At 45.9% G+C, this 453391-nt stretch overlaps 3 protein-coding genes and 1 pseudogene across 7 annotated transcripts; 2 read left to right on the top strand and 2 right to left on the bottom strand.

The window, feature by feature from the left end:
- Positions 1-23701: 23701 nt before the first annotated feature.
- On the bottom strand, positions 23702-35718 carry RIPPLY3 (ripply transcriptional repressor 3). Its single transcript, XM_030806358.1, is given in 5 exon segments — positions 23702-24245; positions 24248-24450; positions 28931-28998; positions 34278-34344; positions 35615-35718. Coding segments are annotated over 5 exon segments (570 nt in total). The 3' UTR covers positions 23702-24117.
- Positions 35719-52814: 17096 nt separating this feature from the next.
- Positions 52815-293970, top strand: HLCS (holocarboxylase synthetase). Of its 4 annotated transcripts, none has more exons than XM_030806312.1 (11): positions 52815-52990; positions 82114-82248; positions 105472-105634; positions 107067-108010; positions 114043-114225; positions 147300-147571; positions 278340-278407; positions 280438-280598; positions 286049-286163; positions 289128-289341; positions 291478-293970. In XM_030806312.1, exons 3-11 carry the CDS (start codon positions 105583-105585, stop codon positions 291647-291649), a joined length of 2181 nt encoding a protein of 726 aa, XP_030662172.1. In that variant the 5' UTR covers positions 52815-52990; positions 82114-82248; positions 105472-105582; the 3' UTR covers positions 291650-293970. The 4 variants fall into 4 exon arrangements, with proteins under 4 accessions (XP_030662172.1, XP_012357364.1, XP_030662170.1 ...); XM_012501910.2 differs by lacking the exon at positions 52815-52990 and adding an exon at positions 63185-63733; XM_030806310.1 differs by lacking the exon at positions 52815-52990 and adding an exon at positions 77635-77871.
- Positions 57342-58283, top strand: LOC100593331 (annotated as a pseudogene). Its single transcript, XR_123487.4, has one exon. The product of XR_123487.4 is annotated as a 40S ribosomal protein S2 pseudogene (transcript).
- A 1344-nt stretch (positions 293971-295314) lies between the features above and the next one.
- Positions 295315-347644, bottom strand: SIM2 (SIM bHLH transcription factor 2). The gene is made up of 11 exons (XM_030806313.1): positions 346838-347644; positions 337460-337542; positions 334081-334170; positions 326774-326882; positions 323581-323666; positions 320388-320587; positions 315521-315627; positions 304371-304518; positions 302665-302833; positions 300924-301332; positions 295315-298340 (listed from the first exon to the last, which is right to left on the bottom strand). Exons 1-11 carry the CDS (start codon positions 347010-347012, stop codon positions 297913-297915), a joined length of 2004 nt encoding a protein of 667 aa, XP_030662173.1. The 5' UTR covers positions 347013-347644; the 3' UTR covers positions 295315-297912.
- Positions 347645-453391: the final 105747 nt, after the last annotated feature.

Here is a 453391-nt window from a genome sequence, read left to right as displayed (position 1 = left end):
TTTCTATCTTTAGATTTGTTTAGATACACAAACACCATTGTGTCACCACTACCTGCAGCATTCATGTGGTAACATGCTGCACAGGTTTCTAGCCTCGGAGCCCGAGGCTGTACCATGCAGCCTGGGTGTGAGGAGACTATGCCATCTAGGTTTGTGTAGGTCACTCTGTGATGTTCACACAGTGACGAAATTGCCTGATGACACATTTCTCAGACCGTATCCCCGTCATTCAGTGATGCATGACTGTGCCTCATCTTTTCTCTCCCTGTCATGTGTGATACTCGGAAACGCACCTGGGTTCTGTATCTACGCATGTCAGTCTCTGTAATTGTCCTCAGCAGTATGACTGTAACAGGCCTCTTGTCTAAGCACCTCAAAGAGAGGAGGCGTGTCTGGGCATCTTATATAGGGCTGTGGGCCAGTACCTGCCACACCCAGCTCCTTTTGGGTCATCAGAAGGGCCTGCCTCTCCCACTCAGGGCCCACATCTGCTGTTTCTTCTGCCTCGAGCGCCCGTCCTCCTCCTCCACCCTTTCCCCTCTCCCTTCACACCGAGCTTCTTTCCTTAGGCCCACCCTCCGCGACAGCGCTCACAAGTGTCATTTCCGATGTACCGTTTTGTGCAAGCCACACCATGCCAGGGACCCTGCCTGTTTGGTCACCTCATCCCCAAGGCCTGGCTCAGTGCCTGGTATGCAGAAGGGCCCTCGATAAATACCTGCCCAGTGAATGAGTAACCCAGGCAGAGACAGTGGCGGTGGAGGTAAAGCGCATCTTGGGGGCCGTCCACCCCGAGCCCTATGCTGCTTACCCTGGCTCTAATGGATGGACGGTTGGATAGACAGATGGAGGGACAGAGGCCTTGGCATAATTGGGCTGCCTTGTCTCTGAAGGTTGGAATGTAAATTTCTCTTCCACCGCTCTTCACAACAGCCATGTGAAGAATCTGAGAGAAAAGAGACCATGTGGCCTGTGCAAAGTTAATGCGGGAAATGGAATGGGTTTTATACCATGCCTGCAACGTTCACCTGAAAAATGGGGCCACTGAGCTGCTGCCATGGGCAGGAAAGTGAACGGATGTGCAGAGCAGCCCTTTCCATTAAAAAAAGAAAAAAAGACAAGTCCCCAAATAGTTTCACAGTTCAGCATTTTCTGTCCTGGTTGGCTGGGCAACTGGGACCTTTGTGCAGCTCCCTGACCCCAACTGCTTCCTATCACCCCAGCTCAGCTGGACCAACTCAACTCACAAATCTGGACACTGGGTCTCAAGTGCTCCCATCACTTCCTTCTTGCTGTGTGAGGCCATGGGAGTGTTCACCCCCTGTAATAGTTAGTTTTCATGCTGCTGATAAAGACATACCTGAGACTTTATTTATATAGGAAAAGGGGTTTAGTGGACTTACAGTTCCATGTGGCTGGGGAAGCTTCACAATCATGGTGGAAAGCGAGGAGGAGCAAGTGAGGTCTTACATGGATGGCAGGAGGCAAAGAGAGAGAGCTTGTGCAGTGAAACTCCCATTTTTAAAACCATCAGATCTCATGAGATTCATTCACTATCACAAGAACCGTACGGGAAAGACTTGCCTCCATGATTCAATTATTTCCCACTGGTCTTTTCCACATGTGGGAATTATGGGAGCTACAAGATGAGATTTGGGTGGGGACACAGAGCCAAACTATATCACCCCCTAATGCTCTGTTTCCTCACCTATTAGATGGAGACCCCTCTCTCCACTATCCCCAGGGCTGAATCAGGTGGAGTGGGTGAAACTCCTGGTATTCACAGAGCCTATCCCATGGTCTCACTGCTGCTCCCTCCATGTTCCCTGGCCCTATCCGCACCCCCAGATGGGCTTCCATTTCTCTCCGAATGTACCTTATGGTACACACCCTGGTCCAAAGGCAGACTCAGCTGTTTCATTTGTCTTTACAGGGACTTGATTGATTCATCTTGGGTCTCGGTCCCTACCTCAGGGCAGCTACCATATATATATATGGTTGTTAAGTGAAGAAGAAAAAGAAAATCAGACATTCCTATCAGAAATCATCAGATGTGTTATAATTAAATTGTAGGTGCAATAAGAGAAGTGTAAACTTTTTTTCATATGTTAAGGAGTCAAATCATTGACCCAGATATTTTGAATTATCAGTATGGAGATCCTGTAACAACCTTAAATTACTAGAAAGCCATCATTGTTTACTATTTTCAAAGTTTGGTAAGTCTTTTAAGATTTTTTTTCCCTGACATTACTAAAGTTTATGAAACTCATTTGATAACAACTTCAGCCCAAATTCCCCATCATTGTCTAACATGAAGATTAAATTTGGTGTGTGTGAAAGATAGATGAACTGCTACGGGACAAAAAGGCAATTAGAAATAATGGCCTCTGGCCACAAAGGCACACAAATTAAAGGACTGTCAACCCAGGACAGAGATTCTATCAGTGATGAATCTGGCATTTCACTTGACTGCTGATCTAGTACAATTATGGGAAAACTAACCGAGATGACCTGAGTGCACAGACAGACTGGGCCATCCGTCTCCCAAGTGAAATTTCCCGGTACCCAACTTCAGGCTTTGCTTTTCTATCACTGCTGAGTGGCAGTATGGCAGAGAGAGATGACCTTTACTTAACCTTGAGAATAACTCCACCTCTTCCTGGCCAACATAGACAATGTGTGTCAATGCCTGCTGACAATCCATTTACGGGAGTTATTGCATGTTTGGTCTAAGTTGATGATCTCTTTGCCTTTTCGAACTTTATTTTACAAAATAAATATCTTCCATAGGCCATCTTGGACGCTATAAAGGACCACACACCAGCGACAGATGCATGACAAATTTAAAAGGTAACTTTTATCCGTTTTGTTTTGTTTTAGGGTTTTTTTTACTCTAATATTCAGCCGAACTAATATAAAGAAATAACCAAGTTTCACCTGCCACCTTCTCACTGGGTGACACTCTACTTTCATTCCTTTAGGTATTTAGAAAATGTTTATTGCTGTCAGCAACCCAATAGATAAGTGATTCCAAAACAAATCCTGAATCAAGCACTCTTTTTAGACTTAACTCCTTCCTTCCCAAACATACCTGTGTAATGATTTGTTCAAAGATTTGAAGTAAACGACATCAGATCAGATATCCAATCCTTCAAAGAAAATGGTTTCAGTGAAGTTAAATCCCAAAACTTGCCCTCATTTTCACCTCTTCAGCCCATCCTTATCAGGGGCTTCTTGTCACCAATAAGATTAGTGGTAGTTCGTGTGTTGGACTAAATCAGATTTTTTTCTGTTGGGTTAATCAAGACAGTGTCATGAACCAAATAACTTAGTGATTGAAAGGCGCTAATGGCTCATGACCAGCCTGGCCAACGTGGCAAAACCCCATCTCTACTAAAAATACAATAATTAGCTGGGCGTGATGGCGGGCGCCTGTAATCCCAGCTACTAGGGAGGCTGAGGCAGGAGAATCACTTGAACCTGGGAGGCGGAGGTTGCAGTGAGCCAAGATCACGCCATTGCACTCCAGCCTCAGTGACAAGAGCGAAACTCTGTCTCAAAAAAAAAAAAGGCACTAATGAAGCCCATCGGCCACACTCTCTACGAATCGATAGACTATTTCAGAAATACCCTTGATTAAAAGTCTCTAAAATTTTAGCTAAGGTCATTTCATAATTATAGTCTTTTAAGTCTACATAAATAATGAAAATGGAATGTTACCGGATGGTTGATTTTTCAATATTTTTATTGTTCCTTTTTAATAAGTATCACTTATTTTAGAAGTAATGTCTATTCATTGTAGAGAATTTTAAAACTATAGAAAATAAAAAAAATTCAAATCACCCATAATCCATCACCCAAAGATAATCCAGGAGTTCAATACCAGCCTGGGCAACATAGCAAGACATCCTGTCTATAAAAAAATAAAATTTAAAAAATAGCTGGGCATGGTGGTGCGTGTAGTAGTTCCAGCTACTTGAGAGGCTGAGGCAGGAGGATTGCTTGAGCCTAGGAGTTCTAGGCTGCTGTGAGCTATGATCACACCAGTGTACTCCAGCCTGGGCAACAGAGCAAGCCCTGTGAGACAGGAAAGGAAAGGAGAGGGAAGGGAGAGGGAAGGGAGAGGGAAGGGAGAGGGAAGGGAGAGGGAAGGGGGAAGGGAAGGGAGAGGGAGGGGGGAGGGAAGGGGGAAGGGAAGGGAGAGGGAGTGGGGAGGGGAGAGGGAGAGGGAGGAAGTCATTTTTTGTCATTTAAATGCAAAGCTATAATGGACATTATTCAAGAAGCTGTTTCTTCTGCATACTAACAAATAACCCTAGAGACATGGAAGAGAACAAGCAGCTACAGAAGGAATCCAAATTTAAAGAAAAGTTAAAAGAAAACAAGATAGAGCCCTCTCTGCAGCCTGGCCCATTAGGGTGTAAAAGCGTCTGAGGTCGGAATTCTGACTAATGCTTCAACCTCCACGGATAGGCAGCAAGCCAAAGGCATCCTTGTTTTCATAGAAAGTCTTCCCCAAACCCAAGTGGACACCCAATTCAGAGACCATGAAGTGAAACTGATGTAGAAACTCCCTGGAAAGTTTCACTGGGGACAAACACTGGATTATTAAGATTAGCCTGGGCCATGAAAATATCCTACTAGAAGCATTGTGAGCTGAATCCAGGTGCCCTGGCTTCAAATCCTGTCAGAGATGGACTCTGACATGGGGTAGATTATGAGCCCACAGCCACCAGGAAGAATCAGTCACAGGCAAGAGCTTTTAGCCCTGCCCAGAGGTAAAGGACCACCAAGCTCCAGAAAGCAGCAGACAAGTGTCCTCCAGGAACTGAGAGACTCAGCCTGCAATTGTGTGCTAATAATTACCCCTGGCTTTTTTGTTTTTTGAAGAAAAATAAGTTGTAAATCTCAGCACTTTGGGAGGCTGAGGCAGGTGGATCGCTTGAGCCCAGGAGTTTGAGACCAGCCTGGACAACATAGTGAAACCCTGCCTCTATTAAAAAAAAAAAAAAAAATCAGGCAGGCATGGTGGCACTTGCCTCTAGTCCCAGCTACTCAGGAGGCTGAGGTGGGAGGATCGCTTGAGCCCAGGAGGTTGAGGCTGCAGTGAGCCAAGAACGCACCACTGCACTCCAGCCTGGGTGACAGACCTTGTCTTAAAAAAAAAAAAAAGAAAAGAAAAAGAAAGAAAAAAGGTAAATTGATTTCCAGACCTTAAAGGGAAATTGAACACACCTAATATTTTCCTTTGTATCAAAGCCAAGGCAGGGCTATGAGCCTTGTTCATCCAGACTCCACTGAAAGGAGCTGGCAGGAGTGCCAGGAAGTTCATGTGGGGCTCATTTCCCAAGGCCCGAACCCCACGAAGGTGATGGCTTCCGAAGTGATGTTGGTGAGACATCACACTCCACTAACTTCGTGACTGATACTCAGTTGTCCTGCCTGTGACCGTGTTTGCTCCGTCAGTTCTGATGAAGAATGAACGTGTGTTTACATTTAGGAAATTTCTCCATTTAGGTATGTTTACACTTACATCACTTCAAGTGGCTTTCTAGATTTTGGCAAAATAAAATGATGTATACTAAAGCTAACCGTACACGTACCCTAGCAGCCAACATCCACTCCTAGATATATTCTCAACAGAAATGTCCACAGATAAGCACAAAAAACAAACCCCAAAAGTGTTCATAGCAGCATTATTCATAACAGCCAAAAACCCTGGAAGCAATACAAATGTACATCAGTAATAGAATGAATAAATAAATAGTTGATATATTCCTACAAGAGACTATGGTTGACTTATGTACAGTGTCAAATAGACAAAAATGAGTGCATACAGTGTGGTTGATTCCATTTATATAAAGTTCAGAACTGGGCAAACAAATGTATGGTGTTAAGAGTCAGAATAGTGGTTATCTCTGAGGAAGAGAGCAAGTGTGGTAGCTGGGAGGGGCTTTGAGGGGCTTCTAGGGTGATGGTGATCTATTTCTCAACCTTGTTGGTGTTATAGAAGGGATGTTACCTTTGAAAATTCATTGAGCACTTATGATATGCTTGCTTGTCTGTATCTGTTGTATATTGATAAAAACTGCATTTTAAAATAAAAATTTTAGTGTCTTTTAATCATCTACATGGTAACTGTTGCTAGGGACCAGTATATTATTGTAGAAAATTCTGGAAAATGATGGACTTTCCAGGTGTACTGTTGATACATCTGGAGAGAGCCCACTTTATGACAGTGGTGACTATTATGGTTTGGTATTGTTGACATCTGAAGCCCTAAGTCTTACACCTAACTTAAATTTGGGTATTGGTCTTACCATGTTGTTTAACAACCTAATCTTGGAGTTTCAAGTAATTCCAGATACTCACTTTGAACGCAGGACAGGAAGGTCTAGCCTACTGATGACCTGGATCTAGGCAATTGGTCCTCCCTTCATGTCTTACTTTGGAATTGAACCCATTATTCTAAAAGTACACCTGGGACCTCTTTACCTTTAAGTGATTGATGACTCAGAGGTCACTGCACATCTTCAGAAGACAGGGCCTTAATGAATAAACCCAGGAGAGTAAAAAACTAGGAGGTCTCAGGGAAGAAACTGAAAGATATCTTTGGAATGTTTTCCTTTGGGTTACTTCTTAAAAATTTAAACTTTGTCATGCCCTCCACCCCCAAAAAATGTATTATTCCTGTAGTGACTCAGTAGCTAAATAAAAGATACAAATATTGTCTTAATAATAAGAATCTATGCTTTAAAAAAAAACCCCAACTTATTGGGATGTAATTTATATACTATATATTTACCCATTGGCACTGTACATTTCAAAGATTTTAGTGCATTTCTAGAATTATGCAACTAACACCATAATCCAGTTTTAGAATAATTCCATCACCCCAAAAAGTTTTCTTGTGCTGATTTACAGTTAATCCTTGCTCCCACTCCCAGCACTAAGCAACTACTGTTTTGTTTTCTGTCACTAGAAATTTGCCTTTCTGTGGACATTTTATATAAATGGACTCATACGGACGGGCGCAGTGGCTCACGCCTGTAATCCCAGCACTTTGAGAGGCCGAGCTGGGTGAATCACGAGGTCAGGAGTTTGAGACCAGCCTGGCCAACATGGTGAAACCTGATCTCTACTAAAAATACAAAAATTAGCCAGGCATGGTGGTGGGTTCCTGTAATCCCAGCTACTCGGGAGGCTGAGGCACAAGAATCGCTTGAACCAGGGAGGTGGAAGTTACGGTGAGCTGAGATCATACCACTGCACTCCACCCTGGGTGACAGAGTGAGATTCTGTCTCAAAAAAATAAATAAATAAAAATTAAAAAAAAATAAATGGACTCATACAATGCAGTCTGTTATGTCTGGTTTCTTCCACTTAGCACGCTGCTTCCAAGGTCCACTCGTGTTTCCTCATGTATCAATACTTCATCTCTTCTAATTACTGAATAGCATCCCATTGTATGGATATACCACATTTTATTTATCCATTCACCAGTTAATGTATATTTGGATCATTTCCAGTGTGAGATTATTATGAATAGCACTACTATGAACATTCGTGTACATGTCTTTGTGTGGACTAATGTTTTTATTTGTCTTGGGTAGATTCCTAGGAGTGGAATAGCTAGGTTCTATGGTGAATTTGCGTTTAACTTTTTTTTTTCTTTCAGACAGGGCCATGCTTTATCACTCAGGCTGGAGTGCAGTGTTGCTATCATGGCTTACTCCAGTCTCGACTTCCCGGGCTCAAGTGATCCTCCTACCTGGGACTACAGGACTCACCACCATGCCTGCCTAATTAAAAAAAAATTTTTTTTTGGCCAGGTGCCGTGGCGCACGCCTGTAATCCCAGCACTTTGGGAGGCTGAGGCGGGTGGATCACCTGAGGTCAGGAGTTCGAGACCAGCCTGGCCAACATGGTGAAACCCTGTCTCTACTAAAAATACAAAAAAATTAGCCAGGGTGGCGGGCGCCTGTAATCCCAGCTATTTAGGAGGCTGAGGTAGGATAATCACTTGAACCCGGGAGGTGGAGGTTGCAGTGAGCCGAGATCACGCCATTGCACTCTAGCCTGGGAAACAAGTCTCAGAAAAAAAAAAAAGAAGAAATCAGAAGACATGATGTTAAGCGTAATAAGCCACACACAGACAAATACCACATGATCTCACTTATGTATGTGTGATGGTTGATACTGAGTGTCAACTTGATTGGATTGAAGGATGCAAAGTACTGATCCTGGGTGTGTCTGTGAGGGTGTTGCCAAAGGAGATTAACATTTGGGTCAATGGGCTGGGAAAGGCAGACCCACCCTTAATCTGGGTGGCCACCATCTAATCGGCTGCCAGTGTGGCTAGAATATAAAGCAGGCAGAAAAATGTGAAAAGACTAGACTGGCCCAGCCTTCCAGCCTACATCTTTCTCTCATGCTGGATGCTTCCTGCCCTCGGACATTGGACTCCAAGTTCTTCAGTTTTGGAACTCCCACTGGCTCTTCTTCTTCCTAAGCCTGCAGAAGGGCTATTGTGGGACCCTGTGATCATGTGAGTTAATACTTAATAAACTCCCTGATATATATATATCCTATTAGCTCTGTCCCTCTAGAGAACCCTGACTAATACAATGTGGAATCTAAAACAATAGGCCTCATAAAAGCACAGAGTGGGATGGTGATTACCAGAGGCTGGGGGCTGGAGGGAGTGGGTAAATGATGGTCAGAGGCTACTACAAAGCCTCCGTTAGGCAGGAGAAATAAGGGGTTTTTTGCAATCTATTACATAGCATAGTAAGTTTAGTTAATAATAGTGTATTGTACATTTCAAAATTGCTAAGACAGTAAAATTTCAAATGTTCTCTCCACAAAAAAAATTTGAGGTGATGAATAGTTAATCCACTTGATTTAATTATCCCAAGTTGTATTTGTAAATCATAACATCACTTTGTACCCCATAAATATATACAACTATAGTTTGTCAATTTACAATAATATTTTAATAAATAAAATTGTATCCATTCTAACAGTGATGTAGCAGTATCTCACTGTGTTTTAATTTGCATTTCTGTAATGGCATTGAACATCTTTTTGAAATATTTGAAACTATAAAATAAAATCTGTTTGTAATGATTACTAAGTAATGATGCAATAGAATATTAAAAATAGTACTGTATTTTTTATTTGTCCAGCAACTGCCTTCTAAGGCAGTCAGAACTATTTGTATCTTTTTATTATCCATCATTTTCATGATCATCATCACAAAGTACCTATTTATGCATTGGCCTTTCACCAGCAGTTCTGCAATAATGAGTCACGCAGACATGATTCATGCTCTGCAGGAAAGTAGCAAATTCTTCCTCTGGTGCTTTCTGTATAGGACAGTTTTTCTCTTCTTTGATATATTATCCTCCTGTCACAGAATAAACAGGTGACAAAAATAAACTGCTCATGCCAGGCATGGTGGCTCACGCCTGTAATCCCAGGGTTGTGGGAGATCGAGGCAGGAGGATCACCTGAGTCAAGGAGTTTTGAGACCAGCCTGGGTAACATAGCAAGACTCTGTCCCTACAAAAAATAAAACGATGAGCAGGGCATGATGGTTGCACCTGTAGTCCCAGATACTCAGGAAGCTGAGACGGGAGAATCACTTGAGTCTAGGAGTTCGAGACTACAGTGAGCTGATTGCTCCACTGAACTCCAGCCTGGGCGATGGAGCAAGACCCTGTCTCTAAAAATTAAATAAACTGCTCAAGGAAACAAACATAAAACCTCTTTCAGTTCAGTTGATTGTTCAGGGTCCAAAATAAAATAATAGAAAACAATCTTAGTAAAATCTATAATTGGCATGGTAGGGATGTACAATAAGAATAAGATAAAGAAGCAGATAAAGAGTAGCGACAGGTGGCCCGTGGTCAGCGTAAGTAAAACCTGGTGAAGGATGCTACCCCAGAGGAAGGGAGATCAGGGAGGGGGCCATGCTCCCTGCTGAAAAGGAGCATTTGTAGGATGTGTCTGTTCTCCAATCTGACGCTTTCTGTAGTTAAATTTTCTCTGTATGTAAAGAGATGAGATGAGTTGAAGCCTTGGTAAGTTCATAGATCCTTCAGAAGAGAATTATTAGACTTCTCCAGGATCTTCTTAAGAGATTGAATTCCTAAGCCAGGCATGGTGGCTCATGCCTGTAATCCCAGCACTTTGGGAGGCCGAGGTGGGTGGATCACCTGAGGTCAAGAGTTTTTGTTTTGTTTGGTTTTTTTTTTGTTGTTGTTGTTGTTGTTTCACTCTTGTTGCCCAGGCTGGAGTGCAATGGCACAATCTTGGCTCACCACCATCTCCGCCTCCCAGATTCAAGCAATTCTCCTGCCTCAGCCTTCCGGATAGCTGGGATTACAGGCATGCACCACCACGCCTGGCTAATTTTGTATTTTTAGTAGAGACGGGGTTTCTCCATGTTGAGGGTGGTCTCGAACTCCTGACCTCAGGTGATCCGCCCGCCTCGGCCTCCCAAAGTGCTGGGATTACAGGCGTGAGCCACTGCGCCCAGCCGCGGTCAGGAATTTGAGACTAGCTTGGCTAATATGGTGAAACCCCGTCTCTACTAAAAATACAAAAATCAGCCAGGCATGATGGCGCATGCCTCTAGTCCCAGCTACTTGGGAGGCTGAGGCAGGAGAATCGCTTTAGCCCAGGGAGGGTAGAGGTTGCACTGAGCAGAGATCACACCACTGCACCTTGGCCTCGGCAACAGAGTGAGATGGTGTCTAAGAAAAAATAAAAATACAAAAATTATCCAGGCGTGGTGGTGCATGCCTGTAATCCCAGCTATTCGGGAGGCTGAGGCAGGAGAATTGCTTGAACCCGGGAGACGGAGGTTGCAGTGAGCCAAGATCATGCCACTGCACTCCAGCCTGGGTGACAGCGCAAGACTCCATCTTAAAAAAAACGGTGGGGGGTAGATTGAATTCCCAGGTCCCCTTTCACATTTCCAAGTCACATCCGATTCCCAAATGAAGTAAGCTCCTAAATCTTGTTACAAAATCCCAATTTAGGAAGAAGAAAGAGCCACTGACTGTGGCCACTTTCTGGACACAACAGCACCCCTAAGCTCTGGTTCATTAGTAAAGATCGCAAAGAAAATAACAGCCTGTTTGGTAACTTTGTTCTTTTCCTCTAAAACTTCGTGGTCCATGCCCTCCACTCTTCAGTTTTTAAATTATTTTCAGGCTGAAGGACACCAAACATATGAGGGGCAGACATAAAAACTATCTTCTTGCTACTTCTCCTAGAAATACACCAAATGGCCAGGTGCCGTGGCTCATGCCTGTAATCCCAGTACTTTGGGAGGCTGAGGCAGGTGGATCACTTGAGCTCAGGAATTCAAGACCAGCCTGGGCAACATGGTGAAAACCCATCTCTACAAAAAATACAAAAATTAGCCAGATGTGGTGGCACATGCCTTTAGTCCTGGCTATTTGGGAGGCTGAGGCAGGATGATCGCTTGAGCCCGGGAGGTGGAGGCTGCAATGAGTTGTGATTCCACCACTGCACTCCAGCCTGGGTGACACAGTGAGACCCTGTGTCAAAAAAAAAAGGAAGGAAGGAAGGAAAAAGAAAGAAAGAAAAAGAAAGAAAGAAAGAAGAAAGAAAGAGAGAAAGAAAGAAAGAAAGAGAAAGAAAGAAAGAAAAAGAAAGAAGAAAAAGAGAAAAGAAAAGAAATGCATTCAGTATGGGTCCATATGTCCACCAATAGCCATCAACAGGAATGGTCAAGGCGTGTTATTTCTGATAACCACAAACCAAAAACTAACCAATTGTCAATAGGACAGTGAATACATTGACACAACAGAGTTCTACTCAGCAATGAGAACGAGCTGCCTACAGCTTCGCATCACAGTTTGGCTGATTCTCCCAAGCACAATGTTAAGGATGGAAGCCAGACACAGAAGAGCACATACCATTTGGTCCCTTTGATATCAAGTTCAAAACCAGACAAATCATATCTATGGTTTTGGAGGCATGGAGACTGGAAGAGAGTGCAAGTGGTTATCCTAGGGGATCGGTTGTGCTCTGTTTTTGATCTGGGTACTACTTACATGAGCATATTAACTTTGCAAATTATATCAAGTGTATGATTTATGTAGTTTCTATAGGTGTATTATTCTTTAATAGAAAGTTTACATTGGGCCAGGCCCAGTGGCTTATGCCTGTAAACCCAGCACTTTGGGACGCTGAGGAAGGCAATAGCTTGAGCCAGGGAGGTCAAGGCCACAGTGAGCTGTGATTGCACCACTGCACTCTAGCCGAGGTGACAGGGTGTGACCCTGTCTGATATGGTTTGGCTGTGTCCCCACCCAAATCTCATGTTGAATTGTAGTTCCCATAATCCCCACGTGTCATGGGAGGGACCTGGTGGGAGGTAATTGAATCATGAGGGTGGGTACCCTCATGCTGTTCTCGTGATAGTGTGTTCTCACGAGATCTGATGGTTTTTGTTTTGTTTTGAGACAGAATTTTGCTCTTGTTGTCCAGGCTGGAGTGCAATGGCGCTATCTTGGCTCACCGCAACCTCTGCTTCCCAAGTTCAAGTGATTCTTCTGCCTCAGCCTCCCGAGTAGCTGGGATTACAGGCATGTACCACCACGCCTGGCTAATTTTGTATTTTTAGTAGAGACGGGGTTTCTCCATGTTGGTCAGGCTGGTCTCGAACTCCTGACCTCAGGTGATCTGCCTGCCTCAGCCTCCCAAAGTGCTGGGATTACAGGTGTGAGCCAGCATGCCCAGCTATCTGATGGTTTTATAATGGGTTTTTCCCCATTTGCTCGGCAATTCTCCTTGCTGCTGCCCTGTGAAGAAGGATGTGTTTGCTTCCCCTTCCACCATGATTATAAGTTTCCTGAGGCCTCCCCAGCCATGCTGAACTGTGAGTCAATTAAACCTCTATCCTTTATAAATTACCCAGTCTCGGGTATGTCTTTATAGCAGCACGAGAACGGACTAATGCTGAGACACTGTCTCAAAAAATAAATAAAATAAAATAAAATAAATACAAAATATAAAAAAAATTAAAAGTTTACATTGAAAAACTAGCCTAGAAAGAAGGATGGTTTTATTTCCTTTATGTTAATATTTGTAACAAAATTGCTATGAATTTCCCTCTAAAAAATGTGCTTTTCAAATAGACCTCTGGAATATAAAGAGAAAGAATAATCTTATATATAATTTCAGGGAGCAGTTTTATACCTTACTTTAACATATAATTTCAGGTAGCATTTTATACCTTACTTTTTATGCCTTACTTTCACATCTACCTGAAATAGTCTAAAACTCCTTTGTGTGATGCCCACCAGAATTTACTCCTAAGTCCTAAAAAGAACAGTTCATGAGTGAATTGGCTTGTTGGTGGTACATATTTTACTTTTTTGCAGCCTTCTTTGATAACAAACGTTCTGTTCTCTCTGCATGAAGACAATGCTACTGAAAACGCATGTGCCCCATACAGCGGAGCGTTCCTGCAGAGCGTAATGAGTGGGATGCTTTGAGCCCCTGCTGGCCCATCTTTAGGGGCACTGTCACTCTCTAGGCCAACAGCAGAAATTTGCAAAACAAGGATTTGCTTATTTCTTTATTTGGAACAAACTGTTCTGTGAGCTGAGGTAATTGGATTGTATCGAAATCAAGGCTGTGCTGGTGACGGCATCAATGCTGTGCTCTAACCACAGTCGACGTGCACAGCCCAGGCGAGTGTGGAAAGGGACCATGGTTTGGTGGGGACAGGGTGCAGTATTAAAACTTCTGGGCTTTTTTTAAATCTAAATTTTTTTTTAAGTTTTAAAAGATAATTTAGAAGCCAAATTTAAAAAAACCATATTGTATGATTCCACTTTTATGAAATGTCCAGGAGAGGGAGATCCAGAGAGACAGAAAGTAGGTGAGTGGCTGCCAGGGCCTGGGGGATATGGGAGTGTCTACTAATGGATATGAGATTTCTTTCTGGGATGATGAAAATGATCTGAGATTAGTGGTGATGCTTGTACAGTTCTGTGAATACACAAAAAAGCTGCTGAACTGTACAGTTTTTTGGTTTTTTGTTTTTTTTTTGGAGATGGTCTCTCACTCTGTCGCCCAGGATGGAGTGCAGTGGTGTGATCACAGTTCACTGCAACCTCAACCTCCCAGGCTCAAGCAATCCTCCCACCTCAGCCACCCAAGTAGCTGGGACTACAGGCTCACAGTACCACACCCAGCTAATTTTTGTATTTCTTGTAGTGACAGGGTTTCACCATGTTACCCAGGCTGGTCTCAAGCTCCAGGTCTCAAGAGATCCTCCTGCCTCTGGCTCCTGAAGTGCTGGGAGTACAGGCATGAGCCACTGTGCCCAGCCTGAACTGTACACTTTAAAAGGGTGAATTTTGGCCGGGTGCGGTGGCTCATGCCTGTAATCCCAGCACTTTGGGAGGCCAAGATGGGTGGATCACCTGAGGCAGGGAGTTTGAGACTCGCCTCACCAACATGGAGAGGCCCCATCTCTACTGAAAATACAAAATTAGCCAGACGTGGTGGTGCACTCCTGTGATCCCAACTACTTGGGAGGCTGAGGCAGGAGAATTGCTTGAACCTGGGAGGCAGAGGTTGCTGTGAGCCGAGGTCACGCCATCGCACTCTAGCCTGGGCAACAAGAGTGAAACTCCGTCTCAAAAAAAATAAAGAAAAAGGTGAATTTTATGGTATGTGAATTACATCACAATTTAAAATTTAAAATTTTTCTGGGTGAATGTGGTGGCTCACGCCTGTAATCCCAACACTTTGGGAGGCCAAGGCAAGAGGATCACTTGAGGTCAGGAGTTTGAGACCAGCTTGCACAACATAGTGAGGTCCTATCTACACACACACACACACACACACACACACTTAGCAGGTATGGTGGCACATGCCTGTAGTCCCAGCTACTCAGAAAGCTGAGGTGGGAGGATTGCTTGAGGCCAGGAGTTCAAGCCTGCAGTGACCCGTGATCGCACCACTGGACTCCAGCCTGGACAACACATGAAGACCCCGTCTCTCTAAAACAAAACAAAACAAACAAAATTCTTCCCAAGAAACTGGATTGAAAATAATATAGATAATGCAAGCTCAAGCAAACCACAAACAAATGTCAAGGCTAACATTTCTGTCCTTATTGCAAGCTCATCATCAGCCACATAACAAGCTAAAAGAGATCTGGCGAAATGTTAGCAAAAATAATGAACATTATCAAGAAAAATAATTGAATTATTAACATCTTTTATCATTGGACCTCAAGCAAAGCATACATTATACGTTAAATCCTATCAATTGTGTTCAAAAATCATGTGATCCTCAATACCAGATCACACAAAATTTCACTCAACTTAATGACAAATGTTTAACAGCTTGTTAAACAGCATGTTTTGCAATTCCGTGTTTAATACAGAAGTTTAAAAAAAAATTAGAAAACGCCGTCTTCCTACCACAGTAAAACTGGTTAAAATAGCATTTGAAGAAACCATTATTACATCAAATCACACAGCGTGGGAGGTTTGAGTACAGTTGGGTGAAAGTGCGGATATTTCTAGCATGTTCCGGCTTGTGCTATTTGCAAAATTCTGTTTCAATAATGAAAGTCATTAGGAGCTACTTTTTGTGAGCCACTGAAAGAAAGATGTGTCAGAGGAGTCAGCCTCAACCATACATTACCTTTTAAAAAATGGATATTTTATAGAAAACCTAGCTAAGTATAACCATGGTTGGAGCAGCCATTTTGATTAGAATGCTAAAATGATTCCAGAGAAAACGTAGAGATGTCACCACGTGTGAAATCCATGTACTGCGCCGTTATTAGGCAAGCTGTTGCAGGAAAGAAATGGAAGGAGATGGAGGAAGATGGAGACTGTGGAGAGCGGGGGAGGCTGGGCTGTTTAATGCCAACAGCCGTTCTTCAGTTCCAGCTGATGGTTTCCTTGCAGGAACACAGGCAAACACTGCCAGAGAGCCCGATTTTTAAAGAGAAATCACCTGATTTTTTTTTTTTTTTTTTTTTTTTGAGACGGCGTCTCGCTCTGTCACCCAGGCTGGAGTGCAGTGGCGCAATCTCGGCTCACTGCAAGCTCCGCCTCCCGGGTTCACGCCATTCTCCTGCCTCAGCCTCTCCGAGTAGCTGGGACTACAGGCGCCCGCCACCACGCCCGGCTAATTTTTTTGTATTTTTTTTAGTAGAGACAGGGTTTCACCGTGGTGTCGATCTCCTGACCTCGAATCACCTGATTTTTAAAACCCAAGTGATAGGAACCCAAAATTGGTCTTTCGAAGAGCAGTCTTCTCTCTCTCTCTCCCCATTCGTGTTTTGCTGTAGAATGATAGGCTAGTGGTAATCTTCTGACTTCCTCAGGAAGGTTATACAATGGGGTTCATTTTAAAACACTTTGGGAGGCCACAGAGGGAGGATCACTTGATGCCAGGAGTTCAAGACTAGCCTGGTAACAGAGAGAGACCCCCATCTCTGCAAACATTTAAAAATTAGCTGGGCATGGTGGTGAATACCTGTAATCACAGCTACTCAAGAGGCGGAGGTGGGTGGATTGCTTGAGCTCAGGAATTTGAGGTTGCAGTGAGCTATGATATATATATCAGTGGCTCACACCCGTAATCCCAGCACTTTAGGAGGCTGAAGTCAGCGAATTGACCTGAACTCAGGAGATAGAGACCAGCCTGGGCAACATGGCGAAACCCCATCTCTATTAAAAATTAAAAAAAAAAAAAATTAGCTGGGTGTGGTGGCAGGTGCCTGTAATCCCAGCTACTTGGGAGGCTGAGGCAAGAGAATCACTTGAACCTGTGAAGCAGAGGTTGCAGTGAGCCAAGATCACACCACTGTACTCCAGCCTGAGCAACAGTGAGACCCTGCCTCAAAAAAAAAAAGAAGAAGGAAAAAAAAGAGTAAAAAAGGATAAATAAATAAACTTGGATTCACATCAAGAGAAGATTTATTCATCAAATTTCAGTAAAAACTTCTTCAAAATTGGTGGATGTGACTGAAAAATATGATTTAGTAAGTTCATGCTGTATTTCTTTTATTTGAATCCATGCTTCTCTGTGAGATAGCTTAAATATTATACATATACACAGTATACATACATTTATTTAGTATATATATTTATTTCATGAGAATAAAAGGATTTAAGAACTATTAATAATTTAAATGCTTATCAGGCAAGATAAAAAAATAAAGAGCATCCAAATGGAAAGACGGGAAGTCAAACTATCTCTGCAGATGACATGATTCTGTATCTAGAAAACTCTAAAGTCTCGGCCAAAACGCTCCTTCAGCTGATAAACAACTTCAGCAAAGTCTCAGAATACAAAACCAATGTACAAAAATCACCAGCATTCCTATACACCAACAACAGCCAGCAAGAGTCAAATCAGGAACTCAATCCCGTTTTCACAATCGCCACAAAAAGAATAAAATACCTAGGAATACAGCTAACCAGGGAAGTGAAAGATCTCTACGATGAGAATTACAAAACCCTGCTCAAAGAAATCAGAAATGACACAAATAAATGCAAAAACATTCCATGCTCGTGGATAGGAAGAATATCATTAAAATGGCTATAGTGCCCAAAGCAATTTCTAGATTAAACGTTATTCCCTTTTTTTTTCTCTGAGACAGAGTCTCGTTCTGTCGCCCAGGCTGGAGTGCAGTGGCGCAATCTCGGCTGACTGCAAGCTTTGCCTCCCGGGTTCACACCATTCTCCTGCCTCAGCCTCCCAAGTAGCTGAGACTTCAGGCGCCCGCCACCACACCCGGCTCATTTTTTGTATGTTTAGTGGAGATGGGGTTTCACCGTGTTAGCCAGGATGGACTTGATCTCCTGACCTCGTGATCCACCCACCTCGGCCTCTCAAAGTGCTGAGATTACAGGCGTGAGACACCACACCCGGCCAATTCAACGTTATTCTATCAAACTTCCAATGACATTCTTCATAGAACTAGAAAAAACTATTTTAAAAATTCATGTGGAACAAAAAAAAAAGCCCGAATAGTGAAGGCAATCCTAAGTAAAAAGAACAAAGCTGGGGACATTACCCTACCTGACATCAAACCATACTACAGGATTACAGTAACCAAAACAACATGGTACTGGTACAAAAACAGACACATAGACCAATGGAACAGAATAGAGAGCCCAGAAATAAGGCCACACACCTATAACCATCTGATCTTTAACAAAGCTGACCAAAAAAAAAAAAGCAATGGGGCAAGGACTCCCTATTTAATAAATGGTGCTGGGATAACTGGCTAGCCATATGTAGAAGATTGAAACTGGACCCCTTCCTTACACCATATACAAAAATCAACTCAAAATGGATTAAAGACTTACATGTAAAACCTCGAGCTATAAAAACCCCGAAGACAACCTAGGCAATATCATTCTGGACATAGGAATGGGCAAAGGTTTCATGACAAAGATGCCAAAAGCAAAGCCAGGTGTGGTGGCTCATGCATGTAATCCCAGCACTCTGGGAGGCCACGGCAGGCAGATCACTTGAGGTCAGGAGTTTGAGACCAGCCTGGCTAACATGGTGGAACCCCGTCTCTACTAAAAATACAAAAATTAGCTGGGTGTGATGGTGAGCACCTATAATCCCAGCTACTCAAGAGGCTAAGGCAAGAGAATCACTTGAGCCCAGGAGGCAGAGATTGCGGCGAGCCTAGATCACACTACTCCACTCCAGCCTGGGTGACAGAGCAAGACTCTGTCTTTAAAAAAACAAAAAAAAAAAAGAAGGAAAAAGAGATGCCAAAAGCAATTGTAACAAAAGCAAAAATTGACAAATGGGATCTATTAAACTAAAGAGCTTCTGCACAGCAAAAGAAACTATCATCAGAGTAAGAAGACAACCTAGAGAATGGGAGAGAAATTTTGCAAACTATACGTTGGACAAAGGTCCAATATCCAGCATCTATAAGGTACTTAAACAAATTTACAAGAGAGAAAACAAACAACTCCATTAAAAAGTGGGAAAAGGGCTTCAACAGACACTTCTCAAAAGAAGACATAAATGTGGCCAACATGAAAAAAAGCTCAACATCACTGATCATTGGAGAAATGCAAATCAAAACCACAAGGTACCATCACACACCAGTCAGAATGGCTATTGTTAAAAAGTAAAAAAAAAAAAAAAAAAAAACAAAAAACTAAAAAAAAACAGATTCTGGCGAGGTTGCAGAGAAAAGGGAATGCTTATACACTGTTGGTAGGAATGTACATTAGTTCAACTATTGTGGAAAGCAGAGTGGAGAATCCTTAAAGATCTCAAAACAGAACTACCATTCGACCCAGCAATCCCATTACTGGGTATATATCCAAAGGAATATAAATCATTCTACCATAAAGACACATGCACTGGAATCAATCTAAATGCCCATCAATGGCAGACTGCATCAAGAAAATGTGGAATATTATGCAGCCATAAAAAAGAAACAAGATCGGCTGGGCGCGGTGGCTTACGCCTGTAATCCCAGTACTTTGGGAGGCTGAGGCAGGCAGATCACGTGGCCAGGAGATCGAGACCATCCTGGCTAACACAGTGAAACCCCGTCTCTACTAAAAATACAGAAAAAATTAGCCTGGCATGGTGGCAGGCGCCTGTAGTCCCAGCTACTCGGGAGGCTGAGGCAGAATGGCGTGAACCTGGGAGGCGGAGCTTGCAGTGAGCTGAGATTGCACCACTGCACTCCAGCCTGGGCGGCAGAGCAAGACTCTGTCTCAAAAAAAAAAAAAAAAAAAAAGAACAACAACATCATGTCTTTTGCAGGAACGTGGATGATGGATTTGGAGGCCATTATCCTTAGCAAACTGACACAGGAATAGGGAAGCAAGCACGGTATATCCTCACTTATAAATGGGAGCTAAACGACGAGAACTCATGCACACAAAGAGGGGAACAACAGACTCTAGGGCCTACTTGAGGATGGAGGGAGGAGGGAGAGGAGCAGGAAAAATAATTATTGAGTACTAGGCTTAATACCTGGGTGATGAAATAATCTGTACAACAAAGCCCTGTGACACGAGTTTACCTATATAACTTCACATGTACCCCAAACCTAAAATAAAAATTATTAAAAAAAGACATACACGTGTATGTTCATTGCAACACTATTCACAGTAGCAAAGACATGGAATCAACCTAAATGCCCATCAATGGTAGACTGGACAGAGAAAATGTGGTACATATACACCATGGAATATTATGCAGCCATAAAAAGGAATGAGATCATATCCTTTGCAGAAACGTGGATGGAGCTGGAGACCATTATCCTTAGCAAACTAATGCAGGAACAGAAAACCAAATACTGCATGTTCTCACTTACAAGTGGGAGCTAAATGATGAGAACACATGGACACACAGAGAGGAACAACACACATTTGGGGCCCATGGGAGGGTGGTTGGTGGAAGGAAGGAGACGATCAGAAGAAATAACAAATGGGTACTAGGCTTAATACCTGGGTGATGAAATAATCTGTATAAAAAGACCCCATGACATGCATTTACCTATGTAACAAACCTGCACATGTACCTCTGAACTTAAAATACAAGTTTTAAAAAGTAATGAAATTGCTTATTTGCTTTTTTTTTTTTTTTTTTTTTTGTAGAGATGTGGTCTTGCTATGTTGCCCAGGCTGGTCACAAGCGATCCTCCAGCCTTGGCCTCCCAAAGTGCTGTTATTACAGGTGTGAGCTACCATGCTCAGCTATTTTTAAGTGAGAGGGATACGTGATCAAAACCCTGGAGCTCTTAGGTTTGAGACTTTTAGTTAATTCATGTAATTGCAACAATCAGAGAGCTAAGGAGGCCCCAAGCTCACCATATCCTTGCTATCAAAAGTGTCTGACCCACAGTATATGTGATTCCATTGCTAGCCATAGCTAACGTGCCTTGTTTTGTATTTGCACTAAGCTGGCCAGATTCTAAGTAATTTAGAATTAATGTAATGTAAAACTATCATACAGCATATATTAACTTTTTTGAGCAGGGTCTCTTTCTGTCTCCCAAGCTGGAGTGCAGTGGTGTGATTTTGGCTCACTGCAGCCTCAACCTCCCCAAGCTCAGGTGATCCTCCCACCTCAGCCTCCCAAGTGGCTGAGACTACAGGCACGTGTCACCACGCCTGGCAAATTTTTTGTATATTTAGTAGAGAAGGGGTTTCACCATGTCCAGGCAGGTCTCGACCTCCTGGACTCAAGTGATCCACCTGCCTCGGCTTCCCACTTCCTGGGATTACAGGGGTGAACCCTCTCACCTGGCACACACAGAGTATTTTAAACTGTGGAGGTTGATGCCATCAGAATTTGGACTATGTTTGGTTTATTTAGGATAAACTCATTATTGGACCAGGCTTTGTCAATAGAACTGATTTTTCAAGAAAACTCGACAAAGCCAGATGTGATTATTTAGTTTTTATCTCAAGCATCACATGAAGGAGTGAGGATAAGACTTCTAGTATTTTTCTGCGAAAAGCCAGCAAAACTCGGGGTCATCTTAAATCCTTTCTGAAATTCACCCAGGTTTAATTCACCCAGGTTTAATTGTTTTTAAGTCTGAAAAGATGTACTTTAAACAAGTAAAAGAAACAATAAAATACAATTTTTAAATTTTAAACGAAAAAGTAGCCAAATTTGTTCAAAATACAAAAAAGTAAACATTTTAAAAGAAAAAAAGGCCCAGAAAAGAAAAACACACAAAAAAGGAATTTTTCAAAAGACTGAAGCAATAAAACACAATTGATGTTTGTTACCTTTAGACAAAGGAAAGGGGGAACAGCAGAATGTGATTTTACTTTGCAATGCGCACTTTCTATAGTGTTTGGATTGCTGAAAGTATTTCCATTCATTACTCTTACTTTTTAATATATTGGGCCTAGTATGGTGGCTCATTCCTGTAGTTCCAGTGCTTTAAGAGGCCAGGAGTTCAAGAGCAGCCTTGGCAACATATTGAGAACCTGTATCTACAAAAAAAAAATATTTTTAATTAACTGGGTGGCTGGGCACGGTGGTTCATGCCTATAATCCCAGCACTTTGGGAGGCCCAGGTGGGTGGATCACCTGAGGTCAGGAGTTTGAGACCAGCCTGGCCAACATGGTAAAACCCCATCTCTACTAAAAATACAAAATTAGCCAGGCTTAGTGGCACCTGCCGGTAATCCCAGCTACTCAGGAGGCCAAGGTAGGAGAATTGATTGAACCTGCGAGGCAGAGGGTGCAGTGAGCCGAGATTGTGCCATTGCATTCCAGCCTGGGTGACAAGAGCGAAACTCCGTCTCAAAAAACATTGCTGGGCATGGTGGCTCACTCACGCCTGTCGTCCTACCTACTGCGAAGGCTGAGGTGGGAGGATTCCTTGAGCCCAGGAGTTCAAGGCTGCAGTGAGCTATTATTGAGCCACTGCACTCCAGCCAGGGACCGAGCAAGACCCTGTGTCTAAAATTTTAAAAAATAAAACATAATACAAAAATAAAATAATAGGTTGTAATTTTAAAAGAATTATTTTTAAAAACCATGAAAAACGAAAAAACCTTAAAGCAGGAACTATTTAATTATAAAAATATCTTAAGAAAAATAGGTGATTACCAAACATTCTTTCAAAATATTTATTTCAAGTAGAAATTGATATAAGGTACTATATACAGGAAGACACCACATGTAAGATAAGTAAGTCAAAAAGTTTCAGGAATACACATTTATCACCAAAATATGAAAAACTCAAAATAATTTTACATCAGATACTTTAATTAAAAATAGTGTTCATGGGTTAAGGGTAGGGTTAAAAAAATAAAAAATTTAAAAAATAGTGTTCATTTATTAAAATACCAAGCCCCAGTCACCAACTAAGAAGAGAGAAGGTTCTACTCCCTAGAAATTCATACACACAGCCCTTATACAGTCATCACATACATTTTTATCTAATTGTCTCCTAAAAATCCCTATCTTTTTGTTACTCCTTTTTTTTTTTTTTTTTTTTTTTTTTTTTTGAGACGGAGTTTCGCTCTTGTTGCCCAGGCTGGAATGCAATGGCGCGATCTCGACTCACGGGAACCTCCGCCTCCCGGGTTCTAGCCATTCTCCTGCCTCAGCCTCCTGAGTAGCTGGGATTACAGGCATGTGCCACCACGCCCGGCTAATTTTGTATTTTTAGTAGAGACAGAGTTTCTCCATGTTGGTCAGGCTGGTCCTTTTTGTTACTCTTATGGGAATTAATCGGTGGGTTAAAAAAAATTTTTTTTAATAAATACATTTTTTTTTGGCTGGGCTCAGTGGCTCACGCCTGTAATCCCAGCACTTTGGGAGGCTGAGGCGGGTGGATCACCTGAGGTCAGTGGATCACCTGAGGTCAGGAGTTCAAAGCCAGCCTGACCAACATGGTGAAACCGAGTCTCTACTAAAAATACAAAAAATTAGCCAGGCGTGGTAGCTCATGCCTGTAATCCCAGCTACTTGGAAGGTTGAGACAGGAGAATCACTTGAATCCAAGAGGTGGAGGTTGCAGTGAGCCGAGATTGTGCCACTGTACTCCAGCCTGGGAGGCAAGAGCAAAACTCCATCACAAAACCAAACCAAACCTATTTTTTTTTTCCAAAATGCTACTAAGCAACTACATCTGCCCTTGGATGATAGATTAAAATTGGGGTTTAATATCTAAATTATTTCTACAAAAGCAGAAATAGCTAAATAATGAGTCTCAGGTTAAGTAGGAGGTGGAGTGGGCGACTATCTAGGAAGAATTCATCACCTGATCAGCGAGTGACAATGCCGAAGGAGCTTTGAAAACTGGCTCTACCGGATAACACCTCTGTTGACACAGACCTTCTCTTTGTCCTAGAATCCTTTCTCAAAGGCATGCATGAGTGCACCAAAAACGAATCGCCAGGGGAAAGAAAAGTAAAAGCTGACTTTCTGCCAGGAGTAGTGTGCGGGCCAGGGGCTGCCCCGGGAAGCCTCCAGCCTCTGTACACTCAGCAGGGATGCGCGGTGTCCTGGCTTGGGTGTCCCCAAGAGAACGTGGGGGGCAGGTCCCGGGGCAGGGCCCAAAAGACAGAGACAGATTCATTTGGATGAGGAGCCCTCGCCGCCCCTTGAGGAGACACTGCGAGGGAGCAGACCCTCCCCCCAGGGGTCACCCCCTCCTAAGGATTGCTGCCCTCAGTTGATACCCTGGTCTCTGCCCTTTCCCCTGGGCCGTTTTCCTGCAGACCTCCCACCTCCTGGAGCGGAAGATGGAGGGGCGGGGGTCCTTCCTCTGGCTCTTCAGCTTCCGAAGCAGACTCAGTAGACTCGTCGTCGTAGAAGTCAATCGTGGCTTGCACTGGGAAACTGGCCAGTACCTGCTCCCCGGAACTCTGCAGGTATTCTTGACGCTTTGACATGGGTAAATAGACTCTAATATTTAAGAAACAAATACACCATTAATCAACCTGAACCTCGTCCTAAATCCCTTCTAGAGGGTGATTTTTCCCAGAAGCAGAGAACTCCCTGGTCTTCCTTTCTGGGCTTTGCCTTCACAACACACAGAATTTAACTCATCAGAACAGAGAACTCTAGGCACCTATTGGAGGCACCTGGTGATAAACCTACTCCGGTTCAGAAGTGCGTTATAAATCTGACCGAGCCAGTCAATTTAGGCAGTCGCAAGGAAAAAGATGTGCTTCAAGGAAGGTAAAAGCAACTGAAAGTATTGAGTTCCAAGATTAGGAGGCTCACTTATCAAATAGGGGACTTGACTCTTCTTGGATAATTGATGTCCCATTTCGGTGAAGCCCCACTCTCCCACCCACCCTCTGTCCCCTGCAGCATGGGAAATGCTGTAACCCCGTGGGTTATGGAGGAAATTGACTCTGACATCTCTGAAACCCTGGTCTAGAGAAGCAGCTAATTTTTCCAGATGTTGCCATAAAGAAATTGGAGGCACAAGTCCCTTGCTCTGCCAGAATAAAAAAGATGTGCTTAGGAAAAGAGGGGTTTTATAGGATTTTGGATTTGCTCATACATGGCAAGTATTAAGATACCTCCTCCCCATAATCTTTTTTTTTTTTTTTTTGAGAGGGAGTCTCACCTCTCACCCAGGCTGGAGTGCAGTGGCGCGATCTCGGCTCACTGCAACTTCTGCTTCCTGAGTTCAGTGATTCTCCTGTCTCAGCCTCCCAAATAGCTGAGATTACAGGCACCCACCACCATGCCTGGCTAGTTTTTGTATTTAGTAGAGACGGAGTTTCACCATGTTGGTCAGGCTGGTCTCGAACTCCTGACCTCAAATGATTCGCCCAACTCAGCCTCCAACAGTGCTGCGATTATAGGCGTGAGCCACCACTCCCGGCCATAATCTCTTTTTTTTTTTTTTTTTTTTTGAGACGGAGTCTCGCTCTGTCACCCAGGCTGGAGTGCAGTGGCGCAATCTTGGCTCACTGCAAGCTCCGCCTCCCGGGTTCACACCATTCTCCTGCCTCAGCCTCGCCGAGTAGCTGGGACTACAGGCGCCCGCCACCACTCTGGCTAATTTTTTTGTATTTTTAGTAGAGACGAGGTTTCACCGTGGTCTCGATCTCCTGACCTCGTGATCCGCCCACCTCGGCCTCCCAAAGTGCTGGGATTCCACCGTGAGCCACTGCGCCCGGACAGCCGGCCATAATCTCTTATCCTTCACTTTCTTTCTTTTTTGTTTTTGAGAAAGGGTCTCACTCTGCCACCCAGGCTGGAGTGCAGTGGGGCAATCATAGCTCACTGCAGCCTTGAACCATCTCCCACCTGAGCCTCCTGAGTAGCTGAGACTACCGGTGCATGCCACCACGTCCAGCTAATTTTTATATTTTTCGTAGAGACAGCGTTTTGCCATATTGCCCAGGCTGGTCTGCAACTCCTGGGCTCAAGTGATCCTCCTGCCTCGGCCTCCCAAAGTGTGAGATTACAGGTGTGAGCCACCATGCCTCGACCTGCTTTTCATTCATTAATTTATTTGCATTTTTCTCTGTGGTCTTCTGAGGAAGTGAGTTTGTCAATTGATCACTGCTTATTTGCAAAGCTGATTTCAATATCCTTTTTTTTTCAGATAGGAAAGAAAAGGGAGAGAGAAAACACCCTTCTATAAAGAATGGATGATAGTTTTTTACTTCATAAGACATCCAATAGGCCAGTGGTTCTCAACCTCCAGGGGACATTTGGCAATGTCTGGAGACATTTTTGGTTGTCACAACCGAGGGGAAGCTACTGACATTTAGTGAGTAGAGGCCAGGAATACTGGTAAACACCCTACGAGGCCCAGGATAGCTCCCACCGTGAAGAATTATCCAGCCCAAAGTGCCAATAGTGCTGAGGTTGAGAAATTCTGCAACAGACAGAATGTATATGCTCATCTAAGACAGAAATATGAGCATAGTTCCATTTCTAGCCATGTTTACAATTAGGTATTTATACTGAAGTATTCACAGGTGAATTCCTAGCATGTCTGAGATTTGCTTTAAAATATGCTGGGGTGGGACACAGTGGCTCATGTCTGTAATCTCAGCACTTTGGGAGGCCAAAGCAAGAGGATCACTTGAGCCCAGGAGTTTGAGACCAGCCTAAGCAACATGGCAAAACCCCATGTCTGAAAAATAAAAAAATAAAAAAATAAAAAATTAGCTGGGTGTGGTGGTGTGTACCTGTAGTCCCAGCTACTCCAGAGGCCGAGATGGGAGCCTGGAGAGGTGGAGGCTGCAGTGAGCTGGGATGGCACCACTGCACTCCAGCCCGGGCAACCGAGCAAGACCTTATCTCAAAATAAAATAAATAAATAAAATAAAATATGCTAACAGCAACAACATAGTTGCGGGTGATAAGTACGATGAGCTCAGAACGTTGATAACTATTGAGGCCGGTGATGGGTACATGAGGTTCACTGTACTATTCACTCAACTTTTGTGTATGTCTGAAATTTTCTGTAATAAAAATATAAAGTGAAATTGTATATCCAGTGTACAATGCATGGCTGCAGCTGATGCTTTGTCAGTCACAGCATTTTCAACTAATCAAAGAGTGGCTGGGCGCGGTGGCTCACGCCTGTGATCACAGCACTTTGGAAGGCCAAGGCGGGTGGATTACCTGACATCAGGAGTTCAAGACCAGCCTGGCCAACGTGGTGAAACCCCACCTCTATTAAACATACAAAAATTATCCAGGCATGGTGGCACGCACCTGTAATTCTAGCTACTTGGGAGGCTGAGGCAGGAGAATCGCTTGAATCTGGGAGGTGGAGTTGCAGTTGAGCCAAGATCGTGCCACTGCACTCCAGCCTGGGCGACAGAGCAAGACTCCATCTCAAAAAAACAAATCAAAACAAAACAAAAAAAATAGATGCATGGGTCTTTCCCTAGAGCAAGCGAATCAGAGTGCCTGGGAGAATCACCCAGGCATCTGTATTTTTAAAAACTCCACTAGTAATTCTCTGAGGATTGAAACCCATTAGTGTGGCCAGTAGCAGTGGCTCATGCCTGTAATCCCAACACTTTGGGAGGCCAAGGGAAGAGGATAGCTTAAGCCCAGGAGTTCAAGACCAGTCTGGGCAATATAGTGAGACCTTGTCTCTACAAAAAAATTACAAAATTAGCAGAGCATGGTGGCACATACCTGTGGTCCCAGCCACTTAGGAGGGTGAAGTAGGAGATCATTTAAGCCCAGGAGGCAGGGGTTGCAGTGAGCTGAGATTGTGCCACTGCACTCCAACCTGGGTGACAGAGTGAGACGTTAGAAGAGAAAAGAAAACTATTGGTGTAAGGCATACAAGGGAAGCTTCCTTCTGACCAGTCTGAGGAGCCTCAGCTTCATGCCTACACGTGAGTGTCTTTGGGTTGTATTAAGCTTTCCGGTCTTCTTGGGTAACCAGGGCAAAGGCACCTGGTGGAGGCGGCCCAGGCAAGGTTAATTTTGGTAAAGAAGATCGAGAGAGACAGACAGAGAATAAGAGAGAGACAGAGACAGAGAGACAGGCAGAAATCCTGAACATGAGCCACTTGTCTAAAACGGACAGAGCGTAGATGGATACAGCAGTGAGAATCCTGGTCACCACCAGGACCATGACACACACTTGAGAGGCAGGAGGAAAAGGCTCTCTCAAAGGTGCTCGGCACCCACTGTGCTGGAGACAACCATTTACTCAACACATAGGTTTTTTTTTTTTTTTGGAGACAAGAGTTTCGCTCTTGTCACCCAGGCTAGAGTACAATGGCATGATCTCGGCTCACTGCAACCTCCACCTCCTAGGTTCAAGCAATTCTCCTGCCTCAGCCTCCCAAGTAGCTTTGATTACAGGTGCCCCCCACCATGCCCAGCTAATTTTTTTGTGTTTTTAGTAGAGACGGGGTTTCACCATGTTGGTCAGGCTGGTCTCGAACTCCTGACCTCAGGTGATCCACCCGCCTCAGCCTCCCAAAGTGCTAGGATTACAGGCATAAGCCACCATGTCCACCCTCAACACATAAGATTTTGAAGGTCGACTTTGCACTAGACAATATACTAGCTTATATCCTGGTAGAACAATAGAAATATACCTCAATATCTAAGTTTTTATATATGCATATACAATTCATATGCAATTATATAAATATAATACAAGGCATAATTTGTAATGAGAAGTAGAAATAACAGGGTATAAAGAAAAGAGAGAGGCCAATTGCACTTTGCAGAAAACACTGAATGAATGAATGAATACATGAATGGATTCCAGAAATCCAACAAAATCTCCTTGGTATAAGGAAACTAAACAATACCAAGGAATACATTGAATTATTTTCCACTTTGTTGAAAATCTATGTGGTTGAAGACACTAAAGCATATTAATGCCTATATCAAAAGGAAATTACAGATTACTGATTGTGAAGTCATATATTACCTTACAGGATGCCGAAAACCAAAGGCTCCCTTTGATCCAAAACTGTGTTGGTCAGCCCTAGGTTCAAGCTGTAACGACAGACACATACAAACACAGAGACAGTGCAGGAGTGTCAGAAGGTGACATCCTGAGGTTTTAGATCACAGAACGTTAAGTTGTCTGCAATCGTTCATATCAATACCAATTTTAGAGTTTAGACACCTTATCAGTATTTGATAAGCCCGTGTTCCTGTCACTGCGGCCCAAAATGTCCCAGGCACTGTGAAGAATTCAGATGGAAGGAGTTGGACGCAGTGCCTCAGTCCAGCATTTTACAATCTAATGGGCAGAGATGCACATGTATGCTAATAACCAGCTACAAAGCATCACACGGTGAGATACCCATGATTCTAAGCATGAAGGAAGGTCAGGAACAGGTTCATGGAGGGCCTCGCAGAGACATCTGTGGCACGTGGGTTTGCAATTCTAAGACTATTTTGGCAGAGGAGAGCATCAAATTCAGAGAGGCAGTACCAGGTGTGGTAGCTCATGCCTGTAATACCAGCACTTTGGGAGGCTGAGGCGGGTGGAATCTGAAAATTTAGCTAGGCATGGGCGTGGTGGCGCATGCCTGTAATCCCAGCTACTTGGGAGGCTGAGGCACAAGAATCACTTGAACCTGGGAGGTGGAGGTTACAGTGAGCCAAGATCCTGTCACTGCACTCCAGCCTGGACGACAAAGCGACACTCCGTCCAAAAAAAAAAAAAAAATCAGAGTGGCAGGAAAACAGAGGGCACAGGTGGGGAGCCATGGGGAGTCTGGTGTGGAACACGTGAGACACTGATTGAGCAAAAGGCTAAAACGGTGACATTTGCCTTGAATACCCATTGTTGAGTTTAGGTTTGACTCTGGATACAGGAACTGGAGATGGATGTTTGAGTCAGGGAGTCCAACTATCAGATCTGTATTTCAAGGAGAGCAGTGGCCGCAGGGAGCTGTGCACAGATGAGGCTGGTGTAGAAAGGGCTTGGAGGAACCAGTCGTGGCAATTGATGGTAAAGAGCTTCTGGATGAGGGCAGGATGTGAACTCAGGCTGGGCACGGTGGCTCACTCCTGTAATGGCAGCACTTTGGGAGGTCCAGGTGGGCAGATCACTTGAGGTCAGGAGTTCAAGACCAGCCTGGCCAACACAGTGAAACCCAGTCTCTACTAATAATACCAAAAAAATTATCTGGGCATGGTGGCGCGTGCCTGTAGTCCCAGCTACTCGGGAGGCTGAGGCAGGAGAATCGCTTGAACCCGGGAAGCGGAGGTTGCAGTGAGCTGAGATCACACCACAGCACTCCAGCCTGGCGACAGAGTGAGACTCTGTCTCAAAAATAATAATAATAATAATAATAATAATAATAATAATAACAAATAAAGAGCTGAAATGGTCTGGGGCAGTGCATCAGAAGCCTCAAATCTTGATTCCAAAGTTCAATTGGAACCAGATGAGAAACAGGACAAAACTTACTATGGCCTAACAAGGAAGGACTTTGACACCGTGAATCTCCACGCCATTCCATCCTGCAGGGACGCTGGGGTGGGTGGTGGGGGCAATGTGCACATGACATATATGAGCAAATTAGCCTGTAACGAGCCTCTGCAGACATTACATTTGACCTGCCATTTTTTTTTTTTTTTTTGAGACGGAGTCTTACTCTGCTCACCTAGGCTGGAGTGCAGTGGTGCGATCTTGGCTCACTGAGATTCTCCTGCCTCAGCCTCCCGAGTAGCTGGGACTACAGGCGCATGCTGCCACGCCCGGCTAATTTTTTGTATTTTTAGTAGATATGGGGTTTCACCATGTTTCGATCTCCTGACCTCGTGATCCGCCCGCCTCAGCCTCCCAAAGTGCTGGGATTACAGGCGTGAGCCACCGCACCTGGCCCCAGCCGTATTTTCATAATTCACTGTGATGAGCTAAGAAAGTGATGAGGCTCTTTGGAACAAAATATTTTCCATAAAGTTGTTCACTGTTTCGGGGATACAGGAAGCTACTTCTTTGTTAAGCTCTGTTCGTAATTATAAAACACTCCTAATTCCTCAGGCCCTACTTTATGGCCACAAGCAATCTTGCCCTGCTAACGGCTATTTGGCGCCCTGCAATCAGACAGGGCCTAACTCGGCAGTGGCAGGTGTCAGAGAAAGAATAACTTCTGTAAATGGTCCATCTAACTGGACCCTGTTAAAACATTCAGCACACCTTTATCCACTTTAAAAACTTTACCCCACAAACATATGCAGCTTTAAAAGTTTTATGCCAGGCAGGGCGCAGTGGCTCATGCCTGTAATTACCAGCACTGTGGGAGGCGGAGGCAGGAGGATCACGATCTGAGGTCAGGAGTTCGAGACCAGCCTGGCCGACATAGTGAAACCCTGTCCCTATTAAAAATACAAAAATTAGCCAGGCATGGTGGCGCACGCTTGTAATCCCAGTTACTTGGAGGCTGAGGCAGGCGAATCGCTTGAACCCAGGAGGCAGAGGCTGCAGTAAGCTGAGATTGCAGTGAGCTGAGATTGCACCATTGCACTCCAGCCTGGGCGACAAGAGCGAAACTCCGCCTCAAAAAAAAAAAATTATGCCATAAATATCCTGATTGTTTTCCAAAAGGATCCTTTGTCTGCTGAGGGAAATGTCTAAATATTCACATTTTATAATGAAACACGAGAACAGAAACGTGCACAAGGCAAGCACTGTGTTTAAGGTATGTGCGAGTGTGTTTTCCTATGAGCCTCAGGACTGACAGGTGCAGAGAGGCTTTCAGTGGGGGTCAGCCTTCTCCTCCCCGTTCGAGTCTCTGACCGGGCTAGGGCTAAGGAGTGGGAGCCTGGCAGATAGGACAGGCCCAGAAGAACAAACAGTCCCTGATGTTTTCCAGGAAACTGCCTCCCTGGCAGTGCCCACAAGTGGCCAGGAGGGAAACGCAACAGAGATCAAGAAAGGTGCAGGTAGGGGAGGGAGATAGCTCCCTAGGGGCTGTAGGGGCATGAAGTGGGTGAGGGTGACCCTGCTGCTCAGAGCACAGGGCCTTGAGGCCTTCCCTCTGCTTGAGGGTTTTTTGGGTTCTGTTTTTGTTTTTGAGATAGGGTTTCATTCTGTCTCCCACGCTGGAATGCAGTGTCCAGATCTCAGCTCACTGCAACCTCTGCCTCCCAGGTTCAAGCGATCCTCCTGCCTCAGCATCCTGAGTAGTTGGGATTACAGGCGCACACCACCACCGCCCGGCTAACTTTTGTATTTTTAGTAGAGACAGGGTTTCACCATGTTCGTGAGGTCAGTCTCGAACTCCTGACCTCAGATGATCCGACCGCCTCGGCCTCCCAAAGTGCTGAGATTACAGGGTGAGCCACGCGCTCGGCCTACTTGAGGTTTTATTCTAGTTTTGCTTTGCTTGCCGGGAGCCCTGATACAGGTCACCAGGCGTTAGCCCTCCTCACCGCCACTCCAGCCAGTGGCATTTTTGAGAAATACAGAAGAGGGCTTGGGAGCTGGGGAATTATCCTGCTTTGTCGGGCGAGGGCGCTGTTGAGCAAGAAGCGTTCCTTCCCCGCGCTGGGCAGCTCTCGTCGGTGGGCTGCAGGGAACCGAGCGCGGTGCACAGTACCAGAGCACAGACTGGCGCTGGCCGCTCTGCGCAACCAGCTGGGCTCTGCAAAGAGCGGGCTCCGGGCTGGGGGCGAGGACTGGCGGGCTCTACAGCCCCCAGGGAACAACCACTCTTCCCACACGCACATCCGTGGACAGAACTACTTCAGCGTGACAGGCTACCTGCCGATCAGCGAGAAAGTTAACGTTTAACATTTCTCTGCAAGTAAATTTTTCTCACAAACGGCCTTATCATAACAGAAAACAAAACCCCAAACCGTCTGTCTTACTTAGGGAGCGTGCTATCGTATTTTTATTCCTGCAAGAAACTGATAGGCTCCACATCCATTTCATTTAAAAGAAAACTGGATAATTGTAAACATCTATATTCTCACACAAGCACCTTTAAATTTTATGTTTAAAAACTAAGTTTGAATGCAAAAGAAGGGATTATTTTACATTATTTAGATATAGGTATTAAAAATCGGGGAGTAAAAATCATCTCTTGTTAATTGATTTATCTTTTATCTGCTTCCTTCTTTGAAGTAAATTAAAATTCCCAATATTCAGATTAATAAAGTCACGTAAATATCAAAATACGGTGAAGGTCTGTTTTCCCACAATCAAGTTTTCTTACCATATTACAAATAACTGCACGTTAGGCCATATAACACGTGTTATGTAAATTCAATACATGGTCTTTCCCAGCCTAATTCTTCAGTGTTTTAAGAGTCATCAAAAAAATAAATTAAGTAAAAGTCATCAATTTATATTTTAAAATATAACAAAGGAAAGGTAAATTCTATGAAGGCAAGTCATTACATCAGTAAGTACAAAGCAATTGAGTTACCAATGCAGAGTAACAAAAGAATGGTGGAGGTCATTAATCTTGCCCACAAAGCCCTCTGCTTGAGTGTATTTGCTCAGACAACATGAGATACCCCAGGAGTGCTTGACGGGGCTGAAAGTGCTTCAGAAAGGGCCAGACGCGGGGTGGGGGCTTTTAACCGCAACTCTGGGCACCTCAGATGGGGCTCAGTCCTATTTGCTCTGTGGCACCGGCCCAACGCTAATGGTGCTCTCAGCTTTTCTCTAAGGCAAGCGGTAGTGGCAGCCTTCTCCCCTCCCCTCCTGACCTGTTGCTTTGCAGAAGAAACCCCAACAGGGAGGACATTCCTTATAATTCCTATGAAACGACTATGCTTTTTTTTTTTTTTTTTTTGAGACGAGTCTTGCTCTGTCGCCCACTGGAGTGCAGTGGCGTGATCTCGGCTCCCTGCAACCTCCGCCTCCCGGGTTCAAACAATTCTCCTGCCTCAGCTTCCTGGGATTACAGGTGTGCACCACCACGCCCAGCTAATTTTTGTATTTTTAGTAGAGACCGGGTTTCGCCATGTTGGCCAGGCTGGTCACGAACTCCTGACTTCAGGTGATCCACCCTCCTCGGCCTCCCAAACTGCTGAGATTACAGGCCCGAGCCACCGTGCCCGGCCTACGACTATGCTTTCATAGTGGGTTTGCTTTTTTAGGAAGGAGAAGCCACCAGGAGCCCAATCTATAATGTGACAAAGGTCTGATTAACACCTTACTCATTCAGGTTCCAACTCTCAGACCCCGAGGCGCTCCTGGGTTAGACGCCCAAGGGACGGCCCTGCGCAGGAGGTCCCTTTATTTTAAAAGGCGGTGCCACTTTCTGGCTGGACGGGTTACCTACAACGCCCGCACTGAACCTTACCGGGCTTCCCGTTCTGGTCAGCTCAGCATCTCCAGGTGTCTGGATCCAAGGTCGCCACGGCGCGGGGCTGGAACGGCAAGCGCCAGGAGAGAGTGAACCCTGGGCACTTCTGCTGCCTTCAAACTATGCCATGAGAGTTATTCTTAGTTCCAGTGCCTGCCTGAAAAAGAGGCACCGGACCCCCCAGGAACTTTCCCTGGAGTTCTCAGGGCTGTGGATAAATTACTGTCATTTATGTTTTTTCTCTCCTGCTACGTCCCCAGTTCTCTGCCTCCAGTTAAGCTTTGAGAAGGGAGGTCCCGAATCTCACACAATTATCCGAGAACCCATTAGTTGAGAGATTTCTCTCCCTGCAAATCCTGGCTGAATTATTCAATTCGGGGTTCCCTAACTATAGCTGTCTACTTTGTCCCCGGTTAATTTCAATCACGCCACCTTGGTCACTGAAAGAGCTTGATTCTACAGAGATGATTTTACAGAGTTGTAGGATGAAAAACAAACAAACAAAAAAAGAGGGCTGGACGCGGTGGCTCACGCCTGTAATCCCAGCACTTTGGGAGGCTGAGGTGGGTGGATCACTTGAGGTCAGGAGTTCGAGACCAGCCTGGCCAACATGGCGAAACCCCGTCTCTACTAAAAACACAAAATGTAGCCGGGCGTGGTGGCTGGTGCCTGTAATCCCAGCTACTCACGAGGCTGAGGCAGGAGAATCGCTTGAACCCGGGAGGCGGTGGTTCCCATGAGCCGAGATGACGCCATTGCACTCCAGCCTGGGCGACACAGTGAGGCCCTGTCTCAAAAAAAAAAAAAAAAGAGGGAATCTTTCTCCTGCCTGGCTACCTGGCCCATCCGGCCTACCCGGTCCCTTCCCTACCTCCCTGGCTAATTTGATTTCCTACAACGTTACTGTCTTTAAAAGGGCTGGTGCCCAGGGACAGCGAACGCCGAGCCCCCAATCCAGGGACAACAGAAACGGCTACCGAGAAAGTAGCAAAGTGAGAGATTGCCTTTGCAAGGCTGGCTTAGGAGCCCGAGACTTCAGTGTCCCCGGCTGGCGAATTGAGATCTCCTCTACACGGAAGCGTCGGCCCCTTTCCTGGCCAGCTACATCCTGGGCCTCCGCACTTCAGAGCTGTGCGTTGGAACCGGAGAACTGAGCGCCCCTCCCGGGAACCCGGCTGCCGGCTCAGGAGCTTGCTCGGCGTCGCCGTCGAGCTCTGGAGCTCCGCTGGGAATCGGGGGTTCAGTAGCGCCCCAGCCTCCCGCTCGCTGCGCTCCCCGCACCGCCACCGCGCACGCCTCTCTGCGCGTCCACCGGGGCGCGGGGCCACCCTCACCTCTCCGGCCCGCGCGGTGGCGGAGGCCTCCAGGGAGCGTCCCCGGGGCAGTGACAGCCGCGTCCCCGCGCCTTCCGGGCTCCGGCCGCCGCCTCGGGCTCCATGGTGCCGGCGGAGCCCGCGCCCCCTGCTGCGGCGCTGGCCTACGAGCGCGCCTAGATCCACTCGGGCTAACGCGCTCACCTACCCGCGCGCCAGGTTTAAAAACGGGGGCGGGGCGGCGCGGGCAACCGCGGGGAGGGGGCAGGACCCCAGGAGCTCCGTGAGGGGTGCGGAGGGGGCCGCAGGGTACGGAGGGAAAGCCCGGGGCGGATGAGCGGAGGGGACCAGAGAAGTTCCGGGAGGGGACCAGGGAGCCGGGGATGGGGAGGGGACGAGAAAAGCTCAAGGAGGTGGCGCCGCGTGTCAAGGAGGGGAGTCCGGCAGGCCCGGGCAAGGGTGGGGACGGGACAAAGAAAAGCCTGGGAGGGGGCACCAGGGAAGGGGTGACCAGAGGATGGAGGTACTGGGATTGGGGCCATGAGCTCGGGCTGGAGACAGCGGGAAGTGACCCAGGAACCCGGGAGAGGAAAGCGAGGCCCGCGGGCTAGGGGCGTTTCCGTCGGGCGCACTCCCTCGAGTACTGGGGGGACCCGCGCTCACCCGCTGTGCTTCCCCTGCCGGATGTGAGATGTGAGGAGTCCCGGCTTCTCCGTCCCTCTGTGGTCCCCGCGGCCTCGGGCTTTGGTCCTGTGCGAGCATCGGGTTCCCTGGGTTTCCGGAGAATCTCGCTTCCACCGCCTTAGAGCGGCAGCGGGGCTTGGGGGACATCTACCGAATCCTCGGGTCCGCGTCGACCGGCCTTGCCTTCGGTGCTGGACAGCGGGATCCCGGACGCCCCGACGCCAGGGCTCGAACCCGTGGCGAAGCGGGTGGGGTGGGGCGCGGCGACCCTTCCAGGAGACAGAAGGCCAGGAATGGAACCGAGCAAGAGGGGTGCTACGAGCGCACCCTTCCCACCGATGGCGGTCTTGGAAAGAATGCGAATTTTTAATAAAGCCGGGAGCGGCGGGCTTCTTCGGTTAGCCCCAGCCAGGCTTAGAAAGCGCCTCCCGACCAGCAGGAGCGACCTTGCGCGACCCTGGGGACACTTCCCCGGGCGTCGCTGGAGCGCCGCTGCTACCATCACCAGCGCAAGGCCAGGATGGGAAAAAGCGGTTTCACGCGTAGTGCACTGCGACAGAACACCGAAGACGCTGGAGGGCCGCGGGCCTGGACCCCCGGGCTCCTCAGGGGTAGTTACTTTATATAATTTAAGTTACTGTGATGGATGTTAAAAAATCGAAGAACTAGGCCGGGCGCGGTGGCTCACACCTGTAATCCCAGCACTTTGGGAGACCGAGGCAGGTGGATCACTTGAAGTCAGGAAGGATCAGTCTGGCCAATATGGTGAAACCTGTCTCTACTAAAAATACATAAATTAGCCGGGCTTGGTGGCAGGCGCCTGTAATCCCAGCTATTTGGGAGGCTGAGGCAGGAGAATCGCTTGAACCTGGGAGACGGAGGTTGCAGTGAGCTCAGAGTGCCACTGCACTCCAGCGTGGGAGACAGAGAGAGATTCCCTTTCAAAAAAAAAAAAAAAAAAAATCGAAGAACTTCCTCAAGGTGCGGTGGCTCATGCCTGTTATCCCAGCATGTTGGGAGGCCCAGGCGGGTGGATAACCTGAGGTCGGGAGTTCGAGACCAGCCTGGCCAACATGATGAAACCCCGTATCCACTAAGAAAAATACAAAAAAATAGCCGGGCATGGTGGCGGGCGCCTGTAATCCCAGCTACTTGGGAGGTTGAGGCAGGAGAATCGCTTGAACCCGGGAGGCAGAGGTTGCAGTGGGCCGAGATCGCACCAGTGCACTCTAGCCTGGGCAACAAGAGCGAGACTCCGTCTCAAAAAAAAAAAAAAAAAAATCAAAGAACTTCAGAGATTAAAGTGTTTTCACATTTTTTAAATTAAGATTCTGAGCAACAATAATTAAATCTAAATAAACGCAAACATTTAAGGGGGGAATTAATGGGAGGAGGCTAGAAGGAGGCAAAGAACATCAGTGGACCACGTTGCAACAATAAGGTACCATATTTAATCTAAATGCAGAATGGGGTTTTACAAGAACACTGGGCAAGGCGCGGTGGCTCACTCCTGTAATCTGCGCACTTTGGGAAGCAGAGGCGGGCAGATCACTTGAGGTCAAGAGTTCCAGACCAGCCTGGCTGAAATGGTGAAACCCTGTCTCTACAAAAATACAAAAATTAGCCAGGCGTGGTGGAGTGGGCCTGTGGTCCCAGCTACTCAGGAGGCTGAGGTGGGAGGATTACCTGAGCTCGAGGAAGTTGAGGCTGCAGTAAGACATGATCACTCCACTTCAGCCCAGCCTGGGCCACAAAGTGAGATGCTGTTATTTTTCTCAAATATATATATATATATATATATATATATGATTTTTTTAAAAAAAGAAAAGAAAATGAAAGAACATTGGGCAACCTGCGGCAGAAGGGGTGTTTTCGTTGTGTTTTTTTTTGTTTGTTTTTTGAGAGAGAGTCTTGCCCTGTTGCCCAGGTTGGAGTGCAGTGGCATGCTCACGGCTCACTGCAGCCTCAACCTTCCAGGCTCAAGTGATCCTTCCACCTCAGCCTCCCAAGTAGCTAGGACTACAGGTGTACACCACCATGCCTGGCTAGGTGTGGATGTTTTTAAATGAGTGTCTTCTAGGTAGCTGGTGGCAAAGCAATGAAAAAGTTTGATAAGGTGTATCGTGTGCCATAAAAATGTTCACCCAGGCCGGGTGTGGTGACACATGCTTGTGGTCCCAGCTACTCAGGAGGCTGAGGTGGGAGGACTGTTTGAACCCAGGAGTTGCAGGCTGCAGTGAGCCATGATCATGCCACTGCACTCCAGCTTGGGCAACAGAGCAAGACCCTAAGACCCTGTCTCAAAAAATGCACAACAAAAATGAAAGTTCACCTTTTGTCCCAGTAATTCTACTTGTGTCTATACTACAGATGTATTCTGAAATGGGAATGAAGATGTATTTAATCAGAGAGCGCTGCTTACACTGTTGAAAAACTATGTCCAAAAATATGGCAATGGTTAAATAAATGATGGTAGAATAGTATGCAGCTAATAAAAATATGTTTAGAGTTTTGAACAGCATGGGGAAAAACACGACACAAAGGGAAAAGAACAAAACTGTTATGCGTAGGATGTGAACTATATTCAAAGGCTACAAATAAAACAGAAGTGCCTGCTGAGTGCTGACATTTCTAAAGATTTGGAAACTTGTTTAAACTTGTTTTCTAAATTTGCAACAATGAATATATTACTCTTTATTGTGGTAAAAGGTACATAACATAAAATTTACCATTTTAACCATTTTCAAATGTACATTTCAGTGGCAATAAATCCACTCACATTGTTGTGCAACCGTCCCCCCATCTCCAGAACTTTTTCATCATCCCAAACCAAACACTGTACCCGTGAAACAGTACTCCTCATTCCCCATCCCCTGCCATTGGTAACCACCACTCCGCTTTCTGTATCTATGCATTTGACCATTCCAGACACCTCACAGAAGTAGAATCATTTGATCTTTTCTGGAGCATACATTAATTTGTAATCCTCCCTTTAACCCTGCAAATCAGGCATCATCCTCAGTTTACAGATTAAGAAACTGGAGTTTCCAGAGGTTAAGTAACTGGTAGAGAGAGGCAGGACTCGAGTTCCTGTCAGATACCTGGGCTGTAGAAAGTGAATGCCATGGCCAGGCGTGGTGACTAACCCCTGTAATCCCAGCACTTTGGAAGGCCAAGGCGGGTGGATCATGAGGTTAGGAGTTCAAGACCAGCCTGGCCAACACAGTGAAACCCCATCTCTACTAAAAATACAAAAATTACCCGGGTGTGGTGGAACCTGGGAGGTGGAGGTTGCAGTGAGCCGAGACTGCACCACTGCCCTCTAGCCTGGGTGACAGAATGAGACTCTGTCTCAAAAAAAAAAAAAAAAAAAAAGAGGAGAAAAAGAAAGTGAGTGCCACTAAAAATAAATTTGAAGGGCTGGGCATGGTGGCTCACGTCTGTAATCCCAGCACTTTGAGAGACCAAGGCAGGTGGATCACATTAGGTCAGGAGTTTGAGACCAGCCAGGCCAACGTGGTGAAACCCTGTCACTACTAAAAAAAAAAAAATACAAAAAATTAGCCAGTCATGGTGGTGTGCACCTGTAATCCTAGCTACTCTGGAGGCTGAGGCAGGAGAATCGCTTGAACCCGGGAGGTGGAAGTTGCAGTGAGCCAAGATTGCATCACTATACACCAGCCCAAATGACAGAGTGAGACTCTGTCTCAAAAAAATAAATATAAAATAAAATAAAAATAAATTTAAAGAGCAAAAAGACCAAACTCAGCACCTGCAGGCAGTAGACGTTCTATTTTCTCTTATTTTTTTTTTCCTTTGGCCAAGTACAATATAAGACCACCATGGCCAAAGCTGGGACAATTCGAGCAACAAAATAAAGTAGTATTTGTTTATAACTCGAGGTATAAAATAAATATTTCTTGAGCATATATTGATATCAGTAAATATTGAATAAATGAAAATACGGGGAGAATAGACAAATTTCCTTAGTAGAATTCCAAATAATTTATGTGGATAATCTGTCCTTGGGGAGGTAGAATGTAGCTACATAAACCATAATTAAAATCCATAACTATGCGTGTTTTTGTTGAAAATGTATTTAATGAAAAATAAATTTACTGGTAATGTAAAATGAGATTTTTTTGTTCGTTTGTTTTTTGGTTTTTCTTTCTGCAGGTGGAGGAATTAAAATACAGTGAATGAAATAAATTGCCATTGAGGTAGTTGGGAATTCAAAGATCTTTTGTGTTACCAAGTATTTTAAACTATTTCTTAAACTTTGTTTGGGTCCATGGAAGGTGTTTATGATAGAGGAAGTAATTTGGGGAAGGGGCAGAAATCTTAAGAAACTTAATTAGGCCCCTGGCTTATAAGCTGGGAAAAATTGCTGAACTTCAAGTGTGTGAAACCCTCCCTGCCCGGGAGTTAAATAAAATGGAGATTCTATTTCTTTTCCTGCTGTCTTTAATTAAAAATTCTTTTTCATATGCTGACTCTCCATTGTTGCCTGGAAACAAAAAGTAAAGATGTCAGCCCTGAAGGTTTCCGGCCTGCCCTAGGAGGAGGATCCCGAAACTCAGAACATCTGAGAGGTCAGTATATTTTTACATAAACAGTGCTGAAGACAAGCAGGGAAATGATAATTTCCTTTTCTTCTGTTTAGTTAGACCATATTTCCTGTTATCTGCTCCTAAGTGTTCTGCAACTCTCAAAGCTGTTTTAGAAGCTACAAGAGGTTGTTACTGCTTTTGATGTTGTTATTTTCTAAAATATTTATGACCAAAAAAGGATATTTGTATATTTGTTCCATGGGAATAAGAGGTATATTTGTTTTGGGTTTTTTTTTAAGTTTCTTGTTTGTTTGTTTTGTTTTGTTTTGTTTGAGATGGAGTCTCATTCTGTCACCCCGGCTGGAGTGCAGTGGCGCGATCTCGGCTCACGGCAACCTCTGCCTCCTGGGTTCAAGCAACCTCTGCCTCCTGGGTTCAAGCAATTCTCGTGCCTCAGCCTCCTGAGTAGCTGGGATTACAGGGGTGTGCCACCACACCCAGCTAATTTTTGTATTTTTAGTAGAAATGGGGTCTCATCATGTTGGCTAGGCTGGTCTCAAACTCCTGACCTCAAGAGATCTGCCCGCCTCGGCTTCCCAAAATGCTGGGATTACAGGTGTGAGCCACCATGCCCAGCCAAAAGTTATTTATTTTTATTTTTTACAATTGTGGTAAAATACACTTAACATAGAATTTAGCATCTTTACCACCTGAGGTGCACAGTTTAGCGGCATTAGGTACACTGATGCTGCTGTGCTCCCATCACCACCATCTACCCACAGAACTCTTCATCTTGCAAAGCTGAAACTCTTCAACAGTAACTTCTCACTTCCCCCTTTGCCAGGCCCTGGCAGCCACCATTCTTTCTGTCCTGGTGAGTTTGACTATTAAACCTCATATAAGTGGAATCTGTGAGTATTTGCCTTTCTTGGCTGATTTATTTCACTCAGCATAATACCCATAAGGTTCATCCATATTGTAGTATAGCTCAGAATTTCTTTCCTTTTTCAGGCTGAATAATATTCCCTTGTGTGCAGAGACCACATTTTGTTTATCCATTCATCCTCAGTAGATGGACACTTGAGTTGCTTCCACCTTCTGGCTGTTGTGAATAATGCACTATGAACACCATTCCTGTGTTCACAGTGTAGCCACTGTGCCTAGCTTAATGAATTTATTTAATCCTAATTACCCCTCAAAGACCCCATCGCCAAATACCATCAATATATGAATGTAAGAATTAAGGCCTGGTATGGTGGCTCATGCCTGTAATCTCAGTACTTTAGGAGGCCGAGGTGGGTGGATCACCTGAGGTCAGGAGTTTGAGACCAGCCTGCCCAACATGGTGAAATCCAGTCTCTACAAAACTACAAAAAATTAGCTGGGCGTGGTGGCAGGTGCCTGTAATTCCAGCTACTCGGGAGGCTGAGGCAGGAGAATCGCTTGAACCCAGGAGGCAGAGGTTGCAGTGAGCCAAGATCGCACCACTGCACTTCATGCTGGGCAACAAGAGTGAAACTCTGTCTCAAAAAAAAAAAAGAGAAGAGAATTAAGTTTACAAATTTGAGGGAGACATTCAAACCACAGTAAGTATATAGCACCCTCCCTTTCAGGATAAGACCCAAACATCCAACACTTCACTTTTGCTCACATCCTATTATGAACTTGGTCACAAGGCCATACTGAATGGCAAGGGAGGCTGGGAAGTATAGTGGTTATTCTGGACTTCACTGCACCCAGCTGAAAATTCTATGTTTAGTTTTTTTTTTTTTTTTTTTTTTTTTCAGACAGAGTCTCACTCTGTTACGCAGGCTGGAGTGCAGTGGTGCCATCTTGGCTCACTGCAACCTCCACCTCCCAGGTTCAAGCAATTCTCCTGCCTCAGCCTTCCAAGTAGCTGGGATTACAGGTGTGCAGCACCACACCCGGCTAATTTTTGAATTTTTAGTAGAGAGATGCAGTTTCACCAAGTTGATCAGGTTGGTCTCAAACTCCTGACCTTGTGATCTGCCCACCTCGGCCTCCCAAAGTGCTGGGATTACAGGTGTGAGCCACCGCGCCAGGCCAAGTTTTGTATTTTTTTTTTCTGGTTGTTGTTGTTTGTTTTTTTTTGAGATGGAGTCTTGCTCTGTCACCCAGGCTGGAGTGCAGTGGCGCGATCTCGGTCACTGCAACCTCTGCCTCCCAAGTTCAAGCGATTCTCCTGCCTCAGTCTCCCGAGCAGCTGGGACTACAGGCACCCGCCACCACACCTGGCTAATTTTTGTGTTTTTAGTAGAGACAGAGTTTCACCATATTAGCCAGGCTGGTCTTGAACTCCTGACCTTAAGTAATCCACTCACCTTGGCCTCCCAAAGCGCTGGGATTACAGGCGTGAGCCACTGCGCCCAGCCAAACTTTTGTGTTTTTAGTAGAGACGGGGTTTCACCATATTGGCTAGGCTGGTGTTGAACGCCTCACCTCAGGTGATCTGCCCGCCTCAGCCTCCCAAAATGTTGAGATTCCAGGCGGGAGCCATTGCACCCAGCTGAATATTCTGTTGTTATGGAGGAAAGAGAATGGATACTAACGGACAACTAGAAATTTGTGCTGTACCATGTCTCATACTAGATGCTCAGTAAATATTTGCTGGACTAATGAAATACTGTCAACCTGAAATATACGAATGCAATAATGAAAATGCTCCAGGGAACAATGAGGATTTTTAATTTAAAAAATAGACCGGGGGCATGGATGGATGTTTTTATGAGTATAAATTGGAATATTTACCACAGACAGAGCCAAAGGTTTTCACCAAACCGAACAGAAAGTCGGATTAGATTTGGTAAGCTATTGGGCGCAGTGGGCCACACCTGGAATCCCAGCACTTTGGGAGGCCGAGGCGGGCGGATCACCTGAGGTCGGGGGTTCGAGACTAGCCTGACCAACATGGAGAAACCCCATCGCTACTAAAAATACAAAATTAGCTGCGTGTGGTGGCGCATGCCCGTAATCCCAACTACTCGGGAGGCTGAGGCAGGAGAATCGCTTGAGCCCGAGAGGCGGAGGTTGCGGTGAGCCGAGACTGTGACATTGCACTCCATCCTGGGCAACAAGAGCAAAGCTCTGTCTCAAAAACAAACAAACAAACAAAAAACTGGTAAGCTTAGCAAACAACTCTACAATGGTGTGCCTAAGCATAAGGACATAGAGGAGAAAATCAAACTAGCCAGTCTATTGTTTGGGAAGCTGAAATATACATTATGACGTCCTTGTAAATTCCAAATCCAGGTCAATATAAAGGTCTAAAATGTAAGCAGCCTTCAAAATATTTTATATACCAAAAGCAAGTAGACACACCTATGTGACAAAAATCTCTTCTGTGACCCATTCATTTCAAGCAGCATGCACTTGATATGTAAGAAGTTCAGCTGTTTTTTTTGTTTTTATTTTTGTTTTGAGACGGAGTCTCGCTCTGTCGCCCAGGCTGGAGTGCATTGGTGCGATCTCGGCTCACTGCAACCTCCGGCTTCATGGTTCAAGTGATTCTCCTGCCTCTGTGTCTTGAGTAGCTAGGATTACAGCGTGAGCCAACACGCCTGGCTAATTTTTGTATTTTTAGTAGAGACCAGATTTCACTATGTTGGCCAGGCTGGCTTGAACTCCTGACCTTAAGTAATCCACTCACCTTGGCTCCCCAAAGTGCTGGGATTACAGGTGTGAGCCACCGTGCCTGGCCAGCTGGTCTTTTTTGGTGTGTAGATTTTTCTTGAAAACCTCTATTTCCAGCTCACTGCCATCGTTCCTTGCCTCATCATTTCACACCTGAATAGGGCCACAGCCTTCCCATTTGGGTCTCTCCTCCTTCTGATCTAGACTATACACTCCCTTCAGATGATTCTTCGTGATGCTACATCCTGGCTCAAAACATCCAATGATTCCCAGATCAACTCTTAACCTCTTAGCTTAGCATTGTAGGATTTCCATAGTTGCTTGTTAATCAATAAATCCAATGTGTCCCTCATTATAGAAAATCTGCTCTCTGGACATTCTCCTTACTTTTAATTTCATTTTATTAGTGGATAATGTGTTAACATGGTTCAAAAATAGAACAGCATAAAAAGTGATATGGGAAAAGTCCCCTTCCCTTCCCTGCTGCCAGCCATTCCATTCCGCCATGTCCCCTCACTCTTAAAAGCTTCTTGTGCATGCTTTAGGGTCCTTTATGCAAATATAAGCAAGTACAGTTATATCTTCTTTTTCTTTTTGTAGTGATGGGGGGTCTTACTATGTCGTCCACGTTAGACTAGAACTCTTGGGCTCAGGGGATCCTCCTGCCTTGGCCTCCCAAGCAGCTGAGACTATAGGAAGATGCTACCAGACCTGGCTAAATACAATTACTTCCTTTTTTTGTTTTTTTTTGTTTGTTTGTTTTGGAGACAAAGTTTCATTCTTATTGCCCAGGCTGGAATGTAGTGGCACGATTTCAACTCATTGCAACCTCCACCTCCCGGGTTCAAGTGATCCTCCTGTCTCAGCCTCCTGAGTAGCTGGGATTACAGGTGTGCACCACTACACCTGGCTGATTTTTGTATTTTTAGTAGAGACGGGTTTCACCATGTTGGCCAAGCTGGTCTCGAACTCCTGACCTCAGATGATCTGCCCGCCTTGGCTTCCCAAAGTGGTGGGATTACAGGCGTGAGCCACCCCACCCGGCCGAAATACAGTTATATTATTTTCTTATCAGCCTCCCTGCCTTTTACACAAAAGGGAGGTTACTGCATTCTAGATATTTCTATTTCTCTATTAGTATACAAACACCTCCCTTACTCTTTTTCTTTCTTGCTTCCTCCCAATTTTTTTTTTTTTTCCGAACAATGTTTGAGTTTCATTCACAAGAAACATGGAAGTCATTTGTGAGGCTCTGTCCCAGAGAGAAGGGGCCTTCCCTCATGCCTGTTACTGGAATGTGGATAAACACAAGTGCAAATCAAATAAACTGCAAATTACTCTGTGTCTTTTCCTAGTCAATACAGCAACGGTCCTCAGCGGTACAGTACCATTCTGGAAAAAAAATACTGCCTTCCCATCTCCTAAGGCAGCAGCAAATTCTTCCTGTCGCCTCCTATTGGCCAACGCAACCGAAGATTTAAAAGTCTCTGGTTCGTAGATAGCCAGATCCGCTAGGATTTTCTTGTGGCGCTCCACCTGGCACTTAATTAAATTGCCAGTGAACGCTGGGTACTTCGGGCCGTGTTCCTGGGTAGCAGCTGTAATTCGATTAATCCAGAGGGTCCTCATGATCCTCTTCTTCAGGTTTAAGGCTTTGGTGCATTTCACAAAGGCTCGAGTCCGGGCTCTGACGGCCAACCTGTAGCAGCAATTTTCCCCGCACCCCGCTCCCCCGCCGGAAGTGCTTGGCGTGCTTCAGCACCTCCTGAATCCGCCAGTAGCGGTAGGTGACGCGATTTCGCAGCGGTGAGGAAGACCAAGACGCCCACGGGCCAGCCTCCCGGATCCTCAACAACACACGCGCTGCGCGGCCGCCGTCTTGCTGGGCATCGCTTCCTCCCCGTTTTTAAGTTTTTAAGAGCTGCACGGTTTTTTTGTTTCTTTGTTTTTGAGACGGAGTCTCGCTCTGTCGCCCAGGCTGGAGTGCAGTGGCGCTATCTCAGCTCACTGCAACCTCCGCCTCCCAGGTTCAAGCGATTCTCCTGCCTCAGCCTCCCATGTAGCTGGGATTACAGGCGCGCGCCACCAGCCTGGCCAATTTTTTGTATTTTTAGTAGAGATGGGGGTTTCACCATGTTGGTCAGGCTGGTCTCGAACCCCTGACCTCGTGATCCATCTGCCTTGGCCTCCCAAAGGGCTGGGATTACAGGCATGAGCCACCATGCCCAGCCAAGCTGCACAGTCTTAATAGTGCACGGAGTACAAATACTTATTTGCCTTCCATACCTACTGGATATGCAGTGGTTTCCAACCTTCTGTTATTGCAAACAATGCCTCAGTGAATAACCTTGCATACACATACACCATTTTGCACACAGATGACCGTATCTGCAGGGCAAGTTCCCAGAAGGTATGCTGGAGTTTTTCACCACTGTGCTAGGTCCCTTTTGCTTTGGTACCACCTATGGGCCTAGGCCTCCTTACCAGGGACCTGGTAAGCTCCCTTGGTCCCTTAAAGAGATTTAGCCCACAGGACAGTTGAGTAACTGGTACATTGTATGCATAACTCACAGGACGTTGAGAGGTGACAGCATGCTGGCAGTCCTCACAGCCTTCGCTCGCTCTCGGTGCCTCCTCTGCCTGGGCTCCCACTTCGGCGGCACTTGAGGACCCCTTCAGCCCACCGCTGCACTGTGGGAGCCCGTTTCTGCGCTGGCCAAGGCCGGAGCCCGCTTCTGCGCTGGCCAAGGCCGGAGCCCGCTCCCTCAGCTTGCAGGGAGGTGTGGAGGGAGAGGCGCGGGCGGGAACCAGGGCTGCGCGCAGCGCTTGCGGGCCAGCTGGAGTTCCGGGTGGGCGTGGGCTTGGCGGGCCCCGCACTCGGAGCAGCCGGCCGGCCCTGCTGGCCCCAGGCAGTGAGGGGCTTAGCACCCGGGCCAGCGGCTGCGGAGGGTGTACTGGGTCCCCCAGCAGTGCCAGCCCACCGGCGCTGCGCTCGATTTCTCACCGGGCCTTAGCAGCCTTCCCGCGGCGCAGGGCTTGGGACCTGCAGCCCGCCATGCCTGAGCCTCCCCCACCCTCTTTGGGCTCCTGTGCGGCCTGAGCCTCCCCTATGAGCGCTGCCCCCTGCTCCGCGCTGCCCCCTGCTCCACGGCGCACAGTCCCATCAACCACCCAAGGGCTGAGGAGTGTGGGCGCAGGGCACCGGGACTGGCAGGCAGCGCCACCTGCAGCCCTGGTGGGGGATCCACTGGGTAAAGCCAGCTGGGCTCCTGAGTCTGGTGGGGAGTGGAGAACCTTTATGTCTGGCTCAGGGATTGTAAATACACCAATCAGCACTCTGTGTCTAGCTCAGGGTTTGTGAATGCACCAATTGACACTCTGTATCTAGCTACTCTGGTGGGACCTCAGAGAACCTTTATGTCTAGCTCAGGGATTGTGGATACACCAATCGGCACTCTTGTATCTAGCTCAAAGTTTGTAAACACACCAATCAGCACCCTGTGTCTAGCTCAGGGTTTGTGAATGCACCAATCGACACTCTGTATCTAGCTACTCTGGTGGGGCCTTGGAGAACCTTTGTGTCCACACTCTGTATCTAGTTAATCTAGTGGGGACGTGGAGAACCTTTGTGTCTAGCTCAGGGATTGTAAACGCACCAATCAACGCCCTGTCAAAACAGACCACTCCGCTCTACCAATCAGCAGGATGTGGGTGGGGCCAGATAAGAGAATAAAAGCAGGCTTCGCGAGCCAGCAGCGGCAACCTGCTCAGGTCCCCTTCTGTGTCGTGGAAGCTTTGTTCTTTCACTGTTTGCAATAAATCTTGCTACTGCTCGCTGTTTGGGTCCACACTGCCTTTATGAGCTATAACACTCACCGCGAAGGTCTGCAGCTTCACTCCTGAAGCCAGGGAGACCACGAGCCCACCAGGAGAAACAAACAACTCCAGACGTGCCGCCTTAAGAGCTGTAACACTCACTGCAAAGGTCTGCAGCTTCACTCCTGAGCCAGGGAGACCACGAACCTACCAGAAAGAAGAAACTCCGAACACATCTGAACATCAGAAGGAACAAACTCCGGACACGCCGACTTTAGAAACTGTAACACTCACCGTGAGGGTCCGCGGCTTCATTCTTGAAGTCAGCAAGACCAAGAACCCACCAATTCCGGACACAACGTGAGAAACACAGCTTTATCTTCTACCATCTCTAAAATGTATCCAGTAGAAAGTATCTTCACTTGCCCTGGATGAAAATGCGAATAGGGCTGCATTAGACTCTCAGGGCCTCTGCAACAAAGTACTACAAACAGGGTGGCTTAAAACAACAGAATTTTGTCTCGCAATTCTTGAGCCTAGAAGTTCAAAATCAAAGTGGCAGCAGGGCTGTGCTCCCTCTGAAACCTGTGGGGGACCCTTCCTCAAGTCTTCCTCGCTTCTAACTCACTTCGGTGGTTTGCAGCATTGGGCCAGCCTCTGCCTTTGTTGTCACGTGGCATTCTCCCAGTGCCTCTGTCGCCATATGTCCATATTATTACAAAGACACCAAGCATATTAGGTGAGTGTGACCTCATCTTAACTAATTGCATCTGCAACGACCTTGTTTCCAAAGCAGGTCATATTCTCAGGTATGTGAGTGTTTAGGACTTTAACATAGCTTTTTTAGGAGGATACAATTGAACTCATAACACAGACCCAAAACCTTTCTGCTCATGTTAGGTTGGGGACAATCTTAGAGTCACTTTACTGATTTGTTTGTTTGTTTTGAGATGGAGTCTTGCTTCATTGCCCAGGCTGGAGTGCACTAGTGAGATCTTGGCTCACTGCAACCTCAACCTCCCGGGCTCAAGTGATTCTCCTGTCTCAGCTTCCTGAGTAGCTGGGATTACAGGCTCAAGCCACCATGCCTGGCTAATTTTTGTATTTTTAGTAGAGACGGGTTCGCTGTGTTGGCCAGGCTGATCTCAATCTCCTGACCTCAGGTGATCTGCCCGCCTAACCCTCCCAAAGGGCAGGGATTACAGGTGTGAGCCATTTGCGCCCAGCCAAGATCACTTTAAATCACAAACTTGTTCTCAATTCAGAAACTAGTATGTCCAGTCCCAGATATTTATCAGTCCTTCAAGCTTCATTCCAAGGCCAGCCAGCTGTGGTCAGGGCTGGGGCTGCTGGTCTGCAGGAAGGGGAGTGGCTGAAGGTTTCTGCTCCCTCTGCTGACCCCCTTGGTGCCAGGGGAGGGGGAGTGGAGGTTGGAGAAGGATGGGATGGATTTGACCTGGCTAGGAAGCTCTGTATTCTCAGGGCCTGCTATGGCTATTCCTTTCTTCTCACCAGGATTTTTGGAATTTCTCTGGAAATTTCCACTCTGGATCTTCTAATTCCAGTGAATGTCACTCAATTTACACACTTTCTCCCCCTGCTGTTTAAAGAAGGTGGATCCTCAAAATTGAAGGGCTTTTAAATCTTTGTAATTGTTTTTCCTTTTATTTTCAGAGGGAGTCTTGCTACGTTGCTTAGGCTGGTCTTGGACTCCTGGGCTCAAGCTATCCTCCCACCACAGCCTCCCAAATAACTGATTATAGGCATGCCTCACCACATCTGGCTTATTTCTAGTTTACCTGTTTATTTATTTATGATTCTTGTCTTTTCTTTTTTTTTCTTTTTTTTTTGAGACGGAGTCTTGCTCTGTCACCCAGGCTGGAGTGCAGTGGCGCGATCTTGGCTCACTGCAACTTACGCCTCCCAGGTTCAAGCGATTCTCCTGCCTCAGCCTCCCAAGTAGCTGGGATTACAGGCACGTGCCACCATGCCCAGCTAATTTTTGTATTTTTAGTAGAGACGGGGTTTCACCAGGTTGGTCAGGCTGGTCTTGAACTCCTGACCTCGTGATCTGCCCGCCTCGGCCTCCCAAAGTGCTGGGATTACAGGCGTGAGCCACCGCGCCCAGCCCGATTCTTGTCTTTTCTGAGACAAGGTCTTGCTCTGTTGCCCAGGCAGGAGTGCAGTAGCATCATCTTGACTCACTGCAGCCTCAACCTCCTAGGCTCGAGAGATCCTCCCCCCCAGCCTCCCGAGTAGCTGGGACTACAGGCGCACGCTGCCATGCCGGCTATTTTTTTTTTTTTTTTTTTTAAGAGACGGGGTCTCACTGTGTTACCCAGGCTGGCTCTGAAACTCTTGGGCCCAAGTGATCCTCCCACCTTGGCCTCCCAAAGTGCTGGGATTACAGGTGTGCCCACGACACTCAGCTCTAATTTAAAGCGTTTTTTTTTTTTTTTTTTTTTTTTTTTTGAGACGGAGTCTCGCTCTGTCGCCCAGGCTGGAGTGCAGTGGCGCGATCTCGGCTCATTGCAAGCTCCGCCTCCCGGGTTCACGCCATTCTCCTGAGTCAGCCTCTCCGAGTAGCTGGGACTACAGGCGCCCGCCACTACGCCCGGCTAATTTTTTGCATTTTTAGTAGAGACGGGGTTTCACCGTGGTCTCGATCTCCTGACTTCGTGATCCACCCGCCTCGGCCTCCCAAAGTGCTGGGATTGCAAGCGTGAGCCACTGCGCCCGGCCTTAAAGCGTTATTTTTAGAATAGCTTAAGATTTACAGATAATTTGCAAGATAGTGCAGAGTTCCCATAAACCAGTTTCCTCATATTTGTATCTTACATTAGTATGGCACATTCGTTAACAATAAACCAACATTGGTACGTTATATTATTGATATTATTGGTACATTATTTAAATTTCCTCCATTTTCTCCTAATGTCCTTTTTCTGTTCCAGGATCCCATCTAGGACACCACTTATATTTAACCATCATGCCTCCTTAGATGCCTCTTGGCTGGGGCAGTTCCTCACACTCTCTTTGGTTTTGGTGACCTTGTCAACCTCCATAACAAACAGAGAGGTTCTCTAAAAGAAAATAGTATTTATTTGGGAACAGGGCATTGCAATGGGGCCATGTAGGCCATTTTAAGCTGTGTGTGTGAAATTCAGGGAGGTAAAGGAAGACCAAGATTTTTAAAGACAAAATGAGGAGGATTACATATTGTTTTTGATAATTAGCCTCAGCTACAAGTATCAATCAGGGTGATACCAGTCTGAGGTTGGACAGGCTATTGCTGGGCAGATGTCCTGGCAGGAATCTTCTTTTGGGAAGGCTGACATGGCCTCTGTGGAGGGTGTTGATCTTTTATGAGCATTTGTGACATCACGCATTTTAGGAACAAGAATCCTCTTCATGGCTTTCCCCAGCTCTATTTGTCATTTTTTTTTTCCTCTCTCTTTCAACACAAATGACTCCATTTTGATTCTGACAACATTCACAACCTTGACCGATTTTAGGTTGGCTATTTTGTACAATGTCCGTCTGCTGGGATTTGTCTGATGTTTTTCTCACAATTAAACTGGGTTATTGGTTTAGGGAGTTTGGTATAAAAAATCTATTTGGTCTTTGTCCCCAGTTCTGACACAGAACTCCTAAACCCCTTGGAATTTCCTAGGCAATAGGAGTGCTTTTGTTATTCATAATGACTCCTTTAATCAAATCACAGTTTATGCTAATGAGGTGGCTATTTGTGGGCTCTAGGATGGATTCAGGGTGGGGCTGGTGCAACACACCATGTGATCAGAGGGTTGTGACTTTCATTCAGCCCCAGCATGTCCCTACTCCTCTTGGGGGGAAGGGAAAGGGGCTGTAGGTCGAATCCAATCACTAATGGCCAATGACATAATGAAACCTGGATAAAAATCTCTTAAACAGGGTTCGGAGAGCTTCCAGGCAGGTGGGCACACAGAGGTGCTGTGAGGGCAGCCCTCCCGCCCTTCACCCCCCGTGCTGCGCATCTCTTGCACTTGGCTGTTCCCGAGTTGTGTTCTTTACAATAATCTTCTAACAGTAAAGTGTCTCCCTGAGTTCTGTGTCGTCCCAGGGAATTGCTGAACCTCAGGGGAGCTGTGGCAATCCCTCAGTTTCTAGTGGGCAGGGTAGAAATGTGGGCATTCTGGGCACCCCGCTTGTGGGTGGCGAAGGGAGGGCGGTCTCCCTGGGCTAATCCGTTAACCAGTAGTTTCGCGCTAATTCAGCTGGTGTCAGAGAACTGGGGAATAGGTCGTCGATGCTGGAAAGGGCAACGCGGTGTTTGGTGCCAGTCAGGGAAGAAGGCGCAGAGGGAAGGTGTAGTCCTGCCTTCCGCAGAGCAGGGTGAGGTTCGGCCCTGTAAGGCCGCAGGAGTGGGCGAGGCTGGAGCGAGCGCGGCAAGAAGGCAGAAGCGCGCCTCCCAGGCAGCGTGGGCGAGAGAGGACGGTTGGCCGAGAGGCAGAAGCTGGCTAGCGGCGAAAGGCCCGCGTTCCCGAGCGCGCGGCACCGCGGCCAGGGCAGGAGGAGGCCGGGCGGCCCCGCGGCCCTGCGCAGAGAGCCCGGTTGCACCACCAGGCGGGCAGCAAGGGGGCGCAGCGCGGCGCGGCGCGGCAGGGATTCACGGGCGACCACCCGGCGCAGTAGCGGCCGCGTCTTGGCCTCAGAAGTAAGTCGGGGTGCTGCGGGCCGGGGCAGGGGGTGGGCGCTCGCCGGGGGCGTGCTGGGGCCGGGCGAGGGTCGGGCAGTCCACCCCGGGCCCCTGCCGGGGAACAGCCGTCTCCTGAGTCGAGGCCGCCGGGCTGCAGCCGGGACGGCCGGAAAGCCGCTTCCAGCTGCCAGAAGGGGGCGGGGCTTCCGGTGGGGCAGCCTTAGGGACCTCGCGGCCCGGGGCAGCGCGGCCTCCGCGCGCTGCTGGCGTTCTTCCCTGCGGGACCCGGGCTGGCTCGGCCCGGCTGTTAGTGCGCATGCGCGGCGACGCGGCCTGAGAATGCTGCCTGAGAGCCTGGGTTCCCGCGCCCTGTCCCCCTCCCACGGGCCCCTGGCCGCGTGCCCCACGCCCACGTTAGGGGCAGAGCCGCAGGACCTACCCGCCGCTAGAAAGCACGGGTGACTAGGACCTGCGTGTGGGGAAAGGCTTCCTAATGACCCAGAGCCTACGTGCCATGAAAAAAAAGATTGATACATAATAACATTAAAAAGCGGAAGCTGGGGCCGGGCGCGGTGGTTCACGCCTGTAATCTCAGCACTTTGCGAGGCCGAGGCAGGCAGATCACTTGAGGTCAGGAGTTCGAGACCAGCTGGGCAACATGGTGAAACCGTGTCTCTACTAAAAATAACAAAAATTAGTCGGTCGTGCTCCTGGTGGTGCTCCTGTAATCCCAGCTACTCGGGAGGCTGAGGCAGGAGAATCACTTGAACTCGGGAGGTGGAGGTTGCAGTGAGCTGAGATTGCACCACTGCACTCCAGCCTGGACGACAAGAGCGAAACTCCGTGTCATTAAAAAAAAAAAAAAAAAAAAAAGGATAGGCCAGACGCTGTGGCTCACGCCTGTAATCCCAAAACGTTGAGAGGCCTAGGTGGGAGAATCTCTTGAGTCCAGGAGTTGGAGACCAGCCGGGCCAACATGGCGAAAACCCCTCTGCAAAAAATAAGAAAAGTTCGTTTCAGCTACTCTGGAGGCTGAGGTGGGAGGATCGCTTTAGCCAGGGAGGCAGAGCTTGCTGTCAGCAGAGATGGTGGCTCTGCACTCCAGCCTGGGTGAGGGAGTGAGACCCTGTCTCACAAAAATAAAAGAAAAGAAAAGAAAAAGGAAAAAAAAAATCCCCTACCGTTAATTAAAGACAGATGGCAAACTGGGAAAAAATATTTGCAACATCTATCACAGATAAAGGGTTGAGATCCCAAGTACGTAAATAACTCAAACATTGAGGGAACCAAAGACCAAATAGGCAAAAGACATGAACTGACAATCTGCACAAAAGTGACATAAAACTGGCCCTTCAATGAAAAGATGTTCCGTTTCTCCCATAGGAGGAGAAATGCAGGGTACTCTGAGATACCATCACGGTTCTAACTGATCCAGTTGCTAAGTGTAAAGCAACAAGACAGGCTGTGGGGTAACAGATGCTCTCATACATTGCTGGTGGGAATGCAAGATGGTCCAACTCCTAGAGAGGAACATTTAGTATTGTTTAACGAAACTACATATGCATTTACCCCTTGACCCAGCAATTCTACAGGTAGGAATTTACTCTGGAGAAACGCCTACACCAGTATAAAAGTGTATATATGTACAGGGTCACTCATTGCAGCATTGTTTGCAATGGCAAAATTTTGGAAACAACTTCAGTACCAATAGATAGGCAATTGGGTGAATAAATCCTGGTACATCCACACAATGCACTTAAAATTAAACAGTGAGGAAGGTCTCTGAACTGATGTGGAGTGATTTCTAGGGTATACAGTACTAGGAAGTGAACAAAAGTTAAACAGAGAGTACTGTATTAGGCTACTTTTTGTGTGAAACATTCAAGTATCTCCTTATTTTGGGAAAGAAAAAGAGAAAGAAAAGGGAAAAAAGAAACCTAGGAAGAAAAAACTAGAAACTAATAAATTGGCTACTTGCAGTGGGTGGATGAGAATGGGGTGAAAGTCTAAGAGGAAATGACACATATCCAGGAATACCTTTTTTGGGGGCAGTTTTGACTTTTCAAAACATGTTAATGTTTTAGTATTTAAAAAGTAAAACTAAATCAAATAAGATGGGGGAAAAGAAACCTAAAATTGAATACGAACAGAAGTGAACAAATGAGCTAAAATGCATAGTAAATTAACCATAGAAATGCAAACTCAAATAACTTTGAACACAGCTCTTTGACTATACACCTGTGTGTAAACAAAACTACAAAGAAATTTTGCACTTAGTTGGTAGTGATCTGGTATAGCAATTCTGAAAATATTTTCTGTGTATTGTAGGATTAAGCAAATAAGTAAATATGATGATATTCTTGGGAGCTGGGATCCTCACTATGAGAGAAGAAAGATAAAAATATGGAGTGAAGGGAGGCAAAGAAGATCTCCATGAATTGGAATGAGAGATTTCACAGATTACTTATTAATTACGAAGATAAAAAAGGAACCGTTATAGTGAAGAAACTTGGAAACTTGGTAGATAACACTTAACTTTTCGTTTTTTTGGAGACAGAGTCTCGCACTGTCACCCAGGCTGGAGTGCAGTGGTGTGATCTCGGCTCACTGCAACCTCTGCCTCCCAGGTTCAGACAATTCGCCTGCCTCAGCCTCCTGAGTAGCTGGGATTACAGGCACACATCACCACACCTGGCTAATTTTTGTATTTTTAGTAGAGACAGGGTTTCGCCATGCTAGCCATGCTGGTGTTGAACTCCTGGCCTCAAGTGATCCGCCCACCTCGGCCTCACAAATTGCTGGGATTACAGGTGTGAGCCACCGCGCCTGACCTACTTTTCATTTTGACTTAAGAGTTTATTTCTAAGATCTGTCTGCTGAGAGAGCTGGGGAGCAGGGCCACCCAAGTAGCAATGAGCATTCCTGATGCCCATATCTTGTTTTCTAAATACCATTGTCCATTAAAAGGAGCCAGAGCTCCTGGGAGAAATGGCTCATTGTGGGAAGGGGAGGGAAGGTCAACGATGAGTCAGGAGCAGCTTGTTCAAAACACAAGGAGGTGCTCAAAGAATAATAGAGACAGGTCAGAAGGACACAGGGGTCAGCTTGATGGGGCTCCAGTGGCCAAACCTGGAACAATTTGAATATCAAAATTAATAATGGCAATAATGAATTATCACATTGAATAAAAGAGAATCCATGAGTCCAGAGTAGTACTAAAAAGCAAATAAACTTACCAACAAATACATTAACAGAGGTAGAAGAGGAGAATGCCAGCTAATGATTGCTGAAGGAACAACAGAGTTGGAAAAGTTGGCTAGTCTGAAGGTAGCGAGTTATCTCAATTGATTGTTCATAGTCAGTTACAGATTGAACTCTTTGTTCTGTTCTTTTCCCCCTTCTCACTACTGCATTTGACTAATCATACAGAAAAAGTTACCACATTGTAGGCTGGGTGCGGTGGCTCACGCCTGTAATCCCAGCACTTTGGGAGGCCAAGGCATGTGGATCACCTGAGCCTGACCAACATGGAGAAACCCTGTCTCTACTAAAAATACAAAATTAGCTGGGCGTGGTGGTGCATGCCTGTAATCCCAGCTACTCAGGAGGCTGAGGCAGGAGAATGACTTGAACCCGGGAGGTGGAGGTTGCGGTGAGCTGAGATCGTGCCATTGCACTCCAGCCTGAGCAACGAGTGAAACTCCATCTCAAGAAACAAAAAACAAACAAAGTTACCATGTTGCAACTAACACAGTCATGACTGATTCAGGTGGGCGCTTACTGGGTGTCTTGGTCTGTTTTATGCTTCTGTAACAGAATACCTGAGACTGGGTAATTTATAATGAACAGAAATTTATTTGCCTTACGGTTCTGGAGGCTGGGAAGTCCAAGATTGAGGAGCCACATCTGGTGAGGGCCTTCTGGCTGCATCATCTCATGGTGGAAAGCAGAAGGCAAGAGGGTGGGCAAAGGAAAGAGAAAGGAAGGGGCCAAACTCATCCCTTTATCAGGAGCCCACTCCCACAATAACAGCAGAGCCTTTATGACCTAATCACCCACCTCTCCACACTGTTGCACTGGGGATTACATTTCCAACACATGCACTTGGGGAATACATTCAAACCATAGCATTGGGGAATAAGATGCCAAAGCCCCACTCCACAGATTACGTATGAATTACAAATATATACAAGGAACCTTTACAGTGGTTCTTCTGGAAGCCACCTTAACCATGTGAACAAAGTCAGTGTCACCAATTTGAACTGACATCCTATCCCAAAAATGCATAACCTGAATTGGATTTAGGAAACATTAGACAAACACAAATTGAGGGACCAGCTGCAATATAATGGGGCTAACTGCTTCTTTTCCGAGAAAACACCAAATGGCGGATGACACCGGTGCAGCGGGGGGGCCCCGGAGGCCCTGGTGGCCCTGGGTTGGGGAACCGTGGTGGCTTCCGTGGAGGTTTCGGCAGTGGCATCCGGGGCCGGGGTCGCGGCCGTGGACAGGGCCGGGGCTGAGGCCGCAGAGCTCGCGGAGGCAAGGCCGAGGATAAGGAGTGGATGCCCGTCACCAAGTTGGGCCACTTGGTCAAGGACATGAAGATCAAGTCCCTGGAGGAGATCTATCTCTTCTCCCTGCCCATTAAGGAATCAGAGATCGTTGACTTTTTCCTGGGGGCCTCTCTCAAGGATGAGGTTTTGAAGATTATGCCAGTGCAGAAGCAGACCCGTGCCGGCCAGCGCACCAGGTTCAAGGAGTTTGTTGCTATTGGGGACTACAATGGCCACGTCGGTCTGGGTGTTAAGTGCTCCAAGGAGGTGGCCACCGCCATCCGTGGGGCCATCATCCTGGCCAAGCTCTCCATTGTCCCCGTGCGCAGAGGCTACTGGGGGAACAAGATCGGCAAGCCCCACACTGTCCCTTGTAAGGTGACAGGCCGCTGCGGCTCTGTGCTGGTGCGCCTCATCCCTGCACCCAGGGGCACTGGCATCGTCTCTGCACCTGTGCCTAAGAAGCTGCTCATGATGGCTGGTATCGATGACTGCTACACCTCAGCCCGGGGCTGCACTGCCACCCTGGGCAACTTCGCCAAGGCCACCTTTGATGCCATTTCTAAGACCTACAGCTACCTGACCCCCGACCTCTGGAAGGAGACTGTATTTACCAAGTCTCCCTATCAGGAATTCACTGACCACCTCGTCAAGACCCACACCAGAGTCTCCGTGCAGCGGACCCAGGCTCCAGCTGTGGCTACAACACAGGGTTTTTATAGAAGAAAAATAAAGTGAATTAAGCGTGAAAAAAAGAAAATGGGGCTAACTTTTTTTTTTTTTTCCAAGACCAAGTCTCACTCTGTTGCCCAGGCTGGAGTGCAGTGGCCCGATCTTGGCTCACTGCAACCTCCGCCTCCCAGGTTCAAGCGATTCTCCTGCCTCAGCCTCCTGAGTAGCTGGGATTACAGGTGTGCACTACCACGCCCAGCTAATTTTTGTATTTTTAGTAGAGATGGGGTTTTACTACGTTGGCCAGGATGGTCTCGATCTCTTGATCTCGTGATCTGCCCGCCTCGGCCTCCCAAAGTGCTGGGATTACAGGCCTGAGCCACCGTGCCCAGCCAATTTTTGTATTTTTAGTAGAGACAGGGTTTCACCATGTTGGCCAGGATGATCTCAAACTCCTGACCTCAAGTGATCCACCTGCCTTGGCCTCCCAAAGTGCTGGGATTACAGGCTTGAGCCACCGGGCCCAGCCGGGGCTGACTTTTAACAGATGTCAAGGTCATGAAAGACTAAGGAACTGTTCCAGATTAAAAGGGAATAAAGAGACATGATAGCTAAATGACATGTGTGTCCTTGAATTGGGAAAAATGATACTGCTAGCGAGAATGTTATTTGGGACAATTGACTAAATGTGAATAGCAGTTATTAGCATTGGATGGATGCTGATATCTGAATCTGAATATTGCAGTGTCAGATTTTCTGCATCTGATCGTTGCAGTGTGGTTATGTTGCAGAAATGTTCTTAGGAAATACAGCTTGAACTACTAGGGTGAAGGGTCATGCTTTCTGCAATTTAATCTCAAATGGTTCTGGAAAGAAAGTTATACTTTGTACCACTGAGTGGATATACAGTAATTCCCCCCTTAGCTGTGCTGTTGCTTTCCAAGGTTTCAGTTACCTGTGGCCAACTGCAGTTTGAAAATACTAAATTTAAAAAAAACAAAAAAATATAAAATGGAACATTCCAGAACATTTCATAAGATTTGTTTATTTAATTTTGATAGATTTAGAGGGTACAAGTACCCCTGTTTTGTTACATGGGTATATTGGGAAGTGGTGAAGTCTGGATTTTGAGTGCAGCCATCACCCCCGATTGTGTACATTGTACCAAGTAATTTCTCATTGTTCACCCCTCCCACCCTTCTGAGCCTCCAATGCCTGTTATTCTACTCTCTGTGTCCACATGTACACATTACTGAGCTCCCACTTAGAAGTGAGAACATAATTCATGAGTTTTAAATTGTGTGTGGTTCAGAACAGCATGATGAAATGTCACACCTTCCTCTTCTGTCTCACCTGGGACACGAATCATCTCTTTGTCCAACAGATTCTCCCATTTGTCACTTAGTAGCTCTCTTGGTGATCAGATCGACTGTTGTGGTATCACAGTGCTTGTGTTCTAGTCATCCTTACTTTATTTAATTTTATTATTAATTATTACCCTATTTCATTATTAGTTGTTAATTTGTTATTGTGCCTAATGTATAAACTTTGTCATAGGTAAGTAATAGGAAAAAACAATATATATAGGGTTCAGTACTGTCTGTGCTTTGGGCATCCACTGGGGGTCTTGGAACATACCTCTTGTGGATAAGGGGGGACTATTCTACCACAATTTGCTTAATATGTTCCTTATTGAACATTTAAAATTTTCCAATTAAAAAAATAATTCTTGGCCAGGTGTGGTGGCTTATGTGTATGATCCTAGGGCTTTGTAAGGCAAAGGTGGTTAGATCGTTTGAGGCTAGGAGTTCGAGACCAGCCTGGGCAACATAGCAAGAACCCATCTCTGTAAAAAATACAAAAATAATTAGCTGGCAATGGTGGTTTGTGCCTATAGTATCAGCTACTTGGGAGGCTGAGGCAGGAGGGTCAGTTGGGCACAGAAGTTTGAGGCTACAGTGAGCTATGATAGCACCACTGCACTCCAGCCTGTGATATACCGTCTTAAAAAAAAAAAAATTTTTTTTTTTTTTTTTTTTTGAGACGGAGTCTCGCTCTGTCACCCAGGCTTGAGTGCAGTGGCACCATCTCGTCTCACTGCAAGCTCTGCCTCCCGGGTTCATGCCATTCTCCTGCCTCATCCTCCTGAGTAGTTGGGACTACAGGCGCCCGCCACCACGCCCAGCTAAGTTTTTGTATTTTTAGTAGAGACTGGGTTTCACCATGTTAACCAGGATGGTCTCAATCTCCTGACCTTGTGATCCGCCCGCCTCAGCCTCCCAAAGTGTTGGGATTACAGTCGTAAGCCACTGCGCCCGGCCAAAAAAATCATTTTTATAAGGATTGTTGCTATTAAAGCCTTCACAGGCTGGGCGCGGTGGCTCCTGCCTGTAATCCTAGCACTTTGGGAGGCCGAGGTGGGCGGGTCACTTGAGGTCAGGGGTTCGAGACCAGCCTGGCCAACATAGTGAAACCCCATGTCTACTAAAAATACAAAAATTAGCTGGGCATGGTGGTGGGCACCTGTAGTCCCAGCTACTTCGGAGGCTGAGGCAGGAGAATCACTTGAACCCAGGAGGCGGGGGTTGCAGTGAGCCAAGATCATGCTTCTGCACTCCAGCTTGGGTGACAGAGTGAGACTCTGTCTCAATAAATAAATAAATAAATAAACATTAAAAAAGAAGAAAATAAGAGGTTGTACGGACCGTGGGAGGTGAGAGCGGTAGATTCTGAAGGCAGCTGCTTATGCTGTTGTGCACAGGATTCTCATATTACTGCAGACACTCTCCACACCATGCTTACGCCAGAGTTTGTTTTGTTTTTTTTTTTTTTTGAGACGGAGTCTTGCTGTGTCGCCCAGGCTGTAGTGCATTGGTGCAGTCTCGGCTCACTGCAATCTCCGCCTTCTGGGTTTAAACAATTCTCTGCCCCAGCCTCTTGAGTAGCTGGGATTACAGGTGCGTGCCACCATGGCCAGCTAATTTTTGTATTTTTAGTAGAGATGGGGTTTCACCATCTTGGCCAGGCTGGTCTTCAACTCCTGACCTCGTGATCCACCCGCCTCGGTCTCCCAAAGTGCTAGGATTACAGGCGTGATCCACTGCACTTGGCCTGCCAGATTTTTTAAGTTAATGACACCCCTGGCATTGTCCTAGGATTCATGGGTCTAATCCCAGCTACAATGCCTAAATTTAGACTTGGACAATAGGGGATTTGTAATTAGCTGGATCATTGCCTCTAGAAGATTTTCTTGACTAAGAACCACAATATGAAGCTTTGTGTTTGAGGACCTCATAATTCTCCAAGACAGTTTGTGAAAATCAGTATAAATCTAAAATTGAAAGGAAAATGTGTTTGATCTGAAAAATACTGAGTCAAAAACAAAAGTCACTTTTAATGGGAGTGTACATTGGTATAACTGCTTTGGAAAACAGTTTAGCGTCATCTCTTAATTCTGCACATTAATTAGCTTGCTGGGCGTATGCCTGGTGTAGTAATGGGTCCACACCCAGAGAAATGCTTGCCCAGGGGCTCCAGGAGACAAGTGAGTGGATGTTCAGAACAGTATTACTTGTTAGAGGAAACAAACTGGAGATAACCCCATGTTGATCCCCAGAAGAATGGCTAAACAAAGTAGGATATGATCACAAAGAGAATATTAGATAGCAGTGAACATGAATAAAATGCAGCTTTGCAAAATTATATGTGTGAATCTTAGAAACATTGAACAGAAAGAATGCAAGGCTTGGAAATCTACTTATTGAATAATATTCTTATAAAGCAAAAAAACAAAAACAAAAACAAAAAACCATACCTGGCCTCAGCTCTTTTTTTTTTTTTTTTTTGACACAGAGTCTTGCTCTGTCGCCCAGGCTGGAGTACAGTGGCATGATCTCGGCTCACTGCAAGCTCTGCCTCCTGGGTTCATGCCATTTTCCTGCCTCAGCCTCCCAAGTAGCTGGGACTACAGGCGCCCACCACCATGCCTGGCTAATTTTTTAAAATATTTTTAGTAGAGACAGGGTTTCACCATGTTAGCCAGGATGGTCTTGATCTCCTGACCTCGTGATCCGCCCACCTCGGCCTCCCAAAGTGCTGGGATTACAGGCGTGAGCCACCGCGCCCAGCCTATCAGCTCTTGTTTTATGAGAAACCCCAGCAGTGATAGGATGTCTCATTTGAAATTTTCTTTGTGGTAGGGCAATTATGCACAACATCTGTAAACACTTCCCGGGCATCAGACTTGATTCATTTTCCTATTTATTTCCTCCTCTTTGGGAGAGAGTATTCTAATTAACATCATGTATGTCCTACCACAGATTAAAGAATCCCCCATTCCCCTAGACCAAGAAGGACAGGCTGCAAGTCTTTGCTTGAAATTGTTGTGCTGAAAGTGAAGCATTCAGGGTTCCGATGGCAGAATTAGGACTCCATCCTTAGGGTAGCAGGAGAAGTCTGGTAGTGCCTTTAGAAAAGGAAGGTTAAGGTCGGACGCAGTGGCTTACACCTGTAATCCCAGCACTTTGGGAGGCTGAGGCAGGTGGATCACCTGAGGTCAGGAGTTTGAGACTAGCCTAGCCAACATGGTGAAACACCGTCTCTACTAAAAATACAAAAATTACCTGGGCATGGTGGCGGGCGCCTGTAATCCCAATACTTAGGAGGCTGAGGCAGGAGAATCGCTTGAACCTGGGAGGCGGAGGTTATAGTGAGCCGAGATCGCGCCACTGCACTCCAGGCTGGGTGACAGAGTGAGACTCCGTCTCAAAAAAAAAAAAAAAGGAAGGTTAAGAGTTAATAGATTAATCGATTCAGCTCTCAGTTCCTCATCAGAATTAGGGAGGATTAACATGAGGAAAGAAATCCAGAATAACTAGTTAAGCCCATACATTGCACCTCCTTCACCAGATAACCCATCAGGAGTGCCAAATTTGGCTACTTTTGTCTGTCACTCATTTTATTCAGCAAAACCTTAAGCCAACTTCATTATTTTGCCAGGAAAACAGACCCATTTCCTGCCCTTGAAGGTTTGCAGTCTCAAGGGGGAAAGCAGTACAACTTTTACAAGCAGTTATCAAGGTAGGTGGGTGGTGTTGCAGGCAAGCGTGGAAGGGGCCCACCTGGCTAGGGGGCAGGCCATACCTCCCTGGGAGGTGACGTTTGACCTATGAGACGAGCCCTAAAGGACAGGTAGGGATCCCCCGCGGATGCCGCGCTGGCGAGGCAGGGCCTGAGCAGCCAGTGGAGGAGGGCAGCGGGAAGCGCGCTCTGCAGGAGCCAGACGTCCCAGCCCTTGTGGCCAGAGGTGGCAGGGGCGTGGCCTGAGCGGGGCTGGCGCGGGCAGGATTTGGGGCTGTGCCAGGGGCGTTCCGACCTGGCCCTTTCCCACGGTCGGTTCCGGCTGCCACGCCTCCACTGCCATCTGCGCTGTCCTTGGCGACTACGCCTTCACCCCACTGGCTGCGTTTCAGCGGTCCCAGAGCCGGGCGGGTGCGGGGCCAGGAGGGCTCCGCGGCCGGTATCAGGCCTGCAGGTAGGGACGCGCGGCCGCCTGGGGCTCTGGGGACTCGGCTGTCCAGGTGCCGAAGTCGCCGCTCCCACGGGGGACTCAAGCCCGTGAGTGGGTTTCCTAAGAACTTACCAGATTGCGCGGCTCGGGTTTCCTGCCTTGGATCCTGCTTTTTATTCCCCAGGGGGAGTTATTTATAGACAGGAATCGTGTGTTCAAGGCCTGGCTCCTCGGACTCGGCGTTTTTCTTGTTCAAGGTGCTTCAATGGGGGCTGGATGCCATCATCTTCCAGGGCTGGAATCTTGTAGAAAACGAGCTGTACAGGCAGGAGTTCGGTTCAGCCCTATCATCTGTTCTTGGCCTCTTCTGCAAACGGGCTAATTCTCTGTTTAGGGCTTTATCATTTTATAACCCAGTAACATACTAGCCCTGTGGTTGGGTTGTTTCTTCCTATTTTTTTTTTTTTTTTTTTTCAAATATAGTCAGGGTCTCACTCTGTGCTCAGGCTGGATGGAGTGCATTGATGTGATCACAGCTCACGGCAGCCTTGAACTCCTGGGCTCAAGCAGTCCTCCCTTTTCAGCCTCCGAGTATCTGGGACCACAGGTGTGCAGGCCACCACACCCAGCTTTTTTTTTTTTTTTTTTTTTTTTTTGAGAGGGGGACTTGCTCCGTCGCCCAGGCTGGAGTACAAGTGGCATGATCGCGGCTCACTGCAGCCTCGACCTCCCCAGGAGTAGCTGGAACTACAGGCACACACCACCATGCCTGGCTCATTTTCTTTATTTTTGTAGAGATGTGGTTTCACCATGTTGCCCAGGCTGGTCTTGAACTTGAGTTCAAGTGATCTGCCCACCTTTGCCTCCCAAAGTGTTAGGATTACAGGCGTGAGCCACCACAGCTGGCCGCCTGGCTAATTTTTAATTTTCTGTAGAGATGGAGTCTCCCTGTGTAGCGAAGACTGGTCTCAAACTCCTGGCCTCAAGTGATCCTTCTGCTTTGGCCTCTCAAAGTGCTGGCATTATAAGTGTGAGCCACTGTGCCTGGTCCGTATTGTTGTTTTATCACAAGCTACCTGCAGTGCATTTGGGCTAAACATGTGGTTTGCATAAAACCATTTTAAAAATCACAAATTGACCTGCAAAGCAAGGCGTATCAACAGAGGGGCATGGCAGCTTCATGGGACCCCCCCACATAGGAGACTCAATCCTGGGTGCCTCTATAGAAACATAAATTCAGTGAAAACAAAGGAGCTAGTTCCGATGGCTAGAGAATGTAAAGGGATGAAGGTAATGCCCCCCTTCTCCCACCGGAGTCTTTCCAGGGAATTTATTTCCAGCTCCACTAAATTTATAGCATCAAGGGTTTATAATAGGTAGTTTTTTTTTTTTAGACTGAGTCTTGCTCTGTCTCCCAGGCTGGAAGGCAGTGGCGCGATCTCGGCTCACTGCAAGCTCCGCCTCCTGAGTTCACGCTATTCTCCTGCCTCAGCCTCCCCAGTAGCTGGGACTACAGGCGCCCGCCACCACGCCCGGCTAATTTTTTTTTGTATTTTTAGTAGAGACGGGGTTTCACCGTGTTAGCCAGGATGGTCTCGATCTCCTGACCTCGTGATCCACCCGCCTCGGCCTCCCAAAGTGCTGGGATTACAGGCGTGAGCCACCGTGCCCAGCCAGTTTTTTTTCTTTTAAGCAGTGTGATTGGCTTTCCCTAAGTATGGAAGTCTCAGTCCCAGAATATGTTCAGGTTGGCAGGGGAGAAATTCGGTTGTCATGTGACTCACTGGCCCCTTTCATGGAGCTTTTAGCCACAGGAGAGAATGCATCTGTGCTGGTTTTGCTGCAGTGTCTGGAGTTCCCAGCTGAGTCCGCTGTTGAACAGTTCTCTTCCTGTGCTTTGCTGGGTGACACATACACTCCCAGGGCGTCTGTTTCAGGTTCTCTTTAAGGCTCTCCCGACCCTTCAGTCCTGCCAGCTTTGCACTCTTCTCTGCCCCAGCTAGTCTCTGGCCTTGCACCCTGGGGCCCTTATTGCCCCCTTCTCAGGGCTCAGTGTGCTCTACAGGATCCCACCCAGCAGTCCTCAGGCTGCAGTTTAATCAGGACGCTTCCAGCCTCCTTCCCACACTGTGGGGTCCTACTCTTAATTTTCTTTCTTTTTTTTTTTTTGTTTGAGGTGGGAGTCTTGCTCTGTCGCCCAGGCTGGAGTGCAGTGGCGCAATCTCGGCTCACTGCAACCTCTGTCTCCTGGATTCAAGTGATTCTCTTGCCTCAACCTCCTGAGCAGCTGGGACTATATGCGCACCACCATGCCTGGCTAATTTTTGTATTTTTAGTAGAGATGGGGTTTCACCATGTTGGCCAGGCTGGTCTCGAACTCCTGACCTCAGGTGATCCACCCACCTCGATCTCCCAAAGTGCTGGGATTACAGGCGTGAGCCACCGCGTTTGGCCCCTATTCTTAGTTTTCTAAATTAATGGGATGATAAAAGCAGCAGCTCAGGACTTGGAAACTGACTTGTTTAAACTAACACAGTTGCTAGATAAAGTGACTTAACTTGAAGGAACAGTTCAAGTGGTTGGGACTTCTGGCACCATGATTGACCAGTTGAGGAAAATTCAGGCAGATGGGCTTTTCCGTGCCTGAAAAAGGCAACTCGATTTACTGGGAAGGAACTCCCCACCCCAACTTTGTGTAATAGTTCCCCCACGAAGAGCGCCCATGAGGATGAAGTGAAAGCGCCTTGCCCTTCTATTCCCTTCCTGTTCACTCTGTCCAGGTGGGGAGTTGCTTGGTCACAATAGTCTGCACTCTTAGCCCTGTGTGGCTGTTCTCTCTGAACCCTCCTACCCACACCAGGTGGATGCTATTATTATTCCTGCATTGGTGTGTGGAAAGAGAGGCATTTGCCCTGGTCACATGGGCACTGAATGTGTGCATTTTGTTGGGGAGTTGGGGGGTCAGAGGCAGTATTTGAACCCAGGGTTTCTGAGTCCAGACCATGGCCTCTCTTGCTTCACTACACAAACGGCAACTCACACAGGCTCAATATTGGGCTGCTGGGCAGGATGACTGGCTAATGCCTTTTTCATGTGGTTGTAAAAGTTTTAATTTCCTTCCACATTCATTTATTTGACCTCTTAAAGCTGCCTCTATGCAAACCCTTTAAAAGTGAAACATTTGTTCAAGAAATGAGTCACGATCGTTAGGAAGACAATGATGAACATATTAGGAGTGGGGCTCCCCCATTTGCAGAGCAATCTCCCATCCATTGAGGTGGTTTAGACTTTTGAGGGTGTTTTGGAGGGTGGGGGCAGTGGCCCCGTGTGCTTACCTGGAAGCTTATGGTACTGATCACCCCTCTGGAGGGCCTGTCTGATAGGCAGGAAACTGCTCACAGATGTCTCCCTTCCCCCAACCAGGACCTGATTTTTACATGCCTGAAATATAAAGGACCACTCCCCTCTGCTGGATGAAGATAAATTTGCTTTTAACAGAGAAAAATTTTGTGACCGCTTCGCTCTCTAGCGGTCAACTAGGTAAAAGAGCTAACAGTTCTACCTCACTTTACAAACTGAGGTATGAACCTCAGTTTTTGAGGTAGTTTCAAAAACTTTCAGTGAGCACCTACTATGTATAGGCACAATGCTAAATACCAGGGATATGAAGGTGAATAAGAGAACACCAATATCAAATGTTTGTAGATTGCATCATACTGTAAATGTATGGGGACCACAGAATTTGAGAGATTGAGGGGAAGTCAGAGATGATCTGACTTGTATCTTTCTTTTTTTTCCTAAGTAGTTGAAAAACTGTGACCTAGAGAGATGAAATAATTTGCTTAAGATCACATGGCTGGTTAGGAAGAGGGGAAAAAAGGAGTGCTGATGAAATTAAGTGGAATATCACCTTCTAATTTTTATCACCTATTATTTTGAAATAATTTTAGGCTTACAAAAGAGAAATAGTACAGAGTTATTTGAACCTTCACCCAGCTTCCTCTAATGCTAACATCTTACACAACCATGGATTTACCGAAACTAACATTGGTGCAACATTATTATTATTATTGTTATTTATTTTTTGAGACAGAGTCTGGCTCCGTTGCCCAGGCTGGAGTGCAGTGATGCAATCTTGGATCACCGCAACCTCCGCCTCCTGGGTTCAAGTGATTCTCCTGCCTCAGCCTCCCGAGTAGCTGGGATTGCAGGTGCACACCACCACGCCCAGCTAACTTTTGTATTTTTCTGTGTGTGTGTGTGTGTGTGTGTGTGTGTGTGTGTGTGTGTGTGTTTTGACTTCCTTAAAACAGTAATGACTTACTGATAGTCAGCTATTGTACAGAAAGGGTATCACAACCTCTTTGTCTTTTGGATCATGCCTGTTTTCAGAGCTGGTTGTTTTCCCAGGTGATTTTGATGACATCCCACCTGCAGCTTTTTAGATGTGTCCAAGTTGGGGACAATCCCGGCCTGTTCGACTGACCTGGATACAAAGGCTGTCAGGGCTGGCAGTGGTGCACCTTGAACCTTCTGCCACTCTTGCGTCTTGGATCTTGAGTTTCATTTCTATGTTTGTCAGGTATAGAGCATTCTTTGCTTTTGGTTGCCTAGTTTATCCAGAGAAGGACTTTGGGGCCAAAAGGACACAAATTCAAACATCAGTTTCCCCACCTAATTGTGGGAGCTCAAGTTCTAAAATTCAACTGTTCTAAAATTCAGTTTCTTCCTTTGCAAGATGGGGACAATAATGGCCACCCTGCAGAGTTTGAGGGATTAAATGTATCCAGTAATTGGCATAGCACCTCGTGTGCAGGAGGTGCAGAATGAATGTGGAATAAGTGAATGGCTGGCAAGGAGGGATACCGGGTTAGGTGGGTCCAGTGGAAGGTCTTTTTCTTTTCTTTTTAGAGATGGGGTCTCGTTCTGTTGCCCAGGCTGGAGTGCAGTGGTATGAACACGGATCACTACATCCTGGAACTCCTGGGTTCCAGCAGTTCTCCGGCCTCAGCCTCCTAAGTAGCTGGGGCTATAGGCACGTGCTACCATGCCTGGCTAATTTTTAAATTTTTTGTAGAGATGGGGTCTCACTATGTTGCTTAGGCTCAATGGAAGGTCTTGAATGCCAGGCAAGACTGCCTGCACTTTCTGGGGTGGGGGCAGGCACTGCAGGAGTTTGAGAAGCAGGAGTGATGGGATCAGCGCTGAGCTTTAGACAGTCAACTGCAGAGTGTGCTGGATGAGGCAGAGCCATGGGAAACGGGACGGGCACTAGGAATCATCGAGCAGGCTGTCGTGCTAGTGCCTGTTCTGTTGAGGGCTGAGCTGGGCCTGGACGAGAAAGAAGGGACCGTGTGAGACTGTGCGGAGGTCCCACCCACCATCTGCTATGGAAATAAACAAGACACAGGGGCTGGGGAAGTCGGGACTCCAAGATGCATGAATTCTAGGTCCCAGTGAAAAGGTGAACAAATCATGAACAGAGATAAGAGAAATCAGGATAAAGAGATAATTTGTGGGAGGAAAAAATGCATTTGGTTTTATTCATGTTGCCTTTGAGATGCTGACAGACTATCCAGGCAGAGACAAGTGGAAGTGATGATTGTGGTGCCAGAGCCTGGGAGGGGCCGGAGCTGGCCATGAGGACTGAGCGTCACTGCCAGAGGTCACCACTGAACCACAAGGGAGAATGGGGTCACCAAGGAAGAGAACATAGAGGAGGCCAGAAGTTGGGGGCAGAGGCTCACTTACGGCTGACAGTTGAGAGGGGTTAGAGACAGAGATGGAGAACTCGGATGTGCTGGTTCGCAAGGGCTGCTATAACTAAGTACTGCAGACTGGGGCTTCAACAACAGAAATTCATTTCCCCAGTTCTGGAAGCTAGAAGTCCAAGATGAAGGTGTGGGCGGGGTTGGTTTCTCCTGAGGCCTCTCTCCTTGGCTTGGAGATGGCTGTATTCTCCCTTTGTCCTCACAGGATTGTCCCCCTGTGCATATCTGTGTCTAGTCTCCTCTCCTTATAAGGATACCAGTCATAACAGATTAGGGCCCACCCTGGTGACCTCATTTTACCTTAATGACTATTTTAAAGTCCCTGTCTCCTGATGCAGTCCCATTCTGAGGTACTGGGGGTTAGAACTTCAACATTAGAATTTGGGGGGACACAGTTCAGCCCATCAACACAGGAACAGAAGCAGAATATTGAATTTTAAAAGAACCCAGGTGAGGAGTTTCAGAAAGGCCAGGGGCTGGCCGTGGCCTGTTTGTTCTTAGACACGCCCTTGCCTCCTGCCGCCTCTCTCTCTCCTCTGGTCCACAAGGAGGTTCCTGGAGGCTCTTCTGCCGTGGGGCCTCTAGTGAGGTTCTGCCATGGGGCGTTGGGCTGGAGGTGTGGAGCGGCTACAGTATTTTTCCGCCTTCTTCCTCTGCTGATGTCTCCAGCAGCAGTTGTTTCTCTGTGGCCATGGCACTGATCTGTGGATTCCAGCTCCACCAGGGAACCCTGGATCCCGGGCGACGGTAACTTGACCTGTGCTGTGTGCCCTCAGCCCTGCAGAGGGTCGCGGCTGTCTGCTCTTTCTATTCCCTGGGTTGCCTCACTGTCCCTTCTCTGGTGTGTGTCCGTTTGTTTGTTTATTTATTTCAGACAGAGTTTCACTCCTGTTGCCCAGGCTGGAGTGCAAGGGCACGATCTTGGCTCACTGCAACCTCTGCCTCCTGGGTTCAAGCGATTCTCCTGCCTCGGCCGCCCAAGTAGCTGGGATTACAGGTGCCTGCCACCACGCTCGGCTACTTTTCTGTATTTTTAGTAGAGATAGGGTTTCACCATGTTGGCCAGCTGGTCTTGAACTCCTGACTTCAGGTGATCCACCTGCCTCGGCCTCCCTAAGTGCTGGGATTGCAGGCGTGAGCCACAGTGCCCTCCCTTGTCTGGTGTTTTGTCATGTTGTAGCCAACTCTCTGTATTAAATACCCTCTGAATATCTAGTAGTTTTTGTTGATTGGTAGAAATAGCATGGTCAGGAATGCCAGGTACTGCAGAAAGATGGAAGGGATGGAAATGGAAAATGGTCAGATCTTTGAGCAATGGGAGTACAGCCCAGAATTCCAGGGTTTGAGAAGGGGATTTCTGCCATATCGATGGGTGCATACCAATTCTCATGAAGGTCTTAATTTGAACCTACTTTGAGACTGCATACTTTTTCATGTTTATCAGGCAGCTGGGTACAGTCTGTTTTTGAAGTGCTTTTTCAGCTTTAGCTATCCTCTTTTTTTGGTTTTCTGACTTTTCCTCATTGATTTGGAGTTCTTTGTATATTCTAGATATGAATCCTTTATCAGTTATGTGTGTTACAAATACCTATTCTCATTCCAGAGCTGCTAAAAAAAAAAAAGAGTCTTTCTCTTTTGCCGAGGCTGGAGACCAGTGGTGCCATCACAGCTCACTGAAGCTTGACCTTCTGGGCTCAAGTGATCCTCCTACCTCAGCCTCCTGAGAAGCTGTCACCACAGGCATGCACCACCATGCTTGGCTAATTAAAAAAAAAATGTGGTTTTTTTTTTTTTCATAGAAATGGGGTTTCCCTATGTTGCCCAGGCTGGTCATGAACTTCTGGACTCAAGTGATCCTCCCACTTTGGCCTCCCAAACTGTTGGGATTACAGGCATGAGCCACTGTGTCTGCCCCCAAGTCCTTTTTAAATTAAATTTCCTTTTTATACATTTCAGTTGCCTGATTATATAATTTTTATCAATCTAGCAGATTCAGTATATTAATATGGCAAACCTAATAATATTCCCTTAGATGTTTCAATACTATTCATAAACTCAGTAAGATTTCAATATAGAAGTACCCATTTCAAATTAGTTATAAGAATGTACTTAAAACAGCCACATACTCTAACACACTTCAAGTATATATAAGACCAAAAATATGCATAGATTCCTTATTAATCCAGAAATATAAATCTATGGCTTTGCTTCTTTCAAGCCTTTCTATATGTAACTCAGTTTGACTGGATTAGGAGACGGATGCTGTACAGTTACTGTCCTAGTTAACCGAGGCCATTGTCCATCAGACGTTTCGCTGGGTTTCTTTCCTCAGTCTTTAAGGAGACAGTGAATCCTACTTATTGTCATTCTGTCAACAATTCTGAAATCTCAAGGAGGGTGAGGCCAGGCACGACACATGCCTGTAATCCCAATGCTTTGGGAGGCTGAGGCAGGAGGACAGCTTGAGGTCTGGGGTTCAAGAGCAGCCTGAGTGGTAGGGCAAGACCCTGTCTTTTAAAATAATAATTAAAAAATTCAATTCAAAAGAAGGAAGATGATCTCTTAGCCTCTTTCAATTGAAGTTAAAACATTACTTACCTCTGCTTGCTCATAGAAGTCTGTAGCTCCTACACAGACTGATACATTCTCAGGATAAATTTAATTTTTACAATCTTTGGAACTAATAAAATCTTGTACCATGTCCTGTTTTTAGGCTGATCCAACTCTGAAGGAGTCTGAAACCAGATGCGATGAGCTTTGGTTCTCTCCCGTGACTCTGGGCTTCGGAATCCCAGCTTTAGGGTCTTTGTATTGATCCCCTCTTGGGTCACAAACAACCTTCTAAAGGAAGAATTTGCCATCTACTAATCTTTATCAATACAATAAATGAATCAATAATACAAACATAACCAAATAACGAGACTCAGCAGTAACACATTTTATCCTACATTCTTTTAGAATATTTAATTTTATTGAGGATGACCATGGATTTTATGTCTCTTCATTTTTTTTTGAGATGGAGTCTTTTTCTGTCACCCAAGCTTGAGTGCAGTGGTGCGATCTCGGCTCGCTGCAACCTCTGCCTCCTGGGTTCAAGTGATTCTCCTGGCTCAGCCTCCCGAGTAGTTGGGACTACAGGTGTATGCCACTGCGCCTGGCTAATTTTTGTATTTTTAGTAGAGATGGGGTTTCGCCATGTTGGCCAGGCTGGTGGTGAACTCTTGATTTCAGGTGATCTGCCTGCCTCAGCCTCCCAGAGTGGTAGGATTACAGGCATGAGCCACCGCACCCAGCCGGCTCTTGAAAATTGGGTACCTTCATAATTGGGTGTATTTCAAACTGATACTCAAATCGTCCTGATTTGGCTAGTGGAAGCACTTCTAGCTTGTCTCCTGCATCCTTCTGCCTGGACCTATTTTTCTTTGAAGCTTCCCCTGCTTCCTAGCATAAGACGTTCCGGCTTATCTGGTATCTCTTGAACACCAGAATCAGTGATTTCTCCAAGGATTTCTAGTTCCTTGTACTGAGGAGAAGAGCACCCATTCAAGAATCTGAGCACTCAGGTGCATTTTGGGGTAAGGCTACTCTGAGGCCATCTCAGTGAAAGAGCTAGAAAAGATAATTATTTTCCTCTTAAAGACATGAGTTCAAATGAATATTTCCAATAGTTCAAGATGTTTTAATTTAAATTCTTTTGATGCTCTAAATATTATCTACTTTTCTCTTTATTTTGATTAACAAAATACAATTACTTTTTGCTTGATTTGACAACATGATTGTTCAAAAACAAGAACATATTAATATACGTATTAAAGTTACTGAATAGAGATCAAGATTTTCTTTTCTTTTTTTTTTTTTGAGACAGAGTCTTGCTCTGTCGCCCAGGCTGGAGTTCAGTGGTGCAATCTCGGCTCACTGCAAGCTCCGCCTCCCGGGTTCATGCCATTCTCCTGCCTCAGCCTCCTCAGTAGCTGGGATTGCAGGCGCCCGCCACCACGCCCGGCTAATTTTTTTGTGTTTTTTAGTAGAGATGGGGTTTCCCTGTGTTAGCCAGGATGGTCTTGATCTCCTGACCTTGTGATCCGCCCGTCTTGGGCTCCCAAAGTGCTGGGATTACAGGCGTGAGCCACCGCGCCTGGCCAAGATTTTCTATATGGTTCCTTGGTTCTTAGAAAGTATCCCAGGCCGGGCACGGTGGCTCACGCTTGTAATCCCAGTACTTTGGGAGGCCGAGGCGGGTAGACTGCTTGAATCCAGGAGTTCGAGACAAGCCTGGGCAACATGGCAAAATCCTGTTTCTACAAAAAAATACAAAAATTAGCCAGGCGTGGTGGCATGTGCCTGTAATCCCACAACTTTGGGAGGCTGAGGTGGGCAGATGACTTGAGCTCAGGAGTTGGAAACCAGCCTGGGCAACATGGTGAAACCTTGTCTCTACAAAAAATACAAAAATTAGCCAGGTGTGGTGGCTCATGCCTATAATCCCAACACTTTGGGAAACTGAGGAGGGAGGATTGCTTGAGCCCACGAGGTCGAGGCTGCAGTGAGTTGGGATCGCACCACTGCCCTCCAGCCTGGGTGACATACAAGACCCTGTCTCAAAAACAAACAAAACAAGCTATGCTCCTCAGCTCTGGCCATTTGACTGATGAGAATTATGAATGCTCTCCAAGTTCAAACGGGTACTGAGTTAATGTCAGTATGATAGGCTTTCCCTGGGGAAGTTCTGCCATGTATTTAATGGGGGATAGGACAGTAAACACTCTATTCTCTCTTGTCCCCAAACTACTATTCCTAGGGCATGCCTTCCTAAGGGCAAGAAACTAGAGACTTTGAGTCTGTGGAGACTTTCCCTACAGAAAGCCAGTCATGTTGATGGGTTTCAGAGGTGGTCTTCAGTGGCTAGCTGGTTCACTCTTCTTCCTTTCTGCAGTGTTCTTATAAATGACAAAGTCTTGCTTCTAAATCCCTAGTCTGGCCGGGTGCGGTGGCTCACGCCTGTAATCCCAGCACATTGGGAGGCTGAGGTGGGAGGATCACCTGAGGTTAGGAGTTTGAGACCAGCCTGGCCAACATGGTGAAACCCCATCTCTACTAAAAATACACAAATTAGCCAGATGTGGTGGCATGTGCTTGTAATCCCAGCTACTCGGGAGGCTGAGGCAGGAGAATCACTTGAACTCGGGAGGCGGAGGTTGCAGTGAGCTGAGATCGCGCCACACTCTAGCCTGGGCGAGTGAGACTTCATCTAAAAAAAAAAAAAATCCCTAGTCTGTGGTCTTATTTTCCACATCATTTTGGAAATGTCTTATTAGAGTCTAGAGTAGCCCAGACCCAGGGAATGACAGAGGAAGATGTTAGCAGTGCTTCTCTAACTTTAATGTGTTTGTGAGTCTCTTGGGATTTTGTTAAAATGCAGATGCTGATTTGGGGTTGGGTGGGGCCTAGGATTCCGCTTTTCTTTCGAGCTTCCAAGTGATGCTGCTGCTGCTGCTCTAAGGACCACGCTTTGAGCAGTGAGGGACTACAGGATGAGGATGAGGTGCATACACATTAATATCCCTTGATGTATTATTTTTGCATCCTTCCCCTATTCCTTTGTTATATGGGGATGACAAAACTCAACTCTATCCTTGACCTTTGCAAAATGAAATCATTTTAGGGCGGGATCATCAACAGAGCTTGTTATGTGACTGTTTCACTTCTCACTGTGCCCTTCATATCTTCCTCCCTCTATTCCTTCCCCAGGCGTGAATGGTATCAGTACTCTTCAATGCAAGGGTCAGCTCATGTTGAAGGTGGTCCCCATGCTTTTAACCTAGAATTGGTATACAGGATTGACCCCAAAATGTAATTTTCCCATGAGGTATTCTGAGACCATATCTTGAAACGCCTAAGGGTAACCCTGGAAAATTCCTATTGGCCAGGTGGAGTTATGGTACCTGTGGGAAGGTGTGGTCTCAAAACCCTTAGGGAATTTGGAAAAACTGGAGATGTTGGTCACCTTCAGATAGAAGAGATGACCTCTCCATACCTAGCAGGGGTGGGGAGTGGTCCTTATAGCCATAATTCAGCAAACTTCAGGAAGGCTATCTGAAAGGTTGTTCAGTGAAACATTTAGGATTTATCACTGTTGAGCACTTTTCATTTTCAAATTCCTGACTTGTCCTGTGTTGTCCTGGAGTGGCCAAGTCTCTCCTCAGCGGGAACTGCACGTCATTCTCTAGTGACACAATTTTAAGGTCTTGTTACCATGCAGGAACCCACTTTCCAGCTGCCACTGTCCTGTAGAGAAGTGTAGGATATGGCTTTAGTCCTGTTCATCACGTTCTGTTTTTCTTCTATTTCTGGTCCACAGAGATGCTTGCTTTTGAGCTAAGTTATTTCTTTTTGGATTTTCTCTCTTTTAAAAATCTATTGCTATATGCAAGGGGGAAAATATACTATGTTATCTAACCAAAAGTCTGAAGTTCTGGGAGTGGGTATTCTATGCAGCTATATTAAAGCAGATGAACAAATGGCGAAGGTACTTTAAAAATCTATCTTTATGGCTAGGCGCCATGGCTCAAACTTGTAATCCCAGCACTTTGGGAGATCCAGGCAGGAGTTTGACTGCTTGAGACCAGGAGTTTGAGACCAGCCTGGGCGACACAACGAGACCCTGTCTCTGTGAAAAATAATTTTTAAAAAATTAGCTGGGCATGGTGGCCAGGAAGATCACTTTAGCTCAGAGTTTGAAGCTGCAGAGAGCTGTGATTATGCCACTGCACTCCAGTCTGGGCAACAGAACGAGACCTTGTCTCTTAAAAAAAAAATCTATCCTAGCTGGGCGCGGTGGCTCACGCTTGTAATCCCAGCACTTTGGGAGGCAGAGGAGGGTGGATCACCTGAGGTCGGGAGTTCGAGACCACCCTGGCCAACATGGTGAAACCCTGTCTCTACTAAAAATACAAAAATTAGCCGGGCATGGTGGCGGGCACCTGTAATCCCAGCTACTTGGGAGGCTGAGGCAGGAGAATCGCTTGAACCCAGGAGGCAGAGCTTGCAGTGAGCTGAGATTGCACCACTGCACTCCAGCCTGGGGACAGAGAGAGACTCTGTCTCAAAAACAAACAAAAACTATCCTTGGATTAAGACATAGATGTGGTGTACATGATTGCTTTTGTTGCATCTTGCCACCTATTTGCAGTGAGGGCCAGAATAGGAAACCACTCGATGGAATTCTTTGCTGTGCTTCACAGCTGTTCAGAACACGTTGTTTACATAATGCCTCTTAAAGAAATGAGGTTCTATGGGAGAAGCCTCTGTGTCAGGACTAATTATGCTTCCCTTGGAGACAAGAACACCAAATCATGGTGATGTTTTCCTTTTCCCACTGGTGTTAAGATGCTTACAGTCAAACTGTTGACCCACATGTAGCAAGAACACCATACGAAGCCTTCCTGGCACAGCCTTTTTAGAGGCAGCCTTCTTGCTGCTTATCTGTCTTCAATTTCTGTTTCCTGTCCTTATTTTAAAAAACATTATTGCATCCCGTGAATGTATGTGATTGACCTTAAAATCTTTTGCATGAAGGCTTAGTGTAACTTAATAAAAACGGCCTTATTTTCCCAAGTGGACTGGGTAGCGGCAGTGTGAGCGCTCTGGGACTCCCGGTGTGGTGCTGGTTAGTAAATGTTGGCCTTGGCGGCTATGATCATAGGCAGAGCCCCCTTCTCAATCCGCCTCCCACTCCTCCAAGGAAGGGAGGCCGGACTTGGCTTAAACAGGTCGGGCAGCCACTGGAGCCTCCCCTCCCCTGCATCCACAACCTACCCATCCTACTCCTCAGCCCTGGCGCGGCCCCTCACCCTGGCCTCCACTACCTCTTGAGCCCCCTCTCCGGGTGCAGCCCCGGTGTCCCCTGACCCTGGTGCACACCCCCCGCCCCGGCGCTGCCCCTCGCCGCCGCCACAAGCCCTGGGCGCGGCCTCTGGAGCAATCCATCACACAGCCCGGCGCGGCCTCCCCGCTCCCCCGCCCCTTCCGCCGCAGCCTCCAGTTGCCCGCGTCACCCTCCGGGTCCCCGCCTCCCCCACCGACCCCACCCCCGCGCCGCCTGGCCCGGGCGGGCGGCGCGGCCCTTCCGGCCGGGGCGGGGCCGGGCCTGGGGCGCTGGGGCGGGCCAGGCGGGCTCGCCCTGCCGGCGGCGCGGCCATGCTCATCACGCTGTGCTACCTGTACCTGTGGGCGCGCTGGGGTCGCCGGCCGGCTGAGCTCGTGCGCGCCACTGTGCGGCGGCTGCGTGCCTCGCGCTGCTCCTTCACCTTCTGCGGCGCGGCGGCGCAGCCTCCCGGTGCCCGCGTGTGCCTGAGTCGCGGCGGCCGCGTCTTCTGCGTCAGCGACAGCCAGGTGGGCGGGTCGGGCGGGCTGGCGACCCGGGCCCCGCGAGCCGGAAGTGCCCCCGTCCCTGCGCCTCGTCCCCGCCGGGAGCCCGGGAGTTCAGGAGCCCCGGAGTGGCGCCCTCAGTGCGGCCTGTGCGGCCCGGGAGGGGCAGGTGCCCCGGGGCCCAGAGAGAGGCCGGAGGTGCAGGACTCGGACCACGGACCCGGTCGCCTCTTCCCGGCCCGCTGGGCGGTGCGTGGACGCGTGACTCTAGGCGCGCACCTGTGAGGACGTGAGCTGTGGATGGGCAGCCGGACGCCAGCAGCGCCCTCCTGGGGTCGCCCCCAACCTCCTCTCCCACCCTTCGAGCCGGCGTTTGGGTGACCGTGAACCAGGAAAGACAGCTGTGGCCGGCTGGGAGCGGTGGCTTATGCCTGTAATCCCTGCACTCTGGGAGGCCTAGGAGGGAGGATAGCTTTGAGCCCAGGAGATGGAGACCAGCCTGGGCAACATAGCTAGACCCCTCTCTACAAAAAAAAAAAAAAAAACAGGTCGGCGTGGTGGCACGCGCCTGTAGTCCCAGCTACTCAGGAGGGCGAGGCGGGAGGGTTACTTGATGCCGGGAGGTTCACTTGAGCCCCGGAGTTTGAAGCTACAGTGAGCTATGATTGAGCCATTGTACTCCAGTCTGGGTGACAAAGCAAGACCCTGTCTTAAGAAAAAAAAAAATCCAAACAAAAAACTCCCACCTGTGTCATCAGCTTTTTGTCAGATGTCCCCAAATTTACAAAAACTGCCCTTTCCCCTCTCCATCTTCTGTCAGTTGCATCATTCACCAACTTGGGCACCCGACTGATGGTCTTTGCGTCTTTTAAATTTCAGTTGCCAGTCAGCCTTTGTTTTTTTTGACCCAATGCTTAGGATGGTGGTTACGCGTTCAGCCCACTCTGTCACCTACCTTGTGACTTGAGCAAGTCAATCTCTGTAAAAAGTCTGCTGCCTTGCTGTGAAGGGAACAATAGATCTTTCCATTCAGCTGTTTTTGGAAATGGGCCTAGCTTCACAGTGCAGTACTGCACAAAATTTCATGGACATCGGTAGCATTGTTCTCATTAATATTTAAACATGTTTTACTTTTAATCAGTTTCTTGTCCCTTTCCTCTGTTTTCTGGACTATTGCCTCACTTTTAGCACTAAAATGACGTTTTCTGCATATTGTCACACTGTAAAGCCCCTGTGGGGAATTGGATCTTATCTCAGGTTTGAACATTGCGTGGAGGCTGTGCTTAGATATGGGATGAAATTGCGCCACTAGCAAATAAAAAATACTCTTTCTTGTTAGTACCATGTATGTATTATGACACACTGAATATGAATGACTGTTTTCTCAGGTCCCCTATAACTAGTACCACCTCCACATAACTGACACTACCCAGACAAAAGGGGAAGAAGTTCATTCATTACATACAATGTATGGCTTAGAGCGTTGGGAATTAACCTGATTGAGAAAGATGACTCAATAAAATGGGAAAAAATTGAGGGGTGAGCTTTTTGTAGTAGTTTCCAAATTGGATCAGTTTTTACATTTAGGATTTAAGTCAGAATAGAAAGTTTGGACATATAAAAACATTGAGATGGGCATGTCTGATTTTCTTGGACAGTTTTACTTTTGAACATTTTCATGGCTCCCTGGTCTTCTGCTAACTACACTAACCATAACTAGTGGTTTTCAGCCCTTGCCTACCTGTGCAGGCCAGAGTAGGAGTGGCCTGGTGCTTTCAGGGATTCTGTAACTCTGCTCTCTCACTCTGCACAGTAAGCTTTGCCTACAGATTTGGTTAGATATTGCTGCGTCATTTCCTAGTTTTCCAGACTAGATGGGACTGCCATGCTCTGCGTCCCTGTATCCTTTAAATCACAGTTCCTATTCTAGTTCGTATCTTTTTCTTATTAGGAAATGAGACTGTTTAGCATAGCAGCTTGACCTGAAATAGTAAATTTAATAATTGTTGAGTTTAAGCTGTGATGTTTAAGGTCTACAGGTGGAAAGCTTGACCATTTATTTGTGGTTGGCTACTGTTATTTTGAGATTTAAAATATGATCAGGTTGATGATTTGGTGGATATCTCAGTCTACTTGGGTCTACTTTGAGGGATACCTCAGTCTACTTGGGCTGAAATAAGGACACACCTGAATCTGATGCCAATATGTTAAGATGGATCTCATTCTGTCACCCAGGCTGGAGTGCAGTGGCGTGATCTCTGCTCACTGCAATCTCCACCTCCCAGGTTCAAGTGATTCTCCTTTGGCGTCCTGAGTAGCTGGGATTACAGGCATGAGCCACTATGCCTGGCTAATTTTTGTATTTTTAGTAGAGACAAGGTTTCACCAAAGTGTTGGCCAGGCTGGTCTCGAACTCCTGACCTCAGGTGATCTGCCCACTTCGGCCTCCCAAAGTGCTGGGATCACAGGTGTGAGCCACCAAGCCTGGCGTGTTCTCATATGTTATACACTTAAAATCAAATGCATAAATACTGAATGTGTATGTTTATAATTGAATGCCCTACAATCAATCGATAAGTTTAACCAAAGATAGTTTATACAAATTGGCCATGTCAAGCTTTTTGTCTGTTTAGTATACACATTCTATGCTTGGATAAAGTGGACATACTGTTTTTTTGAGATGGAGTTTTGCTCTTGTTGCCCAGGCTAGAGTGCAATGGCACGATCTCGGCTCTCCGCAACTTCCGCCTTCTGGGTTCAAGTGATTCTTCTGCCTCAGCCTCCTGAGTAGCTGGGATTACAGGCATGCACCACCACGCCCGGCTACTTTTGTATTTTTAGTAGACACGGGGTTTCTTCATGTTGGTCAGGCCGGTCTCCAATTCCCAACCTCAGGTGCCTCGGCCTCCCAAAGTGCTGGGATTACAGGTGTAAGCCACCGCGCCCAGCCTAAGTGGACATAGTTTTTAACCACTGTATTGATAATTATGGTTACTGACGGAGGGGCAAATTCTCCCCTAAATTTTCATTCATTATTTAGTTCAGTAGGTTTTTGTCAAACAGATTGAACTGATATGCAGCACAGTGGAGCCTGCCTAGTTACCTTTGTTCTGGGTGATGGTGAAAGCCTCCTGCATGCCCAGCTCAGATTTCATCTTTTTCTTCTCTGGCTATGTCCTGTATGTCAAAGCCTTTTCAAATCAATTCGCTGTTTTTCTTAGAGAGATTTCAGGAAAGAAAACAAGAGATAACTGGGTATTTCTGATTTGCTAACCAATCTTGATTCTAATCTTCTTTTTGAAAAACTACAATCACTCCTGACTGGAGTTTACATTCCATTAAAATATGTCTGATTGCATCTGCATATGGTAAATGCCTTTCCCTGAAATAGCTTTTCTCTCTGGATTTGACTGCTGTGTGAGCATCCAGAGACTTGCACACTTCCCAGATCTCAGGGAGAGGAGCAGGGTTGATTTCACTATAAGGAAGGCATAAAGAAAAATTGCCTTGTGCCCTGTGCTGTGATGGCTGTAGGGAATGAAGGAATAGCCCTTCAGGCTTCTGTGAGTAAGGAGCTTCTGTTGGTGGGTACGTACTTCTAGGCCTCCTCATCTTTTTTTTTTTTTTTTTTTTTTTTTTTTTTTTGAGATAGGGTTTCACTCTGTCACCCAAGGCTGGAGTGCAGTGGCATGATCTCAGCTCACTGCAACCTCGGGCTCCCAGGCTCAAGTGATCCTCCCACCTCAGCCTCCTGAGTAGCTGGGACTACAGGTGCCCACCCCCATGCCCAACTCATTTTTTTGGTATGTTTTTTGTAGAGATAAGGTTTCACCATGTTGGCCAGGCTGGTCTTGAACTCATGGGCTCAAGCGATCTGCCCACCTTAGCCTCCCAAAGTGCTAGGATTACAGGCATGAGCCACTGTGCCGGCCAGCCTCCTCATCTTTAAGTGTACTTCCCAGTTAGCTACTATGTGCTAAGCAGTGAGGAATGGTGGGGATAGGCCCCGTTTCAGAATTCATGGCTTGAAAACAGTTGTCTAGAGATATTAAAGCTGTCCTGAGTCATAGATGGGCTTTTGCAGGTGCTTAAATAGTCACAGCTAAACAAGAAACACAGTTCCTGTGGCCTACAGAGGAGCATCAGATAAGCTTATTTAGATGTTACTTGGAATTATAGGGGAGGGTATGTTTCAGAGGGGGTTGACATTTATGGCAGTTGTGGTATGGAGTGACAATCTCATTATGTTTCTTTCCCTCTATACAGTCCATTGAAGACTTGAACAAGTGGGCCCTGTTTCTTGTGTCTCCTTTTATACTTGAAGCAGAACACATAGCATTTGTGACGGAGAGCATTTGGGTACAAAGTGAGAATTTACAGAGATCATCCTCTTCAGAAACAGTGAGTACCATGTTTGCTTGTGTCCCATAAGGAAATGATGTGTCTTAGTCAAAACCAAATTTGCTTTTTTTTTTTTTTCTGAGACAGAGTCTTGCTCTGTCACCCAGGCTGGAGTGCAGTGGTGTGATCTCGGCTCACTGGGACCTCCGCCTCCTGGGTTCAAGTGATTCTCATGCCTCAGCCTCTGGAGTAGCTAGGACTACAGGCGTGCGCCACCACGCCAGGCTAATTTTTGTATTTTTAGTAGAGACGGGGTTTTGCCATGTTGGCTAGGCTGGTCTTGAACTCCTGACCTCAAGTGATCCACCTGCCTAGGCCTCCCAAAGTTCTGGGATTACAGGTGTGAGCCACTGCGCCCGGCCTCAAATTTGTCTTTTTATGAGTGCTCTTTCCTAGCCTTTGTGGCTCCCTTTCTCTTTGGATATTTTGGGCTAAATATATTAATAAAATTATTTTCACCTGTTTCTTTTTATGTTTTTAATGTGGCTGCTAGAAAAATTTATTGTTATTATTTTTCAGACAGGGTCTTACTGTGTTACCTAGGCTGGAGTACAGTGGTCATTATAACTCACTGCAGCCTCAGACTCAGGGCTCAAGGGATCCTACCTCCTCAGCCTCCCAAAATACTTGGATTAAAGATGTTAGCCACCATGCCTGGTCACTGCTAGGAAAGTTAAAACCACGTGTGTGGCTTGTATTTGTGGCTCACGTTATATTTTTATTGAGCAGCACTCACTCTCAGGTCACCTCTTCCATTCCTACAATTTCTTGCATACTAAATCAACCTGAGTGGCTGGGGTATATCACCACCTACGTCCTAAACGTCTTTCCCTGAGTATTCTGAAAATACTTCAACCTCAGCCACATGTCCAAAATGAGTTGTGTTTGTATTCTTTTGCTTAAAAGAGAGAAAATCCCAAATTAACACGCCAGCCGGCTTTTCCTCGCACCTCCTCCTCGCTTCCGTGAAGTTACGAGTTCTAACAGCACTCCCTAAATTGTCAGCTCCTCTCCTTCATCTCCACTGCTCCTCATTCCATCCTCATGTTCATTATCTTTTGTCTGAGCTGTGAAAATATCCTGTCCCATGTCCCTTCCTTGGGCATTCCTCTTGATGGCCAGAGTTATTCATTCTGGAACCACATCCAGTTGGGACACTGTTGCATAAGCTTTTGGTGGCTGTCATCCCTCCAGGTGCAGTCCATGCCCTGAGGCTCCTGGAGGTCTGACCCCAACCCACCCTTGCAGCTTCCTTCCCCTCACTTGTGGGACCTCACCTGCCATTTTTCCCTGCCATGTAGATCATCCAGTGGGGATTCTGCTGATGCTAGCCATGTTTACTGGATTCCCATTTCATGAAGATTATCTGTAAGATGCTGTATTGAGATGAGAGAAGAGGAAAAACGGGGAAGTAAACAAGAAATAATTGAATGGAATTCAGGGTGAACCAAAATAAGGGGAGGCAGGTGCTGATAGTATAGGATAGCAAGAGACTTTCTGATGGGGGCCCTGGAGCGGGCAGAGCATCAGGCAGATGGGCCTGGAGCAGTGCAGTGTGTTAAGACAGTGCGTTCTCTCCTGAAGGTTTGCAATGTTTCGTTTAGCCTGTAGACACTTACGATAATAATAAGCCATTTATTGAGCCCTTGCTAGGTATTTTATAAACGTTACCCCTAATGTCACAGGATCCTTGGGGTGTCGTTTCACCAGACAGAAACCTCTGTGGCTAGCGGTGCCTTCTGCCTGAGTATTGCTTGTGCCCACTGGGCTTATTCCACCCACTTGGCCTGGCAGGCTGCACTCAGCTCATTCTACCAGCTCAGATCGCACACCTACCAGGGGCAAGCCAGGTGCAGAGTGGCAAGGGGTGTGTGGGTGAGCAAGTGCAGGGTTTGGGGGTGGGTGGCTCCATGCAAGGCTGTGGCTGGAGCAGGTGTACTGAATGAGGCTTTTGCTGCGGGCACCCGTGTCTGGACAAGGGGAACATGGTGGCACCTGGAAGCATGGAGATGCTGGGAACTGCAGAGCCCCAAAGAGGGTGTTTACAGCCTTGGCTTGGGGAGCCCCTAGATCTTGGCTTCTTGAAGGGCCACAGTTCTTCTCTCCTTCTTCTTGCCTGCAATGTAGTGAGCACGGGGACATGTTTCAGCCCTGGTTTGTCTTACAGCTCTTTTAGTACAGCCATTCGGTGGGTCCTGAGTTATTGTCCTGCATCCAGGAAGAATGAGGTATGCGGAGAGTGAGCAGCTGGAGGGTGAGCAAGGCAGAGAGGAGCTTCACTGAGTGGCAGAACAGCTCTCAGGAGACCTGAAGTGGGCAGCTCCTTTCTGCAGCTGGTAGTCCCAGCATCTGTGTGAGTCTGGCTGGATCTGAGGTTTTCATGGGCTCAGAAAGGAGGAAGTGCGTGCTGATTGGTCCATGGGCAGCCATGGGCAGGCCAGAAAAAGCACTGTAAGTTCTCACTCTGGGCCACAGGCTTCACCTGGAACTGACAGCCAGGTCCCCAGGTTTTGGGCTGGTCTTGGCTTGAAGGTGGGGCGTCACCAGGGACCCGCCCCTTTCTACCTGTGAGCCTGTCTGCCTTCTGCTGTCAGTCATGTCGTCCAAGGTGCCCAGGCTGTTTGTGTTGAGGGGTGCCTACAGGCCTGCAACCAGCCATCCTCAGCCCCTCCTTGGCCTCCCTCCCATCCTTGTGGTCCAGAGTGGCTCCTAAAGTCTAGAGGGGCCGAGGTGGCAGGGGGCTGGTGTGTCAGCGCCATCCTGAGTGGCACTCACCTGGCCGGGTTGCGACAGTGCCCAGGCTCAGCTTCAATTTTGCTCCAGAATCAGAGCGGGCACAGGGAGCAGGAAGAGGCCAGGCAGCAGGATCAAGCCTGTGGGGAAGCGGGGGCTTCTGGGGCCCCTGAGAGCGCAGGGATGCCCAGGTCCACAGCTGTGGCTGGGAGGCTGCAGCTGTGCCTGGGAGCACTGGGCTCCTGCCCCGCCAACTCAGAAGCGGGAAGGGCTCCTGCCTGCTCCCAGCTCCCCCTAGTTCCACAGAGCGCGTATCCCTGGCCGCGCCTACCCTGCTCCAGACTGGCTGCCGCTGTCATCACTAATACTTAACGGCTCTACAAAGTATTATTATTATTATTATTATTGCCATTTTGAAGATAAGAAAACTTAGGTTATAAGATTAAATGACATTCCTAAAGTGATAGGAATATCATTGCTAAGTGATAGACAAGGTTTTCTTTCTTTCTTTTTTTTTTTTTTTTTTTTTTTTTGGGAGACGGAGTCTCGCTGTGTCGTCCAGGCTGGAGTGCAGTGGTGCGATCTCAGCTCACTTCAACCTCCAGCTCCCGGGTTCAAGCAATTCTCCTGCCTCACCCTCCCAAGTAGCTGGGACTACAGGCGCACGCTGCCACGCCCAGCTAATTGTATTGTAGCAGAGACCGGGTTTCACCGTGTTGCCCAGGCTGGTCTGGAACTCCTGAGCTCAGGCAATCTGCCTGCCTCGGCCTCCCAAAGTGCTAGGATTACAGGCGTGAGCCACTGTCCCTGGCCTAGACAAGGTTTTAACCAGCTGCTAAGTGAGAGATAAGATTTTAACCAATGCCTCTATCCTTTCTAGTAACTAGAGGAACGAATTAATGGTTTTAAAGAGATCTAGATCATTGAGATTCCAAAATAAATAAAACTTTTATTAACCTAGGTCCAATCAAACAGTACTTGTGTCTCATGTTTGGTAGAAGGAGACCAGCTGTTGATGTGACGGTTTTTGGTGAACTCAGGGCTAATTTTCTTTCTTTTTTTTTTTTTTTGAGACAGTCTCTCGCTCTGTTGCCCAGGCTGGAGTGCAGTGGCGTGATCTCTGCTCACTGCAAGCTCCGCCTCCCGGGTTCACGCCATTCTCCTGCCTCAGCCACCCGAGCAGCTGGGACTACAGGCACACGCTGCCACGTCCGGCTAATTTTTTTTTTTTTCGTATTTTTAGTAGAGACAGCGTTTCACCGTGTTAGCCAGGATGGTTTCAATCTCCTGACCTTGGGATCCACCTGCCTCGGCCTCCCAAAGTGTTGGGATTACAGGCGTGAGCCACTGCGCCCGGCCTCTTTTTTTTTTTTTTTTTTTTTTTTTTCTTGAGACAGAGTCTTGCTCAGTTGCCCATGCCAAAGTGCAGTGGCACGATCTCAGCTCACTGCAAGCTCCACCCCCCGGGTTCACACCATTCTCCTTCCTCAGCCTCCCGAGTAGCTGGGACTACAGGCGCCCGCCACCACGCCCAGCTAATTTTTTGTATTTTTAGTGGAGACGGGGTTTCACCGTGTTAGTCAGGATGATTTCCTGACCTCATGGACCTCGTGATCCGCCCGCCTCTGCCTCCCAAAATGCTGGGATTACAGGCATGAGCCACTGCGCCCGGCCAATTCAGGGCTAATTTTCATATGCAGAAAAGATGATGCATAAACTTCATTTTTATTTTAAAAATGATTTTCGATTTATTGAAAATATAAATTAAATAATCAAGTAGGTCAAATCACATGAAATTGCTAATACCTGGCTTTTCTTTTTGAACTACAAAGAGGCCTTGTCATATGGTAACTGTATTAGACGGTTTTTGCATTGGTATAAAGAAATACCTGGAGCTGGATAATTTATAAAGAAGAGGTTCTGCGAGCCATGCAGGAAGGGTGGTGCCAGCATGTGCTTCTGGTGAGGGCCTTGAGGAACAGTCACGGCAGAAAGCGACAGAGGTGCAGGTGTGTCACATGGCAAGAATGGGAATGAGAGTGAGACTGAGCTGGGGGAGGTGCCACACACTTTTAAACAGCCAGGTCTTGTGAGAACTCACTATGGGGAGGACAGCACCACACTATTGATGAGGGATCTGCTCCCATGACCCAAACACCTCCCACAGGCCCCACCTCAACCATTGCGGGTTACATTTCAACATGAGATTTGGAGGGGACAAACTTCCAGATTCTGATGTAACCAATTCCTTGGGCTTTTTTTTTTTTTGAGACGGAGTCTGGCTCTGTTGTCCAGGCTGGACTGCAGCGGTGCAATCTTGGCTCACTGCAACCTCTGCCTCCTGGGTTCAAGCGATTCTTCTGCCTCAGCCTCCCAAGTAGCTGGAATTACAGGCACCTGCCACCATACCTGGCTAATTTTTTGTATTTTTAGTAGAGACGGGTTTTTACCATGTTGGCCAGGGTGGTCTTGAACTCCTGACCTCAGGTGATCTGCTCACTTCGGCCTCCCAAAGTGCTGGGATTACAAGTGTGAGCCACCACACCCGGCCTACAAACTCAAATATCTTAAAATATTTCATTTCATTTTAGGACTCTAGGTGCACAGAATTGGGTTAACCATACTCCTTGTTCCAAATGTACTCTCATCGTTGGTTTATGCATGGCTCTCATTCACCTGTGGATTTGAAATAATACAATAAATACCCATGAACTCACCGCTAGAACTACACGTGCCTCCCCACCCCCGAGTCCATTTACTTGCCCCTGCTCCTTCCTCATGGGTCCCCCCACCTCTCCTCCCAGTTTCTTTTTAGATTTTTAAGTTGTCTGGATTAACAGACACCACGTTTTTGAACACTTACATAATTCGTATACATTAATGTGTTGCTTCATGACAGATACACATTGTGAGAAATGCGTCCTTAGGTGATTTCATCATGCAAGCATCATAGAGTGTACTTACATAAATCTAGATGCTGTAGCCTACTTCACAGCTGGGATTTATGGGGTAGCCTATTGCTCCTAGGCTATAAACCTGTACAGCATGTTACTGCACTGGATACTGTAGGCAGCTGTAACACAGTGGTAAGTATTTGTGTATCTAAACATAGAAAAGGCACAGTAAAGATACAGTATAAAAGATAAAAAACAGTACACCTGTCTAGGGCACTTGCTATGAATGGAGCTTACAGGACTGAAAGTGGCTCAGGGCGAGTCAGTGAATGAGTGGTGTGTGAATGTGAAAGCGTAGGACACAACAGTCACTACTTTAGACTTTATAAACACTGTACACTTAGGCTACACTGAATTTATAACATCCTTCTTCTTCGATAATAAATTAATCTTAGCTTACTATCACGTTTTTACTTTATAAACTTGATTGTTTAAAATTTTTGATTCTTTTGTAATAACACAGCTTAAAACACAAACACATTGTACAGCTGTAAAAAATATTTTCTTTCTATCCTTATTCTAAAAGCTTTTTTCTAAGATTTTATATATATTTTTTAAAAATTTTGTTTTTAAAATTTTATTCTTATTTTCATTTATTTATCTCTGTAAATTTGTGAACATACAAATTGCTGTGTTTCCTAGACTGATCTCCAACTCCTGGCTTCGGGCAGTCCTCTCACCTCAGCCCTCACCAAGCACTGGAATTATAGTTGTGAGCCACCATGTCCAGCCTGTTTCTTACTTTTTAAACTTTTTTTGTTAAAAACTAACGTAGAAACACACACATTAGCCAGGCTGCCCAGGGTCAGGATCATCAGTATCACTGACTTTCACTGCACATGTGTCCTCCTGGAAGGTCTTCATGGGCAGTAACATGCATGGAGCAGTGAACTCCTGTGATAACAATGCCTTCCCCCAGAGTGGCTCCTGAAGGACCTGCCTCAGGCTGTTACAGTTAACTGTTTTGTTGTTTTTTTTTTGAGACAGAATCTCACTCTGCTGCCCAGGCTAGAGTTCAATGGCGCGATCTTGGCTCATTGCAACCTCCGGCCCCAGGTTCCAGCAATTCTCCTGCCTCAGCCTCCCAAGTAGCTGGGATTACAGGTGCCTGCTACCATACCTGGCTAATTTTTGTATTTTTAGCAGAGATGAGGTTTCACATGGTGGCCAGACTGGTCTCGAACCCTTGACCTCAAGTGATCCCCCCTCCTCGGCCTCCCAAAGTGCTGGAATTATAGGCATGAGCCACCACACCCAGCTGTTTTTTGTTTTGTTTTTGTTTTTGTTTTGTTTTTTTAATAAGTAGAAGGAGTACACTCTAAAATCATAGCAAACATAGAAAATACATAAACCAGTAACAGTTGTTTATTATCAGGTACTGTGTACTGTATGTAATTGTCTGTGCCATACTTTTTTTTTTTTTTTTTGAGACTGAGTCTTGGTCTGTCGCCCAGGCTGGAGTGCAGTGGTGCATCTCGGCTCCACCTCCCCTATTCACGCCATTCTCCTGCCTCAGCCTCCCAAGTAGCTGGGACTACAGGCGCCCGCCACCATGCCCGGTTAATTTTTTGTATTTTTTTAGTAGAGACAGGGTTTCACCGTGTTAGCCAGGATGGTCTCGATCTCCTGATCTTGTGATCTGCCTGCCTCAGCTTCCCAAAGTGCTGAGATTATGGGTGTGAGCCACTGCACCTGGCCTATACTTTTTATTTTATTTTATTTTATTTTATTTTTGAGATGGAATCTTGCTCTGTTGCCAGGCTGGAGTGCAGTGGTGTGATCTCAGCTCACTGCAACCTCTGCCTCCCGGGTTCAAGCGATTCTTCTGCCTCAGCCTCCCTAGTAGCTGGGAATACAGGCGCGTGCCACCATGCCCGGCTAATTTTTGTATTTTTAGTAGAGACAGGGTTTCACCGTGTTGGCTAGAATGGTCTCGATCTCTTGATCTCAGGTGATCCATCCGCCTAGGCCTCCCAAAGTGCTGGATTAGAAGCATGAGCCACTGCGTCTGGCCTTGTCTGTGCTATACTTTTATATGACTGACAGCCCAGTAGGTCTGTGTACACCGGCATCACCAGAAATACGTGAGTACTGTGCTGTACTACAATGTCATTAGACCATGGGAATTTTTTACCTCCATTGTAATCTTATGAGGGACAGCCATCATATATGTGGTCCATTGTTGGGCGAGACATTATGTGGTACATGACTGTATTAAATTTACAAATATGGTAAGCTTGAAGTTTTCTTATATATTCTGATATTATATATAAATTTAGTAAGATTTCAACTTAAAGCCAAGATCAGACTTTCCAAAATATTGCATTTACATAAAATATCAAATATGTTCAGGTTCCTTTTTAACATAAAATATGACTACTGTGCTTTTATTTTCCTAAATTGTTAATTATATGTCTTTCTGGGGCTAAAAGATGTACAGCGTCTTAAGGAACATAGTTACTATATTATGCAGGATACAGGCTAAGTTGTATAACAGTGGGACCCAGAGCTACAGGGGCTCAAACAAGCTAGAAGTTAAATTTCTCTCTCTGGGCAGTGGTTTTGCTTTGGAAGTCCATCCAGGGACCCATTTTTTTCCTCATCTTCTTCCTTGGTTCCTTCTCCCATCTTCTCTCCTCTATCCTAGGTAGTGGTTCTCTCTTGCTAGAGTCTGGCTCCCCTGCTACTCCACCACTGTCAGCTTCATCCACATTCTAGCCTTCAGAGTGGGGGAAGAGAGAAGGTTGGAAGACAACCAGTCTCCTCTTTAAAACTGTGATCCATCTTGGCATGGTGGCTCCCGCCTGTGGTCCCAGCTACTTGAGAGGCTGGGGTGGGAGGATCACTTTAGACCGGAAGTTTGAGGTTGCAGTGAGCTTTGATTGCCATTGTATTAGAGTGAGACCTCATCTCTAAAAAATTGGTAAATTAAAAAAATACAGTTTTGATTCAGAAATTTCACGTGGTGACTTCTGCTCCCATTCCGTCGTACAGAAGTTAGTCACATAGCCCCCTTGGTCACTTAGGTGCAGGGTAGTCTGTGAAATGCATTCCCTAGCTGGACAGTCATGGATTCAGCAGAAACTGGGAGTTCTGTTCCTGTAAGGGAGAAAGAAAGGCTAGATTTTGGGAGATAATTAGCATCTCTGCCACAGCTATCATTTCAGTTAACTGACTTTCCAAGGAAGGTTTAATTAAGACCTTCTTGCTGAATGGTGGTTACTTAATTTTTTTTTTTTTTTTTCTTTGAGACAGAGTCTTGCTCTGTCACCAGACTGGAGTGCAGTGGCGTGATCTCGGCTCACTGCAACCTCCGACTTCCTGGTTCAAGCAATTCTTCTGCCTCAGCCTCCCGAGTAGTTGGAATTGCAGGCCCACGCCATCACAACCAGCTAATTTTTTATTTTTAGTAGAGATGGAGTTTCACCATGTTGGCCAGGATGGTCTCCATCTCCTGACCTCATGATCTGCCCGCCTTGGCCTCCCAAAGTGCTGGGATTGCGGGCATGAGCCACTGTGCTTGGCCGTGGTTACTTAATTCTTAATTTTCTGGGGTAGAATGCCTTCCCATCAAGGAGGATTGCCACAGTCCAGTTAACTAATTTCACTTGTGATCAGAGACATCAGTGGGTCTTGCAACCAGGAGCTAGAGACGTCCAGAGCCATTCATGTTGACCACTCTGGCTGTTACCCTGAGCTCCATTTTATAAATTAGGATTCAGAACCTAAAAAGAGATTGATCTCGTAGCTCACTGTCTTCTAGCCAAGTTGACAGTTCCCATTTGGGTTGACTGCTTGATGGGATTTTGCATTTTGGGGGGTTCTTAAGAGTCTCTGTGTGTATGTTTCACCTAACTTCACAACCATTTGAATTTAACAGGGTCCTAAGATATTAAATAGAAAAATATATTATGTAAGAAGGGCATTTATATTTTTTCACATCTTTAAGACTATACAACTCTTAAAGATATTTAAAATATCGTTTTGAATTTTGGATATTTCAAATGGCTTTGATCTGTGGTCATTCTACAGATTACCAACAAAGATAAATGGATCTTAAAATTCAGTTTTAAAAAATACAGCTTTCACATATTCATATTTTCGCTTATTCATTCATTGACATATTTATTAAACAGCTACGGTTCACTTATTTTGCTTGATGCAGTAATACCAACAAGTGATGGCAGATTCAGCTCAGTTTTCAATATTTTCTATACTTATATTAGCAATCGCATTTAGTAAGAATTGTTGACCCAAAGAACTTAATACAATTCTTTTTTTCCACAGGAAATTTGCTAATGTTCCTTGTACTTGATCAAGGTATTCGTTGAAGGTTTATTGAGTGCCTATTATATGCCAGATTGTGTGCTAGGTAGGGTTGGAGGCATGTGTTACATGGAGATGAAAGATTCATTCAGAGATGGCATTCCCTGTTTGTAAGGAGTTCACAGTGTGGGAGAGCAGAGAGCTAAGTAAATGAACAATTAAAGGTCACCATGTTAAGTACTATAGAAGGCATGGATAGGGATTATGGGGGGGACCTACCTAGATGCGTGAGGTTAGGAAGGACTTTCCAGGGTAGATGATATCTGAGGTTTAAGGTAAAAATAGGTGAAAGGAGGAAAGGACTTCCCAGGTAGGACAGCATGTGCAGATGTACAGAAAGCATTTGCACGTGGCCACTGCACACAGCTCAGTACATTTGGAGTCTGCATTCACTTGAGTTGGGGAACAGCCCTAGATAAGGCCAGAGGGGAAAGCAGGGGCTGGAATGTTGTGTGGGAAATTACCTTGATATGGTGGTAGCTTTCAAGAACATGGCCAAGCAGCCTATTCCAGCAGTCACAGAATAGAGAGGCTCATAGGCTGAGTTAAGATGCTCGAATCACATTGTTTATCACATCAATTCAAAATGTGCAGCAAGAAATAAGGGGAGAGTTCTGGGATCGGTTAACACTTAGGATCAGGTGCCTATGGAATGGAAGGAGCAAATCTGAATCCTGGGCCATGCGATGTTCATACATGGAGTCCTGTCTCTCTGCTGCATCAGCCTTCCCTGCCAATGGTGTCAGCACAAGGACTAGAGCTGAAGTTACACAAGGGCCCAGAAGGTGGAAGGTGCTTTGTTGGAGATATCTGGATATATATGTCTGCAATAGCTGTGGCTTACCAGAGACCTGCTGAGATGCTGTGTGTGTTTTTTAACGTGTTTCTAGACAGTATATAAATGGGGTCAAAATGCGTGGCCAAATTAAGGATGACATAACTGTCAAGTGGCATAGTTTGTGTCTTACTAATATTTAAGATTTGATAAGATTGGCCCTGGTCAGCCTGGGCAGCACAGCAAGATGCTGTCTCTACAAGAAATTAAAAAAAAAAAAATTAGCCAGGCATGGTAGCATATGCCTTTGGTCCCATCTACTTGGGAGGCTGAGGTGGGAGGATTGCTTGAGCCCAGGAGGTCGAGGCTGCAATGAGTCCTGATTGCACTATTGAACTCTAGGCTGGGTTACAAAGCTGTGAGACCCTGTCTTTCTCTAAAAAAAAAAAAAAAAAGATTGGTTCTTCCGTGACTTTCTGCCTAGGACTAACACTCTTTGGTTTTGTCCTTTTTATCTATGTTCAATGCATGTATGTTCGACTTATTTTGTCTGTCTTGAGCGTGTCTTAGAAGCTTTTGACTCACTATGAGTTTCATCCATGCTATTTGTTTTCTTGTTTTCTATGTAGCAGAATTGAATATACTCAAATTGGATGGCAAATGGACATAATACATAAATCAAACAAGGCTTATATGTGTTAACCAGGAATTTGGACTTGATCCCAGGGACAGTGGGCTAAAACCGTTTTTTTTTTTTTTTTTAAAGCAGAATGATGAGATTTGCATTTTAGGAAGGTCACAGTACAGGCAGATTGCAGAAGGGATCGGAGGAGAGCAAACCTGGAACAGATTGTAGGCCACATGGGAAAAGATAATGGGCTTGATGAGTGTTGGGAGTAGGAACGCTGAGATAGAGACATGTCCATATTGGTTAGGAGGTGATGGCCTGCGGGTGGGTGGTGGGTTACTTGTGCAGATGGGGAATGTAGCAGGAAGGACTTAGAGGGCTGTTGTCAGGAATGCAGTTTTGCACATTGTGTTAATCAGATTGCTGAAGTAGCAGATAAGCTTAGAATCCCAGTGGCTTCTAACAGTGAATCCTAGTTTTTTGGGTATGTTACTCATGCTCAGCATGTTCGCTGCTGCTGTTTCCAGCTGTGACTCTGCTTTGAGCTCTTTGCTCTCTACATCTCTCTTGTGCAGGGTCCTGGGCCAAAGGAGCATGCCCATTTAGGGACATGTCATTCTCATACAGAAGGGGGAAGACTAATTGCTGGCACAAACTTGTTGCAGCGCATTGAAGATGGCTGCAAATTCTTTCCTCCTATTGAGAGGTGGAGTCACTTCCCCCTCCCTTGAGTCTGAACTGACCTTAGTGATTTGTGTGTCCATTGGGATATGGTAGAAGTGACATTCTGTAAATTCTCAGGCCAGATCATAAGAAACCTTGGAGCCTCCATCTGGGCTCTTGGAACATGCCATCTGGGTGTCCAGCTCCCATACTGTGAGGAAGCTCAAGCTGCCCTGTGGTGAGATCCACATGAAGGAGAAGGACATGTGGCTCTTCGTGGACAGCCCTGGCTGAGCTCCCAGCTGACAGGCAGCTCCAGCTTGGTGACAGAGGCATCTTGAAAGTAGGTCATCCAGCCCTGGTTGAGTCACTCTACCTGTGACATGGAGCAGAGTTAAGCTGTTCCTGCCCAGTCCTGTCCAAATTGACATTCGTGAGCAAAATAAATGATTAGTTTTAAGCCACTGAATTTTGGGGTGGTTTGTTACACATCAGTGGATAACTAAACCACTTGGGATACCTCTTAAAACTCCTCTTCTTCCTCAGCTTACATCAGTGGAATGGGGGGATGAGGTGGGAAGTAACTGGATGTGAATGCAGCACACCTTAGCAGGCCTCGGCGGTGTATCGGCCATCTACAGAACACAATAATAACACTCTTCTGTGTGGCAACAAAGGTCTTTATTCTCATAATATTTGTATTATTTTCTCAGTTATTCAGCGAGACCCGCCCTTTCCCTGAGCATCTGGTCAGTCATGATTTCGCAATTCCTCTTTCAGCTCCACCTGGGTCAGTTGACCATTTCAGTTCCTGCTTGCAGTGACTTGGTGATAACTCTTACACTGTTACTTGATTTTCCAATACCCTTGTCTTAAAAGTGCCATAGGGCATATTGTCTTTTTTTTTTTTTTTTTTTTTTTTTTTTTTTTTTTGAGACAGTCTCATTCTGTCATCCGGGCTGGAGTGCAGTGGCATGATCACGGCTCACTGCAGCGTTTACTTCCTGGGCTCAATCCATCCTCCCACCTAATCGTCCCAAGTAGCTGGGAATACAGGCGCCTGCCACCACACCCAGCTAGTCTTTTGTTTTTAGTAGAGATGGGGTTTCGCCTTGTTGCCCAGTCTGGTCTTGAACTCCTGGGCTTAAGCGATCCTTCCTGCCTTGGCCTCCCCAAGTGCTGGAATTACAGGCATGAGCCACCGCACCTGGCCTTTTTACATAATATCAAGTGAAAGTCAATTTTGTAGCTCTCCTTTATCCTCTGTGTTTCCAAACACAAAAGACAGCAAGGATAGCCAAAAGTTAAAAATAACCTCTTCCCTTTAGTCTTGTATTTTCAAATTCTTTTTTTTTTTTTTCTAGATGGCGTGTCACTCTGTCGCCCAGGCTGGAGTGCAGTGGTGCGGTCTCGGCTCACCACAACCTCCGCCTACTGGGTTCAAGTGATTCTCCTGCCTCAGCATCCTGAGTAGCTGGGACTACAGGCGTATGCTACCATGCCCGGCTAATTTTTGTATTTTTAGTAGAGACGGGGGTTTCACCATGCCAGCCAGGCTGGTTTCGAACTCCTGACCTCGTGATCCACCTGTCTCGGCCTCCCAAAGTGCTGGGATTACAGGTGTGAGCCACTGCGCCCAGCCCTGTATTTTCAAATTCTTTACCTCTGCGTTTCCAGCCCTCCTCCATCCAATTTGTTACTAGAACTTTTTAACAATTTCACATTGAATTAAGATGATTTGGAAGAGGAGAAACGAGTCAGAAAAATTAGCAGCATCCGTGATCTGACTCTGGGTACCAGTGGGCTGTTGAGATTTCTGTTCCCCGCTGACTGCAGTGTTGCTGCCTGCCAATGCCCCCTGTTGGGCAGGGCCACCTGTGCTAGTTTAACCTGGGGTCTTTCACTCCTGGACTGCTTCTTGGATGTGAGTTTCAAGTTGAGCAGAGAAGATATGCCTTGCCTGCTGCCATACATTGTAACATCAAGTCAAGAGCTTTAGTTACTTAACAGATTTCTGCTGGCTGCTATTATAGGATGAAACTCCTTTGTTTAGGGACAGCCAGGGCTTCCTTAGCTTTGATCTTTGGGAGTAAGCCTTTTGCTTGACTTCCCTTCTCTTTTGCATGCCTTTGTTTCCATCTCGAAGTGCAAATTTAAAGTGTCCTGTTTGCCTTTATCCACTGGAAGGCAAACACCCTGGACGACATATCAGTGACAGCGCGGTTCTGCTTTGATCGGAGCACCCAGCGCTGCTTGAAGGCGTTTGCATGGTCCATGGCTCATGGACCACGCTCCTAGAAAACGGAAATGCACTTAGGTGAGGAAACAGTTGGCAGAGTGGAGAAACTTGATCCGGGATGTGTGGATGTATTGTTCTTTGGGCTCTTCCGGTCCTTCCTCTTCCTTTGTTTATCTCCTGCCTCGTTCCTCCTCAGAGGTGTGTGGGAATTTCATCATTGGCTCCTTTTACACTGCCAGTGCCTGCTACTGCAGGGGGCTAAATCAATGTTTTTACAGCTAAATTCCGGGTTGAGTCTCCATTGGCTGAGCAGTTCTCCTCCTCCTTTGATTGCTCTGAGGACAATGGTGCTTTAGCTTCCTGCAGGAGGTTGCCCTGTTTGTTTCCATGTTTCCCATGCACCTTCATCCCAGAAGTCTGCCCTGCCACGGTGTTAGTTTATCTTCTCATCTTCCTGAACTGACGTCCTTTCCCCCATTCCCAAAGCTGAAATCAACGGACACTCTGTCCTGAATCAAAGATGTCATTTCTGAAATGTAGAACTCTGCTGAAACATTGGGTGGGCCTGACCCTCCAGGTGAATTCTGCTTCCATTGGCTGTGTGTCTGCAAGGAGGTGGGAGAAGTAGGTGGTAAAGTGGAGGGAAAGCTAGAGCTAAATGAAAATTCTGGAGTTTCTCTTTGTCCAAATATTCTACACAGGTTAGTGAGTTGGCCATAAAGGCCTGTGTTTATTCTTTTCCCCTCAAAGGCAGTGTTTCTCAAGTTTTTTTTTTTTGTTATTGTTTTTCCAAGGAGAATAATTAAATTCAAGTTCATTTTGAGAAGAGAAATGAGCTACTAAGGAATAAGATTTTGTTGTGGGGGGCCAGACACGGTGGCTTACGCCTGTAATCCCAGCACTTTGGGAGGTTGAGGCAGGAGGATCGCTTGAGCTCAGGAGTTTGAGACCAGCCTGGCAACATAGTGAATTCTCGTCTCTACAAAAAATACAAAAATTAGCCCATCATAGTGGTGCATGCCTGTCGTCCCAGCTACTCAGGAGGCTGAATTGGGAGGATTGCTGGAGCCCAGGAAGTCGAGGCTGCAATGAGCCATGATTGCACCACTCCAGCCTGGGTGATAAAGTAAGACCCTGTCTCAAAAAAAAAAAAAAAAAAAAAAGTTGTGGGATAGGCTTGAGCCTTGGAGGGCCACAAACTGTTGTAATGTCTAAGATTTTTTCACCTCCCCATTCCCTGCCAAGATCAGTTTTTGCCCACTAGGGATGATGTGGTTTCTCATGAGGTTACTTGCTGTAAGTATATTTTGGAACTGTAAGAGCACCCTTGCGGCCCAGGCACTTTATGGATGATCACTAAAAGTGCTCCCAGTAACCTTCCAAGGTAGGTGCTCTTATCTCTACCTTACAGACAGGATATTGAAGCATGGGGAATTTGAGTAGCTTGTTCAGGTCACACGCCCTTAACCAGAGGAGCCAGGATTGAAGTTTGGGAAGTTGGACTCTAGAGTCCATTTACTGACTAGGCTGTGCTGGAAGAGTGTAGAGACAAACAAACCGCCTGGACTATTTTCTTTTAGTTTTAAAAAATTGAGATGTAATTCACATGAAACTCACCCTTGAAAAACAATTCAGTAGATTTTAGTATATTCACAAAGTTGTGCAATCATCAGCATTATCTAATTCTAAAACATTTTCAGCACACCAGAAAGAAACCACACACTTGTCAGCATTCACCGTCCGCTCCCTGACACCTCAGCTCCTGGCAACTGCGAATCTACTTTCTGACTCTAGATTTGCCTATTTTAGATACTTTATGTAAATAGCCTCATAGAATACGTGACCTTTAGTTGTTGGCTTCTTTCACTTAACGTAATGTATTCAAGATTCATCCATGTTGTAACATGCATCAGTAGTTAATTCCTTTTTGTGGTTGAATAATAGTCCTTTGTATAGATATATACATTTTATTTATCTGTTCATCTATTGATGGACATTTGGGTTGTTTCTACCTTTTGGCTATTGTGAATAATGCTGCTGTGAACATTTGCATACAAGCTTTATGTGTGGGCATATTGTTTTTTCCTGAATGATGAAAAATGGCCCTGAAAGTATTTTTTTAGTTGTATATATTTGTGGGGTACAACATATGATGTGGTTTTTTCTTTGAGACCAAGAAAAAAACAAAAAAACCCAAAACCTTTAGTCACCATGACGTACAGTAGATCTTCAGAACTTATTCATGGAAGGATTTTAAGCAGAGAAATAGTGCAACTTTTTTTTTTTTTTTTTTTTTTTTTTTTTTTGCGATGGAGTCTCGCTCTGTCGCCCAGGCTGGAGTGCAGTGGTACGATCTTGGCTCCCTGCAAGTTCCGCCTCCCGGGTTCATGCCATTCTCCTGCCTCAGCCTCCTGAGTAGTTGGGACTACAGGCGCCTGTCACCACGCCTGGCTAATTTTTTGTATTTTTAGTAGAGACAGGGTTTCACCGTTAACCAGGATGGTCTTGATTTCCTGACCTCGTGGTCCACCCGCCTCGGCCTCCCAAAGTGTTGGGATTACAGGCGTGAGCCACTGCTCCAGGCCAAGGAATAGTGCAACATTTTTAAAGGACTAATAACATTACCCTGGTGACTACGCGAAGAACGTCTTGGGGACAGCCAAAATGAATGAAGGGAGCTTGACGAGGTCATTCAAGTATGATGATGGAGGGAGGTGACCAAAAAACAGGATGTAGAAACATAAGCCAACTGTCCACTTATTGATGCTGACTAAATCTTATTAGCTGAACAAGTGGAACAATAACAACAATTAAAAAAACCAAAATCAAAACAAAGAAGCAGAAAAAAAAGAAATAAATTGTCCTTACTAGTTTTGTTGTATATTAACTTTTAATGGAGGTATAATTTATATAAAATAAAATGCACAGATTTTAGAAGCACAGTTCTATGTGTTTGGATGAATTTATACACCTAGGGTAACTGCTTAGGTAATTAAGACGTGAAACATTACCATCACCCCAATACGTTTGTCTTGCACCCCTTTCTATTCAATTCTTTCTACTTGGGCCACTAATCTTTTTGACATGGTAAATTAGTTTCTCCTGTTCTAGGAATTCATAGAAATGGAATTATACAGCATGTATCCTTTGGCGTCTTTTTTTTCTGCTCAACATAATGTTTTTGAAATCCATCCATGTTGTGTATATCTCAAGTTTGTTTCTTACTGCTGAAAAGTATTCTTTTGTATGAGAATCATCATAAACCATTACAATATGTGACCTTTTGTGTCTGACGTCTCTATTTTGTAGAGATGAGGAACCAAAAGAATTAAAATGGAAGCTTGGAGAATGAACTTGGGATTCTGAAGTGTCTAGAAGCAGTATATGTTCAGATCTTGGCAGCAGCCAAAATGAACTATTTTGGGGCCACTGGAGTGGTCTATAGGGTCCCTGCCACTGGGGCCTAAGTGGAGTTGGAATGAGGGTGCCTGATGATCTGTGTAAACTCTAGGATGGGCCTCATTTGGGGATGTGGGTAGTGTGTCCATATTTCCCTGAGAAGGATTGGTCTTGACTCTACCCTCAGATTTTTTTTTTTTTTTTTAGATAGGGCCTCACTCTGTTGCCCAGGCTGGCGTGTAGTGGCATGATCACAGCTCACTGCAGCCTCAACTTCCCAGGCTCAAGTGATCCTCCCACCTCAGCCTCCTGAGTAGCAGGGACTACAGGTGCCCATCAGCACACCTGGCTATTTTTTGTAGTTTTTCGTAGAGACAGGGTTTTGCCATGTTGCCCAGGTTGGTCTTGAATTCCTGATCCTTCTGCCTCAGCCCCGCAAAGTGCTGGGATTACAGGAGTGAGCCACCGCACCCAGCCTCATTCTCACATATTTGCTGTTGTTGAGCTTCTTGTTTTTGCCAAATATGCTTGCATTTGATTTTCTTGAGTTTTGCTCCAAGGTTTTTGAGCCAAACCTACAGTACTTTTGGATCTATTTCCATTTTGGAGACCATATCTTTCTGAAGGCTGGGGTTTGGGTATGCGTTCTTATTGAACAAGTTCGGATCTTCCAGTTGTTTCTCAGTGAACGTAGTTTGTTTCTTTTGTGAAGGCCTCTGGGGCTTGCCTTTGGGAAGATCCTCTGAGTCAAATCTAGATGTGTTCTTATGTTCAGGTCCAGTTGTCTTAGGTATGTATTGGGGAGTAGAATTACTGCATCGTATGTTAACTCTATGTTTAACTCTTTGAGGAACTCCCAAACTCTTCCAAGGCAGCTGCAGCACTTTAATTTCTACCAGCAATGTGTTAGAGTTCCAGTTTTTCCTTGTCCTTCTTGGTATCTTTTTTGATTCCAGCCATCCTAGTGGGTATGACGTTGTATCTCACTGTGGTTTCGAGACGCATTTCCTTAGTGATTGATGTTGTTGAGCAGCGTTTCTTGTGCTTATTGGGCATTTGTATATTGTATATTTTCTTTTCTTTTTTTTTTTTTTTAAGATGGAGTCTCACTCTGTCGCCCAGGCTGGCGTGCAGTGGCGCAATCTCGGCTCACTGCAAGCTCCGCCTCCGGGGTTCACACCATTCTCCTGCCTCAGCATCCCTAGTAGCTGGGACTACAGGTGCCTGCCACCGTGCCTGGCTAATTTTTTTTTTTTTTTTTTTGTATTTTTAGCAGAGACGGGGTTTCACCGTGTTAGCCAGGATGGTCTCGATTTCCTGACCTCGTGATCTGCCCCCCTCAGCCTCCCGAAGTGCTTGGGATTACAGGCCTGAGCCACTGTGCCCGGCCGGGCGTTTGTATATTTTCTTTGGAGAAATAATGTTTACATCCTTTGCCCATTTTTAAATTGGATTGTCTTTTTATTGTTGAGTTGTAGGAGTTCTTATATGATTTGCCAATACTTTCTCCTATTTTTTTTTGTGTTGTCTTTGCATTTTCTTGATATCTTTTGAAGCACAAAAATGTTTGATGAAGTCCAATTTATCTATTTCTTCTTTTGTTGCTTGTAATTTTGGTGTCTTATCTAAGAAGCCGTTGGTTGATCAAAAGTCATGACAATTTATGCCTGTGTTTTCTTCTCTGAATTTTGTAGTTTTAGCTCTTATATTGAGGTCTTTGATCCAGTTTGAGTTAATTTTTGTACATGGTTTGCATGGTGTGAGGAAGAGGTTTATCTTCTTTTTTTTTTTGAGACAGAGTCTCGCTCTGTCGCCCAGGCTGGACTGCAATGGTGCAATCTCAACTCACCACAACCTCCACCTCTTGGGCGGGATTGCAGGCGTGAGCCACCAAGCCTGGCCGATTTCTCGTTTTTCTTTATTTTTTTTGTTTTGAGACGGAGTCTCGCTCTGTCGTCCAGGCTGGAGTGCAGTGGTGCGATCTTGGCTCACTGCAAGCTCTGCCTCCCGGGTTCACGCCATTCTCCTGCCTCAGCCTGCCGAGTAGCTGGGACTACAGGCACCCGCCACTGCGCCCAGCTAATTTTTTGTATTTTTAGTAGAGACGGGGTTTCACTGTGGTCTCGATCTCCTGACCTCGTGATCTGCCCGCCTCGGCCTCCCAAAGTGCTGGGATTACAGGCGTGAGCCACCACGCCCGGCCTTCTCCTTTTTCTAAAAGAGGTCTTTAACACTTCCCTATCTGTGGTTTTTTTCTTTTTCTGTATCAATTTAATGCAAATCTGAGTCTTTTAAAGTTTAATAGGTTTTTTTTGAGACTGTCGCCAGGCTGGAGTGCCCAGGCTGGAGTGCCAGGCTGGAGTGTTGGCTCACTGCAACCTCTGCCTCCTGGGTTCAAGCAATTCTCCTAGCTTCAGCCTCCTGAGCAGCTGGGATTACAGGCGCCTGCTCCCACCTAGCTAAATTTTGTATTTTTTTTTTTTTTTTTTTTTTTTTTTTGAGACAGTTTTGCTCTCATTGCCCAGGCTGGAGTGCAATGGTGTGATCTCGGCTCACTGCAACCTCCGCCTCCCGGGTTCAAGTGGTTCTCTTGCCTTAGCCTCCTGAGTAGCTGGGATTACAGGCACCCGCCACCACACCCAGCTAATTTTTTGTATTTTTTAGTAGAGACAGGGTTTCACTATGTTGGCCAGGCTGGTCTCGAGCTCCTGACCTCAGGCAATCCACCTGCCTTGGCCTCCCAAAGGGCTGGGGTTACAGGCGTGAGACACCGCGCCCAACCAATTTTTGTATTTTTAGTAGAGATGGGGTTTCACCATGTTGGTCAGGCTGGTCTCGAATTCCTGGTGGTCTACCTGCCTCGGCTTCCCAAAGTGTTGGGATTACAGGCATGAGCCACCATGCCCGGCCTATATTCATTCTTTTACACATCAGTATGTAGTTGTACCAGTACCATTCATTGAAAAGATTATTATTTCCTTATTGAGTTGTGTTGGCACCCTTGTCCAAATTCAGTTGTCCATGAATCTGTGTTTATTTCTATACTGTCAGCTCTGTTCTCTTGGTCTATATGTGTTAGTCTGTTTTCACACTGCTAGAAAGAACTGCCCAAGACTGGGTAATTTTTAAAGGAAAGAGGTTTAATTGACTCACAGTTCTTCATGGCCAGAGAAGCCTCAGGAAATTTACCATCATGGCAGAAGGCAAAGGGGTAAGCAAGGTATGTCTTACATGGTGGCAGGCGAGAGACAGAGGCAGAGAGGAAACTACCAAACACTTTACTGATTGATTGATTGAGACAGAGTCTTGCTCTGTCACCCAGGCTGAAGTGCAATGGCATGATCTCGGCTCACTGCAACCTCCAACTCGGGGGTTTAAGCAATTCTCCTGCCTCAGTCTCCTGAATAGCTGGGATTATGGGCACCCACCACAACGCCTGGATAATTTTGTATTTTTAGTAGAGACGGGGTTTTACCATGTTGCCCAGGCTGGTCATGAACTCCTGAGCTCAGGTGATTCGCCCACCTCGGCCTCCCAAAATGCTGGGATTACAGGCATGAACCACCGCGCCTGGCCCAAACACTTCAAAAGTATCAGATCTCATGAGAACTATCATGAGAACAGCATGGGGGAAACCTCCCCCAGGATCCTGTCACCTCCCACCAGGTCCCTCCCTTGACACATGGGGATTACAGTTCGAGATGAGATTTGGGTGGGGACCCAGCCAAACCATATCTCTATATGTCTATGCTTATGCCAGTTGGACGTTGACTTTTGAAACCCAGGTTGCTTGGATGAGCAAGGACCTTGGGGGCAGAAGTGGCATGTCTTGCTGGAATACCCCTTTCCTCTATAGGTTCAAGATTTATCCCACACTTGGCCTAGAAGTTCACTATTATCTAGTCAGTTCTTCCAGACTTCTAAGGTAATGCTTTATTCATTTATTTTATCCAGCATTTAAAAAATAGTTTTAGGAGGAGTTAGTTCTAAAATCCTAGCCCACCAATATCTAAAATAGAATTCAAGCCAAGTGTGGTGGCCCCAGCCTGTTGTCCCAGCTACTCGGGAGGCTGAAGCGGGAGAATTACTCAAGGCCAGGAGTTCAAGACCAGCCTGGGTGATAGAGCGAGTACTCATCTCAAAAAATAAATAAATACAAATAAATAAAAATGGAATAAAAAATTATTTATGTATAATTATGAAATTCAGGGCAGTGTGTCCCTGAGAAGGTATCTTTAGGAAGTAGAGGAATCATTCGTGGCATCTTAGAAAAAGACTGTGCTGCTCACTGCTGCTTTTAAAGCCACATTTGTGACGGCTAATAAAAGCAGCTGTCGGTAATTGAGTACTTTATTGCAGTCAATCTAAGCTTTCTACTGGGGGCATTACGTATACTCTTTGATCTCATGAACACAACCAACCTTTAAATTATATTTATTTATTTATTTTTTGAGACGGAGTCTTGCTCTGTCACCCAGGCTGGAGTGCAGTGGTGCGATCTCGGCTCACTGCAACCTCTGCCTCCTGGGTTCAAGCGATCCTCCTGCCTCAGTCCCCCAAGTAGCTGGGACTATAGGCGTGTGACACCACACCTGGCTAATTTTTGTATTTTTAGTAGAGTATTCTTGTTTTACAAATTAGGACGCTGTGAGGGTCAGAAGCTTGCCCGAGGACAGACAGTGATGATTAGTTGCCTTTGACTCGGCCTCAGACCCCTGACTGCAGCGCCGGGCTCTTCACCTCATAGGCTGTCTTCTCCATGGGAACCCTCAGAGAGAGTATGGGTGTTCCAGGCCCCAGTGTCACAGTCTTCTGTAGTAAGAACTGGAAGGCTAAGCAGGGTGTTTTGCCTGCTCTCTTTCTCCCTGTCCCCCTTGTGGTAGGAACGTGAACCTCCTTACAGGGAGTAAATGTCTGGAGAGTCTTTTTGGATTGTTCTCACAGTTCGAGTGCAGGAACCACAGGGGAAGCATGTTTTAAATCCTGATTCCTGGACTTCAACTCCAGAAAGTCCAGTGCACCAGATAGGGAGGGAGTCATGCTCGGGACTCTGAAGGTCTCATGTGCTCCCTGGGAGGTCAGTTGCTCTTGGTCTTGGACCACACTTTGAGAAAAGCGGGTCCACAGGTTACATTGAAAGTAACTGGGTATTGTGGACTTGGTGTTCTCTCCTCTTCTCTGTTTTTAAAGGGCAGCATGGTGTTTTTCCAGAGTCTGGGGAATGTCCCTTTATCTTTTAATTCCTTAAAAAAGGTGGAGACTTCAGTTACTTTTAAATGAGAGAGTTATATTTAGTGTTTTGTAAGCACTGTTGTCAGGTAGAGATGAGAATGCTGAATTCAAAACAACTCTGATATTAGTAAAATGTAATATCCAGTAATTTGTTATTAATGACTGTAATTTAGTGGTAGGAGCCTCAAGGGAAAAATAAAGTATGTGGTTATTTTAGAGAAGAAAAATCTCAACCTGTCTTTTCTCACCTCCTCCCTCTCCTGCTTTTTCTCAGATTGTCAAGTGGTCAGACTGTTGTTTGCCATTAGCTTGCAGACCTGGGGATCCTTATTGGCTAATTGCTGAAGCAAGTGTGGACAACTTCAGCAAGCTTGGGGTGGCGTTCATGGAAGATAGACTCCACATGGATAATGGACTGGTACCCCAAAAGATTGTGTGTGAGTAACTTTAGAAAATGTTTTTATTGGCCAGGCATAGTGGCTCATGCCTAATCCCAGCACTTTGGAAGGCCGAGGCAGGAGGATCACTTGGAGCCCAGGAGTTCGAGACCAGCCTGAGCAGCATAGACCCCTATCTCCAAAAAAACAAACAAAAAAATTAGCTGGGTGTGGTGGTGCATGCCTGTGGTCCCGGCTACTTGGGAGGCTGAGATGGGAGGATCACTTGAGCTGGGAGGTTGAGGCTACAGTGAGCCATGATCACGCCACTGCATTCCCATGTGGGTGACAAAGTGAGACCCTGTTTTTATCATAGTGGGACACTGTAAGTTATTAGCTTAAGGACTGTTGAGCACTCTTACTGGTATGACATAAGGGCTATGCTTAGTTTCAGTTTAATTCAGTCCACAGGTTTGATTTTACTGTAATAATATACAATTCATGCATGTGTCAAGATTTTTTTGGGGGGCTGCAGGGTACATTTTCAGTGCTTATTAAATTTCTTAAACAAGAATGTTTCATGACTGCATTGCTCATGAGGTGGCATTCAGATTTGGAACCCATATAATATTTATTTCACATAGTTTAATACAGTATAACTAGTGTCTAGACTACAATTCTAATTGAGTGGGAAGCATAGCTAGTGTTACTATGAAGTTCTAAATCAAACTGCTTTTTACTTAAAATATATGTATCACAATTTCTTGGGACAAATCGTTTATCAGGAAACGCACAAACTGTTCTTCCTTAATTAGACTTAAAAGCAGGCTTTTTATGTCTATGAATGTCTTCTTTCATCTCATGGGCAAATAAATGTCCCTTATCAGCTTCGGAAGTTTATGTAAATCCCTTAATATCCAGAATCACCTCGTACATGTCTCTAATACCATGTCCGACATGTAGGAAGTGCCCAATAAATGTTTTTGAATTAGTGATTGTCAACTTATGTTCCAGTCCTGAGACAAGATACTGGGAAGAGTCTTCTCCCATTGATCCTATGGCATGTCCTGAGAGTGACATTTCACTGGGGCGTGCTGGGTAGACTCTAGATATGTGTCCTTTTTATTGCTCAGTTTCATTATTGTAAATGAGAATAACACCCAAGAAATAGAATCTGTAAGTAAGGAGGCAAAGGCACCTCTCTGAATCTCACTTTCTTCACCATTCCGTAAGAGGGTCTTAGGTTCTCCGATAGGTATAAAAGATGTTGGGCAAACTGCTGATTTCACTTGGGGTCTTCAGGTGGGAACAGTTAGTGTTTCCAAAGGATGCACCCGAGTTGAGGGGGGATGCAGGTGGGAGCCATGCCAGAGGCTGTCCTGGAATGTAAGTCCCAGAATGCAGAGAGGGTGATGAGATTCTTGAGATGAGCTACGTGTCACACAAGAAGTGTTGATTAATTTTCTGTCTCTCTCTCCTGTTCGTGCCTTAGCGGTGCACTTGCAGGACTCCACTCTGAAGGAAGTTAAGGATCAGGCCTCAAACAAGCAAGCCCAGATCCTGGAGCCGAAGCCTGAACCTTCTCTTGAGATTAAGCCTGAGCAGGACGGTATGGAGCATGTTGGCAGAGATGACCCAAAGGCTCTTGGTGAAGAACCCAAACAAAGGAGAGGCAGTGCCTCTGGGAGTGAGCCTGCTGGGGACAGTGACAGGGGAGGGGGCCCCGTTGAGCATTATCACCTCCATCTGTCTAGTTGCCACGAGTGTCTGGAACTTGAGAACAGCACCATTGAGTCAGTCAAGTTTGCATCTGCCGAGAACATTCCAGACCTTCCCTACGATTATAGCAGCAGTTTGGAGAGTGTTGCTGATGAGACCTCCCCTGAAAGAGAAGGGAGGAGAGTCAACCTCACGGGAAAGGCACCCAACATCCTCCTCTATGTGGGCTCCGACTCCCAGGAAGCCCTCGGCCGGTTCCACAAGGTCCGGTCCGTGCTGGCCGACTGTGTGGACATTGACAGTTACATTCTCTACCACCTGCTGGAGGACAGTGCTCTCAGAGACCCGTGGATGGACAACTGTCTGCTGTTGGTCATTGCTACCAGGGAGTCCATTCCCGAAGACCTGTTCCAGAAGTTCATGGCCTATCTTTCTCAAGGAGGGAAGGTGTTGGGCCTGTCTTCATCCTTCACCTTTGGTGGCTTTCAGGTGACAAGCAAGGGTGCACTGCAGAAGACAGTCCAGAACTTGGTTTTCTCCAAGGCTGACCAGAGCGAGGTGAAGCTCAGCGTCTTGAGCAGTGGCTGCAGGTACCAGGAAGGCCCCGTCCGGCTCAGCCCCGGCAGGCTCCAGGGCCACCTGGAGAATGAGGACAAGGACAGGATGATTGTGCATGTGCCTTTTGGAACTCGCGGGGGAGAAGCTGTTCTTTGCCAGGTACTCAGGGCAGCATGGATTTGGTGATCTTTGGGTATCTGTGAGTATCTTTGAGAGGGAATATGTCTTTTAAAACTACACGCTTAAAAAGTTTCAGGAGTTCGTGTGCTGCGGGCTGTTTTTGACTATTGGCTGGGAGCTTTTGCTGATAGTGAGCAGAAAGTTTAGTTTAGTTCAGGGCTTTCTTGAATACCCTGATTAACCAAAAGACTTGTGATGGGGAGGAACAAGGCAACTGTCAGGGTTAAATGAGCTTGCTGGTTAACTGAGGCTTAGTCAGAAAATTCTCGTTTTGTTCTTTACTAGTAATGATCTTTCTCAAATACATCAGTCTGCTTTCTTGCCTTAGAGCACACCTTGGTTAATATAATTGAGCCTTTATTTAAGGTAGGAAGTTGAAACCATCAGGGTAGTGATTCTAGATGTCAGTGACCACTGCAATGAAATACTGCAGTTGATTGCCAAGATAGTTGGTGTTAAAAACATCTTCAGGTTCGTAATTCCTTTCTTATGTTTTGTCACTCTTCCAAGTGCTGAAGAAAAACTTCAAATAAGAGAATATTGAAGCTACTTAGATTTGTGGCATACTAATACATAGGTAGGGGAAAAATGGAAAGAGGATGAAAGGAAAATGCTGGTTTCTTTTTCTTGCTTAGATCCTTTGGCTCATCTTCTTTTTCCTTTTAGCTGTTTGTTTGTTTAAGCAAACGGTAGCAGATAAACTATTTCAGAATTCCTTATCATTGACTCCAAATCTTTTAATCCTTAGGGGAAAAGGTTTTCATTAGAGTTAGATGAACATTCACTTGCCCTAAGGGATTTGGTGCTCTAATGAGAAAACTACGCAGATGTAGATGTTTTGTCCAGGAGAGTTCCCAAGATAAGTGTAATCGATTATAGGGATCTTTTTATTGAGTTAGAGAATTGTTTCCTTTTTTGTTCTGTTTTCATTTTGTAATGCCTTGTCTTTTTCCAGTTCTCCTGGAAGCTAAGTCTCTTGAATTTTCTGGCCAAACATTTTTTTCCAAGGAGTATATATTTGTTTCTTTACTATTCTAAAGCTGACTCGCTTGTTCTTAAGATAATACTCAAGCAGAGATGCTTAAAATTAAGGAATTTGGACATTAGGACAGATGAATACGTACAGCCCAAGCAGGTTTCCTGCAGTGCTGCAGACCACATGAATTAGCTTTTGGAGGCGTAATAAATGTTCCTCTTATCTTTTTCTCTGCAAATATCGTAACTATAGTAACTGCATATTCTCAGAAAATCCACTTAAAAACCCGACTTCCTAGAGCCATATTTCAGTTTTGAAGAGTGAATTTTACCACCCCTGAGCACAGACTTGTACTAGAAAATTGATTTGGCACTGTTGTGATCCATTTCTCCGAGTTACATAGCAAATCTGCTTGCTGCACCATTTAAATTGACCCCATTACTATCATAAAATTTGATACTGCAGTGCATTGCCCTAGAAAAAAAAGGCAATATGATGCAGCTTCACAAATCAGATTCAGAGGATTAGAATGTCATTTTTGATTTTAAATGACTTCCAGTCTTCTGTGTGACAGGGTCACTGTTTTCTCCACAGGCCTGTGTCTCTGTGATACCTTACTGAGATCAAAAAATAAATATTATCACAGGCTGGTTAGTTTCCTCTTTCTCTGTTCAATTTCATAGTCTTCACCTTTGTAATAAATCTAGTAATGATGTAACCCAATAAGAGGAGGTAAAGTATTTCAAGGGCAGAACACAGCTGCACCCTAGGCACTGGTGTCCCAGCCAAGTAAGCTGCAGATTTGATGCCTTTGCCATTCATAATAATAAAGAAAGAGAGGAAATGTTTGTATGCTCGCTGTACTGATCAAATTTGCAGGGAAAACTTAAGGCTGTGGATTAATGCTGACATTTGACTGTCAAGTAGACCAGAAGTTTGCCATGAAGTTGTCCACAGAAAATCTCTAAAATGGATTTTAAAAGATTTTGTTTTCTTGTTTAGCTTAGCACATGGCAGCAGTGGGTCGCCTTTGATGGCAGAGTTTCTCAACTGTGGCACTATTGACATTTTGGGTCAGAGAATTCTTCATGGCGAGGAACAGTCTTGTGCATTTTCGGCTGCCGAATAGCATCCCTGGTCTCTCCCCACTAGATGCCAGTATCACCCTCTCCACGCATTTGTGGCTGGAGACATTTTTTTAGTTCTGGTTTTGGGTCCAACTAAAAAGTCTTATTTTTACAAGAAGCCAAGTTACAGAAATAAACTTGTCATTATGGTAACAAGATTACACCCAGAGAGAGACTCTAGTCCAGTACCTCTGTGGACGAGGAGTACAAATCTACCACCCACACACTCCGGCGTGCCATTTCTCCCTGCTAATTGGGAGCGTAGAACCAGGGGTGGCCTCTTTTCTTGTTTCCGTTGTAGAAGTACCTACATCTTGTAAACCATAAGACAGTGAAGCCAAGCAGTTCTCGGGGTTTCAGCGGCCATCTTCCTCCTTGTCTCCAGGAACTCCGCCCGCTTGTAGCGCCATCCTGTTTTTTGTCCTGGCGTCGTTCTCATGTGAAAATAAGTTCATACAATTCACTGTGTGTGCGTCTTGGCTACTCTGTGTATTCACCCTGACCAGTGAGCCCACATGCATTCAGTCGAGCACCCCTCTCATTCCTTCGGCTCTGGTGGGAACAGAACTTCATTTCTGCCACCTGTAAGGGTTAAACTCTGGGATAGCTGTGTGCTCAAGTGAATTAGACGGGTCCCGCCGCTGTGCTGTTGTCTACACTGGCATGGCTTTGTCCACCGGAGAGGAGAGGTACACATTTAGGGTAGAAGTGCACTGAGTAGGGTACAGTTTTTTTTTTTTTTTTTTTTTTTTTTTTTTTTTTTTTTGAGACAGTTTCATTCTTACTGCCCAGGCTGGAGTGCAATGGCACATCTCGGCTCACTGCAACCTCTGCCTCCCGGGTTCAAGCGATTCTTCTGCCTCAGCCTCCTGAGTAGTTGGGATTACAAGCATGCGCTACCAGGCCTGGCAAATTTTTTTTGTATTTTTAGTAGAGACGGGGTTTCACCATGTCGGTCAGGCTGGTTTCAAACTCCTGACCTCAGATGAGGATACGGATTCTTTAGAGGGTTTTGCTTTCCTGCCTCTTCCCCTCTCCAGGGCTGTCTAGAAACAGGCCCACCTGACCTGTTGCCCCTGATCGGCGTCCTCAGTCTTGGAGGAAGCAGCCAGCCTGCAGCTGACCAGCTGTGGTTTGGGGACCATGTTGGGCCTTGTCCTGCAGACCTTTTCTGATTGGCGTCAACCTTTATTTTTTTGAGCCAGAGTCTCACTCGGTCACCCAGGCTGGAGTGCACTGGCATGATCTCAGCTCATTGCAACCTCTGCCTCCCAGGTTCAAGTGATTCTTGTGCCTCAGCCTCTCAAGTAACTGGGATTACAGGCGTGCGTCACCACGCCTGGCTAATTTTTGCATTTTTAGTGGCCATGGTGTTTCGCCATGTTGGCCAGGCTGATCTGAAACTACTGGCCTCAAGTGATCCTCCCGCCTCGGCCTGCCAAAGTGCTGGGATTATAGGCGTGAGCCACCACACCCAGCCAGGCCTCAACTTTTAACATTTGGTTAGTATATTTGGCTTGGTTAAGGTGGGAATTGAGAGATTTTAAGTCGCCTGAAAGCTGGTACTATGCTTTTTATTTTCATAATACTTCTATAATATCAGGCTAGAAGCTTTGCATACAGTAGGCAAAGCTGAAACAAAATACGGCAGACGAGCTCAGTTTGCTTTTCTGGGTACTCAGTGTTCTGGCAACGTCGAGGCTCCAATGCTCATTTAAAATCTGATCTTAGGGGAGCTAGAGGTTCCAGTAAGTTCCTTCATACCAAGACAGAGGCTGTTGATAGGTGGAGATATTTTAATTTTAACTGGACAACAAAGCCTGAAGTAACTAGGTGAAGCTCCAAATCTTAAAATTCAATCAGGGGAAGGAGGGTGGGAGGAAAGGCCTTTCTGGTGTCTAAGAAATCCTACTCCTTCCTCAGTAAGTCCTTGCTTAAAGTTGTTGATAGGTTCTTGGAAACTGCACACTGAAGTGAAATGACATACAATGAAACCAGTGTTACCATAGGCTAATTGATATAAACAAGAAGTCAGTTGCCATGGCATATTTCTGGTCACAAAGACATCGCCAGACTTCTAAATAAAGGCCAAAACACTGAAACACTGAAATAAATATGAATTATGTGTACATTTAAGAAAGATTAGTAAAACCTGAGATAATTATTTACCTAATTATTTCAGTTCAGCATGGTGGGTGGTCACGTGGCTGGAGCTCATCCTGGAAGCTCAGGGTACTGGTGGGGGAGCCAGCCCTGGCCAGGATGTCCTCCCATCGCAGGGCACACTCACACCTGTACTCACACTTGCTCAGATCAGGACCATGTAGACGCATCGGTTCACCTAATGGGCACAGCTTGGGGATGTGGGGGGAAAATGGAGAAACAGAGAAAACCTGTGCAGACATGGGGAGAGTGTGCGGACCCACAGACAGTGGCCCCGGCTGGGAAGTGATTTCTTTTTCCCCTCATCAACATCATAACAAAATGACTTTGAGTGAAACAACATTATTCAAGGACCTGCTGCTTTGAATTCCTGCAAACTCTCTCTCTCTTTCTCTCTCTTTTTTTTTTAATGGTCGCACTCTGTTGCCCAGGCTGGAGTGCAGTGGCACAATCATGGCTAACTGCAGCCTCAACCTCCTGGGTTCAAGGGATCCTCCCAGCTCAGCCTCCCAAGTAGTTGGGACTATGGGACTACAGCCTCACCACCCACGCCTGGCTAATTTTTGTATTTTCTGTAGAGACAGGGTTTCACTATGTTGTCCAGGCTGGTCTGAAACTCCTAGGCTCAAGCAATCCTCCCATCTTGGGCCTTCCAAAGTGTTGGGATTACAGGTGTGAGCCACTATGCCCAGCCTCCTGCCAACTCTCTTAAAACGATGAATAAGGCTGCTCTCTTCCTAGGTATTGTTTTCTAGTTATGGCTAATAGGCAAAATGGAAGTTTCCAGCATGACCCATTTGCCTCCCTGAACTCACTAGCAATTAGGTTTTCAGCACAACTGTCTTTCTAGGTCTTTTTTTTTTTTTTTTTTTTTTTTTTTTTTGGGATGGAGTTTCACTCTTGTTGCCCAGGTTGGAGTGCAATGGTGCTATCTCAGCTCACCGCAACTTCTGCCCCTGGGTTCAAGCGATTCTCCTGCCTCAGCCTCCCGAGTAGCTGGGATTACAGGCTCGTGCAACCACACCTGGCTAATTTTGTATTTTTAGTAGAGACGGAGTTTCTCCATGTTGGTCGGGCTGGTCTTGAACTCCCGACCTCAGGTGATCCGCCCGCCTCAGCCTCCCAAAGTGCTGGTATTACAGGCGTGAGCCACCGCGCCCGACCCTAGATATTTTGTTCCTATAACCAAGTAACTTGCGGAAGGTCATATGACTGATGAGTGTGGAACATCAGTACCTGGAGAGAGATGATGACTGTCCAGGGTCATTTCCACCATGGCCTCTCGGCCTGACAACCACAATTTGAATAGGCTCTTTGGAATGGTTTTCTTGTTGGCCATGACTTTCCAGATATTCAGCTTCAGAGTTTATATGCTATTGATAATTATTCATGTTCAAGTTTTTTCTTGTGGGTTATACTGTGTCCCTTAATTCTCAGAGGAGAGCAAAGCTATGAGCTATCTGGGTGTGATGTGCTCACTTGGAGAAGAAAACTGGTAAAGAAATTTTTTGGCCAGATGTGGTGGCTCATACATGTAATCCCTTTGGGGGTTTTACATGTAAGCACTTTGGGAGGCTGAGGCGGGAGGATCGTTTGAGCCCAGGAGTTCAAGACCAGCCTGGGCAACATAATGAGATCCTGTCTCTAAATTAAAAAAAAAAAAAAAAAGAAAAAGAAAAAAGAAACTGTTTTTCTTATTGCCTGTGAGTGCCCCCAGTTTACACAGTGCTGTCTTTCCCCTTCAGGTGCACTTAGAACTACCTCCCAGCTCCGACATAGTGCAAACTCCAGAAGATTTTAACTTGCTCAAGTCAAGCAATTTTAGAAGATACGAAGTCCTTAGAGAGATTCTGACAACCCTTGGCCTCAGCTGTGACATGAAACAAGTTCCTGCCTTAACTCCTCTTTACTTGCTGTCAGCTGCGGAGGTGAGTTGTGGGCTTAGCTGGGCAGAGCGTGCTGCGACGTGGCCCTCTTCACAGTGGTGACCCGTTGCCTTAATTGTTTTATTTTGGTTGGTTTTGATTTTTCATTTCTGTTTTGACTTCGGATTTGGAAATCATCTTCAAGATGTGCAAATATTCATTTTGTTGGGGGAGGATTATATATAAGAGAGGGACAACTAGCAGTTTAGAAAGGTGTTAAGTCTGCAGGTGTGGCCCTTTCCACATTAGGGGGAAGAGGGTCCCTGTGTCAAGAGTATATTCAGAAACTGTAATTTTATAAATTGAAAACATTTGATTTGAGCCGTTTTCAGCAGATCTTTGGAACAATCACATTTGTGCTAATGTCTGCCATCTTGTGGCAACAGCACTCTGGGTTTCACGTCTGTGAGTCGTGTCTAACAGGAAAATGCCCACGGAGCTGAGAATGTGTTCAGGAATTCTCTTGGCCCGTGCCTGCACTTGCTGCCTGTGATTGATACCTGGTTTTGGGCAGGTCGCCAGATTCTCCAGGTGTATGTTCTTGCTAATCTCCCTGCTTGGCCATACTATCAGTTTCATAGTCATTGTGACAAATTATTTTGTCTATTTCTGCTGTCTTCTCTGAACAGACAGATTTGTGAGTTGAATGACATAACCATATAGTTTCTGCAAACACCCAATAGTCTAGGTGACTTTAAACACTAAACTTACCTGCTTTCTCTTGAAACGAACAAATTATACCTCTCATCCCAACATTTTTTAAAAAGGAGGCACTTTCTTTTGTGTTACACTGTGTCCCTTAGTTTTTGGAGGAGAGCACAGCTATGAGCTATCTGGGTGTGATGGGCTCACTTTGAGAAGACAGATAGAAAATCTGAGCACACTGCCACTCCCCTAGACCTTCTCTGTCAGTCTTTTCCTGGGGATGGAGGGCTGGGGCTGGCTACCTTAGCGAGTGCCTGCTCTGAGGCTCCCAGCTGGGGATGTCTGGGAGTGAGGTGGCCTGGCCTTGCCCTTGGCAGAGCTCCCTGCCCTTTCTCGGAGTTCTGATCATGCTGGTCTTCGGACTTGACCTCCGGACTCTTGGACAGAGCAGTGGATAGGAAGAGTGGCCCTGCCCCAGGTTATTCTCCTGTGAGTGGAAGTTTGGAACTCTTGGCATTTCTGGTGTATTTAGGATGAGTATAACCTGAAATACTCACGTCAGGGCTTTGTATCATGTGTCTGCTTACATTCAAGCACACAACAGATGCTTCACATTTTTGTCCTTCCAGTTTTTTAAACAGCCTGGGGCAGTGGGAGGTGATACTTTTTCACCTGTTCATTGATCAATTGAGGGAGTATTGATTTCCCCTTTCACAAACTTTGGGAATGAAATGCTTGAACATGATTAAAGCAAATATTTGCTGTGTATACACATACGTGGACATTCCCTACTAAGCCCCTTATTACATAATAACTTTGGCAAATAATTATTTTCAGAAATGTTCACTTCCCATTGTGGGCCCTCCACTTGGCCTTGTTGATTTTCTTGGATATCTGTGCTGTGGACTACTTTCCTCTCAGCTGCTTATTTCTGACTGAATCCTGCTTTACTTTGGGAGCCCAAGGAATAGAATGAGTATGTGTATGTTGTACATATCCTCATTTCTTAATGTTTATTTTTACTTTTTGAGGCAGGGTCTTGCTCTGTTGCCCAGGCTGGAGTGTAGTGGTGCAATCATGGCTTACTGCAGCCTCCGCCTCCCAAGCGCAAGTGATCCTCCCACCTCAGCCCCCCGAGTAGCTGGGACTACAGGTGTGCATCACCATGCCTGGCTAATTTTTAATACTTTTTGTAGAGACAGAGTTTCGCCATGTTGCCCAGGCTGGTCTTGAACTCCTGAGTTCAAGCAGTCTGCCTGCCTTGGCTTTCCAAAGTGTTGGGATTGTAGGCGTGGTGCACCCGGCCTCTTAATGTTTATTAAACTCTGCTTAGGTGTCCTTGAATCTGCTGTAGAAGGAAATGGCAGAATTCAAGGTTTTATATGATGTTTTCTTGGAATACGAGTTCTCTAAAGGATTATGGTGCAAATGAATTTGAAGGTGGATATGCACTGCCTGAGATGGTCTTTCCGGAGGCAGCCGAATTCCTCCTGCATCTAGTCACTGTGCTATGGGTCAGTATTTATAGATCTGGACCACAGAGACTGGGAATGGAATTGGGTTTGTATTTGGTATTTGGTTTTCTTTCTGGCATCCCTACTTAACAGATCTCAGTCATCCTTATGGAATTAAGTTCCGTGGAGAGGATATTGGCACTCAGTCATCTGCTAAATCCTGCCCGTCCATTTGGCTCATCGCCTGCCTTAGAGATTGGATGCCTGGGCTGGCTTTCTGCTTCCTGTGCCCTGCAAGATACTTTGTTGCTGGGAATCAAAGATCTCTCACCACAGGGTGTCGCTGCTGAGCTAGGCTGCCTCGCATGCAGGACCCTAGAACTATAAAGTTGTTCTTCAGAGATTTAATTTTTTTCTGTCTATATCAGTTTCACATAGTATAATTTTATAGTTTTCCATTATATTGGTGGCACTTTCTTTTTTGGGTCTGCAGAAATTATTTCAATGTCCCAGTTAATAATATTCATCTTTCATTCAACATTTACTGTGTCCTAGGTACTATTATACTATGGGATATGAAAGAACAAAATAAATACGCTAGTTATCTAAATAGTTTTACTGCGTACCAGCTGTGTTTACACAGTTTGCTGCCTTGACACTTGCTCTTTATGACGAATAGCGCAGAAGATTTATGTGCTTCTCCGTTACTGTGATATAACTGGAAAGAATAGCACCAAGACCCAAAGAGAAAAAACACTCACCTCAACGACAGTCAGCCCTTGGCATTTGTGAAGGATGTGCTCTGAGACCTTCATCGATACCCAAACACCATGGTAGCGTGATTCTCACTATAAAACCCAGTCATGTGTGACTCCATCAGCGTCACTGTGCACGACACCAAGAGGAAGCAGGGCTTGGCTGAGGTGCAGGCTGTGGGCAGCTGAGCTGGGCTTCCTCCGACCAAGGCTTTCACGTTTAACTGAACCTCCCAGGAACAGGATTGAAATTTGGGTCTCAGCAAAATGACAAAAAGTTAAACCATAAAACAAACACACAAACACACGTTTACCACGCACCTGTCTCCGTAGAAAGAAGACTGGGCCAGGTGCAGTGGCTCAAGCCTGTAATCCCAATGCCTTGGGAGGCTGAGGCAGGTGGATCGCTCAAGCCCAGGAGTTCGAGACCAGCCTGGGCAACCTGGCAGAATTTCGTATTCTTTACAGAAGATACAAAAATTAGCCAGGCATGGTGGCGCATACCTGTAGTCCCAGCTACTCAGGAGGCTGAGGCAGGAGGATTGCCTGAGCCAGGGAGGTTGAGGCTGTAGTGAGCTATGATTGCGCCACTGCACTCCAGCCTGGGCAACAGAGTGAGACCCTGTCTCAAAAAAAAAAAAAAAAGAAACAAGACTGGAAGGAAATCTGGTATATATAGGACTTATTTCTGGTGGAGTACTTAAGGGTGATTTTAATAATCCTTTAAAACTTTCTCTGTATTTTCCAAATTTTCTATAATGATTATATATAATAAGCCAAATTGGTTATTTGTTATTAGTTATTTTATAATGAGCCAAATTGGTTATTTGTTATGAGTTATTTTATAATGAGCCAAATTAGTTATTAAAAACTAAAAACAAATGACTGCGTGTCATTGGACTTTGAAGGCATCTCACACATGGTCACACTTGAATGTTAAAAGGCAGGGAATCTCATAGGTGTTGATACTTTGGTTAATATTAATATTTGACGTATTATTTAGAAAGGATTTGCTTTGATCGTAAAACACATGACTCTTGCTCATGGCCTGTGGCAGCTGTGACTCCCAGGGTTAACTGTGAGCTCTGAGTTGGTGTGTGGGGGCCTCCGAGCTGAAGCTGTCCCTTTGCTTCTGTGGGTAGAAGGTACCCCTGGGTGCCCTACCCCTGCTTGGATGTTCCAGTTTCTTGGCAGAGCCCTTTGAACTGTTTCTCCAAAACCATATATATGGGGACCTCTCCATGGCTTCCTCTCTGCAGATGTTGGTAGGTGAGAGACTGATACACCACGTGGCTCACTGTGGGGTGTCCTGGGTGAGATCACCTGGTGGCCACCACATCTTCCTGCCACCAGTGGGTGACAGGCAGTTAGCAGCAGTACATCTTTACTGTGCTGGGACATGAATGTTTTTGAGAGACACTGATTTTATAGAAGAAACACAATCCTTTCCCTTACAGAACACCAGAAAAAACATAATTCTTTTATATTTTATAGAAACATTTTAATAGATTTTATTTTCTATCAAATCTGATGTTCTAGAGAAAACATAATTCTTTCCCAGTTGAGAAGCTAGCTGCCTTGTTTCTGTTTCTCTGGGTTCCATTTTCCTTTTTATCTCTGCCAGAGCAATGGCAGAAAGAAAGAGCACAGGCTGTCACGCTCTGCAGGGTCTCACTGGGAGGGGCAGCTGGTGGGTTAGGACCGTCTGGGGCCTGAACCTGTGTGTGGGGCAGAGCCAGCCCCCCACCCTCCACCCCTGCAGAGTTGCCTGCCAGCGGATCCCTTTTGATCCCTCCCAGTGAGGCCAGAGGAAGCAGAAGAAGGTGGGATGTGCCACCCCCAGGAAGGTCGGCACCTTTACCTTGGGGAACTAGAGAGCTTGTGCGTTGCTCCCGTAGCCTGGGACATCCGCTTAGGATCTGGGGAGCACAAGAATTTTTCCAAAATGAAAAAGCTTGGGAACCTTGTGGGTGTTCATCATGGCCAACGGTGGCTAACAGTGTGTAGGTGACCCGAGAAATAGAAGCCGGCTGGACTTTTAGCAGGGGTCCTGTGTCCAGTTGGGATCAAAATGTAGCTGTCGCAAGAAGTGACAACTGAGTTTGTTACTGAAATAATTGGGCAAAATCACCATGAGGTGTGTTTGTGTGATTTTGGTAGTGGGGAGTTGTGGAATGGATAATACGTATTTAAAAACAAAAACTAGTTATGACATTTCATTTTGATTTAACTCCGAATTTTTACTTTGAAACATTTTCCCCCCATAAAAAGCAGGTTTTGTTGGTAAGGATAGTTTAGATACTTGTAAACATATCAAAAAACAGGTACAGGCCCTTCTACTCTGGGAAGTCCTTTATGTTACTTTTTTTTTTTTAATTGTATATACTTAAGGTTTGCAGCATGATGATTTGATATACATGAACATACTGAGAGGGAGCTGCTTTTCAAGACGTTTGTAGCTTTATGAAGAAACTTAGACTCAGTCATACATACCACACAGTTGTTCCTCCTTCTCTAACTGGCCCCTTCATGTAGCAAACATCTGTGTGCCTACTAAGTACAAGCCCTTGCTGCAGAAGTTTCTGGAAAACGAGGGATAATTCCTCATCTTTGTGGCATGTGTTCGAGTTAACCAAGCTTTTTTACCTGTGTCGCCATCTCCTTTGGGTCTCACAGTGACACTGATAAGTAGGGCAGGGCGGGGAAGGAGTCCTTGCTCCCGGGAGAGGAAGCTGGCGTACAGGACAGTGAAGAGGCTTATGTATTTTTTGTTTCTGTTTTTTCTTTTTTTTTTGAGATTGGAGTCTTGCTCTTGTCGCCTAGGCTGGAGTGCAGTGGTGCGATGTCTGCTCACTGCAACCTCTGCCTCCTAGGTTCAAGCGATTCTCCTGCCTCAGCCTACCAAGTAGCTGGGGTTACAGGTGCCCGTCACATTTTTGTATTTTTAGTAGAGACAGGGTTTCACCATGTTAGTCAGGCTGGTCTCAAACTCCTGACCTCAGGTGATCCACCCGCCTCAGCCCCTCAGTGTTGGGATTACAGGCGTGAGCCACCGCACCCGGCTTCATGTATTTTTCTAATGAGTTAATTAGAATTCTCCACTTAAAAAAAATCTTTGCCTGCCATTTTTTAGCATAGTACTTGATGTGGAGTCCTCCCCTTCTCCTATTTTTAATCCTAGTTCTGAGTCTCAAATGTAAAGATAGGGTGAAGCTTTGGGCATAACTTTAAAATACAGCTTAAAAATAATTTTTAGAGATCCAAATTAGAGAGGAAGTCAGAATTCCAGGTGCACCTTGAATAGCTTTTGACATGTGGCTGCTGTGGTCTTGTGCGGCTGTTTTACAATACGGCACCGGCTAAAGGCAGCTGGCAGATTAAAGCAAACATTTAAAAGCTTTTATAGCTATGAATGTTTTTAAGGGTCTTTCATATACCTCTTTCTCTCCTTTCTTTCTTCCTTTGCCCTTCACCTACACTGGAAATTTTTTGTTCGTTTTGACTGACTTCCTGTTATCAAACATAATACCCATGGCAAAAGGCGACATGATGGGTTTTGACGTTGAATTGCAAAAGAAATCACACTTGGGGGGTTTTCCTGTGCTCCCTTTAGAATGTTTTATTTTTGTGGGAAGAAGGCTTTTCAGCTACTGTGTGTCCTGTCTTTTTACTTGAATCTTGTTTCCACAAGTGTGCCTCGAAGCAGCGCCTGCAGAGTAAATACCCGGGGCAGAGATGTGTGCTTGTGGGAAATCTGCACAAACGCTTTTGTTGTTTTCCATGTTTAATTAGTTTTGTGACGAGTCTGGCTTCTGTGCATTGCGGTCTTTGCTGTCTGGCCTGGGGAAGGGATGATAAGGTCTCAGAGGCCGACGGAACATTCCCGCTCAGCACTTTCCTTCTTGGGATAGCATCCCGTCTAAGAAGCACGGTTTTCTTTCCTCCGTCCATTTATACCCACCGTTTATGCAGTCACAAACTTGTGGATGAGAAACGGCCTCTTTTGGAATAAAAAAAATCCTCCAAGACCACATGCTTTTTGTCTCCTACCCGGGCTTCCTAATAGCTGCCATGTGTGAGCGAGTACGGATTCTGGCCTCACCTCCCAGGGAAGTCGGTGGAGACTGTCTCCAGAAGGGCTTAGAACATTCTCACGCGCGGATTTTTGTCTCCGAAGTTCAAAAAACACATCCTAAGAATGAGCCCATACTGGTGCCGGGTTAGAGAGCATGATCAAAGGGCTCCTGTGATCAGGTGCAGGGCCAAGGACCAGAGCCGGAGGTGGGTTCGGCGGTGGGGCGCCCGGCGATGACGGAACCGTTGAGTCTGGCGCTCCCGGGCCGCGGAGCTGGCGGTGTCAGCTCAGGAATGTCGGGGTCTGAGACCCGAATCCCATTTGATAAATGTTCTCCTTCAGTTCTTGGGATGTGAATTATCGCTGGGGAGCACATTTTGTTTCCATGCATGCTAATGATTTGAGAATGCCGCCCGGAGATTTGCACTGACTGTCTTGGAAAAATGTTTATAGTGTTTCTGGGGTTTCAAAACTGGCAGGCAGTTTGTGGACCTGAGTGGTGTTGAATCCCCCATTTCCCCCGCCTGGGTGGTAAGGGGAGAAACAACTTGGGGTGCAAGGAGAGCGCTCCTGTGCTGGAGCTCGGCTTATGCTGGGCAGCGCCAGATTTCGTGGGCTGCCTCGTGAAAGCAGGAAAACTCAGCCAAGGTTAGTCCGTCTGTCTGTCCCTCAGGCACTTGCTCCTGGAGATAAGAAGGGAAGACTCCTTTTTTCTGAGAGACCTTCCCAATTTCTTCGTTTTGTTGTAGCTGCCTGTGTGTGGCTGCGTCTCCCCAGGTATTGCGTGCCGAGTTTGGCCACACAGCTATCCAGGTACTACATGTTTCCAGTACGATTCTACATTATCCCTCTGCTGGTGTCGTGGGTATTTTCTTTCTTAAAATGTTTTTAGGCTTTGGTTTAATAATAGAATCAGTGGAAGGAATATTGGAGTTTCCATTCCGCAACATACACATGTATCAAAGCATCATGTGGTATACCAGAAATGTACATATTTTTTACTTGTCGATTAAAATAAATATTTTTTTCTAAAAAAGAAATATTGGAGTTAAAGACTATGATTTCAGTTCTCATTGATCATTGGAGCTACTGTCCCTTACAAAAAAATTCTGTAACTCAAATTTTATTTCGTGAATCGAGGAACATGGCTTTAATTTAAAAAAACAGTCTGTTTTAATCGATACTTTTAAGGGTATTTTAGTTTTTAAAATTTCAACCGTATGAATACATATAGTTATGATAATATATATGCATATACATTTATATATTTATTTAAGTGCATATGTCTGTTTTAACCAGAAGTACAAAAAAACTTAAGATTGCTGAGATAGAACATGCCTTTGTGGAGGAGTCATTTCTCCCTGAGAGTGAGGGAAGACTTAAGAGTAGCGGGTCTAGAGATTTCTGGTAAAAGGGAAATGCACTTTCCCTTGACACAACGAGGTTCACAGCACAATTTTATTGTGTAGGTGTTTGTGTCTCTGGTGGGTCTCTGGCATGTGTGTCTGAGTGCGGGGGGACAGGGGCTGTGGGTGAAGAGGAGGGCTGCTTTGGCACTGTGCTGCTGCGCCTCCGAGGCTGAGATTCACATTCTGGGTGTGAGCGAAAGGAGAACAGCGTTGCCCACCAGCAGTCAGCTAGATCGCTGGGTCCTGAACATGTGTATCATAGGACCCTTGTCAGTTTCACCCACCATGAGACTTTCCTGAGCCATTGGTGTGTAAAAACTTTTAGTTTAAATCAACGTGCCTCCTACATGCATTAAGGAAAAGTTTAAAAAATTAAAATTAAAGTTGAAAGTGAATATTCTTTTTTTCTTTTTCTTTTTCTTTGAGGCGGCGTCTCAATCTGTTACCCAGGCTGGAGTGCAGTGGCACGATCTCGGCTCACTGCAACCTCCACCTCCCGGGTTCAAGTGATTCTCCTGCCTCAGCCTCCTGAGTAGCTGGAATTACAGGCACACACCACCACACCCAGCTAGTTTTTGTATTTTTAGTAGAGACGGGGTTTCACCATGTTGGTCAGGCTGGTCTTGGACTCCTGACCTTGTGATCCGCCTGCCTCGGCTCCCCAAAGTGCTGGGATTACAGGCGTGAGCCACTGTGCCCGGTCGAAAGTGAATATTCTTCTCAGAAAACTTACTGAGTTTGCCTTTGTATGCCCTAGGTAAACATTTGGTAAGTTGCTCTCTTCTCTGAACAAAAATGAATCCTACGTACAGCAGTTCACTGAAGAGTGATTGAATGGTGGCACCACTGATCCCTCTTCCTGTTTTTAATTTCCGTAAATAAGAAAATACACCTTTTAAAAGAAACATCAAACAGTAGTTTCATAAATTAAAAAATGATGATTAATTTGGGGATGGAGGGATAGCCTGACTCTGCCTAGGATTGTCTAGATTACTTTTCATAAGCAACCTTGATACATTTCAGGATTTAAGTTTTTCTGTAGCTTTTTAGTTCATAAGATGCTTTAAAGGTCAAAGGTCTATAATTTTGAAGGTTTTGCTCTGTGTATTTTTTCCTTCTGTGATGGGGTTAGGTGTAGTGTCTCAGATTGGCCAAATGAGTTTGTCTGGGTAGATGGCTTTTAAAAATTTTTTTATTTTAATTTAATAGGTACATAGTAGGTGTATACATTTATGGGATACATGAGATGCTTTGGTACAGGCATGCTGTGCATAATAATCACATCATATAAAATGGGGTACCTATCTCCTCAAGCATTTATCCTTTATGTTACAAACAAATTATATTCTTTTAGTTATTCGAGCATGTACAATTAAATTATTATTGACTGTAGTCACCCTGTTGTGCTATCAAATACTAGGTCTTATTCATTCTTCTTATTTATTTTTATTTTTTGCATCCATTAACCATCCCCATCTCTGCCCTACCTTCCCACTAGGGTGGGTGTCTTTTTTTTTTTTTTTTCCTTGAGACAGGGTCTCGTTCTGTCACTCAGGTTGGAGTGCAGTGGCACGATCATGGCTCACTGCAGCCTTGAACTCCTGAGCTCAGGTAATCTCCCACCTCAGCCTCCCAAGTAGCGGGGACTACAGGCACATATTGCCATACCCAGCTAATTTACTTTTATGTTTTGTAGAGATGGAGTCTTACTTTTTGCCCAAACTGGTCTCAAATTTCTGGGCTCAGACAATTCTTCTGCCTCAGCTTCCCAAAGTACTTGGCCTTACAGGTATGAGCTACCGTGCCTGGTGGGTCACCAGATTCTCGTGACCAAGCCCTTCTGTGTTCTGTTGGGAGGGAGGGTAGACAAGATGACCTTTCTCATCCTTTCCAGGACTCCCTGCAGTATTTATGCTGGTCTTGGCAAAGCAAGTAGACTAAAAAAAATTTTTTTTAACTTTTTAAGCAGTTCCCTTGAATGCATTCTTTTCTAAGAATTTGTGATTATTACCATTTTCATCTTTATATTGGAACAAGTTAAAATCATACATACATCTTCACAGTTAATTTCAGCACAATGAAAGAATGTTTTGCTATCTGCTTTATTTTTATTTATTTCAGACTAATTCTCTAATTTTACTGTTAATTTAAGAATTATCAATACACTATATAGCAGCCTCAAATTTACAAAGAAATTGTATTTTCAAAATTTGTGTGCTAACTTGTCTTTTAACAACTTGGTCCCGATTATTTATGACAGTTGGGTTTTCCTAGCAGCTCACGTATGTCCTCGTGCCCCATACTGCAATTAAACCATAGGAAACCGTCTTATCTGTTTCTATGTCACATTCTGGCTTGCTGGAGCACGTATGCAGTGGGAACACTTTGAGCATCTGTTTCTACTTCTCCATCGTTCAACTCAGGACATAACAACCTGTATCTCGGACATTGCTCAAAAACGTTAAATTGGATACCTAGCAATACCATGGCACATGCTTAATTAATTTGCCTCGGTAGGTTAATACTTTTCTTATATTTAAGAAAACGTTTTTTCTTTCAAAGTAACTGTTAAACTTTACACACAAGTAAAAGCAAACATTTCATAGAAAATTTCAAATATACAAAAGTAAATATAAATAATGAGTGAATTCTTCTGTACTCATCACTCTGCTTCACAGTTATCCATTTATGGCCAATCTTATTTCACTTCTTTCTACCCACTTCTCCGCCAGTATTATTTGAAAGGAATTCCCAGATACCGTTTCAATTCTCTCATCTGCAAATATTTTAGTATGTGTCTCTGAAAGATATGAGCTCTGTTTAAAAACATAATCACAATTCCACTGTCATACCTAAAATGAAACAATCTCTTCATATAATCTCATGTCCAGTTAGCCTTCCAGTTTCCAATTAGACGTATTTAGAGATGGACTGTAGTATCTGTGCATTGTGTATAATAAGCACATGTGTATAATGAGCACGTTGGTCCTGTTGCAAAACAAATGTGAGAGAGAAACAACTGATGTCAACCCCTGTAACTTTTTGGGCAAAGTTGATTTCTATGTCCCTGTTGAATGCCACATTTTAGCCCCCATTACAAGGCCATTCTGCAAATAGCAGCAAGTTGTCAGTTGGAATAATATGCAGAAGAACCCTGAATGTTGAAATATGGGGGTTTTGTTCCAACTCTTACTCTTTCAGAACTAAACATGAGTTCCTCACCCTCTCTTTTCTGCATGTTAGTCCTCGGTCTCTTTAGCAGGGACGGTATTGATTTTTGCTCTGTATGCTTTCAGCTCGGGTTGATGTTTGGCCTTTGACCCAGCCACTTTCTTACAATAAACAGTTTGTTGATGAGAGCAGCTGCTCAGCAGATTGTTTCCAGATTGTTCTCTGATGGCTGAGGACAGAGTGCACCTTACGAAGAAGTTGGCTTGAAGCTGATGGCGTCTCCTTCTTACCCTCTCTGCCTTTGAAGCCAACTGTCAGCCTCTGATCATTCCTCTATTTATATCCAGTGAAATGGTGTGAATCTGTGGCACTAGAAATCAGGCCTCACCTACAATCCTGAATATTTAATTTTGTTCTCTGAATGAATGGTTGCAGCATTTTCTAGAAGTTTCTGCCATATGGAGCAATTCCTTACTTCGCAGGAAGAATTTCCGGCACTCAGTACATAGGAGTTAGTGTACCATGGGGTGCTATGTAAGAAAGCAGACAGGCTGGGCTTTATTTTGTTTGGGAATCTGTGCTCCTTGAATATTTAAAGGCTTTCTATGCAAGTAAGGAATGAGATTACTTTCAAACTGAGTATGTATTATCTGCCTTGTGACTCAAGCCCTTTTGAAACAGTTCTCTTTATTTATATTTCTACTTTTGAAAGAGAGTACTTCATTTTCTTTTTTTAATGCAAGAGACAGATCATCCAATGACTTGGTGATTTATGTGGTCCAAAGTCACACCTTCATTTGGATTTCTGCAGCTTCCCCAGTCACCTCCAGCTGTTACCTAGAATGGCCTGTCTGCTTGCAGCGACCTTCATTAAGAAGGGAAGGTCCGAGCTTTCAGCATCAGAGCCAACACTTTTTACTAAACTGGCCACCAGAGGCTGCTGTCAGAATGGTGAGGCTGAGCTCACCTCCCCAGAGGCAAGTTTACTTTTTCTACAACCAGTAAATTTTGTTAAGCTACCAATCCTGGTTTCAAAACTCAGGTCTCACTACACAGCCTCCAGTCACCAAGCATGCTTACGGCTGTAGCCCTTCCAGCCAGGTATGACGTAGGACCTGGACAAAATTCAAGACCTAAGATTAAGACTTGTGTATTTTTCATTCGGTGCCAATAAGCTGTTATTAATGCACTGATTCTGCATATACTGAACAGCTTCATGAAATGCACTGGGGTTTGTACTCGGGGAAAGTGTGCCCTGCATTTGGGCCATACAAGATCTGGGTCTCCGGAGCGACGGCTCCATGAGGATGGAAATCTGTGGTTTTTCAGGGAGGTGTTCTTGCCTCAGAATGGTTCAGCAACCCTTCCCCAGCACAGGCAGCATGAAGGCTTGTTCAGATCAAAAAGCTAGAAGGTGTTCTTCATTGCTGTTTTGCTTTTTGATTCTTTATGAAGGCTGTTTCTTTGATGATTCCAAGATTAACAGCACAGCAAAAATCTACAGCTCATGTAGGAGCTGGCAGGGCCTTTCAAGCTTCTGGGAAAAATCCTTTATTTCTCCCCCAATTTTTTGTTAAAAAAAATTGGAACTGAAGAAAAGGTAAAACAGTCGTACACCAACCCTATAAGCCCCATGGAGCCTTCACCTGGATTTACCACTGGTAAACCTTTTGCCACATTTTCCTGATGAAGAGGGCCTTTTTTTGTTTTGTTTTGAAGATGCAAATGTTACTGCCTTTAAGTAAACCACAAAGCCCAGACCCTATTGTGGGTTGTTTCTAAGAGTTGGAGGCTTTGACATCTTTGCTTCCAGGAGTTGTCAAGAGAACGGCTCTAGTTTCTACTTGGCCCTGGGAGTATTTGTTTTATTTGAAGTAAAAGCAGTAGCCTACTAGTTTGTGATGGTTCCGTATGGCCGTGTATCACCCTACAGGGTTGAGGGGGATATTCCATCTTCATATGAACCAGCATTTATAAAGCACATGTGTATAAAGTTCTTAGAGTAGTAAGATTTTCAGTTTTAAATTGGCCGGGTGCAGTGGCTCATGCCTGTAATCTCAGCACTTTGGGAGGCTGAGGTGGGAGGATCGCTTGAGTCCAGTTGAAGTCCAGCTTGGGCAACATAGCGAGACTCCACCTCTACAAAAGATAAAAAAAAAAAAAAATTAGCTAGGTATGATGGTGTGCACCTATAATCCCAGCTACTTGGGAGGCTGAGATGAGAGGTTCTCTTGAGCCCGGGAGTTGAGTTTGTGATTGCGCCACTGCACTCCAGCCTGAGGAGCATGTTGAGCAAGCAAGACCCTATCTCTTAAAAGTCTTAAATTACAGAACATAAAAAAATCTTACAGCCGGATGCTATGAGGACAAATAGTTGATCTTTTATACTCAACAAAGGGATTCTACCCCTCTGATCTAGGAAAATTCCACTGATGATCATGTCACAGGTATAGGATTTGAATTTTTTCTTGCAATTTCCTAACTCAAGTATTGTGACTTGGAACCTTAGATCTAGTCACTTCCATAAGAATTTTTTTAGGTGGTTTGTATAAGTGCTGTTGTTGTATTATTTGTATAAATACCTGTTTTCCCCATTAAACTGTCATGCAAGCTGATTTGAAAGCAAGGACCATATGTTGTTAATCTTTGTGTCCCTTTCCCAGTATTTTGCTTATAGTAGACATTTAGTAAGCGCATTTTATTTGGACACTTGCAAAGTGTTTTGGCTTTTCCCACTAATGGATTGGGAGCTGTTTTCTTGGCTCCCGTGCACTGAGAGCCTCGAGAGACCCCAGGGACAGGCCGGCAGTGCACAGACCTCTCTGCCTGAGCGGCTGCCCGCACAGTCCAGCTCTGTATTCTGGGAAAGCAGGATAACCTAACAGGTTGTTAGGTTATTCTTAACAATCATGTTAAACAGTTTCTAGAAGAATCAGCTGTGGGCATGCTGGAGGAAACTGGCCAGATGGAGTTTCAGAGAAAAGTTGGAATTGTTTTGTGTGTTGTTAAAAACGCTTTTCGGTTTAGAAACTCTGCAGTGTACAAACTGGGCAGTCAGCCCCTTTCTCCTATGAACGAATGCACCTTCTGAGCTGGAGCTTCTTAGACCACGGCCTTGAGTGTGTGGGCTTAGACCCGCCCTCTCCTTGCACACGTAGGGCAGTGTTGGATGCCGCTCCCCTCTCTCCTGCCAGGCTGGGCCAGGTGTTGTTCCCTGAGATTCTCTGGATTTTCCCAAGTGTCATGGTGACAGCTGGTTGGATCAGTGAACCTTTGCTAAGATAAGGCCCTGGAGCAGAAAGCTCTTGGCCTCTTGATAGGGGGCCGCTTCTGTCTTTTCAGGTAACATATATTTTAACCCTGGCATCCTAACATGATGTTAAAATTTCAACTGAGAATTAAACAGTGGAGGCTAAACATTGAATCTTGAAGCTCCATTTTGCCAGAGAGAGATGTTCTCGTTTTCTCATTAGAAAAATGAAGAAGCTGCGGTCAGCCCAGGGAGTGCCTCTTGCGGCCTCACAGCTGGTGGTGGCAGAGCTGAGGGCAGGATCCCGTGCCAGAGTCCCCTGCCCCCACAAGAGGCCCAGGTGGGGCCGGCAGGTAACAGGCAAATAGCTGAGGATGGTGGGGCAGGGGGACATGTCAGCATCAGAAGGAAGGGAATGTGTGAACGGTCACGTTGGTGTGCATGTCGGCTAGGATGGGCCACCTCTGGGTGCACCAGGCAGGGCTGCCTGTGGGCCCCCAGGGCTCAGCCCCAGCGTTTTCCATGCCCTCCACCCCCACGCTGCCTGCTCTGTCAGAAGCCTGTTTGTGTTGGGCTGAGACAAATGGTGGGCGTTTTCCTTGGGCAGGCTTAATGAAGGCCCCAGAGACTCCTGCGGGTGTCAGTCCCGCACCCAGGAGCCCAGTGAGTGGAATTTCGCGTCTCTTATTGTGGGGGCGGTGGCTGAGCTGCCCCGTAGAGCCGCCCTCGCCGTTAGAGCCGACCCTGGCTTTCTCTTTGGTTTCTGCACTTACAGAATAGATTCCGCCTCTACAATGAGCCTATTTGGCTTGGTGGAGGTGTGATGCCTATAAAACCAGCCTTGTTAGAAATGACTTACTCACTCCCCCGCTTTTACTATTCCACTCAAGCCTTTTGTGGTCTTCGCTAGTTGGCAGGTAACAAAAAAATGCAGTAAATCCTGGGCCTTTCAGCGTCTGAGCCTGAGCTATCACTTTACATTATAAAAGGAAGACCGCTTAACAGACATTTATTGAGTGCCTACTGTGTCCCAGGCATTGGGGATCTAGAAAGCCCTGTGGCAAGTTCAGCCCTGGAGGAACTCATATTCCTAGGGGTTAGATAGCCAATGACGTCAATCCTAAGTCCTTTGGAGTTGCAGAATCGGTTTGGGCTCGTCGCTAGATCAGGCTGTGTAGAAATTCATGTTGTTGCTGGGACTAAGTCAGAGTTGTGCAGGGCTGGATGTGAGAGGGGCCGCATAACCAGCAAGCCCACCCAGCCAGATGTGCTGCCTCCTGGACCGTTCACTGGCCGGCCCATCCCTGGGCTCCCTTGCTCCTAACTCTGGATGTTTCTCATCACTGGCTGCACTGGCAGGAGATTGATGGGCAGGAGTTGAGAGAGGTCAAGGTATTAATATTATTTCCCATTAGCAGCTCCCCCTCTTGCTCCTTCAGTCTCTTGCTGGTTCGAAGTGCTTTGCCACCCCTTCCTTGCTCTTGGGTTCTCTTAGCTCTGCCCACAGTCCTTCCATTATGGAACCCTGGTGAATATGGCACCTCTTTCCTGCAGAAACCAGATAGGGGTGAGGTCAGCAGTAGCTCACTTACATGATAAAACCTTTGTTTCTTTGTGAAAGTGTCCTCTCACAGCCTTTTCTAAGTAGACACAGCTAGAGGGTGGTAGCTTCAAGGTTCAAATTCAAGTTTCTTTTTTTTTAAGACAGAGTCTTGCTCTGTCGCCCAGGCTGGAGTGTTGCAGTGGCCTGCGATCTCGGCTCACTGCAGCCTTCGCCTCCTGGGTTTAAGTGATTCTTCTGCCTCAGCTTCCCAAGTAGCTGGGACTACAGGCACCCACCACCATGCCCTGCTAATTTTTGTATTGTTAGTAGAGACGGAGTTTCACAATGTTGGCCAGGCTGGTCTCAAACTCCTGGCCTCAGGTGATCTGCCTGCCTGGGCCTCCCAAAGTGCTGGGATTACAGCGTGAGCCACCACACCTGGCCAAATTCAAGTTTTTCTTATCAAACACTCTGTTCCCACCCCTGCCCACTGCCCTTTTCCCTCCTACCCCACCCCCAGCTCTGAGCCATACACATCCATTTTATGTTTATTCATGGTTGCATATTGAGTTTATATCTTTGTGATACCATCAGCATTTTGTTTGTAGAAAATAGGCATTTCCTAATTTGCTGCATTTTGGGTTAGGTAGGTCTCTTTGTGAGGACTGTGGGATAGGAATTAGAGCAAGGATTTGGGAGCCAGACAGATTTGGTTTCATGGGTTCAAATTCCAGCTCTGCGGTATACTGCCTGTGTGGTTTGGGCAGTTATTAATGCTGTCTGGGGTCCCGTTTCTTCTGCTGTGGACGGTGCTAATGATGCAGAGGTGTCGCCTGGAAAGGACTGGGGATCTTGGGTCCACAGCACCCAGCAGTGCTTGGCAGTGAATGGGTGTGCAGAAAGTGGTGGCTTTCATACTCTTGTTGTAGCTAAGTGGGTGCCTAAGCAGAACTTGAAATCATTTAGCAGAAGTGGGTGGAAAGTCACCTTGGAAATGACTTTTGTTCTGAGAGGTCCTTTGAGTGGCCTCTCTTAGTGATGCTCAGGGACAGCAAGGAGGGACCCCGAGGAGAGCACTGCGAGACCCCTCGGTTGCCTGTGCAAGCTGTCCCTTCGCTCCCCTGGTCTGCAGGGCTAATTGATGGCGCGGGGTTGGGGGGTGGAGGCTAATTGCATAGAGCACAGGGAGCTTTGTGAGAGTAAAGGGACTGAGATCCTGACTCCTTCTCTCCCTTTCTCTCTTTAATGTGATAAAATATATATAAAATAAGTTTACCGTTAGAACCACCTTTAAGTCTCCAATTCAGTGGTGTAAATTACACCCACACTATTTTACAACCATTTTCACTCTGTATTTCCAAAACTTTTTTTTTAAGCATCCTAAATAGAAACTCTGTAACAAAGAATAAATAATTCCCCTTCTCTCCCCGTGGCTCCTGGTAACCTCTGTTCTACTTTCCATTTTTATGTATTTTCCTATTCTGGATGTTTCATACAAGTGACATCATACAATACTTGTCCTTTTGTGTCTGGCTTTTATTTCACTTAGCGTAATCTTTTCAAGGTCCATCCATGTTATAATATGTATCAGAACTGCATACCTTTTTTTTTTTTTTGGCTGAATAATATCCCCTTAATTGTATATGCCACATTTTGTTTATCCATTTGTCTATTGAGGGACACCTGGGTTATTTCCAGCATTGGCTATTGTGAATAATGCTGCCATGATCATTGGCACACACATATCTGGGTCCCTGCTCTCAGTTCTTTTGGGTTTATACCTGGGAGTGGGATTGCTGGGTCATGTATTAATTCTCTGTTTAATTTTTTTTTTTTTTTTTTTGAGACGGGGTTTTGCTCTTGTTGCCCAGGCTGGAGTGCAATGGCGTGATAGCTCACTGCAGCCTCCGCCTCCTGGGTTCCAGCGATTATCCTGTCTCTGCCTCTCCAGTAGCTGAGATTACAGGTACTCGCCACCAGGCCTGGCTAATTTTTGGTAGAGACGGGGTTTCACCATGTTGGTCAGGCTGGTCTCAAACTCCTGACCTCGGGTGATCCACCCACCTCAGCCCCTCCCAAAGTGTTGGGATTACAGGTGAGAGCCACTGCACCCGGCCTTCTCTGTTGAACTTTTTTTTTTTTTTTTTTGAGACGGAGTATTGCTCTGTCGCCCAGGCTGGAGTGCAGTGGCATGATCTCGCATCACTGCAAACTCTGCTTCCCAGGTTCACGCCGTTCTCCTACCTCAGCTTCCCGAGTAGCTAGGACTACAGGCACCCGCCACAACGCCCGGTTAATTTTTTTTTTTTTGTATTTTTAGTGGAGACGCGGTTTCACCGTATTAGCCAGGATGGTCTCGATCTCCTGACCTCATGATCCGCCCGCCTCGGCCTCCCAAAGTGCTGGGTTTACAGGCGTGAGCCACTGCGCCCGGCCTCTGTTTAGCTTTTTGAGGAACTACCAAAATGGTCCCCCTCTGTTCTGAGAGTCAGTGTCACTAGACTCAGTCTGGGGAGTTAAAATGGACCTAACTGGAAGGATGCATCATCAGGGCCCCAGAGGAGGATGGCTGGATGGGTTCCAGACTTGCTGCTGGGGCTGAGATGAGTGGTCTCTAACCAGAGGTCAGGGGAGGGGGCAGGAGAGGTGGTGCAGAGTGCAGCTGGCTGCTGGGGACACATAGGGCCAGCTGGAGCGCGTTCTCCACGGAATGAGGGTGGCTACTCGGCTGTAGCCCATTACTGCTGTGTGGAAAGAGTTGCTGCTTCTTCAAAAGAGGCAGGAAATTTGATATGAAATATCTCAATTTTTAAGTGTTGCAACTGGTTCAAAATGTGGGCTAAATAAACCACATCTCCAGGTTCATTTTGGCCCTAGGGTGTCCCTAAGTGACAGTCAGCCTGGATGTTTGTGAAAATGGACTGGTTTCAGCAAAGTAAGCCACTGGAAGGTGGAAGCCCTCCAGATCCATTCGCTTTTGCGTGCCGGTGCTTGGGGCTAGTGGCAGAACACAGGGTGGGAAGCAGGAAGCAGCAGTCTTGGGAACTTATGCCAGGGTGCAGCGCTGTGCAGTGCCGTGCAGTGTGGAATCTGGACAGGTCAGGCAGTGGTTGGTTAGACCACAGGGGACCAGTGTGGCTAGACAGAAGCTGCCGCGTAAGGGACCAGGCTGGTGAGGAGGTGCACACACGCAGACACCCAGACAGGCACTTTGCAAACCTGCATGGAGCCTCGCTTTGCTTGGTACTGGCACGCTGAATAAACGCCCACCCCAAGGGTTGTCAGATGATCAATTCCTGCCTTAAATGAAGTCAGGAAAAAAAAATAGTCCTACTTCAGGAGTGCCATTTTTTTTTTTTTTCATACAGAGTCTTGCTCTGTCCCCCAGGCTGGAGTGCAGTGATGCGATCTCTGCTCACTGCATCCTCCACCTCCCGAGTTCAAGTGATTCTCCTGCCTCAGCCTCCCATGTAGCTGGGACTACAGGTGCCCACCACCATGCCTGGCTAATTTTTGTGTTTTTTAGTAGAGATGGGGTTTCACCATGTTGGCCAGGCTGGTCTCAAACTGCTGACCTCAGGTGATCCACCCACCTCAGCCTCCCAAAGTGCCGGGATTATAGGCATGAGCCACTGCGCCTGGCCCAGGAGTGCCATCTTTTGATTATAAAGATTTGCTGTGCCATCTGGCTTTGTCCTGTGAGTGAAGACACCAAGAGAACATGAAATTGCCTGTGAATATTTTACGTGTCAGATACCAATAGTAAGAATTGGGTTGCGTTGTATAAATTCCATACGAGTAGACAAATATTTGCTTCTGTTTCCTTGAAAGTGTTTTAAGAACAAGACACCCATAAAAGGAGATTGCGTGCCATGTCTCTGATGATTCATTTTCTGACTAACTCACTTCTGGTTGCCTAGCAACTTACGATGTTATGACTGAAGCACAACTAATCTAATTATTTACAATAAGGCAAATGTGTCTCTGACATAGAAAACCTTTATGGGTTAAGATCAGTTATTTGGTGTTTCTTGGGAAAAGAAGCTCCAAAACATAAATGGAGATCATAAGAAATATTTTGAATTCAACACTGAATCTTATTAGCTGGGTAAATTTAGCAGATAAGACCAGTAACAGGGGTGGAACCGCTCTAAAGTGATGTGGCCCATACCTGTAAACCCAGCACTTTGGGAGTCTGAGGTGGGAGGATTGCCTGAGCCCAGGAGTTCAAGATTACAGTGAGCTATGACCACATCATTGAACTCCAGCCTGGGCAAGAGAACAAGATGCTGCCTCCAATCAGGAAATAAAGTGATGAGACACAGCATAACATGGGTTTCTGATCTTAGTTGCACTCCGTCTGTAGCAGATGCTGCAATGTGTTTACCCACCATAGAGTAGTCACTTCTGTGAATTTGCACTAGATACAGATTCAAGCATTTACTCTCTTTAGAAGTGGAGATATTGGTGTTATTTGGACATTAGTGAATATGGAATCTCCCGGGCCTTAGTATTGTTTAATGTTGCATGGGTTTGTTGCTGTTTGCTTTTTTAAAAAGTCAACTTTATTTAGTTATGATTTATATTCAAGAAAATGCACCCATTTTAGTGTACAGTTTGATAAATGTTTTACATGTAACTACCTTTACAATCAAGATACAGAACATTTCCAGTATTCCAAAAGATTCCTTTCTTACCTTTCTTTTTTTTTGAGATGGAGACTCGCTCTTTCGCCCAGGCTGGAGTGCAGTGGTGCGATCTAGGCTCACTGCAAGCTCCGCTTCTTGGGTTAACGCCATTCTCCTGCCTCAGTCTCCCTCAGTAGCTGGGACTACAGGCACCTGCCACCACTCCTGGCTAATTTTTTGTATTTTTTTTAGTAGAGGTGGGGTTTCACTGTATTAGCTAGGATGGTCTCAATCTCTCGACCTTGTGATCCACCCACTTTAGCCTCCCAAAGTGCTAGGATTACAGGCGTAAGCCACCGCGCCCGGCCTTTGTTACCTTTTTAATCAGTTCTCGTGTGCTCATCTATCCCTAAACCTGGAGCCTCAGGCGATCACTGATATACTGTCTATCACCAGATGATTAGATTGGCCTTTTCTGAAACGTCGTCTAAGTGGAATCATATAGTGTACTGGATACTCTTCTTTGTCTTTTTTTTAATCAGTGTTATGCTTTTGAGATTTGTCCTTGTGGGGTGTGTGGGTAACCCATTACTTTTTATTCTTGAGTAGTATTCCATTGTATGGATATGCTGTCATTTATGGCTGTTTTGAGTAAAGCTGCTATGAACATCCACATACAGGTCTTTGTATGCACATGTGTTTTCATTTCTTTTGGGTAAACACCTAGGAGTAGAATTTCTCAGTCATATGAGAAGTGTGTGTTTAACTTACAAGAAACTGCCAACTGTTTTTCAAAGCCATTGTACCATTTTACATTCCCACCAGTAGGGCATGAGCGTTCTAGTTACTCTACATCTTTGCCAACACTTGTAAAGTGTCAGATTCTTTTTTTTTTTTTTAAGAGACAGGATCTTGCTGTGTTGCCTAGGCTGTCAGTGCAGTGGCACAGTCATGGCTCACTGCAGCCTTGAATTCCTGGGCTCAAGTGATCCTGTCACCTCAACCTCCTGAATAGCTGGGATACAGGTGTGTACAACCACTCTAGACTAGTTTTGTTTTTTTTATTTTTTGTAGAAACTGGGTGTCACTATGTTGCTCAGGCTGGTCTCAGATTCCTGGGCTCAAGCAATCCTCTTGCCTCAGCCTCCCAAAGTGCTGGGATTACAGATATGAGCCACTGTGGCTGGCCGGAATGTTTTTTTTTTTTCTTTTTCTGTTTTTTTGGAGACAAGGTCTTGCTCTGTTCAGAATGCAGTGGTGTGCTCACAGCTCATTGCAGGCCCAAATTCCTGGGCTAAAAATAATTTTTAATTTTGACTGTTCAGGTGGATGTATAGTGGTAACTAATTGTGGTTTTAATTTGCATTTTCCTGTTGCCAAATGGTGCCAAGCATTTCTTCATGTCCTTTTGGCGATCCAATATTTTCTTCTGGGCAGTGTCTATTCAGCTCTTTTGCTCAGGCTTTAAGTTGAATTGTTTGTTTTCTTACAATTTGAAGACTTCTTTTTTATATTCCGGATACAAGTCCTTTGTCTGATGTAAGAATTGAGAATAATTTCTCCCAGTTTGTTGTTTGTCTTTTCACTGTTCTTAGCATTATCTCTCTTTCTCTTTCTGTCTCTCTTTTTTTTTTTTTTTTTTTTGAGACAGAGTCTTGCTCTGTCGCCCAGGCTGGAGTGCAGTTGCATCATCTCAGCTCACTGCAACCTCCATCCCCTGGGTTGAAGCAATTCTGCTGCCTCGGCCTCCTGAGTAGCTGGGATTACAGGTGCATGCTACCATGCCTGGCCAATTTTTGTATTTTTAATAGAGATGGGGTTTCACCATGTTGGCCAGGCTGGTCTCAAACTGCTGACCTCAGGTGATACACCCACCTCAGCCTCCCAAAGTTCTGGCATTACAGGTGCGGGCCACCATGCCTGGCCAGCATTATCTCTTCAAGAACAGCAGTTGTTAATATTCTTAATTTTTATAAAGTCTAGCTTATCACTTTTTTCCTTTTATGGTTCATGCTTATTTTGTTCCATCTGAAAAAAACTTTACCTAGCCAAGGTCAGAAAGGTTTTCTCCTGTATTTTATTTTAGAAGGTTTGTAGTTTTATATTTAGGTCTATGATTTATTTCAAGTTAATTTTTATATACACATGAGATAAAGATCAAGGTTTCATTTTCTTGCATATGAGTGTTTAATTGTTTCAGCACCATGTATTGCAAAGATTATCCTTTTTCAAGTCAGTTATCTTGGGCGGTTTTGTCAAAAATCAATCAAACAGGCCAAGGCGGGAGGATGGCTTGAGCTCAGGAATTTGAGGCTGCAGTGAACTGTGATCACACCACTGCACTCCCCACTGGGTGATAGCACAAGACCCTGTCTCAAAAAAATTTTAAAAAATCAATCACAGTTACATGTTTGGCCCTATTTCTGTACCGTATTCTGTGCCAGTAATCTATACCTATGTCTGTGTGCCAATACCACACCGTCTTGATATACTGCAACTTTATAGTAAGTCTTGAAAGCAGATAATGTAGGTTTTCCAACTTTTTGTTCCTTCCCAAAATTGTTTTGACCATTTAAAAGTTTTTATTTTCAGCTTGTTAATTTCTACAAAAAAAAAAGCCTTCTGGGATTTTGATTGGGATTACATTGAACCCACAGACTAATTTGAAGAATTGACATCTTAACAGTGTTGGTCTTCTGATCCATGAATATGGTGTATCTTTTCAGTTATTTACAGCATCTTTAATTTCCTTTTTGTGTTTTTGAGATGGGGTCTCACTCTGTCGCCTAGACTGGAGTGCAGTGGTGCCATCAGGGCTTGTTGCAGCCTAGCTCCTGGGCTCAAGTGATCCTCTCACCTCAGCCTCCTGAGTAGCTGAGACTACAGGTACACGCCCCCACACCCAGCTAATTAAAGAAAAACTCTTTTTTTTAGACATGAGGTCTTTCTATGTTGCCCAAGCTGGTGTCAAATTCCTGGGCTCAAGTGATCCTCCATACTCAGCCTTCCAAAGTGCTGGGATTACGAGTATGAGTTATGATGCCCAGATATCTTTAATTTTTAATTCAGGGTGTTTTGTAGTTTTCAGTAAACAGGTCTGGCCCATATTTTGTTAAATATGTCCCTAAATATTTCAGATCTATTGATGCCATTAAAATGATATTTTAAAGAAGTTCAGGCTCCAAATATTTATTGTTAGTGTATAGAAATGCACCCAATTTTTGTATATATTTTTTTTTTTTGAGATGGAGTCTCACTCTGTAGCCCAGGCTGGAGTGCAATGGTGCAATCTTAGCTCACTGCAAACTCTGCCTCCCAGGTTCAAGTGATTCTCGTGTCTCAGCCTCCCAAGTACCTGGGATTATAGGTGTGTGCCACCACACCTGGCTAATTTTTGTATTTTTAGTAGAAGTGGGGTTTCACCATGTTGGCCAGGCTGGTCTTGAACTCCTGACCTCAAGTGATCCACCCACTTTGGCCTCCCAAAGTGCTGGGATTACAGGCGTGAGCCACTGTGCTCAGCCAATTTTTGTGTATTGACCTTGTATCCTGCAACCTTGCTAAACTCACTAATTAGTTCTAGTTGTTTTTTTTTTTTTTTTAAAGATTCCTTGGGATTTTCATGTCCTGTGCAACATGACCCAATAAAAGACAAAGAATATATTCACGTTTCTTGAGAATGACTGGGTGCTGTGGCTGATTTAAAAGGGCCACATTTATGTGACTATAAAGCATTCAGCTGTTGGTTCCACCCAAATCGTTTTAATTAACCTGAAATCCTAGAGGAAGAGAAATACTAAATTCTGGAAGTTTAAATGTTAGAAAAATAACATTAATTAGAATTTTATAAACCCCCTTGATGTGGAATCTGATAGTGATTGTGTGTCGTCAATAGAACTAGCTGTAATGATTTCAAAGATTGTGCATTTTTTTTTGATGCTTATGTAGCCAACTCAAGACCGTACTCTCTCATTGTCTTTTTGAGTTTTACCTCTTGATTACCTATCTATCTGTTATTTGGAGAGTTTTCCTTGGTAAGGTTTTAATATGCATTAAATATGCAGTAAATGCTTATAAAGTATGCACTTTTGTCCTAGGTTCCATGGATACCGTTGGGAGCAAAACAGGAACATATGTATATTATCTTTATGGAACTTATATTCTAATAAGACAGTGTGGCATTGAATAAGCAGTTATACAAATTATGTATAGTCGTGATAAGTGCTATAAAGTAACTAAGGGTTTACGAAAGTTTGTGAACAGCTGTGGGTCAGAGACATCCTCTCTACAGAAGTGACGTTTTAGCTATCCTCCAGCAGTTGAGTTCAAAGAAATAGGTACATTTGCGTATTGCAGAGTGGGTAGTCCTACTTATATGTCAGCCCACTTGTCTTGATGTCTATGATCCAAACCTTTTTTCTTCAGTAACATTTTTACATTGCATGGTCATTAGGAGAGTTTAGGCAAGAGTAATGAATTAATTCCTTTTCCCTACAAGTATTATTAGCAGCTGTATGTGCAGCTCTCAAGTCATGATCATAATTTGAGTGCATTTGAGAAGACATGCCAGGCAGATTTACATCAAACAGTAATTTTGGTATTTCTTACAAACAGAATTTTATTCAGAATTTTTATGTTGTCCAGGGTTAATGGTGGAGTGGGGAGAAAGTTTTGGGGGAGGCTAAATGCTTCCTATGGTACTTAAAATGTATTTGACTGTAGTGAATATAAATATTTAAGAGAATTATGGGTGGTATATAGTTATGTTTCATAAGAGGGTCCTGGTTTCATTTGATACCTTTTAGATTCTCTTTGTTCTGAGTAATTCACTTGGTTCTGAGTAAGCCCTGAAAGATTATGTAAAATAAGTATAAGAAAAAAACCTGCATGCCTTGCTTTCATCAGTTTTATTTTGCAGATTTGTACATGTCTAAGTATTGCTTTCAAAAACAAATCATTTAGAGTGTTACTTTGGTAATTAGTAGACATAACCATGATGATGTAATTTCTTGAGAATATGGCTCTAAACTTGCATGCAGATAAGAATGGATGATTAAATTTGGCAAGTTAGGTTGACTTACTTTGCCAAAGAGAAGTGTATGTTTGAATAGGTTGAGTGAATTTTTTGTCTTGTAGTTATGTGTATGCATCTCTCTTAGTCCGTTTTCTGTTGCTATAACAGAATACCTGAGATTGGGTAATTTAGAAAGAATAGAGGTTTATTTGGCTCTTGGTTCTGGAGACTGGAAAATCCAAGAGTGTGGTGCCAGCATCTGGTGAGGGCCTTCTTGCTGCGTTATAACATGGGAAGGGAATCACATGGTGAGAGGGCAGGAGTGTGCCAGCTTAGGTCTTTCTTTCTCTTCTTATAAAGCCACCAATCCCACCGTAGGTGCCCTAACCTGATGACCCCATTCAATCTCAATTTCTTCCCAAAGGCCCCACCTCCAAGTACCATCAACATATGAATTGGGGGATTATGTTTCCAACACATGAAATTTGGAGGACACATTCAAACTATAGCAATATCTGTCCTTCCTCTTCTCTTTCTGCTGTGGTACTGTGTTTGAGACACAGTGGGTACTCCATACTTATTTCTTAAATGAATGATGTATACCATAGTCAATCTGGATGATTCACTTTAGAGGATAATTCCTGCATTATTCCTATTCTGAAAGTTCTACTTAGTGCTGGTTGTTTCTTTTTCATTTTATCCTGGTTTTCATTGACTTTGAATGGGATATTTATATTACCATCATCTGATGAATAACCTCTTAGCTCTCTGCTTGAGTTAAATAATAGTTTTATCTTTCTGTTTTTGTGGCTTAACCTATTCACCTATATGTATCTCTAGCTTGTGTGGTGGCCTGGTGACATCCAGCTGCCCTGGGGAAAGTGATGGAAATTCAGATCTGTGCATTTTATGCTTTAAGGGCATTGACCAAAGTTTTAGGGGAAGAGTTGGTTATAACGGCCAGATTTGAGGTTTGGGGATCACCTTTGTATGTTATTTATTCATTTCTTCTTCTTCTTCCAATAGAGTATATACCAAGGAAAGAATGATGAAAAGGGAATAATCCATTTGAAATTTATCTTGGTATTCTGTAGTTTGAAAACCGAAAATTAGTGCTGTGATAGGACCCAAATGTAGCTTTTGATAGCTCATTTGAGCTTGACCTCTTCCAACAATTTTTCTGGTTTCTTTGCAAGCAGGATCACCACTTATTTTGCACGCCTTCTCTGGGAGCTCTCTCTGGTGCTGACCTAAGCTTTTTGGTCCTGGGGCATTCCTTTCACTCTCCTCCCCAACAGGATCACTCATATTTATCTTTCTGTCTCCAGTAGTGTCTCATTTGTGGTCGGTTAGTCTCAGTTACTGCTTTCTGTACACCTTCAGCTCACTGCCTCCTCTCTGCTAAGCCCACATGGCTGGATAGCTGACTGTGGCAGGATAAAAACACAAAATCATGCAGACTTCTCACGCTCTGTTCAGAGTCGCTGACCTTCCGTGGTGCTCAAATGCTTCCAGCTGCCCTGGGAAAGGTGCTGCTCAGAAGATTCTCCCTGCTGCATTCGTCTTCTCATTCTTCCTGTTGTCATGTTCGTTCCTCCCTCCCCAAACTTCAACACCTCCTTCCTTCTTTTCTCTCTTAGCTGATGATCTTGCTTCCTATTTATTGAGAACATAGAAGCAATCATAAGATGACTTCTTCTGGCCGCCAGCACCAGGATTCCCACCTCCCTGCAGCTGTGGAGCAGAGTGGGAGCAGCGAAGTTCAGTTACCAGGCTGTCCTGTATGGCTATGCAACCGGCGAGGGCCAAGGGAGTTCTGGAACCAGTGGGGTCATAAGACCAGGTGTCCCCGGGGGGGAGGCTGAACCACCCCCATCCCTATGGGTGAGCTGTCTCTGCTCCCAAGGCTGACCTTTCTGCTTCTGCGCTAGGTCCCACCGCACTTGGCCCTCTGGATTCTTTTCTTTAGGGGACCTTTCACATCAATCTGAAAATGCTGCTATTTCTCCCCTTTAAACCAAACTAAACCTGTTTTCACCCCATTCCTCCCTCTAGCCACTGCCCCATTCCTCTCTACCCTTTAAAGGAGACCCTTTGCCAGAGTTTTATCTTGGAGTCTGCAGTTTTTCCCTTCTCACTACTCCCATCCGACTTTGGCCTCCATCACGCCTCTCAAACCGCTCTCGTCAGAGTCTGGGCTCCGTGGCACCGAGGCCAGCGGTGACTTCTCAGCCCTTCGCAGTCCCCATGGCACTGTCATCGTCTTCCAACCTTCAAAACTGGAGTCAGGAGACTCCCGCAGCCACCGCCCCCCACGGCTGTCCGCAGACACACTTGATTTTTCTCTCCCTTTCTCAATCTCTTTTGCATACTCTTTTTGATTTCCCTGAAGCCTGAGCATGGACCGCTATTGTTGGTTGAGTTGTGTCCCCCAAAAAGATATGTGGAAGCCCCAGCCCTGGAGCCTGTGAATATGACCTTATTTGGAAGCTGGATCTTTGCAGATGTAATCAAGTGAAGATGAGGTCGTTAGGGTAGATCCCTAATCCAGTATGACTGCTGTCCTCAGAAGACTAGAGGACACACAGAATCAGGGACACTTAAGGAGGAGAACGCCGTGTGATGATGGCCGCAGAGATGGGGGTGATGTGTGTACAAGCTGAGGGGCACCATGGAGTGCCAGCAGCCCCAGAAGCAAAGGCGTGAACACGAGTTTCCCCAGAGCCTTCCCAGGAGGCACGGCCCCGTTGACATGTTCATTTCTGACTTCTGTCCTCCAAAACTGTGAAAGAATAGATTTCTGGCGTCTCAAGCCACCTGGTTTGTGGTCCTTTGTGATAGTAGCCCTACTTTGCATCCTCTTTTTAACTACAGTCACTCTTTTCATGGATCTTACCCTTTTTCTTGGCTTTAAATGATCACCCATAGTCTGACAATTCTCAAATTGATATCCATGGTGCAGACCTCTCCCCTGGATTCTGGACTCACATGTTCTACTGCCAATTCATTGTTTTCTTGGGATTTTTTTTTCCTTTTTTAAAAAAAATTTTGAGACCGAGTCTTTCTCTGTTGCTCAGGCTGGAGTGCAGTGGCATGATCTCGGCTCACTGCAACCTCCACCTCCTGAGTTCATGTGATTCTCCTGCCTCAGCCTCCCAAGTAGCTGGGACTACAGATGCCCATCACCATGCCCAGCTGATTTTTGTATTTTTAGTAGAGATGGGGTTTCACCATGTTGGCCAGGCTGGTCTTGAACTCCCGACCTCAAGTGATTTGACTGCCTCGGTCTCCCAAAGTGCTGGGATTACAGGTGTGAGCCACCGCGCCTAGCCCCCATGGGATTTTTAATAGATATCTCAAGCTTAGCACACCCAGGGCTCACCTCCTGCCTCTTCCTCTCCAAACCTGCTCTCCCTATGGTATTTCCAGCAGCAGTTCTGTCCTTCCAGGTGTTTAGGCCAGAAATCTTGGGCTCTTTTTTGAGCCCCTGTTTTCTCTAACATCTCAAATATGACTTGTTAGCAAATCTTGTAGCCTGTACTTCAGAATATACTGTGAATCCTATCCTTTCTCACCATGTCTGCCACATGGTGGTCCAGGCAGTAGTCTCACTCCTAGCTCATTTAGGTGACTTTATAACTAGTTTCTCTGCTTGTTTGTTCCCCTTCAGGCTCTTCTCAACCCAGGAGTCAGAGTGGGGTGATCCTGCTCCAACAGAGGTAGGACATCCCACGCCCTTCTCCAGAACCTTCTGGGGCTCCCTGTTGCTCCTCCAGTGAATGCCCAGTCCTTACTGTGGCCTTTGAGGCCCTCTGCGATGTGGACCTTGGCTCTCGCCACCCCCTCTGCCCCTCTGGCCCTGGCACTCCACCTTCTGCTCAGGCTCACTCTGCTCAAATGCTGTGCCCTGATCAGGCTCTTTCCCCGCTCTGGGAGCCTCTGCACTTGCTGGAATCCCTTTATAAATAAATATAAAAACATAGTTCTATGGATTTTGTCCCAGCATCCTCCTTCACTTGCTCCAGGCCTTTCCTTAAACGTTGCCTTCTCAGCAGGTCCTCCATCTGTCTGATCTGAAGTGGCCTCCCTCTCTTCTCTGCTTTCTTGTCCTTCCTCTGTACGTGTTACTCTCTAACATTCTATGTACTGTGTTTACTGTTTTTTAAAGTTGGGTTTTTTTTTTTTTTTTTGATACTGAGTCTCACTCTATCACCCAGTCTAGAGTGCAGTGGCGCAATCTTGGCTCACTGCAACCTCTGCCTTCTGGGTTCAAGTGATTCTTGTGCCTCAGCCTCCCAAGTAGCCGGGATTACAGGCACCTACCACAATGCCTGGCTAATTTTTTGTATTTTTAGTAGAGGTGGGGTTTTGTCATGTTGGCCAGGCTGGTCTCAAACTCCTGACCTCGAGTGATCTGCCTGCCTTAGCCTCCCAAAGTGCTGGGATTACAGGCGTGAGCCACTGCGCCCGGCCTTTTTTAACTTTCTGACTCCCACATTATAGCATTAACCCTCCAAAGACAGGAATTTTGACCCCTTTGATCATTGCTCTGTCCTCAGAGCCTGTGAGACTGCCTGCCATATGGGAGATATCCCATAACATTTGTTGAATGGATGACAGAGGGAATGGGTTGCCAGTGTATGGTCAATTGAATTCATTATTATTATTATTTGAGATGCAGTTTTGCTCTGTCTCCCAGGCTGGAGTGCAGTGGCATGATCTTGGCTCACTGCAACCTCCGCCACCTGGGTTCAAGAGATTTTCCTGCCTCAGCCTCCTGAGTAGCTGGGATTATAGGTGCAAGCCACCATGCCCAGTTAATTTTTGTATTTTTATTAGAGATGGGTTCTCACCATGTTGCCCAGGTTAGTCTTGAACTCCTGGCCTCAAGTGATCTACCCTCTTCAGCCTCCCAAAGTGTTGGAATTACAGACGTGAACCACTGTGCCCAGCCTGAATTTATTATTTTTAAATAGCTTATGTTTATTTCACCACTTTTTTTTTTTACTCTTAATTATGACAGTTCTCAAACATGGAAAAGAATAGAGAGAATACTGTAACACATATCCCAAATAACCACGATCTTAACAATTATCAACATAATTTAACAATTATCAACATTTTGCCTTACTTTATGTATTTTGGGGGTAAATTTTACAGATATCATGACATATATACATTTCTAAAAATTAAGGACTTTTCGTATGTCACCACAGTACCTCCTTTTTTTCTTGAGACAGGCTTTGGTTCTGTCACTCAGGCTGGAGTGCAGTGGCACAATCTTGACTCACTGCAGCCTCTGCTTCTTGGGCTCAAGCAATCTTTCCACCTCAGCCACCTGAGTATCTGGGACTACAGTTGCACGCCATCATGCCCGGCTAATTTTTGTATTTTTAGGAGAGACAGGGTTTCACCATGTTGCCCAGGCTGGTCTCAGACTCTTGAGCTCAAGCAATTCGCCTGCCTCAGCCTCCCAAAGTGCTGAGATTACAGGTGTGAGCCCCTGCACCTGGCCCCCACAGTACCCTTATCACACCTATTAAAACTGACAGTAATTCGTTTGTTATCCAATGCATAATGTTCACATTCAGATTTCCTAATTGTCCTTTCCAGCTAGTTTGTTCAAGTTGGGATCCAATAAAGAACCACCCATTGTGTTTCATTATGTCTTTTAAGCCCCTTCTAATCTAGACTGGGTCTCCCTCTCCACCTCTGTGTCCCCACCCCATCTCCACTGTGACATTGACTAGTTGAATATTCCAGCCCGGCTGTCTTGTAAAATGTTTTATCCCCTGGATTTCTTCTGAATGCTTTCTTTTCTTGTCTTTTTTTTTGAGACGGAGTTTCACTCTTTGTTGCCCAGGCTGGAGTGCAGTGGAGTGATCTTGGCTCTCTGCAACCTCTGCCTCCGAGGTTCAAGCGATTCTCCTGTCTCAGCCTCCCGAGTAGCTGGGATTACAGGCACCCGCTACCACGCCTGGCAAGTTTTTGTATTTTTAGTAGAGATGGGGTTTCACGGTCTTGAACTACTGACCTGAGGTGATCTGCCTGCCTGGGCCTCCCAAAGTGCTGGGATTACAGGTGTGAGCCATTGTGCCCGGCCCTGAATGCTTTCTTCTGAAGTCATTTTACTCGTTCTCTTCTCCTCTGTATTATCTGCAAACTAGATATGAGTTTTAAAGGTTGATCAGTTGAAATTAGTTGAATTAAGTTTTATCTCTGAAGCCACTACTCTGTAGCCACAGGGAGCTTTGGGACATGAAGGGCCTGGTGTTTGCAGGAGGATGGCCTAAGAGCCTGGATCTGTGTTGACTGAGATCTTAGTAAGTTTTGTGCAGGCCTCTTGAGATTATGACTTCCCTCAGCCCTCAGTTCCTGATAAACCACCCTGGAGGAAGGCCTCTGGGACCTCTAAGGTCTGGTGTTGGGGAACCTCCTCCAGCCTTGTGGTTGTGGGGGTAGAATAGAGAGCTCTGTGCCTGGATTGGACAACGTCTCTTCTAGGTTCTGCCTTCCTTCTCCTCCTTGTACCTCCATTTGGGGCAAACAAAGCAGCTTTGGGGTACCCCACTTTCCCTTTGTGAAGATTAGTGTCTTCCTTGTCGGTGATCAACTTGCCTTGTCTTTATGAGAGGAAGCAGAGGTTCTCTAAGACGTGAGGCCAAGACCGAGTGTTCTTATATTTTAGTGCTTTGTGTTCTGTGACTTCTTTCGCCCAGCGTTTTCTGTTGTTGTTTTTGCAGATAGGATAATGAATTTCTTTGTGGGGCAAAAAGATAAAAGTTTTCCGTAAAATGCACGGAGGACTGGAGAGCTACTTATGAACTCTGGACTGGAGGGGAATCTTGAAAATCACGACAGAATGTAAGATGTAAGATAGGAAGTGTAATCATGAACTGAACTTATTTTCTTGGATCCTGGTTTCTGAACAGCTTATTTTATAGTATAAGCATACGAAGTATATGATTATCATATTGTTTAATCGTTTAGATGTATAGGATATGTTAATCTAGGTTTTATTGGTCATGAATTAGGAAGTACTCATATTACCAAAATGGCATTATAAGGAAAAGCTACCATGATCTAATGTAATGCTAAATTACGACCGTCTCATTTCTTTCTTTATGACACAGGAAATCCGGGATCCTCTTATGCAGTGGCTTGGGAAACACGTGGACTCCGAGGGAGAAATAAAATCCAGCCAGCTCTCTCTTAGATTTGTTTCATCCTATGTGTCTGAAGTAGAAATAACCCCATCTTGTATACCTGTGGTGACCAACATGGAGGCCTTCTCATCAGAACATTTCAACTTAGAGATCTATCGCCAAAATCTGCAGACCAAGCGGTTGGGGAAAGTAATTTTGTTTGCCGAAGTGACCCCCACGACGATGCGTCTCCTGGATGGGTAAGGTGTGAGCAGGCCTGCATCTGCTCAGAGGAATCCTGTTCCATTGATCATCCTCTCTTACCAATAGTGGGGGAGGGGATAGAGTTGTAGAGGAATACATTTGACCAGACCTATTAGCAAGGTGGAAGTACTCTTGTCCTAGAAGAGTTAAATTGTGGGAAAGGAAATTGAAGTTCTTTGATCACAGGTTTGTTTTTTATGGGAATGAAAGGTGGTTGTGCTTTGTGTCTTGCTTCCTTGAATCAGGCCCTCAGAATGTTCTTTGATAAACGAATATTATGAAAAAAATGTTTAACCGGTGGCGTTATTGCTCAGGTTATCATTCTTCTTTTGTGCAGTTACAATCAGTGTTAGACATTTAATATAGGATGTTTTTCAGGGGCATTTGAATAGGAAGTTTGAATGACACCTAAGCTGTGTAAATTGAAAAAGGTCAGAGCTTTGTATTTTGAAAAGTGTTTTTGGTACATTGCTATCCAGTACATTGATTGATTGATTGATTGATTGAGATAGGATCTTGCTCTGTCACCCAGGCTGGAGTCCAGTGGTACAATCGCAGCTCACTGCAGCCTCAACCTTCTGAGCTCAAGGGTTGCTCCTGCCTCAGCCTCCACGTAGGTGGGACTATAGGCACACGCCACTATGCCCAGCTAAGTTTTGTATTTTTGGTAGAGACAGGGTTTCGCCATGTTGCCCAGGCTGGCCTTGAACTCCTGGGTTCAAGTGATCCTCCTGACTCAGCCTCCCACAGTGCTGGGATTTTAGGCATGAGCCACCCATGCCCAACCCCCAGACCTTTTTTAAGCAGTCGATAACCCCATTTGGATATTTGAAATTTACTCTTACTGCAGGTTTTCCTTTTGATTCCTTCTGTTATGTAGACTCTGATTAAAGATTAAAAAATAGAAAACAAATGAAAGGAATTTTTTAAAACTCCTCAATAGCACTAATACTATTTTAGTTTAAAAAATTGGGTTATAGAGGGAGGGAATAACAAAAGTGCCTTCCCTCAATGTGGGGTCGAAATTTAAGGCGTGAAATATTCCAAAAATAACTGGATTCACAGTTTCTAGGCATTTCACTCATGGGATCACATGATTAGACAGATGCATAATTCAATGTATGGGAATATTTTGGCCTTTTTCTTAATAATAGTTTCTGGAATTTAATGCTATATTGATATAAAATGATGAGCCAACTTTAGCATTTTCTTGACTGTCACACTTAAAGTCATCAGAATGGCAGTTTTAGTATATGTGTTGTATTAGAGGCATTGGCAGAATCGTTTGGGAGGATTCTCAGAGCAATGGGGGCAGACTGGGAGGGGAACTGTGAGCCGTGTTCATTAACAATTGTTGTGTACTGAGTTAATTTTCGTTGTCATAGGTACTTTTATTTTTCAGCGTTTCTTAACTCTCTTGCGTCCACCCCACCCCTGACATCCATTGATTCCCAGTAGAAAAGGAAAAAGCCTGTTCTTGTAGATGGAACAGTCATCACTTGCTTGTTGCAAACTCTGTAATAATCCTTTGTTACTCAAGCGAAGACTTTATTATATTGAAGGGATAACTCGTGATAGTTATATTTTCTGAATAAAAGAATCAGACAAGTTATTGAACAAAAGATTTGGGGAGGTGAAGTTCAGATAGAAAAATACGGGTACTTCCAGGCCATTTTTGTTGTTTTTATGGAGAATACTGGAGAATATTTCGTGTCAGCGCCATCTGGGAACCTTGGAAGTGTGGTCCTGGAGCTCGTGGCCAGGGCAGTGTGTCACTAAGAGGGCAGTGCATCACCAAGAGGGCAGCGTGTCACCAAAGGGCAGCATGCACCCTGAGAGTGCAGATGGGCCAAGGCTTCTGCACATCCACAGAGGGCTGGGCTTCACCACACGCTGTCCAGCCTGTGTTTTTGGGTGAAAAAAGAACGTGTATAAATATATTGCCTTAATATTCTTGGATATGACGAAGTTCACTTTTGATATTAAACTTAAAAAAAAACCCTTTGCCTTAGGAAATTCGGGTCTGTAAAAGTGTTTGACAGACATTGAAGCTGAGCTTGCCAACACTAGAGGTAGAACCTCCCATAGGGTTAAGAGTTTTTACTTTTACAAAGGGAAAAAATATTTTGGCCTTTCTGAGGGTGTTTAGGAATCTTTGTTTCTCTTCTTGTTTGGTTTGATTATTAATTATGAATCCCTCGCTTGGTGCAGAGCTGATACTGAATGAATGGTTGTTGGCGGCCTTAGCTTACCAGATGCCCTGCATCCACTGTTCCTGGGGGTTCCTTCCTAACACTACGAAGTGAAGTTACTCACAGAAACCTACTGAGTCAGTGAACCTGGGAAGAAATTCCTGGTGGGGGGAGGCAGTTGCCTTTTTAAGGCGAAGACATTTGAAGAGGTCATCTTGGTGTCAGAGGGACCACAAGATAGATGGATGCACAAAATGGCTTGTTACATTCTAAGAATAAGACTAAAATATTTCTAAAACTATATTTGATCCTACATGAGTGTATCAGTTAGTTCTCGCATTGCTATAAAGAACTGAGACTGGGTAGTTTACAAAGAAAAGAGGTTTAATTGCCTCACAGTTCTGCAGGCTGTACAGGAAGCATGGCTGGGGAGGACGCAGGAAACTTACAATCACTGCAGAAGGTGAAGGGGAAGCAGGCACGTCCTACATGATGGGAGCAGGAGGAAGAGAGCAAAGGGGGCTGTGTCACACACTTTTAAACAACCCGATCTCATGAGAGCTCACTATCATGAGAACAGCAAGGGGAATATCCACCCCTATGATCAAATCACCTCCCACCAGGCCCTCCTCCAACACTGGGGATTACAATTCGACATGAGATTTGGGCAGGAACACAAATCCAAACCATGTTAACGAGCTATACTTACGGAAACATAGTCTATTTGTGGTAGTAATAATACGTAACGTGTACTGGCAGCTCTTCTTTTCCAGTTGCTGCTTTTGTGTGCTTTCAACAAATCAGTGAATCTCATATGTTATTTTTTAGTGCGGGGATCCCCGACCCCTGGGCTGTGGTCTGCAGCCTGTTAGGAATGGGGTGGCGCAGCAGTAGGTGAGCGGTGCAAGTGAGCATTACTGGCTGAGCCCCGCCTCCTGTCACATCAGCGGCAGCATTAGATTCTCATAGGAGCTCAAACCCTATTGTGAACTGTGCATGTGAGGGATCTAGGCTGTGTGCTCCTTATGAGAATCTGACTAACACCTTGTGATCTGAGGTGGAGCAGTTTCATCCCGAAACCACTCCCCAACCCCCAGTCCATGGACAAATTGTCTTCCACAAAACCGGACCCTGGTGCCAAAAAGGTTGGGGACCATTGTTTTAGTGCTTTGGAGTCATTACCGAAACAGTGTCAAACACTAGTATTACACCAGTGTGTAGAATTCTAGGTAACAGAATTTACTGTGTGTGGAATTGTTCCTGTTTCTGAATATTTATCAAAAATGTGTGATACGACCAGGCGCGGTGGCTCACACTTGTAATCCCAGCATTTTGGGAGGCCGAGGTGGGTGGATCACTTGAGGTCAGGAGTTCCAGACCAGCCTGACCAACATAGTGAAACCCTGTCTCTGCTAAAAATACAAAAATTAGCCAGGCAGTAGTGGTGCGCTGCTGTAATCCCAGCTACTCAGGAGGCTGAGGCAGGAGAATTGCTTGAACTTTGGAGGCAGAGGTTGCAGTGAACCGAGATTGCGCCATTGCACTCTAGCCTGGGCGACCGAACAAGACTCCATGTCAAAAAAAAGTGGGATCTTTTTTTGTGGCTCATGCCTGTAATTGCAGCACTTTGGGAGGCTGAGGCAGGAGAATTGCTTAAGCCCTGGTGTTTGAGACCAGCCTGGGCAACATGATGAGACTATCACTTTGATGAAACAATTGGACAGAACAAGAAGAATTTTCAGAACCATGGACTAGGTTCTCTCAATGCTTATTTCTCTCTTCGTCTGTGTGTATCATTTCTGCAGTAATTGAGCAGCTCTTTCCTAATGGGCTGAAGTAGAAGTGAAGTTTATGTTAGATATAGATCTTGATCATATGATTTAAAAAATCTCTTTTTCTGCGTCTACCCTTCCCCATCATGGAACCTGCACCAGCTGAAAATTGGGAGTTGTATTCCTAAGGAAGACGGGGAAGGACACAGTGGGGAACAGCCAGCAGTTTCTGCTGAGGTCCCAGATATCCACATACATTTGTCTTCCCCTCCATAGAAAACTCTCACCTCTTCCTCAAGGAAGACGGCCCTAGTATGACATTCATTTCCTTCCACTCGATCAGATTCAGGATCTCTGGATGATGTGCCGTTTTCTCTTTTAGGGCCGGATGTACCTGTTGAGGTCTTGCAATCTGTTAGCTGAAATAGATGAGCTCTCTGCCCCCAGCACAACATGTGCCACACTGCTGTAGTAGAAATCAGGACCATCAAGTCTCCCTGCACCCCCTGCACTGGCGGCCACTATGTTTCCTTGTTGCTGTCTGGCAACTCGTGTTCTGCCCTCCGGGAACTTCTTGCCTGGGATCTTTTGGGGTCATGGCTTTGCCTTCTGAAAGGGTCTTCTCTGCACCACATCGGAGACGGATGCTGGAGAGGATGGGCTTCCAACACCCGCTTCCTGGGAGGATTTGGGGTCTGGGTGTTGTTTGAGGACTGAATAGTCAGAGCTTTTTATAGGCCAGCCTTAAGGTTTCTGTAGAGATATAAGTCTCTCAGGACTTTAGTAGCCCTCTAGTCTGTTTGCTTCTGATTGGTTCCATGTGAGTAACCATCAAGATCTTGTCTAGACAGTTTTTCAGCCTAAAAACTCTGGTCTTTTAAAGGCCTCAACGCTCTGCCATTCCTTTCCCTCCCAATTTAATAGCAACTCCCTTGGGCCAAATGAAACCGTGAGCTTGGGTGGAAGGCCAGGCCCTTAATCATATCTTTGGCACAAGGCTTCTGGGTTCTATGTGGTGAAGCATCTGTCTTATCTCCTGCTGGGGCTGCAGGGACAGCCCCCATAGGCTCACTTAGATTGCTGGTTGCTGACACAGAGCTCCTGTCTAATCAAATTTGTATTCTTTTCCACTTTCTTGAGACTAGTTAGCTTTAGTTGGAGATCATTTCTCTTTGATTGAACCTTGCTGAGAGTGTCAAGGACTGGCAAACACTGACATTTTGAATTTTCAGAGCTGTCTCCTGTAAGGATACAGCTTCTAACAGACACCAGGTCTACCTCCCAACATACAGAAGGTCAGGACTCGATCAAAGGTTTTGCTGCGGCAGTCAGCAGTCGAGAACCTGTGAGACCTGTGTCTTTGCCAGTGATCCCCTGCCCATCTCCTCCCTATTAGGCCTTGTTTCTGGTGGCATACGTAAAATCTGAGACCTAGCACCCCCGATTCAGGTACCGGTTCCTAGGTCAATTAGGATTAGGTTTCACTGTGTGCAACAGATATCTGAAAATAGAAGTGGCTTGAACAGGATGGAAGTTTATTTTTCTCTCCTGCCAGTGAGATAGGCTGAGATGGGAAGTCCAGCATTGGTGCGTTGGCTCACGTGTCAAGGACCCAGCTGAGTTGCTTGGCCACCTTTAGCACGTGTCCAGGATGGCGATCCCAGTGTTTATGTTCTTACTTGAGCCAGTAAGTGGGAGGAAGGGGTAAAGAAGCCACATCCCCATTCTTCAAGGGACAGAAGTTGCACATGGCCTTTTTGTTTATGTATTATGAGCAAGACCTAGTCATGTGACCTACAAACAAGGCTGGGAGATAAATGTGGTCTTTATAGCATCCATGGATCTAACTGGAAACCAGGCTTCTATCACTAAGGAGGAAAGGATGGTAGACATTGGAAGACAATTAGAATTCTCCCTCAGGCATGTACTTTCAGTTTTTCAGACTACCAAGAAAAATACTTGGAGGCCCTGAAAGTAGTATACCTTCTGATAGTGCCAGGGTCTACCAGATTTAGGATCACAGGTGAAGATAATTATTTGACTTATAACACTGCTTTTGTTTCAGTGCTTACTCAAGGTAATTAGAGGAATTTTTTTTAGGTGTTTACACATCTAGGAGGATTTGGAGATTTCTGACAGATTTTTGAGGGCATGGTATTTTCTTCTTTGATTGCATATCCAGCTGAGCTACCATGGTACTGGTGTAGAGACCTTTCTTTTGATCTCTCTGGGTACGTGAGTGGCTGGTCTTAGAGCATGAACCCCCACCGCCTTCACCTTATGTCTCCACCCCACAAATTTGGAAGCGTGTTTGTGATTGAGTAGAGGGGAGAGCACTCTGGGGAGAGGAAGTAGCACAGGGCAATGTGGGTGCCGCTTGCTGATGACTGAGTCCCCTCCACCCCCAGAGTAAAAAGTCAAAACCCCATTAGTGATGCTCTTTCCCCAGGAATCTGACTTGGCTGTGCCACGCAACTCATTTGCTTAGAAAACGTCATTTCATCCTTTATCCCGGGCCCCAGCCATTTTCTTTGACATGTCTTCCTGACCATGAATTGCTTTTCCACACTATTGTCAGGGTAACACCTTCTGGATGCCATGTGTATTAGTCTGTTTCCACATTGGTATAAAGAACTGCCCAAGACTGGGTAATTTATAAAGGAAAGAGGTTTAACTGACTCACAGTTCAGCACGGCTGGGGAGGCCTCAGGAAACTTACAATCATGGCGGAAGGCGAAGGGGAAGCAAGGCACCTTCTTCACAAGGCGGCAGGAAGGAGAATGAACACAGGAGGAACTACCAAACACTTAAAAACCTAAAAACCATCAGATCTCATGAGAACTCACTATCACAAGAACAGCATGGGAGAAACCACACCCATGATCCAATTACCTCCACCCAGTCTCTCCCTTCGCACCCGGCGATTGTGGGGATTACAGGGATTATAATTCAAGATGAGATTTATGTGAGGACACAGGGCCTAACCATATCACCATGCTCTGTGTATTGCCGATTTTGTTTCACGCCAGAGACCTTTATTTTTCTGTGCTATTTCCTGGTAGGTTTTCTTGTGAGCAGTTAGCTCAGCCAGTTAGGTAGAGTCCCAGGGATGTGGGTCCAGTCTGTGTCTGTGTCTGTGTCTGTGTCTGGGACAGTGAACTTCTTGTTCCAGGCTCACATCCCACAGCTACAGCTCAGGAATCCCTTTGCAAAATGTGAGCTGTTGGTGGTGGTGGGGTCTAGGGAAGAGGGTGTGGACCGGCCACTGCAGATCCATTGTCGCTGCAGGAAAAGTCCCTCCCAGAGTTCACTCTGCCTTGATGTGGTGGGAGTGTGGCACATTCCATTTAATCTCCTGATAAATGATAGTCGACCCTCTGGAGACAGCATGAGGGTGAAACATAGGAGCTTGGGGTAACTGAGTCATTGTGCTATTTTTGGAATCATCTTTTATTTGGCCGGTAGCATCTTTTTTGATTGACTTATACCAAGTCTCCATCAGAGAGTGAAATGACGTGAAACTGCAATGTGTGGTGAACAGATGAGCATAACCTTGCTTATGCTGATTTCCTTCGTATACTTGTGCATCCTGAATGAGCTGGCCAAGGGTTGGAGGTTTTGTATTTGTAAAGAATATTTTAGATTTTCTTATTAAATATGCTGATTTCTCATTTGTCATCGTTTGAGTCCCTTGATGTTTCAGGCTTAGATTTGACTTCTTTGCCTCATGGGATAAGCAGTTCTGGAGCACCTCCTGTATGCCAGGCACCGTGTTAGGCACTGGAGAGCTGTCCTGGCGGCTCAGGCAGCGTCCATGCCTGACGGTGCATTTGCAGAAGCAGATCCTAGTGCGTGTGCCAGTTTGTAAAGTTGCATACACCGTTCTGAGCATTAGGGCTTTGGGCAGAAAGGAAGTGGGCACAGTGATATACGAGAGATGTGCGGGGTTTTGTTTTTGTTTTTGCAGTTACTGTGTGTTGGGCCTTGTTCCTGATGCTATAGATCTCATAATCTAGTAGGGAAAATGCTGGAACGAAGACTTTATCATTCACTAGCTCTGTGACCTTGACAGTCTCTCCTCCCTGAGCCTTACTGTCTTCAGCTGTGAGATCGGAGGCGTTGGAACACTAGATGCTCTCCAGGCACCTTCAGCTCACCTCCTTTGACCTGGTGATGCGCCCACACCAGAGCCTCCACCAAGCAGCCTTTCTATCTCTCGGTGACCTCCGGTGCTTTTAGATGGCTGAGCTAGTTTTGTGAATCAGCCTTATGTGAGTTGAGGAAATGTTGTGTGGGAGACAGTTGACTTTCTACAAATGAAGGAGAAGAAAAGGAAACACAATCCCATAAAATATATATATATTTTTTTAAATGGGAAGGGGGACAGGATTGCATTGGGGAGAATAGCTGCAGTCATTTGAGAAAGATAGTATTTCGATTTCAGAGTTTGGGGCCAACTCCAGCTTTTCAGCTTTGTGCACACCTACCTAGTCAGTCCCAAACATCTTTTCCCCCTTTTCTTCCCTTCTGGGTCTGTGTTGCTAACTGACTCAACTCTGCGCCCTCCTCCCCTGAATTTGAGGCCCGAGAGGACAGAAATTGGGCTGGAACTAATTTAATGGCTGAGTGACCTCACAGTAGAGAAACAGCCGGATCCTAATAGGGGTCTTTGTCTACATTTCCACCCTGGCTGGTAGCATGCCAGTCAAGAGTCAAGCTGGAGACACAGGTGGAAGCGATTAGACCTGTCATAAAGTTTGAAAAATTGATTCTGGAGGCGAAGTGAATAGATTGAGCTTGACAATGTTGTCCTAAAGATTCTAAGGGAAAATTCTGTAGTTTAATTTGAAATCCCTTGATTATTCATTAGCTTTCCAGATGGCTTTTGTTGATGTTTTACATATTAATGCCTGTATTGTGTTATTGGTGTACTCTTAATGTGCATATAGGTAATGAGCAAAGAATAAATACATTGGTAAGTGTCCCAAATTAATGGGATATTAGCGTAATTGTGAAATAAAGGGTTTTAAAGAAGTTGATTGCTTGGGATAATTAGCATGAATTTTTTTATGTGTCAGTTTGGTACTTTAAAAGTGAAAATTATTGGAGAATTTTAAGAAACCTTCATTTTAATGTTTACTTCTAAAGTTTAAAATATAACTTTGGCCTTTGACTTTGGCAACGGTTGTGACTGAAGGGTTATTCTGGCAAGTTCTCCCTCAAATTTTTTTTGTTGTTCCAATTCAACACCTGAATAAGTTAACCTTTCACATGCCAAGCTCCTGAAGTTGAATTATTTTGTGGCCTGGTATTTTTCAGAGAAGCTTCTACCTTAATTTTTAGTGTTCTTGATTGATTATTTTCATATTTTGTAACTGATTTTTCAAGTAGGGTAGAGTTATTGTGATGTTTACCATTTTATGATGGTGATAATGTGTTTTATTTAGGTGACATTTTCATTAGAACTAGGCCGTCCCAGTGTCCTCTCAGCATTGATGTTGATGTCTTCATCATTTCGGGGTGCAGTAACAAAGTACTATCCACTGAATGGCCTACAAACAACAGAAATTTGTTTCTCACTGTTCTGGAGGCTGGAGGTCTGAGATCAAGGTGCTACCCGGCTTGGTCAAATTATCTTCAGGATTGTAGACTGCTGACTTTTTTTTTTTTTTTGAGACGGAATCTCACTCTGTGGCCCAGGCTGGAGTGCAGTGGCAGGATCTTGGCTCACTGCAACCTCTGTCTCCAGGGACCAAGCAATTCTCCTGCTCCAGCCTCCTGCGCAGCTGGGATTACAGGCATGTGCCACCACACCCAGCTAATTTTTTTTGTATTTTTAGTAGAGACAGGATTTCACCATGTTGACCAGGCTGGTCTCCCCCTGACCTCAAATGATCCGCCTGCCTTGGCCTCTCAAAGTGCTGGGTTTACAGGCATGAGCCACCAGACCCTGCTGACTGCTGGCTTCTTGTATCCACATGGCAGAAAGAGGGTGAGAGAGCTCTCAACGGTCCTCAGATAGAAGGGCACTAATCCCATTAGTGAGGGCTCCACCCTCGTGACTTAATCACCTGCAAAAGTGATTACCATCACATTGGGGGCTAGGATTTCAACACATGAATTTTGACAGAGGGTTGGGGAGGGAACACAAACATTCAGTCTATTGCAGTTGAATATCATTTTACTGTTGGACAACTTGAAGCATCCCAAATTTGACTGCACAGAATAGCAGGAGTGAATGTCACCTGGAGTGGAGCGAACATGGCCTCCTTCAGGGTAGGGCAAACTGCCCAGCCATGGCAGGGATTCTGCTGAAGCTCTTTCAAACCCATAGCACCCCTCTTTTTTTTTTTTTTTTTTTGAGATGGAGTCTCGCTCTGTTGCTCAGGCTGGAGTGCAGTGGTGTGATATCAGCTCGCTGCAAGCTCCGCCTTCTGGGTTCACACCATTCTCCTACCTCAGCCTCCCGATTAGCTGGGACTACAGGCACCTGCCACCACATCTGGCTAATTTTTTTTGTATTTTTAGTAGAGACGGGGTTTCACCGTCTTAGCCAGGATAGTCTCGATTTCCTGACCTTGTGATCTGCCCGTCTTGGCCTCCCACAGGCCTGGGATTACAGGCCTGAGCCACTGTGCCTGGCCAACAGCACCTATCTTTTGAATGTTCTCAGTGGTGGCAGTCTTCATCTTTTGAGGGTATATGAGACTTTTAGAAAAAAAAAAAAGAAGTAGATAACATGGTAGGAGAGCTGGGGTAGAAAGTATTTGCAGCAATTGCATATCAGCCCATGGTTCATTCATTTTACATTAGTTAGATCTTGGGATGGGGTCCTGCTGGCCCTGGTTTGGAATCCCAATTTATTAGACGAGTAAACTTGGGAAAATCAGTAACCTTTTATGCCTCTATTTCCTTATCTGTGTCATGTAGCTGGTAATAGTCTACTTAAAAATAAAAAATTTAATTACTTCACTACTTTCTCTGGCACACCAGCTGTGTGCAAGATCCTGTGTGAGGCTCTGGGACCCATGGGGAATAGAGAAGATGTTGGACCCTCCTTCAGGGTGCCTCACTGGATAGGGTGAGGATGCACTGAGATAATATGTCACCAGACTCTTAGTACATAGCTAATATTTATGGAACTCTCATTATTATTTAAACTTTGTATGCAATTCTTTTTAGCCTTTATAATGCATCCTTCAGCAGCAGTGCTATGGACGTCCATGAAACAGATTGGTGTGGTCTGTGCTCAGGACTGTGATATGTGTATCTTTTTTTTTTGGAGACAGGATCTTGCTCTGTCACCCAGGCTGGAGTACAGTGGTCTGATCATGGCTGACTGCAGTCTCAACCTCCTGGGCCCAGGTGATCCTCCCACCTGAGCATCCCGAGTAGCTGGGACCACAGGCATGAGCCACCATGCCTGGATAATTTTTAAATTTTTTGTAGAGACAAGAGTCCCACTATGTTACCCAGGTTGGCCTTGAACTGCTGAATTTAAGTGATCCTCCCACCTTGGCCTCCCAAAGTGCTGGGATAATAGGCATGAGCCACTGTGCCTGGCATGGTAGGTGTTTTCTTGGAATGGAGTTTTTGTTTGAAGATTTCAACAGTTTTTTTCTCATAATAGAACCAATTGTTTGTTGTTGGTTACTGTTGTGCCAAAAATGTTTTGTTTTAGTCCAACTTTTTTTGAAAGATGAGAAAACATAGTCAGTTGTCCATGTTTGTGTTTCTCTTATATGTGAAGGAAGTCTCTTTTTCATTGAACTTTCTCTTTTTTTGAAATCTTAACCCTTTAATTATCATTTTCACAGGTAATTCACAGTCATTTCAAAAGAGCCAAATCTGCAGTGTTTTGAACATTTTCACAGTCCCATGGATATGCCTTGTGCATCACCCACACTTTCCTGAAACCCCTGAACCTTCCGTGACAGTCAGAAACACGTGCACCTGACATTACTGCGTTCTCTTGAAGCTCTAAAAACAAACCCAGATGTTTATTACTCTGCAGAATGGCTTGATTGTAACTACATTTAGTATTCATTTTGTCAAATGCTTCTGTTTTATTTAAACAAGCAATAAAAGACCACAAAAGGCAATAAGGCAAGGTTTAGGGTTAGAAAAGATAATCAATAAAGAGGGTGACAGGGACTTCTCTACACTCTTTTACCCCTAGTTCAGGTTTATCTTAGAGAAGAATCCAAGTGTGTTGATTGTAGTTTAGTAGTGAGCTGAATCTGCTGATGGTTGGAACTGCTTCCACTCTAGTCTATAGACTGTAAAGGAATTATTCCTTAGCAGGAGGGCCAAAGACATGACCTTGGAATAACCAGCCTGAGTTTATTGGAAGTCTGGTTTACCACTGGGCAAGGCTGCATGGGATGCTGAAAGCAGGGCAGGCTCTGGAGCTTCACTGGCTGCTGGCCTGGGGCAAATTCCATGACATCTCATCTTAAAATGGACAAGCTGCAATAATGCCCACTCATGGTAATGCCATTTGTAGGAGATTGGTCAGGGTGGTGGGAAAAATTGTAGAAGATGCAAACCTTGGAAGGCCGGAAGGTTTTACAAAACTTTGGAGAAGGATTTGGCTGAAGGCAGCCAGATTCTCTTAACTGGTGCCTGAAAGCTTAGGTTAGATACCAAGGGGATATAAATAAACTGATCTAGATAAGTTAGTTTACTTAGGCCTTGGAAACTCGCCCTTAATCATCCACACGCAGAACTACTCTCTCTGGGTCTGGGTGACCATGTGAATTGCCCACAAATGTGTTGACTCAAGGCCTTTGTCATTAAATCTATACTGAATAAATGACTGCGGTGCCGGCTTCTCAGGGCTGTGGCTGCTGACTCTTTACAGCACCCTCCTTGATATCTGTGGGTGGCCCGGTCCCCTAGCCCGCTCTTTCACTGGATTCTTGTGTCTGAGTGCATTTGTTCATCCGTCGTTCAGCCATAGTCTGCAGGTTGGACCCAGTAGCCATTCATGTGGGGAAGGTCAGAGCAGGTGGTGCTGTGGAAAGCCCATTGCATAGTCTCTGACACAGAGTGGGGTGGCCACCAAGAGTTGGTTTAATCTCCTCTTAAGCTACCAAGGAAGACAGGTGCTTTCCCCACACGGCACTGCTGATAGCCACCGACATTGGAAACTGCAAATAAAACCTGAGAACATGTTTCAAGATTCTGATGCAGTAAGAAATCTATGATAAGAAAGCAGCATTGCCCAAACTTGGATTGTGATTTAACAGTAGTTTCTAAGTAGAAACTTTTTTAGATATTCTTAGAAGTTAGTGTTCATGATAATTGAGATCTGACCAGTCACCTGGACACATGGGGTGTGCAGATAGAGGCTGAGTTCCGGCTTAAAAATACGTTTTAGTCAAAACCTGTAGATGTTTAAAATAAATGTGCCAGATAACCCAGCAGGTATTTTTCCTCCTACTTGTTAGGCATCCCTCTCTCCTATTTCTTTTTCTCCCCTGGCTTAGCTTTGTGGCTTATTTAAAGGAACTTTTGTTTTTCTTTCAAATAAAACAGTTACCTGCTTTGGAGGTGAGAGTTGATTTGCTTTCACCTGCCCCTTTAAAATCTTTTACACACCTACCATTTGGCAAAACACCCTCTGAGCTCTGAAATACCTTTGTTGTTTCTGCTTTTTGTTTTGGAGAGAAGCATGTTCTGTTTCTGCATGAGGGGTATTCCATCACTGTGAGATCCCAAACGCCACATTTTTTCTGCATTGCACAAGGAGTCATTCATCATTTTCATTTTTTGTTTGGCTCTCCCATAAGAGTATTCAAATTAGTGAGAAGGAAATGATGAAGTCATTGCCTGGCGGAGAAGGATTTTCCCTGGATGTGGAAGGGCAAGGAGATGAGAAGGAGGTATGATGGGGAAGTCAGTACCTGCCTCTTTCTTTGCCCTTTGGTTCCAGAGGTCACCTTGATGCTAATAGAGTTTTCAGTTTAAAATTGGATAATATATGCATACAGAATTTACCTAAAAATGAAATACAACAACCTCAGACTGGGCCGGGCATGGTGGCTTACCCCTGTAATCCCAACACTTTGGGAGGCTGAGGTGGGTGGATCACGAGGTCAGGAGATCGAGGCCATCCTAGCTAACATGGAGAAACCCTATCTCTACTAAAAAAAAAAAAAAAAAAAAAAAAAAAGAAAAAAGAAAAAAAATTAGCCGGGTGTGGTGACACTCACCTATAGTCCCAGCTACTCAGGAGGCTGAGGCAGGAGAATTGCTTGAACCCAGGAGGTGGAGGTTGCAGTGAGCCGAGACTGCAGCACTGCACTCCAGCCTGGGCGACAGAGTGAGACTCTGTCTCAAAAAAAACAAACAAACAAACAAAAAACAAACAAAATCTCAGACCATAACTTTCTTGCCTGCCATTTTGACACAGCAGCTTGTGCGATGTTGGTGAATCACCCAGCCTCTCTGGGTCTGTTTCTCATCTGTGAGATTAGAGGGTTGTACTAGATCTGTGGCTTCATTTTTTTTTTTTTCCAAGACGCAGTCTCGCCCTGTTGCCCAGGCTGGAGTGCAGTGGCACGATCTCGGCTCACTGCAAGCTTCACCTCCCGGGTTCATGCCATTCTCCTGCCTCAGCCTCCTGAGTAGCTGGGACTACAGGCACCTGCCACCATGCCCGGCTAATTTTTTGTATTTTTAGTAGAGACAGGGTTTCACCGTGTTAGCCAGGATGGTCTCGATCTCCTGACCTCATGATCTGCCTGCTTTGGCCTCCCAAAGTGCTGGGATTACAGGCGTGAGCCACCACGCCCGGCCGACACAGAGTCTCACTCTTGCCCAAGCTGGAGTGCAGTGGCACAATCTTGGTTCACTGCAACCTCTGCTTCCCAGGTTCAGGTGATCCTCCTGCCTCAGCCTCACCTAGTAGCTGGGATTAAGGCGTGCACCACCATGCCTGTAAAGCCCCCTTTCAAGTAAAATGGTGCGGAGCCCCCCTGTCCACATGGGTCCTGGGAGCCTTCTCAGAGGCCAGGTTCCTCAGGGTATGGACATCAAGACCACCAAAGCTGGAAGTGTCCTTCCAACTCGGACACTGTGCTGGCCCGAGGACAGTTCTTTTCTTTTCATGTCTGTCTGGCTGATCATCTGGATTACTTCTTTTTATGCCCTGCCCTGTTCCAAAAAGGAATTACAGCAATGGGGATTTCATATGATCTGTTACAAGTTCTCTCTGCCTCTTGCAGGTGCTGTCCCATCAACATGGAATATGTGTGGCCCCTCTGGTTGGCATGCATCCCCCGACAGCTGTCTGTGTGTGCATGATTCATAACTCAGCTTCATTCCGTGCTTCCCAGCTTCCCACACTAGCAGTAGTGGTGGCTGAGTAATTGGAGTTTCCTTCTGGAACCCAGGGAAAGTCGAATGAGTTCCATGCCCCTGTTAGACAAAGTGGCTCCTGGAGTGGGGGTGGGGGTGATGATCCAGGTGGGTGTTCAGATGTCTCCAATTACAGCTGAGTGATATCAGAGAAAAAAATCTCTGCTGGGCCAGGCATGGTGGCTCACGTCTGTAATCCCAGCACTTTGGGAGGCCGAGATGGGCGGATCACTTGAGGTCAGGAGTTTGAGACCAGCCTAGCCAACATGGTGAAACCCCATCTCTACTAAAAATACAAAAATTAGTCGGGCATGGTGGTGCACGCCTGTAGTCCTAGCTACTTGAGGGGCTGAGGCAGGAGATTGCTTGAATCTGGGAGGTGGAGGTTGCAGTGAGCCGAGATCACGCCACTGCACTCCAGCCTGGGTGACAGTGAGACTCTATCTCAAACAAACAAACAAACAAACAAAAAAAACCTCTGCTGGCATCGCTTCCAACCCAAACACCCAGAACACAGGAGGGGATGATACAGTGGCGTGAAGAACTCAGCTGTGGTGGAAAATGCCTCTCGGTTCCCACACCCTAAGGAGTGCTCTGGGAGGGGTAAGGGGAGTTTGGGCAGATGTGGAGTGGTCTTGGATGAGGTCTTGGCTGACATTTTGCATTTCAATGTTTTGTTAAAGCTCATTTGACTTACTAACATGGTATAGAACCTGCTGTGGAATTGGAGTGTGGGGTCTGATATGCTTGGAATCCTGGTGGAGTGTTTGAGGTGGATTCTGCAAGTCGTGGCAATCTCCCTGCTTTCCTGGTTTTTATTTTCATCCTTTCTACTCATTTTTTTTTTTGAAATGAAAATTATAAACATTTATTATTTAAAATTCAAGCAATACAAAGAGTGTAAGGAAGAAAACAAACATTGCCCTCCCCAGCCCTCCATCTATAGATAACTACTATTATCATTAGATGGTTGACACGCCTCTCTAACCTCTCTGTATAAAGATGGGTAGGTTAGTAACCAGACAGGCTGTACACACTTACAAAGAAGGAATTTTAAGAGAATGGCAACGTATTATTTATGGCATTAAAATGATAATATTTAATTTTAATCAAAAGTATCAGAAAAAGAAACTGAAGTGAAACAGAAGAATGCCAAACCTCAGTCAGATTAATATATTTTCAGCAAAAGATATTGCAGTTCCTTTAAAAAAAAACCCTCTAAAATTAAGAAAGGAGGTTATGAAAATCAGTAAGTGGTTAATAATCATTTCAGAATTTACTGTCTCTTGCAGTAAAGGCACAATCTGCTTAGTCTGAGTTTTGGACAGTAGAGAATAGATTGACTCCCTGTAATGAAGAACAGAGTAATTATTTTTCCCATCTCCTCATCCTCTTCCTGACTTTTATTCCTTACACAATTTTTACTTTGTCATAATCTATAATGTTTGTATTCTCATCTGCAACCGTAAGTCCCTTGGCATGTTAGCCTTAAAATTTTTTATTATTCATGATGAGTTTATTTGGCACAGCTTCTCCATTCCTGAGTTTTTCACTTCGATTCATCATTTGAGTGATTGGATTACACTGTCAGGTGGATTTTTCAAGAAGGGCTCATCTTTGCAATATTCTCTGTTATTTCATGTTTGAGGATGCTTGTCTGTTGCCTATATTTTTGTTTTTTTTCTTTTTGAGACAGAGTCTGACTTTCTCAGACTCATTTTCAATACCCTTTCTACTTCTGGAAACAACCTATGGTATCTTCTCTTTTATAAATGGAAACAAGATGAAAGGTAATATAATTTTTTTTTTTTTTGCATTCTGTGATGCCCATTGAGGTAATACAAGAAGCTTAGATGTTGCAAACCTGGGCTGTGAATCTCTGATGTGGAGCTACTTTTAGAATTTTTTTTTTTTTAGCTCAATTAAAATGCCTTCTCTAGCTTTGTTTCAGATCTTGTTCTCTTTTCTTCCTTCTCCTCCCTCCCCTTCCCTTCTTTCTGTTGCAAAATATGAGCATGTTTCCTAACTGCTAAGAGGCCTTCTTGGAACCTTTGTTCCAGGCAGTGGAGATAGAGCACCATTGTAAGTTTACAGGCAGTTTTTATTTTTACTGTTGATACCTGGAAAATTGTCATGAAGTGCAACAAATGTTTCCAGCACCATGTTGTCATCATTGGAATGGAATGAGGGATTTGACTTCTACTAAACCTTAAATCAGACAAACAAATGTCTGTCCAAACTCTGGCAGGCACCTCAGGGGCCAGAGGGCTTGAATGCCCTACGCGGTGTTGTGGATATGTCTGAGCACCAGATACTGGGCAATTTCCTACCATTTGTTCAGTCAAATATTTATTGAGCTCTTTTTTTTTTTTCTTTAAGAGATGGAGTCTTGCTCTGTCATCCAGGCTGGAGTGTAGTGGTGCAATCTCGGCTCACTGCAGCCTCAAACTCCTGGGCTCAAGCAATTGTCCCACCTCAGCCTCTTGAGTAGCTGGGATTACAGGCACGTGCCACCATGCTTGGCTAATTTTTTGTAGCTTTTGTAGAGACAAGGTCTCACTTTTTTGCCCAAGGCTGGTTTTGAATTCCTGGCCTCCCAAAGTTCTGGGACTATAGGTGTGAGTCACTGTGCCTGGTCTGTTGAGCTCTTATAACTTGAGGCATCCCCTTCCAGTCACCTTGGAGATAGCTCTGTCTCCCAGAATGGCTCCTTATAAACCCACCCCATTCCAAAATGGAAATCTGAATCCAAATACTGTTGAAAAAAATGTAATCTTTTCCCAAATGATATTTAAGATGTTTGTTAATTAGTTGAAGAGATATGAATCATGTTAATCTTTTGGTGTATCTCCTTCTAGTCTTTTATTTCCTCCTACACTACGTGTGCAAGATTAGTCTATCATAATTTATTTAAGCAGTCTTCTATGAATGCATTCTTGTCATTGCTGGTGATTTCCTATTATAAATAATAAGCATATTTCTTTTTGAGCCAGCAGTTCTGTATAATTCTGTAGTGACCCCATTACAATCTTTCTTTTCTGGAAGATACTTGGTGAATTATAAAACAAAGCAGACATTGACAGAAGTTGAATAGGATGGGGTTAATAACTGTTGTTTACAATACTTCATAATAGTTCATTATTATGTAATTATTTAAAATTGTTTTTTGTCCAAAAAGATATCATGCCTTAATAATAATAGTTAATATTAATTTACCATTTACTATGTGACAGGTACTATGCTAAATGCATTCTGTAGATTTTTATTATTTGGTCTTTACTAAAGCCTGATGAGATAGTTATCATCATGGTTCCCCTTTAAAGAGATGAGGGGGAAGCTATAGCTTAGAGAGTTTAAATGCTTGGGCAGAGTGACATAAAGAGTAAGTGGTAGAAGCAGCATTTAAGAGTTTTATCTGTCTTAAGAGTCTTAATTGTTAGTTCGTAATACTATATTACTTCTGACAGATGCTTTGCTGAAATCATAATGTACTATGTTCCCCATACTTCCAGTATCTACTTGTATACTAATCTTATTACAAAAGAAAATCAGGCTAGCTAATATGTCTAACTCTTGATGATTCTCTTAATTTTTTATTTTTTTAATGAGATGAGTGGTAGAGCTATAATGGGAGTCCTAAGTTAAAGTCTCAGCTCTTGAGCTAATTAGTGGGACAATTTACTTTTTTGTTCCTCTGTACTATTGTCTGTAAATTGTGGACAGTAATGCCTTTGTTAATGAGCTGTGATCTAAATGAAATACAATGGTGAGTATGAAAGTGCCAGTACCATTTCTGACCTTTAATACATGCTCAGTAGTAGCAGTTTCGTTTATTTACTTGAATTTCACTTGGGATAGAATATCTCTGGTTAGTACAACTTCCTTTTAAAATTAGATTTGTATGTTTCTTCTAGCTTCTGTCTAGTCCACAATGACCCTTCAATGATTAGCCACAGTGAATGTAATTTTATCATCCTCATGTTCTCAGGTTCTATGAACATGAAAATAAGACAGTAATAATTATCTAATTTGAAGAAGAGAGAAAAAGATTTAAAAAATAAACAGAGCCTCAGGGACCTATGGATAATATCAGAATGTTTAATGTACGTGTAGGAGAGATGGAAAAAAATTGAAAAAATGATGGCCAAATGTTCCCTCAGTTTGGCAGAAGACATAAATTTACAGGCTCAAGAAGTTCAGCAAACTCCAAGCCAGATGAATATGATGAAAATACATCTAGGCATATTATAGTCTAACTGCTGCAGACCAAAGATTTAAAAAAAAAAAAAGTACTGAAAGTAACCTGAGGAAAACAGCATTTCATGCAGTGAGGAACAATGGGTTGAATGTCTGTGGACTTTTTCTCAGAAAGTATTAAAGCCAGAAGAGAGTGGAACAATATTTTTAGAGGACTCAAGGAAAATAAACTTGTCAACCCAGAATTCCCTATCCAACAAAATGTTTCAATAATGATGGCAAAATACATGTCCAGGTAAAAGAACACTAAGATAATGTGTCATAGTGCAGGTCTGCTGGAAGGAAATGCCAAAGGAAGTTTCAAAAGGAGAAAGGAAAAACACTAGAGAGAAACTTGAGTCTTTAGGAAGGAATGCTATCTGGACAAATATACTCCCCCAACACGCATATATCTACCTAAAGCAAAATTGTAGTATCATCTTACATAGTCTTACATTTATTGGTAGAATACATGACAACTCTAGCATAAAGGAACAATGAAGGGGTGATAAATGGACCTATAAGATTGTAACATTTCTGCATTTGATCTGACATGGTACAATATTAATGCTAAGTTGATATAAAAGGTAAGGATGTACATTGTAATCCCTAGGATGACCACAAAACACATAAGGCAAAAGATACAGTTCAAAAGCCAATAGATAAAATGCCATTCTAAAAAAAATCCAAAAGAAGTCAGGAAAAGAGGACTAGAAACAAAAAAAAGAGAGAAAAAAATAAAAATTAACCAAATGATTTAACTCAATTCAACCTTATCAATATTTACATTAAATGATAATAGACTAAGCCCTGTTATTAAAAGGCAGAAAATGTCAGAATGGATTTTTTAAAAAGCAAGACCTGAGTATATGTTCTCTTCAAGACACACTTCCATTATAAAGACACAGGTTAGAAGTAAAAGGATAGGAAATGATGTACCACATTAACAGCCTAAGGAGGTTGGAGTGACTTTTTAAACAGTAGACAAAATTCACTTTAAGACAAAGAAGTACAAAAGGTGGGGAGGGATATTTCACAGTGACAATAGGGGTAATTCATAGAGGACAGATAACAACTCATGAATGTGTATTTACCTAATAACAGAGCTTTAAAATATATGATGCAAAAATGGACAGAATAAAAGAAATAGACAAGTCCACCGTCATAGTTGGAGATTTCAGCAATGCTGTCTTAGCCCATGATGGAACAGCTAACAAAAAATCATGAAAAACATAGATAATCTGGATAACACTCTCAACCACTTTCACCTGCCTGATACCCAATACTTCCAGAACACTACACCTCACCAAACGCACCTTGTTTCAAGTGTGCTTGGTATGTTCACCAAGGTAGATTATGTGCTGGGTCATAAAAGAAGTCTCCAAAAGCCTAAAGTGATTGACATCACAGAGTATATTCCCTGTCCACCATGGAATTAAATTAGAAATCAGTAACAAAAGTGGATCTAGGAAACCCACAAATATTTAGAAAGTGAACAACACACATCTAAATAGTCTATTGGTCAAGCAAGAAATCACAAGGGAAAGTATGAACTGTTTTGAAACTGCATAAGACCTACGTAGAGAAACCATGATCACGGTTTGGAAGAGTTAGTATTGGTAAAATGCCAGTTTGCTGTAAGTTGATGTACGAATTTGGTACAAGCTCAGTCAAAATCACGGCAGGTGTTTTTGTAGAAATGTATACGAAAATGTCACAGGATCCTTAGAGTATTGCTTTTCCAGCCAGAAACCTCTGTGGCTGGTGGTACCTTTGCCTGAGTTTTGTTTGGGTCTGCTGGGCTCATTCAGCCCTGGCAGGCTGCACTTGGCTCGCACTCTCAGCCTGGATCCCATGCCTGCCAAGGGCGAGCCAGGCGCAGACTGGCGAGGGGTTGTGAACGAGCAAGCTTGGGGTCTGGCCATTGTGCACAGCCAGGCCAGTGCACAGTGGCTGCTGCGGTGGGGCAGGCAGCTCCAGGCCCTGGCACAGGTGCTGCCTCCGTGCAAGGCTGAGGCTAGATCAGATGTACCACAAGTGGCTTCTGCTGCAGGCACCTGCACCTAGACGAGGGGAATGCGGTGGCATCCAGAAACTTGGAGACGCCAGGAACTGCAGAGCCCCAAAGAGGGTGTCACAGCCCTGGCTTGGGAAGCCCCTAGGTCTGGCTCCCCGAGGGGCTGCATCTCTTCTCTCCTCATCACCTGCAATATGGCAAGCAGGGGGACATTGCACCCTGTTTGTGTTACAGCTCTCTCAGCTCCACCATTTGGCAGGTCCCAAATTCTTGTCCCACATCCAGGAAGAAGGAGGTATGTGGACAACTGGAGGGTGAGCAAGGCAGAGAGGAGCTTCATTGAGTGGCAGAACAGCTCTCAGGAGACTTGAAGTGGGCAGCTCCTTTCTGCAGGCAGGTCATCCCGGTGAGTGTCCAGCTCTTAGTGGAGAGGACACCTGTAGTGTGTAGCTCCTTTCCACAGACATGTTATCCTGACGTCTGTCCAGCTCTCAGTGAAGAGGAGACCCGTGGTGGGTAGCTCCTTTCCGCAGACATGTTATCCCAACATCTGTCCAGCTCTCAGCAAAGAGGAGACCTGTGGTGGGTAGCTCCTTTCTGCAGGCAGGTTGTCCCGACGTGTGTCCAGCTCTCAGCGGGGTCTTCCTGAGGAGAGTGTGAGTGGCTGAATCTGGGGTTTTCTATGTTGTCACAGTGGAGGAAGTGTGTGGTGACTGGTCCATGGGTGTCCCTGGCTGGTCCTGGAAAAAGCACCATCCGACTGGCCAAACAGTCGTCAATGAAATTCTCACTCCTGGCCATGGACTTCACCTGGAACTGGCAGCCTGGAGCCCAGGCTTCAGGCTTGAAGGTGTGGTTTCACCAGGAACCCGCTTCTTCCTGCTTAGGAGCCTGTCTGCCTCCTGCTGCCATCCACATGCTGTCCGTGGTGCCCAGCTGTCCATGCTGAGGGGCACCCACAGGCCTATGCAAAGTCACACTCAGTCCTCTGGCCTCCCTCCTGCGTTCATTGGTGACCAAAGTCTAGAGGGGGCTGAGGCACCAGTGGGGGAGGGGAGTGCTGGCTACTCCGCATATGTGCACACTTGGCTGGGTCATGACAGCACGTGGACTTGGCTACAACTTTGCACTGAAGTGGGTGCTGGGAGTGGGGAGAGGCCAGGGAGTGGGAGTAGGCGCTTCCAAGCCTGCAGGGACCAGGGGTGCTTCCTGGATCCCTGAGAGATGCCTGGGTCCAGAGCCGTGGCTGGGTGGCCGCAGCTGCACCTGGGAGCATGAGGCTCCTGCCCAGCCAACTTGGTAAGGGGCAGGTCTCCCGCCTATTCCTGGCCCATGCCAGCTCCATGGAGTGCAGCAGCCCTGGCCACACCTCCCCCGTTGCAGCTGGTGTCCCCACAGTGGCTGCTCCAGATGGGCCACCATGTCATCACTAATTCTAACATGTACATAGAAATGCAAGAGTTCTATAATGGAGAAAGTAATTTAGAACAAAGTTGGTGGAGAAGTCATACTACTTTAAGACTTACTATAAAATGACAATAATCAAAGCTATACGGTACTGGCATTAACAAGAAAATAGAACAATAGAGCAGAATACCCTGGAAATAGATCTGCACCTTATTGGCCTTTGATTTTTTTTTTTTTTTGAGATGGAGTCTCGCTCTGTCGCCCAGGCTGGAGTGCAGTGGCGCGATCTTGGCTCACTGCAAGCTTCACCTCCTGGGTTCACGCCATTCTTCTGCCTCAGCCTCCCGAGTAGCTGAGACTACAGGTGTCCACCACAACACTCGGCTAATTTTTTGTATTTTTAGTAGAGATGGAGTTTCACTGTGTTAGGGCCTTTGATTTTTGAGACAGGTGTTAAAGCAATCCGATGGGGAAAGAAATGTCTTTTCAAGAACTGGTGATACAATAAGTAGATATGTGCTCCATATAGGAAAAGAAGGGAATCTTGTGTTCTACTTCACCTCATACACGAAAATTGATTTGAGATGAATCATAGACCTTAATACAGAAGTGAAAAATCATAAAGTTTTAAAGGAAAACAGTATCTTCATGACTTGCGACTAGGAAGAAATTTCTTAAACTGATTATAGAAAGCAATAACTATAAAATAAAAAGTGATGTTAGACTTCATTTAAAAATTCTAGCCAGGTGCAATGGTTCATGCCTGTAATCTCAGCACTTTGAGAGGTCAAGGCAGGAGGATAGCTTGATCCCAGGAGTTTGAGACCAGCCTGGGCAACATAGCGAAACTCCATTTCTACAAATTATTTTAAAAATTAGCTGGATGTGGTGGCACGTGCCTGTGGTCCCAGTTGCCCAGGAGGCCTGAACCTAGAAGGTCAGGGCTGCAGTGAGATATGATTGCACCACTGCACTCCAGCCTGGATGACAGAGTGACGACACCCTGTCTCTAAAAAGAAAAATTCTGCTCATCAGGAGGTACTGATGAGGAAATGAATAGAAAAGTCACACACTGGGAGTTAATATTTGCAAAACATGTGTCTGACAAAGGACTCGTATCTGAGATATACAAAGAACTTCTACAACTCAGTAATAAAATGACAAGTACTCCAATTTAAAAATGGGCAAAAGATTTGAACAACACTTCACAAATTAAGAATGCCAGCAATGGCTGGGTGCAGTGGCTCACACTTGTAATCTCAGCACTTTGGGAGGCCGAGGCAGGCGGATCACAAGGTCAAGAGATCGAGACCATCCTGGCCAACATGGTGAAGCCCCGTCTCTACTAAAAATACAAAAATTAGCTGGGTGTGGTGATGCGTGCCTGTAGTCCCAGCTACTGGGGAGGCTGAGGCAGGAGGATCGCTTGAACCCGGGAGGTGGAGGTTGCAGTGAGCCCAGACTGTGCCACTGTACTCCAGCCTGGCGACAGAGCAAGACTCTGTCTCAAAAAAAAAAAAAAAAAAAAGAATACCAGCAGTGTAATAAGTATAATGAGTGTAATAATCCTTAACAATATCTGTTTTCAGGAAAATGCAGATTAAAAGCACAGTGAGATACCACTGCATATCCCCCAGATCAGCTGAAAATGAAAAGACTGACATACCAAATATTGGTGAAGATGTAGAGCAACTGTAATTTCTGAACATTGGTGGGAATATAAAATGATATGACCATTTTGAAAAAAAAAAGTGTAGCAATTTTTAAATAAAACAACACATGTGCTTACCTATGACCCTGTAACCCCACCCCTAGATATTTACCCAAGATAAACAAAAATACATGTCTATGCAGACCTGTACGTTGTGTTCATAGCAGCTTTATTTGTAATTGCCAAAACCTGGAAGCAACCTAAATGTCCACCAACAGATGAATGGATAAACTGTAGCATATTTATACAAAGGTATACTACTTAGCAATAAAAAGGAATGAACTTGCATGAATCTCAAAAACATGCAGAGTGAAAGAAACATCCCATGAACGAGTACATACTGTGCTATTACATTTTATGAAATTGAAGAACAGACACATCTAATCTATGGTGGGAGAAAATTAGAAGAATGGTCGTTTCTGGGAGTGGCGGTGGTATACACATTTGTCAAAACCCAGCAGATCTTAACATATCAATGTAGGCCAATTTTACATAAAAACTAAAATATTGAACTCTAGTTAATGGTATGCAGCTGAAATATTTTTTTTTTTTTGAGACGGAGTCTTGCTGTGTCACCCAGGCTGTAGTGCAGTGGTGCGATCTCGGCTCACTGCAAGCTCTGCCTCCCAAGTAGCTGGGACTACAGGCACCCGCCACCACGCCCAGCTAATTTTTTTGTATTTTTAGTAGAGACGGGATTTCACTGTGTTAGCCAGGATGGTCTCGTTCTCCTGACCTTGTGATCCACCCGCCTCGGCCTCCCAAAGTGCTAGGATTAAAGGCGTGAGCCACTGCGCCCGGTGCAGCTGAAATATTAAAGGGGATATCTGCAATTTACATTGAAAGGCATAAAGCAAGAAGATGAATTAATGGCTAGATGCATAGGTTGATATGTACTAAAGCAAGTATAGTAGAATGTTAATGGTAGGTGGTCCTCTACATCTTCACCAATATTTGGTGTGGTCAGTCTTTTACTTTCAGCTGATCTGGTGGGTGTGCGGTGGTATCTCACTGTGCTTTTAAATCTGCATTTTCCTGAAAACAGATATTGTTGAGGATGATTACACTTATTGTACTTATTACACTGCTGGCATTCTTAATTTGTGAAATGTTGTTCAAATCTTTTGCCCATTTTGAAGTTGGGGTATTTGTCATTTTATTATTGAGTTGTAGAAGTTCTTTGTATATCTCAGATACCAGTCCTTTGTCAGATATATGTTTTGCAAATATTAACTCCCAGTGTGTGACTTGTCCAGGCGGTGGGTATGTGGATGTTCATGCTAAAATCCAACCTTGTGTAAAGTGTCAATATTTTTATAATGGGGGCAAATAACTGTGGACAGTTTTTTCAAGTGCTATGGTATAAAATAAAGCAGTGTAAATTGATGGAAATTGTATTTATGTAGCATTTTTGGTAGCCCTTGTTGCATGGATGTGTCACAGTAGCCTGATAAAGGGCCATCTGTGGTGGTGCCTGTGTCTATTCGTTTTCCTTCCTTGTCTCCTTTCTTTTACTTAAATGTACGCAATTTTCTCTCCTTCCTTGAACAAAATAGCTCAAATTATATAAAAAGTATAAAGTTAAAACTGAAGTGTTACTTTTGGTAACTTGCTGAATTATTTACTTCTTAGGTATTGGGGTACTCTAAGTACTAAAATTTAAAACAAAAATCACAGTCTGTATTCTCGTTTTCTGAAATCCCAGTGGTCTAATTTCTCTTTATTTATGCCCCTAGTGAAAATATTTTAAAAATCTAAATTTGTATGCACATAAAGTTTTCATTTCTCACACCTCATATCATGCAGCCTGCTGTCATGGCCTTTACAAGTATGTGCGGAATACGAGGCTCCCTGCTGGGCACACGGCCGGTCTCAGGGTTGCCGTAAAATGTTCTACCTCGTGTTAAAAAGAAAAGATATAATTAGCAGCGTTTGCATTATTGAAAATATTCTCATTAATGTATATTCTGATGTAATTTTACTCTATAATTGCTCAAAAGAGCCTCTCTAAGGCTCCAGTTGAAGGTGGAGTGCGGGGCCAGGGCCGGGGGGTAGGTGCTAAATTTTCCTCCTTCTTAGATGCCATTTTCCAAACCCTTCTGCCCAGGTCTTTTAAAACAGTTGGACCAGACCTGTGGGAGTTAGGAACATTTTCTTCTCTTAGTATTTGAATTTTAGCCTTGATATCTCTAGCTCATGATTTTATTGAAAATTCTCACTGCTAACTAGTCTTTAAGATATTTTTCCTCATGTGATATTTTGTCATGAAGCCCCCCTTTAAGACTTTCAGTTACTTTAAGGGAAACTTGTAACTATGATTCCCAAACAATCACTTCTCATTGGAAAGCTGAGATGAAAATCCTCAAATCTGCAAAGGTAGCAAATTTATCAATAACTGTTGGAGGATGACATAGGTAGAAATATAGGTCTATTTATTGATAACCTAGTTTTATAATTAATAATTATATGGGAAGATAGTTTAAGAAATGGGGGGGAATGTGCTCATATAAGTGAAAATCATGCAAGTAATAACTAAGAAAAATAAGGAATTAATAGCTAATAATCATGAGAGGGACTGTTAAGACCGTATCAAGCCTGCTAAGGAGGACTTAGGTGTATTCTCTTTTCTTCCTCCCCCTGCCCCTTCATGATAATAAGCCTGTGGTGTCAGTGAGGTTCCCAGGGAGATGCAGTGGTCCAGACGCAGCTTCTCAGAGGGGCAGCTGGGTGTGTGTCCAGGTCACTGGTAGCCAGAGGCTGCACTCCTAATAGCAGTACTGGGGCGAGAAACAAAAGCAACCAGGTTTCGCTGCTGACAGTCCTTCAGAGTCAATTTCTGAAGTCTCTTAAATGAAAAACATACATGCTTTGGTGTGGAATTAATTTTAAAATCATGGCAAACAACTTTTCAGATTCTTTGCAATTCAAAGGTGCTATAACTAGGGTTCACGGGTTTTATTTTAAAGGTGGTTTTCTCCTGTTTGTATTCCTGTTCCCACTCCTAAAGGATTCCAAAGCAGGAATCTAGGGTTTTCCCAGAAGTTAAAGTTCCCCTATTGTTCATAAAATGATTCTAGGTGGAAGACCTCTGTTCTTTCTCTTTAAGTAGGGGGGTTGGATTGGTTCTGTGAGTCTGTGATTTTAACCCAGATGTTATAAACACAAGATTAAGGACATCAATACATTTAAGATGAAGGATTAACAAAATAAGGATATGGTATCTAGAAGAAAATTTATTTTAGGGTGGATAATTTAATTGTACCAAGCAAGTCTGGTAAAGATGAGAAAGATCAAAAGTAGAATTTTTTTGTTCTCCGAGTGTCATGAAATTTCTTAAGCATGTCTGTGTTCTCACGGTGCTTTTTAATAAGCAAAGGGCATTTTGAAAGTATGAAATGCAGTTTGCATGGGTAACCCTTAGGAAAGAAATGAGATTTGAAAATGAAAATCTCTTTTCTGGTAGATCCTGAGATGGGGAAAGAAACTCATCTAAAATTAAACATCCTTTGGCTGGGCGCAGTGGCTCACCCCTGTAATCCCAGCACTTTGGGAGGCTGAGGTGGATGGATCACGAGGTCAGGAGATCGAGGCCATCCTTGCTAACGTGGTGAAACCCCATCTCTACTAAAAATACCAAAGATTAGCCAGGCGTGGTGGTGGGCGCCTGTAGTCCCAGCTACTCGGGAGGCTGAGGCAGGAGAATGGCATTAACCCAGAAGGCAGAGCTTGCAGTGAGCCGAGATTGCGCCACTGCACTCCAGCCGGGGCGACAGAGCGAGACTCTGTCTCAATAAATAAATAAATAAATAAATTAATTAAACATCTTTTGCTTAATGAAAGGACTCAGGTCATTGAAGAAAGTTGCAATTGTTTCCTCAGGGCCTTCCAGCTGAGGCTTGAATGCGAGGAGTCATATCTCAGACACAACCTGTACAGTGCCTCAGTTTTTCATTGGAAGAAACTGTCCCTTGGAGAGAGGGAAGTTGCTCTATACCTGATGGCTCACAGGGGACAGAGCCTTCACTTTGTCTCCTGGAGCCTGTGCTGTCTCCCAGACTAGGGTGGATGGACTTCTCCCAGGTTCTGGAGACCCTGAGATGGGGACAACTGCCCACGCTCACACAGTAGCCTGGTGGAAGAATGCTTGTACAGTACAACGCTCCGTGGGGACAAAGTCGTCGTGCCAGCCAATTGTTTCTTTCCCCTTTCCAGAGTGTGAGTGCCAGACAATGTTCTCGTGACACCTTTTTTTTTTTCATGACTATTTTTATTTTGGTCATCATTTTCTTTATATTTTATGGAAAGATATATTGACTGGAATCACATTAGAATCCAAATGCCACCTCAGTGAAAAATTTAGAGGAAAAAATAGAATTGGGCATTCAAATTGTTAAATTCTATAGATCATCAGCTTTCAGTTATATGAGTAATACATGGATATATTTTCTGTTCGTATATTTAAAAGTGAACTCTAAAGTTTACCCTAATCCCATCTGTCTTTGCCTGTGCCCTTCCTGTTTCTTATTCCCACCTCTGTAATCACTGTCAGGAGACTGATCTGTCTTTTTCAAGTCTTTTTGATATGGTGTTAATATAGAAGGGGTCTTTCTCTTTCTTTCTTTCTTTCTTTCTTTCTTTCTTTCTTTCTCTCTTTCTCTCTTTCTCTCTTTCTCTCTTTCCTTCCCTTCCCTTCCCTTCCCTTCCCTTCCCTTCCCTTCTCCCTTCCCTTCTCCCTTCCCTTCTCCCTTCCCTTCTCCCTTCTCCCTTCTCCCTTCCCTTCTCCCTTCCCTTCTCCCTTCCCCTTTCCCTTCCCTTTTCCCCTCCTTTTCCCCCTCCTTTTTCCCCTCCTTTTTCCCTTCCCTTTTTTCCTTTCCTTCGTGACGGAGTCTTGCTCTGTGGCCCAGGCTAGAGTGCAGTGGTGTGATCTTGGCTCATTACAACCTCTGCCTCCCCATTCAAATGATTCTCCTGCCTCAGCCTCCAAGTAGCTGGGATTACAGGTGTGTGCCACCACACCTGGCTAATTTTTGTATTTTTAGTAGAGATGGGGTTTCACCATGTTGGCCAGGCTGGTCTCGAACTCCTGACCTCAAGGGATCCTCCCAAGATGGGAAGATCCTCAAGAGATCTTCCCATCTTGGCCTCCAAAAGTACTGGGATTCCAGGCGTGAGCCACCGTGCCTGGTCGTCTTACTGTATGTTTCTATGTTGGGATAAAGATTAAGTTGCTATAGTAAGAGACTTGACAGTAATTTGGCTTTAAAAGAAGGGCATGTAGTTCTACTTCATGTGATAGAACAGATTAAGTAGTGTATGTAGGTCATTGGGCTGTGGTGTTCCATGCAGTCATTCAGAGACCCAGGCTGACAGGGGCTCTGCCATCTTTAACATGAGACTTTCTAGGTCAGTCATCTGGTCATTGCTTTTCCAGACAGCGGATAAGACAAAGGAGTGGAAATAGTGGGGTAGAGATTTTCTTTTAAACATGTGAGGCTGGAATGGTACACTTCATTGGCAAGAACCTGGTTCTAGCCTGCCTGGCTGAAAGGAGGGGAGTGAGGGAGATGCACTTTGCAGCCAAAATTCTGTTGCCAAGAAGGGGAAAGTAGATTTGGTTGGATTTTGATCTGTCTTTGCTGCTGTGTTACTCTGTAATTCAGCCATGTACTCTGGAGGTTTAGCTATGTTGTAGCCAATTGATCTATCTCATTCCTTTTTACTACTGTACATTATACCACAATAAGGGCATGCTATGCTTTGTTTTAGCTGCTAGCTGTTTCCTTCCTAATGGATAGTTAGCTGATTTCTGTCATTTTGCTCTGAGAACCAATGTTGCAATGCCCATTGAGGAACTCTGCCCCCCAGATATATGTACATGTACGATATTTCTCTCTTATGGGAACTGGGTCATCAAGCATGTGTCTTTAGTCTGGATAGCTATTGTTAAACTGCCTACAAACTGAGCAGATCTATTAATATCAGTTTACACTTGGGCCTTTGGGGTTTGAGAGGACCTTTTTCTCTGCAACCATCTGTGGGCTGATTTTTGCATTTTACTTATGATAACAAGGGAGGGTAACTGCCCCCTTTCCATCATCCCCCAAAAGGGAAAAAATGAGCACTAGCATAAAAGTTCTTTGGAGAAATATTTATTATCGGATAGATTCAGTAGAGCCAGAACCCTTAAAAAAAAAAAAAACTACTCAAGTTCTTGGCTTGGTTTTATAGCTAGCATCATCTACTACTAATTTATTTCTACTTAGTTACCCAATTTAGTATCAATTTAAAATCTGTGGTTGAAGATGATAGTTAGAGATGAAACTGAATTATTTAAAGGAAATGAAAGTTACCTTTTGATTTAGCACCAGCTGACATGGAGCAAGATTGCTTTTGAGGACTTCATGATTGAAGGAATGTGATCCCTGTGTTTCCTCTGTGAATTTGCCCAATCATGAAGATAGTCGTGTAAATGAAAGGGACTCCACCTTTCCTAGACTGGAGTGGGAGACGTAATGCACTCGCAACAGCTTATATCTAGTCAGATACACGATTGTAAGTTTGAACTTGCAGAAATCTATCTCATTTTTACACCAGTCTTTTACCCCACATTGTACACCAACCTCACATAAAGTGTAATGACCGTCAAAATGGGTATTTCTCCAATTATAAGCTAATATTCATAATCATGTCACATTTGTTGATGTTTCCTACCTAGTGTGTATCTTCAGTTTATGTCTTCAATTTCATTTTTGAAAAAATAATGAATTCCTCCAAGTCTCAAGTTATTGGTTTAATTCTCAGCATTTCTGCCCTTTCCCTTACCATTCCCTTCCCCCACCTCTACCCAGAAACATACATGTATTATTACTTTGTGCTACTAACCAAACTAATTTTGTCCAGATTGAAAGGTTATAAAATGTATACAATTCAGGCTCACAAAAGTAAGACAGCACATGTGAATTCAAGAAACTGTTAGTTATGAAGCTCTTTACCTTTCTGAAAGGAAAGTACTTTTAAGCTTCATTGAATGGATCTATGAAAAAAGTTGAGTATTATTTTACAATAATTTTAGACTTTCATGACTGGAAATTAAATACAGCAGTTTTAAAGGCATATTTTACTTGAACTTTTACAAGCTCAGGCCATGTTTTTATTAAAAAATCGGACTCAGCACCTTATATGGAGTGCAATACCAGATGTGAGATATAAGAGAAATTGCTGGGGCCACCTGCTTACTGTGTATTAAAAACTTGTGTGGTAGCTGATGTCATATAAAGTATGTATGATAGGGAATAATTCTGAGTTATTAGACCATATCAGAATAGTAAGGGTCACTGGTGGTGGAATATTCAGAATTTTCTATCACAGTTTACTATTCGTTTGGAACAACCAGGGTTGAAATGATGACCCTCTGCTTAAAAATAACAATAACAAAACGGTACAAAGACTGAAGAGGTTCTCTGGATACGTTTAGGAGAGGCAGGAGCTGGGGAGGAGAAAGCTGAAGAGGGTCTGCTCCCTAATCTGATGGCTTTGTGTGGGGCAAGCTACAGAGTTCTAATTTATAGAGCTTTTCTCTGTTTTTTTGAAAAACATTTTATTGTTTGTTTTTATGCTATTTTCTAACATTTTTCATCTTTTTCCATCTTTGCTTCTTTCCTGCTTCCATCTCCTTTCTCGGGGTCCCCAGGAACAGAGCTTCTGTTTCAAGATTTAACTGGAGTGGGAGACCCAGGAGTCTACAAACCTGCCTCGGAGCCATTCCTTTAAACTGGCGCGCATTCTGGGGCACATGAGTGGGGTGTGGTGGAGTTTTCAGACCCTCAGCCTCCACATGGACTCTTGCCTGAGATTGATCCGCCTGAGCAGATGTCAGTGGTGGGGGTATCAGCCTGTTTTCTTCTCCCACCCACTGCCACGCACCCCACCCTGCCCCGCCCCACGACTGACTTTTCTCACCCATCCATAATCTTGCTATGGATGGAGCCTGTCTGAGATGGAGCAGCCTCTAGGGTGGCAGACAGGGCAGCGTGAAATATTGGTGTCAGAAAACAAAAGACAAGATTTTAAAAAACACTTTTTAATGATAGATAAGGCATGATTGACAAATATGTTGGAAGGAGTTTAAAGAATTGAGCAACGTTGCTATAATAAAACTCCTTTATTTCCCTGTACTTAGGTATATGGACAAGGTTTCTCAGTGTTAACATCTATAAAAAATGGAAAGTAGAAATAGAATTGATGTTAACCTTCTCTTATTCTAGCCATAAGTAATACTCATCTATCGAAAGGATAAAAAGGCCCATTCATCTTTTTAAAAGATGGATTTCCAATGGATTTCAAGTTATACATAATATTTTTATTAAAATTTAAAACATTTATATTTTGATCCATTCTGTATTATTGGTAATTGTAACTGAATCAATTCATAATATGAAAACTTAACACTTAAAGCTTAATGGTTACAGGAAATAAAAACTACAATTTTTTAATGGGTATTTTTATTGTAGATAAAACGGAGAAGTAAGACTTTTAAGCAGGATTAGGATGGAATTGGGGTGAAGTAGAATTTTCTTGAAGGAGGAAAGGGAATGCAAATTTTTGACTAAAGGAAGCGTTTGTTCACGTACTTTTTTTTTTTTTTTTTTTTTGAGACATAGTCTTTGTTGCCCAGGCTGGAGTGCAGTGGCACAACCTCAGCTCACTGCAGCCTCCATCTCCCAGGTTCAAGTGATTCTCCTGCCTCAGCCTCCTGAGTAGCTGGGATTACAGGCGCACACCACCATGCCCAGCTAATTTTTGTATTTTTAGTAGAGACAAGGTTTCATCATGTTGGCCAGGCTGGTCTCAAACTCCTGACCTCAAGTGATCCGCCTGCCTCAGCCTCCCAAAGTGCTGGAATTACAGGCATGCGCCATGAAACCTGGTCTGTTCATGCACTTTAGATGATGGTGGATAACACATTTCTATGATAATTTGATTCCTTTGAACACACTTACAAGAGTGATATAATAGTTTCATTTAAATGTCAATATCGATCCCAAACCAGAAATTGCATCCTTTGCAACTGTCCTCGCTTAGACGGAAAACTTTTATGTGAACTTAAAAATAGGCAGGGCTTTCATAGTTTTTTTGTAATTCTACTAGGGGACATTTAAGCCAAAGGTTTGAAGCCCAGTGCTTTGTGGCACATAGCTGAGTTCCACACCACAGCATCAGAGCATTTCTTAATCTTGTGGTGGGTGGTTGAGATGAATTGTTGGGTCTTGAGCAGCGGAACTTTGCCAAGAAGAAATGATACAAAGAGAATCTTGAACAAGTTTAGGCATTTTGCAGTAATTTTCAGTTTTCATTACTATGCTGAGAAGATCTATCTGTATGATATCCAGAGATATGGTTGCTGCAGTGAGCTCTTTAAGTGCAAATCTAATCATGTTCCTTCCTTTCTCAAAAACTCACAGGCTTTGCATTGCAGAACCTACAAAATCCCAACCCTGAGCATGGCAGGGAAGACTGACAAGCACTTGCCCCAACCTCTGTTTCCAGCCTTGACCCTTTCCGTGACCTCGCCTGTGACCCTCATGCTTTCTGTTTTAGTTTCACTAAACACCTGCTATTTCCTGAAACTGGATCTTTGAATGTACTGTTCCCACCCCTGATTATTCCCCACCCCCACATTTTCCATCTGATTCCTTCTCAGTAGATTGGCACTGGTCAGTTCTGTCTCCTCTGGAAGCCTTGCTGATGTCTCCAGGTGGAATCTCCCTGTTTAGAGCTTTTATGGTGCTATTTCTAAATCTCTGTGCATCGTCCTGTGCTACTGTTTTTATGTTTCTTCACTGACTCTGCACCCAGAAAGCAGGATTACTGTTTTACTTGTTCCATGTCAGGCCTGGGAGAATAATGTGCACTCATATTTATGACTGAACTTACATTTCTGTCTCATGGGACTTGGGGAATTTGTAGCAATTAAGAAATGGTGAAGCCAGGCTCAGTGGCTTGCGCATGTAGTCCCAGCCAGCCAGGAAGCTGAAGTGGGAGGATCGCTTGAGGCCTGAGCAACATAATGAGACCCGGTCGCTTTAAAAAAAAAAAAAGAGAGAGAGAGAAATGACAAGTGTTGAATTAGGGGCATAACATGGCTTGGTGGAAAGAATAATCCAGAGACTTTGGGACTTCGGGGCTCACTTCTGCCATTGCTGAATTCCTTCCTTTTGGTGAATCTCCAGGCCTTTCCTCTTCCTTCCCCTTCCAGGTCTGAGAGATGTGATGTAGGCTCTATAAGGCTCATCAGCCATGCGAGAGCAGCGATGGTGGCCCAGGCGCCGACTGTAGGAGCTGAAAGACAGGCGACCACACCACATTACAGGAGGGTGAGAGGAATGGATGCGGAGAGGTTCTGAACTTGTAGGTCAAAATGTGAAATTCGAAAGAATACCCAAAAAATCTAAGAAAATTTTGTAAAGGAAAACAGATTTATTATTAAGCACATGAAAAGATGCCCAACATCAGTAGCCATCAGGGAGATGCCAATCAAAACCACAATGAGATACCACCTCACACCCGGGGCTGTCAGAAAAAAGGCAGTAACAAGTATTCGCAAGGATGTGGAGACACTGGAACTCTTCCACACTGTTGGTGGGAATGTAAAATGGGGCAGCTGCTTTGGAAAACAGGCAGCACCTTGCAAGGTTAAACACAGAGTTAACCACGTGATACAGCAACTCTGCTCCTAGACACCTACCCAAGAGAGAGGAAAACAGAGGTCCACACAAAAACTTGCATGTGGATATTTATGGCATCATGCTTCATGATAGCCAAAAGGTGGGAACAACCCAGATGTCCATCAGTGGATGAATGGATAAATAAAATGCCTATTCATGTGATGGAATATTATTCAGCCATAAAAAGGAATGCAGTACTGATGCATGCTGCACCATGGATGAATCTTGAAAACATTATGCTAAAATGAAAGAAGTCAGACACAGAAGAAGACCACATGTTGTGTGACTTCATTTATAGGAAATGCCTAGGATAGGCAAATCCATGGAGATAGTAAGTATAATAGATTAGTGGTTGCCAGGAGATTGGTTGAGGGGGGTGGAGGAGAGAGGAATGGGGAGTGGCTGCTAATGTGTGAGGGATTTCTTTCGGGGATGATGAATCTGGAATTAGATAGTGGTAATGGTTGTACAACTTTGTGAAAGTATCAAGACCGTTGAGTCTTATACTTTGAAAGGGTGGATTTATGGTATTTGAATTATGTCTCAGTAAAGCTGTTATTTTTAAAAAGACAGGTGGTACAGAAATTCTAAAGCTTATGTCAGAAGTGATGCAAGAGGGAGGTACTCTTTTACAAGAAAGTGTAAGCAAACGAACACAGGAACAGAAAACCAAATACTGTGTGTTCTCACTTATAAGTGGGAGCTAAATAATGAGAACCATTGAGCACAAAGAGGGGAACAACGGGCCCTGGGGCCTACTGGAGGGTAGAGGGTGAAAGGAGGGAGAGGATCAGAAAAAAATCTACTGGGTACTAGGCTTAGTACCTGGGTGACATGATGGTCTGTACACCAAACCTCTGTGACATGGGTTTGCCTGTATTAACAAACCTGCACATGTACCCCTGAACCTAAAAGAAAAGTTTAAAAAGAAAAAAGAAAGTATAACAAACATCTCTTGGTGAAAGAATATTTCCATATCTGGAAGCACCTGAGAGCTTGACGGACCACATAGGTAATCACTCACAGGGACGTTACTTGGGCAAAGGGCAGAGTCTCTTGTAGGGGAGGGAAGGGGAGGGCTGTGGAGATTGTAGGGTCCAGAATTTTCTCATGGTTGCCTTCATTTGGGCTGTAGAGACACCGCCTGTGCTAAAAGGTAGGTTATATATGCTCTGTAATGAGAGGGACCACATTTCATTCCACTTGGTCATATCCTGTCTCCCAGCCCTTAGCACAGAACCTGGTCAGCATTCCATAAATGTCTGTTGAAATAAAATGAAGTAATTTTTCTGTCAACATAACCACCATTGGGAGAGGTGAAAAATTGAGAAAATGAATAGAATGTGTTTAAATTATTTTCACACTCATTTTATTGAAGCGCTCTGTAAAAATAAACCCAGGTGGACGGTAATTGATTGAGTGATAATTTCTAAGTAGCAAAGTGTTAAAGTAGATAAGTGCCTCCTACTGTGGAGAAACTGCCTGGCCAAAATCTGAACTGCTGAGGCGTTTATTTTAACACTGGGAAACATTTATTACCCTAAACTTGTTTCCATTCATACACAGCATCTATCATACCAGATGTGCCGTGTCTAAACTAGACATGGTTTAGAAAATGCAGTAATCCCTCTCTATCAGGTGAATTTCTAAGAGAAATAATTTTTCCTTTTTATTTATTGCTTTTTTTCTTCAGCCTCTCCTTCCAAAATAAAACAAAAGTTGCAATTTAGCCTAATTCATTTGACTTACACAAAATTAATATTAAATTACAGTGCATTTCAATTAAAAGTAATAATTAAAATTTGAACATCTCCAAATAAAACTTGAACTTGGGAACTTATTAACCATAAAACATCAGCAGCTTTCTCTACATGTTGATCTGACCAGTCCTGGCCACTTTTAGTGGCTAGTTTGGGGAATTAGCATGACTTCCTGGAGGGTGTGTCTTCCTGGAGGGTGTGTCTTCCTGGGGGGGTGTGACTTCCTGGAGGGGGCATGACTTTGGAGTCTGATCACCCTGGCTTGAGTCCTGCTCTGCCACTAACTAGCTGGCTGACCTTGGGGGAGGTTATGTGACCTCTCTCTGCTTAGTTTCCTCATTTGAAAAAAAAGGAATAGTAATGCCTACTCAGAATAAGGATGAAATCAAACACTATATTAGACACACCAGAGCAGGTGCTCAATTAAAATTAACCCCTCCCGCTGCAACATGTACTATATATAGGGTGCGTGTGTGCACACAGGCAGGGAACCCGAGCATTCTCGTCCAGCTAATTCTAACCTAGAGCCTGCTGTAGAGTGGACTCTGCATGAATATTGATTGAGTAAATATGCGACCTGCAAGGAACAATTTCAGGATGGGGTCAAGGCCAGTGTGTCCTTAGGCAGCCAGGAGCCTCCAGTGGTGTAATTGATTATTGCGAGACCGTCTTCTTCTGCATCTCCTTGTCACTGTGCCTGAACGCCTGCCTGAGCAGCATTGCTGCTGAAGGCTTCCCCACAAACATGTCTGCGAATGGTGGTTTGTGAAGCCCACCTTGGGACCACTTCTATTCCTTGTTGAAATCCTACAATTTTATTTTAAACGAAATTCAAAAGGTTGAGGGATACTCCTGGGTTTGGAGTTGGATGCCCTTTAGCCACAAGACAACTTGTATGAAAGTCACTGCTCTGTGCAGCAAGGCCACTCCAGCTGTGGTTTTGAGACAGACTTTTGAAACTAAAAGATGAAAATCTTCCATCTTCCTGCCTCTGCAAAACTCAGTCCACTTACACAAAAGAACAAGACTACAGTTGTCCTGCTTCCCTCTCCTCTTGTGGACCCTGTGGAGGTCCCAGTGGAGTTTGCAGAGTGGGGAGAGCTGAGGATGCAAGGCCAGACTCAGAACAATGGATTCTTCAGCTTAGAAACCATTTGTGAGAAGCCAGGGAGGTTCTAGGAGAACCAAGTCGGGAAAGGAAGAATGCCAAGACAAAAGACAAAACTCCAAGCTGGCCAGGCACGGTGGCTCACGCCTGTAATCCCAGCACTTTGGGAGGCCAAGGGGGGCAGATCACGAGGTCAGGAGTTTGAGACCAGCTTGACCGACATGGGGAAACCCCGTCTCTGCTAAAAATACAACAATTAGCTGGGCTTGGTGGCACACACCTGTAATCCCAGCTACTCAGGAGGCTGAGGCAGGAGAATCACTTGAACTGGGGAGGTGGAGTTTACACTGAGCCAAGATCACGCCACTGCAATCCAGCCTGGGCAACAGAGTGAGACTCCATCTCAAAACAAAAAACAAAAAACTCCAAGCCAAACACTGGGTGACTTAGGGGACTCAGAAGGTGTAGCCTGTAGATGACAAACCTAGTAGGAAGTCCTGCCCCAGTGGTTCCCAGCCTGTTGCAGATGTCCCAAACCTGGGGACGGGATGATGCACGAGGAGCATTTGGGAACAGACTCACTCTGCAAATTTGGGTCATTTAGCCTCTGGTGCGTTGTACATGAGCTTCCTCTTCATCTGGAAGGCTCTTGCCCTGCACAGCTGCATGGCCTGCTCCCTGTCTCCTGCAGATGCCCAGAGGTCCTCATGACAGGGTGGGCTCCCTCCCAGCCTGACAACAGCAGCCACCACCTCACTGCAGGCACCCTCCATCCACGATTCTTCAAGGCCTCCTCTGCCCTTGATGTATTGCGTTCTTTAACATCTGTCTCCCTCTCTATCACTTAAACCTTACAAAGTCAGGAACTTTGCTCACTGCTGTATCCCTGGAACTTGGATGACAGAGAGGCACAGTAAATATTTGTTGAGTGAGTGGATGCATTTCATAAACATATTCAGTGATGTTTCATTCGTTTCCCCCCAATCTTCTGTTTTCTGTAAGACATTGGTCTTTCCAACCTCAGTTTTATCAGTCGTGGCATTTCTTGGAAACAAGGCTTGGTGGTGAGGACAGAGTCCCATCCTGAAATTTCAAGTAATGTTTAGCTAGCAACTCATTGTGGAATTATCTGTCTTTTAGAGATGTATCAAAAAGGACTCCAGATAAGTGAGTGAATTAAATATTAAAATATGAATGAGGAGGAGAGGATAAAGTGGATATTTAGTCATGTTCTTTGAGATAAGATTTCTTAAGTTTAAGGGCAGTGAAAGAGATGTTTTATAAAATCTTGATGACTTTAAATATCTAATGAAAATGTTTAAAATATAATAAAAAATAAATAAGATCCTGGCCAGGCACAGTGGCTCACACCTGTAATCCCGGCACATTGGGAGGCTGAGGCGGGTGGATCATTAGGTCAGGAGTTCAAGACCAGCCTGGCCAATATGGTGAAACCTTGTCTCTATTAAAAATACAAAAATTAGCCAGGTGTGGTGTCGCACGTCTGTAGCCCCAGCTACTCTGGAGGCTGAGGCAGGAGAATCACTTGAACCTGGGAGGCAGAGGTTGCAGTGAGCCGAGATTGTACCACTGCACTTTAGCCTGGGTGACAGAGTGAGACTCCATCTCAAAAAACAAACAAAAAACCCCCGAAAAACTAACATCCTAAATTAAATGATGGCCAGCTAAAAACTGGGCTTTTATGGAGAAAATAGGATCACTGTGCTTTGATGAGGGAAGCTTGGTTGAAGCCACCAGAACTTGGGCCACTGAGATGCCATCCTAGGAGTGGGAACTCTGAGCAGGAGCCCCAGCGAGGGCCCTGGAGTTTTGGGGTGGGTGAACAAAGGAGGGCCGATGTGGGGACATTGGCATGACAGCTCATCTTCTTACCAAGCCTTGCTAAGACCGCTGGTATCATTGGTAACCTAGCTGGACTTCCTCAAGTAGTACACAAATGAAAGAGCAAACAGCATGAATTCTTGTGAACCTCTTCAGAATAGGACTAGTGATGAGAGGCTAGCAAGGGGATGGAGGTTCTCTGTATCTCTCCTACCCCACTCCTGCCTTCTGCCATTCCACCTACAGCTTTGGAATAGGATTGAACAAACAGAAAGGTTAAAGAAAGGGAAGGAGAAAGGATCTTGAAGGTTTGTTCATGTTCTCCTTTGGGAATATCGCTGAAGCAACTGACCTAGAACTGGAATACCTGGTGTGGCTTGGGTTTTGAAACGGCAGTGTTGAACAAGAGATAAGCAATCCTGATACAGGTTTTCAGACAGACCTCCATATTAGAGAAGACTTTAAACAATGTTGTTTGACCTATTTTGGTAGAGGCATTTATTGCTTTGCATGGCGCCATGTAAACTGAAACTTGTACATATCAGAACAGTGTCCTCACTTTACACAGTTTGCAATGGACATGCGTGACTTTCAGTTAATGTGGGACCATGCAAAGTGAGAACTGCCTGCATTAGCAAATTACTAATTTAAGGTAATCAAAGTAAGATGCTGCCTGGGGAAATTACCTTGTATGTATGACTGTGTGTGTGTGTGTGTGTGTGTGTGTGTGTGTGTGGTTTTATGTGCTAGTAAATCTTAGTTCCTTTGCGCTGGTTTTCTGATCTCAGAATACATTAGCTGTTTCATGCACTGCCTCATACCCGCCTCATAACTCGAGGTGAGGGAACATGATCCCTAGATGTGGTTTTCTCTTAACTAGGTGATTATTGGTGGTGGGTGCTATTTGGGCATTCATTTTTTTTTCCTTCCTTCTATTTTTCTTTTTGTTGCTGGGGGGACTGTGTTACCTTACTTGATGATATACTTCCTAGAACAGTTTATGTTTTTATGCTTTCTTAGTGTGTTAATTGGGTCTGGAGGGTTTCAAAGGACTACTATTGGCAGTGGTGTGTGTTATTTATGTCTTTTCGACCCATAGAAGCCATGGTATTTATTTGCAATCTGAGATAGTTTCTATTTTGGAAAGTCTCACCTATGTTCATTGCCATTTGCATGTCCTTTAAAATGAAAGCCTTCTGCAGTCTAAATACCAGAAGTGTTCTGATACTTCATAGCTGTTTTAACCCTGTAGGGGTCCCACCTAGATGTTCTGGCCTACCTTTTCCCCTCCAGTTCTCTTCCATGTGATCAAGTCTGGAGTGGCCCTTTTCAACCAAATTTGACCCATACTTTCAAAAAGCTTTTTGAAATATAAACCACATCCCATACAATTCAACCACTTAAAGCATACAATTAATTCAGTGGTTTTTAAAGTTATATTCTCACTTGTACAATCATCACCACACTCAAATTTAGAACTTTTTAAAATCACCCCAAAAAGAAACCCTGTACCCATTAGCAGTCACTCCCCTTCCCCCTGCCCCCTGCCCACCAGCCCTGGGTGTCACCATCTACTTTCTGTTTCTATGGATTTGCCTGTTCTGGACATTTCATAGGAATGGAATCATGTAATATGCGGCCTTTCACCTCTGGCTTCTTTGACCTAGCATAATATTTTCAAGATTCACCCATGTTGTAGCCTGTCCATTTTTTTTTTTTAAAACAAATATTTTGGGCCAGGTGTGTGAGCTCACACCTGTAATCCCAGCACTTTGGGAAACCAAGGAGGGAAGATCACTTGAGCTCAAGAGTTTGAGACCAGCCTGGGAAACACAGAAAAACCTCATCGCTACAAAAAAATACAAAATTAGCCAGGTGTGGTGGCGTGCACCTGTGGTCCCAGCTACTTGGGAGACTGAGATGGGAGGATCACCTGAGCCTTGGAGGCAGAGGTTGCAGTGAGCCATGATTGTGCCACTGTACTCCAGCCCGGACAATAGAGCAAGATCCTGTCTACAAACAAACAAACATTTTGTACTTCCACCTTTAACCTCTTTTTTTTTTTTTAGCCGGGGGCGTGCTCTGTTGCCCAGGCTGGAGTGCAGTGGTGTGTGATCTTGGCTCACTGCAACCTCCACCTCCCTGATTGAAGCAATTCCCCCGCCTCAGCCTCTCGAGTAGCTGGGATTACAGGCACACACCATCACACCCAGCTAATTTTTTTTTTTTTTTGTATTTTTAGTAGAGACAGGGTTTCACCGTGTTGACCAGACTGGTCTCGAACTCCTGACCTCAGGCAATCCACCCACTTTGGCCTCCCAAAGTGCTGGGATTACAGGCGTGAGCCACCATGCCCGGCCAACCTCTTGAAGTTGGATTTATACATTATATAAACGATCTATGCAGATAATTCTAAAAACCAATATAGAAATAAGTTAAAGAAAATAATATGCACCTGAATATGTGCTCATATCTGACTGTTCAAGAAGATGTGATGAAATAGACACATGCACCTATACAAAAAAAATCATGAATATGATGGCTGCAAGGTCTTGGGCAGCCTAGACACCATGAATAGTGTAGCCTGAGATGACCTGGTCTCAGAGTGGGAAACAGCTTGTGCTTGTATGGACTTTACCGAACTCCCCCTTGATTTACATGGTAGTCCTATCTTTGGAATATTTAGAGTTTAATACCGCTGTGCAGAAAGTACTTTCTGTTTACCCGCAAAAATAGAATCAGATTCTCAAGTCAGATCATTGTGAACAAGTATTTCATCTAAATGAGTGTCCAGTGGAATATTAAAAATTTGTTTTAATAGTGGGAGAATCTCGTTGTCCAGGGCTGACCATGTGTGTTGCAAGACATGAGTCCTTGGTCCCTCTGAGCACGACATTCTAGTCATTATGACAACCAGAAAAATAGAGTTCTGAAATGTCCCCTAGGGGGCAGTCCTGCACCCACAGAGGACCTTGCTATGGGGTCCTTCCTGTGACCTCTGCTTCCTCAGTGCACTTAGTACTTAAGCTTTTCCCCACCTTGAACTGCTCAAATTATTAGTCCTACTCTCATAAACAGGAGGAAAACCAGCGCCTAAGAAGTCACTCCCCCTGCAGAACTCCGAGGATCTGTACAGTCTGCACTTCCTTTTGATGCTTGTCTTACTGTTCCCTGTTAAAATGAGCTTTTTAAATGAGCATTGCTCTAAGCATCCTTCCCCCTGCCCCAGATGTGCCTGTCTCTGGTGGGAACCCCAGGAGCTTTTGTTCCTGTGATAGAGTAATAGGGTGCCATTATAGCAGTGGTTGTTCAATGTTCTTAGTTGTGTACCCCTAAAATACTTTTGAAAATCTGTAAATCCCCTTACATGTGTTTAAGCTGATATCTAACAGTTTTCATCAAAAGTTTAATTGTAGGATGTGATTTTTAACATATGACAAATATTGACATTCAAAAAGAGTCATGTCTTTCTAAAATTTATCCAATGAATTTAAATGCCATACCTATTTGATGCCTGCCATTATCCATTAAAAGTTATATGATACTCTTTTTTAGTAGTCAGAATTTTACATTGTTATTTTATCTTTTTGAACTCATATTTCCGTTCTTCCCCATAGAACGATATACTAATATAACCCATTTTTATGCTTGAAAATTCTTTTATTAATCACTCCAGGATACTTTTCTACAACAAAAACAAATGTTAATTCCATTTGGATGGAATTAATTTTTAAAAACAGCATTGCCACTCAGTTTTTTTGAAATGTTTATAAGTTATATGCCAAAAATTATATTGCACTCTCATCAATAATTATTTTTATTGACTTAACTCAGATCCTCCTTCAGTTTTGCTGAAAGCAAAAAACTGAACCCACCTGATTTATGAAAGAATCTGTTACTGGTTATTAGAGTTATTCACTTTATTAACATCTGAAGGATAGTTAAGAGACTTTATTGTGACTTACCAAATTGTTATCATTATACCTGTTAGTGCTTTAGTTAAAGACATTTAGTTTAATCTGCTGTACTTGAAACTATTTGAGAAAATTGAAATGGTTAATTTTAACACTATCTCATCAATATAATAACATACTTAAAAAATACTTGTATTTTATCCCATGTTTTAAACATGCTGTTATAAAAACCTTGATCCGTGGATTTTTTGCTGTCATCAGAATTTTGTATGACCTGTCTGTTGCCCCATGGAGGTTTTTACGCTTCCAGGATACATCCTTCCATAGTTGGACCCAGGGATGGTGAGCGCTCTCCCTTTCTTTGTCACGTGGGAGAAAGGCAGTTGTTTAAGGAGAGGTTTAAAGATAGAGCTTTGTGTGCCTGAACTCCAAGCTCGCTCTGAAATAACTTGTTTTAGGAAAGCACATATGGGAGAGTGAGGCTCTGTGGATTTTTGGCCCTTAAGACCATTTTTACCTCTGTGCCCCCTTGGGAAGGTATTTTTCTGCAGTTTGAAGGTGGCTTTATTTTAGGACATTTTCAATCCTATTCATCATGAGAATCTCGAGGTAATAGTGTGCACTGAGTCATAGGAAGCCAAAACCCATGACAAAAAGTTATGCTTGCATTGAAAGATAGAGAATTTGTGGTTTTTTTTTTTTTTTTCTTTTTGCTTTCCCTCCTTCCCCTTCTTCTTCGCTGCTGTGTTCCAGAAATTATTGGAGGTAATTTATAAATCTGTCAGGTCCTGAATTAAAATTGGGAGGGGCAAAAGGAGAAGCCGCATCAGAGACGTGCACCGGCAGGGATGAAGAAGCGATGTCCTCAGCGGGGTCCTGTATCTGAGGGATGGTTTCAGGCAGGTTGCATCTTTGCAGAACGTACCTAATGTGCACCAGGACTTGGGATGGGGTCCTCAAGGTCTTAGAATGTGGCTTAAGATCAGGCTTTAGAGGCAGATGTACCAAGGATCTGGTCCCCTGATCCTTCTGGTACCCCTCTGAGAGGTGTGGTGGGCTCTATGCTGGCCATAAAGTGTGAATGTGTTTTGGAGAAAGAACTCTGTTCCCTTACTGCTTTCACTTGGCATAGGAATTGTGAGAGCCCCTTGTCAGTGGGGCAGCAGCCGGCCTGGCACCAGGCAGCAGGACCTGGGGTGTTGGCTGCTGAACAGAATTGTCTGAGAAATCCAGCTGCCCTGTGCATGGACTTGAGGGCCCCTGGGAAGCTGGGGATGGTTCTCTCTGCCAGGAGAGAAAGCCTCTGGTCTCCTTACGTCAGATAACCCAGAGGGGCTCCCGGGTAATGTTCAGATAGGTAATCCAGCTTATCTCATCAGTTAGGAATTTGTCTTTAGATTTACTAACAGCGGACGTAAAGAAGTCACCAAGTCACAGATTAAACATAGAGAGACACTTAGAAAAAAGTAGATTTATTCTGAAAGGTGAGACCAGGCAGGAATTTCTTTGGGATCTTCATGAAAGAATTCCGTATGAGAATGAATGGCATCCTCAGAGCATCTCTGCAGCAGGAACAGTCATGGGTGCCACAGGGTGGCACTTTGACTTATAATCTGTCATCTTAAAAAAATCTCTTTAAATTTACTTAGACTTACTGAAATTTAAGCCTAGAGCACCTGGCATTCCTACATGGTCTCCCATGCAAGTACTAACCAGGCCCAACCTCGCTTAGCTTCCGTGATCCGACAAGCAGGGTGCCTGCAGGCTCTTATGGCCATAGACTACTGTTTTTCTACCTTTTCCCTAATTTTTAAAAATATATGTTTCTGAAATGTGGAGGACTCTTTAGCTTTTTAAAATTTTTATTTTTTTATTTTTGTGGGTACACAGTATGCATATTTTTATGGGGTATATGGGATATTTTGATACAGACATGCAATGTGTAATAATCACCTCAGGGTAAATGGGGTGTCCATCACCTCAAGCATTTATCCTTTGTGTTACAAACAATCCAATTATATTCTTTTAGTATTTAAAGATGTACAATTAAAATATTTTTTACTGTAGTCACCCTGTTGTGCCAGCAAATATTAGGTTTTTTCCATTCTTTCTAACTACTGTTTTGTCCCCATTAACCATCCCCACCTACCCCCCTGCCCCCCACTACCCTTCCCAGCCTCTGGTGACCATCCTTCTCCTCCATCAACATTAGTTCAGTGTTTTAATTTTTGGCGCCCACAAATAAATGAGGACATACAATGTTTGTCTTTCGATGTCTGGCTTATTTCACTGAGCATAATGACCTCCATTTCCATCCATGTTGTTGCAAATGACAATATCGCATTCTTTTTTGTGGCTGAATAGTACTCCATTGTGTATCTGCAGCACGTTTTCTTTGTCCAGAGTCATCTGTTGATGGACGCTTAGGTTGCTCCCAGGTCTTGGCTACTGTGAATAGAGCTGCAGTAAACACAGGAGTGCAGACAGCTCTTCAGTATCCTGGTTTTCTTTCTTTTGGGTATATACCTAGGATTAGGATTGCTGGATTGTATGGTAGCTCTATTGAAATGTAGAAGGCTCTTAACCTAGTGTCTTTCAATCTTTCATAACCTTTTTTTTTTTTTTCCGTGGAGGTGGGGGAGGTACAAAAAGCTTTTGCTGAGAGAAAACACAACCAGTTTTGGAGTGCACAGTTCCTAACCCACCCTGCCCATCACCTGTGGCCGTAGGCTACAGCCCCTCAACGACAGCACATCCTTCCCTCACCCCTCCAGCAGGGGTGGAGTGTCCTCGAAGGCCTCTCTCCCTTTGCTTCCCTGGCTGGCCTGTAGACCCTGACTAGCCCGGGATAGGGGAGCTCCTCGTTGTAGATTGAGGGTGGAAGGGACACAGAAAATGTAGCATGAACATTTGAGGGCAAGAATTCAACCAGGACTCACATACTGTTGACCAGTGTCACCCTGCTATTCCCTTGGACTCAGGACTTGTCCCCCGACCCCAGAATCTTAAGAGGTGGCTACAGTCCAAAACCCTCCCTGGGGGCACCTCTCCCTTCGCCCTTCCACAAGGAAGGGAACTGGGAGGAACGGGGGTCTCCGTACTCAGGGCGTTAAGGACAGGCATGTGTGTGTGGTCCATGCCCCGTCACCCTGCTGAATTGGGGCTGGCCTCTGGGAGGGGCTTCCCGAGACAACCCTGCAAGCCTGTGGAGCGTGGGGCTCGGGGGTGTAGGATAGAGAGCAGTCTCTCCGATTTTCCCTGACTCCCTGACCAGGGCAGGGGTTACGTAGTACCCAGCGTTCACCTTCCCTACAGCATGCTGAATTCTAAAGAGGAAACCCCACACAGGGCCAGACAGGTGAGCTGCCCCGGAGTCGCCTCCCCATTCTCCCTTTTGCTCCCTCCATCCTCCGAGTCCCTTCTTTAGTAGAGAACATTTGTAGAGAACATATAGTTATTGAAAGTGTCGGCAATAATGTTAAGGTGCAAATCCAAGTCTGACTCACTTTTAATGTATTTATAGGAAAAAAATGTTAAGCCTTTGACAGGAAAGTGGCCACTGCCACACAGAATATTTTCTGAAAAGTAATATCCGAAAGTTACTCACTTTCCTATTTTCTTCTCACCTCTGTTCTCTGCCTTCACCTCTGCCACCAGACCCATTTTAGGGAGGGGAGTTGGGCATGAAAAGAAGAAAGTTGAAAGGAACAAAATGAAGTATAAACCATGAGATAAGTACAGGGAGGCCAGGAGAGGAAGCAGAGGAGCTTTCTCATAGATAAGGCGTGCATCCATGCTGAGGCCCTTTTGCATCAAAGTGAGCTCACACGTCTTTTAATATCTGCCAGAAGCTAATAAGAGTTTGTATAGTCGAAGTTCATGATTGCAAACAACAGAAATTGACCTGGGTCACTGAAGCAGAAAAGAAATGCATTGGAAGGATGAATGTTGGCGAGCTCTCAATGTCGAGGGGAAGGTCAGAGAATCAGGCCAGGAAAGCAAGCCAGAAGCCAAAGACAGGCAGAGCCGAGTGCCGGCAGTTCAGTGGGGGCTGGGGTGGATACTGCCCGGCACTTGGCTGTGCCCTGATTACCCCTACCCCTGCCCCCAGCAGGAACTCTAGGCTGCCCTGGACATCTTTGCCACACTGGCTGGCATCCAGGCAAGCAAGTCTGCAGCCTCTGAGCCTTCCTTCCACCCAGATGCCCCCAGGGGCTCCTACCCGCAGAAGGAGGTACCAGGGTCCCAGCAAAAAGCTGCCAGAGTCATTCTTTTCTGCTGGATCCTAATGAGATTATGATTACGTTTAATGGCTTTACAAAATAAACCAAGTTCTATTTTTACCTTTTGATGCAAGTAAAATCTATATGTATATGCACATATATTTATGTGTAAGCTCTTTATAGTCAGCCAGTTGGTGCACCGTGATGGATGCATTGATTGCAGACAAAAAGGCCTTTTCCAGATATGTTTCTGAGAACCTGTGGCTCTCTAAGTGGGCCAAACTAGGCATGTAACAAACTACTTTAGTTTAACATTTTCTGGGTCATTGTTAAAATAACATAGCTTAAATGGAATTTATTCACAGTGCTGTTATATCAATATATTCTTTATTATTTTAGGATTAGATTTCCATGTATAACAAGAATGTTGTTATTGTCTTCATAGGGGATTTTATTATTGCCATTCTAGAATGGACCTTTTATTCCTTTGCCATCTCCATTTTCTCCTTCATTAACTAAGAAGCAAATTAGACTTGCATTGAGCCGATGTCTGCCAAATGTTATTTTTAGAAGCCTTCTCACCTCTTTCCCCATCCTTTGGGATTTCTTTTTTCTTTCCTTAAACTCTGTTTTGCCTTCTCAAATATTGCAATCAAAATCAGTACCATCCCAATATTAGTTCAATGTGTAAAGCAGATTTTGTATTTGCTCTTAGGATAGGAAAGGCCTTTCTAAGCTTACAAATCTAAGGGAAAATGATAAAAGAAAAAGGCAGATTGATTAGTCTACAATAATAAAATTCTCTGCATTAAGCAGCACTATGAAACAGGTTACTAATGGAGGAAAAATAGTTGGAATATAATCAAAAAAGTTTAATATTTTCAGTATACAAAAAGCTTTACAGTTGAGGCCGGGCACGGTGGCTCAAGCCTGTAATCCTAACACTTTGGAGGCTGAGGCAGGCAGATGGTTTGAGGTCAAGAGTTCAAGATCAGCCTGGCCAACATGGTAAAATCCCCTCTCTACTAAAATACAAAAATTAGTTGGGCATGGTGGAGCGTGCCTGTAATCCCAGCTACTCGGGAGGCTGAGGCAGGAGAATTGCTTGAACTCGGGAGGCAGAGGTTGCAGTGAGCCGAGATTATGCCACTGCACTTCAGCCTGGGTGACAGAGCTAGACTCTATTTCCAAAAAAAAAAAAAAAAAAAAAAAAAAATTATGTGGGCAAAGTTATGGAGAAAAGGGTACTCTCATACATTGTGCAGAATTAACACAATTTTTCTGGCGTGTCTTGTATATCACATACCTTAAAATGTGCATGTATTTTGACCCAACAATTCAGTTTGTAGGAATTTAACCCAAGTAGCTGAAGTGATGCAAAGTTTTATATGTGTGGATGTTTGTTGCTTTGCTATTTATAATACAGAAAATAGAAGCTGTTCTTGGTGTTTAATGGAGGTTAATTGTATATCCATTTGATTAACTGTTGCACAGCATTTAAAAATTAGAAAAGCAGATCAAAAAACAATACCTACTATATGACCCAATTTTGTTTTTGAAAAGTAAATAAACAAAAGGTTTGTGCATGCATTGAAAGAAGATGAGAAAATTTTGCCAGAATACATGAAAGGCAGTTCCCTTTAGGGAATAGAATTAGGGGAGAAATTTCCCCTTGTCTCTGCAATTTTCTGAATTAAAAAAAATTCTTATATGTATTGCCATTGTAAAACAGAAAGAAAACAATAAACCCTGTTGAAAGAAATAGAGTCACGTTTTTGGCATATCAGCAAGAAAATCCTCTTTCTGCTGGTTTTCTCTTTCTAGCTTAGTGATAGCCCAACTCTTTGGAGTTTTCACCCAAATGTTATTTTGGTTTTACAGTTTATCATATGCAGCTTTAAATAAAAATACTTTGGAGAACTTTTTTAAATTGACAGTACCTTAGATATCCATTACTTACCTTATATAAAATCCAGCAAACTGACTCCATCGTAGGATAGTAAATAAGATGCTGGTATTACTAAGTGCTTATTCTGACTTTCTGTACTGATGCTGCTGGCACCATGAAATTCCTTTTCAGTGATTCATAGAAACGAGTCTGTGCTAGAACTCAGATGATGTTGATCCTAGCGTGCTGCTATGACTGCTGGCTCTTATTTATTGATCAGTGTTTATACCAAATCCTGTGCTAAATACTTGATTTTTAAAAAAAGATTTATGCCCTCCAAACCTTTATTTCAATGTCAAAAATGCCATCTCTCTCTTCTGAACCCCAGGGCGTCTTGTCCATCCCTCAGGTTTCTGTCTGAAGCTTTATAATAAACAATGGTAATTTGATTACAAAAGAGAAAGATACCGTCATTTTATATTGTGGCTGTGGTGGCGTTTCCAACATCTCTATTTACAAAAGGAGAGATTTTAAAATTAGTTTAAGCTGGATAGCTGAAGCAGTGCAGCAAATGAATTAGATTTTTGTGTTTTTGAAAAGGCTACAAAAATTGTGAGAGCTGTTCCTGGAATGGCCTTTTGAAAATCCCCTTGCATCCTGGAAGAAGGATGAGCGGATGGCTCTAAATCTGGCATTGTTGGACCAATCGAGCCAAGAGGGGGTTTGTTGACAGGAATGTTGCTGAAGAACCACATGGAGTTGAGCTGTTTGCCTTCAGATTTAGCAGTTGTTTAGACAAGCGGGACTCTTTATTCTTGCTCAGACCTGAGTGAGCTGAGCCTCAAGGTTGAAAAGTAAAAAAGGGGATGTAAGGGAAAAACAGTTCTTTCTCAACCTAGATTTCTGTGCGGTATATTGACTTTCCTTCAGAATTTTCTTTGTTCTGAAAACTATTTCTTCCCATTCTTCTGCCTCAAGGATTCTTTTAGAACTTTTTTGTAGTTTCATTATCCACTCTCTGTTTCACCAAAAACAAAGCAAATAATAACAACAACAATATCAACAACAGCACAAAAACTGGATATACCTCCCCCTGAAAATAAACAAATAGAAACATTCAGGGGAACTGTCCCCCCTGGTTGGAAACACCAGTCTAGGCCCCTTGGAAGTGTCTTGGTGGAGGTCCCAAAGGTCTCAGAAGGAGGACAGAGGACCTCTACATTTATTGAGTGCCTAATGTATAGAAACTTTAGGAAACCAACATTTATTGAATGCATACTGTGTATTTTCTTTAGGAAACCAACATTTATTGACTGCCGCCAGGTATCAACTTTAGGAAACAACGTTTATTATGTGCCTACTATGTACCAACTTTACAAAGCCAACATTTACTGAGTGCCCACCACACATCAACTTTAGGAAACTAAATTTATGGAGTGTCTACTATGTATCACTTTTAGGAAACCAACATTATGGAGTACCTACTGTGTATCACCTTTAGGAACTCAACATTTATTGAGTACCTACTTTGTATCGACTTTTAGAGCTCTAGAAATGGCAGTATTCCCATTTTAGAGATGAGGAAACAGAGGCTTCGAGGTCACTCAGCTAAGAACTGCAGAATTTGAATCTAGGTTAGCCCAACCTTGGTTTTTTCTCTATATAAAGAGGGCAGTTGAGTGATCTGGGCCACCAAGAAGAGGTGGCAAAATATACTCCGGTGGCCATCACTTAGAGCTCATAGGAAGGAAGATAGGCCAGGCTTATTTCTTACTCTCCCAGAGGAGGCCATTTTGATGCCTGTGATACTTGGACTTTTTTTTACCTACTTAGCACAAGTAACGATTACACGTGCAGCTTTAAGAGAAATGACCTAGTAATGTTGAGCTGGACTGCTCTGCCTCTTTGCCGACCCTCAGTCTCTGAGTCCCGCTCCACCCTGGGGGCCAATTGTTGAGCAGCAAATGGGCCTTAGACTTTGTAGCACTGGCCTGGAATTAACCGGGAGCGTGTCCCTGCTACTACCTCTGACATGAATGAGCCTTGCATACCATGAGACAATTTCAGTTCTACCTACCTAGATGAGGGATGGTACAGTTTGCCGTCGTATTTACGGTTCATGAGACTTCATGATTTTCTAATAAAGGCTGGTGAAGGTGCCTAGGGTAGAAGTAGCAAATGCTCCCAGCAGTCCCGTCCGTACAGCTGGGAGCGCTGTTGTGTGCCATGGCACGGAAGTTTCTGAAGGTGACACTTGCCCATGTTCATTCTGGCTTAGAAAGGAAGCCCAGTATTCGGGATTCCTCACCTCCCTGGTAATATGGAACCCGCTTTGATGGGGCCGAGTGGCTGGCTGTGAGCATGGGAGGGGAGGGAAGGAAAATGAGTCATCGTGAGGCAAAAGGTGTGCAGTGACTTCTTTGAACAGAAAGTTTTCTTCCATTTAAGAAGAATAACAATCAAAAATGGACAAAAGTTATTAAACCCATTTCCTGGGTTTAAAAAAAAATTGTGGTTGTAGAAAATGAAAGCATAAAAAATCAAGTCCATGTAAGCTTGAAAAGAAACCCTCAGTGGTGGATTTGCACATCGGCTTTAATTGGCCCAATTGACCTTCTCTGCTGTATTTACAATTGCCTTAAAATTGTAAGCAGATGTTTGAAACCCCGTCTTTAATAGGTCTCCAACATCTGTTTCACCAGTGCTGCTGCCCACCAAAGCAGTTGTAATTAGGGAGCACCGAATGCATACATCTTTCCTTATGGACCCAATCGATCGGATTTCTCCCCACGGTATTAAAGTCGACCCCTATTCTTGCTTTTATTTGAATACATTTTGCAATATATTTTCTTACAAAGGACAGTATCCAGCCAAGTACAAAAAAAAAAAAAGATAGTCGTTCTCCATACTGAATTGTTAAAATCATGCCTGTATAAGTCACTGACCATGAGTGACAAAGATGTTCACACATACAAGCACAAACCCCTGAAAATAGTGAAAGCTTTTGTTCTTTCCTGTGGCTTGTGTATTCTAAACTAGGTGTTTCCTGCAAAAATGATCAAAGGTAAAATGTGGGCATCTTAGAAGGCGGGAGGAAGCATTATTTATTTATTTATATTTTAAACAATAGACTTCACTTCTTAAAGCAGTTTAAGGTTAATAGAAAAATTGAACAGAGTATAGAGTTCCCATATACTCCCTCCCTGTCCTTCTGTCTCCCCCGCCGAATCCCCCTCCGTTTCCCCCTATTACTAACATCTTTCATTAGTGTGATACATTTATTACAATTGATGAGCTTCTATTCATAAATTGTTATCGAAGTCCATCAGTTCCATGATGGCTCATTCCTCGTGCTGCAGAGTTCTATGGGTTTTGCCAAATGTATAGTGATATGTATCCACTGTTACACTATTTTATAGTTTCCGTGCCCTAAACATTCCCCGTGCTGCACCAGGGAGAGGGAGCATTATTGACTGAAATATTCTCATACTTTGAGAAGAAACTATTTCTCATGCATAGTGATCCAAATAAGTAGTCATTTTGACATTTTATCTTTTAGAGACAGTGTCTTGCTCTGTCACACAGGCTAGAGTGCAGTGGCATGATGATGGCTCACTGCAGCCTCAATCTCCTGGGCTCCAGTGATCCTCCTGCCTCAGCCTTCCCAACAGCTGGTACTACAGGTGCATGCCACCATACCCAGGTAATTTTTTAGAATATTTCATAGTGACAGGGTCTCTCTTTGCTGCCCAGGCTGGTCTTGAACTCCTAGGCTTGAAGCAGGCCTCCTACCTCTCGACCTCCTTAAGTGTTGGGATTACAGGCATGAGCCACTGCACCGAGCCTATTTTGACATTTTAGAAGTGAATGTACAGAATTTCAGAAACCTTTGTTTTCCAGCATGCTCTATATTTTAAAATAACTTTGCACACACTAGTAACTTTGAATTCACTAAGATTGATAGGATATGATGTATGCCTAATTAGAAAATTCTATACATTACTAGTGTTCATTTAAGTTTTGTACAAATTATTCTTTTATAGTTTCTTAAAAGATATATCTTTAATATCTCAACAGATATTTCTTTTTCTTTGTTTCTTTTTTTGGGGGTGGGGTGGGCGGGGAGGACAGGGTCTCTCTCTGTCGCCCAGGCTAGAGTGCCGTGGCATGACCATGGCTCACTGGAGTCTCGACTTCCCGGGCTCATGTGATCGCCCTACCTCAGCCTCCCGAGTAGCTGGGACTACAGGGACATGCCACACCACACCTGGCTAATTTTTTATTTTTTGTGGAGACAGGGTCTTGCCATGTTTCCCAGGCTGGTCTTGAACTCCTGGACTCAAGCTATCCTCCTACACTGGCCTTCCAAAGTGTTAGGATTACAGATGTGAGCCACCATTCTGGCCAGTATCTTAACAGGCATTTCTTTTAAATGACTTGCCTGAGGCAAGATGTGTTTAATTAAAAGAAGTTGGGTCTCATTTCAGCTCAGTATCCTGAGGCGTGTCTTTTACCTGAAGATTCCTTCCATACAGATGGCCACCAAAGTCTAGAAGATAAGACATGGCAGGAAGAACTGCTCAGTTTCAGACATGTGCAAAGCAACAGAGAGATGCCAGGCTTAGAAATGTAAAGAGATCATTGGTGAGAGAGGATGTTGCTCCCTGGCCTGGGGCCCCTCACTCTGCTGGTTAGGCTGACATAGGTCTGCAGAATTCAGGGCCTCAGAGTAGGGTGGTGTGAGCTGCCCTGGGTTCGTGGCCTTGAATTGTTTCATCAATAATAAAGATAGTTTTTTTGGTTGTTGTTTGTTTTTTTGAGACTGAGTCTTGCTCTGTTGCACAGGGTGGAGTGCAGTGGCACGATCTTGGCTTACTGCAACCTCCACCTCCCGGGTTCAAGCAATTCTTGTGCCTCAGCTTCCCAAGTAGCTGGCATTACAGGCGTGCGTCACCACACCCAGCTAACTTCTTTTGTATTTTTAATAGAAATGAGGTTTTGCATTGTTGGCCAGGCTGGTCTCGAACTCCTGGCCTCATGTGATCTGCCCACCTTGGCCTCCTGAAGTGCTGGGATTATAGGGATGAGCCACTGTGCCTGGCCAGAGAGTTTCTTAGAAGTTTTATTGAAGTATAATACGCATCCAGAAAAGTGCACACATCCTGAGGGTGCAGCATTTGAATTTGTACAGCCTAAACTCTCTCACATGTAGCCAGATCAAGAAATGGGGTTCCAGCAGTCAGAGGCACCTTTAGGGCCCTTCCCATCTGCATCCTCCCTTTGGGGGACACTGTCCTGATTTCTGACACCATCTTAGTTTTGCCAGGTTTTATATTTTATACAGATGGAAACATACACCATGGCCTCTTGCATTCTGACTTGTCATCTGTGTTGTTGCTATAGTTTGTTCATTCTCATTGCCATAAAATACTTCTTTGGGTGAGTATCCCACAGTTTGTTTATCTTCTACTATTAACGGGCATTTGGGTTGTTTCTGGTTTGGGGCTATTATGAATCATGCTGCTATGAACTATCTGATTCTTTTGGTGAACATATGTAAGCATTTTTGTTGAGTGTATACCTGGGAGTAGAATTGCTGGGTTGTGAGGGATGCATATGTCAGCCTTAGTGGGTCCTATCTAGCAGTTTTCCAATGAGCTGTGGATGACAGCTGAGGGTCGTTAGACTTTCAGGAGTGACATTCGAATTCTCTGACTTGATGTCCCCGTGTTATCAATGACAAGCATTTCTGGGATGCCAGGCCTACCCTGTGGCTTCAGAACAGAGCCAAGCCAGTTGAGGAACATAGCTCATGTCTTAGTTGTCTGTGAAACCAGGCATTTGCCTACTACTTTCGCAAGATTAGTTCACAAGAATCGTAAGTTGCATTATCCCCATTTTACAGATGAGAAGCCTGCCTGAAGATGATAGTGTTTTGTCCAAGGTCTGACCCTACTAAGGACAGAAGCTGTTTCCCAGCCTAGGACTTTGACTCCTGTGCTCTTAGCCACCATGTTGTACAGCCCTAGCCCTTGCCATCTTCACACACAGATTGAACCCTCTTGCCTTCCACAAAAGTTGCGTTATGTGGCTTCTAGATCACGTGGCGGAGGCCATTGTCCTATCCTTTACACAGACCTCACATGACCATAGCATTTTACTCTTAGAGCAGTAATAATAAATAATGTGCTCGTAGTTTGGGCTATTTATTATCACATTTCATGAACTCTAGATCTTGACACACATTGTAAATTGTCTCTACTATTCGGACAGTGGTTTAGTTTTGTTTGTTTTGTCTGAAGACAGACAAATTCCCCGAAAAGCCAAAAGAATATCCTTGGTTAACATATTTGACCCATTAAAACTTAAATATAAGCCAATTCCGTTGAAATATTTTTAGCAAATTAAGAAATACCTTTAATTTATGGCTGTAAGGTGGAAAAGAACTAAATGCTTCCAAAAGGTTTTTTCGTGCCTAAGTCCCTGTCGTTTTAAAATTTAAGGTCATTTTAATTTTTCAATTGAGGTATAATTTATATACTATAAAAATACCCACCCCAAACAGTTTCATCTTTATATTGTTGTCCTACCCCTCTGTGAAAAAACAAAAATCCTCATGGATTTTTCTTCTACTGAAGATTACAAATTTAATCTAAAAGCAATATTGTGGTCTGGTGCTGTGGCTCACACCTGTAATCCCAGCACTTTGGGAGGCCAAGGCAGGGGGATCACCTGAGGTCAGGAGTTCAAGACCAGCCTGGCTAACATGGTGAAACCCCATCTCTACTAAAAATAAAAAAATTAGCCAGGCGTGGTGGTGGGTGCCTGTAATCCCAGCTATTTGGGAGGCTGAGGTGGCAGAATCTCTTGAACCTGGGAGGTGGAGGTTGGAGTGAGCTGAGATCACGCCATTGCACTCCAGCCTGGGCGACAAGAGCAAAAAACTCCATCTCAAAAAAATTAATTAATTGAAATAAAATAAAAGCAACATTGTAATTTAGTCTCATCATATCGGAAGATTATTTTATAATCTTTATAATGACGGTATGTCACTACTTAGTTTTAAAATATGGGAGACATTTATTATTTTTGTGGCTCATGATTTCACTATAAGAGGTCCAAAAATATTTCAAAGGAAACCATTACTATAAAATTTCTTCAGATGAATCCTTTTTTAGATACCTGAATATTTTTCCATAGAGGATATTTTTGGAGTCCCCATCAATAGCTGTGAAGGCAGTACTTCAACACTAAAGGTAGACTGAATTATTATGAAAAAAAATTTTTTTTTAATATTCGCCTACCTTTTCTAATGATAGGTTATTTTTGTATTTGGGAATAGTAATTTCTTTAAAACCAAGTATAAATGTTAGGCAATATGGCTATTTCATGTAGTTCTATGATTATGTAAAAATTAGCAATAAAGCTTTTACTAGGATAAGTAAAATTACAAGATGTTACAAGCTTCTCAAAGAAATCCACACATGCTTTTTCTGTTTGTGAGCTATTTAAGGTACATCCTTAACCTTTATTATGAGTAATGGAGCCTTAGTGAAGATTAGTTTGTTTATGTTTTGAAGTTTTTCTTTCTCCTTGGAAAGCACTTCCAAAATTGTGCTAACAAATTACAAGTAGGCCATTTATAAGCTACATAACACTTTTGTTATTACATCATCTTGGCCTCCAGTGAAATAAATGTTAACATTAGAATTTGTCATTTAAGTTCACAGGCAGCATCATGTGGCTCTCTGGAGTTTTACTTGTGTTAATGTAGTTGGGTTGGAAAATGACCTTAGGGATCCATATTTGGGTTTGAAGGTTCTTCTGTCTGAAGACATTTTGGAATTTTCAGAAACATGTGTGTAGGATATTGCCAGTGAGCTGGACCATCTTCTTAAGAACTTTTTGACTGTTTGGATGTCTTCTGTGATGTGCCCGTTAATTTCCTTTGCCTGTATTTTGTGTGTTGGCTTTGAAGTTCTTCCTTCTCCTGGCATACATCTGGTCCCCTCTCAGGTCATCTGCTGCTATCTGCTCTCCCTCAGTCCTTACTTCCCTGGGCTGCCATCTCTCCCCTCTCCCTCCTTTCAAGAATTACACTCCATCAGTGAGCAAAGCATACTTATGTTTATATCTAGAAAGAAAAGCAAGTTCTTGCAAAAATAGTGAGTGGTTACAATGTGTGTGAGAGATTTCAGAGTCAGGCCTCTTCCCAGGCTACCTCCTAGCATGTGACTCCAAAGAAGATGGTCAGCAGTTTCAGATTCATTTCTGAAAGCGAGCCACTCACGTTGGACTGGATCCAGTATCCACTAAAGCAACGCGGAGAAGTTATGTCATTTTTTCATGAAGTGGACATGCTAATGCTGTCCATTGACCTCTCGTATCTTTCAGCCGTGTGTATTTGCACAGCAATTTCACATGTGAAGCAGTGCCTGTGTTTAATCCCATTTAATCTAATTGTAGAGAACAAATGCTTATATTGCTCTGAAGACGGGAGGTTGGTCCCTGTTATGTGTTTAAATGATGTTCCTTTGCTGCTCCAAAAATGAGAATAATATATCTGTGTATCTGGAATGTACGTTTCTTGGTGCTGGTGTAACAAATTCCTGCAAACTGGCAGCTTAAAACAGCTGAAGATAATTCTCTCTCAGTTCTGGAGGCCACAAGTCTGAAATCAAGGTGTCGGCAGGGCCACACTCCCTCTGGAGGCTCCAGGGGAGGCCCCGTTCCTTGCCCCTTCCAGGTTCTTGTGGCTTTAGGCATTCCTTGGCTTGTGGCTGTGTCACTGCAATCTCTACCTCCATCTTCATGTGACCTCCTCTGTGTGTGTGTGTCTTCTCCTTCCTTTTCTGTTCTTTTTGTTTGTTTGTTTGTTTTTTGAGACAGAGTCTCGCTCTGTCTCCCAGGCTGGAGTGCAGTGGCGTGATCTTGGCTCACGGCAAGCTCTGCCTCCCGGGTTCACTTCATTCTCCTGTCTTAGCCTCCCGAGTAGCTGGGACTACAGGCACCCACCACCTCTCCCGGCTAATTTTTGTATTTTCAGTAGAGGCAGAGTTTCACCGTGTTGGCCAGGATGGTCTCTATCTCCTGACCTTGTGTTCCGCCCACTTTGGCCTCCCAAAGTGCTGGGATTACAGGCATGAACCACCACACCTGGCTAAGATTGTAACTTAATTCTGTTCTATCTGCAAAGACCCTTTTTCCAAGTAAGTAAACATTTACAGAGTGTGGGTACTAGGACTTGGTTGTGTGTGTGTGTGTGTGTGTGTGTGTGATCATTCAACCCACTGCAGAAAGAAAGAAAACTCCCATTCTGACCAGCTACCTGGTGGCAGGAAGGGCAGAAGGGCAAGAGGGCAAGGGAATGTAAGTGGCTAGTTTCCTGGGAGGGTGGAGGCTGCGTCCCAGCGCTGGGCTCTGGGTGAGCTCGGAATGTCTTCCTCTGCTGCTTTGAAATCCAGTTGCTGCCTAGGTTACACTAGTCAACCAAAAATGGGATGAAATGACCTAAAAAAATAGTTTCTAAATGTTATCCGGCTTAAAAATTGGCCTAGATTTCCATTTTACTTAAGAAAGAGGAAAGAAAAACTTGGGAAACTTATCAAGTGTATAAATGGTCATTACCTAAGGATTATTCAGATATTGGCTTCAGGAAACATATTTATTTTGTTTTCAATGTGTATTTTGTTGCCATTTCTTCCCCTCTCCCCTGTAAGAACTTGGTTAGCTGCAGAATGCATCAGGGTATCAACAGGGGCTGGGCTGGACTGAGCCCACCCAGGCAGGAGTGGCTTTCATTACCTGGCTTGATACGGTGTTCATGATTGCAGCCAACTTGCAAATTTCCCTAAAAATCACGCATTTCTTCACATTTGACCACTGTGCATCTTACTAATCCTTATTCTTCTATGGGCCAACCTTACTGAGAAAATAATGTTTTTTTAAGTATCATTATATTCCTGCTGCTAATTTTGTGAGTTTGATATTAAAGAGTTATGATAATAGCACCCACTAGATAAGTTAACATTAATTCCCTCTTGATTAATAGTATTTTCACAAGGATTTATAATTCAGACAGTTTCATTCCGTTTGGACTTTTTCCTACTTGGTGTGGACATGGCCAAGGTGAAGTTTTTTGTGTGCTGTATTTTTAAATGTCTAAAGTTGAAAGATGATGTGTAGTTGGGGATTTCAAGTTGCCTATTAGTAGAAGTTTCTATTTAAAAGGATCCCCACTTATAAAAACTTTACAGTATAGCATATATAGTTTGTATAATGCTTCAGGTTTTCACAAAACTTTTATAAATAGCTTTCTGAACAATAAGCAGGTCAGGTCCCAATACCAAGAATGTCAAATGCCATGCAGTTTTTTATTTGTTTGTTTTGTTTTTTGAGACAGAGTCTTGCCCTGTTGCCCAGGCTGGAGTGCAGTGGCACAATCTTGGCTCACCGCAACCTCCACCTCCCAGGTTCAAGCGATTCTTCTGCCTCAGCCTCCAGAGTAGCTGGGATTACAGGCACATGCCACCAGGCCTGGCTAATTTTTGTGTTTTTGTAGACATGGGGTCTCACTGTGTTGGCCAGGCTGGTCTTGAACTCCTGACGTCAGGTGATCCACCTGCCTCACCCTCCCAAAGTGCTGGATTACAGGCATGAGCCACCGTGCCCGGCCACTGTGCAGTTTTTATATGCTTATTGTCATTCAGCAGGCAATTTTGGTCCAGTTCTGACTACATGAGAAAGAAGCTTAGATCATGCCTTAACACTTAACTACCTTAAAAAAAATTACCTCAGGATTTTCACTGTCCTGGTAAGCAAATAATCATCCTTTTGCAGCCCCAGGGTAAGAGTAGCTCTTGCTCCTGTCTTGGAATGGGAGAGGTGGCTGTGGAGGGACATCGGCCCTTCCCAGCATGGAGCTGTGTAAGTGGGGCCGTGTTCCGGAATAGTTTTGTCACAGTGACTAGGAGATTGCCTCGGGGGACTTTTGTGGAGACTCTGCCACTAATACAAGCAAACCGTAGTAAGAATGAAGGTTCAGACGTGGCACTGGGGATAGGAGTGGGGAGATACCATGAGCAGATTTGCATGACATTCTTGGGTAAGGTGATGTGTTGGTTGTGGGCAGGGTGGTGGGGGTGTGTAGAGGGCCACTCTAAGCCAGGGGACTCCTGGTTTGATTTTAAAAATGGGAATCAGGTCTTTGTGGGTATTAAGAACACACAAAAGGGCCCATGGAAAGAGCACCACCTCTGGCATGCCCGAAGGAATGTTCTCATGTCTAAAATTGTCTAGGTCCTCCTCATTGCTCACGAAACATGACATCTTCACAGAGGCTAATTAGACTACTACATGTCATGCCTACTGGGGACAGCTGATCCAGGGTGTGTGGCAGCATCTTACTCCTGTGACGGCTGATTCTGCCCTGGATTGGGAGAGGTGCCCAGGGCCATAAACTCATGAGAGCAGGGAGCCTGGGTGTGGCCTGCCTGGGCCGGTGAGAGTGGAGCTTCTCTCCAGGGTCTCGCAGTGAGTAGGATGCTACCCTGCGGCCCAGAGCTGCTGTCTGAACTATATTTGGATTTACGGGCTAGGGAGGGACAGAGTGATAAAATTACTGCTTCCAACTGTGATCTAGAGAAATTATGACTTCATAGTCCAGCTTTGACATATGCTCTGGATTTCATCTTACTGCTAGTAAAATACATTTTAGTTGTCATTTGGCTTTAATCAAGTTTTTGACCCAAAAGGTGATAGTTATGATTATTGCTTTTGCCGCCTGATTTCTGTGGGGTTTGTATAGGCATATTCAGTACTGGAAAGATCCTTGGCTCCATAAAACTCTTGACATAATGTGAAATTAAAATCTTTGTGACTGTATTTAGGAAAGACTAAACCGTCGGTGACTTTACTGATCATCTGAATCAGACGTCTTGGAATCCCCCATTTACTTTAAATCTTGGAAGCAGTTGCCTGCTCTGCTAGAAATGGCTCTTCCCCCAGCCTGTGGCTTTTGTCCGGCCAGGACATTGGGGAATGGGTGAGATGAGGCTGAAGACCCTCACCTGGGAATCTAGGAGGATAGGACCCTCACATGGGAATCTCGAGAATCTTCTGTTCTCAAGACGGCTTCTAACAGGTGTCAGAGTGCTTAGCCTGACTCCTGACCCCACACACTTACTGCTGGTTCATTGCTTTCTCCAAAGAAGTTATTCTCATCTTTCAGCCTAAAAATGTATTTTTGACCTCAGAATAGGATGCCTTAGAAGTGTCTGCTGGGGGCCAGGCGTGGTGGCTCATGCCTATAATCCCAGCACTTTGGGAGGCCGAGGCAGGTGGATCACGAGGTCAAGAGATCGAGACCATCCTGGCCAACATGGTGAAACCCCATCTCTATTAAAAATACAAAAAATTAGCTGGGCGTGCTGGCACGTGCCTGTAGTGCCAGCTACACAGGAGGCTGAGGCAGGAGAATCACTTGAACCCGGGAGGCGGAGGTTGCAGTGAGCCAAGATCGTGCCACTGCATTCCAGCCTGGCGACAGAGCGAGACTCCATCTCAAAAAAAAAAAGCGTTTGCTGGAGGAGTCTCTTCATACACAGCCTCAATCTGTGGGACCACTGAAAGCAGCCAGACACTGTCAGGCTCAGCCACCCCTGGGCTCAGTCACTCTTGGGACTGGCCTCGCTGGCGCTTGGCCACTCGCCCACCTGGCTACTTTCATGCTTGGCCCGTCTTGGTCACACTTGGATGTGCTCATGCTGGTGCTCAGTGACATTCCCTTTTCTCCCCTCATGCACACTCCCATAGACTCCCACACTCACAAGGAGAAAAGAAGGAAGTTCACTTCCACATTTGGAATCTGGAACCTCATAACCTCAGTGTATAGAAAACTTAGGTGAGTATAGTGACTCCCAGTATTCATGAAGAGCTGCAGTGTGTCAGGGGATAAATACAGCTGTCCTTCAGTATCTGTGGGGGATTGATTCCAGGACCCCCACGTACGCCAAAGGCCGTGCGTACTCAAGTCTGACAGTGAGCCCTGTGGAACCCTCACCTAGGAAAAGTCAGCCGTCTGTACATTGCAGGTTTCGCGTCCCACCAATACCGTATTTTCAGTCTGCATTTGGTTGGAAAAGAATCCACGTATAAGTGGACCCATGCAGTTCCAACCTGTGTCATTCACAGGTCCACTGTACTAAATTCTAGCAAATCCTCTTCAATCTGGGCAATTATGTAAAGGAGAATCATCTCTTCCCAAAACTCACATCCATAGCTAATGAGCAAATTTTGATCACAGGAAATATTTTCAAGCTGCAGTTGTTCCAGTGGTCATTTTAGTTGGGAACCTTTGGCTCCTACACCACTTGCTAATGTTTGAACTTCTTCCTTCATTTTATCGGATTTATCCCTCCCTGGTTTGACTGATGCCTTATCTTCTTCTGTTTATTTGAGGTATTTCCACATCTTATTCTGCCTTTACTGAATATTAAAATCTCCATACAGAATCAGTGTCCAAATCAAATATATATATATACATATAATTTTTTTTGAGACCTTCTCCAACTCTCTCCCTCAGGCTGGAGTGCAGTGGCATGATCTTGGCTCACTGCAACCTCCACCTCCCAGGTTCAAGCAATTCTCCTGTGTCAGCCTCCCGAGTAGCTGGGATTACAGGTGCATGCCACTACATCTGGCTTATTTTTGTATTTTTATTAGTGGCAGGGCTTCACCATGGTGGTCAGGCTGGTCTTGAACTCCTGACCTCAAGTGATCCACCCACCTTGGCCTCCCAAAGTGCTGGGATTACAGGTGTGAGCCATTGCGCCCGGCCAATCCCAGCACTTTGGGAGGCCTAGGTAGGAGGATCACTTGAGCCCAGGAGTTCAAGAACCAGCCTGGGCAACAAAGTGAGACCTCATCTCTACTAAAATTTAAAAAAAGAAAAAAAATTTAGCCAGGCATGGTGGCGTGTGCCTGTAGTCCCAGCATGTTGGGAAGCTGAGCTGGGAGGATCACTTGAGCCTGGGAAGTCAAGGCTGCCATGGACTGTGATTGCGCCACTGTACCCCGGCCTGGGTGACCTTGCCTTTCAAAAAAAAAAGGTCTTCTATTTTTGGGGGCTGTGTGGCCTCTGTCTCATGGTATTCCCTTCCTTTGCCCTTCTAGAAACAGGAAAATAAGGAATAAGCTCTTCATTCTCCTTAGTCGTCTAAGCAGTGGAACCAAAAGTGTGGTGCTAGAGAAGGCAGCTGTGCATCTGAGGCTCCTTACAACCCTTTGAAGGTTCAGGCTGTGATGAGGGCTGCCTTTGGAGGGAACATCCTTTTTTGTACCTACCTTCAAGGACACATTTTACTGACTCTTGAATTAGCATGATATTGCTAAATGAGAGAAAGTAATTCCAAGATCATGTTTTAAGGAAAACAGTGAACAAAGAGTTAGGGAATGGCCTCCCATGTCAGAGCTGAGGCTTTGCCTCGGACTAGCTGTGTGACTTTGGGCAAGTCACTTAACCTCTCTATGCCTTATTTTCCCTATCTGTAAAGTGAAGATACTGTGAGTGTCATTGTTGTGAGTATTAAATGAGCAATGGCTGTAAAGTGAAAAGAACTGTGTCTGGCGTGTGCTAATCTAGCCTAGACTGTAAGTGATGTCGGGAAGCTGGAGCCGTCTTGTACTTTACTGTTTCATTGCTCACCAGCTCCCTTCCAACCCTTAACTGAGTCTCATGTTAAAGAGAAAAGCTTCAGAGTTGTGTGATCTATATTAGAATCTTCATCGAGATTCTCTGTGCTGTATAATTTTACCTGCTGAGATTCTGGCTATGTGCTTAGTCAGGGAAATCTTTGTCTTCCTTTTCTTTCCATCCTCTTCCTCCTCATCAGCCATCTCTTCCACCTTTTTGCCCTTTCGTTAGGTTATAACTTGGAGCACATACAGCCAGAGGACACTTGCCCAGTAATAGGACAGAGGAGAGGCGCCGAGGCATATCTAGCCGCAACCCACCCGGCTGGCCTTAAAGGACCAGGCCTTCAGTATCTAATTGAACCTAAATGCCAATTTATGTGCAAGAACACATCCTTCAGGGAACTGAAAGGAGTTTTTTCCCCTTCCACCGTGGTGATGGAAAGGCTGAAAATCTGAGCTGTAAAAGCTTAGCTGTGCCCTGTGTCCTGGGCTGCTTGTCTTATTTCTAATCAATGATCTCGATGCTATTAGCTCAGGGCAGGTCATTAGGGAGCATTTCTAGTGAAATTGCTCACAGCCAGTGATTTAGAACCAGTTCTGGAACTGAAGATATAGGAAATTGTATTTAAAAAAAAAATTAAATATATTCCCTTCTACTCATAAAGGAGACCTAACCCTAAACCACTCCATACCTAAATAGAATATTTTTATGTTTCCAGATGACATAGCTGCTGTGATACAATAACTTTATTTTGATTGATTTATTGTTTTAGAGTTGGAGTCTTGCTCTGTTGCCCAGGCTGAAGTGCAGTGGCACGATCTTGGCTCATGGCAACCTCCACTTCCCAGGTTCAAGTGATTCTCCTACCTCAGCCTCCTGAGTAGCTGGGACTACAGGTGCATGCCACCACACCCGGCTAATGTTTTTTGTATTTTTAGTAGAGACGGGGTTTCACCATGTTGGCCAGGCTGGTCTCGAACTCCTGACCTCTAGTTATCTGCCCACCTCGCCCTCCCAAAGTGTTAAGATTACAGGTGTGAGCCACCATGCCGGCCCAGTAACTTTATTTCTATATTCTGAGACATGTAACTTATTTCCTTCCCTTTGGCTACTCTCAAAGATTTCCATTTCTTCCCACTTCCTTGAACACTTTCAAGAGAGCTTTAAAGAAACGTTTTGCATAACTTGTCATGTCCTTATTTAGCCATATGAGAGAGTTAATTGTAGTCAGGAGAACCCTACATCTCTTACTTGATTTAATGTCAGGAAACAATGTTAAAAAAAAAAAAATAGATCGGAGCTTCTACTTGAATAAGGCCATGGGATCACATGTTGAGTTTATCTTCTCCCCTTCTTAAAACCCTCCAAAAAGATTATACAAAACTAATAGTTAGACAGCTACAACATCAAAGGCAATAAAGGTGGTTATCAGCAGATAAGATTTAAACCGAATCTGGGGAGATGAAAAGCAGGTGGAGGATGACAACGATGAAGCTGCCTTAGGGTGATTCCTCCCTTTAAAGAAATGGAATGGCTTTCTGGGGATAGCTAGGGCAGATACCTCAGAGTAAAAGCCTCCTCATCCTGGATGTAGGGATCCCCTGTGTCTACCTTTTTTTTTTTTTTTTTTTTTTTTTTTTTGAGAGAGGGTCTCACTCTGTTGCCCAGGCTGGAGTACAGTGGCATTGTCATGGCTCACTGCAGCCTCAACTTCCACGGGCTCAGGTTATCCTTCTACTTCAGCCTCCAGAGTTGTTGAGACTACAGATGTGTGCCACCATGCCCTGCTAATTTTTAAAATTTTTTTTAGAGGCAAGGTTTCGGGTTTCATCATGTTGCCCAGGCTGGTCTCGAACTCCTAGGCTCAAGCGATCCGCCCACCGCAGTCTCCCAAAATGCTGGGATTACAGGCATGAGCCACCGCACCCGGCCCCTGTGTCCACTTTTACTAAAGTGAAACCTGTCTGTTGACAAGCCCTGTGTGTTACACAGAGCTCCCTGCTGCTAAGTCTGTAGCTACAGATACAGAGAAAGATATATCCTGACAAGAAACAAGGGATCTCTGAGTCTAAGAACAAACCACACATTCCTCGCAGAGCTTTTTGGTGCCCCCATTACCACAGGACTGGATGGGAAAAGGCTGATGTTACTCTGTGTATTATCTTGCTAGGGCTGCTGGGACAAAGTACCACAGCCTGGGGTAGCTTCAACAACAGACATTCATTTCTCCCAGCTCTGAAGGCCAGAAGTCCAGGATAAGGTGTCAGCAGGGCTGGCTCCTTCTGAGGCTGTGAGGGAGGCTCTGTTCTGGGCCCCTCTCTCTGGCTTGTAGAGGCTGTCGTCTCCCTGTGTGTTCACGTCACCTCCCCTCTGTGTGTGTCTGTGTTCAAATGTCCTCTTCTTTTTTTTTTTTTTTTGAGATGGAGTCTCGCTCTGTCGCCCGGGCTGGAGTGCAGTGGCGCAATCTCGGCTCACTGCAAGCTCCGCCTCCCGGGTTCATGCCATTCTCCTGCCTCAGCCTCTCCGAGTAGCTGGGACTACAGGCGCCCGCCACCACGCCCAGCTAATTTTTTGTATTTTTTAGTAGAGATGGGGTTTCACCGTGGTCTTGATCTCCTGACCTTGTGATCCGCCTGCCTCGGCCTCCCAAAGTGCTGGGATTACAAGCGTGAGCCACCGCGCCCGGCCATCAAATGTCCTCTTCTTACAAGGACACGAGTCATACTGGATAAGGACCCACCCGAATTACCTTATGTTAACTTAATCGCCTCTGGAAAGACCCTGTCTCTAAATACAGTTCCATTTTCAGGTGCTGAGGGTGAGGACTTCAATATCTGAATTTTTAGGGGGGATACGGTTTGGCCTCACCCTGTGCACGTGCAGCCGGGTTGTACTACAGGAGAGGGGTCCCTAAACGATCAGACGTGAGCTCATATAGTGTAGCTGCGTGCCTGCCCCTCCTTCCCTCTGGGGGAGAGGGCCAGGGAGAGGGGCTGGCTTCACTCTGGAACTTAAGTAAGTCCTCTCTGGGAAGGGAATAGAGTGGGGAGATCTCTCAGGTTTTTTAGTATCTTGAAATAAAAGCAAATTACATGAGGGAGGAGACAGGGTCTCTTTTATTTTGATACTAGAAACATCCTCCATTGGATGGCACCGTGAACCCATTGAGAAGGAAATGTAATCCTAACAAACTGGGATTACAAATGTCTGCATAGTTATGAGTATCTGTATAGTATATTAATAGTTAGTAATATCTAGTAATATGACTATTAATATTTATAGTAATACGACTATTAATATTTATAGTATATTATGCATTCTATCATAATAAGTATTATCTGTATATTTAATACTGTAAATTATGTTTATGTGTCATGACACACAAAATTGGAATGTGTCAACTTTCTGGATGAATCTGGAGACAAATCATGAAAGATAACAGTTGTTACTGAACAGAGTGTGAATGTTACTACATTTGACAAGGTAAAGGGTGACAGAGGTGGGCGGGGAAGCAGAGGAGGAGAAAGGGACTGAAAAGCCAAGCGTGGTTGTGCTTCTCCTACAAACTGAAAAGCAAGACATACATCTCATAGGTAAAACAGTGAAGTACGCTATTTGGAGTTTCACAGGAATCCAGTAGAACTGGCAACGGATGCGTAACTGAGCGGGAGGAGAGATGGATGATGTGTGAGCTAGATCCTAACAGCAAGAATCCAAAGACAATGTATAAAGTTGCCAAACCATGAAAACCAGTAAGGGGCCATTGGAACCAGTTAAATAAAACAAGCTGCATTTCAGAGAGCATTTCTCCTGCTAGTTTAGGAACTTGGCTAGATCCCAAGGGACTTTTTAATCCTGCATTTTCCTTGATTAGTAGCATAGTCTAATCATTGTGCATTTGTCTCCCATGGGTGGTTCAAAAATTTTTAAATGGATGTTTTATTTATTATTTTCTGGAAACTAGGTTTTGCAACAATATTTTTATTGCACTTTATTTTCCAGTAAGTGAGATCAAAGTAGTGATCCTGAAAATTATGCTTATGGTGGACTTAAGTAAAAAGGATTTATGCAATCAAATTTACAGATTGTTTTTTTATTGATCACAACTTTTATGCTAGGGATCAATTTTAATCTACTTGGCATCTTTAATTGCTTATCCACTTAAAAAATTAACTCTGGTGAATGGAAGAACCCCTTCTAATGTGAATTGTTTTTGCTGTTAGTGAAAATACGGTATTATGTATCTATTGCAGTTAGAAGGAAAAGAAGAATTACTGAATAGGCTATTCTTCTTTTGGAAAAGAGGAAGAATGAAAGAAAAAAAGAGTTTTGTTCAGCACCTTATTAACGTTTCCAGGGCGTTGATCTTGCCGACTCCAGTGAAGTGTAACCATTTACTCATTCATTCATTCATTCCACACACTTCTGAATGCCATCAGTGAACCAAGTACTGAACTCTAGAGTTATGAGACTAATTTTTTTAAAATAAATTATGGCCTATTAGCAAAGCTCAGCTCCCTTGTTGATATTCCATATACTGGTTCCCTGCTGTTACTCAGTTACTTCTGAACCCGCTGAATCAGACCTGAACTTGCACACCCAACAACATTAAACATCCTTCTTCTGGTTCTCAGAACATGAAACAACTGTAGAAAAATACTTGCCACTCGAAGGACATGAACAGACACTTCTCAAAAGAAGACATCTACGCAGCCAAAAAACACATGAAAAAATGCTCATCATCACTGGCCATCACAGAAATGCAAATCAAAACCACAGTGAGATACCATCTCACACCAGTTAGAATGGCCATCATTAAAAAGTCAGGAAACAACAGGTGCTGGAGAGGATGTGGAGAAATAGGAACACTTTTACACTGTTGGTGGGACTGTAAACTAGTTCAACCATTGTGGAAGTCAGTGTGGCAATTCCTCAGGGATCTAGAACTAGAAATACGATTTGACCCAGCCATCCCATTACTGGGTGCTTATACCCAAAGGACTATAAATCATGCTGCCATAAAGACACATGCACACGTATGTTTATTGCAGCACTATTCACAGTAGCAAAGAGTTGGAACCAACCCAAATGTCCAACAACGATAGACTGGATTAAGAAAATGTGGCACATATACACCATGGAATACTATGCAGCCATAAAAAATGATGAGTTCATGTCCTTTGTAGGGACATGGATGAAACTGGAAAACATCATTCTCAGTAAACTATCGCAAGGACAAAAAACCAAACACCGCATGTTCTCACTCATAGGTGGGAATTGAACAATGAGAACTCATGAACACAGGAAGGGGAACATCATACTCCGGGGACTGTTGTGGGGTGGGGGGAGTGGGGAGGGACAGCATTAGGAGATATACCTAATGCTAAATGACAAGTTAATGGGTGCAGCAAAACAACATGGCACATGGATACATATGTAACAAACCTGCACATTGTGCACATGTACCCTAAAACCTAAAGTATAATAATAAAAAATAAAATAAAAAAAAAAAGAAAAAAGAAAAATACTCGCCACTGAGGCTGGGCATGGTGGCTCACACCTGTAATCCCAGCACTTTGGGAGGCAGAGGCGGGCAGATCATGAGGTCAGGAGATCGAGACCATCCTGGCTAACACGGTGAAACCCCATCTCTACTAAAAATACAAAAAATTAGCCGGGCGTGGTGGCGGGCACCTGCAGTCCCAGCTACTGGGGAGGCTGAGGAAGCAGAATGGTGTGAACCCAGGAGGCGGAGCTTGCAGTGAGCCGAGATCTCGCCACTGCACTCCAGCCTGGGTGACAGAGCAAGACTCTGTCTCAAAAAAAAAAAAAAAAAGAAAGAAAAAGAAAAATACTTACCACTGAGTTTGGGGGTATGAAAAGGATAGGGGGTATAATTTAAAGAAAATCCCTAAGGGTCACCAAGGTTTCTTTAATGAGCACACTCAACTTGTAAGTGAAAAGTATTGCCCCCGGAGAACTGAGTTTCCTTCTGCTGTAGGAACTGTATGCCCATGTCTTTCAGCTCAGCGTTTATTTTATTGTTTTTGTTTTTTGTTGTTTTTTTTTTTTTTTTTGAGATGGAGTCTCACCTTGCCCAGGCTGGAGTGCAGTGGTGTGATCTTGGTTCACTGCAACCTCCACCTCCCGGGTTCAAGTGATTCTCCTGCCTCAGCCTCCCGAGTAGCTGGGATTACAGGCATCTGCCACCATGCCTGGCTAATTTTTTTTTTTTTTGTATTTTTAGTAGAGACGGGGTTTTACCATGTTGGCCAGGCTGGTCTTGAACTCCTGACCTCAGGTGATCCACTCGCCTTGGCGTCCCAAAGTACTGGGATTGCAAGTGTGAGCCACCGCGCCCGGCATCAGCTCAGCAGTATTTTTGACTTACCAGCTGAGTATGCTCACTGAAGAACTCCTAATGGCCTTCAGTCCTTTTCTTTAACTTTACACTCCTCATCCTTTTTTTACTCCCAAAACAGACTTCAAGTATAAGCTCCCCGTGGATTCTTCAAGGCACCTCTATTTCCCAGCTTGCCAGCAAGCATCAGTGTTCTCCTGTGTCTGTTGGGCCGCCTTAAGCATGCCATTATCCTGTGACCCTCCCTGCCACGGGTCTGTGTTATTGGACATCCTCGTAGCACCCTGCTATCCATGCATGTAACTCTTTTTCTGCTCTTCTTTATTTCTTTTGCCTATAATCAGGCTCAGACCATGTTTATACCTATTAAGCCAACACTGGATCCTCTGTCACCTCTGTTTCCCCTCTTTCTCTCTTTTGAATATTTGTTCTGTATTCATCACGTAAACTTTTACTGGGAGGCAGTATAGCAGAATGGAGTCCCAGTTCCGCTGTTAACTGTGTAAACTTGGACAAGCTTCCTCATTTGTAAAATGGGAGTCATGATATTACATATTTCATTTATGGCACTGTGGAAAGTTCACTAGCAGTGCATAGCGTGAATTGCAACTTCATATATACAGCCATTCTAGAAAATGTGGTGCAGTAGAATGTTACTATTTACCCTGTGCTGGTTGGAGATGAGGGGGGATATGTGGTGGGCCTTGTAGCAGTTCCAGGACATCTGAACAGAAAGGGATTTAATGCAGCTGCTTTTTACCCTTTTGGAAAAAAGGAAGCATGAAGGCAAGAAAAGCAGAGTTTCGTTCAGCACCTTCTTTAACCCTTCCAGGGGGTTGATCCTGCCTGCTCCAGTGAAGCATAACGATCCATTCATTCGTCCATTCATTCCACAAACTTCTGAGTGCCATCAGTGTACTGAGTACTGAACTCTGGAGATGCACGTATCTCACTGGGAGATCAGTATGAGGGCTGGAGGTGCTGACTCCAGACTAACTCCAGGAACAACTCCTAGAAAACAGCCACTGAAGTGGGCCACTGCTGAGGAAGGGGTGGGACTGGGGACCTGTTATTTCAAATATTGGCTTAAAAGAACTGAAATTCATCTAGGCTTGTCAGGAACTGTGTCACGAGTGTGCAGTATAATACAAAATTGAGGATTTTGATAGATTTCCCATCTTTGTTACTCTTACGTTAAAATCATAGTTCACAGAGTAAAGTTGGTGTGATTCTTTCATTTGTTTCTAATTAAAAAAAAAAAATAACTTCTTACTCTAATTCCTTGTACCCAGTGAGGAAACCCCCTCTCCCTTCCAGGTGGGTCTGTTCCTTGGTTGTTGGGAGAGAGCGTTCCTCCCTTTACTGTCCCCACTCTATGGCTCCCCTGCCTTCTAAGGTATTGGTTGGCAGAATGCCAGCTTTCTAGTCCCCTCTTCATTGTTTGAAGTCATATGTCACCAGCAGGCGTCTTTTATCCGTGAAATTGTTCTAGTCTCTAACTTGCTGCTTGTTGTCTAGAGGCTGCATCCCCAGAGTCATGCTGCGGCATTGCTGACGTCTGGAGATGGTGGAGATGCATATGCAGCCTGCAGGTGACATCAGGATCAGCCACCAGGGCTCTGCCTTACGCTAGCTCTGCCAGAGTCCTGGGGCGGGGGTGACCTGGGGATAAATCTCGAGCAAGGCTGATAGAACCAGACCCACCTCCTGCATTTTAATGGAAACAAGAAGGCTAACTTACTTGGAAGATGCATGAAGTGTGTGTTTTTAATCACGTAGAACAATAGATATGTATATTTGCGTGTACACACACACACACACAAACACACACACACACACACACACACACCAGAACCAAACCAGTCTCAAGAATAGATGAGCACAAAGACAATAACAATTATTATTATTTTAATTGAGATAGAGTCTCACTCTGTTGTCCAGGCTGGAGTGCAGTGGTGTGATCTTGACTTACTGCAGCCGTGACCTCCTAGGCTCAAGTGATCCTCCCACCTCAGCCTCCCAAGTAGCTGGGACCAGAGACACATCCTGCCACACCTGGATGAGTTTCATATTTATTTTTTGTAGAGACAGGACCTCTCACTATGTTGCCCAGGCTGGTTCCAAATTCCTGGCCTCAAGCAGTCCTCCTGCCTCAGCTTCCCAAAGTTCTAGGGCGTGATCCACTGGCCTCATACTATAATTTCCTTAGTGGTCTCCCTGCTATTAGATATTGAAGTAATTTCTAATTCTTGTGATTCTGAAGCTACATTGAACATTTTTATGTCAAAGTCTTTCTTTCAAAAAGAAGTTTTAGGACAAACTCGAGAAACAAGGTCACAAGTGAGTGACCATAAGCATGCCAGTGACTGCCTGTAGATCATTACTGCCAGAGCACTTTCGCGCACCACCAAATGTGAGCGTGACCATTTGGCTGCCGTCTCTTCAGTGATGGGAAAAGGAGGGAAATGTGACTTCCTTTATTGTTTTGTGTTTCTTCCCTGGTTAGGAAAGTTGGCGTGTTTCTTCATTTTGTTAATTATGTTAGTACCTCTCACCCAGGTTTTTCCTGTTGGTTCTGGTTCTCGTAAAATCCCTCTGTGGAGGAAGTCTCTACAGTGTATGGACAAAACAAAACCTAGAAAAAGCAGAGATTGCCTGAGATGCCAGAGATGGCATCAGAGTTTTGTTTGTTTGTTTGTTTTTTGCTTTAAGTTCTGGGATACATGTGCAGAATGTGCAGGTTAGGTAAATGTGTGTCATGGTGGTTTGCTGCACCTATTTATCCGTCACTTGGGTATTAAGCCCTACATTCATTAGCTGTTTGTCCTGATGCTCTCCCTCCCCTTTTCCCTTCTCTGACAGGCCCCAGTGTGTGTTATTCCCCTCCCTGTGTCCATGTGTTCTCATTGTTCAGCTTCCACTTGTGAGTGAGAACTTGTGGTGTTTGGTTTTCTGTTTCTGTGTTAGTTTGCTGAGGATGATGGTGTCCAGCTTCATCCATGTCCCTGCAAAGGACATGAACTCATTCCTTTTTATGGCCGCATAGTATTACATGGTGTATATGTGCCACATTTTCTTTATCCAGTCTATCATTAATGGGCATTTGAATTGGTTCCATGTTTTTGCCATTGTGAATAGCGGTGCAATAAACATATGTGTGCAATTTTTTTGTATTTTTAGTAGAGACAGGGTTTCACCATGTTGGCCAGGCTGGTCTCAAACTCCTGACCTCAGGTGATTCACCTGCCTCAGCCTCCCAAAGTGCTGGGATTACAGGCATGAGCCGCCATGCCTGGCCTATTTTTGTACTAATTCTACTCATTGTCCTCTACTCTCCTTGTTGGTATTCTAGCAAACATGGCGTCAGTGCTCTGTTTGGTTTCTCTTAGTGCTATATATAGGGTTAGATGCTCAGAGAACCTATGAGGACAACAAATTGGTTTTATCCTCCAAGAATGGGAGGGGGAAGTAGCTAAATAGGCCTGGTCTATGTAGCTCTAATGCAGAGAAATACTTATCTAGGTAATGCAAAATACAAAACCCAGTTGTGTCTGATTTACACAGGTAATACTGACACTGTACATCTGGTGGTAGTAAACTTATAAAATATATTATATAGCACATGCCTTGCCCTGAAGCACATGCGTACACACACACACACACACACACACACACACACACACACACACACACACACACACCCTGCACATTTGAAGCTGGTAAATGGTCTGGTGTTAGTCTCCTCGTAGACTAAGTTCACACATACACATATTTGTGAATGCAGAGTACATGGAAGGATTCCTGACTCTTGCATCCTTGAAGGAGGTTAACAAGTTCGTGTTTCTAGTTTGCAAGAAATGATCACTTCATGCATAGTGAAGAGAGATTCGTATTATTTGTATTATTGAACTGACTGTTCCTTATAATGAAAGGCTAAGAGAGGGGTGTCCCAGGCAAGTGTAGAGAGGAAGGAAGATGGTGTGTTGGCAAACTGCGAGTAATTCCATATTTAACAGATGACTGTCACCTCCTAGACTATCCATTGATTCAGTAAATATTTGCCTGGTTCTCATTCTCTTCCAGGCATTGTGCATCATTATCCAAATAAGTAGGAAATGTACTTTTGATTGGGTTCAGCTTAATGTATTACTGTTTCATCAGTTCTAAAATACACATTTTAACACTTCTGAAATTGGGATGTGTACTACCATCAGCGGGCTCGTAGATTCATTAAAAGGGCTGTTAGTCATTTTTGTATTTGGCGGTGCTTTAACACACACGAGAAGTCCAGGCTCACAGGTCAAGAAAACCCGAGTGGTTATGCCCTAATCAGTATAACAGGTAATTTTAGTGAGTGATACATGTAAGTTTTACTTTGCTGTTTTTATTTCTTTTAACCCTACTCTGAATTAAATGCTATATTTATTGGTAGGTTTTAAAAATTAGTTATCTTGCTTTAAAAATCACTGTCCTGTTCTAGCTAGATCTTGTCCTGTTCTTGTTCTGCCCTTTTCTGGGAATTTTTCCATGCATGGATAATTGGCCTGTATAACCATATTTTGAAATACTAGGAGAGGTAAAATTAATAGTTAGCATTAATAGTAATGATCCAGATACCACATCTATGTTTGTCTCCATACATCCCTGAACAAGCTGTTGATTTGAAAGGGCATATGTATATGTGCTGGTGCCCATCACAAAAGAGCTGTGATTACTATCATTAAAAGTAATGTAAATGAAAAGTTATTCCAAAATAAAAGTTTATTTAAAAAATCCCATCAGGTCAGATAAATATGCTTTATGAAGTCTGTGTGTCATCCATTAGATTATGAGGATTGATGCTTTTTTTTTTTTTTTTTTCCAAGACAGAGTCTTGCTCTGTCACCCAGGCTGGAGTACAGTGGTGCAGTCTTGGCTCACTGCAACCTCTGCCTCCTGGGTTCAAGCAATTCTCCTGCCTCAGCCTCCCAAGTAGCTGGGATTACAGGTGCACGCCACCACGCCTGGCTAATTTTTGTATTTTTAGTAGAGACGGGGTTTTGCTATGTTGGCCAGGCTGGTTTCGAACTCCTGACCTCGTGATTCGCCTGCCTCAGCCTCCCAAAGTACTGGGATTACAGGTGTGAGCCACTGCACCTGGCCGAGGAGTGCCCTTTTGTCACCATATCTTACTTATAAGGAAGATATATCATCAATAATTTAACTTACTTTTACAAGGCCTGACAGTGGCTCATTAGCAGCTGTGGGAGGGTGAGGACGACTGGCTGCAGCTCTCCTATTCCCATCAGAGGCCACCTGATGTCTCTTGTACCTGTGATGGGACCCTCCTGTCAGCTGTCAGTTTCTCCTCTTCTTCCCTCTGTCCTCTCCCCTCCTGTCTTCTTCTCTTTCCTTCCCTCCCTTCCCGTCTTCTTCTCTTTCCTTCCCTCCCTTCCCTTTCTCCATTTTAGTCACAATTCTTATTTTAAAGGTGTGCATTTAAAATTCCTCTTATAGCCTAGACTTTGCATCTTCAAACTTGTCAGTTTTAGGATAATCGCTGGTGTTTTTTTGTACTGAAAACTCAGCAATAAGTCTTCAGTCCATTCAGACAAAATGCATAAAGTTTTTTGTGTCTTTAAACACGTGCTTAAATATCATATAGATATAACTAAGGTTCCTAAGAGGTAATGATGTGAACATTTGGGTTGCAGAAGTACTGAAACCTTGTTTTAAAATCCTGTCATTGAGATCACTGCCGGAGCAAAGTGCAGAGCAGGAGGTTTGGGGAGGAGGGTTCTGCAGAGTTGGCCAAGGATAAATCTCCCAACCATTTTTTGGTAAGTGTGACACGGTAGCCGTGTTAGCTGGGGATGCCAGTGAACTGAATGAATAAGTGAATGAATGGATGTCTAGCAATTGTAATCAACCCACTCTTCCACATCTTCTTGGCAGTGGTTCAATAAAACCTTGAAAGACGGTTGTTTTTTCTGTTCTTCCTAATTCTCGTGTGCTCCTACTATACACAAAAGACAGAGGGGAAGAGCAGGGAAATGAAGGCAGATCTGCCCAAGGCATGATCCCCTGGACACAGTGGCCAGCTCAGCCCTCACTGTGGCCCCCTGCCCAAGGTGGTGTCAGCTCGGGGTGAAAGAAATTCGCCATCACCCAAGTGGATTGTCTCCCAGTCCCCAGCCCTTGGCTGAGGAAATAAGCAGGAGGACAATGCTGTCAGCTGAACACGTGGTTCCTTCCACCCTTTTTGACATGGGAATCAGGCCTCCCGCGCACTCATTGGTTTGTCTTTTTACACCCTCTTGCCGGGCACCGTCACGTCCCAGGCGCTAGGGCTGGCACTAGTCCAGACCATGAAGTCACCTCCCAGTCTGCACTCAGCATCGTACTTTCTGGTTTATATTTCCCCTCCACGGGGTCACCACCCACGGAGCTGACTTCTGGTTTTTCCATGCTTTTGGGGTCATCGAAAAGACAAAAACTATCCAGACCCAAGAAACACTTCAGGTTGTCCTTGACTTGAAGATGGAACTTCACCAAGTACGTGCCACTTTCTGTCCAGGAGCCTGTCTGCCTCCTGCAGCCATCAACCTGACATCCACGGTACCCACAGCGCCCAGGCTGTTCATGCTGAAGGGCACATACAGGCCCGTGCCAAACTGCCCTCAGCGCCCCCTTGGCATCCCAGAAGCCTGTGCTTGTTGGTGCCCAAAATCCAGTGAGGGCTGAGGCAGCAGGGGGCTGGCATGTCAGCGCCACCCTGAGCATGTGCACACCTGGCTGGGTCATGACAGTGCCCGGGCTCGGCCACAACTTTGCTCCAAAATCAGAGCGGGTGCCAGGAGCAGGGACAGGCCCTGCAGCAGGAGCAGGCACTTCTGAGCCTGTGGGGGAGGGGGGGCTTCCTGGGGCCTCTGAGAGTGCAAGGAATCCCAGTCGGCGGCCCGGCTGTGGCTGGGCAGCAGCAACTGCGCCTGGGAGAGTGGGGCTCCAGCCCCTTCAACTTGGAAGGGGGCGTGGCTCTCACCTGTTCCCAGTTCCTGCCAGCTCTGTAGAGGTGCAGCCTCAACCATGCCTCCTCCGCTGCAGCTGGCACGGGGCCTCACTACCATCACTACCTGCCCCCTACTCTCCAACTCATGGGAAGGGGCTACCAGGCCACTGCTCCCTGGGCCCTGCCCCTTCCTTTGCCTCATTCTTGTTGGCCAAGGACCCACCTTCTCACTGAGGGAGGGGTGCTGGTTGGTGGTCATCTCCATGGGTCGCACAGCCTGGCTTTTGGTGGGACCCTGACATGGCTTGAGTCTGGTTTATTTTTGCTGCCCTGTGAGTGCACTTTATCTGGCTTAGGTAGGATGGCTCTTTTTTATTTATTCATAAAATCCTTGACCCTATCATTTAACAAGCATTTTTACTTTAAGCTTGAGGGAACTTGCAACCTTTCGGATGTGCAACTTCTTAGTTATGCTTCTTTCTTTTAGATACATGGTACTATGTTTTCCCCTGCACTGTTTCTTTATGGGAAAGTGGAAAGAGTATGGATTTGGAAGCCCAGCAGACCTCAATTTAATCCTCTCAGCGGTGGCTGCTAGCTGTGTGGCCTTTAACACCTGACTCACCCTCTCTGAGCCTCAGGTGTTCTGTCTGTAAAACAAAGATGCCACTTGCCCAAAGGATTGTGAGGATTAGAGATAGTGTGTGTAAAACAGATGCTGTATTAGAAGCTTTCCGTAAATGATACTGTTAGTATCATAGCTTAATTATTACAATGTTCAGATATAGCAGAGTTTAGACTGATAACACTATAGTAGAATTGATGAGCCTACAAAGAAGTGGTAGATGCTGATGTGAAAACGAAAGGTCAGAGGAAGTATTACTTTCAAATTTTTTCAGTGTAATATTTGATTCATACAAAAGAGTAAATGCAGCACAGGTGTTCATTATGAAGTGTGGAAACAAAGTGGGCAGGATCATATGTCCCTCGTGCTCCTCTCATGCTCACACCCCTCTGGGGAACCCTTCTGCTTTACCGGATGTTTAGCACTGAGGATCAACTTTTGCAAAACTTCAGCCCATTAAGTTGCTATAAATGTCCTGAGTCCAGGTGGCAATCTGACTCTACTTATTCTCTCTTTAATTCATTCATTTAACAAACACGCCATGTGGATTCCCTCCAGTTTCTAGGTGTGCTTCTGTCCTTGTGTTTTCATCTTTCGGAGCCTCCTAAGCTGCTGCTTCCTGCCAGTTCTGTAGGGGCTCAAGTATTTCATCCTTGATGTTTCTGGCGTTAGCATCGACGTTGCTTTATAATTTGTCGCAGTCAGTCTTGAGGGCCATCCAACCATACCCTGTGCTGCCAACAGGGACTCAAAACTAACTCGTCAAGGTGTAATTTCCAGTCAATATTAGGCCCACCACTATGAACTGCCTTCTGGAGACGGTTTCAGATTTTCGCCTGTAAGGATAGCTGCAGTAAATGCCTGTATAAATGCTCAGCCCCGACTCCATCTTGATAAATGGCTAAATTATCTCTTAATTGAGTACAAGCAAAATACAATGAGAGAAAAAGAGAAGTGTTCAAATACTGCCGCTCCTCCAAGGGAAATTAAGTGCTCTTTCATGTCTGTTTTTTAAAAGTGGGTTTAATGACACCGTTGTGTGGCTAATGCTGGGGAAACACATCCTCCCCCAGCGTAGGCACATAATAATGCTATTTAAGCTCGCTTGTGAAAAAGGCTTTCCCTTGCCGTTTCATGTAGTGTTTCTCATGTGATTACTTGGACAACCTAATGTAAAAATATTTTGGCTGCAGGTGTCACAAGTGACACACTGGCCCCTCTCTCCCCAATGTGTAGGGACAAAAGCGGGTTCTTTAAGACCTGCACTTTTAATGAACCGTCTTACTTTAGACACTCAGAATCTAATAGTGTGCCTTTTGGTGAAGTTGTTGAGAATTTTAATGCATTTTAGTTCTCATTCATCACGGCCTATGTGCTCCTCGCGGGAGGGTCTTTAGAAATAGGATTAACTTCTAGAGGAATGCATTAGCCATGCCACAGAAGTAGGCAATGTGCTAACTAGTCTGATAGATTGCTCCAACCTTCAAATCCTTCTGGCTGCCCCCCTCCCCGACTTTTTTCCCTTTATTGACAGCTTCTCATTGAATGGCTAGAAGCATTAGTGTATTTAGGAGTTAGATGTTTTGTATGATCCTAGGCTGATCTCATATTCCCTTTCTGAAATTAATTCGACACTGCTTTACATGTTAATCCGCAAAGGATTGATTTGGAGAAGGTCAGAGCAGTGCAGCCTCAGAAAATGGAAGAAAAGCTCCACTTAGAACAGCTCATTTCAGTTCCCAGACCTAAGCCTGGCTGCCTTTTCATTGTGACCCTTAGCCAGCTGTAGGCGGCTTGGACATCTCGCAGAATACATCAAACAGTAGGGTTTGATGTGTAGGATCGTTGGACTAATTAAGTTTAGCTTGGTTAACCAATTGCAGTTTGCAAATTGAACAATTGCACTTTGAAAGCGTCTGACACAATAGAACACAGAATCTTCTTTTTTAGGCATAAACATTCCCAATAATGGAGTAGTACTTTTTGAAAGAAGCTTATACCAAATCCACACAGTTTGGATGTCTCTAACGTAAAGTTCGTTTCACTGGTAACAGAACTCCAGTCTCCTTTATTCCAGGAATTGCATGATGTCAAAGGCAAGAAGCCCCAGTGCAGTGGGTGGAGAAGCAGGCGAAGGAGTGGGGTGAGAGAGAGAAATGCCGGTGGGTGGAGGATAGGTGAGTGCTGGAGAATTAGGAGATCTCACATCTTAGAAGAAAATGTTTTTTAATCTTGAGCCATAGTCAGACAAATGTTGGAGAACTGATCACAACTATGGCATAAGATCTGTGATGACTTTTAAAAGACGAAAACCCAGAAAATCAAATTAAGGTGAATGTAGGGTCATTTGGTGGAAAGACTCAGTTTTACAGGGAAGAACAGAGAAACCAATTAAGTCCAGACTGAGCAAAGACATAAATGGTCACGACCAAAGTAATTCTAAGTGCGAGTAAAAAGAAAAAGTACCGATGTTTATAATCTACCTTTATATTGAAGGATTGCATGTTAGTTGCTTTTTCATTTTGAAAAGAGTATGATATGTAATGCATCCATTATCTGCTGCTTCCATCTTCCACTCTAATCGAGTCTATATCTTCATCGAACACTTACTCTTCGCTCTGAAAAGTTCCTGCAGCAGCCTGCTGTACTGTAGCCAGACTGGGTTGCTTGGCGTGGCAGAGGGAAGCCAGCTTTAATCTTGGCCACTGAAAGTCTTACTGGGATCTGAGCAGTGCCCACAGCTGACTCCTCTGATCCTTTGCTGAAGTACTTAGTATATCATCACAAGGCTTTTCTTAGAAGGTTACGAGTCATGGGAAAGGAAATTTTTACCACCGATTTCCCTCACACCTGTGGATGTAAGGCAAGAAGCAGGGAGGACTTACTAGATTCGTGGTGGCTGTGGGCTTCTTGCCTTTGGAGCTGTGCCGTGTATCTCCACTTCCTGAAGTCAGCGTTTCTGATAGCTCATTTTCTATATCTACAACACATTTCATTGGCCGCATTGGCTTACCCATACGACTGTGTGTCCTGGGACCTCAGTAGAGGCTTAGCTTGATTACTAGAATGGCTGAGTGGCAGAAGGCAATCCAGAGAAGGATGGCTAGTCCCCAGCTTCAGGGTAACATTGAGCAATTCAGAGCTTCAGGCAAAGTAGCAAAGAAACAGTAACTACAGTGACAAGGTATTAATAGGCAACGTTACCAAAATCCTCCTTTGTATTTCCTAGACATACGTTATTAAGTTTATCCCCCACAGCAGCCTAGTGACAGTCACTTTTTTTTTTTTTTTTTGAGATGGAGTCTTCCTTTGTCACCCAGGCTGGAGTGCAGTGGTGTGATCACAGCTCACTGCAGCCTTGACCTCCCAGGCTCAAGTGATCCTGGATCCTGTAGCTGGGACTACAGGCAGGCACCACCACATCTGGCCTGGCTAATTTTTAAAATTTTTTATAGAGGTGGGGTCTCACTATGTTGCCCCAGTCAGACATTCTTTTATTGATCCCTTTTTACGGATGTAAAAACCGAGGCTAAGGAGTAGTATGGAACCCAGGGAGACAGTGTTGGAGCCAGAATTCAGCACACGTGTCTGACTCTGGTACTCTTAACCGTTGTACTTTAGAGCCCCCTGAGTTAAAGAAAAACAATTGCCGACAAGTTAAAACCCAGACCAGTGTCCACATTTGACTAGATGACTAGTGGAGACATCCTATTCCATATAATCAATTAATTGAGTAGTGGAATTTCCTGGGTGGGAGAATTGTAGGCTTCTGTGAATGACAAGAATAATTACCATTTTCCTAATGACTTTTTTTCTGTCTCGAGTCAAAGGTATCAAGGAACCAGTAAAAATCTCATGTATTTGCCCTGGAGCCTCAGTTGACCATCCTTGGTCTATGTAAATACCCTGAACTAGGACAATTTTTCTCCAAATAACTTTTGGAAAGTGATGCGAGTGCCTGTTTTGGTGTGTACATAGGTACACACATCACTAAGGGTCAAACCATGGCCAGGTCCCGAAATCTCAATTCACTTTTTAGGAGCACCAATTTGATGAATTCTACACAACCTATCCCCCGTCTTTACTCATTTGCCCAAATGTGACAAGGCATTTGTGTTGGATTCTGAAGCATACTGCTCTGTTTCTCAGTAATAATATGAGAAGCATGAATGTCTAAAATTGTTTGCTGCTTTTGCTGTCTGTGCATTTTTTGTTGTTGCTGTTGCTCAAAACTCATGTGTTAGTATGGATGACAATAGTGGTTATTTCTTACAGTGCAGAATTAGAAGAAACCTCAGAAGAGACCAAATCTTTGTATTTCACCTTCACTGTTAGAAAAGCTTCATTGAGGCCAGGTGCGGTGGCTCACGCCTGCAATCCCAGCACATTGGGAGGCCAAGGCAGGTGGATCATTTGAGGTCTGGAGTTCGAGACCAGCATGACCAACATGGTGAAACCCCCTGTCTACTAAAAATACAAAAACAATTAGTGGGATGTGGTGGCATATGCCTATAATCCCAGCTACTCAGGAGCCTGAAGCAGGAGAATTGCTTGAACCCGGGAGGCGGAGGTTGCAGAGAGCCGAGATTACACCACTGCATCCCAGCCTGGGTGACAGAGCGAGACTCCATCAAAAAAAAAAAAAAAAAAAAAAAAAAAAGCAAAGCTTCATTGATCCCTGGCCTCCTTTCCCTCAGCCACACATTCACACACTCACATGGCCTTCCCTGGCCCTCACAGGGCCCCCACTCCTCCATCTGCTTCTCCACCCATTGCACTGGGTCTTCTTGCCTTTGACCCCATGCAATTCCTGGAATAAAGGAGACTGGAATTCTGTTACCAGTGAAACGAACTTTGAACCAGCAGTATCAGCATTGCCTGGAGAGGGATTAGAAATGGAGAATTCCAGACTCCACGACCCTATCCAATCAGAACCCACATGTTAAATTAACAATGTCCCTGGGTGATTTGTATGCACGTTAAAGTTTGTAAAGGACCACATGGAATTCTACCAAAATAAGGAAGGCTTTATTTTTTCTTTACATTTTCCCTTCTCTCACCTCTACCCCTTCTTAGAGCTGCCTTTTCTCTACTTCCTGGACTACCAGAAAGAGGTAAACGTGTTAATTTCTCATTCCCCATGTTATGAATGTTTTGCATAAATTTGCCAGATAAAATCCAGGATGCCCTGTTCATTTTGAGTTTCAGATAAACAACAGATAGCTTTTTAGTATAAGTATATCCCATGCACAGTTTGAGACATACTAAGAAATTATCTGCTGTTTATCTGAAATTCACATTTAAATGGGCATTCTGTATTTTTATTTGTGAAATCTGACAGCCCTAGTTGGAAGAAAATGATAGTATAGCCCTTTTGGGGAGAAAGTGACAATAGACAAATATACAAATGATTTTGGAGGAGGAAACCTGGAGAGTCCACCATTTACCTCCCTGGCAAAATGGTACCTTGAAAGGGGTGGGATTTGGGGTTTTGAATAAGATGTCAGTAAGGTCTTTCTCCTTACCTAGGTTGTAGTGTGTTTGGGGGAGAGCAGGAGGAGGTGAGGACAGTGACCATCAAGAGAAAACTCTATTCTTTCTGAGCCTCCAAAGACCCCCACATGAATTAAGCCCTACTCTGGGAAACCCACACTGACCTAGCACTGGGGGCACATTTTTCCACCAGGTGGCTTTAGGGGAGGGACCTGGCAGAATCGAAAATTTGGAAGAGAAAATGCTCTCCATGTGAGTGTTTTCATTTCTACAGGGTTTGAGTTTGGGCTTATTATGTCAGATTTGACTATTAAGTTTTCTTATTTGATGAGGAACACGAAGCTCTCGTTTATTGGCCTCATTAGGTGAAGGTATTACAGGTGTTTCTAAAACAGCTTGTGACCTAATATTTCTTATTGTTAGGTACTTCCAGATGATGGAGTTTGACGAAAATGCCCCAAAGCAATGAAACTCAGATTTAAGGTTTCAACATTTGCCGTGACTCTTTGCTTTTTATGTCATTTAATAAGTTGTACATACATATTCTAAGGGAAATTATGAGCCGCCTGATTCATTACAGATTTTTCCAACTAGTAATTGTGTTGGCATCAAATGTTGGCATCCTTTGAAAGAAACTGGCATATTACTTGATCATTGTAAATCTCTCAGTACTTTTAACAAAATGGCATTAGAACCATTTTCTTAAAAATTTGCTTTCTCCCATGATCCCTGCTTGGGAAATAGGCAGTGTTGGTAGAATTCTTTCAGGACTCATTTGAAAAACTCAACCTTTCAAGAACAAATCATCTTGCTATTGGCATACTGACCTGAAAAACATAAATAAGAATGTCTGTGGAGTTCAGGCATGAGTGAGATTATTACAGGAAATTATGTCGTGGAAGAAATAGAAGCTAGAATATTAAAACACCAGTTGTTTGGCTGCATGTTTGCGTTGCTTAGTATCATGAGCAAGTTTGTTCAGAGGAATGCTGACTAAATTTATAGTCTGGGTAAAGTGACTTTCCTCGTTACAGCAAAATTATCCATGCAGTTTACATATTTGCAAATATGCATAGCATATTGCCAGAAAGCAGGGACCCAAGTCTTCTGGTAGATCTTTTCTTCTCTTTTTGAGACAGAGTCTCGCTTTGTTGCCCAGGATGAAGTGTAGTGGCACCATCACAGCTCACTGCAACCTTGAACTCCTAGGCTCAGGCAGTCATTCTACTTCAGCTTCCCAAGTAGCTGGGACCATAGGCATATAGCACCATGCCCGGCTATTTTTTTTTTATTTTTAGTAGAGGCAGGGTCTCACTTTGTTGCCCAGGTTGGTCTTGAAATCCTGGACTCAAGCCATCCTCGCACCTCGGCCTCCCAAAGTGCTGGAATTACAGGTGGGAGCCACCGCGCCAGCCCTAATGTTTTTCTTTTTAAAAGGAGGAAAAGTCAGAGGTGAAAAATTTAGTATTTTTTATATTGGTATGTTGTCTCTGGCTTGCTCTTTCATATGTAATTTCTTATTTTCAGTTTTCAACATACTAAATTTGGTGAAGAGTACAGTGTCTGTTTTTTGAGGAAATAATTTTCTTAGCAATTTAAACAAACAAAGTCAAAATAATGAGAGCTATATTTTTGAGCTTATAAAGACTCGTAAAAATGATTTTTAAACTTATTTTTAAAACTAACATTCTAAGACATAATTTGCTAGATTTCAGTGATAATTTAGGCATGCTCATTCTGCAACTAACAGTTGATCAAAATTCAAAGGATAAAGTGTACCATAAGTGACAGAAAGGATAGGGGGCATTAAAGCTTTAGCTAACATACTCTGTGTGTTAGAAAAATTACAGATAATTCCATAGTAGGTAGGTATTTTCCTCCCTCTCCTTGAGATTTGTTGAGAATCTGTTACCTCCCAATTTGATCAGACTCTGAGAAGGATAGAAAGAGATTTGATACAGAGTTAATTCCGCAAAACCTCAGTAGCTTTCACCTTGACCTGGCTGTACACACACCTCAAGCCTCTTGCTTTGTAGAAGGATGGCTTCCTCATGTTTGTGAGGCAGTCTGTGGCTCCTGCAAGTTCTTCTTGAGCAGAATGATTATGTGGGGTGGAAGGAGCCACCCAGTGTCCTAGGGGCCCCAGCTAGCCCAGGACAATAAAGACTCACAGGATGCCAAAGCAGGAGTGGGGCTTGGCGAGCTTTTCCCCAACCCCCGGGTTTCACAGGTTAAGAAGCTGAGACCCAGAGAGACACAAAGTCTCTTCCTGATCCTTCAGCAAGTGAGTGGCTGGGTCACACCAGCCGCTGCAGCCCCCGCTGCCAGTCCTCTGCCCTTTGGCCACCTCACACCATCTGCAGGCATCATGTTCAATAGCAGGTGAGGTCACCGAAGCAGGCATTTTGAAAGTTTAGAGACTAATTATGACCAGAGCATTGTTTCATGGGTGTCTTACAGGGGAAAGAGGTCTTTTAAAATTGACTTCTGAACCACATTTCTCCAAGGAGCACTACTAAATGAATTTATTTTCATACTTAGTTCTGTAAGAAGCAAACTGTGCCATCTCCCAAGTTCCACTGTAGCAAGCTGAAGCTTGTTTTCTAACATTGCAGATGGGACATGCATTAGAACAGCAGCAGGGAGGGCATTCGGGCTCTGTACAGGCAGTGGTCGAACTCCCCTCGTTCTTTGGTTCTTGAGGCACAGAGTAGCCTCCTGGAGGCAGAGGTGTCCGCCTCCCTGGCCTCACCTGTCCTGCAGTAGGTTATAGTTTTTGAAGATCAGTTTCTAGAAATGAAGTGATATATATTGTTCATGATCCTAAAAGATAAATAGGTCACTGCTAGCTTGAACTGTAATAATCTAGAATAATAGCATTGTGAAGAGCATGGCAGCTGTACCATTAAAGGGTGAAAGTGTGCTGTTTCCGGGTAGAATCCAGTGAATGAGGAATAGATATGTTATCAGTCCAATAAATGAGAGATAGATATGTCATCAGTTAAAAATGTAACAAATGGTAACAGTGTGAGGTAATGCATATGTTAATTAGCTAGATTTAGTAATTTCATAATCTGTAGGTACTTCAAAACATCATGTTGTACGTGACAAATACATTCAGTTTTATCTGCCAGTTAAATGAGTAATATGCTTCTCTTCCTTTTCTTCTCTCTCAATCAGCACTGTGGACTACTAAGTCTTTCTTTTCTTCAGAATTTTATTATTAATTATGATCCTTATTCTCTTTGCTCAAATTATCCCAGATTTGGTTTGAAAAGTAGGCTCCCATCTCCTTTTGACAGGGCCTCATGGATCTTTGATCACTTCCTCACTCTCTGGCATAATAAGACATTCCAGGCGTAACCTTGTACCCAGCTCTGGAATGAGCTATTTTTATATGTTACTTTCTACATTTTTAGAAGGAACTCTGGTTCCTTTTAGTGGGGAATGGTATTTAGATACAAAGGTCTGGGAACTTCTGCTTCTGAGAATGGCAGACCAAGATCTTACTAGACAGATCCTCCCACCTCCATCCCTCCCACCCCCACACACAGAAAATAACTATGAAAACTGGGCATAATTCAGAAAGCAGCTGCCTGAAGCCATTGAGAATGAGCAGAAGCAGGCCAGCTATGGTGGGAGAACCTCGTTGGGACGGGGCGGGTCTTGAGCTGCACCAAGTAAGCTCAGGACCAAGGGCAGGTGATGCAGTGAGGGGGAATCCTAGAAGAAAGGGGCTGGAGCTAGACTTGAACTCCTGCCCTCATGTGATCCGCTTGCCTCAGCCTCCCAAAGTGCTGGGATTACAGGTGTGAGCCACCGCGCCTGCCCTAACCCAGAATTTTATATCTTGTAGAAATATCCTTCTAAGATTGAAGGGAAATAAAGGCATTTTTCGATAAAAGAAAAAAGAATTTATCCCCAGTAGACCTGCACTGTAAGAAATGCTGCAGGAACTTCTTTCAGTTAAAGGGAAATAATACCAGTTGGGAACTCAGGTCCTTGGAAAAGAATAAAGACTACTGGACTGGTAAATATTTGGATCAATGCAAAATACTAGTTTTCTTTCTGCTTTTTTCTTCTTAATTTCATTGTTAATCATATAAGAATTTTGAGCAAAAATTATAACACTGTCTTGCGAGGCTTATAACATCTATAGATGAGATACATGTAACAGCTATAAGGTAAAGACCAGGGGTAGATACGGACCTCGACGGTGAGAAGCGTTCTTTATTGTAGAGGTCGTACAGTATTGACTGTAGGCAGACTGTGAAAACTTATATTTCTAACTTGCAGCCAACTTAAAAATGTAAATAAATGTGTGTTAAGCCAATAGAAGAATTGAAATGGATATTCAAATAAGTTTTTAAAGACAGGAAATGGGGAACGGAGGAAAAAAATTGATTTTTTTTGACAAATGAGTAAAAGAAAATAGTTTTTTAAAATTAGGTTTTAATAATATGATGAGCTATTCAGTAACCATTTAACCTTGGGTTTTTGAAGAACATGAGCATGGGAAAATGCTCCCAATGTTACATTAAGTGAAAAAAGCAAGATGCTCAGCTAGTGTAGTATGACAACAATTTTTAAAAATACAATGATATAGTCATCCATGTAACATAGAAAAATGCATCAAAGAAAATATACCAAAATGTCTTTTGGTAGAGTCACGAGTGACTTAATGCCTTAGTCTTACTTCTTTTTTTTTTATTTTCTAGATTTTCTACAATGAACATGAGTTATCACAAAACTTACTTTTTAGCTATTGCCAGAGTCCTAAAGTGGCACGGTAGTGTTTCTATGGTCTCATTTTATACACTTCACTAAGTTTTTCTAATAGTTTTTAGCTGATTCTTTTAGATTTTCTAAGTGAACAGTTGTGCAATGTGCCCATAATATAACGACTCAGTTATATATTGAGTCATGAGAGCTGTTAATGTCTAACTGTCTGCTTTAATGCAGGGGAGTATCCCTGAGAACATTCAGGCACTGATCAGTGCCCAAACGACAGGGACTCCCACCTCCTGATGCGTCCACGCTGATCCACAGAATGGGGTCGTGGTGAGGATGAAACGCCGTGATGAACATAAAGTGCCAGACTCTGTACTTGACCATCACGTGCTCTCACTCAGTGTTAGCGGTTATTATTGTGAGGACGAACCTCTGGAAGCACATGTTTCTCAGGGCAGGGGACAGAGCTGAGCAGTGGCAGCAGCCACACCAGGCAGTGGGCGGATCATCAGAAAGGATGAGTTATTAACAGTGGGCCCCTTAGGGTGGTCAGTTCTGAGCAGCTGTGCCTAAGCATGAATTCAGTCTGGCCTGCTTTCCTGATTTGAAAATCCACACCCGTATGGAGATGCTCTCGCTTTTGTGGGTCCTGAATGAATGATGAACAATAATAATGCTGACATGTGGCCTAGCGTGTGGCCTCCCTCCATAGCGTCTATCATTTCAGGAGGCTTGCGTGGGAGACTCAGGCTCCAGGTTTATCCCATGAGTAAAGAGTCTCTCTGTGGTCCGCAGCCTTTGTTGGTCCTGGTGGTCTCTGTCCTCAGGTTTTCACACTCTTGCGTAAGCCTCTCCCCTTGCAGGTGGGTCGGACCTACTGGATCACTTCTGACAAATCAAATATAGCAAAAGTAATGGGATGGCAACTCCTGTTTTGCACTTCTGGGTGACTTCTGTCTTGTTTGCTTTTCCTCTTCCCCCTACCCCCAGCTCTGAGGGAAGCAAGCTGACGTGCTATGAGTAGCCCTATGGCAAAAGATTAGCAGCTACTGGGGCATCGAGGCCTGTGGCAGAGTACAGATGAGTTTGGGAAGGGACAAAGTGGAGGTGGAGCCACCCCCCCAGGCAAGCCTTGAGATGACCACAGTGCCCGCTGACACCTTGAGTGCAGCCTTGTGAGAGACCCTGAGCTAAAGGCATCCTGCTGAGCCAACCCAGACTCCAGGTGCACAGAAACCATGGGTTTCTTACGTTGTCTTAGGCTGCTTAGTTTTGCGTTCATTTGTTACACAGCAATAGATAACTAATACCCTCTCTTAAACAACTTAGAGTCTCTACTGACTTCCCCTACCTCGTCCCATTCCTCCCACATTTAGTCTTCAAGGAATTGTTCTAGTTTCACCATGGTACCCTTTTATTTTTGAAATTTTTCATCAAGGCACCAAATGCCTTTTCTGCCTATTTCTTCATCTTTCCATCTTGCTTCTAGCCCGGCAACCACTTTTTTGCTGTGCGGTCAAAAGATAGCACACTGACCGTCACCTTTCATTTCACCTGTTTTTTTTTTGGAAACCTCACCTGCTTCTTTCAAAAGTTGTAGAAAGATGTGGCTTCATTGCGATCTAGAGTCCAGAGCAGGGGCTCTCAGCCTGCTTTTTGTCTCTGTCATATCTCAAAGACAATGTCACACAGGGAGCCACACTGTGGGCCAGGGCAGTGAGGTGGCTTCTGACCACACACAGTTCCCAGTCTCCTAGCTCCAAGCCCTCCCCCTTACCAGCTGTGTGTGTTGGCTTCCTGAGATGAATGGTGGAAAAGGCTCTGGTCCTGACTGTGCTGAACTCAATGGCGATACCTCTGGACTCAAGCGGCATGTCAGTACGGCTTAGCCGTGTGACCCAGAACATGTCTGTCTACCAAGTTTCTGTATCTGGGAGGCCTGGACAATGGCAGCCGCAATTTCCCTCTCCTTAAATAGAGCTTCAGGGAAAGAATCCCTCTGTAAGTGATAGAAGATGAGCATTTAATATTTTAAACCTGAGCGGAATGATTGTACCATTTGCAAACTGTAATAGGAGCCACCATTGTCCCTGGGCCCATGAAGAGTTACGGAGAAAAGTAGGTCATCACACCTCCTGAAAATATTTGCCAGTTGAGAATTAGTTTCTCATAAATTGCCTCTTTATTCTTTTAACTCCTACTTCATGAAGTGGACGTCTAGTGATGGACGCCTGGATGCTGTCCCTGTGGCTAGTGGTCTGTTCACACCATTCCTGGCTACGTTAGGTGTCCCCAGTGCAGAGAATTAAGTCACAGTAAAAGTATACTCTGGATTTTACCAAGAGGTCACGGAGAGCCCCTCTTCCCTTGGCAGTCAGCGGCATTCTTATTACACTTCATTTATCTACTTGGGAGGACTCGGGAGGACCAGCTGGGCCCCTGTCTGCACTCATCAAGAGTTAATTTCTGAGCGAGGTGCTGTGGTCATGAACAAGTGCAGAAGGTACCCCGGTGGCCCTGCCAGACAAGAGGGGCCCTTAATTAGCAGCCACGTTCAATCAGGCTGCTTAACCTGCCGCGGAGCCGGGGAGGTCATGTCCTTCCTGCCGCCCTGCCTGTAAACACAGCTCCCAGAGCCGGGCCCGGACTCCGTGCGGCCTGGGAGGAGGAAGGTACCTGGAAGCAAAGAAGATGGTGCAGACCCGAACCTGACCCGCTTCCAGGGGATACCTGGACTCTGCTGTTATTCTTGATGGAGTAGTGAGGGTTAACCAAGAGAGTATTTTTTTTTTTTCTTTAAAATTTGGAGGCGTCTTTTGTCCTTGCCAACTTCATGTTTCCCAAGCTGGACATCTTACTGGCTTGTTTTCGTTGCTATTAAAAAAAGTCTTACTTATGTTGTCATGTTTCTGGCATTGCCTAGGGCTAGCCATGCACTGAGACCTCTTGCTGTAGTGGAAAGTCGGAATCCTTCACCAATTTTGTGGCCTTGCTTAATCTCTCTGCAATGTCCTTTGCTCAGATACAAAACAAGGATGATTGCACTGGCCCTGCCACCTCATGGAGCTGTTAAGAGGGAACCATGGAGAGACAGTTTGTCAACTGTCAAACTCTGTGTCAAATATCAGCTGATAGAATTGGACACCAGGATTGGAGTGCTTTTACTTGGCCCATTCGTTATAGGTAGCCAAGGTCCATTTTTATTTTAACAGTCACATAGAGAATACCAAAAACCCCGGCTGGGCGCGGTGGCTCACGCCTGTAATCCCAGCACTTTGGGAGGCTGAGGCGGGCGGATCACAAGGTCAGGAGATCGAGACCATCCTGGCTAACATGGTGAAACCCCATCTCTACTAAAAATAAAAAAATTAGCCAGGCGTGGTGGCGGGCGCCTGTAGTCCCAGCTACTCGGGAGGCTGAGGCAGGAGAACGGCGTGTACCCGGGAAGGCGGAGCTTGCAGTGAACCGAGCCAGCCTGGGCGACAGAGTGAGACTCCGTCTCAAAAAAAAAAGAGAGAATACCAAAAACCTGATGTTGTTGGTAGATGTTTTATACCATTTTAGAAATGCCATCTACTGTGGCAGCAGTTAGTAAATAGCAAATAAATACAAGCACTTTCCCACGTTCTGGCCAGGAGACTCGAATCTCAAATGGCCTTTGAGACCACAGAGGGTCAGAGAGATGGGGATGGCAGGAGGAGGAAGGGATAGGAGAGTTATTTTTAGCTCCATAGGACATCTTACTTAGTCATGAGACACTCCAGGTGTTTGCCTGGGGAAACTTCAGGTGGGCTGTGGCATTTAGTCAGCTACCTAGGTCATGGTGGGTAATTTTGGGACAACCTGCGTAGGGTTCTTGAGCAGACCCTTCAGTGGCCTCTGGACAAGCTCAGCTTCTGATGTTATATGGAGGAACCCAGGAGCTTCTGGGATCCCAGCCTATGAGTAACTTGATTTACTTAGCACGGTGGCTCGAAATTCCTTCTGGTGATCAAAGAACCCACAAAACAGAATCGGAGGCAGCGCCCCATGCCCTTGTCAGTGAGGCAGAGTGTAACTTGGGAGTTTCAGATGAGTGGCAGTTACCGTACCTGCTGGGAGCGTTGCATTGAACCCAGGGACCAGCCAAGAGGAACTAATGGACCCCGTGGAAGATCATTTGAGCCTCAGCTACAGGAAGAGCTGGACGCAGGCCGGGGAAGCGGATTGGTGGACTGCACATTCATACAAGGTTGAAATGCTTAGCATTGTAAAGGTGACTGTAAATTTTAAGCTTCATTCTTTATTGACCTGGCAGATCGGAGAGTGCTGTGTCTTGGTGTAATGAAGCATTATGTTGGTACAGTGAAAAGGAAACTGCCTTCCTGGCTGGAATTTGGTCTCCCTAAAAGCTCATGGTCTGGTGAGGTGGATGGCTTGGGAGTGAATGTGTGTATGTGTGTGTGCACAGACGTTGTTCCTGATGGGGAAATTGAGACCCAATTGCCCATCAAATTGCCCAGTTCTACCTGGTGGTTTCCTGAAATGGATGTTTGATAGCAAATCCATTCCTGTATTGCAGGCTTTTTTTTAGAAAAAAACAAAACAAAACAAAAAACTTTGGAAGTTTTTTTTCACCTTATGAGTTTTTTTTTTTCTTTCTACTTCTGCTTTGGAAACATGGAAATGATTCATGTAGAGAAAAAAATAATTGAAATTGAGGAATAAATCAGTTGCAGGATACTTCTTACAGCCAAAACCTGTCGGGGCTCTGGGCTCTGTAAGAGAACGCCAAAAGCTAGCTGCTACTTCCAGGAGCCTCGCTGTGCGCCTCGTGGGCATAAACTGGAACCTTGGCAATAAACTTCTGCACACAAGGTCGCCCTGTTCGAGTGTTTCTGGAAACCAGATTTAACACTGCACATGACACCTTGTTTTGAAAAGAGAAAATCACTGCTTTTAATGTTACGGAAGTCTATTCCATCCTGAACATCGAAATACTGATGCTCTCTAGGCAGACACCATGGAGAAGGAAGCTGGGGACGTTTTGTCCTCCCTGCTCCCTGCCTGCAGGAGTGGACTCAGCTAAGACTGTGGCATGAGCCTCCTTCTCATCACGAAGGCCGGCTTGTCGATGGAAGAAGATGTGCCAGACAGCCACTTCACACCCAGCTCAGTGACGCCTTGAGCTTTGTGGACCCAGTAGTGTGTTCTGACCTGTCTTCAAACTCCATCCACCCGGTTGTCACCATGACAATGAGTATTCCACATGGGTTTCATGTCTAGTTAAGGGGGCAGGGTTAGGAACTGGACCCTGATCGCCCAGAGTTTTTCTTCACATCCATAATTTTGATTTAATCATGTTCACCCATATCTGCACCCATCTCTTTGACCTCTAAAATAAGAGTTAGAAGTCTTATTTTGAGATTATCAGGATATTAACTTCTATTTCAGTTTTGAAACACTCCCTGTACTGGCTGATATATGACTATGGACTGGTGAAAGCCTGCTCTCAGGCTGTTCTGTTGAATTGTGTGGGGATCGTGCCTTTTTTACGGAATTACACGACACTGAATCCCATTGGGAGTGAAAAGGTAACCCTACTTCTGTCATAAATCTGTTTTATCACAGGAACTCTGTTCTTCTTGAAGTTCAATACGATGCAAAGAAAAGTGGAAAGGGCTTGAGATTTGGATGCAGAGGTCAGGGAATGAAGTCTTGGCTGTGCCACTCATCTGCTTGGATGCTAAATGACTTCTCCAAGCCTCAGTTTCTTCACCTGGAAAATGGCAATAACAATATCAACTTTTCAACTTTTTTTAATTGACTAAATTTTCTGAATGAATAAATAAGACATAGTGAAAAGTGCTGTATAAACATCTGTAAAGTACAAGGCAGATGTTAATTGTCCATGGAGAGAATGTTTATGGCAGAGAAAATAGTGATTCCCAACCCTATTTCATTTTTCTCCTGGGTGCATAGTCCCCTTTCAGTTGGGCTGGCGTTGCCTGGACAACCAACAGACAGATGGACATGAAGTACACTTCTTCCAGGCCTGGCGCATGAGATTCTCCCACTGTCCCTTTCCCCTTATGCCACAATCTTGGAGGTCTTGTGGGAAAATGGCGGCATCCCAAGTTGGAAGAGGCCTGTGGCCCTGAGTCACCGCTTGGAGGAGAGCTGCCTGACTAGCCCTGGACTTGGGCCACTGCAGTTGGACTTGTTTCAGCTAATGTTAGCCTACCTTGATGAATCACAATTTTGAAAGAGAATATTATTTGCTGCTGTTAGCGTATAAAATAGTTGTATTCTTGTATACCTTACGTCATATACATTATGAATATTGTTATTAAAGAATATTGTATGTATCATATTACTGCTAAAATTGCAAATGAAAATAAGATCAATGCTGAATGCAGTGGCTCACACCTGTAGTCCCAATACTTTGGGAGGCCAAGGCATGAGGATTGCTTGAGACCAGGAGTTTGAGACCAGCTTGGGCAACATAGTTAGATACTGTCTCTATAAAATAAATTTAAAAATTTAAAAAAAAAACAAAGGAAATCAATCTGTTTGCAATTTTTATAAATAGAACATAACTACTCACAGTGAAACAAATTAATATCTGAAGTTTTGCTAAATTTTTGTGCATCTCTTGACTAGGAAGGAAAGTTAATAGACTCTCTGAGATCCATTCATGCTAGAAACATTAATAATAATAAAAAGATGAACTGCCGCTGATTAAGTACTTACTGTGCACCAGACATGCTATGCCAAAAGCTTTGCAGACAGGACGGGCATGTGCCTTGCAATGAGATGGCAGATGTGGCCCTGATCTACGTATTTGTTCTTTCTTTCAAATTATTTTTATTCCTGTTAAAATTGAACTATGAGACAGATGCCTGTGTTTTTTTTCCTTTTCTTGATCGTCATACCCTCTCCCATTGTTATAATAGAATGTAGCACAGATGAGTTGGGCTGGACAGCTAATTATGCATGATAACCTGATTTCTAAAATATCACAGGATAGAGGCAACTACTAAAATCAATTTCTAGCGGTCAGTTGCAGGTTGAAAAGTTACTTGCGTCTCTGTTGTGAACTGGGTGTGTTTTGGCTGGCACGAATAACAAGGGTAATCACTGAGGGGGCATTCACGGCTTATCAGTGATTGACCAGTCTGTTCTTTAATTTTCTTACATAAATATGTCCAGCTGCATATTTATGTAGGAAATACATAAGTTTCCGGCATGTCCCATGTCATCAGCCTCAGGCATCCCAGAACAATGTCCATAATACAATCTCCATTCAGGCGAATGTTGCCACAGATGACACAGCTACATATCACAGCCATAGATGCTTTGTTTGTGATGAAGCCACTTCAGGCTTGTCATCTCATCTCTTTCCTTCAACACCTCTCTCCGCCCCTAAACTAAGTGGAGGGAATTAACACTGTCCACTTAGAAATGGCAGCCAACACTGAACACACTATCCTTGGTGGGTTCCATAATACCTGGGCTTGTGTTCTGAAGTTTTGTGAGTTAGGCTGTTTTAAGGTAACAGATGATGGAAAGAGAATTTTTAGTTACTGTCTTTTACTTGAAGTGAAGCAAACATTCTGAAGATGGGAGAGAATATCGCATAGTATTATAGCTGAGCCATCGTCCGTGGAACCCCATAGCCTGATGACCTAGGTTCAAGTCCCAGCCCTGCCATTTCGGTGGGTTTTAGTTTCCTTAACCTATGAAGTGGGAGTAATTCTAGTACCTTCCTGCCTCTGTTTCCTCACTGGTACAACGGGGTTAATAATAGTGCTGCTCCACAGGATGAATAATTTCCCATAAACTGCCAAGAGTGGTACCGGCAGGGAGCCACCCTCAGCTCTCCTTGTGACTGTTATTATTCCTGCAACTGCATCTGTTCCATACCTGATGGAGAGCTTGGTCACAGAGTCTGTTTTCTCAGCTGATTGTTCAAATGATTGCTGTTTCTTTGTGTCTGTTTGTTCACCAAGTACTTACGGAGTACCCACTGTGTGCCAGGAGTGCATTCTAAGTGTGCTCACATCTGTGTCTTCTGTTTTCAGCATGAAAACATGTGTTTCTGCTGATCCCTGCCAGCATCAACAAGTAGTGCCTCATCCCTCAGGCTCTCACCATGATCCTCTTTGATGATGGAGTGGTGGGGTCAAGCTGGCCACAGAGTCTGCGGGGTCATTTGAGCTCACGGTGACTTGTTCATAAGTTGTTTTCTTGTGTTTTCAGTGGCTAATGTTGATCACAGTTCATAAATGTGGAAATGGTGGAAATGGGTCATAGGAAACTCACACCACCCTGATTAGAAAGAGGGACGGCTGGATTTTCCTCATGGGGCTTGCGTGTCTAAATGTTTACATTTTATTCTTATTAGTTGTCCACAAACAACCCTATGATTTTGGCTAGTTACTGAATTTCTATTTTTCCAAATTTGAGAACTGAGGCTTAGAAAACTGGAGCAACTTTCTGAGCCTCTGGGCTGAATTTGGGACTCTGATTTGTAGGGTCAGGTTTTCTGCTCCTTGGAAATCTGGCAGATCCAAATTGGATGGAACTGTGTTGGACATTGTTGGCACTGCTTACAGATGAGAGAGGCTGGGGAGACCCAGCACTTGTTAACACAGGCTCACGGAAGTATGTGAGTGGGCACGCAGGTGGGGTGTTCAGGCCGCAGCCCTTTCTCTTCTCTATGTCCATGTCCTACAGAGTGTCCCTTAGTCCCCTGCGTTAAGAATCATCTCTAAATTGATGGTTTCCAAGTTGACATCTCTGATCTCTTCCCTCACCTCCAGATTCTCACATTTATTTGTTGCCTGGATATATAAATAAACTGTAGTTCAACTCATATAATTTTTACATATCCAGGAGACATCTTAAAATTAACTTGCCCTAGTATTCAAGACCATGCATGTTGGTGTAAGGATAGAGATATACAGATGAATGGAACAGGATAAGTGTCTAGAAGTAGACTCACCTGTATGTGGCCAGTTGATGTTTGATAAAAGTGCCAGGGTCATTCAGTGGAGAAAAGATGGCCATTTCAATAAATGGCACTTGAATCATTGAATATCTGCCTGCGTAGGAAAAAAAATCTCAACTGTTACATGACACCATATGGAAAAATTAAGTCAAAACGGATCATAGACCTAAATTTAGTTGCAAAAACTATTAAGCTTCTCGGAGAATATATTTGTGACATTGGAGTCGGGAAAGATTTCTTAAACGAGACACAAAAAGCATGAACTATAAAAGAAAAAATGATTAAAATGGACTTTGATCTAAAAAAACTTCTTTTCTTTATAAAACACAGTTTAAAAATGAAAAAGGTAAGCCACAGACTCGGAGAAAATATTTGCAAGACATATATCTGACAAAGGACATATAGCCAGAATATATAAGGAACCTTATGACTCAATATTAAGACAACTCAATTTTTTTAAAAGGCAAAAATTTGAAAAGACACTTCAGCAAAGAAAATTTATAAATTCCTAAAGGCACATGAGAAAATGCTCAATGTCACCAGTCTTCAGAGAAATGCAAATTAACACTATGATAAGATACCACTTCACATGCATTAGTAGGGCTGAACTTAAAAAAGACTGACAATACAAATGTTGACAAGAATGTGGAGAAACTGGAACTCTCATGTGTTACTGGTGGGAATGCAGAATGATAACAGCCACTTTTGAAAAGTCTGGAATTTATCTTGGGTAAATCCCTAGGAATGGCATTACTGGATGATATATAGTGAGCAGATCAATCAGTCAGTCAATCAATTGATAGATGGATGGCTTTCCAAGATAAATGAAAACATTTGTCCATACAAAGACTGTATTTAGATATTCATAGCAGCTTTATTTGAATAACCCCAAACTGGAAACAACCTAAATAGTCATCATTTGGTGAATGGATAAACAAATTACTAGAATACAACTAGGAATCCAAGCAATATAAAGGGACAAAATATTAATTTGTGTGACAGCATGGGTGAATCTTGAAAATATTATGCTAAGTGAAAATTCGTACTCCTCACCTCCCTGGAAGCCCTGTGTGATTGCCTCCCTTCCTCCCCCAAATACCTGCACACACACATACACACACGTGTGCACACACTTCATCCAGTGGCCTGGGCCTCCTTGTGGGGCCTCAGGTCAAGCACATGCTACTACCTCCATCCTTTGTGTTTACTCTTCTCCCTGCCCGGATTGTTCCTCGCCAAGGTAGCTTCCCGAGTCTCTCACTTCCTTTCAAGTCTCTGCTCACATGTTAGCTTATCAGAGAGGCCTTCTCCCCACCATCCGTAGCTCCCACTACTTCTTCTCTAACCCCACAACCCAATATATATGTCTGTATTTGCATATTTGTTGAGTATCTGACTCCTCCTGCCAGAATGTAAGCCTACTTGGCTTACTGCTGTATTTCTTGGTCCCTAGAACAGCGTTACATAGTAAATGCTCAATAAACCAGTGTTAAGTCAACATGTGAATTCACAGAATTAGGAATGCAGGCGTCAGGGCAGGGTGAGGCTTCAGACCGTGTGTGCCCACCAAGTTGCACACCATTGCATCCTACACTAACAGCTCTCTCCATTAGCCTTCTCATTTTTTCTTCTGCTGAGCAGGCTCTGGCTCAGTTCAGCTTTGAGAAACAGTTGAAATCCACACCAAGAATAAGTGCAGATGCATTTAATTCCTCATTAATCTGATATGTTTAAATGGATTATCGGGAAATTCTTCATAATGTTTTTGCAAAGATGTTAACTTAGAGCTTTTTACACAGGGAACTTCTCAAGTGATGCACAGCCCATTGATTAACCATTAGTTCTCCCCTCTACTATTTATGAAAACACAAATGTAAGCAAAGCTAGGAGAAAAATAATATTTTTATTATATTAATGTTAAATAATAAGAAAAAATAAACATAATTATTTCTAATAATATTTACAAAATGTTGGTCTTAAATGCTATTAAAACAACTGTGGATATGGGAGCCAATACTCTTTTCTGACATTATCACTCTATTATGTTGCTGAATATTTGTTTTAAGGCCAGATTGGAAGGTTTTCAGACATAGCACAAAACACTGTCTTTGGATGTTACAGCCATAAGTTATGTCAGGGCAGTGTTAAGAGAGATCGTGATAGGCTGGGAGCCGTGGCTCACCCCTGTAATCCCAGCACTTTGAGAGGCCGAGGCAGGTGGATCACCTGAGGTCAGGAGTTTGAGATAAGCCTGGCCAACATGGTGAAACCCCATCTCTACTAAAAATACAAAAATTAGCCAGGCGTGGTTGTGTGCACCTGTAGTCCCAGCTACTTGGGAGGCTCGGGCTGGAGAATTGCTTGAACCTGGGAGGCGGAGGTTGCAGTGAGCCGAGATCACACCACTGCACTCTAGCCTGGGCGACAGAGTGAGACTCCATTGCAGGGAAAAAAAAAAAAAAAGATCGTGATAAAAAGTCATTTAATAAACTTGTGGATTTAGGTCTGATTATTTTTGTTTTTGTAGGTGCTGCATTGCTTGTCTCTCCTGAATTTTTATTTCTGGAAGTTATTATTCATAAACATGGGTCCCCCACATATCCCTCAGTAGAAGAGTCAAAGGGGGAGCTAACATTGAAAGTAGTTTTTCTTCCTTCTTTGTTAGTGGCCCTGATAACGTTTGGTAGAGTCTGTGGGAAGACTGGAAGGCTCGGATGGTGCGTGGGATCATTTGCCGGTTTGGGGAAGTCTCCCAATGCCCTGGATTATCCAAGTCCTGGTCCCTCACAGCTCTCATGGGCCCTGCTGATACATCTAAAACAGATTGCTGTAAAATGCTTAAATAGTAAAAAGAAACATGCTTTTGGGAATTGGAGAATCTAGTAAAATCATTAAATTGATCAGACTAATAGATCATTTGGACTGACCTAGGGCTACTGAAATTACCAAATGTCTGTTCTGCATCTATTCAGAAAAATCATGTGATTTTCCTCATTTTGTCCACCCATATGTTATGTATTATGTTGATACATTTTTCTGATGTTAAACCATCCTTGCATTTCTGGGATAAACAATATGTGATTATAATATACATAAGATGTAGCATTGAATTCAGTTAACTAGCATTTTATTCATGATTTTCACATCTGTGTGTATAAGTGCTTGGGGTTTTTTGTTTTCTTGTTCACTATCTGGTTGAAGAATTGAGATTATTCTAGAATCATGAAGCGAGTCAGGCAACTTTCCCTCATTTTCTAATTCGTGGGACATAATGGGCTGTTTTTAGAGTTACAGATGGCAACTATTCTGAGTCCCAGGTGTGCTTGGTTTACTTAAGCCACCAAAATATTTTTTAAAACCTTGTCCTTAATTAACCTTTTAAATTAAAAAGATGCTTTTCTAGTTTCACTGTTTTTCTTTTTTCCACTGAATGATCTAAATTAACTGTTTGGTTAATTTTTAATGAATATTTATTCACTCATTCATTTGACATTTATTTAGATGTATTGGGCATTTGCTGTGCACAGGGCATTATCCCAGGCACTGGGGGAGGAATTAATGGCAGGATCTCTGCCCTCAGTTCCTCCAGAAGGGAAACAGAGCTTGCCCACCGTTAGTAATAACTTACTCCGTAAGGCAGGATGTCTCAGGCTATGACAGGACAGGGTTGGACTGCTTGGGGCCTCAGACATCTGTCTCTCAGGGAATACTAATTTTGCATATTTCTTGAGCTGTAAAGGAGTCATGGCTCCAAAATTTCTGGTTGTGTTAGAAATATTCATAACTATTCGTCAAATGTTTATAAAACGCCTACCATATGCTAGGCAGAGGATGGACCATAGCAACTATGAAATTTGTTTCAGTACCTTGTGTCCAGAACCCTCAGTATTTGGAAAGATGCATATTGTCATCATTTACTCCCATTTTGATTATATTAAGAAAGTGTGTGAAGGCATGAGCCTCTCAGGAGGGGACCTCAGTGTTTCCGGATCCCTCCTGCCCTCTGTGGGACCTAGATGCTGGCTAGCTGAGCGCCGTCAATGTGTCCTGGCAGAAGACGAAGCAAATTTCCTTTTTTCTCTTTTTTGCAGTTCCAGTGTGATGACGTGGCTTGGTCACTATGCTTCGTGTTTGCTAAAAAGAAACCAGGGATGTGAGTTTCTGAATTCTCAACCTGGTGCCTTTGCCAGAGAACAAAGTCAGGTTAATCAGATGTCTTCCCCTCTCCAGCCCAACTCATTCCCTAGCTGACCTCTCTTGGTCCCATGGTTCTAAGAACCATCTCCACGATAATGATTCCCAAATGAATCTCCTAGCCCAAACCTCTCCCGCCCACTCCAGACTTCTGCTTGGATTCCGTGGGCTGTCTCATAGGCATCTTATGCTTGCTACATCCAAGTCCAGCACCAGATTCCACCCTCCAGCCTGCTCAGCCCTTGCCTCCCGCTTTTGGGAAATGGCACATCACTTTTTCCTTGAGTTGTGCGTGCCAGAAATCGTGAACTCACCCTTGACTCCATCTTTCTTTCAGGAGCTCAGTTCATCATCAAATCCTGTTGGTTCCACTTTCAAAATGTGCAGAACACATCTCTTTCTTCCTTCCACCAGGCTGTTTTCCATGTAGCAGCCAGGTGAATTCCTTTAAAATGTAACTTAGTTATCTCATCCCTCTTAGCTTGGGAAGGATCAGTGTTGCTTCCTACTTCATTCAGTGAAAAATCCAGAGTCCTTACTATGACCTGCACACTTCCAAATCTGCCCCCCAACCAGCATAACTCTTATTCCTATTCCCCCCAACCCCATACACACAGAGTGTGCTTCAGCTACGTCGGTCACCTTTTTGTTCCTCTCCAAACCCACTGAGGGCCTTTGGCCTTTCCGCGGCATCTGTCTGGAATAGTCCTCTACATGTCTTCATGGTATGCTCTCGCTATCTTCTCTCTGAACAAATAAATGCCTTATTGTAGCAGCCTTCGGGGACAATTTGAACACCCCATCCTTTGTCCTTCCTTCTACCCCTTATCTGCTGTATTTTGTTTTCACTGCATTGACACATTATGCATTTACCTGTCTCTCTCCCACCCCCTTGCACACACATACTAGAATGCCAGCTCCCTGGGTGTAGAGACAGAGCATTTGTTCACAGAAACAACCCCAGAGCCTGGAGAGGGCCTGGCACAAAGTTGCCGAATCATCTGTATCCTCACAGGTTTGCTCCCAGGAGCTCAGAGATCGCCTCTTTGGAAAAGTTGCTCCAGGGAGGCCAGAATGAGCCAAGCATAACCCAGTCCCACCCCTAGCTCGTCCTTAGTAGAAGCTAAGAATCCAGGGCAGGTCTGAAAGCACATTCGCAGGGTGGTCTGAGGCTTCTAAACAGCTGTCCACATAGGTACTAACTTGGTAAATCCTCCTAACAACCCTATGACTGCAGCAGCATCTTCATGAGAGATGCTTTCAATGGGAGAGGTTAAGTAACTTGTCTGAGGTCTCTTGGCCATAAAGGGACAATATTGCACCAGCAGCCACATGCCTGACTGTTTATGTAGCTTCTGACTACCACTAAATTTCTTTAAGGTCTGATTTATCTCTAACATGCTTGTAAATTTTGCATAATTTTTACTCCATAATTCTAGGTACATGTTTGTTTTAATATAAAAATAACAGTTGATCCTACCAGCTTACTCACTCCACTTTTTTGCTTCTTGGGCTAAAAGTGACACACCAATAAGATTGCATCCTGGCTTGGCGCGGTGGCTCATGCCTGTAATCCCAGCACTTTGGGAGGCCAAGGCGGGTGGATCACAAGGTCAAGAGTTTAAGACCAGCCTGGCCAACATGGAGAAACTCTGTCTCTACTAAAAATACAAAAATTATTTGGGCATGGTGGTGCATGCCTGTAATCCCAGCTACTCGGGAGGCTGAGGGAGAATTGCTTGAACTGGGACCCAGGAGGCAGAGGTAGAAGTGAGCCAAGATTGCGCCACTGCACTCCAGCCTGGGCAACAGAGCGAGACTCTGTCTCAAAAAAAAAAAAGACTGCATCCTGCTGTCCCGTGTTCTCATGAGCCCTCCAACAGGCACACACCTGTGGATGATCTTAGAACTTATATAAGCAGCGGGGGTCGTAGAGAAAATGGATCGGTACCTAAGGCAATGTGCAGAAGTGAATGGAGCAATAGAAAGAAGAGTTATTTGACTTAAACTAAAGATCCCAACAACTCGAATCAGGTCATTTAATCAGGAATCAAAAGCGCATGGAGTGTTCAAGTCCAACTGCAAAGCTTGGGGTTCTGGAGGACCACAGATGCAGCTGCCCCCAAGGATGCTGAGCATGTGACTACACATGAAAATGAAAGGGAAACGAAACCAAATGGATGGGGTGATGGGCAGAGTTAAGGTCTAGACAGCATTTTGAGATCTTTGCTGTCCTCACCATGAGTCACTCTAGAAAGCCTGGGGGTCACATGACTGAGGGGACACAACCCTTTCCCCAGAGCGTCTCCCTGCATCCTCTCGTTTTTGCCCCTGGCTGCTGGCTCAGGAAGCACCACGTGTTGTAACAGCTCTGTGGTTCTGGAGTGAGACACAGGTTGTTGGCTTTGTTACTTGGGGATGAATGTTTGTCATGGGTACTGGGCATGCCTCTTACCAGCCGTGTGACCCTGGATGAGTAACTTCAGTTCTCTGAGCAGGTGCCTAATCTACAAATGGGGATTGTAATTGCTCCCATCGGTCTAAGGAGGAAATGAAATCATAAGTAGCAGCTCACTCTAGACTGATGTAGCACAATTGGCTGATGATCATGGTCATCGTCCTCCTCCTCCTCCCCCCTCCCTTCCCTTCCATCCCTTCCCTCCCACTCTCCCTTCCCTCCCCCCCTTCTCCTCTTCTTGTCATCATCAGGGTAAATCAAAGGAAAGAGCCATTTTTGCAGGTCTAAATGGTTGAATGTTAGGGATTTCACATGGTTCCACCTGCTACTTCTGCTCTGACCACTGCTAACAGTGACACATGGATGGCAGCCATCCCTGGTCACACAGATGCCAAAGTGAGCTCATTCTCCTGCTGTGTGACAGAAGAAAAGGCTGCCAGTCCCCAGAGCTTAGCGCTGGGAGCCTGCGGGGTAGCCGCCGGGTGATTTATCCAGGGTCCCCTTCTAGGTTTCACTATTAGTACCTGGTTAATGGGAAGGGGATTTAGGGACCCGGTGCTGAGATGGTCTTTTACTGTTCTTCAGAGCAAAGTCCTGTGAACCCTGACAGGTAGCGCACTCACCTTCTAGGTTTGAAGGCTCGCTTGTTCCTGTCTGTGTGGCTGGCCCACACATAACTGCCACGTTGGTTTTTTCCGCTGCCTTTCTGATGGCTTCACAGTGGGAAACCTGCTGTGTCCATCCCAGCCAGCCCTTTCTTTGTGAAAGTGGTAAGAAGATAACCCCATTCTAACTTGGTTGTTCTTTTTTCCTTTCCTTTTGTAAAGAATGTTTTTGCCAAGGGGGGTGGGAGGCTGCAAGGGTTTTGGAGCCATGGAAACTTAATCCTTGTGTGTCTAGCAAACAGGTCCCTTGGAGCAGCCGCATTCCAGGCGGCCCCGTGGCACCCGCTTCCATGGCCCTTGAGGGCCCACCCTCCAGGGTGCTCGGCGCTCTGTCTGAGCCCCAGCCTGCCTGTCTGCCATATTCCCCATCACCCTCTATTTCTGTCACATGGTACTAACCCATCTAGAGTAGGTTACATTTAATGGGGTGAGAAAAATCCACACCGTAAGAGAAAAGTCGCAGGTGAGGTCAAACTGCTTCCTCCCAGGAGGGAAAATGATTTTTTCTCCTCTCTGGCTCCCACACCGAAAATTTATACAAAAGGGCTCCTTTTATGTTTGATGTATTGCCTTTAAAAAACAAACGTTTCATGTTTTTTCAGTTTTGGTTCATACCTCTTGGCCGACCCAGCAGGAACTTGGCAGTTGGTGAGCAGCTTCTCGCAAATGCTGAAAGCGGCCTCACTGAACAGCCACCGCTGCCCAGAGCCCTGGATGTGTGGGCCGGCGTGTATTCGGCTCCGGCAGGGGTAGGGGTCTGCATGTTGTTGCCTTGGACATCCTATGTGGGGTTTTCTTATGCGATTCTTGCTACTTGGTATGCAACAGAGGATGCTTCTTAGGGTTACCTGAGGCACGGTGAGCAGGTTTTATTTTGGACAAGCCCATATGTTGCTATATTTTTCTATTATGATTCATGTCCCCAAAGATCTCTGCTGAGGCATATTTAGCCAACTATAAATACAAGCAAGCTCAAATGAAGGCACCCCTGCATCTATAATTTCATTTTCTTCTATTTACAAAGCACATTGTCCTACACCCAGATTCTTTGCCGACACCACTGCCAAATCAACAGATGGGCAAAATGGTGGATGGAATGGCTAAAGAGCATTTTGCTGACTTCCTCATTTTTTTTACATGGAGAGAACACCACAATTCTGCCATCAGCTGCTCCCAGAACCTGAAGTGCTCTGCAGGCTGACAGAAACACTGCCCTGCCGGAGTGGTTAATAGCAGCTTCTGACCTGCCTTCCTGGGCAGACAGCCTCCCTGGCTGTGTGAGCCTTCACAGCCCAGATTGGAGCATTCCTGCATCCGTTTGCGTTTTTCTCCGTGGATGAGCAAAAGCATAAGATCGTGGGAAAGGCAGCCATTGAGCCACGGAAGCGTAAGATCATGGGAAAGGCAGCCGGATATAGAATATGTCTATGTGGTTGTTTCCTGTCTTCAATCTGAATGAAGAGCCAAGGAAACACCATAGGACCCACTTCCTAATCTTCCATCATTTTGGTGTGTTTGTTGGCTGTTTTTACCCTCTACATCAGCCAACAAATACACACACCAAAATGTTTTTTCGTTTGTTTGTTTTGAGATGGAGTTCCACTCCATTGCCAGGCTGGAGTGCAGTGGCACGATTTCAGCTCACTGCAACCTTCGCCTCCCGGGTTCAAGCAATTCTCCTGCCTCAGCCTCCTGAGTAGCTGGGATTACAGGTGCACCCCACCACACCCGGCTAATTTTTGTATTTTTAGTAGAGACAGGGTTTCACCATGTTGGCCAGGATGGTCTTGATCTCCTGACCTCGTGATCTGCCCGCCTCGGCCTCCCAAAGTGCTGGGATTATAGGCATGAGCCACTGCGCCTGGCCCAAAATGGTTTTTAATGATAATACCCAGGATGGGCAAGGATATAACGAAACAGGTACTTTTAAGCCTTGTTCAAACCCCAGTGGGAGTGTACATTAGAGCAACCTCTTGAAAAGCAGTGTGGCAGTAGGCATCAGGAGTTGTAAAAATTTAATATACTTGATTCAATGATACTACTTCTAGTAATCTACCCTTAAGAAATGATCAGATACATGGGAAAGTTCATACTCACAAAGATGTATAGTTAAGTACTCTGTACACACTCACTCAATGGAATATTGTCCATCAGCAGAAAGACTGTGGCAAGATACAGGAATGCTCAGACCACTTAAAGTAAAAAGCAGGTTTCAATAAATTATTAATTTGTAGATTAAAATCTTAAAACATGCATCTTTGAGAAAGGACTAGAAAATGCATAAGGTGGCAATCATTGTGTTAGTATGTGTGATGAAATCTTTTGTTTCTGTTTTCCAGACTGTTGGGATTACTCTCATAATTTTTAAAATTAATAAACTAAATATACACTTCCAACCATGGTAAAGGGAAACATTACTTTGGTCTTCACCAATTTAGAATTTGTGATTGTCTTGATACAGATTACATGGAAATTTCCTAGTTTATGGACACAAAATTATAGGGAAAATGTGTAAATTACTTGAGTAGATCAAGCCCAAAGCCATACTCTGGTATAATTTTAGTTAATTAAATGTATTTAAAATAAGTAGAACTACATTTAAAAAAAATGTTTTTCACCACATCACTCTACAGTTTTCTGACTTACTGATTTCATTGTGTTTGTAACATTAAATGGATGAGGTGATATGTACTGTTTAAGAAGTCGAACAACCAGCCTGGGCAACATAGTAACACCCTGTCTCTAGAAAAATTTTAAAAATTAGCCAGGCATGGTGGCACACACCTGTGGTCCCAGTTACTTGGGAGGCTGAGGTGGGAGGATGGCTTGAGCCCAGGAGGTCAAGCCTGCAGTGAGCTATGATTGCACCACTGCACTTTAACCTGGGCAACAGAATGAGAGTCTGTCTTAAAACAAACAAACAACCAAAAGAAGTAGAGCAAAACAAATCATATCAAATGGCTGTTACGGCCATAGGAGATGCATCTTCTTATTGACTTTTTCTAGTAGGATAATCAAGATTCTCAGTTATTAACTAGAGGGACTTTCTCAGACCCACTAGAACTTTCCTAAACAAAGAATGTATTCCTAATCTTTCTGCCCCTTCCCCCGCAAAAAAAATGCCCCACAAAAACAACGAAATCCAACTACTGGCAATTAAAGAGCTCTGGCACGTGACTGCACCCCAATGTCTAGGACGTGAGAGTTATTCATCTTTACCAAAGAAGTTATTCATCCTCACTAAAAGTTCCTTTGAGTTTTTATAGCTTCAGGATCCTTTTAATAACACACTCATTTTATATAATAATATCCAACTGTAATGCAGCACATAAACCTCTCTCCCAGACCCTACCCACAGCTCCTCCTCCCACGCTCATTACTGCTCTCGTCTGTAGCAGGAACTTTAATCTTCCTCTTTGCATTTTAATGCTTATCATAAAAAACGTTATGAGAAGTTCCAGGCAGTTTCATTTTGTAAAAGCACACATGGCAATCTTGATTTCGTTAGAATGTTAAGCTCTGTTTACTGTTCTTGGCTTTATGAGGGTCATTCTGTGGGCCAGCGTGTAACAGTAGGTCCGGAGGCCCGTCAGCCCCGAGTTCCGACAGAGAAGCCACTGAGGTCCCCGCCGTTGACAAAGGGTCGCTGTGCGGTGTTGGTGTTTGCCTCACTCTTGGGCGGGCCCTGCACAGCTGAGTCATGAGCTCGGCACAGCCTGTGTGGGAGTGAGGTGTGCCCATCAGCTCTGCCAGTGGCACGTGCCCCTTAGGGACATTCAGGAAGATGCTTCACCGAGCATTTGGCATGAGTGTGGAGAGGACCTGTGCACAGAACAGCTTCAGGAAGACAAAATGCCACCTCTAGGAAACATCTCGGTTTTAATCTTTTGTGGGGAGTGGTGGCCCCACAGTTTTGAAGAAGCTTGAGGGAGTGGAGGGAATCTAGCAAAATGGAAATGGAATAAACCCATGATCAAACTCAAGCCAACCGGAGGGATGCAAAGCAAAGGAAAAAACCAAGCCGCAGTGTCTCCCCAGAAAGCCCTGGCAGCCCTGCTGGTGGGTAGGGGATGGGTCTGGTCATCGGCACAGGTGACCTGGCTGTTTTATCTGCCAGGGAACAATAAATAACAGCAGCCAGTGTCTACATAACCCTGACAGCTGATCAGGCATCTTCACAGGTCTTTTCCTCTTTTCTTAACTTTCCTTAGGGTCATGTGAGGTAGGAAGGAGAGAGCTGAGTTCTCCTGTAGAATATCCTTGTGGTCGAGCGCCTCTGACCAGGAAGCAGCGCCTGGTTGTAAAATGGCTGCATCTGGAATATAGGTGCCATCTCCTCTCCCAGAAAGACCGCAAAGGAGCTTTCCATCATGTCCATTTAATGATGAAAAGAAACCAGGGGAGAGGAACCAGTGTGGCTAAATAAATGCCCACAGAACTCTGCTTGGGCATCCCACGCAGCGTGGTACATTTATTCCCTAGGGGCCCTGGGCAGTGAAGGGTTAGGGTCCAGTTTTATCTACAAGGAGATTGAGGCTCAGCCTAGGCAGGTGACCCCTGTGGGTCTTACCAGTCAAGTGCCTCCGTGGGGTCTTCTGTGCCTCCTGGCTGTGGCAGGGAGTCCTTGAACCAGCAGCCCATCATGGTTAGGAACAGAGGCCATGCTGGAGTGCAAATGGCCTACCAAAGAGGTGCCTCGTCCCACGGTGGCCCTGGAGGACTCTGTCGGAGGAACATGCAAAACTGAGCTGGACCTGCACTCGGAGCGGACGTGGCAGTGCTGAGGCACACCGACACCCACAGCCCCATGCTCACGCGTGGCCTGGTGAAAACCTAGGAAGTCTATACTCTTGCGACGTGTTTGGTGCTTCTTGGCCCTGGAAAGTTCCAACGTTGAGATGTGGCTGCACGCAGTGCTGCCTGTGGATGGAATTATGAACTGTGAAGGCCAGCTTCATTCTCCCTACATGCTCGCATCTTTCAGTGCACTTGGGGGTGTGCTGGGCCCCGACCACCCCTGCCGAAGTGAGCCATCCCCGCCTGGACTCTGACACCTCTGTTGTCCCTACTCCTTAAGAGGCCCGAGGCCTTGTATCACTTGTTATCCTTCCCGTCAATGTCTTTTCTCCCTGATTGATTACACATTCAGTGAGAATGTAATTTTGCTTACGATTTCCTTGGATCCTCCCATATAACTAATATGGCACTTTAATTCATAGGAATCCAAGAAGCACATATTTATTATTAAAGACTCCACTGACTCTCTGTCATTTCAGATGGTTCAAGATGCCTTTCCCTCTCCAGATTTTTTAGGAAAAACTGAAACAAAGAAAATGCATGGAAAAGATTTATGTGTTTGGTTGGGGGAGGGGAAATTAAACTTCTCATAATAGTTTTTAAATTAAATTTTGTGCTCGTCCAAATCCTTTCCTTCTCCACCCCTTCCTCTGATATTCCCTTACTCATTAAAGCCCAGGATTTTGATGGTATTCACAGGGAAGCTGATTTACTGGAATAAAGAAGTTCTTTAAGTTTTAAATTTTGGAACGTTCCCAGTGTGTCTGAACCCGGGTTTCAGATTTTACTGGCATTTTGTTGGCAAAGGAGTCTTTGGAGCCCTTCCTTATTTGAGCGTGTTTCCTGACACCTTTGGCGGTATGGTACTGTGTTTTTTAGATTTAAAAAAAAAGAAAAAAAAGCTTAACTAGAAAAGCATATATAAACATATACAGAAGATTGATTGTAAGATGTCAAGCAAAATAAAACAGCAACATACACTCTCAACAATTAACAAATGGGAAGCATTTTCTTTTTAACAGAGCAGGAAGAGGCAGGATGAAGGCAAAGAGACCAGGAGGTTCAGGAAACCCTGGAGAAGGGCAGCTTTACATCTGGGCCCATTCTCCTCTCCTAGCAGAAGTGTCCCTGTTGAAACAGGGTTGAGGATACAGCCCATCCCACCATGCTGAGCCTGTAGTCGATACCTGCAGCCATCAGGGCCACAGACAGACACTGGATCCAACTCAGAATCCTGTGGAAGGGAAAACACACAATGGAGGCGTCCCCAGAGAGAGGAGTTCTGCCACCTGGGCCTGAAATAGCAAGGGAGGAAATAGTATTTTCCAAAGACTCAAAGGTGGGAGGGAGTGGGTGAGATCCAGAGTCCTAATGCTAGCATCCTGCTTCTTGGGGAAACCTAAGAGCATTTCCACAGAGACCAGGAGGAACAAGGCCAGGATACACCCACTGCTTCCACTTCTATAATACTTAGCATCGTCCTGGAGGTATTACCCAATCCAAGTGGACACGGAAGCCAACTGGGGACATAAGAATCAGAAAAGAAGTAAAACTCTATCTGTGGATGATATTGTAGTATATCTGGGAAACCTTGAGAATAAAAGATCAAACTCAACTCAAACAGTATAAGGATTCAGTAAGAGAACAGGATATAAAATGTCTTGCCAGCACAGAACCCACCCAGAAGCACGAATCCACCCAGGTCTCAAGGGGTCAGCCCCCACAGGCAGAGTGCCGGGAGAGATGGGAGAAAATGGAATTGGGGGCAAGGGATGGAAAATAACCATTTGAACGAAAATCTGTTATAGAATTGGATTCCGAACCAGGTTTCATTCACGGGGGCCATAAACCCAACGTGTCGTGGAGCAAAGCCCTGCCTGAAAGAAAGAGGCCCCTTGTCCCACTGAGTGAAGAGTTAAGCTGGTGCTAAGCATCCCGGGCAAACGAGCTCTGGCGTGTTGGTTGATCTCTGGCAGGGAGGGGTGCAGGGAAGGCTCTGAAGAGAGGTGGGAGCCGAGAGAGGGAAAGAGGAAGGTGACACACAGGGCGTCAGGGTGGTGAAAGGCACACTGGTTTTCAGGCCAGCTGGCAGGGCAGGGCATTCTTCCTTGTCATTACCCTGAAGGCAACGGTACCTGGGGTGGAAAGCAAGGGCCTGAGGGGCCGGGTGGAGCCGCCCTTCTGTAGGAAGGAATTCGTTACCTTCATGTTCCTTTGTTTGCCCAGGTGTTTCAGATGTCCCTTCACTCTGTAGGTAAAGAAACTTCTTATTAGTATTATAATTTATGTAAATTTTATAAGGGAAAATGAAGTATTTGAAGCAGAATATATACAGAGCTGGGAAAATAACTATTCAGACACATAGCACAGAACTGATGAACTTGGCCACGAAGCTGGTGGTGTTTACTTTTAGAAAATGTAAGATGACTCTGTTTCAGTTCTCAGAAAAAAAGATAAAGCAAGAACCCCATTTTGATGTTATTATTTGGAAGTCAATTTCCAGATCTTTCTAGAAAGCCTTATAGCCTCTAGGACTGTTAAACTTACACAAATGCATTTTAAGAGGCTGACTGGCTGGGCATGGTGGCTCACGCCTGTAATCCCAGCACTTTCGGAAGCCGAGGTGGGTGGATCACCTGAGGTCAGTAGTTCAAGACCAGCCTGGCCAACATGGCAAAACCCCATCTCTACTAAAAATACAAAAATCAGCCAAGCATGGTGGCGCATGCCCGTAGTCCCAGCTACTTAGGTGGCTGAGGCACGAGAATTGCTCGAACCTGGGAGGCAGAGCATGCAGTGAGCTGAGATAGTGCCACTGCACTCCAGGCTGGGCGAAGAGCAAGACTCTGTCTCATTAAAAAAAAAAAAAAGCGGTGGTATTTCTACCTTGAAATTCTGTTTTGATAAAAGCAAAAGATTCTTTCCTAGTGAGTCAGAAGATGGGCCTCTGAGCCAGGCAAACCTGGTTGACTGTTCTGTGATCTCACCAGGCCACTTCTCCGGTGTAGCTTCCAGTTGTCAGTAGTAAAATGAGACTACTTGTCAATGATGATGTCTTGAGAGTCACTGGGACATTTAAATGAGAACATGGCTCATACCAAGGGCCCAGCATGTGGATGGGTGCTCAGTAAAAGGAACCACTGGCTTGCTTGCAGTGTAGAATCTTGAGATCTATAGCTGAAGATACCCCTTCCACATGGCCTATTCATTCATTCATTTGCAAGACCTTGGAGAAATATTACAGTGCGTGGAAAGATGGTGCCATGTTGGCTGGTGTGCTCACTGTTGGAAGCCTGCCATATTGAGGTGGCAGTCAAGTGTGTGTGTGTGAGTGTGGATGTGTGCGTGTGTGTGTGTGTATGTGCATATGTGTGTGTGCACGAGACACCAGCCCTTGCTATGCTTCATGGGGCTAAAAACAACATCTGGCAGACCTGACATCTGGTGATCGCAAATGAAGCCACTGTAGGCAGACAGAACACCAACAGGGATTCAGACACACTAAGTGACTGTCTTGCACGTAATGGCACTTTCTGGTGCACACTTTGTGTCTGAATGCCAATTCTTTGTTCCTTTCCCCTTTTTCCTTTTCCTCGACTACCAACCCCCTTCTGGCTCTAGAAAATGAAATCTCTCCATCTGTGGGACTGTTGTTGTGCCGTCCTAGCAAATATCAAAATAATGCAATGCTTCATTTCAATCATTGAAGGAACCAGAAGAGAATTACTGCCTCTTTGATGTTGTAGCTCTGGAAATTTTTAAAAAGAAATGTAGTTTTTAAAAAGTCATTGAAAAATAGCTTTGGGAGCAGTGGTTTTAGAACTCCAGTCTTTGGACCAGCTGCATTCTAATCATCTGGGACACACCCAAGCTCTGGCTCTGGAGGTTGGAATTCAGAGGGTATCTGGGGTCTTAGCATCAGTTTGTTTTTGCTTTGTGTTTTAAAACTGTGGGCGATTCTGATGTGCAGCATTGTTTGAGAGCCTAGCTCTGGAGGCAGCTTTGCCTCTGTGACCTTGATGATATGGCCAGGAACCCAGGCTTGTTGAGGTGGGTAACTCCTAGCAGACTGAAGCATTTGTTAAAATTGAGCAAAAAGTATTAATACAATACAAAACATCTAAATATGTTCTGTTTCTGGAGGCTTTCTTTGTATTGGTTTTGTTTTTTTTCAGAGACAGAGTCTCACTCTGTCGCCTGGGCTGGAGTGCAGTGGTGTGATCTCGGCAGTCTCTGCCTCCCAAGTTCAAGTGATTCTTGTGCCTCGGCCTCATGAGTATCTGGAACTACAGGTGCCTGCCACTATGCTCAGCTAATTTTTAGTGGTATTTTAGTAGTGTTTTTAGTAGAGATGAGGTTTCACTATGTTGGCCACGTTGGTCTCAAACTCCTGACCTCAGGTGATCCACCTGCCTCGGCCTCCCAAAGTGCTGGGATTACAGACATGAGCCACTGCACCTGGCCTGTTTCTGAAATTTTAATGGAAATGGTCGAGGAGAGTCTTAAAGTGTTTTCCTTTGCTGTTCTGTAGTGTTCCCTATTCTCCTCCACACCCTCTCCATGGAACACGTTTTGTGGAATGTTCAGAGGCCTGGTCATTCTGGGCTGATCTCTACCAGAACTGGTCTAGACCTCTTGAGGAGGTCAGGTCTCCAGCCTGTTTGTCTGGAGTATTAAGGTAAAGCCTCAGTTAAGGTTCTTATATGTAGATTCTTAAATGTAGTCCACATTAATGTAAACTCATCGTCTTACTACCCATGTGCTGCAAGTAACTCACACAGAGCTATAGGTGCAAAGATATTTGATTGAGAACAGGAGTTCTGAAAGCTGTTTCAAGAAGAAATCAAAAAGGTTTCTTTTGGAATTTTCCTACAAGATCATGGGCAAAAATTTCTTTTTAGTCTTCCTCAGAAGGAGTGCTTCAGGGGAAAAAGGATGGGCTCATCAAAAATGAAGGAAAATTTTCAAATTCATTTTAATGAAGTAAATAATATTGATACTTAAGTCTGTTAAAGACAGTATAAAAATTATAGGCCAGTATCACTAATGAGCATCAATGCAGAAATTCTAAATAAATAAATATTAACTAACAGAATCTAACATTAAGACAAATGTGATTTTTTTTTCTGGGAATGCAAGGTTGGCTTAATATTTAAAAAATTAATAGATCTATTAACTCATTAATATGTTAATAGATCAAAGAAGAAAAAATGTATGATTATTTCCATAGATACTGAGAAAACACTTCATAAAATTCAACACCCTGTCCTGATTTTTAAAAATTCCAAAAATAAGACTTAATGGATAATTTACTGACTTGTAAATGTCTGTGAGTCCTAGATAGCGTCTTATATACCAGGGAAACACTAAGAACAGAAACATGGCAAGGATGCCCACTGCCTCTACTTCTGTTTGGCATTGTACTATAAAGGTATTAGCCAATCCAAATAGACAAGAGAAGTCAATTAAAGGTATCATTGAAAAAGAAGTAAAACTATCTGTTTGCAGATGAAATGAGAAACCTTAGAGAATCAGTGATTCTCTAACTCAAACAATAAGAGAATTCAGTAAAAGAGCAGGATATAAAATTATTATACAGAAATCAATAGTTTTTATATACAACAAGCAATAACTAGTTAAATAAAATTATGGGATATATTCATAATAGCAACAAATAAGATAAAATACATAAGATAGCACTTAAGAAATATGCACAGTCAACATGAGATCACTTTAAAACAATCTGAAAGACACAAAAGTATATTTGAACAAATGTAAGTCAGCCTTTGCTCATAGATAGGACAACTCAAAATCACAAAGATAGTCAGTTCTCCCCAAGTTAATTTATACATTTAATGCACTTAAACTAAAAATGCCATCAAGGCTTTTTTTTTTTTTTTTTTTTTTTTTTTTTGAGACAGAGTTTCGCTCCTGTTGTCCAGGCTGGAGTGCAATGGCGCGATCTCAGCTCACTGCAACCTCTGCCTCCTGGGTTCAAGCAATTCTGCTGCCTCAGTGTCTCAAGTAGCTGAGATTACAGGTGTGCACCACCGTGCCTGGCTAATTTTGTATTTTAAGTAGAGATGGGCTTTCTCCATGTTGGTCAGGCTGGTCTCAAACTCCCGACCTCAGGTGATCTGCCCACCTCGGCCTCCCAAAGTGCTGGGATTACAGGTGTGAGCCACTGTGCCTGGCCCCATCAAGGCCTTTTTCAATGGAGCTAGATAAGTAGATGCTAAAGTTCATCTAGAGAGGCAAATATGCAAGAATAGCCAGGAAAACAATGAAAAAGGAAAGCCACCAGGGGTAATAGCCTGGCTAAATTTTAAAACATGCTATAAAGACTATAAAACAGTGCGATATTGGCACGTGAATAAATGGAGGCACCAGCAGAAAGGAACAGAAAGTCCAGAAATAACCCCAAATACATATGGAGATTTAGAATGTAATAAAGGTAGGGTTTCCAATCCCTAGAGCAAAGGGTAGACTTTTTTTTTTGAGACAAGGTCTCGCTCTGACTCCCAGGCTGGAGTACAGTGGCACGATCTCGGCTCACTGCCAGCTCTGCCTCCTGGGTTCACGCCATTCTCCTGCCTCAGCCTCCCCAGTAGCTGGGACTACAGGCACCCGCCACCACACCCGGCTAATTTTTTTTTTTTTTTTTTTTTTTTTTTTAGTAGAGACAGGGTTTCACTGTGTTAGCCAGGATTGTCTCGATCTCCTGACCTTGTGATCCACCCGCCTCGGCCTCCCAAAGTGCTGGGATTACAGGCATGAGCCACTGCGCCCGGCCGTTTTTCTTTTTTTTTTTTTTTTGAGACAGAGGCTCACTCTGTCACCCAGATTGGAGTGCAGTGGTGTGATCTCAGCCCACTGCAACCTCTGCCTCCTGGGTTCCAGCAATTATTGTGCCTCAGTCTCTCGAGCAGCTGGGATTACAGACCCACATCACCATGCCTGGCTAATTTTTGTATTTTGGGTAGAAACAGCGTTTTGCCATGTTGGCCAGGCTGGTCTCAAACTCCTGACCTCAAGTGATCCACCTGCCTCGGCCTCGCAAAGTGCTGGGATTATAGGCATGAGCCACTGCACCCTGTGTAAAGGGTACACTTTTTAACAAGTGGTCCTGGGACAATCTGACAGACTTTTGGACAAAAAGATAAAATTGGACCCATACCTTTCATCAGACACAAGAATGAATTCCAAATGGATCAGGAATCTAAGTTTTAAAAATGAAATCCTTTAAGTACTAGAAATAAGTGGATGAATTCTTATAAAACCTAGGCGTAAGGCAAGATTCTCTAAACATGACACAAAAAACAAGAGGCAATAAAAAAAAGATTGATTTATTTGGCTACATAAAAATTTAAAAAATAAATAACTTTTGGGTCAGGTGTTGTGGCTTACACGTATAATCCTAGCACTTTGTGAGGCTGAGGCAGGCTGATCACTTGAGCCCAGGAGTTCAAGACCAGCCTGAGCAACATGGCAAAAACCTGTCTCTACAAAAAAAAAAAAAAAAAAAAAAATTAGCCAGGTGTAGTGGTGTATGCCTGTGATTCCAACAACTCGGGTGGCCAAGGTAGGAGGATCACTTGAGCCCAGAAGGTTGAGGCTGCAGTGAGTCATGATCACACCACTGCACTCCAGTCTGGGCAACAGAGGGAGACACTGTCTCAAAAAAAACCCCACAAAAACCAACTTTTGGATGGCAAAAAAACATCATAAGCAAAATGAAAAGAAAAAATGACAAACTGGGTGGCAGTATTTGCAACAGATATCACAGATAAAGCACTAGTATTCTCTAATATGGTGGTCCCCAACCTTTTTGGCACTGGGAACCAGTTTCGTGGAAGATGATTTTTCCATGGATGAGGTGCAGGGGGATGGTTTTGGGATGATTCCAGTGCATTACATTTTTTGTGCTCTTTATTTCTGTTATTATTATATTGTAATATATAATGACATAATTATACAATGCACAATAATGTAGAATCAGTGGGAGCCCTGAGCTTGTTTTCCAGTAACTAGATGATCCCATCTGGGGGTGATCACAGAGACAGAGACACCTGAAGTATGTTGCTTATGTCTGGTCTACTATTTAATCACTCTTTGGTTGCTGTCACTGCAGAAAACCCTGCTTCACAAAGATAGGATATTGGAACTGGAAGCAAGCTTTGCAGTGCTTTTGTGGCAATCTCAGGATATTCCACCTTGACTTTAATCCAGAACATACAGAGATGTGGAATTGTCTTGGACATACTTTTAAGGCCACCGGATGCAGCTGTACAATTGAAGTGCATCAGCTCACTTGTCACCGTGAAGCCTGCAGCTTGACTGTCTCTTGCCACTCACTGAGAGGGTTTTGATACAAGTCTGCAAGCAGTTGATTTATTATGGTCTCTGCAGTCAAACCTCTCCGCTAATGTTAATCTGTATTTGCAGCCGCTCCCCAGTGCTAGCAACACCACCTCAGCTCCACCTCAGATCATCAGGCCTTAGATTCTCATAAGGAGTACGCAACCTAGATCCCTTGCATGCGCAGTTCACAGTAGGGCTCCTATGAGAATCTAATGCTGCCGCTGATCTGACAGGAAGTGGAGCTCAGGTGGTAACGTGAGCTGTGGGGAGCGGTGGTAAATACAGAGGACGCTTTTCTAGCTTGCTTGCCCACCTGCCTGCCTGCTTCTTACCTCCTGCTGTGCAGCCTGGGGGTTGGGGGAGTGGGGCAGAGCTGGGGACCCTGCCCTAATATATAAGAAACTCTTAACTTTTGAGTTAACTCAAAAGACATTAACTGGTAATTGACTGTGTATACACATGCACATGCACAGACACATGCCACTGTCCGTTGGTTAGGTTATAGTGAAACAGGTATCTCTGCGTGGCTGTATGCAGTAGTGGGGGTTCTGGCAGAATCTGATAAAGCTACCAGTGTGTTTACCTTCTGGCTCAGCATCCAGCAATTTACCCTGAAGATATACCTCCAGCAATATAAAAATCTGTGCGAATAAGAGTGTTCATTATACTGTCCTTTTAGGAACTACCTAAATGCCTATACATAAGAGAGTGGTTGAAGAAGCTGTGCTGCATCCACAGAATGGAGTCTGCTCAGCTTTAAGAAGAAATGAGGAGCTGGGTGCGGTGGCTCATGCCTGTAATTCCAGCACTTTGGGAGGCTGAGGCAGGCAGATCACAAGGTCAGGAGATCGAGACCATCCTGGCCAACACGGTGAAACCCTATCTTTACTAAAAATACAAAAAAAAAAAAAAAGCCAGGCGTGGTGGTGGGCACCTGTAGCTCCAGCTACTTGGGAGGCTGAGGCAGGAGAATGGCATGAACCCAGGATTCACGCCACTGCACTCCAGCCTGGGCAGCAGAGTGAGACTCTGTCTCAAAAAAAGAAAAAATGAGGAAAAGCTCTATGAACTTATTTGCAGCCACTCCCCAGCACTAGCAACACCACCTCAGCTCCACCTCAGATCATCAGGCCTTAGATTCTCATAAGGAGTACGCAACCTAGTGGTTCCGGGTATATTAAGTGTGTGGGGTAGGGGGACGGGGGAGACAAAAGAGTATCTACAAAGTGGTAACTTTCTGTAAGGAAGACAAGGAAATAAGAAAATATGCATGTATCCATTCATTTGTACAAAAAGGAACACAGGAAGAATAAACCAGAAACGAATGTGATTTTGATTTGTGGTTTACAGAAAGGAGGTGGAGTGGGAGACCTAGGTAGAAGGAATGGGTAGGGGAGTGTGACACTTCTCGGGGTATACTTGTCTGTGTACAATTCCGACTCTGAACCTGGTTAAATAATGAAAAAAGAAAGATTGGTGGGGTTTGGGTGTGGGGGTCAAATGTAATATAGAAGTACAGTTAAACCTAACCTGATTTCAGACAAATAAAATAACCACACTAAAATAAAGGGGAAGAAAAAGGAACAAATCCAAGGAAATGTTCACTACAATATTTGAATCTATACCCTCAGGCTAAGGGCAAAAAGAACTGTAAACAAATATTGAACTCTAGTTAGTAAGTGTGATTTCACAGTAATATGGATCAGCACTGCTGAGACCACTTCCCCCTGTGTATTATGGCATTGAGCAAATGAATAAATAGTGTAGATAATGTGAGCCAGATTTCCCACTATTGGATAACGAATGTATGAATATAGAAAAGGAGGGGCTAGAATGAGCCTTGTGTTATTGGATTGGATTGGAGTTTATGATGAACTTATGGTTTTCAAACTGGATGGATGGATGGTGGTAGATGGATAGATTAGATAGAGAAAAAAGATGAGAATCTAGAGGAAGGAAGGAAGAAAGAAAGAAGGAAGGAGGGAAGGAAGGAAGGAGGGAGGGAGGGACGGATGGACGGAAGGAAATACAGTTGACCCTTGATTCATCAGGGGTGTGAACTGCAAGGGTCTACTATACATGGAATTTTTTCAACCAAAGCAGATTATTCTTGGGATGTGAAACCCATGTATATGGAGGGCCAATTTTTTGTGTATTCAGGTTCCACAGACCTCATTGTGGGACTTGGGAGGCAGTCTGGAACAAATCCTCCATGAATACCAAGGGACAATTATAATGCATATATACACCCTAGACACACATACACACATTTTCTATCTCTTTCTTAGCCCCAGTTTTGTTTTAAATACCATTCTTCACCAAAAGGAACCAGAGCTCCTTGGAGAAATGGCTGATTCCAGGGCGGGGGCTGAGAAAGTTCAAGATGAGCCTAGAACCTCTTATGCCTGAAAGTAGAGACCTCTTATGCTGAAAGATGACTGGGACACACCAGTGGGACCCAGGAGCCAGACTGAAGGAGCATTCACTTTCCAGATGTTTGGCAATTTGAGTATCAGAATAAATAATGATAGGAAGGCATACAATCTACTGAAATCATAAGAATCTGTAAGTTTACTCTGATATAAATAAATTAAAAGATAAATAATAAGTGGAGGAGAGAAGAAAAAGTTACTCCTTACAGTAGAACCCAACAAGTGAATATAGAAGAAATGGCTCAGAAAAATCTGGCAACCATCAAGTAAATAATTGATTCAAGTCCAGGTATGGTGGCTCACACCTGTAATCTCAGCACTTTGGGAGGCCGAGGCGGGCAGATCGCCTGAGGTCAGGAGTTAGAGACCAGCCTGGCCAACGTGGAGAAACCCTGTCTGTACTAAAATACAAAAATTAGCTGGGCGTGGTGGTACACACCTGTATTCCCAGCTACTTGGGAGGCTGAGGCAGGAGAATGGTGTGAACTCGGGAGGTGGAGCTTGCAGTGATCCGAGATCACGCCACTGCACTCCAGCCCAGGTGACAGAGCAAGACTCCGTCTCCAAAAAAATAAAATAAAAACAAAAATAATAATTGATTCAAGCAAGAATCATTCATGGATACTAAAACTAGTAGATTAAATTTCATGAGAAATAGATTTATCTCCCTATAAGTGCTTATTAATTACAAAGGAAATTTAGTGGGAAAACCCAGCACAAACCACATAACCCTGGGGGTCAAAGTTAACATCCCCCATGTTAGGAGACAGCACTGCCCACCTCCCAATGTCAGGCCCTGAGGTCACAACATTGCTTCCGTGTATTCCTGCTAGGAATGCACACCTGAGTCTTATGACGGGGGTATCAGATTATCTAAATCGAGGGACATAGGACAAAATAACTGCCCCTGCTCTTCCAAAAATGTCTGGATCATGAAAAACAAAAAGAAGACCCAGAAACTGAACCAGATTAAAGGAGACTTAAGAAGCCGTGACAGCTCAATGCATCAGATGATCCTGGATTTGATCTCAGACCAGAAAAAAAGAGCATTATTACTAGGACAATGGACACAATTTGAATACACTCTATAGATGAGATCTGGGGTTGGCAAAGTTTGGCCCTTGGGCCAAATGTGGCCTGCTGCCAGTTTTCGTGCCACATGAGAGCTAAGCACGTTTTTTATATTTTAAAGGGTCGGAAAAAATTTTAAAGAATAAAATTTATATGACACTTTGGGAAAGGCAAAACTATAGAGATAGTAAAAATACCGGTGGTTGCCAAAGGGTTCGGGGAGGGGAAGGGATGAGGGATGAATAAGCGATGCACAGGGGGATTTTTAGGGCAGGGGAACTGTTCTGTGTGAGGCTGACACGGTGGCCACAAGATGCGGTGCGTTTATCAAAACCCACAGAATGTACAGCACAAAGCACGAACCCTAACAGAAGCAGTGAGCTGTGGTTAATAATCCTATACCAAGACTGCTTCAGAAATTGTAACAAATGGCCACACCACAGCAAGATGTGAATGGTAAGGAAACTGTTGGGGAAGGGGACATATGGGAACTCTTTCTGCACAATTATTCTGTAAACCTAAAGTTGCTCTAAAAAAATTAAAAAGCCTATTAGTTAAAAGGAATATATTGTGATACATGAACATTATGTAAAATTCAAATTTTTATGTCCGTAAATGTTGAGACACAGGCATGGCTGCCTTTGCCCTCGGACGGCAGGTTTGAGCAATTGGGCACACAAACCATACGGCTGCAGAGCCTGCAGTATTTACTCTCTGACCTTTTATAGAAAATTCTGCTGACCTCTGGATTAGATAATAGTGCCGTTTCAGCCGGGTGCAGTGGCTCATGCCTGTAATCCCAGCACTTTGGGGGGCTGAGATGGGTGGATCACGAGGTCAGGAGTTCGAGACCAGCCTAACCAATGTGGTGAAACCCCATCTCTACTAAAAATACAAAAATTAGCCAGGCATGGTGGTGCATGCCTGTAATCCCAGCTACTCAGGAGGCTGAGGCAGGAGAATCGCTTGAACCCGGGAGGCGGAGGTTGCAGTGAGCCGAGATTGCGATTGCGCCACTGCACTCTAACCTGGGTGACAGAGTGAGACTCCATCTCAAAAAAAAAAAAAGCCTGAAATAGTGTTGTAACAATGCTCTTGATTTCCATGATTGTACTATAATTAGGTAAGTTAAATCCTGGGTTTTAGGAAGCTACACAGAAGCATATAGGGATACAGAGACATTAGGGCTGCCACTCACTCTCAACTGGTTCAGAAAATAATGATGGATAGACAGATGGACAAAACATACATGGTAAAAAGTGAACCTTTAGGAAATCTGGGTGCTGTGTGAAGGGCATGTAGGAATGCTTTGTACTCTTCTTGTAACTTTAAGTCTGATATTATTTCTAAGTAAAAGGTTAAAAAGAAAAAAAGTATTAGAGACCTTACAACCAACCAGAACGTGATTTGAATTTCTGGTTTGCTTGCTGTGTGGCTTTATAGCAGTGGTTTTGCCTTTCTGAGACTGTGTCCTCTTGTCTGTGAGGAAGAACTTCTTCTCAGCTTTGGAAGGCTTGGATGAGATCACGCACCTAAAATGCCACTCATGGCACAAAATATTGGCATGAATTCCAGGTGACCAGTTGAAACATCTACCTGGTGCCTGCAGAAACACTGTTCGCAGACGTCTGCTTGCTGTGTCATCCACGTGAGTCAGTGTCCATCCTCTGAAATAGTGGCAGCACTTCCCAGTAGCAGACTCTCTTTAGGGGCAGATGACTTACGGTCAAGGCTTGTGGACACTCTCCACCAGGAGCCGCTCCACACCCAGTTGTAGAAGATGGACACATTTATGAGATCTGACCAGCCTGAAAAGGGGGTTGAGAGGATTGTGTGGAGGATCTGGAGACTCCTGGCAGAGGAGTGAGGACAGACAGTCTGAGTACTGGTGTGTGGTGGTGCAGTGCAGGCTCGCCGCCAGAGGCAGGGAGCTGCCATCAGGGCTACCACTGAGGTATAGCCACAGAGGTGGCTGTGGACACCATAAATATTTCTCTCTATGCAAGCTTCTTTGCTCGTCTGTAAATTCTGTAATAGCACCAGTTTAAGGTAGAAGGCAGTGGATGTGCAGACATCTAGTGTTTATGATGAAGTGTCAGGGTAAGAAACAGTGGCTTGTATTCACTTTGATTGGATAATACAGACCAACATCAGTAAACGCCTGATTTACCAGAAAGGAGCCTCATTCTGAAAGCTGAATCCACTGGGCTCCTTGGGAGCCATGAAATGATTTATTTAGCAGCAGTGTGGACGCTGTTATGCTGGACATGGGAAAGATTAGCCAAAAACGTAAGAAGGGCAGGTATGCCAGGAGCTATGGAAATGAAGCGGGTGTCTCTAACAGAGGGCCTGACCCACAGGCATCACTCTGCTTCTGGGGAGCTCCAGTGGGAGGACTGTGATGGCTCTGCTCTTTGAACAGTCCCGATTTCCGTGTTGCCTCCAACTGAAACATTCATCCTGTTCTATACCAAGAGCGGAAAGGGGATATGATTTAAAGCATACCAACAGGGTGCATTGAGGAAAGGGCAGGCCGTAGTGTCAAATCCAGAATAGAATGGAAGAATATATCAATAAAACTGTTCTATTATCTGCCTGGGCACATCTCTGACCAGCAGTGTTTCTAAGCAGTCACCTAAACAAAGTCAGCCAAAGGGCCAGTTCAACCAACTATGTGTAGCTTTGCTGAGTAGGTTCAGAGACGCTAGAACTGGAAGTGAAGATTCTGCATCCCCTGTTGCTAGTGTCACTTACAAGGTTTTTAGCCCAGATAGAGATCATCTTAGTGTGTGTAGGTAGAAGTGATGAGGGATGGGTGCAGAGAGGAGAGGCGTCACCTATAGAATTTTTGAGGAGTCCTAAAACACACACATTTGTCCCCACCATTCCATTCCTTCCCTCCCTCTCCCCAGCTTCCCTCCTTATCCCCAAGAGGAGGAGGTAAGGGGAGGCGCTGCTTATCTTCTGTCAGTAAGAAGTTTTGGGATCGACATGACAGGGACCACTTTGCGGATTCCATCATATTTCATTTTTACTGACACTGCACAAAGTGTTCCATTTTATAGGTGACTGGAGAGACTGAGAGAGATGGATTCCCTTACTCCATGTTCATATCAACACTGGGATTTGAGTTCAGATCTGTCCCATTCCCTGTCCGAGTCTCCACTCTGCTGTGATGTTTCTAAAGTTCCTTGGGAACCTTTCTGTAGCTGCTAGGAATAATATCCCCGGGGTCCCTGGCTAGGACCCTGCAGTGTCCTGGGGCAGCAATCTCAGCTTTGTGCTGTGGACCCTGCCGCCAGTTCAGAAGTCACCTGTCAGAAGTCGGGCCTCTTCTGCCCCGACTGTGTCCCCATGCATTGCACAGCTGTCTCATGGGCCTTGCTCCATTTTACGGTGGAGGCGTTTTTAGCAGAAACCACTGTTCATTTTCTTTCAAAAAACAATATTGTGCATTCCTGCCTAGAAAATAGCTTAAAAAAATCAATCGTATTGTTAAAGTGTGACTTTAACAAAAATGAAGTATCTTGATATTTTAGCTTTTTAACTTTTTAGAAAGTGCTACTCAGATGTAATGGTTGGTTTTTACAATGTAATATGTGTTAAAAGTAGTTCTGAAATGAAGTTCGGCACCGCTTCCTTTGAACTAAGCAGAGGGCAGCAGGGTTATGAACAGTGGGAATTCATCTTCCAGTCAGCTTTTTTAAAATGAAAAATAACTCATGAACCTTCAATGTGTGACTGCCTGGGGCCCCCTTCTCCCTCTTCTTCCCCACCTCCCATTGGCTTTCTTTTTCACTCATGAGAGTGTGTGTCTCTCTGAAAGCTAAGAACTGGATCAGAGCTGAGAAAATTGGGGGGTAAAGAAGATAGCAAAGAGAAGCACAGACTGGTGCCAGGCCAGGATCATGAGCTGAGGAAGCCCCCCAGGCCCGAGGGAGACTTCAGGGTCGCCTCACGCCCACCCCATGCCAGACTGCTGCAGGACACAATGCCTCAGACTTAGGAGGGTTTGGGGTGTGTTTTCCAGAGAAAGACTTGACAACATCTTTTAGAAAGGGAGGCCAGTCTGAGGTACAGCCCAGCTTCCAGAGGCCAGCTGCCCCCAGCGGCAGAGTGCCAGCCCTCCGTGGCCTTGGCCTGTGCAGCATGGGACAGGCATAGCAGCCTGGGAAAGCTGCCTGCACTTGGCCGCCCTTTCTTTGCCAATCTGTGCTGGAAAGGAGGTTGCTCCACCAACTAGTGAACTGGCAGCTGCGAGCTTAATCCACTTACAGGTTGGGCTTAAATAAATCTTTTTTTAATAGCATTTATAAAATGAATGCACTACAATTATAAAAATATTGGAAAATTCAGTAAAGTATAAGAGAGAAATAAAAATCACTTGAAATCTTACCACCCAGAGATTATATAGAACAACATAAAGGAGACATTTAAATCATCATACAATTCTACTTCCACACTTCCACCTTTTTTTTTTTTTTTTTTTTTTTTTTGAGATGGAGTCTTGTTCTGTCACCTGGCTGGAGTGCAGTGGCACAATCTTGGCTCACTGCAACCTCTGCCTCCCAGGTTCAAGCCATTTTCCTGCCTCAGCCTCCTGAGTAGCTGGGACTACAGGTGCACGCCACCATGCCCAGCTAATTTCTGTATTTTTAGTAGAGACGGGTTTCACCGTGTTGGCCAGGATGGTCTCAATCTCTTGCCTGCCTCGGCCTCCCAAAGTGTTGGGATTACAGGCGTGAGCTAACACGCCCAGCCTCTTCCACCTTCTTGAGATAACCACTGTTAATATGTGTCCTTCTTTTGAGACAGTGTCTTGCTCTATTGCCCAGGCTGGATTGCAGTGGCATGATCTTTGCTCACTGCAGCCTTGAACTCCCTGCCTCAAGTGATCCTCCCACCTCAGCCTCCCAAGTAGCTGGGACTACAGGTGCCCACCACTACGCCCAGCTAATTTTTTTGTATTTTTAGTAGAGACGGGGTTTCACCGTGTTAGCCAGGATGGTCTCGATCTCCTGACCTCATGATCCGCCCGCCTCTGCCTCCCAAAGTGCTGGGATTACAGGCATGAACCACCGCGCCCGGCCAATTGTCTTATTTCTTTTTAAAGCGGACCTTTTGGTCTTATACTTAGAAGTTCTGTATTTATGAATAGTCAATTACAATATTATATCTAAATGTAAAAATATGCTTTTTTCCAAAAATTCAAAATAAATTTTAAATCAAAAGGTTACCCTGCCTGGGCAACATGGCAAAACCCTGTCTCTACCAAAAAATACAAAAATTAGCCAGGTGTGGTGGTATGAACCCATAGTGGTCCCAGCTATTCAGGAAGTTGAGGTGGGAGGATCCCTTGAGCCCTGGAGGTCCAGGCTATAGTGAGTCACTGCACTCTAGCTGAGATGACAGAATAAGACCCCATCTCAAAAGAAAAAAAAAAAAAAGGAAGGTTCCCCATCATATTAAAGTTTTAAAATAAAAGAAAAAAAATCTTAATATAGCCATCATTAACATTTTGTCTAATCTCCTTCCTACCCTTTTTGAATTTTACATACTTGGAATAAAAGTATATGTAGTTTTTGGCCAGGCATGGTGGCTTATACCTGTAATCCCAGCACTTTGGGAGGCTGAAGCGGAGGATCGCTTTAGGCCAGGAGTTCAAGACCAGCCTGGCCAACATAATGAAACCTCGTCTCTACTAAAAATACAAAAATTTGTTGGGCATGGTGGTGCACACCTGTAATCCCAGCTACTCGGGAGGCTGAGGCAGGAGAATTGCTTAAACCTGGGAGATGGAGGTTGCAGTGAGCTGAGATTCATGCCACTGCACTCTAGCCTGGGTGACAGAGTGAGACTGCGTCTCAAAAAAAAAAAAAGCATCTACAGTTTTGTATGCTGCTTTTTAATTTGACATACCAGTGCAAGCCTTTCTTCCACGTTGCTATATAGTCTTCAGAACTATAATAATTTGATTACAAATTATTCCATCGACTTAATTTATCAGAATTTATTTAACCATTTGCTTAATAACAGTGAGGTTATTTCCATATTTTTACCTTTATAACACTGTAGTGAATGTGGACTATTTTCTTAGGTTCAGATTCCCAAAGTGGATGGACTTGGTCTGAATTTACATTTTTGTTCATTCGGATTTTTCATTAATTCATGCTGGCCTGTCTTAGGTTATTCCCAATCATTAAAGCTTAATCTTAAAGGACCATGTGACAATCAGGACAGTTCCATTGGCAGAGCCTCTGTGGCTACTGGGCTGTCCTTAGTAACCAAAGTGGTCAGGAGGCTGTCTCGTTTGCAGAGTGACCCTTAGGGGGCTCTGGATGTTTCAGACTCAACACAAGAGTACAAAACAGAGCGCTTTTCTTGAGTGCTGCTTTGGTTCCACAGTGAATGCACTCGGCTGCCACTCACAGAAAGCTTTTATTCCACAACCTTTGCCAGCAAGGAAGGAAAATATACAGAAGCAGGGAGGTAATCATTATGGAACCCCCCCTCCTTTTTGTTTTTCCTTTTTCTTTTTGTAAGGACATCATCTGCTAAGGATGGAAATGCATTTATGGTTTCTCCTTTCTGCTAAAGCAAACTCAAGCTGCTTCATTTTCAGAAACGCAGAATTGACAAGGTTTATAAATGCTGCTTTGTGGACTGTGAGCCGTGCGGTTTGGCCCCAGAGTTATCTCAGATAGCACAAATAAATCTGGCGGCCTCCAGTTGTCTCAAAGAGCATTAGCTCCTTCCCCGGTTGTCTCCCTCCTTGCAGAATTTCCTTTTGGCCTTCAGCACAGACTCCCTCTTCTCATTAATATGCCCTGTTAACTGCTGCCAAACCTCTAGCAGTTTAGTGCATATGTTCCCTTAATCATTTCTCTTTGTTCTAGAAGTCTGTGTTTGGTTTCTGAACCAACCTTTTTCCTGCCCCTCCCATCACTGTCCCTGGCTATAGCCCATGACTGTCTACCATCTACCGTCTACATGTTTATTTACAGAACATCCTAGATTGCCTTTGCGATCTGCTCATAACATGCTAAACCATCCCCTCGACCCCTGTCCCATCACCTCTAGAGCCCTGGGCCTTAGGAAGCCAGGTGGAGGGTTGCTGGACCCTCTAGAAAGCAGAGGTCCCTGAAAGACAATGTTAACTCCCTGCACAGACAAAGAGTCCTTCTTAGATTTCCTGCTGGTCCAACACAAGAAAAGGACGCTTTCTTCTTGGACCCAGTGGCGTACAGCACACTCGATCTCAATGAGTTATTCATGGTGTCCAAGAGAAATACTTCTGAGCTGTATTTCATGTGAGATGGAGTGGGCCTGGCACATGGGCGGCGAGGCCAGCCTGCTTGCCGAGAGCGTCCTGTGCCTGTTCCAGCAGCCGTGTGGGAAGACAGCTATCTCACCAGCTGAGCCCCTGCCCTGTGTGTCCTGAGGTCTTTTTAACACGCGAAGGGTCTTCTGGGCTCCTCCTGTCCTAACTGAGGTCTGCATGTGCCGTCAGACGGAGCTCTGTGAGCCGTTGGTGCGCAGTGGACACTGTGTTGTTTCTCTCTGCTTTTAAGTATTTTTCTTCTCTTACCAAGTTCCAGCCATTTGTAAAGTTCCACCCAGTTTCTGTAGCTGGGAGGGGAGGACGGTAAGCTTCTCAGAGCGAGGTCTTTCTTTAGCGCTCCTTTGTCTTCAGCAGGGCCACTGTGGAAGCCTGGAGACTTATTATTAGAAACTTTATGTTGTTACAAAATGCCAGCTCTTCCGCATCCCTGTCCTAGCCGCTCCCCTCCTTCCAAAAAAGAAAAGAAAAGAAAAAAAAATCAAAGAGGCCTTCTCATCTGCACTGACAAAGTGGCCAAACCTGATCTTTGCTCTGTTGATGAAGCCTACCTCGAACTGCGCCTGCGCAGCACCTGATCGGCAATTCCCGGGCATGTAGAGAGGAACTGTCCTACCACGGGGTTAAAATAGGGAGAGCGCAGCTTGCAGGAAATTCTCAGAGTGGGGGTTTTTTGTGTGATTTTTTTTCTTTCCTTTTTTTGAAAAAAAGTTAATACCGACTCATTTGGTGGGGATGTAATGCACTTTTCTACCTATCCCCCAAAGGAAAGTTTGTATTCTTTTCAATGAAACCATTTTAAAAGCAGGACTGAAGCCGAAAACGATGCAGAGTTCTCTTGCGTCCTCAGAAGGTGTGGATTTATTTACCATAGTTATATCATAATTAGTTCTCAGGGGATAGTGTGTCTTTTAAACGGCTTTATTGCCACCATATTGGTTTTCTGAATAATCAGAAACTTCTGTTATGATTGTGTTCTGGTGTTCGAACAGAAACGCACCCTAAGTAGGAACAAATGTCAGGAATTGCTAGTTGTCACTTGAAGAAGGTACACACATTGGGGGTGGGGGGAGAAAGAACTTGGCAGGATATTCTGATGAAATAGAATCTAACCAAGTCTTAAATAAATGGAGTAACAGCTCAGGCAGGTACACACGCCCCCTCCCATGCTCTTTTTTGATGTTAAAAGGTGCTTTCTTCATGTCTTTCATTCTCACGACCCAGGTTAGAAAGGAGGGTGATATCCCTCCTGGCTCCACATTCCTGAAGGCCAGTGGAACCAAAGTTGGCCCTTCCATGGCCACACACCCTCAGATGCATGCAAACCCTGTCCCGCCTGTGTGAGCCGTTGGTGCCGTGTGCGTGTCCATGTCTGGCCTAACCAGTCTTTCCCCCTCTTCACAGGTTTATGTTTCAGACACCGCAGGAAATGGGCTTAATAGCGATCGCGGCCCGGCAGACCCAGGGCAAAGGTCAGTCATCTTTTGTGATCGTTGCTGTTACTTTTGTTTTCTAAACTCTGCAACTCTTGTGGCCCAGGAGCCCATTGAATGTGTGTGCTGATCATCCGGGGCACTCAAGTTAGTAGCTTCTGTTTTCATAACTGCCTGGAATGGAGGAAGAGGAAGAGGGAAGCAGTGATCAGAAGGTTCACCCTTAGTAGAACTAAAGCATTCTGTCAAATTATAATGCTTATGAATCACTGGACATTTGCCTGTGATGGCAAATGTGACCTACATCAATTCCGGGCTTTGCAATTTGGGGATCGTCACTGTGCTCTAGAGACATTTATTTTCCTGAAGGTTCTCCATAAGGAGCCTTCTGTGTCTGTACTGAGCGTCATGTGGGAGGCCTTCTGCATGCCAGTTCTCACCCCAGCTGGCCCTGGGCTTGCATGTACATGGTGGGCTCTGCATCAGTGCCCATTCACACAGTGACCACAGAGAAGCAGAGCGCTGCCCAGGGCTCCACCACCTGCAGATCCTGGAGGCGAGAGCCCACATCCTCCCAGACCCATCTGGGGTCTCACCCTGTACAGGGGCTGCTCCACGGGGCTTGGACCCTCCCTGCCCCAGCCAGTGCCAGGCTCACCCACATGTGCTTCTCACTCTCACAGCCTCTTATGACTTTTTCATAAGAACCACAGAAATAAGAAATCTGCTGTTCTCCACTTCTTTCTCCTGAACATGTCTTTCAAACATAATTCAAATGGAAACAAAAATGTTTTTGTCAAAGGCTATGGATCTCAATATGTGGAATTTTTTTTTTGAAAAAGACATTCAAGAAGAACTTTGATGAACTCTACCTCTCATTTGGATTCTTCTGTTTTTCTAACTTCAGTTTTAAGAAAAGTAGGCCAGGCACAGTGGCTCATGCCTATAATCCCACCACTTTGAGAGGCCAAGGCAGAAGATCACTTGAGCCCAGGAGTTCAAGACCAGCTGGGACAACTTAGCAAGACCCATCTCTTAAAAAAATACAAAAATTGGCCGGGCATGGTGGTACTCACCTGTAGTCCCAACTACTTGGGAGCCTGAGGTGGGAGCATCACTTGAGCCCAGTGAGCTGTAATCGCGCCACTGCATTCCAGCCTAGGCAACAGAGCAAGACCGTCTCAAAAAAGAAAAGAAAAGGAAGAAAGAAAGAAAGTAAAGAAAAATAACAACTCAGTTAGTATCAGGAATCCCTTTTTAAACAGCTTTATTGAAATATAATTCCTCCGTTTAAAATGTGGCTGGGCGTGGTGGCTTATGCCTGTAATCCCAACACTTTGGGAGGCCGAGGCGGGCAGATAACTTGAAGTCAGGAGTTCAAGACCAGCCTGGCCAACATGGTGAAACCCTGTCTCTACTAAAAATACAAAACTTACCTGGGAATGGTGGCGGGCACCTTAATCCTGGTTACTTGGGAGGCTGAGGCAGGAGAATCACTTGAACCTGGGAGGCAGAGGTTGCAGTGAGCTGAGATCACACGCACTGCACTCCAACCTGGGTGGCATAGCAAGACTCCATCTTAAAAAATAATAATAAAAATAAATAAGTAAAGTATACAGCTCTGTGGCTCTTATTTAATGACATATTTGCTGGGCTGAGCAACCATCACCACAATAGGAATTGCTTCTAAACAGTGGCTTCCAGGACCTTTCATGTATCAGTATAGATTCAGTTCAGTTTCCCAATGTCTGTGTTTGCCTTCATGACCATATGGCGGGAATTAAGCCTATAGTCACATTCAGACGCTGTAAGACTCTGAGTCATCAAGGCACAAATGACATGCTCACAGAAGCAGAACATTATGCTAATTATTGGAAACTTTTTCAGCAACAGAGCTTCAGATTTTAAAAAGCTTTTCTTTTATTAAGCCCATAATATAATAAGCATTGTAATGCCATAAGCATTGTAATAGGTCCAGGTTTATTTGAGTGTGTGGCCCTGGCATGACGTGTGTCTGCGTCTGTCCACGTAGCAAGGTAGCGTGTTTCCCACTGTGGCCTGTGTTCCAGGACGGGGAGGGAATGCGTGGCTGAGCCCTGTGGGATGTGCTCTTTCTACTCTGCTCATCTCCATTCCACTGAGATCCCAGCTGGGACAGAGGATCCCGTTTGTACAGCATCTGATGTCCGTGGCTGTCGTGGAAGCAGTGAGGTCCATTCCCGAGTATCAGGTAGGTACAGTGCAGTTACCCTCTATGTCCCTAGGATGCATGCAGAATCCAGCTTATTCTCGTTTGTAGCATGTGTTTGCATAATTGGTGGCTGTAGAACCTTAGCCTACCCTTTGCACAGCTGGCAGCAAAGTGCTCTCGGACTTTTAAGAGTGCCACCAGGTGCTAATGCTGCTTCAGGCTTGCCTGAATGCATTCATTCCCCAGAACTCCCTTTCTACCCAGTTTTTCAGATTTCTCAAACAGCCTGATGAGGGCAACGCTTTAATTTTTGGTTTTTGTTGTTGTTTATTTATTTATTTTAATTGAGACAGGGTCTCACTCTGTCACCCAAGCTGGAGTGCAGTGGCACTATCTCGGCTCACTGCAACCTCTGCCTTCCAGTCTTAAGCAATCCTCACACCTCAGCCTCCTGAGTATCTGAGACCATAGGTTCACACCACCACGCCTGGCTACTTTTTTGTATTTTTAGTAGAGATGGGGTTTCACCATGTGGCCCAGGCTGGTCTTGAACTCCTGAGCTCAAGCAGTCTGCCTGCTTCAGCTTCCCAAAGTTCTGGGATTATAGGCATGAGCCACTGCACCTGGTCATGTTTATTTATTTATTTTTTTTGAGCCAGAGTCTCACTTTGTCACCAGGCTGGAGTGCAGTGGCACCATCTCGGCTCACTGCAATCTCCGCCTCCAGGGTTCAAGCAATTCTCCTGCCTCAGCCTCCCGAGTAGCTGGGACTACAGGTGTGCACCATCACACACAACTACTTGTTGTGTTGTTAGTAGAGATGGGGTTTCACCATGTTGGCCAGGATGGTCTCAATCTCTTGACCTTGTGATCTGCCCGCCTCGGCCTCCCAAAGTGCTGGGATTACAGGCGTGAGCCACCGCGCCCAGCTCCGTGTTTTTTGATTGAAGCACTGGATGAGATTTGATTGTTGGACTAGATCGAAGTTATTCATCTGCATTTTCTGTTGAAAAGGGTTATTTGGGGACCTAAAAACCTTTCTCATTTCCTACTTCTGTTTACCAGACTCTGTGCTCTAGCAGAGCTATCCTTTATCCACTGTTGACCACATACAATGTGCGAGTCCACTTGGGGCCATCTTCCCCCAGCTATTAGGACCCGTGTGCCTGCTTCCTTATTACTGTTGGATGTGTTGTTGTCAGTTATTAAAAAGACAAGCAACAGGGAACGATTAGCTCAGTGACAGAAGCATTTTCTTCCGTACTTGGGCTTCACTTCCCATAGCCCCCTCCCAAATGTTCCTGGAAGAATTTCATATGGGTATAAAGAGGAGATTCCTGCCTCCCGCCCCCAGCAGCTCCTATGTCAGGCTAAAGAGAAATGATTGGATTGATTCCTGAAGCAAGATGTTAAGAGCGTGACTCTCAAAGGAGACTTGGAGGTCCTGTCATCATTTCATTGAAGAAAAGGTCCTTCTCACTGCCCCTTAAATCCCTCTGTGATGTATTCACTGTGTATGAATTTTTGGTATTTCACAGATGTAGTTAATGCTGACATCTCTGTTTCCTGTATTACATCACATCGCTGAAACGGACGTTTACTACCAGGCGCCCAGCATCCTTGCATATCTGATGGTTTGGGGGCATCACACCATTACAGGGCTTCAGGTGCCCAGCCTTTAGCACCTGAGCTGTGCATTCTGTCTAGCAGGAAGCAATCAAAATAGAAAGTCCTGGCCGGGCGCGGTGGCTCATGCCTGTAATCCCAGCACTTTGGGAGGTTGAGGAGGGCAGGAGTTCAAGACCAGCCTGGCCAACATGGTGAAACCCCATCTCTACTAAAAACACAAAAAGTAGCCGGACATGGTGATGGGTGCCTGTAATCTCAGCTACTCGGGAGGCTGAGGCACAAGAATTGCTTGAACTCGGGAGGCAGAGGTTGGGGTAAGCCGAGATTGTGCCATTGCACTCCAGCCTGGACGACAGAGTGAGACTCGTATCAAAAAAAGAAAGAAAGTCCTGTCATGGGAGAAATTACCTTTAGCAACAAGTTAGTCTTAGGAAAATAAGTAAAACAAACACTAAGCCGAGAACATTAAATGAGTCTGTTTGGTCTTTTTAGCTTTTTCATGGCTTTGACTTTGACCTTGGAGCCCCAGTAGTTCCCTTAGCGAGCATTCTTTGAGGGCCTGCTATGCTCAGAGGCTGCGTGCGCCAGGCGCTGGGGGCCAGGGTGGAAGTGGGAAGCTTGCCTTCAGCGGTGAACCGGGTCGGGGGAATTTGTGTTCCCGTTCTCCTTAAGCTTGTACCAATGTTCTTTCCCTCTTCTGCAGTCAGCCGCCCAGCCTCACCTGTGTGATGGGACATTTGATTTTGAATTGGGTTTCTTTTTTAGCATAGTCAAGTTAGCTGACACAGTACAGCTACTCTGATTGAAATAGGGCCCTGTTGTTTGGATTTCACTTTTTTTTTTTTTTTTGAGACGGAGTCTCGCTCTTTCACCCAGGCTAGAGTGCAGTGGCGCGATCTCCGCTCACTGCAGGCTCTGCCCCCCGGGGTTCACGCCATTCTCCTGCCTCAGCCTCCCGCGTAGCTGGGACTACAGGCGCCCGCCACCTCGCCCGGCTAGTTTTTTGTATTTTTAGTAGAGACGGGGTTTCACCGTGTTAGCCAGGATGGTCTCGATCTCCTGACCTCGTGATCCGCCCGCCTCGGCCTCCCAAAGTGCTGGGATTACAGGCGTGAGCCACCGTGCCCGGCCTGGATTTCACTTTTTGTATGGCCTTCACTAGGACCCCAACTGGTCCCTAACCAGATGTCACCATCAGCACACAAATCATGACCACCATCCCCAGACCCAAGGCAGCCTCGCTGGGACGCAGGCATTCCTTCCAGAACCCGCCTCGGGCCACCCATTCTCGCTGCTGCTCTTTCTTCTGTCCATGAAGTCCCCCTGGGCCCCGCACCCTCCCTCCACCCACACACCCCTGCCCCTGCTCTCTTCTCTGCTTCTTAAAATTCTGTTCATCCTTAAGGCCCAACTCCAGGGCCATTCTCAGACCCTCCAGCTGCTTCCAGCTCTTTCCTGCAGCACTGTCCAGCACTTGCCGTGTTGAAGCCTCTTTTATGGTATCCACCACGTGTGGCTTTGAAGAGGAGTGATGTGTGCACCTGTTCCGTCTCCCATGAAGTTAGCAGCTCTTCGAAAGCAGGATTTGTTTCATTTTGGTCTTTTTTTATGTGGGAGGATCACAGCAGCTGTTGGAATAAATGATTGAGAAAATGAAAAATAAGCACACAGCCCTCCTCTTCATCTGGAAATGCTGGTCCTGTTTACCTGTGTGAGAACCCAGAGTTTCATGAGCTGCTTCTTGAAGCCGATGAGATCTGAAGCCATGAAGGCGAGCTGGAGCCCAAGTGCAGGGCCCGCCCAGGCACCAGCTGCCACGCACATGCCCGAGGAGCTTGACAGCTCTGGGAACTCTGCAGGTCTCCTCCCGCCGGCAAGGCAGGGGCTCATTCCCCTGGTCATGTGGTGGGCACAGGGGGATGTGGGAAGGCGAGAGAGGGGCAGGAAAGGGAACTGGGAGCAGTGACGGAGAGCAGAGCCTCCTAGGCACAGGTTCCTAGAGGAGCCTTTCTCAGCCCGGCGCTATTGATATGTGGGCCCTGGCATGTTTGTCATGGGGATGTCCTGTGCCTTAAAGGATGTGTGTCAGCATCATGGCCTCTAGTCTCTAGACGCCAGTAGCACTCCCTCAGGCTGTGACAACCAGGGAAGTCTCCCAGTATCGCCGAATCCACCCCTCTCCCACTGAGAGCCCCCGTTCTAGAGAGAAAAGAAACATGAAGCTGTTGATCAGCTCCGGGTCATTGCGCACCCCCCATGCTTGGTTTACTCAGACTTTTTGTTCTCCTGTGCTCCTATTGCTGTATCTTTTCTCTCAGCCTAAACTGCTGTTTTAGGGCAGATGAGCTTCCAATATGCTGTAACGGGCTGAAGTCAAAAGAAGGCCTGTTGGAAGGAGGAAGGGATTTCATGGAAGCAACAGGTTGCGTAGCGTAGGGTTCCTCACCCAGGCCTGGTGGCAGAAAGGCTTGAATTTCAGCTCCATGGCTTTCAAGTGGTATAACCTCAAGCAAGCCACATAATTTCTCTAAGCTTCTGTTTCTCCCTCTTTCCCTAGGGATGCGCTAGCACCAACACATGGGCTGGGTGTAAGTAACGCGTAGGCTAATGCTGAGAAGGCTCTCGGTGCCGTGCCTGGCCTGTGACGTGGGAAGACCGGCCCCATGGCCCTCGGAGGCCATCAGCTACTCTCTGCTCCCTTAGCTTTATTTTGCTGAATGTTCTCTTCCAGCCTCACATCTCCAGACAGGCTTCCTTTACCCACACATGGCACAGCCTGGCTGCCAGCCCCAGGTCTAGAAGACCTGGTGGTTCTGACACCCACTCGGCTAGCCCAGTCTCTGTGTCCCAACTTCAGAGTCACAGTGGATAGGCAGAGGCCTGGGTGGCCTTGTTCAAGACACTGTCCAGTCCTGGTCCATTCTATAAGCTGATGACAGGGAGAGCCCCCCAGGCCACACCATTCAAGATGCAGAGGCAATAGGCCACATGACAAGTCCAGTTCCATTACCCAAGTCGACCATTAGCAGTTCTGCGAGGCTTTCGCTAAGGTGAATTTCTCCTCTGCGTCTTCACAGCATTCTTTTTTTTTTTTTTGAGACAGAGTCTCGCCCTGTCACCTAGGCTGGAGTGCAGTGGCACGATTGCGGCTCATTGCAACCTCCGCCTCCCGTGTTCACACAATTCTCCTGCCTCAGCCTCTCAAGTAGCTGGGATTACAGATGCACACCACCACACCTGGCTAATTTTTTGTATTTTTAGTAGAGATGGGGTTTCACTATGTTGGCCAGACTGGTCTCGAACTCCTGACCTTGTGATCTGCCCGCCTCAGCCTCCCAAAGTGCTGGGATTACAGGCGTGAGCCACCACACCTGGCCACTGCCTGATACTCAAGACATTTCTACCTGCCTTTTGTGACCTTGGTTAATTCAGGGCCATCTTTGTCTCTCAAGCATGGATTCCTGAAGGGAGACGCACCCTGAGATTACTATTCCCTCCCCAGCCTCTGGCCCTAGCACGTTAGTTAGCTACTCCATGGTGGCGGCGGTGGTGGATACTGACATAATGAACTTCATTTACAAGGTAGGCATCTTGAGAAAGGGTTTTGGATGATGAGAAACAGTGCTGGGGGATGGGGAAGAATGCTGGGATTTATGTCAACTGTGTTCTTCAGGGCTTTTACCTCCTGGCCCCAAGAGGCACTTCAATATCGGATTGTCCCAAAGAAGTGATTAGCTGTCTGAAAGGAGAGGATGAGGCCCATGTTACCTTGGTTTCTGCTTATCTTCCCTTAGCTCAGTGACTTGCCTGGGCCCCTTGTGTCCTGTGACTGCTTAATTAATGTGCAGATTTCCCTTTAGGATATCAACTTACGAGTGAAGTGGCCCAACGATATTTATTACAGTGACCTCATGAAGATCGGCGGAGTTCTGGTTAACTCAACACTCATGGGAGAAACATTTTATATACTTATTGGTAAGTTTCAAAAACCTTTCCCCCAGCATTTTTAGATTAATAAAACAATAAAAATAAAAACGGTTTATGCATGCCTACATTGGCAGGAGCAGATTAGCATGTGAGATTACTCTGAGTCTTGTAGTTTTGGAGCAGGGTGTAGATGCAGAGAGATTGGTCGAAAGCACTTGACAGGGTTTAGCATTTTCTGTGTGTGACCACAGGAACCACCAAAGTGGTATCACATCAAACAGCTATGTTCTTACATCCTTCCACACTCCTGCTACTCACTGAATTTGAAATGGTGAAAATAAACATTTAACGTTCTATTCTGTAATAAGAAAAAGAAAAGTTAATTTCTTAAATAGTTCTCCTGGTGTCTTGCATTCTTATCGTGACCTTCCCGGGCCATGAAAGAGTTGGCATCATTTTCACCTTCAGAAGAGGCTCCATGCTGGTCCAGGCGGGGTAAAGAATCCCTGTTTCACCTTAGCACATCCAGATCAGGCAAGAAAATGGATTCAGAGGCAATCTCAGAAGTCCTTAGGTTCCTGGCCGTCCAGTCATCAGCCACACTCTGTGGCAGTAGAACCTAATCTGTGTTCAGAAACCAGCAATGGTCAAAAAACATGTAACCATGTGTTTCAAGTGCCAGCCAGGGAATACAAGGCCTGTGTTACCAGCTCTGCCACCAAGGGGCAATATTATTCTGGGCAAGCTACTTCATACCCTTAAAGCTCCATTTCCTATGGTTTTTTGTTTTTGTTTGTTTGTTTTTTTTTTTTTTGGGATTGAGTCCAGCACTGTTGCCCGGGCTGGAATGCAGCGGTGCAATCTCGGCTCACTGCAACCTCCACCTCCCAGGTTCAAGTGATTCTCCTTGCCTCAGCCTCCCAAGTAGCTGGGAGTACAGGTGCCCGCCACCACACCCAGCTAATTTTTTTGTATTTTTAGTAGAGATAGGGTTTCACTATGTTGGCCAGGCTGGTCTCAAACTCCTGAACTCATGATCCGCCCGCCTTGGCCTCCCAAAGTGCTGGGATTACAGACGTGAGCCACTGTGCCCAGCCTCCCCCATTTCCTATCTTTAAGTGAGTAATTGCAGTCGATGCAGAGATTCCTAGGTAGGGGCCACAAGGAGGCTCATGGATGACTTCAGGGAGCTAACAAATGTTATCAGCATGGGGTAAGCGAAGGCCAGGCATAGTGGCTTGAGCTCATAATCCCAGCTACTTGCAAGACTGAGGCAGGTAGATCACTTGAGCCCAGGAGTTCAAGGCTACAGTGAGCTGTGATTGAGCCACTACACTCCATTCTGGATGACAGAGTGAGACCCTGTCTCAAAAATAAAACATAAAAAATAGGCCGGGTGTGGTGGCTCAATGCCTGTAATCCCAGCACTTTGGGAGCCTGAGGTGGGTGGATTGCTTGAGTCCAGGAGTTCGGGACCAGCCTGAGTAACATGGCGGAACCCTGTCTCCACTAAAAATACAAAAAATTAGCTGGGCGTGGTGGCGCGTGCCTATAGTCCCAGCTACTCGGAGGCTGAGATGGGAAAATCACCTGAGCTCAGGAGGTTGAGCCTGCAGTGCGCCATGATGGCTCCACTGCACTCCAGTCTGGGCAACTGGAGTGAGACCCTGTCTCAAAAATAAATAATAATAAAATAAATAAATAAATAATAAAGTAGGGGAATGAAACATTTTCCTATGGTGAGAACCCATAGCTTTTATTGAATTCTGAAGGCCATGGGATGGGGTCTCTGACTTTGGGGATTCAGAGCGGCCCGCAGGGTGCTCACTGGTCCTTAGAAGGACATAGCCTAAGTCGCCACTAGTCAGTGTTGCTGCTCATCCTAGGAATTCCAGTTTTCTGAACACAGGGGAGCACTTAATTTAATGCCTTACGTTCAGTAGGCGCTTCAGGTACTGTACGTATTGAATGAATGAATACATGAACAACTGCAAGTTCTGCCCCTGTTGCTGTAGTTACTTGTTTTTTTCCAGAGGAAATTGACAATTGCTTTGTATTTTAATAGCCAGTATATTGTTTTAAAATCTGAGACCAGTCAATCCTTCCCTTCACACTGGAAATGCCGAGAATGCTGTTGTTACAAATGGCATTGTTCTGCCTGTGGCAAGTGTTTGCGGGATTTTTTCTTAGAGTCACTGAAAACATGGTAGTTTTCTTACTGCTTAGTCTTTGCAGTATTTCATTTCTTACTGAAGACCTCTTGCAGGCCAATTCAGAGCCCTGCTGAACACTGAAGTTAGCTTTTCTGAAGACACCGCCCTCTCCCTGGAGAGGATAGTGGTGTTAAGTAACTGCACAGATAAGCCTATTCAGACACCATCCCTGGTAACTCTCATGAAGCCTTGGTTTAGGAGCCTGTAAAAAGCCACTGAACATGAGTCGGCGTCTTGCCAACAGTGTAACCTTAGCACCAAAGACTTCCAAGAATAAAGTATTAAAAGATGCATTCTAGGGTTATGCCATGACCAAGGTTTGAAATCTCTGAATCCAGAGTTTACTTCCCAACTCCTGAATAAAACTCTATTTTCAAGCATGGGATCTGTTATTCAAGTAGGAGAAGAAACCAGAGATTTTATTCTCTATTGGACTCAGTGCAGAGCTACAATGCTTGGTAGACCACTTATTTCAGAGGCAACACTGATAACGTTTTGTCCCATATTTAATAGCTTCTATTGAATTAAATTGAATCAAATGTGGCTTTCTTTTTTCCCACCTTCTTATTTGCAGTAAGGTTGAGATGGTTTTAGCTTGAACAAGAATAACAAAAGAAGGACAAAAAGGAAGATGGACAAAAATATATGTCACTCTTCAAGTGGTTAGAGACACGAAATCTGAAATGAGGACAAGGAAGGAGGAAGTTGACAGTCAAGACTGTAACTTTTTCCAGGTGGCAGAGAGGAATGTGTGATGCCATCAACAGGCTGAGCTGCTCAATTGTTTGTTTTTGTCCAGGCTGTGGATTTAATGTGACTAACAGTAACCCTACCATCTGCATCAACGACCTTGTCACAGAATACAATAAGCAACACAAGGCAGAACTGAAGCCCTTAAGAGCCGATCATCTCATCGCCAGAGCCGTGACTGTGCTGGAGAAACTGATCGAAGAGTTTCAGGACAAAGGGCCCAACAGCGTCCTTCCCCTTTATTACCGATACTGGGTCCACAGGTCAGTGCTGGCTCATCTTCATTCTTTTCAACTCCTTTATTAGTATCTTAGTAGTTCTGTATCTTTTTTTTTTTTTTTTTTTTTTGAGACGGAGTCTCACTCTGTCACCCAGGCTGGAGTGCAGTGGCACAATCTTGGCTCACTGCAAGCTCCGCCTCCCGGGTTCACACCATTCTCCTGCCTCAGTCTCTCGCCTCAGTCTCCTGAGTAGCTGGAACTAGAGGTGCCCGCCGCCACACCCGGCTAATTTTTTGTATTTTTAGTAGAGGTGGGGTTTCACCGTGTTAGCCAGGATGGTCTCGATCTCCTGACCTCGTGATCTGCCTGCCTTGGCCTCCCAAAGTGCTGGGATTACAGGTGTGAGCCACCATGCCCGGCCGTAGTTCAGTATCTTAAAATGAGGGACCGAGCACTGGTCTGAATGATTATTTTCTGTGTCTCTGTTGGAGAAACTGCAGGGACACCACCTTGACCAAGTTAGCATCACCAGTAATGGAGCAAACGGGCATCTTATGCCTCCTGGTGGGATGCGATGGGAAGAACTGAAATTGTGAGAGAGTTTAACATTGGTTTCATCTGATTCTAATTGTGAGGAAACAATAGACGCATCTAAATTGTCAAACCTTCTAGGTAACAGTGGTTCTCAAAGTGAGATCCCAGGAAGCAGCCTCAGCCTCAACCAGGGGCTGCTGCATCAGAAACCCCTGGGCTGGGCCCAGCACCCTGTGTCATAACAGATACTCCAGGGATTCTCATGCAGCTGAAGTCCGAGGACCACTCACTGATTTCACAGCAACAGGCCTGTGCCCTGCAAAAATGTCAGTGTCTGCACACAAACAATTAGACCAAAAAAAAGGTGGCAGAATTGTTTGGGATTAGAGAAGACGAAAGAGGCATGACACCTAAATGTAATGCATGTGATCCTGGATGGAGGCAAATAGCCTCAAAGGATATTAAAAGGACAGTGGGAATGACATGAACATGGACCGCTTGTATCCAGACTTTCTTGAGTGGTCATGGTTAATGCTATTATAATTTTATAGGAGGTTCTTGTTCTCAGGAGATAAAGTATTTAAGCAGAAAGTGTCACAATGCCTGCAGTTTTTAAAAAACTTTTTAAATTTTCATTTCTTTTCTATTTTTTTATTTTTTATTTTTTAAGAGAGGGTCTTGCTCTGTCACTGGAGTGTAGTGGTGCCATCATAGCTCACTATTGAAACCTTGAACTCCGGGCTCAAATGATCCTCCTGCCTCAGCCTCCCAAGTAGCTGAGACAATAGGAATGTGCCACACAGCCCGCTAATTTAAAAAAACTTTTTTTGGAGAGGCAGGGTCTCACTATATTGCCCAGGCTGGTCTTGAACTCCTGGCCTCAAGCAGTCCTCCCACCTTGGCCTCCCAAAGTGCTAAGATTACAAGCATGAGCTACCACACCCAGCCGCAACTTATCTTTATATGATGCAGGAAAAAAAATGTGTGCTTGTGTGTGTTTATGTGTGAAGAAAGAAAGCAAATATGGAAAATATTTTCATTTGGTGTGAGAATGGAAGAGAATATGAGGTTTGTTGTACTATTCTTTCAGCTTTTCTGTAGATTTAAAATTCTTCAAAATAAAAACTTGAGAAAATTCTGTACTTCGAAAGCTGTTAAGAAGGATGTGACTTGAGTACATTTGGAAAATACTCAAAAGAAGTAGGATCAGGATGAGTTTCCCTTGTGGCTGATGTGACCCAACTTTGTTTTATAAGATAAAACATTGCTTGCCAACTGGGCCTATTTTCCTCCAACCTCAGCCAAAAAACCTAAAGTTGCACAGTGTTTCTTAAAAGTGCTGGGAGGTGAGGAAGTGGTTCCAACCATCACCGCAGATGACCAGAATTAGGAGGAGTGACGTTGTGTGAAGAAATTTCGACTCCTTGTTGAACTTGCATCCTGCTGGTTGTTTGAGCGGTTCTTCAAACCATTCACCAGGGTGGAAGAAAGTCAGAGCTCAGCCCAGGCTGCCTTTTCCCTGCAGCGAGCCTCAGCCCTCTCCCCAGCAGCCCCAGCCCTCTCATCATGGATTATTCTTCAGCTCATTGTCTTAAGCCGTCCTGTGACACCTCCCAGTGACCGCACACTGTTCTTCCTTTTCAGTGGTCAGCAAGTCCATCTGGGCAGCGCAGAGGGACCAAAGGTGTCCATTGTTGGCCTGGATGATTCTGGCTTCCTCCAGGTTCACCAGGAGGGCGGCGAGGTTGTGACTGTGCACCCGGACGGCAACTCCTTCGACATGCTGAGAAACCTCATCCTCCCCAAACGGCGGTAATGCCAGGCGTCCCCGAGACAGGCCTGGGCCTGCCCTCCTGACACACCAGGCCTGGTGCCTGGGCAGCAGGTGAGGATGCTGCTGGGCTGCCTGGGGTCCGAGCCCAGTGCAGAGCCGCCACCGTGAGCATTCAGCTTTTATTGCGGCCGCCTGTCCGTGCCCACGCATCTGGAAATCTAATTTAGAGTTGTAGGTGAATTTTCTCTTCCTCCAATTCATTTGTTAAGTCTTTGGTTCTTTTTCTGTGTTTCTGGTTTTTTTAGGTTCGTTTTGTTGTTGTTTTCTTTGGTGTTTGAAGAGGCTCTGGGATAGACGGTTAAGAAGTAGAAAATTTAGTTCAGGGAAAGCCCTCCCACAGGTGGGAAATTGCTCTCCCCTCTGCGGCTTGGACTTACGTTTATTGTCAGGGGGAGTTTTTACATGCAAATGGCAATGGGAGAATTCAGATATTTTCTTAGCAGTGCAGACCTTTACTCCTAGTCTATGAAAAAACAAACCAAAATATGCTCTTGGGCCTAGGCCAGTGGTGAGTTAGAGGTTTGCTATCATTGTTTGTAAGCATCTGGGGAGGTATTGAACTATAAGAACATGCGTTGACACTTAGTCATTGTTCTGTGTTTTTATTAATGAAGAAAAGGGAAGATAGACTTCCAAGAGTTACTCTCCACCCGGTGGTGTGGCCCCATAGCGAAGTCTAAATGCCTGTAGAGATAGAGCTAACTGGTGTGGTTGCAATGACCTTGTAGAGGAAATCAGTTAATTACTTTTCACACCATTCAGTGAGCGCTCCTTTCCTAAGGAAGTGGAAATGTCCCTAGTTAGGGACTTACTTTCTTAAGTAAGTTTAAATTTACTACATATTGTGAAGAGATAGGATCAAGTTCAGAATCCTTAAATGTCTGATTAGGCATCACTTGGATGAGGAGGTGGGCGATTTGGCTCGAACAGCTGGAGATGAAGGCACACTCATACCACAGACAAGGGAGGATTTGGAGCTTTTAAGCCAGTTTCAGATTCACTCTGAAATGTGGAGCATTCCTGCAAGACTGTGCAGCTCACAGAATATAGAAGACATGGCATTTTACTCAGAAGTCCTAAGTTTTTGCCCCCCTCATTTACCTCATATTACCAAGAAAATGTTATTGATACTAAACACCCATCAGTTCAGAGGGAGGATGTGTGTGTGCGTGCCCGCATATGTGTGTGCGTGCGTGTGTGCGCACATAGCTTTAAAAGAAGACATTCAAAATTTGATGCGCTACAAGCCTCATGAAAGAACAAAAGAAAGGAAGCCTTTTGATATGCATTCGCTATTCCCAGATGTACGCCATGCCTTTTCCATGTCCTTCCTATCTCTGTTGAACTTATGAATCATACTCATTACTTTTCAGCTTTAAAAGGCCAATTTTTGTCCAGTTTTCTCTCTTCCTGCCAGTCCCAGCTGAAATTAGTGGAAAGAAAGTTTGATGGAGCTTTCAGCTTTGAACAAAATCCCTTCATTGTAAACTAGCACCATCTTTATCCAGGTCTTACCCAGTCAGGCTAATTCCAGAAACTTGTGGTTTTTAGTATAAAATCTGTCTACCTTTAGCCAGGCACAGGACAGCCCTATGAAAAAATACCCAATATATATTTTTTGGAAATGAAACATTAAAAGAACTTAAAAAGTAATTTTTGGAAATGAGGCTTCAATTAGAATTATTTTTCTCAAAAAAAAAAAAAAAAAAACACACAAAAAACCACTCTTCTCCAAATGCCCAAGGCTTCTTTCGAAATTAGTTAGAAACTTAAATAAAATATAAGTCCACACCACCCCCAAATTACAAAATGGACTCACCCTTGAGAGGGCATCTGCAGAATATCATCAGGGACAAAGTTCTCGAGGCTAACGATGTCGGTTTCATTTCTCAGACTTTGTAATATAAGGCAAGCCCTCTCCCAGAGCTGCCATCACCACTTTTTGAATTTCTTTGGGGGTTATTTAATGAAAAACATGCTGTGTTTTGTTTTAAGCTGAAGTCCTATTCTGGACATTCTGCTTTGGGAAAAAATGTTATCATTTAATTTCCTTTCTGCAAATTAAAACTAATGAAGTGTGGCCTTGTCAAAGGCTGTGGCGATGTTCCGGGCAGACTGCTGTGCCCTGTGCTTTCCAGCAGGCGCTCCTCCCTCGCGCAGGAGACTCAGTTGTCCTGCGAGAGATGAAGAAGCCTTGAAGCAGATGCTGCGTTTTCCATAAACCTGATTTTGCCTCACATGAACCAAAGACTCTCAAAACTCTGCTTCTATAGAATTAGCTGAATAAAGGCATTTTACAGATAGCTGTTCGTGTTAGCGAAACCTGTCTACCTGCTATACCACACTCTCCGATTTGGGCCATTTATGCACCCCGCAACCTGGGATCTCAAGGAGCTTTAAAGTCTTAATGGGAACTTGGCATTTTCCTCATGATCTTTAAAATGTGGTCACTAAACTCAGGATTGGCCTGTGCTTTTAGAACACTGGAGTAGCCCTTGTTTTAGAGGCTGTGCATGGAGTATCGACCATATTTTGTAAAAGGCAAGATATCCTCCCTTCCAGGCTGGTAACAGGTTTCAGGGGGACTCTTGAGGAAGTGCCCCCTAAAATAGAACACAGCAATAACTGGGCTTCCTGTCCCCACCCCAGCAGTGCTGTCTGGCACTGGGAACTCTGCCAGGGAGTGGTGGAAGTAGGAAGGATTTGTGCTCGAAGTAAAATAGTGGTTGAGTTTCACTGCAGCAGGCTGACGTCGCCTGATGTGAGAGCAAGTGGCCAACTGGCGTGCGGGTGCACAGGTCAGGGGAGCACAGGCCCCAGAGTGCAGCCTCTGGGGGTCCCCCAAGGCACAGCATATACAGCATGGTCACCCCTTGCCCTGGAGTCTGGGAACAAAGAGAGGAGCCAGCCTCACCGCACTGCTTCAGATGGAAAAGGGAGGCAGGGTGGGCTTCCGTTCTCCAGATCCAGGCAGAACATGGGAGAATCCTTATTCCTGCTTAATCACTATGCATATTTGAAATAAAAGAAAGTGTAAGCCTCTGCAATTTTAACTGCTCAAAGAATGTCTCTGAAAAGAATCACTTTAAACCAATGCCTATAAAAAGCAAGTCTACCAAAATAAACTAGACTTTCTATGTGGTTTGGGCTCACTCTTATTTTTACAAGTTTCATTTTTAAAAGTAGGCAACTACTTTGGGTTACAGTATTTTTATTCATATTTAAACATATTTTTACAAAATAAATAAAGTGTTTTACATAGTAAGGAATATGTATGTATTTCCAAGTATTAAGAAGCCAGGTGTTTCTTTGTTTTTTGTTTTTTGACGTATTATTGACAAATATATTCAGTGCCATACACAAGAGAAATATTATTACTCCAAAGAACGAAAATTAACAAAACTCCAAAGCAAAAACCCTTTTAATTGAGGTGAGAAATAAATTTAATGTAACAATAGCTAGATTGTTTTTAGGATTTTTCTTTTCTTTTGTGGAAACTTCTTGACTTTTCATCTGAACAGTTTTTCCCCCCAAGATTTTAATCTTATATGTCGTACTTAAGTTTAGGAACAGCATGAATAATGCATTCTAGATAACACAAGGGCCATGATTCACTAAAATTCCAAGCTACTGTAATTTTAGGGCATTTATTTGCAAATGTTCTTTGTATCTCATTTTATCTGTAGCAGCTCCCCTCCCCCCCCAGTCTACCTTAACCATCTTATAGCTCTGGTAAATTAAAACTTAGGTAGACTGTATACAAGATCCATTGGCCGTATTAAACCTCCCCCACTCTTAGGGCTTAGGGCGGAAGGGACGAAGGCAGGGCTGATAGGACTTTTAAAAGGATAAAAGGGGTGGGGGCAAGGGAGGCGGAAAATACAGGCTCTTACAGATACCCTCCGCGCTGCCCTCCACACCCAGCCCACTGCTCTACAAAGGTATGAATGGAATGGCTTTTCTAGAAAAGGGCTTCCAAGAACATAAAGGAATTCCTTTCCCTGGGAGGCCCCGTGGAGGGCTGAGCCAGCCTTGAATTGGGCTTATTTCTCAAATCCATTTGATCTGGCATTTTTGTCAACATGGTACATGTTAGGGCCCACGATGTTTTTTTTTTCTTTTTTGTAAAAGAGAGGCATATGTATTAAAATGCTTCCTCTTCCCCTGCCAGAGCCTCACAGAAGTCAAGAAACGCTATCCCCAGCTTAAATGTGCAGACGCTTCAAGATGGAGGTAACAATATTAGGTTGCCATAGTAACAGCTCTGCTAACTTTGCACTCAGCCCTGGCTGTCCTGAAGCCAGCTCGTGTAAGAATCTTCCTTCATGTTCTAGGTTATGAAAACGAAGTTTGTTTAGACAAGGACGTTTTCACTAGTACACATTTTCTTTTTCAAGTACATGCACACTCTGTTACGCCTGTCCACGTTGTCACTTGTAAATCTATGATAGGGTGTTTTTTTCTCAACAGTAACCTTTGTTATTGAACTGCTCCGACGGCCTTGATTTATTTTTACTAAATACAGCTCCAAAAGTTAATAACAAGGTAGTCACAAAAGCATTCTGCGGTACTTTATTGAAAAATGTCGGTGGTATCTCCTAGTAATCAAACCTACACCTTTCAAGAATCACGGTTTAATTACAAGACTCATGAACATAAAAAAAAATACCCTTGGCTTATTTCCTGTGCACACACTCACAAGGAGCTGTGAATGAGGTATAGCTGAGTACATGGAGAGGCGGGCACATCCCTTCCTACCATCCAGCCCCTTCGCTGCATGACCCACGGTCCTAAATTTGCAAATTGTGACTCTTACCATGAGGCCCACTGACAGACACCCTGTAGGGATTGTGTCAGGTCCTCACTAAGTGACACAGGGTTGGCAAAAAAAAAAGTCAGTTCACATTTTGAGAGCAGTTGGTGTAGGTGCACTTGATTCTAGAACGATGAGTTTAAAACATTTGTGAAAACCTCTTTCCATTCAGAAAGGTGGAAAAAGTTTCCTAAAATAAACCATTTTGATAAAGCAGCAAAATGATGCAGTGTTGACAGTGTGAAGAAAATTGAAGGACGGTGTTCAATGTATTGGTGCAGTTCAGAGCCATGGCAGGATTTTTCAATGTTGAGATCTTTAAGCAAAACCCATAAAAAATAAAAATTAATGGAAGCTCATTTTTTAAACACTGCTGGTGCTTTACGAAAGGATTTCTGTTTACCTGTTGCACACGTAACATGTTCTTATGAAGTTTTCTTGCTGTGTAGAAAATGCTTAAAATACATCATTTTCATTACATCCCCTTAAGCATGTTTTTCCTTCACAAGGTGCAGTCCATTGACAGTGTTCCGTATTGCACATGCAATTTAACTTTATTAGCACTATTTGTAGCAAACACGAACCTAGTGAATTACAGATCTGTGTGGGCCAGAGGGATTTTGCCACGTAATAATTAAGCTTGACAGGGTCATTCTCATAAACTCTCTGGCTACATATATATTTTTGCATTTAATGCCTATTCAATATATTCTGAAGGTGCTACTCTTGGTGTTTTCAAGAGTTCATAGGGGTTGGGGGAAATAAGAGCTTGTTAATGTATTTGTGAAGCACACCCATGTTCACAGACACAAAATGGAATTGCATGGTCACCTCCTTAGTCTTGGCTTGTTGGCATTTTGTATTGAAGAAAGGGTTAAATAAAAACAAAAATAATGACACTCTTGAATGACTTTTAAAGACAGTGGAGTTGTGTATTCATGGGACTTACAATCATCACTTCTGCCTTCACCTAAGCATCTAAAAGGGCTCGGGACACAGGCGTCCCCTCCCAGGTCTGCCATCCACTTGGAAGAGCGGACTGTGGCAGGGTGGGTTTTCCCTCCCGAAAGTGGAGGATATTTGCGGAGTGAAACCGCTTCAATCCCCCAGCGGGACTATCGTGGAACGTTGGGGACAAGGCAAGATGCGTGAAGCCCGATTTCAAGGTGAGGAAACCAAGCCCCCAGCAACTGGGTCGCACTGGCCCTCGCAGGACAGAGGCGGGCGGTCACCTGCCCGGACCCGGGCGCTCCTCGGCCCTCGGCACCGGCGCGCGCGGTCTCCGCGGTGGAAATCCGCAAGTCGGCGGCGGGGTCCAATTCAAATAGCTGTCTCTGCATAAATTAATGTAGGTCGTGCGCATTTGCCGGGCTCGGGGGCGCCGCAACCCCGGGAGGCCGGGTCCAGGCTCCTGGCGCGGGCGGCCAGCGGGTCACCTCCCGTTGGTGATGATGACCGAGGCGCCCAGGTAGTGCGGCAGCGGCGCGCCGGGCGGGGAGGTGGCGGCGGGGCTCGGGTGCCGGAGCCGCAGCGCGCCGGTCGCCGCCTCGGAGCCGCCGGGAGCACAGGCCAGGCCGGAGGCGGCGGGTGCGGCGCCCCCCAGCGGTCCGCGCCGGGCCAGCACGCGGTGGTAGTTGAGCAGCACGAAGGGCAGCTGTGCCGGCGCGCCCGGGGGCTCGGGGGTCGGGGGCGCGCAGCACTCGGGTGCCGCGCGGGCCAGCGCCAGCCGCGCCCCGTCCCGGGCGGCCTGGCGGGCGGCCTTGGCCGGGCCCAGCGCGGGCTCCTCGCGGTAGTGGCCGCAGCTCGGGAAGCTCGGGGACGCGGTGTCCTCGCCGAACCTGCGCACGGCGGCGGCGGGCGCTGCGGGGACAGGCGACACGTTAGAGGGCAGCAAGGGGCGCGGCCGCAGCCACCCCACCCCCAAGCCCCGGGCGCAGCCACCACCCCTCGGCCGCCCACGCGCTCCACCCGCTGGGTCGCTGTCGCCTTCCCCCGCCTTAGTCTAGGCCGTGCTGTCCAATCTCAGGACGCGACCTGAAATGTTCCAGGAGCCGCGTTACAAAGCAGAGAAACAGGTGGAATGCCTGTTAAGTAATATACTTTAATGCAACATATCCAAAATGCTATCTCAATGTGCAATCAGTGTGAAACAATTATTGGGACATTTTCTTTTCTTTTTTTTTTTTTTTGGTACTGAGATGCAGAGCACAGGTCACACCTGCCTCACTGCACTAGCCACATTTCCATGTTCAAGACCACACGGGGTCGGTGGCTACCTGATTGGACGGCAGAGGTCTAGAGGCCACCAGGGGCCCTGGTGTTGGAGGGCCCCTGTCTGCTCTGATTTCTTCTGCCCGCCCCTCAGTGGAGAGGGGTGGTAACCACCCTGATCGGTTTCGCCGTGTCATAATGAAAAATAACCACTCCCATCTACTCAGTCCGATGCCCTGACATTAAGTACATTAAGTAGCTCCCTGGCTTGTGTGTGTGTGTGTGTGTTTTTTTTTGTCTTTGTCTGTTTGTTTTTAAACACTATATGGCAACATTTGTCTTCTTTTAATACCAAAAAGACTAGGAAGCTGATCGCAAATTGCTCAAATTAGTACCTTTGGTCCACTTTTTATCAAGTGTGTGATAAGGAGATTGTTAACCTCTTTCACTTTTAAAATAGTGGTAAAAGTCAAATACCACGTGACAGCATTAGCCAGCTTCCGACACACAAATTCAAGTCAATCTCAAGTGGGTAATACTTTCAGCTGTTTTTAAAACCCTTTGCTTTGTCTTCCTTTGCTTGGATGTTCTGGAGATCCCTTCCTTGGTTATATGAGGGACCCAAGGTGTTCATGGGTATGGCAGATGCAAATCTAAGGGATCAGTGGCTCCTGGGACAGGCCGGGTCAAAAGGCAGGGGCCCTGGCCCTGGTCGCCAGTGTGGTCATTTCTAAGTTAGCTACTTCTAAAAAAACATGTCCTAGTGATTTTCAGAAAGGCAGCATTCTCCCATAATCTATCCCTCTTCTCAGATTTGGGAAGAAACGCTATCTCAGCCTCAAGTCACAATACAGAGCAAGAGATTCCTAGGATTTGCAGAAAAACCAGGATGAGGCCCAGAAGGAGCAGAGCCCTACTTGCCTCAAGAGAGGGGTGGGGGAACTTCCAAGCGCTCTCTTCTTTAATTCCTGCCTCTTTAAGCAGGGGCTGGTGTGCTGCTTTTCTGGGGCACATCATCATTTTTTTTTTTTTTTTTTTTTTTTTTTTTTTTTTTTGAGACAGTCTCACTCTGTTACCCAGGCTGGACTGCAGTGGTGTGATCTCAGCTCACTGCAACCTCCGCCTCCCGGGTTCAAGTGATCCTCCTGGCTCAGCCTCCAGAGTAGCTGGGATTACAGGTGCTCACCACCGTGCCCAACTAATTTTTGTATTTTTAGTGGAGATGGGGTTTCAGCATGTTGGCAGGCTTGTCTCAAACTCCTGACCTCAGGTGATCCACCCACCTTGGCCTCCCAAAGTACTGGGATTACAGGCGTGAGCCACTGAGCCCAGCCTGGGGCACAGAATCCTGATGTCACCTTCACCCACATTTTAGTGGCACTGCAGGAATCTGCACCATCTCAGTCTACACTCTGAGCGGCAGTTAGGTCTGGGTGCAACGGGAATACATGTCCTGCAGCTAAACCTCCGTCCCCACCTTCCACCTTCTGCCTGGGTTTGGTCCAGCGAGCAAACAGGAGTCAGTCTGCATCCTGGGGAGCTGGCGGTATCTTGCAGAGGACATCTGCTTGCCTGCCACCAGGAGAAGGTGAAAGGCCATTCCTTTCTGTTGAACCAGCATGTACAGGGCAGGCCCCTACTGTGTGTTGTGTCCTTGGGAGTAGGCACATCACAGCTTATGACTCCATTTTACAGGTGAAGAAACTGAGGCCTGGAGGGTTTGTGTTCTTTGCCCTGGGTTAGTGAGTGGCATTTCTGTCCCCAAGCCCACGAATTTCCACCATAGTTTTCCCCACTTCCAAAACTGGCATGGGAAAATAGCCAATAGGCTGTTTGTCTCAAATATTCACTTCTGGATGGAGTGGAAAGGAGTCTTGCAAAAGAAATGCAGCTGGGGTGTTCTCAGCACACGGGAGCTGGTTTTGAAAATCACTGTCCCCCTTTGGGTCGTGAATGTGGCCAGGATTTACGTGAAGGCCGGATACTCAGTTTTCCTTTGCCCTTTATACTGTCACTAGCGCCCCCGAGGCAGGCAGACTGCCATTTCTCACTCTGGAGGAGCGCCTGCATTGAGAGCAAGACAGCACAGCAAGCCCTACTTAGAAGCAGAAAGAGGGAAAGTTTGCCCAAAGCGTGAGGGTTCTGTCTCCATCTGCCACCCAGCGCCACGGCTGCTTTGGCCCCTGGCCGTGCCCAGTCCTCCCACCTTCCCCATGAGCAGACCTGACCCACCTTCGTAGCTTGGCACCAGGCTGTGCCTAGCAGTGTTCGCCGGTGGCTCTGGAGGATTTTTAGCTGGAGACGAGCTGCTAGGCACTAGGGGGTTGGCATAATGCCACTGGCATTCACCGCTGGCTGGCAGTGTGCTCAGGAAAAAGCGTGCCACCTCACAAGGGGATCCTTGGGGCTGCCCGAACTTGGCCGGCAACATTGGCTTTTTGCTGCTGAAGACGTGAGAGTCCAGAGGGAAGTGTCCGTAATGGTAGGAGAAGGGCAGGCTGTAGGGTGGCGCGTACAGAAGGTCACTACTTTCTGAGTGGAGCTGCGGTTCCGGAGGAGCAGGAGCGCTTGCAGGGGGACTGGCTCTCCAGTTTCCGAGCTGGCCGCATTCCAGTTTGTCCATTTGGAACGAGCTGTATTGCTGCATGGCAAAGAAGATGGATGAAGGGCCGGCGAGGGGCCAGCAGGAAGCTGCCTTCCGGCCCTGCAAGAACCGTCCCGACGGGGCCCAACCCCATCCAAGGGCTGCCCTACCCTCGCCACCACTGCAAGGTCCCACTGGGGACAGGCACACAGCAAGCGATACCCCAGTGACCTGCTCCCAGGGTGGAAAGAGATCCCCCACCCCGAGCTAACAACACATCAGACACACATGGACTCTTTCTTTCCCTTTCTTTCTCTTTCTTTCTTTCTTTCTTTCTTTCTTTCTTTCTTTCTTTCTTTCTTTCTTCTTTCTTTCTTCTTTCTTTCTTCTTTCTTTCTTTTCTTTCTTTCTTTTCTTTCTTTCTCTTTCTTTTCTTTTTCTTTTCTTTCTCTTTCTTTCTCTTTTCTTTCTCTTTCTCTTTCTTTCCTTCCTCCCTTCCTCCCTCCTTTCTTTCTTTCTTTCTTTCTTTCTTTCTGTTTGTTCGTTCCTCCCTCCCTCCCTCCCTCCCTTCCTTTTCCTTCTTTCTTTTTTTTTGTCATAATGTGGAGGCCGTGACATTCAACTGGTCTATCTGCTAATGACCACGTTACCAAAGTTCAGTTGGCACAGAACAGTCAGAGCACTTTTTTTTTGTTTTGTTTTGTTTTGTTTTTGTGATGGAGTCTTGCTCTGTCGCCCAGGCTGGAGTGCAGTGGCACTGTCTTGGCTCACTGCAACCTCCACCTCCCGGGTTCAAGCGATTTCCCTGTCTCAGCCTCCTGAGTAGCTGGGACTACAGGCGCGAATTTTTGTATTTTTAATAGAGATGGAGTGTCATCATGTTGGCCAGGCTGGACTCAAACTCCTGACCTCAGGTGATCCACCTGCCTCGGCCTCCCAAAGTGCTGTTATTACAGGCATGGGCCACCATGCCCAGCTGACAATTGCTATTTCTGAGAGCTCACAAACTACTTTTTTAAAAAGAGGGAGGGCTTTCATTTTTAAAATGCTGCAGAAATACAGTGGACTGGTATTCTAACCCACCAGTCTAGAATCTAACCCGTGGATTCCAACCCGTCAAGCCCATTAGAATCTAACCCATGGATTCTAGTGGGCTGAAGTGCCTTTCCAATTTAGTCTTCTGTTTCCTAAACTTGACTAGCCCACTGGGATGTCAGCCTGCCCCCAGCTGTCACTACTGTGTAGACAGGACATCCCAGAGGGACCTTGCTCCGCGGCAGGGAGATCCCTGCTGTGCGATGAGAGGCTCCCCTTTCCTTAACGTGTCCGGGTATCCCGAACCCCTAGGATAGATGTCAGCACCCCAGAACTGCAGGACGTGCGTGTTACCTGTGGGGGGTAAGGGTTTGTTCTCAGCTTTGTCTTCATCTTGGTATTTTTGGGTTTCGCTAATTTCCTAGTTTCTTGTGAGGTAGACAAGGCGGTCCTCCAGGAGTCCTGGGACTTGGCAGTGGACACCTGCTCCAGGGACAGCTGAAGTTCCTTGTATTCGATCTCCCTGGAAGGCGAGAGTGGGCCGAGTCATGTCTAGCAGGCGCTGGAGGCCGAGCAGCTTCCCTGGCCCCAGCCCTTGGGCAAGGCATTCTCAGCGCTCCAGTGTGTCTCTTCACTGGGGTTGGCTGTGGATGGGATTTGAGACAAGGCCAGCTCACCCTCATTATAAAAGCCATCTGCAGCCCCAGGCTGGGCCACCCCAGGAAATGCTGAGCCAGGTCAGAGCTCTCTCCAGTCCAATAAAGCCCCAGACACATTCCTGGGGGAGGCCGTGGGCCACTAGGAAAGCCATCAAGGGAAAAAGAGACAGGCAGAAATACCATTGATCAGGTCCACCTGCATCCAACATGCACACCTGTGGCCCAGCTGCCTCTCCAGTTAGCACCCCAGGAGGCAAGAGTCCGGGACCCTTCACAGGTCTGGGAGCCTGACCACCAGGTTTGCGCATTCTCACATCGGGGGCCCATCTCTGCCCTGAAGAAGCCACTCAGCAGGGTCATGTTCGCACAAGGAGAGGTCGACCTGGAGAACCAGCCCACACATTTGCTCAGGAAGAATAACTAAAGGGCTAAACTGTTTTCTCCCTGACAGTTTTGTCAGAATCACTTGACTTCTAAGGCACACAGTCATTCTATGAACAAACCTAGAGCCTAAATCCTCACCCCATATGAAGTGCAAATGAGAACCCTTTTCATCATGGGGCTGGTGGCACGGCAAGGGTCAGAGCCTGGAGCAAGGTGATGTAATGTACAATAGCTATGGTGGGCGGAAAGTAATATATGGCCCCAGATAGACATCTGTCCTATTGCTTCTAATGGCCTTAAAAGTATTTGCAGGCTGGGCACTGTGGTTCATGCCTGTAATTCCAGCACTTTGGGAGGCTGAGGTGGGAGGATCACTTGAAGCCAGGAGTTCAAGACCAGCCTGGGCAACATAGCAAAACCCCGTCTCTACAAAAACATATATTTTTTTAATTTACAAAAAAAAAAAAAAAAGCATTTGCGACTGAACTTGACCTTCTGGAGTGTTTAAAGGACCAAATATTCACCATGATTTATTTGCAACAGGCTCTATAGGAAGACAGGTAAAAAATGGGATATTTCCTGTCTCAGACAGCAGGAGCATCTAAGATGACCTAAAGGCTTACAGGCATGGATAGCACAAGTTTGTATTCTTGATCGGGGGTGTGCACCCTCTTTGCACCCTATTCAGGATGGGGGGCATCACCACCCGCCCCCATGCTTCTCACTAGGCTCTGTGATGGGATCCTAAGCTATGCCCAGGGCAGGCCGCCTCCTCCTGGCTCCCCCTGCAGCCTAGCACTTGGCTTTCACCGCTGAGCATAGAAATAGTTTGGACCTTCCAAAATGACCGGATCGCTAAAAAAAAAAAAAAAAAAAATTAAAAAAAAAAAAAAAAAAAACAGGAGACAAATGAACAGTTTGAGAAAGAGAGAAAGAGAGATGGTGCTTATTGGAGCCATCTGATGTGGGACAGGGAAGAGAAAAGAGCAAGGAGAGAAACAAATACGTGTGACTTACGTGAGTACATAATTGACACTCACGATGCAGTGGGGCCGGGACGAGCGGCTGTTGTGCACCACGGTGGCGTAGCTCTGCACCCACACCCAGCCGCCCCGCTTGGACAGCAGCCGGTAGTACTTGGTGGTGACCTGGCCCTTCACCAACACTGCAAGCACAAGGTGACATGAGTCCTTAGATGCTTCGCAGGCCCCACCTCTGGGATGCTGCCCCCAGTGGTGACCTACGTCCCAAGGACCCCTCTGAGAACTTGACAAAGGGGGCAAGCTTTCTCCGCTGGCGGGTGCATGTCTGTGTGCGTCTCGTGCGTGCACACGCACACACACACGCGCACATACATGTGCACATAGGAATTTTGCCTTCCACTTCAAGGAGTTCCCACCCGTTAAGAACTCTCATTTAACAGTCATTGCTTCCATTGAGGGAAACATTAGCCACCAAAGTTTGTACCTGGCAGAATGAAAACATTGAATCTGCTTTTTAGTTTTCAAAATGCCACAATTATGTTTTAATCCCCAAATCCTTAATGGGGAGGGGCAGTGAGTGATGTAGTTATTTACACAGACTAGTCAAGTGCATTCAACCAAGTGTCAAGCTGTTGCTGATGTTTGCTGTTCAGGAACATGAGGGTATTCACAGTGAAACGGTTTGTTACTGTGTTGCCATTTATATTTTCTTCCCATTAATCCCAGTTTTCCTTGGGCCCATTAATTTGCTATGTTGTTTATGTAGGAAGGACCTCTACTTGGCTACAGAGTTCCTGAAAATTGGGCCTATGGGCCTGTCTTCTATGCTTGGGTGCAAACTCCAGGCTGCTAAGCAGCTCAGCCAAAGCCTTGGTGCACCCATAAACCACAATTCCACCTCACTGCCTTCCAGGAGGCAGGTGGGGGAGGAAAGTGCCAGAACCCACAGGTGGGCAGTGGAGAGGTGAAGCTTCTCCAGGGAAGAGGAGATAGCACAAGTCTAGAAAGACACCCTTGGATGTCTGGGTCCTCAGCTCCAGAACATTCCTGCTTCTCAAGGCAGGACTGGCCCCTGGACTAACTAGCAGCTGCCTGAGCAGAGATTTGGGGGGTGGCCAAAGGGGCTGAGCCTGTGACTGCACCAGCTAGGGCTGAAGGAAACTCCCGAAGGCGCATATCCAACAAAAATGCAGCCTTTGAGGCTCATATGCAGCAAAAATTCAGCCTTCCTATCATACCACTAGGCAAAGCCCCCAGTCTCTGCCCAAACACTCCTGGGCTCTCTGTGGCCCTTTACGGTTCCTTTTCACCGTGCAGATGGCTCTTTCTCATCCACATCAAAATATTTTGGTGCAAAAGAAAACGCTGCACGGAGTTATTCACCTTAACATATAAAGGGTTCGTACAGATTGATAAAAACACAAAGACCCTAAAAGCAATATAGGCAAAGAACATGAACAATAATTCATCAAAGAATAAATATAATGGGCAAAATGATGAACAAATGCCCAACTCCCTTGTTTAACTCAAAGGCAGATCCATCCATCAGATCAACAGACATTAAAATAGAAGCAAACATTGTATGATTCCTTTTGTATGAATTGTCCAGAATAGGCACCTCCACAGAGTCCAAAAGCAAATGAGTGGATGCCAGGGGCTGAAGCACGAGGGGGACTGGAGTGACAGGCTCCTTTTGGGATGATGAAAACGTTCTGGAATTAAAGGTGATAGCTGTTCAACACTGTGACTATAACTAAAAAACACTGAAAATGGTGAGAAAGGTGAATTTTATCTAAAAAAAAAAAAAAATGAAAGGCCAACAGGTGACACTGGCTAATCTATGGTGAGTGGCATTTTTTCTTTCTTCTTTCTTTCTTTCTTCTTTCTTTCTTTCTTTTTCTTCTTTCTTTCTTTCTTTTCTTTCTTCTTTCTTTTTCATTTTTTTTTTGAGACAGAGTCTCTCTGCGTTGCTCAGGCTGGAGTGCAGTGGCATGATCTTGGCTCACTGAAACCTCTGCCTCCTGGATTCAAGCAATTCTCCTGTCTCAGCCTCACCAGTTTTGCCAGGTTGGCCAGGCTGGTCTCAAACTCCTGACCTTAAGTGGTCCGCCTACCTTGCCCTCCCATAGTTTGCCATTATGGCAAACTATGCAGCCATTACAGGCGTGAGCCAGGGCACCTGGCCCAGTGAGAGGCGTTTTCATGTGTGATGGAAGGATGAGTTGGTGGAAAGCAGTCTGATAGCTCACACCCTCTGACACAGATTTCGCTTCTAGGAATTGATCCTGTGGAACTTGTGAGCAAGTCTGTGTGTGCAAACACAGACTTACGTACAAAGGGTTTCATTGCAGTATTGCTGGAAATTCAGGGAAAAGGGGTGGGGAGAGACTTAACTGTTCAACAGTAGGGAAAAGAGTAAATACATTATGGCAAACTATGCAGCCATTAAAATGATGATTAATAAGAAATTGTAATATTATGGGAAATGTGTCTGATACAATGTTAACAGAAGAAAAGACAAGATTCAGAAATGTGTCAAGTATAACCGTAATTATGAAAAAGCGCACACACCACCCCCTCCAACAAACTGTGTGATGCTGGACAAGCTACCAACACCCCTGTGACTCAATTTCCTCATTTATTAAAAAAGCATAATCAGTCCTTACGTCATATAGTTGTTGAAAGATTAGATGATCTATTTGAGGACTTAGAACGCTGGCAGACACAGCTGAAGGGCTCAATACAGATTAACTCTTATCTGACTGAAAATGACAGATAATTTTCACTTTCTTCTTTTCAGCTTTCCTTGACTTTCTAAATTTCCAACAAGGAGGAGGTTTAACCAGAATGAAATGTTTTTGTTTTTTACATGGGAGAGAAGATTGTGGGGCTTGGGAGGCAGGAATCCAGTCTCCATCAAGCCCCACCACTCCGTCAGGATGAACCTGGGGACATGAGGCAGTGCTGCTGCGTAACAAGCATGCCACCAGCTGGAGAGAGGCCTCTCCGGGACCATGCAGAGAGCAGCGCTTTTCTGCCAGGCTTAACATCTGCATCTCAACCGACTCGGATCGCTGCTGAAGGGTATAGGCAAAGGCCGTGGCAAAGAGAGAAGCCTGACAATGCTTCTCCTTTGGGGATTTGCTTCTCTAACGAAAAGATACATGGTGTCTACTTCCCGCTCATTTCACAGGATTGCCTCATTCTACCCCCACTACAACAGTGGGAGGTCGGAGGTGGGCAGCACCAGGAAACTGGGGCCAACAGAGCTTGAGGGCACAGCTGGAGTCCATCCCAGGTGTCCTCAAAGTGGCAGCTGTGGGAGGAGGGAGCAGCGGCCTCTGGAATGTTCTCTATAGCTATTAGGTTGGTATAGAAGTACTTGCGATTTTTGACATTACTTTTTTTTGGAGACGGAGTCTCGCTGTGCCACCCAGGCTGGAGTGCAGTGGCATGATCTCGGCTCACTGCAACCTCCGCCTCCCAGGTTCAAGTGATTCTCCTGCCTCAGCCTCCCGAGTAGCTGGGATTACAGGCACCCACGACCACACCCGGCGAATTTTTTTGTACTTTAGTAGAGATAGGGTTTCACTATGTTGGCCAGGCTGGTCTCTAACTCCTGACCTCATGATCTGCCTGCCTTGGCCTCCCAAAGTTCTGGGATTACAGGCGTGAGCCACCGCGTCTGGCTGCCATACTTTCAAAGTAATACATTGAATAATACGTATGGGGGTGAGGTGGGCTCACCTTTTAAGGGAGACTTGGCCAATTTGTTTATGGTCCAAAATAACCAAGAGATGCAACAGGCTCAGCCTGAGGATCCGTCCACGGATTTCAAGAGGACAAGTGTTCGCTAAGCTCTTCAACCTCAAAATCTACTCAAGCCCTTAGGAATATGGCCCCATGCTTTTTTTTTTTTTTTTTTTTTTTTTTTTTTGAGACAGGGTTTTGCTCTTTCACCCAGGCTGGAGTGCACTGGCACAATCTCGGCTCACTGCAACCTCCATCCCCTGGGTTCAAGCGATTCTCCCTGCCTCAGCCTCTTGAATAGCTGGGATTACAGGTGAATGCCACCACGCCAGGCTAAGTTTTGTATTTTTTAGTAGAGACAGGGTTTCACCATGTTGGCCAGGCTGGTCTCAAACTCCTGACCCCAAGTGATCTGCCTGCCTTGGCCTCCCAAAGTGGACATTGAAATGTTTTAATAATTGCACATGGCCTGTGTTCTCTTTGTGGTCTGGGCTTGGCCCATTCTGGGCAGGAGCCTCCCTAGAGAGCTGGGTGAAATTCTCAACAACCTCGGAAGAACAGCCATGTGGACATCATGGTTCTTCCAAACCACGGAGAGCCCAGTGTCCCATGACACAAACTGTCAGGTTTACTGACACTGATCCCTTCTCCACCTATGCACCAGGCTGTCCTCAGCCCACCCTGAGGGTTTGGGTCAACAGACCACAAGCCTTTGCCAGCTCCCCCTACGTACAAGAAAAAGTCTCCCAAACATGAAACAAAGAAAGCGGGGAGGCAGAGCTTGGCTTCCCTGAGGCCAGGCTGGAGCCTGGTGCCTTTATTCAGCCACCTCAGGTGGTGGGTGAGGTGTGGGGTGGGAGGGTCACAGTGGTTCCATTTATGATGATCCTGTGTTCACTTTTCTTTACAGAATGTTCTGGGGCTGGGTGTGGTGGCTCACGCCTGTAATCCCAACACTTTGGGAGGTCAAGATGGGATGATCACTTGAACACAGGAGCTGAAGCCCAGCCTGGGCAACATAGCAAGACCTCATCTTTACAAAAAAAATTTAAAATTTCGCTGGGTATGGTGGTACATGCCTGTAGTCCCAGCTACTCAGGAGGCTGAGGCAGGAGGATCACTTCAGGCCAGAAGTTCAAGGTTAGGGTGAGCTCCAACCATGCTACTGTACTCCAGACTGGGTGACAGAGTGAGACCCTGTCTCTAAAAAATAAAAATGAAGAAAGAGAGAAAGAAAGAAAGAAAGAAAGAAAGAAAGAAAGAAAGAAAGAGAAAGAAAGAAAGAAAAGAAAGAAAGAAAGAAGAGAAAGAAAGAAAGAAAAGAAAGAAGAAGAAAGAAAGGAAAGGAAGGAAGGAAGGAAGGAAGGAAGGAAGGAAGGAAGGAAAAGAAAGAAAGAAAGAAAAAGAAAAAGAGAAAAAGAAAGAAAAGAAAGAAGGAAAGAAAGAGAAGGAAGAAAGGGAAGGAGGGAGGGAGGAAGGAAAGGAAAAGAAAGGAAAGGAAAGGAAAGGGAAGTAGGGAAGGAAGGGAAGGAAGTTAGTTCTGGGGAATATTGTGGCACAGCTCTGACTTCACGAGCTCACCTGGTGACACCCAGACCACACCGACATGACGCCCGCATGCCCCCTTCTCTGGTCCGAGGTGCCCCCTCGCCTGACCTCTGCAAACCTGTGCTCCCTGAAGCCTGTGCTGCTGGCCCTGTTCTTCCTCACGAAGCTCGAGTTTCTGGAGGCTGGGAGTTCTTTCTCTTTCGGGGCTGCGATTTCTTCAGCCCCTGTGGACTCTTGCTCCCGGTGAAGATAATATTCTGAAGAATGTGTGCAAACCATCGGGCTGCCTGGTCCTCCCAGACCACCGCCTTTTACCTCCAATCAGGCCTCTGCAGAGCCCTTGGCACTGACTCCAGAGATTCCTGGCTTTTGGCCACCGGTGTGGGGAAAGCAAGGCCTTAGAAGAGGGGACAGTGACCTCACTCAGGTCCTGGCTGTTGGCAGCTGTCTGCTTTGTTCCTGCTCTCGGTGACGTCACCCACTGCCCACGACAGATGCGTCTGGGCATCTCACTGTGAGGAGTCCTGAGGGGCCCGGGCGGGGGTTGCTGTCACTGCTGGCTACCTCCAGCTACACTCGGTTGTGGCAGATGGAAGGGAAGCTGGCAGGCTGCCTGTGTCCCTGCATCCCTCGGGCAGCCACAGGGCCAGCTCTAGCTGATGGAATTGAAAGACTTGAGTCCCAGGTCTGCAGTGGCCACAGTGGGGACCCTGGTGGGACCTGGGAGGGCAGGAGGCTCGAATAGGGAGTCTGGCCTCACCGCCCTTCCCTCAAGCCAGGCCCTGAGCTGGGCTGTCAGCCACCAAAGCACTGTGTGACAGGACTAACAAGTCCCATTTCAAAATGAGGCCTCCCACCTTCTCAGCTTCTCCCCTGTCCTCCCCAAGTCAGCCTCTCCAGCTATAATATGGGAAGGGTCTCTCCCCACAACTTGAGTGAGGATACGGACATATTAAGGAATGACCTAGTTCAGGGCTGAATTGTGCCCGCCAAGATTTCTATGTTGAGGTCCTAACCCTCAGTCCCTCAGCCTGTGACTGTAGGTGGGGACAGGGCCTTTAAAGAGGTAATTACGGTAACATGAGGTCATCTGGGTGGGTCCTAATCCAATATGAAAAGTATCCTTAGCAGGGGAGGAGGTTAAGACACAGACCAGCACAGAGGGACGACCCTGCGAGGACACAGGGAGAGGGAGGCCTCAGGAGAAACCAACCCTGCCAATGCCGCCGGGGCTGTGAGGAACTAAATGTTTGTGGTGCTTTGTTATGGCGGCCCCGGGACACTAAGACAGTCCCCAAGTCCCCATCAGGACCCGAACACCACAAGACAAAAGCATCGTCCAGACCAGAGGTCCCTTGGTTGGGACTCTGTGGGGCCAAGCAGCAGTGGGGCACATCTGCCCGAGAGGAGAGGCAGCAGCCATTGGTACAAAGCCAGGAGTGGAGACAGAGCTGGAGAGCGTGGGGGATGGGCTTCCCTCAGCCCTCACACAGCAGGGGCGTGGGTGTGAGGATGCTCCTGTCAGCCAACAGGGATCCCCAGAGAGAGGCATGGCCTGTGTAGACAAGGGAAAGATGACAGACGGGGCTGGGAAGGGAGAAACTTGTGGAAGGTTAGAACAGAGAACATCTTCACACAGCCTGGATGAAGGCCCAGCAGGGAGGAAGCTGAGGAGAGGCTGTGAAGACATTGGCCTTGCTCTGGCCCAGCCACATCAACTGGCCTGACCTTTTCTCCCCCACTGAGGCCTTTCTTTGGCAGGGCCCACCCTGACCATGTTGGGGGTAAGCCAGGAAATCAAGGCCCCCTGAGAGCAGCCCTCCAGCCACTGACTGACAGGCACAGGGGTATCAATACCTCAGCTCACTCTCCCCTCTGCTTGATGACACTGGCTCTGGGGTATCCCCAGGGTTGAGCGCCAGCCTCCCATGGCTGTAGCCAGTGGACAACACCCTTTGTGGCTCCTTCTCTTCCCTGGCTCACTCCTCACTCCCCTGGCCATGTCTAGTCACTGTCCAAATCAACCACTGCACTTCAACTCCAGGCTCAGAGGCAGCTTCTGGAGTTTCAGGAAATCAAACAGGTGCCACCCAGCCCTGGGGATGGAGAGGCAGGAACAGGAGGCCTGGGGTTGGCCCCTCTGGCCCAGGTTCTGCACCTGGGAAGAAGAGTGAGGCTTCCACAATCACAAAGCTTCATACCATGAAGACCTCGACTCTGAGGACCCTGCTTGGAGTTGACTGTCTTCCCAGAGAGTTCTAGCTTTGGAGAGGCGTGTGACATTCCAGTTGAGTGCTCTGAGGGGAGGCTGCTGCTCAGCCCTGCAGGTGGTTCCCATGCTGGAACCAGAGAACTCCCCATCATCTGAGACTGTCCTTGTTGCTACTTCCTGTCAAAGCTGCCAGGGGAAACTGAGGCAGGCACACTCATGGTGAACTCCAAGACCACACCAGCCCCCTGGCCTGGCTGGGGTGCACTCTTTCCTGGTCATTTCTCTAGCACAGCTAAGGTCAGAGTCACAGGACAGTAGCAATCACTGTCAATCTTGCTATTTTGTTTTCTTTGAATTACCAATTCTGGCTCATTCGGAAAAGAAAGCCATGCCCCATCTAATTTCTAAACACCCCCACCTTTTCAGCCTGTCTCTTGGGAGCCTGTGACTGCCTGCCCTTTCAGAGTCCCCTTGGACAACTTCAATATCTGGAAACTTCCTGTGAGATAAAGTGGCTTCATCATAGAAACCACAGGAGACCCCTCAAATAAAATCACCTTGTGGGTCTGGTGACCCAGGCAAGCTCAGGAGGGCTGGAATCCTACAGAACAGCCACCAGCCCACATCTCCAAGGTTAAGCCCCGTGGTGTGGTGTGGTGGTGATGGCTGACAGCACGAGAGCCAACGGGCTGGACTTTGGTCCTGCCCCAGCTCCACTGCTGCCCTTGGGCAAGTGGCCCCTGAGTCTCACCCTGATCACCTGGGAAAAGGGCACGAGAGGGACACAGCTCCCCAAACTGCCTGCAGGTCAGAGTCTATAAGTGAAAACATCCACCCATGATGGACACAGAGGAGCCACTGACTGAGCATCACTGTGGCCTTCGTTACTGTTCCAAAGCAAAAGGGGGAAAAAATTCCCTGCTTCGGGCCAGGCGTGGTGGCTCAAGCCTGTAATCCCAGCACTATGGGAAGCTGAGGTGGGCGGATCACGAGGTCAGGAGATTGAGACCATCCTGGCTAACATGGTGAAACCCCGTCTCTACTAAAAATACAAAAAAAATTAGCCGGGCTTGCTGGCGGGCCCCTGTAGTCCCAGCTACTTGGGAGGCTGAGGCAGAGGAATGGCTTGAACCCGGGAGGTGGAGCTTGCAGTGAGCCGAGAGCGTGCCACTGCACTCCAGCCTGGGCGACAGAGCAAGACTCCGTCTGAAAAAAAAAAAAAAAAATCCTTGCTTCCTGGGTTAGCCAGGCAGTGTGAGATAAAATACATGGTATTTAAAAAGAAGACTTTTGTCTAGGTGCAGTGGCTCACACCTGTAGTCCCACTTGAGGTCAGGAGTTCAAGACCAGCCTGTCAACATGGCGAAACCCTGTCTGTACTAAAACTACAAAAATTAGCCGGTCATGGTGGTGGGCACCTGTAATCCCAGCTACTTGGGAGGCTGAGGCACGAGAATTGCTTGAACCCAGGAGGCCGAGGCACAAGAATTGCTTGAACCCAGGAGGCCGAGGCTACGGTGAGCTGAGATCATGCCACTGTACTCCAGCCTGGGCAACAGAGCGAGACTCCATCTCATAAAAAAAAAAAAGAGAGAGATTTTTGATTCCCTGTTTTCTGTCTCTGTGCTTACAGGCCTAATTTCCTGCCTTTCGGCCTGCTGTGAAGAGCAACTCTTCTCTTACTGTAATTCAGGGGTGTGCTTTAAACTCCCCAGCATTCTCCTGCCTCCATGGAAGGGGGCTCCAGACCCCCCAGGGCTGGGGCTTTCCCTTAGAGCAGCTGGTCAGCCCCTCCGCCCCAACAGTGGCAGGGGGAGCATGTGGAGGTGTGAGCCCTCACCTTCGCTCTCCAAGTCCCAGACTGTTATAGGGCACAGCACAGCTCTATGCCCTCGAGGCAAATGCCTCTCCCATCTCTCAACTGCTGTTGCTACTTCAGAGCCCCCTCCACTCTGCTCTTCACACCTGTCTGCTCAAGTCTCCTGGATATCTCATTCTAGAATTGACATACCGTACCCAGTTTGCACAAGAAAACTTTCTAGCTCCCATATTAGTGACACCAACTGAGAAGTTCCATCCGAACACTAAGCAGTTGCTTCTCTACCAAGCTTGGTCTCCAGAATGACAGAGATGGTTATGAGATCATGATTTGGTCTTTAACAAAAGACAGAAAAGGGTTGTTCACACCTCTAAGTCTCCACATGAGTCAAGGAGCAAGGAAGAAGCCATCTGTGCCTGCCCAGCCATAAGTCCTGGTTGTCACGGGTTTCTGTCTGTAGAGACTTGGAGGGGCGGGGGAAGAGCAACAGCGACACCCTGGGAGTATCGAGTTCCTGGGTCCCAGTCCACACCGAACCCAGCACACCACGAATCTGTGGACCTAATAGCCTGCGGGCCTGCCGTCCACCTCCCACTCGGCACTGGCAACCAGTCCTCTAACGTCCCTGAGCCAACAGAAGGCAGAGCAAGAACAGAGGACATGCCATCTGGGCCACACTGCAGAAGACCCAGCTCCTCTAACTGTCTGCACCCTGTTATAAAGCACCCCGACCGGCCATGGGCGTGGCAGGGCTGGACAGCAGGAGGATGAGGCATTCCACTCCATCCAAATTAGTCTTTGCCTCCATTTGGATTCTAAAAGTGTATGGCCGGGTGCAGTAGCTCATGCCTGTAATCCCAGCACTTTGGGAGGTGGAGACAGATGGATCACCTGAGGTCAGGAGTTCGAGATCAGCCCGGCCAACATGGTGAAACCCCGTCTCTACTAAAAATACAAAGATTAGCCAGGCGTGGTGGCACGCACCTGTAATCCCAGCTACTTGGGAGGCTGAGGCAGGAGAATCGCTTGAACCCGGGAGGCAGAGGTTGCAGTGAGCCGAGTTCATGCCACTGCACTCCAGCCTGGGTGACAGAGCAAGACTCTGTCTCAAAATAATTTTTTTTTAATTTAAAAAAAGTAAAAGTGTCACTTCTTTCAACATTTCAGTGACTAGAGCATCCCCCTCTATATCCCAATGTTCCCAAAGTGCCTCTGTTGGCAAATCAAATCGGTGTTTGTTCACCCTGTCCCAAGGTGACCTCTCCCATTGTGGAACGGTGGCCTCCCTGGGCTTTCTCTAGCTGACTGGGGTGTAGCAGTCGGAGACAGGGCTCTGCGTGGGTTCAGCTCCCAGCTCTGCCACCTTCCAGCTGTATGAAGGTGGGCGAGCGGCTTAACCTATCTGGACCTCAGCATCCTCACTGGTAAAATGAGGATCATGACAATGAGGCCCTCCCTCACTGGGCTGGTAATGTATTTAGTCACTTAAACTTAGTGCCTGACAGCAGTAAGAGCTCCATAACCAGCAGTTCTTCCGCTGTCGTTGCTGTTATTCGCAAATGGTGTCCAGATCACAGAGTTTAGGTTCCACATCCACAATCTAGAACCCAGGCAACTTCCTGATCCTACACCTGCTAGAGTCTCCCTGAAAGGGTGCGCGTGGCTGCTTGAGAACTGACAACAGGCAGCCGTACTTAATCACGGGGTGGAGGAAGCCACATTTGAGGCTTGAGATTCAAGTGTGTATCATGGATGATTATTGCACCAACGAAAGGGACACGTCCCCCCAGCTCTGTCCTCAGCCCCTCCTCCCTGACCAGCTACCTCCCATGGCTGGGGTGGGCGTGCTACTTACAGAGATGGTGTGCATAGCGGAGGTGGAACACGTCGCAGCCGTGCACGTGATGGTATAGGGTCTTCTCGATCAGGTCCTGCGGCTCGTACCCCGTCACCTCGGTCACCCTGTGGGGGCACGGCGGCTCAGTGAGTTACACCACTCTGCAGACTGCCTTTCATTTAAACTAATATTGGTTTTGCCAACTAATCAAGTGCTAAAAGGTTCAGGCGGGAAATGTTGATTTTGGAAACAGAGAATGATCTTTTTTACAAGAAGCAAGTCTTTGAACTCTAGCCCGGTGCAGGATGTAGCACGATTCATAAACGGGAATGTTCTTCTGAAACCACCGGCTAAGAGAATGTTTGGAATGGCTTAAAATTGTAGCCTTTTTCGAAGTTCAGCTTATCGGGGAATGCTTACGAGTGGACTTTGATACTGATATTGTGAGAAAGCTGCTATGGTGACAAAGAACCCACTCTTGGAGGACTTTGGGGGGACGGTCCTGTGCGAATGTTTTTTATAAATTGTGGTAAAATATACATAATATAAAATTCTCCATGGTAACCATTTCTAGCGTACAATTCAGTGGTATTTGGAGCACTCACAATGTTGTGTAATAGGCATCACTGCCCCTTTCCAGAGCTTTCCATGATCCCAAACAGGCACTCTCTCCCCATTAAACACCAGCTCCCCACTGTCCCCTGCCCAGCCCCCAGTAGCCTCCCTTATACTTTCTGTCTCTAGGAATTTTTCTCTTCGAGAAAGTTCATATCCGTGCAATGGCACACCATGTGGCCTTTGGTGTGTGGCTTCTTTCACTCAGCATGATGTTTCCAAGGCTATCCATGCTGAGGCATGTGTCTGAACTTCATTCCTTCTTAGGACTGAATAAGTTCCTGTTTTATGTAGACACCACATTTGGTTCCTCCATCCCTCTGTCTGTGGACAGTTGTTTGCACATCTCGGCTACTGTGGGTGCGAGTGTTTAAACCTCTGTTGCACGCTAGACACTGTTGATTGGCACAGATGGTCTCAGGATGCTGCCGTTGGGTGATTCCCACTATTGGGAATTACAGAATAACTGGAGACCTTTAAAGCTCCTGTGAGGGGAGGATTGGTTCAGACCCCCCAGGACACAGGACAACGTCCTAAGATATTGTGACTAAAAGGAAAGCCTTAAGCTCTCTAGAGAAATGGAAGCATTTTCCCAGGGCTTATGTGACACAACCCCTTTGTGTTCTCATCAAGCCCTGGGCATATTAATTTCCCACTTCGGTTCTTTGAAGAAAAGTGGCTCTCAGTACCCAAGACCACATCATCACCCGCATCAGGATCGCTCTGGCCATAGGTGGAAGCTGCACGTGGCAACGATGGTTTCCCAGGCTTTGGGCAATGGGGCTGGGCACCATGTCCTCGAAGGAGGTGGTCCTCAACATCTTGGTGATAGATTTTCAAGAACAGATGAAAGAGAGAGGGATGAAGGGATTCCAAGGCAGGCGAGGCTATGGTGCAGAGTCAGTCCTGGGGGCCGGGTGAGGTCGGGGAAAGAGGGAGGGCTGGGACTGGGGGCCCTCCTTGCTAGGATAGGAGACGTTTGCTGTAAATTAAACTGAGAAACCTGACCTCATTTTCATTCTTTAGCCCGCTTCCCTTTCTGTTAAGATCTGCTCAAGCTTTGGGTCATAAATCTCGGAGAGCCTCCTGTTTCCCTGGAATCGTTCCCTGTTTGGTATCCTCATTTCCATGGTGTCCTTCTAGGATAGGAAGGAGACAGGGCTTGCAGTGGGGCGGGGGGTGGGGGTGGGGGGGCGCAGGGAGGGGGCCTTGCAGAGCCCAGAGCCATTCGGGGCTCAGGGGACTTGTCTAAGGGCCACCTAGAACTTCAAGCCCCATCAGAATCTAACTCTGTGTGTCAGGAAAATTGAGCCGTCTGGCTTCCCCCAAAAAGAAAACCAGGCATCTCTACAGTGTGGGGATGAAAGAGGCTTCCCAGACCCTTTGGATGCAAAGTTACAGAACAATGGCTCCAAACGTGTAAATGAATCAGAAACACATGTATTAAGTTTCTCATCAAAGTACACACTGGCTTTAAAAATTAAAGGGAAATGGAGGGGTTTGGCAGGGTGCCCTCCCGGTTTTTTCCAAGCCTCTAGTGTCTGAAGACCTGTCAGAGGGATCTGCCAAACCCCAAACATCGCTGTGTTCACCCATCCTTAGCAAAAGCATCAGCTCCAGTTTCAAAGAGAAATACCACAAAACCCTGATGAACCCAATTTCAGGTTACGGCGAGTTCAGTTGTGTCTGGGATTGTGCTGGGTGTGGTGCCAGACAGACCCATGACCACACTCGCTCCTGTGACTTGGGGCTGCTGGACCTCGGGCGAAGCCCTCACCTGGCTCCTGGGGTTTGGACTCAGAAGGGAGTCCCACCCTGTTTGGCCACTCTGCTGTCCTCCCAGGGCTGGGCCAGCCCAGGCCCCATCCCCTTGGTCACAGACTGACCGTGGTGACTGGGAAGGCCTCTGCGGCATTCTTCTGACCCCTTTCAGCCCCTCCCACGTGACTGCAGCTCAGAAAAGGCCTCAAGGCTTTGCTAGAAGCTTCCTGATATGGCAGGAACAACCAGAGATCTGGGAGAGGCAGGATGTCTCCTTCAAGACCACCAGCTTTCTTTTCTGTTCACTCCAGGGGTGCAGCCCCCACACCCTGAGACGCGGGAGCCCCCACTGGCGCTGCAAAGCCCCGTCCAGGCCCTGTCCAGGCCCCCTTCAGGCACAACCTCCTCTACCCTTGGCTGCCTTTCCAGGCAATGTGGATTGAACGGCTTGAAAAACCCTCAGGTCTCTCCTCTGGGGAGACCCCTTCTTTCCTGTTCTCGAGAATTCATCAGTCTCAGGGGTTTCCTAGAAGGACCAGAGGAAAACTAGGAGATGAAACAAGGGAGAAACCAGTCGGATCCTCCCAGAGGTCTCTGATAATGACCTTGGGCAGCTGATGTCCTTCCAGCCGCCTCTCAGAAGTGGCTCCCAAGTCAGAAAAGAGGGAGCAGAGGGGTCCACCCTGGCTGGGGCAGCTCAGCTGCCTTCTCTCCCTGCAGGGCCTCCCTCTGCATGGCAGGAAAATGGCATTTGTCACTCTTGGCCATACCCAGAGGTGCTGGCAGTTTTCCCCAAAGAAGGCTGCTTCCTCTCTGCTTGGAGTTTCCGGGAAGATGCTGTTGACCCTGCCACGCTCACCCTTGTCATTTCCCTGCCTCTGAGTGGTCCTGAAGGGCGTCGACAAGGAGTCAAACTGACTCCTGTCTTTATCTCTTGCCCCTAACCAGGAAGATTTGTTTTTTCTCTATAGAGCATCAGTAGATGGTTAAAATGATCAATTTTATGTGATATGTATTTTACTACAACTTTAAAAAGTGAAAAAGAAAAGCAAGCAGTAAATCCTGGCTTCTGGACATACAGAAAGCAAAATGTATCTCTCTTCCCCCTGCCAAAGACTCATCGCACGCACACCCCACGTCAGGAGCGGGGTCTCTGATAGCTTATTCCTGACTGCACAGCCAAGGAAACTACCTGCCAAGAACTAAAGTGGCCTTGCAGGTAAGAGACGCTTCACTGTTTCCAATGCTTCCGTCTATTACCTAATTTCATCTTTCCTAGCAGTGAGTGGGCAGGCTGCGCTGCTATTTTACAAATAAGAACATGGAAGAGGCCTGACTAGCCTGTGGCCTCAAGACTTGGGAGGGGTTTGATGGTTCCACAGCATGGACATGTGTCAAAGCCTCACGTTGTACCCCACAAACACCACAAAACCCTGAAAACCAAACGCAGTTAGCATTTGTCACTTAAAAATTCAATTCAATCTTAGGCTGGGCACAGTGGTTCACACCTGGAATCCTAGCACTTTGGGAGGCTGAGGCGGGCAGATCACCTGAGGTCAGGAGTTCAAGACCAGCCTGGCCAACATAGTGAAACCCCATCTCTACTAAAAATACAAAAATTAACTGGGCCTGGTGGTGGGTGCCTGGAATCCCAGCTACTTGGGAGGCTGAGGCAGAATCGCTTGAACCTGTGAGGCAGAGGTTGCAGTGAGCTGAGATCGCACCATTGTACTCCAGCCTGGGCAAAAGAGCAGAACTCTGTCTCAAAAAAATTAATTAATTAAAATTAAAATTCAATTCAATTTTAAAAAACTTGGACTTTAACTGCAGACCCAGTTAAAAAACTGGGACTGCAGCTGGCTCTGGGGGAGAGTGAAGGCCACTCCAGCATGGGTCTGGAGAGCAGGTCTTCCCCAAGGCCAGGGGAAATGACCTCATCCAATCCCCTCCTCCCAGCCCAGATGTAGACAGGGCACCCATGAGCTGTGGGCAGAGCATCCCCCAGGGAAGGAAGCGTCTCTGCTCCCAGCCTCAGCCCTGTGGTGGCTTCACACCAGCTTGAGTGCCAAGGCCCGCCCCCCCCCCACACCACACTCAGGGTAGAAACCTTCTGTTTGTTCTAAAGTCCTCCTCGGACACAGGAGGCAGAGCTCTGACGTCACGGCCTTCAAAAAAGCCCAACCTGTGCTCACAGCACATGTTTTCATTTCAAACTCTAGTGATTCAAATAAGTAAATAAAATAAAACAAGCAATCAATAAGTAAATAAAATAAGTAATCAGCAAGTAAATAAAGTAAGTAAATCAATAAATAAATAAAATAAAGCAAGTCCTTGAGTCCTGAGGCTGACATATGTTCTTTCAGTTCATAAACTGGTTTTGCTTAATCCACATTCGTATTATGACTTACTCCTTGTTATGATTTGGCCAAGATGGCAGCTTTCAGGGGCCCATTTCCACCACCAGTGTCTTCCAGAAGGCCACAGCCACGGTGGCAGGTGCAGAACTCACCTGGAATCCAGGAATATCAGCTTCAGGTCGAGGCTGGCCCTGAACATGAACATGTTACTGTACAGCTTGATCTCGGTGATGGCACTGGGTGGCAGCGACTGGCCCACGGCCACCAGCCCCACAATCTGGTAGCAGGAGTCGTACAGGGACATGTCCAGCATATACTGCCTGATCTTCAAGTAGCCACTGCAGTGGATGACCTGGGAGTGGAGAGGGCAGGGTCAGCCACTGGCCGCCGGGGTTGGGCTGGTGCCCACTTCTCTTGGCTCATTTTCTCAAACGTGCTGGAATATCTCCCAGCCCAGCCTCTACTCCGCTGTGTGGCCCAGTGTGCTGACAGGCACCGGTTCATTGCTTAGGAGAAGTGGAGAGCTGTGCTTCTTAGCAAACAACATAATAGCTAGACGCAGTGGCTCATTCTTGTCATCTCAGCACTTTGGGAGGCCGAGGTCGGGGGATCGCTTGAGTCCAGGAGTTCGAGACCAGCCTTGGTGACATGGCGAAACCCCGTCTCTACAAAAAATACAAAAATTATCCGGGCATGGTGGTGCATGCCTATAGTCTCCAGCTACTTGGGAGGCTGAGGTGGGAGGATCACTTGAGCACTAGAGGCGGGGGTTGCAGTGAGCCAAGATTGTGCCACTGCACTCCAGCCTGGGTAACAAAACAAACAAACACACAAGACAACAAAAAATATCATAATAAAATATAAGGGTTGTCTTATCCAATTGACTGTATTATAAGTAACTACAAATTAGGGCTCTGTCATATATGATGGAGATATACATTATGAGCTCACTGCCAAGCTGTGAGTAGGTAACACGATAAAGGCATCTGGGGGAAGCCAACCATTTGTTCCACAGTGCTCGCATCAGTGACTGTGCTGCTTACCACCTTCCAATGGGATTGAACTTGGCATCCATATCACTCGATACGCTGTACCAGTAAATAAACAATTCTTTCAGTAGGTTTTTTTTTTAGACGAGGTCTCACTGTTGTTCAGGCTGGAGTGCAGTGGTGCAATCAGGCTCACTGCAGCCTTGACCTCCCAGGCTCAAGTGATCCTCCCACCTTAGCATCCTGAGTAGCTGGGACCACAGGTATGTGCCACCATGCCTGGCTAATTTAAAAAATTTTTTTTGTAGAGAGAAGGTCTCATTATGTTGCCCAGACCGGTCTTGAACTCCTGGGCTCAAGCAATCCTCCCACCTTAGCCTTCCAAAGTACTGGAATTACAGGCGTGAATCACTGTGCCCTGCCCCAGTACAATTTTTTGAAGTCTTCGTTTTTAATGTATTTTTATTTCCTTTATTTATAATTCAAGATTTTATCACCTCATAATAATAAGCCAGAGTGGCCTTATAGAAGCCCTTCCAATTGCTATAGCCAAAAGCCATACAGACGAGAATGCAGTGTTTCAGTGTCAAACAGAAACATCTGTACAGCCTCGAGCCTCACTACTGGAAGCATTTATTCAAGCTGCAGTCTGCAAAATCTTGATGGGATCATTATCATCATGACAACAGTGAAGAATCTTAGCCTTAAGTTCTCTGTTCCAAAACACTTCCTCCAGGATTTCCGAATGCATTCATCGTCTTTAGGGCTAAAACAAATCTTAAAATCCTTCCAGTCTATTCTCCCATTTTACTAATGAGGAAACCAAGAACAAGATGGTGTTGCGTGTTGCTTAAGATTGGAGAGTGGACAGTTAATGAGTGGCAAAAAAAGTCAAGACCCACGTCCCATCCAGGCGCGGTGGCTCCTGTCTGTAATCCCGACACTGTGGGAGGCCAAGGCAGGAGGACTGACTGAGGCTAGGGACTCAAGACCAGCCTGGAAACACAGCAAGACCCCATCTCCACAAAAAACTTTAAAAATTAGCTGGGTGTGATGGTGTGCACCTGTAGCCCCAGCTACTCAGAAGGCTGAGGTGGGAGGATCATTTGAGCCCAGGAGTTTGAGGCTCCAGTGAGCTGTGATTGCACCACTGGACTCCAGCCTGGGTGACAGAGCAAGACCCTGTCCCTTAACAAAAAGACCCAAGTCTCCTGAAGAATGTCTGTTGGCTCCTGGGGCCCCACCGTGGCCCAAAGAGGCTTAGTATCTGGGACAAGAAGGAAGACACATATCCCCCAAATTGTAACAGCACAGGGAGATACAGGTCAAAGGAGGAGCTCAGAGTGGGGTCAAAGAGGGGAGCTGGGGTGGGGCCTTCCAGAAAGAGAGGACAAAGGCACAAAAGTGCCCTTTCCTCTCACCCCATCTTCCTCCCTCCTTTTCTAAGGGGCAAATCCTCCTGGAAGAAAGTTTCTGGCAGCCTCCAGCCTCATATTGATGGGTTATGATGTCTGTCCTCTGAGGTTGGAGAGACAGCAGTGAAGATGCCTGGGAGGAGGGTAAGGAGCCCAGAGAGGGGACAAAAGGGTTGGCGGGGGGCACTCAGCACAGACTTCCCCCGACCCACTTTTCCCTGTGGAACGGCTGACTCTTGTGCCCTGAGACACGACCTACTCCTCCGTTCTGGAATTAACCAGAATAAGCGGTGGTGTCTGGCAGAGAAGTGGAGCCAGGGAGGAGCATGGGCTGGGCTCAGAATCCCAGCTCTGCTACCAAGCCCCTTCTGCCGTCCCTTCTCTGGTCCTTGACTACAAAACTGGGCCGGTGCTGCTCATTCCAATGGGCAGCTGAGATGCTTGAGGGAGTGGCCCAGGTGTGGTGCCGCAGATGAAAGCTCTGCCTCGTACCTTGGAAAGGGCTCTAGCATTATTGTGGTGCACACCGTCATTGGCGGCAGGGAACTTGGTGGAGCATCCCAAGGGGAAGGGCAGGGTCCGTGTTCTGGATACCACTGCCGGCTGCACCGTGCCCAGGAGGATGGGCCTCTATAAACTCCAGAGGCGGTGGCTCCAGTGGGGCTGGTCCACATGCAAAGTGCCAAGGTATTAATAAAATCTGCCCTAAGCCACACTGATTCCGGGTCTTATGCGACGAATTCCAGCCAGCCTGGAACATCCTCCTAAAACACCAGCTCTCACATGAGCCTCCGAGAGACTGTGCACCATGTTGCTGGAGAGCTCTACATTAGCGAGGATGACGAGTTTGTGCTCCCGTGCCTTCCTTTCTGCAGACGCTCTTGAAAACACACAATGAGGACCCACGGCCAGCTCCTCCCCGCACCCATGACTCCCCGTACCTTGTATCCGCTGCAGGTCAGGCCCGCGTTCCTTTTCGCCAAGACACACTTCATTCGAAGAAAGAACGACCTCTCTATCTCATACTCTGCAAGCAGGAGCAAGGTGAGGTTGGCAGCTGTCCCTCCGTGCTTCCCCCATCCTTCTTCCAACCTCACCAATGTGTTCCCAGGGCCAGATGCAGCTGCCAGAGGCCTTCTCAGTGTGCCCAGACCCTGCTCAGAGATCTTCGGCCTTGGCTGAGATCTGGGTGGGGCAGTGGAGACACCAGCCCAGTCCTGGTGTGGCTTCCTCAGCTCTAAAGGAAGGCAGCCAAATGAGGCCGCCCCTGAGGCCCCTGATGGGCCCTGCAGAGCTCCACCTGCCATCGCCCGCTCCTGGGGGCCATGGGCTCCAGGAAGGCCCAGAAGTCTCTGACCTCCCTCAGGGTAGCAGGACTTGAGTGCGTGGGACCCAGGCTCGGCAGATCCACGCTTTCACCCTCATTTCTAGCCCCAGAAGGACCACCCCGTCTCTGTCTCTCCAGGGCTCTGCCCTTCCTACTCACTCACTTTGCTTTTGCAGGCCTCCCATGCAAATCTCTGACCTCACTATTGTCAATGCAAATGTGTCCCCTAAGGAAACACCCTCTGTTTCAGGAAGGGACACCAGCGCTGTAAGACACAAATAGAGAAGGACCTCTGAGGGAGGGCGAGGTCACTCCACTCTAAATAAACAGCCCTTTGGTGGAGGTTAATACATGAATTTTTAAAGGAAGGTTACCACTAGGAATGGAAGCAAAGTCTTCCACCCTCCCTGAGGTCACTGCCTTGTGGAAGCTCAGGAATCACCTCAGAGGGCACCCCCTACCCCAGCTGGAGAGGCTGCCATATTTTACCCACAATTTCCCCTGCAGCTGGTGTCTGTGGGCAAAAAGCTTCCCTCTAACATGGCTGTCTGCCCCAGCCATTTCCAGATAAGCACGGTGGGTGGAAGCTCAGGTCTAAAATACATCAACCAGTCATTAACTACCAAGTTCTGGGGAGAGCCCATTTCTCGCAGGTTTATCATAAAACAATGGGGGTCATTTCAGACACAGAAAGTCAGCAAGGGAGCAGCTGGGGAGAAAATGGAGCAGCTGGGGAGAAAATCGAGCACTTGGGAATCTCAACCCCTGCACCCCTCGGCTGGCTGTGGAAATGAGTCAGGTGCGGCCTCAATGCTTCCAGCCCTTGTTGCTTCAGACTCAAAGGTCACAGAAACAGGGCGTGAAAGGGTCTCATGATATTCTCAAGACTCATTTGCTCTCATTTATAATCCCTCTTTGGGAGGTTATGACCCAGGCAGGGTAAAATGAAACCGGGGGTAGGGGGAGAAAGCCCAGTCCCATACAGTTAACATACTGTGCAATTTTCAGGCCAGGCACGGTGGCTCACACCTGTAATCCCAGCACTTTGGGAGGCTGAGGTGGGCAGATCACCTGAGGTTCGAGACCAGTCTGACCAACATGGCAAAACCCTGTCTCTAACAAAAATACAAAAAAATTAGCCAGGCATGGTGGCAGGCACCTGTAATCCCAGCTACTTGGGAGGGCTGAGGCAGGAGAACCGCTTGAACCAGGTGGTGGAAGTTGCAGTGGAGATCACACCACTGCACTCCTTGCCTGGGTAACAAGAATGAAACTCCAACTCCAAAAAACAAAACAAAACAAAACAAAAAACCGTACTGTGCAATTTTCAAAAACAATAACAGCACTATGTTCTGCAATTCTCTGACACCTGTTTTCTTTGTCCAGCCTTAACCCCACAGTGAAAGAATTTGATTCAGGTGCGATGTTCTAGCCTAGCCCTCATTTTGTTAGAAATTACCTCTTCAGAGCCATGACTCATGCTGATGTATGCAGACATATCATATCCAAGAATCAGACCTTAGCTACAACTAGGTGCCCCATCTCATTTCAGAAACCAACATGCCAGGCTCTCTCCTTGGTAAGGAATAATTAGACTCCAGTGACTATTTCTGGAGCTGGAACTTGGGGGCCACAGAACGGTCTGCAAGGGATTTTACAACTGTGTGTGCTATTTTGTATTCTCTCTTCCCAGCCCGAGAATGACCACCCTCCCCCCACCCCCAGAAGACAGCAATAAGAATGCCACTCATGTTTTTCCTGCAGCCAGCTACTCCATTCTCATCACCCTTAAAGCCTCTTCTTTTGCATTTTGTTCCACTGGGGTATTTTCGCCAAGCTGGGTACCACAGTCCAAAGCACACACAAGACCCATTTGTCAAGAGGCCTGTTGGCCTCACTAGATGGTTGGAGGGAGTTAAAAGGCCAGGGCCCCTGGAATAAGTCCTTCTGTATCTTCCTAGCACTCATCGCAATTGAAATTTAAGGAGTCATTTGTGTAATGACCAGGGCTTCTTAATGATTTGTGCCACAGCACAAAACCTACAGATCCGTACTTGGAGTAACATTTTTAAATACATAAAATAAAATATATAAGATTACCAAAAAAGCAACTGTATTGGAAAATAATTATCAAAATATTTCAACACAGTGATACGGATATAAATGTGCTGCTTTATTAATCCATAAATAAGAAGATTCAGTAGCAGGTCTCAGAACTCCTGAAATTTTGAAGTAGGCATGTGGGTATAAGTGATATGTTTAAACCTGCAAAACTTTAATATGATATGGAAAATATCTGTGATTTCTATTGTTGGCAAAGCCACAGGTACTAGTGACCCCAAGATGGTTTACCATCTATCATCAGAAGCAAAGGAAATGCCAAATTTCAACTGGAGGAAACACATATGTAGTTTTCCCCACGAAATGTCATGGACCACCCCCGACCCCCGAGTTTTGGGCATGGCATCTTGGTTAAGGAGAAGCTTGGTCTAGACCCGTGATGCTGTAATCCCTGGAATTCTGACCCAAGAGCATGAGGGGAGCAGGCTTGCACCACTTTTGTCTTCTACCTAGCACTCAACACAGCTTCTGGCCAACAATAGGAGCTTGATGAATATTGGCTTAAAAGACACAGGTATAAATGCAAATCCCCACATGGTGGGTGCTGTGTGTGTATTGGAGAGACCTGGGCTGGGCTGTCCTAGTCATGCCCAGCCACTTGGCAGATGTGGGAAGCAAAGCCCTGAGTTCCATTTAAGAATGTTGCCTTGCTTTTAGTCTGTTTTTTTTTCCTCTGGATGGAATACCTTGGAGCAGGTGGTGGTGCAGCGGCTGGTGGGCCGTGAGGACAGCGGTCATCTCGTCGTGGTCGGAAGGATGGATGTATTCATAAATACTGTTGCCCGTGAGCTCCACCTGCCGTGGAAGGGAAGGGTCAGAAATGCCACCGCCTCTCTGGGATTGGCGCAGGGGGAGGGGCAAGGTGTGTCACAGGTGCGCACCCTGCCAGGAACAGAACTTTGATCTCTGCTGACAACCCATACCTTTGCCAAACGCAGCAACAGTTTTCTTTTCTCAACAGAGCTCAGAGCTCTGAACTGTCTCCCATACTGTCTAAAAAGGCCAGGGCCCTGAGGCTCGAGCTTGGAGCCAAGAGAACCCTTAGCAGGAAGGACCAGAAAGCAAAGGGTGGAAAAGATGGGCACCAGAGGTGGGCGGCACTGCTGGCCTGGGCAGCATCCTCCATATAGAAGAGGGCTTGAAACAGACCCAGGCTGTGGTCTCTGTCCTTCCCCAGCTGGTGATCTGAGGGGACCGGGTGGCCAGAAGGCCAGCTGTCCTGTCCACATTGTGCTCCCTGTGGGAGTCTTGTCCACTCTGAGGCCAACCAGCCGGCCACGGCGGGGCCGCCACTGTGCCCGAGGAAGACATGAACTCAGACAAAGGCCCTTTCTTCGTCGGCTCTGAGCTGTGCCCCTCAGGCACTGCCAGGCCTCTCTCACATTGCCAGCAATGTGTCTCTGGCCCTCCCAGTCCGAGATGACTGTGCTATTTCTGTGGCTCCCACCCAGGGATGTGGCTGGGGCTGTGCGTGACCTGCGGGAGGGTGTGGGCCCGCTCCAGAGAGCCACGTTATATGGGGATTATGTCCTGGGGTTGCTGCCTCAACAGTCCGACGCCACCTATTTCCAGACACAGCCCACAGAGGACAGCACGTCCATGTCACTTTGCAGGAATGGGTGGCCCCAGGAAAATACCCATCATAGTTACAATTTTTACACAGAGGTCCCTGGAGGCCCAAATTCCCGAACTTGAGAACCTTTCTAATGTTCTCCCAAACATAAGCACCAGGAGAGGATATGATACAGAGTCTCAACACCTGGGCCCCCACCCACCTTAAGATGGACAGTGGCACAGAATGTTCTAGAAAAGACTAGCAGAGCAGCCTTATGAACAGTGGTGGGTGGATCCTATTTTTAGAGCTATAATCAATAGTGCTGAGGGCGGCAGACAAGGACAGTGAGTCGGCGTACCCTAGCATTGTTCAGGGGAGGCCCAGGGGCAGTGGTAGGATTTCCTCCACTGCCAAGGGAAGCCCCAGTGCCCAGCCTGAGAAGAAACTCAAAGCACGTGGGAAACCGTCCTTGGGTGGTGAAGGATCTCGGGTGGGTCTGGAGAATTCCTTCTTGACCCTGCCCTAAGGAGAGAGGGTAACTTAAGATAACAAAAGGAGGTTCATGGTGTGTCTTGTCCCAAGGCACCCCCTTGTTATTTTTAGGTGTGTCTTGCTGCAGGTGTCGCCGGGAGCCTGTGGCTCTCCATCAGAGGAGAGACAACATGATTATCTGCAAAGTGGCCGTCCTGACGGTGCCACCTCACGCAACAGGACAACCCAGCCAGCTGCTTAATGGAGAGGTTCTCCTGGGAGCTGCGGTTCCAGATTAGCATCTAGGCCATCAGCTTTTACTTGGGACCAAGGGGTGGTCATGGAGGGGTGAAGTGATTTATCGCACTCCTCAGAACCAGTTCCTCCAATTTGTTAAGATGAGCGAGTTGCTTTCTTATTCAGAATAAGTTACACTTCTGGCCTGCTAAGTCGTCTTGTCCCTAAAACGGCTCTCACAGTTCTATGTTTTACATTATTCAAGGAATGTTTCCTTCCAATATTATGCAAACGGAGCAACAGAGAGAATCCTATTAGAGGAATCCTCCCAACCCTCTACTTAACACCCACTTCCCAAGCCTGGCACTTTCTCAACAGATCTCCCAGATGGACATTTGCCTCCCTGAAAAGTTATTACAGGATTTCATTTAAGAAAAATAGTAAAAACTAAACATTCTTCTTTCGAGTCATTCCTGTTAATCCTCAAAAAGTTTAAATAAACCGGCAACATGTAAGCCAGCCATTTGGGACAGGACCATTTCCCTTTTTCCTCAGGGTGGCAATGACTATGCCCTGGGAAGGCCTGTCCAGGTGCGGAGTGACAGAGGCTAAAAAATAAGAGAGTTGGCTTAAGAAAATATATATTGACACTTTGGGAGGCCGAGGCAGGCGGATCACCTGAGGTCAGGAGTTCAAGACCAGCCTGGCCAACATGGTGAAATCATGTCGTACTAAAAATACAAAAATTAGCCGGGCCTGGTGGCATGCGGCTGTGATCCCAGCTACAAGGGAGGCTGAGGCAGGAGAATCGTTTGAACCTGGGAGGCGGAGTTTGCAGTAAGCCGACATCGCGCCACTCCACTCCAGCCTGGGAGACAGAGCAAGACTCTGCCTCAAAAAAACACAAACAAAACAAAACAAAAAAAAGAAAAGAAAATATACAGTGACTCACAATTTCAACAGTCTATTTTAAAAATGAAAAAATAACAAAATAGAGAAATGTTATAGTGGCCTATCGTTTCTCCCTTCCCCATGTTTTTAGGGAAAAAGAATAATTCTGGTTTGCTCAAAGTTCTTTTCTAGAAAAAAGTAACTGATGTGTTTTCGGGAAACCTCTTTACCTCCTTGCAGAAAGACCTTCCATCTGTGCTTATTAAGGGTTAGATTTGTGTTTTAATCCCAGAGTAGGTTCTTATGTTTTCAGAGTTCCCGTTCTCGTCACATGCGTTTGAAGAATGAGAAGGGTGAGGCTGCACAGATGAAAGGCTTGGTTTTCCGAAGGCTCGAGTCTGTGACAAAACGAACGGGAAAACTCCAGAGCTGTCTAGGAAGTGAAACAGCCTTCAAATAACGGAAATGTCTTTAAAGAACAAATTTTGGAATGATAAAACAGTCCTGACCTTAACTCAAAATTATGGTTGACGTGGTGTTTCCTGTATTTACGTATCTCTCCGTGCTTTTGAACACTGAGAGAAATGTGTTCACAAAAAAAAAAAAAAAAAAATTATGGTTGTCGCTATAAAACTCCCCGGGTCTCATACATCAGCCTTATTAAAACAGACCTTCCATGTGATATTTTAGTATCTGTAAACCCCTGCTAACTACAAAATGGATAGCTTTCCTACTAAGAGCTTTTTTATGTTTTGCTGAATAGCTTTTCTTCTTGCCAAGAAAACTACGCATGATAAATACAGCACTAAATGCATATATTCTGCGTGGAAGGGCAGAGGTGCTTGGCACTCTGAAAATGCACGTTACTCTGGGGTGCTTTGCTGAGTATGGTAAATTAAGGATTTTAAAATAAGATGGTTTGGGTTTCAGGGTTCAAGTTATGTCAACAAACATAATTATGTTGTCTTTTGTCTTTATTTCAAAAGTGAAAGGATTAGGTCTTGTACCTCCAAACAACATCATCGATATGTTTATGGTTGTTTCGGGCCACAGTCTCAAACAAGACATTCTTTTATGTGTCTCATAAACTGCTATTTCATACATACCTATATTTATTTGAACATGTATACTTGTTACCTAGATGCTATATAACTGTATGCAATGTTGGTGAGGAAACTTAATCCAAGGATACTTAAAAATGTATACAGCAGCTACACAGGGCTTTTTTTTCCTCCTCCCTAAATAAAAGTAAAATAATTGCATTAACCAAAAAAGCACATGGAACTAAATCATTTAGTAAACATGCATGGAAAAAGATTGCTGCCCCAGGTCTACCTCATCCACGTAGATAGAAACTTGTCTAGATACTTTGTGTGTGGACACGTGTGTGAGTGTGTCCACCAAAGGGAGTTTTCAGGCTGAAAGCCTGCCTCTCTATTGCCTAACGCTTGGACCCTGGGCTGAGGAGACAACTGGCATTTTATGGTTATCTCTGTCATTGTTTTAGTATCAAAGTTTGTCAGCAACAATCACTTGTTTACTAGTGTAAACAAAAAAATAAACTAAAAAGCTCTGCCATACGAAGTAGATTTATTTCAACACTTGTTCAAATGAGGCTTAATAAAAGACTTGGAATGGGCATGGGCTTATAACCCATAAAGAATCATTTCCATACCCTCAAATAAAGAATTTGGATAGTTATTTAGTAGAGGTTAGACCAAAAACAAAACAAAACAAAACAAAAAATCACTTTGCAGTGAATTTCCACACAATTATAGCAGATCTAGGGGCTTACATTCTCTATGATCTTTTAACATAAAGTTTAACGCTGAATCAACATGAAAGACATCTTTACTTAATGAGATAATGTCATTGAAGGTAACTGAAAGTTTTTGGAACACAAACGAGCAGCATGTATCAGCTATTACTACTATCGTTATTCATCAGAAATTCTGTTTAAAAGGTTACTCTGACTACTGGGTAAAATTTTATTAACACTTTTATCTCTCGTGACTTAAAAAAAATATTTAAGCCCATTTTAATAACGGTCTCATGCTTGATACATTTGCCTGACTTTTAAAAAATAATCTAAAAGGTGCAAAAATGTTTAAAAGACCAGTTGGGTATTTGACATCCTATTCAATACTTTATTTTACTATTTAAGTAAAGAAGACAGAAAAAAATACACATTGTGATTTTGCCTAGATTTCCTTCTATGGAGTTAATCATGAACAGGGGGAAGATTTGAGAGAAAAGTTTGTTGTTGCTTATTTAAGCAGTTCACCATGGAACGCTCCCTAGACACCGACAAAGAGGGCACATGGGCACTAAAGTGTTTTTGTAGCTGTGGACTGATGCTAACTAACACAGCCCCGCAGAGAAATCAGAAAAAATTAGTTGCTCTATGCAGACGATCAGTTTGACTTATCTTTTTAGAAACTGTCACTTCTACTGGAGAGAAAGAGACAACGTATGTATCTCTACAACTTTCTTAGAAAATAGTAGTGCCTAACCCCTCTCCTCTCTCAAAATTATGATGCAAAGTTTTCCTGCTGCATTATGATCATGAGGAAATAGAGTACTTCAACTTGTGAGGCTGCCTGGATTTCCTTCTGTGGGGCCAATCATGAACAGGAGGCAGATTTGTCACCTATCCAATATTTTGGTCCTTCTTAATTATTGTGTTTATAATCAATCAATTCTATTTTCCACATAAAAAGAGAAAAATAACGCAGAGAGGCTAACTTGGACAGCCTGACTGAATGCACTGGATCTCTTGGGATGTGCACAGTACCTCCTGATGGGCCAGGACATTCCAAATGACCAAGCAGCCCTAATAGGAGCCCCCAAAGGACTCTACTGAAAGTAACTTTGTTCAAATGAAACCGTGGGTATGCCTGGATTTTGTGTTGCTCCCTGTAGTTTGTAAATCACATGAAATAGGCATTTTGATCTGTTTCTCACCACGACCCTTAAAGACAGATAGAGCAGGCATGATTTTATTATTTAAGTTACATGGTTCAAGTAGGTTAAAGAACCTGCCCTATCAGACAATAAAAACTGTATAACTGAATGCATTTCCCTTTTTGCTTTGACTGCTAGGGAGCTCAGATCTAAATTTAATATTTGATAACAGTGACTTTACCTATTTTAAAAGATTTTCAATCAGTCATCTTTAAAAGTGTGTGAAATGTTTTGTGGTGTTTGTGACATTACTGTAAGACTATGAAAGGTTTTCTAAATGATTAAAAAAGGTAACTAATCGGGCCAAGTCAGAAGTAGAAACTAGTCTGGGTACAACTTAAGGGCCCTGAATAATTCTAAATAGGGCAAGGTAAAAATTCAGAGAATAATACTAGGTTGGTGCAAAGGTAATTGCGGTCATTGCCATTAAAAGTAATGGAAAGACTACATTTACTTTTGCATCAACCTAATAATTATGGAAAATAGTAAATTTCCTATTCCCAGCAGTAGTTCCCATTCTACAAGTACACTAATCCCATGAGTCACATAGGCACAGGTGCCAAGCCTTAGTAAACTGTATTTGGGAGACTTGGTTTGATAAAAGCAGAGAAGAGGAAGAGAAAAACTTCCAAATCATTTTAATATGTAATTCATTTTAAAGGGCTTTGCCTGAGAAACACAGAGTTACATAAACCCACATGGATCTGGATGAGGATATCCATACATCAGAGAGAAGGTTGTAAATAAATAGCAAGTTTATAAAAAAAAGTGTTGGCAGAAAAATAAAAGGAATACACCAGATGCAGGTTGCCAAATGTGGTCGTTTTGTTTTTCAATGAGCAAACTGAAGCCACATTAATCGGCATGTTTTATTTTGGCTTAACTACATTAGGAGGCGGGTGTAATTCAAATGCATTATGGGCCTCTCTGGAACCTATCCACTGTATCTATCATTAATTCTAGTGTATCTTCAGTCATGGTGAAAAATCACTCTGATAGTACACAATGTGAAGAAATATTTAGTCCCTGCATGTAGTTTAAAATGTGACTTTTAAAATCATGATCCGCATTTGTTAAGTCAGGCATGTGAATGGGAATGATCAGTCACACTATCCCCTTTCAGACATTCAACGGGCCCAGGGAGCCCCCAAATCCCCCACCAAACCCTTGGCTTGCCAGGGAGAGACAAAGCTGAGTCCCCCTCTTTCCTCTAAGGAAACGGTGGACCATTTTTAGAAGATGATTCCATCTTTCCAGAAAAATTGGTAATATTCAGATGTTCTAAAGAAACCTTGCTGTTCAAAACAGTAGTAAACTGAGTTTTATGAGTTTCTATCACAAGCATATAAAATGCTTTGCTGAAACGACCACTGAACTGGAAAAAGTCAGGAAAAATGACCCTGAATTCCATGCGAACACTCATAAATCTACCCCTCCCCATTCTCTCTCCCCAAAGAACATTCTGCATAAAATCCATGTTCCACATTAGCTTACCTCTTGCTTTATAGCAACTCACAATACCACGTGCAGACCAGCAAGTGTGGACTGAAACATGTCCCTTTGTGGAGCTCTTTTCAGGGCATCTAGCATTACTACATAAGCAGATAGTCCAGGTGTGGGACAGAATCTCGGAACAAGGCTGACGTGGCAAAGACACACTGGTCATGAAACCCCAAGGGAAAAAGAAAGTAAAAAAGTAAAATATGGAGAAGAAAACCCCTGCAGGATGTCCTGAGAAGAGGATTTTGCAATTTGGGGTTATGTTCTTACACAAAAGCAAACACTTAGACTCATTTTCAAGTTGGGTGAGGCTGTCAAAATCTGCTGTCACTTCATTTAATATTTTGGTTGCACATAAAATTAGGCAATACCCACCTGGGACAAGCCTAAATGGACAGAAGCGGTCTCGGATATATACATGATTTTGCCATCAGATGCTACCACAAAAACAAATCCATCCAAAGTCTGTAAAAGATAAAGTGTCAGAATAAGAGATGATCAGTCTACATTAGAGTTAAAGTACAGTCACTGGGATGGAGGGATGCATCAAATATGACCATCGACACATGCTTGCTAAATGCAAAAATGAAGCTCAGGGTCTTAAAAAGGACTGTAGGAAACAGCACCCAGGGTTTAGTTCCCAGGCCAGGCTCTGAAATGCTTTTAAAGCACTTTAGAAACAATCGTACATCCACATCACAAAAATCATGCAAAACATTTGAGAATTCCTATCAAGCTCAGTTTAAATGTAGTAGCTTTATTGTTTGGGGTCATTTTAGCACTTAGTACAAATCCGGAGTTCTATGGTACTTAGGGGAAAATCTACCACTATATAGACCGTTTTATGTCATAATTGGCAGTCATTTATACCACTAGGACATATGCTTTATTTGCCACAATTTTCTAGTTACCTCTAAGTACCATTTGAATAATAAATTCCGAACACTACCACTGCCCAGAAAATAAAACAAAATACCTGGTTATTTTACCAGACTACGTCTACAGAATTAATTATTTAGAATTTGCAAGAGATCAAATAACCTTTGCAAAATTCAAGGAGGAAAAGTATCAACTTCTGAAACATGAAAACTACCCAAATGAAATTCTGATTTTTCCTAAGTTGGCTAACCCTCAAAAATAAAGTAAAACTGTAAGAGGTAATTAAGACAAATAAAAAGGTAATGATTATATTTATGTGTCAAGGATAAAAAGACTAAATTATTTTTGAAAAAGGAAAATGTATTTTATTTACTCATTCATATTTTAGATCCAGAACCAAAGAAAAGCAATAAAGTTGGTGAAAGACTCATACAACCCACAATGCTGCCCCCATAAAAAATATTCCAAATTAATTTCTGGCCACAAATTCTATTTTCACAGCATGTAATTGAAACCAGATTACCTTTGGTTTTTCTAAGCCACCCCCCCAACCCCTAGAGAGGGGGCTGAAAAGAATGTAGTATAAGTGAATCTTGAAAGATATCCTTGGATTCTGCTGTCTCAAATACAGTTTGCTGCAAAAAGTCTTTGCCAACTAAACTATCATTACCTTCCCCGATGCTAAGGTTGAAAATCAGCATCTTGATTATAAGCCTAACTTTCAAGTTTCTAACTCAGCTGCAAAATATTTTCCCAACTAAACCTGTGGTGTTCCAAAAATATAAACTATACAGCAATTTCTAAAGTTATAAATGTCTTGGCGCATTTGGCATGCTTGCTTAATTCCAAAATCATTAAAGAGACACATTTAGTGAAAAAGCATCTCACAACCAGCCATATCTGGGATAATGAGGAAAAGAGGAAAATTATCATAATTAAATTCTAAAAGTTGCCAGCAGTAGCTAAAAAAATAATATTCTTAATGGAAAATGTTGGGTATGACTTCGTAGCTTCAAATGGCCTAATTCACTTACATGTATAATAAGTGCAAAGACGTCCGTCCACACACCACTCCGGAATTAATTAAAGAAATGTAGCATAGAGAAGTCTGAGGGTGTTGACTTTGCCAGCCAGGTTTTCATTGAAGTTCCCCAGCACTTAGTTGTCCCTGATATTAGTGTCACTTATAATATGTAGGAGTATGAAACTTGCAACACACCCAGCTCGGAGCTGGAAGTGGAGGAGGGGGAGCAGAGGCCGCCTGGGCAGGGCTCCCAGAGCGCCATTACCCGCCGCGGCCACACCATGCGCTTTATGCTGTAAAAGCTCGGGGTTTCAAATATTCCCCGGGTCTTCTCTAACGCAGGCATGCATTTTAAAAAATAAACCACACTAGGGCACTTGGGGCAAGAGAGTTGTGAAAAGATCTGCTTTTTGGAAATGCAGAGCTAGCGGCTGACTCGCTGACCTAAGTCATGGCGTCCTGCAGCCAACATTTTTTTTATTATTATTATTTTAAAGTAAAACACAAAATAGAGGGCGGAAATGCAGAGCAGCTCTTGGTAGGCATTTTTCGATGGCAGAGACAAATGACGGCGGGGGGGAATGAATCGGGTCGTTGATGAGGCTCTGTAAAGGGCATTTGAAAGATCGGGATGTGTCCCCAGCCAGCGCCAACCGCCCACCTGGAAGTGGTGAGCTGTGCTCAGGGCTACCCGGCCGATCCGCAAAGCCCCTCTGCTGCCAGAGAAAAGCCGAGGTCAGGGGAGCGTGCAGCTCCTGCAGGGTGAATGGCCCAGGGCTCGGGGTGCTAAGCACCTGGCTCCAAACCAAGCAAGAGCCCGGAGGCCTCACCAAGTTCTGGTTATCCGGGTGGGCTCTAGAGCTAGGCCAATGGGTTAACTCCTCTCCACCCCTTGCTGTGTGACCTTAGACATGTTATTTAACCTCTCTGTGCCTCAATTTCCTCCTCTAAAAACATGGAGTTAAAAACAGAACCCAGGCAGGACGCGTTGGCTCAAGCCTGTAATCCCAACACTTTTGGAGGCTTAGGTGGGCGGATCATCGGAGGTCAGGAGTTCGAGATCAGCCTGGGTGAAACCCCGTCTCTACAAAAATACAAAATTTAGCCAGGCATGATGGTGGGTGCCTGCAATCCTGGCTACTCGGGAGGCTGAAGCGGGAGAATCGCTTGAACCCGGGAGACGGAGGTTGGAGTGAGCCGAGATCGCGCCATTGCACTCCAGCCTGGGCCACAGAGTGAGATTCTGTCTCAAAAACAAACAAACAAACAAACAAAAAACAAAACAAAACAAATAAAAAAACCAGAATCCACTCTAGATGGGAGGGGGACGCAAATAAGGTCCGGAACTGAATGTGGCCTGCAGTAAGCTCTGGACAAGTGTCCCTGTTAATATTCTATTTTTGATGCTGTCTCTCCGTCCTTGCGCCCCCTGCACACACGCAGCGGCCGAATGCTTTAGAGCCCCGAGCGGCCCGATCATTCCTGCTGCTCCGGCCCTAGCGCCTGGCACAGAGCAAGCGCTGGGTGGAAGCTGCCGAGGGAAGTGAGATTGGAAACGACTTGACCACGCTCGGGAGGCGCCCCCGGCCTAGGTCTCAGGTGGCCTGGGGAGTCCTGGGGCCTTCGGCGGGGTGTAGGGGCAGATGTAGGGTTAGGGTAGGGTTGGCCGCAGGCCGCATCCGACATGCTAAGCGTCCATCCCTCCGCAGTGGGGACCACCCCTATCCCCAGCCCCCGGCAGCCTCCAGATCTGTCCGGCAGCCCTGGGGAAGGGGCGCCTGGAGGCTGGGGTGGCGGGGTCGGAAGGGAGCCTGCTGCGGCTGCGCTCCTCCCCTGGCGCGGCCGCTCTACCTGCAGCAAGTGCGATCCCAGCTCCTTGGCGACGCTGTCCATGGGCCCGGCGCGGCTCGGCTGTCCCCATGCGTCTCCTAAACCTGGACGAGGGAAAAACGCAAATCAGTAAACTGCAGAGCTGAGCCCGATGCCTCGGCGCCAGGCAGGTCACGCGGAACCCCTGCACCCTGTCAGCCCTCCCCACGAGTCCCGCGCGCGTCCCCCCGCCGCCTCCCCGGCTCCGCAGCCGCCATCTGTGCTCTCGCCGTCGCCCCTTTGCCCTCGGTTAAAAAGAAAAGGCCGGGGGAGAAATCCCCGCAGCGGCCGGCAGCCCGGGCGCCCGTGCGAGCCTGCCAGGCCCACAGCTCCCGCGGGTCTCCCACGTGCTCATGGCCCTGAAATTGCCGTTTTATTTGAAATGCCACAAAGTAATCTAATCTGCTTTGAAATCGCCATTCTCGTGGCCAAACGGGGATATCGATTTGACCCTTAAATATTCCCCCAAGGACCCTCCTTCCCTCCCTCCTTCCCTCCCTCCTTTCTTTCCCTGCTTCTCCGGCAACTCCTTGTTTTCCCAAAGGCAGACAGGCTGAGACAGAAAGTCCCCGCCGCCCAGGAGGCAGCTCCCCCCGCATAAAAAACCCCCTACGCGCTACCCCTCGGGCTTCCCAGCTCTCACAGGCGCCCCGCGAGCGCAGTCCTCCTTCCAATCCGAAACCTTCTGCCTGGGAGGGGTTTACCTGGGGGCTCCCCGAGAGCAGACTCCAATCTGCTGGCGGTGGGAGAGGGATGGGCCACAGGCCGGACTGGAAAGGGTCTCTTGTCACATAATTAGGGATCCCCCGACTCCTCCGCTCAGCAGGCCTCCTGCCCTTCCTCGCCACCTCCGCAAAATCTACTAACCAGTGTTGAGCCCCAGGGGAAAGAGGGCCCTGCCTGTCAGGGCTCCCCTCCTGCTACACCCTCGGCCTGACTGCTGCGCCCCGCGAGACCCCAGGCTTCCCCTGCACACCCCAAGGAAGCAGGAAAGCCGGGCGAGGCTGCGACGCTTAGCGCGAGCTGGGACAACCCCCGAGCCCTCCCCGGAATCTTTCCTCCGGGAGCCTGGCCGCAGACCCTCCACTAAGCGCTGTGGCTGGTGGCTGCAGCGCCAGATGGCGAGGGTCGGTGCACAGCCTGCACCCCAACCTCCCCGGAGGACAACGCGCCCGGCGCTTCCCTGCCGACGAGCCTAGCGCCCGACCCCTGGCTGCGACCCCTGCGGGACGAGCTGCGGGCGCTGCTGGCGGGTCCCCTGCCCCAACCCACGATGCCCGCCCCCCACCCCAGGAACTGCGGGCCAGGCCCAGCCCCAGCCCCCCACTGCCGGCCTGCGTGCGGTGCCGCGAGCACCGAACCAGGCAGGAGCCCCCGGGCAGCGCGGGATACGAGGGACGGGGAACCTGACCAGCCATGGAGATCCTGGAGACCGTTCCCGGGGCCGCAAAGCCCTTCCAAGCGGGCAGCCCCGAGTGGGTTCCCGAGGAATCGTCGTGCAGTCACCCAGAGCACGCTGGGTCTCTCAGCCTCCCCGGGAACGCCCTGGGCATCGCGGTCTCTGGAGGCCTCGACCTCTGGAAGCGTAAAATGCACCTCGGCCCAGGGCAGCGGCTTCGCAAACCCTTCCCTATTCGGCAAATAAAAACTTAAAAAAAAAAAAGTTAAAAAAAAAAAAACTATTCCGCAGTTTAAAAAGGGATGACCTTTAATTTCTCCTCCTGGGCCCAAGGAATTAGGGGCTTATCCTGGCTGAGGAGGTGGCTAATTTCCACATACACGATCCCGGGAATAAAATCACAGCTCATTATTCGGGGGCCCCCAGCCTCCACCACGGGGGCAGTGGTGGCTTTTTAATCTCGGGAAATCGCGCTCACCCCACATCACCACCGAGATCAGCAGCACTCCCTCTGCTCTCACCACCAGGTCCTTCCTCCCAGGCCTCGTGGCGGCAGCATTTACAACTGTTTAACCAGCAATGGCAAGAATCAAAATGTGAAGGTCCTGGGATTTGGTGAAGTAAGACTTTACTAAGGACCCAGGAATTCTGATTTCCAAAAAGGGACAAACGCACCCCGGCAGCTGTCCTTTTCTCTGCTGCTGGGTCGTTGCTGGGGTTGGGCAGTTGTCATGGAGCCACCTTTGCCCTGTGCAGTGCTAACGGTGAGCGTGGCCTCTGGGCCCTGGCTTCTTGCAAAGCCCATGGCGGGAAGACTTGGGGAGAAATCTGCACCTACGGAAATGAAACTCCAGACCAGACTCCGCTGCCCGGGATCTCCTGAAAGCCTCCTCAAAGGCCCTGGCTCTACATGCAAAAGTGCATTGGGCACACGGGACAATTTTCTGTATAATTCAAATGCCCGCACACTTCAAGATAACTTGTTCTCTTTTAGATCATTATAGTTTTTCTGTAATTCCTCAAAGCCTCTGCTTTGCCGGCGGAGATTTGAAGCAAACGTCCCTTTCCCACCTGGTGGAAGTGGTCTGGTGCTAGATGTTCCTCCCAAGCACCCCTGCCTCTAGGCCACCCCACCCTGGGGCGGTGGCGCTGCCAGCTGTTCCATTAGAAACCAATGCGGGCGAGGTTTTTTCACTCAGCCCATAAAAATCTACTTTGGTCTAAACGCAGAGACTAAATAAAGATTTGTAACGAAAAGAAAATTGTCTTGGTACTGTAAAGTGATATACACTCCCACGAAAGTGAGGCACTGAGCAGGTGGCCCTTATGTGGACCTAAGGAAGGGCTTTATTTCAAAAATAAGGGGTGAGAAGAGTCTGTGCTAGGCGCCTCGGGGTTAGCGGCTCCCAGCACTCACTGCTCTCCTGGAGCACCAGGGGTCCCCAACCCAGCCTGTGGTTTCCTGCCGGAGGGATGGGGGTGGGGTGGGGGTGAGGGAGGTGAGGTTGGGGCTGGGGGGAGGGGAGCTCCCTGCACCCCTGCAGAGCACTGCAGGACCTGTGGGGACGCTGTGCTGTTGGAAGTCAGGGATGGCCAGGTTGCTGGGACCCCCAGGGAGAAATGGAGGGAAAGGGAGCCAGCGCCTCATTCCTCCCTGCCCCCCAGCACCTGGGAGTGTGTGCATGTTGGTCCCACAGCCTGTCTTCGTTCCTCACACTACAGACACTGCCTCCAAGTGATCCCTCCTCTTCCGAAGCTGGCCCTGGGGGTACTCCAGATGCAGGTCACAGACCATAAACAGCACCACACCAAAAAGACTATTTGGGAGCAAACGGGGAGATAGTTCCTGCACTGTGAGGTGGCCGTCCGCCTTCATGAGGGCACCTAAGGGAGACCTGTAAAGGAGGCAGCCAGCTTCGCGCCTTCCTCTGGGTGGTGGCAGGGACTGTGGGTCCAGCCCAGGACACAGGGCCTGGACTGTGGTAGGAACACCAGGTTAGACGATTCTCTCACTGCCCCTCCGGCAACCTCAGGCATCTAAAAACGGTGACAAAGTCTCCTCACAGGGTTCTTGTGAATATCAAATGCGGTTAACAACAAGAAGGTGCCGGTCCCTAATCCCAGCCCTCCATGGAAAATCGGACCTGGGAGTGTGGAAAATCCAGAACGGTTTGGGAGCCCCCACCTGGGTGCAGGGGTCTCACCCTCCTCCCGACTCCCCCTCCTTGCTTTAAGACGCCAGCTGGGCCCATCTCCTCGGTCTGATCTCCAGAAGGGCCCGACCTCTAATCTCTATTTCTCACCTCCAAAATGGGATTTTTGCGGGATTAAACGAGCGCGGCCCAGCCCGAAGCCCCGGTGTTTGCCGGGCTGCCACCACTTTGTGCCGCCCTCTCTGGCTTTCCCACCCCTTCCCTGCCTGCTTCCTCTCCTCCCCCAGTTACCACCCGCCCCAGGGGGAGCTGGGGTAGGGGAGGGGAGAGGGGTGTCTCTGGGGAGCGTGGCCTTTGGCGCGTTGCGGGCCATCTGAGGACGCAAGGTCTCACTTTCGGATTGCAAACCACTTCAAAGTCAAGAAGGATATGTGCGTGGCGGGAGAGGAGGATGAGGACGAGCTGCCTCTTCCGCTCCCTGCTCCACGCAAGCACATTTTGGGATCCTGGAGCTTTCTGCGCAGGCAGCCTCTACAGCTCCGCCACCCCCGACCTCAGCGTTTACGACCCAGAAGCCGCAGCACGACCCCCTGCAGGGGCGGTGGGCTCAGGGGGCTCCCTTGGGAACACCAGGCGCGGGGAACCTGTGCCAGGGCGTAAGGAGGGAGTTTGGGGCCAGGTTCTCGCCTCGTTGCTCTAGGACAGCCTATAGCTTGAGCTTCTAAGCCTTCTTTCCCCACAAAAGGATCCCAGTAAATTGTCGCAATTTGGGGCGCCTCTGCACGCTTCAATCCTTCTCCCGCCTCGGGGCCCTCCTGTTCTCCCCGGGGTCCCTGAAAAGCCCGTTTCTTGCGCCCTTTTCCAAACTGGGGACCGAGTGAGAAGGGGGTGGTCGTGGGGACGCCCCAAGAAAGCCTCCCGCGGCCGATGGGGAGGGGCAGGGAAGGAGGCTCCTAGCCTGGCAGGGCCTGTCACCCGCGGGTATCCTACGTATTCTGAGGACAGACAGAAGGCCCGGTGCCCCCACTGCCCGTGCCCAGACCTGGGGAGTTCGGACGCCGCCCCAGCAGCTGCTGGCTCCGAGGAGCGCGGCACCCACAGCCGCCCGGAGGCTCCCTTTCCACCCCGGGGTTCAGGGATCCAGGTCCTCCTCTAGCCCCGCGCTGAATCTGCAGCGCGCGTTCCACTTCCTCGCCTGCAACGAAAGCACAGGCCCAGTGCCCGGGTGTCCCCTTTACCACTTCCCGGATTGTCCCCTCTGCGCCTGCGGGCTTTCCCTCCTGGATCCCCAGCTGCAGCCTGGCAGGCTTCAAAGCAGAGATGGGGAACGGGTTGTAAAAAATCTACGTTGTTGTGTTAAACAGTCGATCTTTAATAAATGTGCACTTTTTCCAGCGGAGGTAGAGAATTGCCTCACATCTCTGACGCCCTGACAGGTATAGGGGTGAGTTTCTCCTCACCCAACTCTCCAAATCAAGTCGCTTTGATTCCGGGAAACAATTTCTAAGATAGCCTGGCTTCTCGTGGCGTGCTCAGGTGGAAGTGGTGTTGGGGGCACCTGCAGCTGAATTTAAACCCAAAGGCACCCAGGCACTAGAAGAGTTCAGACTTTGAACCCCACCTCTTTTTGTGTGGGCGAATGAGAGTTTCTGGAGTAGCAATTCCTTCTCCCTCTTTCACCCACACCCATCTTGGGTCTTTCGGGTTGGGGAAAGGGAGATGGGGAGACTCAACCTTGGTTTCCAACTTCACTACTGAGCTGGGTCCTGGGACCAGTCTGTTGTGCCAGGTTTGCAGTGGCACTGCTGAGTCTGGTGCTGGAGGCCCTGCCTCTGACCTCTGATGGGCAGAGGCTGACCTGCGTCCTGCTGCCTGTAGTCAGAGCAGCTATGGCCAGGGAGCAACCAGAGCTGGCCTGCCAGGATGCTTTCGCAGTTTCCAAAGCCCCTATCTCCAGAACGGCGAGCCACACTTTGGGGAGGGCCGGCTGACCATCAGGCCTCAGTGCTGCCTCAGCCCCGAGATTATCTTAACCACCCTCCAAGACTCATTAGGTTTTCAATTTCGAGCCCATGTCCAAAGTCAGCCTTGCTCTCCTGTCCTCTTCCCAGCCCTATCTACCTCCAATTTATTAGTTCACTGTCGAAGGGGAGAAAAGGTGGTCACCCAGAAAGCAGGGGTCTTCAAAGTCCAGGCAGGGAGTCCTCCATCCCTGCCATTCAAGACTCCTTTGAGCCAGGGAATATGGGGAGCTCACAGGAAGGGGTGAGTGGCGTAGGAACAACACTTAACAATTCCCCCCTCACTGCACAGTTTTTGCTTGTGGGACCTCACCCTTCATCACAGCAACCCTGTGCATTGCTAATGGGCCCATTTTACAGACAAGGAGACCAAGGCCGAGTAGCGCAGCATGACAATGGGGCCTCAAACCTGGCTGTAAATGTTGAAAGCATCCCCAAGGCCTTGAACTGGCTACCAAGTGGGGTGCTTACCCTGGTTCTGGTGGTCTCCCTCTGCCTTACACACAGGGACCCCTCTGAGTTCCTCTTTCTGTCTTAACAACTGAGGAGATCTATGTTAAAAGGAACAGAGGCTGGCAGCCTCCTGGGTGCAGTGGAGTAAGAACGTGGCCCACAGGACCGCAGTGGCAGCAACTGGCCTTGGGAAAGTCCTGTGTCATGTCTGGCCTTAATTTCCCCATGTATGAAGGGTTAATCTGGTGATCCTCATAGTTCCTTAGGACTACGCTATTCTTTTTTTTTTTTTTTTTCTAAGCTGGTCTCTAGATTCTTTACCCCAGCAATCCACTTGCTTTGAGACAAGACCGCCCTTGGCGGATCAATTCCTCATGGTATTTTTCACCTTGCAGCTGAGAGCCTGAGGCGATCTGAGAGCCCCTGCCACAGCCCGGGACCACCCTGGCCCTAAAACCTCCCTAGGGCCACCACTCTGACCCTGGCAGCTCAGACAGATCCTATTCCAACCCCGCAGCCATATCCTCCCTTGCAGACCCAGTTTCCCTGAGAAGAGGTTAAATCAATCAAGATGCCACTCCACTGCCACTCTTTGGAGCTACTGGAAGGGTGACCAGTTTGCATAAATGGACTCCAGTTCGCATAATGGAGGTCTTTCTAAACGCATCTTCTTCCTCCGCCCCAAGCTCCCAGCTTCCCTACTCCTCAGCCCCAGACTGACTGAGGGCCAAGGCCTGGGAGCAGCTGTCCTGACGAATTCCAAGGATATGTGTCCACCCGCTCCAGGTCTACCCCTACCCCAGGCATTGCACGAATGGGGGAGGGAGGGACTAAGCCACTGCTCCCTTCCTTTCCGAGGGGGACCGAACAGGTTCAGGGCTCTTTCCAAAACTCTAGGGGCAAACAGCTCCCTTCCAGAGTGCCAACTTCCAGGGTCACCCCCAAAAGACACACAGGAAGCCCCTCAACTGCTCCCAAACCTGCCACCAGTGTAAGATGCTCAAGGCCTGACCCCCAGAAGGACCACCCCCGCCCAAACTCAGGGCCCTGCAATTCTGAGCCCAAATGCCTGGAGACTTGCTTTTCAGAGCCAGAACGCACAGACCCGGTTTAAAGGTGGCTAAGCGGTACACCCACCACTTCGCAGCTTTTAACAGGCTCTCCGGGAAATCCCACAAACAGCGAACAGCTTTTGAGCAGCCGTGTTTTCTCAGCCCTCCCTTACTAATTTCTGGCTTAACTGAAATCATTGACCACAAATCATTTAATCTTTGGATTGTTTCTTCGAAGGCTTTTTCTATTTCTAAAGGTGGCAGAAGGCAGTGAGCGCCCTCTTGTCCGGATTCCACACCTGCTTTGTTGCATGCGGTTAAGAAACGGCTCATCCCAGCAAACCAGTTACCACCACGCCTCCCCGGAAGGAGACTCATAAAACCGAATGTTCTTTTAATTTCCCCTGAAACATCAACCGGAGTGGAATCATCCCTAGTTCTCTGCCACCAACGGGTCACCCTTGAGCAGACAAGTAGCGACCACCTTGGGCAACAGCTCTCAGCTGGAGGGTCTGGGACTGGGGTATCTTTGCCACGTTCCGAGTAGGAAAAGGAGGAACCTGCGCTGGGCTGAAGGACCGCTGCGCCCGAGAGGAGAGCGCCCCGCGGCCGCGCGGTAGGGCCGGGTGGCACAGGAGAGGCCAAGGGTCCGCTTCCAGCCCCCTCCGCTGCCGGGTGCTCCCGGGTCAGCCCGCGCCTGGCTCCTGGGCCGGGGAGCCGCGGGGCTGGAGGCCGCGCTTGCAGACCGGCCTTCTGCGCTCCACCAGGGAGGCGCCGAGAAGCGCAGCTCCAGACCCAGCGACCAGCACAAATAACAGGCTTGGCAGCGGCGAATGCAAAAGGTCGAGCTTTCCGATTTCGAGTAGAGTGCCTGGTGGGGATGGCGCTATGGAGGCGCCCTGCGGCCTAGGGACACCTGTCTCCTGTTCTGCACCGACCGTCCGGCGCCTTGCGGCGGAAGTTGTCTCCCTATCCCGGCACTGGCTCCCGGGGCTCCAGAGGCCGGCGCAGCCCTCCCAGCTCCTGGGCCCAGAGGACCCATCAGACCCCTGAGCAGCGCGCCTCCCAGCAAAGAGTCAAATCCTTCGGGCTAGGCCGCAGCGACCCCGCTGGGAGCAGAGGCGCTGGAAGACGCGGCCCGGAACGCTTGGGACGCCAAAAGCGAACGTTGTGGTGACCAGGCCTTCCTGAGACCTGCTGCTCGGAGGTGCCTGGCCGGGTAGCCACTGTCACCAGCGGCAGCCGGCGTGGGCGGCGGGGCAGCCCACCCAGCGCGCCACCATTTCTTCCTGTTGCGAGTCTTCGGGACCGCGTGTCCCAGCGCCCCTGGCCCACTGGCACATTTTCAATCCTGAAAAGAACGTCAGCGCTCAGCTCTGTCTGCCATTTTCGAATTAATCGGCCCCCTCTCTTTCAACCGGATCTCAGCTCACCAACCGGGTAGGGGGGCGGGTCTCTCCTGCCCTGACTTCCCGCACCCCAGCCTCACGAGAGGGCCCGACTCAGCACAAGTATTCGCTCTGTGGCCTCAGCCTGCAGTGCCTGGGCCTCACCGTGATCCCCGCTGACTCGCAGCACCTGAAGCTGACCCTCCTTCACCTCCTCCAGGAAGAGAAAAAAAGAGGGAGGAATGAAGGAAAAATAAAGGGAATTGCAGAAAGAAAAGAAGGAAGGGAAGGAGGGATAAAGAAAGGAAGGGATGGGGAAAGAAAGAAAGCAAAACAAAACCTGGGTGAACTTCCAAAGAAAGGAAGGAAGGCAGAAAAGGAAAGAAAACAAACCAATGCATTAGCAAAGGAAGGAAGGAGGGAGAGAGCGAAGGAAGGAAGGGGAGAATGAAAGAGGAAGAAAGAAAGAGAAAGAGAAAGAAAGAAAAGAGAAAGAAAGAAGAAAGAAAGAAAAAGAGAGAGAGAGAAAGAAAAAAATCCAAACCAAACCAGAATGCATTGGCGAAGGAAGGAAGGAGGAAAGGGAGAAAGCAGAAAACCAGAAAGAACTCGCTGGCCGTCAGGACCGGGGAACTGCCTGCCCCTGGAACAATTCGTAATTCGCCCTCACCCAGCCCTGGCCAGGAGAGGGTTTGGTCGCCTGGGCCGCCAAGGCCCTGGCCCCTCGCCCCAAGCCAGCGCCGAAGCCGAAGACCCTCACGCAACCTCCCTCAGACGCCCCAGCTCTGGACGCCAGGCCGCGGCAACCCCTCTGGGCGGGCTGGCTTGCGCTTCCCGCCTGGGCCGAGGCCGCCGGGCTCCCCAGCGTCTCCGGCCGACCACCTGAGGCCTCACCTTCGGGGAAGACGGCGCGCATCTTCAGGTAGCTTGTGGTGAGGCGGATGATGGACGCTTTGTCCAGCTGCGAGGTGATGGCCGACGGCAGCGGGAGCAGCTTGGCCAGCTCGTAAAACTCGCCATTTTCCTTCTCCCTCCTGGTCTTGGCCGCATTCTTGGACTTCTCCTTCATCGCGCCTCGGCTCCGGGCATATTAGACCCGGCCGTGCTCCAGGCCCGCGGAGCCCCACTCGGGCTGCGGCGGCGGGGATGGGGAAGGGGGAGCCGGGAGCCAGGTGAGTCCGCGGAGTGGGCCGCGGGCAGGTGCGGGGTCCTCCCGGGGTTCCGAGACGCCTCCCCGCAGCCGCCGGGCCTGAGCTCCGAGCAACCCGGCGGCGCCGCCCGCCGCTGCCCGGGGCGCAGCCTCCTCCGGGCTGGACCGTCCTGCAGCAACCGGAGCCCCGTTACTGCTCGCTCCTGTTTCCTCCTTCCTGCCTCTCCTGCCTCGGCCTTCCTGGGGGCGTGGGGGCGGCCGGCGCGGAGGCGGAGGCGCTGCTTACTCCTTCGCCGAGTGTTCGAACCCGCTGCGGCAAGGCCCCTCCGGACCGGAGGGCGGCATGGGCGGCGGTGGCCGCGGAGCCATGGAGTAGGAGCCCAGCGGAAGGGAGCGAGCCGGAGGCGGCTGGGGCCTGGCTCTGGCCGGGGAGCGCTCTCCTGCCCTTCCTAGCGGCTCCCTGTGCCTGGAGACGCAGCGCCGGAGCCCGCCATCTGTGGCTAGGCGCAGCACCTCCGCTGTCCACGTGCGGCCGAGCCGCGTTTGTTTATGGCGGACCCGCCTTCGGGCGGAGCACTGGCCGCCCGGGTCCCGGAGGGGGGGCGGGAGGGGGGAGGGACCGCGGCGGGGGCGGGGGCGGCGAATCTTGCCTCCGACCCCGCCGCGGCCCTGGAGTCACAGGCGCGCCTCCGCGTCGCTGCCTCCAGGGACTCTCCCGGGAGAGACCCGAGCGCTCCCGGGTTCGGGGAAGTCGCGGTGAGTGCACACGGCGCGCCGCGGAGACCAGCTCCTGAGCGCCGGTCGCCGGACCCCGGAGCTAGGATGGGCGGCGGGGAGGGCGAGGGAAGGAGGGGTGCCAAGGCCGCCCCTGTGGCTCTCGGGCAGGTCACCAGCAGGCGCGGCCGAGAGGAGGCGGCGCGACTCGTTGGCCAGGCGCCCTGCCGGGGGAGGATCGAGCCTTCCGAGGGTGCGCTGGTCCCGCGTCCTGGCCCTCCCGGTGTTGCAGGTCCAAGAACTGAAAGGGGGAAAGCCAGGAGCCCCCCTCCCCGCCATTATACACACACATGGAAACGGCGTGAGTGGCTCCGAAGTGACCCTTCTGCCCTTTCTGTCCTCGAAACACTAAGGTGAAGAGAGATTGTCGCCTTCTCTGGAGGAACGGGAGGCCGCAGGGGCGCTCAGGCCAGGGGAAGGGAGGGGCCATGGAGCCCAGCCGAGTGGCGAGGCCTCTCCCAGGGCGCCGGCGGAAACAGGGCCCAACTGCTGGGGCGGCCGCAAGAGCAGCCCGATTCAGCGCAGCCGGAATTTTGAGGAATCGTCGTTGGGCGATTAAGGGCCAAGGTCGCTGAGCCAGGGTCACAGGGTGGGCGCAGGTGGCGCAGGTGGGGCCCATGGTGATGGGGCAGAAAGCAATTGGAGAAAGAAGACTCCGTTGCAGACGCGGCCAGTGGACATTCCGGAGCTCTCCTTCAGGGCCATTTTGGACCTAAAGAGTCCTTTTGTCACCCCTCTGCCCTCCCCTGTCCAGCTCCTGCAGCCTGGAAATGGGTGTGCGGCCCAGAGTCCTCCGCGCACCCCTGCAGCGGCGGTCGCATAACCCCACCTCTTCCAGGAGTGCAGCTTTCCAGGCCCCCCAGGCCAGAGACAGGCTCAGAGGACGCAGGGCAGTTCCTTACCTTGGCATCGAGATCATGTGGGGACTCTCGGCCGTGTGCCACAGGCTGCAGAGCCGTGGAGCAGTGGGGTGCGTGACCTGGAGGTCAGCAGGGGCCGGGAGGACACCGGGCCGCGGATGCGGGCGCAGAGATTTGGGTTCCCGGTGTCACTGCTCTCGCCACTGGCCCGGCATCATGAGCCTGCTGCTCCGAAAACTCGCCGTCGGACAGCGACTGAGTATCCGCTTCCCTCCCCTGTCCCTCCCCTGCGCCAGGAAGGCCTGGCCTTCGGCAACCGTGCCTGCAGCAGGCACTCCTGACCTTTTCCAGGGACTCCTTTGAAGGTCAAAAGTTCGAAGGCGTTCGAAGCCGAGCAGGCTCCCTCCAGGGGCTGGAAGGTGTGCGCAAACCCGGGCTCGCCCCCTGCCTGTCCCTAGCCCCTTGCGCAGCCCACATAGTGGCAAGGGCCCGCAGGCGTGGTGCTCCGAAACCGCGACGCCAGCACAGAGGAACAGTGCTTTCCTTTGGGGTTTCGGATCCAGGAGCGCTTTCCTGTTGCGGAGGCTTGAGCCGAGGGCCATGGGCTAGCGGCGCGGGTCTGCAATGCCCAAGCCTGGCTAGTCGGGCCCACCTCCGCACCCAGGATCCCGCTCCTGGCTGCGCTGACAGCTGCCGGCTCGGGGTCTCTGGGAGAAGGGGCTCCAAGGGGTTAGAGGCTACGGCCCCTGCCCCTGCCGCAGCTTCCGCAGGCGGCCCCCTGAGCCCGCTCTGGCACCTCCTGGGCTTCGGGAGGATTTAATGCATTTCTCACCCCCACGACTTCCGACCCTCAATTATGGACCCGGGAGAATTCCTCCCGGGCTTGAAAGGGATTACCCAGATCGCAGAAACATGGCTAAGTGGAAGTGGGAGAAACCTGACAAGTAAGAAGAATGGAAACTTTCCTCAAGGCAAATTTCCCGGATTTTACGGGAAAGCGCACTTGTCTTCCCAGGAACAGCCTCTGTTCACGTGTCCGCGAGGCGGGCGCGAAGTGCGCTATGGGAGGTAGAGCAAGGCCGTGTTTGAAGACTGGAAGATACGTGGGTGTGAGATACCTCCAGGCCCAACGCCTGCCCAGCAGCTGCCCAAGCAGACGTTGTGTACTCGGCTCCCCCAAGCACATCCTTTCGCCGTACACGCGCACGCGCACACACACACACACATCCACACACACACGCAGCTGTGGCTCTGGGGTCCCTGATGGAACCATGCAAAGTACCAAAAGTACACGGGCACCGCACCTCGAGGTTTCCCAGGTAGGAAGGACAGGGATGCCTCTGAGGAATCGTGAAGGAAGAAACCCAGCCCTTGGTAGGGGCCGTCCCGGAGCTCTCCCTGCCGGAGCGGGAGCCTGGGGCCCTCCGAAAAGGACACTTAGAGTTAATACCCACAGGCCGTATGTGGGATAGTTAGTATGAAGCTGGAAGCGCTGTTGGAATGGAAAAGTACGGGGCAGGTGCTCACTAGAGTGGTCAGGAGCATCGGCGGTGATCGCAGGTTGGGACACCTCCTACGTCTTTCCCTTCTGGCGCGGGGAGAAGAAATTCCTGGTCCACGTATTGGGCCTAAAGCCGAACGCCCAGCTCAGAACGCCCGGACCAGCCTCGCGGGCCCCACGGGGGAGGCAGAGATGGAGCGCACGACCCCCGAGTCCGAGGCACTATCAGAAATGGCAGTTCACCCACTGGCCCCGAAGGAGCCTGCAGAGTAGGGAATGAACGGAGACTAGGGGCTGGAAAAGGGCGGTGTGGAGAGGGGTCGGACGCATTGAGGTCCAGAGCTGGCAGGGCGTCCCCACCCGCAGTCTGTCCCGCCGCGCGTGGGAGCAAGCCGCCTCGTACCCCACCTCTTAGAAATGTTCCATTAGGAAACTTATCTGGAAGAAATTCAGGCCCCAAGAGGAACGGGGGGGGCCCGGATCGCCTCACATGTGCTTGGATTTTCCGCTTCAGATGCTCCGCAACTGTCCTTCTCCAGGCCGCGCCGGCGCCTACCTGCTATCCATCCCCAGCGGAAACCGACTTTCAAGGGAAGAACTCCCGGCCGTTCCCCGCGGGATGGGAGAGGCTATTGCAGTGGCAGCAGGAGATCAGAGACCTTGTCACTAAGGAGGTGGGGGAGGGGGAAGAATTTCCAACCTCTGAAGTGGAGTTTAAGAACTTCCACTGCCCCAGCAAGCAGAGGCAACAGAAAATCCAGGACTGCGTTGATTCAAGCCTATTTGGTTTATACGCCCTTGTCTACACCCGCAATTATGATATGGTTACTCCAGAAAAGTCCGCTTGGCCCAGCATCACATATATGATCTTTTCATGGCTGGGAGGATTTTTGGTCTGGGCTGTCTGAAAGATTTCCTCCTCCTTTCCATGTGTAAACCCTGTGGAGACGTCACCAACTGTCCTTGGGGTCAATGCTACTTCCAGAAAGGACCGGAGGACAATCACAGTATTACTACCCACTGCTTACAAATAATTACAGGTATCCAGAGCAAGTCGGGAATAATTTATTCCTCCAGAGGCCAAGACCGTAATTCGTTCTGTTTGCTGTTTCCTCAAGTAGTAGGGAGAAATTTATGTCTCTTTTTTGCTTCTTTTAATAAATTATTTCACTGGGAGTTACTCCCTGGGAGAGTCTTTTCTTTTAGGTTGCTCAACATGTCTGATTATCTCATTACATGCAGCAACCCCTGGCAGATCAGCCTTTGTGCCCTGGGTCTAGAGACCCCATTAGTCCAGAGCCATCACCCCCAACTGGGAGACCACAGCTCTCTCTCCCGCAGAAGAGAAGAGGGAGGGATGGAGGAATCCCCGGGGTGGGGGATAATGTCCACCTCCTGGGCCGCTTGTTGAGGCAAGGAGCTGCCTGAAGCTGAGCGTCTTGGTTCATGTGCTTGGACTTGGTTGTCCGGGATAACTTTGGGTTCTGGGATTGGGAGCAAGAGAGGGTCCCCAGGCAGTTCCTCCTGTCCCAGGATTTGCATAGCTGCTGCCCACTTCTCCACTCCCCTCAAGGTGACGCTTTTAGGGGAATGAAAACGGTGTCCTTGGTAGTTAATGATAGTGATTAACTAATTAATGATAGGGACTAGCAAAGTCCTTGAGTGAGTGACCAACGCTGCACCTGGGTTGCCACACGTTCCTTCTAGTTTTACCTGGGGTCGAGGGGTGAGCCCTTTGCCCTGCATTTTTCCTTCCCTGTCTCCCAAGCCTGCTCCTCTTTCTCGCTGGTCCCTGAGGAGGCTTCTGGACTTCGGTGGGCCCCTTACGATGCACACAGACATCCAGTGACTGACCTTCAGTGAGGGTGGGGACTCGTCTCGAGCACCCAGGGGTGGCTCCCTAGGCCTGACCATGGATTCTGGGGAAAAGGACAAGGACAAGGGAGCCCAGCTTCCAGCGCGGACCTCATCCCGCTCCCCCTCACCCCGCCCCCTACGACCTGCCTCCCTCTCCCAGAGGGCTCTCCGTCCAGCTTAACAGAAATATGACCTCAAAGTCCTGTGTCGGGGAGAGGCAGCACATCTGCTCCCCAGCAAAGCCCTCCTTTCGGTCTGGAAACATCCCCATGGCTTCCAGAGGGCCCAAGAAGCATCTGGAAACCCCTGCGCTGGAAGAGTCTTAGTCTGGTGTGCACTGAAATTCCTCAGTGGTTACATCAATTACACACCATCTTGAAATCTGAAAACCGATTAGTTCATTAATGACGTCGCGAAACAGCCCTTCAAAGACATGAACCAAAAAATCCCATTTAAGAAACAAAACAAAACCTACCCACCTAAGGTAAACCTTTCTGTACATCAAGAAAAGCACAAATTACGGGGCTTACATTTTTTTCCCTAAGCATATAATAATTGTGATAGCCAACCCTTAATATAGAATGGGGCTGCTATAGTCCTTTAAAGACACAAACTCGTTTGGTTTGAATAATATAGGAGGTCTATTTGCAAAGCAACCCTATCAGCGAGGAATCTACTCCCTAATCCAAACAAATCTGTAAGAAGAGGCACATTCATTCATTGGAGGTTTAAAGAGAGAAAGTTACAGAAAGGCCGGCGGGCAGGCAGGCCCCGCTGGGTTGGCCCCTCCAGCCAGGCCGGGGCGCGTGTCCACCCCAAACCCGGGCGTGGACATTTTCCCGCTTCGAGCGGATTTTTCTTTTTCTTTCTTTCTTTCTTTTCTTTTGAAGGTCAGCGTGAAAGGTGAGTTTTCTGAGAGGTGTGCGTCGGGGAGCCCATTCATACCTTCCAGGAGGAGGAGACGAAGCCCTTGGCCCAGAGGTGCTCCGGGTCAGAGGTTCCGCCGCGCAGGGCGAGCGAAAGCCAGACTTCAGATCTGAGCGGCGGTGGGGCCACGCCGGGCGTAGGGACCGCACTCCATCTGGTCAGGCATTGGGGCGGTGGCACTGGGGCGGTGATGGGCCCGGGTCGCCAACTCTCCCCGCCCTAGGCCACACACACCTGGGCTTTGGGAACTGCGGGCCACACTCGGGCACGCACGCGGCAGGGGCTGCTGGAACGGTCTCAGGGGCAGGCTTCCCGGTCGCCAGAGGTCTCCTTAATTCCGCAAAAGGCCGGGACTCCACCCCCGGCCCTGGGCGCCGGCTCAGCAGGGGATTATTTCGGAGATACAATTACTGGGAGTCGCGGTCCTGCCTTTTGCGCGAAGTCTCAGGATCGCCCGTGTGGTTAGAAACGCAGGCCAGGCAGGTGGGCGGAAGGGGGCGCAGTGTGCACCGCCGCCGGAGCGGCTCGCGCACCTGGAGAAGGGGTCGTTCAGTGCGCGCACACACCGCAGGTAGGGGGCTCGGTGTGCACCCCGCCACGGTCTTGTGCGGTGTTGGGGTGACTTGCGTGACATTCAAGTGAGTGCCTGGGGCCGCGCGGACGTCTGTCCTGGCCCTGACGCGGGCAGCCTCTGCCCATCTCCCATCGACCCTCCCACTCTCCGATCAGCCCCCTCTCCGACCCCACTCTCCCCAGATTCTTCCCGCGCTGAGAGTAAGGACCAGGGCTGGGACCCGCGTGGGGCGGGCGAGAGACTGCGGGACCCAGAGCACGTGGGTGTTGAGATGTCTGGTGAGAATAAGAAGCCAGTGCTTTCTTAGCTTCGCCAAAGCCCCCAGCGGTATCCCCAGCTCTCGCCTACTTAGACAGAGTCCTGATCTGAATCCACGCGCTGGAGACTCAGCCTTCTCCGGGGAGACCTGGAGTTGTCCCGATTCCGGAAGAAGGTCCAACGCCCTCCACTGTCCCTCGCCCCTGCCCTAAGCCAGAATTCCTTCTAGGTGCTAGAGCAAATTCCAGAGCAGTCAAAGAGTGCAGCACATTTTCGTGTAAAACGAAAGACTTTAAATTAGCACCTTTTCCAGCTCAAGAATATTTTCCCTGGAGAGAGCATCGGCTGCTGGTAACTTCAGGGTGACTGCAAACCGTGCAGTCTACGAATAATTTTGGTCCCGACTCCAGTCCCCTCTTCATTTTTTAGAGGACGGAAACAAAATAATCTCGGTGATTGCACCATCGCCCTTTCCATCCTGCGAGTGTAGACAAAGACTTTATCTAACCTGACAACGGAATTCTTTTCGGTGCTTCTCTCCCACAAGCTTTTGAACCAGGTACAGTGAGCCCTCGGGCGCCTTTCTCGGGAGGGCACACAGATTTGCACAGTCAGGAGACCCTTCCCGTGGCTTTTCTCTTTATGGGAGAGGCGGTGGTGGTGCGAGTGTGCGCAGGGCTCAAAGGGGTTTGGCAAGTGCTATTCCGCTCCCCCGGTGGAAGCCAATTAAACCGCTGTATTATGAGGTGAGAGACCTATGTTCAATCTTGCATTTAATTTTGGAGAGGTCCTCCTGTTTGCCAGGCCCTGCGTTATTGACAAGTCTAATTTTTGAATAAATACAAGCAAAAAGAGCACGGAGGTGTCGCCGTGGGAGGAGCGCCGTTCATTGACACAGGTAGACGCTGGCTTCCTCTGGCTAAGCAGCCAGCGCCACGTTCGACTTGCTCGGGAGCTCTCGACACTGCATGGAAAGCCACAGCCTCCAATTCCTTTTAAACAATCTAAACAAGGTTGTGAGTCCTGGAATACTCCTGTGTGAATTCGCTTTATTCCTGGATAGTTGGGAGCCGGGGAAGGAAAAAGATAAGCGCTATTGTTACCCATGCAAAAATAATTTTCGCGTTTATTGGAGTCTACTTAAGGTAATTGACCAGAAAATACCTCCCTGTTTAAGCAATATTAAGGGTGTTCCACTGAGAGCTACTTGACTTCTTTGTATTTCTGTTTAGCCTGATCCCTAGCCGACATTTTCGCAGGAGCTGTGAGCTCTGACAAATGCAGGAAAGTGGTTTCCAGGAGAGATACACCTGCGAAAAGTACTACAATTCCAGAGCTGACTCCACTCATCTGTTCTTTGAGAGCGTGTTACTTGGACCCTTCTTGATTGAGTTTCAGTAGCTGGATTTTCTAAAAGTAAATCCCAGAAATTGAAATTCATACTCATTATCTTGCACAAACATTTTAATTTCTGAGTGGCCTGCGTTGGGCCATGGGGCAGGAACGTTTCCTGCTGTAGTCACAGCGATCCCTTAAAAGCTGAAAAACGTCAGCTGAGGATTGGAAAGGCAATAATTTAAACACAGAGAAAATTCCTAACTAGAAGAAAAGAAAAAAGGCTCCAAGTGAAGTTACAAAATTTATATTTGTACAAAACTCCTTTGAACAATTATTTGACAGTAAACGTCTTTTTCTAGTTATGTTTGTTGATCTGAATTTCTCAGCCACCCATTTGCATGTGCGAATCGTGAGACTCTTGTTCTCAGCAAAGATGACTAATGGATCTTTTAGAAATCCATGCTTTGATTTTCTGTGTTAGCCGTGGAAGCTGCTTCATTTTAGATACTTTATGTTATGGCTGTCAAGGGAACCTTGGGTACAATTTCTCAGGAGTATCTCTAAAAACATTATTCATAATTAAAAACTGATTCATAGAAATCACCAGAAAAATTATGGCACATTATGTTCAAACATGTTTTTAGGCTATGTGGAATAAATAAAATCATTTTGGTCTGGCTGAGTAATACTGCCTCCCAACCTTCCTCTCACGGTGCCAGGAAGTCCTGATAAAACTTAGTAGATTTCAGAACCGCCTGTGTGACATGAGCCAGAAAACATCTGTGTTTTCTCCAGGAATGTTCTCTATTGATAATGCAAGTTACAATTCTGTTCTTTAAAAAACAGCTGAATAGTGTAGCCCAAGGGGCAGGGAAGGCAGTACTGAAAGGAGCATCTTTAATAACCTTAGGATTGTTTTAAAGGGGGAGAAAGACTATAAGAAAATTCCACGTGATATAGTCTGAAGGATGGAATAAATCCACTGGAACATAGACCCACGTTATTATAGGCCAGCTGATGTGCCATGGTTTTTGGCATCTTAGTGGTGAAATTCCCAAGAGCAATCATTCTTTTTTTTTTTTTTTTTGGAGACAGAGTCTTGCTGTGATACCCAGATGGAGTGCAGTGGTACGATCTTGGTTCACTGCAACCTCCATCTCCTGGGTTCAAGTGGTTCTCATGCCTCAGCCTGCCGAGTAGATGGGACTACAGGTGTGCACCACCATGCCAGGCTAATTTTTGTATTTTTGGTAGAGACGGGGTTTTACCATGTTGGCCAGGCTGGTCTCTAACTCCTGACTTCAGGTGTTCCACCCGCCCCCCACCTCGGCCTCCCAAAGTACTGGGATTACAGGTGTGAGAAACCATGCCTGGCCCCAAGAGCAATCATTTTGCCTCTACATTTTGCTCTGCGGGAAAAAGCAGTACACAGAGGTCCCAAGGTATTAGCAATACCAATTCCTTCAGCTGGTAGTTGTGTGAGTATAAACCCCTTCCTGGGAGAGAAGTAGGGAAAGCCTTAGGAAGGCTATTTGGTGGCCTGCAGTGGTTAATGCATCTTCTGAAGTCCTTGGGCTCACAGTCTAACTTGTCTGGGCATTGGTGGACTGTGACAATATATATGAGTGGCTGATATTGATTTAGAGAATCAGCATTAAATAGGACAGTTAACTTATTAAATAATCCAAAGTGACGCAGTTGCACTTGCTAAAAATTGCTCCCATTGACCTACCTAAAGCAATGGATGCAATCTCCAGTCTTGTGCACAGTTGCTTGGATGCCTGATTTATCAGACCATGTTCATTCTCTTCAGGCAACATGGTCACGGAAAGTGCGATGACTTAGCTGGTGCGTGAAGGTGGCTAAAGCAGATAGAGGGTTGCATGTTCCAGGCACTCACTTTCGTGTGTGGTCTAGAGCTGGACTAGCCTAGATACAGCTAGTGCTTTATGCCGCAAAAGGAATGCAGTTCTTTGGACTGGAGCACCTTCATGCACTCCTGCCTGCACACCCACTGTTACTCACGGAAACACCCACGGAGTGGCCGCAGTGTGCCAGGCGCTGAGCCAGGCATTCAAGTGATAAAAGGGAGCTCCTGCCATGGAGGTGTTTGCAGTCCTGACAGTGACGTTAACTGAGAATCTGGCCTGCTCATTCATGTATCTCAAGGGATTTAGAAGCATCACAGCTCTTGAACAGTATGTAATTCTATTTCTGGTTATTTGTCCAATGGAGATCATTTCTAAGACCAAAAAAGTCTTTTTGCATGAGCATTTGCGTACTGGTTAAAGGTGCAAGCTTTGGTCTTAAATCTAGCTCTGACTTCTCTTTAACCCTCAGTTTTGTTATGTGTACAATGGGATTAATAGTTACCTCATAAGCAGGTTGTTGAGTCTTAACTAAAAAATGATTGACAAATATAATGAATACAAAAGGGCCTACCTAGCACACTGCCTGGAAGAAGGAAGTATTAAATAAGCTGTAGTTGTTATTATTGGCAGTATCATCATATTATTATTTATAATATTAAATATTGGATTCTTAATATTCATAATATAAAATTCTGGAAACAAAGTATCCTAAATAGGTGGGGGGTTGATTAATTAAATGCATATATATATATCTATGTATGTATATTTAATGAAAAGTTATGTAGCTATTTTAAAATAGTTTAAAAGTTTCTAACATGGTATGGTAAATGCCTTTCTATATATAATTGTATTTCCCAGCCTCCCTTGCAGCTAAGGTTCTTGATATCAATTAGGTGTGACCAATTGGATGCATTTATTTGAGAAGTAAAGTGGCCGCCACACTTTGGCTGCCATTATGTTTTCTGCTGTAAGCACAATCAGCGAATGCTTTTTTTGGATATGTGTGTGCCTGGCAGCATTAGCGGAGGTGCCAGTGGCAAGGCTCTGAAGACAGCAGTTCCAGTGGTGGTTTTCAGATCCCTCAATCACAGCTAACAAGGCCGTTGCTGGATTCACCAGTCACAGTGGCAGCTTCCTGATGCTATTATTGGCTGTGGCAGTGCTAGCAGCTGCCTTAGCTGGCCAGTTCTGCGTGTGATCCATTCCTGGGAAGCCAGTCCAGAGTCTCTACCCAGTCTTTTTAACAGTTTTATAAACACCAAAGAGTCCTGTTAAATCTCTTTGTGCTTCAAATAGCTCAATGAATTTCTGGTGTTGGCACCTAAATCTGACTGTTATACCTTAGAAATCATTCCAGTCCTATAAAACTCTGTGTATTGTATGATCATGATTAAGTAAAATAACAACAAAATTACAGGTAGAAAAGTACCAGAGGGATCTTCCTCACAATGCTGATCGTGAGTATCTTTGGGTAATAACACCTTAAGTTACATTTCAATTTACTTTATATTGCCCCCTTGTTTTCTTTTCTTAAATATGGCTTTATTGAGATATAATCATGGTCTTAGCCCATTTTCTGTTGCTATAGCTGAATACCTTGGACTGAGTAATTTATTTATTTATTTATTAGAGATAGAGTCTTGCTCTGTTACCCAGGATGGAGTGCAGTGGTACGATCTTGGCTCACTGCAATCTCCGCCTCCTGACTTGAAACAACAAAAATTTCTTCTCACCGTTCAGACCAGCCAAAAGTCTGAAATCAATGTATCAGCAGGGCTGCCCTTCCTCCGAAGGCCCTAGAAAAGGATCCTTCCTGCCTCTTCTGGCTCCTGGTGGCCCCAGGCATTCCTTGGCTCGTGGCTGGATTATTCCGGTGTGCCTTTATGTTCACTTGGCTTTTTCCTCGGTGTTTGTGACTTTCATTTCATTTTATTTTATTTTTTTGAGACAAAGTCTCGTTCTGTTGCACAGGCTGGAGTGCAGTGGTGCGATGTCAGCTCACTGTATCTCTGCAACCTCCACCTCCCGGGTTCAAGCAATTCTACTGCCTCAGTCTCCTGACCGGCTGGGATTGCAGGCGCCCACCATCACGCCCAGCTACTTTTTGCGCTTTTAGTAGAGATGGGGTTTCTACTAATAGAGACCAGTTGGCCAGGCTGGTCTGGAACTCCTGGTCTCAAGTGATCCACTCACCTTGGTCTCCCAAAGGGCTGGGAGTTCAAGCATGAGCCATGGGTGCCCAGCCTTTTTTTTTTTTTTTTTTTTTTTTTTTTTGAGACAGGATCTCCCTCTGTTACCCAAGCTGGAATGCAGTGGTGTGACTTGGTTCGCTACAACTCTGCCTCCCAGGCTCAGGTGATCCTCCTGCCTCAGCTTCCCAAGTAGCTGGGACTATAGGTGCAAACTACCATGCCCAACTAATTTTTGTATTTTTTTGTAGAGATGAAGTTTTGACGTGTCGCCCAGATTGCTCTCAAATTCCTGAGCTCAAGCGGTCTGCCTGCCTTGGCCTCCCAAATTGCTGGGATTATAGGCATGAGCCACCGCACTTGGCCTGGCCCCATCTCTTAATATAGTTACTATGGTGACTAAGTTTCACCAGGAGTTTTGGAGGCGACAGATGTTCAAACCATAGCAATCACATACCGTACAACTTACCCATTTAAAGTGTGCAATTTAATGGCTTGTCGTATATTAGCAAATAGGTGCAAACAACATTATAATTTTAGAACATTTTATCAAAATGTTCCAAAACAAACCCCATGCCCTTTAGCTATCAACCTCCTATCCCTCCACCCTGAACACCAGGCCCAAGCAATCACTAATCTACTTTCTGTCTCTACAGAGTTACCTGTTCTGGATGTTTGTATGAATGGAAATATACGTAATAGTATGTGGTCTTTTGTGTCTGGTTTCTTTCGCTCAGTATGAGGTTTTTCAAGGTCCATCCATGTTGTAGCATGTATTAGAATTTCATTCCTTTTTATGGCTAAATAATATTCCATTGTATAGACAAACCACATTTTATTTATCCATTCATCTGTTGAGGGACTTTTGAGTGGTTCCCACCAGTTGGCTACTAAGAAGGATGCTGTTACATCCCCGCAACTTTTGTTGCCCACGTAGTAATTTTATGATATTTAGCACATTTTGTAATATAAAGAAAATCTGGCCTGGTTAGCTAGTATGATAAGAAGGGGACAATATTTTGTATATTTTGCCAGTGCAGCATTGGCCAGTTAGCTCATTACACATTAGAAGTCTAAGCCAGGCCGAGTACAGTGGCTCAAGCCTGTAATCCCAGTGCTTTGGGAGGCCGAGGCAGGCGGATCACCTGAGGTCAGGAGTTTGAGACCAGCCTGGCCAACATGGTGAAACTCCACCTCTACTAAAAAATACAAAAATTAGCTGGACATGGTGGCGAGTGCCTGTAATCCCAGCTCCTCAGGATGCTGAGGCATGAGAATAGCTTGAGTCCAGAAGGCAGAGGTTGAAGTGAGCCAAGATCATGCCACTGCACTCTAGCCTAGGCAACAGAATAAGCTCTGTCTCAAAAACAAAACAAAAAAAAAGTCTAAGACAGATCTACAGGCTCCATCTGTAACCCCAGATCAGTAGGTTAGTCTATAAGTGGTGCTCTTGGTCACCAGGAGGGTGGAACAAGGAACTGTAAACCCATTTCCACTGGTAAGGAGTTGGTGCTGGAGTGAGGCAGGACTGATTGTGGTAACATAGTAGAAGTTGTGGGATTCAACTTTCGGTATTTTCACATTAAAATGTCCGTCTACTGGGGGTGCTGGGAATGTTCTATATCTTGACCTGGGTGGTGGTTATATGGGATTCATGTGAAGAGTTCCTTATGTTGTATGCTTAAGATTGGTGCATGTTATTACATTTTACTATATGAACATTACACGCTGATTAAAGAAGAAACCATAGCTATGTGGTTTCCCCTGGATCTTCCTTGCACTCTCCCGTTTCATCTGCTTCCTCCTTTCTGACCATTTCTAAGTGACCTCAGGCTCATGCCACACAGATGGTAAGGGAGGGAGCTGGGAATTTAATCTGGCTCTTCCTGATTTGGTGTGGAGTGCGTCTTTCCCCAGAACTCTTCCAATGCCTCGAATCTATGTGATTTTCAAGACTTGGCCTGAACTCATGTGGCCAGTGAGTGCTGGGGCTGGTGTAGGAGGCCAGCTCTCCTGGCTCTGGGCACAGGCTTTTTGTCTTGTGCGCTTCTTTACTCTCAGCACCAGGCCCACAGTCAATGACTAAAAACTATGTGTTATGTGAATGTGACCAGAGTGGGATTATCACCAAGACCAGGCAGGTTGTCCATGTGGCAGTTACTGAAAAACCAAGGCAAAAACCTCATTTCTTACTTTTTGTTTCTCTGTGGCAGCATCAGTGGATGTTGGTCTGTCACAAGAGCAGTATGGAAAATTTCCACTGGAGATATCAGAGCTCTCTGGCAAAACTCATGAACTGTTAATTTTAGCTTTCAATGACTGATGCCCTTGTATAATTAAATGGGTCAGGTGGAGGGTGAACCGAAGCTGAAGATGACAAACTCAGAGAGGTTTCCTCTCCTGTAGAAACTAGCTATTTACACATTTTCTTGGAGAGAATTTCTGCTGTTTTGAGTGCAGTCTGGTAATTGTGAGCTACTCCTTAAAAATATTAGTGATCTATCAATCCAACTTTCCCAGAGCTCATGTATTAATCATGATTGTGACTTACAATGTCAAATGCCAAAAGGCTACAGGAATAACCATAAAATAAACAAAATACTTGCATGGCCCTACATATTCTGAGTTGAAAGACATATAGGTGGAATATCAATTACTTGAATTAAGGAAATAGGTATCCACAGGGGCTTCCTTGTTTTTGCTCAGTTTTCCTCTTTATACCCTAGTAGGGAATAAAGTTCCAGGGTGAACACGTATTAAGTGCTGGAAATATAACATTGGAATTATGTCTATAGCTAAATAGATAGTTAACAGGGGAAAATTTGTCCCTATGGAAATATTCTAATAGAAGCATAAAAGAAGGGTGGATAGAATGAGGATAAAGCATTTTGTAAACCATTGTTGGGATTATGGAACTTATCAATGATCAGCTTATCATCAATGACTGCTAATAGGGAGAGGAGGGGAGGAGGAGAGGCACAGAGGGAGAAAGGAAGAGAGAGAAGGAGGTTTCTCCAGAGTGATATGGAGGTCTCACTTGCCTCCTGATGGAGTACACACCCCTTGTAAAATAGTCTTGCTAAAAACATCAGCTGTGAATCTGATTCAGTCCCTAAGCAGACATCCTAACCACAGGTTTTCAGGAAATCCAGGGATGGAGAAATATGTGAAACAGTGTCATAGGATGCTACCAGCAAGTCTAGAATATGGGAAATTATCAGAAAGACAGCCCAGTTCCTTCAACAAATGAGTGGCAAGGAGAAAAAAAGGAGCTGGGAGGAAGGAAACCCATAGTTGAAAAGACACCTGAGAGGCATATCAACCAATGCAAAGTGGGAATCTTGTTTGCATTTTAATTCAGGCAAATGTATAAGAAAATCAGGAAGATGTGAAGAGTGACTGAATACCTGCTGTTACCAAGACATGAGTGTCCATTTTTTTTTCTTTTTTTTTGAGACAGAGTCTCGCTCTGTCACCCAGGCTGGAGTGCAGTGGCACAATCTTGGCTCACTGAAACCTCTGCCTCCCGGGTTCAAGCAATTCTCCTGCCTCAGCCTCCCAAGTAGCTAGGATTACAGTCATCCACCACCACCCCTGGCTAATTTTTGTATTTTTAGTAGAGATGGGGTTTCACCATATTGGCCAGGCTGGTTTTGAACTCCTGACCTCAAGTGATCCACCTGCCTCGGCATCCCAAAGTGCTAGGATTACAGGCGTGAGCTACCATGCCTGGCCAAGTGTCAATTTTTTTAGTACAGTATTTTTCATCCTTGAGAAATATGATTGACAGTGATATTGTAATTACATATTTTAGGAAAGAGCCCTTCTCTTTTAGATATACATACCAAACTATCTACAAATGAAAAAATGTATCTCAAAGAGAAAGTGTAAGTCAGCGTATTAAAAGAAGAATGTTTAGTTTTCCAAGGGTATCCCCTTGACGTGCGCATCTGTTGTTCAGACTTCTTCCATCTGAGCCCAGTGCAGGTAGGTGTTCAGGAGTGCATCATAGGCATGTGGGGGTGGGGCTGGAGAGTAGGCTTCACCAGCTCCATGATCTTTAGGCCTCAGAAGGACGGTCTCAGCTATGTGTCTCCTGCTGTGTCTCCCCTTTTTTGAACTCTGCTCTAAGTTATGCCTTGAAGTACAAAGGTGAGCAGGGCAATCTACATCATTTGGAGGGCCCAGTACAAAATAAAAATGTGAGACCCTTGTTCAAGAAGCAGGAACAAGTGACGTTGAAGGTACTAAAATTCGAAGCACATTTTTTTCCCTTTCTTCTTCAGTTTCTCTCTTCACTTGTGATGGTGGTTTTGATTTTTGTTTGTTGCTATTTAATGCCACTTTCCCTTGGGCATGAGGATATAATGCTTTCATGGAAGATCTAGACCCTTGCATTACCAAGGGCCCCACTTTGCAACTCAGTGCACCCATGTGCACTCCACTAGCTGCCAGGCTCCCCTTCCTGCCAGCCCCTAGAAAAATGCCCTGTGCCTGGCCAGAAGCAGCTAAATCAAGCCAGGCATCTCTCCTTCCCAAGCATCTGCTTCCTCAACCCAGCACATAGAGTAGACCCCCAAAGGATCATAATCTCTGTGCCAGAACACTCCTGGTACCTGCACCAGAGGTGGGTGAAGGGCTCACACTTGCCAAGTAGCCCAGAGAGCATGCCATGCTGTCTACAAATAATTACAATTTTATCCTTTACAGTCCTTCTTTTCTGTTATTTATTTATTGACTTAGTGCAATGGACTAGAACTTCCAATACAATTTTCAATAGAAGTGGTGAGAGCAGACATGCTTTCCTTATTCCTGGTCTCAAGGGGTAATCTTTCAGTATTTCACCATTAAGTATGATGTTGGTGGCAGGTAGATACTCCTCTCCTCTCCCCACCCCCATCAAATAGGTATCTTTATATTCCATTATCAGAATTAGTTACCGTGCTCTGTTTTTCTTGTTGGAAAGTCAGTTGTTGGTCTTACATTTTTGCTCCTTTAAAGGTAATGTGTTCTTTGTTTTCTCTGGCTATTTTAAAGATTTTGGGGGTTCAGCATGGTGATTACAGTTAATAATATTATATTTTTTACTTGAAATCTGTGAAGAGAGTAGATTTTATAAATTTTATCTTATTTTATAAATTTTTATTTTTATAGATTTAGAGAGTACAAGTGCAGTTTTGTTACATGGAGATATTGTGTAGTGGTGACGTCTGGGATTCTAGTGTGACCATCACCTGAATACTGTACATTGTACCTATTAGGTAATTTCTCTTCCCTCACTCCCCTCCCACACTAAAGAGAGTAGATTTTAAGTGCCACATCACACACACACACACGCACACACACACACAGAGTAACTAATTCTGATGTTAATTAATTTGGTTGTGATAATCATTTCACTGTGTATGTGTGTGTAATAGTCTGTTCTCATGCGGCTATAAAGAACTGCCTGAGACTGGGTAATTTATAAAGGAAAGAGGTTTAATTGGCTCACAGTTCCGCATGGCTGGGGAGACCTCAGGAAACTCACAATCACGGTGGAAGGGGAAGCAGGCACCTTCTTCGCAAGGAGGCAGGAGAGCAAAAGTGAATGAAGGAGGAACTGGCAAACACTTACAAAACCATCAGATCTTGTGAGGCTCACTCACTATCACCAGAACAGTATGGGGGGAACCACCCTCATAATCCAATCACCTCCCTCCCTCGACACCTGGGGATTACAGGTCCCTCCCTCAACATGTGGGGATTACAATTTGAGATGAGATTTGGGTGGGGACACAGAGCCAAACCATATTAGTGTATATCAAATCATGTTGTACACCTTGAATATACACAATTTTTATTTGTCAGTTATACCTAATAACACTGGGGAGGAAAAATGTATTTTTTGGTCTTGGTTTTCATCAGTTTTACTGATTTTCCTAGAAATAATTTATCCTCTTTGGAGTTGGCAGAGCATCTTGATTCTGTGGTTTGATGTCTTTCATCAATTTTGGAAACTTTCCAGTTTAGTATCTTTTCAAATATTGCTTGTCTCCATCCTCTCAGCTCTTCTCCACTCCAATTATACCTATGTTAGATCTTCATACTGGCTCTGCATGTCTTGTACACACTTTTTGGTACAGTATTTTTCATCCCTAAGAAAATTTAGTCTTGTGTCAAGACTAAGCCTGATTTCCTTTTCTACTGGGGCACAGTCCTTCTGGGATCACAACTGAAAGTCTGGGGTATTTACCAGGGTCCCTCTTCTCTGGCAGGCTCTGAATGATGATTTTTATATCTTCAGCACCATTAGACTTGCATGGTTTCCTGGGGCTGAAGTAAGTAAATTACCACAAATGGGGTGGTTTTTGAAAAAGCAATTTATTCTCTCACAGCTCTGGAAGCTAGAATTCTGAAATCAAGGTGTTGGGAAGGCCATGGTTCCTCTGAAGGCCCCGTGGAAGAATCCTTCTTTGCCTTCCCAGCCTGGCCCCAGGCAATCCTTGGCCATGGCTGCCTCACTCTAATCTCTGTCTCCTTGGCCACAGCTTCCCCTCTGTGTGTCTCTGTGTCATCACCTCTTCCTATAAGGACGCCAGTCATTGGATTTAGAGACCACTGTAAATCTAGGAAGATTTCATCTCAAGATGCTTACTTATTACATGCCCAAATATCACTTTCTGAGATTTGGGGAAGACATGAATTTTGGGGGTACATTGTTTTGGTAACAGGAGTGGGGTGTGGGGGGTACATTTTTGAAGTCAATAAGACTATTGCTGTTTTGATTTGTAATTTCTTTACAGCAGCTATTGGTTTTTCAGTCCTGAGCTGGAAATACCTCTAGCAAAAGCCACATAGAATGTGAAGCTCATATCTCTGCAGTTCCCCCTTCCCCTGAATTTTTGCCCCTCAAGCACTGGCTGCCCTGGTAGTTCTACATTCAAATGGTTTTTCTTCCCAGCCTTCTCAATGAGACCAATGCAAGCTCCCAGCTACTGCTTTTTATTCATCCCCTGTGGCCTGTGTTTCAAATTGGCAGATGCTTTGAGGGAAAAAGTAGAGGCTAGAATGGGGCTCACCTGAATGTGTTTCCTCAGGACCTCTCCAGGATCCAATCTGGATGTCTTGTTTGTTCTCTCAGGCACTCTGAATGCTGTCTTTTGTATTTTATCCAGCTTGTGTAGTTGTTCCTAGTACAAAGTTTGCTAAGACACCTCTTCATAGATGGAAATAGACATCTAATATGGCACTTCTTCTATTCTAGGTTCATGTCTCCAGATCACGGGTAACTATCTCCAGTGTATTGCCTTTCAGAGCCCAGTTATTGAGGGATGTACCTTTTATTTTTTACCCTCCTCTTTACTGTGTTTACAAAGATGGATGTGTCTGTGAGCTTGCCTTTGTTCTCTTGGAGCAGGGATGCTTCTGAGATGCAAAGAAAGAAAAAACGAGATAGGTCTTGGGAAATAGTAGGACATGTCAGAGCAACACGGGGCTCTTGTCACCTTCTTTCTGTATAGGATCCTTAACAAAATTTGAATATCAGCCATATAAAAGAACAAACTGCACAAATAAACCACACAATATTGACATTGCATGCTGTGATCTGAGCAACCAGAACAAGAGAGGAGTTATGTCCATAAAAGTTTCTTTTCTTTTCTTTTCTTTCCTTTTCTTTTCTTCTTTCTTTCTTTCTTTTTCTTTCTTTCTTCTTTTCTTTCTTTTCTTTCTTTCTTTCTTTTGACAAGTTCTGGCTCTGTCGCTCAGGCTGGAGTGCAGTGGCACAATCTCAGCTCACTGCAACCTCTGTCTCCAGGCTCAGGTGATCCTCCCACTTCGGCCCCCTGAGTAGCTGGGACTACCAGCACATGCCATCATGCCTGACTGATTTTGTATTTTTTGTAGAGACAGGGTTTCGCCATGTTGCCCAGGCTGGTCTCAAACTTCTGAGCTTAAGCGATCCACCCACCTTGACCTCCCAAAGTGCTAGGATTAGAAGCATGAGCCACCCTGCCCTGCCCAAGGGTATGTTTCTTAAAATGAGCTTTTTTAATAAGGTGGTATGGATGCTACCCATTTTACCTTATACAATCCTCAAAATTTGTGGTATAGGTACTATATTAGTCACTTTGACCGATAAGGAAGGCGAGGTATAGGGAGGTTAATTGGCCTACTGTCTACCTCTGGGTAGAGGCTCTTTAACTTCTGTTATATTGCCTTTTAGTTCATTGGTTCCTTTAGTAAAACCACAATTTTTTTTTTTTTTTTTTTGAGACAGAGTTTCACTCTTGTTGCCCAGGCTGGAGTGCAATGATGCAATCTCAGCTCACTGCAGCCACTGCCTCCCTGGTTCAAGCAATTCTCCTGCCTCAGCCTCCCAAGTAGCTGGGATTACAGGTGCCCACGACCACGCCTGGCTAATGTTTTGTATTTTTAGTAGAGACGGGAATCTCACCATGTTGGTCAGGCTGGTCTTGAACTCCTGACCTCAGGTGATCCATCTGCCTCGGGCTCCCAAAGTGCTGGGATTACAGGTGTGAGCCACTGCGCCTGGCGTAATACCACATTTTTAACTATAAAATATAAATTTTTGGGGAAATAAAATAATAATAAAATGAATAAGCCAGCTTACATGAGTGTTGCAAGAATAATATAAGGAACTCTCCTGTACCTTCTACCTAAATTCACATATTGTTTACATTTCCTCCCATTTGATGAATCATTTTCTCTCTCTCTGAATCATTTGAAAATAGGCTGGAGATATCCTTTACCCTTTATCCCCAAATACTTTCGTGTATATTTCCTAAGAACAAGATTACTCTCTTACATAACCTTGATACAATTATTAAAATTAGAAAATTTACTGTTGAAGGACTGCTATTATTTAACCCAGAATTAATCTTTGAAGTTCATTAATTTTCCCAACAAGCACCTTTATAACTTTTTTCTCCCTGACCCAGGATCTGATCCCGGATCATGTATTGCATTTAGCTGTCATGTCTCATGAGTTTCCTTTGCTCTGAAGCAGCCCCTCTGCCTTTCTGTCTGCTGCTCCCTGTGATTAGATCCAGGTGAGGCATCAGTGGCTCGAGTGCTGTGTTCTCATTGCATCCTTTCAAGTGTACATGATTTTCATTGGCCCTATTACTATTGATGGTAAATTTCCTCATTTGATTAAGGTGATATCTGTCTTCCTTACTGGAAATTTGTTTCAATTCCCTTTGTAATTAGTAAGTTTATTATTTCTTCTTCTTCTTCTTCTTCTTCTTCTTCTTCTTCTTCTTCTTCTTCTTCTTCTTCTTCTTCTTCTTCTTCTTCTTCTTTTCTTCTTCTCCTTCTCCTCCTTCTCCTTCTCCTTCTCCTTCTCCTTCTCCTTCTCCTTCTTCTTCTTCCCCTTCCCCTTCTCCTTCTCCTTCTCCTTCTCCTTATTCTTCCTCTTCTTCTTTTTAGTTATAGACACCTCTCACAAATATAATGTACTTAGTAAGTGGCCAGGCATGGTGGATCATGCCTGTAATCCCAGCATTTTGGGAGGCCGAGGCAGGAGGCTCACTTGAGGTCAGAAGTACGAGACCAGCCTGGCCAACATGATGAAATCCCATCTCTACTAAAAATATAAACAATTAGCAGGACTCCTGTAGTCCCAGCTACTCGGGAGACTGAGGCAGGAGAATTGCTTGAACCTAGGAGACAGAGGTTGCAGTGAGCTGAGATTGTGCCACTGCACCCCAGCCTGAGCGGCAGAGTGAGACTCTGTTTTAAAATAATAATAATAATAATAATGTAATTAGTAAGTATTTTTGTGGGTGACTTTGAGACCATATATTTGCCATTCCCCATCAGATTCTACTGGGCTGTGATACCTCATGCCTCCTATGTGTTAGTCTCTCTCTCTCTCTCTCTCTCTCTCTGTCTCTCATCGTGTCTTACTTGGTTCATTTATTGGAGAAGCACATTTTCAATTAGCTTCCTGAGAAAGGATGCATGGGAGTCCTCATGTTTGGGATTTTGCCAGTCTGTGTCTTCATTCTACATTCATTCTCAAATTGTTGTCTAGTTATATAATTCTAGAGTCTAGAAATTATATTTGAAGCTGTTGCTTTACTGTCTTCCAGCATCCAATGTTGCTGTTGAGAAGTTGATATCATCCTAATTTTTAGAAATAGGAACTATTTTTTCCCTGTGAAAGAACTTAAGATTTTTTTTTTTTGAAACAATCTTTATGGGGGCTTTGCTCCATTCATTGTGCTGGGTACTCTCTGGCCTATTCAGTCTGGAAAATCATGGATTTCAGTGGTGGCAGTTGTTTGGGGTCTTCCTTCTTTAATAGTTTTTTTCTCTCTGTATTATCTGTCCTCTCTAGACTACCTATTATTGATGTTGGCTTCTGAATTGACTTTTTGCTTTTCTTTTTATCTTTTTCTCCTCTGGTTTATCTCTGTCATTTTGTTCTACTTTCTGGGATAATTTTTCCCCTCCCTCTTCCAATCAGGCTATTGAATTTTTCATTTTAGCGAATGCATCGTTACTTTCTAAAAGCCCATTCTTGCTCTCTGATTGTGCCCTCTTTTTCTCTATCATTCTGTTCTTGTTTTATGGATGCACTGTATTCTCTTTAAGAATTTTGTTTTTAATTTTTGAGCTTCTCATCTGCTGCCCACATTTGTCTTTTCTCCTGTTTGTTTTTTGCCTATCATGTGAGTGACCATCTTATATTAAAATGCTAGGGAAAAATGTCCGTAACATGTGTTAGAGAATGGTGTCTAATATGATAGAGAACAAAACAAACCAACCAAAAAGGAAAGATCCTGGAGAGTTCCCCTGTAAGAGAAGGAGCCTGCAGGGAAGGTCTGCGGAGTTTACTGGGACATGTGGTGGCTGGGCTTCTCTGCAGGGTGATTGGAGGGCTGTTTGTTTGTTTGTTTGTTTGTTTTAACCGGGGGCCCTAACTGTTAATCTCAGCAGTATTTTTACTGAGGCCATTTAGATTCTTCAGAGACAAATCCTCCAATTTCTTGCCTGGAAAAAAGCCACCTCATTTTCAATGTTCTGGGAGCTGAGTGGGAGTACATGGCTATTCAGCACATAGATCTTCGCTTAATTCTCCTATTTTCCATGCAGTGCCCCACCCCCACCCTCCACTGTGCCTGCCCTCCCTGAGTTCAGGGTCTCTGGGAATGGAAGATTTTGAGACAAAAGCATTTGGGGGAAAAAAAAAGTTTGCTTGAAAAAGATCTGCAAGGATGTTCCGGGGCTAGAAGAAATGGATCATCAAATAAAACAGGCATTTAAAGTAAACAAATGCACAAAATTACAAAGGCCACTGAGTTTATAGTAGTCTGTGCATGGCAGAGAAACAAAATTTATCACACAATTGTCATATCCACAAAGGTCCTGATAAATCCTTAAGCAGCAGCATTGCAAAAGTCTGGGGTAAAGGTTTCGTTGAGGAGTGAGTAACTTATAGGAAAGGCACAAGGTTTTCCTCATTTTGGGTGACCTTGTTTTGTTTGTCTGTCTCAGGTATGTTGTGTTTTCTCTTTCTGACTCTGGGATGAGGTGTGCATGGTTACCCATAAGTGAGTACCACTTTGCCTCTACAGTTCCACTGAGTGGTCAAGTTTCTGGCCCTAAGGCACGTATTTAACGATGAGTTTGTTTTTATGATTGATTTAATTCAGTATTTGTTAATTTGATGTTTTGTTTTATTTGACAATTTGACGTTTTATTTGGTAAGATTTATTTATTTAGTTGTAAAAATAAGTGTTTAGGCTGGGCACGGTGGCTCACGCCTGTAATCCCAGTACTTTGGGAGGACGAGGTGGGTGGATCACCTGAGGTCAGGAGTTCAAGACCAGCCTGACCAACATGGTGAAACCCCATCTCTACTAAATACAAAAAATTAGTTGGACGTGGTGGTGCAGGCCTGTAATCCCAGCTACTTGGGAGGCTGAGGCAGGAGAACCACTTGAGCCTGGGAGGCAGAGGTTGCAGTGAGCCAAGATTGCGCCATTGCACTCCAGCCTGGGCAACAAGAGCGAAACTGTCTAAAGAAAAAAAAAGTGTTTATTAACACCACTATTTAGAAGAAAGCCTTCCTGTGTATGGTTGACAATATTAGAGTTATATGACACTAAGACCTAAGGGTTAACTTTTGGCTGGATGCTCTGTGAAGCTCCTACTCATATGTATCTGAAGAATTTACTATTATCTGTCTGAGCGCAGTGGCTCACGCCTGTAATCCTAGCATTTTGGGAGGCTGAGGCAGGTGGATCGCTTGAGCCATGGAGTTTGAGACCAGCCTGGGCCACATGACGAAACCCCATCTCTCCAAAAACAAAAGCAAAAAATACACAAATTAGCTGGACATGATGATGCACACCTGTAATCCCAGCTACTGGAGAGGCTGAGGTGGAAGGATCGTTTGAACCTGGGAGGCAGAGGTTGTAGTGAGCCGAGATCGTGCCACTGCACTCCAGCCTGGGCAACAGATCCAGATCCTGTCTCAAAAAAAAAAAAAAAAAAAAAAGAATTTACTATTACCAGCACATCTGCCGAGAATAGCAACCAAGAACCAGCCATTTATCTACACCTGGTTTTGCCTACAATGCCTATATCTGTAAGAGTCTCTTCTTCCTTGGCTGGGCGCGGTGGCTCTCGCTTGTAATCCCAGCACTTTGGGAGGCCGAGGCGGGCGGATCACGAGGTCAGGAGATCGAGACCACGGTGAAACCCCATCTCTACTAAAAAAAAATACAAAAAAATTAGCCGGGCGTGGTTGGGGGCACCTGTAGTCCCAGCTACTCAGAGAGGCTGAGGCAGGAGAATGGCGTGAACCCGGGAGGTGGAGCTTGCAATGAGCCGAGATTGCGCCACTGCACTCCAGCCTGGGTGACAGAGCGAGACTCCGTCTCAAAAAAAAAAAAAAAAGAAAAAAAAAAAGAGTCTCTTCTTCCTCAAGGTTGTCGATGCCTCATGATTCTGTGGGTTGACTGGGATGAGCTGGGTGGCTCTTCTGCTGCAGATGACATTGCTTGGAGCTGCAGCCTTCGTGGGGCTCCACTGGGCAGGGACATCCAAGATGGTTCCCCACTTGTAACAGAAGCCCTGGGGCAGGACTGGATGATTCTGAGCTGCCTCTGAGGAAGTGCTCCAGGACCTGGAAAGCACTAGGGGTTCCAGTTCTGAGAACCAGGCCCTGGAATGGGACAGGAGTGAGGCAAAGCTTGAAGCCAGTTCCAAAGAGTTGGGAAGAAGGGGCATCTAGAAGGCCAGGCTTAGCTGGAGTTGGGGGCCTCCCTTCCTCCATGTGGTCCCATGGTCTCTCTCTCTTCTGGCTACTCCATGTGGTCTCTTCAGCAGAGTCACTGCCCTTCTTTTGTGGCAGCTCCCAGCTCCCAGCAGTGTAAATGCAGACTCTGCCAGGGCTTCTGAAGGCTGGGGCCTGGACCTGGCATGGCACCTGATATGGTTTTGCTGTGCCCCCACCCAAATATCATCTTGAATTGTAGTTCCCATAATCCCCACGTGTCATAGGAGGGACAGGTGTAGATAATTGAACCATGGGGGCAATTTCCCCCATCATGTTCTTGTATCAGTGAATTAGTTCTCATGAGATCTGATGGTTTTATAAGGGGCGTCCCCCTTCACTGAACACTCATTCTTCTCCTTCCTGCTGCCCCGCAAAGAACATGTTTTCTTTCCCTTCTGCTGTGATTGTAAGTTTCCTGAGGCCTCCCCAGCCATGCTGAACTGTGAGTCAATTAAACTTCTTTCCTTTGTAAATTACCCAATCTCAGGTATGTCTTTATTTGCAGCATGACAGCGGACTAATACAGCATTACTTCTGCATATTCTTTCGGTTAAAACAGTCATAGTACAGCCCAGATTCAAGAGGAGGGGAAATAAATAATATCTCTTAGTGTGGGGAATAACAAAGAACTTGGAATCATTTTTTATTCTCCCACATCAACACCAAAATCTGTGTTTGTTCCCTGGGGCTGCCGTAACAAATCACCACAAACTGGGTGGCTTAAAACAACGTAAGTTTATTCTCTCACAGCTCTGAAGGCCAGGAGTCTAGAATCAAGGTGTGCTCCCTCCAAGGGCTCTAAGGGAGAATTCCTCCTGCCTGTTTCAGCTTCTCATGGCCCCACACTTTCTTTGGCTTGGGCAGGATTTGTTTTCACATGGCTTCTTCCCTGTGTCTTCATACCACTGATCTCTCTCTCTCATTCTCTTTCCGTTTTTTGTATGAAGACATCAATCATTGAATTTGGATCCCATATTAAACCCAGAATGGTCTCATCTCAAGATCCTTAACTTGATTACATCTGCAAAGACCCTATTTCCAAATTAGGTCATATTCACAGGTGCTGAGAGTTAGAATTTCAACATCTTTTGCAGGAATACAATTCAACCCAGAATAGCAGTATGACTGTCTTTTATTTAGCCTGCTTAGAATATGTTGTACTCTCTGGATATGTGGCTTCATGTTTTAAATTAGTTTGGGAAAATCTAGTCATTACCTTTCAAAATATTGCCTCTCTTCCTTTCTCTCCATTTTTTCCTTCTGCATTCCCAGTCAGATATAGACTACAGCAGGGGCAATTTTTTTTTTTTTCGAGACAGGGTCTCACTGTCACTGAGACTGGACTGCAGTGGTGTGATCATGGCTCACTGCAGCTTCAACCTTTCAGACTGAAAGCAGTCCTCTCGCCCCAGCCTCCTGAGTAGCTGGGACCCCAGGTGTGTGCCACCATGCCCAGTTAATTTTTAATTTTTTTTTTTGTAGAGACAGGGTCTCACTATGTTCCCTAGGCTGGTCTCGACCTCCTGGGCTCAAGCAGTCCTCCCACCTCAGCCTCCCAAAGTGCTGGGATTGCAGACATGAGCCACCACGACTGGTCCAAACTTTTTCAGTAAAAGGCCAAAGAGTAAATATTTTAGGCTTTGAAGGCCATGTCCATTCTCAACTCTACTCTTGCAGTGTGACAGAAGCCAAAGGCAGTGTGTAAACAAAGGAGTTTGTTTTCCAATAAAACTTTATTTATAAAGACAGGTGGTGTATTAGGGTTCTCTTAGAGGGACAGAATATATATATGTGTGTGTGTGTGTGTGTGTGTGTGTGTGTGTGTGTGTGTATATACATATATATACAGGGGAGTTCATTAAGTATTAACTTGCACGATCAAAGGTCCCATAATAGGCTGTCTGCAAGCTGAGGAGCAAGGAGAGCCAGGTCTGAGTCCCAAAACTGGAGAACTTGGAGTCCGATGTTCCAGGGAAGGAAGTATCCAGCCTAGGAGAAAGGCCCATCTCTCCTTTTCATGTTTTTCTGCCTGCTTTATATTCGCTGGCAGCTGATTAGATGGTGCCCACCAGATTAAGGGTGGATCTACCTTCCCCAGCCTACTGACTCAACTGTTAATCATTTTTGGCAACACCCACGCAGACACACCCAGGATTAAAACTTTGTATCCTTCAATCCAATCAAGTTGACTCTCAGTATTAACCATCACAGGTGGCCACCAGGATTTGGCACGTTAGCCATTGTTTCCCAGCCCCATGCTAGACCTCCTCATTCTAGTCTCCATATCCTTTATATTTTTCACATTTCTAGCTCTTTATTTCTCTACCGAATTCCAGGTAAGTTATTCAAATATACCTTCCAGCTCATTAATTCTCTCCTTAACAGTGTAATCAACTGTTCAACTTGTCCAATCAGTTTTTTAATTCAATAGTTATAGTAATACATTTTTAAAAATTTAATTATGTATTTTTCCTGATTCTGTCCATTCATGCTTCATAGTTTCTTCTTGTTTATTCATCCTTATAAGTATATTCTTTCTTCTTTAAACATTGTATACTTAACTATTCTGCGTTTTGTCGTTTTGTCGCAATGACAGAACATCTGTTGTTCTTGGGATGGAATGTTTCTTGACCCTGTTAGCTGTCATTCATAGTGACTTGCCTTCCCAAATATTTTTGCTTGTGAACTCATGCATCATTTTAATTTGTGGGATTCCTGCAAACCTAACTTGGGGAACAGTTTCCTCCAAAGAGACTCTACCTCTGCTTGTGCCAAGAGCTGGGGAAGCCCCCTCCCCTCCATTCATGAGCACCTTAGAATCTCTCAAATAATTTTTCATAAAGTGAGAATCTCAGATTCAGGCCCCCCATGGGACCCTGCCTCGGGACCACCTGACCCCCTCATGTGTTGCCACAGGTTCAGGCCAGTTCTGGCCACTCTGATTCTCAGTTAGTTTCTCTGGCCCCGGCTCCCTGCCTTTCAGCCAGCTCCTGAGTGTGGCGGCCCTAGTCACTGGTGATTCCTGTTCAGTTCCGGTCACAGGAGCTACCATCTACCTCCTTTCCTCTCCTGCACCTCCCCCATCCTCTTTCAGGCTCAGCTTTCCTTTGTCTGTGTCTGTCTATTTCATGGCAACCCTGAAGACTTCCACCTCCAGGAATATGTCATGTCTGAGATCTTGTTGGGAAGTAAGCCAGTCCCTCAAGCTCCTAGTTCTTCATGGTCTGGAAATAGAAGTTATTGCTTACAGTTCTTTGGTAAAACTTAACTTCATATGGACATATGCCCTTAACTCATTTGGTGTCACTTTGGACTAGAACAGTGGACTTAGGAATGACCTTTTAGATCCCATCCCACTCACACCTGGAGGAGCTTTGGTGCCTACCTCACAGGTTAATATGAGGATTAAATGAGACACTCTATGTGGAAGAATATAGCCCTGGATGTCAAGTAGCCACTTAGTACATTTTAAGTTTTCTCTAAAATCAGATTCACAGAGGCCTTCTCCAGGCATAGCCTGGGACTCAGCCTGGACTGTGGTTATTCATCTTCACCCTCAATGATGTCTCCTTATCCTACCTGGTGCATCACCGTGCACTATAACCGTCTTGTTCTTAGAAAATGCCAGAATTGGTGGCTCACGCCTGTAATCCTAGCACTTTTGGAGGTCGAGGCAGGTGGATTGCTTGAGGTCAGGAGTTGGAGACCAGCCTGGCCAACATGGTGAAACCCCGTCTCTACTAAAAATACAAAAACTAGCCAGGTGCGGTGTTGTGCACCTGTAGTCCTAGCTACTCGAGAGGCTGAAGCAGGAGAATCGCTTGAATCCAGAAGGTGGAGGTTGCAGTGAGCTAAGATCACACCACTACACTCCAGCCTGGATGACAGAATGAGACTCTGTCTCAAAAAAAAAAAAAAAAAAAAAAAAGAAAAGAAAATGCCAGAATAAAGGTCTACACAAAACCGTGCTTAAAATATGACTCCTTCCAGCAATGTTAAGGTTTTGACCAGGGGCAAACCCAAAGAAAGGAAGCTCTAATGGTGGAATTTGGGACTTTAACCTAGTTGCTTCGCTGGGTCAGCAAGGTTGACGTCTTGGGGATTGTGACCCTTTCTGGCTTCTCTGAAATCACACTTTGTGTTCAGTGGCCACTGACAAGTCTGACAGCAGAGACTTTGTACATTTGGAGACGTGCCTGTAATTATTCCTGTTTTTATTAAGACTGAAGAATATAATGCAAAACGCTCTTCCATATGACCCGCTGCTGAAAAAGCAGCCTACTCACTCTCACATTTATTGCACTTGCTGAACAGAGTTTTTCTCTGCAGAATTATAATGAGGAGTGAGTTTTCTAAGGGTGTGATTTATGAGCCATTCACAAATGGGTTTTAAATGGGGGCACTGACAGTTCTACTCCAGCTTTCTTGGCCCAAAGGCGTTAAAATAAGCCTTTGGGAGGCTGGAGGAGATCGGGTGGCAGGGGTTCTCCTCACCAGGAGCCGGGGACACCCAGCTACTCCCAGCCCTCCCACGTGTGCGCCATTCCACTCGGCAATACTGGATGATTTGCTTTGTTTCTCCCAAGGAAGAAATAACACATGCCGATATGAAGACTGAAGGTCGGATCTCTCCTGTGGCACAGAAGGCACTAGAAATGGAAACATCACACTTTTCCCTGCTCATGCGTCTCTCTCTATTTTAGAATTGTTGGGTCGGCATTTCACTTGATTTTCTTTCCTTTCTCTTTCCCTGCTGCACATTTCAGCCAGTGGAGTGAGGATAGTATGCTAGATTGAAAAATGCCCCCCACCCAAAGCTATGTCCACATCCTAATCCCTGGAGCCTGTGAATGTGACCTTATTGGGAGAAAGGACATGACGGTTAAGGATCCTGAGGTGAGGAGATCATCCTGGCTTACCTGGCTGGGCCCCACATGGCACCCCAAGTGTCCTTAGAAGTGGGAAGCCGAGACAGCTTGGGCAGAAACATAGGGAGGAAGGCGCTGTGAACACAGAGGCAGAGATAGGAGGGGGATGCGACCACAAGCCGGGCATGCCAGGGAGTGCCAGGATCTCCAGAAGCTGGGAGAGGCAAGGAAGGATCCTGCCCTAGCCCTGTCTACACCTTGTTGCCAGACCTCTGGCCTCCAGGACTGAGAGAGAATACATTTCTGTTGTGTTAAGCCACCCAGTTTGTAGAAGGAAATGAACACAGATGATTTGCCTCTACACCCATTCCAGAAAATTAACGAGGTCATAATTTGCAGAAGGCAGCCTCTCGCCCCTCCGCAGAGAGGCACCATTTTCCAGAGGCAAAGCTAGTTCAGCGCCCTGGAAAAGAGCCTGCAGCAAAGCTTATGTGTGAATCCCTTTTTGGGGTGATGGTTGGTGCAACCCCAGAGAAGCCAGAGTGAGGGGAGAAGGAAAGTGAGGCAGAAAAGGAGGGATGTCAGTGCTAGGCGGGGCTTTGCTCAGCTGGCCACAGCGCCCCAGGACATCGGGCATGTGAGATATCTCAGGAGAAGCCACCTTTAACCACTGATGCTTGGGACAGGCTGTGGGGTGGAGAGGCAGGGAGAGCAGCTCTCTCAGGGCTCCTTCCTCTGTCTCTCCTGGGCAGAGTTTGCCTGGACCTTCTAGACCAGACTGCAGTTCCCAGCGGTGGAGCCGGCCAGGCCAGACTCGGGTGCCAAAGTCACTGCAGCTCCTGCGGTCAGAGGCGCAATGGGGGCTGTGCTGAGAGCCCCCAGTGGAGCGCTGAGATGGGGCTTGGTGGGGGGTGGGCATGGCAGGAGGCCTCCCTGGGCCACTGCAGCTGGGAACCCGAGGAGGTGGGCACGGTGGGGAGTCAGGGGACCACAGACCCCAGGACAGGCCTTCCTGAAGCTTGGGGCTGGCAGCTAGGGTCAGCTTCCCCTCAGCTGGTGGCCCCTCAGAGACGGTAGACTTGAAGGCTCATTTGTCCCAAGCACACATACCCTGCCAGAGTCCCCTTTGCCAGTGCTGTGCTTCAGCCGCGTTTCCGCTGAAGAGTTTGCCAGCTCTTTCTCACTGACTGGATTCCTCCTCTCGCCCCTTGCTTGTCACCCACAATCGTTTGGCCTTTGCTGCTTTCTGTGTGTCCCACCATTTGCAGAGATGTCCTCTCCCATCTTACCTAACTTGCGTATCCAACCTTGCTCTCCTTTGGGTTCAAGACTTTTGTCCTATTTGTGCATCTGATTAGATATCAGAAAGATAAATCCCCCTTTGTTTTACAGAACAGGAATACAGAATTGGGAAGAAGGAGAAAAAATAAGGAGGAACGTTTTTTTTTTGAGGCAAAGTCTTGCTCTGTCACCCAGGCTGGAGTACAGTGGTGCGATCTCAACTCACTGCAACCTCCGCCTCCCGAGTTCAAGCAATTCTCCTGCCTTAGCCTCCTGAGTAGCTGGGATTGCAGGTGTGCACCACCACGCCTGGCTAATTTTTGTATTTTTGGTAGAGACAGGGTTTCACCAAGTTGGCCAGGCTGGTCTCAAACTCCTGACCTCAAGTGACTCGCCTGCCTCAGTCTCCCAAAGTGCTGGCATTCCAGGCGTGAACCACCGTGCCTGGCCAGAAAAAGATTTTTTGACAGATCAAATAGGCACCAGGACACTATTCCCTTTTAACAGGACAAGGAGAAGGCTAAACTTGTTAGGGAAGAGATATCTGAGCTGTTTTGAAATTGAATCTCGTTGGGTGAAGGATGGATCTAAGTCGTGCATATGGCCCCCACATGTACACAGTCAGACTGTGGGGTCCCTCCTGGGGTCTCATGGTTGCTCCACAAAGCCAGGAGTGAGGGAATGGGCTCTTTATTAAAACAAAACACTGAAGCCCCCAGGAATTGGGGGAGGACAGGAGAGAAGGTGAACCATGCACCCAGCCCTCAATGGGGTCTTAGATGGCCCTAGCCCAATGGGATATGGGCAAAGAGTGAGTATTTCCAGGTGCCTGGCAGGGAGGTGTTGACAATGCCAGCCATGGGGTCCCTGAGCTGAGGGACAAGGGGGCATAGGCTGTGGGCTGGATCGGAAGTCAGATCCTGCCAGAACAAGGGTGGCATTTTTCTGGAGGAGTGCCATCACCAGTGCCAAGAAAGGGGGTGACTCGAGTGGGCGGACACGGAGGGGAAGCTCCTGGAATTGATCTGAGAACGATGAATTATCTAAAGAGTTGCTTCAAAGGGAATATGCTTTAAATAACAAATAGCTGGAGTTGGCCTTGACTTGGTAAGATTAATACAGGTATATCCCACCACCAGCAGAAACGGGGCCTTGAGAGCCAAATTTAAGTTACAGGAAAAGAATCTGCCTTTCCCACAAACCAAGATGTCAGGGGGATCTTATAGTCACTGCACAAATGTATTTCCTGACCCTGTAAAATTCAGCCCTTCTGCGCTTGAGCAGAATATCAGTGCCCTTCGGGTCAAGGCCGGGTCCGGGAACAAGCAGGGCCACAGGAACTTCCCATGCACTGAAGAATCAGTTTTTTACAGTGGCTCAGAGAGAGCACAGGAGAGGTCACCTACACTGTCCACACAGCCACGTGAAAGAACCCACGAGTGAGGCAGCAACTGTGGGTGAGGATGGTGGCCGTGGCCCTTGCAGAGGTGGGCTCTGGTGGGGCCAGTGGAAGATCGTTTTGTCCCAATAATGACAGCAGTGGGTATATAGTGAGCAATTTTTCTCCTTCCCAATGCAGCACTAATTATACCATGTACCATTTCATTTAGACTTTGATAACCCCAAAATGTGACTTTACCTGCAGGTGCATAAGGTAGTTTTACAGAGTTCTTCAACCGTCCAAATGGCCTCCCCACGCCCAGCCCTAACAGCTCTGGCCTAGGGAGCAGCTGGCCCATTCCAAAGATTGCTGGTGGTTGATACAATGAATCCCAGAGGCCAAAGACCCCGCCTCCCTCTCCTACCGAGATCCTAGGTTTAGACCAAGAGCTCTGTGAATCTAAATGAATATTTCTTGCAAACACATTGGCATGTCTGGTTTTCCAATGTATGTAAATGGTGATGGAATTAGATGCACATTTATTTCAAGGCCATTTTGGAACTCAGAGCTACTTTTCTGTCACAATAAATTATCTTCAACACTAGGTACTACAAGTGTGACTTGTATCATATGAGTGTGTGACAGAGGCTGTCAGTACCTACTGCCCCCCACCATGTCCCTTCCATGTGCTCTGGCTGACTGCCAGCTCCTGAGGGCTCCCCAGCCCCAGCAGCCCTCTGACCATAAGTACCAGGAAATGTACACTCCTCCCCAGCTGCCCTTAACCACCAATTCTCCAGGTGTATAAATACCCCAGCTCCCTCACCCCTTGCATGAGATGATTCTGAGGCATTTGTTCTGCAAGTTTCCCAAAGTTTCCCCATGGAATTAAGCCCAGTTAGCAACCATGTAGCTGGTTTAACCCACGTATCTTTTACCTTCCACATATCTCACCCCTACATCCTACTAGTGTTACTCATACCTCCAAATATACTGAAAAGTGCTACTTATCACTCCAAAATAATTAATCATGTGCCTCCAATCCTGGTCTCAGGGCCCGCCTTGGGGAGAACCCAAACTAGGACAGGAGATGTCTGAACAATTTCTTTTTTCTCCCCCTCTTTTATTAAGGCATACGTTACATACAGTAAAGTGCATGTAGATTAAGCATACAGCTCCATCAATGTCTCTATTTGTATATTTCTCTGTAACCACCACTCAGATCAAGATATAGAGCATTTCTAGCACCCAGTAGGTTCTGTCACCCATTCACTATTAACAACATCCTGAAAAGTACACACTATTCTGACCTCTGTCACTATAAAGCAGTTTTGCCTGGTTTTGAATGTCGTATAAATGGAATCACACAGTAAGTACTCTTCGGGGTGTGGCTTTCTTTGCTCAACATCATCTCTGTGAGATCTTATTGCCTGTAGAAGTAGTTCATTCTTTTTCACTGCTATGTTATATTCCATCGTATGAATATAAGACAATTTTTAATATTTTTTCAGCTATGGATTGACATTTGGGTTGTTTCCTATTTTAGAATATTGTGAATAAAACTGCTATGAACCTCCTTGTCCATGTATTTTGGCACATAAAGCATGCACATCCCCTGGGTATATGCCCAGGAGTGGAATTGCTGGGTTACAGTCTATATGTAGGTAGCTTTAGCAGAGACCACCACACAATCTCCAACATAGTTGTAATACTTTAGATCTCCTGGGAACAAAGACACTGGGGACCACTAGATGAGGAAGGGAGAGAAGGGAGCGAGGGTTGAAAACTACCTGTTGGGTACCATGCTCACCACCTGTGTGATGAGATCATTCGTACTCTAAACCTCAGCATCGCGCAATATACCCATGTAACAAATTGCACATGTAACCCCTGAATCTAAAATAAAAGTTGAAATTTTAAAAAATTTAGATATCTTGCCAGCAATATGAGAATTCTAGTTGCTCTAATCTTTGACAACATTTGATATTGTCCATCCTATAAGTTTTAGCCATTCTGGTTGCTCTTGTGAAAGAAAATACTGGCTGTTCCTGAAAATATGACACAGTCTGTGTCCATCTTTACCTTGCTCTGTGACCTGGGGAAGGGCTTAGCTCCCTGTGGCACCTGCCTCTCTATCAGGAAATTGAGTGGATTGTGCTTGGCACCTCTGTATGCCCTGAGGATGCTGGGCTTGCTGCTTCGAGCCTGAACAGCCTTGGTCTCCCTGACAACCGGTCCTGGCTTTCCTTACTGGCTCCTTCCCTGGGTCTGCATGTTGCCTTCCAGAGCCCTTTTTCCCAAATGGACTCTGAAAGGCGTCCTGTGTATTTCACCATCCTGTGTCTTCCACACCTCAGTACAGTGTAGAGCACATAACAGGTGCTCAAGAAGGACTTGGTGCATCAGACCTCTGGCTCATGGGGCTGAGGACAGAAATCTCCCTTTCTGGGGTGGTTGTCCATGGTTCTGAGGTTTCCCCAGCCTCCCCTGCTGTGGGGACAGGTGGGGTCAGTGTTGCTGTACCAGGGAGGGCCCAGTCAGGAGAACAGGGTGGGTAGGGCTTATGAGAACAGAAGCTTGGAAAAGGGACTGTGGAATAGAGGCTCCGACCCCTGAGGAGGGGTCATTGTCTCGTGTTCCTTTGAGGAGGTGCAATTAAGCTGGTCCTGGGTGGATGGAAGATTCAGGAACCAACTGTTGCCATGGATTTGAAGGACACGTGCTGGGGCAGTGTCCACAGGAACAGCAAGCAGGAAGGAGCCAGGCCCCAACCCTTGCAGTCTCCAACTGGCAGAGCCTGGCAGAGCGACGTGGTAAAGGAGAAACAAAGTCTATGGAGTTCTGTTCCTACATCAAAAAATACAGTGTTGGCTGGGCACAGTGGTTCATGCCTGTAATCCTAGCACTTTGGGAGGCTGAGGCAGGAGGATCACTTGAGACCAGGAGTTCAAGACCAGCCTGGGCAACATAGTGAGACCCTGTCTCTACAAAAAATACAAAATTTAGCCAGGTGTGGTGGTGCGCACCTATAGTCCCAGGTACTCAGGAGGCTGAGGCAGGAGGGCCACTTGAGCCTGGGAGGTCAAGGCTGCAGGGAGCTGTGATTGTGCCACTGCACTCCAGCCTGGGTAACAGAGCAAGACCCTGGCTCAGAAAAAATAAAAAAGCACAGCATAAAGGTATGGTTAGAATTGAGAGAAAAAGTTTAATAATTGTCACAATTTGTGTCCCATTTCCAACTGGGTCATTTATTGTTCCCACCTTCCTACTCAGGACCTCTAAGCCTTGCAAAGTCCTGGGTAAAGCTGAGATTCCCTGAGGGACATGCTCTATTCATGTCCACCCTCTCTGACTCCTCTTGTGGTCCTCTCTCTTGTACTTATCTGCAGCCCACAGTCCACTAGAGGGAAGCACTTCTTCATGACGCCACTGCTGGTGCTCACTGTGAAGGGGATGGTGCCTGGGTCAAGGGTGCCATCTTCAGGAGCAGCCTAGACAGCTGTCTTCAAGGAGCTGGGAACAGTGCTTATCCATGCAGGAGACACAGAACGCTTCTCCTGCCCATCCAGCTGCAACTATCACTACAGCCGTATCAGTCAGTTTCTGCTACTTGTATGCTGTGTAACAAACAATCCCTAACCTTGTAGATACTGATAACAATAGAAGTTGACTTCTTGTGCACACTATGTTCACTCTGCTGCACGTTGTCCTCATGCTTGGACCCAAGCTAAAGATCCAGGACCCAGTTTCCATCTAGGACACGCTGGTTTTGTGGCAGAGTGGAAAGAGGAAATAGCCATGGTCCTAGCAAAGTGTAGGCTCTTAAAGGCTTAGCTCAGAAGCATCACACATCACTTCCTGTCACATTTCACTGTCCAAGAAAGTAACATGACCAAGTCCATTGTCAATGGCATGAGGAAGTATAAACCTCCTTCAGGGAAGGGCAGTAAGTTTCTTGACCAACAACACAATGAGGCCTTGAAGGCACACTGCCCATGCTGAGGTCAACACGTTTTTCTGCCGAGGCTCAACCCGGCCTGGGAGACTGGAGGTGGTAGTTCTCTGTTGGGTCCTCCACTCTTCTCAGCCTTCTCATGTTCCTCTCTTCTGCGAGCCCCTAAACAGAATGCTTCTCTCCTTCAGAGGGTAGAAAAAGGCTCTGGTGCACGTCCACATACGGAGATACATGTAAGAAGAACAGTGGGCTCACCAGTTTTGAGAGGCGTTAAACCATAATTCCAGTTTGGGTTCGGATGACATCCTGCAAGTTCGGGAACACTGGTCCCTCCAAGACTACACCATACTTTTCAACACCATTGGATGGGGTGGGGTTATCTCCCTGTTCAGTGAGCATGCTTTTCATTCTGCTGCCCTCAGCTGGATCCAGTGCCCTGAGCCTCTCTGGTTCACCTGGTCAGAGAGGAAATATCCAGTATTCTGAAGGGGAGGGCAAGCAGCAGACATTCAGAGAGCAGGTGAGCAGCACCAGCAACACTGGTGCACCCAGGAGGGGCCTGAGGGTCTGCCTTCCCCTGCACAGTCTTCCAACCAATCCTCCTCTGCAGCTTGCTGGTGTACTCTCACATTCAGAAATCCCTGGAGCTGGCTGGGCGCCGTGGCTCATGCCTGTAATCCTAGCACTTTGGGAGGCTGAGGCGGGTGGATTGCTTGAGCTCAAGAGTTCAAGACTAGCCTGAGTAACATGGTGAAACCCTGTCTCTACTAAAAATCCAAAAACAAAAAAAAGTTAGCCAAGCGTGGTGGTGTGCCCTTGTAGACCCAGCTACTTGGGGGGCTGAGGCAGGAGGGTCACTTGAACCTGGGTGGTCAAGGCTGCAGTGAGCTGAGATCATGCCACAGCACTCCAGCCTGGGTGACCATGTGAGACCCTATGTAAAAAAAAAAAAAAAAAATATATATATATATATATATATATATTTATTTATGGAGCCCCTGATTTCTGAGTGTTTCTGTGATTCTGGAGCAGGAATCATCTTGTTTCTTGAGGGCTCACCCCCTCCGCCTCACTCCAGCTGGCAGGGCTCATCTCTCTCCAGCCTGCTAAGCCAGAGACCATTAGCCCATTCATTGTTCTCCCTTCAAAATGTTGCTAAGCTTTCTCATATTCCATGGCTTCTTCTCCTGACCTTGTTGTCTCTGCAGGTGTGTTCCTTTTTTTTGCCTTTACTGTCATTTTAGTGAGATTTGAGGAAAGTGTAGAGATAAACACATGTTGGCCGGGCGTGATGGCTCATGCCTGTAATCCCAGCACTTCGGGAGGCCAAGACGGGCAGACCACGAAGTCAGGAGTTCGAGACCAGCATGGCCAACATTGTGAATCCCCCCGTCTGTACCAAAAATACAAAAATTAGCTGGGCGTGGTAGTGCATGCCTGTGATCCCAGCTACTCGAGAGGCTGAGGCAGGAGAATCGCTTGAACCCAGGAGGCAGAGGTTGCAGTGAGCCAAGACTGCGCCACTGCACGCCAGCCTGGGTGACAGAGCGACTCTGTCTTAAAAAAAAAAAAAAAAAAAGAGAGAGAGAAACACCTGCCTAACTGGAAGCACCCTACAGTATCTTGATGTCTAGAGTAGCCTAGATTGGTCCTGTATAGAGAGCAGACCTCCCTCCTTAGGGGGCTTAAGGGCCAAGAGTGGGTCACAGAGGGACCAGTGGGGTGTCCCGGATTACCCCTGTTCTCCCTGGAGGCCAATCCACGTGCTAAAGTGCAGTATACCTAAGTCACAGCTCCTCACCTTACAGGGGAAGCCTGAGCCCAGAGACCCGAAGTAACCCGCTGCATGCCACTGCCAGCAAACGCACGACAAAATGACAAGGCTGGCAGGGAGATCTGGGCTGGGGTGTGGCCAGGGACAGCAAGTTGTCAGACTTCGTGCAACAGTGTTGTTGGCCTTCGGATTTGGCAGATTTCCATTCATTCGGGGAGTGCTGCCAGGTTTTGTTAATTAATTAAATGGAATTTATCAAATATAAAATGAAATGTCCATTTTCCTCTCTTCCAAGAATATGCCAAAATTGTAGCTTTACTCTTGTTTGAATGCTAATATTCTCTCTCTCTCTCTCTCTCTCTTTGTCTGTGTGTGTGTGTTTAAGGAGGAGAATAGCTATTGGTTCTGGAAAAAGTGTAACTAGGCTCTGAAATGGAAGTGCCCACTTCTGACCTTGGCTTCCAAACTCCCCTTTTCCTTCTGCATCCCCTCCTCATGTTGCCACTTTCTCTCTGGCCTCACAGCCTTGGCAGTGCTGGCCTCCGCCTGGACCCCTCTCCCCTCTGCCTTCTCTTCCCCTCCTCACTCCTGCTGCTTCTCCAGCTTAGATGCAGCTTCCTCCAGGAAGTCTTCTGAGATTTCCAGATGAGGGGAGGGCACTGATGAGGCTGCCCTGGGTGCCCCATTCTCTGCCTCGGGGGATTTGTCCCACATCATTGTGCTATCACCCCTCGTCTGTGAGCTCTGGAAGAGCAGCTGCCAGGCTTGCAATAATCTCTGCAGTAATCCTGGGCTACCGTCAGCACCCCACAAGTACTCGAGGGACTGAATGAAAAAGGTGGAATCCATCATTCTTTCTTTATTTCCTTGGCTTGAATCCCGCCTTTCATATTCATATTCATATCATATTCCATTTCTGATCTGTTTTTTATATTAAAAGTGTCATCACAAAAATTTAGCTGGGTCATTGCCGTCCCCTCCTAGTTGAGCATTTTGCTATTTTAATGCACAAATAACTCTTTGAGGGAGAGGTGAACAAAGCTGTTAGATAAAATTAATTGGAGTCATTAAAAATGAGTAATTTTTTTGGGGAAAACCAGATTTTCGGGGCCAGTCTGGGGAAGCTCTGCCGGGGAGCAGCAGCTCCCAGGGTTCACCCTGCATTGCTCTCTGCTTTGTTCTGTGACCACTGGGCTGTAGCAGCCAACTGGTGGTTCTCAATGGTAGCTGCTAATAGTGGCGGTGACATATTAATTGAACCTCACTACTTCCAGGTGTGTGGCACACTCCAGGGTCACCAGTGCAGGGGGTTCATGTGGGTTCAATTACTGCTGCGATATGAAGGAATGCAACATGTCATTGTTCGAGTGTCAATTACCACCCCTCGCGGGGCTGCCTGAAAACTAAACCAATCAGCCCCTTCCCTATGGAGCGTGTTCTGTTTGGGCTTGAAACGCTGTAAACCACGCTGTAAACCATGTGCATGTTCTCGAGAAACAGGGAGGAAACAGAGAGCTGAGAGGGGAAGGGCTAAAGGGCTGATAAATTTATCTGGAAAGTTCAGGCATGTTCCCATTTATTTCCAGAAGACACTAGGCAGTGTACAGGATATAAGACTGGAATTACAAAGTCACAGAGAGCTGAAATGATTCACTCAAGGATGCAACTATTTGCTAGGGGCCAGAGATGATGCACTATCTGTCGTTGTATATACCGGAGTTTTTATATGATGCTAGTTTATGGACTTTACTTTTTTTTTTTTGAGACAGGGTCTTGCTCTGTCTCCCAGGCTGGAGTGTACTGGCACAATCATGGCTCGCTGCAGCCTCGACCTCCTGGACTCCAGCAATCCTCCTGCCTCAGCCTCCGGAGCAGCTGAGACTTCAGGCATGAACCACCATGCCTGGCTAATATTTTTTTGTAATTTTTGTAGAGATGGGTCTCACTATATTGCCCAGGTTGGTGTCGAACTCCTGAGCTTAAGCAATCCTCCCGCCTCGGCCTCTGAAAGTGCTGGGATTACAAGTATGACCCACAGTGCCTGGCCAACCATATATACACATACACACACACACACACACACACATATATATACACACACACACCTATATATATATATACATGCTATATATACATATATATATATAGATGTGTGTGTGTGTGTATATATATATATATATATATTTTTTTTTTTTTTTTTTTTTTGAGATGGAGTCTTGCTCTGTCACCCAGGCTGGAGTGCAGTGGCACGATGGCATGATCTCAGCTCACTGCAACCTCCGCCTTCAGGATTCAAGCAATTCTCCTGCCTCAGCCTCCTGAGTAGCTGAGATTACAGGCACACTCCACCCTACCTGGCTAATTTTTGTATTTTTTTTTTAGTAGAGATGAGGTTTCACCATATTGGCCAGGCTGGTTTCGAACTCCTGACCACAAGTGATCCGCCTGCCTCAGCCGGCCTCGGCCTTCCAAAGTGCTGGGATTACAGGCATGAGCACCGCACCTGGCCTGACGTTTACATTTTAAATGTTTATAGTTAGCAATTACGTGAAGTGCAGAAATATGCAATTATCTGCAAGTCTTGGCCCCATGTATATTAATCTAAAGTTGTGATAATTTGGCAATTGAAACATGAAATTAATTTATGTAAAACGGTGAAAAAAGCGAAGGTCTTCTGCCTGCTCCTGCTGTTGTGAACTGTCACCGAATCCTTTCCCCTTTGGATTTATTCGGACTGGTAGGAGGCCATCACACACCAAGCCTGTCCCAGGAGGCCCCCGTTGGAGGGATTGTTCTTTCCTTCCTTCCTTTTTTAAAAGGCATTTTTCTTAGAAGCCAGGAATGGTGATTATAATTAGTATTTATTATACTGTCTTCCTTCCTCAAAGTCACAGTGATCAATCATGTTTACCCTCCTTTAGTGCTGCCCTGTATGGAATAGATATTATCCGCCTTTTTCATAGCAACAAAAAGAGGGTTAACATTCTCATCCAAGGTCACCTGATGAATTATTCCATATTGGAAATCAAAGTTGCTTCAGTTCCACCACTGCTTATACAAACAAGCCACATTCCCACTCTCCATTCTTTCATTTTGGGGTGCTGGTAGCCCTCTTTTTTTGACCTCTGTGTTCGTTCGTCAGTCAGCAAATACTTGTCAAATACCTACTTTTAAATCTGTTCATTGTAGGAATAAGATTCTTTGGTTGAAAGAACACAGATCAAATTCCAAACCTCGAAACCACACTGAACTCTTCTCCATAGGAAAAGTGGTCCTTGTTGACCACTTTGATTTCATGCCGATTTCTTTTCTTCTTCTTCTTCTTCTTTTTTTTTTTTTTTTTGATGGCGTGATCTCGGTTCACTGCAAGCTCCGCCTCCCGGGTTCATGCCATTCTCCTGCCTCAGCCTCCCAAGTAGCTGGGACTACAGGCACCCGCCACCACGCCCGGCTAATTTTTTTGTATTTTTAGTAGAGGCAGGGTTTCACCATGTTAGCTAGGATGGTCTTGATCTCCTGACCTCGTGATGCGCCAGCCTTGGCCTCCCAAAGTGCCCATTTCTTAATCTTTCTCCTTCCTTCCTTCCTTCCTTCCTTCCCTCCCTCCCTCCCTCCCTCTCTCCCTCCCTGCCTCCCTCCTTTCTTTTTCTTTCTTTCTTTCTTTCTTTCTTTCTTTCTTTCTTTCTTTCTTTCTTTCTTTCTTTTTTTCTCTTCCTTTCCTTTCTTTCTTACCTTTCTCTTTCTTTCTTTCTCTTTCTTTCTTATCTTTCTCTTTCTTTCTCTCTTTCTTTCTTTTTTGCTTTCTTTCTTTCTTTCTTCCTTTCTTTCTTTCTTCTTTCCTTTCTTCCTTCCTTCCTTCTTTCCTTCTTTCCTTCGTTTCTTCCTTCCTTTCTTCCTTTCTTCTTTTTCTTTTTTTTCTTTTTTTTTTTTGACAGTGTCTTGCTCTGTTGCCCAGGCTAGATAGAGTGCAGTGGCGTGATCTCGGCTCACTGCAACCTCCACCTCCTGGGTTCAGGCGATTCTCCTGCCTCAGCCGCCCAAGTATCTGGGATTACAGGCGCCTGCCACTGCTCCTGGCTAATTTTTGTATTTTCAGTAGAGACGGGGTTTCACCGTCTTGGTCAGGCTGGTCTGAAACTCCTGACCTCATGATCCACTTGCCTTGGCCTCCCAAAGTGCTGGGATTACAGGCATGAGCCACCACGCCCGGCCCTTTCCCCTCTTTCTACATCTCTTCCTCTAGTCCTTCCCTTTGCAAAGCCTCTGTGTAATCACGTTGCCTTTCCCCTGGAATCTGGACGTTGGCTGCCGAATACATTGAACCTTATGGCACTGCTACTATTCAACGATTCTGACTTAATTCAAGGCTGCTTGAGCTGTAGCTTGCGCCATTGTAATCAGACTGCACAATACCTGGAAAAGAATTTTTAAAACAGCACAATGCGATACGAATCTAAGGTGTGTGTTACTGCTTTTAATATTAGTGTAACTACCTCACTTGTTTCTGGATTATCAACAAATGAGGTAGTTGCTTTAATTATCAACTTTCATTGATAATTTACTCATGAGAGCCCTCAATGAGGATCCTTCAAAAGGGGCCACGTTCTCCCCTTTTGTGGGTGGTAAGTGGGACCTGATCAGGAAGGAGCATGGCTGGGCTTGTGCCCTCATGGACTCTCGGGTGGACGGAAATTGGATGAGCGCCCTGTTGTGGATTGGCCGACCTAAGAGAGAGCAGGTGTCCCTGAGGGCAAGGCCTCCTGCCTGCCCAATTCATGCACCTGCAGTTAGGCTGCCGTGTCATCCTCATTACCCGAGAGCAAATCTCTTTCTACATAACTACAACTGCATTAATTTATTAAAATATAGCACAAGGTAAAGGAGAGAATCTGCTCTGATTCTCTGCCCTTGCTTGAGTTTCCATGGCTGGAATTTGCAAGCTGCTAAAGAAGACACAGCCCCAGACAAAAAACGGCTGAGAGGAAGACTTTTTGGGCTATCAGGCTGGGCTGAGCTGGAGCCCAGGGGAGTGAGCTGGCGCATGGGGCCCACAGCCTGGTGCCTCTGATTTTCTGATGACCTGGGCTCCAAGGTGGTAGTTGGCATGACCATGTTAATCAAACAGTTCAATAAAAATTCACTGAGGCCAGGTGTGGTGGCTCACACCTGTAATCCCAGCACTTTGTGAGGCTGCGGCAGGTGATCACAGGTCGAGTTTGACGGCTGGCAGATGGTGAATTTTATTCTAAAAAAAAAATTGGGTGGTGGTCATCTGTATCCAGCTTTGTGAGGCTGAGGCAGGCGGATCACAGGGTCAGGAGATCGAGACCATCCTGGCCAACACAGTGAAACCCTGTCTCTACCAAAAACACAAAAAATTAGCCAGGTGTGGTGGCGGGTGCCTGTAGTCCCAGCTAGTCGGGAGGCTGAGGCAGGAGAATGGCGTGAACCCAGGAGGCGGAGCTTGCAGTGAGCCGAGATTGCGACACTGCACTCCAGCCTGGTCAACAGTGTGAAACTCCATCAAAACACACACACACACATACACACATACACACACACACACACAATTAGCCAGGTGTGGTGGCAGACGCCTGTAATGCCAGCTACTCAGGAGGCTGAGGTGGAGAATTGCTTGAACTCGGGAGGCAGAGGTTGCAGTGAGCCGAGACTGCACTACTGCACTCCAGCCTGGGCGACAGAGTGAGACTCCATCTCAAAAGAAAAAAAAAAAATTCACCGAATGGGCTTATTAACAATCCCAGCCCTTGTCTCATACATGGTCTCAATTCAGAAAGCCTTTTCCTCCCTGTTATCTGGCTTGTGCAACGTTCACATGGCCTGTCTTAGCCCAAGTCCCCATGAAAACAGAGCCTGAGGCAAGGATTAAGGGCAAAGGCTTTATTTGAAAAGTGCACTCTTTGGGCAGTGAGAGTGTGGTCAAGGGGAAGTGAGGCAAGCAGGATGGGACTCAATGCAGCATGCCGTGTAGACAGAGGCCATTGTCTGGCAGGTATACTCATCAGCTCCATGGAATGTCCCCACATGGGCTGTGTGGAGTAACTGTGTTGAAGAGTAATAATTAGAGGGAGAACGAGAGAAGGCTCTTGTCCGCTAGGCTTCCTCCAATCTCCTGTGTACCATTGGCCCAAGTCCACACACTGGGAGATTAACTCCCCTGTACTGTCAGTTGCCTCATCCAGTTCCTTCCCCAGCCAGGGAGAAGCCAGATCCCATATCCTGTGGTGTGGATTTCATCTGAGCCCCCACACACCAGAAGGAGCTAGAGATTCTGGGTGTGAAGCTGGCTGGTTTCAGGCAGTAAAATCACATGGGCCCAAGGAAGTTGATCATCCATGGAGGCAGAACCCGCAGATGAGGGCCCGGGGGAAGGGGATGCTGAGAGAACCTGAGGAGTACATTAAGTGTGTCCAATACACAAGTCCACTTGAATGTCAATTAATAAATATTTATTAAGTGCCTCCTGAGCTTAGGGCTTCTGAGGACAAATCACACATGGAACATTAATTACAGATGCAATCAGGGGGATTCCCACTTGTAGGATGGTCCAGGGGTAAGATATATGCCCAAGAGCATAAATAAAGTACCATGGTGTCCAGGGGAGAGGGAATGTTTGCTAAACAATGCTGGACACACTCACATGTTTCCAAAAGCTTATTAGTGCTACAAGCCTCAAGGTTGAGCTGCTGGTGCTATCCAGGTATTATTTAACCTTATTTCATTTTAAATTTTTATTTATTTATTTTTGTTTTTTTGAGACGGAGTCTCATGCTATTGCCCAGGCTGGAATGCAGTGGTGTGATCCTGGCTCACTGCATCTCTGCCTCCTGGGTTCAAGTGATTCTCCTGCCTCAGCCTCCCGAGTAGCTGGGATTACAGGCGCCTGCCACCATGCCCTGCTAACTTTTGTTTTTGTTTTTTTTTTTAGTAGAGACAGGGTTTTACCATCTTGGCCAGGCTGGTCTTGAGCTTCTGACCTTGTGATCCACCTGCCTTGGCCTCCCAAATACTGGGATTACAGGCGTGATTTTTTAACTTTTATTTTAAATTCAGGGATAAAAGTGCAGGTTTGTTACATAGGTAAACTTGTGTCATGGGAATTTGTTGTAGAGAATATTTCATCACCCAGGTATTAAGCCTCATACCTATGGGTCATTTTTCTTCATCCTCTCCCTCCTCCCACCCTCCACCCTCAGAAAGTCCCAGTGTGTGTGGTTCCCCTCTATGTGTCCATATGTTCTCATCATTTAGCCCCCACTTAAAAATGAGAACATGCAGTAGTTGGTTTTCCGTTTCTGTGTCAGTTTGCTAAGTGTAATGGCCTCCAGCTCCATCCATGTCTCTGAAAAGGACATGATCTTGTTCCTTTTTATGGTTGCATAGTGTTCCATGGTATAAACGTACCATATTTTCCTTGTCCAGTCTATCGTTGATGGACATTTAAGTTGATTCCATGTCTTTGCTATTGTGAATGGTGCTGCAATGAACATACATGTGCATGTGTCTTTGTGATAGAATGATTTATATTCCTTTGGGTATATACCCAGTAATGGGATTACAGGGTCAAATGGTATTTCTGGCTCTAGGTCTTTGAGGAATCGCCACACTGTCTTCCACAATGGGAGTGTAAAGTAGAACTAATTTACACTCCCACCAGCAGTGTATAAGCATTCCTTTTTCTCTGCAACCTCATCAGCATCTGTTATTTTTTGACTTTTTTTTTTTTTTTTTGACGGAGTCTCATTGTGTCACCCAGGCTGGAGTGCAGTGGTGCAATCTCAGCTCACTGCCACCTCCGCCTCCCAGGTTCAAGCGATTCTCCTGCCTTAGCTTCCTGAGTAGCTGGGATTACAGATGCGTGCCACCACGCCCAGCTAATTTTTATATTTTTAGTAGAGACTAGGTTTCATCATGTTGGTAGGCTGGTCTCAAACTCCGAACTTTGTGATCACCCACCTTTGTGATCCACCCACCTCGCCCTCCCAAAGTGCTGGGAATACAGGCGAGAGCCACCAAGCCCAGCCTGTTTTCTGACTTTTTAAGAATAGTCATTCTGACTGGTGTTACATGGTATCTCATTGTGGTTTTGATTTGCATTTCCACAATGATCAGTGATGTTGAGTTTTTCATATGCTTGTTGGCTGCATGTAAGTCTTCTTTTGAAAAGCGTCTGTTCATGTTCTCTCCACACTTTTTAATGAAGTTGTTTTTTTCTTGTAAATTTTTAACCCTGTTTTAAATAACAGAAATAAACGCATTTCTAGAATGTCATTTCATTGGTCACTGATTCAATAGAGATTTGTTGAGAATGTATTATGGCCTGGCCACGTGCTAGCTGCTTTCTCAAATTGTCTTATTGAGTACTCACCCATGCCCTGAGGAGTAAGTTTATCAGCCCTATTTTATGGTTGAAGAGATTATGGCTTAGACAGGTTAGGTAATTTGCCCAAGGTCATGCAGGTTTTAGGAAGCAAAGCTGGGATTTTTTTCCCCTGGGTTTCTGGCCGTATGGTATGAGGAAGTGAATGTGGGGCACAGTGAATGCCCACTTGGGTGCTGACCCACTCAACAGGGGTGTATTGAGTAACACGACTGTGACTCAAACACCATGTCAGTGAGCCAGGTGCTGACGGGCCTCCGCGGCATGCGGAGCCAAAGAAAAAGTGGCTTAAAATCTAAACTGGTTCTTGCTGGCACCTGATTTTTTCTTTTTTTATGTAGATTAATTTTGCTGCTTAGGTTTTGTGTGAAGAATGTTAAAAGGGACAAACATGTTGGGATTTGGCAGCCCAGTTTTGCTTAATAAAGAGACAAGAGGGTGAAGGTGAGTGTGGGGTGGAGGGAAGCGTAGGATAGAAAACCTGGCCCCACAGAACTGGACAGTGACAAATCCAGGGTTGAGGAGGTGATAAGGGGATCATAGCTCACTGCAGCCTTGAACTTCTGGGCTCAAACAGTCCTTCTGCCTCAGCCTCTGGAGTAACTGAGACTACAGGTGTGAGCCATAATCCATGGATAAATTTTGTAGAGACAGGTCTTCTTATGTTGCCCAGGCTGGTCTTGAACTCCCGGCCTCATGATCCCCGCGCTTTAACCTCCCAAAGCACTGGGGTTAGAGGCATGAGTCACTGCACCTGGCCAGGATAAGCTTTGAGCAGTGGTCTGCGAGATCTGCTCTTGACCTGGGAGCCCACCTGTGGACAGAGAATGGGAACTGGTAAACAGTATTCCTAGGACACTGAGAGCCACAGCAGGGCAAAGCTGACACCCAAACTGGAGTTGAGCAGAGCTAAACTGGGGAGTCAAAGCTCAGGGAGTTTAGGTACAGCTTAAAGACCCCCTTTCCAAGCATTTCCTCTGTTGCAGAGGCCTCCCATCTTTAAGAGCTAGAAGATGAGTCTGAATACGAGTCAAGATGCACAAAACAGGAAGCCCTTGTTGGGATAATCAAGAGGGATCAGGTTTGCCAAGACGTCTTCAGCGCATGGTGGTTTGTGAAAGAAACCTAATGAGAGAAGCCAAACCGTTGGCATCATGGACTTCGCCGCTTCAAGACCAGGTCTTTCTGCTGGCCAGTCTTGATCAGATCCAACACTTGCCTTGCCCCAGATCCTGGTTCAAGTGCTTCCCTATCGACCACAGCATGGAGAGCAAGTTCCTGTCCAGTCCATCAGCGTGAGTTTGGAATGTTATTTCCGAGTAATCAGAGTGTCTCCCAGGAGCTTGGGCAGCGAGAGGGGATGGAATCGGGAGAGAAGTTCCTTCCGCAGCTTTACCCCTACCCCTGGTGTGAACCAAGTCCAGACTCTGGATCTCTTTCTCCGCCAGCTTCTTCTCTTTCTTGCTTCCCCGGAAGGTGCTGCGGGCACGTCTCCATCGCCCCTGGCTGGCTGTAGATCAAGGCAGCAGTCGGGAAATCCCTCTTTTCGGAGTCACTGAGGCCTTTCCCTGGAGCCCCTCCCCCTTGACAAATAAACCAGGGCATGGAGATCATTAGGCTGCACATTATTAGGCAAAATTGGATTAATTAACCTCGTCTGGCCTCTCAGCTTGGGAGACAGAAAAAACGAGGTCTACTTCAAATGCAGCGTTTTGAAAATGTCAGCCATGACTTGGTGATAAATATTTATAAATATATATGCTGCGTATCAACAGGGTGGCCAGTGTATTTTTACATGCAAGTACACAAAGGCACTCTGTTGTTACCACGCATTCAAAGCAGGAGCCTTGAAAGAGCCATTATGGCTTGGGCTATGAATGTTTATTAAGAATAATATGCAAAACCGGGCCCTGGCTGAATGAGCCCATTGACGGGTATCAGAGCAGCCAGCCGGGCCCGGCAGATCGTCAGGAACGATAATCATGTTCCTACCAGGACTCGGCCCTGGCCGGGAGAGTGATGTGGTGTGTCGGCGGCCCTTGCCGCTTCTGGTCGCTGGTGTTTGTTCTGGAAACGTTGACTTATGGCTTGACCGCGTCCTGAAACCGTGGCACTCAGGCCCAGAGTCACGGATCCATGTAAAGGATTTTTCCCGTGATGGAGCTCCAGGGAGTAATGGGAGGCCTAGATGCACGTTCCAACTAAATCGCTTCCTCCTGCCTGTCCCGGGAGTGGAAACATTTCTTAGCGGGTTTTCAGCAGCAGTCCCTTTCCAGCCTATCCCCTGCTTTTCTTGTTAGAGACATTTTCAGCTTCATCCCTCTGGGCATCCCAAGATCCCTTCCTCATGTTATTCAACCAACATTTATTGAGTGCCTACTGTGTGCCCACATGGACCCAGGAGTAAGATAGGAGAAGGTAGACACACAGTCCCTACAAGTCCTTCTGGAAGGAGCCATGAAAATGCAGGTAGACAAACCACGCTGATGATTTAAACACTCAGCAGGCCCAGGCTGGGGAGGGCTGGGTTGGGGGCGGGTGGCGGCAGTTTCAGGATGGGAAGTCCAGCAGCGGCATGGACAGCTGAGGCTGAAAGAGCCCTCCAGGCAGAACATCAAGGGCAGAAGGCCCTTGATAGAGACCAATGGAGGGATCATCAAGGGCAGAAGGCCAGTGAGGTGTGGGCTTGACGTCTTCAAGGACCAGAAAGGTAGAAAGGGGAGCTTAGCAGAAGCCAGCAGGCAGGGCGCAGGTGGCTGAAAGCCAGAGGAAGCCCATCTTGGATGTTAGTCTTAGAAAACCAAAGATGGCTCCTGGGGTGCTGGTTCCTTGAAGTCTGGTGTTACTCATGCTCCCACTGCTGAAAGCACTGGGGGACATCCAGTGATATTTACAAATTACTGATTCGAAGTTGCCATTGTTGATTTATTTACTTAGAAACATCCTGGGGAAAAAAAAAATACATGGTCTGTGGATTTTGGATGTTTTCCCCTGTTCTGTAGTGAGTTTGAGCTTAACTCTGTCTGCCATAACATTTTTCATCACAGAGCTGGATAGGACCTTCTCTATTTGATTCTGTTCCATCGGGGGCTTCCAAGGTGACTTATTTTCTTTCAGACACTCCTTGGCTCATTTATCACTCAGCATGGTTGAAAGATAAAATTTTAAAAATCAACTTTATTTATTATTCCAAGAATAGTTGACATCAAGATCAATACATCCGGACAGAAGCTATTAACATTTTAATGAGTTACTCAGTAATATTCCAAAGATGTGTCAACGAGTCATGGCCCCTTTGATTAAGGATGTACTTCAGAGACTACTGTAAATATATATAAGAAAGGCCCAGAGCGAGGAGCTGTCACCCATCAATCCTGGAGGAAGAGTGAGGGTTCATGAATAAAGAAGCTCACAAGGTGACTGTCCCTGGGCTACACAGTTTCCTGTAAGAGAAATAACCTTTTAAAATGCCATTGGTCTCCAATAACTGACAAACAAAGACGTCTACCTCTGCCGGTTGTCAGGTGTGTGCGTGGGCGGGGGGTGGACGCAGGGCTTCGGCAGCAGATAAGGTGGAGGAGAAATGTCCATGACTCTTACTTGTAGATTCAGATCAGTAAGGGGAGAGGTAAAGCTTTGGAGGGAAAAACAAAGCCAGGAAAGGGGGACGTTATTGGAAAAGAGAAGACTGGGAAGTCCTGAGAAGAGAGGACTGGGTGACAAAGGCCAACAGAAGGAAGTGTCCTCAGTGTACCCACATGGTTCCATCCAAGTACCAAACGTTTTGGCCCAAAGACCTGTCAGTCCTCATAATCACTGTTGGGCCCGTTTTCTTCTCTCCTTCATCTAACTTCCTAACATTTCCTGGACAGGTACCCCAGAGGTCCCCCACGATCTATCTGGGGTCTAGACAGACAGAGTCTAAAGCTCACCTCTCCCTAGGGAAGTGGGTAGTGGAATCTGATTCTGACATCGGGCTACCTCTGGACTGTGGTCTCTGAGAGGCAAACTTAATTCTGTGTTTGTGCCAAGGAGAAGATGTCCACTTGTGTGTGAACTCGGGCCGAGGCACACCACAGGACCCCATGGGCCTGCTGGTGCAGACACAGAACCCATGGTTTGCTCTTGGGCTAGACCTTGGGGTGGGGGAAGGGGTGGGAGGCTGGGGGAGATGATAGGGCATTACTGATATTCATCACTCTGGGAGGTTTCTAGTGGGGAGCTGCTATAGTTTGGATGTTTGTCCCCTTTAAACCTCATGTTGAAATTCAATCTCCCCAGGCCAGGTGCAGTGGCTCCCACCTGTAAGCCCAGTATTTTGGGAGGCTGAGGCAGGAGGATTGTTTGACCTCAGGAGTTCAAGACCAGCCTGGGCAACATAGTGAGACCCCATCTCTAAAAATTAGCCTAGTGTGGTGGCACATGCCTTTAGTCCCTGCTACCCTGGATGCTGACGTAGGAGGATTGCTCGAGCCTGAGGAGGTTGAGGCTGCAGTGAGCTGTGATTGTGCCACTGTACTTCAGCCTGGGCAACAGAGTGAGACCCTGAAGAAAGAAAGAAAGACAGAAAGACAGAAAGACAAGAAAGAAAGAAAGAAAGAAAGAAAGAAAGATCTATTGGAGGTGGGGCCTAGAAGAAGGCGTTTGGGTCATGGGTGGCAGATCCCTCATGAATGGCTTGGTGCCGTCTGTTCAGTCAATCCTAGGACCCCACCCCCTGGCCACAGGGAGTGACCCAGAGATGGGCCAGTGACCCAAGTCAAGGCCCCAGAATTCTCTCCTGGGGTTTTATGTATCAATGCTGGGAAGAGCAACACTCTTTCTCTCCTTCAGTTTTGCTGAGATGGAACAGCATAGGTTGGGAGCTCTCTGTGGCTATTTTCCACTTCCCACCCCACAAACCACATGCAGGGAGCCCATCTTCAGTCATGGTAGTGACATCTAACATTTACAGCGCAGTTACCAAGTGCCAAACACTATCCCAAACGTGCTTTATGAGAGTGATTCAATAATCCTCACATCAGTCTTATGAGACAGGTTTGTATCCCCATTTTGAAGATGTAGAAATTAAGGCACAGAGAGTTTAAATAAATCACCAAATGCCACAGAGCTATACAGTATGGAATTACTAGGACCTGAAGTCCAATAATTGGGCTTCAGAGCCTGAGTGCTTCAAAAATACAGAGAGAAGCAGGGCCGTGAGAGAGATGGATGAATGGATGGATGGACAGATGGACGGATGGACGGATGGATGGATGGATGGATGGACAGATGGACGGATGGATGGACGGACGAACGGGCAGACGGACGGATGGATGGAAGTATGGCTGGCTGGCTGGCTGGCTGGATGGATGGATGGATGGATGGATGGCTGGATGGATGGATGGATGGATGGATGGATGGATGGATGGCTGGATGGATGGATGGATGGATGGATGGATGGATGGATGGACGGACGGGCAGACAGACGGATGGATGGAAGTATGGCTGGCTGGCTGGCTGGATGGATGGATGAATGGATGGATGGATGGACGGATGGACAGACGGACAGACGGACGGAGGACAGACGGACAGACGGACGGACGGATGGATGGATGGATGGATGGATGGACAAACGGGCAGACGGGCGGATGGATGGAAGTATGGCTGGCTGGCTGGCTGGATGGATGGATGGAGATATGGATGACTAGTTAGCCAGGTAGATAGATAGGAGTTCTAGTGGCAACATACAGGTCCCCGTGTCTTAGTTTATTTGTGCTGCTATAACAAAATGCCTGAGACTGGGTAATTTGTAAAGAACAGACATTTATTTCTCACAATTCTGGGGGCTGGGAGTCCAAGGCACTCGCAGAGGGCCTGGTCTCCACTCCGAAGATGACACATGTTGCCACATCCTCCAGAGGGACGAACGCCATGTATCATGTGGCAGAAGAGCAAAAAGGGCCTAAGCTAGTTCCCTCCAGTCCTTTTTTTTTTCCTTTTTTTTGAGACAGAGTCTTGTTTTGTCACCCAGGCTGGAGTGCAGTGGCACGATCTTGGCTCACTGCCACCTCCACCTCCTGGGCACAAGCAATCCTCCCACTTCAGCCCTCCAAGAAGCTGGGACTACAGGCTGGCTAATTTTTTAATTTTCAGTAGAGACGGGGTTTTTCTATGTTGCTCAGGCTGGTCTTGTACTCCTGACCTCATGCAATCCACCCACCTTGGCCTCCCAAAGTGCTGGGATCGCAGGCATGAGCCACCTTGCCCGGCCCCTCCAGTCCTTTGTACTAATCCATTCCTGAGGGTGGAGCCTTCATGACTTAATCCCTTTCCAAAAATTCCACCTCTTAATACCACCACAATGGCGATTAAGTTTTAACCCATGAATTTTGAGGAAAAAAGTTCATTTTGAGGCCAACGTGGTGAAACCCCCCTCTACTAAAAATACAAAAATTAGCCGGGCCTGGTGGCACGAGCCTGTAATCCCAGCTACTTGGGAGACTGAGGCAGGAGAATCGCTTGAAGCTGGGAGGCGGAGGTTGCAGTGAGCCGGGATCATGCTGCTGCACTCCAGCCTGGGCAACAAAGCAAGACTCTGTCTCAAAAAAAAAAGGAATAATCTAGACATTCGTGGTGGCCTTCATCTGACACAGGAGTGTGAGCCATGAGCCTCTTTGGGGTGTGTTAAGGGAGGGATCCGTGTACCAGCCGTGAGATGAGGTAGGCCCCCCGGGCAGGCCCGGTGCTTTAGCGCCTCGCCAAATTCCATCAGTCCCCCAAGGCTCACTGGGAGATGATGCCCGCCTCTAAGGATAGCCTGTGGCATTGGACGCTCACCCTGAAAATGGCAGAAACACTTAATCCACCGTGGAATCAAATGATAAAAATAACTCTCAGCCAATAGCTTGTTTCTGCAAATTGCAATTAAGTGGCTGCTGGTACTTCCAAATAAATACGGTAACAATTTCCATCTCTGAGCAGCTTTATTTAATGTCCCGTGACATCTGACATACCATATCATTCTTCAAGCACTGAAACAAGAAACTCCATGTCATTCAACCCCTATTGCAGATGTGGAAGTCAACGGGTGGAGGGTGGCTTCCCAAGGACGCTGTTGTTATCGTTGCATTCTGCTCAAGGGAAATCAGCCATGCGTCAGGAACACGGGCCGGCGGGGAAGTCCTGGCCATTGCGTGTTCTTCCCTCAACGCCTCTATTCCTGAGTTGATGGTGTTTCTCCGGAGAGGAGAGATCCAAATGTTCTGGAATTGGGCCCTCTACACCCCTAAAGCCAAGGAGTTTTATTTTTAAAATATAAATACAATTTGCCGGACGTATCCAGGTGAAATCAAAGATTAAATTCATGGCCTCTCGGAGCTTGCAGTGAGCCGAGATCGCGCCACTGCACTCCAGCCTGGGCGACAGAGCAAGACTCTGTCTCAAAAAAAAAAAAAAAAAAAAAAAAAAGGCCTCTTTTGGGGATGTAAGCAATAAGTGTGCATGCGTGTGTGCGTTTGTGTGTGGGGGGGTGGGTTTATTGAAGTCAAGTTGACTTAACATAAAACCAACCATTTTAAAGTGCACAATTCAGTGGCATTTCTACACTCGCTCCCTCTGTCTAGTTCCAAATGCCTTTCATCACGCCAAAAGGAAACCTTTTACCCATTAAGCAGTTGCCCCCTATTCCTCTCTCTTCCCAGCCCCTGGAAACCACCAATCTGCTTTCTGTCTCTCTGGATTTGCCTATTCTGGGCATTTCATATAAATACAATCATGTAATGTGTGATTCTTTGTGTCTAACCTCCTTCACCCAGCACATCTTCAAGGTTTATCCATACTGTAGGGTGACCAGAACTATTCCTCTTTATGGTTGAGTAATATTCTATCATATGTATATAGAGCATGTGGGTTTTTAGTTTTGTTTTTTTTTTTGAGACAGAGTCTCACTCTGTCACCCAGGGCTGAAGTGCAATGGCATAATCTCGGCTCACTGCAACCTCCGTCTCCTGGGTTCCAGAGATTCTCCTGCTTCAGGCTCCCTAATAGTTGAAATTATAGTCATGCATCACCATGCCCAGCGATTTTTTTGTATTTTTAGTAGAGACGGGGTTTCCACATGTTGGCCAGGCTGGTCTTGAACTCCTTACCTCAAATGATCTGCCCACCTCAGCCTCCCAAAGTCCTGGAATTACAGGCATAAGCCACCATGCACGGCCTCCTTTTTATGGCTGAGTAATATTCTATAGTATGTATACAGAGTGTGTGAGTTTTTTTTTTTCGAGACAGTGTCTGACTCTGTTGCCCAGGCTGGAATGCAATCTCAGCTCACTGCAACCTTCTCCTCCCGGGTTCAAGCGATTCTCATGCCTCAGCCTCCCGAGTATCTGGGATCACAGGCACCTGTCACCATGTCTGGCTAATTTTTATATTTTTAGTAAGTAGAGACAGGGTTTCACCATGTTGGCCAGGCTGGTCTCAAACTCCTGACCTCAAGTGATCCACCCACCTCGGCCTCCCAAAGTGCTGGGATTATAGGTGTGAGCCACCGTACCTGGCAGAGTGTGTGGGCTTTTTGTTTTGTTTTTTACAAAGTTACTTGGACTCTGTCACCTCGGTCTTCCTTGCCCAGGAAGTCCTATGGCCCTGCCACTATGTATTTTACGTACACAGCAAAAGGTGGGAAAGGATTCAACGGCCGCATCCTCTCTTCTACCTGCACCCGGAACTGCAACGGGGCAGAGAAAGATTTCCCAGAGATGCCTGCAGTAGCACACAGAGTGTGTTGGGAACAAATGTAAAATCATGTGGCTAGTGAAGCTTAGGACGAAGGCATTTTGAGCTTGTGAGTCATCCATGGCTATAGCGTAGCTTTGGCCCACAGGGTTAAGCAAACAGTAAGGAGAGGGATAAAACTGGGGCAAGGCTTCTAGGAGGTTAGGCAAAAGGGAATTCAGTGAGTGTTCTTGGGGCGTGCTCCTAAAACACACTGTTTAGGGAACTCTTGCTGATATGAACTTCCTTAAACAGAAACGCTCTGATTGGGAAGGAGGGTCCCTCACTTTGGACAGCTTTTAAGACCGTTGTTAATTTGATCTCATTTTGACAATGAAGGATTTTACTCAACTTTTCAATGTCTTCCTTGAAATTTCCTTCATACCCCTCCTTCTGCCCCAGCTACCTTCAGTCCCACTGTCCCGGCTGACAGGCGGAAGTATTTCCTGTGCTCTGTGAATGCTATCACATGACACCCAAGTGTGGAACCACATCCCCTGCTGATAAAGTCTGAAAGCTGAGCTTCCCCATCCTCTCAGGTTTAAAGAAATGGTCACTAAAGTTCGTTTAGTGTTTTTCTTCTTTTCCAACCAAGAAACATAAATGTGTGTTTGAGATCAACACAGACGATTCTTGAGTGAAATGGGACTTCACACATGGGGGTATTTGTTCATAGGTTTGAAACATTGAAAACCAATACTGTACCGACTCTCAAGAGAAAAACGAGTTGTTTTTTTTCTCCCTAATGGAGTGTTGGTGATGGCTCTCCATTAAGGAGGAACTAAAGGTGGAGGTCCGCTTTTTAGTGTGGGCATGTCAGGTGCGAACCCTCCCATGCACTTTCCTTCTCTCCTGTTCTCACTCACACACACAATTTAAAATGTTTATGGAATCTCTGCTCTGGGACCAGGACTCTGAGACCCAAAATAAATAGGAATCGTGCCTGCCTCCCACAAGGAGGGCAGTGGCCCTGTTTGGTGCTTTGTAAATGCTGGCAGAAAGAATGAATGCTACCCCTCACTTGGCTGTGTCAATATTTGCCTGGTTCTGCCAGGCCTGATATTTGCCACATAGGCATTTCATGTCTGCACACACGTGGGGATGGCGAGATGTGGACATTCTCAGCCTGACTAGCAGCAGTGCCTGCCAGGCAGGAAATGCTACCATCTCGGAAGAAGTAAAAGAACCTTCTGATGGGACTCAGTCCAGCCAGGCTCTGCAGCCCACTTGGGGGTGTAAGGAGCCCATGCTGGCCTCAAAGCAGAGGTGTCCCTGCCACGTGGCCCATTCTTTGCAATGTCAAAGCCAAAATGGAAAATGAAAAAAATAAATAAATAAACCAACAACAAGTAGTCCCAAGAGAAACAAAAAGGTGTTCCTGATGGAAATCTCATGCGTGACTCCACAGCAGCTGGAAAAGGCTGATTCCCAGAACCCACGGGTAGAAAAAGCCCACATCCACTTACTTCCCAATTCTGCTCCAGGTCAGAGCCGAGAGCCAGGCAGCCGCCAGAGCTTTCTGGATCCCTGAGGACAGAGACTGGGTGGCCAGCTGGGAGCATCTCCAAACAATTCCTTGCTTCCCAGGATATGGTGTCCCGGGAGGAGAATGCTCTTTGTAGCACCAAAGTGTGTTTTAGGTGGGGCAGAGTTCACAGACAGCTGCAGGATTGTGGCCAAATGGAATTTTTTGAAGTGAATTGACTATGTTTATTCAGTTGCGTATTTGGGGGGCACTCAGATATAAATATCATGTGACCCTGAGTTCGGTCAGACAATCGAAGTTGGGTAAGTTGGGAACTGTTTCATTTGTTACCCTGACCGAACTAGAACATGAGTGTTTTTGTGGGGTTGGCCAAATATTGGAATCTCGACTGAATTTTTAGGAGAACAATATCTAGTGTGCCACTCAGGAGGAGAATACTTTTGTTTGTCGGTGGCCAACTCAGGATCATAAGAAGAAAACGAAGACACCTTAAAACATACAGGACAAGGAAACATTGATCAATGAGTAGCAACGATTTATTGGCCAGGGTTCTCCAGAGAAATAGAACCAATAGAATGTATATCATATACGTGTATATATGTATATGGTCTCTCTCTATATATATAGATATATAAATAATATATATCAATAATATATATCAATATATAAATAATATATATTTATATATATTTAATTTTATATTAATTTATATTAATATATTAATATAAAAATATATTTATATTTTTATATTAATATATTAATATATATTAATATATAAATATATTAATAGGCCGGGCGTGGTGGCTCACGCTTGTAATCCCAGCACTTTGGGAGGCCGAGGCGGGCAGATCACGAGGTCAGGAAATCGAGACCACGGTGAAACCCCGTCTCTACTAAAAAAAAATACAAAAAAATTAGCCAGGCATGGTGGTGGGCGCCTGTAGTCCCAGCTACTCGGAGAGGCTGAGGCAGGAGAATGGCATGAACCCGGGAGGCAGAGCTTGCAGTGAGCCGAGATTGCGCCACTGCACTCCAGCCTGGGTGACAGAGCGAGACTCCGTCTCAAAAAAAAAAATAAATAAAAATAAAAATAAATAAATATATTAATATATATTAATATAAATATATATTAATATAAATATATAAATATATATAAATATATATTTATATTAATATATATTTATATATAAATATATATAAATATATATTTATATTAATATATATTTATATATAAATATATATAAATATATATTTATATTAATATATATTTATATATATGTTTATATTAATATATTTATATATAAATATATATATATAAAAGAAATGCAAGGTGTTGTGGTGGTTAATTGTAGGTGTCAACTTGGCTAGGCCATGCTGCCCTGTTGTCTGGTCAGATATCAGTATAGATGTTGCTGTGAAGGTATTTTTTAGATGAAATTAACATGTAAATCATTGGATGTTGAGTAAAGCCAAGTACCATCATGTGTGTGGGCCTCATCCAATCAGTTGAAGGCCCTATAAAGAGACTGGAGTCCCCTGAAAAAGAAGGAATTCTGTCTCCTGAAGGCCTTCAGACTCAGGCTGCAATCAACTCTTCCCTGGGTCTCTAGCCTGTTGGTCTGCTCTGCAAATTTCAAACTTGCCAGTCTTGGCCAGGCACAGTGGTTCAAACCTATAATCACAGCACTTTCGGAGGCTGGGGCGGGCAGATCACCAGAGGTCAGAAGTCTGAGACCAGCCTGGCCAACATGGTGAAACCCCGTCTCTACTAAAAATACAAACATTAGCGATGCATGGTGTCATGCACGGGGGAGCGACACGGGAAAGGGACTTGGGTTTCTGAGTAACTGTGTGGAGCTGAGCAGCCCTCACTACTTGGAACTCTCTGTAAGACAGAAAGAAACCTCTCTGGTCTAAAGCCACAAGGACTTAGCTTTACCCCAAGAACAGAGCACACCCAGTGGAGCACTGCGTCTAACAAGTGTGAGCACCCACACCATGCAGGGTGCCAGATTGGACAACAGACATTTCCTAAGATTGAGTGACTTCAGGAGAGCAGGGAGTGCCTGGCTCAGGCAAGGTGGCACCTTTGGGGGTCCCAGGTGGCAGACAGAACTTCGCCCAGGTCGAACTGTGCATGGGCCCAGGGTGCTGGCCAGAGGTGGGGCGGCTGGAGTTCACAGGCCAGGCAGCCAAGGGGTTGGTCTGGCAGGTGGTCTGCCACCATGGACCCAGGCCTCAGACCAAACAGGAAGGGGCTGCTAAAGACACAGGTCCTCAGATCATCTGTAGGCAGGGTCTGGCCTGGGCCCCAGGAGTCTACAGGCAGGGAGCGCCCTGGGGAAGAGCTGAGGATGCTGCATCAGAAAAGAGGCAGGGAGGGCGGGGCAGGCCGGAGCACCCACACATGTGCTGCGTGTCAGTTACATACACCCACGACCCTATTTAACCCCCAACAGCCCTGACCAATGGGTGTCATTGAATTCATTGTTGGCACCATGGCTGTGGCATTGAGTCCAGGAGCCCTGGGTCCTCCTCACCACATCACTCTGGTTAGGTGAGCAACTCATTTCTTTGTTTATACTATGTGAAATTTGGTTTCTTTCCATTTATTTGTCAAATAAATAAATGTTTTAAAATTTATTTTAATTTTTTTTTAAAGATAGGGTCCTGCTCTGTTGCCCAGGCTACAGTGCAATGGCATGATCACAGCTCACTGCAGCCTCTGACTCCTGGGCTCACGCAATCCTCCTGCCTCAGCCTCTCAAGTAGCTAGGACTACAGGCACGTGCCCCTGTGCTTGGCTATTTTTTTCTTTTTTCTTTCAGTAGAGACAGGCTCTTACTATGCTGGCCAGGCTAGTCTCTAACTTATGGCCTCAACTGATCCTCCCACCTCAGCCTCCCAAAGTGTTGGGATTATAGGCATGAGCCACCTTGCCTGGCCAACAAATGTTTTTGAACATTTACTCTGTGCCTGGAACTACATATAGTGTAACAGGGGAGGCAGAATATTAAACAGTTAACATGATAAGCAATGAAAATAGTGAGTGAGCATAAATAGGGTGCTCAGGGGAAGTCTCGTGGAGAAGGTGACATTCAGTTAGTAACTAATTCCCCTGGGAAAGGCTAATGCGAGAACACTGTCTAAATGCATGCTCTGAGCTCTTCCCAGCAAAAGTTCTTTCTAGGTGGTTCTCAACAGGGGGTGATTTTGCCTCCCACCCCCAGGGACATTTGGCAATGTTCAGAGACATTTTTTGATGGTCACACCTGGGAGGGGTGCTACTGGCATCTAGTGGGTAGAAGCTAGGGGTGCGGCTAAACAACCCACCACGAACAAGACAGCCTCCCACGACGAAGAGTGATCCAGCTAAAAATGTGAATAGTGCCAGGGTCGAGAACCTGCCCTGGAGGACAGATGTGCTTTCGCTGCAGGCACTTAGAAGGCAAGGTGGCTCCATCTGCCCTTCCCTTCTGCAGCTTGGATAAAGGGTGGACCACACGTTGTTCAGCAGAGCAGATGGGAGCGCCTAGCGCCCTGGGATCCCGCATCCTGGCCGCGGTCTGCCGACATGGGTAAGGAAGAGAAAGATGATGATTTGTACTAAATGGTGCAACTTACTGCCAAATCGCCAGGGAAAGCGAATGAAACACATCCCAAGAAACTCTGTTTATGGTTCAGGAAGGGTTTAGTGACTTTACTGCTCAGATTACCATTTGGATATCAGTTTCATCATCGTCAACCTCCAATTTCCTGTTTTGCTTATCTTAGAACGACTTTTTAAAAAAAATGTTTGCACTGCTCAGATGGCTTTGGCTTCAAGTTGATTAGATATGGAACTGGTTTATAATGGATTAGAATGCAGGATTTGTTTGCTTTGTAATATTTTAAGAAAGCAATGAAAGAAGCGGCAATGACAGGGAGAGATATTGTATACTTACAGTCTGATTCTTTTTTCATTACCGGAAAAGACAACTAATTTAGGAATGTGGATTATGGCCCTTGGTCCCTTTTTGATTTGTGTTTCACTTCAGGGTTTTCCTGAGTTACAAATCCCTGCAGATTTGTGAGACTTAAGAGGTGCACATGTACATTTATTTTTCCTTTTAGCATTTTTTTATTTTAGCCTGCAGGATCCCGTGGGGTTTTCCCCCCTCCTCCTTTCCTTTATGTGTTTCCTGATAAGCCAATCCATGTACTGCTTTCCCTGCACTGTCTGTACAGTTGGAAACATTATTCAAATGAGTCCTGTGAAACCGATGGCCTGTGGCCCCGGTTGTTAAACACCGACACGCTGCTCATTAACACTCAGCATCCGGATATCCTAATTGCAGCTCAGATTTTGGTAAATATATATTTTCTTGATCATTTCCAACTACCATGCAAAGCCACATCCTGTCCTCTGTGAGATGCTTAGAAGAGTGCATTGTGCAGGGACGGCTTTGCAGACAGGCAGCAGGAGGCTACACATGCTGATGTCGGGGCCAGGAGTCCATCAGAGGAGTTGAGAGAGGGCTTGCTGTTGGGTCCAAGACTGAGAGCTTAGATCCCTGGGGCTCTCTGGGCCTCAGGGTTAGAGGTTGTCTGTGGTGTATTTCAATATAACCAATCTTTAGGATCCTTTGATATCATTGTTAGAAACAGTAATGCGTAGTCATGGGCTGAGAACGTGGGACCAGGATCTAGGATTTTTGGTTTCTCAGCCCTGGCTCCCCACTTCCTGGGATAGAAACAAACCAGTGTGTATGGAAGTTGACAGGCACACTGTGCATTGGGGGTTGAGCTGTGTCCCTGCAAGAGATATGTTCAAGTCTGGACTCCTGGTACTTGTGAATGTGAACTTATGTGGAAACGGAGTCTTTGCAGATGCAACTAAGATGGTAGTTATAAGAAGAGGCAAATAGATACAGAGACACACATACAGAGGAGGACACCATGTAAAGGCACAGACACGTGGAGGGATAACAGCCATGTGACAATAGGGATGGAGACTGGGGTTACGCAGTTGCAAACCAAGAGCAACCATTGGAAGATAGAAGAGAGGCATGGAACCAGTTCTTCCTTTGAGTCTCCAAGAGGGAACCAGTACTGCCAACACCTGCATTTTGGATGTCTGCCTCGAGAACCGTGAGAGAATATTTCCTGTTATTTCAAGCCAGCCAGTTTGCAATACTTTGTGACTGCAGCCCTAGGAAGCTACTGCAGTAGCTCATTAAGGGCAACAAAAGGATTCTTCAACTTCCAATTTTTAGGATAAAAAGAGGCAAATGTATTTAACTCAGAATAATTACATTGAAACTATTTTTTTTTTTAAATGAGTGAGAAAACATATCAATAGTGGTCAAATGGATCCCATGAATTAGTCAATAAAGGGGTTAGGGGTAGAATACAGGCATTTGTATTTTTAATCAAAATGAAGAACTAAGCAAGGCACAGATAGAGCCCCCACTCCAGGCTCAGTCTCCAGTGGTTACTAGTTTAGCTGGATAACTGGTCAACATGGACAGGGCATGTAGATCAGTTTTGAATGTCTTGGTTGCACAGAATTTAAAATGTTCTTGGGTCGGGCACAGTGGCTCAGGGCTGTAATCCCAGCACTTTGAGAGGCTGAGGCGGGTGGATCACCTGAGGTCAGGAGTTCGAGACCAGCCTGGCCAACATGGTGAAACCCGTCTTTACTAAAAATACAAAAAATTAGCTGGGCGTGGTGGCGGGCGCCTGTAATCCCAGCTACTCAGGAGGCTGAGGCAGGAGAATTGCTTGAACCCAGGAGGCGGAGGTTGCAGTGAGCCCCAAGATCACACCATTGCACTCCAGCCTGGGTGACAGAGAGAGACTCCATCTCAAAAAAGAAGAAAAAAGTCCTTGATTCGCCACTGCCATTGAGACCAATAGAGTTTTCACTCTTTCACTGGGAGATTCTTGAGTAGCATCTTTTCTCTTGCTTCTCTTAGCTCAGCTTTAACATAATTCTAACAGTGCTGTTAGTTGATAGTGAACAACTCACACTCAGTTCCCCCTGTAGCCACTTTTGAGTGGAAAATGCATCCAACTATTTTTGTTAAGCACAGCAACGTGGTGGCCGCAAGAAATAGCTTTCTGGTTCCTGGGAGTCTTTCTGTCCATCTCTAGGCCTCAATTTGTTAAGACCCCATTGTATATGAAAGACAGAAATAAATGAAAATAGCATTAATGCTTCAGACATGAATTGAGGACTATGGTGTATTGTTAAGTTCCATGACAGCGCCTTAAGTCTCAAGATCCAACATCTGCCTTGATAACTGTGGGCATTGCCACAATGGTTTATCAGCACCCATTGTTTCAAATGGACCCCACTACCTGGTCAGTTGGGTTGCAGTGCATCTAGAAAGATTATACATGTAGGCACCAGCACACTGTACAGGCTCCTCTGGGCTACTTGGGTGTCTTAATTTCAGGGCTTCTAACCCCCTGCCTAAAAAATTCTGGTATACACTTTGGACACGGATCAGGTATCTACTGGGCATTCAGGAAATGTGATAACCTGTCACCAAGGGGGTATCTTTGGAGATTTGCCCCAGTGTTGATGAAGCCCTCGAAGAGATATCTTGAGCTGGCTCACACTGCAGGTATGGACTTGCTGGAGCTGTTGGATGGGCTCATTGCCCATGAGATAATCCAGTAGAGAAGAGCAAGTGGTCTATGTGGGGAGAAGATGAAATGCTAGAGAACAAATGGTTCACAATTCCCAATTAGCCGATCCAAGCAGTTGGTCAGACTTACACAGTAATAGGACCTGTATTAACCAGTCCTGTCACTGCTGCATATACAAATGGCAACCAAAGGTCACCATACATTAAAGGAAAAAGGGCCCCAAATAAGAGGACCAAGAGGATAAATAGAATAATTGATGCCAGGGAAAGCACAGATTAATTAAGCAACAGGTAAGAACTTAAAACAAAATTCCTATCTGAACCTCTAGTAAGTTTCTTAGAAAAAATTTAGAAGATATTACATTCATAAAATGTGAATGGTTGCTCTGAAAAAAAGAGCACTTAGAGAATAAGAAAGTTCTTGAAAATTAAAAACTTTATTACCAGAATAAAACTTCTAATAAAAAGCTTGGAAGATAAGTAAACAAAATCTTCCAGAATAAAAAGTTGGAAAATAACAAAGAAAATGTAGATGACATGGAGGACCAATTCAGTAAGTACAGCATTTTATCAGATGGCAATCCCACAAATACAAAAGAGGAAAATTGAAAGGAGAAAATATTCAGAAAAAAATAATTGATTTGAAATTACCAGAGTTTTAAAAATGTACCAGAGCTGAAGAGAAACACAAGGATCAGCTAGAAAGTGTTCACCAAATGCTGGACAAGTATAACAGGTTGTTTCACACCTAGGCACAATTTTGTGAGATTTCGGAACACCACACATAAAGAGAAGATCCTAAAAATTCACAAATACAAAAAACCAACACCTATGAAGGGATGAATATCAGATTTGCATTGGATTCTTCATCAGTAACACTGGATGCTAGAAAACAGTGGGATAATGCCTTCAAAGTTCTGAAGGTAAGTGATTTAACCATGATCTTTATGTCTAGCAATCTGTCAATCAAACGAGAAGACAAAATAATGGCAGTTCATGCATAAAAAGACTAAAAGTTTTACCTTCCTGGTGCTCTGTCTGAAAAGATTACTTAAGTATATGCTCCAGCAAAATAATGACCACAATAGCTAGCACTTACTGAGGGCTTACTAAAAGCCAGGCACTGTTTTTAAGCACTTTATATACATTAACTAGCATCATCCTCACAACTACCCTATGAGTTGGGTTACTATTTTTATCATCACAATCCCATTTTATATACAAGGAAACAGATATGGAAAGATCAGATAACTTGTTCAGAGTTGTGCAGCTACTCTGTGGTGGCCCCAGAAGTTGCACCTGAGAGCGTAGCTCCAGAGCCTAGCACTTGCCCACCATGACCTCTTGGAGCTAGAAAGGATCCAACAGAAGGAAGCTGGCTGCAGGAACAAGGGAACTTAGCTGCAGGAAAGATGAGAGCCACACAGCAGAACTAGAAAGCAAATATTCCAAATTAGAACAAAAGCAGCTTTCAGGAAGTACAGCTTTACAAAGAAAGCAGATTCTCTTTGCAAGCAGCATGATTAAGAAGCTACATGATCATATGATGAGGTGAAGCAATCTGCTTCCTTTGTGAACAAACATTTAAGACAACAGTTAAAGCATGACCAAAATAAAGAAACTGCAAAGATGTCATGGTTTAAATGTGAAGCCAAATATAATAGGTTATGATGTGAACTACTCATGAAGTGTAAGAAAAGAGAATCCAGTTGACCTTAACACTTCTGTTCAGTCTCCTTTGAGGGTCCCAAGTTGATGGCAAAAAATCAAATTTCTTTCTTGGTGGATTGAGTGTTACCACATGGTTCACAGACACCAATATTTGCATAATCATTGTATTATGAACACTGTTTATTGGGTTTCAGTTTTTAGAACCAACCTTGAGGCCAAACTTTTAGTTATTGTTACTAAGTAGAATGTAGATGTTCAAACCTTGACTAGGTTGAGAGGAAAGAGAGGGAAGATTTGGAACGAAGTAGAAGGGTCATGTCCTTCATTATAGATCCAAAGTCAGATGTTATCTATAGTTGGTGGGTCAAGAGATTTTAATATATTGTTTAAAGCAGGGCTTCTCAACCTTGGCACTATTGAGATTTGGGCTGGATAGCTCTCTGTTGTGGGAGCTGTTCTGTGCATTGTAGGATGTTCAGCAACATTGCCAGCCTGGACTCACTAGATGGCAATAGCACTCCCCAGGCTCTAACAACCAAAATATGTCTCCAGGCATTGCCAAATGCCCCCTGAGGAGAGGGAGATTGCCCCTGGCTAAGAACCACTGGTTTAGATTTATAAATATAATCATTAGAAGAACAAAAACCAGGCTAGGTGTGGTGGGTCATGCCTGTAACCCCAGCATTTTGGCAGGCTGAGACAGGCAGGTTGCTTGAGGCCAGGAGTTCAAGACCAGCCTGGCTAACACGGCGAAACCTCATCTCCACTAAAAATACAAAAAATTATATGGGCATGGTGGTGTGCACCTGTAGTCCCAGCTGCTGGGGAGGCTGGCATGAATGGCATGAACCTGGGAGGCGGAGCTTGCAGTGAGCTGAGATCACACCACTGCACTCCAGCCTGGGCAACAGAGTGAGACTCCATCTCGAAAAATAAAATAAAATAAAACAAAAATTGGGTGAAGTTGTAGGTGCTGGGTGGATAGTATTATAGATAAGCAAATCACCCATCTTTCATAGCTATAAGTTAATAGATTGTGTTCTAAAGTTGATAAATCAGGAAAAGGCCCTATAATTTTAATATGCAATAGTTTGAAAATCAGGTGTAATAAAGTTAAAAAAATGAACCTACTGGCGTCTAGGCTGCAAAAGGAAACAATTGAAACAGAAGCCTCAGCTTGCAAAACTGTAGTATAAAAGCTCCCAAGCAATAAAACTCTCAAACAATAAACTGTACCCAACCATGACATTCAAGACAAACTATCTAAGCTCATGGTTAGGGTCTGAATGTTTGTGTCTTTCCAAAATGCATACGTTAAAATCCTAACCCCAAAGGTGATGGTATTGGGAGGTGGGGTCTTTGGAAGGTGATTAAGTCATGGTGGGGGGGCTTTTTGGGGGGAAGTCCTCATGAATGGGATTGGTGCTCTTTTAAAACACACCTGTTCCCTCTCTACCCCTAGAGCAAGGCAGCCCCTTCTACCATGTGAGGACACAGAAAGAAGGCATCACCTATGAACCAGAAATCAGGACCTCACCAGACATGGCATCTGCCTATGCCTTGATTTTGGACTTCCTGGTCTCTAGAACTATGAGAAATACATTTCTTTTTTTCTTTTTTCTTTTCTTTTCTTTTCTTTTTTTTTTTTTTTTTTTTTTTTGAGACAGAGTCTTGCTCTGTCACCCAGGCTGGAGTGCAGCGACATGATCTTGGCTCACTGCAACCTCCATTTCCCAGGTTCAAGTGATTCTCCTGCCTCAGCATCCTGAGTAGCTGGGATTATAGGTGCCTGCTACAACACCCAGCTGATTTTTGTATTTTTAGTAGAGACAGGGTTTCACTGTGTTGGCCAGGCAGATCTCAAACTCCTGACCTCAAGTGTTCCGCCCACCTTGGGCTCAAGAAATAAATTTCTGTCATTTATAAACCACCCAATTTATAGCATTTTGTTAAAGCAGCCTGAACTAACTTCACCCTCATTCAGATGGCTATGTTCTCAAGAAGACCACGGGCACACTGATCTCACAGTAACTGCACAGGCTCAAGTGTACTGCATGTGTTCTAAAGGAAAGATGCTGTCCCAGCGACTCACCTTGTTTACAAGTTGACCAGTCCTCCCAAGAATGACCCCACATCCCCTGCTAGTTCCCATAATGATACCCTTCCTGACTGTCCTTATTTGGGAAGTCCTGTAGTTCCCTGGTGTGTGCGCCCTTGCAAGCTAATGCAACTCACTATGTTTGACAAGTGTGTTCCTGGTGGTCTTGGGCTCGTAGCTTTAACATTTGAAACAATTAAAAATGTAAAGTCTTGCATTGTTGGTTATCTTTGCTCTAGTCTGCCCAAAATATCTATTTGCCAATAAGGATACTTGAATTTGTTACAGAAGCAATCGATGCAAAAGGGTAAGTTTTGGCTTGAGAGAGGCTGCTCCTAATTCCTTTATCTTTGCTCTCTTTGAGCCAGGAGGACTCAGCTTTAAGAAACAGTGAAGCCTTTGAAGAAGGAAGTCTCCCATTTATCCTACTCTAGGAAGGACCTTTACATGCTCCATGCATTCGATGTTTACAGTAACAAAAGTGGCTCTGATGTTTCCTGTTGTGCAAGAGAAGGTGAAGTCAAGAGATATTCGGTGACTTGCCCCAGTCCTCCTTCCCAGGAAGTGGCCAAGGGGTCTTTACAGGTTGATGTAAGATTGGCCCTGTGCAGTTCCCAGGAGGTCTGGGGTAAGAGTGGATGGGCCAAGGCCCTGCGGGGCCACATTCTCCTAATGGGACTCGTGTGGCCAGACTCTGCTCCTGTCACTTGGAGACTGTGTAGTGGCCATCTCCACTCATCCTGGGACTGGTGCTACGAAGTTGCCACCAAGAAGGATGTTTCCCTTTTCTTCCTCCCCACACCCACTTCCCCACAGGGTGTGGTGGCAGCAGATGCCTCTTCTGCAGGACCAGGGTCCCCCATTGCTCACAGCCATTGGTGTGCACATGCTCAGACCTGCACCATTCCTGTCCAGCCCCTGCAGTTACCACCTGGAATCTTCAGCCAGGACTTGGAGGCTATGAAGTCAGTCAGGAAGTGGAGCAGGAGGCCACCCCCTTCTGTGGCACTTCTGAGATGACAACTTGTTTCACAGTTGGATGGGGGTGGGGAAGGAAAGAGCGGTCCCATTATTCCAGAACATTTTATCCACACAGGCTCAGATACCCTGTGATGAAGAGTCCAAGAACAGCCTGAGATAAGGATGTCATTCTTCTTTCACAGGCCTCACGATGGGTTTATCTTTTGGGACCAAGACATCAGGTCCCTACATGTTTTCCCCTACCCTTCTTAGGAAAAAAATATCAAACAACCCACAGTCCCGGAGCAGTTATTATTCAGATAGTTCCAACCAGAACACCCTCATGGATTCTGTCCATCTCATGCAGCATTTTGCCTGCATTACTGGGTGAGGAAAGCAGCCCTCGGCCCCTTTGCTGGATGGTTTGACAGAGGACAGGAGCATTCAGTCATCCTGGCATCCCAGATCCTGCAGGAGCTTGTTATGATTTAGGGACAGCCTGCATCTGAGAGAAGGTTTGGCAGGACTGCTGTCAGCCTGGCTGCTGGCTTCTTTGAACCATCAGTTCCGGAAGCAGCAGGGGCCATTTTTCTTGTAAGTTGCTGGCGCTCAGACATAATAAGCATTAGTTAGCAGCTCTTCACCCCTCACCGATGTTAGTGCTGGCTACTGGGTCTTCAGAGCTGTGAGGGCATGGAGTTTATAATCCAGAGAAGTCACCCTACCAGCACGTTTCCCACCTGGAGTGGGAGGCAGAGGGTGGGGGACGAAGGCGGCTTTGGAAAAAACACCCACAAGTCCTGCAGATCTGATCTCCTTTTCAGGGTTAGGATGTGGCTTTTTTCAGACTTATAGGAAAAGACAGACTGTTGGCAGGTTAATCCAGATCATCAAAGGAGGGACAGGCCCAGTGGTTCACTCCTGTAATCTCAGCACTTTGGGAGGCCATGATGGGCAGATTGCTTGAGGCCAGGAGTTCAAGACCAGCCTGGGCAATATGGTAAAACCCCATATCTACAAAAACTACAGAAATTAGCCAGGCATGGTGGCATGCACCTGTAGTCCCTGCTACATGGGCGGCTGAGGTGGGAGAATCACCTGAGCCCGGGAGGTTGAGGCTGCAGGGAGCCGTGATTATACCACGATACTCCAGCCCAGGTGATGGAGTGAGACTGTGTCTCAAAAAAAAAAAAAAAAATCACTAAAGGATAAAACCCCAAACTGGTCTGTCTATGATATAGACAGATAGGTTATTTTTATTCCAGGATATGGTAAAAAGGGCAACTCTCCTAAGCTGCCCTTATCTATGGCAGCAAAAAGCCAAACATTCGCCTTCTTGTTAATGGGTTTTCGCAACTCAAACACTCAACGTAGGTCAATTTTGAATGTCAGGTGCTCAACCACCCCGCTTTTTTCCATCTTCCCCAAGAACTGTGATGGAGACCAAATAAGACTTCTCAGTTCTTTGGCCAGCCTACCCTCCAAGCTGGCCATGTATCTGCTGAGGGCTGGCTGCAGACCTGTTCTCCAACCTGAATATGTAGGCACTAAGGGTATGGCTTCTGAACCACACTGCTCTCAAAGGATGGCTGTTATACATGCAGGTGGAAAGGGTGGTCTGAGAGATGTTTAGACACTGACGTGTCTCGGGCATTTCAATAGCAATTTCGGGCAATTGCAGAAGACCGTGTGAATACCTGGTTTCCAAAAGCATGGCCCTGATGCCTTGTCCCCAGGTTTTCCTCCATAGCCACCACCACATGGAGAAGCTTCCCGATCTGTCCTTGGGAGCCCTGGACTCGGCCTCACTTGCCATCATTCACCCCCTCCCTTGTTGTGAATGGCTCCCTGCCATGGCCTTTTCCTCAGCTGGCTGTCTGCCTCACCCAATCCCTGCCTCTCTCCTCCTCCCGGGTCCCCAGGGCAGGACACTGCAGTATGGCAGGGTAGCAGGCCAGGCCTCCTGCAGCTTGCCTGGAATCCCCTCCCACCCAGGCTCTGCACAGGACACTCTGCTTTCAACCCTGGTCCTGCCTGACCTTGTCACCTGCCCCACCCAAAGCCCAGGGCGCAGTCCTCCTGGCCTGCCCTATTCAGCTGCAAGTGATATCCGATCTCAGGACAACAACCAGAGTCTTGGCCAGGGAGCACTCCCGGGATGAGCCGCCAAGCCCACCCTTTGGGGAAACGGTGCTTGCTTTTTGCTGCAATGGGTAGGAGGGGCCAATGTTTTGGCTTTCCTGGGCCACATTGGAAGAAGAAGAGTTGTCTTGGGCTGCACATAAAATACTCAAACACTAAGGACAGCTGATGAGCTTAAACACACACACCCAAAATCTCATAATGTTTTAAGAAAGTTTACAAATTTGTGTTGGGCTGCATTCAAAGCCATCCTAGGCTACATGCAGCCCCTGGTAGTGGGTTGAACAAGCTTGAGTTAGAATTTCCCAAGGACGGCCATGGGTGGTGGCTCACACCTGTAATCCCATCACTTTGGGAAGCTGAGGCGGTCGGATCACTTTAGGTCAGGAGTTCGAGACCAGCCTGACCAATGCGGTGAAACCCCGTCTCTACTAAAAATACAAAAATTAGCCAGACATGGTGGTGTGCACCTGTAATCCCAGCTACTCAGGAGGCTGAGACAGTATTGCTTGAACTCTGGAGGCAGAAGTTGCAGTGAGCCGAGTTTGCACCACTGCACACCAGCCTGGGCAACAAACCGAGACTCTGTCTCAAAAAGTAAAAAAAATAATTTCCTAAGGGAAGGGGTTGTCTCTTTTCCTTTGAAGAACAGCATAAAACTAGGATATTTGTACAGATGCTGCCCATCCAATAAGCTCTTCCGGGCAACTGCCGCTCCAGGGCTGACCTCAGGTTCCAGAAGGCCCTTGCCTTGATGGACACCACACTGAGGTCCAGAAATTGTCCAGACATCCTTTGTCACTGTTGTTTCCATGCCAGGGCAGAACACGTGGGCCGCTGCCAGCACGGTGTCTGCGTTTGGCAGGCCTTTCCCTAGGTGTTGATTGAACAAAGAAAAAGATGCCCAAAGGGTTCCAGAAAAGGAGGAATTGAAAGGGAGAAGTGGGAGTTCCACACTTGCCTCCCCCAACCAGCTCACGAAATGCAGAGTGAGGGCTGCACTGGAACGAAGGAGCTGTTCTCCACGGGAAAGGGCTGGGGCAGACCCCGTCTTTACTGTGAGGGATTTGGACATTTCTGAGAGCATTTGGTCAATGTCCCTCTGCAACCCCTTTCCAACTTGATCTCTCACCCTCCCTTTCAGGAATCCTTTCCTCCTACCAAGTTGACACCTCCTTATTCCCCACCTCATGCCTACTGCCATGCCCCTTCTGCCACCAGCCCTCTCCCCACCTCCATCTGCCTCTCGCCCCAGCCTATCCTCTGGTTTGAAGAACAGGAATTGGTGGAATTGGTGGGGAGAGAGTCCTCCCTATGGGGGTGTGGGGGTTAGCTGCTGTAACAAAGTAACCCAGTGCCTCCGACTGGGTGGCTTAAACAACAGAAATGTATTTGCTCAGAGCTCTGGAGGCTGGAAGTCCAAGATCAAGGTGTTGGCAGGGTTGGTTTCTCTTGAGGCCTCTCTCCTTTGCTTATAGACGGCCGCCTTCTCCCTGTGTCCTCACATGGACATCCCTCTGTGCGTGTCTATGTCCAAATGTCTCCCCGTTATAAGGACATCAGTCATTTTAGATTAGGGCCCCGTCCTACTCCAGTGTGACTTTATTTAACTAATTACATCTGCAGTGACCCTATTTCCAAATAAGGTCACATTCTGAGGCCCTGAGGATTAGGACTTCAACACACAAATTTGGGGGGATACATTTGCCCCCTTAGTAAGGGGCCTGGACCCTTTCTGGCGTCAGGGGGCTTTGAAGTTGGACGCATTCTGGAGTCAGAGGGCTTTGAGCCTTAAGAACCTCCAGGAACACTGGAGGAGGGGTATGTCTGGGGAGGCCACTCCATGTCACACTGAGCTGATCACCTTACTTCCATTTGTTTCTTGTTTTTTTTTTTTTTTTTTTTTGAGACAGAGTCTCGTTCTGTCACCCAGGCTGGAGTGCAGTGGCGCAATCTCGGCTCACTGCAAGCTCCGCCTCCCGGGTTCACGCCATTCTCCTGCCTCAGCCTCTCCGAGTAGCTGGAACTACAGGCGCCCGCCACCACGCCCGGCGAATTTTTTGTATTTTTAGTAGAGATGGGGTTTCACTGTGGTCTCGATCTCCTGACCTCGTGATCCGCCCGCCTCGGCCTCCCAAAGTGCTGATATTACAAGCGTGAGCCACTGCGCCCGGCCCCACTTGTTTCTTAAGGAGATTCATGTTCAACCTGAAGGAGGCTAAAATGTACCCCAAGGGCTGAAATTGGTTGTGATTCCACCTTCTCAGTGGGAGTCTCCCCACCTCAAGGCCTATTTTTGGGTTATTCCTATAGTGTAGCGAGGGGTGGGCAGGTGCCATGTTATGTGGGTGGGTTTTATGGCCATGGTGGCACGGGGTGGCTCCTGCAGTCTTCAGATTCCAGGTACAGGGAGGTGGGAGGTGGGGTGCTGCACAGATGGCCAGGAAGAGCCTGCTCCATGCCCCCTTAAGAGTTCCAGAGAAGGAGAGAAAGTTCCCAGGAAAGAGATCTAAGCAGGGCCAGTGGTTGAAAGGGTGGGGTTAGGGAAACCCGAGGGCATTGGGAAGGGAGGAACCAGTGGGAACAGTTGAGGAGGCTGGAATGGGATGTGCTTAGGGACCAGCCAAAGGCCCACTTTGGCAGAAGCAAAGGATTCCTGTCCGGGTGCGTGGGACCCCCATGAAGAGGGCTGTGTCCTCCCTGTAAAGGAGTCAGGCTCCTTCTGGAGTCAGTCCAGGGCCATCAGGGGTTTTCCATGTGAAGCGTGCGTGTGACAGTGGCTACTGCATGTCAGTGTGCAGACAGGTCGGGGACATGAGAGACCAGCCAGAGGCAGCCAGGAGTCCCCCAGGCCTGGCTAGGCATTCCTATGGCCAAGTCGGGGGAACGTCAAAGTGTCCGCAATGTCTGGGCGCTCTCCCCAGGAGAATGGCCGGAAGAGGGCACCCTTTGACATGGCAGAAGGCCCAGGAGGGCCTGTGGAGCAAGAGGGAAAGGGGAGGAGATGCTGGTCCAGGATGGATGTAAAGATTTGGGAGTCATTCCTGTTTCTGAGTTTCATGGGGCAGAGGCCACGGCGGTGGAACCAGGGAGACCCACACTTAGTGAGTGGGAAGCAAAGGAGGAGGAGAGACCAGTTAGTAGCGAATCTTAACTCCCTGGGGCAGGGACCATTTCTGTCACTGTAGCCACAGCCCTGGGCCCTGCAGCTCACTCAGCACATAGTAGGTGCTTAGTAAATAGTCTAGTGAGGGAGAAAAACTGGGATAGACCCTTAGCAGCCAAGATTGAAGAGTATTTTAGGAAGAGACAGTGGTCAGCCTTGGCACAGCACTTAGAGACTATTGTATCAGTGTCCTGAGTACACCACAACAAATGCCACCAACTGTGGGATGTAAAGCCATGGAAGTGGATTCTATCCCAGTTCTGGAGACCAGAACCTGAAATCAAGGTGTCAGCAGGGCCACACTCCCTCCAAAGGCTTAAGGAAAACCCTTCCTCACCTTGTCCAGCTTCCGGGGGCCCCTCCTGTTCCTCACTTGTGGCAGCCTCTGTCTTCATGTGGCTTCTTCTCTGTATCTCTCTGTGTCTTTCCCTGTCTGACTTCTTTGACGAAACCAGTCATTGGATTTAGGGCCCTTCCTAATCCAGGATGATGTCATCTCAAGATCTGCCTCTTAATTATAGTCACAAAGGTTTTATTCCAAACAAGTTCATATTGTGAGGTTCCAGTGGATGTTATAGTTCACTGATTGGGGGGACCATTCAACCCACATGACCGCAGATCCACATGACCGCAGATAAACATTTTCGAGAGTGACAGAAGAGAAACAAATACGATGCTAGTTAGAACAAGTGCCAGGGTCAAGAAAGAGGCCAACGATTTTTTCCAGTCTTTGAAAGTAGAGGAAGGAGAGGGGAAAGAAAGATCAGTGATATTGAAAGAGGAGGGGGGTAACCAAGAAACAAGTTATTAAATGGACCAAGTTTGGAAATCATTTGCAAGGCTGCCTTATGTTCAGTTTTAGCAAAAGCAATGTAATACTGATTGAGAAAGGAAAAGACAAAATTTGCTGATTTTCCTTTTTTTTTTTTTTTTTTTTTTTTTTTTGCAAAATTGGGACCCAACGTGTCTCATCGTGCTGCACACAAACACTTCCAACCCAAATTCACTTTAGTTTCCTGGGGTTGTTGGGGTTGTTGTAACAAAAGATCACAAACTAGGTGGCTTAAAACAACAGAAATTGATTATCTCACAGGTCTAGAAGCTGGAAGTCTAAAATCAAGGTGTCGGCACCTGATCCTGGTGCCAGAGGGGAATCCTTCCTGGCCTCTCCTAGCTGCTGGTGCTGCCGGCACGCCCTGGCATTCCTTGGCTTGCAGACACATCCCTCTGATCTCTGCCTCTCTGGTCACATGGTGTTCTTCCTCTGTGTCTGTGTCTCTTCTCCTCTTCTTAAAATGACAACAGTCCTTACTGGTTAAAGGGCCCACCCTACTCCCGTATAATCTCGCCTTAACGAATTACATCTGCAATGACCCTATTTCTAGAAGTAATCTCACCTTCACAGGCCCTGAGGGTTAAAACTTCAACATGTTTTTTTGAACGGCATGCAATCCACAACTAAGGGTTTGCAGAGCTGGGGAAGGTTTTCTTCAAGATCCTTAGCCAGCACCTGAAGGAATCCAGGAAGCTTCACTGGAATCGCAGAGCAATCCAGTGTCTGAGTGTGTCCCTCACTCAGGCCTGAGCATAGATAGATACACCCAGACACTCTGGTGTAACAGGATTCTGGCAATAAATATTATATAGCAGTGCCTGAAGCAGTGTATGTGACCCATGAGTGACTACAGCTTTTTTCTTCTTCTTCTTTTGAGATGGCGTCTTGCTCTGTCGCCCAGGCTGGTATGCAGTGGTGTGATCTCAGGTCGCCACAACCTCTGACCCCTGGGTTCAAGTGATTCTCCTGCCTCAGCCTCCCGAGTAGCTGGGATTACAGGAGCCCACCACCACACCTGGCTAATTTTTGTATTTTTAGTAGAGATGGGGTTTCACCATGTTGGCCGGGCTGGTCTTGAACTCCTGACCCCAGGTTATCCACCTGCCTCGGCCTCCCAAAGTGCTGGGATAACAGGCATGAGCCACTGCGCCTGGCCAAGTGACTACGGCTTTGATGAGAGGAGGATTCATTCAGGACATCCGTGGACAACATCACTGACACGCTCCTCCCACCCCTTCCTGCCCCCAGAGCCTCCCTGACCACCCCTTCCAACCACACATTGGCCATACTAGCTGCAGTCCCACTTCTCAGTGGCCAGGGGTTGAAGGCAAGAGTCAGAGACTTTTCCCCCCAGCTTCCAGCAGCTCCCAGGTTCTTGCCTGCAACTGAATCATATAAGTGAGAGTACTGAAAAGATGTTTCCCCCATAGACAGCTGGCCCCAAACTCCCAAATGCCAGAAATTTCCGAAATAGACAGTCGTCCAGACCAGCTGCTCAGAGGTGTGGATAAATTGCAAAACAGGTTGGTAGCGGAGATGGTGTGATTCTAGCCTAATCCCTGGGAGGCCCTCACATCCCCGGACATCTGGAATCCTTCCAGGGCTGGATGGGAAAGCTGGGGTCACCTCACCTGTCTACAGGGTTTATCCCGTCCAGTGCCACCGCCTGAAGCGGATCACGCGCCCCCTGGTGGATGCTTTTCAATATTCCCCTTAGGAAAAGCGAGCTCATGCGACTCTAGGAATGGTTGGTTCCACAAGGTTGCAATAGGCTTCAGAAAAAGGCGAGACATTGAGATCATCTAAGACATATCTCTGGTTTCAAAGATAAGGAAAGGGGGGCCAAGAGGATAAGCTCCATCCCCATGGCTGTAGAGCTACTAAGGGCAGAGCAGGGATTAGTCTTGGCCAGTCCAACAGTACCCTAGGACCATCTAACATCACAAGGAATTTGGTCTTTCTACCTCGCCTGTCTTTAACTGGAAAAATCTCAAATCGGGTGGGATGAATTGTAACCTTTTTCTAACTCCTGTGTGCAGCTGGCAATAGGTTAGCTATTTGTCAGAAACCAAATAACTAGAGGAAACTGTCATATTTTAGTGACATTTTGAAAGACTTCTGCTTTAGCAAGCTGTGTATCTCCCAGCAACTGTTTTTCTTTTAAATCAGTGACAGTTTGGAGTTTCTAACTAGGAATTTTTAAAAATATATATTCTGGAGGAGGGGTGAGTGAGAACGTATTCTTATTTATTTATTTATTTTTTCTTTCTTTCTTTTTTCTTTTCTTTATTTATTTTTTTTTTGTCATCCATGCTGGAGTGCAGTGGCATGATCATAGCTCACTGCAGCCTCCAATTCCTGGCCTCAAGTGATCCTCCCATTTCAGCCTGTGGAGTGGCTGGGATCATAGGCTCATGCCACCATACCCGGCTAAGTTTCCATTTTTTTTGTAGAGACATGGTCTCACTATGTTGCCCAGGCTGGTCTCAAACTCATGGGCTCAAGTCATCTTCCCACCTCAGCCTTCCTAAGTGCTAGAATTACAGGTGAGAGCCAAGGTGCCCAGCCCAGAAATTATTTCTCACAGAAGACAGGGCTACCTGTCCCCTCATTTCCCAAGATTGAGTGGGGAAGTTGCCACTTTCTTTCTTTCTTTTTTTCTTTTTTTCTGAGATGAAGTCTCGCTCTGTCACCCAGGCTGGAGTGCAGTGGCGCGATCTCCACTCACTGCAAGCTCTGCCTCCCAGAGTTCATGCCATTCTCCTGCCTCAGCCTCCCGAGTAGCTGGAACTGCAGGCGCCCGCTACCATGCCCGGCTAATTTTTTGTATTTTTAGTAGAGACAGGGTTTCACCATGTTAGCCAGGATGGTCTCGATCTCCTGACCTCGTGATCCACCCACCTCGGCCTCCCAAAGTGCTGGGATTACAGGCATGAGCCACCGTGCCTGGCCGCTTAATCATTTTTTAAAGGCATTTCTCTCCTGGCATTATATTAAAATTTTTTTTGTTGGACCATCTACTGGGCTCCCTGGGTGACAAAACGAGGGGCACCCTTGATAACGAAATGACGTCAGTTCCAATGCAGAAGCTTCTTAATCATCTTCATCTAGACGCTTCTTGTAATGACCTCAGTGAAATCAAAGGGCATAACCATAAACATGAACATATTGAAGAAACTCTAGGACCCAAATAATACAGTCCAGGACCCAAATAATACAGTCTAGGACCCAAATAACACAGTCCAAATAATACAGCCTTCCTTGTGGGCGAGCATCGTGAAGGGATGGAACATAAATCCACTTAGGATGGAAACCATCTCAGGGCATGGTTAACAGATGGTGGGGAAGTCTGAGCTGCACAAAGCCTTCCTCGGGAGCGTAGCTTCAGAAGCTTGACACACATCACGTTGGATACTTCAAAAGCTTGCATCACAGGCTGGTCCTAGTGGATGCTCGCAGGGTCATCGTCTCTCTGCTGTTTTTGGGGGACAACCCTCATTTAGGGACAGAGTGCACAGCAATTAGCCTGTTCTTAAGCACTCGGGATGCCTGAATCTTTATTGCCTGTATGCATTAACTAGCGAAAGTTGCAGTTTTTATTAAACTCAGCCCTGGCAGACGCCTGTTTAGTGTGAGTTAGAAAGCCAGGCTCAACTCAGAGGATAATGCAACCCACATGTTGAACGGCTTGCTTCACTGACTTACAGAAATATCTCAGGTAGCAAGTATTTTCTTACTGCCCTGTTAAAAAAACATGCGCCCAGCTCACACTGTTTGCTTTTTGCACCCTTTGCTGTTACAAAAATATAACGGATGTGCAGAGGTAGGAGAGTAGGTGACGCCCTGGCGTGGCTTTGGGGAGTCATGTTTGCTGGCAGAGCAGAGCAGATGCTGCGGCAATGATAATATTCTGGAATGTATTTCAGGGTGTTTGTTGTGATGGCCAGTAAATCAGCAAATGGACGAATTGACTCTATGGTCAACTTCCCCTCAAGCAGAGAAGAGGCAAGTGGTTTTTGCTCGTTACTTTTAGTTCATCTTGAAGTCCTGGCCCATGGAGTCCAATTTCAGACGGATGCCTGCAGGAGTGAGGAGGCTCTGTGGGGCCACCTGGCACCATCGCACTTCGTTCCCTGGAGTGTCTTCTAGGATGAAACCTTGGGCACAGGATGCTGGGCAGGGGGCTGGGGGCGATGTGCACGCATTCATTAAAAGGTTATTTTTCTCCTTTACAAAACAATGGCTTACTGTTCACCAATGAGGCCAGGAGGCGAGGGACCCAGGCAATTAGCGGAGGCCCCCCTGGCTCATTCAGGTGTGGAGTGTGGGAACGCCAGGCCTCTCAGCTCACAGAGCAGAAGGAGAACCAGCCAGCTTTCCTGGCAGCCCCAGACATAAATGAATGATTGACTGAACCCTTTCCTCAACCTGTTTTTATCCTTTCTCTTACCTGCCGTAGAAGCAGGATTGGATGGGATAGGGAAGAGAACGCTGAGAAGAAAAAGAGCCCCAGGGTTATTTGAAGATGTTTGTGATCTGGTAAAAGGAATTTCACTGCACTTTTCTTTTGACAAGTCTAAAAGATTTATAATATTTTAAATATATTTTCAATCCGATCAGAAAAACAAACTGAAATGTTGGATTTAGTTTAGAGTAAACTACTAATAAAAATGGCAAACCACTTCATTCTGGAACGATAATAGAAATTATATGCAACTCTATGTGTCTTATCGCAATGCTGTGTGTGTGTGTGTGTGTGTGTATCTACACACGCATTTTATGTATGTACAGCCGTGTACCACATAACAATGGTTTGGCCAACAATGGACCGCATATATGATGGTGATCCCATGATATTATAAGACTGTATTTTTTCTGTACCTTTTCTAGGTTGAGATACATACATGTACAGAGACACAGAGGTTGGGCTAGGGTCCTGTCCCATCTCCGTGGCAGTGTGGGGACACAGTCACAGGGCACAATCAAGGCAATGAGGGAGACAGGCCCTGCTGCCCCATGAGGCTCTGACACCCCTGTCCTCCACTCACCCCGTTTCCTAGAGTAGAAACAGCTCTTGGGTGTCTCTGCCCAGTCGTGGCATCATGGACTCATGGGCTCCTTTAGGCCAATGTCTGCCTCCAGCAGCTGCAGAGCCCCAGAAGCATTCATGCCAGGTGCCGCATGGGAGCTGAAGGATGTTCGGTCTGTGGAAGACTGGCGAGGAAGATGGCAGTCTTGAAATATTTGAAGGGACAGTCACAGGATACAGGAATTAGACTCATTCCTCCTCCCTCAACAGACAGAGACTGAAGGGAAGTACATTTTGGTCCCACATAAAGGACAACTTTGTATCACCTGACCTGTCCCACGTGGTCAGGTGGGGGACTCTTAACTGTACTCATAACTCTTTCCAGCAGAAAATTTTCCACCTTGGTGGAAACACAGTTGAGGCCCAAGGCTTGCCACTGAAACTCTCGGGGAAAACTGGAGAGTATTAGGGCACTGGCTGTGCAGTCACACAAAGATGGAGTTTGAATCCTCGGATCATGACTTCCTAGCTGTGAGCTGTACCTGTCCCCAGGGCCTGCGTGGTGACCTGGAGGGACAAAGAGGAGAGGACTCAGGCCCACGAGGAGCAGGTCAGTGGTCCTCACGCCTCTTTTAACCAGAAGCTTGTGATCTGTGGAGCCGCCTGCCTAAGAAGCAGACAAAAAGAGCGACCCTTCTGGCCACAGTTTCTAAGTCTATTCCAGTATATCAGAAAACTCTCTTAAAGGGGGACTGGAGTATATTTTACAGTTTTATTCTTGAGCCATTTGAATAGGATTTTACTTTTTGAAAGGTTTGGGGAAATCCAAAGCCATGTAAAGTTTATTTTAATTTCACATATGTTACAACTCAAAAGAATCATCATGGAAAAAAATACCCTAATGATTTGAGATGATCTAATTCTTGTAGCCTTTTTCAGAAGAGTCCCATGGCCCCAAACAGAGGCCATGTACGACTGTTTAAGATGTGTTGAGAATGACAGATGTGCTGCCATTGTTACAGCAAAACCTAGGTTTTTGCTTTGTGAAAACATATTTTTATTGTTGAGAAGTGATTTGTGATATTTGTTGTTTCTATTAAAGAAATAAAGGCTGTCATAGTAGACAAAAACATTATCCAGATCCCCATGATTCATCCACCAATGACTTTATGAATATCTGTTTCATTACATTTAATACGTTTTCAGCTGCAACCAAAAAGAAATAAAAATGGAAAAAATAATCAAAATTAATGATGGCCTTACAAAGTAATGGGAACTTTCTAAAAATGAAAGCTGTGTCTATTTCTAAGCTGTGAAGAATTTATATGAAGGTTATGTTATTTTAAAACATTCCTTATAGCAACCTAAAACTTGAGTCTCATGTTGCCGGTGGTGCAGTAAGTCCATCTGACTTGCTGGTGTGGTGCTGCTGTGTTTCCCAAAGTGTGTTCCTGGGAGCACCAACCCCACATGCTACTCCTCAGATGGTTCTGTGGATTTTGTGATTAAAGAAAAAAAGCTGGGAAAAGCTGAAGCCCACTTTCCTGACCTGGAGATGATAAATCTCAATGATGTATTTTTTTGTTTGCTTTTTTGAGATGGAATTTTACTCCTGCCACCCAGGCTGGAGTGCAGCGGTGTGATCTCGGCTCACTGCAACCTCCACCTCCTGTGTTCAAGCAATTCTCCTGCCTCAGCCTCTCGAGAAGCTGGGATGACAGGTGGGCCACCATGCCTGGCGAATTTTTGTATTTTTAGTAGAGGTGGGGTTTCGCCATGTTATCTAGGCTGGTCTCGAGCTCCTGGCCTCAGGTGATCCACCCACCTTGGCCTCCCAAAGTATTGGGGTTACAGGCATGAACCACTGCACCCAGCCCCTCAATGGTATATTAAAGGCTCTGAGCTGTCTTATAACAAAGACCTCCCTGCCCATTCCCCAGTTGGTTAATGTATTAGTCCATCGTCCCATTGCTATAAAGAAATGCCTGAGACTGAGTAATTTATAAAGAAAAGAGGTTTAATTGGCTCGCAGTTCTGCAGGCTGTACAGGAAGCATGGCTGGGGAGGCCTCAGGAAACTTACAGTCATGGTGGAAGACAAAAGGGAAGCGGGTATGTCTTACATGGTGGGGGCAGCAGCAAGAGAGCCAATGGGAATATGCCACACACTTTCAAACAACCTCATCTCACTGGAACTCTATCACAAGACAGCACTTCGGGAGGATGGTGCGAAACCATTTATGAAGGATCCACCCCCATGATCCAATCACCTCCCACCAGGCCCCATCTCCAACACTGAGGATTACAATTCAACATGAGATGTGGGTGTGGACAGAGTCAAGCCATATCAGTTACTATCTCTTGGAAGAAATTTTGGGAGTAGGATGAAGAACATTGGATTGATTGCCAGGAAATCTGGTGCTAGAGCTGGTTCTGCTACCACCTGGTTTGTGGACCTTGGGCAAGCCACTTCCCCTTTCTGTGCCTCACTTTCTCCAGGCATATAACAGAGTTAGGGTTGCGCCATCTGTGGTAGTTAGAGTTGGTATTAACAATTCTTCACACCCTCTTCCCTGTTAAAGGATTATACATCTCTGTCCCTTGACTTTGAGCTTGGCCAGGGGACATGCTTTAGCCACTGAAATGTGAGCACGTAAGAGTTAAGCCAGGTGCTTGCACAAGCTCTATCTAAGAAGTACAGTGGGATCTCCTGCCAGCCCTCTTGCTCTTTTTCTCTGCCTTGAGACCCACATGGCTGCTTCTTGAGTCTGGATCCCAGAATGAGAAGATGCGTGGAACAGAGCAACAGCCGAGGCCCCAGTAATATAGTGAGAAACATGTGTTTGCTGTTGTGGCCACTGAGAATCTGGGGCTGTTTGTTGCTGCAGCAACACTGACTGATACACTGCAAACTCAGTGTATTAGTCGGCTCTGATATTCTAGCATTCTTGAATGTGTCTCCCCCATCCCCATGTTCTCTTCTAATTTTCACATCCTCATCTTCCTCCCGCCCATGAAGATGCTCGTGACACTTCTCCCTTCAAAATCTCTGAGTTGCCCCCTTCACCCCCTACACATGGAGATCCAACAATCTATGGTGTGAGCAGAACAAGAACCTAAGCCTGCTCACTCTAGGACTTGGATGGGTTTGGGCATTTGTGAAACCTGTGGGTGCTTGAGCCAGATGTTTAGTAGTCTGGATGCCTAAGAGGCCCCCTAGGAAAAAACCCATCCAAGGTAAGAGTCAGTAGATCTTCCATTCCAACTTAGCATAATAATACTGTCCTGGTATGGGGATTCTGGAATCTTGTAGGACAGAGACAGAAGGAGTCCAGGGAATATTGAGTTTGGATTGTGTGTGATGGAGTCAAGGAACGACTTTGCCATTCGTCTGACAGCTCAGAGGCTTGTAGCTCCAGAGATGGGATCCGGGTCCCTGGCATGGAAATTGTCAAGGTCCTGACTACCCCAGCCCCAGCCCAGGTTTGCTGAATATGGGTGAGGACCATTGTCAGCTGAGAGAGGTAACAGGGCCTTGGCATCTCATACGATTAGTACAGGGAAGGTAAAAAAAAGTAAGTGGAGGATGCTGCAGGGTGGCTTAAAGGCCCGTGTCCTGCCCCCCATGAATAGAATTTAGTGGGGGTGCTCCAAAGAGGCTTGGGGATCTGCAATGGCAAGCACAGCAAAGCCAGGAATGTGGGTTGTGTTGTGACTGCGATGTGGGTGTTTACCTCTGGGGGATGTAGCCCAGCATAACACGCTTGGAGACACCAGGGCTTTTAAAAACTGCCCTGTAGCCTGGGCACAGTAGCTTGTGCCTGTAATCCCAGCACTTTGGGCAGCAGAGATGGGAGGATTGCTTAAGGCCAGGAATTCAAGACCAGACTGGGCAACACGGTGAGACTGCATCTCTATTAAAAAAAAAAGCAAATTTGCTGGGCATGGTGATGCACACCTGTAATTCCAGCTACTTGAGAGGCTGAGGCAGGAGTGTCATTTGAGGCCAGGAGTTCAAGGATGAAATGAGCTATAATCCCACCACTGCACTCCAGCCTGGGTGACAGAGAGAGACCCTGACTCTAAAAATATTTTTTTAAAAATGAAAAAATGTAAAAAAAAAATACATCCCTGCCCTGTAAATCTGTCCTGAGGAAATACTTCAAGATGGGTAAAGACATACAAGGATTCAGGAAATGTTCATGGCAGGGTTGTTTGTAATATCATGACGTCATATTCCTGTCAGTGGGGAATTAAGAGTCCATTCATCAATGAAGCTCTCACAGTTCCAAAAAAGCAAGATCTGCACGGAGGGTATTACCTTGGAAAGACGTCTTCATACACAATGGTGCCCATATTGTGGATTCTTCTTTCTTATTATATAAAACCATCTATAGCCTATCTACAGCCTTGGAAGTCCATTCTTGCCGAGCAGGGAGAGGAACTGAAGAAAAGGGAGATGAATCTTCCCTTTTCTGCCTTTATGCATTTATGCTTTTTGACATTTTATAATGAACAGGTACTTTTTTTTTTATTATTATACTTTAAGTTCTAGGGTACATGTGCACAACGTGCAGGTTTGTTACATATGTATACATGTGCCATGTTGGTGTGCTGCACCCATTAATTCGTCATTTACATTAGGTATATCTCCTAATGCTATCCCTCCCCCCTCCCCCCACCCCACAACAGGCCCCGGTGTGTGATGTCCCCCTTCCCGTGTCCAAGTGTTCTCATTGTTCAATTCCCACCTATGAGTGAGAACATGTGATGTTTGGTTTTTTGTCCTTGCGATAGTTTGTTGAGAATGATGGCTTCCAGCTTCATCCATGTCCCTACAAAGGACATGAACTCATCATTTTTTATGGCTACATTCCACAGTGTATATGTGCCACATTTTCTTAATCCAGTCTATCATTGTTGGACATTTGGGTTGGTTCCAGGTCTTTGCTATTGTGCATAGTGCCACAATAAACGTACGTGTGCATGTGTCTTTATAGCAGTATGATTTATAATCCTTTGGGTATATACCCAGTAATGGGATGGCTGGGTCAAATGGTATTTCTAGTTCTAGATCCCCGAGGAATGACTACACTGTCTTCCACAATGGTTGAACCAGTTTACAGTCCCACCAACAGTGTAAAAGTGTTCCTATTTCTCCACATCCTCTCCAGCACCTGTTGTTTCCTGACATTTTAACGATCGCCATTCTAACTGGTGTGAGATGGTATCTCATTGTGGTTTTGATTTGCGTTTCTCTAATGGCCAGTGATGATGAGTATTTTTTCATGTGTTTTTTGGCTGCATAAATGTCTTCTTTTGAGAAGTGTCTGTTCATATCTTTCACCGACTTTTTGATGGGGTTGTTTGTTTTTTTCTTGTAAATTTGTTTGAATTCATTGTAGATTCTGGATATTAGCCCTTTGTCAGATGAGTAGATTGAAAAATTGTCTCCCATTCTGTAGGTTGCCTGTTCACTCTGATGGTAGTTTCTTTTGCTGTGCAGAAGCTCTTTAGTTTAATTAGATCCCATTTTGGCTTTTGTTGCCATTGCTTTGGTGTTTTAGACATGAAGTCCTTGCCCATGCCTATGTCCTGAATGGTATTGCCTAGGTTTTCTTCTAGGGTTTTTTTGGTTTTAGGTCTAACATTTAAGTCTTTAATCCATCGTGAATTAATTTTTGTATAAGGTGTAAGGAAGGGATCCAGTTTCAGCTTTCTACATATGGCTAGCCAGTTTTCCCAGCATCATTTGTTAAATATGCAATCCTTTCCCCATTTCTTGTTTTTGTCAGGTTTGTCAAAGATCAGATAGTTGTAGACATGTGGCATTATTTCTGAGGGCTCTGTTCTGTTCCATTTGTCTGTATCTCTGTTTTGGTACCAGTACTATGCTGTTTTGGTACCAGTACTATGCTGTTTTGGTTACTGTAGCCTTGTAGTATAGTTTGAAGTCAGGTAGTGTGATGCCTCCAGCTTTGTTCTTTTGGCTTAGGATTGACTTGGTAATGCGGGCTCTTTTTTGGTTCCATATGAACTTTAAAGTAGTTTTTTCCAATTCTGTGAAGAAAGTCATTGGTAGCTTGATGATGGGGATGGCATTGAATCTATAAATTACCTTGGGCAGTATGGCCATTTTCATGATATTGATTCTTCCTATCCATGAGCATGGAATGTTCTTCCGTTTGTTTGTATCCTCTTTTACGGCCAGGTACCTCTCTGAGACAAAACTTCCACAAACTCTGCTGTTTGCCTGGGTATCAGCAGCGGAGGCTGCAGAACAGCCAATATTGGTGAACAGCAAATGTGGCTGCCTCTTTTATTTTGTTGAGCAGTGGTTTGTAGTTCTCCTTGAAGAGGTCCTTCACATCCCTTGCAAGTTGGATTCCTAGGTATTTTATTCTCTTTGAAGCAATTGTGAATGGGAGTTCACTCATGGTTTGGCTCTCTGTTTGTCTGTTATTAGTGTATAAGAATGCTTGTGATTTTTGCACATTGATTTTGTATCCTGAGACTTTGCTGAAGTTGCTTATCAGCTTAAGGAGATTTTGGGCTGAGACGATGGGGTTTGGAACACGTAATCCAAACATGCATTTCCGCAGTGAGTGCACAGCATGATCCTCCAACATTCCTTTGCAATTAGGGGTCATTGTGCTTCCCCACATTCGGGTCAGAAGATTCTACCCAGGAGGGAAGACCCAGGACAGGTACCAGGATCACGCATTTTGAGCTCCTCAAGGCACTGGATATCTCTGCAGCAGGCACCAGGATCATGCATTTTGGGCTCCTCGAGGCACTGGATGTCTCTGCTCACCTTTCCCAAGAAGAAGCCAAGGTCTGCAAAATGCCCGGAATGGAAATGATTGAAACTGACATGAGCTGCTTCCCACTGGAGAGAACGCCCTGCTGCTCCACGTGAAAGACTGGGCCATGGGCAGGCTCACCATCTACACCCGGAATAAAAGCAGGAAGGAGGATGAGTGGTCAGGCAGTGTCTCCACATCAGACGGGAGAGCATTTCTCTTCTCCTTTCTCTCATCTGTCCATCGCTGAGGGTTGTTTGGGCAGGGAACAGAGGGCACATCAGGACATGGCAGCAACAACTGGGCCAGAAGAATTGCCTGCATGGCCACGAACTGCCACTGAGTCCCAGCACAGCCTGGTCTGGCCAGAGAATTCATAAATTCAGCTCTCCCTGACAGATACAGCCAAAAGTTTATTTATAAAATCGAAGTAAAAGAATGACATTTGAGTATTTTAATAAACCATGGGAAATCGGGAGTTCAAGTGGTCCACAGAAGGAAAACATTAAAAGGTAATGTGCCTCAATGTTGAATGAAATAATATAATATAATATAATATAATATAATATAAAATACTAAGAGCATTCGGGCGTCAGGGGGGATCAGAGCAGAGGGCCCCCTCCCCCGCCCCCACACTGCGCCACAGACAAGGACAATGACATAAAAGTTTATCCAAATCCTTGAGATAGTGCAGTTTTACCCATGCAAAACATTTCTTCTGCATCATTTACACAATGACATCAGATTTCCTTGTGGTTATGAAGAAACAAAAACACTATATATTAGTTGTAATTTTGAGGTCAAAAGGAAATTTTTGGACAGATATTTAATGGTATTCAATTATTAGAAACGTCTGTTTGTAAAATAAAGTAATCATCTTGAAAGACCACTTTAAAATAAAAAAGAGGATTTAAAATATTTTTTCACATTTACAGCTAAACATCTTTAACCAAATAAGAAGTCGAATCAGCTTTTCATAATTATGTTTTTAAGTTAGCTGCCTCCAACCCTTTCTGGAACAAGGCAGGGCATAATAAATACGACCTATTTTGAAGCTAAATCTGGAAAATCTGACAGGAAGCCTGCTGGGTGGGACCTGGGCGGCCATAGGTGTTCAACAGAGGACCTAGTGATGGTTGTGTCTGTGTGGCATGCAAAGAGCGTTGCAAATTTGAAAAAGATGAAAAAGCAGAGTGAAGACGAACCCATCCAATCCACCATTTGCTTTCAGTCTCCCAAGAGCCTGATTGCACCTCTCTGGATTCCACTCAGCTCAGACGACGTCCAGGAAAACCCAAAGCCAGTTTGTTGATCGAACACCTCACAGGTGCAGCCAGGAATGCTTCCTGGGGCCAGATCGGTCAAATTCATTCTCTTGAAAACGAAGCCCCCTCCTCTTCCTTAAACTACCATCCACCAGAGTCCCACTGTGGCCCTCTCTGTCATGTTCTCCTGGGTGGGTAAGGGACATCTCTGCTTGGCCCTTGCCTTATGTGTGAAATTCTGCTGGAGAGTAGCCAGGACTAACCTCACTCTGTATCGCTAAAAGTCGCAGGGAGGAGAGTCCATGGCAGACGGGAGAGGCTGTGGTTGGGATTAGTCACAGGTAGAATGCAGACTGCAATCATCTGCATGTTTTTCAGGCAAGGCTGAAAGCTGGAACACCCATCCATGGATAAGGGGTTATAAACAATGATCAGTGAAGGAAAGGGGATGGTTTCATCCTGATAAATGCATGGTACATAAGGAAACAATGGAAGTGAGTGCTTGGAATTTTGCAGATAGAATCCAGTACATTTTCATCTACTCAACCCACACTTTCCTGCCAAAGAGCTATAGCCCATGCCCATCCAACAAAAACACATCTGAGAACACACTGGGCACCTTTTAAACCCATGAAGGAGACAAGAAAGTTGGTGCATTAAGGCTTATAACAAACGTTGGGTCTGTGGAACCATTAATAAAAAACTAATTGCCTTCAGCGTGGATTTGTCCCACTGTCTTACTCTGAGTTGAAAAATCTAATAAAAAAAAATATAGCCCTAAACGTGCAGACCATGTTACCTACGGTTACCTACAGTCCTGAAGGTTTCTTTTGTCAGGAAGCCCCGGGAGTTCACAAAAATAAATGAAACCTAGGGGGAAATTAAGCTCAAGAGAAAGTTATTGAGGAGATGGGATATGGTAAGAACATTCTATGTGGCAGTCAGGAATGCTAGGTTGACAGATGTAGCTAATTCTGAAAGAATAACTTCCTATTCAAATAACAAGTAAAAGGTGTTTAAAGAGAGAAAGGTTATAGTTTACTTCAGCATGTACAGCTTCTGGGGAGTGTTACATAAATATTGTTTAAAAGCAATGTGTTGTTTTCCTTCACTTTGACAGGTAGAAAGAACACAAGACCATTAGCGTCTTTCCTCCTTGACTGGTGTGTTACAGGAATCAGGTTCTCCCAGGCACCTCTGCTATATTCAGGGGAAATCAGGAATTTAGGTTTTATATTTTTTATTTAAAAATGGGAGGCATGCTTGTTAGTTTGACATTTGGTTTGGCTTTGAAATTTTCAGAGTTTTAAAAGATAAATATTGGCTTGCTAGTGTTTATTATATACTGAGCTTGATATGTTCTTTGGGGCCAGATCACATAAGATGAGTCATTTTCCTGGACAAGTCCTGGAGCAATAGTTCATAAGGAATATTTCTGTAGCTTCTTAAAGGCAGTTTATCAGCCAGAAATGGTTAGGGCAAGATGCAAGTGGCACAGTCTTTTAATACTAATAAGAATAATCATAATAGTAGTAATAGTAACAACTGTAGGAGTAGTGTCTCAGTTATCTGTTGCTGTGTAACAAACAACTCCAACAATTCATACCTTAAAACAACAATCATTTTATTATAGCCCCCAATTTTGTGCTGTGAATTTGGGAAGGGCTCAGCTGGGCAATTCTTCTGTTGCACATGGTGTTGATGGATGGAGGTCATTGCTGGTACCAGTTGTTTAGGCTGGAGGGACTGTGATGTCTGGCACCTTGATGGGGATAGCTAGAAGGCTGGGCTCAGCTAGGACTGTGGACCAGAATGCCCCATCTTACTTGCCCAGTATGGAGGTCTCAGAGTAGCACTCCAAGAGCAAGTGTTCCCATAAACAAGGAAGAAGAGGTATGCCCTTTTATGACCTAGCCTCAAAGTCACATTCCTATATCCCAGTGGTCAAGGCAGTTAGAGTCCACACAGATTCAAGGGACAGGAACATAGACTTGCTCTCCCCTCCATCCCCCCACCTGAAAAAAAAGAAGTGCAAAAGGGTTTTTAACCCATTTGAAAAACTACCACAACTGTTATAGTAATAGCTAACATTGATTGAGTGTTTCCCATGTGGCAGGCAATCTCTGTGAACTTTACTTGTATTAAGTTACTTTATTCTTGCAACAATTCTATGAAATAGGTATAATATTCTCCATTTTATTGACGAAAAAACTGAAGAACAGAGTGGGGAGCTGGGCAATTATCAAGAGAATGTGATCAATGGAGATAAGCAATTGGGAATAATTAGGTCAAAGGTCCCTCTGTTTCCTGGAGCACCAGTTGGCCATGGTTGAGTTTCTGCCAGAATCACCTGGAGCTCTGCAGGCCCCACAGTGTGGGAGGAGTGAACTGGGGCGGGGGAGGTCCCCTTAGACCCACTTGGCCCAGGCTAGAGCTTGCACATATATTTGTTCAAGGAATAAATGAATAAAGAATAAATGAATGAATAATGTGTCTAACACACACAATCTGCTTGGTTGGTAAGATTTGGTTAACTGGGAAATTAATTGTTTTCATGAGCACTCTGGCAAATGTTTGGGTTCCTCACCTTCTTCCTGGCTGATAGAATCTCCATTCTGTTTCAGTGTTGGGCAAGCCCAGGGGAGGGTCTTCTCCAGCCCCAGGGGATGAATCACAGCAGGGGGATCCTGGGCCTCCTTGCCAGCCATTGGTCTAGTGGTGAGGATATGACCTAGTTCTGGTCCAAAAGACCTAAGAGAACGTGCTGGAATTTCTGGGGAAGATGTCCTTCCCTAACAAAAGGTGACCATAGGGTAACCAACTTGTCCCAGTTAACTTGGGACTTTCTAGTAACCCCTCAGCCTTGGGCAAAGGAGTTGGCTGGTCACCCTATGTGTTCCTGTTTGAAATGTTGTTGCATCTACAGCTTTAGAGACATCTTCTGATCATGAGGTCATGAGTTTAAAGATGAAACTCTAACTTACTGTAACTAGCCAAGCAGAAAAAGAGCCTTCCATGACATCACTGAGCCACATGACAGCAACCCTGGAATTTTTTGACTGTTGTTATGTGACTATAATGATAATTAAGTCATTATCTTTATTGCTTAAGCCACTCTTCGTTGGGTTTGCCATTATTTGCAGCTGAAAGTAATCCTGATAGAATCAATAAAATGCCAGGGGAAAATACGCAGGGAAAAGCAAATGGAGTAAGACCAGTTGAGTACAAGTCATGCAGAAAGCAAGATTTTGAGCACTCCAAGTTCTATGTATAGTACACGCTGGCCAACCACGGAAGACACTGGGATCCGGGTCTCAGGGTGGAAAGCGCTGGGCACCTTCCTGTGCTGCCCCACATACCATCTGTTCAAATATTGTCAAACAGAGAAATCCTGTGTTGAAAAAACTCTATCACAATTCAACTGCAAGTTTTACCTGCTGCAACAGGCAGAGCCATTATCTGAGAATTTCCGCAAAACAAATAAGCTTTCACATTTCATTTGGTGAGCCACGTGGGTGACTCACATGAAAAGCCGAGTCACGTGCGTGATTGTGTCTTGTTGATGCGCAAATTTTTCATGCCCCAATAGAGGTGTGTGTGGTTTGGCTCAGTTAAAAAATTCTCCACCCTTCTCTGTAAGCTTAGAAACAAAAGTGCTCTCTTTCCATGTCTCTCATCGGCCTTTCATCTGGAGCCTTCCTGTGAGTTGGATTGACGGAGTGCTTGGAATTTAAAAGGGAGGTCTCCCTTCGGACTGGCTTCCAGAAATGCACCGGACCTCCAGGCACCCCTTTACTGTCATTTGCTGTGGATGTCTTGTGCCTTTTGTCTCCATTCCAAGTTAGAAGTCCCCTCTAGCCCTTCATTTCCCTCTGGCGGTGTGGGTGACCACCTTGGGCAAGCAAGAGTTGCCAATGTCGAATCACAAGTCAAATAAAATAGAGCTACCTTCTACAAGATACTTTATAATACATTCAGGGCACAGTTCTCAACCTTGGCATTATTGACATTTGGGGCTGGTTCACTTTTTCTTGTGAGCGGTTGTCCTGTGCATTGTCGGATGTTTATCCCTGGCTTCTGCCCACTAAATTCCAGGAGCACCCCTCCCTCCCATTGTGTAATTAAAAATGTTTCCAGGTGTTGCCAAATGTCCCCTGGAGGGAAAATCGCCCCTGGTTAAGAACCAGAGCTTTCGGGGAACATAGATGTTATTACATGGAAGTTATGAGGTTCATTGAGGCTCACTGGCTCACATACCAGAGTGGAGACACTCATCTGGGAGGGGTTGCCATTAGTGAGTGAGATGGCCAGGACCTCCAATCAGTTCAATGTTTTGGTGAATGTAGGGGAAAGGTGGAGAAAAGGAAAGGTGAGTCTGTAAGTTCTCCAGCATTTGATGAAAATATCCCCACGAGTCCCAACCCACTGAGTTTGCATTTAATATTCAAAACGTTGTTTTGAGCCAATAGTGCATGTAATTGTTGGGACAGAGGATTCGGACACCAGGAGTGGTGGGGTTGCAGCTGGCTGAAGCCTCTCCATAGACCAGCCTTGGGAGCCACACATGAGTCAAAGTGTCAACGGTATTGGAACCACATGGGCGGGCTGGGAGGGGACAGTGGAGGCCTGGCCTGGCTGTTCAAAGGGAATGGATTCCTGTGGGGTGGATGGCACTGGAATGCACCCGCTATCTGATAATGTCATCAACCAACAGATGCACACTGAGCTCTGCCCCAGCGTGATGTGACGTTAAGTGCTGGGGCCTAAAGTCCCCCCGGGAGTCCTCAGACTGGCTGAGGAGTCAGGTACAGAAATGAGGGGAAGCCGATGCCCTCCAGACACAATTAGAGGGTGCAGACCGTCGGTGCTGGAGGAGCTTGGAGGGGAGGAGGCAGGCACGGGTCCCCTGGAGGCCAGAGAGAGCCTGAGTTGGCTGAGGCTGTCGGGAAGGCTGCATCCGCAGGGGGACACCAGCCCCGGCGAAGGTCAGGCCAAGGGCTGAGGTGCTCATTCTCAGGGTCCCCTTCAGAAATAATGAGCAGGGAAGCAGTTTGGGGGAATAGTGTGAGGTGAGGTGGGAGGTGTCAAGCTAGGGGAGCGTGAAGGATCCCTGGATGATGGGCCCAGGAGGCCAGGGCCCTGACATGGACGTCAGAAAGGGAACCACGGATGGGTTTCCGCACAGAATCAAGGGTTTGCAAACACCAGTGACCGTGTAAGTGGGATCTGGGCCCAGATGGTGGGGATTTCCCCCGGGGCCAGGCCCACGCTCAGCTTACATCAGCCCAGGCCTCTCCCTGAGGAGCCAGCCCCTGTCCCTCCCACGGCCCTGCACGCTCTCTGGTTGTGCTCTCTGAATTTTAATGGCAGTAAACAAAACACTCGTCCACAAAGGCCGCAGTGTGTGGAAAGCGAGAGCCTGCATGTTTCTCAGCATCACACCCCATTTATCCCACGCGAATGCAACCCCCTGAGAACCACACCCCCCGCCCCAAAGTGGGGAGTTGGGCAATTACCAAGAGAGTGTGATCGATGGAGACAAGCAATTGGGAATAATTAGGTCAAAAGCCCCTCTGTTTCCTTGAGCTCCAGTTGGCTGAGGTTGAGTTTCTGCCGGAATCACCTGGACCTCTGCAAGCCCCGAAGCACTGGGGAGTGAGAGGGGGTGAGGGGATCCCCCCAGACCCACCCAGCCCCTCCTGGCTCTGGGGAGGCGAAGGAGCCTCTCGGGGCATCCTGCAGGGTGGAGGGTTGGGCTGTGGCCCTGAAGGCAGGCTCCCGCGTCCAGGCATCATCTTGGGGGCATATTTGGAAGCTGCCCCCGCGGTTTCCCCAGGACCCTCATGTGCTAAGGTGACGGGAGCCAGGCTGGGTCCCTTCTCTGACCCTTGAAGTTACCCCAAGATAAGTGGTAACATGTGCCTCTTGCCCGCATTGGCACAGAGCCCCAGGGAGCAGCTCTGTGAGTTTTCCTATAGCCCCTCGCTCTGGGGGCTTAGGATGAGGACAGACCCCCAGGATCCCTGCTTCATCTGGGGCCCAGCGCCGGGCATTGGATCAGGAATGCATGGAACCTGACTCCCCGGGACAAGAGGCTTCTTTCTACAGAACACTCAGGTCCCTCCTACTCTTCTCCACCAGCTCTCCAGCTGCAATCTAAGCAGCCTGGCTCCAGCTGGGGCCACTGATCTCAGACTAGCTCAGCCTCCATCTCCGAAACCGGTTGACTCCTTCACAACCCTATCTGGGGACTCCCTGCTTGGGGATGGGGGCCATGGAGTCTTGGGGTTGTCATGCTGCTGTCCTGTGAGCAAATGGGCCATCTCATGACACTCTTCTCCGTCAAAACACAGTTTTTAGGGTCCATGAGCCAGATGATATCCTAACAGTTGGGATAGGGAGACAATTGGGACACAGTCCTATTCCTTCCTGAGCACAGAGAGAGACAGGAGACAGACAGGCAGGCTGACAAGAAGCAGTGCATGTCAGTGAGTGCGTCATGACGCAACAGGGCATCGGCCGCCTGGGAAGTCAGAGCTGCTGGCACGCCAAGAAGGCAAACTGTGGCTGCATCAGGTTGGAGGGGGTGCATTTCTGCCCAGAGAAGCGGGGGCATTCTCAGAGGAGGGGCCCAGACTTGCCTGTGGGTGGGAAAAGGATGGTGAGTGATTGAAACGTGTGGGGTGGGCGGAAGGGGAGGGACAAGGGGAAGGGACCATTTTCCATCTTCAAGTCCCAGCACTCAAAATTCAAATTTCCAAGACAGAGACCCTGTGATCCAGCTTGGGTCCCTCCTGGTCCAACAATTGGTGTAGTAACAGGGCTTCCATCAGTAGCCAAATCCACGCGCAAAGGCAGAGAGGTGCATACCTGGGAGAAACAGTCTAGGGTGCTATTGGCAGAGGGAGGGGGTACTTGGCCTTCTAGTCATCGGGGTGAAGGGGAGAGGGAGGGAATTTGTCCCCCTATGCTGGGATGGCCTGGGAGTGAGAGGAGGTGGAGTGAGCTGGCCAGCCATTGACCACACAGGCCCTGGACAGACTAGGGGGCAGGAGACCTCGGAGGGGCCTCTGAGGGCCTGCTCCTTCCATCGGGGGCTTCCCTCCCAGGGCAGCCATCGCCGTTTGCATTGATTGCTAATGAACTACTTTACGAAGAGAGCTCTAATACATGTGCTTATGTGTTCACCACCCTGCAAAGTAGGTGATCTTTCCTAACTTTACATGCGAGCAAGCTGAGGCTCGGACACCCTGAGTTCCTCGCCTGAGTCTGCACCACCAGGATGTGGTGGAGTCCAGACTCCGAACTGGGTTCTGAGACGCCCCGTCACTCACCCGTCGCTGCCGATACCTCTGGTTGCTGCGGCACTCTCCCAGCCTCTAGGCTTGCTATGTAAGCCATTTAAAAATTAAGAGAGAAGACTCAACTGTTTCCAAAAATATCGTGATAGCCCCCACAGTAACTGGAGGTCCAGGCAGTGCCTCAGAATCAGGGCAAGGACCCACCTCATCTGCGGGGGGCACCACTCCCCACTACGGCACCCCTCGAGGGCTGTGGGGATTGTCAGGACTGGAGCCTCCTTGGCCAGGGCAAAGGATGAAGGATGATCAAGTACATGGCCAAGTGACCCAGCTGGGTGGGAAATTTTGCCAAGTTCTAAGAGATGAATAAAGGACATAATTTTATTCTATTTTAAAATTAAATTTAAAAAAATGTTTGCCCAGGTACTCTGTTCAAAAATCAAATCACCACACCCTGGGTGTGGTGGCTCATGCCTGTAATCTCAGCACTGTGGGAGGCTGAGATGGACGGATCGCTCGAGCCCAGAAGTTTGAGACCAGCTTGGGCAACATGAAGAAACATGAAGAAACCCTGTCTCTACTCAAACAAAAAAAATGCGTGTTTGTGTGTGTGTATCTATATGCATATATATGTATAGATATGTGAGTATATATATACACATGTGTATGTATATACATGTGTATATACATACATAAATTTATATACATATATTATATATATTGTATCTACACACACACATACACACAAATTAGCCGGGTGTGGTGTGGTGACACATGCCTGTAGTCCCAGCTACTCGGGAGGCTGAGGTGGAAGGATCACTTGAACCCGAGAGGTCAAGGCTGCAGTGAGCCAAGATTGCAACACTGCACCAGGCTAGGTGACAGAGGAAGACCCTGTCCCAAAAAAAAAAAAAAGAAAAAAATCCAAAAGAACATAAGATGAGGACGCAAACTCTTGCCTCTCTGCAGCCTCAGCTTCCTGTCCTCTCCCCACTCTCCTCCCCTCCTTTCTTATGTGTCTTTAGAAAGCATCCTTCACAGACTTTGCATGTTTGCCTTCAAGACTCAGGAAACCCAGCCTGTTTAGTGAATGTTTCATCCGCTCTTCACCTCAGAGAAAGGTCTCTCTCAGCCACTTGCAGGCACTTTCAAATCCTGTTCTGAAGAAACCTTGCGGTGAGGGAGAAACAACTTCATTCCTTTGTTCATTGGATAAGCTGAAGGGAGACCTAAACTCATCCTTGAAAACATAGTCTGTCATCTAGGAAGAGGCCTCATGTTTCTTTGACTCCGAAACACTGCTGTTTCATCTAACAGCAGAAAATACATTAATAAAACCTGAGGGGCCCTCTTCGTTTGGAATTGCCTTTGTCATAACAAGATTCTGGATGCCCAGTTTCCTTCCCATCTGAAAGGGGATGGAGGCTTTGGTGAGTGGCGTTAGCCATGGAATGGTCCTATTCGTGCCACTGAAGAATGTACCAGAATGCAGGAGGACACCAGAGTCATCGGGCAAGAGATGGTTCTTCTCCGTGAAGCAAAATGAACAGAACTTCCCCTCTCTTCATCTTCAGAGGGTTGGCATTGGCCCAGCAAAAGGTAGTCAAAATATTCTCAGAACCAGGGCCAGTTGCTGAGAGCTGTATAAACGGCGCATCAGAAAGGAACAAATTTCCAGGGAGGGATTCTGGAGTTCTAATGAGCAGCAGTGTGCTCCAAGGCGCTAGAAGGGAATGGAGGCCAGCCAGTCTCACCCGCGTTTAAGACTTGGAGGCCACAGTGACCTGCAAGTCAGAAAAGCCAGCTGCCTTCCTTGGGGCACAGGCTCTAGGAAGCGCCCAGGCAACCTGATGGGGAAAATGGAAGGGGAGCCCTGTGGCTTTTCAGGGACCTCCAATATAAAGCTTTTTTATTATTTTTTTTTTGAGACAGAATCTCACTCTGTTGCCCAGGCTGGAGTGCAGTGCTGCGATCTCGGCTCACTGCAACTTCTGTCTCCCGGGTTCAAACAATTCTCCTGCCTCAGCCTCCCAAGTAGCTGAGACTACAGGCGTGTGCCACCATGCCTGGCTTATTTTTGTATTTTCAGTAGAGACAGGGTTTCACCGTGTTGGTCAGGCTGGTCTTGAACTCCTGATTTCATGATCCACCCGCCTCGGCCTCCCAAAGTGCTGGGATTACAGGCGTGAGATTCTTTAGCCTCACAGGCCAGGAGCTGGCAAACCATGACCAGTAGGTCAAATCCAGCCCACCACCCATTTGCAAAAAGTTTTATTTTTTGATTTGTTTTTTAGAGATGATTATTTGTGTTTGTTTATTTTTAATTTTTGTAGAAATAGGGTCTCTCTTGACCAGGCTGGTCTTGAACTCCTGGTCTCAAGCAATCCTCCTGCCTTAGGCTTGTAAAATGCTGAGATTATAGGGATGAGCCACCTCGCCTGGTTTAAAGATGATTATTGACAATATTTGGAAGGACATCCCCCCAGGCATGTCTATGCATTTCATATTGAGCCAAACAGATGTAAGCACATAGTTTTTACATATCACATGTATGTATTTACTATACGTGCTATTCTGAAACTTGCTTTTTATCACTCCTTACCATGTTCTGAACATATAAAATATTTTGTTGATCCCAAATTTTTTAAAAATTTCAATACCTTTTGGGGTATGAGTGTTTTTTTTTGTTATATGGATGGATTATATCATAAGTATGTTATACTATAATTTGCTCTATTATAACAAAATGGTGATTCTGAGATTTTGGGGTACCCATCACCCGAGTAGTATACATTGTACCTAATGTGTAGTTTTTTATCCCCAGCCTCCCTCCCCCTCCTGGATCTCTAAGGTCCGTGACATCAGTCTGTATCGCATGGAGTTGTACTGGAATCTAGTCGCACCCTTTCATTTATGTGTTCTCCCAGCCCCTTTTGCAATCAAATGCGGGTTGAGCAGTGGCAACCGAGATTAAATGGCTCTCAAAGCCGAAAATATTTCCCATCTGGCCCTTTCTAGAAAAAATTTGCCAACCCTTGTTGTAGGCAATAAAGAGGGACATCTCCCGGAACGGAAAGACATGAGAGACTCCCCCAGGCTTCCAAGTTACCTGGGAGCACGAGACAGAGAGAAACAGGACAGGTCATTTCCCACAGAAACAGAAAGAAGGGAAGCTGAGAGCAGACCTCCCGGGACTCGCCAGCCGTGCTGTTGGGAGGAGGCCCCCGCCCCGAGGCCAGCGCTGGGGACTGACTTTGCCTGGACATGCAGGTATGGAGCTGGGAATTATTGGAAGAAGGGCATCAGGGCTGCCGGGGGACACCTTGGCATCAGAGAGTCCTCAGGGTTATGTCTCCTGCAAGAAATTTTACAGATGTGTGGCCCTTTAATCTCAGCCACCTGGGGTTCCTCAGGAAACAGGACTCTTGAGTGCCACCTCCCAGGCAAGGTCAGTTATAAACTATCCCAAAACAAACTTCTCTTCACCCTGCCGTGGCCTTCAGGTCTGTGGGCCAGGTCTGTGGGCATCTCTGTGGGTTTTACCCTCTGCCTGGGAAAGGAGTAGATAACCCTGTAGGCAAAGAGAGAGTTGCAGGGGTAGGCCAGCCCTGCTTAGGGAGGTGAGGGACACATTGCTGAGTCGGTGACCCTCCAGGGCTGGGCCCGGAAACCACGAAGAGCACCTTAAGCTGGTGTTAAACTCCAGTCTCATGCTCTCCTACTTGGGTGGTTACAGACCTACTTCAATTTCTTTTTCTTCTAGAAGATTACCTATATATTTATGTAATTAACTCTTATGCATAGCATTATTACTATGTGCCATGCACTGTTCTGAATGTTACAAAAATCCTTTAGTCCTACCAACAAACCTATGAGATAGGTGCTACTAATAGCTTACTCTGTGGAACAAAGGAAGCACAGAGGGGTTAAGCCACTTGCCCAAGATCACCAGAGCTGGTTAGTAGCAGAGCTAAGATTTCAACTCAGGTGTTCTGGTCTCAGAGTCTGTGTTCTCATGCTGCCTACGCTGATGCTTTTAAAAAAAATAAAAATCGACTGGGTGCAGTGGTTCACGCCTGTAATCCCACACTCTGAGAGGCTGAGGCAGGAGGATTGCTTGAGCCCAGGAGTTCAAGACTAGCCTGGGCAACACAGCAAAACCCTCTCTCTATAAGAAATTTAAAAATTAGCCATGTGTAGTGGCACACACCTGTAGTCCTAGCTACTTGGGAGGCTGAGGTGGGAGGATCACTTAAGCTTGGGAGGCAGAGGCTGCAGTGAGCTGAGATCACACCATTGTGCTCCAGCCTGGGTAACAGAGTGAGACCCTGTCTCAAATAAATAAACAAAAATAAAAATAGTATGTTCACAAGGCAAAAAATAAATCCAATCTCACAAATGTTTAACTGGGATTTTCTTTTTATTGGGCTCCTGAGTTGGCTCCACAATTTCCAGTATCTTGTCCTATCCATTCTTTGGTTTTTATCTTCATTTGGCTGAAGAGTATCCTTAAGTAACTTTTTCAGAGATATTCTATGAAAGGAAAAGTTTCTGACCATTTGAATGCCTGGAGATGTTTTAACAGTCAATTCTTATTTGTGGATTCCATATTTGCAAATTCTCCTACTCACTAAAACTTATTTGTAACTTGAAAATCAGTGTCTGCACACTTTTGAGGTCATTCTGGGACATGCAGAGAGAGGTGCAACATCTGAGCTGCCCAACATGAATGCTCCCAGTTGACATTGAACAAGGTGATGCTCTGCCTTCTTATTTAGCTCTCATACTGTAAATAGTCCTTTCTGTGGTCTATTTACTGCCATGTTGCTCACATTTTTGTTTTTTATTGATGATTTTGCTGTTTAAAATGCCCTCCAATTGTAGTGCTATCTAGTGTTCCTAATCCCAAGAAGGCAGTTATATGCCTTATGGAGAAAATATGTGTGTCAGAAAAGCTCTGTGTAAGTATGAATTACAGTGCTGTTGGTCACCAGCTCAATGTTAAAGAGTCAGCAATATTTATTAAATAAGGTGTCTTCAAACAGAAGCACACATAAAGCAGGGTTATGTGTTGACAGGTTGACACAGGCTATTGGGAGTCTAACCCTGTGTTTCCTCTAAGAGGAATGGTTCAGGATTTGGTAGTTCTATGTTTGTGGCAAATTTATAGAATGTACCTACCATGAGTAGCAAGAATTGGCTGCATTTTGTGCTCATAATTGGTAGCTTTGCTAACTATCGAATTCCACATTGAAAATTATTTCCCCCTCCAAACTCAGAAGGTGTCGTTTCATTGTCTTTTAGCATCCACTATTGCTGATGCCAGCCTAACCCTCATTCTTAGGCAGGAGGCCTGCAATCTCTCTCTGGACATTTTAAAAATCTTTTTATTCCTGGTGTTCTGAAGTTTCATGGGGATCTGTCTAAGGATGCGTTTCCTCCTTTCTACTGCTAGACCCATCTGAAGACTCATGTCCTTTTTATAGCTCTAGGAATGTTTTTCTATTATTTCTTTGAAATCATCCCTCTTCCCCTCAATTTTCTCTGGCTCTGTCTCTTAGGACTCATGTTAACCACCCCTTGGACCTGCTGGATTGGTTGGCTACATCTTTTGTTTTTTCTGTCACCTTTCAAAATCTTTGAGCTATTTTCTTTTTCCTGCTGGCATATTTCTTTGACTTAAATTTTCGGGTTTTTTTCTGATTTCTTTCGGCAATGACACTTTTACTGCTTAAGAGTTCTTTCTGGCTGGGCACAGTGACTCACACCTGTAATCCCAGCACTTTGGGAGGCCAAGGCAGGCGGATCACATGAGGTCAGGAGTTTGAGACCTGCCTGGCCAACATGGTGAAACCCCGTCACTACTGAAAAAAAAAAACAACAACAACAACTAGGCGGGCATAGCGGTGCGCACCTATAATCCCAGCTATTCAGGAGGCTGAGGCAGGAGAATGGGTTTGAGCCCAGGAGGTGGAGATTGCAGCGAGCTGAGATTGTGCCACTGCACTCCAGCCTGGGTGATGAGCAAGGCAAAGAAAGAAGGAAGGAAGGGAGGAAGGAAGAAAGAAAAAAAAAAAGAAAAAAAAAAAAAAAAAAAAGAAGACAGAAGGAAGGGAAGGGTCTCTGTCTATCTCTATCTATACAGAGAGATTTTAAGGAATTGGTTCACATGATTATGGGAGCTGGCAAGTCCGAAACCCACCCGGCAGGCTGGCAGCCTGGAAAGTTTGACAAGAGTTTATGTTGTAGTCATGACTATGAAGCCTGGAAACTCTGGAAGAATTTCTATGTCGCAGTCAGGAAGCAAAATTTCTTCATTCTGGAGGACATCAGCCTTTTCTCTTAAGGCCTTCAACTGATTGACAAGGCCGACCCACATTGTGGAGAACAATCTGTTTTACTTGAAGTCTACTGATGTAAATGTTAATCACATCTAAAACCACCTTCACAGAAACATCTGCACTGGTGTTTTGCCCAAACAACTGGGTACCATGGCCTGGCCAACTTGATGCATAAAATGAACCATTATGGCACCCATTTCCTCTGCTCTCCTCTGCACTCTCCTCCTCTCCCACTGGGGCACGCCTTAGGCTGGAGGGCTGGGAGGTCATGAGCACAGTCAAGGCCAGCTTCCTAGAGCAGAATGCCGTGGACCTCACCTGCACAGCCCGGACCAGTCTAAGTCACAGAGAGCTTCTTGCTGAGCTTCCAGCACTTCCCCAGAGGCATGGAGCTTTCCTTGGGAGGCGCTTGTCAGGACCCCGGGGGCAGAGGGCTCTCCAGGGCCTGGAGTGTTGTTACCAGGCCTTGTTTTGTGACTTCAGCTCCCAGCCTTGTCCCACCAATGTGAAGGAGTGGAGTGAATGGAGGCTTGCTGGACACTGGGTCCTTGCTATTGATGGTGACTCACCCCGGCTGGATCTGCAGCGACGTGGGCTGTGAGGCCTGGTGGGCAGGTGCACCTGACAGCCAGGAGAGAGAGATTCCAGAGATCCCAGTTGGGAGACGTGCACAGAAGACCCAGGCAGCTGGGCTTATGCTAAATAAAATTAGTTCACATTCAAGGTCTTCCTTATTCTGCAGAGGATGTGACCCAGGTGTGCAGGTGGATTTGGAGGGAGAAGTGAGGGAAGCAGCCCACCGACGGTGAGAAGTGAGGGGTGGGGGCTGGGGTCTGGGGGCTGGCAGGGGAGCCAGGTGGGCGATGGGCCTCAGCCAGTGCAGAGGGGTGTGCCCTGCCGAGGCCCCTCTGCCTTCATTTAGACTTTCTAAGGCCAGGCCACCTGCCATATGACCTGGGGTTTGAGTCTGCATCTGGCTACCCCAAAGGACAAGCAACCAACGGCTGGAGGCAGGAGTGGAAGCAGCAGCCCGGCTCCCTGTTTCTGCTGCTGAGAAGTGGATGGAGCTCTCGGGTGCTTGCACCTTCCCGTAGGCAAGCTCTCCCGAGGAGGAACGCCACACAAAGCAGGACTAGCCTGCAGGCTGGAAGAGAGACCCTCGGATCCACCTCTTGGGTGGCTCTCAACCTGAAGTCAGGACTTGATGACTCCTCCCGCTTAAAAGGATAATTTTTTTAAGAAGGAGATCATTTTCTTTGCAGGGAAATGGATGGAGCTGGACGCCGTTATCCTTAGCAAACTAACACAGGAACAGAAAACCAAATACTGCATGTTCTCATTTATAAGTGGGATCTAAATGATGAGAACTCAGGAGCACAAAGAAGGGAACAACACACACTGGGGTCGACTTGAGGGGGAGGGTGGGAGGAGGGAGAGGAGCAGAAAATATAATTACTGGATACTGGGCTTAATACCTCAGTGATGAAATAATCTATGCAATAAACCCGTGATGCTAATTTAACTATATAACCAGCCTGCACACATACTCCCGAAACTAAAATAAAAGTTAAAAAGAAAGAAATTAACAGGGCTGGGCAAGGTGGCTCAAGCCTATAATCTCAGCACTTTGGGAGGCTGAGGCAGGCGGATCACTTGAGCTCAGAAGTTCGAGACCAACCTAACCAACATAGGAAAACCTTGTCTCTACTAAAAATACAAAAATTAGCCAGGCATGGTGGTGGGGGCCTGTAGTCCCAGCTCCTTGGGAGGCTGAGGCAGGGGAATTGCTTGAACCTGGGCGGCGGAGGTTGCGGTGAGCTGAGATCGTGTCTGCACTCCAGCCTGGGCGACAGAGCAAGACTCTGTCTCAAATAAATAAATATATAAGCAACAAAAAAAAGTCTTTTTTTAAATTTTGAAAACATGCTCTATGCAAGAGAAGCTGCCAAGATAATCAAAGAGCTCCTGTGTATCTTTCCCTCAGCTTCCCCTGATGGCTCCGTCTTCTGTAACTAACAGTGGTACAGTAGCAAAATGAGAAACTTGGCATTGGTACAATGTGTGTGCAGTCGTTCTAAGTCTTTTTATCACGTGTTAAAATTCATGTAACCACCACCACGATCAAGACACAGAACTGTTCTATGGGTGACCCCTTTCATAACAAATCTTTTGTAACAGCCTTTTTACCATCCTGAAACGAAAACCATAGACGATAGTGCAGATTCCTGTTACATATACCTATCTCAACACAGAATCTGAAATGAGAGAGATGCATTAAGTACACATAATATATTAAGTGCAATATGAAGGAAAAATACAAGGAAAGTGGAGGGTTGTAATAAAGTAAAATATATTCAATGCCTGATGTGCTTGAGCACTCACTCTATCTACACTAGAAGACACAATGAAGACATCAGAAAGAGGCAGTCGAAGGAATCTACAGCCACAAAGAGGGGCTGATGCAGGTGTAATATACTGAGGTCTCAAAACCACAGATGCAATTTGTCATGAGAGTAAAACAAAGTACAGTAGTTGCATTCCTGGAAATATAGTGCAAAATCCACTTTATGTTCCTGTGGAGTGAGTTTCCAGGCTCAGACGGTCCTAAGCAGGTTTGTCATTTACCTGAATGGTGTGTGGGGTAAAGGACAACTCTCTACAGAGAGGACTATTCTGGCAGGTCCTGGAGCACCCCTGGCTCCTGTCCCCTCAAGAACAGGAAGTCCCCCACTGTAATCCTGCCGATCGCAAAGGCTTCCTCGAATTTCCAAAATAGCCCCTAGGGGGCAGTCCTGGCCCTGTTGAGAACCGCTGGCCTGTTGGATACTGAGGCCATGTGCCCGGCAGTGTGCCAGGCTGGGGAGGGAGGAGGGAGGGTCGGGGAGCACAGATGAAACACACGTGGTGTCCAGCCCTATGAAACATGCCCACTCATTAGATTCAGGTCACTAGATTTAGCAAATGACAACATTGCACAGGACATGTTTATACTCAATATTATTTGTTGTTTATCTGAAATTAAAATGTAACTGGGTGTCTTGTGTTTCGTCTGGCAGCCCTACTGATAACACAAAGAGCGTGGAGACAGGATGGCTGGTGCTGTCCTTGGGGACCAAGGGGACTCGGAGGAGGGGTCTGTAGAAGGAGACGTGGAGACTGTTTCTGGCATGGGAGTGGCCTCTGCCTTTTGCAGAGTTTTACACACTCAGTAGCTCCTGAATGCCCACGCTGATTCAGGAGGTGACATCATTATCCCTAGCTCGCCAGTGAGGCAATTGAGGTGTCAAGAGGCCACATGACTCCCCCAAGACACATCTCACAGGGGCAGGAGGCGGGTGCTGATAGAACTGTCCCCATGATGGTCAGTGGAGCCTCCACACTGGGGTGGCAGGGTGAGCTGGGAAAAGCAGTGGCAGGAACCTTTGCCATCTCCGGACAAGGCCTCCTTGCAGGAAGAACTGAGTTCAGAGGGCTTGGTTTAGGATGTGGGGATGGTCAGCAAATGCAGGCTTAGAAAGTGGTGAAGGTCTGTGTGGCTGCAGAAGCCAGCAACTATCAGGAACGTGGAAAGAAACCTGTTTTATGATTTTTGGGTTTTTCGTTTTGTTTTGTTTTGTTTTTAGACAGGAGGCTAGCTCTGTCGCCCAGGTTGGAATGCAATGACTTGATCTCGGCTCACTGCAACCTCTGCCTCCTGGGTTCAAGTGATTCTCCTGCCTCAGCTTCCCGAGTAACTAGGATTACAGGCATGCACCACCACGCCTGGCTAATTTTTGCATTTTTAGTAGAGATGGGGTTTCGCCATGTTGGCCAGGCTGGTCTCAGACCTCAGGTGATTCACCCGCCTCAGCCTCCCAAAGTGCTGGGATTACAAGCATGAGCCACTGCGCCCTGCCAATAAACCTGTTTTAAATTGCAGCACTTTGGGAGGCCGAGGGGGGCAGATCACCTGAGGTCGGGAGTTTGAGACCAGCCTGACCAACATGGAGAAACCCGTCTCTACTAAAAATACAAAATTAGCCGGGCATGGTGACACATGCCTGTAATCCCAGCTACTTGGGAGGCTGAGATGGGAGAATCACTTGAACCCAGAAGGCAGAGGTTGCAGTGAGCCGAGATCACGCCACTGCTCTCTAGCCTGGGTGACAAGAGCGAAACTCCATCTCAAAAAAAAAAAAAAAAAAAAAAAAAAGCTGCTTTGCACCAAGAAGCCCAGCCCACCAGGAAGAGAAGAGTATAAGAGGTGTGCCATTGTTCTTAAGGAACATGTGCTGGCCTCCCCTCAGCAGATGCCTCCAGACCAGCCCAGCACCCACAGTCCTGCACACTTGCCTTCCCGGCCCTGTCACCACCCACAGGGATGGGAGCAAGGCAAAGACATCATCAGAAGATGCTGTGATAATGAGCCCGACCGTGAGAACCAATGGAGAAGCCCCTGGACCTGGTGAAAGGTTGCCTCCTTCAGGGCTCTTGTCTTCTGCGTTTATAGTTGATTTCTCCCAGACAGGGGTACTCTTCCAGCCATGGGGTGGCCAGGGGCATGGGTCCCCCAGGCGCGGAGTAGAAGCCCAAGCTCACGGTCTGAGACACAGGAAGAGCACAGAGAAGATGCTGGAATCCACCAGCCTGGTTTTAGCTCAGGCGTGTTCTTATTTGTGCAGGGCTTACCTGTACTGGCTTTCACTGAAACTCAGATTTAATGTCTTTGGG

Source organism: Nomascus leucogenys, chromosome 25 (genome assembly GCF_006542625.1).
Source record: "Nomascus leucogenys isolate Asia chromosome 25, Asia_NLE_v1, whole genome shotgun sequence".
In the NCBI taxonomy this organism is placed as follows: Eukaryota; Metazoa; Chordata; class Mammalia; order Primates; family Hylobatidae; genus Nomascus; species Nomascus leucogenys.
This window is presented reverse-complemented; position numbering and strand designations above follow the sequence as displayed.

What these genes read in the sequence shown, in the direction of transcription:
- HLCS (XM_030806310.1), top strand. Translation starts at nt 77,677, where the DNA reads ATGCTCATCACGCTGTGCTACCTGTACCTGTGGGCGCGCTGGGGTCGC. An exon ending in ACGATGCGTCTCCTGGATGG is followed by an intron (nt 147,572 to 278,339) that starts GTAAGGTGTGAG and finishes CCCTCTTCACAG; the next exon opens with GTTTATGTTTCAGACACCGC. An exon ending in GGTCCATTCCCGAGTATCAG is followed by an intron (nt 280,599 to 286,048) that starts GTAGGTACAGTG and finishes ATTTCCCTTTAG; the next exon opens with GATATCAACTTACGAGTGAA.
- SIM2 (XM_030806313.1), bottom strand. Translation starts at nt 347,012, where the DNA reads ATGAAGGAGAAGTCCAAGAATGCGGCCAAGACCAGGAGGGAGAAGGAA. An exon ending in TGACCTGCAGCGGATACAAG is followed by an intron (nt 320,588 to 323,580) that starts GTACGGGGAGTC and finishes CTCCACTCCCAG; the next exon opens with GTCATCCACTGCAGTGGCTA. An exon ending in CTGATATTCCTGGATTCCAG is followed by an intron (nt 315,628 to 320,387) that starts GTGAGTTCTGCA and finishes GTGCCCCCACAG; the next exon opens with GGTGACCGAGGTGACGGGGT.